This window comes from Pararge aegeria, chromosome 19 (genome assembly GCF_905163445.1).
Source record: "Pararge aegeria chromosome 19, ilParAegt1.1, whole genome shotgun sequence".
NCBI lineage: Eukaryota > Metazoa > Arthropoda > Insecta > Lepidoptera > Nymphalidae > Pararge > Pararge aegeria.
The window spans coordinates 14,318,611-14,886,347 of record NC_053198.1 but is presented as its reverse complement, the minus strand read 5'-3'; the positions used below and the strand labels follow the sequence as shown (position 1 = coordinate 14,886,347).

General features: G+C 36.8%; 22 protein-coding genes across 32 annotated transcripts; 13 read left to right on the top strand and 9 right to left on the bottom strand.

The window, feature by feature from the left end:
• The first annotated feature begins 124,297 nt into the window (after positions 1-124,297).
• On the top strand, positions 124,298-131,574 carry LOC120632044 (phosphatidylglycerophosphatase and protein-tyrosine phosphatase 1). Its single transcript, XM_039901805.1, has 6 exons — positions 124,298-124,375; positions 124,469-124,615; positions 125,817-125,897; positions 128,936-129,039; positions 129,626-129,752; positions 130,697-131,574. The coding sequence occupies exons 1-6, from the start codon at positions 124,373-124,375 to the stop codon at positions 130,817-130,819; spliced, it is 585 nt and encodes a 194-aa protein (XP_039757739.1). The 5' UTR covers positions 124,298-124,372; the 3' UTR covers positions 130,820-131,574.
• A 4,134-nt stretch (positions 131,575-135,708) lies between these two features.
• Positions 135,709-139,952, top strand: LOC120632194. The gene is made up of 2 exons (XM_039901998.1): positions 135,709-137,065; positions 139,509-139,952. Exons 1-2 carry the CDS (start codon positions 135,709-135,711, stop codon positions 139,529-139,531), a joined length of 1,380 nt encoding a protein of 459 aa, XP_039757932.1. The 3' UTR covers positions 139,532-139,952.
• A 4,005-nt stretch (positions 139,953-143,957) lies between these two features.
• On the top strand, positions 143,958-148,350 carry LOC120632022 (26S proteasome regulatory subunit 6A-B). Its single transcript, XM_039901771.1, has 5 exons — positions 143,958-144,626; positions 145,238-145,433; positions 146,211-146,407; positions 147,534-147,664; positions 148,079-148,350. Exons 1-5 carry the CDS (start codon positions 144,072-144,074, stop codon positions 148,284-148,286), a joined length of 1,287 nt encoding a protein of 428 aa, XP_039757705.1. The 5' UTR covers positions 143,958-144,071; the 3' UTR covers positions 148,287-148,350.
• Positions 148,351-156,581: 8,231 nt separating this feature from the next.
• LOC120632021 lies at positions 156,582-207,837 on the top strand. The gene is made up of 18 exons (XM_039901770.1): positions 156,582-156,730; positions 162,552-162,830; positions 177,202-177,475; positions 178,188-178,509; positions 179,389-179,519; positions 181,915-182,132; positions 186,958-187,171; positions 188,684-188,940; positions 189,641-189,840; positions 190,746-190,818; positions 190,920-191,064; positions 192,186-192,405; positions 193,319-193,475; positions 194,369-194,512; positions 195,252-195,402; positions 197,881-198,047; positions 203,523-203,714; positions 204,927-207,837. Exons 2-18 carry the CDS (start codon positions 162,814-162,816, stop codon positions 205,081-205,083), a joined length of 3,039 nt encoding a protein of 1,012 aa, XP_039757704.1. The 5' UTR covers positions 156,582-156,730; positions 162,552-162,813; the 3' UTR covers positions 205,084-207,837.
• Positions 207,838-217,575: 9,738 nt separating this feature from the next.
• On the bottom strand, positions 217,576-223,909 carry LOC120632071 (RNA-binding protein 4.1-like). 3 transcript variants are annotated; one of them, XM_039901844.1, is made up of 5 exons: positions 223,720-223,909; positions 222,889-223,643; positions 221,931-222,002; positions 218,063-218,204; positions 217,576-217,716 (listed from the first exon to the last, which is right to left on the bottom strand). In XM_039901844.1, the coding sequence occupies exons 1-5, from the start codon at positions 223,726-223,728 to the stop codon at positions 217,636-217,638; spliced, it is 1,059 nt and encodes a 352-aa protein (XP_039757778.1). In that variant the 5' UTR covers positions 223,729-223,909; the 3' UTR covers positions 217,576-217,635. The 3 variants fall into 3 exon arrangements, with proteins under 3 accessions (XP_039757778.1, XP_039757780.1, XP_039757779.1); XM_039901846.1 differs by lacking the exon at positions 218,063-218,204; XM_039901845.1 differs by lacking the exons at positions 217,576-217,716; positions 218,063-218,204 and adding an exon at positions 218,418-218,966.
• A 2,585-nt stretch (positions 223,910-226,494) lies between these two features.
• On the bottom strand, positions 226,495-233,910 carry LOC120632111 (RNA-binding protein lark-like). 3 transcript variants are annotated; one of them, XM_039901904.1, is made up of 6 exons: positions 233,683-233,910; positions 233,375-233,593; positions 232,344-232,567; positions 231,229-231,507; positions 230,368-230,439; positions 226,495-226,607 (listed from the first exon to the last, which is right to left on the bottom strand). In XM_039901904.1, the coding sequence occupies exons 1-6, from the start codon at positions 233,689-233,691 to the stop codon at positions 226,589-226,591; spliced, it is 822 nt and encodes a 273-aa protein (XP_039757838.1). In that variant the 5' UTR covers positions 233,692-233,910; the 3' UTR covers positions 226,495-226,588. The 3 variants fall into 3 exon arrangements, with proteins under 3 accessions (XP_039757838.1, XP_039757839.1, XP_039757841.1); XM_039901905.1 differs by lacking the exon at positions 226,495-226,607 and adding an exon at positions 227,829-228,103 and having other exon boundaries at positions 233,683-233,905; XM_039901907.1 differs by lacking the exon at positions 226,495-226,607 and having other exon boundaries at positions 230,364-230,439; positions 233,683-233,907.
• Positions 233,911-234,502: 592 nt separating this feature from the next.
• LOC120632274 lies at positions 234,503-236,454 on the bottom strand. Its single transcript, XM_039902098.1, has 2 exons — positions 236,163-236,454; positions 234,503-234,930 (listed from the first exon to the last, which is right to left on the bottom strand). Exons 1-2 carry the CDS (start codon positions 236,263-236,265, stop codon positions 234,614-234,616), a joined length of 420 nt encoding a protein of 139 aa, XP_039758032.1. The 5' UTR covers positions 236,266-236,454; the 3' UTR covers positions 234,503-234,613.
• A 3,559-nt stretch (positions 236,455-240,013) lies between these two features.
• LOC120632060 (transcription termination factor 2) lies at positions 240,014-266,560 on the bottom strand. Its single transcript, XM_039901829.1, has 19 exons — positions 266,320-266,560; positions 265,342-265,452; positions 264,736-264,813; positions 263,482-264,305; positions 262,858-263,223; positions 260,712-260,918; positions 258,048-258,177; positions 257,386-257,505; positions 256,383-256,583; positions 254,876-254,983; positions 253,834-254,033; positions 252,865-253,074; positions 251,457-251,648; positions 250,302-250,440; positions 248,841-249,037; positions 247,357-247,534; positions 246,564-246,727; positions 245,843-246,000; positions 240,014-241,346 (listed from the first exon to the last, which is right to left on the bottom strand). Exons 1-19 carry the CDS (start codon positions 266,483-266,485, stop codon positions 241,181-241,183), a joined length of 3,915 nt encoding a protein of 1,304 aa, XP_039757763.1. The 5' UTR covers positions 266,486-266,560; the 3' UTR covers positions 240,014-241,180.
• Positions 266,561-266,999: 439 nt separating this feature from the next.
• On the top strand, positions 267,000-275,237 carry LOC120632204 (protein CLP1 homolog). The gene is made up of 9 exons (XM_039902010.1): positions 267,000-267,194; positions 267,303-267,464; positions 267,838-268,057; positions 269,300-269,470; positions 270,329-270,417; positions 271,036-271,137; positions 271,418-271,549; positions 273,632-273,813; positions 274,141-275,237. Exons 1-9 carry the CDS (start codon positions 267,102-267,104, stop codon positions 274,250-274,252), a joined length of 1,263 nt encoding a protein of 420 aa, XP_039757944.1. The 5' UTR covers positions 267,000-267,101; the 3' UTR covers positions 274,253-275,237.
• Positions 275,238-275,859: 622 nt separating this feature from the next.
• Positions 275,860-298,250, bottom strand: LOC120632266 (alanine--tRNA ligase, mitochondrial). The gene is made up of 14 exons (XM_039902088.1): positions 297,862-298,250; positions 295,907-296,080; positions 294,483-294,628; positions 293,915-294,070; positions 291,918-292,062; positions 290,807-290,940; positions 288,847-289,150; positions 285,591-286,417; positions 283,077-283,229; positions 280,967-281,093; positions 279,585-279,799; positions 278,391-278,592; positions 277,605-277,733; positions 275,860-276,442 (listed from the first exon to the last, which is right to left on the bottom strand). Exons 1-14 carry the CDS (start codon positions 298,054-298,056, stop codon positions 276,302-276,304), a joined length of 3,048 nt encoding a protein of 1,015 aa, XP_039758022.1. The 5' UTR covers positions 298,057-298,250; the 3' UTR covers positions 275,860-276,301.
• LOC120632268 lies at positions 285,070-285,415 on the top strand. Its single transcript, XM_039902091.1, has one exon. It carries the CDS (start codon positions 285,070-285,072, stop codon positions 285,394-285,396), a length of 327 nt encoding a protein of 108 aa, XP_039758025.1. The 3' UTR covers positions 285,397-285,415.
• A 279-nt stretch (positions 298,251-298,529) lies between the features above and the next one.
• LOC120632267 (protein sel-1 homolog 1) lies at positions 298,530-320,425 on the top strand. 2 transcript variants are annotated; one of them, XM_039902090.1, is made up of 14 exons: positions 298,530-299,002; positions 300,070-300,209; positions 301,315-301,405; positions 302,507-302,730; positions 304,940-305,135; positions 308,110-308,261; positions 309,483-309,608; positions 310,170-310,292; positions 311,994-312,099; positions 312,800-312,948; positions 314,751-314,916; positions 316,764-316,960; positions 317,571-317,744; positions 318,835-320,425. In XM_039902090.1, exons 1-14 carry the CDS (start codon positions 298,738-298,740, stop codon positions 318,967-318,969), a joined length of 2,244 nt encoding a protein of 747 aa, XP_039758024.1. In that variant the 5' UTR covers positions 298,530-298,737; the 3' UTR covers positions 318,970-320,425. The 2 variants fall into 2 exon arrangements, with proteins under 2 accessions (XP_039758024.1, XP_039758023.1); XM_039902089.1 differs by having other exon boundaries at positions 318,823-320,425.
• Positions 320,426-323,835: 3,410 nt separating this feature from the next.
• LOC120632047 (molybdopterin synthase catalytic subunit) lies at positions 323,836-340,442 on the bottom strand. The gene is made up of 6 exons (XM_039901808.1): positions 340,278-340,442; positions 339,442-339,557; positions 332,244-332,419; positions 328,935-329,183; positions 324,922-325,151; positions 323,836-324,123 (listed from the first exon to the last, which is right to left on the bottom strand). Exons 1-6 carry the CDS (start codon positions 340,404-340,406, stop codon positions 324,016-324,018), a joined length of 1,008 nt encoding a protein of 335 aa, XP_039757742.1. The 5' UTR covers positions 340,407-340,442; the 3' UTR covers positions 323,836-324,015.
• A 67-nt stretch (positions 340,443-340,509) lies between these two features.
• LOC120632048 (molybdopterin synthase sulfur carrier subunit-like) lies at positions 340,510-342,026 on the bottom strand. 3 transcript variants are annotated; one of them, XM_039901812.1, is made up of 2 exons: positions 341,939-342,026; positions 340,510-340,797 (listed from the first exon to the last, which is right to left on the bottom strand). In XM_039901812.1, exon 2 carries the CDS (start codon positions 340,787-340,789, stop codon positions 340,523-340,525), a length of 267 nt encoding a protein of 88 aa, XP_039757746.1. In that variant the 5' UTR covers positions 340,790-340,797; positions 341,939-342,026; the 3' UTR covers positions 340,510-340,522. The 3 variants fall into 3 exon arrangements, with proteins under 3 accessions (XP_039757746.1, XP_039757745.1, XP_039757743.1); XM_039901811.1 differs by lacking the exon at positions 341,939-342,026 and adding an exon at positions 341,238-341,366; XM_039901809.1 differs by lacking the exon at positions 341,939-342,026 and adding an exon at positions 340,955-341,079.
• A 299-nt stretch (positions 342,027-342,325) lies between these two features.
• Positions 342,326-352,065, top strand: LOC120631848 (putative leucine-rich repeat-containing protein DDB_G0290503). The gene is made up of 2 exons (XM_039901503.1): positions 342,326-343,058; positions 344,374-352,065. Exons 1-2 carry the CDS (start codon positions 342,677-342,679, stop codon positions 349,572-349,574), a joined length of 5,583 nt encoding a protein of 1,860 aa, XP_039757437.1. The 5' UTR covers positions 342,326-342,676; the 3' UTR covers positions 349,575-352,065.
• Positions 352,066-353,773: 1,708 nt separating this feature from the next.
• LOC120632193 (intraflagellar transport protein 46 homolog) lies at positions 353,774-364,936 on the top strand. Its single transcript, XM_039901997.1, is given in 8 exon segments — positions 353,774-353,956; positions 353,958-354,242; positions 354,803-354,908; positions 355,447-355,624; positions 356,043-356,209; positions 356,790-356,893; positions 360,429-360,541; positions 364,672-364,936. Coding segments are annotated over 8 exon segments (1,401 nt in total).
• Positions 364,937-374,787: 9,851 nt separating this feature from the next.
• LOC120632255 (cell growth regulator with RING finger domain protein 1-like) lies at positions 374,788-418,155 on the bottom strand. Of its 2 annotated transcripts, XR_005659073.1 has the most exons (8): positions 417,702-418,155; positions 413,567-413,709; positions 398,915-399,050; positions 387,279-387,420; positions 383,411-383,518; positions 382,054-382,219; positions 376,475-376,663; positions 374,788-375,108 (listed from the first exon to the last, which is right to left on the bottom strand). XR_005659073.1 is itself a non-coding variant. In XM_039902076.1 (7 exons), exons 1-7 carry the CDS (start codon positions 417,797-417,799, stop codon positions 376,527-376,529), a joined length of 930 nt encoding a protein of 309 aa, XP_039758010.1. In that variant the 5' UTR covers positions 417,800-418,155; the 3' UTR covers positions 374,788-376,526. The 2 variants fall into 2 exon arrangements, 1 of the variants encoding a protein (XP_039758010.1); XM_039902076.1 differs by having other exon boundaries at positions 374,788-376,663.
• A 1,185-nt stretch (positions 418,156-419,340) lies between these two features.
• LOC120632123 (cyclin-dependent kinase-like 1) lies at positions 419,341-459,055 on the top strand. 2 transcript variants are annotated; one of them, XM_039901925.1, is made up of 9 exons: positions 419,341-419,472; positions 429,785-429,974; positions 431,770-431,889; positions 442,757-442,922; positions 452,971-453,078; positions 454,245-454,387; positions 455,281-455,376; positions 455,820-455,951; positions 458,937-459,055. In XM_039901925.1, exons 1-9 carry the CDS (start codon positions 419,405-419,407, stop codon positions 459,036-459,038), a joined length of 1,125 nt encoding a protein of 374 aa, XP_039757859.1. In that variant the 5' UTR covers positions 419,341-419,404; the 3' UTR covers positions 459,039-459,055. The 2 variants fall into 2 exon arrangements, with proteins under 2 accessions (XP_039757859.1, XP_039757860.1); XM_039901926.1 differs by lacking the exon at positions 419,341-419,472 and adding an exon at positions 429,348-429,429.
• Positions 459,056-461,168: 2,113 nt separating this feature from the next.
• LOC120631901 (3'-5' ssDNA/RNA exonuclease TatD) lies at positions 461,169-477,813 on the top strand. The gene is made up of 6 exons (XM_039901577.1): positions 461,169-461,252; positions 461,322-461,502; positions 462,636-462,734; positions 463,947-464,110; positions 474,696-475,042; positions 476,753-477,813. The coding sequence occupies exons 2-6, from the start codon at positions 461,361-461,363 to the stop codon at positions 476,913-476,915; spliced, it is 915 nt and encodes a 304-aa protein (XP_039757511.1). The 5' UTR covers positions 461,169-461,252; positions 461,322-461,360; the 3' UTR covers positions 476,916-477,813.
• Positions 477,814-482,432: 4,619 nt separating this feature from the next.
• LOC120632295 (polyribonucleotide nucleotidyltransferase 1, mitochondrial) lies at positions 482,433-498,304 on the bottom strand. Its single transcript, XM_039902131.1, has 14 exons — positions 498,189-498,304; positions 497,004-497,209; positions 495,804-496,014; positions 494,629-494,795; positions 493,345-493,501; positions 492,823-493,036; positions 490,995-491,122; positions 490,278-490,468; positions 487,891-488,048; positions 486,039-486,226; positions 484,995-485,118; positions 484,628-484,768; positions 483,372-483,464; positions 482,433-483,266 (listed from the first exon to the last, which is right to left on the bottom strand). Exons 1-14 carry the CDS (start codon positions 498,302-498,304, stop codon positions 483,114-483,116), a joined length of 2,247 nt encoding a protein of 748 aa, XP_039758065.1. The 3' UTR covers positions 482,433-483,113.
• A 306-nt stretch (positions 498,305-498,610) lies between these two features.
• On the top strand, positions 498,611-500,857 carry LOC120632107 (ribonuclease P protein subunit rpr2). Of its 2 annotated transcripts, none has more exons than XM_039901900.1 (3): positions 498,611-499,169; positions 499,576-499,685; positions 500,425-500,857. In XM_039901900.1, exons 1-3 carry the CDS (start codon positions 499,116-499,118, stop codon positions 500,639-500,641), a joined length of 381 nt encoding a protein of 126 aa, XP_039757834.1. In that variant the 5' UTR covers positions 498,611-499,115; the 3' UTR covers positions 500,642-500,857. The 2 variants fall into 2 exon arrangements, with proteins under 2 accessions (XP_039757834.1, XP_039757835.1); XM_039901901.1 differs by having other exon boundaries at positions 498,616-499,169; positions 499,594-499,685.
• Positions 500,858-506,641: 5,784 nt separating this feature from the next.
• Positions 506,642-508,723, top strand: LOC120632240. Its single transcript, XM_039902045.1, has 2 exons — positions 506,642-507,182; positions 507,975-508,723. The coding sequence occupies exons 1-2, from the start codon at positions 506,672-506,674 to the stop codon at positions 508,721-508,723; spliced, it is 1,260 nt and encodes a 419-aa protein (XP_039757979.1). The 5' UTR covers positions 506,642-506,671.
• Positions 508,724-567,737: the final 59,014 nt, after the last annotated feature.

Here is a 567,737-nt window from a genome sequence, read left to right as displayed (position 1 = left end):
CACAAGCTACGCTTACTTTGGGGCTAGATGGCGATGTGTGTATTGTCATAGTATATTCATTGATATAAAAAAAAAACATAAGAGGTGGAAACAGAAGCCTTCACTACTATGCTATCACCACTCGATGGTAGATGTCTTAAAAATAAGGTGAATGTTTAATGGTTAGAAGTATCGAAAAGTAAGAAAGCGAAAGTTTACAGAAAAGCCCTATTATAGTATAAAGTTTGGGTGCGAACTATTGCTCTAGCCAGGCTGCTTCTTAAACATTTTCAAATGACAATGTGTGATGGTGATAACAAAAGAACAACCGGCTAATTTTGTTGTAGGCTTCTTAGACCAGGGCGCATTTGGAACGTTGAATGTAGTTATCGCCATCACTACTCACTACTATGTACACATCTTTATATATATATTTCTTGTGTGCGTGTGTATGTCTGGCCGATGGCGCTGGGGTCCGCTAGTTTTATATATAATCAACGCATCAAAAGTGTCATATATGTGTCTATTTGAATGAAGAAATATTTAACTTTTACTTTTGCTTCCTACTCTATTAATAACAGTGGATTTACTCTATTAGATAAACACCTTATAGTAGCTTCCGTTGAAGAGTTAATTCATCTATATTCATAAAGACCTCCCTGGGCTGCGGTTTAAAGTAGGAAGTGCCAGGTTCAATCTCCAGTAGGGCAAATTATAACATTTGAACGACTAAGACACCTGGAGGTACCCTTGCGTCGTCCGAGTCCATGAAGGACTGAAGTGTATCGATAACGCAGTCAAAATACCAGCCAACTCAATGTATGAACATTGACTCATTGATTGGATAGGTTGTGAATGATATATATAATTTAAATTGTTTCTTGAAAACTATCTATTAACTAAATAATATTTTTTAGAGTGTAATTATAAGAGTATTTGTAAAAATCCTAATCAATTTAATAAAATATCTGACAAATATTAACTTAGTCATCAAAAGTTTCATTATTTATCCACTTTATAAATTTACTGTAACAAAATATTTTTTTTTTTCTGTTTTGGTTTCAGTTGGCTGTTACCACGTGGTTTGAAGTAGAAAGTGCCAGGTTCAATCCCCAGCAGGGTAAATTATATCATTATTATTTTCTGAATTTTTTGTGGTTTGTTTTCGTTGGAGGCTACAGATTTGGCTGTTACCACTCTACTGACAAAGATGTGCTGTTATGGTGGAAGCGTAGCCGCCTGTTGGGGTATGGCGTTAATTCTAAATCCATATATAATGAAAAATACGTACACGAACGCCAACGCCAAATCACTTAGCGCCATCCATAGTTTGATAACTAGCCATTGATAAACACTGTGACTAACACTATGCAAAGAAAACTTTCTGCACCGTTGCTGCGTGAAAGACGTACAAACTAACAAACACACTTTCCCATTAATAACATAAATGTAGGTAATTTATGTTATCAATGGGAAAGATTATTATACCGCATTGTCTAATTAGGGGAAAGTCTGGCAATTTGGACCATCTTTTTGTTAAATTGGCTTTTAGTCTCCTAATTTTGGTTTTAGGCAAATATTATTTATTCGTAATAAATTTAGTTTTTATTGAGTGCAACTTAACATTATTATATTACTTACTAGCTGTTGCCCGCGACTTCGTCTGCGTTTATTTTGTTTTTTGATGTGGCATTCAATTTAGTTCTAGTTTAAAAAAAAATTTAAGTATTCAGTATCGCTAAGCCGAAAATGAGAGGTTTGCTGCTGTCCGCTGAGGAGTTCTGTCCTCTATCTCCAACCACATTCATCAGATCTACACAGTTTTTGAAAAATTAAACACATATGAAAACCTCTATAGTACAAAAACTATTATTTAAATCGGTTATAATTTGTCGGAGTAATGATGTAAAATCGTCAAACACTTTCATCCCCTCTCCTAAAGGAACCAAGCTTAATGTCGGGATAAATAGTATCCTATATTACTTCTAACACTTCCAAGAATATGTGTACAAAGTTTCATGAGGATCGGTTTAGTAGTTTTTGCGTGAAAGCGTAACAAACAAACTTACATTGACCTTTATAATATTAGTAAGGATAGGGATAGGGATATTACAATATCTGTATAACAATACATTTCGTTAGGCATAATAAAAGTTAAATTGACTATACCTATCTAAGTTAGGGACTATGCGTAACTAGACGGAATTCTAGGGATTAAATCTTATTAAAGAGATAAACTTCTTAGGTGTATCCCAACTTCCACGAGGATAATAATAAATATACCACGACAATACACACATCGCCATCTAGCCCCAAAGTAAGCGTAGCTTGTGTTATGTATACTAAGATGACTGATGTATATTTTTTGAATAAATCACATAAATACTTAGGTATAATATACATATAAACACACAAACACAAACATTGATGTTCATCACACAAACATTTTCCGTTTGTGGGAATCGAACCCAAGGCCTTTGACTCAGCAGGGTCTGCCCACCCAGGGCATGCGTTTGGGTGGCACCCTGGATGGTTTAGATTCACAAATTAGCCCGACAGATGGCGCTGGGGTCTGCTAGTAATAATATATATTTGACGGCCGATTGACACCGTTTTCTATTTGTAGCAACAACAATAAACAACAACTTTAATGGTATGATAATTCTTTTAAGTATTGGAAATATCACTTGGTCCAACGGTGAAGGAAAACATCGTGAGGAAACCTGCATGTCTGAGAGTTCTACATAATATTTTCAAAGGTGTGTGGAGTCGTACAGCTATAACCTATCAACTATATACTTCACTACTTAAGATTCTAACCCGAAAATAGATTAAAACATTTCGAGCCTGCCAACCGAAACCGAAGTTAAAGCCAAAAAAAAAAAGTAACCATTTAATTTCGCAGCAGTAATCACGGAATCACGAATCATGTGCGGCCTAAGCTAAGCAAAAACGGTGGTAATTTTTACCGCGGTAATTGCGACCTGCACGCGGCCGGGAATCGAAGGCGGGACCCGCACCGCCACGCCCCGGTCACTTAGGTATTAGTGGTAATGGATTTTCAGGTCTGTGGCCCATTTGCTGGTGGGACTTTTTCATTTAGCTATATATAGTTATAGTTATAGTTGCACGGCCAGCGTGGGCAGGGACAATTATATTCCCGGGAAAAGGATAAAAATGTATCTTCTCCCACAGCTGCATCAACTCTCAAAGCACTGGCGCACAAGCGGAAATAACATACACGTAATATATGTTGACCGATTGGCGCAGTGGGCAGCGAACCTGCTTTCTGAGTCCAAGGCCGTAGGTACGATTTCTACAACTGGAAAGTGTTTGTGTGATGAACATGGATGTTTTTCAGTGTCTGGGTGTTCATCTGTATATTATAAGTAGGTATAAATACCTACTTATAATATACAGATGAACACCCAGACACTGAAAAACATCCATGTTTATGTAGTCCCCCACAGTTTATTATATTCATAAAAATATTTATCAGCTATCTTAGCACCCATAACATTGTTGTAGTATATTTATTTATTTATTATATTACCTACCATTTTTTTAATACATTTATTTCAAAATTCATTTATTTGAATACGCCTTAAGCTGTTTGACTCTACCACCGAGACGACGAGAAGAAGCCGCAAGAAACTCGGCAATTGCTCTTTCATAAGTTTGCTCTTGACTTCAATCTCAACTGAGATTGGAGGCTTCGGCAGTGGCTAGTTACTACTCTACCGACACAGCCGCCAAGCGACGCCGCGTAGAACCATATTAAGGGTAGGTATATAAGTTTGAAACAACCACCCCACCTTTAACTGGTTAGCCCACTTCCATCTCCGACTGCGGCATAACTTACCAGGTGAGATTGCAGTACAAGGTAACTTGTAGTTGAATAAAAAAAAAGTGTGTGCGTGTAACCTTTACGCGCGATTTTAGTAAAACTTTTACTATTATTTATTGATGAAAGAGTAAACTGTTCCTGGGACTCTCAGGCTATTTCATTTAATATTCACTATTTCATTTTATATTCTATTTAAAATTCATTAATATCACTTTCAAATTTTGTAAATATTTTCATTTGTTAAATAGAATAATTGAGAGTAGACAATTGAAGGTTAGATCAGCACATATCAATATAACCTTGTCATTGAATATATAGAATGTCGCAATCGACAGAAAATTTATTAATTAGGTAATTATTTATTACAAAAAGCTTTGCAATTTAAAATATATTTTTTATAACTTGAATTTTTATTGACTTTGCTATTCACAATTGATCGGTTTGAAAATTTTAGAAATTAATAATCCTAATTGATAATATATTTAATATTTAATAATATATTTAATATTTTTTTATAATATATTTATTATTTTATTAATATATATTTAATATTAGCTACTAGCTGGCGTATAAGTCAAAAAGCGTGGAAGATATGACATATTCTTACAAACTATCCAAATTATTGGTTTAAATAGCGGAAACTACACAGACGTCTGACGTAAGTGATACTTCCGTCAGAAAAAAATCGAGTGACTCCCTAGTTGCGCCTAAAGAAGTTTGACTTCAAAAAAAAACAAGCACAAATCTCTAAAATAATATTGACAAGCCTAAAAGTTGTGCTAACCTTTTCACTATCTTTGTGGATAAAGCCAGCACTATATCTAGACCTGCCAATTCAGTTTACAGAGTTGGGTACAATAGAATTGGCACGACTTCCTACCTGTTTTAAAACAATTTCTGAAATGATTTATGTTAGAGGTTAAGATTTGATGTTAAGCGGATTACTGGACTTCTAGGGAGAGATAAAAGTCTATTAGAGTATTTATGACACGGCACCACGAACATTAAGTAAGTAACGCCTATTCTATGGAGATTCATACGTCAACCGTTCTCCAATAGTTATCACCTATGAGTTGGTGAAACTTTTTTTTAGATATCGCCTAATAAGGCATTTGATTTAGACAATGCCTCGGTGTTGAGAAAACGGGCACGTTGTATGTAGACACCTAGACGTGTCTACATACAACGTTGCTGCATGTAAATTATTTTGAAAAGTTAATAAGTATGTTGAAGAAATAGCTAATGTGAAATTACTACTGTTTATATGGTTTATGGAAATTATAAATATTCTACGACAATACACACATCGCCATCTAGCCCCAAAGTAAGCATAGCTTATTTTATGGGTAGAAGATACCGGATGAATATTTATAAATGTTATACATAATATATAGGTAAACACTCTGACGTATTATTAAATTCTTTATTGCACACACAGAAACATAATACAAAAAGAAACACCATAGATAGAATTTAAAAAAAAAAACTAGTTTAGTTGTGCAAAGGCGACCTTATCGCTAAAGCGATCTCCCCCAGACAACCTTTGGCGACGGCAGTTAAGACTTAAATTACATAATGTTATTTCCAAAATCATTTAGTTTTATTAAGTTTTTTTTTCTTTTCGAAACATAATATCCTCTTTTTTGACTCCGGATCTCTGCGTTTTGGTGGTCGTTAGATATCATAACTGCAACACAATATATATTTACGTAGGATCATCGATTCTTCTAATATTATAAATATGAAAATGTTGATGTTTGTTACTCAATCACGATAAAACGGCTGAACGGATTTGGATGAAATTTGGCATTCATGTAGCTTTTGACATGGAAAAGAACATAGGCTACCTTTTATCCCGATTTCATAAGTAGTTCCCTAACGACAGCTTTGAAATTCGGTATCATGTATACCGAATTTCAAAGCTGTCGTTAATACCTATAAAAATAAATAAGTAAATAAATATACTATGACAATAAACACATCGCTATCTAGTCCCAAAGTAAGCGTAGCTTGTGTTATGGGTAATAAGATAACTGATGAATATTTTTTATGAATAATATACATAAATACTTATAATATATAGATAAACACCCAGACACTGAAAAACATTCATGTTCATTACATATTACATGAAAAAGGACATACCTATAGTTTCTAAACCGATCTCTCCAATAGTTCCCGTGGTAAGATAAACAGCTTAAACAAGCAAATTGATAACAAGCTTTAGACCCAATTCTGAAGTCCACGCAGACGAAGCCGCGGCAGAAGCTATTTTAATATTTATAGTAAAAATCTTTTATTACCGTAATTTCAAAATAGCCTTATGTTGGTAGGTACATAGTTTACTCGGTAGTAATTATTTCCACAACAAAAGCATTAAATCATAATTATTAGGTATAAAAATGTCAGCAAATAAAGCAATTTGCATGATTTTTAATTATTGAACCACGTTTTTCACAGGATTTTTGTGGATTAAATTCGTTTAGGTACTGCCTACTTAACGACCTTCCTTCTCGGTATATCAGTGGCGTTGGCTATTTACAACAGGTTCCGGGATCGATTCTCAGCAAAGAATCGAAGGTAACCTAGGATTCAGTAACTTCAAAGTCAGAGATACAGCAGCTTTTACAGTAGCGGTTACAGTATTTTTTGGTAATGTTCGTAAAAACCATATAATATAAAAGTACATACCTACCACATAAGAAGCGGTTATAGCCCAGTGGGTAGGACTTCGACTTCAGTTTCTAGGGCCAAGTTCGAACCCCAGCACCTATTACTTTTCTAAGTTATGTGCGTTTTAATCAATAAAAATGCCACTTGCTTTGACGGTGAAGGAAAACACCGTGAGGAAACCTGCACGCCTGAGAGTTCTCCATAATATTCTCAAAAGGCGTGTGGAGTTTACCAATCCGCCCTGGGCCAGCTTCGAGCGTAGTGGACAATGGCCTTCACCTCTTCTCATTCTCATCACCCGTGCTCTGTATTGCCCGGCTTGATATGATGAGCCTACCTAGATTTACTACGTCTACATCTTATACGTCTGTTTCCAAATTAATTTATTTGACTTGAGAAGAAGCTGGCAAGAAACTCAGCAGTTGCTCTTTTCCAAAATCAACCATTTACATTTTACATTTCAACAATCATTGTTCTATCTTGTGTGAGATGAAAGCGGATCCGGATGCTTCCAAGCTACCTTGTCATTAAGAAAATTCAAGACACATTGAAACTTAAGCATTTGTATTCCAGAATTAACTTCGGAATCACGTTATAAAAACCTGATACTCACAAAGGACTTCTGCACCTTCCTCAGACGATATGCAGATATCACTTCCTTCATCTTACTTACATATGTCAGTAGTTAGGTATTATCTCAAGAATTCCGAGCTATATATATTTGACTAACATTTTATCAGTCTGCTATGATCAAATAATAGGTACGTCAGTTATAAAGCTGTATTACAAGATATTCTTGCTACTATTTAATACTAGCTTTTAAACACGTAAATGTTTACTCCCATTAAAGTAGAGTTGTTCATTTCTATAATTTAATGCTCACTTCCTCGGAAACAGTATATTTTTATTATTATAAAAAAGTACTGTTTCCGAAAAGAAAATGCTGTGAGCTGTTCCTAAGTTAGGTATATTCCATTCACTGCATGCTCCAAAATAGAAAGAGTTAAAATACATTATTTAACTTTTATTTACTTGGTCATACTCCTTAGTAAATTTCTTTAGTTGAAAACTTATTTTAAATTTCAATCAGTTGTTGTACGAACTACGCTTGTAGCTTAACGCAAATTGTGTTATTTTTACGGAGAAATAGGTTTAATTAAGGTTTTTATAAATAACATTATGGAACACTTATTAACCAGTTTAGTAGGCTATTAAACATAATCAGTAGTAAACGCTCGTATACAACATCGAAGCGTTTTACAGAACACGTGGCGCCATCTAGTATCGAGTAGCGGAACTAGGTCTTTTGCTATAGTCAGAGAATCAAAACCTACTGATGCTAATGGTTTGTAAATATAAAAATAGAATTTATCATTAATAATAATAGAAAAGATGATTTGTGTTTTAATATCCAAAATATTTATAAAGAAACTAAAAAAAGGAAAGTTGTAATAGCGTATACAGTATACTCTACCATAATATTGGTAGAGTATACAATTCGCACAAAAATAAATCTCTGAAACCTAATTAGTATTCTACTTTAAAATACCCATCCTTGTAGCCTTTCTGGGTAACCAGAGAGGGATATAGTGCTTAGACCTACCGGACCGCTTCAGTGTTTACGAATACCAAACCAAAAACGACTCTAGGGAAGAACTGTAATAAATTTTCAGTTGCTTGTATCACTGAACTGAGTTGAACTAAAATTCTTATTTAGACCTCTTAAGACGGTTATAAACACAGACCGACGTTTTATATATATACAGCGCTCACCATTGCCCTAAGTAAATTCATCAACATCACTTTAACCGATTGTTTTTTTTTTTTTATACCATGACAATACACACATCGCCATCTAGCGCCAAAGTAAGCGTAGCTTGTGTTATGGGTACTAAGATGCCTGATGAATATTTTTATGAATTATATACATAAATACTTAGAATATATACATATAAACACCCAGACACTGAAAAACATTCATGCTCATCACACAAACACTTTCCAGTAGTGGGAATCGAACCCACGGCCTTGGGCTCAGAAAGCAGGGTCTCTGCAAACTGCGCAAATCGGCCGTCTAGTTCCTAAATCCATGCTCCTGGGCGGCTTGTTTCCAGCGGCTCCCAGCGCCTCGTTTGATGTCGTCTGTCCAACTCGTTAGGGGCCGACCAACGCTGCGTTTACCGGTGCGGGGTCGCCATTCCAGCACCTTGCAACTCCAACGTCCATTGGTTCTCCGAGCTATGTGCCGAACGGCTAGTGCATCACACAACTTTGGCCGGCTGGCGCAGTGGGCAGCGACCCTGCTTTCTGAGTCCTAGTCCGGTTCGATTCCCACAATTGGAAAATGTTAGTGTGATGAACATGAATGTTTTTCGTGTCTGGGTGTTTATCTGTATATTATAAGTAATTATGTGTATTGTATTCATAAAAAAAATATTCAACAGCTATCTTAGTACCCATAACACAATCTACGCTTACTTTAGGGCTAGATGGCGATGTGTGTCGTAAAATATTTATTATTATTTTATTATTTGAGAGTACCGGAACGCAAAGACCAAAATTATGTGTAACGCTCATGTTCCGCTTCACCCAGTAATAGTTGGGAGCTCTGCACTTGAAATTATACTTGATATTATATAAAAAAATGGTAGGTAATATAATAAATAAATAAATATACTACAACAATGTTATGGGTGCTAAGATAGCTGATGAATATTTTTATGAATAATATACATAAACACTTATAATATTCAAATAAACACCCAGACACTGACTAACATTCATGTTCATCACACAAACACTTTCCAGTTGTGGGAATCGAACCCACGGCCTTGGACTCAGAAAGCAGGTTCGCTGCCCACTGCACGATTCGGCATAAATGACGGAGTTATATATACCCTTTTTGGAGGAAGTCAGCTAAAAGTATATACTCGTAGCTATCTCATTAAACATGCTAATAATGTAATATATCATCTGAACGTCAGTCGGGTTATTGGAGAAAATCAAAAGCGATGAGAGTCGCTTAGTCTTGTTAATCTGAATGTATCATTTGCCGGGAATTAGAGCACGAGAAAAAATAAAGGATAATTATCCCGGCTCAGACCTATCTGCGGGTACATTTGTTAAGATTTGGACGAGATAGGCTAATATGGAGAAGGACTTTATACCGTTTTATCGTCGAAAATTGAGTCTTCGCAATATTCAAAATAATTGAAGTTTACTACACCCGTCATAGAAAATTACCCACCGATTGGCGCAGTGGGCAACGACCCTGCTTTCTGAGTTCAAGGCCGTATGTTCGATTCCCACAACTGGAAAATGTTTGTGTGATGAACATGAATGTTTGTCAGTGTCTGGGTGTTTATTTGTATATTATAAGTATTTATGTATATTATTCATAAAAATATTCATCAGCTATCTTAGTACCCATAACACAAGCTACGCTTAATTTGGGGCTAGATGGCGATGTGTGAATTGTCATAGTATATTTATTTAATTAAAACATTAATTTCTCCATTTAGAAATTTGGGAACAGCTTATAAAGTTATTAATCTATTATTTTTGTTGTATGAAACAACCGCAATTGACTGAACGGATACCGCCACCGCAACGCGCCGCTAGCATTCGATATAGGATGCTTCTTTTTCATCGAACAATTTAACTTTTTTTAGCAATAAATTGAAGATATTGGACAGGTCATCTGGGTCACTGTGTATATTAAATTTACCTAGCCCTAAAATCAGATGCATAAGTAAAATCAGGTGACTCCTGTCACTTTATTAGGTACGCGTCGCGTCGCGTAGGTACTATGCACGTGTCGGTCTTTTATCTTCAATAGGGTTGTCATAAGTAAACACTTACGAATGTTTTGAACTAGTTTGCATGAAAAAATAGATATGATTCGTACGATTTAATATTATTACAGGGTGATTCATTATGAAATATACTTATGCACCCTGCAACAGTATTTCGTTATTCCGTTACACGTTGTATACATATGTATGCTCAAATCTCCAAGAATTTTTATGAAAAACTAGCGTACCCAGCCCGCTTCGCCGGGCTAGATTTTGCTTTATTTATTTAAACAATAAACTTACATCATTAAATTTTTAATTTAAGTCTCATAATATATTAAATCATTTATTTCTCTCCGTATTCATTCTCTTCTATTCTCTTCTCGAGCGGGTGAAGATCATTATCTACACCCATGTACACCCAACAATAGAATATCATCATAGTAAATAAAAGCTGTATTTGACAGTTTGACAGTTCAAAAATAGGAGTGCTCCGATCGTCATCAAACTTTACAGGATTACTCGCCAGGTCAATCCGGAGATTCCCTGAAAGTTTCATTGAAATCGGTCCGGCCGTTTCGGAGCCTATACGGAACATAACCACACACTTTCTCTTTTATTTTTATGAAAAATATATTGAATATTAAAGCCGTCTCCACACGACACAAACGCGCACATGCGTGCACACGTGTGCATCTGACCTATCCACCATCCCACAGCCAGGATTAGAGCGCGTCTTGTGATCTAGGAAGTAACAGGGCTATTTGACATGGATTATTGTGACTGACTAGCTATTGCAGCCGCCAACCTACTTGGTTTCTAATAAATAGAAGAACTTTGTTCCAAATAAAACAATTCGATTATTACCAGTAAACCCTTGACTGCAATCTCACCTTGTGGTAAGTGAAGATGGTGTCAAAGATTGCAGCGGGCTTACCTTTTAGGGAGTATGGTAGTAATTTTCGGTTGAAGTCACGTGCTGTAGAAGGCAGGACACAAAAATTATATCCCCCGATTATTTACCCTGACAGGGGATATAATTAACGTGTCCACCTGCTAAAGCACGAAAACATGGAGTACGAGAAGTTTACCCTCTATGATGATTACACATATATTATTTGGATAGTATTTCCAATTGTGCGCCAGTGCTCTGAGAGTTGATAAAGCTGTGGGAGAAGATACATTTTTATTCCCCGGGGATATAATTGTCTCCCATGCTGTGGGCCGCGTTGGAACCCCGGCACCCACCTATAACATTTCCAAGTTATGTGCGTTTTAATTAAATATCACTTGCTTTAAAGGTCTTGTTGTGCCCAATGGCAATGTAGCGGTCTCCACATTACAGAACTAGATGGCGCTACAAAAATCCTGCATCGCACTAGCGAAGTGTTCACAAAGAATGCCTTTATATACAACTTCCAAAAATGAATGGACCTCGGTCCCCGACCACGATCACCCGCTCGGAGGAAGATCTTCCTATCGTTACGGTCGAGCGTATCACCATAGCTCCCGTACAGCAAAAAATATCAAATTATCTTTGAAAAACACTACGATTAAACATAATACATCGATTATACCGTATCCTCTTCAAACGACGTGGTCCGTTTTAAACTCACTAAGCACAGTGGCGAAAAGGGTTTTTGTAAAAACTCCCGTTTACGGATTTTCTTTACTAGCTATTAATTATAATATACCGTCATGCACTGGCGTTTTGTGAATTGGAACCCCGACACCCGCCAGATACAATTTCTAATTAGGTGCGTTTTAATTAAATGTCACTTGCTTTAAAGGTTAAGGAGAACATCGTGAGGAAACCTGCATGCCCGAGAGTTCTGTATAAAGTTCTCAAAGGTGTGTGTAGTCCACCAATCCGCACTAGGACTTCCGTGTTGTAGAAGGAAACCCGTGCCCAGTCAGTGGCGTGCATAGAGGGTATACGTACAAACATTAACCACAATTGCTTTATAAGTACCTACCTACCAAGCGAAAATTATACAAAAAAAGAAAAAAAAACCAATTCAAGAATAGAAGGTATTAAGGCATTAAATAAAAGAACCAAAGAGAAATATTATTTTAAATTTTAAAAGTACCAGTAGGCATCATTTGTAGAATGAACTCTTTTTTTCTATATAACTAGCGGTCTCAAGCGGTATAATTCTTCCTTAAAACATAGACATATGCTGTCTCGGACTTTTTTTTAGAACTTTTAAAGGGGAACAACTCTGTCATACTTACATGATTTTATCTAAACTTTAACAATTTCTCAGCGCACGTAGCTGAAGCTTTCAAAAGGAAAAAAAAACGCCGATTTTGAAAAATTCTTCATTGATGCTATGCTCCAATTGGTCTTGGCGTGATCATATACAGCCTTCCTCGATAAAAGGGCTTTCCAACGCTGAAATAAATTTTCGAATCGGACCAGTAGTTCCTGAGATCATCGCGTTCAAGTAAACATACAAACAAACTCTTCAGCTTTATATATTAGTATAAGATAACCCGTACCCCGGCAGTCTAGTAACTAACTGTGGCTCGTATTATAATGTTTTGACTCGCGCGATTAATTCGCTAAACATCGTAAAAATTCACTGGCGGCTCTGCAACGTTAGTTTAAAGAATTAATTCGAAAACCATTTAAAAAGTCGTAAAAGTATCGAAAACATTTTGTATTACCTATTACTTACCTTATTTAAGGTAAGGTGAGGTATTGATGTAAAAAGGCTACGGTATTTTATTACATGCACAGAAACAAGAGTAATGTATTCAGGTTTTAAAAGTATGTAAGTACGCGCCGTTGCGGCGATAGCCCTGTGGGTTTGACTTCGACTTTACTTACGGGGAGGCGAGTTCGAATCCCAGCGCACACCTCGAACTTTTTTAAGTTATGTTTTAAGCAATTATAATATAATTCAACCTAGAAAGATACTCTTAGACATATGCTGTCTCGGTCTATTTTTTTGAACTTTTAAAAGGGAGCAATGCTTCAACGGTGAAGGAAAACGTCGTGAGAAAACCTACATAACTTGAGTTCTCCATAATGTTCTCAGAGGTGTGTGAAGACCACTAATCCGCACTGGGCCAGCGTAGTGGACTACCGGGTTAAACCCCTTCTCATTGTAGGAGGGGACCGGTGCTCTGATGTGGGCCGGTAATAGGTTGATATGATGATATTGATGATGCAAGCGCCTTGTAGTAGTAGTACCAAAGAGTAGATTTGTAGTCTACCATCTACTGCGATCACCAACCCGTCACGTCTGACCAAATAGATAACAACAACACCCAGTTTAAAGGTAGAACAGACTGCCAAGTGTAAGATTTCGACGACGTCCCTGGTCCCGCAACGTCCCGCAACGGTGAGTGCTGTAAATTTAACTTGGAGGTCCTGGGTCCGACTCCCGGTAGGGCGATTTGGTGATTTATAATTTCTATGAATTTTCATGAATTTTTATGAATTTTCTCCGGTCTGGTCTGGCGGGAGGCTTTGGCCGTGCCTAGTAACCACCCTAACGACAAAGACGTCCGCGAAGCGATTTAGTGTTCCGATTTAGGGTATGGCTACCATACTCTTTAACATCTTAGACTACATCATCTCGTACCACGCGATGCAGTCAAGGTTTAACTTGCAGTGAAATGAAAAAAACTTTTTTTTATTTATTTAATCGCTTGTCGTGATTATAGGCATTCCCGATGGGTGAGGCCTTTAGTCCACCAGTGGACTGTTGTATGCTGTTGCTATTTTTACAAGTTTTAGTAATGAACACTAATATTTACGTGTATTAATTCGCAACAGATAGTAGTAGAAGCACACAATGGCGTTTTAAAGGTATTGAATTTTAGCAAGCCCAGTTACCTATCTAAAGGATTAATTTGATTTGTCATGACCTCTAAAAGAAACCGTTCTTATTGTACCCAATAGATATATCTACTAGATATACTAGATATACCACGACAATACACACATCGCCATCCAGCCCCAAAGTAAGCGTAGCTTGTGTTATGGGTACTAAGATAGCTGATGAATAATAATTTTTTCTATGAATATAATACACATAAATACTTATAACATACAGATAAACACCCAGACACTGAAAAACAATCATGTTCATCACACAAACATTTCCTAGTTGTGAGAATCGAACCCACGACCTTGGACTCAGAAAGCAGGGTCGCTGCCCACTGCGCCAGTCGGCCGTCAAACCCAATGACATAAAATATCAACTTATCTTTGAAAAACACTACGATTAAACAAAACTCATCGATTATATCCTCTCTAAACGACGTGGTCCGTTTTAAACTCACTAAGCACAGTGGCGAAGAAGGGTTTTATAACACCTATGGTTTACAGATTTTCTTCATCAGCTATTTACTAAAACACCCCGTCATGCACTGGCATTTAATGATACCTAGATGTAGGTAATTTTTAAAGCACCTATCTTTAAATAAACGTTTATAAATGAATAAATAAATATACTACCACAATACACACATCGTCATCTAGTACCAAAGTAAGCGTAGCTTATGTTATGGACACTGAGACGACTAATGAACATTTTAATTAGGTGTTTTAGTAAAAGCTACTATAGTTTAGGGGGTTCGTAAACTGGCACTTGAGATATGAAAAAATATATAAATTCATTTTTTAATGAACCATAAGAAAAATGTAATATATGATAATACAAACACAAAATACCACACCTTGTGGCAAGAACCATAGACAAGTTGGGTTATATGAGTTGTCTAGTGAAAATCGGTGGTGAAAGGTGAATGCGTGCCTAGGAATCTTCTTTGATTAGGCGTTATTAACTTAGGCATTGCCTTGTCATCGTTAGTGCAATCGGACACTAAACTCGGATAAACATTAAGCACCCGGAAATCATCCCTGCCGGATTAAGAAAAAATTATTTCGTTATGAATGTAAGCTAAATTTTCATAAAATTAGCTTGCGACTTGCTTATAGTAGGTACCTACTCGGTGAAAGGTTTCGGCCGTGGTTAGTTAAACGTTCCGATACGATGTCACATAGGGATCTATTTTAAATCTTTAGGAATCTTAACCCTCTCTGTGTATATAAATTGGAAATAGCTAAATTCAAAAGTAGCCTCAGTATTTCCAAAAACTTATCAATGTACCACGTCATTATGAGCTGCGGCGAAATCGTAAATTTAATTTTCTCCTACAAAAATCGAACTTAAAGTTGCATAGTTCTGGTCCAATGTGCATTCGAATTTAATAGAATCCCAGAAAATAACAAAGTAAAAGAGAATTATAACGTGTTTATATATACTTTTAACAAATATTCAAATAATAAAACGTATAACAATGTAAACGATTTTTTAAAGTAATATAATATAATAATTTTTGTTATTAAACTGTCCGCTTCTCTACTACTCAATTTGCTGCGTTTTACAGGGTTTTTTCATTACAATTGCTTTTGATTATTATGAACAAGGTATGCGTAATGTGATGTGAAATGCAAATGAATTGAAATTGAAAGTTTAATAAAACGTCTGTAGCTAAATCAGGTTAGCCCGCTGTCCAGTATAACCCGCATCCTAGACTGCATCATAACTTACCACCAGGTGAGATTACAGTCAAGGTCTAACTGGCAAAATAATGAAAAAATCATAAATGCCTTTTTTCGTCTGTGTCTAAACATATCTTCTATCCTTTTCTCACAGAAATAGAAAGAAACAGATGTGCCGAAGTTTGTTTTAGTTTCAGTGCCCACTGCGCCCGAATCAGAATAGACGCAATTGTTTATTTTAAAATAGACACGCCTAAAAATTTTACAACATGGCAACCAGAAATATCCCCGTGCAAGTAAAGACGGACATCTCTTTCGTTTATTATTCGATTTCACGGCTGATGGGTACTGTTGCTGAGTTATTAACACGGTAGGTAACAAACACAAGGTCAATGCTAACACTAAAGTACTTTAGCCATATAATATAACAGATATTAATTCTGATGTGCATATAAATAATATTTCCATTGTTGTTGCTTACTAATGAATATTTTCATTATTCGTTAACTCAAAACGAAAGCTACTAGGAATGCAAACCTAACATGCTCTGGATTATGAATAATCCTACAAACTTAGTTGGTAATTTCCTATCTCTTATTGCAAAGTAATTAGTTAGAAAATATCATTTCCAAGCTGGAATTCAATACTATATTGATTCAAAAATAATGTTAATATTGTATAATTGTATCTAATAATATAAACAACTTTAAATAAACAAAGTAAAAATAATTAGTAATAGTGACATGGTAATTTATATTTCTATCTCTTATTGCCATTTGATCCAAAGAAAATTGTTAGAAAAATTCATTTCCAAGCTGGTATTCAATATATATATGTAGCTTGCGTTATGGGTGCTAAGATGACTGGTGAAATTTTTTTTTATGAATAATATAGATCAATACTTATAAAATACATATAAACACCCAGAAACTGAAAACATTCCTGTTCATCACACAAACATTTTCCAGTTGTGGGAATCGGACCCACGGCCTTTGACCCAGAAAGGAGGTTCGCTGCCCACTGCGCCAATCGGTCGCCGCTATATATTGATTCAAAAATAAGTAAATGTTGCATAATAATATCTTATAATATAAACAGCTTTTTTGTAAATACTGCAATTTCAAAAAACTACGGACAATTAGTAATAGTTACTGGCGTACGCGTCACAGTACCCATCAGTCGTGAAGCGCTACCTTGATAGTTGAGTTAAGTTTGGTTTAAACTAGTAAATCAAGCAGTCGGAGTGTGTGCACAGATATTAGCTCCGTCAATCGCCCCATTCCGTTTCACAGCCCATAAATAAACCCGGCTCAAAACATGAACACATATGCAAAAAAGTTTACACAAAAAATGGCTTAAGCGTTGCGTTTGGACAGCGGTTCTCAACTTGTTTTCAGTAAAAAAACTTGCTTCATCAGTGTGGCGTAAGAATATAATAGAATAGAAAAACTTTGTTGCAACACAACACAACACAATAGTAAAAAACACAAGGAAACTACTTATACTAATAGTACTTAGTGCTAGGGTGCAAAGGTGGCCTTATCACTAAAAGTGAGAAGGATAAGTGATAACAAGCTTTCATGTTTATACAAAAACATTTCCCGAACCCACAACCTTGGACTGAGAAAGCAGGGTCGCTGCCCACTGCGCCAATCGGCCATCAAATAATAATTACCATTGAGCGGCACATTGCAGGACGTGCCTCAATTATTACTTAAAAACAATTATATACCTACCACGTATATTAAAATAGTTTGAGAACCAGAGACCGAGGTAATTTCAAGTGGCCGAGCAATTCACTTGTAGAAAACACTACACCCTCGGGCCGAAAACCGTTCATTGGCCATTGACTGCCACTTGTATACCACAGTCTACATTACAAAACAGAAATATCCACAGACTATAAATACAGATATATCACACGGCTTTAAGTTAGTACACGTATTTAAATTGGCATACTGTTTATGATATTTGTTCTTATATAACACTAGCTGCACCTTGCGAAGTTCATCACATCGCGTGCACGGATCTCCTCCCACAATGACAAGGGGTTAAGGCCGTAGTCCACCACGCTGGCCCAGTGCGGATTGGTGGACTCCACACACCTTTGAGAACAGTATGTAGAGCTCTCAGGCATGCAAGTCTCATCACGTTTTCCTTCGCCGTTTACCTACTCTCAGTTAGCACCATTGTAAGCAGTGAATGTAAAGTCATATTTAACGACAAAGGCTGCGATATACATTATTGCAGTGGTAAAGACAAGTTGACAGTAGGATGAACAAGCACACAAGAGAGAGCAGATTACGGAAGGAAGAAATGATTGTCTATAGTAATACAGTTCCTGTCTGCGCCATAGGCAAAGCACCATAGATGGGTTGCGTTCAATTACAACAAAAACGCACAGAACTTAGAAACGCACAGAACTTAGTGTGTGCTGGGATTCGAACTCTTCCCGAGTAAAGTCAGCTCCTACCCAATGCGCTATCACCGCTTCAACACTCGCGACTTACTGTACTGACTTACTTATCACTGTACCCATTACCTTGCAATAAATAAAAATTAAAGATTTAAAGGACTTAAAGTAACTATGTTAATCTCCGTCCTTTAAACTATCTATTTGCCAGAAATAAAAGTTATTGTTTGTTTAAGTGGGACGTGAATGTAGGGCGATTTTTCGTGCAAAAATAATACGTAGTAAACCACCCTCGGGAGTTTGATGTTTTTTCTTAACCAAAAGAAGCCTGTGTTATTCTACGTCCTTTCAATTAACTCTTTGCCAAAGATCAAGTCGATTTGTTTCTCAGTTAGGGCGTGAAGGGAGGACAGATAAACAAACACTTTTGCATTTTTAATTTAAGTAAGGATTAGTCAGGAAACATGGATGCAGTATCTACCTACAAGCTCAATATAACTCGAGCTAAACTGCGGGGCGTGGTAGTCAATTAGGTAATGAGAGACATTACTCAAAATCAGACATTTTAGGTAGTCCCATTTAAATAAATAATAGATAAATAGGTACGATAAAACAGTAAAGAAATAACGGAAAATAAAATTACCTATATGTATTTTCTTCATCTGTACACTCTTAATCGTGCACCAATGCGGGTATACAGTACGTGCCGAGTCTTTGAAGTAGTAGGTGCCCGCCCTTCAAAATGTGTTGGCAGTCAAATATTTGCGCATACGAACTTAACACATAGAACGTATTTCCCCGTATTTTCCCTGTACTCAATTTAATAAACATCACGGCGAGATTATTTAGTTAGCGTGCTAAGTTAAAAAAACAATTAAAATGTTAATAATGAAGAAAAACCTTTTAAAAAAGTCCTTAATACAGTGTTTCCGTGTTGTAAATGAGTGGGAGTTACAACGGGTAGGTTTTCGTGCGCTTATAAAGCCCTGGTAGGAAAGAGGAATGGTTACATCTTGATTGCACACGAATCCTTGATTTTTAATATACGTACTATAAATAATTTCTAGGTTCTGTGAATAAAGAATAATGTTTTTTTAATCTACTACAAGTTAGCCTTTAACGTCAATTTTAGCTGGACGTAACTCCATATTGGTAAAAGCAACACTTCCCAAGGCATCCAAGGAACACCTGCAAAATGCCGTCTTGTGTCCATGTATCCGTCAACCGAAGGCGTAGGTTTAAGCCTCATGCGCCTGTAATTACACCGGAAACCACGCCCTTCAGCCCTTCAGTCACACCATTACTGTTTTTCAGCAGAAATAAGCATGGCGGCAGTACTTCCCCTATAGCTATGCTACGACTATAAATACTAGCGCACCTGCGCGACTTCGTCCGCGAATGAGTCGACTTAAAAAAAACAGTCGTATGTCCAATATAAATGATTCCGAGATTCCAAAATAAATTAATCCTAGCTTGATCGATTTATCGCCCCCGAAACCTCCTGTATACTAAATTTCATGAAAATCGTTGGAGCCGATTCCGGGATTCCATTTATATATACACAAGAATCGCTCGTTTAAAAATATAAGATTATTTATTTATTTAGTACCAAAATAAAACTAAACCTAAACATAGGAATGGGCATGTGTAACGTTTAAGTAGAGCAAGCAGAGTTGTAAGTAATAGAAGAGCTTTTTGTGACAGAGCTTAGATGCCTGCCGCTGCTAACGAGGAAGTGGTACCACCAAGCTTATTTCTGCCGCTAAGCAGCATTGTTGCAACGCTGTGTTCCGGCCTGTAGGGCGTGGTTGCCGGTGTAATTACAGGCACTTTAGTCCAAACACCTACGCCTAGGTTTATGGACAAGGGCAGCATGTTTCAGATTCCTTGCATGTTTATAATCGATAGTTTTCTACTAACCTTGAGCAATCTGCTTATTCCGTCAATTATAAATATGAAAACATAATACCAGGACATCATATGTGTAAAGACATTACTTCAAGAAGCCCAGATGTAATGTGTTAATGAATGCAAATTCGGAATAAGGTTCTTTCCTCAACCGATGGATCTCTAAAATGAAAACCGTCATTACAGTACACGTGTAGCCATATTTGAAACGCCCCGCCCCGTTTTATGGCCACCACGCGGTTTCATATCGCTAATGTGACCAAGTTTTAGAAGCCTGCGGGATAATGCGATTTTTTATTACACTATAAGTTAGTCATCACTAAATCTATGATGGTTCTTGGCTAACCTGTTACAGATTATGACTTACCTAGGGGGGAAGGGGAGGGCAGCCGTCCCTCCCTGGACAACTCGCAGAAAATTTATGAACTCGCTTTATCACTAATCGAAGTATAAACAGGGGTATGTGCTAACTTTTGAAGAAAGCGCGCCGTAGACGAAGGCAAAATGCACGGTGCAATTGCCATAAAAAACCGAGCAGTGAGCAAGCGCTACAATCGCCATCGTTACGACAAGGGCGGTCAAATTTACTTTTATCCGAAAAGCAGGATCATTTGCGGCTGTTTTCGTCAGTAAACTATTGCAATCTTTGGTTTACCCTACACAGTCTACTTATTTTCATGAAGATTTCTGTGATTAGTGTGTATGAAAAAATAAATATAAATAAATAAATAAATAAATAAATAAATATACTACGACAATACACACATATAATAATAGATCCGACTTAGAAAAATCTAACTTGTCCCCCCCCCCCTAGGCCAGAAGCTGGGTACGCCCATGGCAGTTATATTAACCCGAAACCGAGACTGTATGATAGCTTCGTAATCAAAGAAAACAAATGGCCCCCAGGAGATTTGTAAATAACTGTAATAAACACGGGCAACAACTAATATTTTATAATTCATAAATAACACTTCTATTGTACACCACATAAACGTATAGAAAAATTTTAAATAAAAATTTAACGAAAAGTATACAATTTGGCGGCTACTACGCTACATTGAAAACGCCCCGCGCACCCGCGGAATGTGGCTAGCTCACAAACGTTTTCCCATTTTATTGTGAATGCTTAGAAATTTAGAGGTTAAATAATTACTGTCAAATGCTAAATGATATGAAGTGACAACCCGTTTGCTCGAGAAACCAATCTAAAGTGGAGTGGTTTCTGCTGCTTCAATATTAGTCGTGTACACGGTTTCCGTTTGTTTTGAAAACGTCTTGTTAAAAGGTTACTATAGAGTAAGGCTAGTCTGTAGGTATCTTCTATTGAAGGTTGAAAATTGCAGGTGGGCGTAAACTAAAAAAAGTTCGTAAAAGTATAAAAATAAACATTCAAAATGTAGTTTACGACTCTTGAATCATGACCATTTTATATTTGATCCTGCCCGTAATGTATGCGACAGTCGAATTCGTCGTAAAAGTAACAAAAGCTTGAGGTAATAAAATATTTTACTTAAGGCCAGTTGAAGTCATAAAATGTTGCAATATTTTTAAGTGAGAATTTTATAACTTGTAATATTATAGGGAATTTGAAAGATCAAAGATTAATTATTAATTTCGTGATTCACTTAGTTCGTTATTCTTAGCTTATATCCCACTGCTGGGCATAGGGCCTCCACATTAAGTCCCAGCAAAGTCAGAGTCAAATATTTCTTTATTCAAATAGGCACATAGATGGCACTTTTGATGCGTTGATAATATACAACATGTGTACATAGCATTGAGTAGTGATGGCGATAACTACATTCGTAAACATACAACTAAAGCTGCGAGGGTTCCAAATGCGCCCTGGTCTAAGAAAAAGCCCACGACAAACTTTTTGATATTAGCATCGCACATTGTCATTTGAAAATATTTAAGAAGCAACCTGGTTAGAGCAATGACACCCCATACCCAAGCTTTTTTATAGTTTACGTAATCCTATATACTATAGTAGGACTTTTATATAAGCTTTCGCTTAATACTAACTTTTTTAGAGACATCCCCAATATATCAACCGGAAATTTATGCTTATTTGGTGTAGTCTAGTGTACTGTACTGACACTAGCAATGAGGATCGTGTATATCTTTTGCCCATGGTTCCCTGGTGTAAAAGTAGAATGAGAAAGAAATAAGTTTATACTTAAGTACATAAAAGTAGTTTTGTTCTCTAATTAAATATGGTCTGTGAAAAGTGGGTAAAGAAAATGATACACATATAAATGATTTCTTGCGAAAACAAGCTCATTTTAAATCCCTAAGCTAATTTTGTGCCCAAAATATGTTTTTATTACAACTTATACAATTGATGAATTTCTTTATCAGAAGTAGCTTGAAAAGATGCCACAACACAGATTAAGAACCCTAATTCAGCTAGTGCATGCTGTGCATTGTGTCCATAAACAGTGAAAACGCCCTGCGTACATCTCACTTCACACCGGCAGAAAGTTTCTAGCTCACAAACTTTTTTCCTTTTCCCTATTTCTTGGAACATTAGAGATAACTACTGGAACATGTGGATAACATTTGGAACATTAGAGGTAATATAACTACTGTCTAAATAGAATGGAGTGACTAATGCACCGGTTCGAAAAACACTACTAAAGCGAAGTGCTGGGTGGAGTGGTGGTGGGAATCTGTGTCTTACAAGATAGAATAATGATTGTTAAATTTTGAAAAGAGCAACACAGCAGTATCTTGCCGGCTTCTTCTCGGTAAATCTGCCTTCTGAACCTTTGGTAACCTTACCAACACACTTTATGTCTTAGAAGTGATTGTATTAAGCCAACTTATATAAAATATAAATAAATATACTACGACAATACACACATCGCCATGTAGCCCCAAAGTAAGCGAAGCTTGTGTTATGGGTACTATACTAAGATAGCTGATGAATATTTATATGATTAATATACATAAATACTTAGAATATACATATAAACACCCAGACACTGAAAAACATTAATGCTCCCACACAAACATTTTCCAGTTGTGGGAATCGAACCCACGGCTTTGGACTCAGAAAGCAGGGTCGCTGCAAACTACGCCAATCGGCCGTCAATAATATAAATTATATATATATATAATAAAAAAAAAACTATAATTGTTTTCCCTATAAGTCTTTATTTTGTAATCGAGTAGCGAAGTAGAAAGTACCTAGTCGATTCTGGTCGAATCAGATAGATATTGAATTATCATTTTCTGTTTTATTCTATTCTGAAAGTCATGGTCATCCTAGCTCTAGGCGTGTACGTTGAACAATTACTACCACGGAATCACAATAATTTTGATCACATAGAAGATTTTTATTAAGTAAATATATCCTTATCCTACTTATGTATATATATTACAATAAATGGTCAAACCTAGTACCTAGGATATTCATTCAACGACTACACAAAAGTGCACCGTTTTCGAGTTATTCATTTTTTTAATTTAAATTCGTTAAAAAAAACAATACTGTTTATCATTTTTTTTCTTGCTTTTGCACATCCTCGCCAAATTGTATACTTAGGTTCGTCTTGTGAACTAGTTATTTAAATTATTTTCTCTGTTTTTATGTGGAGTGCAATAAAAGTGTATCATGCAATAAAAGTGTCCAAAAATCCGTTCATCCTATTTAATAAGATCTAAAACAACACAATATTCAAGTATTTTTAGGTTAGGACTTTCAATGGATAGATTAATTCATTAAGCCTATGCCTCAAATTTATAAAATATTTATTAGTAAATTTAAATAAACTCGTTTGAGCATGTCACATTTAATTTGAAAGAAAAATACCGTAATCTTTGTATACTCATTGTGAGAAGACAAAGAAAATTGTTTACTAATGTTATTGGCACCTACTTATTAAGTCATCCAAAAACATACATTCCACAAGGCGGGAACATGACGGAGCGATGTCCGTTGACACTTGTCCGTCAAAAACTACAAAAACCATATCGGAAAGAAAGAATAATGATCCATAACAAGTCCAGAGTCGAACGGCATTCGTATTTCGTAGGGGCTTTGATCGATCCAAACAATGCACTAAAAAGAACCTCCCGATGCTAAAAATCTCGATCGGTGCCCGATAAAGAACCTTACTGTAGACAATATATGATACTTTTTAATTGTATGCTACCTTGCCAGTTGCCGCTCGTATTGTATGCAATGTGTTTCAAAAAGCGAAAATCGCCACGTCACCATAATCAATCACCATTTAAAATATCGAAAATGATTATATTAATTCTCGGGGCATTATTTGACTAAGCCCCCTAACAATGGATGAAATGAGTGCTTCGGAAAGCTGTAGAATGAAAAAGAAAGAGTAGCTCTATGGTACAGGATGACATGTCAATTATAAGACCATCAATTGTCGTTGGTTTTTGTGGCGGCGTCCGCTTCATAGACAATTCGGAGCCTTTACGTTGCGACCAGACGTATTATTATATGAGGCTTTTAATTTAATTACTCTTTAACTTGTTTCTTAAGTGCATATCTACATCATCGTCATATGCACCAATGGACTACTGCTGGACTTTATATTGGCTTGTGTCCAGCGCCGCCCTTCATTTGATTATTAATAAGTCATTGCACGTAGTTGCACTAGTGTTAACTACGGATTGTAACGAATATTTTAAAACATATGAGGCGCTAAGGCGCTAACGTCTATCAGTAAGGGGTACCTTAGACGGAGAATATTATGGAGAACTCTAGGAATATCAAGGGAACAACAGCGAAAACACCGTTAGGAAACATGCAAGATTCCTAACGATGTTTTACTTCATCGTTGAAGCAAGAGACATAGGCTATCACCGCTTAAGTATGCTAATGAAGCTCTTTAGCTCTTTTTCTTCTGCCATTCGTTACAATTAGGTATTTCGGTTGGAATCGTATTTTTACTGAAACAAAATATAGCCAATGCTAGTCGCTAAAATATAGCTTTAAAATATTTTAGTGTAAGAATTTTGTATATACATATATAAAAAATAAAAAAAGTAATTTTAAGTTTATTTATAAATTATTAACAATAGACATACATTACCTTCTCCTTTGTAATAGGGTTCATTACTGTTTGTCCATTCCGTAGAAGTCCTCTGATTCTCAAATTTAAAAGTAAAAATACAAAAGTAAATACAAAAATAAAAAACACAACTACATAGGTAAATCCCGTGGCGTCGTATGTTTTCCATAAATATATTTTATGTACGTTTCAGTTGTACTATGGTCATCATCATATCATCATCATCATCATATCGATCTATCACCGGTCCACTACAGGGCACGGGTCTCCCCCCAGAATCAGAAGGGGTTAAGGCCGTAGTCCACCGCGCTGGCCCAGTGTGGATTGGTTGGTGTGAATTGTACCATGATACGCATATGTGATAACTGGTCCATGTTTATCATTCCAACCCATTATCTGAGTCCGATTCCCACACCTGGAAAATATTTGTGTGCTGAACATAAATGTTTTTCAGTGTCTGGGTGTTTATATGTATATCTTAATATATATAAATCTCCTGTCACGATGTTTGTCCGCGATGGACTCCTAAACTACTTAACCGATTTTAAATTAAATTGACACACCGTGAGCAGTCTGGTCCAACTTAAGAGATAGGATAGCTTAGATCGTTAATTATAGTCGCAATTTTATTTTATTGCAAATTATTTGTCTATTTTTAATTGACAGTCACATGTTACATATATACTATTATACTCATTTAAGGCTTAGCGATACTGAATACTTTAAAAACAATATCAAACGCAGACGAAGTCGCGGGCAACAGCTAGTTATATATATAAATCTCCTGTCACGATGTTTGTCCGCGATGGACTCTTAAACTACTTAACCGATTTTAAATTAAATTGACACACCGTGAGCAGTCTGGTCCAACTTAAGAGATAGGATAGCTTAGATCTTTAATTATAGTCGCAATTTTATTTTATTGCAAATTATTTGTCTATAATTAATTGACAGTCACATGTTATATATATACTACTATACTCATTTAAGGCTTAGCGATACTGAATACTTTAAAAACAATATCAAACGCAGACGAAGTCGCGGGCAACAGCTAGTGTATATTATAAGTATTTATGGATATTATTCATTAAAAAATATATACAGTCATCTTAGTACCCATAACACAAGCTACGTTTAATTTGGGGCTAGATGGCGATGTGTCATGTGTGTATTGTCGTAGTATATTTATTATTATTTTTTTTTTATTGACGTCTACTGCTGGACATAGGTATATAGGTCGTTGGAGGTCGACAATGCGATTACTATTGCACATCGGAACCCCTAAGTCCATCGGATCTCCGAGATCAGCATTGCGACTCGTTGAGCGCTAACTAATTCGGATTGGTAGAAAAATGCATAATATATAGTTTACAGTCCGCTTAACCGAATCAGAGCAGCATGGGGGCTTTATGCTCTTAATGTATTGTATACTAGCTGTTGCCCTCGACTTCGTCTACATTTGATTTTGTGTTTTGATGTTGCATTCAATTTAGTTCTAGATCTAAAATAACTTAAGTATTCAGTATCGCTAAGCATTAAATGAGGGGTTTGCTGCTGTCCGCTGAGGAGTTCTGTCCTCTATCTCCAACCACATCCATCAGATCTTCACAAAGTTTGGGCAAAATTAAACACATATAATAACTTCTATAGTACAAAAATAATAATTTAAATCGGTTATAATTTGTCGGATTTATGGTGTAAAATCGTCAAACACTTTCATCTCCTCTCCCAAAAGAACCGAGCTAAATGTCGGGATAAAGGGTATCCTATATTACTTACTTCTAACCCTTCCAAGAATATGTGTACAAAGTTTCATGAGGATCGGTTAAGTAGTTTTTGCGTGAAAGCGTAACAAACAAACTTACATTGACATTTATAATATTAAGTAGGGAAGTAGGGATAGCGATAGGGATAGGGATTAGAGAAGTGGCTTGTGCTCAACACTAAAACCTAAAATCATTGATTGTCTGGGGCGTCTGGGTGTTTATCTATATATTATAAAGCAATTATGTATCTTAATTTCAAAAATTTTATTCAACCAATTCATCTTTGTACCCATAACACAAGCTACGCTTGGGGTTAGATGGCGATGTGTATTGTAATCAATTACTATTTATAATTTTTTACGAAAAAACTTTTTTTTTTTTTTTAGTCAAGTGAGGCATCGTCATCTTCAGTAGCCTATAAAAGTCCACTGCTGGACTAAAAGTCTCTCCCAACGGGAGAAGTAGCCCATAATCATAACGCTGGGCAGACGGGTTGGTACTTGGTGTACCAAATAAATATTATCCAATTATACATTTCCTTCCAAGATACGGAAACCTTATGCGAGAGATTCACCCCCTCTTCACAGAGTATTGTTTTAAAACGTGCTTTTCTCTAGAAATACCAGTTAAATTTCACGCTATGACACTTCAAAAAATCGGGACAGTAAACTTGCATACCTAAATATAATATCTGAATTCAGGAAATAGTATTTCTATTTTGCGGTTAAGTAATACTTTTAAAACTGAATTTATATGTATTACCCAAACGTTTAATACCTACTCTATTTGGAGTAGGTACCCTATATCATTCCTATTCATAAGTTTTAGGTGTATAATAAAATTGAGCTTCAGAGAGGTAAAATGACGCCATAAATAATTTTGAAAAGGTTTTAATGTCAGTCGCGTAGAAAAAAAACCTTTTTGAAACACTTAATAAGTTAATACTCGCAAGAAAGAAACAATTCGCCCGACACAAAAACTATTTACAACACAAACTCCATGGTGACTTGGGCAGCAGAAATAAAGCCATTGTTTTGTATCAAAACCATTTATTTTGGTAACGGAACATTGAAATAATTCTATTATACCTACGTATTATTTTTTTTTACAATTTATTTTTACAATGTTATTAGATATAATATTAACAATAATATTAATAAAAAAAATTAATTACTCATACCTTTACATACCTTCCTTATTAAAAAAGTACCTTCTTGGATACTTAGACCGCGAGGTTTTTATATGAGGAATTGCCTAGGATTGTCGCAAAATACCTCAATAAAAAGAATGCTGTCATTGTTTAATAACGCGGGATGTACGAACTAGATTCAATTGCCAAAAAAATACTTTAAATAAACAAATGAAACGTCATTCATATACCTACCATTTGCCTTCTCACTACGGGTAAGAAAAAACATGGTACGTAAACCTCAATGCTTGAGTGTTCTCCATAATGTTCTCTAAGGTGTATGAAGTCTACAGATCCTTACTTGGCCAGCGTGTTAGACGAAAGCAAAAATCCTTCTACTTCTGAGAGAAGACTCGTGCTTTGTATTGTGCCAATTATCGATTGATACCTAATTGATGATGTTGACTATGATACTTTTGTTATGACTGTCTCACAATGACAAATAATATCACTTATCACGTCTTAACTACGAATAGTTATAACTTGACGTAATAAAGATAAGTAATATATCATAGAATCAAAGTCCATCCATCTCAATTTCACACATTAAAAACAAACAGACACATTGCTAGCTCGTAAATCTTACCGAGAACTCTAAGATGGTTCAGTGACGCCCATTTAACAGATTTCATAATAACTCGGATGAATTCGCATTATATGTAATAATATTTTTTGACAGGCGAAAGCTAATGCCGCCTGCTGTCTGACTGGCCCATGTGGTCGATGCCAACTTCAAATGAATTAAAAAAAAACTATCCGCACATGACACCCAAATCCGAAATTCCCTCCAAAACGATCTCACGCTGCGCACGAAAAAAAAAACAATATTCTCTCTGGCCCGGTCGTTCTTTTTTCAAATACCATTTTATTTTTTCCTCGCCATTGTCGGAGACATCCGAGCATCGCCCTAGACTCTTTATTAACAAGATTTTGAATATCCCCATTGTAGCTAACACTTTCTATGTTAAGAGAAGTTTAATTTTTTTCTAAGGCAGTTTGGACATTTTGCTTGAATTATCGCCGGCCAGTTTTGTTAAAAGGTTTAAGACGGGCGATTGCTCTTTTTTTTCATAAACGTCGGGTGAATGGGGCTCATTTGACGTGGGTGAGCGCGTGTATAATTGCTATCAGGTAGTTTGGAGCTCGAATTTTGTAATATATGGATAATTAAAGTACCGGCTTAAGGTGGAATTTTTGTCAAAGTTTATCGTCGTTTTGATTGAGGTTACGACTTTTAGCGTTGTTATGTAGAGCCGATATGGCCCGTGAAGTTATTAGGCCGGTGGGGCGGTAGCTTTATGGGGAATATTAAAATATTCATCGGCTATCTAGTTTCACGGCACAATCGTGGTCCGATTTGTCTTGCTCCATTATAAAAACATCGAAATTTGTCGTTAATGCGTTGCGAGATAAGATGTTTATATAAGTGTGGGTAGACGCGTTGCGTGCGCTCTTTGTTGGCGATATTACAACAAGGTAAGTGCCCGGTTCTTTGGGACATACCTAACCGACTAATATAGCATATAGATAAACAGATATTTAAGAGTAAAGGAAAACAATATGTTGATGAGAAGATGCCCTGAAAATTTAATAATGACAAAAAACTCTACAAAAAATCTAAAAGTGTCCCTATTTTAAATAATTTTAATTTATTGTTGAATTTTACAGCCGTTTTTTTTACTTTATTAATAAATAAAGGTGACGTAAAATAATATATAATCACAACGTAACTGAGTGGGATAGCTATCTTCCGAAGCTAAGACTTGAAGCAAGAAAGGCGCTACATGTGTAACCGATCATCAACTTAGACGTTCGCGTATCACGATTCGGATGATGGAAAATGAGCCCACGTCAAATCGAGGAGACAAGTTTTTCTTTTTATTCTACTACAAGTAACTCTTTGACTGCAATCTCACCTGGTGATGATGCAGTCTTAGATGGTAGCGGGCTAACCTGCTTTTTTGCTTTTTCGGAAGGACACTTGCCGATAACCACCTAAGGGGTTGCTACGGCGTCACCGGGGGAGTGGGGCGAGCGCGAAAGCTCGCCATGAGAAGAGCCCCAGGGCTCGACGACATCGGGGGGAGTATGGGAGACGTCGACCCGAGGGTGCCTCCTGCGAGGACTCGGACCTCGGCTCGGTTCGACGTTAATCTGACTATTGGTGGACTTTTGGACTAATCATTGTTTAGTCCGAACGCCCCCGTGACCGTGGTAAGGATCCACGTCCGGATGACGTCAGAAATCGGGGCCCTCGTCTTCGCCGGCGAAGACGCTGTGATTGTTGCGTGTGTGTGTGTTGTTGGGACACGTTGTCGGTAGTTATGGGCTAACCTGTTATGGAGCATGGTAGTTATACCCCTAATCGGTTTCCACGCGACGTAGCACCGGAACACTCAGTCGCTTAGCGGCACGTATTTGTCGGTAGGGTGCTAGCCACGGCAAAAGCCTCCCACCAGATCAGACCAGAGAAAATTCAGAAAATATAAATTCCCAAGTTACCCCTGGGAATCGAACCCGGGACCTTCTACTTAAATTCACAGCTCTCACCGTTGCGCCAGGGAGATCGTCGAAAGTCAGGGTGTTGATGTTGTAGTTCCCTGTCTTGAGAGGTGGCGTTGTCAGTATTGATCTGATCGTACGAGCCGTGATTCGGCATGGAAGCAATCTCTTGTTGAGAACGCTAAGATTGGAATGATACGTTTAACCCGTCTATCTGCAGAGCGTCAAAGGCAAGCAGGTTACGAACTATTAAATAAAAAAGGACCTCCCTTTATAAGAGTTCATTAAGCGTACCAATGTGGTTTGGTTATCTTTTTTTTAATTTTAATTTCCAATCCATCTAATATGAACGGGCTTATTACAAATTTCGTAATAAAACTTTGATAAAAACACACATAATTCGAATTAGAAAACGTCCAACTCTATATTTTTATGGTTCAGAATTAAATACATCGGACGGCTGTGGAATATTTAATAGGTTATTAAGAATACGGAATTATAAATTAAAAATTAAATTTCAAATTTAGAACTACATGTCGGCACAGATTATAATATATTGCAGGATACATTTTTATGACACAAAAAAGTATTTATTTAGAAATCTACATACCTACTTAAAAATACACTATGTACATAACTACGTAAGCAATAGCATTAGAGTATATTTATTTTTATTTTTAGCTTTGCTTATGTCGTTCTTTTTATTCCTTGTATATTTATCGCTTGTATTCTTCCTTTTATATCTCTCGCATTGGCTAGGATTACTGGTAGAAGTCTCGTAATAATTGCCTCTCTCCATATATTTTTATTTTTATTGTCATGTATTTTTTTTTGTTAGATTTGTAAATCTGAGATGTAAATAAATGAATAAAATTACAACAACAACCTGTGTTACAAACAACCTGTGTTGCCAGTGATGTATACTTTCGTTATTTTTTTTGAGATGTCGTCTTTAGATGTGGTATCTACGACTTGTGCAACCTACCGACTTGCAAACGAATATTATTTTTATTATTATCATTACCAAGCCATTTACACGACTACCATTATATATACCATGGACATAGTTTCCTCTCAGAATGAGTATGGTTAACGTAAAGGCCATAGTCCACCATGCTGGGCAAGAGCGGGTTGGTGGAATTTACACACCTTTATGAACTTTATAGAGAACTCCCAGGCATGCGGGTTTCCTCACAATATTTACCGTGAGGAAGCCTGCATGCCCTGAGAGCGCAAGTGATTATAAAGTCGCAAGTGATATTAAATTGCTTAAAACGTACATATCTCCGAAAAGTTGGAGGTGCATGCAAACCGTGAGACCGGTGGGACCGGGTTCTATATGGGGATAGAACTCGGTCTCCGTGCCTGCCGAAGATAGAATTCGGTCCCACCGCCCGAAGTCCTAACCACTAGGCTATAAACCTTTTGATATTTTATTATTCAATACTCGCTGTTGGCCGCGTTCTTCGTTCGCTTTCCATACGGTTTTTAAGCCAAAAATGCAATTGATTGTTTGCTTAACTCGGGAGTGAATATTTTTATTAATAATACATAAATACTTATGAGAAACAAATAAACACCCAGACACTGAAAAATATTCATTTTATAGTTCTATAGCCTTATTTCGTTTCGCCGCCCATTGACATTATTGTCTATATCACCTTTTATGCTTATCAGTTAGCTTATTTTATTTATTGGTTATGCTAATTCGTATACGTACATTCTGGGTCAACGGACGTCTTTGTTTATTAGCCAGTTGTTGCATATAAATACCTTATATAACCGCTATATGACTAACACCATGTTCATAGGCATTTGCATTATGCAAATTTGTTACGTAAACTTTACAAAGGTGACAAATAAAGCGACTCCCGCACAGGTGCATTCTGGTGGAAATTTCGCAATTCGTAACTGCCACAAAGATAAAAAGGAATCCCTACGCAGTACTAGTGCTCCTATAGTACATTTTATACAGATTTTAGCTGTTTTAGTCTCGTTAACGGTTAAATTTTAATAAGCATTCGAGATTACAATTTATGTAGGGTGTTCTGCGTGTTCTTTTGAGTGCTTGCAGTTGCTATTTTTCCTAATAGGTATTCTAAATTAATAGGTACGATGGTCGATTGACCATTAATCATCGTGGGACCTCTATCCGACTCTACATCGTCAGATCCATGCGAATTTCAGTATGCCTGTTTAAATGTTGCATCGAAACAGCTCAGCCAATTCTAAATATGGCTATTAAAAAGCTTACAAAAATGGGATAGCAATAGAATTCAAAAAATTCAAATTTCATTTATTTCTAGTAGGCCCAGTTTATAAGCACTTTTGAAACGTAAAGTCAGTCTGTTTGTAATAACTCTACCATACGATACTTGTTATACAGAAAATTAAAATTTCTTAAAGCTTAAATAAAAATATTTGCTACCGGTTAATTATGTAAAGGGTATAGCATTATAGCTTTATACTTTGTATACTTTTACTCAAAACAATGGTGCCAAGGTTACGACTTACTAGCAGGTACTAACATATTATAACTTTAAGTCGAACACGTTATGTATGTATTCTCTTTATCTAACATTTCTTGTCTGTGTCATTTCTCGTCAACAATCACGAATCCATAGACAAGATTACGAACTGAAAATTTGAACTTAACTAGATACCTAATACAATCTTACAAGAATAACGCAATTTTTAATTACACATATTGGCAATCATTCCAACTAGATCATACAAACTCTCAAAAAGATTGCAAGGCCTGCATAGCCCGCAAAAGGATTCAACTTACCGGAAACGAATTCCTACATAAGTTAGATGTCGTGGAATATTACAAGTGAAGCTTAATGTTCATTGATAGTATTTGGGTCCGCTTTAGTAATTATGGTGTCCTTGTTTAGAAATACATGTGTCTGCAAGTTGATGTATCGATCGTTTTCCACTTACGACCTTCTTTTTGTGCCGACAATTATTATCACTTGTAAAAAAAAAGAAACATCTATAGAGTGGGTAGGAATCTACCTAAATTATTGGAATATTTCAAGGCTTGGCTTTAAAAGTAAATAGCCTCAGCAAGATTTCCCAAATGAAGCCATTTGTAACTACATAAAATGTTTTCGAAACAAAGCATGCAATTCCAAGGGGAGAACGTACATAGCACTTAACAGTGTACAATGTAATAATTAACTTCAGTCCTAACAGCGGCCATCTTGGAAAAATACGGCGCCGTAAATTAATCTTCAAATTGCTCTTTCATACGTCAAACAGTAATCGAAGTTCGAACTCAATTAACTAATATTCTTCGCGAAATCAACAAAACATTTGTATGAGAATTACCTAGTAAGAATTTACTAAATAACTTGAAAGCTTGGAACCTTATGATTCGTTTTTATTTTATTTCAGTAAGTAGGTAAACCTACAATGTACATCCACATGTCCTTTTTTTAAAATATATTTTTCTACAATCTTATTAGAATTTAAAATTTGAACTCAAATACGTAATACTAAGTTTAAGATGTCATGAAAACATGCAAATTTTTCAACAAAAAATCATGCGTTTTGCTAAATATTTTTCAAAAAACGAATACACATTTCCACATTAAACAATTAAAACTTTTTCGAGGTAAGGCAATGATTCAAAAGCATAGATGATAGAATCAATTTAAAAAATTCCTATTGTGCTGCCTGTAGTGTTCCAAAACCAATTTGAAATTAAAATTCGAATTTGGCAGACAGTGCGATTTGACGAAACGCGGCACATTTTAAGGTTCGATGGCATTCGATTTTCGAACGGAGGTCTTCAAATTACAAGTCCGGTTGTCTTTTTAAGTTTGCGTTCATTAATTCCCGCGGGCTACATTAGTCACGGCGAGCGGTCGGCAATTAATTTCCCGCGGTAACAAAAGTCGATTTAATTTCGGAACGTGTTTGCGTTCGGCAAATCGTCGCCGCCCGTCTGAGATATCTGGACTTCGGGCACGTCTTCATTTGAATTCTGATTGTTTAGAAAATTCCAAATAATTTTCCGCCTTATTTTGTTTAAATGCTTCGAAAAAGGGTTCGAACTTAGAGTAGGTTTAAATCCTTACCAAACCGATATCCACTGTTGAAAATGTCTTTTATCGAGGTTTGTAATGCCTCGGTCTCGTGCTGCCTATACCCTGCGGAGTTGCCATCTCTTTAGATTGATCCTGTATACCTAAATGAGGAGCTTACATACGTGCAATAATACAGATAAGCATTCCTTAGAACCGCTCTTACATAGAAGCGATCTTCTTTTACACATTATGTTGCTGTACTCCTTATTTAAGTTTAGGTATATACTCTTATTTTACTGCTTATTTTGAAAATACCTACTATGTTGAAGATGTTTTTAAAGAAGTTAAACAACGAAATAATTCTGGACCTACCAAATCATACATTTACACAATGTATAAAAACACATCTAATAACTACGCTGAGGTTACAATCTGCTTTCCGAACCGTTGGTAGAGTCACTACAAACAGACATACTTGAAGTTTCAAAGGTGCTTCTGAAGTAGGCCTACTTTAAATAAATGAATTTGGAAGTGTATTATAGCTTGCAGGCAAACTCATTAATAACATAACGATTAATATAAAATTAATAAATATATTTCCAATGTTGCTTTCTTTTATTTTAAAAGTAGCAACAATCATTGTGTGGTACAATGATTATTGCTACTTTTAATTTTAATGCTAGCTTCTTCTCTTTAGAAATATATATTGTAAAAGATGGTAAAGTAACAACAAACAGATAGATTTGACGTTTCCAGTGCTCATAAGGGAATTCTACTTGGAAGAAATGAATGTTGATTTTGTTTTCATTATCATCATTGTCAAGCCATTCCACCTACATTGCACGAGTCTCCTCTCAGAATCAGAGAGAGAAGAGAGAGGGGTTTAAGCAGTAGCCCATCGCACTGGTTAAGTGCAAATTGGTGGAATTCACACGCTTTTAAAAACAATATGGAGAACATGGAAGCATGCCAGTTTACTCACAACATTTTCCTTCACTTTTAAGCAAGTGATATTTAAACAATTGCTTAGAACGCGCATATAAATAATATTACATAATATTATATTTATTGAATTAATGAAATATTGGTCTACAGGTAAATGTATATACATATGTGCAACCCACCTAATTTCTGTATTAGTTTTTAATCGCCATTGGTTGGATAGAAGAAATCGCTATAAGCCATAAGGGTGCCAAATTGTGTACGCTGTTTTGTTATAACTATCTTTTTTATGTACTTTCTGTGGTGTGCAATAAGCGTATATTCATTCATTCATTCATTCATATAACTCCGAGAACTGAATGGTGCGTACCGGGGATCGAACTCGGTCCCTCAACATGAACGTTAAACTTCACACGTTACGCTATAAACACGGTTTGAATTTTTTTTTATGTAATTTCACGACATTGGACATTTCTAAACGAACAGAGTAACAATTAGCTTTTAAAATCAAAAGTACCTACCTACGCAAGTATTATTGCTAATTGTTTTCTGTTTAAATAACTTTAACAGTCGTGCTCTTGAAATACTCGACGTAATATGGCCTTTAGTGTTTATGCTTTACAATCAACAATTCATTTCCAAACACATATTTTAAATATAAATATACTACGACAATACACACATCGCCATCAAGCCCCTATTATTAATATATTATTGTCCTAATATTTTTATGAATATAATACACATAAATACTTATTATATACAGATGAACACTTGTGTTGTGCTTATCACACAAACATTTTTCAGTTGTGGGACCCACGGGCTTGGACTCAGAAAGCAGGGTGGGCCACTGCGCCAACTGGCAGTCAAACCAAACTTATATGAAAACTTTGGGTTTCACTGTACACAAACTAGTTTCCTCATCTTGATCAATAAATAAATAAATAATATGCTAAATAAATATATACTACGACAGTGCACACATCGCCATCTAGCCCTAAAGTAAGCGTAGCTTGTGTTATGGTTACTAAGATGACTGTTGAATATTTTAATGAATAATATACATAAAACACTTATAATATACAGATGAACACCCAGACACTGAAAAACATTCATGTTCATCACACAAACATTTTCCAGTTGTGGGAATCGAACCCACGGTTTCGGACTCGGAAAGCAGGGTCGCTGCCCACTGCGCCAATCGACCGTCGAATAATCAATAGCCTTACACAGTCCACTGCTGGACTAAAGGACTAAAGGCTCTCAAAAGAAGAGGGGTTTTCCGTAATCACCAAGCTGAGCAGACGGGTTGGTGATCACAGTAGATGTTAGTAGTAACAGAAGACGCTGCAGCCCGTTCACTGCTGTTACTTATGTTTCCTTAGTCGCCTCGTACGACACCCGCGGGAAGAGGGGAGGCGGTGTGGTGACAACTGTATTCCGATCGGACTATTTAGTATCTAATCAATGCACAGTGCTGCTGACCCTTCACGAGGATAGACGAGTGACGACCATTTTCAATTTTCCACAGTATGAATTATATAAATACTAGCTGTTGCCCGCGACTTCGTCCGCGTTTGGTTTTTGATGTGACATTAAATTTAGTTGTAGTTCTAAAAAAAATTTAAGTATTCAGTATCGCTAAGCCCTAAATGAGGGGTTTGCTGCTGTCCGCTGAGGAGTTCTGTCCTCTATCTCCAACCGCAGTTTAAGCAAAATTAAACAAATATACCTCTATAGTACAAACATAATTATTCAAATCGGTTATAATTTGTCGGAGTTATGGTGTAAAATCGTCAAACACTCATCCCCTCTCCCAAAGGAACCGAGCTTAATGTCGGGAAGAAAAGTATCCTATATTACTACTAACACTTCCAAGAATATGTGTACAAAGTTTGATGAGGATCGGTTAAATAGTTTTTGCGTGAAAGCGTAACAAACGAACTTACATTGACATTTATAATATTAGTAGGGATAGGAATTTATCACGCACCAATAACTTTTCACTTGCTTGCACTTGCTTGCTCGGTGATCGGAAACACCGTGAAGAAACCTGCATGCCTGAGAGTTCTCCATAACGTTCTCGTGGGAAATCTACCGTTCAGAACTTGGCCAGTGTGGTGGACTACGGCCTTAACCCCTTTTTGAATATTCTCAACCACCGGACATCTATTGGAGGTAAGATTGATTTAGCAACTGATTTTAATTACTAAAAACGTTCAGCTGTAACGGCGGCTAATATGGGCATTTGATAAAATGCAACAGATTGAAAACAAATTGATAATATTAAAAAATTAGGAGTTAGATGACGGGATTTTTTTGTATTGATAAAACTTCATATTTTTATGTTTTCGCTCAATCTGGGCCCTTGGAAATATGATGTTGTTTTTATATGTTTTTTTTTGGGTAAATCAAACTTGATGGACTACTGTACAAATCAAATCTAAATGTAGCCAGTTTGCTCTTATGTTAGGGACAAGCCTGCAACGGTTATATTTGTATTGAATGCCGAACGTTTATCTAACCTGTTCAAATGATATATAGGTAAATGATAAGTGGTGATACGGAATACATTTGTTTCAACCGTAAACAATAGCCACTGTTACCACATGAATTACGATACCTACTACTTTCTAGTTTCCTGCGTAGTATCGTACATTTATTTACACCTACCGATATATCGACGCTCCACCCCACTTTAATACAGTAAAATATCTCAGGGTAAAGTAAATCAGGGTAAATTACCTTAAGATATCATAATGAAATTTTTAGTTTTCCTAATCTTTTGTTCTTTTTTTTCTCGTTTTTCGTACGAATAAAGAGAATAAATAAATAAATAAATAGCTAGCTAGAGCGCACGGGTCTTCTCTCGAAGAGGCCTGAGTCCACACGCTGGCCAAGAGTAGATTGGTAGACTTAACTCGCCGGCGAGAATCTTATGGATAATAACTCTCAAGCATGCAAGTGTCCTACACCTTTAAAGCAAGTGGTAGGTATTTAATTGCGTAAATTAGAAACGCGCATAAATTTACGCGCTTAATTTGCTATTATGCGCGAAAAGGAAGAGAATCTTTATACTTCATACCAAACAGATCTTCGGCTACGCACGTTTTACTCCGAAACCGTAGCATCCTCAGGAGATGTTGACTTTACAACGAATAATTGCTACGTAATGGGAAGAACAGGTTAGTCATTTCATACCATTTAGCAGTTGACAGTACCTAATTAGTTTAACTCTAATGTTCGTAATGTTTACCATAAAATTAGAATATAAGAAAAAGTATGTGAGCTTTCCGCGGGTGTGTAGTGAGACGAGCGCGGGGAGTTTTCACCGTTTTTGGCCACAATGCACTATTGGCAATAATGGCTGAATGAGGGTTCTGTATGTTCTTAAATCTGTGATAAGAAACCTTAGGTGCAAGAAAATTGTTTTCCCGTTTTATATTTTATTGATTTGTTTTATCGTCTTCTACTAAATGTATCATCGTTAAAAGATAAGCAGGCTTCAATGCGAGTGGTTTTATTTATTTACCTAAACATATGTAAATGAAAAAAACGTATAGTACACCTTTAGCAAACAGCAAAATTTACCTTAACTTGTTCATACAAAAAAAGTTCACAGAACGGTACCTACATACCTAGGTATGTACAGGTAACAAGTTATGTATAGGTATATATGTCATCATCATCATCATAACCCATTACCGGCCCACTACAGGGTGCGGGTCTCCTCCCACAATGAGAAGGGTCTAAGGCCGAAGTCCACCACGCTGGCCCAGTTTGAATTGGTGGACTCCACACACCTTTGAGAACATTATGTAGAAATCTTAGGCATCTAGGTTTCCTCACGATGTTTTCCTTCATTTGTGCAGCAAGTGATATTTTAATTACTTAAAACGCACATAACTAAGAAAAGTTGGAGGTGCGTTCTGGGATTCGAACTCGGCCCCACGAAAGTGAAGTCGAGCTGTAGTATATGGTAGGTATATAATTTTAATTATAATAAATAGAAGTAAAACTTAGGAGGGGCAAACATAAGCTTTTGTTTTGTTTTGTATATTTAATTGATGTTTCATCGTAATACTAATAAATGTTTTACAGTTAAAAGGTTAACAAGTTTTTACGCAAGTCATATTATGTAAATGGACAAAATATACACACCTCCAGCAAAAAGCAAAATTTACCTTGACGTGATATTTAGACGGTTTAATAAACGGTGGGTAAGTAAATTACCTACCCTTTTGTTTTCCATCTTGCTTCCCCAAGAACGCGCGAAAAAAAATACATGAATCCGTTATATCATGTTAAATATATTATGTACATTTAATATTATAATTTCCAATGTGTTTTTTTTTTGTTTGTCCTTACATTACGCCCTAACTAAGCAACCAATAAACTTGATTTTTGGCATAGACTATAGAGTTATTTGAAAGGACAGATACTAACATAGGCTACTTTTTTATCCCGCGAAAAAAAACAATAAGCGCGGGAAAAGAACGCAGGGCACAGCTAGTATATATTATATAATAAGGTACTTTTAAGGTTGAGGATGATTCTTAAAATAAAAACTACTAAACTATGTTACCATAGAAGTAACGTCAAATGATCTAAAAACACGGTTGGTGAAACCGTGCATAAGTTTTAATAATGGGGTAAGGACTATAATTAAATACTACAAACTAGCAGCAGTTTACTGGGCTACATAAAATTGCTAATTCATTATTTTATGCTAAATTTCCGAATGAAATCCCTGAGATGTCTCAGCTTACAGAAAAATCCTATTTTTATGTTAAGGATTCCTTAAACGATAAAAAAGCTTGGGTGTGAATTGCTCTAACTTCATAGCTCAATATGAATTTACTGTGAGATGGTGATGACAAAAAAACCTAGTAGACCTTATCACAGGCACTTATGAAGCGTTCATACATTTAACGTGCCAACACTAATGTTAGTGATGGTGATAACTGCATTCGTTTACTTAAAACTAAGTCTAGGAGGGTTCACAACGCGCCCAGGTGAACGAAGAGCCCACAACAAACTTGCCAGGTTTTTTTTTGTTAACACCATCTCACAGTCGAGTTATCTACTTAATTTGTAGAAACTTTTCTACGTACCTTCGTCGAGTGTTTAATTTTTTTTAAACGGCGTAACACACATCGCCATCTAGCCCCAAAGTAAGCGTAGCTTGTGTTATGACTACTAGAATAACTGATGCAATTTTTTTATGAATAATGTACATAAATACTTATAATTTACAGAGGTTTATCTGATCAGACACTGAAAAACATTTAAGTATATTCATCACACAAACATTTTTCCATCGATTGTAAGAATTAACGATGGCATGCATTAAATCGGATGCCTAATGTTTTGGGTGATACGTGGTGAAAAAAAAAAGTTTCACGAACTCTCAGATGATGAATTACAATGTTCGGGGTCACCTAAAGTTAAAACACGGATTCGGCGGTGCGTAATGCTTAGGGAACTCGTAAACTGACACTTGAAAGATAAAAAAATTAAAATTCGTTTTATTTTTCATAATCTTTTAAATCAACACGATAATACAGACAAAAACTGATAATACAAACATCTTGTGGAGAGAATTATACACAAGTTAGGTAATTTGAGTTGCCTAGTAAAAATCGAGTGTGAAAGGTAAATGTATGCTTAGGGTTCTTCTTTGAATAAACGTTACTTACTTAGGCATTGAGTTGTTCGCCGTTAGTGAAAACGTGTATTATAACTACATGCTATGCTTAAATTAAATAAAAATACTTTGAAATTTCAACGAGTTAACTGCATCGTTACTTAATGCTATTAAATATATTTACTTATCTAAGTGCGCAATTGAACTAAAATAATTCTTATCTCTTGTAGCGAATCTAATAGACGGCTATCTAGGTAGGTACAGACAACCTACCTTTCTAATTTACCTAATGCCATTGAATTAAATATACCTAATACACATTTCAAAATTACCATTTCCTTTGTTTTTCACCAACCTACTCCGCAAAACAAGTAAAATACCTATAGCTTCGTTTGTTAGGCACATTCACTTTGCTAAATAGGTACTAGGTTACCTACTGTTAAGAATCTCGGACAAGAACATACTCTACCACTTCCGCATATAGGTAGGTATATAGAATATCAACTACTTAAAATATTGTTTAAGTAATTGAGGTAGCTATTCTAAATATATGCGGAAGTACCTACCAGTTACATTAAAATGTGTTAGTAAGACCTATTTCTAGATCGACGTACGTTTCGGCCAAGTTCTAAAGAAAGTTTGAAAAAGGAATAAAAAAAATATAAAAAAGTGCAACACTGATAAGAGTTGTTTATTATTTCAAGTATTTATTGCGCTCTCATTTTGAATTCGTTTGAAATTCGAACGTGGAATTCGATGTAAGAGCAGGCCGGGCTTCCGTGTCCCGCACGCTGCGCACACATCCCGCACGGCGCACCACAGATAATGTCTCCGCGACGCTAAGCCGCGCTATCTCAAATCTCGTTTGCCTCTGTCTCTCTGTTGTTCTACGTCTTTATCATAACCAACATTTCGTTTTAACAACACACTTACAATGTTTGCCCAGTAATCCCCGCATCCTCTGTTTGTTGGCGGATGCCAAACGGTAGCGCTAAAATTTATGACATACGGTTCTATCTTATCTATGGCCACTCCACAGCATATGTCACCCGACGGCGCCTAATGGACTACCTCGGCTAATTCAACACTTTAGCCCTAAAATCTAATTCATTTGCATAACAGACTAGGTATAAACACAGCGTGTACCGTTTCTCGTTTCGCGTCAATTTTAATCGTGAGTTTAGTTCGCCGCGTTTATTTCTAAAGATATTTATTACGGTACATAAAGGCTGGGCACAATGAACACGAGAGATCGGTTTCCGAACGGGCCTCGCTAATTCGCGCCCTTTCACCTGTCAATCAGGTGTCACAGCGCGCGTAAACGCCCGCGCCGAACCGAAATTAGCGATGTTGCAAACGTGCGTTTGTAAATTGCGCGGAATTTCACCAAAGCCCCGTAATAAGAAATAAAAGCTATGATTTAACTGTTCCCCCGATTGGGCCTGGGGTACAAACTGAATTACCTGCGAAAATAACGCGCGGCAATCAAGGTTTCCTCGCAGCGATACGTCAAAGTGACGTTTGAGATGCAACATGGCGTCGCGATGCGTTCAGCGGCGGCTCGCTGCCGTTTATTAAATTTTAAACAAGATTAATCACTCGGACGAAACAGTTATGTAGATAATTTGGCTTAATGTCAAACCCGGTATAACGGCGGACCTTTATAATTAAACTGACGCGAAACGAGAGCGTGCTATCAAAGCATCAACAGCTAAATGCAGCTGAGCATCATCAGCTCGCTAGTTAATCTCTCAATTAATCAGCGCGAACCTTACGCGTTGCTTGCTTTACTTTTTGTAATAAATCCCGTTTACGTAACTAAATATTTGCAACCTGTAGCAAACCGAATGAGTAACGTTGCGTAACTATGTAAATATTTTTACACAGATAGGTATCTGGTTAATAAATTAGGTAGGTTTGTAGGTACATACGTACGGCCTTCGGTTTCATATGCATAGAAACAAAACAAAAGTAAAAATATCTTACTAAACCTTACTTAGTTTCAGCACAGCTGCCTAGCAACTCCTTTAGACACATAGCAAGTAGGTATACTTATACCTAAAAACACATACATACAGTCAAAGCCAAAGTCAAAAATATCTTAATTCAAGTAGGCCCCATAGGTGACACTTTTGATGCGTACATTACATGAGAATTACACGGTAGTGAGATGACGGCGAAAACCATGTTCTTAAACTTAAAACTTAAGCTACGAGGGTTCCAAACGCGTCCTGGTTTAAGAAGAAGCCCACAACAAACTTAGCCGGGTGTTTTTTTTTATCACCACCTAACATTATCATTTAAAATTATTAGATGAAAATATATTAAATTTTCAAATATGTACTGACTATACACTGTCATTATTTTAAAATCTCTAAATCTCGGACCCATAAAAAACAAATTATGTTTAACAATAGATATTTATTCCACACTGCTAATCATAAGACAGATTTCGCCAAATTAGTTTTTCAAACCGTCATAATAATTTCCTGCCAAGGATTGTTTGACGATTGAAAAACCGGCATCACCGGATATAATTTCAGAACGCTGCAAAAATGAAGTGACCTAAAATTTTACGTAGCCCATTTCCACATATATTTTTTTATTTTAATAAGTTGCTCAAGAAAATGAAACGTTACCAATATAATCAGTAATCCGTTTATATGTAATAAATCTAGGTAGTATTTTTGACACTATCACAAAATTTTAATAAACAAAAGGCGCGTAAAAGGTCACGCGTTCTCTCCGTCAAGAAAATTGTGTATAGCGGATAACCATTTAGTCAATATGGACAAGAACACGAGAGACATCAAAGATTTCATCTAGTAATCTAAGTATAAAAAAATAAAATGCTGTCCGTTAGTCTCACTAAAACTCGAGACCGATATATAGGTCTTGAAATCTTCCTGGGAGACCAGAGAAGGTTTAAACGGCGAGAAAAATACTCAAAACGACACCAATATTCTGCATGTTTGTCACACAATTCCTCTTACGCAGCTGGACCGGTTTTGATGAAATTTGTTTGTGAATTTTAATAGGTTCTTGGTTGAATTAAAAATAAAATTGGACCCGGTAGTTGGCGCGGCTTTGCCGGGCAAGACATCTATAATTACCTTTGAGTGCATTACTAATTTTATCTATTCTAGTAAACTGCAGGATGAGTTTATTTTTACTCGTAATATTAATCATCACGATCATCATATAAACCGATAGACGTCCACTGCTGGACATAGGTCTTTTGTGCGGAGTTCCTAATTCCACGGTTTTGTGCCGCTTGGATCCAGCGGCTACCTGCGACGCGCTTAATGTTGTCTGACCATTTCGTTGGGGGTCGACCAACGCTGCGCTTACCAGTGCGGGGCTGCCATTCCAGCACCTCGGTACCCCAACTCTGTGCCCCGCCCATTGCCACTTCAGCTTCGTGACTCGTCCAGCTATGTCGGTAACTCTGGTTCTTTTATAGATCTCCACAATTCTGATTCGATCACGTAGTGATACTCCGAGCATAGCTCTCTCCATCGCCCGCCGAGTGAGTTAGCGACCATGTTTCTGAAACATAGGTCATCACTGGCAACACGCAATGTTCGAAGACTTCAGTCGTCAGGCACTGAGGGATTTTGGACGACGTAATATTAATATTATCAGCTATCTTTTTAAAGTTTTGTTAGGTATATAGGTATAAACAGTGTAGTTCTGTTCGCAGGGCATGCCCGGAAGACATACCTACTGCCGCGAGTTGTCCATCAATCTGATGGGTATGCAAGCAATGCAATGCTGGCCGGCGACATAAATGGACAAGACAGTAGTAGGTACTTCTCACGGCTCTGTCACAAAAATCTCTACTATACTACTAGATTGAAAACAACAAACAACCCGTTGTTTTTGAATCACAGGTTAAATAATAGGTATTAGAAAATAGCATCCGCTGTTATAAAATAAACCCGCAAACAATATTTTAAGTCGCGAAATAAAAAACAATATAATAACTGCATATTGCAATATACACAACAGCAGAAAATGTGCGAAGTTTTTAATCATACTTTATGCGGACACGGAATTTTTTAATTAACTATTAGAGCCACGCAAACGTATTTCACGTCAGGAGTTAAATAATGATTGCTATTTACACCTAGCGACTACGAATGTTATTTTTAAATACAATATAGGCACTCGTATGGATATAAACGTTTTTTTTAATGAATGCTCTCTGGTATACAATATATCATAGGAAAAATCGTACGTGCTTTCAGTGATGACTAGATAACTGATGGCTCTGAAACATGGACGTATGAGTAACAAATGCCAGTTTTAACTATACCTAGAATCATTTAAATCTGATGCCTAATAATTTGGGTGATGATTATTTCACCACTCTTAGATTATGACTTACGAGGTTAGGCGCCATCTAAATTTACGACGCCGATTCGGAATTCGTAAACACAATAACACTCTTTGTGGCAAGAATCATGGCTAAGTTAGATTATATGAATTGCCTGGTAAAAATAGGTTGGTGAAAGTTGAATGTACTTTACCTTTTTAATATATTCTAAACGTTTACCATAAAATGAGAAATGTTGGTGAACAAGCAACACGGGTGTGACGTGTTTTTGGACACAATGCACTGCATGCAATAATGAGGGTTCTTTCTTAATGTATGACGGCCGATTGGCGCAGCGACCTTTCTTTCTGAGTCCTAGGCCGATTACCACAACCGGAAAATATTTCTGTGATGACCATAAACGTTTTTGAGAGTTTGGGTGTTTTTATGTATTTTATAAGTATTTGTGTATAATGTATATCTATATATATAAAAATGTTATGTTGGTCAGTGTACGCTTCAAAAACTCAAAAAGTGCTACACCGATCGAGCTGAAATTTTAGCATGACACATAATACGCATCAATGATTGTTTTTATCTATTTTTCTCAACCATTCAATCACAATGTACCACAGCGAAGCGTTGCAGGGTACAGCTAGTTATTCACAAAATTATTCAAAAGTCATCTCAGTACACAAGCTACGCTTACTTTGGGGCTAGATGGCGATGTGTGTATTGTCATAGTATATTTATATTTATTACTAGCGTACCCAGCCCGCTTCGCCGGGCAAAATTTTGCTATATTTTATTTAAACCATAAACTTACATCATTAAATTTTTAACACTACACCCAAGTACACCCAAAAATAGAATATCATCATAGTAAATAAAAGCTGTATTTGACAGTTTGACAGTTCAATAATAGGAGTGCTCCGATCGTCACCAAACTTTACAGGATTACTCGCCAGGCAATCCGGAGATTCCCTGAAAGTTTCATAGAAATCGTTTCGGAGCCTATACGGAACATAAGCACACACTTTCTCTTTTATATATATAGATTTATTTAATACTGTGCCGTAGATGTTAAGCATATTTGCCTGTAATTACACCGGCAACCACGCCCTTCAGACCGGCAAACACTTGACGGCGGAATAAGCATATCGGTACTACATCTCCGGGCAATGTCTTTGTTGCAATGCCGTGTTCCGGTCTGAAGGGCGTAGTTGCTGGTGTAGTTACAGGCACATGAGGTTAACTCCTACGCGTCAGAGGCTCAGGTTGATGGACAAAAGGCGGCATGCCCTGCGAAGTGTTGCGCTGTTTATAGACAATGATTCTTCTTCTTTTTTCTCTCTGGGCAGTTTAATAATAATAAAATCTTTTATTTCGGAAAAAAAAACAACACATATAGTGGCGTGTATTGGGTTTCTTACCAGGGTATGCATACACCAGGAATTGCATAAAACGGCTCAAACTCTCCTCCTATTCGAGCTATAATATCAATGTTAGGGTATGCAGTGCTTTTGTGCATGGATGGAGTGCACGCCACTGAACACATAGCAATAAACATATAAAGTAGGTACACGTTACACAAAAACTTATCATTGACAACTTCAACTATATAAAAAAAATAAAGAAAGGATCTTAAAACTAGGTAACAAAACATATAAATATAGTTTCATGTTGGCAGTGACATATCTGTGGTGTTGTTTCTCCCAAACAGAGTATCAGCGTTATGCTGTAGCAGTGGTTTTGTGATCACTGCTACAGCGCTGATTTACAGGCGACCTCTCTCGCACATAAGCACGTCGCTTGTTGTGCGTCGAAATTTCCCGCGGTTGCCCGCTACTTCATCCATCCAATCTCGTTCCAGAAGCCTAGCATGCCGTCCAGGTTGCTGAGGACTTCCGGGAAAGTGGGTGAGGATGGGGTAGACCTCGCGTTGCTCTGTTACGCCCGTGCACTCCAGCATCACGTGCGTTGGTGTTTCATCTGACTCCACGTACCATCAGGTAGGGCATCTTCTTAGTCCGTCAATTACCTATAACTATAAAAACAAAAGAATTCTCTCATTAAAATAATATTGTTTTAGTACCTTCAGTACCATTCAGTATCATAATATAAACTGATGGACCTCGGCTAGCATGGCCAGAAGACAATTATCTGTGTTCTTATTCTGAGAGTGACCTGTGTGCTGTAGTGGGCCGGTAATTGTTTAACAATGATGTTGGCGAAGCGGTGATAGCCCAGTGGGTAGGACTTTGACTTCACTTTCGGGGGCCGAGTTCGAATCCCAGCACGCCCCTCTAACTTTTCTAAGTTGTGTGCGTTTTAAGTAATTGAAAATATCAATTGCTTTGACGGTGAAGGCAAAAATCGTGAGGGCATACCTGAAAGTTCTACATAATGTTCCCAAAGGTATGTGGAGTCCACCAATCCACACTGGGCCAGCGTGGTGGATTACGGCCTTAACCCCTTCTCATTGTGTGAGGAGACCCGTGCCCTGTTGTGAGTCGATATGATGGAGGGAGGTCGAAGTATCTAGTGAATACATCAACCTCCCTTTCGGTATCACCTTTTCCAGTATACGTTCCAATAACTACATAGCGCGTAATTATTTATCGAAGTCTACAATATTGAAATCATTTTCTGAACATCCTGTAGGTTTATAAAAACGAGTCAGTTAGGCCACTCACCGGCGGCTATCGGGAACTGTCAAACACATGTCATACCACCGCCACAACATGTCATTTTTATTGACATTAGATACTGCGATCAAATAGCCAACACGCCTAACTGTACTAATAGAAGCCACTTAATTTTTTATCTAGGGCCTGCTTAAGGGTTCATTCCTTTACTTATCACGATGATATAATATAATAAAACTTTTTTCTGCGACCCTGGTGCAGTGGCGGTAGTTTTATTTAGGGTAAGAGCACTTTTTAAATTTTTTTTTAAGTTATACATCTTTTGGCGCGTTAGGGAAAAATTATGAGAGTAAATTTTTACGATGCGATTGATTCCGCCACAAAAAACCGACACCCTGAAGTTAGCTATAGTAAACATTTTAGTTTATCAAAAAAGGTTTGACAGTGTACACTTTCAATTGTCAGTCTGCGGGCTCATTCCGGTGATTTAGTTGATTCAATTGATAATGCGTTTTAATAAAACTTTGAATGTATTAAATACCTCTTTTCTATGGTTAGTGTCGTTTTTTCTACAAACGTAAATAGGCGAAAGATAAAATTTTTTTTAAAGATTTTTGTCTTGTTACGCCATTTTTTTTTTAATTTCGTCTTGTTTGGTCTGGTGTTGCTTTGAGTTCTGGACCTTATATTAAGAAGACCATAAAGATTTTTAAAAAAAAGGCCACGTGTTTGTGTGGGTAAATGACAATTTGGAAATTTATAGTCTGAATTTTCTCAGGTCTCGTCTGGTGAGAGGTTTCAGCCGTGAAGAGAGAGTTAGAAGTTTACCCCAGTTTATTATTACATATATATATATATTATTTGGATATTATTTTGCAGTTGTGAAGAAAAAGTGTTGTGTGGAGAAAAAGCTGTGGGATATTATTATTTATAGTATCCTTTTCCCGGGGAGAAAACTGTCTCCTACCCATGCTAGCCGCAGGTGGGATTGCATTTGTAGAATTATTTGAAGTAGAAAAGAAACCTAGGATTTTTATCTGGAAACAACAATCTTAACAAAATTTTGCATAGAATTTTGCTCGCACTCACACACAAGCCCGGGAAAACATACAGTTTCCGGGGAATATTTAAAAAAACAGAAAAAATGCAGGTAAAGTGACCGGTTACAGCTTGTGTAATAATGCAATGTTTGAAGTCCGCTATCTCGAGCGATTGATTTAAATTCAAATACAAAATTCGAATTAAAAATTAAAAACTGACTTAAACTATATTATGCACTTTGAAACGTCACTTTAGTGGTAGGTAAATATTTTTATTATTACAATTTATTGGTACTTGCTTTTTTTTTTTTTCTTTCATCTGTTCCAAAGGGAAAAGGCATAGGTATCACTGTACAGCCTGCTTTGAGCTCTACATCCCTATATTCTTTTTTTTTTCTCTATTAGCTAGACAGATGGCTTTTGTCCAGTGTGGGAGGAAAGTAATAGGTGACCTGAGGACACTGACAAAATTTATTTATTCATGTAGGCATTTTATTGGCTTCTATAAAGCGTTCATACAGATTTTTTACATTATTGTGAAATGATGATATTATCTGGAGTAGAGAAAATCTCACAGTCAATTAACTCACACTTAGTTATGAAGTATAGAGCAATTACAACTTACCCCAGCTTTTTTTTTGAAACATCTACAGGCGGAGGGCCTGATTGTTGCGACGCGTCGCCAAGATATATGATTGAATTTTTGTATTTAGTATTTAATAATAAAAATTAATATTTGTTTTGTAATAAGCAGTCATTATTAACCGACTTAAAGAAAGGAGCTGTTATAAATAAATAATGTATATACTACGTTAACGGACACATCGCCATCTAGCCCCAAAGTAAACGTAGTTTGTGTTATGGGTATATGACCGATACTTATAATATACATATAAACACCCAGATACTGAAAAACATGCATGCTCATCACACAGACATTTTCCAGTTGTGATAATCGAACCCACGGCCTTGGACTTAAAAAGCAGGGTCGCTGCAAATAGCGCCAATCGGCCGTCCTCCGTGATTCGGTTATGAATTTAGTTTCATAATCCAATATCTGATTCTTGTCGTATTCGGTTCATAAAACTTTAAAAAAAATAAAAATTTAAAAATGTGATAAACAGTCTTTATTTTATGGAACAAATTTGTAATGCTTTATCTGTTCAGTACGCTATATCTGATTCCTGTCGCTGCTCTCGGATGCATATAACTTGTAAAAAACATTTTCAATGGTTCATCTACCAGGCGTCCCGTGACGGCTCACACCTTAATACCTACTGTAATAGAATTTGTCCATCTATAAAGTTACTTTATATCAACTTTGTACTTATTGAGAGAACCTAACCTAACCGCAAAGATTTCATTTGGTCGTCAGCACATCAACCCTTTACTACAGGGAACGGGTCTCCTCCCACATCGAGAAAGGTTTGGGTCGTAGTCCACGACACTGGCCCAGTGCGGTATTGGTGGACACTTTCTGGACACCACTGGACTATCACCGCTTCATTTGGTAATACTAATGGCAAATGCGAAAATGTTTTTTATTATTTGTTTGTCCTCACTTTACACCGTAACTTAGCAACCAATCGACTTTATTTTTGGCATAGAGTTAGTTGAAAATACGCGGAGTAATATAGGTTTCATTTTATCACAGGATAAAAAACGGTTCCCACGGGATCTGTAAAAGAACTGTTATAAACGCGGACGAAGAAAACACGGTGACAGCTAGTATGTTATAATATTATAATGTTTTAAGTCATAGGTATACGAGCGACCAAGGAACTGAAATTTGAATAACTTAAAACACTATAATTTTAGTTCCAGACACTCGCATGTCAAATTTGACGCTTCAAATGGGATGAAAATGTATCTGTAGTGTATAGGGACAGGCCGTTCAGTCTTAATAATAGATGATGATGAAGGATGTTGAAACCCAATCGGTTTCTACCATCTTCTTCCAATACCATGAAACTAAACCGAAACCGTAACGTGCTAGGTCGTAATCAAACGTACACCTGTCATCAATAAATCTTTAATCTATTAACATTAAAATAACAATAAATCCTTATTTCGTTTCGAATTTGGAATCCAATAAAAAAACAAATCACGTGTTCTAAATTTGAAAGTTTGAAGTTTCGAACGTTGTCTGCTCTGAAGCGGTAATGGGTTCGCTGAAAGATTTAGGTCTTTACAAAGATTAATTTGTCCCGAAAATATTTCAAACTGTTTTAGTAATAGTTATCTGTATCCTTGACTTATATACTCATTTGATGTTTAAAAAATTGAGATTTTTATAGGCTCGCGCTTTACTGATGATGAAAAACGCTTTCATAAAACTTTAAATACAATATTTATTTAATCACCTTATAATTTTTTTCAGTTCTCTTATATATTATGTTGTTCTTACAATATTGATACTACACACGAAATAAGTATATTTTTTAGAATTTGGATATAAAATAGCTTTTGCCTACTTCTATGCAATAAATCGATCAACAAAAAAACCTTCCAACAAAAATTTGTTTCTGTTTTTCAAGTCTTTCGAAATCCTATCCCACGGGCACCGTACAGTTTTGCGGGATAAAAAGCTATATGCTATTTCTGAATGTAATCTGTCTCTGAGCAAAATTTCGTCTAGATCCGTTCAGCAGTTCTGGCATTAGATAACAAATTCCATCAAGAATTACGCATTTTTTTAAATATTATAGTACAGACAATTTAATAGGCATCGTCGTATCAGACAGGCTTTTAAAGTCCCTCTGTTAGACACAGGCCTCCTGTCTTATTAGGAGAGAGGGAATTAAAGCATAGATCTCTCATAATACTTCAATTCGATATTTGCAGATACTTAAGCAATAAGCATAGACATCATAAAGTTCTTAGTTAATCTTCGTATACTGTAGCATTATTACCACCCAACTAAAGAAGCTACAATATCGATGATTTCCTAACATCATGGTTATTAATATCCAACACTACGAGCAATCTTAGTAAGAAACAGATAAAAAATAACAACCCGGCCAAAGGAGTCTAATCTACGTACGAAATGTTCCCGTTTTTCTGATGCAGGCAGGCCATTAGCCTTAAACAACGTTATAATAGCAATAATGGCATGCTATCAACCTAATCCCCGCGTAACTGTAGGCCCCATCAATTCCTCAACGCCAAATAGGTTAATAGACCTAACCTGTCGTAACAAAAAAGCAAAAAAAAACCCAGTAGCCGCTACCCGCCCACCTGTGATATTTCCAGACATCCCGATTAATCACCCACCACCCATAAATCCATCAAACATCACCACAACGTGTTAATTCGACGTCATAAATCTCTGATAAATTTACGTTATGTGCTGCCCGGTCGGTTGAGCCGCCATATTATAACCCGGCGAAATTAAGAAGGACTGCGCTGAATTGACGCTCCGATATAGGACAGGTGTCACGTTCAATTGGCGTCATAGCACGGCCGCCTAACCATAAACAAGCGCTGAAAAAACATTTACTTCAAAAATAGAATTCGAATTCCCGCGCTTAATTGCGCGCCTGCCAATGAGCGAGCGGTGCGTGCGAGTGAGACAGGCTATGTGATGTGAGCGGGATGGAACGAGAAAGGAGTTTATATCCCGCCCCGTTAACAACATGGCGTATATGTTGATTGGCGGGCTTTTGGCGGGTGCCTCCCAGCGTGACGGGTGACGCGGGAAAACGGAAGGCGACGGGAAATATGGAGGAGGTGCGTCGCGTAGCAAAAAAAACACAGCCTGAACGATAACACTATTCTGTTTGAGGTTTTCTTTGCACAACATTGGTTCTTTTTTCAGAGAATATATTTCCTGTGTGGATGGACGTTCTTAGTTTAAAATTAAATAGATAACAGAATGTTACAAAAAGTGCATTTCAATATCTTCGCTACTATAAATGAAAAATGTAGGAATCTTACATACAAAGGCTAATATAAGTTACTTAAATATATTAATTACCAACAATACTACACATACGTATTTTCATTTTTAACTTTAGGTATAGTACAGTCACTATAACACGTAAGACGTAATATACCTAAAGTTAAAAATGAAAAAGAATAATTAAAAAACGTCTCATTTAAGTTGAAGATACGAGTAGGTAATATGATAAATAATAATTTAGTAAAAAAATCATTAGATGGACTTAAGTTAGATGAGTTGTAGGCAAAAAGATACTAAGTAAATTTACGTTACAACATTTGATTTTATTTGTCAAACGACATAACAGGAGTTCAGTGAACTTGAACGTTATAGAATATTTAGCATAGATTTTGATTTTTGATTAGATGATAACAACGCATAAGTTAACCAGAACAATGAGTTAGGTACACATTTATTACACAACTGTAGAATTGATGAATTGATACCAACGTTGCTCAGAAGAGGAGATAGGATAATAAATGTTAAATTGCAAATTATTAATGTTTGAAAAGAGCAATTGCTGAATTGCTTGCCGAGTTCTTGCAGTAGAGTCTGTTTTCCACCGGTGGTAGAATCACTTCAAATACACAGACTTGATTTTCGAATAATCAAAAGTACTTATATAGTAAGCCTCATTATTGTCATATCAACCCAGTACCGGCCCACAGGCCATAGATCTCCTCCCACTATAATAAGGGGTTCAGGCCGAAGTCCACCACGCTGGCCAGTGCCGATTGGTGGACTCCACACACCTTTGAGAACGGTATGGATAACTCTCAGTTATGCAGGTTTCCTTGCGATGTTTTCGTTCGCCGTTTAAGCAAGTGATATTTTAATTGCCTAATACGCACCTAACTTAGAAAAACAAGAGGTGCGTACTGGGATTTGAACTCGCCCCCCCGAAAAGGAAGTCGAAGTCCTACCGGGCTATCATCGATTGGGATCACCTGGGCGATAGTAAGCCTACTTGCATAAATGAAATTGGAATTATTTGATTTAAAAAATAGACATACGAAGAAGCTAACAAAATTATGGTACCTACCTATTTACATACAAATGCTTTCGCAGGTAGGTGCTGTAGGCAAACCTGTAAAATTAACTTAATTGTCGTCTAAAAATAATGCTATCCCCAATAAATAATAACGACGATAAGAATTTTAGAACTGTATTTTATTTTAGAGATTCGGGTCCAACAGAATTGGCGTGCACCATTCTCTAAATCTCTCCTTCTGTATCTACTTCAAAAAATCAAGAACAACAATTTTTTCTCAGTCTGAGCAGCGGTGTCCGTGTTTGTCCCACACTTTAAGCAATTTTTCAGCTCAGGCTCCAGCTCCCATTTTTGGCGTAGTTTTTTTAAATTTAATATTAATTATGGTTTTATTAGTTACATAACGAGAAAGTTTGATTTTATACGCCTTTCTGCCTAAGTAACAAATAACCTATCTATTTTAACTAGCTAGATTAGAGCGCGTGACAAACGCGTAAGTGCGCCTCGGGTTAAAAAAGGTTGGGAACACTACATTTGCTGTATAAGTAAGTACACCAAATGTAAAGTACTCGTTCTTACCAATGAATTAACAAATTTGGTAATTTTTATTAAGAAACCTTTCTGTAATAATTGAAATTAGATACGTTAATAGAGAAGTAAACTCAGCTATTAAAGGAGACTTCTACTACAGAATTTTCATTAGGTACACCTTTTCTTTCCTTTGTTTCTTCTGGCTTTACACAGATTAGGAAATATCAGGTGTCTAAGGTACTACTACTGCCTATTTAAAACATTCGACACGTTTTTTAAGCAATACTGATTTTTGTGATGAAACTTTCTTGCAGCGAATTGTTTTCACATGTCAAAACACAATATTTTTTTATAACTAGCGGTCCCTCGCGACTTCGTCGCGACTTATGCTGTAGCGGTTTTTTTTAGAACTTTTAAAGCGGAACAACTTATTATTGTCTGATATGATTTTATCGAAACTTCAACCGTTTACGCAGCGCACGCAGCGGAATCTCTCAATAAGAAAATAAACCCTGTTTTTGAAACATTCTTCATTGGTGCTATGCTACTATTGGCCTTAGCGTGATGATATATATAACCTATAGCCTTACCTGATAATTGGGCTATCCAACACTGAAATATTTTTCAAATCGGAGCACTTCCTGAGATTATTCCGTTCAAGTAAACTAACAAACAAAACTTCAGCTCTATATTTTAGAATAGGTAAGATTTTTCTTAACTGACCTACGTGATTATAATTATCAAAATACCTACTACGACAATACACACATCGCCACATAGCACCAAAGTAAGTGTAGCTTGTGTTATGGGTACTAAGATGACTGATGAATATTTTTATGATATTATACTTAGAATATATAGCTATACACCCATACACTGAAAAACATTCATGCTCATCACACAAACATTTTCCAGTAGTGGGAATCGAACCCACGGCCTTGGACTCGAAAAGCAGGGTCGCTGCAAACTGCGCCAATGGGCCGTCAGAATTAGGTACCTATGTCACAATATTTTTAGACTATTTAGCATGATAAACATCCACGGTGGTCTAGGGTGGCGCAAAAAAACACGTGCGTACGACGAGTGGATGCCGGGACGAGTGGGCATAAAACCGACAGTTGACAAACATTGCTATTTTATTGCACCCACCCATGTTGATACCCCATTTGCATGCATTGTTTTCGAACGTTATAAAAAACTTTTTTTTTTAAATATCCATTGGCGCAATGGGCAGTGACCTTGCTTTCTGAGTCCAAGGCTGTGAGTTCAAAATTGTTATGTGTTATAGTTATTAGTTGTATTAGAGCTTTAAAGGGTTTATTGTTTAGGTTCCTACTTCGAGGAACGAGACAAAACGATACGAAATTGTAATACCTCGGTACCACTATACACGACTAGTTACCGTGTGATACCTCATATTTGAAATTATCGTCAATCTGCGGTGATAGCGCATTGGGTAGGTGCTCGACTTCACTTTCGGGGGCCGAGTTCGAACCCCACCACGCATCTCTAACTTTTCTAAGCTATAATAATAATAATAATATAATAATAATAATGTCTATTTCCAAAAATCTTAAGTCTAAACAATATAGTAAAAACATTTCTTATTTTATAGGATAGGGCATCCATGAAATGGGGCTATGTGCGTTTTAATTAATTAAAATATCACTTGCTTCAACGATGTGAAGGAAAACATCGTGAGGAAACCTGCATACCTGGGAGTTTTCCATAACGTTCTTAAAGGTGTGTGGAGTCCACCAATCCGCACTGGGCCAGCGTGGTGGACTGCGGCCTTAACCCCTTCTCATTGTGGGAGGAGACCCGTGCTCTGTAGTGGGCCGGCAATGGGTTGATGTAATGATAATGATGATCCTCAAAATACTTCCTGTTATTTATGTTTAAGTACACGTGTCAATAATGACTAAAATTGCAGAGCAATAGCGAAGCATATCAAACCATTAACGGGCCACTACACCGGTCTCCTCTCGGTGAAAAGGGATGTAGCCTACACACATCAGAAATTTAATTCTAACAGTAACATGAAAAAAATCTCAGTTAGAAATAATTTTTGAAACGTTAAACTAGGCAGCATTTAGTTATTACTTTCTTTGACACATGTCAAATGTCATAGGCTACAGGGTTTAGGCCACAGTCCACCACGCTGGTCAAGTGCGGATTGGTGGAGAGCTATGCTGTCGGCAATCCCCTACAGCAATACTCATTTACAATGTAAAAATTAAGATGAAGAAAAGGTTAAAAAAAATGAAGACAACGAAAAGCCATGTCTTATTACATGAAAAGCGTTAAGTTAGCAAAACTCCTACGATAACTTACATAGCAAAGTCTACCTGTAAATCTTAAGAGCTGCGTTTCGAAAAGTTGTTATTAATTATGTCTTTTTAATCTTTCTAATGTAGTGCCTTGTGGTGACGACAGATCAAAACACAGTTGACACCACCCCTCTTCTTCCCGCGGGTGTGGTACGAGGCGACTAAGGGATTATAACGGAGAACGGTCATCAGCGTCCTCAATAGTCAATAGACATTTATTCATAAATATTAATATTATACGTCACATAGTAATTATTAAATAATGAATTGTATCATGCAAATGTTTATGAATTCATAAATTCATTATAATATTATTCCATAATAACAATTAAGTAAAGTCAATCTTCACAATATTTTACTTTCCAAGAATTCATTATAGCTGTAGATCAACAATGTAGATCGACAAGCCAAGTTTTCAGTTTTTTCCTGAATAAATTATCATTTGGTGCATCTCTTACTAGCTGGTATCCTAACTTCTGGGCATGCCTGCTACAGTCTTTGTTGCCTTTATAAGGCTGTGATATTTGGATAGAAGTCAATGAGGGTACCGTAAGTAACAACTCCTTTTGGCAAACTCGTTTCTGTGCTGCGCTACGTATACTGCTACATTACCGTACCTCCCACCAGACCAGACCTTGGTTTTGTATTCCCAAATTGCCCCTGCCAGAAATCGAGCCCGGTTTTATATAAAAAATTGGTTGTCTGTAAAGTCGGCTTACTGATGATAGTTGAACGTGACAACGTCGTAAGAAAATACCGATGGAATGGTTGCATTTTTCATAAGAAAATTTTAATTTCATTTGTTTGTTCGTTCCGCGCTCTCGCTTGCACTTCAAGCCTTGAATGGAACGTCTCAGAGCAAGGTAACGCCGCATACGTCATAGAGGAGGATAAGACGTGGTCACGTCAAAAAACTATTAAAAATTTATAAAAATATTATCCACTTTTCCGCTTGCGGGGCTTTTGAGTACCCAAGCAACCGGGCGGTCGGGGATCCAGAGTGAGGTACCTCCTTACAATACGCGCCGTTTCAAGGCCTTCTGTATCCGACCCTTGTGCCAACCACCAGAGGAAAGCTTCTTAAGATGTTGGTCGAAGATTTCCCGAGAAGACCATTGACTGAAACGCCTATCGAAACAATAACGGTCGATTCAACACTCCGTGACTCCACATGGCGGTAATCTCATGAGCAAGGTCCAAGTATTAAGACACTTTTTCCTTATTATTATCAATTTTTAGTTATGCATTTCCGTCTGACCCGCGGGCTATTTTAATTAGCTTGTCCAGCTGTCCTCAGATAATACTTAATCAGCTAATCGCATATCAGGTCTGAATAACCTTTAACTATCTTGATTACTATTCAAAATATAAACTTTAAAAAACCCGCTACTTTCAATATAGTGTACATTATTCTACTAGTGTTAGGATATTAATTTAATTAGCTTTGTAATTTCCACTTATTTATTATTATTTTAATCTTACTTTTGTAAAGAGACGATCGGTTGTCATTCTTGGCATAACGGCGGGTACCAATAAAATTTATTAAATGCTATCTAGACGGCCGCGAGTTTTGGTGGGAGACTTTGGTTTTTTTGCTTGGCGGTTTGGATCGTTCTTGCAAGAGGTCGTGAAGTGAATTGCATGGTTGTGAAGATTGTACCTTATTTAATACTGTAGGAATAAGGCCGATAAGCGCAGTAGGCAACGACCCGGCTTTTTGAATCCAAGGCTAAGGGTTCGTTTCCGTTTTCTAATGACTAGATGTTTACTTATCTGTATATTATAAGTATTTATGTATACTACTCATAAAATATTCATCAGTTAACTTAGTATCCATAACATAATCTGTGCTTACTTTGGGGATAAATGGCGATGTGTTTATTGTTGTAGTATAAGTATTTTTTTTATAGCGACTCCTGAAAAACCAACCATAGACTATAGTAGTCTACCAAATACGAGCTGTCAAGCGTTTTAGCGTTTTGAAAGGATGCCGTGTACAAAGCCATTAGAGATAAGTATATGGGTTTAATATAACTGCATCATTATTTAACATCGGTGAGATTTCAGTTAAGGGCTAACTAGTAAAGAAAAAAAATGTATGGATTCAGAGCTGCTTTTGAGAGCGTGGTTAGGTGGGAAGTGAATATGGATTGTAAGGAAAAGTTTATGGTATACTCCGATCGGGTTTGAATTACCTTTAACAATCTGGATTATTATTAAAAAGAAGACATACAAATAAATTACCTACATATGGAATTAACAATTTCTAAATTGTAGCCGTGCAAATTATAGTTAAGTATGTACTAACCAATTCCTATCAATTAATATAAAGGTCACATAGTACGGCAAGACACTACATTCAAAGTCATTTAATTTATGGAAGTACCCGCCAGGTAGGTAATTATGCCCTGTTCACATTATGCCAGTGTGAATCGTATAGTGTAGTTTTCAAGTAAATGCTTGTGTAGTTGTAACCGCTTAAAATACGTCTAGTAGTTACATGATACTAGCGTACTCAGCCCGCTTCGCCGGGCTAGATTTTGCTTTATTTTATTTAAACAATAAACTTACATCATTAAATTTTTAATTTAAGTCTCATAATATATTAAATCATTTATTTCTATCCGTATTCATTCTCTTCTATTCTCTTCTCGAAGATCATTATCTACACCCATGTACACCCAACAATAGAATATCATCATAGTAAATAAAAGCTTTATTTGACAGTTCAAAAATAGGAGTGCTCCGTACGTCACCAAACTTTACAGGATTACTCGCCAGGTCAATCTGGAGATTCCCTGAAAGTTTCATTGAAATCGGTCTAGCCGTTTCAGAGCCTATACGGAACATACCAACACACTTCCTCTTTTATATATATATAGAAGATAAATCTAATAAGTAGTTCACCGACAAATATGTTCCTACCTACTGCAAAGGTTTTTAGTGTTATGCGGTAAAACGCCGATAAGACGTTTGTGTTTAGTTTGCCCCTAAAAAGTTAGCCCGCACCAGCAGGTGAGATTGCAGTCAAGAGCAAACTTGCAGAGGAATTTAAAAAAAAACATACCTCTCAAATATAGTTCAACGGGTACATACCACCATAATATTTTTGGATTTGTTGATATTTCGACCCAGTTGCATGCAACTGTAACGAACTATATTTAAGAAATGTTGATTAATCACGAAAATCTTAGTTTAAAATCTTAAACATACCTCTCGTCTTGATTTTCTACCAATTTAATAATCTAATAATATAAAAAAGGAAACACTGCAGCTTTTAAGATCAATTCACATAAGCTGTCACGTTACTCTCGAAAACTTGCAGTACAAGGACTAAAATGGTCTGACAATAAACACAGTGTAATAATTTAAAGGACTTGTTCAGGTCAGGTCAAAGCAATTTAGAAGTAGAAGAGAAAGATTATTCAAACAGCAATACAACACTGGGTTTGATCACTTGACTGGCTTGCTACTGGTTGCATGTAAACCGGGTATCATAGACAACTTCTGGAAGATCTTTATCAAAGTCAGTTGCGATAATAATCATGCATCGCAATCAAATGGCATTAAAATATCCAATTACTAGACGATACCCCGCGACTTTGTTCTCGTATTTTCCTTTTTTTATGTGTCAGCATGATGAGATCTCCTATTTTTTTCACATCGGCTGTGCCTGGACTGGATGCCTGCTATTTCAAGGTGACATAATTTTACCACCGGTGTACGGACCCGGTTGGGTTTTGGTTACAATGTAATAGAAATATTATCATGTTAATTTAAAAATGTATATCGTGTTTCGCCTTTTTTGTACATTTTAGTTCAATAATTTTATGTTTCAATTTTTAACCTATTGTTCACAATATACAAGCGCTCCATGAACCAACTTCATTCCGACTCACAATTATGCTATCTAAGTACTCTTAACAAACTTTGATACTTACTTGTACTAGTCTATTTTGGTTCACTGAGCACGTCTGCCCTACGATTTTTTTTAATAATTGCCGTAGTAGATAGGCGACAATCGTAGATAATCGTAAAGCGTACATAATCTTTGGACACTGTAAAAGAAGTTTAGATATAATTGTAGAGGTGGCCATTTGGCTTCCTAGGAGATAGCACGTGTCTGTATTTTTTCTGCGAATTTTCGATTTTGATTGCAAAGTTTTTGTGGTTTGTTGTGTAACTCGGTACATCGGTCGACAGTAAGTGTTTTAACCTATCTTGTACGCCGCTAACAATCCTGCAATGCCTCCTATCCCGCCTAAGCCCCCTGACCTGAGTAGCAATGTGGGCTTTGCTATGGGCTCTCAGGCTTCTGGGTCGCAAGACGCGGTGGCTGGGGAATCGATGGATACCTCCGACCCTTCCCGCAGAGCCAACAAAAGATCCTCAGAGCAGGTGGACGCTCAGCCACCGGCTAAATTATCAAACAGGGCACCATCTGATCCCATTAATTCGTTGTACATCCATCCCAACCTTAAAGAAGGCAGAAAATACTCCAACAAGGATGAGGGCCCGTTTCTTGTTCACGTTTCGCGCGTCGAGTCTGCCCCTTCTGCCGGCACTACCCTAAATCCAATTAAGTTCGGCCAGGTCATGGTAAATTCCAGGGTGCAAGATATTTTACGCGGAGGAATCAAGAAAGTGGGTAGAAATCGGATATGTGTCGAATTTAACTCACCAGCAGCAGCTAATTCATTTTTGAACAACCCACTTCTGGCCGCTAATCAGTATGAGGCTGTGATCCCCTCTTTCAACATCACGCGTATGGGTATTGTGAGGGGAGTTCCCTCTGACCTCTCCCTGGCGGACTTCGTCAAGGATGCTGAGGTTCCATCCGGTTGTGGGGAGATACTCAAAGCTAGACGACTGAACCGGAAGGTTTCCAAAGAAGGTCGTGTAGAATGGGTCCCTACGGGGACGGTGGTGATAACTTTTAGTGGCCAAGTTCTGCCGCATAGAATATTTTGTTGTTACACTGCCATGTCTGTGGAAATATACCAGCTCCCTACTATCCAATGCCATAGTTGCTGCAGATTTGGACATGTCGCAGATCAGTGTCGTTCTAAGCCGAAATGTTACAAATGTGCCCAAGAACACGTTGGCAAAAATTGCTCTACCACAGAGTCGTTAGCTCGGTGCCTGTTTTGCTCGGGTAAGCACTTTGCCACGAGTCAGTCCTGCCCCGAGCAAACCCGGCAGAAGTCCATCAAAAGTACTATGTCGCAAGAAAATATCTCCTACTCGGAAGCCTGTGAAAGATATCCCCCTGTCTCAAGAACCTACTCAGATGCTGCCCGAAGTAATCCATCTCAAAATCTAACAGTTTCTTCCCCAGCTCCCCCTTCCACTCATTCCTATAGGAAAACTACAACAACTCCAAGATCTCCCCGTCGCCCGTCACCACAAGGTTACGACCGTTTGGCTCACCAGTCAATCATCGCCGACCGTGACCCTCCTCCCTCGAGTAATGGAACCGTTCTTCAGCCCCAGGGTCCCGCTCTCCCTACTTTCTCTCTTCCTTCATCTAGTGACAATCTGTTGGATGTTTTGCTGACCCTTTTGATTAATATGTTTAGCAAGATGAATGACTTCCCTCTACCGCCCAACGTCGCCAATAAACTGTCTGAATTCCTAAATATTATTAAAATTCCACTTCATCCAATGGAATAGCCACAGTCTACGCCCAAAAAAACATGAAATTTTACATATGATTGCCTCGTATGATCCTGTTGCCTTTGCTATTTCGGAGACTTGGTTAGTCCCGGGATCACGGTTTCGGGTTTCTGGGTACTCATGTCTCCGGGATGACAGAGGCGATGGATATGCTGGAGCAGCTCTTCTTATTAAATCTTCTGTCACATTTACCCGTCTTTCTCTTCCTCCCTTTCCGACGAGCATCAACGCTGTTGCTGCCAAAATCAGGGATATATCTGTTCTTTCTATCTACATTTCGGACTCTCACGCTGTTCATATATCTGATCTTGAACCCATATTATCCTCTCTTTCCGGCTCTTTTCTTATCTTAGGCGACTTCAACTGCCACCACCTTATGTGGGGAAGCGCAGATTATGACATCCTTGCTTGTGATTTAGTGGACCTTATGGAGGATAAAAATATCTGTCTCCTCAATGATGGCTCCCCAACTCGCAGGACTGCCCCAGGAAAGAATGCCAGTGCGGTTGATCTTTCCCTTTGCTCCCCCAATTTAGGTACTCTTCTTTCTTGGTCTGTTTTGCACGACTCCTACGGTAGTGATCACCTCCCTATACTAATTTCCTGTCCCACCTCTTTTACTCAACCCAAATCCCAATTAAGTTCTCGTAGTTACCTCCTTTCTAAGGCAGATTGGGAACAATTTGCCAAAGATTGTGACGCTTTTGTCAATAAATTCCCTGTATTGTCGCAGGATAATGCACTAGATTGTCACGAGAAATTGGTGACCTCCCTCAAAGCTGCCGCTGACAAAAACATCCCTATTAGACAAAGGGGTAAATCGTCTAAACCCTCTCCCCCCTGGTGGGATTCGGAATGTTCGGACATGATCCGCCGCAGAAAAGAAGCCGAAAAAGATTATTGTAACTGTATGACCATCGATAATTTCCTCCTATATAAAAGAATCTCGGCTTTAGCTAAGCGAATGTTCAAAAAAAAAAAGAGGAAAGGATGGATTCGATTTTGCCAAAACTTATCTCCCCGGACTCCTGCGACTTTATTATGGAAAGCTATTAAACGCTTTCGAGGATCCTTCCTTCCCTGCGACTATTCCAGTAATGATACGTCTGTTTGGCTTAAGACATTTATTGATAACCTGGCTCCTTCTTCCGTCCCTTGCTTAAATTCTCTTCCCTCCTCTTATGCTAATAGCCGTCCTAATAGATTCGACGAACCATTTTCATGGTCGGAACTCCTGGCTTCTCTGAACCACTTGAGACATTCCTCCCCTGGTCCAGATAATATCCCCTACTCACTTCTATCTAACTCCGGGCCACTCACTAAAAAAATGTTTTTAGACATGGTTAATAGCTTTTTTGATCGGGGATTTGTTCCGGATTCATGGAAAAAACAAATTGTTCTCCCCATTCGAAAACCTGGAAAAGATCCTCTTTCTCCTTCCTCCTATCGTCCCATTGCTTTGTCTTGCTGTTTATTAAAAATAATGGAACACATGATAAAGAAACGGTTGGAATGGTTTGTAGAGTCCAAAAAGTTATTGGCCAGAAGCCAATTTGGATTCCGCAAAGGAATGGGTACTATGGATAGCTTGTCTATTTTGACCACTGATATCAGGATCGCTCTGTCTAAGAATGAGTTTCTTGTTGGGGTGTTTCTCGACATATCTTCGGCGTATGACAATGTGATACTCTCCTTACTCAGAGATAAACTATCTAAGCTGAGTTTGCCTGAGAAGTTGACTCATTTTATATGCAACTTCTTGATGGAAAGAACTATAGAGGTACGGCACGGTGACTCTCATTCTCGCCCAAGACTTATTTGGAAAGGACTCCCTCAGGGTTCTGTGTTAAGCCCTCTACTATATAGTCTTTATACTCACGACCTTGAAGAGTCCGTCATCCCGTTCTGCAATGTCTTACAATATGCTGATGACTTAGCCCTCTACTCCTCTTCCCTCTCGGTCGAGGTTGCTTCTAACAGTCTCAACCAAGCTCTTTTTTATTTAGGAGAGTGGCTATCTTCACATGGGCTATCATTATCGATTCCCAAAAGCATTGTGGTAATTTTTACTAGGAAGAGAGTCATTCCCCCTATAGAAATAGCCTTTAACAATGAACTGATCCCCACTAGCAACAAAGTTAAATTTTTGGGAGTTATCTTGGACTCGCGTCTTTCCGGGACCCATCACATAAATTATACAGTTCATAAATGTCAATCAAACATTAATATCCTGAGATGCCTATCAGGGGTGTGGTGGGGGGCCCACCCATACTCCCAGAAACTGCTATATAATTCCATTGTTCGCAGTGTACTGGATTATGGTGCCTTTATCTTGGAACCCTGCAGCAAGGTTGCAATAGGCAAAATGGACAAAATTCAGTATCAGTCTCTTAGAACTATCCTGGGAGCTATGAAATCATCTCCAACTAACTCTCTTCAAGTAGAAGCAGTGGACTCTCCCCTTTTTCTTCGTAGACAATACTTGGCTGATCGTTTCTTTTACAGATTAGCTTCACTCTCTGGCCATCCTCTGATACCCAAACTTTGTGAACTCTCCTCTTTGATTCCTGGTAATGGATTCTGGTCAAACAAGCCTGTACCGTGTCTAATAAATAGCTTCCGCAAATACAACAATCTACCTGATCCAACTTTCTCTGGCTCAATGTGTCCTCTTTATTGCACTCCCTATGACGCCTTAATTTTTCAACCGAATATTGTTCTTGATTTCGGAATTGCAAAAAAACAACCCGGGGCCAATGAACTTTTCTACAGTATCATCGACAGGTTTTGGCGTGAATGGACGATGATATTCACCGATTCTTCTAAGCTCACGATAAGTGGCGCTGTAGGCTCGGCAGTATGGATTCCTAAGGACTCCAATATTCTGAACTTCAAATGCCCCCCTCATACATCGGTATTCACTGGAGAGTTGGTGGCTATTCTAGAAGCTATAAAGTATGTAGTCTCTCACGGGATAATCAGAGCAATTATTTTCTCGGATTCACTGAGTGGCCTTCAGACCATTAACTCCAATCAGTTTGCATCTAAAAACACTTACCCCCTTGTTCTGCTTATCAGGCAGTCTCTTTTAGATTGCCATCTTCGCAACATTAAGGTCACGTTGGCTTGGATCCCCGGCCACTCGGGGATCCAAGGCAATGAGACTGTCGACTCTTATGCTAAAGAAGCCGTAGAAACAGGCAGTCTGGAACATTACCACTGCTTCTTTTACGATCTTTTTTCCTTGGCCAAATCCGAACTTGATTCGGGCTGGCAGCGCCATTACGACCGTTCGAAATTAATTAAAGGTCGCTATTACAGTGACATCCAACCCTCCATCCCAACTAAGCCATGGTTCTTCCGCTACCGCCTTGTCGACAAACAGACGACGTCGGTCATCTGCAGACTTCGTATTGGTCACACATGTACACCCTCACGCCTGCACAGATGGGGTATTATCCAATCCCCCATCTGTGTATGTGGCCTTGAGGAAGGCACCGAAGACCACATTCTTTTCAATTGCCCAAACAGATCAGTTTCCCTGTACAACATTCTGCCTTCCTGTGTGCCCAAACCCATAGATCTTAAATCTCTTCTGTTCCTTTCATCAATCAACAAAAAAGTTCTAAATTCCTTAATTAAATTTATTCATTCACAAAAAATTAAACTCTAAACTGCCGATTGCTTGCTCCGCTTCTGTTTTTTCCCTTTGTTTTTTATAGTCTGTGTTTATAGATGTAACCTGTATGTTTTGTACTGTTTTGTGATGTTTATATGTCTTGTGTTGTTTTTCCCATCGTGCACATCAAAACCACTCTGTAGAGTCCGTACGGGTTCATTTTTATAACCGATCAATCTCACCATAATATACTGTGCTATTTTCAGGAGTCATTGGCAGTAATGGTCGCTATCTTAAAAGTGACCCGGTTGCCATAAACAAAAGTTGAAGTTGAAGTTGATATAATTGTAAAAGAAGTTTAACTTCTTTACAATATCCAAATCTTATTTCGTTAGTATGAATCAGAACTAAATTTAAAATTTTGTGTGTTTCTCATATAACTATAAAATAAAAATTAATATCACATCAAAAAAAAATGCGAAAATTACCTTTAGCAACCGTCCTTCTTTCCAAAACTACCCGTCATCGGGAATCAATCTGGGTATCTTCCACGTAAAAGGGTAGTTTTAATCGCTGTGCAAGTGAGATCGTCAAAAAACAGTTCGTGTCGCCCACCATACGTTCAGGGTGATCGATAAATCACAGGGTGCTCCTGTTGTGACAGGCGAACGCATCTTGAAACCAGCGGGGGCGGCCTTGTGTGGTCCAATGGTGCGAATATTGTCTTTCAGAGGTTTTTGTAGACTTTTAAAAACTTTATAGGCATGTTTTCTTCAAATTTGAAATTTTCCGCAAGAAATTATTTTTTTAAAAGGAGTCCGTCAAAATGAATTCATTTCAAGCTAAATTAACGTCATATGAATGGCACTTTAAATAAGCACTTTCCATATGTCAAGTCTATTGGATAGAAGCAGGCGTTACTTTGCAAAAATCAATGATATATTATGAAAGTTAAGCTTAATTTGCTATACTCCGCGAAAAGCAGGAGAACCTGTATGGTGTTATTTATACGTTGACTTTACAATGAATAATTTTAAAGTCAACATTTCCTAAGGTTGCTCCGGTTTCGGAGCGAATCGTGCGTACAGGGGTACATAGCCGAAGATCTGTTTAGTGCGGAGTATAAGGATTGAATAAATTATATATGACACCATACAGATTCTTCTGCTTTTCGCGGTGTATAGCAAATTAAGTTTAATTTTCATAAAATGTCAAGTCTGTCTGTTTGTATTGACTGTACCAACGAGACGAAGCTGGCAAGAAACTCAGCACGTTTTTCTAACAACAACATTCTACAATTTAACAATCATTTTTCTATCACGTGGGAGATGGGAGATGGGAGCGGAACTGATTTCATCCAGTCAAATCTCGAAATAAGTTAGTATAATAAATAATTAGTTTAAATAGGTAGGATCTACCTTGTTGGGGGTAATATAATTAGTATAAAAAGGTATCCTACCTTGTTGGGAGTTATTCAAAAAAATTCATTTCTTCATTTTTCTTTTTTGCCTTGCAATAACAATCTTATCATCCTTTTGAGTGTATACTATATTTTAAAAATATAATAACAACAAATAAAATTAAACGAGTTTACTTAATATAGGTATGTTTATAGGTATATTTTTTAATATTTTTTAAAACAAGTAAGCAAAAGTGAACCGTTAGATGGCTTATATTTTTTGTAAATATCAATGTTAGTTTGTTATTATAATTGTGTATGCTAATTGGAATTATATTTAACCTAAATAAAGTTATATTCGTATTTAAAAAAAAAAGTAAGGAAAACTAGATTATAGTTAATCTTCCGACTATAGCCTTCAAAACTGTTTCTATTTCCATTGATGTCCGCAATACTCACCTATTTACTTTTAAGTATAATTTGCATACTATGAGTTAACATCTGTTGAAATATTAAAATACTAGCCTGTGCCCTGTGCGTTTGATTTTCTTTTTTGATGTAGCATTAAATTTAGTTGTAGATCTACAGTATTCAGTATCGCTAAGCCTTAAATTAGGAGGCTGTCCGCTGAGGAGTTCTGTGCGCTATCCCCAACCACAGTTTGGGCAATAATAATTATTTAAATCGGTTATAATTTGTCGGAGTTATGATGTAAAATCGTCAAACACTCATCCCCTGTCCCAAAGTAACCGAGCTTAATGTCGGGATAAAAAGTATTCTATATTACTTCTAACACTTCCAAGAATATGTGTACAAAGTTTTATGAGGATCGGTTAAGTAGTTTTTGCGTGAAAGCGTAACAAACAAACTTACATTCACATTTATAATATTAGTAGGGATAGGGATACTTAGGCTAGATTTGTTACAACATTTGTTCTATATGCATTTAAAGAAAGTACATTTTGGAATTAATAAAAAAAAAAGATTTGAATAATTTATTTGCCACCCTACACTAAATAAATTATTAAAAAAAGAGCGCAGCAGTTGGTAAGTAACGAAAAACACTTTAAAATTAACATTATCAAACCGTTGACTCTTTTTTCACACCTCCCAACGTGCGCGCACTCCCAACTTGCGTTAATTACTTTGAGAACTGAAAGGTACATTTTAATTAGTTAATTAATTTAATTTAAACAAACAGGGCACCTATCGGTGGCGGCCATCTTGTAAAGATACATATTAATCAATAGTTTGTTAAACAAAATGAGTAGATTATAGTCTTGTTGTATCCGATGGTCTGCTACCCAGACTTATGTCATTATAAAAGGCTCCTTACTGACTGAACCCCTAAATAGAGCCCATGGGTTATTCTATGCTCCCTTAAATATGTATCAGTCAAAATACAAAATAATTGCAATATTTCTTCATCAATATGACGGTAACTACAACCATCATTGTAAAAAAATAAAATCAAAATTTCAAGATACATTTTTAAAAAAATGAATCCAAATTTTCAAGAAAAGTCTCTATTTAAATCTGAATAACGATCGAAGAAAGTTAAAATGACAACCCTCAATTGCGGAGGAGTAGGTACTCTAAAACTTAGTTGACTCCCAGACACTTTTTTATGTAAGTATACTATAACATACTACAACTATTTTCTCGTTATAGCTCAACAGATTAAGTAGTAGTAGATCGTTATCTGACCGAGAATTACTAACGCAATGTTTATTTCCACCGCTGTTGTTTCATTTTACCGTGACAAGTCTGCAAGGCTTAAGGGTGCGAAGAATCTATAAAAATGTTATATACTTATTTTTGTTTGAATAACAAAAAAAAAATATTATTAGTTATGGCACAGGTTCGAGACTGAAAAGTGCGGTTACCGGTGTCCCTCAGGTTGACAACACATAGCAACGCAGACATCACAGAAAATCATTACAGATTTTGGTATGAAACCCTGAAAAACTACTTTGTATGACGTTTGGAACATCGTCGCAAGGTTGCCTTTCGGTATTCTATAGGATATATTTCGGAGAGTGTGCTCAAGAACTGTTTGATCTAGTTCCCCCCTCGCCTGAACTGCGAGGCACCGTAAGGATCTGCATCCATACGTGGTCGATATACCGCGCACGCGTACGAAGCGCTTCGCATCTTCGTTTCTGGAATCGGATCTGGAATGCCCTTCCAGCTTCCGTTTTCCTAAGTACCTACAATATGAGTACCTTCAAATCATCATCGCATCATGCATCATCGCATAGCATCAGGTGTGATTGCAGTCAAGCGCTCGTCTATAAACATAAAAAAAAAATACTTAACCAAACTTACAGATAGCAACATTTTACTTGGGGGCAGCCTGTAGTTGTCTCTCGGAAACTTTCGCCATAACCCCTTTAGATATATCCCTAAAGGGATATCCATTCACTTTCAATCCGTTGCAGCGATCCATCGCTTTACGAGCAATCGCTTGATGATCGAACGCCATGCCTTGTTTGCAACGAGACGTGCTAGTTGAGCTTTCTGTGACAGAGCTATGGTTATTTTTGCTGCCAAAGCATTGTATAACATTTCTGTGTTCCGGTCTGAAGGGCGTGGTTACCGGCGTATTGAAACATGAGGCTTAAAACCAGCGCCTCAAGGTTATGGACACAGGAGGGCACTTTGTTGAACTTGTTCCTTCCATACCCTGCAAGGTGCTGCTCTGATAATAGGCGATGGTTTCCAACTTACCATCCGGGCCATCTACTTGTTCCATCAAACAATTACTGTAGCAAAAAAACTGCAGCCAACACACAAGCAATCGATCGCTAAGCCTCGTTCGCAAAGAGACGTTGCATCACAGAACCTTATATATGCCCTAGTAACTTATTCAAACAACATGTGCAAAGTCTACCTAGCTACTGGTGCAAGCTACATGCACATGACTTGCAAAACTCACTAGTGCAAGTGATTTGCACATGCTATGTGTAACTGTTACTTAGGCATTCTACTTGCACGAGCTACCTGTGACACCACGTCTCGTTGCAAACGATAGCGATTGCGGTGATCCATTGCACGTTTGTGGAGGGCAATTTTCTTTATAATAATTATTTGAAGGACCAAGCAGAAGTCGAAAACGATTGCCTATAAATTAAGCAACTCTTTGCAGGGCATACAAAGTATACGTCAATCCTTAAAAGTGCTAGCTTATGCCCATGAATCTGTGGCGTAGTTGTTAAGACTCATGTGCTTGTAATTACACAGCGAACAGACCGGAATACAGCTTGCAGTGACAGAAATAAGCGGTAAGGCCTTAGTACTATCCCAGACGAGCTATGTCACAAAAAGATCTGATACTACATAAGCAGTATTAAAGCTACAGTTTGTGTGCAATCAATCGCTGCGACGAGTCGCCGATAAATTGGGTAATTTAAGCAACAGCACTTTTTTAACTATTATCACGTTAAAACCGTTGACGCTTCCTTCACACCCGGTTTAATTAAGATGTGAACTAAACGGAACATTTGAATTAGTTAATTAATTTAATTTAAACAAACACGGCAGCTATCGGTGGCGGCCATCTCGTATCGCGTTTAATACTAATCGATAGTATGTTAACGAAATTAATATATTCATCTAACTCGGGCACAGGCAGCTGCTGTGAATCACGCGAGTCAAGGTTCCCGGCGAAATCGGATTTAACTATAATTTAAGTTTTAGGCATAAGTAAACATTTTGTGTGGATTTTACAGTAAGCCTTTAGAAATCAATGGGTCATACTGTTGATGTAGTAAATAAACTAAGCGATGTTTTTAAAACGTGTGTGCACTTATGTACACGTGTTAGAACTTAGAAGTTATACTTCTTTAGCGTAACAAGATAAAAATCTTTTCAAAAAGTTTATCTTTCGCCTTATTCTAAAGTTAGTTAGTATTTCGTTTGCAGAAAAATCGACACTAACAATAGAAAAAAGGTTTTTAATACATTGAAGCAGTTGAAAGATGTTTCTAATGTTTAATTATTATGAAAATTAAGCTTCTCCGCGTAAAATGTAATGACATGAATGTAATTTATTATTTCTTCAAACTTAGACGCACGTTTTCCACCTCACCATCCTCAGGAGATAGTTATCATCTCACATTGGATATTCTTCTTTTCAATGAACAATTGTTAAGAAGAATATGTCCATTATCTATTGTATCAATTGGCAATTTTTGTTTTTTTTTTGGATTTAAGTCAGTTTGAGAATTATTAGTGAAGTCAGAAATTTTTGGACAATTGTTAAGAAGAATATCCAATGTCCATTATCTATTGTTTCAATTAGCAATTTTTGTTTTTGGATTCAAGTCAGTTTTAGAATTATTAGTGAAGTCAGAAATTTTTGAACAATTGTGTAGAAGAATATTCAATGTCCATTATCTGTTGTTTCAATTAGCAATTTTTGTTTATTTTTTTTTGATTTGAGTCAGTTTTAGAATTATTAGTGAAGTCAGTTTTATTATTAGCAATTGATATGTTATGCTTATTTCTAATTGCTAATATTATGTTAGTCCTTCTTTCACGCAGTCTAGTATAGTTAAACGTCGCATTGGGGTAATGCTGCTGATATTAGCACTATTTTCGTGCTGCAGAAGAGGGCTGTTCGTTCTATCTACAAAATGGGTCCGAGAGAGTCATTGAGAGATAAATTTGAAAATTTTAAAATAATGACAGTGTATAGTCAGTACATATTTCAAAATTTTATGTACGTTCATAAAAACATTTCTAAATTTAAGAAAAAATGTGACTGCAATAATTTAAACATTAGAAGTAAGAATAAACTTACAGTGCAATATACTAGGTTACATAAAATTTATAACTCGTTTAAAGGAAATTGCATACAATTCTATAATAAACTACCAATTGACATCTTGGAGATGTCTCTTAAAAAGTTCAAAGTTTGTATTAAACGTAAGCTTATAGAAAAGTCCTATTATAGTATAAAGGACTACGTAAACGATAAAAAAGCTTGGGTGTAAATTATTGCTCTAACCAGGTTGCTCTTCTAATAATATAAAATTACATTATGAGATGGTAATAACAAAAAAAAAAAAAAAAACACCCGGCTAAGTTTGTTGTGGGCTTCTTCTTAGACCAGGACGCGTTTGGAACCCTCGTAGCTTTAGTTTTAAGTTTACGAATGGGGTTATTGCCATCATCTCACTACCGTGTCATTCTTATGTGATCAAAAGTGCCACCTATGGGCCTAAACTGGTACTTGAATAAAGATATTTTTGACTTTTGACTTTTGCATATCCATTTGGTAAGGCAATATTCCAGCGGTAATGGAATTTAACCTTCCTCATAGGACAGAAGGATATAGAGTTAAGACCCACCTCGCCACCACAATATTGGCTAACCAAACGGATATATTTAATTTATTGCAACGGCCGCGAGTGTCAATCGCGTTATTTATTGCTTATTCTATTGAGATGGTATGATGTCTTATCCTTCTTTCAGGCAGCAAGGGATCAATCAATTGAAAGTCAAATATTTCTTTACTCAAATAGGCACATAGATGGCACTTTTGATGCGTTATTATATACAAAATGTGTACATAGCAGTGAGTAGTGATGGCGATAACTACAATCGTAAACTTAAAACTAAAGCTACGAGGGTTCCAATCGCGCCCTGGTCTAAGAAGAAGCCCACAACAAACTTAGCCGGGTGTTCTTTTTGTTATCACCATCTCACATTGTCATTAGAAAATATTTAAGAAGCAACCTGGTTAGAGCAATTGTTTACACCCAAGCTTTTTTATCGTTTACGTAATCCTTTATACTATAATAGGACTTTTCTATAAGCTTTCGCTTAATACAAACTTTGAACTTCTTTAGTGACATCCCCAAGATATCAACCGGTAATTTATTGTAAAATTGTATACAATTTCCTTTAAATGAATTGCTTATTTTGTGTAGTCTAGTGTACTACACTGCAAGTTTATTTTTGCTTCTAACGTTCCAAATTATTGCAGTCACATTTTCTTTTAAATTTTGATATATTTTTGTGAACATACATTAAATTTTCAAATATGTATTGGCTATAGAGTGTCTTTATTTTAACATCTTTAAATTTATCTTTCAATGACTCTCTTGGACCCATTTTATAGAACGCACGAACAGCCTTCTTCTGCAGCACGAAAATAGTGCCAATATCAGCAGCATTACCCCATAGTAAAATTCCATATGACATAATGCTGTGAAAGTAACTAAAATATAGTAACTAGCCTAGCAGTTTCTATGTCTGTCAGGTGGCGTATCTTCTTTACTGCATAGGCAGCAGAACTAAGCCTGTTAGATAAATTATTTACATGAGGGCCCCATTGAAGTTTAGCATCTTAGATGCTAAACTTCGTTATTCCTAGAAATACTGTTGTATCCACCGGATTCAATTCCTCATTATTAAGTAGTATAGTGGTTTTTACATGTTTAACATTTGGTAATGTGAATTTTATGCACTTAGTTTTATTTTCATTTAAAACCAAATTATTAGCTTCAAACCATTGTACTACTTTAGCGAGATAGTTGTTTACATCGTCTAAAGCTAATTCACGTCTCTTAATTTTGAACATAAGTGATGTATCATCAGCAAACAATACTATCCCGTGATTGTCCTTAACAAGGTAAGGCAGGTCATTAATGTAAATAAGGAATAGAAAAGGTCCTAATATAGAACCCTGTGGAACACCAATTTTCACAAATGACCCATTAGACCGCTTTCCATTAACGTCTACCATTTGCACCCTATCACGCTGAGGTTACAGACATCTCTAAAGTCTTGGGCATATACTTTTTTCCGAAAAGCAAATAATTTATTTATTTTTTCATTGTTATTAGGTACACAAAACAGGTAATAACTAAAGGTATATCTAAGTACAAGTAATAACAAGTTTGGTTCTAAACTAAAACCTTGGAATTAAATTAAACAAAAGGTAAAAATAAAATTAAAGTTGTTACAATAAATAAACACTTAATTAATTATAATGGAATAGTGGTTAATAATTTTATTTTTAAAAATATTTATCCTATTGTTAAAAATGTCAATATTACGATAACTTGATACTAAGTCATTATATAGGCTTTGTAATTGCGCAGATACCTTTGTAAGAAATCGCATTTATACCTACCTAATCTAGTCTAACGGAGCCTCCTCCCTTATAGGACTAACGGATATAGAACTTCAGCCCACCACGCCGCTGCAATGGCTAAGCAAATGAATATATTTAAATGAGCTGCATAATTGATTGCAACGGCCGAGTATGTTTATCACGTTATGCTAATTGCTAATTCAATTCAATTGAGGTGCTAATGAAAGCGGCGACCGACCGGAAGTGCTATCGATCTTCATTTTTTGTTTCATTCGTTAATTAATTCGAGACCATTTCACAACATAGATCTGTGAGCGAGTTAACGTTGAAGTCAAATGGAATGGAATGAATGAATGTTTCGTATGGAAAATAGAATTGCTATGAACTTGTTAGCGACAGCAGGTCAGTGTTCGACAGCCGATTGGCGCAGACTCTGCTTTCTGAGTCCAAGGCTGTGGGTTCGATTCCCACAACTGGGAAATGTTTGTGTAATGAACATGAATGTCTTTCAGTGTGTTTTTATCTGCATATTTTATTTTATTTATTTTTCTTTTTTCTTTAATTGGAAAACCAACAGTTGTAGATACTAACTAGTTAACAGATTGATTGACTTAAAACTAATAACAGGTTTCCACAGATAAGTCTTATATAAACAAGGGTACCTGATAGAACCCAGCAAAAACGCAGCAAACTAAAACAAAGTGTTAAGTTTACCTAGCATGCAACAGTTTATCTACTAAGTTGCGACGTACACTATTCATATTACCATAAAATAAGTCAATTTCGGGGTCATTGTAAACAGAATTAAGAAGGCGAGAGACACGGATATTATGTAGGTATTAGCTTAGTAGTACTGGTTTCTTATTTTCACGCCGGTCGTTGCGATAGCCGATAGCGCAGTGGTCGAGCGGCCGGACGTATGACGCCGCATCCGAGTTCGAATCCTAGTCTAAAAGTTGTACTTTTTCTACTTTTTATGTTTTATAATTTGTTTTCACATATCGCGGAGACGATGTGCGGTCACGGCCATTTAGCGGTCAGCTGTCTAATGGGACAGAACGATATTTGGTGGATATAATTACGTTATTTGAGCTATTTTGATTTTATCAAGAAATCTTATGATCGATTTGCAATGTGCGGTCGTTAATTAAGTGAGTGAGATTTGTGTTCCAAAAAGGGGTAAGCTGCACAAATTGTTTTGTAGATTAAACTATTTGCCTAGCTTTGCATACTTTTGTGCTTAAAATATTCTTTCTATTGTCGTAGTCTGAAGAAATGCCCTTTTTAACCCTGGCACTATAAAATTACTAAACCCCTGAGATCAGCTAGCCGAGGTCCACTGGTTTTTGGCAGAGTTCCGATCCTTCATCAAAAAACTCTCCTGGCGTCCAAACTAATTAGGCTTTTAGTATATAGGCATAACGTAGAATTAGTTTTAGCTTGCAGTAATTAGCTGTAGTTAACTTGTAATGTCTCTGTAATTAAATGTTTTATATATAAAGTGTCTCAGTGTGTTATTTTATGTAAACCCGTAACACGGATTATAAAGTAATTAAATCTATTCTTAGTTTTAGTTAAGGGTACGTGCAGAATCTTTTTATGCCTAGGTATTATAAGTATTTATGTATATAATTTATATAGCAAAATTTTCATCAGTTATCTTAGTACTCACAACACAAGGTACGCTTACTTTGGGGCTAGATGGCGGCGATGTGTGTATTGTCGTAGTATATTTATTTTTAATTTTATTTTTCTTCTTCTTCTTCTTCTTCTTCTTTGAGTCTTTCAACAGCTGGTGGTGCATACCGAGACTACTTTTTTCCATCCTATATCCATCATAATATCCCGAGCTGCAGACTCAATCGTGTTCCAAGATAGGTTAGAAGCCTTCATTTCCGCTTCCAGAGATCGCTTCCATGTTGCCTTTTGCCTTTCAAGTCTTCCGCTTTTATAATATGATTCCTAAGGTAATTTTAGACCAACCATACCTACCAATAAGTTTAAGGAATGTGTTAAAACACATTTATTACAGCGCGGTTATTATACAATTGATGACTTTTTTAATGACAAGGTTGTTTGGAAGCATCCGGCTCCACTTTCGTCTCTCACAATATAGAAAAATGAATTTTAAAATGTAAAATGTAAATTGTTGATATTGGAAAAGAGCAACTCCTGAGTTTCTTGCGGGCTGCTTCTCGGTAGAATCTGCCTTCCGAACCGGTGGTAGAGTCAATACAAACAGACAGACTTGACGTTTCAAAAGTGCTTATACTTGGCCTACTTGAAATAAATAAATTTTTTTTTCGTTTGCCTCCTCCAGGCTGCCATTGAAATGTTTCTTGTTGACACCGGATGTTCGGCGTAAAACGTGACCTATCCAGTTCCATCTTCTACGCTGTATTTGGTCAAGGATAGGGTTGTCATTAGCAAGGGCCCAGAGATCTGAATTGGAAATGGTTTCAGGCCAAATGATTCCAAAAATGTTACGCAGGCACTTGTTAATGTAGTGTGTGTAAAGTGAATTTATTTATTTATTTTAATTGTGTTTTGTTTAATTTGTAAATTGCTTAATTGATAGACGTACAATTGATGTTTAATGTTTATGGGTAAAGCCTGAAATAAAGAATTAATATTATTATTAAGCGTGATGCGCGGCCATGATACAGACTGACAAAAATGAAAAAAAAATACAGTTTTTTTTGGTTACGGAATCGATTGAAGAGTGACTTCCAAAAAATTTAAGAAAAGATATTTCATCTTGTTACGCCAAAGAAGCTATAACTTCTAACGCGTGTAGATAAGTACATACACGTTTTACACGTTCAAACAGTTTTTATTATAGTGATAGATTTGATGTAGAATATTAACCCATCCATAATTTAAATTTGGCTAACGCAACTTAACGCAAAACTGTTATAACGCACTACGTAACAGCATATTACAACTAACATTTAAATAAAGAGTGAAGTAAAACAAAAAGGTCGAAAGGCGGTCAGCGGAACAATAGCACACTCTGATTGTTAGCGTGTGGCACAAGCTATAAGAGTAACGCTATAAAATAAACATAATTGATATACTTTTTGAAGTTATACTTCTTTTGGCGCATTAGGGAAATATTATGAGAGATAATTTTTACGATGCGCGCGCACACCGTCACTAAAAACGACACCCTGAAGTTAGCGAGTAAAAGGTTTGACAGTTGGCTCATTCTTGTGATTTAATTGATTCGATTGTGCAAAAATCTCAAATTTTATTACAGATTTGTTCTCGCTCTTGTTGTCCTAATCCTAAGGTTGCCTGGCAGAGGTCGCTAAGGCCGCCTTTTGTATTCTACTGCAGTCTTTGTGTTTCTCTCTATTCGTCCTTTATTTTCCTAAATGTGTAGTGGTATACAAATAAAGAGTTTAAATAAAAAATAAATAAATTTTAATGTTGAGGAAAACTTCGTTGTCCTATAATGAGTCTATTATTATTCCAAATATAATTATGTTTTTATGTCCATTTCTTTAACTATGTGCACCGACCTACGTCAGTGATTATGTAGAAATATTTTTATGATATTTAAATAAACTTTATTTAACAAGATAGTATAATGGAACTTTTAATGTATTAAATACCTTTTTTCTATTGCTGGTGTCGTTTTTTCTACAACCGTAGAAAGGCGAAACATTAAATTATTATTATTTTTATCTTGTAAGTATACCTTCTAACGCGTGTACATAAGTATACACACTTTCATTTATTTTTCAAAAGTATAGATCGGCAAGCACACATCGCCATGTAACCCCAAAGTAAGCGAAGCTTGTGTTATGGGTACTACAATTACTTTTTGTAAGGAATTATAATATCATTCGCTTCAACGGTGAAGGAAAACATCGTGAGGAAACCTGCATGCCTGAGAGTTCTCCATAACGTTCTCAAAGGTGTTTGAAGTCAACCAATCGGCCTTAACCCCTCCTCAGTGTGATCTCTAGAAATAGACTCGTGCCCTGTAGTGGACCGGTAATGGGTTGATATGATGATGATGATACATAAATACTTACATATACAGGGAAATATTTAGACACTGATAAACATTAAAGCTCATCACGCAAACATTTGCAACTTGTCGGAGTGGAACCTACAGCCTTGTACTCAGAAACCAGGGTTACTGCCCACTGCGCCAATCGACCGTCAAATACAATTGCATTACCAGAAAGCCTTGACACATATCAAACATTTTGTTTCCTTGTTTCTAATACGCATCACTAGATTGCGCTCGTTGCCGTAACCACACACTAAACTTTCTGGAATGCACTGATAGCACTTTTTAAATAACTGAATGTGGCATAACACTGCACTAACTATTTGCCACGGTATGCCTCTATGCCACGTTTGCACGACCATGAGGCTATAAAAGTTATTTTAAAACGGACATTTCAGATTATACAAAGCCTCAAAATTACATCCGCCTTGATGGACTTGAGGGACGCTTAATATAATCAATTCTTTAATTTTATTTTATATACACGTAATCGGTTTCTACGCGGCTTCATACCGAATCGCTAATCCGCTTGGCAGCACATGTTGCGATAAGGTAGCGACAAGCCACGGGCAAAATCTCCCACCAGACCAGACAAAGAAAATTCATAAATTGAAAACCCTTAAACTTTTAAACCCGGGACCACTCACTTCTTAAGGAGTGTGTTTATTCAAAATTCAAAAAAATTCAAAATTCTTTTATTTCAAGTAGGCCTAATACAAGCACTTTGGAAACGTCAAGTCTGTCCGTGTGTAGCGACTCTACCACCGGTTTGGAAAGCACATTCTAACGAGAAGAAGCCGGCAAGAAACTCAGCAGTTGCTCTTTTCCAATATCAAAAATTTACATTTTACATTTTAACATTCATTTTTCTATCTTGTGAGAGATGAAAGCGGAGCCGGATTCTTCCAAGCAATCTTGTCATTAAGAAACTCATCAATTGTATAATGACCTCGCTGTAATAAATGTGTTTTAACACATTCTTTAAACTTATGCATTGGTAGGTCCAAAATTACCTTAGGAATCATATTATAAAAGCGTATAATCAATCCCACAAATGACTTCTGCACCTTTCGCAGACGATATGCAGATGTCACTAATTTATGACGATTTTTTGTAAGTCGACTGTTTATATCCACTTTTTGTTTATAAAGACTACTAGTTGTCTTACAAATACTATATTGTAATAAATATATTGTGAGGCTACCGTAAGTATACCTATTTCTTTAAATTTTTCACGGAGGGATTCACGTGATTTAAGTTTATATATTAAATCACGTGAATCCCGTGATTTCTCTTACAGGGACAGCTCTTTTGTCAGCAGTACAGCTCTTTTCTGCAATATGAATATAGTTTCAATATCAGCAGCTTTGCCCCATAATAAGATCCCGTAAGACATCACACTATGAAAGTACGCAAAGTAAACAATGTTTCTAAGTCAGTAACCTGTCTAATTTTCCTGACGGCGTAGGCAGCTGAGCTTAGTTTACCTGCTAGTGTATCTATATGGGTACCCCACTGAAGCTTACAATCCAAGGTCATGCCCAGAAAAACTGTGGAATTTTCCATTTTTAGTGATTCTCCATTTATTATTATATTTTTATTAACTTTCTTTACATTTGGTAAAATAAATTCCACACACTTAGTTTTTTTTGCATTTAAAAGTAAATTATTGACAGTAAACCAGTGCGACACATGCGACATAGCACGGCTTACATCGTCAGAGTTGTCTCTACCTCTATCAGTTTTAAAAATTAGAGATGTATCATCTGCAAACAGTACAATGTCACAGGTTTCACTGACATTGGTGTGGTAGATCATTTATATACACCAAAAATAGAAAGGGACCCAAGATTGAACCCTGTGGGACCCCCATTGACGTAGCCGACCCTTGCGACTTAATGTCTTTTATGCAAACCCTTTGCGTTCTGTCACTGAGATAAGAAGCAACCAAATTTAGTGAAACGTTTTTGATACCATAATAGGCTAGTTTAAGAAGCAAGGTTTTATGATCAACACAATCAAATGCTTTGGATAGATAACAAAAAACACCAATGGTATTCTGCGAACGTTCCCAGGCATCGTACACATGTTTTAAAAGTTTAGCGCCTGCATCCGTAGTGCTACGACCTTGAGTAAAAACGTACTCCGGATGTAGTAAGTTATTTACATTGAAGTGATTCAAAAGTTGATTTAATATAATTTTTTCAAAGACCTTACTAAGAGCTGGTAAGATTGATTGATTGAATATTTTGAGACAGTGCTCGTCTTGGGAGTGGGGAGAGTACTAACACCATATTTTTCGCTGTCACCAACGAAAATTGCATATTAAGTATAGTAATACTTTACGAAAAAAACACTTTGCTGAATTATTTCAATAGACATGTTGTCTGCCGCTGCCTCCTATGACTTAAGGACTGTTGTGTCGGATATTATTTTTCTCGTCGTGCATTATGTAAGTCAGTAAGGCTATTCTGAATAATGCTCGATATCGAAGCTAACTCAAGTGAGAAAGATCACTTCGAAAGCGATCTCACATAATCTCGATACGATATTCTCTAAACACCTGGCACGCACTTGCGAAGTGAAGTGTGTTTCGAATTCGAAGCTCGAACAAATAGAGATGGCCTTAGTTGTAATAAACGAATCGGTAAAATATTATATTCTTCTTCAATAACAACGATTTCTTTTATAGTAAGAAATCAACTAAAGTACCAAGACCAAGTAATTTCGGTACCTATTCGGTACAAGCTAACAAACCATAAACAACCATAGTCCACCAATTCACACTGGGCTAGCGTGGTGGTTAACGGCCTCAACCACTCCTCATTGTGGGAGGAGACCGTACCCTGTAGTGGGCCGGTTATGGGTCGATATGATCATGATGATGAAACAAACAAAAAAATCTTTTCTCATTATAATATTTGTATGGATAAAAAACGCGCTTGTCCAGACAAAACTGGCTGTATGAATGCGAGCTAAACGCCAGCTATCTAGTTAAGATGCGCTTCCCGTGTGACACCCTTACCATTTTCACTTTCAGCGCACCGGGGTTAGATACGACGTGCACGCACGTCACAATCACAATCGCAATCGCAATCGCAATCGCAATCACAATCGCAATCACTATCACTATCACTATCACTATCACTATCACTATCACTATCACTATCACTATCACAATCGCAATGACAATCACAATCACTATGACTATCACTATAACTATCACAATCACAATCACAATCACAATCACAATCACAATCACAATCACAATCACAATCACAATCACAATCACAATCACAATCACAATCACAATCACAATCACAATCACAATCACAATCACAATCACAATCACAATCACAATCACAATCACAATCACAATCACAATCACAATCACAATCACAATCACAATCACAATCACAATCACAATCACAATCACAATCACAATCACAATCACAATCACAATCACAATCACAATCGTAATCGCAATCGCAATCGCAATCGCAATCGCTATCACTATTACTATCACTATCACAATCACTATCACAATCACAATCACAATCACAATCGCAATCGTTATCGCAATAGCAATCGCAATCGCTATCACTATCGCAATCGCAATCGTAATTCGCACCATCGCTATAGTTATCACAATCACTACCACAATCACAATCACAATCACAATCGTAATCGTAATCGCAATCGCAATCGCTATCACTATTACTATCACTATCACAATCACTATCATAATCACCATCACCATCGCAATCACAATCGCAATCGCTATCACTATCACTATCACAATCACTATCATAATCACCATCACTATCACTATCACTATTACTATCATCATCACCATCACCATCGCTATAGCTATCGCAATCGCAATCGCAATTGCGATTGCCGTGCAAGTATATTTAAAACTCTTAGAAATCTGGTTTTAACATTTTTATTGGTACATACCCCGCATACATTGACGCATACACACATCTCTCAAATTGGGTTCCTACAGGATTCTTTAAAGACATAAACTAAAACGTACGAAGTCTCGGACTACAGTAATGGCTTATAAAACATAGCATTTCTGATTGATCTGACTGAGTATTAGGTACTTACGTACGTAACGTTTATCACTAATCCGAGCGAGGGCATTTATCTTACATCCATCATTACTTTAATGTACGGAGAAAGTGTTGTTAACCTCTAGGAATAGACGGCGGCTTTGGTCGTATCTATGGACCCATACAAAACCAACCATCAGGTACGTATACGTGTTTGGCTACGCTATCTTTCTCATTGATTTCGTGTAATTTTAGTTTTATATCAAATGAAGTTACAATACTCATAAAGACGAAATTTTGTACTTGTACATTTGAACCGGAACACAACAATGCTGCTTGGCGGCTTTGTCGCAAAAAATTAAATTTTCTAGTCTTTATATTTGCACTTTTAGAAAAAAAATATTATTGAAAAAAATATTGAATTTTCTACACGATGATCTCAAAAGGATATAACCCATTGAAAGTGTAGCGATAATCGACTTCAAGCAACTATAAAAAATTAAAGTATCCTATATTTCAGTTTTGATTTATCAACAATTATAATCTCTATAAATCAATAATTCTCCTCTATATATAAATCATTTTTATCAAACCTATCTACTTGGCGTGTTACATCACATTTACACGTGTCTGTGTGTGTGAGTGTGAACGTTTATGTAAAACCTAACCTTTTTTTTGACGTGACAACGTCTTAAAAATTCGGTGGAGCCGGCTGCACGCACGAAAAACATGACGTATGCGGCGTTACCTCGCTCTGAGGCGTTCCATTCAAGGCTTGAAGTGCAAGCGAGAGCGCGGAACGAGCGACAAAGAGGCACAGTCGGCCTCCGCGTTCGACATCTGTCTTTCTCCTACTTGAGTGAGCGATGCGTCCGCGTGGACAGCTTCTATACAATAATACATTTATTTACATGTTTTCGGCAAATCAAACAAATAAAATTAAAATTTTCTTTTGAAAAATGCAACCATTCCATCAGTATTTTCTTACGACGTTGTCACGTTCAACTATCGTCAGTAAGCCGACTTTACAGACAACCAAATTTTTTTTTGTCATTGATTACTTTAAACATATTGGTCCCATTTGACCTTAACTGATTTTAGGGGTGCTATCGAAAATTATTTTCTTAAAACTTACATGTAGAAGCAACGTCCTTCAACGTTGCCTTTACTAAATTGGAAAGCAGACCTTGCCTGTTCTTGGTATAGCTGGTGGTATATACAAGCAATGGTACAATCGTTATCATCATATCAACCCAGTAACTGCCCACTCCAGGTGACGGGCCTCCTCCCACAATGAGAAGTGGTTAGGGCCGTCCACCATACTAGCCTAGTGCCAGTGGCGTGCACTAGGTTTCTTACCAGGTTATGCATACAGTAGGAAAATTGCATGAAACGGCAAAAATTCCTCTCCAATACGACTTATGTAAAATAATTTGGGTAGTGCGTTTGTGCATGTATGAAGTGCACGCCACTGCCTAGTGCGGATTGGTGGACTTCACACACCTTTGAGAACATTATGGGGAACTCTTAAACGTGCAGCTTTTCTAAAGACGTTTTCCTTCACCGTTGGAGCAAGTGTTCCTTTAGTCGTTTAAAAGTTAGAGGTGCATACTGGGATCTAAATTCGCCCCCTGAAGGTGACGAAGTTTTACCCACTGAGCTATCACCGCTTCCTACCACTTTAATGGTACCATATAGGCACAGAATAGATAATGGGACGATGGTATAGTCACGGTATATTTGTCTATACTTACTAGCCAGCTTCTGTGACTCACACATCATTAGTAGTTATAGAGAAAGTAAACCGTTTTATCTCAAGTTACCGAGGTTGGAATGCACCTGCCATTATTATTATTATTGTCCACGTCCCAGACGCGTACCAGAACTTTTAATCTCATAGTAACATGACTTTTTGGTAGAATTGTAACTAGCCATAGTCGAAGCCTACCAAACCAGAGCATAGAAATATAGGTATTATAATATAGGAGGTATTATAAATTCCCAAAATACCTCAGCTGGAGATCGAACTCGGGAGCTCACAATTAAAACCACAGCGCCGAACGCTGCGCCAAGGAGGTCATTAATATACAAGAAAAACAAAAACATGAAGGTTTTTTGGCCGCCTTTTGTATTCTGATTCTATTTTATGTTTCTGTTTTCTTGCATAACTCTTTTACTTCATGTAGTGTACATATAATAATAATAAAAATAATGGTAAAAAACCTTTCGAAATTTTAGTTTATACTCAAATGCCAATATTTTTTCCAATCATCACTACTAGTAGTGCGTTTGTCTGTTTGTTTGTCCTTACTTTACACCCTATCTGAGCAATTAATAAACTTGATTTTAGCATAAAGTTAGTTGAAAAACGTAGGTAAAGTAGACAAATTTGTATCCCGGGAAAACACAGTTCCGAAAAGAATGTTTAGAAAACCGTCACAAACACGTACGTAGAAAGCGGGCAATAGTTAGTTAGGTATTTATATTTTTTTTTTTACTCCATTACAGGTTAGCCCTTGACTGCAATCTCACCTTGGTAAGTGATGATGCAGTCTAAGATGGTAGCGGGCTAACCTGATCGGGAGTATTGTAGTCATACCCCCTAATCGGTTTCTATACGACATCGCACCGGAACACAAAATCGCTTAGTAGCACGTCTTTGTCGCTAGGGGGCCACGGGCAACTAGCCACGGCCAAAGCCACAGACTAGACCAGAGAAAATTTAAAAAAAATAATCCCAAATTGCCCCCAGTCGGGAATCGAACCCGGGACCTCATACTTAAATTCACTACGCTCAGCGTCCAAGGAGTTAAATTTATCAAAACAGTTTTTCAGTTACGTATTAAAAAACAAATGTAGCAATGAGTTTAATACCCAATACACACTCACTATTGAGGTTTTGGCTATGTAGCAATACACTTTTAGTTTATTATCTAACCAGTTCCGACTAAGATCACTTATTATATGTGAACGCTTGATGTTTTATTTTGTTTCTAAGTATTTTTCCGCTTAGCAGGGATCCCACAACTAGATCTAAGTACGCTTTTTTGGGGCCGTGCCAAATTGTAACAGATCTCTAAACAAACAGTGATTTATTTCTAGAAGCGAAGGGGGTTTCCCGTTCCGTGTTAATCAACTGAGGATGCGTACAGGAATCAACATACAATGCATTCAAATATCAACGTAAGGTGCGTTCAAAAATCAAATTAGGGTGCCTTCGAAATTGTGCGTTCGAAAATCAATATAGGATGCGTTGTCAAAAACAAGTTAGGAAGCGTTCAAAAACGAAGGAAGGATGCATAAAAACATTGTTTCTTTAAATTACCGTTTCGGACAGGTATCCCAATTTTCCCCTCTCTTACAACTAAATAACATATCTAACACTTTCTATCTTACGATGTCCGTTTCGAAAAACAAAACTAAAAGTATAACATATAAAATACAAAAAAAAGAATCCCTATTACGCCTAAAGTGTATCAAATCGTAACAACAACATTCCACCATAAATAAAAAATTCGACATATATTGCTTTTTAAAACTCTCTAAATACCTATATTTCGTTTAATAAGCCAGCAATGGATGTGGTACAAGATTAGAATTTACAATAATGCGTTCTGTTAAACAACTGAGTAACAACATTCTTTTTATGCAACGTACATTGCTTTTTTAGCTGATATTAGTTTTTATAAACATCCTTGTAAGCCAGCGATGTATGATGTATAAAACCAGAAGCAGTAGGAAGCCTTTTCGTGTTAAACATCTTGGTAGTTAGAAGCTATCACTGAATGGAAAGGCAAAGTTATCCATTTCACCAAGTATAAAATGGTCGTGGGGAGTGCAGACCGCATCAGTCAATACTTTGAAGCCAACACAAATCTAAATACACCAACATGATTGCTTTTGTAAGTATTTTTCATATATATTTTTTTTAAGTTACGCAATTCGGAATTCGGATACTCGTACTCTCAGGAAGGAAGGAAGTCATCATTTGACATTTAATGTTCACAGATAAAAAATAAATTGAAATGTATAGAAACACATAATTTAGGTATGTGCAATTTAAAGCTGGCATAGAGGATAAAATTTCGTAAAAAATATTTAAATTATTTTACTTTTCAATTAGCTAAAATAAATTTTGTTTAAATTTTATAAATATATTATTATTCAGATCCTCCTTTAAATGCACCTAAACCTAAGCACGGAAGAAATCAGAAATCGAAAAAAATCCGATGAATTAACACATCCTCCTTTCTGGAAGTCGGTTAGCAAATATCAAAAACGGTCACCTATTTTCTATTAATGCGAGTAATTAATGTAAAATCTATGTATCTATGTTATTAAATTTATAACTTCTTCTTTCTTAAAAAGGGCATTTATATAAAAAAACTTGCAACAAGAAGAAAGCCAAGAATGGATTGTCTGGCTGCCAAGTGTTGTTGACTACAACCTAAATCCTTCTCATTCTGAGAGGAAACCCGTGCTCTGTAGTGTGCCGGTAATGGGTTACCAGTGGCGTGCATTTCATACATGCACAAAAGCACTGCATACCCAAATTATATTATATCACTCGTATTGGAGGGGAATTTTTCCATTTTATGACATGTACCTGCTTTATGCATAGCCTGGTCAAAAACCCTATGCACGCCACTATGGGTTACTGATATTCACGGTCGCAGATATTAATGCTCATCAATACTGCATAAAATTACCCTCAAAAGTTACTATTAATATGGTCAATTTTACTTATTTAATGTGCATTTTTATCTAAATTGTTTTATAGGTACATTATAATAAATATTGGATACTTTTTAAAATAGTCCATTATGCGCCGTAGCTTAAATTTATTAAATACAGCATTTAAATGCTTTTAGCATAAATTTTGACTTTGAATAAATTAAAAGTTCAATGTTTAAACACTTTCAATATTGACTCATAAACTTACGACATGTAAATGACGTGTTAACTAGAGAACTATTCTTTAGTTTGTCGCTAAAAAAATCGAAGCTAATTTCTAGCATTCAAGAGCAAATTATTAAAAAAAAACGAGATACCAACCGTCTGAATTTAACACTTTCAACGATGATGTTATATTTTTTTAGTCAGTCACAATAAAAATCGTAGTGCGCATTTCTCACACACAAAAGCATATTATTAAAAAAAAAAAAACAGAATACGTTTTTTAATAATTACAGTTGAGGTTTTATTTATTGAAAGCTATCAAGAAGGTTAAAATAAAACGATTGCTCGTAACAATATCAAGAGCAATCTCAAGTGACATAACACCGGACTAGATGAGCGATAAAGCGTTACATAAACCAACTTCCAGTGAAAGGGTTAGTTCCTCCAGTCTCTTTTGACGCTTCCTCGTGCCTCGATTAATCATAGACTCGTAGTTTATCGAATGAACTCCTTTCTCCTAGCTAGCCTAGGTTTTATAATAGTCTCAACTCTTTATACAAGTACGTAGTATGCGGTTTTTTTTGTATGTATCTCGCTAAATTGTATATCGTCGTCGAGTAAGTATACTTCTTTACGTGTAGTTTTGACGACCTCTCTGGCGCAATGGTGAGCGCTGTGAATTTAAACAGGAGGTCCCGCTAAGCGATTTAGTGTTAAAATACTATGTCGCGTAGAAACTGATTAGGGGTAAGACTACCATAATCCCTAACAGGTTAGCCCGCTATCATCTTTGACTGCATCATCTTTTACCACAAGTTGAGATTGCAGTCAAGCACTAACTTGAAGTGGAATAAAAAAAAAATACTTAGTTGAAAACCGTTAGTAAATTTTTACTTATTTTAAAGGAGCTATAAAATATTTTCAACAAACTAAAAACAGAAACCATACAATTTAACGTTTACATAATATAAAAAAAAGTCGTCCTGTTTGTACGACTAGAGCTTTACAATTCCCAAACGGCTTTTAACGCAGTTTTCAGCAATAGGTTGTGTGATTTAAGAAAAACGTTTATATGGATATTAAAATGGAGGAAAGCCAAGAATTAAACATATTTTTGTGCGCTAACTTTGTGAACGCTGCGGCCATATTTGACAGCCGGTTGGCGCAGTGGGCAGCGACCCTGCTCTCTGCGTCCAAGGCCATGGGTTCGATTCCCACAACTGGAAAAATTATAGCGTCTGGTGTGTATTCAGTGTCTGGGTGTCTGTATATTATAAGTATTTATGTGTGTTATATTCATAAAACATTCATCAGCTATCTTAGTAACCATAACACAAGCTACGCTTACTTTGGGGCTAGATGGCGATGTGTGTATTGTCGTAGTATATTTATTTATTCATTTATTATAAGCATATAATAAATGAATAAATAAATAATCCGTCCGTCAATTATTACTGTAAAAAAAGAGAGAGAGTTTAGAATAACAGGTAAAATAAATTTTCCTCATTATATTTCAGAGAACAACAGCCATCTTTCTCCTCATAGCGTACGCCAGCGCGCGGCCCTCCGACGAATGGGAGCCCGAAGGTCACTCCCACACGGAGCACACCAAGCCCTACCACGTCACAGTGGTGAAGAAGATCGGCGTGCCCGTACCGCACCCGGTGGCCGTCTCGGTGCCGCAATACGTGAAGATCCCCATCCCGCAGCCCTACCCCGTCCACGTCACGATTGAACAGCCGATCCATGTGCCAGTATACAAGGTACGTCAAAAACAACACGAAGACTGCTCGTTTGCGTCCATCGCTTGATTTGCAACCACGCTGTTTTCCAACAGCCAATAGGGGGGACACGGTTACTTGGGAGACGGTGCGATTTAGAACCGAATTCATCATCATCATCATCAACAGCCCACAAGCGTCGACTGCTGAACATAGGTCTTTAGACCACACACGGTCCTCCACCTTTCTCATCCAGCCGCTTCCAGCCACCTTTTTAAGGTCATATGTCCAGCGGACTGGAGGTCGTCCCACACTGCGCTTACCGATTCGCGGTCTCCACTCCAAAACACGTTTGCACCAACGTCCATCGGTCCTACGACAGACATGACCCGGCCACTGCCACTGCACCGATTTAGAGTTGGTGTATCAACATGCTTCTAGCCTTCTTCTCTTTCTGTTTGTGGCTCAGGTCCTTTTAGTCCCTGGCCTCCGTCGACCGGTTACGATCTATTGTGATGCAACGATCTAATCCTATTTTTTAACAGCCAATAGTGGGGAACAGTTGCTTTGGACACGGTGCCATTTAGAAATAATGTCTGAAGCCACGTCCATCATCTCAAAGCACCAACATGCTGGATGCTTTATTCTCTATTACGATCTAGACTCCTCAATACAGATTAGAAAAGAAATATGGCCAGATACAGATGTTATGATGGTAATTTAAAACAAGTTACCGCATTAAAAAGTTGAACCATCCATGTGGTTTCCGTCCACTGCTGCATGAAAGTAGTGTAAAGTGGAATCACTATACACATCTATATCCTGGCCTTCTATCAAAAACAAAAAAAAAATGCAATTTCACCAATTGTATTGATTGATTATTTTAGTACTTTTGACGTTTTCACTTCATAATGGAAGAATGGAATCGTTGAGGACAATTTAATAGAATTTGTGTGCTAAGGCTGTTAGTTCTCAGTTTTCTTAGTTTAAGGTATTATGTTCAAATTTTTAATGAATTAAGGGTTTCTTATTGCTGTTATAATTGCTTATTAATCTTGTTATAAGCAATATAACATAGAGCCTTTTCTACTAAAAGTAAAACAGGCAGTCATCTAAACGTCAAGAAATGCACTCATAATCTAAAAAAATTACACGAGGGTACATCTTTTAGCGAGGGTACATCTTAAGGTCATTCTTTTAGAGATTTCTTACGAAAAGTTACTTCGGTTAGGTTACTTAGGTTTATTTCTTTTTGAGACGTTAATTTTTCATAAAAAATATATAAACCAACCAGCAACTCCAACAATACTTTACTATCCTTAATAATAAAGTAGAAAATAGAAACAGTAAAGTGGAGCAAACACCGAAGCAATCAAGATCTCTATCTCTAAATACTAAACAATCACAAACAAAAAATAACATCGCTTCAAATGACAATGATAGTAATCATTCGTTCAGAAATTAGTTTTCTCCTATTTACTTGATACTTTGTTGATGTTTTCACTGATCGTGTGACACAGATTATGTCATGTCTATTGTGTTTTTATATCAGTTGACATAAATATGCCAATTATTTATCATTATGTAAAGCAGTAGCCGAGACGAAAGTAAGAGTGTAAACCAGTGGAGCGTGCGTTCCTTCTTCGAATCTTATTCAAATGACTGCTATTGTCAATTTTGAAATTGGAACATTTAGTATCCGATGTCTAAAGATACTTACCTCTACTGAGATAGGTACGTACCTCAGTAGAGGTTTGGATACTCGCATATAAATGTTAACCAGTAATAATCTAAAATAAATTGTTTAAAGAAGCCGTCAAATGAAATTTAATAAGATATATTTTAGATAAGTAACGTAGAGCTAACTAAAATATTCATTTGTATGGAAATTTTATACTCGCATATTTTACTGCTTATTTATTTTACCTATTAATTTCAGGTCGTCCCCCATGTGGTAGAGAAGCCAGTACCATACACGGTCGAGAAACCCGTGCCCTACGAGGTAGAAAAACCCTACCCCGTCGAGGTAGAGAAGAAGGTCGAGGTACCCATCCCTAAGCCCTACCCCGTCCATGTACCGGTATACAAACACATCTACCACCATAAGGGAGGCAAGCACTAAAAACGCAAAATAGCTTATATTATAAGCTTAGCGAACCGGTTTTTACCGGTTTTATCTAGTTCGAGCCAGTTTTAATTGGGCACAAACCAGTTTTATCTGGCTCAAAATGTTCAATTGTAAATGACAGATTAATGGAAAAGAGATAGCGGTCCGCTTGTTAGTGTTTTAATAATAGAGATCTTATTGTGCTATGGTTGAAAAACGTGAAAAAGCGTTAGCGAAATACTGTCATTTTATATAGACAATCAAACGTCACAATTTTGCTCTATACAAATCTGATGGTAAAATATAACTTCAGCATTGCGTTAACTTGAAAATTTTAGGCTTTGATGATAAATATATAACTTTTTGATATATCTTCATACCAGATTAGTAAATTTCAATAATATAATGGTCTGGTACTATATATATTTTTTTTATTTAACTTGCAGCGAAACGCCGTTTTCTATCCTTTCCACGTAGTCTGTGCTGTAAATATAATTTTAAATGTAGTTAAGACGGCCATGTCGTCGCGTATTCAAATGTGATATTTATTGTGTGCAAATCATTATGTTCTGATTGTTGCTTTGTTGTTCGCATTCGTTGTTGTTGACTATTGTGTAATTGTTGTTGATTAGATTAAATAATTTAAGGGATTACAAAGAATGTGTAGTTTCTCTATCTATAACCTTCCTTCTATTTTTTATTCAAAAGGAGCTAGTAAAACCTATTCGTTAGGAGCTCTTTGAACTTTAGTAGAACAATCTAAAAGTATCATCATAAATATCAACCCAACCCAACAACGCCCACTACAGGGCACGCGTCTCCTCCTCTCAAAATGAGAAGGGTTTAGGTCCACCACGCTGGCCAAATGCAGATACAATAACCAAATATACATGGCCATCTAGCCACAAAGTAAGCGTAGCTTGTGTTATGGGTACTAAGATGACTAATGAATATTTTTATGAATTATATACAGAAATACTTATAATGTACAGATAAACAACCAGACACTGAAAAACCTTCATGTTCATCACACAAACATTTTCCAGTTGTGGGAATCGAACCCAGAAAACAGGGTCGCTGCCAACTGCGCCAGTCGGACGTCGACCTTTGAGAACATTATTGAGAACTCTCAGCCACACATACAGGGTTCCTCACGATGTTCACCTTCATCGTTAAAACAAGTGTTATTTAATTGCTAATTTGTTTGCTTAACGAAAATAACTCCGAAAAGTTATAGTTAGCGTAAAGATTAAGTTACAGGTGGGGATGAAACTTGGACAGCCGATGGGGTTTTACAATCCATAAGAAAATAAGTTTGCTATGCTACTTTACCTGTGCTCAATACTTTTATAGAAATGACTGTACTTACAAAGTTGTCATACAAATTACGCAGTGACAACCAAAATATCAGCTGTATTTAACACAGGTTGTTGTATGAAAGAAGGATTAACAAACAAACACAGTTTCGCATCCATACTAATATTATAAATGCAAAAGTGTGTCTGTTTTGTTTATAAAATTTGGCACAAATGTAGCTTGCATCCTGGACATGTATATAGGATACATTTTATCTTCGGAAAATAAACGTGATTTTGAGAACCCAGAAAAAAACGGACGTAGTCACGGGCAACAGTTAGTATATAATATAAGAATATGGCCTAAAACGTGTCTAATAAAAAGCGATTCACTTACGTTCTAATTTTAATTTCTCAAAAAAAAAATCAGAATAACACAATTAATGATTTAATTGGATGCTAGCTAATTTAAATGAACGCTCTCATTTATGTAATCTTCAGTTGTGTAATGCAAAACCTCTTACATTTTATTCATGAGCACTAAGTAGGTATCTAGGTAGGTAGTTAAGTTTGATATTGAACGCTGTTAAGAATCTGTTGAAATTTATGCTTTCTTATTTTTTACAATATACCTATCCTACCGTTGATATTAGAAAATGGTTTTAATGCTATTATAGTGTCTGTGTCATTTGACGGCCGCCTGGCGCAGTGGGCAGCGACCCTGCTTTCTGAGTCCAAGGCCGTGGGTTCGATTCCCATAACTGGAAAATATTTATGTGATGAACATGGACGTTTTTCAGTGTCTGGGTGTTTATCTGTACATTATAAGTATTTATGTATATTATTCATATAATCAAATATTCATCAGTCATCTTAGTAGCCATAACACAAGCTACGCTTACTTTGGGGCTACATGGCGGTGTGTGTACTGTCGTAGTATATTTATTTATTTATTACTAGCTATTGCCCGCGACTTCGTCTGCATTTGATTTTATTTTTTGATGTGGCATTCAATACTGTAAATTTTATTAGAACTACAACTAGTTCTAATAAAATTTACAGTATTCAGTATCGCTAAGCCATAAATGAGGGGTTTGCTGTTGTCCGCTGAGGAGTTATGTCCTCTATCTCCAACCACATTCATCAGATCTACACAAATTTTCGGCAAAATTAAACACATATTATAACCTCTATAGTACAAAAATAATTATTTAAATCGGTTATAATTTGTCGTCAAACACTTTCACCCCCTCTCCCAAAGGAACCAACCTTAATATCGGGATAAAAAGTATCCTATATTACTTCTAACACTTCCAAGAATATGTGTACAAAGTTTCATGAGGATCGGTTAAGTATTTTACACCATAACTCCAACAAATTAGAACCGATTTAAATAATTATTTTTGTACTACAGAGGTTATAATATGTGTTTAATTTTGCCCAAACTGTGTTTGGAGATAGAGGACAGAACTCATCAGCGGACAGCAGCAAACCCCTCATTTACGGCTTAGCTATACTGAATACATTAATTTTTTTTAGAACTTCAACTAAATTGAACGCCACATCCAAAACAAAAACAAACGCAGACAAAGTCGAGGGAAACAGCTAGTTATTACTATAAAAAAACACACACTGGGCTATCACCGGTATCGTATATCATCATAATCATCATATCAACCCATTACCGGCCCAATACATGGTACGGGCCTCCACCCCCTCAGTCCACCACGCTGGTCCAGTGCGGTTTGGTGGACTTCACATGCCTTTGAGAACATTATGGAGAACTCTCAGGCATGCAGGCTTCCTCGCGTTGTTTTCCTTCACAGTTGATGCAAGTGATATTTTAGTTATTTAAAAAACACATAACTCAGAAAAGTTAGAAGTGTGTTCTAGGATTCCCGAGCCGAAGTCCACTGGGCTATCACCGCTTCATAAAATGGATATCCTATATAGAAAGGTATTAAAAGAAATCCCGAGAAAAGCAATACTGGTTACGGTTGATACACTCCACCTCTCGTTCGTAATCGGTAAAATGATACTGGATCGTTAGATAAGCCGAGCCGGCCGAGTCACTTTCGCTGTCGCGGTCAAGGCTGCGGGCGATGACCCCTTGCCATTCCATACAAGACTATAAAGCAAACTTAGAACTTCGCACAGACATAACATATTTAAAAAGAAATAACAGAGACAGTCTTAAGTGCTCGCGGGAGTGAAAACTCAAAAGCAAAACATAAGAATGACAAATTGGCCCATAGGAAAAAGGCAAAGGTATATCACCGTACAGCCATGTCTTCAGTGTTTAATAATCACGCATTTATTTTTCTATATTTTTTTTTTTTATACATTTCATGCCGAAGTTCCAGTTTGTTGACGAGTTGGCGTTCTTATCCTAGAAGTTAAACCTAATGCATCTCATCACCGTATTACGATTATTTAAACAAAAGTAAACTAGAACAACGGAGAAAAATAGAAAACACGGAGAAAACGTATAAACTCGAAAAAATAAACTAATTACAAATTGCCAGTCAGTGAGTGAACGAGCCCTTAAGAAAAACTTCCTTTATTTTTTATAAGGGCTCCTTCACTGACCTTCCTTTCCTCTCCAACCTAAATTACCTAAACATATCATCATCATGTCAACCAATCGACGTCCACTGCTGGACATAGTTCTTTTGTAGCGAGTTCCACAATGCACGGTCCTGGGCCGCTTGCCTCCAGCGACTCCCAGCGACTCGCCTGATGTCATCTGTCCACCTCTTTGGTATCCTAAACATATAGGTATATTAGGTACTTACTATTGTTCTGCACAGTTGTTTTGTAAATTCACATACATATCAAAATAAACTTTTCCAGATGTCAATATACCTTCACTCTCTGCTATGATAGAATGTCGGTGAAGCTAAACACAAGATTGTCCTCATACAAAAGTCAACGCATATAATACAGTCGATTATACAAAATTAGTGTATATATGCGTACATATATGTATACAGCCTACAGGGCGCAATCAAATATCGCTCAACGCGACTGAAGAATTTTTTACTCGGAATGCATATTTTTCATGTGAATGAAATTATGATATTTAAATTTACTATTTTTATTCTTAATTCGGTCATTCTTAATTTTGTAAAGGATAAAGTCCTAATTTTTTAATATTTATCTTCTGCATACGAGTCAAGTTCCAATACGATTTTGATGTATATTTGTTGTTAGTGATAGGAGCTGAGACTAACGAAAGTGAGTCTCGGCCCTCCTTCAAGCCCTCAAAGCCCCCGAGACAACGTAGATTACTCAGGGCTATCGACTTATATTAGGTGTTGCTATTGTGCAGCTCATTGACAGCCGGTTAACGCAGTGGGCAGCGACCCTGCTCTCTGAGTCCAAGCCGAGGGTTCGATTCCCACAACTGGAAAATGTTTGTGTGATGTACATGAATGTTTTTCAGTGTCTGAGTGTTTATCTGTATGTGTAAGTATTTATTTGTATTATATTAATAAAAAATATTAATCAGCTATCTTAGTACCCATAACACAAGCTACGCTTACTTTGGGGCTAGATAGCGATATGTGTATTGTCGTAGTATATTTATATTTATCTTCCAAGTAGGTATATCGACCTCATATATGGTTCTACGGTACCTTCCTTCTTCTTATGCTACTACCACCATCACGATCACTAACCTGTCTGCCAAGCGTGGTAATTATGAGCAGACCAATTCAATTCACTTGTTTTTTTAATTAACTACAAGGACTAGAATAACTATAAACACAATAAATAACCTCACTGAAAATAAACCACAAGTAAAGGGCTAAATACATTAATATTATCCAATTTTATTACGACTCCGGGAGTTTTATGAACCTGAATCACTTAACCCACTAATTTATACTCTATTTTGTAGTTGGTTAAAGTCTAAATTCGAATGGAAAAGGTGAACGTAATTACTGTACGTTATGATTTTATTGATCTCAACTCCATCTTGATCCTCACAGAGGGGGGTTAAATTGGATTTGCGATTTTATCCCTAAACTAAGTATTACCCCTGACTTTGCTGCAAGCTGAGAGAATATGGGCTCGATTCAAACAGAGTCAGACAATTCAAAACTTGCCAATTCTATTGAACTAATAACTCTAAACTAGGCTAAATTGGCATGTCTATAAATAGTGCTGTCCTTTTCCAGGGTATGCAGTCTAAATAGGACAGCACCGCTTTTTAAATAATAATTATAATCATTTATTGCAAAGTACTATATAAGGTGTAAAAATATAAAATACTAGCGTACCCAGCCCGCTTCGCCGGGCTAGATTTTGCTTTATTTTATTTAAACAATAAACTTACATCATTAAATTTTTAATTTAAGTCTCATAATATATTAAATCATCTATTTCTCTCCGTATTCATTCTCTTCTTTTCTCTTCTCGAACGGGTGAAGATCATTATCTACACCCATGTACACCCAACAATAGAATATCATCATAGTAAACTGAAAGCTGTATTTGACATTTTGACAGTTCAAAAATAGGAGTGCTCCGATCGTTACGAAACTTTGCAGGATTACTCGCCAGGTCAATCTGGAGATTCCCTGAAAGTTTCATTGAAATCGGACCAGCCGTTTCGGAGCCTATACGGAACATACCCACACACTTTCTCTTTTATATAGGTATAGATAGATAAACTCCTTCATATTGAAAAAGTTTTCAAAATTGTTATTGAGATGCTGATTATGAGGTTCTAATAATAGTATATACTCACCTACTTTGATTAAATCTGCCAATTTGTTAATTAATATATTAAGATCTTCGAAGCGAAAAAAAAAATACATTATAAAAATTAAGCTTATTTTTCAGAGGGTACATTGCCGAAGATCTGTTTGGTGTGGAGTATAAAGATTGAAGAAATAATAAGTTACACCATTCAGATACTCCTGCTTTACGCGGAGTACTTATAGCTAATTAAGCTTAATTTTCATAATAAATTCCGCAAAGTAACGCCTGCTTCTATTTAATATTGGAAAAGATATATATATGTTATTATTGGCCATATTTTTAACCAAATGATCATCGTTGTACACGATTTTAAATTAAGTTAATTTTTTTTTGAACTTTGTGCCTCTTCTCTTTGCCGTTGAGGAGTTTCCCGTCCGTACCCATCCCTGAATGCAAAAGCCATTTCATGGTCATGTTGCATGTTATGATCATCACATTTCCGATAACTAGGTACGAAAAAGCGTTAGGCCATTTTCCGTGACGCAAAACAGGTCAACCGATGTCTCACATCGAAAATCGCACGTTCATTTTTTAAGTCGATTAAAAAGAATGACCATTCCTCATCACAGTTAAAAACCGTCGCAACGTGGAGCCCTTCCAAGCCCCCGCTGCGCAGGAGTCGTTTCGCCGCAGTTTACATCGACATGTACACGTCCCCTTTACGTCCTGTAACGTGATATGCGAGGGGCTTTATTGCGCTAGCAAATATTAGGCAGTAAAACCTTTATTCGCCCGTAAATTGGTAATACATTATGTTCTTATGAAACTGGATAGTACGAAGCTCGAGCTGAGAAGCGAAAGCCGAAGGCTTTGGAATAAATTGAATTATTAGTATCTTTTCGTCACTAATTATTCTTTGAGTCTTTTTTTATAGTTATAATTGATGGACCTAGCTGATATCCCACCTGATGGTACCCATCGTGACTTACGGCACTGAGACATGGGACTTTTTTTATCATAATCTTCATCACAGCATCCTATTAGTGGCCTACTGCAGGGCACGGGTCTCCTCCCATAATAAGAAGGTGTTTAGGCCGTAGTACACTACTCTGGCCCAGTGAGGATTAGTGTATTCCACACACCTTTGAGAACACTATGAAAAACTCTCATGAATTTAGATTTATTTAATCTTACTCTTGCTCAGTTAAAAAAAACATCTTTATTCTAAATTCTAACTTCTAATTGTTCTACGTAAAAGTTCTACTTATGTTTTCACATATCCACTTGGATTGGATGGATATTGTTAATAAGGGTATTCCCTTATTTACATTATCTGTCAATAATATGTGTTTTATACATATTCTAAAGTTTCATAATTATGTTATAAGTTTGCTGTCAATTTTAATGTTTTTCGTTAGATTTATTAGCGGCTACTTAATTGGTGTATGTGTTATTTTCTTTGTACTAATTTTAAGTATTAAGAATACTGTTTGGGCCTTAATAAATAAAATTAAAAAAAAAAAAAAATGAATGTTTTTCCTCATAACTTAGAAAGGTTAGACGTTCGTGCTATGATTCGAACTCGGTCTCCCGAAAATGAAGTCGAAGTCCCACCCACTTGGCTATCAACGCTTTGTTTATAGTGGCTATAAATTGATTAAGTAAAAAAAAGGCCCAGCTGATGGTGCGAAGAAAACAGAGCAGCACTCCTAGTGCTTTAAAGAAGCACGTCTTGCAAAGTGTCATGTATCCATCAACCTGAGTCATAGGAAAGCCTCATGTGACCGGCAACCAGCATTGCTACAAAGCTATGGCAGAAAGAGGTATGGTGGAAGTACTTCCCCGGACGAGCTGTGCCACTACTGCTAAGCTCTACTGCTATCTTTTGAACCCAAAGTCCATCGTTCCTAGTGTTAATGTAAAAATATCTTTTGTTTGTTTATATATTACTAGCTGTTGCCCGCGACTTCGTCTGCGTTTGTTTTTGTTTTTCGAAAGACATGTGGCATTCAATTTAGGTTAGGTTTTTAAATCGGTTATGGTGTAATATCGTCAAACGCTTTCGTCGCATCTCCCAAAAGAACTGAACTTAATTTCGGGATAAAATGCATCCTATATAACTTCTAATACCTTCAGGAATATGTGTACAAAGTTTCATGATGATCAGTTTAGTAGTTTTTGAGTGAAAGCATAACAAACAAACATACATTCACATTTATAATATTAGTAGGGTAGGGATTGGGATAGGGATATTCTATGTTATTGTTCTTTTTTAAGATTACTTTGTTATTGTTTAGTCGCGAGGATTCAGTGACGACGAAGATAATGGGGCTGGCTGAAAACCAGTGTTGCGCGTTTTAGGATGCAGCTATACTGAGCCAGCTCCTTTGTCACACATTTTTTTTATTTTTATTCTTAAAAATTTTATGACACAAATGAGTGACAATAAAGACTATTTAACTTTCTTTCTTTCTTTCTTATGACCAGCCCATTGCAACTTCAGCGTGCCCTAAAAACTTTTACTTAGGTTTTTTTGCGATTCACTATTCCGGTCTTTGTCCCTCAAAGAAATGCCACACATTGATCCTTATAGCACGTTGAGTCGCTTATAGACACACACATCTATCTATATATCTATGTATATATATATATATAAAAGAGAAAGTGTGTGGGTATGTTCGGTATAGGCTCCGAAACGGCTGGACCGATTTCAATGAAACTTTCAGGGAGTATCCGGATTGACCTGGCGAGTAATCCTGTAAAGTTTGGTGACGATCGGAGCACTCCTATTTTTGAACTGTCAAACTGTCAAATACAGCTTTTATTTACTATGATGATATTCTATTGTTGGGTGTAGATAATGATCTTCACCCGCTCGAGAAAAGAATAGAAGAGAATGAATACGGAGAGAAATAAATGATTTAATATATTATGAGACTTAAATTAAAAATTTAATGATGTAAGTTTATTGCTTAAATAAAATAAAGCAAAATCTAGCCCGGCGAAGCGGGCTGGGTACGCTAGTTTATTATAAAAAATAGTATCCACGTCTCGGCGCCGCTAGTCATCAGTGGTATAAAACGACATGTCAAATGTATGTCAAGGGTGAACGTAAGGTAGGTGATTTCGGCGATGGAAAAGTATCGCGTGGAAACCTTAAAATCTCGGAAGAAACTAATTATTATTCATGGGCCGATTAAACTAAAATAACCGTGAGATCAAAGTTCAATTGCATTATTTATAAAACGCGCTCGGAGATATTATAATGACCTCCTAAAACCTTTAACCGCGGGTTAGGTGGTTTTTTATATAAAAATTGAAGAAAACCCCGCATTAATCCGTCGGCATGAAAGCGAGGCCTGCCGGGCGCGGCGGGGGGTTGGCAGGTGCGTATGCATTCGGTGTGGCTACAATAAAAAACTGAGAAAAAAGTTTCGACAAGACACAATGATATTTTGTTATGTGTGGTGCCGTATACGCGCGACCTAAAAATCTTATAACTTAATAACAAAACAATAGAAATGCCCTATAGCACATTTACGCCCGTTTTCACTCACAAACAAGGCAATACCTAAGTAAGTAACGCCTAATCAAAGAAGATTCTTAGGCATACATTTACCTTTCACCAATGATTTTTAAAAGGCAACTCATATACCTAACCTTACTTGTCTATTATTCTTACCGAAAGGTTTGGAATTTTGTGTTTATCATATTATAATTTTTCTTACGGATTTGAGATTATTAAAAAGAAAGAATTTATATTTTTTATCTGTCAAGTGTCAGTTACGAGTTCTCTAAACATTACGCACCGACAATACGGTGTCGTTACTTTAGATGGCACCTAACGTTAGTCATCATCTGATAGTGGCGAAACGTTTTTTTTTTTGTCTCCGCATCACCAAAATCATGCGATTTAAGCGTTCCCTAGGTTTAGTGAAAACGGGCATAAGTATAGAAAACACTTGGCGCCGCACGACGGCTCCCAATGGCCATACGCGCTGGGTGTCATTTCAATTTCAAAATTCATTTATTTTAACGAATCCTTAACCTATATATTCCTTTACAAGCACTGTTGAAAAGTACACTCTGTCTGTTGGTAGTGACTCTAGCACCGGTTCGGAAGGCAGATTCCACTGAGAAGCGCTGGAAACCCGTGGTAGCCTTTTAACTATCCAGGGCCGAAAGCATTCCAGAACAGTCCAGAGAAAACTCAGAATTTAAAAATTGAGGAGTTCCCCTTTCGAGAATCGAACCCGGGTCCTTCTATTTTCATGGCAACAGCATTCATCACTGCGGTAAGGAAATCGAAAAAACCGTCAATTTTAATGTTAAAGGATTTTCGGTTTCCAAGGGGACTCCGAATCCTTAAAAAAAGGCACCCTGGCGCGAGCGCGGGCGGCCATACCCAATCGCTCAGTTACGGCGATACGTTCATTTCTTTTCCCTGTATATATTTCGCTTGTTTTTCTAGCGTAGTGACGCTAGTTCACACGCTGATTATGCGATATCGATCATACATTTGTGTGGCTAAATGCACATCTAATTCAAAATTCGACCCAGTTGGTGCAGTTTTATTCGTGGCCATTGTTGGCAACATTTTCGCTGAAGGATTTGTCTGAAGGGATCCATTACCCACCATGCCAAACTGGTAGGTCTAAGACGGACAAGAAAACGGTAAATACACAAGTTTATCCAGTATGCCCGTAGGTCGCCAAAAGGTCCACTAGGAGTGGGTACATAGCGTTTTACGCACAGAATTAAAAACATACAGAATGCTCAATCAACCATTATTGTATGCAGTGCATTGCGTTCAATAATAGTAAAAACGTCCCGCGAACGTCTCACTTTACACCCGCGGAATGGTTGCTCATCCTTACACTCCAGTATGAGTTATAAATACTTGAGGGTCGGCGTTTTTATAACTCTTACAATGCTTAAGTTTTTTAAAACTCCTACTGGAGATTTTCTTCATTTTATAACATCTGCATACCATGTGCATACCCTCTATGCACGCCACTGGAGTATTAGAGGTAAAATAATTACTTTCAACGCCTAAATGATATGAAGTGACTAACCGTTTGTTCGAGAAAAAACTCTAAAGTTGAGTGGTTTTTGATGCTTTAATATAAGTCGTGTACACGTTTTCTGTATGATCTTAATTCTGTGGTTTTATGTATATATGCAACAGATTATGCCAAGTGTGCAGATCAAGATACATTTGTAACTTCAACTCTTCCCGCGGCTGTCGTACGAGGCGACTAAGGGAATATTACGGAAAACAGGCTGCAAGTACTACTACAACTATCCACAGTGCGATACAAACATGGGCAAACTTTCCATTGAGGCCCTCAGTCCTTATAGGCTGTTGATAACAGAGCAGGTTACCCCGGTACCATCTTAGACTGCATCATCACTTATAACCAGGTGAGGTTTGTAATAAGGGCTAACTGGTAATGGTATAAATAAAAAAAAACCGGTGCAACGTCGCTGCTTGCATTGTGATATCCTAAATACAGTTATAACTAATAGTTATGATTCAGATACTCACCCACACCATGGCCAAATTGGGACTTTTTACCTGAATCTATTCAAATATTTGTGGGTGTGGGTAAACCTTGTTTTTATACATATATGTAAATAAATAAATAAATAAAATAAATTTTGGTGAAAAAAAACCTGAGCGCGCTGCTTCGTTGCTGCATGAAAGAGGCAACCAACAAAAACAGTCTGGTTTTAACAATATTGGTAGGAATAGGTACTAGGGGGGTATAAAGACACAGGAATTAACTTAAGGTACTCATCAATCGGTGCGCGATCGCGTGCACCGCAAATTGCACCGACCGCGCCCCGCCTCGCTGTAATTACTGCACACTGCACTCTATTGACATTCTGAAGCTTTTACTGTTATTAACGATTGCCCGCCTAATCCCGTATTGCTACTACCTCTATAGCACAGCGGTGTTCGAGATAGCGGTGGGTATTTAAGCGAGCGGCTTTTAAACAGCTTTCTATGAAACCTGTAGAATCATCATAATCACATCAACCTATTGACGACCAGATACTATAGGACTAGACATAGAGTAACATAATTATGTGCAAAGGCAGTTATGGTACCTATACAGTATACCGTATACCTAAGCACGTATGCCTAATTATGGAAAACGTACGTTTACGCCCTAAAACTTTTTATGTAGTTAAATACTAAGTATTTTTTTATATCGAAATAGAGTACAAATGTACAAAATCTTCCGGCATTGAACTCCAATTAACAAAAAAAATTGATAAAAAAACACATCACAGTGACTTACAATTTGGGGATATATAGAAGTCATTGGAAATCTCTTTTTGGGTGGAATGGAATGGGTAGCGACCCTGCTTTCTGAGTGACGAACTTGATATCAGTCATCTTAGTACCCATAACACAAGCTAAGCTTCATTTGGGGCTAGATGGCGATGTGTGTGGTGCCATAGTACAATTACTTTTTACCCGCGACTTCGTTTGTGGATACAGGTTTTTATTCCCGCTGGAATTTCAAAGCTGTCTGCCCACGGCTTAGCTTCAATTCAATTCAATTTTCCCTCGTGAACTACGGAATCGTTACTATCGGAAAATTAAGGAATCGGAAAATGATTTTTTTTAGGTCATTACGTGTACGTACGTGATCTTTTTATAAAATCTATCTATATGTTTGCATATATTATATACATACATATAGATAGATTAAGGCTATTTCAAATTGTGTTTTTAAGAATCACGAAAACGAATTGAATAATATCAAAGAGTGTACAAACTTCCTTTGTGTACGTATACCTTAACTTTACAAAATGCATAGATTACTAGATACTACTACATAGGTTACATACTACTATGATGCAAACGAGGTTCCCATGCAATTTACGATGCTTTTATGCCCCAATTTAAACATTATGTATCCAATAAACACATTGAGAAATCCGAAATGGTTTCTATTAAGCGCTTTATTTTCGGTAACGACCAACGCTGGCAACACTCTGTCCAATTAATATTACTGAGAATAACAATATTCAGCGTTCGATGTCTGTGTCAAACAAAACTTTGGATTAGCCGTGCAACAGGTTTAATGCCATATGGGGTCGTAGGGACCCAAGGAAAGAAAAATTTATAATTTCCGACTTTTCGCTCGTCTAGTGTGATGAGCGGCTTCTGTCGTATCTAGTTACCTTATGTATATATTCGGAACTCCTTACAAAATACCTGATGTGCAGTGGACGTCAATCGGTTGGTAATAAAATGATGATAGTAAGTACAAAAAATACGCTGATCAAACCCTCATATCAGTACAGTTAATAGATCATCCTCAGCAATAGTGTATAACAATCCACTGCTGGACTAAAAGCATATCCCACAGGAAGGGTTTGCCCATAACTACCACGCTGGGCAGACGGGTTGGTCTGATCGCAGGAGGTGGAAATAATAGCAATTTGGACTCTGCTGCCCGCTTTTAGTCGCTAGTCCCCGAGTCACCTAGTACGACATCCGCACGGGAGAAGGCGGGGTGTTGACAATTGTATTTTGCCATCTGCCGTCGCCATACGACACATTAGATTGTTTTGAAATTATTTTTACTCTATGCCATGACTTTTGTCTTCTCTAAAGCACATAATATTGAGTATGGGTCAAATAGACCTCGAACGCAAGAAAATACTTTCAATATTAATTCACAGAAAATGTGTTAAGTGGATGAAATATAGAAATAGAACGGTTGCAATTGTGTACATGGAGTAGAGTTATTGTTAGACATACAACTCTTACCTAGGTACGCAGTTCATAAGGTTTTCAGCACGGAATTAAATTTAAGTTATTTTGCAATTGGCTGTAATTATATTGCTCGTTAGACTGATCGAGAATTATAGGTAGGTAGGTTAAGGACGTATGCCATGCTGGCCAATTGCGGATAGGTAAACTTCACAACTTTGAGACCGTTATGGATAACTCTCAGGCATGCAGGTTTCCTCACGATGTTTCCCTTCACCGTCAAAGCAATTTGCATAAATTAAAAACGCACATAACTCCGAAAAGTTACAGGTGCCCGGGATCGAAAGACTAGCGGAAGCCTTTGCCACTAGGCTATCACCGCTACAAAAGACCTGATGAAGTTAAAAAAGATTCACTAAAATATTTTATTAAGGTATCTAATGATATATGATTTTTCATTTAATTTTGTTTCAAAAATTTACTCATGCTACCCTACCACGGACTCCGGTCTAATTGAGCTGTTTCTTCCAATACACCAGCAGTGAAACAGCGAGTGCTTACTTTTTATTACATTAAAGATGGTTCAAAGTGGTCTTATATAAATAAATAAAAAAGTATTATGAAAAACTTATTTGTTATTTATAATTTGAGTGAGATTGGTATTTATTTTCAATAAATAAAACTGCAAATCTAGCAATCCGCAATGACAAGTGAAACGCCGAATTCAAAATGATGACGTCACGTCTATATAAACATAATTTTGTAGCGCTTGAACTTCATCTCAGCATCATCATCATCATCGCCACATCAACCCATTACCGGCCCACTACAGGGCACGGGTCTCCTCCTACAATGAGAAGGGGTTAAGGCCGTAGTCCACCACGCTGGCCCAATGCGGATTGATGTACTCAACACACCATTGAGAACATTATATAGAAATCAGGCATGCAGGTTTCACGATGTTTTCCTCACCGTTGAAACAAGTAATATTTAAATTTATTTGATACTAGCTGTTGGTACTTCGTCTGCGTTTGTTTTTTTTTTTTATGTGGCATTAAATTTAGTTTTAGATCTAAAAAAAAGTATTCAGTATAGCTAAGCCTTAAATGAGGGGTTTGCTGCTGTCCGCTGAGGAGTTCTGTCCTCTATCTCCAAACACAGTTTGGGCAAAATTAAACACATATTATAACCTCTATAGTACAAAAATAATTATTTAAATCGGTTATAATTTGTTGGAATTATGGTGTAAAATCGTCAAACACTCATGCCCTCTCCCAAAGAAACCGAGCTTAATGTCGGGATAAAAAGTATCATATTACTTCTACAACTTCCAAGAATATGTGTACAAAGTTTCATGAGGATCGGTTAAGTAGTTTTTGCGTGAAAGCGTAACAAACAAACTTACATTGACATTTATAATATAAGTAGGGTAGTAGGGAAGTAGGGAAGTAGGGATTTATAATTTAAGTGATATTTTAATTTGTTAAATTGCCCATAACTTAGAAAAAATAGAGGTGCGTGCTGGGATTCGAACTCGGCCCACGGCCTTATAACCTGTAATACCAACCTGTATAACCACACCGGAACACAAAATTGCGACAATGGTACTTAGTACTCAATCGGATGAGCTTTCTAAAAGCTCTACTACTGCTGAAATGAATAAATTATAAATATTAAAAAAAATAAAGCTTCGTGTCCCTAATAAGCGCAAATCGATCAAAAGCTATTAAGTGATTATTTCGTTCGAATTTAATACAACATTTCAGTTGTTACTGTCTCATAATCTTATTTCAATCACAAATGACGCCATAATGCCGTTTAACCAAGCTATAAACCTGCTGCCTATTTCTGGACTCTCGATTCGCCGTGTTTGTTGACGGAAAGCGCGAAATTATCCAGATTTCGTGCGCTTTTGTTTATCAACTGTCAAAAATACATTTACCACAGATATTTTTTAAATAATTAAGGAAATAGATAACTTAATTTTAAACAATTTAACCGGAAGTGTACCGTTAATGAAATTTTACAAAAAAAAAACTAAGTACTGATAGGTAATTGTAACTTTTTTATTCTAATAAGTAGGTAGGTCGACTTATTTTACATGCTTTTAAATAATCAAGGTTTATAGCAAAGCTGCTCTAATCAGGAATTGCTAGGTATACCTTTCGCTTTATTTTCAGACTTCCAAAAAAGAGGATACAAATAGAGGTTTTACAATTCAATGCGTACTTTCACAGAACTAAGGAAGATGAACCTGAAAAACCTTACCATAGATTTACAGAGATACCTAAATAAAGAAAACCAGGAAAAAAAAAACCTCCCCATATTTTGGATAAAATGGAACTATTTTTATCTACACACTTTCTCTATACAATTTATTGCTAAGCAAAAAAAAACGTTTTTTTTTATTTTCCCTGATTTGGCTTTACGTTCTTTATTTCGAAAGGCGGTTTTAGGAGTTTCCCAAAGGCTTAGAGCTACTTTGCGCTCAAGCACAGCCTCTAATTATTATTCTATGGGTACCTAAAACATAGGCTATGTTGGGCCTCACATGAAGTAGTGGTCTCCGGGCTGGGACACCTCAATATCAACTCCTTCTTTAGGCCGGATGTTAGCTTCCGCTGTTCTCTTGACTTTATATCGAGGAGTGTTCAAATTAAATTTTACATTGATTCTTCCTAATGCGATAACTAGTTCTTTCCAAATATGGTTGCATGGTATTCTTCTACCACCTGAAGGTAATATTTACCAAATAAGTCCAACACGCGCTTGTAATTTGTAAGTCAGTATTCCATCTAATGTTATAAATAGCCTCCCCAGGGTTTTAGTAGTAGTAGTACAGAGGACGCTGCTGCTTCGTTGTCCTATGTATTCCTGTATTCGCTTATTACGACATCCGCGGGAAGAGAAGGTGGTAACAACTGTTTTCTGATCTGCCGTCAACATATGGTATCCATATATTATGTTCCCTTAAAACTACATCCTTTGTGGCTCCTGGTGCTTTGCTCCTTTGCTTGCTTTTTATTAAAAAAAAACATAAACTGGGGCGACGTTAATGTTACAAAGTTACCAACTATCTTAGTTACACTGCCTTATCTATGATCCCAACTAAACAAACAAACCACAGAACATAAGGCGGTTGACATTCCAACCTCCTTTGAATATTTCCAGCCTGATAACACATCTCGCCTCTAATCGAACGAACCGATCGAACTGCTTCTAACCACGTTGTATATTACAACCCAAAGTACTACACAGTCCAATTTACAACCTTATACATTTATAATAAAGGTGTGCTTGTGAAAACTTATATTCACCAACTTTAGTTTAAGTTAAAACACTCAACATTCCTGGTTGTCGATTCGGGATGACTCAATTTGAACGAATTTATCTCTCATAACTCTCTGCATAAGATGTTTTTGACTGATTATTAATTCTCGCTACTCAGTAATAGGTAAGTATCTACGACACAAACTTTTTTGTTTTAAAGATAAGTAGATAAGGTTTGATATACATAAATATTTACGTTAACTATCAATGTAACTTGGTGCAATATATCTTGAACTTCTATAAGAATTAATCTAAAACATTTCATGTATATGAAGCTTCACGCCTCGCAAACTGACAAACTCATCAAATAGTAGCGGGAATTAAGTAACTAAACGTAAATATACAAATAACGATGTTCAATCCATTGAGTCATCATTAATATCACCCGCTGACACCCTAATTCCAAACTCGCGCCTTTTTCAAACATGGAACGCCAAACATTCTTGCCCATAGACAACCATTAGTCAAACTGTCAAATGCGCACAGAACTGTCAATGAGCTATCCGTAACCCTGTCAATGACCGCCGGTAGCAGAATTTTAAAATGGAACTTGACAAGGACAATGGGATGGAATCACCTCAGGCGCACTGATGTATTGTGACGTGTTGCCAGATTTTGATTAACTACCCGACAAGTGACGTATTGTCAAAACGTATAATAGAGTTGGTGAGTTCTGGAATTAATCGATGTCCGCATTAACGTAATACGGGCGTCCCTCGTTCATCACTGATAAGTTGCGGTTAAAAATCGGCCAAATAAAGCAGTTGGCAGACAACAATGGCGAAACATTTGAATTGGTTCCTGTTTATTTTTTATTGTCATTACAACATTTTATCGTTCTAAAATCTTTCACTGAGTAGACAACTAGGCAGTGAAAGAAATTATACTGATTATTTTTTTCACATTTATTTGGTATTTATTTACATTACGTATAGTTCACAATGATTGGCACATAAGTAAATCGCCACGTTCATCAAAGAGGATATAAACAGTGCGTATTGTCTTAATTTTTCATCTCCCTATGATATTTTTCTAACGTAGCTGGTCCGTAGAAGTACGACCATCCTTATTTCTGCCGCCAAAGAGCATTGCTGTGTTGCCGGTGTAATTACAAGCACGTGAGTCTTAACACCTACGCCTCCATTTTCAGGGCGACACTTTACAGGACGTGTTCATTTCATGACTGGAGGTTGCTCAGTTTTTAATAGGCGATGGTTTTCCACTAAACATCAAATGGGTCATGTTCTTGGTCGGGTAATTAATTCTACAAATGAAAAATTTTGCTAAAATATTTTAGCATTATTTTCATGAAAGATTTTTAGTTACCTCCGTTCAGGGTATTACGCGTTCTAAAAATATTATGAATTTCTTTAAGAATGCAAGGTCACACTATTAAGCACACTTGAAACTTAATAGTAACGAAAAGATTGTTTACTAAACTAGAGCAGTAAGAAAAGTTAGATATAGATATAAACATTTGAATAACACTACTGTGTAAATGAAGCTGAAGCCCAGTTGGTTGGACTTCGACTCCACTTTCGGGGGGCCGAGTTTTAATCCCAGCACGCTCGCTAACTTTTTTAAATTAAGTCGTTTTAAGCAATTGGAAATGTTTGTGTAATGAACATGAATGTTTTTCAATGTCTGGGCGTTAATCTGGATATCATAAGTATTTATGTATATTATTCATAAAAATATTCATCAGACATCTAAGTACCCATAACACATAGTACACTTTGTTTGGGGCTAGATGGCGATGTGTGTATTGCTTCATCGGTGAAGGAAAACCACTTAACAGATTTAAGTGGTTTTCCTGAGAGTTGCCTGAGAGTTTCCCATAATATTATCTAACGTATGTGGAGTCCACCAATCCGCACTTAGCCAGCGTGATGGGCCTTTTAACCCCTTCGCACTGTGGGTGGAAACCCCTGCCGTGTAAATATGATGGGTTAATATGATGACGACGATGACTGTGTTCATTATTTTGAAAATATACAAGTGGGTAAGTATGCTTCTAATACGCTTCATACCTAATAATAACAAATATATTTTATCTAAACGTATGTTAGTTAAGCGCTTTTATTTACTTGATATAGACGTAGTTTAGTTAGTGTGAAGCCGATATCTCCTGCATCGGTCGTAAAATGCTCGTAACATAATTTTATAGTTTACAGCATATCTTTATTGGACATAATCCGATTTTAAGTTTAGAAATGCTAGCTTAGCTATTTTAATTATATTAAATCAGATGAGGTAGATATTCTGTTTAAGTCAATAAATATTAAATTTTAAAAATCCGCCACTTCCATGAACATTATTCGACTAGTCAAGCCCTTTCGATTGAGGGAGATCAATTAAAACCGTTTCGCCATTTTAATTTTTATCAAAATATGTACTTATATAGATATAGACACCTGACAAAGGACAAACTGACCTGAAGGAAAAAAAAGATAATAGGAAAAAGTGACAACCGTAATGTAGCAATGCTTAATGTCAAAAGAATTTACAGATTGCCTACTATGGTAACAACAAGATAGCTACGTTCACACGCATAAATAAAAGTCTAGAATATAATAGAATAGAATATCCTTATTTGCAAAACGAAATATATCTACTTGTATAATATAAGATAAAAATTATGTCGAGTCATTAGTCTTTACACAGTCATGAAAGCTGTACCTTCCGTTTTTAAATTCGTTACAAAAAGTACCTATTTTTTAAAGGCGGTTTTGAAGTTAGTATCCCCCCTTTTCCTAATGATCCTGTTCATTGTGTTAATACCAACCTCCTTCCTCTGCTACTTCGACTCCCAATTTAAACTTGATGACCTATATTTTTAGAGTTAAATTAGCATAGGCATGGGATAACAAGGGATATCTCGAACTCTAGTGCGATTAACATTTTCAATAACTCTTGCGCGAGCGCAGCTTGCCGGCACCTGCGGTTTCTGCTGTGCCGCCATATTTCTTTTTAATCGTCGACGTTTACGCGTATGTACGCCTAAATTGCCAATTTAACTACATTATTACAATATAACGCAGAATAACTACACCACGATGTTAAATTGCAAAGTTTATTATTGAATAATTTAAATGTAGTATTGACTTTAGTTTAGTAAAAATAAAGCTGGGAACACAATAGTGCTAGTTCACTCGTACACAAAAATCTTAACTACCATAAATTGATAGATCTAATAATAGCGCTGTCCTTTTCCAAAAACAGCACAGTAAAAAGGATAGCTCTATTTTATGAAGCGAGACGTCTAAATAATAACACTGGACTAGCTGACCTTATTACAAATGACGAAGCTGTCGTTGGGCCGAGTGGGTCTTCGTGCGGTTGGGACTTCGTCTTCACTTTCAGGGGGCCGAGATCGAATCCCAGCACACACCTCTAACTTTTGAAGTTATGTCCTTTTAAGCAATTGTAAATGTTTGTGTGATGACCATGATTTTCAATGTCTGGGTGTTTATCAGTATATAAAAAAGTGTGTGTCAGCTCCGACGCACGACTGGAGTTAACTCCTTAAGTACGATTGTCGAAACATACACAAAAAAAGTTTATTTAGCTGAATAAAGATTAATACCATATGAAAGGGTAAATTAAAAATCCTGTGCAATTTATTCACACACGACGGAAGTGTAACTTCTTAAAAGTAGCCTACGGGAGATTGAGGTGGATGTAGAGGATCAGAACTATTAGGATAAATGTAATGTTTATTATTTAGTTTCCATGGTAACAAGAATAGGAAAAACAATGTATAATGTTTTCTATCTCACTCTGTCCCATATATTTATGTGTTTCTTTCTTTACCGAGATAATATTCGGTTTCCTTGGTAACTTAAATAGGAAAAATAAGTTAATTCAATGAAAGCGACGTTGTATGTTTGCGCATCACAGTTGTCGAGCATGCAACGTCGCAAAGCGAAAACGTAAAGAGGTCATTCATCAGTAGATTTTACTCCTCACATTTTTCTCATACCGGGCGCCTTATATATGAAAATCGATTCTTAAGGAGTAAACTCCAATAAGTATTTATGTACATTATTCATAAAAAATATTCATTAGTCATATTAGTACCCATAACATATACGGGCGTGTGAATATTGTGCGGAAGTGATAGAACGAAACATGAAGCTTTTTATACCTAAATCTATTTTGGTATAGCATGAGCATCATTACAGATTCAAGTAGCTCGTGAGAGTAGCTTGGGCCAGTAGATACCAGGGTCCAGGAGATAGTGTTTTCACGACCAATGTGAATGGAGTGCAGTCTACTGCACTCTATTCGCATTCACGTTTTTATCTGTTTGTACACGTTTTTATCCGCAGTATCATAAAAGCGTGTATGATTGCGTGCAATCTCCGAAATCGCCTTTGATTAATGAACATTCGCATACACAACTGCAACTCCTGAGTCCTTGCCGGTTTCTTCTCGGTAGAATATATTTTTCCGAACCGTAGAGCGTCACTACAAACAGAAGGCGGTTACTATCAGGTGTGATTGTAGTCGAGCGCTCGTATAAACATAAAAAAATAAAAAAGTTAAATAAAATAAAAGTTTTTTTAATTATCTTAGGTCTTAGTTAGGTACGTAGTTCCCCCTTCCCGAAAACCTTTTTCAAATAAAAGTTATTAAAAAAAAAGTAGCTGAATATTGCATTCTATTACAAGTACTAAGAACGAACGAGTAAAAAATTACAGGACATAATAAAAATAAAATTTTAATTCCGAAGAGAGGCGGCCATGTTGATTGAGTAAAAGGGCGCGCATTGCAATTTGTCAGGTGAGGGCGTACCGAACAGCGTAATTGGTGGTCAAGGACCGATAAAAAAGGGCTTTGTTTAAACGAGGCTTAACGGCATACGCCCATGTCGATTATTTACCTGTGGACATTATTAGCTACTGTGGGGCTTGCAAAATTTTTGAACAATAATTATTTTCTAATTCTGATACCTTTGCAGAATTAGAAAAAATTATAGTCTTATAGTCTCTAGTATATATTTCAACACGATAATATTTACCGTAGTGTTAATATCCTCTTAGGCCCTAGAGTAAAAGCTAGTATTTTTTTTTCCTTAACCTTCCTACCAAAATTTACAAAATTATCAATTTCTTCTATCCGGTTCAATTGTTGATGGGATAAAACATTTCATGAAAAAAAGTTTACCTATAGCATAGCCAATGATATAACGTTGTGTTTATATCCTCTTTGACCTAGCCTGCCGGTATAATAGGATCGTTAGGATCTACGTCATATGTATGGTACCTACCTACGCCAATATTTAGTCACCGAACACCAAACAAGCAGATGTTCTCGCCAATCGTTTATTTATACACGGACTACAATTTTTCATACATTCGGTCACCTGTAATTATAACGTATTGCAATCATGAACACATCTGCGATTTTTATTATTACTTTGTTTATTTTAATGATTAAGACGTTTACATTTTATATTGATCACAGATAGGACAAAACGACCAATGACAAGTATACGAAACCATTCGACTATCCCTCATTATTATTTTAATTAAATATCAATGGTCCAATTTTTTTTATTCCAGTAAAAATTAATCTTTGACTGCAGTCTCACCTGGCGATAAGTGATGTTGCCGTCTAAGATGGTAGCGGGCTAACCTGTTAGGGAGGATGGCAGTTATAATAAACCCATATCGCTTAGCGGCACGTCATAGTCGAAAGGGTGGTAAGCAGCCACGACCGAAGCCTCCACCAGACCAGACCATAGAAAATTGAATCGACTCCAATTTTGGAGGTCCAATTTAGCCAAACAAATTCCATTTGCAGGCGCATGAATGTCTCACTTCTGTCTATTCACAGACATCCTTTCTCATAGGAAAGAGGGATATAGACCTCAGACCCACAGCGCTGTACTGAGACTACAACAAATGTCAGCGGATTTCCAAAATTGATCACCCGTAGTTACTGACTTAGGTCAACCGAGCCTTGGTGAGCAGCTGGACCCAAGTAGTAGTGTTGCCCAAATTCAGTCTTGGTCTTGCAGTCTTGGTCTTGTTCTTGCGTTTTTGCAAGACCAAGACCAAGAACAAGACCGCGTATTTTTAGCAAGACCAAGACCAAGACTGACCGTGCAAGACTTGAGCAAGAACAAGACATAGCCTGCAAGACTCTTGCGTCTTGCAGCTAGGACTTAGCGCTATTTCACGGAGTAGTTAGGTGTAACAGTTCGGTGTATAGGTAGGTAGGTACGCTTAGGAATTCTATGAGACGCAAAAAACTATATCAAAGAATATGAAAAACTGGACCTATGCGCATTACGACTAATACCATAAACATAGCGAATAAAAAAATATCTATTAAAATCAAACTGAGTGCATGCATAGTTATGTTTTAACCATCGGCACTTTGATAATGCGGCATCAAAGGTTTTGTACTTACTTCTCAAAGAAATTTGCCGCTTTTCGGAAGTACATGGTTATGATACACGCGCCGGCGGCTTCTTTTGAAATCTAAAACAATCGTTGCCGCCGCGCCGAAATCATAACATTTGACACTATTCATGCAAAATAATTTCGAATTTTAAGAGTACCTACAGGTGTTCCAAAGAATAAATAAGTTTCAGAGTGCTTAGAATGAAAATGAATACATTATACTGATCACGCAAGTAGTATTATGATTAGGATAAAATGGTGAGGATAGGTAGTAGATGTCATAATAATTCATTCTAGTAAGTAATTATAATATTGATTACTTATATGGTTTTAAACTAATTACTTAGGTACTATTATTGTACATTTAGTCATTATATTTCTTAAGTTTTTACAAGAAAAAATAGCAAAAAAGTGTTCGAATATCTCTGAGAGAGATGATGAGAGTAAGTATTTACTAGCTGTGCCCGCGACTTCGTCCACGAGGAATAGTAACTTTGGAGGTATAGTGACGTTCAGGATTTATTTATTTATTTTAAAACTTCTGTCATCAAACATACAAACGAACTCTTCAGCTTTATTCAAATAAATGATAAATCGTAAAACTCTTTTATTAAATTTCTTATAAGTTGAGGGTTCAATCTCTTTCTAGACAGATAAGTATTGTTCTTTAAAATACAGTCAAGTTATTGTAATTAATTTGTTTTTTTACATGTTTTAGCAAATGTAAGCTTATAAATCATAAATGTTTATTAAGAAACAGTTACTTCCATGGAAAACGACATATAGGTCAGTTGATTTTTCGAATTTCTTATCAAATCTTCAGTTATTTATTAATCTGCTTGATCTTTACTATGGCTATGTTAATTCAAGCTCACAATGTTCCAATTCTAATACGTTTTTCTAAGATTTAAAGTAAACTTTAATAAATAGTAATAGACTAATAGGTAATTGCAAGACTTGCAAGACTCTTGCTGCAAGACCAACACCAAGACCAAGACTGGGAGCGCAAGACCAAGACCAAGACCAAGACCAGGTGTATTGGCGCAAGACCAAGACCAAGACTGGCTAAGTCTCGTCTTGTTCTTGCATTTGGGCAACACTACCAAGTAGCATCAGCCATCCTCACCTTGATTACATATTATTACCTGTCTGCATTCACAGCTGGACGTTATTGAGAGCTTGCCACAACACGGAGTCCTCCACCTTCCTCACTACAACTTCAACCTTCTGCAGGCTGTCAATCCAACGTCTCACGCTGTCTTAATATTAAATAAATATTATTTACGTGTAATATAAAATAAATATTATTGATTACTGTCACGACCTGTTTACTTGCACTTTAGCGTTCTGATTATTTGAAATAAATAAGCTCTTAAGTTTGGCCCATGCCAATAATAACACTGAAATCGAACAGAGCACGTATTTATTTTTTAAGAGTTTTATTATTTTTGTAAGAAGACTGAAAGGTGCATTAACCGACAGGTACTTACGTTTTTAAAGTTATAGAGAATTCAAACATAGCAATTTATAAAGCTCTAGATGGAGATAAATAAAGATATTCCGCTCTGTTTTTTATGTAGATATCTTTGTTTTATTAGCATTTTAAATTCACTTTTTAAAAATAGCTGTGCTAAAGCTACTCGTTCGAGTTTTGTATCGATAAAACGAATTTAAGGCGTGGCTAATGTGACACAAACGCTCAATAACGTTGACATTTCACCTGAATGTTTTTAATTGACATCTATTTTGACTTTCTTAGTAAGCAATTCGGGCATTTACTATAGATAATAGCTACATATACATAAATTATAAATTTACTGTACCTACTGGTAATTTACTTGACCAAAAATAAATAGTGTTACCTCTAACAAAGAACATACCTATAGGCAGGTAGGTATAAGTAAATCATATCTATGTAGTTTATAAATTCTATTGCAGTAAATCAATTTTTTAAAAGTATGGAATTAATCTCCATTTAATTATCTCGACAATAGTATGCAAAATATCTTGATTCCGTGAACTAACAAGGCTATAATAATAAAAATAGCCGCCGAAATGAGGCAAACATTTTTTTCTAAATATTGCATGATGAGTCGTGCAATATTTAGAACTATAAAAGTAATTTATACTTGAATCTTATATCTTTAAACAAGCAATTCTTGTATATAAAATTGGAATCTCGGAATCGGCTCCAACGATTTTCACGAAATTTAGTATACAGGGGGTTTCGAGGGCGATAAATCGATCTAGCTAGGATTCATTTATATTGGAATCTCGGGCAAAAACTGCAACAAATATCATTTTTGAGAGATTCTGATGCGTGCGATGCGTGAACGGTCAACGTTACGCAAAACGTGTAAGTATATATCAGAATTGTCGGAATTGTTGTTTCTTTAAAGTTCTATAAAACTGTCCGCGACAACATACGACTATTTTTTGAAGTCGAGACATTCGCGGACAAGTCGCGCGAGTCCGCTAGTAACTATTATACTTGTATATCTATGTAACCTAGACCTATACCACTTTCATACAGAATTACACCTTATTCCCATTCTCTAATATAGCAATCTCTATACAGGGACAAGATTTTTCTTTGTATACTAATTTAAGTTTTTTTGTACAAGAACAATAAAAATAACTAAAGGATATCCACGATTCTTTTTTCGCTCAAAAATAATAAATGTTTAGGAGGACAAGTTCTAACGTAATCCCTACTTCCCTACTTATATTATAATTCTAAATGTCAATGTAAGTTTGTTTGTTACGCTTTCACGCAAAAGCTACTTAAACGATCCTCATGAAACTTTGTACACTTTTTCTTGGAAGTGTTAGAAGTAATATAGGATACTTTTTATCCCGACATTAAGCCCGGTTCCTTTGGAAGAGGGGATGTGTGTTTGATGATTTTACACCATAACTCCGGCAAATTATAATGGATTTAAATAATTATTTTTGTTCTATAGAGGTATATGTGTTTAATTTTGCCCAAACTGTGGTTGGAGATAGAGGACAGAACTCCTGAGCGGACAGCAGCAAACCCTTTATTGAAGACCCTTTAGCGATTATATATATTAATACTTACATTTTTTTTGAAATATAACTAAATTTAATGTCACATCAAAAAACTAACGCAGACGAAGTCGCGGGCAACAGCTAGTAAATCACAATTTTTACAAAAAAATATGGTCTGGTAAGTTGTCTATTTTCATAGTCTATGCAGGACTAAGAAAATATTATATACCTACAACTGTATACACACAAGATCTAAATGCAAATATTGTATAGATCCATAGTTACTTACCACAATCGAAGTAGTATTTATTGCGCGTTGTTTTGCGCAGTTGAAAAAAGCGAAACTTTTTTTTTTTAAATTAGGCATGCACCGGCTATCTGCGGACGACATCTAAGCGGCCGCGCCCGGCAGTAAGCAGTATATTACGGCAAACTGGAGCGGAGCAGCATTGTATGCAGATTCCAGATGCCGCCCGACGCATCTCCCTCTGATTTGCATCAACTTTCGGCTGGAAATTTGCAAGCTACTTAATGATATCGAACACTATAAGACTGTATGCTTTCGTAATAGCCCAGTGGTTAGAATTTGGGCTTCAATTCTGTAGCACCGAGTTTGAGCCCCGGAACACACCTCTAACTTTTTTAACCTACTGATTTGCATCAACCTTCGGTCAGAAATTTGCAAGCTACTTAGTGATATCAAACACTATAAAACTTTATGCTTTCCTAATAGCCCAGTGGTTAGGACTTCGCCTCCAGTGCTGTGGGCCCGAGTGCGAGCTCCGGCCCACACATAAACTTTTTTAAGTTACTGATTTGCATCAACCTTCGGTCAGACAGTTGCAAGCTACGTAATGATATCAAACACTATAACACTATATGCTTTCCTAATAGCCCACTGGTTAGGAATTTGGCTTCAGTTCTGTAGGACCGAGTTTGAGCCCGGGACCACACCTCTAACTTTTTTAAGTTCCTGATTTGCATCAACCTTCGGTCAGAAATTTGCGAGCTACTTAATGATATATAACACTTTATGAATGCATGCTTTCCTAATAGCCTAGTGATTAGGATTTTGGCTTCAATTCTGTAGCACCGAGTGCGAGCCCCGGCACACACCTCTAATTTTTTTTACCTACTGATTTGCATCAGCCTTCGGTCAGAAATTTTCAAGTTTAATAATGAAATCGAACACTATAAAACTGTATACTTTCCTGATAGCCTAGTGATTAGGATTTCGGCTTCAGTTCTGTAGGGCCGAGTTTGAGCCCCGGACCACACCTCTAACTTTTTTAAGTTCCTGATTTGCATCAACCTTCGGTCAGAAATTTGCGAGCGACTTAATTATATATAACACTATATGAATGCATGCTTTCCTAATAGCCTAGTGATTAGGATTTTGGCTTCAATTCTGTAGCACCGAGTGCGAGCCCCGGCACACACCTCTAATTTTTTTTACCTACTGATTTGCATCAGCCTTCGGTCAGAAATTTTCAAGTTTAATAATGAAATCGAACACTATAAAACTGTATACTTTCCTGATAGCCCACTGGTTAGGAATTTGGCTTCAGTTCTGTAGGACCGAGTTTGAGCCCGGGACCACACCTCTAACTTTTTTAAATTCCTGATTTGCATCAACCTTCGGTCAGAAATTTGCGAGCTACTTAATGATATATAACACTTTATGAATGCATGCTTTCCTAATAGCCTAGTGATTAGGATTTTGGCTTCAATTCTGTAGCACCGAGTGCGAGCCCCGGCACACACCTCTAAATTTTTTTACCTACTGATTTGCATCAGCCTTCGGTCAGAAATTTTCAAGTTTAATAATGAAATCGAACACTATAAAACTGTATACTTTCATGATAGCCTAGTGATTAGGATTTCGGCTTCAGTTCTGTAGGGCCGAGTTTGAGCCCCGGAACACACCTCTAACTTTTTTAAGTTACTGATTTGGATCAACCTTGGTCAGACATTAGCAAGAAACTTAATGATATCAAACACTGTAAGACTGTATGCTTTCCTAATAGTCGAGTGGTGTGAACTTCGGCTACAGTTCGGGAGGACCGTGTTCGTAACCCCGCACGCACCTCTAATGCCCGTTTTTAATAAACTTAGACATCTCGCCTAAATCGAATGACCAATGATTAAGGCGATGGCTACCGAAAAAAAACGTTTCACCAGTTCTTTGGTGATAACTATTTGTGAACTTTAAGGTATACCTTTGAATCTTCATAGATTAGGCGTTAATTATTTACTACGACACATGGGTCTCCTCCCAAAATGAGAAGGGTTAAGGCTGTAGTCTACCACACTGGCCCAGAGTGGATTGGTGGACTTCACACGCCTTTGATAACATTATGGAGAACTCTCAGGCATGCAGGTTTCATCACGACGTTTTTCCTTCAAGTGATATTTTAGTTGCTTAAAAAACAAATATCACTTGAATTAGCGGTAAAAGAAAAAGCTATCTACTTAGTGAAAGAGAATAAGAGTACCTACCTAACCTGATCGATACAGAACGCGGACCAATCTCGACACAAGACGCATTAAAGCCGAGATACCGTATCTCATCTGTCATCATTAATGCCAGAGTATCCTAATAAGTTTGCTACAATAAATAAAAAGGGGGGGAAAAATATCAAAGAGTTGCGCCCCGTTTAATGGCTGTAATTGTGGGCAAATGAAATATGGCGGGCGGCGGGCCGGCCTCTGTCGTGGGTGTCTCACCGGCTTAATATCGACGTTTACACGCTATAAATAATTTAAATTATTATCTTAATGCGCCACTCGCAGTCGTCATTTACATACGCGTCGATGCAACAGCCAACAGCCTGAGTTGAGGGCAGTTGAAACGTTCGCACCCTATCGCGGACTTGGCCGTACAGATTAAAGGTACTGGATAGACGGTAAATGCAGATCTGAACAAACTTTGGCGTCCAACAGTGTTAGGTCGCATAAAAATAACCATAAGTTTTGTAATTATTAAGAAAATAAATCTTGAACTAATGATACTTCAAATAATCTTGATAGTTATCAAGATTATTTGAAATAATCTTGATAACTATTAAGATTATTCTCTTTCACGAATGACTGCAAATAATCTTTGGATAGTATAGGTAAGCAAAATTGATGCAATTTTAGGACTTTTTTACCATTCAAATAATCTTGATAGTTATCAAGATTATTTGAATGGTAAAAAAGTCCTAAAATTGCATCAATTTTGATAGTTATCAAGATTATTTGAATGGTAAAAAAGTCCTAAAATTGCATCAATTTTGCTTACCTATACTATCCAAAGATTATTTGCAGTCATTCGTGAAAGAGAATTAAAATAACACTATGTAAGGTGTATGTGCGATAAGCAATGTTAACGTGATTTAACGTTTTAAATAATTTAATTTTCATTTATTCAAACAAAAATATAACATACTTTATTGGTTCTTCGCACCTTAATAAGGCCTTGTCGACTTGTCAAGGTACAAACAATAATAATAGTGGATGATTCAAGCTTCAAGAGTAAAGATCGATCTATTATTCGCGCATAGCTCAGTTGTTTGTTGAAATATGTTAAAATAAACTGCATCGCTATATTTACAATCTGCATTACTGTATCTGTAAAAACTTTTACGTATGACACAGAATTAAGAACATACGTTTCCGTATGTTCTTAATTCTGTGTCATTCACGACAATATTAGTCGTGACACGGTTTCCCGTGTACACGACTAATATTGAAGCATAAAAACCACCCTGATTGTTCGAGAAAGTAGATTGGTTTATCGAACAAACGGTTAGTAACTTCATACCATTTAGGAGTTGACACTAATCATTTTACCTCTAAGCGTTCACCATAAAATGGGAAAATGGGAAAAAAATTAAACTGCAACATTCCGCGAGTGTAAAATGAGACGTGCACGGGGTGTTTTCACTGTTTTCGTACACAATGTACTGCATACAATAATGGCTGAATGAGGATTCTATATGATCTTAATTCAAAGGCGTAAGCAGCCGATTTATTGAGGAAGGTTGTAGACTTTGTAGTTGTATAGTTCTTTCTGTAGTTCAAGTACCTAATATAGATATAATACCTTATTACTTTTTATTATGACTTCTCTTACATTATGTTGGTTGATGCTAGGGTTCCGTCTATTTTGCTAGAAGTCTGTGAACGTGAAATGGCGGGCAAAATAAACGCGCTTTCATCAAACACCGCACATAAATAGTGGAGCTGCTATCTGCAGGTTGAATCCATTACCCAGCCCCGTATTATGCGCGTCCCTGTCGAACATCAGACGCTTATTTGTGTCCGAAAAGCGCTCGGAAGACTTAAAGCCCTCACGGTTGATGTATGGCGGCGACACGCGAACGCCGACCTTTATATTCAAATTGGGAAGTATTCAAATGCGCCCGTTCCCCGTTGTCTATGCTTGACAATTCGCGGGCATTTTAAAAAAGGAACATTCGTATCATTCGCCCAACAATCCCAACATTCGGATTTTGCTTTTTGGCGCGCCGATACGCATCTGGCTTCTGAACGTTCGACGTGTTACTCTTTTTTTATTCTTTTTTAAGCTCGATTGTGTCCTAAGGACTAAAGAGATACAGTTCCGAGATGGGGAGATGTTTGACGTGATGCACTGATAAAGTTAGTGTTTTGCGGCGGTCGAGACGTTAACGAGCGGTTGAGTAATGAGACGTTGCCATTGTAGTTTGAACAATGGGTGCTTCCGATCGGCTATTGTTTCTATTATTGAAAACGATACGCGATGCTCTGTTCAGTTATGCCACCTGTCCTCTATAAAACACGTCAGACAAGGCACTCATGTAGGTACCTGTTTCTAACGGTCCACCAACATAAAAGCGTTAAATAACAAGACTTGAACTCAACACAACCATTTTGTAAACCGGTAGTGGATTTATAATCTACCCGTGCCTTTTGACAAAACCTACCATCTTTCCATGGACAAATTATTTTTAATTACTTTTTACCCTAATTATTATTCATTTGAATTTGTCCCCCCACTGGTATAGTGGGAAAACATACATAAAACAGATTAAATCAATTATATAAGCACAAAAACAAAAGCAAGCTTATTCATAGGTCTGTAGGGTAGTCATAGACAAATTAGCGCAGATCGAATCTACATTCGAATTTGAATAGAGAACGCAACGAGCGGGAACAGGAACATGTTGTTTTTACCGCGTTTTAATTTAATTTTGAATTCCGAATGTCGTCCGGCGTGCGTTCCCCGCCGCGTTACAAATGGCGTCGATACATCATGCCGATGATATCTCTTTCAATTTTTTGAAAGGAGCCCGCCTCGCAGCGAATTAATAATGGAAGATAAAAAAAATACAACGTAACGTGAACTATGTGGAGGAGTTAAAATTAAATGCTTAATCAAAAGGATTATCAAAACGGTACCTATAATGCATAGCAACTCTAAATGCTTTTTTTAGGTATCAGGGTTTGATTCCTGGTTTTATAAGGAAATTATAATAATATCTTTTAACTAATATCAGCGGTAAATAAATTAGTACCGATTAGTCTTTACTCTATCAATTAAGTCGTACTATCTCAATATAGAGCTTTTTGTGCCAAAGCTTCTGTTGAGTACTACCGCCCTGCTTATTTCTGCCGCAAAGCAGCAAGGTTGTAAAACTGTCACAAGACTGTAAGTATCAGAATGTTTCCTGCGAAGTTTTGCTTTTGCTTTCTGTTTATAGTCCATGGTTTTCCATTTCCCATTAAATGGGCCATCTGCTAGATCCGTGTATTATTACTATAAAAAATACATTTTTTTCTATTGCGAAAGTAATTATTATGTAGGTGTAGATATCGTATTGCTAGACGTAACGAATTTATGTTGAAGATGAAGCAATTTAAATTATATGCAACATTGCCTTTTAATATTAACAGGCACTTTACAATGAATTTGTTTAATCGTCAAGAAAGGCGAACTATGTAAATATCGGACACCATATATTTCATTATTTTAAAGTTCATTAGTTTATAATTATAATTAATTTTGATTAATGTTAGTGAGTTAAACTCGTTTTGGAACGTGAAACTGAGTTTGTAAACGGAACCTAAGTTGCCAATGCTATTGTCAAGTTTTGTTAAGTTTGACATGAGCTGTCATAATAAAGGAATTGAAGACGAACCGCATGATTTGAATTTCAATACCTCCCCACCACGAAGACCAGCTTTCACCATGGTAGTACCACATATCCTCGAAGATTTAAACGTGTTTTAAACCGCGATGCTTGCCGACGCGTTACGTGTTTAAAGCAACTGTACTTTTTGACAGGGCACGGCAATGTTCGCGCGGGTTACCTTTTACCCAACTCTCCTGTATAATGTGTTGATGGAACGGGTCACCAGCAGACGCTGGTACGATAGGATGGACGATACGGTCATCCTCGGAGCCCTCCCTTTTACGGGGATGACAAAACAGGTATGTTTGCGAGGTTAGGTATTTGGCAAGTTATTAAAGTTTATTTTGTTGTGCTGAACTTTTAGTGGATTCACCCCACAGTAATCATTAGTGACTGGTATACACAAGTTTTCCTTAAATGTAACACATACCCTGAGTTTTAAATAAAAATCTGTTCAAAGAAAAAATATTGTTTCTTTCTTCCTTTTAATCTGAACTAAAATTAGTGGAAAAACCACTGACTAATATTTACTTTACTAATATTTAATTATCTCATTAAGTAGTTTGAGGCAGTTGAAATCGAATTATCTTTTTTAAGGAGCTATATAATATTTATATGTTGAAAAAATGCACAAAATCTATAAATCTACAGGGGGCTTGGCTGTAGACATCCAGGAATTGATTTTAATTTAAATTTAGGATCAGGATCTGAATGTAATTTATGCTGAATCTATAAACATTACTGCAGTCCCAAGAATAACATCAAATGTAGTAATTTACGTTAGCAAGCAAGTCGCATTTTTCTCCTTGAGGAAAAAACATTATCATCTCCCACAGCTTTTTTACAGCCAATTGACACAGTTTCAACAACCCTGCTTTCTGAGTCCAAGACAGTGGGCATGAATGTTTTTCAGTGTCTGGGTGTTTATATGAATATTAAGTATTTATGTATATTATTCATAAAAATATTCATCAGTCATCTTAGTACCCATAACACAAGCTACGCTTACTTTGGGGCTAGATGACGATATGTGCATTGTTGTAGTATATTTATTTATTTATCAACTCATCAGCATTGTGGAACCAGTGGAAATAATATCTGTATTATAAACCAGTGGTGTGCACAGGATTTTCGACCAGGGTATGCATAAAGCAGGTACATGGCATAAAATGGAAAAATTCCCCTCCAATACGAGTTATATAAAATAATTTGGGTATGCAGTGCTTTTGTACATGTATGTAGTGCACGCCACTGTTATATACATGTTATAATAAACAGGGTTAAACTTCTCCAATTCCTTGATTCCAATTTTTGGCCGGTGGACACATTACTATCTTTTTTCCAATGCAGAATGAATATACAAATCTAAATGTACTTCAGTTCAATGGAGTTTTTAATGGAAGGTTTATTGATAACAAACAAATGAAAAATATATTTATTGTCTATATAATAAGTGAATAAAGACAAGCAGCCTGTACAATTACAATGTTAATGTTACAGCTGGTTGAGGAGGAAAACATAAAAGGAGTTGTGTCCATGAATGAAACATATGAATTGAAGATATTCTCAAATGATGCTGAGGTAATGTATTAACACTGTCTGTGTACTATTAAAACTGTAGGTATGTGGATTGAAAAAACCGATTATGAAACATTTTTTTTTTTTAATATATAAATAAATATAGTACAACATCTTTCTCTATACTCTTAATTGGTTGCTATGCTCGTTTTGGTCTTAGCGTGATGATATATAGCCAAAAGGTTCCTCGATAAATGGGCTATCCAATACTTCAAGAATTTTTCAAATAGATCAGTATTTCCTGAGATTATTTCGTTCAAGTAAACTAACAAACAAACTCTTCAGATTTATACATATACTAGATGTTACCTGCGGCTTCGCCCGCGTAATTTTGGAAGGCAGTATACTGCTACATAGTCTACACCTATAGTCATATATGAGATTTTTAGTTTTTTTCACAAACATTTATCTTACGTATTTTTTTTGTTTCAATGAAAAGTATACTATATTATTTCCAATACCACCAAGACTATGAATGAAAACTTTCATGAAGATCGGTTCAGTAGTTTTCGCGTGAAAGCGTAACAAACAAACTTACTCATAATATATTTAGTAGGGATTCATCATCATCATCATCAACCCGTTTCCGGCCCACTAAAGGTCACAGGTCTCCTATAAGAATGAGAAGGCTTTAGGCCGTAGTCTACCACGCTGGCCAAGTGCGGATTGGTAGACTTCACATGCCGTTGAGAACATTATGGAGAACTCTCTGGCATGCATGTTTGCTCTTGATGTTTTCCTTCACTGATTAAAGCAAGTGATATTTAAATTGCCCAAATTAAAATCTCTCATGCTCGGTACACTCTCACTGACGCGTTCGATGCATATCTTAATATATATAAATCTCCTGTCACGATGTTTGTCCGCGATGGACTCCTAAACCGTGAGCAGTCTGGTCACCGTGAGCAGTCTGGTCCAACTTAAGAGATAGGAGCTTAGATCTTTAATTAATTAGTCATAATTTATTTTATTGCAAATTATTTGTTTATAATTAATTAACAGTCACATGTTATATATATATACTCATTTAAGGCTCAGCGATACTGAATACTGTAAAAACAAAATCAAACGCAGACGAAGTCTCGGGCAACAGCTAGTATTAGTATAAGATTTTTGATTTTTTTTTCTGGAATCTTGCCCGGAACTCCTTTGTTATATATGCTAACTATTCAAACAATACGAAGTACCTAATCAATACATTTTGAAATCAGTTAAGAGTTAAAATATACAAACCAGTTTCTGCGTTTTAGATTATCTTGTACTTTTATTGTTATGTAAATGAATCACAGCTTGAGGTTTTGTATTCCACAAGAATTACAATATTATTTAAAGATTGATATGGTATTCTTTTCTTTAAAGCTTCATTTTTTGTGGGGCGTATGGTTTTATTCATGACATGACGTGTTGTACCGACGAACACTTCCGTTCAGTGACAGATTCAAGATGTAGATAGGAAGGGGGTCGTTGGATGTTTGAACCGAAGGCCGCCTGCGTTCTTACAGACGTCCTAGGTTGTGTCCTGAATGCGACCGATCAAACAGCCGCAGGCTATTTATTTTCAACGCTGGTTTACGCCTTCTCCATGTGAAATGAACCATGTGACAGCAGACAGTGCAGCGAGCCTGCTTTCGGATTCCAAGGCCGTAGGTTCGATTCCCGCAACTGGAAAATGTTTGTGTGATCAATATGAACGTTTTTCAGTGTCTGGGTGTTTATCTGTATATTAAGAGTATTTATGTATGTTATTTATAGAAAATATTGCTGAACGGATTTAGATGAAATTTGTCATGCATAAAGCCTTTGACATGGAAAAGAACATAGGCTACCTTTTATCCCGATTCCTAAGTAGTTCCCGAGGGAAAATTGAAAATTGTTCACGAGGTAAGCCGCGGGCAGACAGCTTTGAAATTTGGTATGCATGTCACCTATGCTATGAAAATGGACTTGTACTTTCTATACTGATCTCTTAAATAGTTCCCGTGGTAAGATTAAAAATTTGATTTAAATTTTGCGACTCTACAATATTAAATACGTAATAACTGAAACGCAAAACTGTAGCTATTTTTCTCTTATTACATTATTATTTTCCATTTCTTCTTGGAACCAATTCTGAAGTCCACGCAGACGATGGCGCGGGCAGAAACTAGTAATATAATAAATAAATATAAAATAATAAACTAGTATGTACTCAATAAACCCTTAAATATTTAGTTAGGTACTTTATGGAAGGTCAAACTAAGTAGCAAACACACTTTGGCATCTATAATATTAGTAAAGAAGCATGATTCCGTTGCGACCCAAAAGTTAAACCGCGTAGATCAGCTAGTACTATTTTACAATGGAATAAAAAATTATCAGTAAATCACTAGAATTATCTCTAGAAATAAATCGTACCTACAAAGCGGAACCTGTGTTATATTTGTTTTTTTATATGAGCATTAAGAAAAAACTTTTTTTTATTACAAGCGAAAATCAAAACTACGCAAACAAAGTAATTAAATGAACACGTTTTTTGGAAAAAAAAAATCTAAATCATACGCGCATTTTCTACGATTTTTCCATTCATTTTTAAAACATAATTCTTACTAGAGTCCACCAAAACGCACTGGGCGAGCGTGAACTACGGCCCTTCTCATTGTGGGTGGAGACCCATGCCCCGTGTTGGGTCGGCAATGGATAATAGAATCATAAGTTCGTCACCTCGTACGACACTCACGGTGAGAGGACAGTTGGTGACAACTTTGACGGCCGACCCTGCTTTCTGAGTTTGGACTCAGAAAGCCGTGGATTCGATTCCCACTACTGGGAAATGTTTGTGTGATGAGCATGAATGTTTTTTAGTGTCTGGGTGTTTATATGTATATTCTAAGTATTTATGTATATTATTTATAAAAAATATTCATCAGTCATCTTAGTACCCATAACACAAGCTACGCGTAAATTGGGGCTAGATGGCGATGTGTGTATTGTCGTAGTATATTATTAAAACTGTATTCTGATCCGCCGGCACCACACGGTAGTATCTTATGTACCTATTACAGAAATGGCGGGAACACGGTGTGGAGTTCTTGCAGCTCGCCACCACAGACATATTCGAAGCGCCGGACCAAGACAAACTGTACGAAGGCGTGCGTTTTATTAATAGGTACGTATGTACTTTCCTGGCGCATCGGTGGGCACTGTATTTTAGAAATTTATAGTTAATTAAAATTTGGATTATTTATTCATTTATTAGGTTTACTAGTGATTTTTACATAAGCTTTATATTATACATCAAACTTTCGAGCATGCACATGTATGTAAAATCATACAAAAACAACATGCATTTTCCACATACATAAGATCACTAAAATAACAATTTTATAACAAATCGATTTCTGAAATACTTATATAGCAATAAAAAAATGAATTAGAATAGGTACAATATAATATATAGATACGTTCCTAATGATAAAATATGAAAGTTCCTAAATTAATGTTACTATCTAATATAAAACCTAAAATAATTTTGTTAAGGATAATTGAAATCTAAGATTAAAAATAACATAATATTTAAATATATAAGAAAATTAAAAATTTAATCAAATTTAAAATTCAACTAGATCATTGATCACTAATTTGCGAAAGATATTAGGCGGGGTCGTGTTAATATTAATGATCTGACTACGCTCATTATAAAGTTTGCTTATCATTATTGTCATTATAAGGTTTAAAAAATAATTGTTCGACAGATTCCTTCCCGAGGGATGCAAGTTGGGAGGCATGCCCGCAGAGGCAGGGTCCCGTGGTACTGTATACGTACACTGCAAAGCAGGCCGCACGAGAAGTGCTACGCTTGTGGGCTGCTACCTCATGATGGTAAGACCACGACTCTCCTTTCTAATTTTTTGAAAAAAAAACGCCCATGACATGACATTATAGACGTTTTTTTTTGCCATTTTTTAGATAATTATATGGAACCCTTCGTGCGCGTGCGTGACTCGCACTTGGCCGGTTAATTTATGTAATGCGCGCATCAAAAGGGCCATCTATCTTGACATCTTCGAATAAAGAATTATTTCACTTAATACCAACACTGATGACATGGCTGTATATATATGGGAAAGAATAAAAAAATTGACTTGACACTCTAGAAATAATTGGCGGCTAACCGTCGAAGATGATGCAGGTTGATATCGAAAACGTTGGGTATAAATTTCATCTGCACCCGCAGCAAAGCCTTGTTTCTTCTAAGAGGGGATTTGAAATAGTTTCAATCTTCATTTAAAAAAGTTATAAATAAATTATTCAGAGTCTTTAATTTTTTTTTAATATTGTGAACAGATCCCATATTTCAAGTTCACTTTGGAACACTTCAACAACTACAAAATTGTATTTGTAGAACAAAGAAATACGTCCCGAGCGTAAATTTGCTTTCCAAAATTCTTAAAATCTCATGTACACTGCCCACAATGCTAAAAGAATTAACGACGCTTAGTGAAATTTCGTTCCCTCGCTTGAAATAATGCACCTTAAAAATAATCCTAGAAGGCAACTTCAAGATCCCATCTTAGAAAGAAGACTTGATGTTTGTACATCTTTATGGCAGCAATTTTTTCATCATACAAGGCAACTACTTCCAGGGTGTCAAGTCAACTTGAGCCAAATATTTATTTATTCAAATAAGTAGGCACTTTTGATGCGTACTTTACGTGAATAAAAATATCGGCCAAGTGAGAGTCCAACTCACGCACCAAGGTGAAACCGTACCATTATCTTTAAAATGGCGTGAAGTGCATAACAATATTATTATTTATTTCCAGAGAAACGGCTGGTCGCCCGAGGAGGCTGTTGAGTACATGAAGGCTCGTCGCCCACACATACTTCTTCACACAAAACAGTGGCAGGCGCTCGATATATTCTACCGCACGCACGTGCGGACATAGCCTAATGTCTTTTAGACCTTATTGAAACCGGCGTTTCATTTAGTATAGTCATAATTGATAGACTACGCAGATAGCCGACCTTAGTACCAAGATTGCTCGCTCGCAATCGAGCAGTCGCTCTTGCATATGAAACTCTGTATAGTCAAAGTAAAATGGACCTAATGTCACTCGCTTTAGAGTCCCAGATCCTGTACCTACTCGTGATTTTCGCATATCAAATTCTGTATCGTCAAAGTAAAATGGATCTAATGTCACTCGTTTTAGAGTCGCAGATCGTGATTTAGGTTTTTCAATCTTGTTAAAAGCCCAAGCTTAATAATTGCAGCAAACTTGTACTATAATTAAATATGAATACGATCCATTTTACTCTCGATGTTCAAGTATCGCCATACTCGAAAACTTCTTGATAGCGTACGTTGTAAGCGAGCAAATATTGTACTAGGGCTACTGGAGGGATCTCTGCGTGGTATAATATCATAACTATTCGTCGCGACTCTTCGCAGGGCATGCAAGAAACACGTCCTGTATTTGCCGCCCTATGTCCAGCAACCCTCCGTAGTGGTTATACCTCATGCTAGCAGTCTAGCTAGCAGTACTTTTACTTAGTAGCATTTAGCTAGTAGTTATATTACTTAGTAGTATCTAGCTAGTAGTAATATTACTTAGTAGTATTTCTATATCTTGTTTCTAGACTTTTTTTATATTTTTTAATCATACTTTTGACGGCCGATTGGCGCAGTTTGCAGCGACTCTGCTTTCTGAGTCCAAGGCCGTGGGTTCGATTCCCACTACAGGAAAATGTTTGTTTGATGAGCATTAATGTTTTTCAGTGTCTGGGTGTTTATATGTATATTCAAAGTGTTTATTCATAAAAATATTCATCAGTCATCTTAGTACCCATAACACAAGCTACGCTTACTTTGGGGCTAGATGGCGATTTGTGTATTGTAGAAGAACATTTATTTAGTATATATATATATATACTTCTCACAAAAAACATTACCTATAAGAGAAGTTCGAAAAAATGGAGTTTAGCTAGACACTGCTAAGTCGTTGACGACACTTTGCCCACTCGTCGATTACGCGTTGTTAACTGTGCGCTAATGTGGTAAGAAGTGATATTCGATGCAGTTGTCCACTCGTTGATCATGCGTTGTCAACTAGTCTACACAGAGTAGGCGAGCGAAGGAAAACTCATTAACGGTGAATCGAAATTCGAACGTGAGTCTATAAGTGAACAAATCCTTTAATTGTGTACGAAAGTTTATTAATTTGTTATTAATATAATATATTGTTTTACAAATAAATTATTTATTTATATACTTACCAAAATTTTGTTTTTATTACCTTACCATAATTTATGCACCTAGTAAAAGTAGTAGAAACGCAAAGTAGATATAAACATACTTTTTTATACTACATAGACTTGCGCTAAGACTATAATGCCTGATGGAAAGCAATAATGAGGCCTGAGATGGTTCGTTTATCTATTAAATTAATTAAAGATTATTAAATTCAATATACTAGGACAGTACTCACATCGCCATCTAGCTCCAAAGTAGGCGTAGCTTGTGTTACTAAGATGACTGATGAATATTTTTATGTATAACATACATAAATACTTATAATATACATATAAACACCCAGACACTAAAAACATTCATGTTCATCACACAAACATTTTCCAGTTGTGTCCGAGACCCGTGCCCCGTAGTGGGCCTGTATTGACCCGTGCCCGGTAATGGGTTGATATGATGAAATTAAAAAAAAAAAATACACCGGAACAGATGCACGATTTTTATAGTCTGGTAAAAAATGCTACAAAAATCCAAACAACATTTCCAACTACAAAAAATATTTTATTCAATAAATTAACACACAAATATGTAGGTACTTCACAATTATTGTTTTCGATAACATACAAAAAGAATAAAATAACGGAATACATGTATTTTGTTGTTAAAAATTAAGTCAAATGAAACTTACACATTTCATACCAATTTACTTTCACAAAAACGCAGTGAGATGTTATTATACCTAGAATTGATAAATTTAGGAATAAACCTAAAACAAATGTTTTGAGATGACCTTGGGCATAAATTTATTGTTTATTTCATAAATATGGGTTTATAACAAAACATAAAATCATATGGATTAAAATAATAAAGGTAATAAATATTAAAACGTGTATATTTCAATCGGTTACTGGATGGATGAAATCAATTGGACAGACGTTAACTAGTTCGTTTACTAGTTTAAATAAAAATATAATTACCGTTATGTCATAAAATAAAGCCTTATCATCTAAACCGAGAGATTCAAATCTGCAAACCAGATATTTAATGATGTCTGTACTCTGTTGACATCCTTGAGCCAGCTTTGTGGAACAATAAAATCTCTAGATGCAACAACATCTCACTGCAATAATTAAAGATTAAAAGATTTATAACATGTGTTGAAGATACTTTATTAAATAGGCAGTACAATATTTACATCATTAAATGATATTAAAAATAAAGACTAATGAACGAATTTTGCTTTGCATTAAGTACTTTAAACACAAAAAGGTTAAACAATTTAATTTTGATTAAAAAATAAAAACGTTTTTTTCCTTTAAAAAAGGAATAAAGCAGGAGTTGAAAATAACATAGTAAATTAAGCTTACGTTTTTAATTGTAACTAAAACTAGTAACTAGTAATAATAATACCAAATTTCACAGTTGCAACGAATGTCGTCAAATAAACCCAAAAAAAACGCCAATGTTTAAAAAAGATAGAATCATGAGCCTTCAAATCGGTAAAATATGAAGACAGACTTCTTTCTAGCCCTATGCAGACTAATGAAAACAGCTTTTACACACATCATATCTCATGTAGACCTACCGTTGGCCACAGGTCGACCATGCATCTTGCAAGAACACAAAAGTTTTCTTTATGTCACATAACATAAAGCCCAATTTCCAGTGTTATAATTTCAATTATATGATAGGTGTGCGAATATTGATTTAATGCAGTTTATGTTTTTTTTTTAAATAAAGTATAGGAATACCAGTATTGCATGGGTCACAACCTTTTCGTTTTAAATATCTTACTTCATCGGAGAATCGTTTAGCCGAACGAAACACAATATTCCAGAACAATATTGCTCATTTTAAAAATAAACAAAAAAATATGGCATACACCAATTTTGTACAGTTTACAGCTACGCTTAGAACTCTAAAGAAAATAATTTAACGTTCGCTACGTAATGTGTGTACAGCACCACGACTTAATAATAAGTGTCGCCATTAAAAAATATTGGTTCACTCCTTCAACAGACACCGTCAGGGGTCGCGAACCCCACACGTGTTGAGTCAAAAAGAAATATAAACAGATCCAACAACATATTATCCAATCTGTAATTGGTAAGTAGATTTTATAATTAGCGTTTAAATTTAATTTCAAATATATATATAAACTCTCTTGCAACAGAATTTGAGTAGCCAGTTATTGCAATAAAAAATTATCTTTAACTGTTTAGTTAGTTTGCTCAAGCTTAGAGGAAATATTTAATTATTTTAAAAAGCACAGAAAATGTAAGAACAAACTAAGCCACCCTTATATAGGATTTTAAATAAAAAAATACTATAATGTGATATAACTGACTCAACACGCGTAGCGCAGCGTGAGGTAAAAAAGCTGTTACATCTCGTGCTCTTGAAAGCGTGACACATTTCTATAACATTATTTTCCTATGCTTTCTGTCCAGCTTTAATGGACCAGAATTGTCTGACCGAGTTAGCGAGCCCAATGTCGTGGGTGATGACGTAGAACAGTCCTCCGAGGGTCGCTATGGAGATCAGGTACACAAGGCCGATGGCAATCTTGGGGATAACCGGCCCGAAGATACTTGCTCGCACGTAATCTACCGCGATCGCTTCAAGGCCCCTGAAAAGTCATCATCATTTTGGTACACCATTAATTTAAGACCTGTGATGTATATTAAAGTCAAAGTCAAAGTCATAGTCAAATATTTATTTATTCAAATAGGCACATAGATGGCACTTTTGATACGTACATTACATGTAAAATATGACATAAAAGAGATTTGATGGCGATAACTAAATTCGCCAACTTAAAACTAAAGCTACGAGTGTTTCGAACGCGCCCCAGTCTAAGAATCCCATACCACTCTTAGCCGGTTGTTTTTTTTTTGTTATCACCATCTCACCTGTATGAAGCAACCTGAGCAATAATTTACACCCAAGCATTTTTATCGTTGACGTAGTCCTTGATACTATAATAGGACATTTCTCTAAGTTTACGTTTAATACAAACTTTGAATTTTTAAGAGACATCTCCAAGATATCAACTGGTAGTTTATTGTAAAATTAATCCTTGACCGTTATTTGAAACTTTTGGTTGAAGAGGGCACTACTGTTTTCTGCTTTATCTATGTATAATCTGTCCCAATTTATTGACCTCTCGCTCGCACATCTCCCATCTCACCTGGCAGCTCAGCGGTTTGAACCGCGTAAACTTCCATCATTTGGCGTCTTGTTTTCTGCGACGCACAGTCGAGTCGTGCTTGAAGGGGTACCTACGTACTTGCTATATTTTATTGCAACTTTGTACATTCAACTCCTTACAATACACGACGTTCTTTTTGAGGGAACCTATCACGTGAGTAATTAACTTATCTACTTTCATGCTGATAATATTTAAACGGTATTACCGTTCGATATAGTTTTATCATTTGGGTTATGTAGATTTGAACAAGAGCTTGCGTGTTCGAATTTCAATCTACCCTCTATTTTTTTTTTTTCGATTTTATAATTGTGTGTGTTATTTGCTGATTTGAGTTTATTCTATTGTCCCAGATAACTTTATTGCGTGTTAATTGGTTAGAAATGAGTGATAAAGAAGGTGAATTATTTAGCGATAATATTCCGACGAATACCATCAGCGGCGGGTTACGTACCGATAAGCAATCTAAAAGACGGCGTAGCTCTTCTAGTAGTAGCTCCTCGAGCTCCTCAAGTGCTCAGAGTACCTCTTCATCAGCTAGCTCAAATTCTCGAAAGCATAAAAAAGGCAATAAACGTAAAAAGAGGGGCGGCAAACGTAATCGTCATCGTCAACGTGACCGCCGTCTCTTAAACAAGTTGACACAGGAAGTTCAGAAACTTCGAGAACAAACAAATTTAAATTTTTTGAATTCGGATTTAGTTGATGGCAATATTAGCGGGGAACTTTCCATCGATGGCAGTGAGCACGAATCCATTAATAAGCAATCGGAAATACTTACGGAGCCGAACTTCGTATTTGAAATCGAAACGAAGCTCAAGGAACCCTCAGTTCCCAAAGCTCCTCAGAATTATTTAGCGACATTAAAAGAGATTCAACATTTTGAACGTAGTGAGTGGTGTGAAGTTCGATACGCGGAGACTCAGAAGTTATATAATCACACTCCTGGTTTTGTCGAGCTAGAGGCCAATGACGAGATTAAAGCCTATGATTCATTACGGCATCTTGCCCATTCCGATAAAGCATACGCTGCCTTAACGTTTTGTGTTCTGAAACAACGCGAAGTTTTACAAACTACCCTCCGTAAACTCTTACAATGGGCCCGTGACTCTGAAGTTACTTATGAAGGGCTAGGTAAGAAAATAAACGAACACTTTTTAAATGGTGAGTTTTATAAGACTTCATCGGAACTGCTACAACTAGTTTGTGGCCATCGGGCGGAAGTTGTTCAGATGAGGAGAGACGGTATAACAAATTGTCTACGGGATCCTTTAACTAAGGTTGCCGTAAAGAAAGTACCCCCCTCCTGCCGCCATTTGTTTGAAGCTGAATCACTGACCAAGGTACTTGAAAAAGCTGGTGGCGTCCGGAAAGCTTTCCTGCCCTTGAACAGACATGGTTTAAATGCTCCCGCTTCGCAAGCTGGACCGAGCAAGCCTGTACACCACCCCTCGCAGGGGCAGGTGAATCAAAATGTACCTTCTCATGGATGTTGCGCTTCCGGGCGCATTTCCCATACAAACCAACCCTCGCAGGGTTGTTTTCATTCTCATCCCTCGCAGGGACAGAGATATAATAACTATAATGACAAACGTCATACATTTTCGAATAGCCACAGAGGTTCCTTTCGTCAAAGAGGGGGCCGTCAAGGGAGCAAGACTCTGGACAGTAACAAAGGACAATTTAACAATCCGAAACGTCATTCAACCTCCTCGGAGAACAACTCTAGAGGAAGAAAACGTAAGTTTTGACAATCAGACATTCAGGGCGGGTCAACTACTTCTATACCGCCGTCGGTGGGCTCAACTGGGGGCTCCGATCTTCATTCAGAAAATATTACAAGGGTATCGCATACCATTTTTCCAAAAACCCCCTCTGGTATTGCCAGATCTAGCGGGCAAGCGTTTCTGTACTCGGACATCAGATCAAATGACAACCGTTGTAAACCAAATGATAAATCACGGTGTTTTAGAAGTAGTCGACCATGCACCAAGTTTTATTTCGAACATGTTCTTGGTTCCAAAGAGCGACGGATCTCACCGACCCATTTTCAACCTGTCGGCTCTCAACGATTACGTAATAACAGACAAATTCCGACTAATAAACGTTTACCGTGTTCCCGATTTTCTACAGTCCAAGGATTGGATGTGCAAAATAGATTTGTCACAGGCGTATTTCCATTTACCGATAAGTGCGTCCCACAGGCGATTTCTTCGACTAGTTTACAGGGGCGAATTGTTACAAATGTCATGCCTACCCTTTGGTCTCAGCACGGCACCAAAGGTGTTCGCTTCCCTGACAAATTGGGTAGCTCAAACTCTGAGAGAGCAAGGGATACGTATTATCGTTTATTTGGACGACTTTCTCCTGGCCCATCAGAGTCCACAAGTCCTACAGTCTCAAGTACAAATTGTTTTAGAGAGGCTTCGTTACCTCGGTTGGCAAGTAAACCTAGGCAAGTCAATAACAAAGCCTCAGCAAAAGCTCATCTTCCTAGGAGTACAATGGGATACTCGGAAGAACGAAAAATCTTTACCATCAGAAAAAGGTCTCAGTCTCTGTCTAAAGATCACAAATATTCTGAGCAAGGGCTTTGTTACACTAAAAGAACTGCGAAGTTTAGTCGGCTTTCTGAATTTCGCGAGTTTTGTAGTCCCCAAAGGGAGACTACACTATCGAGGCCTTATCGACCTTCTCAATGTAGCATCCAAAAAGACCACAAGCAGCCGGAATCCGCTTTCAAAGGAGGCTTTGAAAAACCTTACCTGGTGGCTCCAAAACCACTGTTTACCGAGTTGTGTTCATTTACCAGCCCCAAATCATTTTCTGGTGACAGACGCATCCGACCTGGCCTGGGGAGCACAATTGGACAGTCGAGCGTTTTCAGGACAGTGGACCGATCAGGAACAGGACTTGCATTGCAATCAGAAAGAACTTCTTGCTGTATTGAAGGTTTTGCAAGTTCAACATCGGTTTCTGAATCGATCCACAGTTCTGTGGCAAAGCGACAACCGAACAGCGGTTTCCTACATTCGGAACGAAGGTGGCACGAAATCTACAGCTCTCATGAAAATTACATTCAAAATTTTTCACTTGTTAGAGCTTCATCAGATCCATCCCTCTGCTTATCACATACCGGGAAAGTACAACAGCCACGCAGATCATCTATCTCGTTACCGATCACCCCCAGAGTGGCACCTTGTACCTGCTTGCACAGAAATAATTTTCAGAAAATTTGGAATTCCTGTTATAGATCTGTTTGCCTCGAAAAATGCACATGTAGTGGCCAATTATGTCTCCTTAGATCAACACGACAGTCAAGCAATGTTCCACAATGCTTTTTCCCACCAATGGAGTTACCAGCTAGCTTGGGTTTTTCCTCCACCTTACTTGATACCCAGGGTGCTAGCACATCTCAATCAAGCACAAGGGACATTTCTTTTGGTTGTTCCTTGGTGGAAGCGGGTGTTTTGGAGATCAGACCTCAAATCCAGGGCGTTGGCAGCGCCATTCACGATACGTCGTCTGGATCGGTACCTGATAGACAAATCGACAGGCCTACCACCTCCCAACGTACGAGAAATGACATTAGAAGTATGGAAATGTGGGGCTGGTCGGAAGATCTAACTGGCTGGGATGATTCTCAATTAGAACTATTATTGTCATCCTGGCGTCCGTCCACACGTAAGACTTACAAAGCAGCATGGAATAGATGGCTTGCTTGGACAAAAACTTGTTCAGTCAATCCATTTAGCCCTAGCGGTTCTAATGTAGCAAAGTTCTTAGCAGACTTACATTTAAAAGAAAAATTATCATACAACACTATTTTATTGCATAAATCTGTTGTATCCACGTTATGCAATACGGAACTATCCGGTCATTTAAGCTCACACGTCCTAGTTAAGCATGTTTTAAAATCAATATCATTGCAGAAACCTGTGAATCATAAGAAATTTGTTTGGAATATTGATATTCTCGTTTCCTATTTAGAAAGATATAATATTGATGAAAACAACTTTTTTCAAACATCTAGACATTGCGCGGTCTTGCTGTTGTTATGTTCAGGTCGTCGTGTACATGACCTAACTTTGCTGGCCGTAGATGATAATCATTTTGGAAAGAAAAGCGACTATCTCATTTTATGGCCGAATTTCGGTTCTAAAACTGATAATTGTGATTACAGACAGTCGGGGTGGAAATTACTAAGAAGCCCTAGAGGAAAGAAAGTTGACCCGGTTTTTTGGGTAAGCCACTGTAAGGAGCTCCTTCACGACAGGCGTGAAGCAGCAAAGTGTTCAAACTTATTTGTACATTTAAGAGGTCAACTTAAAGCTGCATCTAGGACAGTGATTGCTGGATGGGTAAGGACATTATTAGCTGAAGCTGGAATCATCGCGTCCCCGGGTAGTATTCGATCAGCGGTAGCTTCAAAGAACTGGGCTGACAACGTTCCTATAGACGACATCCTATCGCGAGGAAATTGGAGATCTGAAAATACTTTCAGACATTTTTATAGACGGGAAATTATCAAAGTCCCTGCGCATTATGGTATTACTAACTCTTTTGTTCCATATCATTAATCATTTTTCAAATGTATTTGATTCCATAAGTTTTGCTACTTGCCTATATACCTACTAATCTTAAGTAGTAAGGTAAATTATTTTCATGTTGGAGTAACAAGTGAATACCTTTTTGTGTATTTTAATTTTTAATAAATATTTTTCTCATACAATCTAAACCCCTTATAATAGCTAAGGTCCTCTTGGATCTACGTAAAGCTGTCGTATGAGTACCTACCTACTTTAATCTGTATTTACACATTCTTTTAAGTATAGGTAAAAAGTCACATTGGCGTCCATCTCCACCAGGCGATAACAAACACGTCTTCAACCAAAAGTTTCAAATAACGGTCAAGGATTAATAGCAGCGTTTTACCTGAAAAATAAAACGCTTATTAATACTTACCTTATTTGAAACTTTCCATTTTATTTCTGCCTGGGTGGGTTTTCGACTCAATGATGGAAGTTTACGCGGTTCAAACCGCTGAGCTGCCAGGTGAGATGGGAGATGTGCGAGCGAGAGGTCAATAAATTGGGACAGATTATACATAGATAAAGCAGAAAACAGTAGTGCCCTCTTCAACCAAAAGTTTCAAATAAGGTAAGTATTAATAAGCGTTTTATTTTTCAGGTAAAACGCTGCTATTATATACAATTTCTTTTAAATGAATTACTTATTTGATGTAGAAAATAGCTAAATAATAATATAATATTAAGGTATATTGCACTGATGACTGATGAGTTTTCATAGAATAAGTAAAGAAGAACTTAACCTAACCTGCTCCCTATTGGGAATATAATATAATCCTCTATGCTGTTATGTTCACAAAAGCTTGAGAGAAATTATTTATGCTCATGCACATACAACAAACCCTTCAGGTTATCAGCCTAGCTGTAACCTTCTGTTGGATTCTACGTACATATTGTTTCAATGAAAATAATTTAAGTTCTATTTTGTACTTACCAGAAACTATGGGCAACCATAATAATAGCTAATGCAGAGTCAAGTATTTTGCTGGGCGCGATCAATGCAAGGGGGATCAATGGTATGAGAACTGCTGATGCGACCCTCTCGACCACCCACAGCTTTGAGTGGTCACCCGTCTTCCCTTCCGCAAACCTGACAGCTGATGTCCGGAATGAACGGACCTGGAAACAAAGAGAATAACATAGTTTAGTTTGCCACTGACTTTTTTTTTATGCCTTTTAAGGTTAATGCAGCACACGCAATCATCGTGAGACATATTTATGCAAGAGATGCAAATTAAAACGAAGAGAGATCATCATCATATCAACCCAATACCGGCCCACAACTGGGCACAGGTCTCCACAATGAAAAGGGGTTAAGGCTGTAGACCACCACGCTGTACCAGTGCGAATTGGTGGACTCCACACACCTTTGAGAACATTCTGGAAGACTCTCAGGCATGCCGGTTTGCATTGAAGCAAATGATATTTTAATAACTTAAAACGCATAGAAGCAGGCGTTACTTTGCGGAAATCCATGATATATATATTATGAAAATTCGAGACATTTGGAGGGCACATTGCCGAAGATCTGTTTGGTGTGGAGTATAAGGATTGAAGAAATTATTAATTACACCATACAGATTCTCCTGCTTTTCGCGGAGTATAGCAAACTAAGCTTAATTTTCATAGCATATAACTTAGAAAAGTAGGTACTTAGGATTCGAACTCGGCCCCCCGAAGGTGAAGTCGAGCTCCTACCCACTAGTTTATCACCGCTTCGAAAAATCTTTTTTGTTGAATTTTTTGAAAACCGAACCGAACCGAAACCGAATTGGACTAAATTAACAACCTAAAATGAATAAACAATAAAGAAAGCCTGCTAGCAAAAATTTTTCTTCCTCCACTACATGTTAGCCCTTGACTGCAACCTCACCTGGTGGTAAATGATGATGCAGTCTTTGATGGTAGCAGGCTAACTGGTAAGGGTATATGGTTTCTAACCGACAACGTACTAAAACGCTAAATCGTTTAGCAATACGTCTTCGGTAACGGTAACGAACGAAGCGAAAATTCTGCATTTACAAAATCCCAAATTGCAGGGCGCTCATAAAAATATGCTTTTTTGTAACTCTGAATTTTTTTTCTCCATGTAACTAACATGTTTCAAATTATTCAGGCAATAAATGCGGTTAAGTCACTTACCGCATTCAAAATGGGTGTGGTTTCAGACTTCAACAAGGTGCTCTTTAGTGACTGAATGTTTTTTTGCGTTATAGGTCTTTTAGCAGGTTGCGTGGCCAATTTCATAACCTGCTGCATCAAAACTGGACCTGTACAGGCTGAAATATTGTAAGAGTAACATGTAATAATTACAAAAGTTTAAAATTACAAAAGTTTAAAACTTACACTATAATATTTTGAAGAACTTGCTAATTATATAGACGGCTAGCTGCTGTGGGAGTTGTGCTGGTACTGCAGTATGTACGGTATAGGCAGCACCAGTCCTTTATGGTGCGAGTTTGTGGTAAATTTGAGGGAGGGTTTGGGGGGCCGCCTCCTCCATGTGCAAAGTTGCTCACCCTTTTCGTCAGTCATTTTCTCCTGATGTTTTATATTTTAAATTTCCCTAACTTTTATTAAACATGTATATACCTGACAATGGCTAATCTGTGTAAAACCAAAAGGAAACAAAATTTTTTTTGAATGTGCCATGTGGTGACATAAGATCAGATATCACCACGCCTTTTCCTAACCCGGAGGTGGAACGAATCGAAGTCTAAAGGAATATAATGGAAAAGGATGTCTGTGTCCTCTACACTAATACTACCTCTTCTCCTCTTCTAATCTTCAGGGATCGCCATGGTAACCATCCACCCAGTATGGTAATTCCGAACAAACCGTGGGAGAGGCCTTCAGTCCAGCAGTAAACTGTTATAGGCTACTGATGTGGTTATCTTCCCAAATGATTTAAAGTATCAATGATACCACTATTCTAGCTTAGGCGTCAAATAAAATGTTTGAAATTATATTTTTATATTTCTTCTTCCTTATGCCTTTATCCCATATTATGTGAGGTCTGCCAAACATGTCTTTTTAAACAGTTAAAGATAAATATTTTATTTTGACAAATTGAATGTTGGATTGTTATTTTTACTGGAATATCCACCACCTTTTGGCTAACAGGGTGGATTTTCCCCCTTTAATTGCAAAACCAGTCAAGTCTCTCTGAGCACATCGTTCTGGACCCTTTCGGTAGGATTTTCTTCACATCCGATTAATTATAATTACGTCTCACTGCCATATACATATGTAATATATAGAATGTGACTTTGCACGAAGATAAAATATACATGAGTGATTTTACGAGCTCTAGTAAACACTTCATTTTTATTTATTTGTATTGAATTTAAATCATACCTCTAACCTAACCTTACTCAGGATTGAAAAATCATAGTTATTTTGAATTACCTACTCACTGATATGGATATGTCCATTAACTAATAGATAACGCAACTGATTCTGAATGCGAGTTATTTTATACCTTTCTATAAAAGAATTTTAATACGTACAATAACAAGTGTTATGTAATTTTGTTTCGATAAGAAATAATATATGTATTTAAAGGGTTTACCTGGTCTACGCAGAAGCATGGAGAAAGCCATTTTCTTGTTAGGTATTTCTGTGTAACAAATTGCTACGTTAGCACATATAAATCGCAGTAAACGTAAATAATTTCGAAATTCTGGCGTAATATCACAAAACACAACCTGCCAAAGCGATGCAAATAATGTCAATGTCAAGTTGTCAAACTAGGTCGAAACTGAAATGTCAAGTTGCCACTTGTCAGAAAAATTTTAACTGTCAAAGACAAGAACTATAAAGGACAGAGCGCTGGAATTATCGCAACAAACTACTAATCAAGTAGTTGTTTGCTTTTTTCTGTAAATTTTAAATAAAATATACTTGGAATAGTAAACTTTTATGTAGTGTTATCAAAAAAAATTGTAGAATATTTGGCAAATCAAATATCTAAATTATGGTTAAATTATTTTGAGTTTGAAAGCTACCATTCATAGTAGAAATTGTAAAATAACGTTTGCCAACCCTGGAATTAGAATGACAATTCAATTTTTGTGTGTCTGACTTTATTGTGTACTTATTTCAGAAACTTTTCATTAAAATAAAATAAAGGCTCACTTCTCCTGTAGATTTATAAAATGGCCACGACTCTTGAAGATAAATCAATATGGGACGACGGCGAAGAGGCGCTCAGCGAGGAAGTTCTTCGTATGCCAACAGACGAAATCATAAGCCGGACTAGGCTACTGGACAATGAAATCAAAATTATGAAGAGCGAGGTGATGAGAATCACGCATGAGCTCCAGGCGCAAAACGACAAAATTAAGGAAAATACGGAGAAAATCAAAGTTAATAAGACCCTACCCTACCTCGTATCCAATGTCATCGAATTGCTTGACGTCGACCCTCAGGAAGAGGAGGAAGATGGAGCTGTGGTAGACCTAGATTCACAGAGGAAAGGTAAATGCGCAGTCATTAAAACCTCCACGCGTCAAACATACTTCTTACCAGTCATCGGCTTGGTTGATGCTGATAAGTTGAAACCGGGAGACTTGGTTGGTGTAAATAAAGATTCGTATTTGATTTTGGAGACACTGCCCGCGGAATACGACGCTAGAGTCAAAGCTATGGAGGTTGATGAGAGGCCAACTGAGCAGTACTCTGATATTGGAGGTCTTGATAAACAAATACAGGTAACTTAATTCTATAATATTGCTTAGAAAAGTTACTTAAACTAATCCTTAAATCTTTGTTTCATTAAAATGACAACTTAGTGTGAATATCCAGCAGAATCCAAATGTACAGACTAAATATAATTTTGTTATCACATAGACAGTTTATATACTCCTACTGTAGCATCTAAAGTAGTAGTACATAAGGTTTTCTCTCTTGATTGCCCTTGAATACAATTACAACCACCACCTCACTCCACCCTTATCGTAATTACAATCCCTGATTGAAATTTGTATAAGATCTTGAATATTCTAAATGTACATCAAAGAGATTCTCTTAAAAAACCACCCACCAACTACCAGTTCACTCCACCCTATATAATGTCAGGGAGAGAACATTTTTAGAGCATAGCCGCACCACACTGCTCCAGTTGGGGTTCTTAGACTTTCTTACCACATTCCAGTGATAATAACTCTGTCAGACGGCTTGGCATGCTTCTGAGGCATGGTGGTGGACAATGCTAAAAATTCTTGTGGATGTACCCAGGAATTAAACCTAGAAGCTTGTTATCTGTTGTGGCAGATGCTACCACTAGACCTATGAGGCATCTTACTTTAATGATGAATTCCAGGAACTGATAGAAGCAGTGGTCCTACCAATGACACACAAAGAGAAGTTTGTTAACCTGGGCATCCACCCTCCTAAGGGAGTACTATTGTATGGACCCCCTGGTACAGGCAAGACTCTGCTGGCCCGAGCCTGTGCTGCTCAGACCAGATCTACATTTTTGAAACTGGCTGGCCCACAGTTGGTGCAGATGTTTATTGGTAAGAATTTTATATTTGATGATCTCCCTGGTGCAATTGTGGGCCCTGTGGTCGTAGGTTCCAACCCGAACAGGGGACAATTTATAAATTTTCTTGGTGGCTTCAGCTGTTATACATTGTGGGATTAATTATTTATGTATTTATTGACATAGTTGGGTTAAGGTACTTGTCTGGGCACTGCACATTTCTCTTAAATAACAGCTTAGGTACTTAAATACTAAAGGATAACAGAACAACAATCATCATGCTTGCAGTGCTGGTGTTCGAGAAAACCTATTATTGTGTTCAAGAAAACCTATATATTGTATTTTGCAACTTATACAATATCAAAACACATTATGTAGTTTATACATGAAAGCAATTCAAAATCTGTGGGCAGAAAAAAAGTTCTTACCTACATCCTTTATAGACTTAGAAGCAATCCACTCCATGTGCCCTAAAGGTACTAATGGAAGATGGTTTTAGACCACTAAAACAATCTTTCACATTTGCATGAGGCAGACTTGGTCCATTTGTGAGGTTGATTTTTTTATTTTTTCCAAACAAGTGGAAGTGGGGGGTAATAGAGTAAAAATGGAATTTACTAACCTAGAAAAAAATTATTAGGAAATTAAATGTCCTTTTCTTTTTCAATTTAAATTTATAAAGTTTAAACAAAAAACTATATTTAAATTATATAAAGGGCGATTTTAAATTTTATTAAGTATACCACCTAAAACATAATTAAATTAGTTTACCAGTAAACAAAATGTAACATGATATCTCTTTGCCATTTAGGTGATGGTGCAAAATTGGTGAGAGATGCATTTGCCCTGGCCAAAGAAAAGGCACCTGCTATAATATTCATAGATGAGTTAGATGCCATTGGTACCAAGCGTTTCGACTCTGAAAAGGCTGGAGATCGTGAGGTGCAGCGTACTATGTTGGAGTTGCTTAATCAGCTAGATGGGTTCAGCTCAACAGCTGATATTAAGGTATAATATAATGAGGAAATTTTTGGCAGGCTGTAATAAACTGGCCAAATCTGTATGTGAGCTGAGCAGCATACAGCCCACCAATCATCATAGGAGAAGCATAGTGAGACCAAGCTGAAAGCTCCTTGTATAGTCTCTCTTTCTTCTATGAAGTAAAAAAATATGTGTGACTTGTCACAGGACACCTGGCAGATGTGAAACATTGAAGCTGTTTTATACAAGTTATATGCATAATAGAACAGATTGCGACAGGAATCAGATAGCGTACTGAAAAGATAAATCATTACAAATTTGATCCATAAAATAATGACTGTTTATTTTTATAAAAAAAAAAAAAAATTAAAACATTTAAAATTTATGAATATTTGAAATTGCGACAACCCGACTACGTTTAGTACATAATATATTCCATCATATAGCGTGGCGATCGCCACGGCCTGTATTACCACGCCAACATTCAGGTTTACCCTCTCCTATAGTTGTTTTACATCAAAAATAAATCTCCCACAATTTTGTCAACTCTCCGAGCATTGGTCACACGTGAAAATAATATCCAAGAAATATATGTGTAATAATAATCAGGAGTTAATTTCTACTTATCCCATTTGCTGTGCTTTAGCAGGTAAAAACCTAAATTTAATCCCATGCCAGAGGATATAATTTTTATCTCTTACTTATTCTAGCTATGCAGTGGGATATTAACCCATATCATGCAGCAATGTGCATTTTCACTTACATTTTGCGTTAATTATTTGGTACATGCCATGGATCTCCTCGCACAATGAGAATCACTATGGAGAACTCTCAGGCATGCAAGTTTTCCTTCACTGTTGAAACAATTGATATTTTTATTGCTTAATTTATACGTATTAGTATATATTAATAGGTCTTATTTATATACTTATATGAATAATATACTCAAAACGCACAGTGCGGGATCACACTGATTAAAGTTATCATATCCTCTAAAATTTATATCCTCTATTTCAATATAATAAAACATATTAAACTAAGTTATGTAAAAATAATTAAATGAACTAGCATTAATATGTGAATATCGATAACTTGGAGCTTTTGATCTGTTACAAAGTAAATTAAATCTATATTGAACATTATTGTTTTTTAGGTAATAGCAGCTACCAACAGGGTGGATATCTTGGACCCTGCCTTGCTTAGGTCAGGTCGTTTAGACAGAAAGATTGAGTTCCCACACCCCAACGAAGAAGCCAGAGCCAGGATAATGCAAATTCATTCTAGGTAATTTATAAAACTTTCATTATTTGTACATAAGCCTGCTTTTTCTCTCACATTAATCATGAAATGTAATATAATCATTGACAAGATAATTTCTACAATACTGATGAATAGTTTTAAAATTCAATAATAATCCTTTGTGTATATGGGATAAAAAAATTCTTTATCTGTAATATAAGGAAGTAAAATATTTATGTGAAAAATTTGGTCAAAAAATAAATTGTGCTTTTGTTGCTTTTGTTGTAACATCATTAGCATCCTCAGTATATTATTGACCCAATACTGGACAAAGCCCTCCTCTCTCTTAGAGGCCAACCAGCCTGCTTAAAAGTGAGTTGGTGGGCTTTAACGATTACTATCACAATTAAGTTATATCAACCGGGACTTATATATACAATATTTAAACATTATTTACAGAAAAATGAACGTATCTCCTGACGTCAACTTCGAGGAGCTGTCGCGGTCTACGGACGACTTCAACGGAGCACAATGCAAGGCTGTTTGTGTTGAGGCCGGTATGATTGCTCTACGCCGCTCCGCCACGGCAGTTACTCATGAAGACTTCATGGACGCTATCCTGGAGGTCCAGGCCAAGAAGAAGGCCAACCTCAGCTACTACGCTTAGATTAATCTGCTTTTATTATCTGTATAAGTTCATTTGTAATAAAATATAATATTTCATAATTATTCTTAAATGTATCATTTTTGCTTATAAAATTGCCTCAAACCTATCATGAACTACATGAATACGTGCCAGGACTATTGTAGGAGAACTTAAGATTTGGCTGTTCGACTTAACGCGTTAACTGACTGGCAGCAGTGAACCATTCAGTGCTGCATGTTTAATATACAAAAAAACACAATAAATCAATGGAAACAGAAATGGAAACTAGACATGTGACATGTTACTAGAATCGACTTTTATTGTAGGTACTATTACCTAATTTCCTATTTACCTTCACTGCGATACTCGTCACTAAATGATACCAAACACTGTAAGAGAAGGACGTTTCTTATTAATAATTTATTTCGCTTCATCTAGTAATTTGCTTGTACTATACAACATGGAAAGTCTGACCAATGTCGGTACTTTCAAACTGTTTAGAAGTTGGTGCGTCTGCTAAATAGCAATTTCAACTAATTTTGAACGCAACTCTTGACCATAAACTACAAAATAAATTGACACTTGACAGCTGACGCGTGTGTGCTAAATTTGAAATAAAAATATGGAGAACTATCAAAATTCTAGTTAGATTGTTGGAAATAAACACCAAAAACAAAATAAATCTAAAAATAGAAATGTGAAATTATTGTTGAGTAAATAAACTTTGTCCGCAAGCCACCAGCGGTGTAAATCGGCAGTGTAATCGTAAGTAACCTATTCTTTAGTATATCGCCGAGTGACAGTTTTATAAATTGTTAAATTTCTTCTAATACCGCATAACGATATTGATTTTTGAATGTTTTACAGTATGCGGTGTTTTATTACTGCTTCATGCTGTTATTCTAGCTTTTGGGATGATTGTGGTTTTTGCAAAAATTCTATTTATTAGTAGTTCGAAAGCAGCCACATATGATTTGTTATTTATAAAGTTTATATTGTGTATTAAATTTTATTTAGCTTAAAATATATAGTTAATAAACTTGTACATGGCGGTAGCGTATTATATAAGTATTGATGATTTTTTTACGAGGTTTCCTATGTTAATTTGCAATTTTGTCCCCTTTTTGCCTTCATTGAGTCCACGATGGATCAAGAAGACGCATTCGAGCCTCAGTTTAGGATATCTTCAGATGAATTACCTAAAATACACAAAAAATGCAACCAAAACCGTCCAAACACCAGGTTTTTATTATAGTTATTATATTGTGTATTTATAATTATTTATATTATCCTAAGTACTAAATTTGGGCTTAACATCCAAACTTGTATTAAATTTATTCAATACATTATATGATTAAGTGCATACTTGTTCCATTAATTATTTTATGCAATGTTGTCATTTTCTCCATTCAAGAAAAAAAATTAAAAACACTAATACTTTCCATATTGTAAAGGTTTTAGTTTTAACAATATGGTAATATCTGATATTACAATGGTCATATCAATAATAGGCCACAATTTTAAAGTAATTCTTGTAAAATTTACTTAAGTTAGTATATTAAACCAAATTTGGATTTTAAACCTAAAAAGTTGTGTTTGTCTGGTGGTACATAAATATCTGAACAATTTACCAATCAAAATATATTAAAATCTGTTTTCATAATGAAAATTTAGTATTTCAATAAACTTTTGAAAAATTAAGTCTGCTACTTTGTAGTTTTTGCAAAGCAAATTCTAAGGAGCAAGTAACTTATCAGTAGCTCTTTTCAAACCTCATTAATAAAATTACAATTTAACAATCAATAATCTGTCTTGAATTATACAAAAGTAGGTCCTACTTTTGTCTCATGCTCCCAAGAAATTGTCTTAAAAAAGTTTTTTACAAGTAGTAATGTATATTTAAAAGATTTATCAGAAAATTGCTCAGACCATATTAAGAGGCTTATCACATTTTCTTTTTCAAATTAAAGTCAATTTCAAAATCCCATATTTCTGTAATGAATGATCAGTAGCAAAAATTGTGATACTTATATAAAATCAACTTAGAATAAATAAAAATTCAATTTAGTTTAGCTATCAAATTTGTGTACAACCAAATGAATACTATAATTTTAATATTTATTTACATAGTATTTTATTTTATACTACTACTTGACACCTTATAATATATAATCTACACAAACCAAGAAGCTTCTCATAAATCATTCACACATCACATTTCTCTACGTACGTAATTTTATTATTAAAAAAAAATCCCAAACAAAATATCATTATTTATTCATAGAATAACTATGTTTGGTTTTATTAACTGGGCACTCTATTCCGCTTTGACCAAATCTCATAATCTAATATATAGAAATCTTTAATAATATTGTAAATGAATGCAAACATGCTTATGAAATCTTTAGTGGTTTGCATACTTGCATAAAGCACTGCCTACCTAAATACACTTTTAAGCCCATATCGGAGAAATAGTTTGCCATCTTGTGTTCTGCTTGGCTGTAATTCATGAAATATATTATCAGCTGAATTCACAATATTTTCATAAGAGTATGTTGCTTTTTAATGCTATGAGCCATTTAGGCATGATCCTAAGCATATTTATGATGTGCCCTACAAGGCTAGAATAATTCACTCTTGATTTTTTGGAGATAAATTGAAATGAAAGTTTTGCAACAAATTTATAATTTTATAAATTTTATTAGCGGTTTCGGCATTATCGACAGGATAGCCTTATCTTCGTCGCAGGTTCAATATTTCATATGCTTTTTAGATTAAAAAAATAATTATCATTGCAAAACTTAATTTAAGTTATTCCTACATTTATGAGGATGGTAAACAAGCAATGTATTACTGCAATTCTTGGCATTTTACCAGTGCACACTTTATGAATTTTCTCAGTGCACACTTTATGAATTTTCTCAGTTAAGCAATTAATTTCCGACTAAATGGTAAACCTAGCTGAATGACTCAACAACAACTCAACTCAGTTGTTTTTATTGACTATAAAAAAAAAAAAAGCATTTATGGTCCCTCGTTATTTTAGCCTAGAAGGGCATACCACCAATTACATAGATGTTCATAAGATGAATTCTCACAACCAACCGCTTAAATGTTAAAGTAAGTAACAGTTATAATAAATATGCTTTATTTCTTAACTTGCAACATTTTGCTTGCATTATGTTCAATTTGTATAAAAATGTGAAATCTTATGTGGTAGATTAACCTACCTTCATGTGAAAATTTAAATAATTTAAAATAACTAAGTTAAATTTACATACACTTGTATGTTAATTATATTACTCAGCATTTTACGCTTGGCTGGCTATGTTGCTGATGTTATGGCGAGTGAAGTCAGTACTCTCAATTTGACCATTTACTTTATATACGAGGCAATTTGGAAAAGGAGGGTCTGGGATATATGTATTTCGGCTTTAGGGAGTAAAATAAAATAACTTGACATGCAATTGAAAGGATTTATAATAAATTTCTGCGTTATATTAAACGTCGTAATTTACTATGTGATCACAGTATATCTGCAACTGAAATTACTTTAGAAAAAAGACGCGATTTAAGAGATCAAATGTTGTTATATAAAATAATACATAATTTAGTTGACTCCCCACTTCTTCTAAGTAATATCGATTTTGCATGTCGTAGGTTAAATGCAAGGCGTAAACCTCCCTTTGCGTGGGCTAGATGGAAGACAAGGTATTCGGCAAATAACTTTTTATCTCGTGCGTGCAATGCTTTTAACAACAAATATTGTGAGACGGACATTTTTCATGTCAAAATTGGCACGTTTAGAAAATTTATTTTGACAAAATAAGTACTATAGCTTTAAAGTTTTTGTTTTTCATTTTTGTTTTACTTACATTATTATTATTTTTTCTTTTTTTTGTATAATAATTGCTTGCTAGGTACTTACTCCTAAGCAATTGTGGTTAATGTTATCGTGTTATATGTATAACCAAGTTGTGGAAACTTTATTGGTCTATGTGATACAAAAATACGGCATTACTTTTATGTATAATTATACTGTTTGTTTCCCTTGAAAAGCTAATAAATAAATAAATAAATAAATAAATAAAATTACCTCATATGATTAAGGGATGCTCCCCTAACTAGCCAGGGCTAAATTGCTCGTGCCGGGCATCGAACCCGGGACTTCCACGTCCACGCGCTTCCACTCCCAGCGCTGCCCCAGGGAGGTCGTTAAAAATATAAATTACTAGCTGCTTACGTTCTTCGTCTGCGTATCATATACCGTACAAACCCTAAATTTTCTGGAATGCAAAAGCCTATATTACTCAACATCATTTCTTCTAGCTTTATTTCAAAAATCAAGTTCATAGGTTGCTTAGTTAGGGTGTAAAGTAAGGACAAACGAACACACTTCCGCATTTATAATTATAGTATGGATTCTAAAGTATTTCTTAGTTTTAGTGATAAAGCCGCCTTTGTATCCTAGCACTAAGTAGTATTTCTTTTTTCCTTGTAGTATTGTTTCTTTGTTGCAATGAAGTTTTCCTATCGGTTTCTTATAACAAAAAATACCCTATTTTAGGCGGGTATTTGTTCATGTTATTCAACACACAGATTTGCACTGCGCGTTGCAGTGTAAGTAGAGTTGATAGCATTAGCAGTGCGTGTTCTATCGCACTAATCCGCTTTGTACTCGCAGTTTAGCATTGCGATAAGGGCTCGGCGGGCGTTCCTACAGCCAATTATCTATACCGACTGATATAACGAGCGAGAAAACGGCTTGTTAAATTGTAATTTTAACGGTTTGTTAACGCAAGAGTAGGCTATTCTTGTTTTTTATTATCGTCAGCTCATAACTAGCCACTGCTGAAATAAGGGCTCAGACAGCGGCAGGGTTAATTGCCCATAATCATCTCGCTGGGCAGACGGGTTGGTGATCGCGTATTTTTAACGGTTTGTTAACGCAAGAGTAGGCTATTCTTGTTTTTTATTATCGTCAGCTCATAACTGTCCACTGCTGAAATAAGGGCTCAGACAGCGGCAGGGTTAATTGCCCATAATCATCTCGCTGGGCAGACGGGTTGGTGATCGCAGTAGGTGGTAGTAGTAGCAAAGAGAACGCTGCGGCCCGTTCTCCGTTAAATTCCCTTAGTCTCGTACTCGTACGACACCCGTGGAAAGGGCAGGGGTGGTGACAACCGTATTCTCATCTGACGTAATTTTTTTTTAACCTAGTAGCGTAATTGGCGGAAGGATGTGGTCGCTAACTATGGGTCTCATAAGATGAATGGAGAAAGTTATGCTCGGTGTATCTCTTAAGTGATCGAATCAGGAATGAGGAGATCCGTGCAAAAACCAGAGCTACCGATATAGGCCAACGAGTCGCTTAATGTTATGTATAACTCGTAAAAGAGGAGGTTTTTTGCCGTTCTATGCAGTTTTCCTGCTGTATGCATACCCTGGTACGAAACCCAGTGCACGCCACTGAGGGCACTTAGCTCGGAGAACCGATTGACGTTGGGGTCCCAAGGTGCTGGAATGGCAACCTCGCACCGGCTAACGCAGCGTTTGTACCCTCGACGAGGTGGACAGATGACATTAAACGTGCCGCATGGAGCCGCTGGAACCAAGCGGCACAAGACCGTTGAATTTGGAACTCCCACCAAAAAACCTTTGTACACCAGTGGACGTCAATCGGTTGATATGATAATGAATTGTCGGACCAAGTTGAGTGAAAAACCATCGCCTATAATCGGAGCAACACTTCGCAGGGTATGCAAGGAACACGTCTTACATATTGCTGCCCTATTTACATCAAACTGAAGCGTAGGTGTTATAACTCATGTGCCTGTGATTACACATGCAAACGCCCACTTCGGACTGGATCATATCAATGCTACTTGGTGGCAGAGATAACCTTGGGGGAATACTTCCCACAAGGAACTGTCACAAAAATACCACTACGAATATTATAAATGTGAAATCCCAAACAAAATATCATTGTTTATTCATAGAATAACTATGTTTAGTTTTAGTAACTGGGCACTCTATTCCACTTTGACCAAATCTCATAATCTTATATGTATATAGAAATCTTTAATAATATTGTATATGAATTCAAACAAGCTTATAAAATCTTTAGTGGTTTGCATACTTGCATAAAGCCTACCTAAATACACTTTTTAGCCCATATCGGAGAAATAATTTGCCATCTTGTGTTCTGCTTGGCTGTAATTCATGAAATTTATTATCAGCTAAACGGATTTGTATGAAATTTGGCATGCATGTAGCCTTTGAAATGGAAAAGAACATAGGCTAGCTTTTATCCCGATTCCTTAAGTAGTTCCCGAGAGAAAATAGAAAATTGCTAACAAATGTAGCTTTAGACTCAATTCTGAAGTGCACTCAGATGCTGGTAGAAGCTAGTGTTATAATAAACTACAAAATCGTATAGCTTCGGTCTGCAATACTCATAAATCATACGAGACTTGCGAGGTTGACATAATACGAACCATATAAGTCTAATACATATTATAAGCTCGCCCCAGTAGGTCGTCTTTTATGGGTGGACTGAAAACCGAACCAACAGGGTCAAATCTTACCTATCGGCGTGTTCTGTCTTTTTATTACGTGCTAGTTTTTTTCTGTTTATCTAAGTGGTTAGGTTTTTAAGCTACAGATGCAGAGGTCGCAAGTTCGATATCCGGATCGCGACAAAAATTTGTTAAAGGGTTTTCTGTATAAAAATCCCACTACCAGCCCAGAGTTAAGCAAATTCCTTGTCTATCGCCGCGCTTCTGGGAGCACGTTACTTCATCGACCCCAGTTATTATCCAAGTGGGACGTTAATATGGTAATAGTGGAACAACGAAACCTAATTTAAAAAAAAACCACTGTACCTACTTACGCAATATGAAAAAAAAAATACTACCAGTATTCAGTTTCTTTTTACTAACTCCAAAAATGTTCAATTTACATCCTGTACATAAAAAAGTAATGCGTGGACATCGACAAATCGTATCCACATACAGGTCAATTTCAAAACCTCTTAATGAATTTGTTAATAAAGAGAAAGAAAAAATGTACGCTGTCAAAAGTAAGTGGTCAATGCATACCTAATTAAATCAACGCTGTTTGTGCAATGCAAAGGCGGTGTAATAGAGGCACGATTACTATCGCGAGCTATAAAGGCATCACCATACTAAACGCGTGGAAAAGTCTCGTTTTCGCAGCGCCGTTTACTTACTCTAATAACAGAGCAAGGCGTCAACTTTATATTGGCCTAGCTCGGAATACGAAAAACCTGTAAAAGATGGTCTTAACTCTAGTGGTTAGCATCACGACTACGAATCGCGGGGTCTTAATATGTTAGATCCGTGCTTGCTCCTGAAACCATTATCCTGAGTATTTGGTTTTCCGTTAATAAACTCACAGTACCAGTCTGAAGATAGGAATACTGCGTTCTTAGCCCTTTTAGAACGTGCTAAGCCACTGACAGCGGGGAGATCCGAGATGTGTTTAAGCTCTCCTTCTCTTCTGATGGTTGGTCGAGCTCTTTATTTTTCATTAGGACCCGAAACCGCATTGCATTGTGGCTTTTGAGCGAAGCACATGCGTGGCACAATCGACAGTAATCACATGCCGCCATCGCCGCGTGACTGTTTGACCCATGGCGAAATTAAGTTGCATTAGGATCCACGGTGGCAGTAAAACCACGTTGCATTGCTAATCTGTACGTGATCAACCGCGATTTTGCCGCTTTCAGTGTGAATAACGCCTTTTAAGCAGTAAGGCACGTGCGTGGCACAGACGGTGGTCACCTGCCGGCGTTAGAGGGTGACTGAGACTCGCGGCGACAGTGAAACCGCGTTGCATTGATAATTTTGTCGTAAATAACAACGCGTTTGCCGCGTTTAAGAGCAACTGGCAGTCGGCAGTAAAACACGGCGGCAGTGAAACCGCGTTGGATTATTATTGTTGACGTGAACAACCGCGCATTTACCGTCTTTAGTACGAAGAATGCCTTTTAAGTATAGTGGCATGTGCGTGTCTGTGTGACCCGCGGCTACAGTCAAACCGCGTTGCATTCCTAATTTTGGCGTGAATAACCGCGCTTTTGCCGCGTTTAGTGTGAAGAACGTCTGCAAAGCAACTGGCAGTAAGGCACAGTGACGGTGTGACCCGCAGCGGCAGTGAATCCGCGTTGGATTATTATTGTAGACGTGAACAACCGCGCCTTTGCCGCGTTTAGTGTGAAGAACGCCTTTCGAGCAGAGAGGCACGTGCGTGGCACAGGCAGTCTGTACTCGTTAGTCACCTGCCGACCATCAGCGCGTGACGGTGTGACCCGCGGCGGCAGTGAAACCGCGTTGCACTACTACTACCGTATTTCGTTGACTCGGACGCTTGCTATTCCATTGTCGAACACGTATTAGTGAAACGTCTACATTTTAATATCGCACACGACTATATAACTAAAGGTGTGGGATTTTGAATTTTTTGTGTCTTTTTTTCTCTTCGTTTAATTTTTTTTTCAGTTCCTCTGTTACTAATTTAGTAAAAAAAAAGCAAAACTGACTCTAGGCACAGACACCGGTCTAATTGAGCTGGATTTTCCAATACACCAGCAATAAAATAGTATTAGATCTTATTCGACACTGAATGGTGTAAAGAGGTCATAAATTAAATGTCTTGACGCAACGTTGTCGCGCGCGATAATTGCGAAAGAATATCTAAATAGCATTAAATAAAAAAATCTGAATAGTCTTAAAAATTAATATAACTTAGCCAAAAATCCCGGACTTTGACCTGCGTCAAGCAGTTTGACCACGAGTTCTGATTTCAGTCTTATTTTCCCGTTACAGCGCGCATAAACTAGTCATCATCATTTTAACAATTATTATTTACGGTCAGTTGCCAAATATTACCAGTTCGTATTTACGGTTTTAAATCTTTTATCGTGTTTATTATCAAATTCTGAGTGTTTCATGAAAAAACATTAATGTTGATATATCTCGAAGACTATCGATTTTCGCCCATTCTTTTAAAGGATAAAAATTATTGCATTTTAGCTCCCCATCATGTCCTGCAAGGAATACGTCGAGTTAACAGTAACCCTGTATTTTATACTTCTAGACTTCACAGCAGGAACTACTTTTACGCGATTCTTGATTGATATACAATTTATTATTGGATATTAATTGGTATGTCCCGGTCCTGTCCCATAATTAACATATCAATACAGCTTAATTAAACTTTTAAAAACTCACGCACGCAATTTGATTTTATGAGAGGATCAAAAAAAAATTTTTTCTGTAATAAAAAAACTATCCATGCCTTTAAAGGAATTGTTTTTTTTAACCTTAATTTGGTTTCATTTCAGTCTAGTGAACTAATGGAGTCCTTTTTTTTAAACTCACTTAAACTTACACAGTAGTTTGATAATAAAATCGTTAACGCGATATTGATTTAAACGGATGTGTATCATTATTTATCAGTACTAGTCATTATTACATCACGATGTCTAAGTTCACGTCGCGTCGCGGTCTTATTTTGTGTCGTCGTGTGCCTTAAATTTTCTTTTTAATTTCTGTTTCTGTTATTTTCTGTAGGAGTTAACTGGTAGAAATCGTCACGTAAGGAAAAAGCGTTATGCATGTGCTAAAAAAATATAGAGAAATGGAAGGCCCAGGTATTCAGATATTCACTTCAATACCCACAATGTTCAGGATGGCACTTAGATCTTTCATTAATTAACAGTATTATTGAAGCTAAATACCTAGTTTCTTATATTAAAGTATTCATTTTATAAAAGACATCATTAAAGCCCACCAACCTGCTTTAGAGCAGTGTTGTGGGTCTGTACTCTATAAACCTGACTTCCCAAGGAGTGAAATAAAACAACTGGACTGACTCTAATACTGTATATTAAGCTTCTCTATAATTCATATTACTTGTTACCTTCAAATGACTCTACTACCAGTTCGGAATGCTGTCTTCGGCAGAGAAGACCACTGGCAAGAAACTCTACCGTTGCTCTTTTATTCAATCAATTAAAACAACTTATAAACACAATTACAACATCATCATTACAACGTCATATGTAATAACGCTAGGTCCCTTTGATACAAGACATATTTTAAGACAGGTCAAACATAACTACTATTATCACTTATAACATCAGGACTTTTGGAACAAGTTGTTTGTATAGAGCAACCTCTGCTACATAAACTGTCGGTATAAAGTTATGCTAGGGCTCCATATATGATACCTAAATAAACCAAGGGATGAGATATACTTATCTGATGTAACATCAGGTACAACCATAGTACCAACAACTTTTAACGACTCCATCACCAGTACATACGACTTGTTTCGCCACAACAATATTTCGTTAAGTGTATCGTTTCCATTATAAATCATCTCAACCCTATTTGTAACGTTCTATCCACAATACTTTACTTAATCTCCTTTTTTCAATTCATTACTTTAAATCCGTCCTAACTTTTTCTTTCCCGCCAATCTAACTTGTCCAACTCGCGTCTCCCGCCATCGATCCTATATTTTTATTTGACAGTCTACTAAAGTCCATTATTCTATTTTCAATACATTATCAATGAGTATACAAACTATTATTTGTTGATATATTTAATATAATCATCGGGTTTATCATAGATAAAGTGCTGTAATTCCTTATTTCCTAACACGGCCATTCTGACAAGTACTTCGTTCTCGAAGTACATAGGGTTATTCTTTTTTAGGTATATGTTTTGTATCATAAGTCCTTAGGTACATAGAATATCCTAACAAGTACATAATCTTATGTACACCTCTATAACGTTAGTTTAAATGGTACCTATATAAGCACAAATATCATCAAATCAGTTACATTCTGTATACACTTTTATCAATAAACTGTAAACAATATTCTATCAAAAGATAGGCATAATCAAAACATTTTATAATTAAAGTGAAAGAGACCAAAAAAAAAAATTTCATTAAAATTCCACACCATTTTACATATTACAACAATATAATACTTCTAATAAAGTAAAATGATTAATTTTCAACAATGTAAATCAAAAATACTCATTTTCATTTATCTTGTACATTTTAACATGTACAATCACAATCCAAATATTTCCATCTCAATATAAATCTCAAACAATTTATCCTTTTGCCTCTAGTCCAACTTTATCAAAATATCCACACAGGTAATTGTATTTCCCATAAATTCTGTCATTAACATTGTTAGTCTCATTTAGTCACAGATGCAATCGGTACAGTCTAATAGTCAATCCAATATATACCAAAACACCAACACCCACTGGTGATATCAACAACATCATCACTCTCAAGTGATATCAATAACGTCATCACCCACTGGTGATATCAACAACATCATCACTCTCAAGTGATATCAATAACATCATCACCCACTGGTGATATCAACAACTTCATCACTCTCAAGTGATATCAACAACATCATCACCCACTGGTGATATTCATATTTTTTCCACTGTCCAAGTCAAGTAATATATAAGATAAATATAAGTAAATTAATATAAAAACGCTAAGATGGAATTATTTCTATTAGTTTACATCTTTTTTTTTTTATCATCTCATCATAAAAGCCAAGGTTTATGTTTAATTGTTATTTCTATTATTCAAAGATTATTTCAATCTAAACATCAATTAAACCACCTGTTTAACAGAATATAATCTAATTATTTATAATGCAACTAATATATTTTCCTTTGCAGCAGCAACATTATTTTGTTTATACATAATTGTATTTTATTTATATCATTTTTAAGAACTTCTCTCAACATCATACTGAAAGATCTCTAACCTAACCTAACCCACAACATTTAAGCTGACTCCTAATACTTTTCTTCACACAACCCAACATATAAACTATTTCATTTAGCTATTCAGTAGTAATTTTCCCTATATGTATTGTTCTGATACATAATCATATTCTATTCTATTCTACCAACAAAATTTTTTTTTTTTTGTTTTGTTTTGTTTTGTTTTATGTGTATTCTTTTATATGTTCTGAATAATTTACATAATCTCTCCTATCTCGGCTTTCCTGACAAGTACTTCGATCTCGAAGTACATAGAAAAGTTCCTTAATAAAAGTTAACAGCTCGGCTAACCTGACTAGGTAATTATTGAAAACTGAGCACACAAACATAAATTAAAAATTAACACACATTCAATTTGGCTAACCTGACTAGTTGCTTAATTTAAACTTGAAAGCTTGTATGTAATAAATAAGAATTATAAGAAAAATCTATTACACATTACGTTCGGCTAACCTGACCAGTTAATTTATTTTAACCTGGACAGACTAATAAAATAAAACCTAACATAAATTCTATTTGTCTAACCAGACTGGTTAAATAAAACTTGATAATTCAAATTTATCAAACTTATTACACATTCTGTTTGGCCAACTTGACTTGTTGGTTTTCACAAACAAACTTAAATCAATTATATTTTGGACTTAATCATTTCAGCAAAATATACAAAGAGCCACTAGTCCATATCAGTTTCAGGTAATAAGTACTATCTTTCAAAAGTAGAAATCACAAAAAGATAAAATAAATAAAAATATCACATCAATTGGTTCCCCAAACCACATATCCTTCAATGGAATTTTACCAAGTCTGGTGCTCTGTCTCCAGAGTGTTTCTGTTTTAGCACATACCAGCTATTAGTTAGACATCATCAAAAACATCAAACCATGTACTATATCCACATTTGCCGGGATGGTTATTAATTGGTTCCCCGGACCACATATCCTTAAATAGAATTTCAACAAGCATGGTGCTTTGTCTCCAGAGTGTTTCTGTTTTAGCACATAGCAGCAAAAAGTTGAGGCATCATCAAAAACATCAAATTCTTTATTATGTCCACATTTGACGGGATGGTTCTAAAAAAAGTAAATCTGCATTAGAGAAAGGCATAAATTGGACATGAATAGGATCCCACTTCTGATGCTAAAAAAATATAGAGAAATGGAAGGCCCAGGTATTCAGATATTCACTTCAATACCCACAATGTTCAGGATGGCACTTAGATCTTTCATTAATTAACAGTATTATTGAAGCTAAATACCTAGTTTCTTATATTAAAGTATTCATTTTATAAAAGACATCATTAAAGCCCACCAACCTGCTTTAGAGCAGTGTTGTGGGTCTGTACTCTATAAACCTGACTTCCCAAGGAGTGAAATAAAACAACTGGACTGACTCTAATACTGTATATTAAGCTTCTCTATAATTCATATTACTTGTTACCTTCAAATGACTCTACTACCAGTTCGGAATGCTGTCTTCGGCAGAGAAGACCACTGGCAAGAAACTCTACCGTTGCTCTTTTATTCAATCAATTAAAACAACTTATAAACACAATTACAACATCATCATTACAACGTCATATGTAATAACGCTAGGTCCCTTTGATACAAGACATATTTTAAGACAGGTCAAACATAACTACTATTATCACTTATAACATCAGGACTTTTGGAACAAGTTGTTTGTATAGAGCAACCTCTGCTACATAAACTGTCGGTATAAAGTTATGCTAGGGCTCCATATATGATACCTAAATAAACCAAGGGATGAGATATACTTATCTGATGTAACATCAGGTACAACCATAGTACCAACAACTTTTAACGACTCCATCACCAGTACATACGACTTGTTTCGCCACAACAATATTTCGTTAAGTGTATCGTTTCCATTATAAATCATCTCAACCCTATTTGTAACGTTCTATCCACAATACTTTACTTAATCTCCTTTTTTCAATTCATTACTTTAAATCCGTCCTAACTTTTTCTTTCCCGCCAATCTAACTTGTCCAACTCGCGTCTCCCGCCATCGATCCTATACTTTTATTTGACAGTCTACTAAAGTCCATTATTCTATTTTCAATACATTATCAATGAGTATACAAACTATTATTTGTTGATATATTTAATATAATCATCGGGTTTATCATAGATAAAGTGCTGTAATTCCTTATTTCCTAACACATGCAAGTCGTTGGTTTCCGTTCTGCGTAGTTAGGTTGTTATCCTCAAACGCTGACCGCCGCCGCTGAAAAAGTCAGACATGAGTCTGTCTCGATGGTCATAGTAGACAACAGAACTTCGTTCGTGACCCACATATTTTTTTATATATTTATATACAATGTTAGTCCTTAATTGTGGAACGCAATCCTAAGATTCTGTTTTAACTATTATTGGAGTAGGATTTTATAATTTCGTTTCTAAATCTATAGCTTTAGTCGGACCTCCTGTATATGTTACTTGGTCCCAAATAGCCTTGTACAGCTTGTAGTACGCGGTATAGCCATTATACAGCTACTGTAATAGCCTCAACTGTTTATGTGAACTCTAAATGCTAGTGTGCATGTGTTATATATAATTTCTTCTATAAACTGTATCGCTCTCGTATCTCTCGAGGGTCAAGCGTGAACCTTTGTGCGTTGTGCGTGCGCGCAGGACTATTGTGCTGTTATCTGTGGTACTGGGAAAAGCGAGATGGGAAAAGCCTTTGTGTAAGTTTAACCAATTTTTTTTCATTGCATTATCTTAAGTCAAATTCACTAAATTCATGTTCGAATAGCAATAGGTTGGCACGTTCAATTACGGAACACGAGATCCTGGGTTCAAATACCGGGTCGGGCCAAATTATCGAAGGTGTTGTGTATTTTCTATTAAAGAATTGTCGCCACCAGCCCGGAGTTGGGAAGTTGACGGTGTCAGCCCCCGTGCCTCGGTAGCACGTAAAGCCATCGCTCCCGGGTATTATCACTTAATTTGTGGTCATAGTCGCTAAAGCCCACCAACCCACATTTTAAACATTTACTATGTGACTCATTCCAAAAAAAGAACAAGTTTCAATGTATCTACTGTTGGTTGCCCATTATAAATAAATAAATAAATAACTTAACTACGACTATACATATAAACATATCGATCTTTGTGAAAAACATCAAGTCTATCTCACACAAACAATACATTTTTCTAGGAAATGTAACCTATGTGCTTTTTCTGACTATAATCTTATCTATATGCTAAATTTTATCTAGATCCTATCAGCCGTTCTGGCAGTAACTAACATCCATCCAAACATTCGTTTTAATATAACTTGTACTTACTCGTAATACGAGGATTTCAATAAAGGTAAGGTGAGCTTGTAGAAAAATCCTATTATAATATTAAGGATTACATGAATGATAAAAAAGCTTGGGTATGAATTGCTCGTACTACTTAGCTAAATATTAAATTGTCTGTGAGATGGTGATAACAAAAAAAATTGTTTGTCTGTAAAGTCTGCTTACTGACGATAGTTGAACGTGACAACGTCGTAAGAAAATACTGATGGAATGGTTGCATTTTTCAAAGGAAAATTTTAATTTTATTTGTTTGATAGATACTATCGTTGCTATAAACAATTGACACCACATTCACTTTTCACTGCACTTTATCCTTGCCGAAAACATGTAAATGTATTATTGTATATAAGCTGTCCACGTGGACTCATCGCTCACTCAAGTAGGAGAGAGACAGATGTCGAACGCGGAGGCCGACTGTGCCTCTTTGTCGCTCGTTCCGCGCTGTCGCTTGCACTTCATATCTTGAATGGAACGCCTCAGAGCGAGGTAACGCCGCATACGTCATGTTTTTTCGTGCGTGCAGCCAGCTCCATCGAATTATAAGACGTTGTCACGTCAATAAAACCGGCTAAGTTTGTTGTGGGCTTTTCTGACACCCGGGTGCGTTTGGAACCCTTTTATCTTTAGTTTTAAGTTAACGAATAGAGTTATCACTATCACCTAAGTAACATTAACGGTAACATATTATATGTATAAACGCTGTATATGTGCCTGTGTTACCCGGTCCTGGTGTACATAATAGGGTACCTTAGTTACCGGCACTGTAGTTATATTGCACCGTTGTACGGAATCTTCCGTGTGCGACTCTACTTCGCACTTAGCTGTTTCTTTAACGTTATAAAAAGCCCTTTAAATGTAAATGGATCTGGTAAACTCTGAACACTATTCAAATTTTTTGGGTTATGAATCTGAAACAATTATACTGAAGTGGAATTGCACGAATGAATACTAATTAATAAACGGCCAGCGTTCTTTTTATGTGCAACGACTTATACTATTGTGGAGCAAAAAATCTACTGTGACTTTGCGGTAGCTAACTGCGGTCGGAAATTAATATCTAGCGTAGTCTTCGACGTGAACACTTTATAAAAATCGAAACTAATGTTTTATTAGTTAGTTCGACAGCCGGTTGGCGCAGTGTGCAGCGACCCTGCTTTCTGAGTCCAAGGCCGTGGGTTCGATTCCCACAACCGAAAAGTGTTTAAGTGATGAGCATGGATGTTTTTCAGTGTCTGCGTGTTTATATCTATATCATAAGTATTTATGTGTATTATATTCATAAAAATATTCATCAGTCATTTTAGTACCCATAACACAAGCTTCGCTTACTTTGGGGCTAGGCGGCGATGTGTTTATTGTCGTAGTATTTATTTATTTATTAGTAGTAGAGCTTCTTGTGATAGAGCTCACCCTGAGAATGCCAGTCGTGCTCATTTCTGCCGCTAAGCAGCATTGTTGCAATGCTGCGTTTCGGTCTGAAGGGCGTGGTTGCGGCTGTAATAACAGACATTCCTATTATGAGGCTTAACATCTATGCCGTAAGTTGAAGCTCTGCGAAGTGATGCTTTATTTAAATGCGGTTTATAGCCGGATGTTTTTAACATACCATGAGTGAACCATCTTCTTATTCTGTCGATGATTGATTTATTCCTCTTACATTATAGCTTTCGGGAGATCTGCAGGAGTGAGATCAACTGTAAAAACCAACGATCAATAATGACGATTATTGTACAAAAAAAAATTAAAAAAAATCATAATTCATTTATTTCAAGTATGCCTAATTTATAAGCACTTTTGAAACGTCAAGTCAGTCTGTTTGTAGTGACACTGCCACCGGTTCGGAAGGCAGATTCCACTGAGAAGAGCCGGCAAGAAACTCAGCAGATTGCTCTTTTCCAACATCATTTTAAAGTTTAACAATCTTAAGAATTAATTAGAAATCCTTCGGGTGTGGAACCCTAAAAATCAGCCAATCGCGATACCTGTTGAGGAAAAACAAGATAATCAAACATTTAAATGGCACATTAGTAACTACTCATGAATAAAGCCATGATTGGTATTTTCATTTGCAGTCGATTCCCTCACGTCATCGCTGATTAGATTCACGTCGAGCCCCATGAATACAAAATAGATGGCTCGTGGCATGATTGATAGCTATTAACTTGATATTTACTATTTGCGTTGTTTAGCAACGCTTCTTAGGGTTCAGTACTTTGAATTGAACCTTTATTAAGATCACCTCGTCGCGTGTCCGTCGTTCAAGATCCTATATAATAGCGATTGCCCGCGATTCCACACAATTCCTGTGAAGTAACCTTTTTGCCGCTACCAATGACTTTGACTTAGACTGCATCATCACTAACCACCAGGTGAGATTGCAGTCAAGGGCTAAATTGTAGTGGAATAAAAAAACACAACATCCTAAATACAAAATTTTCATCGATATAATTTAAAATTGCGGACTTTCATACAAACATTCATAACTTATTTAACGGTCTAAAAAGTGGCAGAAAATATGAGATCCTTTGATAGGTTTACTCAAGAATTAGGATAGCAAGTGCAACACAAATGTTACAAGTCCTAGCCGTAGTATAGATAAGAGCGTTCAAACAAAAATACACTAGCTAAAAGTTAAACTATGTAGGCCAAGAAAACGGACGGCTACTGAGAGATTTATAAAAATCCAAGACTAACACAAAAGAATTAGGTCAATCCGTTACTCTGATACTGCGTGATTGAAGGACAAACAAACATACTGCCAAACTTATAATATTTCTAAAGATTTATGTTTATATTTGTATTCACGGCAAACTTGATGAAAGCCATGTTCGATGCAAATCAGTGATGCCTCCCGCGATATGTCGACGCGAAATCGTTCCACCCTCTTGTAAACTTATTCTCTTCGTGCCGTCGTGACATTAGGGGATGAGAACTCCCAGACTTCCAGGGTAGGGCGGAAAACATGGAAATATTATGTTTAGAGGGGTGAAAAAACAAAACGGAATCTACTATTCCCTTTTGTCAACTCTACAGTACCCTTATTATAAGAAAAGAATTGTACGCTTAATCGAAGGTCTGTTTCGACTATGGATGCTCTGTAATGTTACAGTATTTTTATAAAGCTCAAAGTCGTCCACATTTCTACAGCTTGCCACGCTCTTGGCAAAATAAATAAAAATTTGGAAAATCCAAAAGTGAACAAATAAACAAAAAAATTTTTAATGTCTCCTAAATTCATCAACAAATACTTTCATACAATCTTCCAATCCTCATTGCACTTGTTTCTATTAAATGGTGCTAGCAGCGACTTGCGCGACTTGATTTAAACTGTCAAACCCTAATAATCCTCTTTTTAGAACCGCATATTCTGTTGCACGACTCATGATGCGAAGCAAGAAAAATTTTTTTCGCCTCATTTCGGCGGCTATTTTTATTATTATAGCCTTGTTAGTTCACGGAATCAAGATATTTTGCATACTATTGTCGAGATAATTTAATGGAGATTAATTCCATACTTTTAAAAAATTGATTTACTGCAATAGAATTGGAGAAAAACACCAAAATAGGTCAAAACATTTTCCTGTCCGTCATGTGTGAAACCCGAAAACACTCTAACTTGTGAAAAAATCCATTATCTGAGTTAAATTTTTTTTTTTTAATTCTATTCGACGATTGTAGGTCACTGAATGCGAATGATTCATTAATTCAGTGTAGTTTAATTGCAATTAATAAAAAACGAAAACTGCAAGACTATATCTATATTTATCCATGTAAAATTAACATGGATGGTGATATATATTCTATATCTATAGATATTATGTACATTTTATTCCACCAGGGGCGCCTGTGCATCACTTTCCTAGTACAGCTGTTTTAAATTTTTTTTTTTCTCTTTTTTTTTTTTTTTTTTAATATTTGATAATTAAATGAGCATTATGAGTCGTGCACTTTTGGATTTTCCAAATTTTTATTTTCTATGATGATATTCTATTGTTGGGTGTACGTGGGTGTAGAAAATTATCTTCACTCGCTCGAGAAGAAAAAAGAAGAGAATGAATACGGAGAGAAATAAATGATTGAATATATTATGAGACTTAAATTAAAAATTTAATGATGTAAGTGTATTGTTTAAATAAAATAAAGTAAAATCTAGCCCGGAGAAGCGGGCTGGGTACGCTAGTGTATACGCATGTGTATGTATAAATGAGAAAGTGTCTCAACCACTGCATCGATTTTAATGAAAATTAGTACATATGGAGCTTGCTTTTAGGAGACTGAACTAGGATACTTTTGATCCCGGGAAAGCTAACCGTTCCCGCGGTATTTTAAACAAACCGAAAATAATGCGGATGTAGCAAATATATTCGGATGACAAGATAACAAGATCACGCTACATTGAACACCGATAACATTCGTCAAATACATTTTCTGGGTATACGGAACGGTATCCTAGGATACGCGCCTGACACTGTATTGATTGGAAGGTTCGCCACAGTTTGTGAAGGGTCCGACCCTTACAGAGTGGGCTGTCGAAACGATCAAAATGTGTGGCGGAATAGCTAATTAATGTTTGAACGTGCAACCAATACTTTTTGGCACGATGGGTTTTGAGGATTTTATATAATTGTGCACCTGAATTGTGTACCTTACACCTATTATATGTGCACCTTATTTTTTTTTTAAATAGGTACCTACTGAAACATCCTAAGTACCTATTTTCATCGATATAACCTAAAATGGCGGACTTTCATACATAATCATTATCGTCATATCAACCTTCTTTTCACGGTCTATAGATGCAGCCAGAATGATTAAAATCGCGATTCCTCTACGACGAAATGATGGCAAAACTCCGCCATAATTCAGACCTACTATGGTTTCATAATGGTGATACAAAGTTTATGATCCGAATTTGAAGCTGAAATGTGCTTCGTTATAGCTATTGGCTCATAAATTCTTCACGCGATTTGAATTTTGCGTGGGTAAATGTCGCCTGAGTTTATGCAAGAAATTTTCATAACGTGAAATAAATATTTTTAAATACAATATCTACCTGCCCATCTTTTGGACCGCTACCTCTTCGTACCGCTGGCGGTGGAGACAACTGGTTCTGGAGTGGTGGCACTAAGAGTTTTATCCGGGAGGATCGGTGCCGTTTGCGGGAAAAGTCTTCAGGCTCTGAGGGATAAAATGTCATCAAAAAAATTAAAATAATAAATAACAAAAATATCTACCTAATGCTTCAGATATTATGTAAGAAAGCTTCCTTGTTGGGTTGTTATGAGTTTGATATAATGGTTGGTCAATGGAATAGAGAAATATTTTTCACTTCTCTATGCGAAGCAAGGCATGTACTTTTATTTTATTTTAGTTACAATACAAGTAGAAGCGGTGATAGCCCAGTAAGATCCCAGTTTCGGGCGGCAGAGTTCGAATCCCAGCGCGCACCTCTAACTTTCCTGAGTCATGTGCGTTTTAAGCAATCAAAATATCACGCTTCAACGGTGAAGGAAAACATTGTGAGGAAACCTGCATGCCTGAGAGTCCTCCATAATGTTCTCGAACGTGCGTAGAGTCCACCAATCCGCACTGGGCCAGCGTGGTTGATTAAACCCTTATCATTTTGGGAGGAGAACTATGCCCAGTAGTGGAAGTTGTTGATAACATATGCAGGATAGCATATACATAGACGGCAGCTAGTCAAAGACAGCATTTTGATTTTTCCCCCAAAGGAAAGCCTAAGTTAAATTAAGTTAAGTTTAAGACGGTAAAAAAAACATGTTGCGTTATGGTGGCTCGTAAATTCTTTATCGTGTACCATTTGTACGTGGGTTCGTGATGTGAAGTAATTCAAAGTCGAGCGAAAGTTTTAAAGTCTTAGAGTTCTTCATGCATCGTTATAACTTTAATAGATGAAGTAGCATGATTATCTACGCTAAATGGATTGGTTCGTATAACATCGGTGCTAATTTTGCCATGTATACATCTCTAAAGTAAACAAAGTTGGTATGTATTAAAGTAGTGCTATCCTTTTCTAATGCCCGTTTTCTGAGGTACTTTTGTCGGCGGTTTATCTATTCATTGTTACTATTGTTTCGATAACTTACACAATCTATCAAACCAAATAAGTGGGTCTGAAAGGAATGATAACCTTTTTACTTACAAGGTGCGACAGTAGATTTTTCATATCAAATGGGTTTTACATTCGATAAAAGCTATTTCGTAAAAAGTATACAACGTTTAACCGAACTACCAAATACTGTTGAAGGGTGCATAAGGATATTTCATAAGGAATCACCCTGTAAAAATATCAATACCAAAAAAAGCATATTTATTTTTCCATACACGCCAATTTAAAACATTCTAAGTGTTTACTTATGAAAACCCTATTGAAGATAAAGACCCACACGTTCATGGTACCTTTGCTACGTGACGCGTACCTTTATAGTAGACTAGCTGTTGCCCGCGACTTCGTCTGCGTCTGATTTGGTTTTCGATGTGGCATTAAATTTCGTTGTAGTTCTAAAAAGATTTAAAGTATTCGGTATCGCTAAGCCTTAAATGTGGGGTTTGTTGCTGTCCGCTGAGGAGTTCTATCCTCCATCTCCAAACACAGTTTGGGCAAAATAGAACACATAGTATAACCTCTATAGTACAAAAAAAAAAATTTAAATCGGTTATAATTTGTCGGAGTTATAGTGTAAAATCGTCAAAAACTTTCATCCCCTCTCCCAAAGGAACCGAGCTTAATGTCGGAAAAAAAATATCCTATATTACTTCTAACACATCCAAGAATATGTGTACAAAGTTTCATGAGGATCGGTTAAGTAGTTTTTGCGTAAAAGCGTAACAAACAAACTTACATTGACATTTATAATATTAAGTAGGGAAGTAGGGATAGGGATAGTAGGGAGTCACTGATTTTAATTTTGTATGTGTTGTTAGGACTGTTTCTGATTTTTTTCTGTAAAAACTATGGCAGTGGTTTACTCAAAAACTATTAGCGTTTCGATTTCACAGATAAGTCTCAGAGGCGGTAAATATTGTGCCTCTAAAGCCTATAAATTAATATTTTGGTTTACATTTTTACACGTTGTATAATACAGTGAGTATATATATATAATATATACTCACTGTATTATACAACGTGTGTACCTACATCCCAAAAAGGTTTGTAGTTTCAAAATTTCCTGTATTTCATTTTAAGAGCCTTAGCCTCGAAGCAAGACACTGCTTCGAGGTTCTAAGAATGCCACCGGAAGAACGTTTTTTGTGGAATCACCCAATATAGTGTCACAAGCGTTGGCGTCGAATATTAAAGAGATAGTTTGATTTATGGACGAATATGTCATAAAGGAGAGCCAATTTCGGGGTATCGTCAGCTTTTTCCTCGCCACTTTCAATGCAAGAGTGAAAAGGCATCTTCTAGGCAAGCTCCATCTTAGAGTGCATCATAACTAACACAATGGCTAACTTGTATTTCATTAAAAAATATACCTCCTAAAATTCTTTAACTAGCTAGCCAGTAGCACGTAACAATGTCCAGCAATTTACATATATATTTTGACAAGATTGCTTGAAAACTCACCGTATAAATTCTCGCAAGAAATCCTGATGTTGGCAAAGAGCAACTGCTGAGTTTCGTGCGCCCTAACATAGGGCTAGTAAACCTAGTCGGTGGTACTAAGAATTTCTTGCGAAAAAAGTGTTAACTGGTAGCCTAGCGTAGAGATAAATTAGGACTTCGGCGCCTCTTTCGGGGCTACGGAGAATGAGTGGTAAGTCCACCTAGAGCCTAAACCCTTCTCATTCTAAGAGGAGACCCGTGCCGTAGTAGGCCTTTAACGGGTTGATAACTGAAATGTACTTGGGAAATTACAATGCTTAGTTCGCACAATCGTTAATTTCAATCAAATGAGTAACATACATATTTTGGGTTTGGCCCCGAATAAACCTAGAACAGTGTCCGCATTCGAACGTGCTAACCACTAAACCCACCTGTACATCATCGTCATCACTTCAACCGATTGAAGTCCACTGCTGGACACAGGTCTATTGTAGGGCGTTCAAAAATCTACGGTCCTAGGCCACTTGTTTCCAGCGGAACCCAGCGACTCGTTTGATGTCGTCTGTCCACCTCGTTGGAGGCCGACCTACGCTGTGTTTACCTGTGCAGGGTCGCCATTCCAGAACCTTGGAACCCCGACGTCCATCAGTTCTCCGAGCTATGTGCCCTACCCTACTTTACCTTTGGGACTCGCTGAGCTAAGTCGGTAACTCTGGTTCTTCTACTGATCTCCTCATTCCTGATTTGATCACGTAGAGATACTCCCAACATTGCTCTTTCCATCGCCCGCTGAGACCCTCTTGAGCCTTCTTATGAGGCCGATAGTAACCAATCACGTTTTCGATGCGTAAGTACTGTTGCTTGTTTTCAGGATTCTTCAGGATTTTGGACGAAAAGTCACGAAGTTTCCCGAACGCTGCCCATCCGAGTTGCATTCGGCGGTTCACCGTTTTCTTAAAATTGAACCTGCCTTACTGGATGTGGCGTACAGTACACGTTTAAAACATTGCTGGCTTATAACGTCGACATATCGCGTCCAGTGATTGAAGAGCCAATATTTACAAACACGTCTTGTTTACCTTACCTAGTTAACGAGTTTCATCGACATATCAAACCTGAACACATCGACGAGAAAAATTAGAAAAGCGTCAAAGTGAGAGTAGTATCAACTGTAATTCTATGTTTGTATGTTATAGCGCAGTGGTTAGGACCTCGGCTTCACGTTTGGGGGCAAAGTTCGATTCCCACCTCTTATTTTTCTAAATAATGTGCATTTTAAACAACTAAAACACCACTTGCACATCTTGAGGAAACCTGCAAGCCTCCATCATGCTCTCAAAGGCGTGTGGTGTCTACCAATCCGCACTAGGATGGCGTGGTGGGCTACGGCCTAAACCCTTCTAAATTTAAAGATGTTGATGTTGATAACATAGACAGGAAGCATATGCATCGACGGCAGCTGGTCATAGACAGCATTTTGATATGATTTTTTTCTATTTACTTCGGGCCATACTACCGCCAAGCTATTTCCGGTAGGATGCGTGAAAACCGTTTAGGGGTATGGATTTGCCGGCCGATTGGCGCAGTGGGCCAGTCAACCCTCTGAGTCCAAGGCTGTGGGTTCGATTCCCACAACTGCAAAATGTTCGTGCGATGAACATAAATGTTTTTGTTTTGTTAAATGTGTCTGTGTGTTTATCTTTATATTATAAGTATTTATGTATTGTATATTTTTCATAAAAAAGCTTACTTGAGGGCTAGATGGCGATGTGTATATTTTCGTAGTATATTTATTTAGTACTAGCTGTTGCCCGCGACTTCGTCTGCGTTTGATTTTGTTTTTTGATGTGGCGTTCAATTTAGTTGTAGTTCTAAAAAAATTAAATTACTGATGTACGCTGAGGTGTTCAGCCCTCTATCTTCTACCACATTCAGATCTACACAAAGTTTAGACAAAATTAAACACATATTAAAACCTCTATAGTACAAAAATAATTATTTAAATCGGTTATAATTTTTCGGAGTTTTAAATAGTCAAACACTTTCATCCCCTCTCCCAAAGGAACCGAGCTTAATGTGGGGATAAAAAGCATCCTATATTACTTCCAAAACTTCCAAGAATATGTGTACAAAGTTACATGAGCATCGGTTTAGTAGTTTTTGCGTGAAAGCGTAACAAACAAACTTACATTGACATTTACAATATTAGTAGGGATAGGGATATTCTGTTATCCGAGACACAGTCTCAACTAGTTCGGAGAACAGGTACACTTTTTATCTGTGCAAAATAAAACAAAATTTATAAATATTTTATGGTTATAATTTAAGTACTTTTGATTATGTTCTGTTTTTCTTTATGACAATAAAGAATTTTTTCATTTTCATTTATTTCATTTATGAGTATAGTAATTAAATATATAAAAATAAAAGTCGCCAGTATGATAACGCTTGAACATAATATTATGTAGGTATATATATATATATATATATATATATATATATATATATATATATATACTAGCTGTTGCCCGCGACTTCGTCTGCGTTTGATTTTGTTTTTAAAGTATTCAGTATGGCTAAGCCTTAAATGAGTATAGTAGTATATATATATATATAACATGTGACTGTCAATTAATTATAGACAAAAAATTTGCAATAAAATAAAATTGCGACTTTACTTAAAGATCTAAGCTATCCTATCTCTTAAGTTGGACCAGACTGCTCACGGTGTGCCAATTTAATTTAAAATCGGTTCAGTAGTTTAGGAGTCCATCGCGGACAAACATCGTGACAGGAGATTTATATATATTAAGATAAAGTGACAACCATGTGGGGTACGTGGTCAATGCCATGTTACGTTGAATCAATGCGCGATTGTGGACGCATATGGTATGGTGCTGCACGCGACGCTAGTGGTACCATACAAGTGCGACCTTAATAATGTTAATAAATCATATTTACATAAACATTTGTACAATATTTAGTTATAACCATATTTATATGTTTAATGCGTCGCATAAAATTACTAAACCATTTAAACAGGCATAGTATATTATAGCAGCTGGTTTGCGTGCAATTTCTGTTTTTGTGGAAGCTTCTGTCGTGGCTAGTTACCACTGCATCGTACTGCCAACGACAGTCGTGACTATATATTTGTCGTATTTAGGCAGATTTTTGTCAAAAAGAACAAAGATCTGCAACCCAGCTTTTTAGGGTTCAGGTACGATGTCGCGTAGAAACCGATTGGGGGTTTCGCTTATATATACGAGTATATATACAGGTTAGCCCGCTACCATCGTAACTTACTATCAGGTGAGATTTCTGTCAAGTTTAAGTTTTGAAAACAGTTCTACCGTTTACGCGATACAAGCTTTGCTTGCGTCTTCGCTCGCTTGTGCGATTAGTAGTAATATATGTAATAACAAATAGGAAACAATTTCGTAAATAAGTGAATTGTGAAAGTGCCTTTAGTTGAGGGTTCAAATTAAAATTCATTGATTGCATATTGTAATATCATGTCAGCTTAGTTATAATTACACGTAATAATTTATGTATTTTAAACAAAGTTTTTACTATTATGTATGTATTCAATTACATAAATATATTCAGTCATTGTGATTGAATGGTTGAGAAAAATAGATAAAAACAATCCTTGATGCGTATTATATATCATGCTAAAATTTCAGCTCGATCGGTGCAGAACTTTTTGAGTTTTTGAAGCGTACACAAACCAACATAACATTTTTATATATATAGACTTACATGGCTCATACAACACCCGTTTGTACATACTTAACTGTATCTATTTAAATTTCTACTAGTGATTTTTCATTACTTTTTTTTTCTTTTAGCATCGTCATACCATGAAGGTGAGGTCGTAAACTTGAAATCAAATACAAACGAATCCTTAAAAAAGTACCAATATATCATCATCATCAACAGTATAACAGTCCACTGCTAGACCAAAGGCCTCCCCTAACGGGAAGGTTTACCTATAATCACCCCGCCGCTGGGCAGGCGGGTTGGTGATCGCAGTGGATTAGTAGAAGCGCAGAGGACGTCGCTGCCCGTTCTCCGTTATACTCCCTTAGTCGCCTCGTACGACACCCGCGTGAAGAGAAGGGGTGGAGACTCTTGTTTTCTAATCTGCTGTATGCCGATATACAACGTGTAAATGAAAACCGAAATAATACTTCTCAGGCTTTAGAGGCTCATTATTTACTGTCTCTGACTTATCTGCGAAACCGGAAACCTATTAGTTTTTGTGAACACCACTGCCGTAGTTTTTACTGAAAGATGCATGCAAAAATTAAATCATGTCACTTTATTAGGTACGCGTCGCATAGCGTAGGTACTATGCGCGTGTCGGTCTTTTATCTTCAATAGGGTTATCATAAGAAAACACAAATGTTTTGAATTAGTTCGTATGGAAAAATGAATATCCTTCTTTTGATGTAATATTTTAATGAGGTGATTTCTTATGAAATATACGTATGCGCCCTTCAAGATTATTTATTAATTCTTGTACACGTTGCATATATTATATCTATATATTTATGTATATGACTTACCTATATTACTTATCGGGCCTAACCCCTAGGCCTAGGCCTAATTGTAATAGTTATCCAGTGTTTTTAAGACTGAGAGGGGCTGAAGCGTTATCGATCTTTATAGAGATAAGTTTACCTTGTCCTTATCTTCTCTTGTTCATGATTGCCACTTATTTTTGTACCAAATAAATAAAACACTGCGTAAGCTATTCCGACGTTATGTCATGTTAATTTGTAAAGCCCATCCCGTCTCACTGTTCATAATTAAATTGAAATAGGGTTGACTCTTGGAATTTTGGTCGGAGTATGCCAGTTACAAACATGGGGATCGTTTAAGAGCTGGTTCGCGTAGTTCGGCTCGAAGCAACGTTCGGCATACTCAGTCAAAAGATCCCCCGAAATCAATTTCCTATTCAATATACTTAGTTATCAGAATCGATAGTTTCAAGGCAAGTTTTATTAATAAACCGCTTGATATAATTGCTCTTATGCCGCTTGGCTTTTACTCAATTGATGTTTTTATTATGCTTAGCAACATTAAGTTAATCGAAAGCGTTACCTTGCAAATGAGACGTATAGCTATTATTATACAAAATCTGTCTGCACAAAAAGACGGAAACCCATTGTACATTGTCATACCTAACCGTTCAAATTCAGCTTGGCTTGATTTCGAAGCGTTTTTTTTTTATTTGAACCTATTTGTAATTTTTTAGCGTAGCTAAACTGTCATTTCATTTCAGCTACACTGTCATTTAAAGAGTAACGGCGCAATAGATGTTTAAATGCCATCAAAGTAGAATATTTTGTGTAGGTAGTTTTAATTTAATATTGTGTGTGAAAAGTCTACAACACAAATATTGAATTATTATACTGATTGAAAGTGATTTAACCTGAATTGTTCAAGAGGAGGTTAAAAAAACCCATCTTAAAAACTGTTTTTTCTTCTTATTTATTTGTAAAGAGAAACTTGTTAATTCAATTTTATTGATCAGATAAGAGAAAAAAAATTAAACAGGACCACCTGGTCTTTAGTAAGCTCTTTAAAACAAAAACAGATTATTTCAAATCGGTTCCGGTGTCTTCGAGTAATCCACCTCCTTTTTGAAGTCGGTTAAAAATTATATTGGTTTATAAATGTTGTGCCAGGGAGCTCGTCTAAAATATAATATCGTCCCTTTTTGTTTTATCACTCCTGCACGGTTAGCATGGACAGGAGCCCGTAAAAAGATAAAATGTTATCTTCTCCCAAGTCTTTTACAACAACCAGAATTATAAAATGCGTCTAATAATAAACATGGGTAAAGGGGTAAGGGGGGGAGGGGTTTCTTCTCCTGCACCCGGTTGCCGTGCTTTATCCAGCAAATTATCTTCTCCCACAGCTTAATCAACTCTCAGAGCACTGACGCACAAGTGGAAATAATATCCAAAAAATATTTGTGTATTAATAAACGGGGGTAAACTTATCCTATTCCATTATCCCTTGCTTTAGCAGGTGGACACGTTAATTATATCTCTTGTCAGGGGATATAATCCGGGAATACAATTTTTATCTCCTGCCCGTGCTAGCCCTCCAGGTGGACACATTTCTCTTGTCCCTTGTCACTGTCAATAATTTCTAAAATTATTTTTTCAGTCCACATGTATCGCCAGAAACCACGAATCCGTCTACGTCGGGCCTCCAAACAGAGCCAAGCAGAGACAGCATGAGAAAGCATGATGAGGAAACAAACGGGAAAGAGAAGGAGAATGAGGGGTCGGTCGCTGATTGGGTGGCGGGAGGACCAATCGGCGCGAAGGGTGCTGTCCTTGTGTTTAGGTCGTGCGTGCTCGCGTCACGAACACCCTCCATGGAATCCACGACGAAAACCGTTGGCAATAATACGGGGACCACTATACTACTGAATAAGGTAAATAAATAACACTTCAACTAAGCGACATGCTATATCAGTTACGCTCGTTCTTCTACGGATCTCTTCAATCCATGCTTAAATAATTGTTATGATATTTTTGTGCATTACCACGTTTGAGTGTTTTTTTAAATTACTAATTAAGACTTGAACAGCAAGATGATGCTTTTTTTGTTGATCTGGTAATACGTGACGCCAATGGTGCCTGTTTGACAGCAATGATGAGATCTAGGTTTGAGCACGCTTACCTTGATTACCTTCAAGGCAAGAGTGACTAGGCATTATTTAAGTGATGGTGCAGCCCAAGATGGTGGCGGCTATTTTTTATAAGTTGTATGGCAGTTATAAGCCATACTCATAATCGCTTACTACGCCACATTGTACCGGAACGCTAATTAAACAGTTGGGTGGTAACTAGCCGTGGCCTATATTAGCCTCTAACTAGACCAGACCAGAGAAAATTCAGTAATTTTGCCGCCTCTTGTATTCTACTTCTTTCTTTATGTTTCTGTTATTATTATATTTTTGTGTATGTTAATGTTGTGGAAAAAAAAAGTTTAATAATAATAATTATAAAAGCCCTGTCCCTGTCGGGGATCGAACCTGGGTTATCCCTTATAAGATCAAAGCGCTCACCAAAAATACGCACACGTAAGTCGATGTCGTACTTTTTTTTTATGTAGAAGACTGATCTACGATTAACATTTTTCAGGCAAAAAACATGGCGAGAAGACTTGTCGCAGAGCCCCACTCGTTTAGCGTAAGGCCAAAGAACATAATGCACGATGTCATGGAGACTTTCGGCAATAGCAATAAGTATACAGGCCAAGCTTATATAGTGAGGCACGTTAGTGACGCCGAAGTGCCTGAGACCCAGTCTCTGGAGGAACAGGGCCACGAGCCCTTAGAGCATAAGAGAGATATCGAGGACGTCCTGAACGATCTCAGCAAAATTACGCTTAAGAGGAATCTCAATATAGAAAATACAACAGCTAACATTAAACCGCCGGAAGAACCGCCGCCGCCTAACAAAGGTAAATAAACTTTTAGTAAATGAGTAAACAGCAGCAAAAAAATAAACAACTATCCTTTTTTTTTATAATTTTTAATGTTTTTTAAATTTAAAATGCATAAAAAAACATGTGTGTATTTATGTACACGCGTTAAAAGTTATACTTCTTTGGCGTTACAAGATAAAAATCCTTTCAATAATTTTATCTTTCGTCTTATTCTACGTTTGTAGAAAAAACTTCACTAACATTAGAAAAAAGGTATTTAATGCATTGAAAGTTTTATTATAACACATTATGTAGTTATCTCATTATCGGACCACCAAGTTTCACTGAACATTAAAATTTAAGATTTTCGTACTATTGAATCACCGGAATGAGCCCGCAGACTTTGATAATTGAAAGTGTACACTATCGAACCTTATAGCTAACTTCAGGGTGTCGGTTTTTCGTGACGGTTTGCGCGCGCATCGTTAAAATTCACTCTCATAATTTCTTCCTAACACGCCAAAAGAAGTATAACTTAATATTTCCTCCAAGTGTATGTAAAAACACTATTTAATACGCTTTTGCATGTGATGTTAGTAGTATCTGGTTACTTTCAGTAAAAACTATGGCAGTGGTTTACTTAAAAACTATTAAACGTTTCGGTTTTACAGACAAGTCTCAGAGATAGTAAATAATGTAGGTATTGCTAAAGCCTTAACATGTGTGTCTACAGTGGCGTGCACTTGATACATGCACAAAAGCACTGCATACCCTAAATCAATTTTGTATTACTCATAAAGGGGAAGGATTTTCCCAGTTTATGCCGTTTTCCTTCTTTATGCATACCCTGGTCAAAAACCCTGTGCACGCCACTGTGTGTCTATAATTTCTGCTAAAAAGCAAATTATCTTTCAGAGAAAGACGAGAAGAAAGGTAAAAAGACCAAATGCAAAAACAAGCGTAAGAACACTGTCAGATCGTCGTCGCCCACCCTCGAGAGTGACGACTCCGAGCATATGTTAGTTAAAGAAATGGATAGTATTAAGGTAACAATACCGTTTATTAGCTTTCTTTCTTTTTTAGGCTTATGGAGGCTTCGGCCGTGGCTAGTTACCACCCCACCGACATAGACGTGCCGCTAAGCGATTTAGCGTTCCGGCACGATGTCACGTAGAAACTGGGTGTAATACAACTGCCATACTCCTTAACAGGTCAGTTCGCTACCATCTTAGACTGTATCATCACTTGCCACCAGGTGAGATTGTAACTGAGGCTATAAATACCCCTCATAGGTTAGCCCGCTACCATCTTCGACTGCATCATCACTCACTGTAGTCACAGTTCAGAAGAATAAAACAAAAACAATTTTATATTTAACTATTTAGCTGGATTAAAAAAACTACACAGCGATATCACAGCGACAAAGCGAGTAGCTTTTACTTGTAAAACGCCACATGTGCAAAACGGATGCGTGACGTGTGCGCTTGACACACGCGAATTACTAAAATAGTATTACTTTAGTAATCCAACATAAATTCGCACAATAGCGTGACTACCACGAGAAGATCATACTGCGATTACAACTATAGCTATTTATAAAGAAGTAAAAAGTATTAAACATTTTACACCACACCAAGAAGTCACTGAGTCACTTGGAGAGCGATGCAGAAATGTAGGCAGGGAGTTTCTATCCGCGGTCAAATCAGATCTGAGGAGGAAATCTGTAGAAGAACCAGAGGCACATAGCTCGGAAAACCGATTGACGTTGGGGCTCCAAGGTGCTGGAATAGCGAGCCCGCACCAAATGAGGCAGCGTTCGAGTCGTAAAGAACAGCTGGACGCAAATAGTACTAATAAGTGGAATTCAGAAATGCCTATATGACCTATGTCCATTGTCCAACCGTGGACATCCATAACTTGACATGATACATCCAAAAGATATTCCCGACTGTCGTAGATTAAGCTAGAACAATTATTACACATTTTGTTTTTCGGAACTATCTATCTTTTTAAGAATGAAATGTTGTAGAAAGACACCACACACAAAGCGCGTTTACAAACTACAATAGTTAACATATGTCTCTGCATTGCAAGCAACGATTTGTAAGAATTGAAACATTAGTCAACACGGAAACTACCATCCACAGCCTGCCCGAAACCCCGAATTTCATATAACTTGTGTCTCATCTATCTCGAGGCCCCATCTGTTTAAGAATGCAATTAACTCTTTCGTAGGTCTTAGAAAGCAATTACATGTCAGCGCGTGCGCTGAAAATCACGTATAAACTAGTCAACACGGCGGAAGCGGCAAATGATACCGAAGACTTAATTTAATTCGTGCCTCATCTACCTTGAGGCCCCATCTATTTAAGAATGCAAATTACTTCTTTATAGGTTTTAGAAAGCAATCACAAATCTCAAACTGAAATTATTCCATCGCTTCCGCAAACCCACAGACTGCCCGAAACCCTCCACTGATGCCTAAGATTTCATTATAACTTGTGTCTCATCTATCTCGAGGGCCCATGTGTTTAAGAATGCACTTCACTCCTTCATAGGTCTTAGAAAGCAGACACATGCCAGCGCGTGTGCTGAAAATCACGTACAAACTAGTCAACACGGAAACCAAATTATTGCATCACTTCCGCAAACCCACAGCCTGCCCAAAACCCCCCACCGATGCCTAAGATTTCGTAAAACTTATGTGTCATCTATCTCGACCCCCCCATCAGTTTAGCGTTATTTGGGAATACCATTTTCATTATGGCGCCTAAAATATACAACAAATTCTGGCAATTTGTCACTAGCTAACAAAAACATAAATCTTGTAGATTTTAAAAGATAAAATAAAAAAATTGCTTAGTGGGATGTTATTATACCATCCAAGAATATTTAACAGACACAATATTATAGGTTTGACATTTACAGTGACTATAATTTGACATGAACAATAATTGATAAGTTTTTTTGTAAATTTGATATCAGTCTTAAATTTTATTGTTATTTTAATAATGTCGATTGACTTAGGATAGCATTATTTATAGTAAGTAGGAATTAGTGTACGAACATATATATACGACGGCCGATTGGCGCAGTTTGCAGCCACCTTGCTTTCTGAGCCCATTGCCGTGGGTTCGATTCCCACAACTGGAAAATGTTTGTGTAATGAGCATGAATGTTTTTCAGTGTCTGGGTGTTTATATGTATATTCTAAGTATTTATTTATAAAAATATTCGTCAGTCATTTTAGTACCCATAACACAAGTTACGCTTACTTTGGGGCTAGATGGCGATGTGTGTATTGTCGTAGTATATTTATTATTATTATAAAAAATATATATATATTTTTTGCATGCCTTTTAAACGGATTGTTTGTCCCTATATTCTGTCTACCAACAATGCAAAACCAACCAACCTGGAATGTAATTTACTCCTTCATAGGTCATAGAAAGCAGTCACATGCCAGCGCGTGTGCTGAAAATCACGTACAAACTAGTCAACACGGAGACAAAGCTACTGCATCGCCTGCTACAAGCCCACGGCCTGCAGGAAGCGCCCACCGATGCCAAAGACTTCAACCTGATGTGGGCTGGACTGCATCCCAAGCCAGACTTGTTGCGATCGCTGACGCCGTACCAAAGAGTCAACCATTTTCCAAGGTAAATATCAGCAATCTTTCGAATGTTATACTCTATATTTTAGGTTTGTAACCTACACTTGGAGGGAAAATCAAATTTATATATTTTTACACGCCTTATATTAGCTTCACCTACCTGTATGTAACTTTTACCTGTCTAACTCCTTTGGACTTGATGACCCTCTTAAAACAGTCTGATTTCGTTCAAACTTTATAGATATATTGAAAACCGATGACAAAACACTCATTTGTAAAATAGGATTTTTGTTAATTCATATAATTTTTTTCTATAGTCGATAAGGCAGGAATGATGTTCATTTTAATTTCCAACCATTATCTTTAGCCGATTTTTCTAATATTGACAAATTTGATGGTGAACTATTAATATTAATGCATATAAAAATTTCGTAACCGAATTGATTTGAGGATCACTGGCGATCGCGGCCCGGGCACTTTACGACCAAACTACGGCTCTCATTCCACCGGTGTCAAAATAATAAATGCATTCTTTATCAGTCTTATAGTGACTGTAGGGCCATCAAGTAGACAACGTTACAGTAACGATGTACTTTTTAAAGGCTTATATTACAATGGGAAACTTTGAAACAAGAGTGTGTGTCATCTTTAGCTGTTGCTCGCGTTGTTCGTTCGCGTTTTTCCTGTGGGAACTGTTTTTTTTCCTGGGATAAAAAATTGCCTATGTATTTCCGCCTCCGTCCGTCCATGCCAAAAATAGAGTCTTTCGGTTGCTTACTTAGAGCGTGAAAAAAGGACAATCACACACTTTCGCATTTATAATACACCAACCAACACGTGGGTCACTTGGTATTAAAAGACCCCACCATCCCAGTTTTAAGGATTTCTAAATATTGGATATCTTAACAATTTTCTTTGTACAGTCGGTGTCTGAGCAGAGAGTAGAGTACAGAGTACATTGCCGATGATATGTTTTGTGTGTAGTATAGGATTGAAGAAAATCTAAATAACATCGTAAAGATCCTCCTTCCTTTCGCGGTGTATGACAAATTAAGTTAAATTTGCATAGTTTTCAGGATTGTTTGTTAGATGCCTCTTGGATATCTGCAGTCATATAATAGGTTAAACAGTTTGCGTCTTTTCGAACAGTTATACAATGTGGATATACCGTGTAATCTGGGTACGCTGGAATTATATGGTTTAGTAGGTCGAAGAAGATTTACTATGCCTCCAGTTGATATTATTGAAATTTAATGCAACATATGGTAAGATCGGAAAACAAAAAAAGGTGTATAAGAATTAACAAACAAATCCTCAAGAAACTTTTTATTAAAACCCAATAGGCAACATAAAGGTACACAATAGGCGTAAAGTAAAATATCTAGGGCGTTTTTCCAAATTTTTCCTGTCTTATTCGGGTCTTAAGACGTGAACTCTTATGCTAATAATTGAAATTTGATATAAAGATTGATGACTCCCATTCAGCCAGCTGCAGTAGTGATATAACCATTAATTCAGGTAAGATTGAAAATTCGATCCTTAATCAGTAAAATAATGGTATGATTGAAAATTTGCTAGATTTGCTGTGCTAATTTGTAATTTCGGAACGAGCGATGTTTCGAGGAGCTTAGGCCAAAAATTTGGCACTTTTAGGAAAATAATTAAGACAAAATAAGTATTAGCTTTTTAAGTTTTTGTTTTTTGTTTATTTATTTTTTATTTTTGTTGTACAAATTTCGCTTGGTACTTTATTATTCCTAAGGAATCGTGTTTAATGTTATCGTTTATGTGTAACTAAGTTGTGGAAACTTTATTGGTTTATGTGATATAAAAATTTGGCATTATTCTTCTGTAATAGTACTGTCCGTTTCCCTTGATAAGCTAATAAATAACATAAATAAATACTGAGAGGCCGAAACTAGCGCTCAGCGTTCGTTAAGGTGGCCATCGGGTAACCCTCGTAATGAATTTCCATACTAAAACAATAAATCGTAATTTTCTATTATTTGGGTTTCTTTCCAAATCGATGTTGTCTTTTTGATGCTCATAAATGTAACGCTTTGACAGCCATTTCTTAAAACATTATACCGGAGTTATTGGTTTGACCTTGAGCATTCATCGAGGAGTACTTCGGCAAACTACAATCTCTTGAATCGAAATGATATCGGTAGCAAATTTCTAAAGTACTTTGTTTTCCTGACACAAAAAGAAGCCTATTTTAATCTCCGTCCTTCCAACAAATACCATTCCAGAAAATCTAGTTTTTTATTGCGTAGTTAGAGCGTGAAGAAAAGACAAACAAACATACTTTCGCATTTATAATATTAAGTAAGGATATTTTTTTTCATCCCATGAACTGCTAGGTCCTTGCTACTTGTAGAGGAATTCCTACATATTTAGGTTAACGGATCTAGAAACATTTGGAATAATTTCCGGCTAGGGAAAACCTGATGAAACAGTTACTGGAAGCGCACGGACTCCTCGAAGCTCCCCCTTTTTCTGGAAGCTGGACGTTACTCTGGTCGAATCCACCAATACCTTTCGACGTGTTAAGGGCACTTACGCCTCACCGAAAGGTCAATCATTATCCAAGGTACGCATATACCTTAATTTTTTTATTCTATGAAAGTTATATTCACGCTCACCTAGTTATTACTCTCTCAGCTTTGGACAACAAAAATGCGCTTCTACGTTCCGAAGGCTAGACTGGTAATGGCTCTAGCGTTAATTTCACCTTTTGCACAATTTGATTATTGAATTTTTGTGCAATGAAGATTGGCGCGATCACACCTAACTAAAAATTATGGTGCCGTAATAAATCAAGCTTGTGCCAACGATTGTTTAAGTTTTTCAAAAACGCGAAAAACAATTCTCTTTCTCTTGTTGAGCCGGACATAGGTACCAAAAACCAACAGACACACATTATAATATTGTCATCATTATCATTTTAACCGATTGACGTCCACTGCTGGACATAGGTCTTTTGTATCGTGGAGTTCAAAACTCCGCTTGTTTCCAGTGGATCCCAGCGACTCGTGATATCAACTGTCCAGCTCGTTGGGGCCGATAAACGGCGCGTTTACTATATTAGAGTACTAGCTGTTGCCCGCGACTTCGTCTGCGTTTTATTATATATTTTGATGTGGCATTAAATTTAGTTGTAGTTCTAAAAAAAAGTAAAGTATTAAGTATCGCTTATGCTTAAACGAGGATTTTGCTTTTGTCGGCTGAAGAGTTCTGCCCTCTATCTCCAACCACATTCATCAGATCTAAACAAAGTTTGGGCAAAATTACCCATATTAGAACCTCTATAGTACAAAAAGAATTATTTAAATCGGTTATAATTTGTCGGAGTTATGTTGTAAAATCGTCAAACACTTTCATCCCCACTCCCAAAGAGCTTAATGTCGGGATAAAAAGTATCCTATATTACTTCTAACACTTCCAAGAATATGTGTACAAAGTTTCATAAGGGGTAGTTTTTGCGTGAGAGCTTAACAAACAAACTTACATTGACATTTATAATATTAGTAGGGATGTATATTAAAATTATATCCCAAAGCTTTCCAGAAAACCACTATAAATTGATTCCCAATTTAGGTTAAAAACGCATCCTCCAATGACTCACGTATAGTTTTTATCACGACATTCTAGGAATTCTGACTGATTAATTCCCAACCTAACTAAGATAGCTATGATATTGGCGGTAACATTAGATCTTTCACTGTCGACCTTATACTGGATTTCAAGCCTGCATGGCTTACACAAGCAAAGACAAAGAAGATAAAATATGACTATTTCTCGTTGAAAATTTATTCCAGCCCTTTTGTAACAGGCCCTAGCTGGTACTTTGTTGAAGTAATAAGTGCGAAAGTTGTGCTTCAGTACAGTTTTTATCTTCGATATACTGGTTTTATCAAACTAATTTCTCTTAATTCAATTAAATTCTATTATTATCTGTTTCTTTTTCTGTTTTATAATATCACTTTGCAGAATTGATTGAAGCAGCAAACCCAATACACATATTTGCTAGTTTTTAGACGTTTTCGATCACGTATCTTGACCACAGAATTAAGAACAAACAGAATCCTCATTCAGCCATTATTGCATGCAGTGCATTGTGTCCAAAAACACAGAAGACGCCTCGAGCACGTTTCACTTCACACACGCGGAATTTTCCTAGCTCAAAAACTTTTCCCATTTACCTCATTTTATGGTAAGAGTTTAGAATATTAGAGGTAAAATAACTACTGTCAACTGCTAAATAAATGTAGTCACAAACCGCCTGTTCGAGTAACACTATTGAAGTGGAGTGGTTTTTTTATGCTTCAATATTAGTCGTGTACAAGGATTCTATATTTGATTATTTATTTATTTAACTCTATATTAACACCATTATGAAGTTAGGAAAATAAAAGAACAATAGAAAAAGACAAGTAGAATACAAAAGGCGGCTTTATCGCTTAGTAGCGATATCTGCCAGGCAACCTTTGGATTAGGACAAGATGAGCTAGAGCGGACAGGTGGTGTAAAATTATTATAAACCTACATTCAAATAGCTAAATACAAATACATAAACAAAATTTCACAAATAAGATAAATATAATAAATAAATAAATATACAATAATAAACTAATATATACTCAATCATACATAAATACTTAAGAACATATAGATAATAAAAATAAACAGAGACAAGGTACTAAAAGTCGTCGTTAATGAGCAGGATAATATGCTATATGTTCTTAATTCTGTGAACTTGACATTCTACATAACATTGCATTTCACACATTCCATTTAAAGTTCAATAAACAACATATGTGTTACGTTTTTGAAAATGCTGTTACGAGATACGAGATCTTCTCTTTCAGGTCATACGAGCTGACGCGGAAAGACAAACTGTTCAAGAACATAGAGAAAATGCAATACTTCCGCGGCCTGAAGCACTTTGACTTCATTCCCACAACGTTCCTCATGCCCGCCGAATACAAGGAGCTGTGTACCACGCACTACAGGACAAAAGGACCTTGGATTGTCAAACCCGCCGCCTCCAGTAGAGGACGAGGGATATATATTGTTAATACGGTACGGAAATTTCTATTAAAGTCAAAAGTCAAAGTCAAAAATATCTTTATTCAAGTAGGCCCATAGGTGGCACTTTTGATGCGTACATAATAATTACACGGTAGTGAGATGATGGCGATAACCACATTCGTAAACTTAAAACTAAAGCTAGGAGTGTTCCAAACGCCTCCTGGTCTAAGAAGAAGCCCACAACAAACTTAGCCGGCTGTTTTTTTTTTACAAGAGAAGTTTTTTTTTTAGAAGAGCAACCTGGTTAGAGCAATAATTTACTCCCAAGCTTTATTTTATTAATAATGATAGTTGAAGACTGCTTCAAAATATTAGCAGAAACTAGAAAATATACAACCTGTTACTGAATTAAGAAATAATGTTGAAGAATACATAAGTATGTTTAATAAGGAATCACAGTGTAAAAATATGAAAACAAATTCAAATTCATATATTTCAAGTAGGTCTAATATAAGCACATTTGATACATCAAGTCTGACTGTTTGTGTGACTCTACCACCGGTTCGGAAGGCAGATTCTACCGAGAAGAGGCCGGCAAGAAACTCAGCAGTTGCTCTCTTTCAACATAACTGTTTACATTTTAACATTAATTTTTTTAGCTTCCAAGCAACCTTGTCGCTAAGAAATTCATCAATTGTATATTAACCTCGCTGTAATAAATGTTTTTTTTAACAAATTCTTTAAACGTATGCATTGACTCAATCCAACAAATGGCTTCTGTACTTTTCGCAGACGATATGCAGAAGACAATAATTTATGACCAAACCAAAAGAAGCATATATTTATTTTCCAAAACCAACGAATTCTAAACATTCTAAGTCTTTACTTATAACAACTCTAGTACCTACGCGATGCGTACCTAATAAAGAGTCAGGAATCACTTGATTTTAATTTTGCACGTGATGTAATGGATTCTGATTCCTTGTAGTAAAAGGCAGTGCTTATTGAAAAACAATTAGCTTTTCGGTTTCACAGATAAGTGTCAGAGACAGTACATAATGTACCTCTAAAGCCTTTGAAGAATTATTTCGGTTTTCATGTTCACGTTGTATATTTAATTTATGTCGAAATACCGCAACATATCCCGCATAAGATTGAGAATTTTAGGCCTATTGCTTGCAAACATCCGGATTGGTGGAATCCACGCGCCTTTTAGAACATTATGTAGAACTCTCAGGTATGCAGGTTGCCTCACGACGTTTTTCCTTCACCGTTGGAACAAGTGATATTTTAATTACTTCAAACGCACATAACTTAGAAAAGTTATTGGTGCGGGCTGGGATTCAAACTCGGTCCCCCGAAAGTGAAGCCGAAGTCCTAACCACTTTGCTTAGCATAGAGATCATCTTGTCCTAATCCAAAGGTTGCCTGGCAGAGATCGAGCGACACTAACTAAGCGATAAGGCCGCCTTTTGTATTCTACTTCTGTCTTTGTATTTCTATTGTTTTTTTTATTTTCCTAACTTCATAGTGGTGTACAAATAAAGAGTTATTTATTTTCAGCCAGAACAAATACCGAAAGGCGAGAACGTCGTAGTGGCGAAATACATCGACAAGCCACTATTGATAGGCGGTCACAAGTGCGACCTTCGTCTTTACGTCTGCGTCACATCAATAGATCCCCTACTCATATACCTGTACGAGGAAGGCCTGGTCAGATTCGCTACTGTGAAGTACGATAAGACCAACAAAAACTTGTGGAACCCTTGCATGCATTTGTGCAACTACAGCATTAACAAATATCACACAGATTATATCAAGTGAGCTTCTTTTTCTTTTTTTTTTTTCTACTAATGTGGTAGGAGGCTTTTGGCCGTGGCTAGTTTGGTGGCGTAGATTTAATGTTCCGGTGCGATCTCGCGTTGAAACATAGAGGGTACGCACAGGGTATTATATAAAATGAAGATAATCGCCAGTACGAGTTATAAAAAACTTAAGGATAGACATTGAGTTATAAAAAGCCTACCCTTAAGTATTTGTAACTTCTATTGGAGATTTTCTTCATTTTGCATCATCTGCATACCCTGTGCTTACCCTTTATGCACGCCACTGATTAGGGGTATGTTATCGTACTATTTAACAGCCCGCTACCATCTTAGACTGCATCATCACTTACCACCAGGTAAGATTGCAGCCAAGCCCTAACTTGCAGTTAAAATTAAAAAAAAACTTACACAGACAAAGCTGCTGGCATCCGTTAGCAAACAAGTAAATCTGTAATATAATTCCAAAGTATGCTTCTGATCAGTGGCGTAGAGGGTATGCATAGGGTATGCAGATGATATAAAATGTAGAATATCTCCTGTCAGAGTTATAAAACACCTAAGGATAGACATTTTAAGAGTTATTAAAATCCTACCCTTAAGTATTTATGACTCGTACTGGAGATTTTCTTCATTTTATATCATCTGAATGCCCTGTACATACCCACTATGCACGTAACTGCTTCCGATATTTCAGATGCGATGACCCAAACGCGGGGAATATAGGCCACAAGTGGACCCTGTCAGCTCTGCTCCGGCACCTACGGAAGCAGGGTCGCAACACGGCGGCGCTGATGGCCGCCATCGAGGATCTGGTGGTGAAGTCCATCTTGTCCTCAGCGCAGACTATCACCGCAGCCGCGAGGGTGTTCGTGCCCAGCCTCTTCAATTGCTTTGGTAAGTATCTATTATTTCGGAAGAAATGTAGCTGAAGGGTTGCAACAGAGTTGCCGGAGGCTCTACTCACTCCTACTCACTCTACGCATTCCTACTCACTCTACTCACTCCTACTCAATTTACTCACTCTACTTACTCCTGCTCACTCTAGAAGAGTAGAGCCTTAGAGCTCGATGATATCAAGGGGAAGGGGGAAGGGAGAAGTCGACCTACGGGGAGACTGCTGCAATAATCATGTTTAATGATTGTAAAGTACTGATGGATTGCAAATAACTTTACTATTTCCAAAAAATGATAATATAGTAAGATAATAGTGTAGATTGAATGTTCAATTTATTTGATTACGATTTCGATAGTCTGCAACGTGTAACTGAATGACGAAATACAGAAGGGTGCATAAGTATGCTTCATAAGGAATCACCCTGTAAAAATATTAAATCAAAAGAAACCTATTTAATTTTTCATATAAAACAAATTCAAAACATTCGAAGTCTTTACTTATGTTAAACCTATTAAAGATAAAATCTCGACATGCGTGTAGTACTGAAACAATCGTAGCTTTAGTTTTAAGTTTACGAATATGATTATTGCCAACATTGGGGTCAGGATTCCAAAGATTTATTGTACTAAGTTTTTGTAATAAATATTTTCTATTTCTATTTCTATTTCTATTGCACTACCGTGTGCACATTCATCTATGGCCCTACTTGAATAAAGATATTTTTGACTTACGAATTTTTGACTTTTAAAAAATAATTAAAATTGTAATCATAAGAATGTCATATGTACCATATAATAGCATTAATATATTTGTTGTATGTCAAAATAAAAAAAAACCGAATTAATGACCTGCGTGGTCTACCGGCCATTTATTAAAACAATACAATAGAACTTTTCTTTTGCAGAACTTTTTGGATACGACATTCTAATAGACGACATGTTGAAACCGTGGTTATTAGAAATCAATTTATCGCCAAGGTATGTATGTTATGTCCGATACAAATAGTTATTTAACGTCTAATGGAATTAATACGTGACACAGATCTTATACTGTACATAAAGCGTCTCTTTTCTCACAGCTTAGCCTGCGAGAGCCCTTTGGACGCGAGAGTAAAGTCTGCCCTTTTAGCTGATACCCTCACTTTGGTGGGTCTACCAGCTCTGCCCATGTCCAAAAACGAGGCTTCACCGCAGAGTAACTCACTGAAGATGAGAATCGGTGCTGTGAGTATAATACTTATATCATAAACCCTTGTACTTTTTGATATCGGTTTAATTAATGCAGCAACGGAATAGTAAAGCGACACGATGATGTTTTGATCAGTGATAGCCTAGTGATGAGGATTTCGGCTTTCTTTCAGGTGGACCAAATTCGACCCACAGTACTCTTAACATTTCAAAGTTTTGTGTTTTAAGCATAAGATATTACGGCCAGCGTGGTGGACCTACGGCTTTAACCCTTCTCATTTCGAGAGAAGACCGTTCATGCATAGTTGGTCGTTAATAATAATGTGAAAATATAGCAAATACGTATTAAAATTTCAGAATCAGTCCGATTTTTAACTCTCACGTGGGAATTGGATATATTTTATTTATTTATTTAAACATCTTTATTGCGTAGTAAAGGAGAAATTAAAAATATACTTAAAAAAAATTCAAAGCAAAAGGCGACCTCACTAAAAGTGATCTCTGCCAGGTAACCTTGACGATAGTACACAATAATACATGAGAGACGGGATATCGCAATTAAAATAAACAATACATAAATTTACTTAAGTGTGTAACACATAAGTACATACTACTAATAACTAATATAATAAATTATTAAAAGAGATAAATAAAATAAGATATATAAATATATATACAATAATAAATATTTATATATTAAATATATATATAAGTACATATATATATATGTGTACTTATATATAATACTATAGATATATAAGTACATATATATATATATATATTTATGTTTCAGTTAAACTATTTTATTTCATTAAATTAATTTAATTAATGTAAGCAAACTCAAATTACCAAAATACATACTGGCATTTTATTTGTAAATTTGTAGTAGTTCAAATGCATGCACCATATTCAAAAAACCATGCCGTCCTGTGTCCATCAACATGGTTTGCCTTTCGTTACACCGGCAGCCATGCCTTTCAGGCCGGAACACAGCCTTGCAACAACGCTTCTTTGCGGCAGAAATAAGCATGGCGCTAGGACTTCACCGGAACAGCTCTATCTCTACCGTTTGCTAAAGTTTCAATGGTTTTATCTATTTCTAGCCCAGTAGTTGACTTTGTTGACTTTCAATAAATTTTGCGATGTTATAATTCTAGTGTCGGAGAGTGCATTCAGCAGAAAACACCTGTGTCCGCGGCAAGTCCAACAGCGTGAATTCCCCCGCACAAAACCAAGCAGTGGGGCCGCTCTCGGGGCTGCTGACTGGCGAGGAGTTGCGGATAGTGAGGGCGGTGAGAGCGCAGTACGCTAGGAGAGGTGGTTTCGTTAGGATCTTCCCCAGCCAGAACTCATGGCAGAAGTACTCTCAGTACCTCGGTAAGTGATCTTCGCTTCATCTCTCGCGAGACAGAGTCATAATATTCAAATGCTGATGTTATACAATGAGCTTAATTTGCTGTACTCCAGAAAAAGTAGGACAATCTTTACGATGCAATTTGTAATTTCTTCAACCTTTGTACTCAACACCAAATAGATCTTCCGCAGTCTACTCCCTGCACCCATTTAGCTCGTACACCGTAGCATCCTCAGAAGGTGTTGACTTTTCAATAAACAATTTCTAAGTCATATTATGGAATTTTGCAAAGCAACTCCTGCTTCTATCAAATATTTAATGGTGATGCTGTAAATGAGCAACCGCTGGGTTTATTTTCGGTATCTTTTCGGTCGCTGAGTCACTCAGCGAGCGATGGAAAGAGCTGTCTTAGGAGTATATCTACGTGATAAATCCAAAAATGAAGAGATCCGTAGAAGAACTAGAGTTACCAACACAGCAGCCGCGTAGCTGAAGTGGCAATGGGCGGGCACATAGCTCGGAAAACCGACGGTCGTTGGGGTTCTAAGGTGTTGGAATGGCAACCCTGCACCGGTAAACGCAGCGTTGGTCCGACCACATTGAACGAGCCGCGGGGAGCCAGAATCGTAGAGTTTGATGTCCTACAAAAGACCTATGTCCAGCAGTGGTCATAAATCGGTTGATTTTAAAATGATGTTATTGAACCTTTCTGTAGAATCAGCCTTCCAAACCGGTGGTCAGTACAAACAGTCTGACTTGATCTATCACAGTATTTATATTCGGGCTACTTGAAACAAATTTTGTTATTATTGAATTTTTCAGCAAAATTGTATAACTTGATTACACACGCGTACGCACAAATGTGTGTACGCTAATAAAATCTAAGGCACATATGTAAATGATAATACATAACGCAGTCCTATTTTGCCCGCACAGATCCTGTGACCGGTATTCCAGTCTGTTCGACGTCGCTCAACAATAACGCGCCCTACACCGTGGTACAACACAACTTCAACCTGCTCGTACATTCCCACGTGCTGCCACACTTTCAGCACGCGACCGTCGCCACTAGCGTCACTGACACACCGCAGAGGTATGTCCGTTTCTACCATCGACCTATTGGTCGATCGTATATAATAGATATGCTGTCACTTGACTGAGTAAGGAAACCTATATAATCTACGTATCTATATAATCTATGCACGATTAGGTTACCAGGAAACAAGAAGTTAGATTAATTAAGCACCACCCACCCGATCTCGGTACTATGCCGACGTAGACAGTGCAAAGTTAGATATAAACTTTGCCAAAGTAACTTATGACTATAAACAATAATACTGTGACATGTGCTAATGAGAATATAGAACCAGTATCTATTATAACTTTTTTGGGTATGCAATTAGACGAATTTTGTACTTGGGAGTCCTAATATTGAAAAAATATGCACTAAAATCAATAAATTACCTTGAAGTTAAGATACCAGGAAACACAAATATTTGAAGAGTTTGATTAAGCACCGCCCATCCTCTCTTGTTGCAAAGGGCGAAGTGGGGTTAACTATGCCAGCGTAGACAGTGGATGATAGATATCAACATTGTGCGAAGTTGCTCTTGGAGTCAGTCTTTCCTGGTTGCCAGTCTTAAACTGTACATGACCTTGAAGTTAAGGTACCAGGAAAAAAGAAGATTTCAAGAGTTCGATTAGGCAACGCCCACCCGCTTTAGCTGCAACTGTGCAAGTGGGGGGTACTATGCCGACGTAGACAGTTAATGTCAGATATTTTCCGGTCTTAATCTTTACGTTACCTTGTGGCATGAAACAAGAAGTTTTCAGTAGTGACTTAGCAACGCCCACCCTAGCTAGCTGCAAGGACTGAAGAGGGGGGTGGGGGGGGGGGGGAAGTTCTACTATGACGTCATTGACAGTGGATGTATTAACGAGCTCTGCGACGAAAACTACTACAAACTAGACCGATTTTATTATTAGGTTAAAGCGTTACGAGGCGGTTTGCATAGCGGGTGCCGCCCCCGCCGTACAGCTGTGTGACAACCCCGCGCCGCAGCCCCCTAGAGACGCGCGCAGAGCCAAAGACCTAGTGAAGAAACAGCTCACCGACGGACTTCGACTTACGTGAGTACTTTTAATGATCTCCGACATAAAAAAATACAAGCGCAGTCGTATACAATGTTGCGAAAGCTATTGGAGATAATTACCGTGACGTTTGGTGACAACAAATCAGAATACAGTTATACCCCCCCCCCCCCCCGCGCTCTTATCGCTAGGAGGGGTAGGGGCATGTTTTAGAAAATAAATAGTTATATAGTTTGTAAATGTTTTTTTATCATTCCACTACAAGTTAGCCCTAACCGCAATCCCATCTGATATTATATAATGATGCAGTCTAAGTTGGTAACGAGCTGACGTGTTAGGGGTATAACAGTTGCATTAAACCTATACCCCTAATCGGTTTCTACGCGACAAGGTACCGGAACGCTAAATTGCTTAGCGGCACGTCTTTGTATACCACGGTAGAGTGGTAGCCTCCCACCAGACCAGACCAGAAGAAATTCTTAAATTTTACATTCCCAATTGCCTTTGCCGGCTATGGATCCCGGGACCTCACACTTAAAACAACAGCACTCATCGCTGTGCTGGGTGGGTGGTCATCAAAAAATAATTCATTTACTTTTAGTCTTAGAACAAAATTTATCACTGAGTTCTCCGTAATAATAAAAATAACCTTTGAGAACTCGAAGGTGGAGTCTACCAATCCACCCTGGGCCAGCGCGGTGGACTACGGCCTTAAACCCATCTCATTTGGGGAGGAGACCCTTGCCCGGTGGGGTTGATATGATGATACTTTCTCCAGTACTGGCGAGGTGCGTCGCGCCTTCGGCCTCTACCTGACGCACGTTCTGAAGCGCGTGTCGTCGCCTAGCAACGAGTTGGCCGTACAGCATGCGGCGCTGGTGTTGAAATTCCTGCGCAGAGCGTCTTCGTCCCTCCGCATGCCTTACAATGTAAAGGTGTAACAATGTTTAAGCATGCCGCTTTGCCCTTCATAACTGTGCCCTTTTTTAATCATTATTCCCTTTTTCCTTCGACATTGGCATCGAAGACTATTTTAGGTCGGTAATCAGATATGCTACACGGCTTGCTTTCTGATTGCTCTTTTTTTTTTTTTGCTACAGTTTCTACATTGTGTAGTCTACGACCGCGACATGACCAATATCTTAACTATTATGACCTCAGATTACAGCTTTAATATATCAATGACGGAAACTTTTTTTTTGTTGGAATTTTTTCTTAGATGTTTTTTTTTTGTTTTAAGTCATAAAGTTTTATTAGCTAAAGGCATACCATACTGACAACTTAAAATTAATATTAAGTATAGTCATGAAATGATCTTACATGACTATACTAATTATTATTGTATGTTCTTTGTTTACCCCCTGTACCTTCTAAGTTAGCGCCTGTAAAAAGAATCTGTACAGATACTCTTAAGCTGCGTTAAAATGATAAGAATGAAAGCCTTGAATGTATGAGCATTTATTAAAAGCAAGCCATTATCAGTCTTATACACAAAATTCAAAAAATTCAATTTTCATTTATTTCAAGCAGGCCTAATATAAGCACTTTTGTAACGGCAAGTCTGTCTGTTTGTAGTGACTCTAGCACCGGAAAACTACTTTATGATGAGCACGCCGTTAGCGCGATACAATGAGAAACTGGAGACATCCAGTTTAACAATCAACATCTTTTGAATGAAACGTATTGGAAAATTCATAAGCTTGAAGAAAAAGTCGTATTATGGTATAAAGGACTACGTAATCGATAATAATGCTTGGGTGGGAATTATTGCTCTAACCAGGTTGCTCTTCTAATAATTTTAGATGACAATGTGAGATGGTGATAACAATAAAAAACACGCGGCTAAGTTTGTTCTGGGCTTCTTCTTAGACCAGAACGCGCTTGGAACCCTCGTAGCTTTAGTTTTAAGTTTACGAATATGGTTATCGCCATCATCTCCCTACCGTGTAATTCTCAAGGAATGTACGCTTCGAAAGTGCCACCTATTGAATAAAGATATTTTGATTTTGACTTTGATTTTCATAGAATCATTAATTACTATACTATACTAGTAATGCTGTAGAACTTTTTTTTTACTTTTTTATCTTGTTTTTTGTTGCTTTGGAAGAGGAAGGCCTCCTGGCACAGTTATTATGATGCTTGCTAGGAGGTCTCCACAACATGTATCATTTACTATCAGTGGCGTGCACTTCGTACATGCGCAAAAGCACAGCCTACCACAAAATAGATATGTAACTCCTATAGGAGGAAGATTTTTGGCATTTTATGCAATCTTCCTGTCGTATGCATATCCCGGTAAGAAACACAGTGCATGCCACTGTTTACTAAGTAAGCAACGAAATACATAATGCCGTTGTTATACAACTGTTAAAGTTCCAAAAAAAAAAAAAAAACTGAAAAAAAAACAAAAACTGTTAAACTGCATGTAATTTTATATTTACACATTCTTCTTTGCTCTAATGCACTTTAACTACTGGCCGAACTAAAGCCCTACAAATGCTGAAGTTTCATAGAAAAAGCATGCGCTCTTCGACGCTTTGCATGTTATATAATTTTTGAGCATGCCGCTATGCACAAAAAAACTGTTTGTATTGTGACTTTTGTTTCAGTTTTTATGTAACATATATATGTATGTGTAAACATGTGTGCATAAAATGTGTGTGTTTTTAATAGTATCTTTTTTCTATTGCAATAATAAACCATGATATCGTTTGATTCTAAATATTGACAGTGGCTGTCACCAAATCAACTCTAACTACATTTACAAAATGTAGTTAGACAGTTTATGTGGTATCTATCTTCTATCTATATAGGCCCGTATAGGCTCCGAAACGGCTGGACCGATTTCAATGAAACTTTCAGGGAATCTCCGGATTGACCTGGCGAGTAATCTTGTAAAGTTTGGTGACGATCGGAGCGCTCCTATTTTTGAACTGTGAAACTGTCAAATACAGCTTTTATTTACTATGATGATATTCTATTGTTAGGTGTACATGGGTGTAGATAATGATCTTCATCCGCTCTCCGAAGAGAATAGAAGATAATGAATACGGAGATAAATAAATGATTTAATATATTATGAGACGTAAATTAAAAATTTAATGATGTAAGTTTATTGTTTAAATAAAATAAAGCAAAATCTAGCCCGGCGAAAAGCGGGCTGGATACGCTAAGTTGAATATAAAAATCTTTTGTTTTGAATATAAAAATAGGACCTATTTCATAAGAACCATATTCTTAAAGAAAGTGTTTTATAATATTACGCGGTGACAACCATTGTCTACATTTAACGTCATGGTTTATTATTGCAATGGAAACGTGCCCTGGTCTAAGAAGAGCCCGCAGCAAACGTAGCCAGGTTTTTTTTTGTTATCACCATCTCACAGTCATACGCTGTCTCGCTTCAGGGGCCACCCGCGAAGATGTGCGACAAGGACCGCTGCGCCGTGATCGCGAAGCAGCTCAACGACTTCCTGTACATGTACTACCGCGAGACCGACCTGTGTACAGACAGTGAGGACCGCGCCGGCTGCGTGTCCAACATACACTTCGCCCAGTTCCTCTACTCCGCCAGGTGAGTCTGACTATCGGCCCTATAGAGGTCGCTACAGCACACCAACCTACGCTCCAAGTCTGCTACTACAATGACTGTAACGAGTAATCGCTAAAAGTTTTATAAATTTAAAATGCATATAAAAATCTGGCAAAGTTTGGCAATCGCGGCCTGAGCGCTTTCTCCAATTAAGCTACGGCTCTCCTACCGTCGCTGCCGAAATTAGTATATGCCTTTTACATCAGTCTTATAGCGACTGTAGCGTCATCTATTCAAATTCAAATTCAACATTCATTTATTTCAAGTAGGCCTAATATAAGCACTTTCGAAACGTCAAGTCTGTCTGTTTGTAGTGACTCTACCACCGGTTCGGAAGGCAGATTGCTAGTTACCACCCTACCGACAAAGACGTGCCGCTAAGCGATTTAGTGTTCCAATGCCACGTCGCGTGGAAACCGATTAGGGGTATGACTACCATACTCCCTAAAAGGTTAGCCGCTACCATTTAAGACTGCATCGTCACTTAAAACCAGGCAGTGGCGTCCATAGAGGGTATGCACAGGGTATGCAGATAATATAAAATTAAGTAAATCTTCGGTAAGAGTTATAAAAAGCTTAAGGGTAGGCATTGTAAGAGTTTATTTATTTATTTCATTACATAAATGAAATGAAATGAAAATGAAATGAAAATGAAAAATGAAATGAAAAGAAAAAGAACTTTATGGTACACCTAACATAAATTAAATTATAAACAAAAACAACACAATAAAACACAGGTACAATGGGCGGCCTTATCGCTAAAAAGCCAACAAACAACAAAGGAAAGGGAAAAAAAACACAGACTTAAGGGTTAGATTGTACACAAGAGCAGAGCAGTTACCAAATTAAAAATAAATATCATCATCATCATCATCACATCAACCGATAGACGTCCACTGCTGGACATAGGTCTTTTGTAGGGAGTTCCAAGTTCCACGATTCTGAGCCGCTTGGATCCAATGGCTACCTGCGACGCGCTTAATGTCGTCTGTCCACCTCGTTGGGGGTCGACCAACGCTGCGCTTACCAGTACGGGGCTGCCATTCCAGCACCTTGGGACCCCAACGTCCATCCTTTCTCCGAACTATGTGCCCGGCCCATTGCCACTTAAGCTTCGCGACTCGTTGAGCTATGTCGGTAACTTTGGTTCTTCTACGAATCTCCACATTTCTGATTCGATCGCGTAGAGATACTCCGAGCATAGCTCTCTCCATCGCCCGCTGAGTGACTCTAAGCCTTCTTATGAGACCCACAGTTAACGACCATGTTTCAGAGCCATAGGTCATCACTGGCAACACGCACTGTTCGAAGACTTTCGTCTTCAGGCACTGAGGGATTTTTGACGAAAAGATGGCACGAAGTTTCCCGAACGCCGCCCATCCGAGTTGGATTCGGCGGTTCACCTCCTTCTCGAAATTGGACCTACCTAACTGGATCGTGTGTCCTAGGTATACGTATTCGTCAAAAATTTCGAGTGCAGTGTTCTCAACGATTACTGGTTGAAGCGGAACATGAGCATTAGACATAATCTTCGTCTTGCTCATGTTCATTCGTAGGCCAACCTGTTGAGAAGCTCTGCTGAGGCCATTGAGCATCGTATTTAGGTCTCCCAGAGTCTCTGCCATTATGACTACATCGTCGGCAAACCGAAGTTGAGTGATGTACTCGCCGTTAATGTTGATGCCAAGTCCGTTCCAATCCAGAAGCTTAAACGTCCTCCAACGCAGCGGTAAATAGTTTCGGGGAGATAACATCTCCCTGTCGCACGCCTCGCTGCAATTGGATTGGTCTCGTAGTCTGATCCTGTATACGAACTGACATAGTGGCGTTTTTGTACAAAGACTGCAACACTTGGATATACCGGTAGTCAATTCGGCATCTCTGCAGTGACCTAAACACAGCCCAAGTTTCCACCGAATCAAAGGCTTTTTCATAGTCCACAAACGCTAAGCAAAGTGGCCGGTTATACTCTTCAGTCTTCTGTATAACCTGCCGCAGCGTATGAATGTGGTCTATGGTACTAAAGCCCTTACGGAAACCGGCTTGTTCGGGAGGCTGGAAGTCATCAAACCTACGAGCGAGACGATTCGTAATGACTCTCGAAAACAGCTTGTAGACATGACTCAGCAGCGAGATGGGTCTGTAATTCTTCAACAAGGTATTATCACCTTTTTTGAAGAACAGAACCACCACACTCCTGTGCCATGCCTCTGGCGTTGTGCCTTGGTGAATAACGGAATCAAACAATCGCTGAAGGACTTTCAGTATCGGTTTTCCACCTGCCTTCAGGAGTTCTGCCGTTATTCCGTCATCACCCGGCGCCTTGCCATTTTTAAGCTGCTTGAGAGCCACACTAATCTCGTATAGGCTGACGTCTGGGATATCTTCGGTATAGTGTCGTGTTAATTTGGCTCTAGGATCCTTAGCCAAATCTTCAACAGGCGTCTGTACTGTGGTGTACAACTGTCCATAAAAGTTCTCAACCTCACCCAAGATCTCAGGTTTGGAAGAGACAAGACTACCATTATTGGTCTTCAGTCGCATCAACTGGCTCTGACCGATAGACAGATCTCTAGCGAACACTTTAGAGCCTCTGTTTTGCTCGATGGCATTTTTAATACGCTCTGTATTGAAGTGCCGCATATCACGAGTCTGTGATTTAGAGATCTGCCTATTAATCCGCCGGTAAGCGGACGCATCTGCTGTAGACTGTAGTCTCATCTCTTGCCTCTCCGTCATAAGCTTGAGTGTATTGGTTGAGAACCTATTGGCCTTGTTTCTACGGTGGGTCTTGTAGAATTTGGACCCGACTGTTTGGACAGTTTCCACCAGCCTGTTGTTCAAATCGTCCACAGTGTCGCAATCTGCTAGGCAACCGAACCGGTTCTGTAGTTCTAGTTGAAAGCTCTCGGGGTTTTGAATATGGGCACGAGTAGGCCGGAGTGTAGACTTCACCAGTCTGACTCTTTCAAGTTGAACGTTTATACTCAATGTGCCTCTTACCATACGGTGATCACTTCCGGTTTCAACCCTGTTGATCACAGAGACATCATTGAATACATGCCGTTTGGTCGACATGATGAAGTCGATCTCGTTTCTCGTGGAACCATCGGGGCTTATCCAGGTCCATTTCCTGTGTGTGTGTTCAAGAAGCGGCTTCTTGAAGAAGGAGTTCATCATATAAAGGCCCTCCTTCTCTATGAAGTCAGCCAACATTTGACCCCTGTGGTTCCGTTGCCCATACCCAAATTGCCCCACCCTCAACTCTGAACCAGTTCGCTCGCCAAGCTTCGCGTTGAAATCCCCCATCACAATATTGTAGTAGGTGTTCGAGGCATGTATGGCTTTTGAAATGTCCTCATACAAAACCTCTACATCCTCGTCTGGGTGTGCCGAAGTCGGCGCGTATACCTGTATGACCTTCAACGAATACCGTTTGGTAATTCTGAGTATAAGGTATGCTACCCTGCTCGACACACTTTCGACTTTTACAACATTGTTGACGAGAGACTTGTGGACGATAAACCCGACACCACCCTGTGACTGTTGGTCACCCTCCCGGTAGTAAAACAAGTTGCCGGATTCCAAGATTATCGAGTCCTCCCCCTCTCGCCGGACTTCAGACAATCCTATAATATCCCAGCGCAACTTGCTCACCACTTCTTCCAGCTCAATCACCTTTCCATCGGTCCTCAACGTGCGTGCGTTGTATGTTGCCAGGTCAAGTCGTCGGGGTTGGCAGCGGAATCTCTGCCGGAGATTCTTAACACCCCTTGCCCCGCCGTTACCATAACCGCTGCCAGATCTAGGAATAGCGGGGCCGCCGGGAACTAGGGGCTGTGGTTTTTTTCTCCTTCCCATTAAAGATATGCCCGATAATGACCACGCTGGGCAGGCGGGTTGGTCATCGCAGGGCTAGACTGATCGCCCCGGCGTCGCTGCTGCGCGACACCGGTCTGTGCCATTTGTTCAGCCTAGCCAATTCGAAGTGGTTATACCGCCACTTGTCGGTCGCCAGAGCCTCGTCGGTTAAACGGCAGGGTGCACCACGTGCAGGTGAGGTTGGCAATTTGGGAGGCGGACTGGTACTAGCCCGAAAACCCCGAAACACCCCGTGAAAAATAAATATATATATCATTTATTATATCATACAAAGTACAAGCCTACAACACAAAGAAAAGTGACTCAGAAGCAAAAAAAAATTACAAAATAATAACTAATTGGGTTTTTTGTGATTAATGGAAAGATCATAGATAAGTTTTATAGCAAAACTATTTTTTTTTTTTTCGCAATAATTCAAAAGTTATTTCAAAATAAAAATTATTTTTTGAATCCAGTACCGAAGACGCGCCGACAGCTTCTGAACAAACCCGAGCTTGTGACGTCATAATGTTAGTTTTCACTCATTGCAGTTGATGTAGAAACAATAAGTACAGTGTTTTGATCTATTTAATTTTGTTGTCATTGTTAAATATTTAAATTTATATTAAAAATGTCGAACCTCAAAAGTTATCGTTCTTGTTTTGTACCATTATGTACTAATACTACAAAAACAACTCCTGACAAAATGTTCTTAAATGTCAATTTATGAAATAAATAATTATATTTAATATAATGGTGAATAAATACTTAAATATTTTTATTTATTATAATATTTTTTAAATGACTTACCTTGATGCCTTGGCACCTCGAACTTCAGCAGAATTAAACCGAACGTCATTTAAAAAAAAATTGGTTATCATAAAAATATCAACATCAGTAATATTATCCGACTTTGCCTTCATAAATCCTTTATCACACATAGCTAATCGGAACCAACTAACAACTCGTTTTTTAGCAATAAATTTTCAATATTATTGTCTAGTCACGTATAAGCCGTAAACGCCGTACTGTTATTAAATAGCTACAACATTATGACGTCACAACTATGGTGACCAATCATGGCGCGTTTATAGACACGTGATTTTTTTTTAAATTTGATCAATTTTTAATTGTTTATAATTTATTGAAAATTTTTTTTTTTTAAGTTTTTTACTTCAAATATCTATATTATTAATAACAAAGTTTTAAAATACATAAAAAAAAATTTTTTTTTTTTTTTTAAAACCCCAATTAGGGTGGCATAAAATGTTTTCGAAGGAGTCTCTTGAAAATCGGTAGTGACTGATCGCCTAATTTGAAAGGGGAGAGAGTTCCATAGGCGAACAGCTTCAACTGAAAAGGATTTAGAATTGAAAGAAGTACTACATATTGTACGCAACTACAAAATACATATTTGTAAAACTTCACAAATTATTTAGATGTATAATATTTATAGGTTATAGTTGTTGGGTAGGTACATTTACATCGCAAAATACCTATGGGTAATTGTAAATATAACTGTGCATACCCTGTGCATACCCTCTATGCACGCCACTGTATGTAACTTGTAGTGTTATAATAAAAATAAAAAAACAGTGAGGCGGACCTAGAGGACGTATTGCTTCTATTGCTGCGCACGGAGAACTACGTGGCGACGTTCCTGGGAGATGGACGCGCCAGCGCCCTGTGCGTGGACCTGCCGCCCGCGCGCCGCCACCCCGACCCACCGCGCCACACGCTGCTACGCCACCTGGCGGCGCTCGCGCATGTCAACTGCAGGAAGTACCGGTGAGTACAACCCGACCTTATTTAACGGTCGATTGGTGCATTGGGAAGCGATCCCACTCTCTGAGTCCAAGGCTTTGGGTTCGATTCACACAACGGAAGAAAAAGTGCGATGAACGTGAATGTTTTTCAGTGTCTGGGTGTTTATCTGTATACAACCTGTAACGGAATTATGAAATAATATTGAAGGATGCATGAGTATATTTCATAAGGAATCACCCTGTAAAAATATTAAATCAAAAGAAGCATATTTATTTTTCCATACAAACGAATTCAAAACATTCTGAGTGTTTACTTATGACAACTATGGAGGGTAGAGGTAAGGAGGATCTGTCTCTATCTGTGTATCTGAATATATGAAAAATCTGTGTATATGAAAAAGTGTCGTCAAAATGTATTAAATTAGGATGGCGCCACATTTGCATCAAGGTAACTCTTAAAAGAAGCGCCAAATATAAATATTGTTAGAGTAGGCTTGAAAAATAAACAAGGAAGTAAGGTTATATTTACCACAATATTTTGTACAACGTAAGTTGTTGAAATTCTCAATAATTAACTACTTTAGTCGATAATGACATTAAATTTTTTAACTCGGCATACTTCAATTCATCTACGATTGCTACATTCATACCATACCCTGTGCATCCACCAGCGCCATTGTGGAGGATTTTTGAACTGTTATTTAGCGCATACAACTGGACACTTTTTCAACTTTTCTCCCATATAAGATGACTCTCCTTACCTCTACCCTCCATAATGACAACCCTATTGAAGATAAAAGACCGACACGTGAATAGTACCTACTAGGTACTCTGCGTGTACATTTTGCATGCGATGTTAGGGCTGTGTCTGATTTCTTTCAGTAAAAAGTATGGCACTGGTTTACACAAAAACTGTTAGCGTTTCGGTTTTACCGATAAGTCTTAGAGAGACAGAAAATAATATACCTCTTAAACCTCTGAAGTATTATTTCGGTTATCATTTACACGTTGTATTCATCTGTTATCTTAGTACCCATAACACAAGCTTCGCTTACTTTGGGGCTAGATGGCGATGTGTGTATTGTCGTAGTATATTTATTTATTTATTCTATAATGTCAAAGGTTATGGTATAAGCTAAGTTGTAGTCTCGAATGGGTGCGGTGCGTTTATTGTATCCACCCCTGTGTCAATGTGTCTGTGCAATAAAGTATTCAAACAAACAAACAATTCCAGACCGGAAGCTGACACCTCAAGCCGGTCGGAGCAGGAGGAGTCGTCGACCACAGACAGTGCACCACCACCACCCTTCACCAGCTCCGATGTCGTGCTCAAGGACTCCCTCAAAGAGGAGAAGCCTCTAAACCTCGCGCTCAAGTACGCGCGGTCATAGCATAAGACGCTTTAAATCCTATACGTTCGAACTGTTTGGAAATGTCCCACAATTGCAATGATTATGCAAAACGCTTATGAGAGGGCATAAAGCAAATAGGCGTGTTTTTCATATATTAGGGATACTGTTAGCTGCACATTATACGCTCCAACTGTTTAGAATTTTCTCATTGCTACATGCATTATGCGAAACGCGTAAGGTGCAACGCTCTTGGATAAGTTAAAGGTTGTGACGTAATAATGAAAGGTTTATACTGGTTATACTGCATATTACGCTCCAACTGCTTCGAAATGTCCCACTGCTGCATGTATCAAGCAAAACATCTAAAAGTGGGCATGATACGAAAAGCTCTTTTGATAAATACATATACGTCCGCTCTGACTGTTTAGAAATGTCCCACTACTGAACACACAATGCAAATTTCCTAAAATTCCTACCAAAGGGCGTAATTCCGCAGAAAAGGATAATAAAAACCGCATATTACGTTTCAACTGTTTAGAAATATCCTCTATCAATGCTTTCATTCAATACAAAAGCTATGACCCACAAGGTAATATTTTCCGTTCATATCGAAAGAAGCTGGTTTCCAATACAAGTCCGAAACATAAAGTCATAAGAACTCGCTGAATGAATCCCCTTTGCCCCTATAAAATGTAGTCACATTAAAAATATTATCAAGTAGGTATAAAAAGAATTTCGAATTATTAAAAAGCGTTTAAGAATTTTAGAATATAAACTGTCGTGAGTGAAGTGCTGCTTCGCGCGAAGAATCTCATGACTAAAAGCACTGAAAAGGTTCGAAACTAGTCAGGCAATATCCGACGAAATTCACGGGAATTCAGCCATCAATTATACATTTAAATAGTGTACACACCACTCGCTCGACAATGACATAGAATTGAAAGGTCAAGTAAGTCAATACATCCTATAGGATTCATTTATTTATTTAATGTACAATCAACAGGTTACGATAACTCTTATCAAACTAAACAAAACATATTAATGTAATATTGTCGACCCACATGCGTATAAAAAACTAGAATGTCAGTTAGAAAGAGAAAAATCGATTAAGAAGAGAGACATGAGAGTATAAGATCCATCAAGCTATGACATAAACTAGCCGGATCTAGTTCCGCGAACAAAAACATACATTTCAGAATAAATTACAAAAAAAAACAAATACTTAAATTATATATAAAATAATAAAAAAAATATACTAAGTGTTAACAATACCACAGTATTGCGATAGGATGTGGTCCTTCAGTTTTTTTTTTCTTAATTTAGGAAGACTATCCCCTATAACGTAGGTATACATAAAAAATACACACATAATCTAGGTGCTGAGACTCCTAGATTATGTATGTATTTATTTATATATGTATGTATGGCTTAGCGGGTAATTAATGTAGTACTGGAGTCCCTAGGGGCTTTTATGGTTTGAATAAGGAATATCGCGCACGGCGTATCTGAGTAAAATGTTGATTCTAATATTACTATCTCGCTCTAACGTATGATGGCGTCCCTGTCACTCACCAGAGCCTGTGAAACGCGAACCATAGAGTAAAGATTGTAAAAAAAACCCCTTCAAAACTTGATTTTATTGCCTCGCGAGGTGTGAAAAGTAGGGAGGAGCACTCAACTCGGGGTAAAGCTGCCTTCGTTTTGGGCGCCAGTAAAACCCTCGCTTCACTCAGGATTCTAGATGCAATGCGCTACGCTCGGGAGTTACTCTAGAATCCCTTGTTTGCTTGGGATTTATCCCGGCGCCCGAAACGTAAGACATTGCTTTACCCCCTTATACTCTTTCGAATCTAAAGTTACCAAAATTCTAGTAAGATAAATGCTAAATATAATCTTCTTTTAGCTGCACGTACGGTGTAGAAAAACGGGGCCTTATATGAGATTGTCTGGCTACGTTTACTTAATAGAACGCGTGAAAGTTAACTACTATTTTTGTCACCATCGTCAGCGCCACCTAGCGACAATCAATAGCCGTACATTGATAGTCACTAGTATTAACACTACCGTATTAACAATACATCGAACAGATAGATACGCAGATTTTGGCGACCTCCATGCACAACAGTGAGTGCCTTGAATTTAAGTAGGAGGTCCCAGGTTCGATGCCCGGCAGGGGAATTTTTGGAATTTATAATTTCTGAATTTCTAAAATTCAATTGATAAATTTCTGCAATTTCTTAACTCATGTTAGGTAAGTTTACCAAATTTTTATGTTGCGGTGGCCTAACTGGATATGTTGCGACTTTTTATTGTGTTTCAAACACACACTTATTATCAAATACTCATACGAATAAATACATTTAATTTATTTTCAAAATATCTACTGTAAAACTCTTTTTTGTCACTCTTTGGATTCCATACAAGTAAATGTTGATAGAAAATCTCACAATAGGTCCAAAGTTGTTAGTCGCAACAACGCGCGAGCGCTTTGCACTCTAAAACTAATAACAATAGTTTTATTTTACTTTACACTGATTGCGTCTATGCATATCTCACACAACGCAAATTTAAAAGGATATAATATTGTGCAATATTCTTGATAAAAACTTCCAAATCTGTTTCCTTAAATCAGTCTTCTTCTTTGCCCTAGCCTTATCCCAACATTTGGGGTCGGCTCTCCTCGTCTTTCTGCGCCAGGACTCTCTGTCTTGGGTTGTCACGTCAATTAGATTTGCATTTTTAATATCCTTGGCCACCGTCGTCCACCACGTGGAAGCAGGGCGTCCTCTTTTTCTTTTATGTTCAGGGCTTTTCGCACGGCGTGATCGTCACCGCGCCGCATAACGTGCCCGTACCACCGTAGTCTGCCTTCCGTCATTTTGTCGGTTATAGGGGCGACCTTATAACTGCCTCTGATGTATTCATTACGCACTTTATCGAGTCTTGTTACACCTGCTGCCCATCTCAACATCTTCATCTCGTTAACGTGCAGTTATTGCTCATGCGTCCTTTTTGTCGCCCAGCACTCCGCGCCGTACAACAAAGCAGGGCGAACCGCGGTTTTATACACCTTTCCCTTGGTCTTTAAGGGCATTCTGTTATCACAGAGGACTCCAGATAATGCTCGCCACCTATTTATTTCCTTAAATCAGTACATTAGAATAAATAAATATACGAAGTTCTCATAAAAATTACCCAGTGACAAACATAACATCAGCTGTGCTTTCATTATAAGAAAACTCTCGAGCATATGTATATGCTTTCCTCTAGCATACCGCAAGTGATAATTAACTGTCCAGGACCAAACTCGGTCCTCACTAATGAGAGGTCGCAGTCTTACGACTGAGCTATAACCAACTAATTGCCTTACAATCCGTTTTAACAAACTCTTAATTCAGGTATTTTTTTTATTTTCCGCACACACTGCGAATTGGTAAGCGAAAAGAGAAATCAGCGCCACATTTTAAAATAGAACCTGAAATGATTTCACGTACTTCGAGTTCTTTTTTAAATCATTTATAAACTTATTTAGTATAATAAAAAATTACTTGCAGCTTAAAAAAAAATCGGAATATAAACAGGGTTAAATAAAATACCAGAAGTTTGTTAAATAATACTTGACTTTAACGAATTGTCAGTACAAATATAATTATTATGAAATTATTACGGATAAAAGTTGACGCATAATAACGAACAAAAAAAATTGGGATCGACAAAAGTCAACAATAAACATAATTCAATGTAGTCGAAACACTGTCTTAACTATAAATATGGTAAATTAATGTTGTGAACTGATCGGAATATACGCCAAATATACGCACTGTCCAAATCCTGTGATCATGTGAACACATAATTATTGTAATTTAGCACAACACATTTTGCTAAGGTACCATAATTATGATAAGATTTTATGGGAATTAAATCTTTGGATGTACCTTTAACTTTCCGGCATAGAATTCGATATATTTTTTTAATGTACTTTCCGAATAAAAACGCGTTTGCCAATTGTCCTGTCCGAAAAAAAACGCGTTAGTGATTTTGCGAACGAAAATATCTAATTTAAAGTTAGTGCTTTTACTGAAGGAGAACATAATATTACAATGATCGTACGTTTGGCTTTACTATAAGTTTTATTTTTAGAAAATAACGCCCGTCTGTTAAATTATTAAAAGTGTACTTACGCGTAGTACTTAGTATAATTACGGTGCATTCAAACCAGTCCACATAATTACGATACTACTTACGATAACTAGTTACGATACTACTACTAGCGATATGATATCGGCTAAATTATACTTATGTGTTTGATTAGAGGGTATATTATTGTGGCTTTGTGATCATACACCAATTCTGGCAACTATCTTGCTAGCGGCTTAACATCAGAGTGTCTAGTGTGAGATTCGCTAGCTTCTATAACTTACTCGATCACGTGAAAGTGAGCTACGATTGATATGATTTTGAAGAAACGCCATCTAGTGACATTACTGGGAAACCGCACTGTCACTAGGTGGCGCTCTTTCAGTACTATACAAATCGTAGTTAACTTTCACGCTTTCGAATAAGTAAACGTAGCAAATCTCACACTTGGCACTCTGGTTACTAGTTAAAGGTTCTGTCGGCGATGCTTAAATAAGGAATAGTCTGGCCACTGAGCGCGTACATAACGGGTTATACCTATACTCAGCGGGACACCATAAACACAGTAAATATATTAAGGCAGTAAGTAATAAACCGACTAAAATTCTGCGATAATACCGTTTCGAACGTTTGTTCTTTGTTTCCTTTTGCTTTAATAGATTTACTGTGCCATAACGAAGAACGTTTCCGAAGCCCTCAAGGATTAGTTATAGCTCTCCGGTAAACGTAGACTGAGCTAGCTGTAGTGAAATGTACTTAAATAAAATACATCAAAGATTATAATGAATATTTCTCATCAGTTGTCTCACAGACTAAATGATAGATAACTGAATACTGGGTGTAGAGTGCATTTTAACTACTATTTTTACCAGATTAGTTCATATATGCCTTTCATGTCCACTTAAAAAAAGCATCCATGCTTCTGGGTCCTGAATCCTTTTCAGGGCTAGGCAGGAGACAAAAATTATGTCTACCTGCTAAAGCACGGGAACCGAGAATAGGAGACGTTTGCTCCCGTTTATTATTACACATATTATTTGGATATTATTTCCACTAGTGCGCCAATTCTCTGAGAGTTGATAAAGCTGTGAGAGAAGATAAATTGTTTATCCTTTCCCCGGGGGTATAATTGGCTCCTGCCAATTCTAGCCGTGCTGGTAATTAAACAAAATCTGCGCGTGATATGCATTTTGTGACGAATCTATAAAATTCAGTACACATAAAATCAAGGGACCTGATTCACTTTTATAAACATGCTATGTGTCTCAGTTGATCTGTGTGCTGCAGTCTCGTTGATCGTCCCCCCTTTTTGTAAATAAGATTCTTTCGTGATATATTTAATGGAAAAGTTATGAGTTTGGAAAAAAATAGTTATAGTTTGGAAAATTGGAATAGTTAGTATGCATATTTTAATATTTAATGAGTGTGTTGTGATTTTAGTAAATACAATTTTACTTACTTATCTGTGAAAAAAACCGAGTGTGTACTCTTGTACACGCGTTAGAAGTTATACTTTTTGGCGTAACAAGATAAAAGTCTTTATCAAAAATTGTATCTTTCGCCTTATTCTACGTTTGCAGAAAAATTACACTAACAATAGAAAAAAGGTACGTTTGCAGTAAAAACTAAAATGTTGATTATAGCTAACTTCATAGTGTCGGTTTTTTTGTGACGGTGTGCGCGCGCATCGTAAAAACTCCCCATTTTTCCCTAACGCAAACAAAAAAAGTATAACTTCATAAACGATGTTATTTCTATCAGATTAGCAGACTAGCCGTGTGTTGGAGAAATTTACGGGAATACAGTCTATTTTAAAATGGTCTTCCATTATCATCAGCATAAATGTTTTATTACACTTGACCTCTTCTCTGATAGAAAAGAGGTTATAGAGTAAAAGTCCATCACGCTTCTCTAAAGAGGCGGGCTGGTCCAAAACCTGTCATTGTTTACTGATCATTGTATTCCTTTATTTACATGAAAGTTGGTGGCATATGTACATTATCATTATTTAAAAGTATTAATATACTATAGTATTTTATTAGAAATCTCATTTGGAGTTCGCCTTATTTAATATATTGAAGAATGGTGTATCAGTGATTCGATAACGATGCTAGTCGAAGATCATACTCACACGCGCATTGATTGATTACTTAATTCAACCGATTTCACTGTATATGTATTAGGTCAGTGCCAAATGAATGGTCCAATTCAAGAAATCCCTGATTTACGTTTGACCATAGCTTCTTTAAGAAAAGTTTTTATTCCGTTCTTATTTCGCCTACATTCAAAAAGAAACCGTAAAAAATAGTAACAGAACTATAAATTTTTCCTTTTATCATATTTCATGATTTCTTTGCTAGGAAGATCCAAAACTGTATGATGCTAGTTCTGTAAAAGTGGATTTTAATCGGGCCATTCAATTAGGTCCTTGTCAGTAATCACGCGTTAGTTAAAAAATATGAATATATGAAACCTTAAGTATTTATTAACAGATTTTGTTTTAATTTCTATTTTTTTTTAATTCTCAGCGCACACCTTTGTTTCTTACCCGCTGGCATGATCGCGTAGACTTCCCGATACTTGTAATGCATATCAAAATATAGTTGTGGTATTTGATACTATTCACAGCAATTATAAAGATGCCATAACGGCCTCCCATGTCGCAGTAGTCTTATAAGTGAGAGGTCCCGGGGTCGAACCTCGGCTGAGGCAATTTGGGTATTCACTATTTCTGAATTTTCTCCGGTTTAGCAAGGCCTAAATGCCCTCCCTCTAGCAGTTTAGCCCGCTACCATCTTAGATTGCACCATTAATTACCATAAGGTGTGATTGCAGTCAAGAGCTAACTTGTAGTAGAATTAAATTAAAAAAAATTGGCAACCTCACCGTTGTAAAGTGAAGCATGCTAGTGGAGTGGACACGTCGGTGTGCGTTGACCGTAACTATAGATTTTTTTTTTAATTGTACGATTTATTTATATTAGATAAACAAACCAAAGTATTTTTGTTGGCAGCTGAGCTGGTTTGAGATTTTTTTTTTATAACTAAAAAATTATTATTTTATTTTAGTTATTTAGACTGATTTATTTTAAACAGACATTTATCAGCGTTTATCTGTAGAAGGCTAAAAAATATGTATACTCTTTAGATGTTATACTTCTAATTGTTTCTTGAAAAAAAAAAATTTTTTTCTATCTGGCAATACCAACGGACGATTGACGATTTTTTACTAACAAAAATCGGAATAAACCGGCTGGTATCAATTTCATGTGTGCAAAAGTATATTTTATTTTAAAAATAGTTTTGTTTACTATAATAATGTTGTAAACTTATAAACGGAGCTTATGATTATTATATCGGCATAGCTTAGTCTTAAGTAGTGCCATTAGCAATACAAAACGCAGTGTTCAAATCTTATGCTTAGGTGGTTGTTGCACGTCGGAAGAGAGAAAGCTTCGCTCGAATTATATGGTGTGATGGTTTTAATCTCATTCAATAAAAATATATTTTCAATACGCTGAAATAAATGATGAAAAACATTAATTTTGTTTTACTTTGCAGCCCTTGAATATCCGCTTTTTTTGGCAAAAATTACCTACTTACAATTGGACGTAGTTACACGATAAGGATCCAATCCACAAAACTACCAAAATTGAGTTAACTACTAAAGTTAATACCAAAGAGACCGTAAAGGTCGATATTTTCGTTCAGCAAAAAGATCCCAGTGAAATACGAACACATGACATTGTCATCAACACTAGGTACCAGTCCACATGTATGGCAGGCATTTATTATGAATCAGCTGAAAAAATCCAATCCTCATGGATCATTAGTGAGAAACAATATTTATAGGTTATAGTTTAAAATAAATAATCTTAAAAGAGATTAAAAATTAATAAATTTACAAAATAAATTGCCGACGAATACGTGCAGGTTATTAGGAGTAGTAAAAAAATGGTAAAAGAGGACTTCCTGAGCTCACAAAATATTGAAAAAAATATAGTCAACAGAAAAACTTTTACAAACAAGCAAAAAACTAATTGGTTACAAACAAAAGTAATTTCATTAAAAAAGAGGAGAAATATATTATTTTCATGAAAAGTGAAATAAATGAAGACCAGTATTGTGAACTTAATATACAAAAGAAAATGAAAGGAAAATCTTGTGATTTTTCTGAAAGGGACTTTACCATTTTGTGGCCTATGGGCAAAAAGATTGCTCAACCTAAACTAGATGATCTGAGGTCAATGTTCCACTTAATTCCAAAAGATTGTTTAGACTTTTACAAGTCTCTACAGGGGGATGAAAATATAGAGGACGACCTCGAAGGATTCAGTGGTCAGCCTGATTTTCATATTGAAAATGTAAGTCAGGAAGAATAAGCATATTAAAATAATGATTATGCAATGAATCTCATTTTTTACAATAATTATCGGTACTTATCACATTTTTTTTATATATTGATAAGAAAAGATGTGTTCGGTTATATGAATTAATTTTTTTTTATGTGAATTATTAGTAGTTTTATTTATTTTTCAATATTTAGTTAACATTTCATGATGTGGTTCCTTATTGCGAAACATCATTTTATGCTGGTTTTATTGAGAATATAATTTATCAAAAAGGATCCAAACCCATATATTCTTGAATATTATTTGAAATATGAAATTAAACTTAGTAAATTTGATTTAAAGTTAAAATACAAATAGTTTTCCTTCTAATTTCAATAAAACCAACAAATTTACAGCACAGCATCATAGAAGAATTCCGATGCAAACTTTAAAATTCAATATCTCAAAACTAGCTTAATGTGGATTGGATCCTTATCGTGTAACTACGTCCAATTTAATATCAAACTGTCTAACGTTTGCTACTATTTAATACATAGGATCATATTATAAATAAGGAATCTTGGTTTAAAAAAGTCGTGCCCTGTCCCACCTTCAGACTCCATCTGGGGGAATCGATTTACTAAAGGTAGATCTAAATATAATTAATAACAAGTTTTGTTCTAAGCTTTAAACCCAAAGTATGTGTACACAACTTGGAATTGTATCGTGAGAAAACCTGTACCTATATATGTGAATTCTCCATAACGTTCTCAAGAGGTGTGAAGTGTAAATATCCGAACTTGCCCAGCGTCGTGAACGCCCTAAACCTTTCTTATGCTGAGGAGATCCGGAGGTGTACCGGGATTGGGTTGATAATGATGATCTATTTGGACCGTATTGCAATTAGATTTTATGATTAAAAATAAGTTAATTATATATACATAAATAACAAAAAAACTCGATGGTATTTTCAGTACCTATTTTTAACGTAGGTCTTGCATATTCCTGCGGAGTATGAAACCGACGAGAATCGCGACTGAAGAAATGAAAACTCATTAATCATGAGTTGCATCGGAGTTGCTTCATAGTTCGAATTTCTTCTAGTAGATTCTAAACCTGTCTCGTCGCAACCATTGCTAAAGCAAGAAAAATCGAAGTACCGCCGGAGTATGATTACGGAGGCTAATTCAAATTTTCATAACATATACTTATATGGTAGGTATTCTTCTAGTTTTCTTCATATAGTTGAACACGTGCAATAAACCAGGAGTGGTTTTATACAGCGTCCTTATTTTTCAGAATGAATTCCAATCTAATAAGGATTACCTAAAAGGGCAGCAAAAAGTAAAAACCAAAAAAAAATGTGTGCGTGTGTAATGAAACGACCAGCTGCTTGATTGTGACTGTTTATTCGTAAAACGTTTTCCGTCTACCCACATATAATTTTCTAAGTTAACTTAAATACACAACATCTTTCCCCTTAAATAAACTAAAGATAATAGTTATGCTACTTAAATTACCACCACCATATTATGACAATATCACTATATTACCAAATAAGACATGTTTCCCTTGATTATTACATAACTAATACATTATTTTTTTTTTAAAAAACAATGCCAGCTGATCGCGAGCTCTGTTTGCAGCCTTTCGAGTTCGTTCGGTGCCACTGGGCGAGCTACTTGCCGACCTAGAGTTAGCCTCGCCGTAAACCCGAGGCTCCTCAGTTCCACTAATATTACCCTCAGCGTCGCCGTACATACTGACACGATCAGCACTATCATCACCTTCCTCCTTCTCTCCAAAAGAAGGAAGAGGTGACTGGCCTCCCGTAGGATGTTCGGCTCGAATAAGATGACGCCGATTGCGTCTATATTTTCTACCTGAGCTATCGATAACAAAATAAGAACGCGGCTGTCGTGCCGAAGCATGCACTATCATACGACGTCTAGTACTACCGTCTAGTACTACTACCGGTTCACCAGCATTTAATTCGGGTAAATCACGCGACTGCCTATCATAGTAAAGTTTAGCACGTAAACGATTGTTATTTATATTGATATAATCGGAATTATTGTTTCTTTCTGGCATCAATTTATTTATATGCACCGGGAGTCTTGTATTTAATCGTCTACCCATTAACAACTGAGCCGGTGAACTAACTCCGTCACGCGGAGTCGACCTGAAATTAAGCAAACCGAGATAAAAATCTGATCCGGTCATGATTGACTTTTTTATAATATTTTTCACAGTCTGTACCGCCCTTTCACTAAGCCCGTTCGCCTGTGCATAATTAGGCGATGTGGTGGTGTGTCTGAAACACCAGTCAACACTAAACTGACGAAATTCTTTGGAGGAATAGGCAGGACCGTTGTCAGTTATGAGCTCATCAACTATTCCGTGCCTTGCGAACTGCTCTTTCATGGCTAATATAACCGCCCTGGATCCTGCGTTAGATATAGGACTGACTTCTATGAAATTTGAGAAATAGTCTACTAGTATTAAAAAGTATTTTTGACGAAACAGGAATATATCCGAGCCAACCTTTCTCCACGGCAGATTAGGTATTGAATGAGAAATCATCGATTCTCTCGCTGGCCTAGCGGCGTGTTCAGCACACGCAGCACACGTGCGTACCTTTTGCTCCACGTCGCGAGACATACCATTCCAAAACATGACGTCACGCGGCGTGCGTTAAACTGCTTGTACCACTTGCGCCACGCGTCCGCCCGACTTGCCGGACCACCCTCCAAAACGAGGTCCGCGGGAGGCCTTGCGTGCTCCATTTGTTGTTAAGTAAATATACGACGCAAATATTAATAATATTCCGCCCAAGCAGTGTAATGGAATCACTATTTAATGAAAATAATCCCACCGCTGTCACCATGTAATGAAACGACCAGCTGCTTGATTGTGACTGTTTATTCGTAAAACGTTTTCCGTCTACCCACATATAATTTTCTAAGTTAACTTAAATACACAACAGCGTGTACTAGTGTACACACGTAAAAAGTGAAACTTTATTACTACTAAGATTATTATAGCTTTAATTTAATTGTAATATTATTATTATGGCTTATGGTAACTGAAATATGAAATATAAATATAAATAAATAAATATACTACGACAATACACACATCGCCATCTAGCCCTAAAGTAAGCTTGTGTTATGCGTACTAAGATGACTGAAGAATATTTTTATGAATAGGTAATATAAATACTTATAATATACATATAAACACCCAGACACTGAAAAACACTTATGTTTATCACAGAAACATTTTCCCGTTGTGGGAATCGAACCCACGGCCTTGGGACTCGGAAAGCAGGGTCGCTGCCCACTGCGGAAGTCGGCCGTCAAATATTGTTTACATTCCATAAAAACTCCAGCAATTTTAGTGCCGGATCTTGTTGTTAATGTTTGAGGACTTTTTTTTTATAATATATAAAATTCAAATAATCTTTCAAAAATTCAACTAGCTTCAAAGATTTTTCTGATGCATATCGGTTTTTTATCATTATTGCAACCGAGCACGAAGAGGGAGGAGGAAGAAGAAAATTATTAATATCGTCCAACTTCTGATTTGGAGATATATAAAGTGCAACAATCAAAAAATTCATCCTATTTTCCATTTGGCATTGAGCCATACATAAGTCAGGAGAAAGAACAGAAAAATCTATCGATGAAGTTACAATGTTAACAACATCATTAGTATTATGATATATTATTGCTTACGTCTTCAGCCGTTTAAATTTTGCAATGCATTTGAAGTTCGAATAAACTCGAATCAACCGTCAAAAGAAAAAGACGGCGCGTAACGAAAAAATGTGATGCGTAACTGAAAAATGTTACACAAAATTTTTTTCCAACCCCGATAAAGAAGTTTCACTTCAAAAACTAGTGCAAAACACCTAATATTTTTTTTTTTTGATTTACATTTAATAAACCAAAAAATATAGAATGAGTTTAAGAAATTTGACTTAGAGCCCTTTTCTAAATATCATATTCGATAAATGACGAATTATACTTATATAATGCAACCGGTAGAAATAAAAACAAACATATAAATTAAACATTTATTTCGGCAACAACTCTTTCTTTCTGTAATGGCCATAAACCAGCTTAGAGGCTCGCCTTTGTTCTCTTCAGCAAATAACGACCAGTGATGTTTCTTGACAGAGTCAACCGGGATGGTCCAAATACCTGTCAAACATAATGCAACTTTAATAAAATCGGAAAGTTCCACGCGTAGGTCTGTAGTTTTTACTGTCATAACCCATAAAAGACCAGACAAGCCGGAAACATTACAACTGTGGATATCGAACCTCTTTGGAAGTCGCCCTTTAGGAATATTTTGGGCACATTCAATAAGTTTCGCAAATTGACTTCACTCGTAGAGATAAATACGTTACGTTGTGCGCTTATTTACACGTACATCCAATCCTTACGGCCACTTGTTTAAATGACGCTCAATTTAGCGTGAACTTTGCAAGAAAGCTTTTGGAAGACCGCAAGCCGTAAAACGTATGCCGTCTATTGCCGTACTTACGATCGCAGTGTTGTCTTGACGTCGCTGTCGTATGTGGTTGTGTCTAACACGAGCCGTACACCGTTTCGTCGCTACGTCACGGTACGTCTCTACCCGCAAGGCGCGCCGCAGGCAGCCTGCGATACGTGTGCTCGGGCCGCTACTAACGTCTGAAAGGACTCGCACGCACTTTCTCTACGAAAGTCGACGCTCGGAGCAACGTTATGACACAGTTTTGGACATTTCAAACAATATAAGCAGATGATTCCTCAGGCCCTTGAGGCGACCGTACTGTTTCACCTAAAAGCAGTTCTGTGTCGATAGCTATCTACGATAGGCGACACTCGTGTACTGTTGGGATAGTACGCTTTATACTGATTTATAAGCCCACGTGGCGGATGCACCCGTTACTCTGCTCAGAAGCCGCGCAAGTAAAGGGAGCAAGGTGTCATGCACATTAAATAAACAGGAGACAAGGTGAAACAAAAAGAAGTACGTTCCAAAAAAGGAATTTAATTTCATTAAAAAAAAAAAAAAAAATGTACATCTAAATTACCTTACACAGTTAAATCTTAACAATTAAATTGTAGTCATGTTTAATTTAGATCCAATTATAAATAGTAATTTATTGCATATGGAGGATATGTTAAAAAAATTAACGGCAACGGATCAGAATGTAATTTGGCGATAAAAAATTTCAACATCCATGTTAACTAACTACAATTTGTTCATAAGTTACTATAAGTTAATTTAAACTAGACGAGCGCAGAGCTGCGATCGTGACCGTTTTCGTTTGTAGCAATACTAGGTACGCGCAACACGCGTCCGCGTCGCAACGCATCGGATCGGACCGTATCGGCGCCCGTCGGTGGCGAGCGCTCTGTTGAAGCGTGGCCGCTAGTAGCGCCTCGCCGTGCCGCCGCCGCTACACAGAAACACGCAGTTTCACACGCCTGTCGCTTCCGCCGGGCATCGCCTCCCGTGGCCCCACAACAGCGCCCGCAAGTGGTGACCACACTTAGCACGCCCCTATACAATTTTCACGTCTACCCCGAACACTAGTAGAACCGTTTTTATTCGTTATTTTTTAGAAGGTTGCCCGTTCGCAGTATATTAGCCACCAACCAATGGATTCCACGCTCATGGAATTCCCACTTTTATGTTGCTTATGTCCTCCGACTTCTTATGACTCGCTCGACTCCGTCTATCCACATAATGACCGACCTAACACTGTTGCTGTATTCATCCAAACTTATAATATCGATGTGATTCCGTTTACTTACTTTTGAACTCGGTCACTGGCTCTAATTCGGCTGTACACAATTATCTGAGTTCAATAACATGTTTTTGTTATTATTAATTATGAACTTTTTCTCAGTCGTTTGATTTAAAGAAAAAAACAACTACACTTATTTTTAATTTTTTTAATTTTTATCAAGACTTAAAAATTGTTTCGTTTACAATGTTGCACGAAAAAGTGGCTATTTAATTTAGAGACTTATGTACAACTAAATTAGCACCTTAAGCTGCAAAGAGAGGTGCAAGAGGCGATGTCGGCGAAATAAACGACTTGAAAATAAAAATGAAATACTTCATCACCTTGATATACAACGTGTAAATGAAAACCGAAATAGTACTTTCAAGCTTTAGAGGTACATTATTTTCTATCTCTGACACTTATCTGTAAAACCGAAAACCTAGTTTTTGAGTAAACCATACTTTTTACTGAAACAAATCAGATACAGCCCTAACATGACATGCAAATTTTAATCATGTAACTCCTGTCGCTTTATAAGGTACGCGTTGCGTAGCGTAGGTACTATGCACGTGTTGGTCTTTTATCTTCAATAGGGTTGTCATAAGTAAACACTTAAAATGTTTTGAATTCGTTTGTACGGAAAAAATAAATATACTTCTTTTAATTTCATATTTTTAAAGGGAGACAGGCACCTTATGGAATATATTAAAGCATCGTTTAATATTATTTCGTAATTCTGTTACACGTTATATATAATACTACGTCCGATTCGTATTGAACTGCATTTTGAAATTCTTATACTCAACATTTTTGATAACGCACAATATAAAGTTTTGACAGAAGATTGATTCTCATGAAATATTTAGTTTAGTTAAAAATATTAACTGCCTAACCTGTGAATCCATACTCTAATCGTTTCTACACGACATCGTACCGAAACGCTAAATTGCTTAGCGGCGCGGCACCTTTTCGGTAGGTTGGACGAAGCCACTTAAAGTATATCAGCAAGGCTAGCATGGGCAGGAGACAATTATCTCCCTGGGTAAAGGATAAAAAATTATCTTTCACAGCTTTATCAACTCTCTGAGCACTGGCGCACAAGTGGAAATAATATCAAATAATATATGTGTAATAATAAACGGGGGTAAACTTCTCCTATTCCCATGTTCCCGTGCTTTACACGTTATTTATATCCCCTGTCAGTGAATATAATCGGGGAATATATTGGTTGTCTCCTGTCTGTGCTAGCCCTGCTGTAGGTAATTGTTTGATTCTGAATAAAATCTCAAGTCTTTACTTTGAAATCGAAAACTGTGCATCATTCAAGAAAACCACCCTATTTCCCGAATCTACTAAGCTTGAATCTGAATGTCATAAGAACCGTGAACTTAATTTGACTATTATAATAACAACCAGAGAGGAGAGACTGTGCATGGGTAATGTATACAGAGGTAGAGTATATAGTGCTAGAGTCAATACTAAAAACTCTTGGTTTTTCAAAAGTGCATAAAAATAATACTATTAAGTAGGACCTATAACTTTTCTTACCCACGGTACAGTCGCAAGTTAACCAAAAATATGTTTAACTTGCGACTGTACCGTGGGTGGTGTGGTGTGGTTACGACCACTCCTCCTATTCCCGCGGGTGTCGTAAGGGAATTTAATGGAGAGCGGGCAGTAGCGTCCTCTGTGCTACTACTACTGCAACCACCAACCCGTCTGCCCTCCCATGGAGTCCTTTAGTCCAGCAGTAGACTGTTATAGGCTATTGATGGACTGGTTTTTCTCGCGATTTTTCCCACGTTAACTAAATTTCGTGTTAATTGTATATTGCCTCGCAGATACCTTATACCTTAACCTTAGAACCTCCCGTAAATACAAAAATATTTTGTTTCTGAATCTCCTAAATTATACGATAAAACAAATGCTCATGTTAAACTGACTCCTTTTGTAAAGTAATCTTTAAAAAAGGATTATTATTAATATAAGGAGTATTAGTAGTTATAGGAGAGAATTTATTAATATTGTATGCCTAATGAAGATTGAGTTCTCACATTTTAATTTTAATTCTCATCTTCATTGAATCTTTTACAAGAAAGGTAGTTTTGCACAACTTTATTCATATTAATTACTTTATTTTAATCTAAAGGCCACTATTTTTGTAGAAAATAGTATTTCATGTTCTAAACAGATAAATCATTTCTATTTTTCTACTGAGTTGATTTAGAAATACCAGTATTTTAGCTTGAAATCCTATTATTAGAAAAATATATATTATAATTCTGAATAAAATTTCTAATATAGAAAGAATTATCAAAATTGTTTAATAATTTCTAAGTTTAACTGTTTACTAACCCGCCTATGTTTCTTAAGTTCATCAGTCCGAAGTCTGAATAGTTTATAATAAAATACAAGAGGTTTTTTTTTAAACAACCCTCAATTGTGTAGATATAAGTTTATACTGTTAAAAATAAACATTACAAATTGCACACAAATATTTGTGTCTACAAGATTGATGCAGTTTTGTGTCCCAGTGTAATTATTATGAGAAACTGAAGTGTAACTGAATACATACTGATATGTGAACTCTCTGGTTGCCAAATAGCTTGAGTGAAGGTAAATGCAACTCACCGTCCCATTGGAGGGTACTGTTGTGCATAAGGGTCCCGGTCATAGCCAGATGTTGCTCCGTTTGAGGCCCGCCTGGAATTGTAGTTCATTTTTATTACTTTTTGTTAGGAAAGAATTACTATTAATTGAAAAGACAGATTGCTTAGCTATAAGTATTTGACTATATTATGAATTTGAATAATTCTCTATCTGTAGATGTTGTAAAGTAGCTGTACACTATCTATAATACACTATGTATCAGCTGCGGAGAAATTGTAAATCTAACTTACTCCCACAAAAATTAAAAATTGCATAGTTCTGGTTCAAATTCAATCTGCATTAAATAATATCATATTCATTTCATTCATTTATAGCCAAGATTTTTTTTTTTAAATAGTTAAACTTATTACATGGTAGAATTTTTTTTTATTTATTTAATTGGTTATATGGTAAACCTGTCAAGTAATTCATTTAAAAAAAAATTGGTTTATTGCATTGACTAACTGTTGTAAAACTAACTATTGTAAAAGTATGTCAGTAACTAACTTAAGAATTTATTTATAAATCACAAATGTAAGGATCAACATTCTCTTGTAAATTAAGAAGGAATAAATAAAGCTTTATATTATTATAATATAGCCTGCCTCATTGTGTTACATCTATCTTGTAACTTCTTGGAGTTATGTGTGTTTTTATATAAGAAATTAAATAGCATTTGACTTATCAGAGTATAAAACCTGAATGCTTTGCAGTTCTCCAGAATTTACTCAACAAGCAAGTGAAGTCTACCTATCCGTACTTGGACAGCATGGTGGACTACAACCTTAACTCATCTCATTCCAACAGGAGAACTGTGCGCTATGATCTGATGGATCTTTTATGGATTGATAATGATAATTAATAAGGCATAAATGGCGATAAATAGTGAAGGGAATGTTATCTAATAATGCGAAAAAGAGGCGTTTTTTTTAAAACTCACATGGATGGTTCGGCTCGTCTGCTATATATGTCGCCATTTCCCACTGGTGCAACCCTTGGTGGTGCTCTGTCATAGGCAGAGCTCATTGGCCTTCTATCCATCATATCTCTTTCATCAGGGTACATAGGTGCGCGACGCTCGTCTGGGTACATAGCTGCCATGTCGTCGACCGGAGCAGCATAAGATCTTCTATCATCTGGGTACATTGGTGGGGGGACTGCGTACGGGTCGCGAGCGCCTCGACTGTCCATGAGCGCGAAACCTCGTCGGTCCTCCCCACCGTAACCATTGTACCGATCATCGTAACTTCCTCCGCCCATCGGCGAACGGTCCATACTGCGATCGTAAGATCCACCGTTCCTCATGGACATACCGCCCATGGGAGGACCTCGCATTGGTCCTCCCATACCGCGGTCGCGTACGGGAGGATACGGAGCGTCTCTGGGGGGACCAGCGCGCATTCCTCCCCGCCGGTCCAACCCTCTCATTCCTCCTCGCATACCACCGCGACCACCACCTCTAGGACCTCCTCGCTCTTTAATCCTTCCTCGCTCTACAGTTATCAAGGCGCCATTGAACGTAGAATTATGGAGATCCCGTATAGCCGCAGAGGCTTGTTCCTCTGTCTGCATGTGTACAAAGCCACATCTGTTCATGATATCGCATTCTGTGACAACTCCAAAGCGTTCGAACAACTTCCTCAACTCCTCCGGCTTCGAACCCTGCGGCAAACTTCCCACAAAAACTTTCGTTTGCTGAAAGACGCAATATTATACAGAACAAACACTTACGTAATCTATGAAAATATGATGCACACAACAGTATACGTACCCCGACCATTGTAAATGTGCTATTTGTATTGCTATCGCTATGTATTAACAGCGACTTCACTTTTTAATTAATTATAACCCTAACTTTATTTAAATTTCTTACAAAATGGCTGCGGCCCGCTAAAAAATACCGCTAATAAACGGCGGGGAAAGAGGGGAAATTTTGAAGGGAAAATAACGCCATGGCGTCATATTTGTCTATGCCTCAGGTTCCGTGGTCTTTGTTCTGTGGTCTGTCTCTTTGCTTTTAATATGGAGGGTAGAGGTAAGGAGAGTCATCTTATATGGGAGAAAAGTTGAAAAAGTGTCCAGTGTATGCGCTAAATAACAGTTCAAAAATCCTCCACAATGGCGCTGGTGGATGCACAGGGTATGGTATGAATGAAGCAATCGTAGATGAATTGAAGTATGCCGAGTTAAAAAATTTAATGTCATTATCGACTAAAGTAGTTAATTATTGAGAATTTCAACAACTTACGTTGTACAAAATATTGTGGTAAATATAACCTTACTTCCTTGTATCTCCATACTTCCTTGTTTATTTTTCAAGCCTACTCTAACAATATTTATATTTGGCGCTTCTTTTAAGAGTTACCCTCATGCAAATGTGGCGCCATCCTAATTTAATACATTTTGACGACACTTTTTCATATACACAGATGACTCTCCTTACCTCTACCCTCCATAGCTTTTAACTATGGAGGGTAGAGGTAAGGAGAGTCATCTTATATGCGAGAAAAGTTGAAAAAGTGTCCAGTGTATGCGCTAAATAACAGTTCAAAAATCCTCCACAATGGCGCTGGTGGATGCACAGGGTATGGTATGAATGTAGCAATCGTAGATGAATTGAAGTATGCCGAGTTAAAAAAATTAATGTCATTATCGACTAAAGTAGTTAATTATTGAGAATTTCAACAACTTACGTTGTACAAAATATTGTGGTAAATATAACCTTACTTCCTTGTATCTCCATACTTCCTTGTTTATTTTTCAAGCCTACTCTAACAATATTTATATTTGGCGCTTCTTTTAAGAGTTACCCTCATGCAAATGTGGCGCCATCCTAATTTAATACATTTTGACGACACTTTTTCATATACACAGATGACTCTCCTTACCTCTACCCTCCATACTTTTAACATACAACTAGGTCCCGTATCTGAGATTTGAGAGTCAACCCAATAGGTTTTTGTTGATGTCTAACAATGAATAATTAAGTTTATCTAAGTATCCTGGGTCCAGGTTGATGATGATGCACTGATAGCGGTATCATTAATCTGCGATTACGTTAAAACTTCGAGTCAATTGCCAATTCAGACCAAATTTACGGGTTATGGAATAAAGGTTCAGAGGAATAGACAACCGGAAACTAATTACAAAAAGAAAATTATATAAATAGAATGTTCCTAACACGAAACTATTGTCCAGTTAATATATCAGTGAAATTATATTTATTTATAAATCAACAAATTAAACTTTATTATTAATCTGTGGTTTCACTCTCATCGTAAAAATTATGGAGGGTAGAGGTAAGGAGAGTCATCTGTGTATATGAAAAAGTGTCGTCAAAATGTATTAAATTAGGATGGCGCCACATTTGCATGAGGGTAACTCTTAAAAGAAGCGCCAAATATAAATATTGTTAGAGTAGGCTTGAAAAATAAACAAGGAAGTATGGAGATACAAGGAAGTAAGGTTATATTTACCACAATATTTTGTACAACGTAAGTTGTTGAAATTCTCAATAATTAACTACTTTAGTCGATAATGACATTAAATTTTTTAACTCGGCATACTTCAATTCATCTACGATTGCTACATTCATACCATACCCTGTGCATCCACCAGCGCCATTGTGGAGGATTTTTGAACTGTTATTTAGCGCAACAACTGGACACTTTTTCAACTTTTCTCCCATATAAGATGACTCTCCTTACCTCTACCCTCCATAGTAAAAATGTAATAGGGCCTATTATATTTTTGACATTTGTCATCGCGACGTAACTAGTTATGGAACCATAAGACTCGGACTTTAAGACTAACATATATCAAACTTAAACGAGCGCAGTCAACTTTACAAGATGAGGAACGAAAAACTGCGCAGTGCGCGCGGGGACGCTTCAGTCATGTGCCGCTAGGTCAGACACATTAACTCAGACTCATTATTTAGAACCCATTTTGAGAACCAAGCCGATTCTTTGCAGTAAAGATAACTACACAATATTTAATTTCGATATTCAGTAAAAAAATGGTTACAGCTCTAGTATAAAAAAAAAAAAGATTGAGAACGTAACTGTTTTCGGAACGTTTCGCAAGAATTATAAATTACATGCTACTATAAAGTAAGCGCAAAAAGAATACTCGCGAAATATTCTTTCATATTATTTAACGTCCCAAAAAAATTAACGTATTTTTTAAAACACTATGTAATTGATTTTTATTTTATTGTTTCTTTCAATTTCGTTCCAAGTTCCATTCTATGGTCTTGCACAAATGTCAAAACGGGCCTATTACATTTTTACGACTATAGCAGGTACCTTTCGCGTGACTATATATTATTTATTTACTGTTCTGTGCACGTGACGTCATCTGTGTGTAAGCAAACTTTACCGACAGCGTTCTCTCCACGATTACATTATTTTTATCTAAATAAAACTGGGAAAGAATTAAGAGTTTAGAATGGATACGATAAAATATAGGGTACAATAAAATAAACATAAGAACTGCATTTAAAAATTTATTATTAATTTATATTTTTTTATACAATAAGTTAAGTGAAGTAGGTACTACGAGCTAAGACTTCACAACGCATGTTTCCGTTTCCGATTCCTCATCTATTTATCCGTTACCGTTATACTAGAATCGCCTCTTCAGCCAGGCGCCAAAATCCTGTTAATCATAAAAAAAAATTATTCATATTAGACAGTATTGTTCCGATTATTGGTGTTAACATTTTAAGGTCTAGCTTAGTGCATTATTCGTTTTATTTGACCAAAAATTAATTAACATGGTTTATAAAAGCCCTGTAAAGTTGCAAAAATCTTGAACATTCTGGTTATGAAACATACGCTAGATTGAAGACTACTCCGTAGGTTTTACACAGTGGAACAAAAAATTTGGTTTAAAATTGTGTGATAGAAGAATCCTCACTTTTTAGGAATATAGACTCTCAGTCCCAGATTAACGCATATGATTGAACCTATATACAACCTTGTAGTATTTTATTTGTATAAGCTTTCCGTTAATTTATTTATGCATAAAATAATCGCAATAAATTGTCCACTATCTAAATAGAATGTATAAGTATCGCAACGCAAACACCTAGATACGCAGAGTAAATTTATGAATCACGTAATATTAAACTAGATCGCATATAAAAAAAAAACCGATGTCCAAGACGAACTGGTTGTGTATGCGCTAAATTATCTGATAAAAATTAAGAAAGCTTAACAAATTTTATACCGCAGCTTGCCTATAGGGTAAGACCGTCTACTTCCGTACTTACGATTGTATAGTTTCGCAATCCTGATTCTTCTGTTCGATGACGCCTAATATACGCCGCATTGTCATTGGTCGCTAGACAAGCAGATTAAATGCCTCGCCATAGACACGCACCGCCTCTTACGCTGTACCCTCAAGCCGCAACTAAACTCTGAAAGGACTCGCACGTACTCTCTAATGTGAAAGTCGACGCTTTTGGTAGAACACATTTGTGACAGATAAATCGTTGAATCATTCCGGTATACGCATTTCGCCAACCGCATATTTAAATTATTATTTCTTTGTTTTATAAAAAATATCGTCTTTACATTTTAAATTCATTGTTGAAATTAATTACAGAAGAATTTGAAGTTACCAAAAAACAGAAAATGATGGAAGGATGGATGCAGGATTGGATATGTCCATGTGTCAAGGTATCGGAGTTATCCAATGTAAATTAAAGAAAAAATATTTTCCATAATGAATTTTAATCTAATATAAAAAAATTATGTATTACTGCTAATTAACCATACTGATACATTAAAAAAGACTTATCTATTAAACCCGGTCACATTTTAAAAATTCCTATCGTAGACTACTGCAGGATATGCAAAGAATGGAACGACAAAATGGATTGTATCAAGTATTGCAGTTTCATTTATTGAGTCGTTTAAAAAAAATACATTGATTTTTAAAAGATACATGAAAATAAGACATAAACGTAGCAGTTGTGGGGATACTATGCACGCGCGCGAGTCTGATGACGCATCGGATTGGATCGGGCCGGTACCGGTACCGGATCGTGCCGGTTCATGTCGACCGCCCGATGATGAGTAGGCGCGTAGTCATCGCGCCACGCAGTCACCTTTGCCTCCGCCGCGCATCGCCTCCCGACGTCTCACCACCTAGAGCCCGGAACGCAACTTAGCACGCCTCGCCTTACCACTACCCGCATATTGATACCTTCACCCCAACTCTACCTCTCGCGCACATCAACCTCGCAAGCAAACTCGCTACCTCTAAAACAGCTTCAAGAGAAAAACGCTCGCGCTATGATGAACTAGTATCACACCTTGAGCCGCATGTGTACGCTATTAATATTTGATTTTCTGATATTATTTTATCCCGCATTGGAAGCAGCGCGCTGGGTCAATGCTCCAATTCCCGTTCTCTTATTAAGATAAGGGACCCCTGTCCTGATGATGATGTTACATTTTTATCACAATTTTGTAGTTTGGTGCATTAAAAATAAAATAAATATAAAATATATGTATATAATATATATCAAAGTGTGCCTATAGCCACAAAAGTTATTAATCTACCAGATGCATTGTGAAATTTTATCGTGATTTGTGTGAATATGAGTAAATGGCTGATAAAGAGTGCTTAGCCTTACCTCAAGACTTAAGAAACAATAAAAATAAGGTAAAGTTATGTGTCTTGAGATAAATTGATATTGTTTTAACTATAACTTTAGACTACATAAAGTCAAAGTGCACTTTTAGGTATCAGCCTTAGTTTACTATCTTATTCCATTAGTATAAGATTTACATGCTCAAAATCATAATACTAATTGTTTATTTTGATTTGAACTATAACGTCCAATTAAAATGACCCTAATAATACCAGTTTTAAATTCTACATTCAGGGACCCAAGTCTGCTATAACAATAACTGTCTGTGTGGTTGATCTAATGACAAATAAGAAAAAGTAATAATGGAAAAAAGAAATGAAAAAAGTTTTTTTATAGCAAGTTTCCGATAGGCATGCATGCTTTTTACTAAAAGAACCAACTGGGCAGAAACATTATATGACAAACAAGCAAAAGGTAAACACTACTTAACCGGCACCCATAATACAGGCTTACCTATAGTGTTTACTTAATGAAAATTTTATTCATTGTCATCATCATACCAACCCATAACTGTGCACAGGTCTCTTCCCACAATGAAAAGGGGTTAAGGACGGACGGAGGAGACATGTTGACTACGGAGTCCACCAGGCTATCCCCGTGCGGATTAGTGGACATCACACACCTTTGAGAACAATATGAAGAACTCCCAGGTATGCAGGTTTCCTAACTATGTTTTCCTTCACCGTTGAAGCTTGTGTTATTTTAAATGCTTAAAACGCACATAACTTGGAAAAGTTAGAGGTGCTCTCCCAAAAGTGAAGTAGAAGTCCTACCCACTGGGCTATCACCGCTTATTTATTGTCATACATTTTATTAATTAAATATTAATTATTATTTCTCAACATATTTGTTTTTTGATTATTAGTTTTTGTAATCAATCAACCACTCGATACACAATTGTAATAGCAGAGAAGCGTTTTGCCACCAGCACTAATTATAGAAGTGTGGATAAACTTCCATGTTTAAAAATGGTTTTTTTTTCTTTTATATACAAGCAGCACTTCGCAGGGCATGCAAGAAACATGTCCCACAAATTGTCATTGGCATTGGTGTGCTTAGAGGGTATGCACAGTAAGAGTATTAAAAAGCCTACCCTTAAGTATTTAACTCGTAAATCTCCAATTTATGTCATCTGCATACCCTCTATGCACGCCACTGCCTTCAGACAAGAACACAGCGATGCTACCTTAGCGGCAAAAGTAAGCATGGCGGTAGTCATTTCCTGGACAAGCTCACAAGTCACAGGTAGCTCTACTAGTTACTGTTTTGTCAATTGCATTCATTTAGCTACTCGGTAATATCTCTATAATTAAAAGCATGGAAATTATATACTAAATAACACTTCTTCATAGCTCTGCCATGTATGTGACAGACACCTAACACTTGATAAATGAAATATTAGTTATTTTATTTACTATTTAATATTGAATTTCAATTTTGTATATGAAATTTTGTGCTTGATAATTGAATGTGAAACATGGTTGCTAATCATGTTGTGTATAGCTCTGAATTGTTCACTATTGAAACACTATTGTTCTAAAACTATAAACTCTATAGTAGTAGATTTAGTAGTATATTAACATGTTAAACTCTGTGGTTGATATTCATATGTGAAATTGTGGTTGCTAAGCACATGTGAAACACTGGTTGCTAATCACATGTGAAACTCTGTTGTTTTTATTCACATCCAAAACACTGGTATCTAATCATGTAAAGCAGTGTTTCCTAATCACACATGGATTTTGCGTAACTTACCTTCCAGCTTGGGGATACTGCTGAGCATATGGATCTCGCTCATAGCTACCTGCAGCTGCGGCTCCTCCCCACCTAAAAATATATAAAGACACTTAGTGTTGTTCTCTATAGGATTAAATAAAAGTTCAAAAACTTAATTAATAAATAAATATACTACAACGATATTCACATCGCCATCTAGCCCCAAAGTAAGCGTAGCTTGTTTTCCATAAAACAAGTATAGTACTAATATGACTGATAAATATTTTTAGGAATAATATACATAAATACTTATAATACACAGCCAACCCCCAGACACTGAAAAACATTTATGTTCATCACACAAACATTTTCCAATTGTGGGAATCGGACCCGCGGCCTTGGACTCGGAAAGCAGACCAGTCGGCGTCAAAACCTGCCTATGGAGGAATTCAATTTGTTACCATACTATACTAAACACTCCCACACACTTTGGGATGCTATACACTTTTATTAGGGATTTATATTATTTAGTAGGTATATAAAGATGCTTGATTTCATGGTAACCTTATGACTTTCAATAAAACACGAAACTTACTAGTGTTAAGACAAAAGATCAAGCAGAAGTAGAAACTGATTAGTGATACGAGTTAATTATAACAGCAAAAACAGATTAGCCAGCTATCATCAGACTGCACATCAGGCTAGATTGCAGCAGTGTGCCAGTGCCCCAGAGGGCATGTCAAGCTTTCACCCCCGGTTATAATCACTAGCTCGTGACAATAGTTGTTAATTAGTAATAAGTTGTTCATTGGAGCAGTGCACTGGATCTATGCTCTAAATGTTTCTCCTAGAGGAGGCCCTAGTCGGATCTTAATAGGATACAGATGATAGTTCACTTACATAGTTTGATCTGACCTCCTGCTGTACATATCAGTGCCCATGGGCGCTGCGCGTGGGGCCGCTCTGTCATAACCAGACGACATAGTCATGGGGGCACTTCTCATTGGGGGCCGCCTGTCGATCATGTCCCTCTCATCAGGGTACATGTTGTCTACTGGGGCTCCGTAGCTCTGCCTGTCGTCGGGGTACATGGGAGGCGGTGCGCTGTAAGCATCGCGAGCGCCACGACCGTCCATGAGCGCAAAACCGCGTCTGTCTTCGCCTCCGTAACCATTGTACCTGTTCATAAATATTTTATTATAAACCCAACAGCTATTTATCCCTTATAGCTTATACGATAATCCCTTTTTGCATTCTAGGATAAATAAATAAATGTACAATGACAATACACACATCACCATCTAGCCCAAAGTAAGCATAGCTTGTATTATTGGTAGTAAGATGACTGATAAATATTTTTATATGCTGTAGTAATTATAATAATAAAACTAAATAGTTTTTTTTCTATTGCTTGAAAAACTCTCTGGAACTAACAATTTCAAATATCAATAACATACATTTGAAAGCCCATTTCTAAAGGGCTGTAGGCCTATATTATAAGTTGAAAGTTTGTATTTCACTGACACTATAGCAGTAGTACTACACAAGATCTTGTGGTTTTTGTCCTTTATGTTTGATTCAGTGATACTGCAGTCACTACATCTTCAGGCACAGCATTCCACATATGTAACTCTATTCCAGCTGAAATCCAAGTTTGGGACCATAGGCTTCTTAGTCTGGGGTTACCCTTTTTTTTATAATATTTCTTCAAAATTTGGAATATTGTAATTATTATACAGTATTTTATAAGTTTCAATGAGATTACCTCTTTCTCACCAACTTACTTCTATTAAACATAAACTTATCTATAGAAAGGTTCAGGATGAAGCCATGGGGTACCACTAGTAAACTTTACTTTAAACCTGATTTAAGTTTTCCCCTGATACTTAAAAAGTCAAGCTGGCAATATATAACAGGGTATCTCCTTTTCGTATCATCATTATTAACATTATATTTGTATTCAGTTATCATTTTTTAAAAACTAAGTGTGAATCATAGTGTATGCAAGGGTATACCTGTCATCATAACCGCCACCCATCTGTGCCCTGTCCATACTTCTGTCGTAAGGTGCTGAGCCACGCATGTGTCCCATGCCTCGATCACGCATTGGCCCCCCCATTCCCCGGTCACGCATTGGATATGGTGCATCCCTCATACCGCCGCGCATGCCTCCTCGACGGTCCATGCCTCCCCTCATACCACCGCGCATACCGCGGCCGCCACCACGCTGGCCTCTCTCCTACAATAAAAGAAAATAGTTTTTAGGCTGAAATCTGTTACGTTTTATATTATATTTGAAGTCATAATCAAGCTGGATTAATAGTTTCATACATGTACAAAGTTATGCAGTCTGCTAATTGAAATAGCGCAGTAGCTATGACAAAAATACAATGCATTTCATGAAACACATTACTGGGGTTTTAGATTTAAAAAAAACACTCAAAATTTTTTTCAATAATTTCAAAGTTTGAGTATATTTGTGCAATTGTCTAGTTGTAATGGATTGTACCATATTGCTCACAGAGCATCTTTGCCAAGAGTGATAGAACTAGATATGGCTAATGGTGCCAGACAAAACTTTTAAACTTATGTTATAGGTGTAGTTATGTAAACATTTGGGGTCGAAATATAGAACAAAAGCCCTAATAAGGAGACTACTGTTGGTGAGTGCTATGCTTAGAGCATCATACGTTCATCAATCTAGAATTATGCAAATTGAAATAAATGGACATAATCTACAAAGGTTGCCTGAAAGAGATTGCTTGTGCAGAGCAATAAGGCCGCCTTTGCACGTCTACATTGTGTACTGTATACTCCTTACTGGTTCTTTTCCTGTATGTTATACGAGCAATAAAGCGTTTCTTCTTCTATTTATTCTAAACTTGTTGCAACTATATTGACAGTGGCCCATCACTCGGAGGAATAATGAACGTTAGTCCTAGTTGGTGTTTACCAGAGTCCTTACAATAGAAAACGAGTCTCCAGAAACCGGTAGGCCGTCTATAGCTTGAAATGATAATCATATAAGAAGATAAACTATAATAACCTTTATCCTGCCTCTTTCCACGGTAATAACACCACCATTGAACGTGGTGTTGTGTAGATCGCGAATTGCCGCCGCGGCCTGTTCCTCTGTCTCCATGTGCACGAAACCGCACCTATTCATGACATCGCATTCTGTGACCACTCCAAAGCGCTCGAACAACTTGCGCAACTCCTCCGGCTTGGCATCTTCTGGTAATCTTCCCACGAAAACCTTTGTTTGCTGGAAAATTACCCATTCGGCATTATTAACGCTGTGGCTAGTACTTCCAGGCATTCTGCATACAGTAAGATAACACGTTTAATACATACCGCCACCATTGTGTTTTGTTGCTTTTTTCTCTTCTTCTTGATTTAAATAAAAGACGTGCAATTTAAACGTTGATTCTGTATACCACTTTATCGAGAAATAAAAATGAAAGAGAATCTTCGGTACTCGTTACCCACGCCAAAATGCTTGTCAAATGTCAAAATCATTCAAAATGGCGGGCTACGGCGGGCTAGCATATCTTTACATTTATATTTTGCAATATTTGAATTTTGATGCATTGCTAAGAGTCGTCAATGTTATTCAAAAAATTAAATTTTATATTTTAATTAAATTGTTTTAGCTATAAAATAATAATTTGTAAGTATAAATTAACCGACTTTCTAAATAAACGAACAACGGCTTATTTATACCACAGACATACTTGATAGTACAGATTTAAACTCAGAAGAGGTATGTTTGTAACTTTACGTATAGTGAGATTATTTTTAGTAGATTCAGTACGGGATGCCCAAAACTGGCCTTTTTTTTCTAATCGCTCCTAATTGCTCGAAGACTTTTACTAAATTTTGTAAGATATAAAATGTAGTGGGCTGTATATTGTCATTGGTATAGATGTTCATATAGTCATTGGTATAGTTCTCTCGTAATTTCTCTGAGGAACAAGTGGAGATGTTGCTACACGCAATATTCAAAATAGCCACGCTAATTTTAATAACATCAACTTTTCTGTTAGGAAATGGAGAACAACCGGGAAAATTTAAAAATCAGACGGTTGCACGATAATGAAAACAATTGTTTTCTTTAATTATTATAAATCATCATAAAGTATCATCTTTATTTGTTACGTGAATATTAGTAAATACTTAGTTAAATAAAAATACAAAACAGTTTTAACCTAATTAGTCCCAACTCCCGCGTATTTTCTTTCATACGCTCGCTCCAATGCAAAATGTTGGAGGTGAATTACCAATGTCATCTCAACGAGTCTAAATAAACGGAAGCATTGTAGATAGACCTCGTCAATTTAGCCACGTGGTAATGTATCGAAGTTTTTACGAACTCTGCTACATTGTTATTCGTTATACCGCGCGCGCCGCATTCTCGCGCGGTGCAATGGAATGCGTCCAACAATTTAGCAGCTATTTTCTCTGGATCATTGTGGTGCACGGCTTTGGGTGAGACGCGTTTGGCCCTTTTGTACAGAAGCTCAGCTGCGATGGTGAGATTGATTGGGACGATATCGTTGTTCCGTCTCACCTCGCTTCGGGCCATACGCCCTAATAAATAGCCTGGAAAAATAACACATGCTTTGGATGATTTATGAAGTCGAAATAAGCGGAATTTTCGAGGTATGTGCGACGACACATCTGCAACGAGCCGTGGTATTCGACAATTTATATATAAAAACTACTCGAAACGCGGAAAAATTACAAAAAAATTTCAAAATAGTTTAAAATACATTCAAACGTTTGAGCTTTGGCTTGCGTAGTAGGTACTGGGTAATTACAGTGTGAGCAAGCGTAAGTAGGGTAGTTTCAGTTTTTTTTATATATTTAAGTGGTAAACTTTTCAATTTGAACATTTCGGTATATAAAAATTTAGGTACTTAAACCAAAAACCTATTTTGTTATATTTTGCTGTTTCTGGACCTATTATGACGGGACTTTCACACAAATCAAATTATAAAAGAAAGGAACAAAACTAAAATACAACGTGTAAATGAAAACTTATCTGAGAAACCGAAACGCTAATCGTTTTTGAATAAACAATTGCCATAGATTTTACTGAAAGAAATTAGATACAGCCCACGTCACATGCAAAAGTAAAATCAAGCGACTCCGGTTATTTGATTAGGTACGCTTTGCCTAGCGTAGGTACTATGCAATTGTCGGTCTTTTATCTCGAATAGGGTTGTCACACTTAGAATGTTCTGAATTAGTTTGTATAGAAAAATAAATTTGCTTCTTTTGATTTAATATTTTTACAGGGGGTATCCTTATGAAATAAACTCATGCACCCTTCAACAGTATTTCATAATTCCGTTACACGTTGTATATTATATAAAGGTACATGTATTATTATAAAATTTTGTAGGTACCTCCTTAGATATATTCTTAAAAGAATCTAAGTATTATGAATGCGAAAGTGTATCTGTTTGTTTATATGTTACCAACGCACAAATGAGATACTACATCGATATTTTCGTTGGCATATGACAACTTGCGTCCTGGAGACGGACATAGAATATTTTTAACCAGCATCCGTTCTCGTAGGATTGAATTTAACGCAGAGAGTTTGCATCCTCAAAAAGCAATTCAAGCAAACGGTTCTCGCGGCAATTTTTAAATGACCGAATGCGATATTATTTAACTCACAGACACTTTCTCGACACATCTAGTCTTCGGACGTTGCAATTTCTTAGATTTACGATAAAGCATAAATCAACTCTTTACATGTTCGATACACGTTAAGGATTCATTTATGCTATCTGATCTAGTAAATATACAAACAAGCGCCTTACCTCCAAAAACACAAACTACACCAATAAAAAACACAAGTGTTGCACACAGCCTTCTCGTGACGTGAGGCGCTGAGCCCGTACACGATCTACGCTCTATGCTCATTCTTACGGAATTAAAAAAACACGATCAAAATAATTTGTCCAAAAACATATGCTACCGACACTCTTTCAGCGGGCAATGGACATATTTTAGCAATTTCGTAACCGAGCAACGGCCATGAATCCTGAGTTATTTATAGCCAGTCATATTGTGTCTGAGCGGAGATGTGTGTTCGTACTTTTTTTTTTCAAAGTAACCTTAATCTCAGTCTGTGAAGTAGATACTGGATTATGGATATATCACAGCGGCAATTCCCCGGCCTTAGTCAGGGTCAGATATTTAACCTCACGATTTGATACATTGCCAGATATACACGGCGTGTTTGTTATTTATTATTTAGACAGAGTTCGTTCGCGTGGTTTCTGTTTTCCCTTTTTACATTCTGAAATAGTCTTCAAAAACTTATATAGAACGTAAGTGCTTTTATTTTGCAGTTTGAGCTAATGTTAGAACGAGACAGCCTCTCAGTCACACGACTTTGTCTCATTTTAACTGTTACTTAAGTCTGAGCAACGTCAAATTATAGATTTCAGAGCATCGCACAAAAAATCGGCCAAAAATCCCATCGCACAAAAGTCCCAATTTCCCAGAGCATACCTACTGAGGTTTCCTTCATTATTCCCGTTATTTTATACCAAGCTAGGAAATAATTTTTCTTTCAGCCCAACGGAACCGGTTCGGTCTTTTGCATGGTATATATTATACTAGTGAACCCGTTGCGTCCTTGCCTCACTAAAAACGTTGTGTCGATATCGCTTTGGTGTCTACCGTGTGGTGATCCTACGGAGTTGTAAGGATGTCAGGTTCATTGTACCAGAGAATCCGTCGTTATGTTTTATCAAATATTTTATATTTTTAAAACTAATAATAAGTATTCCAGATTATGCGAAAATTAAGATGACATTTTATAAACAAATAATCATTTAATAAAATCTAACAAGTATTCGACATTATTATTAAAATATTTTTCATTATTTGACACTGAGATAAAAAGAAAACATACATACAAATCAGCTTGTCTTACTTGTAAATAAAATAATAATTCTTAATCTTATAAACATTTAGTACAACTATAACATTTTATTTTTGACAAAAATAAGTTTCAAGGGCTGATAAAACTGAGGCGAATCCCGCCAGCGATTTCAAACAATTAGCTCGCCTGGCCTCTCAAACAAACGTGACTTACTTTATTGTTCTTGGTTTCTCAAGAGAGAAAATAGTGCCAATTCGGTATCCATAAGTCTCTAAACTAAACTGGCAGGTGGTAAAGTAGGGCTGTGCCGTGTGGGGACGGCAGATCGGAATACAGTTGTCACTACTCCAACTCTTCCCGCGTATGTCGTTTTTTTTTATTCTACTACAAGTTAGCCATTCAAAGAAATCGCACCTGGTGGTAGTGATGATGCGGTCTAAGATGGTAGCGGGTTAACCTGTTAGAGATACCCTAATCGGTTTGTACGCGACATCGCACCGAGGCACTAAGGGAATATACACAGAACGGGCATCCTCTATGCTACTACTACTAAAATAACCAACCCGTCTGCCACCCACCTTGGTGAATATGGGAAAGGCGTTTAGTTCAGAGGTGGTATAGGCCATTGGTTGAAAATAGGGTTGTCCTTTTCATAAGGCTCCCTCCGGAAAAGAAAATAATTAAAAAGAGAAAGTGTGTAGTTATGTTCCGAAACGGCTGGACCGATTTCAATAAAACTTTCAGGGAATACCCGGATTGACCTGGCGAGTAATCCTGTAAAGTTTGGTGACGATCGGAGCACTCCTATTTTTGAACTGTCAAATACAGCTTTTATTTACTATGATGATATTCTATTGTTGGGTGTACATGGGTGTAGATAATGATCTTCATCCGCTCGAGAAGAGAATAGAAGAGAATGAATACGGAGAGAAATAAATGATTTAATATATTATGAGACTTAAATTAAAAATTTAATGATGTAAGTTTATTGTTTCAATAAAATAAAGCAAAATCTAGCCCGGCGAAGCGGGCTGGGTACGCTAGTTGAATATAATGTTGAAGACGAAGAAAGCATTTCTTTTATTATCAGTAGCAAAAGAAGCATCAAAAGTTTCAAGTGTCCAGTCATTTTGAAAAGAAGTACAATTTGAGAGATCAAAATGAAATCCTGGCTTAGAGGGACTCAACACCCCGCGTCCGATCAGTTTGAGAAAATCTATGTATGTAATATGTATATAGTATGTAGTAGGTACGAATGCAGTATAGAATGAGACTTCAATCCCGCGTCCTGCGCGGGATTTGCCTCGAGTGTGAACCGAAAATAAGATAAGAGCTTTAATTGTCACTACAATCATCATATTAAGACAGATAATTATTCTGATAACACCCACCACTGATTAGCAGTAGCAAAAGAAAAATCACAAGTTTCAAGATAAGTAGGTGGAGTGTCAATTTTTAGTAGTAGTTTAATTTGCGAGATCAAAATGAAATTCTGGCATAGAGGGATTCAACATGCCGCGATCATCTCATACTACGGACTTATTCAAACTGATTGGATCAATCATCCAATCAGTTTGAATAAGTCCGTAGTATGAGACTTCAATCCCGCGTACCACGCGTTCGCCTCAGTGTGAACCGAAAAAAGATAAGAGCTTTAATTTACGCTACAAACATATTATTAAGACAGACAATTATTCTAATAACACCACCACTAATTTAAGTTTGACTGGCCGAAACCGCTACTAAGTGATAATGGCACCTTTTGCATTATACTTCTTTCTTTATGTTTCTGTTGTTTGTTTCTTGTATATTCTTGATGTGAATAAATATAATAACGCAAGGAAGACATTAGGAAAGTTAAAAAAAAGGAAAGCATTGTCAGGAATTACATTTTACGAGATCGTATTTTTAGTAATAGTAACTTTATCGATCTAAAGCTCAAAGAACTCTTCGTATAGGCACTTTCGGTGGCTATAAAAAAATATATACTAAGCCATATATTTTCATTACCAATAAACGTTTTAGATCTATTTCTTATATCAACATCTTATACAACATAAAAGTTAAACCTTTTATATAATGTCGTTGCGACTGTGAAAAATCTTAAGTGCCAAATAACTTTTTTTACACCATTACTTTTTTTACAATATAGGTTTTCCGTTTTAGGTATAAAACTGTCCAATGAAATAAATTTCAATAGCCAAACCAAACTAAAACCACTGGGTATAGTTTTCAATAGCAAGGTACAACCAATGTTTTTTTTGTTGGAATTCTTATATTTTTTATATTTTAACGATTTACTCATAACTTAATATATCTCAAAGCCATAACGGTAAAGCTATGTAGCAGACACAGTTCCCGTCAATCTTTAGGGCTATTCCAGAGTATACTGCAAAATTGAACTGGCATATGTACTTTTATTTTTCTTTTTTATCATCTTATCCCACAGCTTTATCAACTCTCAGCGCACCGACACACCAGTGGAAATAATATTCAAATAATATACATGTGTAATAATTAAGAGTCGCTGTCGCTCAGCGGGCGATGGAGACAGCTTTGCTCGGAGTATCTCTGCGTGATCAAATCAGAAATGAGGAGATTCGTAGAAGAACCAGAGTTACCGACATAGCTCAGCCATTCGCAAAGCTGAAGTGGCAATGGGAGGGGCACATAGCTCGGAGAACGGATGGACGTTGGGGTCCCAAAGTGCTGGAATGGCAGCCCCGCACTGATAAGCGCAGCGTTGGTCGACCCCCAACGAGTTGGAGACGACATCAAGCGCGTCGCGGGGAGCCGCTGGACACAAGCGGCATAAAGCTTTGGAATTTGGAACTCCCTTCCGAATACCTGTGTCCAGCAGTGGACGTCTATCGGTTGATATGATGATGATGATGATGATTAATTAACGGGGGCAAACTTCTACTATTCCACGTTCCCGTATTTTAGCAGGCGGACACGTTAATTATTTTCCCTGTCAGCACGGCCGGCATGGGCAGGGAAAGGATAAAAAATTATCTTCACATATATTATTTGCATCTTCAAAAAACTTGTTAAAGATCATTTTTTTTTTCTGAATCTTCGGTAATTTAGTAATGCCTATTCTGTTTTGTTTGGGGATTGACAATATTGTTCCTATTTATTGATATTCATTGTATTGATATATATATTAAATATTAGGATGTATATATAATATTGTGTAGAATTTTATTATATAAATAAAGTATTTATGTATATATTTATAAATATATTTATCTCGTCTTGAGCAGTGTTTTATTTACTCCATCGGTTGCCTGAAAGGGATCGCTATGTCCTATAAAGCCGCCTAATTGTATACTTAGTGTAAACTAGTTTTTTTTTTTATGATTTTTCCTGTTTTTTTTGTGGTGTACAATAAAAGTGTATTCATTCATTCATCATTTGGATATTATTTTCACTTGTGCACTAGTGCTCTGAGAGTTGATAAAGCTGTGGGAGAACAGAGTAGTTTTATTTTTGTATTTTACCAGCAGATCTCTCTATCGACAATGCCCTTCAGAATATCTTCTCGTTTTCTACCTCCAACCTTTGGCGTAACTTCTGCTGCGCTCTGCGTTTCACTCGTTAGTGACACATACTAACCTAACATATGTTATTACAGGTACGTAATGAAGTAGACTTTCATATATTGTATCAAAAACAGCACAAGTGCCTAGCGAATTCATTCAATTCGAATCCCAGCACCTCACAGGTGAAGTCGGCCTCCCGAAAGTGAAGTCGAAGTGACAGTGCGGTCTCCCTATCTTGTAATCAGATGGCTCTACGATTTATATGGTATCAAAGGATACTATATAAATCGTAGTTAAATTTCTCGCGACCAAATAAGTGAACGTAGGTAGAAAATCCCACACTTGCCAGTTGGCACTCTGAGCGGCCATTAAGACTGACGGGAACTGTGGAGGCATCTGTTTATGAGTCGCCCTGAGGACCCATGTTGAAGAGTATCTTCAGTTCTTCAATGGACAGCTTGGAGCCGTTGGTGTTCTTAGCGCCAGTGAGAACGTTCTCCGCCAACTCTAGTTTGGCTTTCTGCAGCTGTCTGATCGACTGTTCCACTGTGTCCACGCACATGAACCTGAGGAAGTCAAATCAGATTAGTCCAAAAACAAAATGGCGAGACATCACTGCAACTGCAGAATAAAGGTGTTGTATTCAGGATCATTTTCAACCGACCCTACGTATATCTCCATGCATGCCATTTCTGCCATTAATTTTTAGCTTTTTAATCATTTACTACTAATAAAGGAATAACTTTATTAGTAGTTAATAGGACTTTTCTATAAGCATACGTTTAATACAAACTTTGAACTTTTTTAGAGACAACTTCAAGATGACAATGGGCAGTTTATTGTAGAATTGCATGCAATTTCCTTTAAACGAATTATTAATTGTATGTAACCTAGTATATTGATATCCATTGAATCTAGCTAAGGACCATTGAGAAACATAAAGTTTTAGTGCTAACCCAATTACTGGCAAACCGGCAATATCCTAAAGTAAGATCCCTGATCACTGATACCACTAACTTGTCAAGACCAATATAACGGTATCTACATAGGTTGGATATAGGACAGCACTATTCAGCAAGTGCTTCAATACTGCAGAAAACAACAACTTTATAGTACGAAATCAATAACTATAGGCATGCATGAGGAATGAAGATGCCCTTATTGCTGCATGCAAACCTCCACAATCTTTTCTAAGAGGACCTGCGGCATTTTATCAAAAATTCGTAGCAAATAAAAACTTCGTATTGTCAACATTTACATTTAGATGAGTGACTGAACACTATATTGAGGCTACGCGGAAGTTAAATATTAATAATTTACAGTCACCAAGATTCACACAGTCATAAAACTAAATTTGGAGAAGTGGAAGCACGTTAATATTAATTATAATTGCGAAAGTGTGTTTGTTAGTTGGTCCCTTTTATAAGCAGCTGTTGAGTGTATAAAAAGTGTTGTGAAATAGTTTATAGTCAAGTCAAAGTCAAGAATATCTTTTTTCCCATAGGTGGAGGATGATGATGATAACCATATTCTTTAACTTAAACCTAAAGCTCCGAACGCGTCCATCTTCTAAGAAGAAGCCCATTACAAACTTAGCCGGGTGTTTTTTTTGTTATCACCATCTCACATTGTCATTTAAAATTATTAGAAGAGCAACCTGGTTAGAGCAATAATTCACACCCAAGCTTTTTTATCGATAACGTAGTCCTTTATACTATAATATGACTTTTCTTTTAATATAAACATTGAACTTTTTAAGAGACATCTCCAAGATGTCACTGTGTGGTTTATTGTATGCAATTTCCTTTAAACGAATTGTTATTGTTATATAACCTAGTATATTGCATTGTAAGTTTATTCTTACTTCGAATGTTCAAACTAATAAAGTATCATTTTTTTTAATTTAGAAATATTTTAATAATCATAAATTAAATTTTTAAAATATGTACTGACTATACACTGTCATTATTTTAAAATCTTTATTTATGAATTATGTGTTAGTAACTTTTGCAGCTACAAGAATAATGGGAATGTTTTGGGCCTTGCAACTAATTAACTTATTACTGCAACTAATCCCCGTTTTTACTAACGACGAACAAGCAATTCCTAAATAGCTAAAATTGCTGTATGTGTGTGTGTTGTAGCTCGACCATACAACTCACAAGTTACTTAGTATTCAAATGTAGAGAGATAAACACTTTGTATACATATAATATATACTAATAACGCACAGAGGTATATAAAAAGTGAATGAAAACTGAAATAGTACTTCACAGGCTTTAGAGGAACGTTATGTAGTCTCTGAGACTTATCTGTGAAACCGAATCGCTAATATTTTTTGAGTAAACAATTGCCATAGTTTTTAATGATCGAAATCAGATACAGCCCTAAGATCACATGCAAAAGTAAAATCAGCTGACTCCTGTCACTTTATTAGGTACGCGTCGCGTAGCTTAGGTACTATGCACGTGTCGGCCTTTTATCTTCAATAGGGTTGTCATAAGTGAACACTTAGAACGTTTTGAATTAGATTGTATGGAAAAATGAATAGGGTGTAATGTATTTACAGGGTGATTCCTTCTGAAATATACTTATGCAATCTTAAACAGTATTTCGTATTTCCGTTACACGTGGTATATAATATATATACATAGAGCTTAGGAGAAACGTGCGGTGACGAGATTAATGCTTTTAATTCATCCAAGAATTGCCCAAAGAAGTTTCACTTAAATTAAAAAAATAGTATCGATGCAGTAATCAGAAGCAACGCCGCCCGCAGAGCTAGTTAAATGAAAAGCAATAATTTCCTGAAATCTTGGCAGCCGACGTCACGGGCGGATGCCAGTGGTGAGCCATCGGGAGCGGTCTCGCCAAATTCCCCGAATACTTTGCATCTCGATAACATTTCGTGAACCGGTGGGATCATTGGCAGCCTGCGCGCAACTCGATGACTTTACATGACCGACAGTGACGTCATGTCGTAATTCAAAACGAATCGGCAGGACTCTCGAGTTATTATAGCGTTTTTTTTATACTATAGGCCAGCTCTTGACGTCAATCATGCCTGTTAGAAATCATCGATTTTATTCATGTAGATCTTATCACAGGCACTTATGAAGCCTTCATACATATAACATGTTACACTACTAACTAATGTTAGGTGATGGTGATAACTGCAATCGCCCTGGTCTAAGAAGAGCCCACAACAAACTTAGCCAGGGTTTTCTTTGTTATCTCACAGTCGAGTTAATGTTTAGCTATGAAGTTAAGAGCAATTCATACCCAAGCATTTTTATCATAGTTCACATGAAGGAATCACAGTTGCCTGGACGCCGTTCCACATCCCAGCAAGTTTCGTGCGTGTCGATTGAATATCAACACGTAAGGATGCTAACGCTCACGGCGTCACGCTGCTCTGTGGTAAAACGGGGTCGGAAGGTTTCTCATTGTGGGAGGAGACCTGTGCCCTTTAGTGGATCGGTGATGAGTTGATATGATACAGAACCACAGTTAAAACATATTCTATGCGGAAGTAGCATAAGCAATTTTTAATTTATGTGGCGTTTTGATTTAAAGTCAAAAGTTTTTTATATAATCATATTCGTATGTTCTGTATAGTTATATATAGTTTTTTTATAGTCATTGTCGTGCTCGTGTTAGCTGTAGAACAGTAACTGATAGCAAAATAGTATAAGTCTTAAATTTCGCACGGTGTAATGAAGAAGCGTTCATTACCGGCGGATGTGAAAAAAAAACTTGGCTCGCTGCAAAGAAATAACCACGCGGGCAGCAGTGAGAATACTCAATACACTATTAGTGGCATGAATGAAAACTTTGACAGCTATAAATAGAAAAAAAAAACAGATTTGGCAGATAATAGGGCATTTAGGCGCAGCATTGTGTTTTTAAGTGGGAGGTCCCGGTTTCGATCCCCGGAAGAAGAAAATTTGCGAATTTATAATTTCTGAATCTCTAGTTACCACTCTACCGGTTAAGACGTGCCGCTAAGCGATTTAGTATTCCGGTACCGCAAAAATATACTATTTTTAAATAAATATCTAATATTTTTCTTAATATATAACAACTGTCCTCATCATCATATCAACCTATTACGAAACCACTTCAGGGTACGGGTCCCACAGTGAGAAGGGGTTAAAGTTAAAGCTGTAAGTCCGCCACGCTGGCCCAGTGCGGATTGGTGGACTTCACACACCTTTGAGAACATTATGGAGAACTCTATAGGTATGCAGATTTCCTAACGATGTTTTCCTTCACCGTTGAAGCAAGTGATATTTTTATTATTTAAAACGCACGTAACTTAGAAAAGTTAAAGATGCGTGCTGGGATTCGAACTCGGCCGTTTCACACTGGCCCAATGCGGATTGGTGGATTACATAAATACTTACGAATAATTACACACTAACACTTATCTAGATTACACACATAAAGTAATAAAAATAGTAAATATAAACTAATATATACTATACATACTTAAACAACGTGTAAATAAAAAAATAATAACACACAGGCTTTAGGAGTATATTATGTACTGTTTCTGAGACTTATCTGTGAAACCGAAAACCAAATAGTTTTTGATTAAACCCTACTTATTACCGAAAGAAATCCGATACAGCCCTAACATCGCATGCAAAATTTAAATCATGTGACCCTAGTCACTTTATTAAGTCGCGTAGGTACTATGCGCGTGTCGGTCTTTTATCTACAATAGGGTTGTCATAAGTAAACACTAAGAATGTTTTGAATTAGTTTGTATGGAAAAATAAATATGTTATTTTGATTTAATATTTTAGCAGGGTGATTCCTTAAGAAATATAGTTATGCATCCTTCAATATTATTTCTCAATTTTGCTAAACGTTGTATATGTGTAAGAATAGATCGCCAAATATGTATTTGCTCAAGATTTAACAGCATGTTTGAATATGTCTAGTGACCTTGACTGTCGTATTGGGAGTTCATTCCACAGTTCAGTAGCTTGAACACGTTCTCCAACAGTGACCTTGAAAATGCCATCGATACATTTGACGATTTTAGGTTGCTTACCTGTAGATGTGAACGTGTTTGACCTGGCCCACCCTGTAGATGCGGTCCTGCGCCTGCTCCTCCAGCTGAGGGTTCCAGTGAGGGTCCAGCAACAGGAGATGGTTGGCGCCGCACAAGTTCAAGCCAACTCCACCAGCGCAAAGTGATAATAGCATAACCTGGTGTTCGAAAAGTGTTATGTGGTATATTTTATGATATGACTGCAATTACACGCGACTAAGTTTGATTTATTTATATATTAACTACTGCCCATGACTTCGTTGAGTAGTCTTCAGTATCGGGTCTAAAGCTCGTTAAAAAATTTTAATCTTACCTCGGCAAATATTTGAGACATATATAGTAAATGTCTTTTTCCACAGCATAGGTGACATACATGCGTATCTAATTTCGAAGCTGTTTGCCCGCGGCTCAGCTCGTAAACAATTATTTCCTCCGGGAACTACTTAAAGAATCGGGATAATAGATAGCCTATGTTCTTTTCCATGTCAAAGGCTACACGCATTTCAGTAACAAAAATCAGTAGGATGAGCTTTTCAAGGGAAAAACCCGTACTGTTACACATAAAGAGTTATGCCATTATCACATAAACCAATAAAGTTTCCACAACTTAGTTACACAAAACGATAATAGTAAAGTCATAAATAAGTGAATTTTTCGAATATAGTATTTTCAAGTGGGTGGATGGCAACAGGCAGACCGCAAACAAAGAAGTATATCTTACCCGGACGTCAGATCGCGGGTCGTTGAGTGCGGTGATAAGAGACGCACGTGCGGGCACGGGCACGTCCCCGCGTAGTGTGACGCTACGTACGCGAGCAGCTTTTAACTCCCGCTCAACCAGGTTCAGCACCGAAGTCCACTGCGACACCACTACTGCCTTTTCACCTAGATACATTGAAATATACCATTAAATTTTATTGTAAATAGTCTTAATCGACGGACTTACCAGATCTTTCACTTGATGAGGTGGATATCCATCGTATATGTATCCATGAAGATAAGTATACTTACGGTAGCCTTATAATATATATTTATAACAATACTAGCGTACCCAGCCCGCTTCGCCGGGCTAGATTTTGCTTTATTTTATTTAAACAATAAACTTAAATCATTAAATTTTTAATCTTTAAGTCTCATAATATATTAAATCATTTATTTCTCTCCGTATTCATCCTCTTCTATTCTCTTCTCGAGCGGGTGAGATCATTATCTACACCCATGTACAGCCAACAATAGAATAGGAGTACTCCGATCGTCACCAAACTTTACAGGATTACTCGCCAGGTCAACTCCCTGAAAGTTTCATTGAAATCGGTCCACACTTTCTCTTTTATATATATATTAGTGACATCTGTTAGTGCCAGCAGCGTTTCACTGAGCATTACTAAACTCTTCCATTTCCATCGATGTAACCTGCTTGCCATTAATATACAACCTTTATTCGGCATTTCCACAAAGTAACTGCTTCTGACCGCAATTCTAGTTAACTTACGAGCCAAGTTAAGGGAACTCACCTTTATTGACAAAAACATTTTTATTAAGGCATTCCATAACAGCTTTGATTTTCGATGATTGCCTCTGTAGGCTGAACACTGGATTGTTTGACGATAAAACAGACTTGATGGCTTCGGCAGCGGTTGTACCTTCCCCGGTTTCCACTTCTTCCTCGTGCCAGTACTCGTTGCCAGTACTCTGTGTGAAACAATATACAATGTGTAAATGAAAACCGAAATATTTCTTCACAGGCTCTAGAGGTACATTTTTTACTGTATGTGAGACTTATTTGTGAAACCGAACGGCTAATAGTTTTTGAGTAAAGCATTGCCATAGTTTTTACTGAAAGAAATCAGATACAGCCCTAACATTACATGCTAAATTAAAATTACTCCTGCCACTTTTTAAGAAACGCGTCGCGTAGCGTAGGTACTATGCGCGTGTCGGTCTTATATCTTCAATAGGGTTTTCATAGGTAAACACTTAGATCGTTTTTAAATCGTTTGTATGGAAAAATATTTTGAATGAAGGAGAAGAAGAAACACTTTATTGCACACAGAACAAAAAATAGTTTGTTAGCAGAAAAATATATACATATACTTCTTTTGATTTAATATTTTTACGGGTGGTTATGAAATATACTTATGCATCCTTCAACAGTATTTCGTAATTCGGTTACAGAGGTTCTTTGAGTTCGGTGATCCGGTTCGAAGGACCAAATTACGTATGGCGTTCCCGCAAATCTATAATTAAGATTTTTCCCAAGGACCGAAAACAAAATTTTTTAAAAGTCAACCGATCTTTGGTAGCTCCTCCTAGCGCTGTAGGTATTTATAGCCGGTAATAACTTAACATTAGGTGACTTGATGGCTTGTTTAGCCATGGTTTATCAAAAATAAAGATAAACAGAGTAAAAATGAAAATAATTTTTTTAAACAACCCAAATAGAAATGGGAATCTAAAAAAAAATATATGGAAGAGATAATAAAAGTAAAAGAAAGGGACGAAAGAGAGGGAAGATTAAAGGACAACGACGTTAGTGGACTGCCAAACGGCAGGTACACCAACGTTTAGAAGGCAGGAGGGGTTTTAGTCGGTAGGAGTCCGGCACTATCCATAGGGGTCCATGAGGATTTTCCCCTCCTAATTATAAAAAAAAAAAAATAGAAGTGAAGGTTAAATTTTTCTGTTACCATAGTTACCATTATCTATGATTCTATTTGACTTCATATGTTTTGGGTGATACAGCGTATTTTTTAAGAAAACTTTGTAGAGCTATTTTTTCAAAAGTATTGACCTCAAGAAAAAAGCCAGTGGCGTGCGCAGGAATTTAAACCAGGGTAAGCATAAAGCAGCAAAATGGCATAGAATGTCCTCTGTTGCCAGTTATAAAAAAAATGTTAGGGTAGGCAGCGCTTTTCTGCTTGTATTTAGTGCACGACACTGCCATCAGCTTAGGGATATAGGGGGTTACCAATATCCACGTAGCGTTGTTTGCACTAACTTGTCTTTTGGAGGTGTTCTTATCTTCTAATGTGAGCTTGTTGAGTTCGGCCAGCAGATCTTCGCTGCCGACGTCCTCCGCCAGCTCCGTGTTGTTGTCGTGGTCCAACATGGCGGCGATAAGTCCGCAGTGGCAGCAAACTTGACGCAATCGTAGCAGGAGTACCAGGATCTCATGGGATTTGACCGGCTTTGCACCTAAATGAAAATATGAAACGCATCAGACTGCTATGCCTGGTAGTTATATTTCATCATCATATCCAAGGGGGGGCACGGGAGATCATCATCATGGGCCTATCTAGGTGGCCTTTATCATTCTGAGCATTGATTCATTCTTGGCCACCATAATTTATTTAATAATAATATAATTTACCTTAAAAAATGTATGGCGGCCCAGATACAGACAGACGGAGAAAAATTAAAAAAAAAAATACAATTTTGGCTTCAGTATCGATTCTAGAACGTCCTCCAAAAAAAATTTCAAATCTTACGTCAGGCCAGAAGCTGGGTACACGCCCATGAAAATCATCATCAATTGCCTTTCACCGGCCCACTATATGCCACAGGTCTCCTCTCGGAATGATAAAGCCGGCCAATTGCGGATTGTTCGACTTCCCACGCGCTTCAGAACATTATGGAGAACTCTCAGTGATGCAGGTTTACTTACGATGTTTTCCTTCACCGTTAAAGCACATGATATTTAATTGCTTAATTTAAAAACGGTGGGAAGTCGGTGCCTTGAAAGGAAAGCTAGCTAAACTTAAATGCTGTATGCCCAGATAGGACATTTACAAGCCACGGAAAAGACTGCCCGACAAGGCAATGCTTAAGTAACGCCTTATCAAGTAAGTTTCCTAGGCATACATTTACCTATCACCAATCGATTTTCACTTGGCAACTCATATAACCTTGTCTATGGTTCTCGCTACAAGTTGGCGAATTTTGTGTTTGTATTTTCATATTATTAATTTTTCGTATGCATTTAAGATTATTAAGAAATAAACTATAAAGATAGATTATAAAGAAATTAGATTGGCCATCCATAGGCGCAATGCTGCCAGCATCTTAGGAACTGTACCTCGCTGCGGTGGTTTCGAAGACGTTTTAGATTCTATGTAGTTTTACATAGTTTATTTTAGGTTATATTTATAAAACAAATGTGAATGTGATATTATTAAAAAGCAATAATTATTATCTAAATATACTTATTATTAGAAATAAACCGAATTTATATTTATTTTTCATCTGTCAAGCGTCAATTTAAGAGTCCCCTGAACCTTACTTTTCGCCGAATCGGTATCGTGACTTTAGACGGCGCCTAAAACGTTAGACATCACATAAAAGTTCGTGAAACCTTTTTTTTCGCATAAATAATATAGTGAGTTTAAATTTCACAAAACATGGTAAGGTAATTACTATTTCGCCTAGATCCTCATCACGAATCAGGATAATAAAAGTTTACCTTGCAAGGCAATCATCTTCTTATGCATCTTGGCATACTCGCTGTCTTTCTTCGGCGGCATCGTGCCTTGCAGGCCGGACTGCTTCTCCGCGCGCTGGTGGAGAAACTGAGCGAACAGCGTTTTGGAGAATACCAGCACCTGGTGACATCAAGAACCCTTCAATTAATTGATTCTAAACTCAATCAAAACACATTAATGTTCAAGGTTACAAGGCTGTGTCAGTTTAACACAATTAGGGTGGTATTTCTGTAGACCCTCTATCTGTAAACCAAAATCAGCGTACCTATTGTGTATTTTTTGCGCAATTGCCAACCGCTCTCGATAAATCTCACACAGTAAAAACTCTTCACTAAGATCAGACTTTTATAAAGCACTATTATACAGACTTGGGAGAAAGTTATAACATTTTAAGATTCGAAGATGCTGCTAGTGGAAAGAATTATATATATTTATTTTATATTTAATGTTCTTGTACAAAAACATTTTAAAAAATTATATATTATTATTAAAAGTACGAAGGAATAGCTTATCTACAATAGAGATTTCTCCCAGCTTTCCTCGAATGTGAGATATATAATCGTGGTCTTATGGTATATAATATAGGCGACATAGATAAAAAATAAACGTAATATATAATTTTGTTGTCTGACCTTATGATACATGTTTATTTCTTTTTGCCTTAACATTTTTCATACTAAGAAAGACTCTCGAGCTCTTGCATATACAAACTTATAAAGTATCCAGGAACAAGCAGATGGTCCATCAAATGGTAAGTGGATAACCATCGCTTATTAACAGAGCGACACTTCACAGAGAATGCAAGGAGCACGTCATGCAACATGCGGTCTGTGTCCATCAATTTGAGGCGTAGGTGTCTAAGCCACAGGTGACTGTTATGCTATTACACCGGCAACCCAGATAGACGATAGTATTTCCCTAAATTCGGTATTATTAACTCAGCTTTCTGTTTGTATGTGCAATGAAGACTTCTTATCTATTCCCCGGAGGAGTTATGTCAAAAGAAGCTCTAGTATTAAATGTTAAGTCTGACCTTCTGATACACCTTCATCTCCTCCTGCGAAAGGGTGACGGTGTTTCTACTCCCCGGAGGAGTTATGTCAAAAGAAGCTCTAGTACTAAATGTTAAGTCTGACCTTCTGATACACGTTCATCTCCTCCTGCGCCAGGGTGACGGTGAGCTCGTGGGAGCTGCGCTCGGGCAGGCAGGTGAGCTGGCCCTTCTCTTGTAGCTGCTGTTTGGTGCGGCGCAGCATCACGCAACTCATGATGGTGTTCAGGCGCTCCGACCCACCCAGACTTTTGTTGTCGATCCATTTCTTCCACATCTACAAAGAATCATGCCAGTTTTCATAAGTACTTCATTCACCCTTTGGACGAAGACTATTGAATGAAAATTTGAATGGAAAGGCAATTTGAATTTTTAAATTCAAATCGGTTATTTGCAGATTGGTTTTAAATTGTTGGTAGAAAAAATATAGGGACAAACAATCCGCCTTAGGTGGCATGCAAAAAATATACATGTTCGCACGCTAATTCCTACTTACTATAATAATACTATCCTAAATCAATCGACATTATTAAAAAAAGAATAAAATTTAAGACTGATATCAAAATTACAAAAATGTAATCAATTATTATTCATGTCTAATTATAATCCATGCATCTCTATCACGCGTCAGTTTTGGCCATGTTGCTCTCATCATTATAACGAGACCCTATACCCATACAAAAGCCCTATTATAGTATAAAGGACTTCTAAATCGATAAAAAAAGCTTGGGTATGAATTATTCTAACCAGGTTGCGCTTCTAATAATTCTAATAATTTTAAATGACAATTTGAGATGGTGATAACAAAAAAGAACACCCAGCTCAGTTTGTTGTAGGATTCTTCTTAGACCAGCAAGCGTTTGAAACCCCCGTAGCTTTAGTTAAGGTTAAGAATAAACCACACACACTCACACACACACACTACACATTTCCCATGTAATTAGGCCTGTCACCAGTGGACTGTTATAGGCTAATGAAGATTTTAGCTGGAAATTTTAGCTTGACAGAGTCTCTAGCAATCACTGGTTTTCATATACAAAGTGTAAATGAAAACCGAAATAATACTTCACAGAATTTATAGATACATTATGATCTGTCTCTGAGACTTATCTGTGTAAACGAAACGCTAATAGTTTTTTGAGTAAGCCACTGCCATCGTTTTTATTGAAATAATTCAGATACAGCCCTAACATCGAATGTAAAATTAAAAACAAGTGACTCCTGCCACTTTACAAGGTACGCTTCGCATAGCGTAGGTACTATGCACGTGTCGGCCTTTTATCTTCAATAGGGTTGTCATAAGTAAACACTTAGAATATTTTGAATTCGTTTGTATGGAAAATAAATACGCTTCTTTTTATTTAATATTTTTACAGCGTGATTAAATGAAATATTCTCAACAGTATTTTGTAATTCGGTAACACGTTGTATATACGTTGCTGGACTATGGAGGAGTGTGTATGGAGACATGGAAGCACCCTGTGAGTACTCACAGTGAGGTCGTCGAACGGCGTGCAGCGCAGGAACTTGAGCAACGCGAACAGGTCTAGATCCTTGTTGTGCAGAGGCGTGCCCGTCAATGCCCAGCGCCGGGCGCCGGGCAAACTGGACACCCCCTGCGACGTGGCGGACTTGTGGTTGCGCACCACGTGCGCTTCGTCTAGGATCACGCGGCGCCAGCGCACGCGCGATAAAACGCCATTCTACACAATTAATATACATCCATATCTTAATTTTCGATCCACTCGTGACGTCATAGCTAAGGATTATTGATTTTCGTATTGATACTGATAGCCAAAAAACTCAGCAACTGATAGTTTTTAGTCACAAAATAAATTTTAAGAGTTTCTCGAAGTTCAAGCGGTACAAAATTATGTTTATCTAGACGTGACGTCATAATTTTGAATTCGGCGTTTCACCTGTCATGAAGGATCGCTAGATTTTGCAGTTTTATTTATTGAAAAGAAATACCAATCTCACTTCGTATGTTAACAATTAAACGTTTTTCATAATACATGAATTTAATAAGATAAATATTTAAGAGATTCTTTGTTATTGTTATTTTTGCAAAAACGTATAATTATACAAAAACTATTACTTCAGGCTTCCAGATCAGGCAGATCTTCAGCAGAAAACGTGAGGAAACCTGCATGCCTCAGTGATCCTCATAATGTTCTCAAAGGTGTGTGGAGTCCACCAATCCACACTGAGCCAGCATGGTGAAAAACGGCCTTAACCCCTTCTCATTGTAAGAGGAGACCCGTGCCCTGTACTCCTGTACTGGGCCGGTATGATAATGATGATGATGATGAGATAAACGTACTTTTTTGTCCTAGATAACTGCAAATGCAACTGTTAAAATCTATTCAGGCATTACTGTATTTAAGTATTATAAAAAAGTTTAATCTCAATTCCTAATTCTTCCTGCCCTATGCTTCTCTTGCTACTTTCAACAGTATTACCTTCTCGCTCTCTCTTTGCAGGATGTTATATGTGGTGATCACAACGTCGTTGGCCGCCAGGCGGTGTGGTTGCGTTGCTCGCGACGCGCCGTGGTGTAGGCAAACGGACAGTGTGTGCGGATTGCAGTGTTTTGTCACCTCGCTAGCCCACTGCTGGACTAGAGTGGCGGGACACACAACTAGCGTACCCCCACGAGCCACTGTGAAACAAACGGGTGTTTTAGATGAATGAATGAGCTTTTTGCGACAGAGCTAGTCCGGGTAAGTACTTAGCAGCATTGATGCTTTGCCGACGATGGCCGACTGGCGCAGTGGGCAGCGACCCTGCTTTCTGATTCCAAGTCCGTGGGTCCGATTCCCAAAACTGGAATATGTTTGTGTGATGAACATGAATGCTTTTCAGTGTTGGGGTGTTTCTCTGTATATTATAAGTATTTATGTATATTATAAGCATTTTTGTATATTATTCATAAATAAAAATATTCATCAGTCATCTCAGTACCCATAACACAAGCTACGCTTACTTTGGGACTAGATGGCGATGTGTTTTGTCATAGTATATTTATTTTTATTTATTTTATTGCTGACGATGCCCGACTGGCGCAGTGAGCAGCGACCTTGCTTTCTGAGTCCAAGGCCGTGGGTTCGATTCCCACAACTGAAAAAGGTTTGTGTGATGAATATGCAGATGTGTTTTAGTGTCTGAGTGTTTATCTGTATATTATAAGTATTTATGTATATAATTCATAAAAATATTCATCAGTCATCTTAGTACCCATAACACAAACTACGCTTACTTTGTCTTACTTTGTCTGTGTAATGTCGTAGTATATTTATATATTATTTATTTATTGCTATGTTCCGGTCTGGTGGAGTATTTGGTGTGGAGTATCAAGATCGAAGAAATAAGCAAGATAGATTCTACTGCTTTTCGCGCAGTATAGGAAATTAACCTTATTGTTCATAGCACTAGTTTAAAGTAAGTTTTAAAAATAGATAAGGAAGGAAATAAACTGTTATGTATAAAAGGAAATAAACTCACGTCTCGGGCCTCTGTCATCGTCGTCATCATCGTTGTCAATGGAACCCTCCTTATCGGCCACGATCAGCGATATCATGGTGATGGTCTTACCGAGACCCATGTCATCAGCTAAGGGAAAAATTGAACACAATTAAAAGTAAAGCGCTGTTAGCCTAGCTATCTATTCTATATACGTATGGTGATACATATATCTATACTTAAAATACAACGTGTAAATGATAACCGAAATAATTCACTGGCAGGTACCTACATTATGTACTTTCTCTGAGACTTATCTGTGTAACCGAAACGCTAAAAGTTTTTGAGTAAACCACTGCCATAGTATTTACTGAAATAAATCAGATACAGCCCTAACATCACATGCAAAATTACAATCAAGTGATTCCTGTCACTTTATTAGGTACGCGTCGCGTAGCGTAGGTACTATGCTCGTGTCGGTCTTTTATCTTCAATAGGGTTGTCATAAGTGAACACTTAGAATGTACTGAGTTAGTTTATATGGAAAAATAAATATGTTTCTATTGATTCAATATATTTACAGAGATTTCCTTATGAAATATACTTATGCCCCGTTCAACAGTATTTCGTAATTCGGTTTCATCTTGTATAGTTACATATTATATACCTGCGGTGAACACGTAATTGCAGTGTTCCAGTCTATTATGTTGAAATAGAGTTTGATGTTTCTTCTGGATCAAAAGTAGCGTCTGTTACTGTCCTTATCCCATCAACTAGGTTGCACAAAGAAACAAAGAAACAAACTAACAAACTTTCGCTTCATAAAATTATTATTCCGAAAGAAGATCTGTGTCTTCTAGTAGATCCGTAATCTTATACTTATATATAAAGTTGAAGAGTTTGTTTGTTTACTTGAGCGCGAGGATCTCAGGAACTACTGGTCCACTTTTGAAAAATTAATTCAGTGTTAGATAGCCTATTTATCGAGGAAGGCTCTAGGCTATATATCATTACTACATTACACGGTAAGACCAATAGAAACATAGCACCAATGAAGAATGTTTTAAAATCGGTGTTTTTTCCTATATAGAGCTTCGGCTGCGTGTGGGACATAAACGTTTAAAGTTTCGATAATATCAAGCGACAGCCTATATCTATCTATTAATACTAAGTCGACTTATACGGGGACGAAGTCACGACGGACCGCTAGTACTTTATAAGTGTATGTGTATATAAGCTGAAGAGTTTTTTAGTATGTTTACTTGAACGCGAAGATATCAGGAACTACGGGTCCGATTTGAAAAAAATATTTTAGTGTTGGATAGCCCATTTATCGAGGAGAGCTATAGGTTATATATATCATCACGCTAAGACCAATAGTTTCCGCTGCGTGCGATAAATAAACGGAAGTTTCGATAAAATCACGTATGTGTTGTTTCAGTTTAAAATTTTAAAAAAAAGAACGTGGCAGCATCTATCTTTTAAGGTCGACTTATACGCGGACGAAGTCGCGAGTCGAAACGCTAGCGAGTCGATAGTGACATCTTACCCAAAATCCCGCCGGACGGTCGTTGCGTCTCCCGCCAGCGCAGCCAAGCGAGCGCGTGCAACTGGTGTTCCATCAACTCGCTCTTGACGCCGGCCGGCTGTTTCGACTGCGACTGCTCCGACGGGCGGGACGCGAGCGACTCGTACAAGTCGCGGAGGCGGTCCAGAATAAGGTTGCGCTCGAACATGTGGGTGGCCATTGCTGAGATAAAGATTTATATTACAAAACAGAGCTGTCCGATCAATATACAAACTTAGATCACGCAATTCTTGTTTCAACTTAAATTTTATCTTTACTTTTTGTTTAATTTAATTCCAAGATGTGTACACATACTTTGGGTTGTAGCTTAGAACAAAACTTGTTATTACTTATATTTAAATCTACTTTTAGTTATTACCTGTTTTGTGTAACTAATAACAATAAACAAAAATCCCTCTGTGAAAAATTATACTATTAGAAATATACTATGAAGTATACCTTACTTTATTTAATCTTTGTAAAACAAAAGTGGATATAAACAATCGACTTACTAGAAACAGTCTTAAATTAGTAATATCTGCATATCGTCTGAGAAAAGTACAGAAATCCATTGTGGGGATGGGTATATGCTTTTATAACATGATACCGAAGGTAATATTAGATCTACCTTCACCTAAGTTTTAACAATGTATTATAACACATTTAATTAATCGCGGTTACTACACGATTGATGAATTCCTTAACGCCCCGGTCTCTTCTTTCACAAGATATACAAATTCTGTAAAATGATGTTGAAAAAGAGCAATCCACTGAGTTTCATGCCGGCTCTTCTCTGAAGAATCTGCCTTCCAAACCGGTGAACACTGTTTTATGTACATAATTAGTTTTTATTTTCTCCATTGTTACACGCCTTTTTTCAAAATTCTGAATACACTTTAGAAAACAAATGAACACGTATGTCCGTGTTTTCGGTTTTGCAACAAAGTGAATATATAATGAATTCAGTAGTTAAGTAATAATGTACCTTGTTTGCCGAACATTCGCGGCTGCACGGCGTTACTGGCCTTTTGTATTTCGTCCCAAGACAACTCCTTGTCCTGCCGAGCGAAACCGTCTCTTGCCATATCTTCCTTCGTAGGCATATCTTAAACAAGAATAGTTAGTTTTAATTATAGAAGCCTATCAAAATGCCAGATGTCTGTGGGATCCGACTTTTGAACACTTTAAAAATAAAAATTTCAAACAAGATGCTTGGGCAGAAAATTAAATAAAAAATAAATATACTACGACAGTACACACATCGCCATCTAGCCCCAAAGCATGCGTAGCTCGTGTAATGCGTACTAAGATAGCTGATGAATATATTTATAAATAATATATTATATAAATACTCATGATATATAGATAAACACCCATACAATGAAAAACAATCATGTTCATCACACAAACATTTTCCACTTTTGGTAATCGAACCCACGGCCTTGGATCAGAAAAGTCTTAAGTAGTGCTGAAATGGTATCCACAAATAATTTATATGATGAGCTGCTTGCTTCATCCTCTACTGAACCAATGTGGAATGGCACATTTATATTCTTTCCCCGGGGATATAATTGTCCCCTTGCCATGCTAGCCGTTGACTTTAGAATGACTTATTTTAAGTTTTACCATAAAATTGACCATCAATACCTGGTTCTACGACCATGTTGGCGACTTTGTCCCCCTGTTGCTGAACTTGGCGCTCCAGGGCATCGAGTCGCTGCATCAGCTTTACACCGCGGTCGGGAAGCGTATCCTCGTCCAAGTTATCCAGCAAGTACTGAAACGTTTAAAAAAAAAATTAAAGTATTCAGTATCGCTAAGCCTTAAATGAGAGGTTTGCTGCTGTCCGCTGAGGAGTTCTGTCCTCTATCTACAACCACAGTTTGGGCGAATTAAACACATTTTATAACCTCTATAGTACAAAAAAAATTATATAAATCGGTTGTAATTTGTCGGAGTTATGGTGTAAAATCGTCAAACACTCATCCCCTCTCCCAAAGGAACCGAGCTTAATGTCGGGATAAAAAGTATCCTATATTACTTCTAACACTTCAAAGAATATGTGTACAAAGTTTCATGAGGATCGGTTAAGAGGTTTTTGCGTGAAAGCGTAACAAACAAACTTACATTGACATTTATAATATTAATAGGGACAGGGATTTATTTGATTAAGTCTTTATTTGTACACCACTATAAAGTTAATAATAATTTCCGCGATCTCTTTGAGGAAACCGAGGGGTTTGTCTGTGCAATACACGATCAGGTGGTTAAGACGCGGAACTACCGAAAGTACATTGCGAACGATGGCATTCACGACATTTGTCGAGCCTGTCGCTACCCCGGCGAGTCACTCAGACATGCGCTTTCGGGATGCCCCGCGCTTGCTAACACTGAGTAATAACACAGGCACAACCAAGCAGCCAAAATCCTTCACCAAGAGCTTGCTCTAAAGTACGGTCTCCTAGATCAAAGGCTGCGGTACTACAAGTACTCACCGGTGCCGGTACTCGAGCGCGACAATGTCCGTCTCTATTGGGACCGACAGGACGATCCTGGCTAATAAGCCAGATATTGTGATAATGGACCGGGCACAGTCTAGGGTGTTTTTGGTGGACATCACGATTCCGTATGACGAGAACCTCGTGAGAGCTGAGACCGAGAAAAAACGTAACTTGATCTAGCTCACGAGATTACCGCCATGTGGCACGTGGAGTCCGCTGAAATCATCCCTATAGTTATATCTGCAAATGGCTTAATCCCAGTTAGCCTAGCACACCATCTAAGGCGACTGGGGTTCCGTGGCAGCTCACTGGCAGCCAAGATGCAGAAAGTGGTTTTGCTGGACTCGGCTAGGATACTCCGCAGATTTCTTAGCCTGTTGCCCTGACCCCCGGCATTCTGGTCTCCCCAGCCGGGGTGTAATCCTCCACCCGGTGCAAATATGTATTTATGTAATGTATATTTCAGTGTATTAATCTGTATGTATCTAAGTAAGTATATTAATACTGTTTGGGCTCATTATGTGTATTTATTTTGTACACGATTTATTGCATAAATACACGGAGATCATCAGATGTTACAATTTAGCTTTTTTTATTGAAACAGTGTTTTATTACCATTAATTTGCCGTGCAACTCACAATGATATAATATGAAATAAAAACATTAAAAAAGAAATTTCAACCATAATCAGACCGCAATAATATATAAATCATAATATCGATAATTAAAATAATCTAATGAAATGAAAATAAGCAGTTAAGTCAAAATACACGTAGATTTAAATTAAATTAAAAAAGTCATCCTTAAATTATATCCATAATATTGTTGATTAAGTATACATACAAAATTAATCATTAATAAAATCGAAAAATTTATTAATCGAGTAAAAGCAATGAAATAATAGCCACTCATGCAATTTTAAGGAAGATTCATTACTTTTATGGATTCTGGCAAGTTGTTATATATACGAATAGCCAAACAAATGCATTCTCTCTAAATAAGGCTAGTTTAAGAAAATAAAAAGAGAAAAGAAACACAAAGAAGGAAGTAGAATACAAAAGGCAGCACAGATAACTCCTAATTTATCTCTGCCAGGCAACCTTAGGATTAGAACAACATGAGCGAGAACGGACAGGTGGTGTAAAATTATTTCAAACCTACATTCAAGTAGCTAAATACAAATACGTAAACAAGATAGCAGAAATAAGAATATTTATAAAAATAAATATAAAATGATGAACCTATGTTTATCTCAACTTTTGAATTTGAATTCAATAGTAAATACAGCCATCATATGCAAAATTAAAATCAAGTGACTCCTGTCATTTTATCAGGTACGCGTCGCGTAGCGTAGGTTCTATGCACGTGCCGATCTTTTATCTCCAATAGGGTTGACACACTGAGAATGTTTTGAATTAGCTTGTACGGAACATAAATATGCTTGTTGGACTATACATATTGAGATATTAGTTTTTTTAATTTTTTTATTAATCAAAAAGTTAGCCCATTGCTTCAAAATCCCAGCAGGGACAATTTGGGAATTTATTATTTCTGAATTTTCTCAGGTTAATATTGTTACTCACAATATTTTTGATTATTATCAGCTCAGATTTATTATTTTCTAATCGTTTATCTAAAATATAACTTGATTGGTTTATGTGTCAAAAAAATACGGAATTACTCTTATGTGTAACAGTGGTTGTTTCACTGAAAAAACTAATAAATAAATAAAATTTTGAATGCTGCTTGGTTAAGTATTACAATGTCCCATTAACTTATAATATCTCTTTTTATAAAAACACTAACTAACCCGAATATTCTGCAGGTCCTCCCGTAGTCCATTGAGCTTACTGAGTTCGTTCTCCCGAACGTGTTTCTTCACGAAAACAATATTCTGATTGGGGTAGCTGGGTGGTGCTAGGTACTGCTTTATGTCGTTAGTTTTGAACTGTGCTGTACTCTGTTCTTTTGACCTCGGCGACTTTTTGAAACTGGGAGATTTCTTATCCTCTTTCACCTACAATCAAATTTTTTTTTTTTAACCCATTCCCAAGGTAATTTTGAACCTGACACTATAAATTTAAACAATGTTTTAAAATAAATGTAATAAATCGTGTTTGATGAATTTCTTAACGACAAAGCTGCTTGGAAGCAGGCTCCGCTCTCAACTTTCACAAGATAGAAAATTCTAAAGAATGTAAACTGTAAAATTAAGCGCTTCTATTAATTGCTTCTGATTAAATAAAGGTGTTATTATTATTATCCTACTAATATTATTAATGTGAAAGTGTGGATTTTTGTAACTCAATCACGCAAAAACGGCTAAACGGATTTGTATTAAATTTAGCATGCATGTAGCCTTTGACATGGAAAAGAATATAGGCTACCTTTTATTCCGATTCCTTAAGAAGTTCCCGTGGGAAAGCGGAATGTTGTTTTCGAGCAAAGCTGCAGGCAGACAGCTTTGAAATTTGATATGCATATCGCCCATGCTATGCAATAGGACATATATATTATTATATATATTATTTATATACTGACCCTCAAGAGTTCCCGTGGTAGGATTAAAAATTGTTAACGAGCGTACATGTCTTTTTCCATAGCATACCAAATTTCGAAACTGTCTACCTGCGCCTTAGCTCGTAAGCAATTTTCAATTTTCCCGCGGGACCTACTAAAGGAATCGAGATAAAAGGTAGCCTATGTTCTTTTCCATGTAAAAGGCTGCATGCCAAATTACATCCCAATCCGTTTCAATTATTTAGCAAACATCCACACTTTTACATTTATATTATTAGTAGGGATTTACAAATTACTAAGGATTGATGTCCAATAGTTATCAAAATCAATGTTTTCGTCGTTAAGTTTTACAGAAAAAACAAATTACTCACTAGTTTTGGCATTTTTTCAAGTATCCACGATTACAAATCACAATTTTCGTTAAATTACTAATTGTTTACGAATAATTTGCGCATGAATCGACAGGCTTATTTAAAACACGACATCTGAGTATTTGACATATCGGTTTTATTCTAAACGATCGTTATATTATGAGAATTTTAAAACTACCCACACTTTTAGATTATTTCTGAATTTGATTCTATTTTTTTTATTTAATGAATTGGCTCTGCGTTTTAACGCTACATCCTTTTGTTTCTGTTGAAATCACAGATAATAGAAACGAATATTCAAATCAAATCGAAACATGCCATGGGAAAGTTTTCAAAGACAATTCAAAGACAAGAAAACCAACAAAACAAACTAAACCATCGCAACTAATCTTTTCCACAGCGATTTACCCTAACAGGTTAGCCCATTACCATCTTGGACTGCAATGTAACTAACCACCTAGCTAGCATTGGCAGGAGACAATTACATCCCCGTGAAAGGATAAATTATTGTCTTCTCCCACAGCTTTATAAACTCTCAGAATATTGGCGCACAAGTTGAAATAATATCCAAATGTGAATGTGTAAATAATAATCGGGGGTAAACTTCTCCTATTCCCTGTTCCCGTGCTTTACCAGGTGGACACGTTAATTATTTTCCCCCCTTTCAGGGGATATAATTTTTGTCGCCTGCGCATTGCTAGCCCTGCTAGTGAGATTGCAGTCAAGCCAATAATTGTAACGGAATTAACAAAAACAGAGTAAGTGTGGATAGAAGCAGGCGTTACTTTGCGGAACTCCAAGATATGTAACGAATATTGAGCCCAACTTGCTGCTTTTCTTGGAGTATAGCAAGTTGAGCTTAACATAGGATAAATGCGCATTGCCTTAATCCAATGCCTATTGATTTAATTTTCTATAGAAAAAAAGAAACACGTTTCATCAACTCTTACTTCTATAACTATCGGTGAACGGTTGATGTATGCCTAGGTAAGGATCTCTTAGATAAGGAGTTACTCGAGTGATTATAACGATTATAAGAATATGAGTATAACAATCAAGACTTACCTCATCTTCATCATCACTGCTCAGCGCAATAATTTCAGGCTCTCTATCTATTATCGTGACATCATCATCTATAATATTTTCTTTATACATTTTTGTTTCCTTATTCACTTTATTCAGTACTTTATTCCTCAAATCGCACACTTCAGGGCTATATATATTACTATTTGAGACTTGTTTCTCATTTGAAGAATTATTTATTTCATTACTTAAATTATTTGATGGACTAGATATAGGAGAGCATGTTATTGTAGAAGTATCGGGATTGTCGCCTTTCGTAGTTTTTACAGGAGAAGTATTAGGCTGCGTTTCTATATCAGATGCATTGTATAAGTTACCTGTTGAGCTTGCACGGGAAGATTGGGTTGTCTGAAACATTGTTCTAATTATAAAAAATTACATGTAATTTATAAAAAAAAATTGTTAAAATTCATAATAGTATTTACTAAAATACACAGTCAAAATACTCAGCAAGTGATTTGTACGTTTATCAGAGTTCAAAAGGAGGTCAGTTAAATTAAGTTCACTTCTATTTTCTAGTAGCTTAACCTTTAAGCTTGATTGCAAAATACAAGATGAATTTCAAATACTTTTAATAATTATTTTTATTATTAATGCAGAACTCACATTATCAGACTCTATATAATCTGAATCGTCGCTTTCATTATCTTTGGGTATCACCCCCATGATACTCATCCGCGTAGCTCGCGACATCACCATCTGTTCCTCTTCAAGGCCATCGTCACTTGTATTTACACTTTTGTTTTCACTGCAGTTAGTATTGTCACTTTTTCTTTCATTAAGAGAATCATTACCTTCATTTCTACAAGGTTCCTCGTCATTATGTGCAATACTGTTACCTTCATTTATAAGATACTCTGTAGCATCGCTTTGGTCAGATTGCTCATTACTGCAACTTTTGTCATTATTTTTATAATCATACTCATTACTATCGCTTACTTTATTTAATGAAGTATCACTGTCGTCACTTATTTTAAATAGTTTTTTCTTATTACGACGTTTGTTACTTTTATCATTAACTTCATGATTACTACTATCACTTTCAATAACTTCATTTTCAGATTCACTGGCATCACTATCTTGCGATTGATCTTCGTCTTTGTCGTGACTTTCATCGGTATTTTGACTTTCGTCATCATGATCAGACTGACCATCACTGCCATCATCATTTACAACAGAATCATTGTTTTCTATACTCATGTTTTGTATGTCACGAATAACATTTTTTTTTACACAGTCTAGCTTGACTGGAGTGTCTTTTATGCATTTTTTCTTTCTAGAATGTCCTTTGATAAATGAATTGTCGGATTCAGAATCTAGGAGAACCATGAGTTTCTTCTTTTTCCTCCCAATGTAAGAGTTCGAAGATAATGGTGAGGGGTTGACTGGGGGGCGACGTTTCGGTTTTATTTCCGGGGAAACTTGTTCCACTAGAAGTTATTTAATTATTTCAAACAACAGATTAGTAAAGCAGCTTAGGAATCATACATATTAAAAACAGTCTACTCTCAATGACAATTGGTTGCTATTTTGAGATCTTTCTCGAAACGATAGACAAAAAACTAATACAAACAATATTTTTGTATAAATCAAGGTTAAATTATATGTGCTATAGCATCCAGTCGCGAAAAATATGCAACCTCGTCTAACTTCATAAAAATGTTGGTGTACTCTGATATGCTGAATAAAAAGAGAAATTTGCAAATCCATCTATATATAACATAGTTGTGCCTATGGATAAAAATTAATTAAATAACCCAATCAAAACCTTTTTGAAGTCAGTCAAACATAACATAGCTCAAAATTTTACTGACTTTAGTCTATATTATTATAATCTTTTATTATTTTATTTAAACTTACCTTCATCATCAGAAGAGGTAATAACTACTTTATTAGTAGAGTCAGAAGGTCTTCTAATGCTGCTTCTATTGCTTTTGTCTAAAAAGATAATTTTTATTAACTAAAATTATATTAGCATAGTAGAAATCTGTGGCAATAAGTTTTATCATCATAATAAACTAGTTGAACACAGTACTACATGGCTGCAGCTATTAGACAAGATTAGTCTAAAAAATTTAAGTCTATCTATAAACTACTTTTTGAGTTTTGCGAAGTTTAGGTGAGGCAAAACATTGCACAGCTTTTCTGATGTTATGTCACATTTATTGATTTGCAAGGGCTTAACGCCTTATAATAGTGGTCCTTAGGTGTCTTGTCCACCAATCCGCACTGGGCCAACGTGGTGCCTTAACCCCTTCTCATTGTGGGAGGAGACCAGCCCTGTAGTGGGCCAGTAATGGGTTGATATGAAGATGATGAAGATGTATGCCTTACAACTGCCTTAATCTGGGTTGGGTCCCCTTCATTTAACTATGCGCAATTACCAGCAATTTATAAGCATAATGTATTACTCTTCTGAAAATATGCTACTTTCATAAATATGGCCTTAAGAACTATGTTGCTTACCATCATCACTACTCAAAACTACTTGATGTAGTTTCACACTGCTTCTTCTGGTCCAGTGACCAGAAGAAGCAGTGGATATAATTCTTGGAGTGTTTTCTTTCTCTGATTCATCTGAAATTAATACATACGCTAAGTTATGTAATAATAAGCGTAAAAAAGTGTTAAATACTGTTCTACCAACCCTGAGCTTTTAAAATCTCATAAAGATAATTGATGAGGCTTAACAGCCACGCTTTAGGTGGTTGCCTTGGCTGGCATGTTCCAGGAAATGTTCCTTGCATGCTGTGCAAAGTGTTGCTCTGTGTAAAGGCAATGGATTCCCACTTTCAGGTGGGCCATCTGCTTGGTTCATCAATAACTTGAAAAAAACCAGTTAGGGGTCATTATGAAAATTCGGCTTAATAAGCACCATACAGATTCTCCGGAAAAAGCTGGAGAATCTGTATAGTGTAATTTATAATTTCTTCAATCCTTATACTCCACACCAAACAGATCTTCGGCAATGTACCCTCTATGCATATTTCGCTCCGAAACCTGAGCAGACTCATTAGATGTTGACTTTACAATGAATAATTGTTACATGCAAAGTCTTAGAAAATTAAGATTAATTTTCATAATATACAACAGATTGGGGTCTTCTGTTCCTGGGCCTGTCTCCCTACTTAGTTGGCCTGAGCCGTCCATTGAACTTCTTCCAGTTAGAGTAGAAGGTATGCATCATACTTACTGGGTATGTTCCTGGGTATGTTTGCATGGCCATTATATGGCCATGCAAACATACCCAGGAACGGACGAGGAAGAACCCCACTGCTAGGCAGTGACAACCGGTTTCGTAGTAGAGGGTTATAGAGCTTTAACCCACTATTCTGCTCCAATGGCCTATCTTTTATCGAATGCAGACTTTACTGTAGATAACGCTAAGTAATACCGACAACGATTAAAAATTTAACCGACATCAGACGTATGTAGCAATACTACCTTCTGTTGAATCATCAGATTCTGGTACGAATACAGTTTGATTTTTCTTTGCTGGTGTTTTTGGTAATACGACAGACTGGCTAAAACTACTATCAATAATTTCACTGTCCGAGTCACTTCCCGCGGCCGTGCGATCACGGTATTCGAAAAACGAATTATCCATCATTAAATTTTTAATAATTACAATAAAACTAAAGTTCAGTTCATAAAAACAAAAGTTTTAAATTTCACCGAACTGAGCAATTTGAAAACTTGATGTCGTTTTTTGTTGACGTTATTTTGTTTTTATTGTCCAATGTAACAGCTCTGGGTTCAAAATTTTGCGAGCTTTCACATAAACCAAAGAGAATATGAACGCCATGTGCTACACTGAAACATTGAGATCCCGGAGCATATAGCCACTTATAGACTAATTTAATTTAACCGGTTAAACCATCGATACCAACCGATTCCGGTACCAGGTTTAATGATGAAAACCAGTTTGTTTTTTTTATGATATCCTGGTGTTTTAAGCTAACCTAACACATCAATACAACCTAACATACAATAACCAGTCAAATATGGTTCAGAGGTTTGAGTACAACAAAATTGGCATCATTGCGGTTTAGCTAAATTGCAGCAATATTATGACGTAATTTTGATTTTTCTGTAGTCTATGATAATGAATTGTCTATGGAATATATTCGTCTATGGCTGTATTTATTTTGCAATACAAATTCGAAAATAATTTAAATTGAGTCCCGTATTATGTATTAGGTGCTCATTTATTAAATGTTAAAACAATGACGGAAGTGCAGTTGCAAGAATTCAAGTTGGAGCCAGACTCTGAACTTCGTTTCGAAGTCGAATCTAAAAACGAAAAAGTAGTTTTGGAGGTATGGTTTTCATCACAAATATAGTATATTTTTTTAGATTATTCCAGCCAATATACGCCTGAGTGTGTTAAATTTTGCTTGTTAGAGAAAATACTCTATGTTTTGCAGGTGAAGAGTGGATATGCTGAGTTATTTGGAACAGAGCTTGTCAAAGGAAAACCGTATGAATTCCATACGGGTGCTAAAGTTGCTGTGTTCACGTGGCACGGCTGCACGGTGGAGCTACGAGGACGCACGGAAGTTAGCTATATCGCTAAGGAAACGCCTATGGTATATATTTCCTTACTATAATTGTAGCATAGTAAAATCACACCGCCAGGCCTTCTCTCATAGGAAAGAGGAATTAAACCTTCCATACTGTTCCAAAGTGTGTTACTGCTCTTGTCGGTGCAGTCTTTTCCAACCTTCTCTACCGATGAGATAGGGCTCTCTTTTACCTCTTTATACGCCCCCACCCCAGCCTTTCATTTTATTACAAAAGCTAGTATCGGATGCCCTCATCCCCTCTTTCCATCTACTTTTCCCTCAATTATAATTGTTATAAATTCATCATGTCTTAACCCCTTCTCTTTGTGGGAGGGGACCCTGTAGTGGGCCGATTAAAGGTTGATATGATGATGATGATGATGATATTTATTTTAAGGTAGTATACCTCAATGTACACGCAGCATTGGAACAACAGAGGGTTGCAGCGGAACAGGAGAACACAAGAGGCCCTGTGACCATGGTGGTTGGCCCTGGAGATGTAGGCAAATCAACATTGACTAGAATACTGCTCAACTACGCTGTGAGGATGGCCAGACGGCCAATATATGTTGATTTGGATGTTGGCCAGGGGCATATCAGTGTACCAGGGACTGTAGGTAAGTTTTCATCGTCAACTTAAGGATGTCCAATAGTGGACGTAGCTCCTTTGTACGGGATTTTCACACACTAGCTTATTGTATCAACTAGTGGAGGGGGAGGGTTCTACCATATTTAATAAAATAAAGTATAGTAATTTGAAAGTTAATTGGCACAGTGGGCAGTGTCCCATTTTTCTTAGTCCAAGGCTGTGGCTTCGATTCCTATAACATTATATTAGTTTTTGTGACAGAGCTTGTCCTGCAGTGAAGTAGCATTTTTGGAATGATGTGTCCTGGTTTTAAGGGTGTCCTTTTTGGTATTGTTGTAATATATTTATTTATTTATAAATAAATAAATAAATGAATAAATAAATATACTAAGAAATAAATATATATTTTCTATTTCTATTGCTATACTACGACAATACACACATCGCCAACTAGCCCCAAAGTAAGTGTAGCTTGTGTTATGGGTACTAAGATAGATGATGAATATTTTTATGAATATAATACACATAAATACTTATAATATACAGATAAACACCCAGACACTGAAAACATTTGCGTTCATCACTCAAACATTTTCCAGTAGTAGGAATCAAACCCACGGCCTTGGACGCAGAAATTGGTCGCCAATTTAAAGAACTGCTAAACGCTAATCAAGTCCTTCAATAAAAAAAGCAACCTTTTAAAACTCCACTCTCAGAAGAAGCTACTTAGTACTCCAGTACTAAGCAACTTCTAGTGAGCTTGAATACTAAAAACGTAAGTGCAGACATTGGAACTGTGAAATGCTTGGGCCACTCAAGGCATATCGGATGAGAGGTTGATCTTAACAATTATTCATTGCAAAGCCAACATCTACATCTACACGCACTATTCGTTCTTACACCGGAGCATTCTCAGACGTTGACTTTGTAAATAATAAATAAATATACTATATATACGTCAATACACACATCGCTATCTAGCCCCAAAGTAAGCGTAGCTTGTGTTATGGGTACTAAGATATATGATGAATATTTTATTATGAATATAATACACACAAATACTTATAATACACATATAAACACCCAGGCACTGAAAAACATGTTCATCACACAAACATTTTCCAGTTGTGGGAATCGAATCCACGGCCTAGGACTCAGAAAGCAGGGTCGCTGCCCACTGCGCCAATCGTCACTTTATAATGAACTATTGTCAAGACTACAACAATTGCTGTGATTTCATTGCAACCAATACTTGCTTTGTTCCCAACAGGTGCATTGCTGGTGGAAAGGCCTGCGTCCATAGAGGAAGGCTTTAGTCAGCAAGCACCTCTGGTGTACCACTATGGACACAAGAGCCCCGGTGACAACCTGGAACTCTACAACACTATAGTGTCACGATTAGCAGAGGTCATTGCTGAGCGATGCGAAAATAATAAAAAAGGTATGCTAATTGCTGTTTAAAGGGTTTACCTACGCAGATCGGGGTTTTTTTTTATTCCACTACAGGTTGGCTCTGGACTGAAATCTCACCTGGTGGTAAGTGATGATGCAGTCTAAGATGTTAGTGGGCTAACCTGTTAGGGCGTATGGTAGTCACTCCGCGGTAATCGGTTTCTTCACGACATCGCACACTAAATCGCTAAACGGCACGTCTTTGTCGGTAGGGTGGTAACTAGCCACGGCCAAAGTCTCCCACTTGTCCAGAATACAAAAACTGTAATCGGCCTCGTGTTCTGTTTGCTACTTGTACACTGCGTAATCGGTCTCGGTGACAGTTACATAGATTGGTGACCTAACATGTGCAAAGCTGACTCTAGAGACCTGTGTGGTGAATCTAGACATGAATGAACTGAGAACTCTCTAAAATCGCTCTAGTTTTTAGAATTTAATGTGATTATGACTCTGATAATTCTTAGTTACATTAATTAACCAACTATAAATATATAATGCATGTCTGATATTGAAAAAAAAAAGTTGGCTGTGAAATTTGCCATAATTGATACTAAAATATTCAAACCTCTTTGTTCTCCGTGATCATCATATCGACCCATTACCAGCCCACTACAGGGCACGGGTCTCCTCCCACAATGAGAATGGATTAAGGCCGTAGTCTACCACGCTGGCCCACTGCGGTTTGGTGGACTCCACACACCTTTGAGAACATTACGGAGAACTCTCAGGCATGCACATAACTCGTGGGATTCAAACTCGGCCCCTCAAAAATGAATTCGAAGTCCTACCCATTGGGCTATCACCGCTACAAACATCTTAGTTCAATTAAACGATAATTTATTTGCAGCATCGACATCGGGTGTGATAATCAACACATGCGGCTGGGTCAAGGGAGCTGGTTACAAAGTTTTGACGCATGCAGCACAAGCGTTTGAGGTAATTTTCAAGAACAAATAGCATGCTACTCTGTGTCCTCTTCTATCGCATGGGATGGTTGGTTGATGGTTCGGACCTCTCAGTCGCACATATTCACTCGGAATTCGCGACACATTTACAATCCACACAACTTTATACCATCGTGTTCATAATTAAATAATCTTTATTCTCATTTAATTTTAATTCAATAATCAGATCGGTGCAAAATGCTAGTATCGATCTACCTGGCTACCCGAGAGTTGTGACCGGAAAAAAATAGGCAACCTAACGTTTGCATATTCTATGGGCTTCATACTTTCGTTTGGTATAGAATTTGTCTAATAATCAAACCGGTGATATGTTCAAAAAAAAAATTTTTTTTTATTATTTAATATGCAATATATTTATTGACATATTAAATATAAAATAAGTTTCAACAAATAACCATCTCTTAGACTATTATATGTCGGGTAAAAAATAGGGTAAGGGTTAAATATGAAATCCTCAAATCATTAATATTAAGTATATATTAAAGGCCAATGCACCCTTATTTACCAGAGTATGATATATTATATTAATATAAATTAAATATATTAATTGAGTTATTGGATGTTTCTAAATAGTTTTGTTTATTTACAGGTGGATGTGATATTAGTGTTAGACAATGAAAGACTATACAATGAACTGAAGAGGGACATGCCAAAGTTTGTCAAAGTTGTATACCTGCCCAAAAGTGGAGGGGTGAGTAAAACGAAGAAACACCCTTTGAACCGTAGATTCATTTGTATAAAGTGAGAAAATCTTAATGTGTAATCTTAATTTTTTTAGTTTGTTACTTGATAGTATGTTAATACACACACAGGTCACATAAATGCATGGGTCACATACATGGGTCACATATCTAGCTGTCATTTGCCTTTTGGTTATCATCACCTTTAGCCTGTTATCCCAGTACTGTACGTTTGGACTGTCCTGTGCAGCTTTTTTGATCTGCGTTATTTAACTGTTCCAATTTCTGTAGGTTGTAGAGAGATCGTCTGGTCAGCGTGCGGAGGCGAGGGATGCGAGAATCAGGGAATACTTCTACGGGAAGCGGACCCCATACTATCCACACTCGTTTGACGTCAAGTTCTCAGATTTGAAGATTTATAAGGTGAAAATTTTCATTGCATGACTTAAATATTCGATCGAAGCTTAACAATTATTCATTGTAAAGGAGCGAAACGTGCGTAGTACATTGCCAAAGATCTGTTTGGTGTGGAGTATAAGGATTGAAGAAATTATAAATTACACCATACAGATTCTCCTGCTTTTCGCGGAGTATAGCAAATTAAGATTGATTTTCATATTATTTCATGACTATGATGCTTTATATTGAGGTGTCATCTTTACCCCTCACAACATAATGTAAATGACATTACATTAAGGCATTTAACTGCCACTGAATGCTATCCCATCCTGGGTTTGTTAACAAGCAACAATAAATAAAATAAATAAATAAATATACTACGACAATACACAGATCGCCATCTAGCCCCAAAGTAAGATGACTGATGAATATTTTTATTATGAATAATATACATAAATACTTATAAAATACATATAAACACCCAGACACTAAACACATTTTCCAGTTTTGGGAAACGAACCCACGGCCTTTGACTCAGAAAGCAGGGTCGCTGCTCACTGCGCCAATCGGTCGTCAAAAAAGATTTAGTCTTATATTAGCGTGTCCAAGCACGTAAGCAAACTCTTTAGCTTTATGTATTATTTATATTTAAATGAACGTCAAATGTAATTCCCGACGATAATACAAATATGTCAATGTTACACACATTTAAAATCAAATTATACAATATCGGCAACACAATCTGTTCAGTGTTACCCCATCTCTCACATAATGCCAGCAATATTACCCCATCTCCTGTATAATCACGTACATTTAACCCCATTATCAACATAATGACGTAAAGTTTACCCCATCTCAAACATGGCATGATGACAGTAACATAGAATCGCTATAATGTAGTATTTATCCAATGACATATAATTAATGAATTATATAAAACTGCAAAATCGAGCGATCCGCCATGACAGGTGAATCGTCGAATTCAAAATTATGACGTCACGTCTATATAAACATAATTTTATACCGCTTGAACTTCGAAATCTCTGTGTATATCAAGTATTTTGTGATTTCAAACAATCACTTGTTATGAATTTTGTTATCAATACCGTAATCTCGGCTCATGTGATTAGGAGCGGTGATAGCCCAGTTGGTGGGTGCTCGAGTTCACATTCGGGACCTCTAACTTTTCTCTAAGTTATATGCGTTTTCAGTTATTATAATATACTACACTTGCCTGAACGGTGAAGGAAAACATCCTGCATGCCTAAAAGTTACATAATGTTCTCAAAGGTGTGTGGAGTCCACTAATCCGCACTGCTCCAGCGTGGTGGACTACGGCCTTAACCCCTTTTAATTGTGGGAGGAGACCCGCGATAGGTTGATATGATGATGATGGTAACATAATAACATTTAGCTATGGAACAAGGATTTACTAAAGCTCTTTCACAAGCACGGCTAAGACAAACGGTGAGCGTTTTTCGCGGGGAATATTTTTTTAAAATATAATTTGCAATTTATGTTAACGAATCCTTTTATTACTGCAAATCATCGTAGATCAGTTTTTTCAAAATTACTCCCCACGCCTATTATATTATTTAATGTTTGTGTGATGAACATAAATTTTTTTCAGTGTCTGGGTGTTTATTTGTATACTAGCTGTTGCCCGCGTCTTCGTCCGCTTTTGTTTTTGTTTTCCGAAAGACATGTGTCTCATAAATGTGGCAGCACTTTATATATTTAGGATAGCTAAGCCTGGTTTAAAATCGTCAAACACTTTAATCCCCTATCCCCAGAGAACTGAGCTTTATTTCGGTATAAAAATCACCCTATATTACTTCTAATACCTTCAGGAATATGTGTACAAAGTTTCGTGATGATCGGTTTAGTAGTTTTTGCATGAAAGAGTAACAAACAAACAAACTTACATTCACATTTATAATATTAGTAGGGATTAGTAGGGATTACAAGGTTTTATATATATTATTTATCTGTCATCTTAGTACCTATAACACAAGCTACGCTTACTTTGGGGCTGGATGGCGATGTACAAATGTTATAGATGTGTGTATTGTTGTAGTATATTTATTTATTATGCTCTTCCCACAGGTGGGAGCCCCATCGCTGCCGGATTCTTGCATGCCACTGGGAATGCGCGCGGAAGACGCTCTAACGAAACTGGTGAACGTATGGCCGTCGGGCGCTTTGGCGCACCGCGTTCTGTCAGTGTCATTCGCGAGTGGGCCCGACGACCACGTGCTACATTGCAACCTCGCGGGATTTGTGTGCGTGTAAGTAAATAATCCTCGCTGCCTTTGCGTTAATTTCTTAACGTCTAGGCTTCTTGGAAGCACGCTCCGCTCTCATCTCTCACAAGACAGAAAATATAAAAGATTCTAAACTGTAAAATGATGTTAAAAAAGAGCAATCTGCTGAGTTTCTTGCCGGCTCTTCTCGGTGGTAGAGTCACTACAAACAGACCGACTAGACGTTTTAAAAGTGCTTATGAACTGGGCCTACTTGAAATAAATGAACTTTAAATTTTGAATTTTTTTGAAAGAAAATAAACTGGCTATTTATTCGTGGATCTACTAATTAGTTTTTTTTTTTTTTTACAGTACTGCAGTGGACATGGAACGTCAAACCCTCACCATCTTATCGCCGCAGCCGCGCCCTCTGCCCAACACCGTGCTACTACTGTCAGAACTACAATACATGGACAACCACTAGACAATCCAAAGTTAACATAATAAGTTCCGGATTTACCCTCAATTACTGAAATAAAGGGTCCCATTCCACGTTGAACTGCCTGCGTGGTATTCAGGATTTTGCATTGTAGTCCAAAGCACAGCCTCTTACATACGCAGAAACTTAACATTTACCTTCCTTTCCAGCATTTGAGATGACATTGACTGAAGAAAACTCGCATAGCTAATATAGTGAGAATGTTTAATCGAGACGCGACGGGAATTCCCCTAGCAAGACAAACGAACTGCGCATGTTACAAGAGCTACTTGAATGCGTTGCATAATTAAAATCGATACATAATTATGTGGCGTAATAGTGAAACAAGATTTTTTGTAATAGAAACTCAACGGGGATTCCCCTATAAGAGAGAATACGCAGATTAGCAAAAATACTCAGATGCGTTCCAAAATTAAAATATGAGCAATAGGTAATATGACGTGCTTGTCCAGCGCATTTGTGAAACAATTTTTTAAATATCGATCCAACGGGATTCTGTAAGACAATTCGCATGGATTAAAAAATTAACTTGGTGTGCGTTGCTAAATTTAAATATGTGCTAGGTATAGATAAAACGACATGCTGCTTAGGTTTTTCTTAAGCCATGAGCCAAGGTATTTAATGCTCAAATTGACCGTAAATTCGAAGGTAAATTGAATCCAGTTTTCAAGTACAAGTTTCTCATTTCTTTCATTTATAATGATTTTAGACTTTTAACCTAGGCAAAAAAGTAATGATACCTGCAAAAGTCCTTGGTTCGAGTCCGTTTAAATTTAGGAAACAATCTTTGTTAAATAGCAGGGAGATAGGAAATTTAAAAAAAAAGTAGTTTTAAAAAATATTGTACTGTTTACATAATTATTTTGACCACTGTGTGTTTGTCAAAGCCTTGTTTACCCCCTGCATAGTAAAAATAAAACCAATAAAAATGTAAATATGATAAGATTTACGTATTTTTTTGTAAATAAAACTAGTTTACTATATAAAAATAAATTGTTTTATTAAATAGCCCGACTAGAAAAATAATTTACATTTATACTTTCTTAAGGCCGAACATTTTACATTCAATTTATTATAATGATTTTTTAATCATAGAAATGTAGCATGTATCAACTTTAATTATGGCTTGCCGCTTTAAATCCAAAAGAGATAAAGAACAATAATTGTTTATGGTTATTGTTCCGATAGTTGTTTCAGCCAATGGTCTTCTAGCGAAAAGCTTCGAACAACATCTTAAGAAGCTTTTGTTTGATTAATGGATCAAGGATTGTAAACGACTATACAGAAGGCAGTAGTTCTTGAAACGGCGCATATTGTGAGGAAGTTCCCCACTCCGAGCCTTGACCCGCAAGCGGAGTAGTTTTTTTTTTCTTAATTTGAGTTGAAAAAAATGTTTAGGTCATGTATATTGCATACTAAATTTGATTTCAATATTCTTTATGAGTAAAGATATTTTTATTACTCTTTAGTGTAAAGTATTTTAAGTTTAGTTTAGTTAAGTATTTGAAATAAATAAAAAAATATAAAAACCGGAGGTTTTCTTTAAAAATTTACCTATATTTTAATTACTTTCTAGTATTCTTAAAACGTACTTTACACTAAAATATTAAGTTCGTTTACATTATAAGAAAAAAAAAAGTTGTCATTGAATTTGAATAAGACTTTGGAATGGTGGTGGCCATTTTTTAAGACTTTTTTATTAAACATTTTGTTTTAGTAGCTACAATTATAAAAATTGATCAATTAATTGTTATAATTCTAGCTTAATTGAGAAACAACTATCGGTGAGTTTAGGTGTCATATATTATAAGGAGGCACGACTGATATAATTTAATAAACTAACTTATTGTAATTTTAATGGGAACTACCTAAAAGTATTCTACTACTTAAAGAAAAACGCAAAACAGATAACTCGAACTCTGCACAGAAATTGATACACGTTTATATAACATCTCAGCTTCCCGCAAGTTTGTAACCAATACTACAGTTAATTCCCTCCATGTTCTAGAATTTTCTCGTGGTCCTCATATGCTTCTATACACGATCGTGTTGCCTATCCTCTTCCACCTGCCTGTCCTTGGCGGAGCCGCCCGCGTGCCTGTAATGCGCCTGCGCATATTTGATCGCAACACGCATCGCGTCCTGCACCAGCTGTTCGCAGTTGATGAGGCTCACCTGGCGTTAAAAATTAAAATATTTTAATAATAGTGGATTGGTGATTAATGGAGACTGGCTCACGGCCCGTTGAAGAAAACTCAAGCCAGATACAAATGAGATCAACCTCAGTTGTTTTGGTTATTTTGTTTCAGTATAAGCTAGTTATTTATGTTTTATTGATTTCATTGTATAGGTATGAAACGTGTAAATTAAAACCGAAATAATACTTCACAGAGGTACATTACAGAGGTACATTATGTACTGTCTCTGAGACTTATCTGTAAAACCGAAAACCTAATGATTTTTGAGTAAACCACTGCCATAGTTTTTACTGAAACAAATCAGATACATCACATGCAAAATTAAAATCTAATCCTGTCCCTTCATCAGGTACGCGTCGCGTAGCGTAGGTACTATGCGCGTGTCGGTCTTTTATCTTCAATAGGGTTGTCATAAGTACTCGTTGTATATATATAGTATGTATTCATTATATATACTTATTTATATGCACCACCTCTCTCTTTTGAGCTGTTTTACGCCATTGGTTACCTTAAGAGATCGTATCTAGCGATAAGAACGCCAAATTGTATGCATTGCGTGAACTTGTTATTTACGATTTTCCTGTATTTTTTTTTGTGGTGTACAATAAAAGTGTAATCATGCATTTATTCAAGTTAGCCTTTGAGCGCAATCCCACGTGGTGGTAAGTGATGATGCGTCTATGATGGTAGCGGGCTAACTTGTTACAAGTATAGCAGTTATTTGACGACCGATTTGCGCAGTGGGCAGCGATCCTGCTTTCTGAGTCCAAGGATGTGGGTTTGATTCTCACAACCGGAAAATGTCTGAGTGATAGACAAGAATGTTCTTCGGTGTTTGGGTGTTTATCTGTATTTTATAAGTATTTATGTATATTATTCATAAAAAAATTTCCTCAGTTATCTTAGTACCATTAACCCAAGTACGCTTACTTTGGGGCTAGATGGCAATGTCTGTCTGTAGAATATTTTTAATATTATTTATTTTATGTTTTAAATTAGATGGGTGTATTGCCGTAGTATATTTATTATTATTTATTTATTTATAAACCGAGGGGGGTTTCTTTAAAGCTTATACATTCGTATAAATGTTGTCGAGCCATTGTTACTTCTATGCTATTCGTCTTCTACTTCAATCTTACCTTAGTATCAGTCATCTCTGCGTGAGTGAGTACGGAGCGGTCGCCGGTCGCCGGCAGTGTGCTAGCTTTGAAGATGGGCAGTAAGCAAGAAAGCCACTTTTCCGCCGTGAAACTCGATGTTACCATTTCCTAAGAACAATAGAAGTAAAATTCAAAATTAAAAAAACTCCCGACACGAAGTAAACTGTAAAAACTAACAAAAGTAAATCCCATTTAATAATCTAACTTCAAAATCTAAACCTAACCTAACATTTCATATTTAAAGTTATGATATACTTACTGTCAATTCTCCTAACTCAATTAGCAAAATTAAATGAATTCAACCAATAGTTTGTAAATTTCTAAACCAGAATTGAAAAAGAATTTATATCTCTCGAAATTTTATCATTTAATCTTTATAAATTGTTATGTGAAATGACTGACACCTTCAAGATACCCTTGTAAATTGTTATGTGCAAGAATTGACACCTTCAAGTTACCCTTATAAATTGTTATGTGCAAGAATTTACACCTTCAAGTTACCCTTATAAATTGTTATGTGCAAGAATTTACACCTTCAAGTTACCCTTATAAATTGTTATGTGCAAGAATTTACACCTTCAACTTACCCTTATAAATTGTTATGTGCAAGAAATTACACCTTCAAGTTACCCTTATAAATTGTTACGGCACGACACAAGACCGTGGTATTTGGAACTCCATACAAAATACCCATAGATGATGGTTAGGCTATCAGCACTGCTCATTTCATGTCCACCGAGATGCAGACAGTTCAGCGTAAGTTACCAGTGGCACTCTGGCAGCAGCGACCACGGTCCCGCCCGCGCAGCCCAGCAGCAAAGTGGGCAGAGTCTGGTCCGCGCTGACCGCGCCCCGCACCGTCTCGCTCTGCATCAGGTAGGAGCAGCGCAGGAAATGCACCGCGAACCTCCGTCCCGAGCGACGCGCCTCCTCGCAACATTCCGCGATCTCCGCCTGTGCTATTGCTCTGGAGTAACACGTTAGGTTGTGAAACATGGTCGCTAACTGTTTGTTTGTATACAACGTGTAACGGAATTACGAAATACTGTTGAAGGGTGCATAAGTATATTCCATAAGGAATAACCCTGTAAAAATATTAAAACAAAACAAGCATATTTATATTTCCATACAAACTAATTCTAAACATTGTAAGTGTTTACTAATGACAACCCTATTGAAGATAAAAGACCGACACGCGCACAGTGTACCTACGCTACGCGACACATATCTAATAAAGTGACAGAAGTCACTTGATTTTACTTTTGCATGTGATGATATTTATTTTTCCATACAAACATATTCTAAACATAGTAAGTTAACTTAAATAATGTTTTTCAATGTCTGGCTGTATATTATAAGTATTTTTTTTTTTATATTAATAAAAAAATATTATTACCCATAACACAAGCTACGCTTACTTTGTTGCTCCAAAGTGAGCGTAGCTTGTCTTATGGGTACTAAGAAGACAACGCCAAAACACAGAAAAACAAATGCTCATCACAGAATCATTTCCAGTTGTGCGAATCGAACCCACAGCCTTAGACTCAGAAAGCAAGGGATTGCTGCCTACTGCACCAATCAGCAGTTAAATACAGGATAGTTTTGAATCCACTGCGGATTTTTTTTTTTGGTGGTTCGGTATCTGTAATAGAACATATTTCCATATGCATTTTAAATTTATAAAATTGATAATTCCTCCAAGGTAAAAACACTAATAAAAATTATAAAAATAAGATGTACTGTTTGTAACACTTAACATGAATGAATGTTTTTTCTTTCTTCTGTAACTATACTCTGTTAATTTCTGTATCGTTAAGTAAAACATAAAAATTATGTTCATAAATTTGGTTCATGTATGACATATTAAAATATCCGCACTGAAAAAACAATTATCCTGTACAACTAAACTAAAACTAAAGGATAGTTAAAATGGTTAAGCTAGTCTAAGACCATACTCACTGCAAAGCCAAATCATTCTTATTCGTAGTAGCCTTCTTCGTCAAGCTGATCAGCAACTGCAGGCAATCCGCGTATTCCCCGTAAGGCGCGCCGGCTGTGCCGGTCAGTTCGGACAATGCCCGCTTGATGGCCGTCACTTCGTCCTTTACCCGATCGGGGTCAGCCAGATCGATCACTTCGGCGAGCTTCTGCGCGCGGCAGTACAACTCCCTCGCCTAACATATAAGTTTATTAAATCTATATATATAAAAGGAAGTTGTGTTAGCTACAGCATTTATAACTCAAGAACGGCTGGACCAATTTTTATGATATATGATCACACATCACACTAACATTTTCCATTTGTGGGAATTGAACCCACAGCCTTGGACTCACAGAGTAGGGTCGCTTCCCACTGCGCCAATCAGCTTAATTCATAATTGTTGATATTATGACCAATAAACATGGCCCAGACAACATAAATATTCATCACAACAATTTCGGCCCAATACAGGGCACGGGTCTCCTCCCACAATGAGGAGGAGCTCGACTTACCTTCCGGGGTTTCGAGTTCGAATCACAACACGCACCTTTAACTTTTTTTAGTTATTTGCGTATTAAGTAATTAAATATCTCTTGCTGCAACGGTGAAGGAAAACATCGTGAGGAAACTCGCATGCCTGGGAGTTCTCCATAATGTTCTCATAGGGGTGTGAAGTCCACCTACCCGAACTGGGCCAGCGTGGCGGAACACGGCCTTAGCCCCTTCTCATTGTGGGAAGAGACCCGTGCCCCGAAGTGGGCCCGTAATGGGTTGATTTGAAGGTTGATGATGATACCATATGATTTCGCTGACTTTTTTGTAGGCATTATCAAGCTTTTATACAAAACTTTTACATAGAACTCAATCATATATTCATTGTTACAGCAGCGTTCGTAAGAAACGTATTCTTTTGACCGTCACTTACTTTGCAAATCCGACTAACACGAAGAGTTCACAATCACAAATAATGTGGCTTTATACTGGTGAAAGAATTTCCAAAATAGGTTCAGTAGATCCAGAGATCTCACAAACTTTACCTCTTTATAATATTAGTATAGAAGTACCGTTAAAGAAATTATAAACTTGATGGAATCATTTAATAGCAAGTCGGGGATCCATATAGTCGCTTAGCTAACTTATCTAAGCCAGCGCGTCAGTCAATTTTGCATAGTTTTGAGGAGACACAATAAAAAGTTCTACATATACGTAAAAAAAATAAAGGTTTTTCAATTTTAAAAATTAAATTCCCCTATTCTGAACAGTTCGCTTGGACGCGCTAATCTCGGATTAAAAAAAATATTTTTGCATATGATATATTCGAGGGAGATCAATTCCCGAGGGAGGTACGCCAGCTAGGTACCTGTGCAGCCGAATCTCCAGTGAGTGCGTATAGGAGTGGAGAGTTTCCCCCTGCGCCTTTCACTTGCGTCACACAGAACTCTCCGATCACTCCCGCCGCCGGAACGTGCGTCCCGCAACACAACTCCCTAACGAAAACGAAACAAACATTTAAGTGCAAAATACTCCAAAGCTATTCAATCGTATATAAATCTATAACTAAATTAATTTATCAGGTAATATATTTTTTCATCCCGCTTGCTCGTAACGTGAACCTTATTCCATCGTTATTAGGCTCATAATCCATGATGTTAACCCACGCATCGAGATAAAATGCTTATGCATTGATCGTAACACTCTTGGCTTTCTTATCGCGCACACTTCAGTTCAAATACAATTAAGCATACTAGTTGCATTATATACTATTACATATTCATATTGCTGCGTGTGCACTTTTTATTTATTTATATTCTAATTCCAACATGTCATTACAGACTTAACGAACCGGAAGTGATAGTGTTTAAAAAAGCTTTTAAAAATTCTAAATATACTTATTTCATTAAACCTAGGAATCGCCTTACTCGGATGCCTAGTGATTTAAGTGATTACTGCAGAAAATAAAAAACGAAGAGAAGTTATACTTTGGCGTAAAAAGACAAAAATATTTTAAAAGATTTTACCTTTCGCCTTATTCTACGTTTGTAGAAAAAAAACTAAACTAACAAGAGAAAAAAGATATTTCATACATTGAAAGTTTATTATAACGCAATTTCTAATTAAATAAAGTTTATTTAAATATCACAAAAAAAAATTTCTTCACAATTAAATAAATGGACATAATTAACATAACTAAATTTTGAACACTTATAGACAGTTTCACTCAACGTTAAAATTTGAGATTTTTGTACTATTTAATCAATTATATCACCGGAATGAGCCCGCAGACTTTGGCAATTCAAGTATACACTGTCAAACCGTATCGCTAACTTCAGGGTGTCGGTTTTTTGTGACGGTGTGCGCGCATCGTAAAAATTTACTCTCACCATTTCTCCCTAACTCGCCAAAAGAAGTATAACTTCAAAAAACGTTTCACGAACTCAAATGTGGTGCGACGTTAGGCGCCGTCTACAGTTATGACACCAATTCGGCGGATCGTAAAGTTTAAAAAAATATATATACAAACAAAAAATACACTTATAATAAGTAGTATGTAGTCCAAAAGATTTAGAATAAACAGGTAAAAAAAATGCCAACTATAGTACCGACCTAAAATAGTCTCCGATCACCATGTCGGAGGAAAAAAGGAAATAAATAATAAATAAAAAAAACAAAACAATACCACACCTACAAAGGTGTTAAGTGTAAAATATCCCTACTTCCCTATCCCTACTAATATTATAATTGTCAATGTAAGTTTGTTTGTTACGCTTTCACGCAAAAACTACTTAACCGATCCTCATGAAACTTTGTACACATATTCTTGGAAGTGTTAGAAGTAATATAGGATACTTTTTATCCCGACATTCAGCTCGGTTCCTTTGGGAGAGGGGATGAGTGTTTGACGATTTTACACCATAACTCCGACAAATTATACCCGATTTAAATAATTATTTTTGTACTATAGAGGTTATAAAATGTGTTTAAATTTGCCCAAACTGTGGTTGGAGATAGAGGACAGAACTACTCAGCGGACAGCAGAAAACCCCTAATGTAAGGCTTAGCGATACTGAATACTTTAATTTTTTTTTAGATCTACAGCTAAATTTAGTGCCACATCAAAAAACAAAATCAAACGCAGACGAAATCGCGGGCAACAGCTAGTATATTATAAATGTGAATGTAAGTTTGTTTGTTAAGCTTTCACGAAAAAACTTTTAAATCGATCATCACGAAACTTTGTACACATATTCCTGAAGGTATTAGAAGTAATATAGGATGATTTTTATCCCGAAATTAAGCTCCGTTCTCTAGGGAGAGGGGACGAAAGTGTTTGAAGATTTAATACCAGGCAATTTAGCTATCCTAAATACATAAAGTGCTGCCACATTTATGAGGCACATGTCTTTCGAAAAACAAAAACAAAAGCGGAAGAAGTCGCGGGCAACAGCTAGTATAAAATAAAATAAACTCACCTTGATATCAAAGGTGGAGCGCTGGAAACCAACCGGATGCCGGACTCAGGGTAGGTCTCCCCGGGCACTGTCAGGACATTTGGCGCTTGTATTGCCAATTGTGTACTGGTCAGGACTTGTGTGACCACTGGCGCGTTCGACTCAATGGCCTCACTGATATGTAACGACACTTTATTATGTTTTTTTATACTTATAATTGAGGTATAAAGCAGATGGCGAACCTGATTATAAGAAGAATATCATCGCCTTTAAACCGAGCAACACATCGCAGGTCATGAAAGTATCACATTCTACAAAGTGCGTTCTCCATCAACCTGAGTAGGTGTTTGTAAATTGATAATAATAAATAATAATAATAAAATGTATTTGCAAGAAACATTGTAAAATGATGGTAAAATATCGTTTACGCCTCCAAATATGTTTCGTCAAATGACATGCAATAGTAATAGGTAGAGAAAATAAGAAACATAAATAATGAAATGATAAATTTCGATAAACCTTCTGTTTATAAAAATTGGAATGCAAAACAAAATCGCATTCAAATGGGTCAATGCGTTTGAGCGCTATGATTACACACGTTAAGCGCGGTCAAACATAATATACCACGCCTTGGTAGGACATTTTAAGGGCGCCGGAATAAATCCCAAGCGTAACGAAGAAAGTATCCCATATATTTTTTAAAGATGCATTTAAAAATTTTAGGAACCGACAGGATTTGAACCTGCGACTCTCTATCAATCCGCGGCCTGAGCGTTTCCCCAATTAAGCTACTGCTCGATGCCGAAATTAGTATGTATATGACTTTTACATCAGTCTTATAGCGACTGCAACGCCATCTAGTAGACCATAGCAGTTTCGATCTACTTTTTCAAAGGTCCATATTACAATGAGACACGTTTGAAACAAGAGATGACACATTGCTTTTTTAAAAATTTATAATATATCCCATATATCTCTTAAAGCAAAACAATTTTAATATTTTAGACATTTTGTTGCAGAATTATAATCCTAATATTTAGGTCGTCAAGACCTAAGATTATATTAGGATTATAATCAAATAAGGCATAGTCGAGCGAGGCGTGTGCGACATTCTAAAATAAAAGTAGCTCTATTTCATAGGCTCCTTTGCAACGTATAGTCGGTCTGTGCAGTGGAATATTCAAATTCAAATTCAAAACTGAAAAATGTTTGTGTGAAGAACATGAATGTTTTTCAGTGTCTGGGTGCTTATAACAAGAAGAATTACACGAAGATTAACAAGTCCAACCTACAATTGATCTTTATAGATTTAGAAAAGGCCTTTGACCATGTTCCCAGAAATTTGATATGGCAGTCGCTGAGAGCACAAAATGTTCCCGAACAATACATTTGTCTAATACAGGACATGTACAACAATGTTACCACTCAAGTGGTAAGCGCCGCTGGAACTAGTGATGGGTTTGCAATTGAAGTCGGAGTACATCAGGGCTCCGCACTTAGTCCTTTGTTATTCAATGTGACCATGGATTATCTCACGAAAGACTGTCAAAGACCCGTACCCTGGAACATCTTGTACGCAGACGATGTCGTGCTCATATCTGACACTGTTGCAGAGCTACAAAGCCAATTAAATCTCTGGATAACATCATTGGAAGAGAATGGTCTTAGAATCAGCCGAGGAAAAACTGAGCACATGTCCTGCATATTCGATGGTACAACCGACGCCGCCCAAATTAAATTCTATATTAATAATACTCGTATTCCCACAGTAAAGCAATTCAACTACCTCGGATCCATAATAAGCAACGATAGTAAAATTGCCGATGACGTGACTTATCGTACTACAGCTGGCTGGAATAAGTGGAGACAGCTCACAGGCGTAATGTGTGACAGAAGAATGCCCCTAAAGATCAAAGGGAAACTATACAAAACTGCAATCCGCCCTGCCATACTGTATGGTACGGAATGCTGGGCCGCTACCAAAAAGCACAGCACAAAGTTACACACCACTGAGATGCACATGTTACGCTGGTCAGCGGGCGTCACCCGCCTCGACAAAATCAAGAACGAGTATGTTAGAGGTAGTTATGGAATCACTCCCATCGTTCATAAATTACAGGAAAAACGATTGCGCTGGTACGGACACGTTGTCAGACGACCCGCAGACCACATGGTACGAGTAGCCCTGGACATACCGACGACGAAGCGTGGGCGCGGAAGACCCCCCGCCACCTGGTTAACGACGGTCCAAAATGACCTGAAGCTAAATGATATTAACGCGGAAACTGCTCAAAACCGTCTTGAATGGAGGAAACGGACAAGGAGAGCCGACCCCAGATGATGGGAAAAGGCGCAGACAGATGATGATGATGTCTGGGTGTTTATATGTATATTATAAGTATTTATGTATACTATTCATAAAAATATTCATCAGTTATCTTAGTACCCATAACACAATCTACGCTTACTTTGGGACTAGATGGCGGTGTGTGTATTGTCCTAGTATATGTATTTATTATTTATTTATTTACTTACCGCACCAACTGCTGAGCGTCCAAGACAACCTTCGGCGACAGCTTCTCACCATAAACTGACAGGTTCAAAGACAGGCCCTTGTCTGTGACACTCGATCCAATCTGGCACACCACACTATGCCTTAACACTTTCCTAATCGCTGCGTTCAACAAATGTACCGCCGAGTGATTCCTCATAACATTTAACCTCTTGACACTGTCCACTTCCAAACTGACGTTCTGTCCAACATTTATATAAAAACTCGTTTGATACAAACTATTTTCGTCGCAGTTTCTATTCAAAACAAAGTGTCCTTTGTGGAAGACAATGTCACGTATTTTGAAAACGCTTTCGACTTTGAAACCTACGTCTTCGTTGAAATACGCTTGGCCCTCGTCCGCGATTTGGCCACCTTCCTCGCAGTAGAAATTTGTGCGTTCGGTCACTAGGTAATAAGGGCGATTTTCGCTTGGCTCGGAAAAGTCTATCCATTCGCAGTCTTCATTTAATATGGCTACTAACTTAGTGTTTAAATTTTTTAAGGTAATTTGGTTGTTCGATTGTTTTAAATCGTATTTCGGATTATCGTCGGTCTTTTTGATGCCGCCTTCGTGTAACTTATCTATAGCTTTGTCGAATAACGTTCCTTTTTTAGAGGTCTGTTCTTTGAATGCAGTTTTGTGTCTCGATCTGTGGTCGGCTAGAAGTTTCCAGAAGCCCTTTTTGTCTATTTCCAAGTTATTGAGTTTTGCTATCCTCTGGATGACGTCTTCTTGAAAACCGTGCGTGTCGTATAGTTTAAATACTAATTCTCCGGGTATCATTTTAGATTTTATTCTTGACATGGTCTGAAATAGATTAAAGAATTATTGGGCTTAGTTTACGCAAATTAACTTATACCGTATATAGCGGCTGAGCCCACCACCACCTATTAGAAAAGCAAGGAGAGTTAATTATTATTAACTCTCCTTGCTCCTTATTTTCTAGAATTGTGACACACATAAAAGAGAGCTAAAATTCCATTTAGCTCTGTTTTATGGGTGTGGGTAAAAGCTCAGTTGTCGGACATTAATTAGCATCAAATCTGTCTGACCATGGGCGTATGTTTGTAAATTATATATAAAAAAAATTGAAAAGATTGTCTGTAAATTCGGTTTACTGACGATAGTTAAACGTGACAACGTCATAAGAGAATACTGATGAAATGGTTGCATTTTTCAAAAGAAAATTTTAATTTTATTTGTTTGATAGATATTTTGTATGGATATAGAAAGTAGATAGATTGAAATCACAATTGAATTGATTTTTTACAATGTACATAGTTTCTATCATCATCGTTGCTATAAACAATTGACACCACATTCACTTTTCACTGCACTTCATACTTGACGGAAACATGTAAATGTATTATTGTATAGAAGCTGTCCACGCGGACGCATCGCTCACTCAAGTAAGAGAGAGACAGATGTCGAACGCTGCCGAGCGCGGAGACCGATTCTCTTTGTCGCTCGTTCCGCGCTCTCGCTTGCACTTCAAGTCTTCAATGGAACGCCTCAGAGCGAGGTAACGCCGCATGTTGTCATGTTTTTTCGTGCGTGCAGCCGGCTCCATCGAATTATAAGACGTTGTCACGTCAAAATATGCGTGTAATATAATACAGGGGTAAACTTCTCTTTTTTCCTGTTGCGTGTTTTGCAAGGTGAACTTGTAAATTTTATTCCTTGTGAGTGGATATATTTATTTATTTCACTCTTTATTGTATACCACAACAAAAATACTAGCGGACCCCAGCGCCATCTGTCGGGCCGATTTGTGAATCTAAACCATCCAAGGTGCCACCCAAACGCATACCGAAAAATTCATTCAAATGGGTCCAGTCGTTTAGGAGGAGTTCAGTGACATACACACACACACACAAGAAATATATATATATATATATAAAGTATAAAACAATGTCGCTTTTTCTGTCCCTATATCCCTATGTGCGCTTAAATCTTTAAAACTACGCAACGGATTTTGATGCGGTTTTTTCCAATAGATAGAGTGATTCAAGAGGAAGGTTTATATGTATAATACATGCATCATATACTAAGGCAACATTGCTAATTTTAGAGGTTTCTAACGTGATGTCGTAAATTAACCTATTTTTTTGGGCTTATTTAGCAATTTAGCAAAAACGCTGCCTAAACCCTACGAGTTAGATCAAATTAATGTAGTACAGTATTGTACACCATAAAAAGGTCTACAAAAAAGTCCGCGATGGTATATGTTTATATTTTAGGGATAACCCACATTAACCATTTTTATTGTTTACTTTTTACGTGAAAAAATGGCTTATTTACGAAGCTATTTTAAGCAATACGGCATTAATCCTTATCGAATTAAGTACCTTAAATACAGTGTGCAATTAATATAGATCAATATGATTCCTTACAGCATGTAAATTAAACAAATATTTTCGGAGATATTACAAATTTAAAATTTGCGTTTGCGGCGGGCGGTACCGGTCGGACGGGGCAGTGCGGGGAGACATGCCTATAAATAGCGCGTCGGAGGCCGCGGTTCTCCCTATAGCACTTTGAATTTAGCAGCAATCGGACGCGTTTATTATCGGAGCTCTCTAGCGAGGAAAATAACAGTACTTGGTAAAAACGTGCTTTTCAGAGCAACAACGTATCAGTTAATAATTATAAGTTACGATAAATAATATATTATAAATGCGAAAGTTTGTCAGTAAGGATGTATGGATGGATGGATTGACATGTTTAAAGTAATCATTATTACCTACAAAAAAGTCTGGGAGGCTAAATGCCTAATTGTTAGGAAACAATAACCGCTTTTTGTTATAATTTGTCAATCAAAACACGAGTACAATCTTAAGATGGTGACGTTCCTATCTGATCCAAATAAATAATAATTTCTCTTTATATTATTCAAATTGGACCTATCGTTTGGACGTTACTACGGGCACAGAAATGCTAAAAGATATTAAATCCGATAATAACAGATTTGATGCAGACGAAGTTGCGCGGGTCAGCTAGTATATATATATAAAGATAATAAAAAGAAGTTGCCTGGCAGAGATCGCTATTAAGCGATAAGGCCGCCTTTTGTATTCTACTTCTTTCTTTATGTTTTTGTTTTTATAATTTTTGTGTTGTTAATGTTGTGGTATACAAATAAAGAGTTTAATAATAATAGTCCAGGGATAAAAAAAAATTTACTTTGACCGTACTAGGCGGCAGAAATAAGAATGGCGAGAATAAATCATACCCACCTCCTTCAGTTCCTTGTAACCCAGAGCGAAGCCCGCAATCTCAACATCATGCAGGGCTGCCACTTCGGGGTGACCTTGTACCAAATCCCTCCACTTCTTTTTAAGGGTAGTCCTCAATTTTGCATAACCCTCCCTCTCGTGTTCTATAATAAGCTTCGCTTCCTTTTCCTTCGACACCAGTTCGGGGTAAGTCTCCCCCAAAGTGTTTCTCACTTCGTTGTATAGGATCGAGAGTAGGTCGGGGTTTTGGAAGACATCTGTGCTTATTTTGAAAGATTTGCGCATTATCTGTTTCAGGTTAAGACTGCAACAAAAAATGCCACAATGACGTCAGCCACGTGACAAAAACAAATTGACAGCAGCCTGTCACTTTGTTATTGTCCAGTAATGTCCAAACACTGACCTCCATTGTTTACTATAGTTTAACCTCTCCGATCCCCATTATTATAGTTTTAAGTGACAATGTGAGATGGTGATAACAAAAAAAAAACAACCGGTTAAGTTTGTTGTGGGCTTCTTCTTAGACTAGGGCGCGTTTGGAACCCTGGTAGCTTTAGGTTTAAGTTGACGAATTTAGTTATCGCCATCAAATCACTTCTATGTTATATCTATATTTATAAAACAAAGACGTGTTAGTTTCAGCATTTATAACTGGATGAACCGATTTTAATTATTTTTGATTTGTTTGATTCCTGTTAATCCGGAATAGGATAATAAGTATTAAAATTCAATATATTTTTTTAATTTAAACTCAAATCTAGCCGTTCATTAGTAATAAAACAAAACTGACAGCGCACGTTAGGTTGTCTATAACGTAGAGGTTGATGTGACCTATACCTTCATCCGGTGTCAGATGAGTTTTACGTATTACAACTTTACAAAGATATTGTGATGTAAAAAATATGAAGGCGAAATAAAAACCGCGGGGACAGCTAGTTTTGAATAAAGAAATATTTGACTTTGACTATATATAATGTATATAATGGGAATGGATAAAATGGGATGGGATCGATGTTTGCTTTTGGAATGCTGAGGGGATACTAAAGGTCACTGGGGAAAAAAGACTGTTAGTCAGTGGCGTGCATAGAGGGTATGCACAGGTTTCAACCTGTACTTATCGTTACTTTTCTTTTTAAATTTTATAATTTTATCATGTTTTACCTACACTTGGGAGTAAATATCAAAACTGCGACCACAATGTAAATAATTGCAATAAGACATGCGCTGCGGAATTAACCACGCCCTTTAGTCCGGAACATAGCAGTGCTGCTTAGTTGCAGAAATAACCATAGCTGTAGTACTTTCTCGGACGAGCTCTGTTACAAAAAGATACGTAACAGTTGCATAAATAGCTATTCATCATATCAATTCAGTACCAGCCCCCTACAGGGCACAGCAGTGGCGTGCACTGAGTTTCTTGCCAGGGTATCCATAAGGAAGGAAAATTGCATAAAATGGTAAAAATCCTCCTGCTACATATACGAGTTATATATAAATTTTAGGGTAAGCAGTTATTTTAAGCATGTATGAAGTGCACGCCACTGGGGCACAGGTCTCCACCCACAATGAGAAGGGGTTAAGCGCGGATAGGTGGACAATAGTTGAATCAGGCGTTACTTTGCGGAAATCCATGTTACAACATGGATTTCCGCAAAGTAAAGTCAAAATCTCCTGAGGATGCTCCGGTTTCGGAGCGAAACGTGCGTAGAGGGTACATTGCCGAAGATCTGTTTGGTGTGGAGTATAAGGATTGGAGCAATTATAAATTACACCATACGTCCTGCTTTTCGCGGACAAAATAAGCTCAATATTCATAATATTGGTGGACAGCAGGTGGTGAATAGCTGTTAATGTAACATTTAACTACATTTAACTACTTTTTTTAACTGCTGCTAAGCGTTTAAAAAAATAATCACTGAAAGAGAGACACTTAAAATTACATTATTTGTATGGATAATACCTCGTGGATGGAAACACGCCATCGGCGAGGCACACGCTGATCATCCTCGCATGGTCCGCCAGCCGTCTGTAGGCCTGGTCCAACGCTGCGTCAGCGTTGTAGCTACCGCTGTACGCCAACACACCTTTACTATTCTATGGATGTTAAAAAAATTAACTTAATATTAACACATCATCATCATCAAATTCTTCAGCCTATTAGTTTCCCACTACAACTGGGTGTCCTCGTTCATACACGAGAGGACATAGAACATTAACCCATCATGCTTCTTCAATACGGGTTAGCGAGCAGGAATTGAACTCAATCAACCGATAGACGTCCACTGCTAACGCCACGAGATATATGAATGAGTAATTTTTTTTTTTATAACTTTCACACCTTTTATATATAACAAGCTATTACCCGCTACTTCGTCTGCGTTTGTTTTTTGACTTTAAGGATTCAGTACCGCTAAGGCTTTAATGAGGGGTTTGCTGCTGTCCGCTGAGGAGTTCTGTCCTCTATCTCCAACCACAGTTTGGGCAAAATTTTCAAATATGTACTGTCATTATTTTAACATCTTTAAATTTATCCTTTAATGACTCTCTTGGGCCCATTTTATATATCGCACGAACAGCCCTTTTCTGCAGGACGAAAATAGTATCTATATCAGCAGCATTACCCCATAATAAAATGCCGTAGGACATAATGCTGTGAAAATAACTAAAATACACAAGCCTAGCCTAGAAACTGCTGTTTCTATATTTGTCATATGACGAATCTTGTGAACGCGGTTCGGTTCATGCTGCAAAACTAATCTGTTAGCTAAATTATTTATATGTGGGCCCCATTGAAGTTTAGCATCTAACGTTATTCCTAAAAAGATTGTCGTATCCACCAAATCCAACTCCTCATTATTAAGTTGTACAGTGGTTTTTACTTGTTTGACATTCGGTAACGTGTATCTAATAAATCTCTTCGTTTCTATATAACGTATTTTACTACTATATATAAATGCCCTCGATGATAAAACTATTTATTTAAATAAAAATTAATACTGCGGCCCATTCACCCATGACATCTTCGTTGGGAAAAAAAATCTAAAACGATGCGTAACTGGGCCTTAACATACCTTTTGTATAGCAGCAATGAGAGGTTGAAACAAATCAGTGTCATAGTTTGTGGGCACGCCTTGTAGCAGGGCTGCCACCCGTTCGAGTCCCATACCGGTATCTACGTGTTGTTTTCGCAGCCCTGTCACTTTGCCGTCGGCTTCTCTGTTAATGACAATCATCAAAGGGTCTTTAATGACTTTTGTACTAAAGATTTTTAAAGTGAGAATTTTTTTTAAAAGCCCTTAAAGAAAAAAGATTAAAAAAAAGAAAGTGAGCATTACATTAGATTGTGCATAAAATTTAATAATGGTATTTTTGAAGTCATAAGTGGGTACTTCTTTAGCGGCGTTAGGAAAAAATCATGGGATTAATGTTACGTATACGATTTAACGAAATGCGCGCGTGTTAGGAAATAGGGAATTACAGCACTTTATCTATGATAAACCCGATGATTATATTAAATATATCAACAAATCATAGTTTGTATACTCATTGATAATGTATTGAAAATAGAATAATGGACTTTAGTAGACTGTCAAAGAAAAGTATAGGATCTATGGCGGGAGACGCGAGTTGGACAAGATCGATTGGCGGGAAAGAAAAGTTAGAACGGATTTTAATTAATTAATTGAGAAAAGAAGATTAAGTAAAGTATTGTGGATAGAACGTTACAAATTGGGAATAGATGATTTATAATGGAAACGACATACTTAACGGAATATTATTGTGGCAAAACAAGAGTCGTATATACTGGTGATGGAGTTGAGATAAGTTGTTAAAAGTTGTTGGTACTATGGTTGTACCTGATGTAGCATCAGATAAGTATATCTCTTATATCCTTTGGGTTATTCAGGTATCATATATTGAGTCCTAGCATTATTTTATACAGATAGTTTATGTAGCAGAGGTTGCTCTATACAAACAACTTGTTCCAAAAGTCCTGATGTTATAAGTGATAATAGTAGTTATGTTTTACCTGTCTTAAAATATGTCTTGTATCAAAGGGCCTAGCGTTATTACATATGACAATGTTGTAATTGTGTTGATAAGTTGTTTTAATTGAATAAAAGAGCAACGGTAGAGTTTCTTGCCAGTGGTCTTCTCTGCCGAAGACAGCATTCTGAACTGGTAGTAGAGTCATTTGAAGGTAACAAGTAATATGAATTATAGAGAAGCTTAATATACAGTATTAGAGTCAGTCCAGTTGTTTTATTTCACTCCTTGGGAAGTCAGGTTTATAGAGTACAGACCCACAACAGTGCTCTAAAGCAGGTTGGTGGGCTTTAAAGATTTCTTTTAGTCATGAGAATAAATGATTACTGCTAAGAAACTAGGTATTTAGCTTCAATAATACTGTTAATTAATGAAAGATCTAAGTGCCATCCTGAACATTGTGGGTATTATAGTGAATATCTGAATACCATGGCCTTCCATTTTTTATATTTTTTTAGCACATGGTTCAACGATTTTAAAAGGATTAAGGTAGTTGCGAAACCGAGTGAATGGGAATGGGAGGGGAATACATCATCCGGCAGCTCACTTTTTACGAAGCCCACAACAAAGTTTGCTGGGTGTTCTTTTTGTTATCACCATCTCACATTGTCATTTGAAAATATTTAAGAAGCAACCTGGTTAGAGTAATAGTTCACATCCAAGCTTTTTTTATCGTTTACGTAATCCTTTATACTGCAATAGGACTTTTCTATAAGCTTGCGTAATACATGCTTGGAACTTTTTAAGAGACATCTCCCAGATGTCAATGGGTAGTTTATTGTAGAATTGTATGCAATTTCCTTTAAACGAATTATGAATTTTATGTAACCTAGTATATTGCACTGTAAGTTTATTCTTACTTCTAATGTTTCAATTATTGCAGTCACTTTTTTTCTTAAATTTGGAAATGTTTTTATGAACATAAATTGAATTTTCAAATTTGTACTGACTGTGATTTCGTTTACGTAATTCCGTTATACTATACTATAATAGGAGTTTTCTATAAGCTTTCGCATATTACCTGTTACACTGAATAAAGACGATATTCCATATTTCTGTGAGACTCCCATCCGGATGCACGTAGTGTATCTCTGTGCAGGGCCCGCAGGGACCGGTGGGGCCCATCTCCCAGAAGTTGTCCCTAGCACCATGGGCTTTGATGCGACTTAAAGGCACTCTGGAAACGCAAACAAAGAATTTAATTGAGTTTAATTCAAAAGTTATTTAGGTTTTTATTTTTATTCATCTTACTAGATTTATTTTAAGTGTATGATTCTCGCTCCAGAGATGGGCGACAATAACTGCGACTCAGTCTAGCACTATAGCAGTATTAACGAATTTGGGTTACATGATACGCATTACCTTATGTTCGCCTTATTTTGTAATTTACTGTGTTACTGTTAATTGAAATATTTTTTTTATTATTATTAACTTGTTTTTGATACATTAGCTCGTGCATCAATTTGAGCAAATAAACTAGGATAAAGATAGATAAACTCAGTAGTTGCTGTTGTCCAACATCAACATTTACTATCATTTCTATATCTTGCGGGAGAGAACACAAAAATAAATCTAATTAACAAGCTCACCCAATCTGTTTCCAAATGTCTCTGCACTCTTTGTCTTCTTCCAGGCCAATAACTGCATCACCAGCAAAGTAAGTCACTAAAAGATTTTCTGGCTTCAATCTGTATGGACCCAAGAGGAGTTCCCACGCCATTTGACATGCATCCTTCTGTATAATAAGCGAATAAATATTATTGCTAAGTGAATCTATATAGTTATTTAAATGTATCAAGGGCAACTACTGAGTTTCTTGCCGGCTCTTCTCGGTAGAATCTGCATTCCGAACCGGTGGTAGAGTCACTACAAACATGCATACTTGACGTTTCAAAATTACTTATTAGGCCTACTTGAAATAAATGAATTTTGTATCAACGCCCAGCCCAGCGTGATTGATTGCAATTGCAGCGTGAGTGATTATGGGCAAACTTTACCAGTGAGGCTTTTGGTCTAGAAGTGGACTGTTCTATTAATTTTTATTACATTGGTGGTGGGTGTGATAATTAAAATAAATTTTCAACCTACCCCCATGTTGATAACTTTTTGACCAATGACCGTAAGTAGGTATTATTATTATAGTCAAACATATCTATAACATAGAAATATTTCGGCGCAGTTATATTTCAGATTGTAAATTGAGTTAAGTATACCAATTTATTTAATTACTAGCGGACCCCCGCGACTTCGTCCGCGTAGGAGTCAATCGAGAAGCTAGAATATATCTGATGCTAAGATCATAATCATCGTGGGTAGCTATTTACCTACTATTATTTTACGTGGTATTTTAGTTGATACATACATCCATCCTCACAGTCTTTTGCATTTTTAATATTAGTAGGATTACCATCCTTCGATCGTTGTCCGATATGGCTTGCGACTAACAGTTATTTGTGAAGAGTTATGTTCTTTATCTCCGACAATATTTATCAGATTCTTATTAAAATAAGACAGTACAGGCTTGATAGTATACACTTTCAAATAAAAAAAGAATTATTAAAATCGATTCAAATTTAACGGAGCTATGAAGTAAAATTGAATTGTTGATCCGGAATATCAACTACCACTATACCAAGTTTTATTTGAATCCGTTCAGTAGTTTTCACGTGATGCCCGGACACAGACAGACAGACAGACAAAAATTAAATAAAAACCTGTTTTTGACTCAGTATCGATTATAAAGCATCCCCCGGTCAAAATTTTCAAAATATATTGAACAGAAATCTTCCAGTTACAGTTTTATTATAAGTATAGATTAATTTAATTTACATATTGTACACATAGCAACTACAAATATGTAAAAACTTCACATACTTACTATTTATATGTTATAGTTATTTGGTAAGTACATTTTACATCTTCAATTCATTCATTCATGAGTTTTTTATTTACACCTTTTTATTAAGAAAACTGTAATGTTGTTAAATGCTACTTAAAAGAATATAAACGTCACCTTATAATAATCTCCAAAGGACCAATTCCCCAGCATCTCAAAGAATGAATGATGATGCCCGTCCATGCCAACCAACTCCAAATCATTATGTTTGCCACCTACTCTCACGCACTTCTGGGAGTTCACTGCTCGAGTACAAGGAGCTTCTACCACACCAAGGAACACACCCTTAAACTGAAAATAAGTTAATCTAATGTTAAAACTTTTCAGTATCTCATGCCAGGGGTGTTACTTCCATTGCTTGACACAGTATTATTATAACATTGTTCATGACTTGTAACAGAATCTTTATTTTTGTCAAGGTATGTCATATAATATATTTCGAATCCCAGCATACACAGTGCACCTCTACCTTTTTGTAAGTTATGTGCGTTTTAAGTAAATTCACTTGCTTTAACGGTGAAGGAACACATCGCGAGGAAACCTGTATGCCCAAAGGTCTACAGGACCAATCCACACTGGGCCAGCTACATGGACTACGGCCAAAATCCTTCTGTAGTAGGCCAGTAATGGGTTGATATGATGATGATGACATATAAATAATCATTTTTAAATAAAACTGCTTTAAACGGTGGTAGTAAACAACCTGTACAAATTGCAAGCCAACCCACTTGGGTTTACACAAATGCACCGATTATAGCCTGGCGATGGGATCTCGACTCTGAGTTCGATCACGCACCTCTGTGAGTTATCCCTACGCGTTTTCATTTTAACTTAAGACATAATACATTTTATCACTTGCTTTAACAGTGAGGAAAATATTGTATAAAACCCTACATGGCTAATAGTTCTCCATATTTTTGCAAAAATATGGAGAACCAGATACCAGCAACAAAAAAAGTTGCTGGTATTATTAAATTCTAATTTCAACATTAAACTAACTATCATAAAGCTTTTTTATCTTCTTTTGAACAAGACATAAAATCTAAAATATAAATCTTATTTAGGTAGTGTGATAATTTCAGACAACTTTATTTTTAAAACAATATATTTTATATAGAAGGCCTTATAAAACTTCTAAAAATTATATGCACATTTGAAAGAATACAAATTAACACAAAATTATTATCAAGGAATATGTACAATTATAAGTATGGCAAACAAACATATATTTACTTACAGTGTTATATTTAGTAAAGATACATACAATGTGGATAGTGTTGCTGCCAAAAGTTCTGTGTAAGCAAGCACCCTTGCCAATTAGGCAATAAGCCTTTGTATTCTTTGTTCTACCAAGTAATAACAAAGATTTCTATTGTTTGATTTACCTTTGTCTAATCAGAATGCAATGCATCCATTTAAATTTGAAAATTAACAAAACGCAGTTGTGTATTGTACTTTAGCATTATATACTCACATACAGTTCTTACAGTTGCAAAAGAGATCTAATTTCATAGATTAATAAGGTTAACATTTCATAACCATGCATTTCACCAAAGTGTTTCAAAAAATCCCCAAGAATTACTAGATTTTGGAAACATACAAAATTAAATGGTCACAATTTCACTATTATTATTATTATTATTATTATTTATAATAGAATAAGCGTGGCATCAGCCAAAGTTGCCTATTTCATTTCTTGTACTTTTTGTCTATTTGATGTCTGTCCAGTCTATTCTTGAACTGATTTAGTGATACTGCAGTCACTACTTACTCAGGCAAGGCATTGCACTACAGTTCATCAGTGGCGTGCATACCCTCTATGCACGCCACTGATGAACATTATTGTCATATTTAACAGGAAATCAAAGATAGTGTATTATTTATCTTGTTCATGTGCTTGCTTCTAGACTTATAAAGCTTAGCTTAGCTTTGCCTAGATATAGCTTAATATTGGATTACCCGGCCAGCCAGGTTCACTCCAGAAGCCTAACAGTGAGGGTCTTATGTCCTCAAATATTGAGTTCATAGCATATGTCTATACAGAATAAGCATCAAACGGAAGACATAGTTACCTGGTTCATGCCAGCATTTACAAAGGGCACAGTTGGGTCACATAAGGGCACAACTGAACTGGATTTAATGTGTTTATGGCCATGTTTCTCTACGAAGTACTCTACATATGTATCTCGTATTTCACTGCTAGACGATTTCCTTCTTATTTGGGTGTTTTTCCCGAGCGTACCCCTCAAAACCAGTAATCGTAACATAGTATCAGGTTAAGATAAATATCTCGAATAGATGTTCTGTAATAACCTTTTCTTCTTTAACATATTACATGTATACACATAATTAAGACTTTATTTTTATTAATTTTCTCATACTGGACATTTCACAGACCAAAATACTATTTGCATTTTTGAGTAACAAAATTTAGCAAAACAAAACTTTTGCGAAATTTGACATTGACAAATGCCCGTATGTCAAATTTTTAAAATTGGAATATTTGGATACCTTACACTGAATTTACTTTTAGAGTTCGTACTTCAAGTGATTGTGCTATTATTTTGAATATATTGTAATGATAAAAATATTTTTATAGAACTTGTATTATCCTGCAGATATTAGGTAATTTATTTGGGGTTATATTGATACCAGACCACAGATATATTTTGGCATTTGTTATTTTGTTTGACAGTTGACACTCGTTTTGACTTTTCAGTTTTGAGTCAACTTGACAGAATTCATCCAGAAATTGATACGAGCTAAAATAAATTTAACTCTTAAAACATGTAATTCGAAGTCGAAAAGTACACGTGTATTATCGTAATTGGAGGTCTTGAGCACTTGTGCATATCAATATAAGCGTACACAAATATTTCATGCAAAACAATTTGCATTATTTTAGGGACACGTAAGTCTCTGTCGAAATCTCGACTTCAAATGTAAACATGGATAACTTAAAACTGTATATCATCTGGCTTTGCTTTGTGTTATCGGCGGCCGAACTTTTGGGCCCAGAGGCTCAAAAGAAGGACAAGGATGATGAGAACTCGGTGGAGAATGTCAAAGAAGAAAGCAGTAATGATCCAGAGTATTTCAATGAATTTTCTGAGGCCTTGAATAACGAATTCAAACAAATGAAAGACTTAAGGGAATATGCTGAAGCATTAAGTAAAGCAGCAGAATTTCTTAAAGGGGATGTAGGAGATAAAGGTAAATTGTCTTTTTAAATATATATTTTTTATTTTTACGTCCATAGAAAGAATAAATAAGTGGATTGTGTATCCTAGGATGAATATACGAATATTCATCTACAATTTTGAATTTTCAGTGCAGGGGCTCAAAAATTACTGGATGGAGGCATGATCTTTGTCTTGCTCATATTCATAAGGTCTGCATGTTGAGAAACTCTGCAGATACAAACTCACTTAATGGCTTTAAAAAAAAGCTACTATGATCTGAATTAATATTTAAATTCTATACCTTTTTAAATTTAATTAAAACAATTTTAAATCAATACTCATAACATAGCTTGTGTTATGAGTATTGATTCAGTTTACTTTGGGACTAGATAGCGATGTGTGTATTGTTGTAGTATATTTATTAATAATTTATTTAATTAAAAATATTGCTTGTGCTAGTGGCTCACAGATAATTATTCATTGATAATATTTCAATCCAGAAAACAATGTGTAAATTTTCTTTAAATCATAAAATGGAAAGCTATATAGTTATCTGAGAAATTATAATTTGGTATTTATTTTTAAGTCACTAGAAGTTAGCCCTTGATTTGCATTCTCACCTAGTGGTAAGCAATGATGCAATCTAAGATGGTTGCTGTATAGCAGATTTATTTAAGCCCACAGAATTAAGAACATGCAGAATGCTCGTTCAGCCATTATTGTAAGCAGTGCATTGTGGCCAAAGCCCCATCACATCTCACTTTACACCTGCTGAATGTTGCTAAAACACTTTTTCTCATTTTATGGTAACATTACAGGTCAAATAATTACTGTCAAGTGCTAAAGGGTATGAACTGATTAACCGTTTGTTTGAGAAACACTACTGAAGTGGAGTGGTTTTTGTATTGTACATGGTTTCTGTATGTTCTCAATTCTGTGCCTAAGCCATACCTCCCAAAACCATACTGGAACGCTAAATGTATATCTTTGTTGGTAAATAGCCATGGTCATAATCAGCTACCAAACTCGTCTAGAGGAAATAATATAATGTGTTAAACTGGGGAAATTATAAGTAATATAAATTAATATGTGTTTTAGAATTGGATCCAGCGCAGGTAGAAAGTGGTCTAGAACAAGTGGATCACACATTAAAGTTGTTGAAGAAAACTTTTTTCAGACATGATCCCAACTGGCTCCAAGATGCCAAAGGTGTGGGCACACATGAAAATGAATTAGGGGTAAGTGACATATAATAACAGTATAATTATAAGAACATTATCAACCCGTAGATTAGTGGTAGACTCCATACACTTTCAAGAAAAAATGTTTGTACAAATGCAATGTTTTCTTTCACTGTTTGTGAATTTGCCTTAAGAATCTGCATGATAGCATTTTCTAACTGTTGTATACAGTATATACAAAGTATAGCAGTATATACATTTAAGGTTTATTTAAACATATATTAATTTATTTGATTATCTCTAAAATATAATTTTTATTAATACATAACTATAACCTAAAATAAACTATTTAAAAACTAAATAAAATCTAAAACGTCCTCGAAACCACCGCAGCGAGGCACAGTTCCTAAGATGCTGGCAGCATTGCCCCTCTGGATGGCCAAACTAATTTGTTGGCCAAGGTAACTGCCCGCTCTAGGATCACCGGTAGACTCGATAACCCTTTTCGATAATTCTTTGAAAAGGGCTCTTGCCTTTAAGGTTTGATGTAGGGTAGGTATTTTTTTACTAATAAAGTTAATTAGGTGGGTATGTTGGAATATGGGTATATGACTTTGCTTGACTCAAACTAACCTTCCAGTTAATACATTCTGAACTCGTATGATTTATTTATATTACTCACCCATCCCTTTAATATAACCATAATAATATTAGTTAAGCACTACTAATCAGTCTTATATTAAAATAAAATTACCCGTAGTAGTGTTCAAGACTGTGGTAGATAGATAGATAGTCTTTATTGTAAAAAATAAAAGTTAAAATAAGAAATAACAAAAACAAAAAAAATATATGTAATAAATATATATGTATATACATATTACATATCGGCGGTCTTATCGCTTTAAGCGACCTCCTCCAGACAACCCTTTATGGTAGAATGAAGTTTGGGAAAACGGGATAGAGCAACAGGTTAATAAACAGGTGATAAAATAAAAAACATACACTTTTCAAACTAATTAGTTATACATAAAATTAAACTTAATACCTAACAATATATATACATACATATATCGATATATACATATAAATATATAACATACTTACAATGCTACTTATCTTTATACGTATTATGTAATATAATACAGACACGTTTTTTTTGCAGAATTCTGCAGAAAATCCACAGGATATACTTGACGCTCTGCCACCCTTACCTGAACAAGAGGAGCCTATGCTGTCGCCCGAGCTACAAACAGGTAAGACATAATAATATGTTAAATCAGCAGTACCCGATAGACAACTACCTATACATACAACGTGTAACCGAATTACGAAATACTGTTGAAGGATTATTTTTCCTAACAAACTAATTCTAAATATTTGAAGTGTTTATTTATGACAACCACAGTGAAAGGTAAAAGTGACAGGAGTTACCTGATTTAAATTTTTCATTTGACGTTAGGTCTGTATCTGATTTATTTTAGAAAATTATGGCAGTGGTTTGCTCAAACACTGTTAGCGTTTCGATTTCACAGTACATAATGTACCTCTAAAGCCTGTTAAGTATTATTTCGTTTTACATTTACACGTTGTATACATTTTAACACCCAACCTTTTGGTCCGAATAAGGGAATGCCATACTACGTGACCTTTAGCCGATGGGACGCTTCGGCCGTGGCTAGTTACCCCTCAGCCGGCAAAGACATGCCGCCGAGGGATTTAGGGTATGGGGCTTATTTAACTCCCGTACGCCCTAGAAGGTAAGCCTTTTACCATCTTAAACTGCATCATCACTTACCAACAGGTGAGATTGCAGTCAAGAGCTGACTTACTTACCACACTTGGTCACGAGGGCGAGTGGAATGGTTAGGTTTTGGTCACGTAGTCAATATCCTCCATGAAAAGCAAGATCTTCTCCGAACCATATTCAAATAAAACGCGAATCGCTTGATATTTTTTGTTTCCTTGTGAGTTGAATTTTATTAAACTTATCTGTTCTGTCTGTTATGTTCTAAATGATTAAATGAATAATCTAATGTTTTTTTACGGCGCGTGGCGTTCTGTAATTAAGTTACGTTCGTTCGCTTCTGAAATTATTAAAATTCATCAACGTTATGAAATGGTTCCCTCAATTAGAACGGTAACCTATAGCATTTCGGTTCGTTCAATCGTTTAAACGGTCATTAAAATAAACCAAAATTTTCCGATAAATTGAAACCGGTTCAGAGCCCTGGCAGGTAGCCAGCGTATTAAAAAATTGTACAAAAATGTGTCACAAAGTATGGGTATGCCCCTTAAGTAGTATTAAAAACTATTAATAACAATACACTTGAAATAACTAAAAACATTTTCTACAGCGAAAGATATATACGAGGATGCAGTGGATAAACTAGAACGCAGGACCCCAGATCTCCGCGGCACGATACTGAGCATCAAAGAAGCGGCTGATACAGGTTATGTACCAGCTAAGATCAAGCTAGCCTGGTCGTATATCTACGGCGAGGGCGTGGAACTGGATGTCCAGAAAGCGAAGGACATATTTGAAAAATTGGCTGCGGAAGGAAATGCAGATGCTCACGGTGTAAGTCCTTTTTACACTACCGCAGGCTTAGTACAAGATTTACTCACTCGTAATCGAGGGGTCGTTTTCGAGTGTTAAACTCTGCAACGTGAATGTAAAAAGGACCTAGTGACACTCGTTTTAGAGTCGCAAATCCTGTTACGTTGTGTCAAAATCCCGAGCTAAAGTATTTTAAGCAAATTTGAGCCTTAATGTGATGCAAATAAGCAGTAAGCATTTAATAAAACTACTTTGTTGTAGACGAGATTCCTTATCTGTGGTCTGGTCTTGTGGGTGGAGGTTAGGTACCACCCTACTGACAGAGTGCTACTCTCCAAGGGGAATGGGCAAAATGTATATCCGCTGCCATTATATATATATACTAGCTGTTGCCCGCGACTTCGTCTGCGTTTGATTTTGGTTTTTGATGTGGCGTTCAATAAGTACTTAGTTCTAAAAAAAAATAAAGTATTCAGTATGGCTAAACATTAAATGAGGGGTTTGCTGATGTCCGCTGAGGAGTTTTACTATCTCCAACCACATTCAGATCTACACAAAGTTTGGGCAAAATTAAACACATAATATAACTTCTATAGTAAAAAATAATTATTTAAATCGGTTATAATTTGTCGGAGTTATCGTGTAAAATCGTCAAACACTTTCACCCCCTGTCCCAAAGGAACCGAGCTTAATGTCGGGATAAAAAGTATCCTATATTACTTCTAACACTTCCAAGAATATGTGTAACAAAGTTTCATGAGGATCGGTTAAGTAGATTTTCGTGAAAGCGTAACAGACAAACTTACATTGACATTTATAATATTAGCAGGGATAGGGATCTATTCTCCAAGCATGGGCGCATTGGTGAAAATGATATACATATCTTTTTATTCATCTTTTAGTACTTAAGTGTCATTGTTATTTATTTTAACCTAATTTTATTATCATATATATATTTTGTGAATTTTATGTATACTGGCTCTTTTGTCTTTAATAAAAATGTATTGTTATTATATAGGACTTTTAAAGTCATGCGGGATAAAATGGGTGGTTTAACTTCTCCATTCCTCTGTTGCGGTACATGTGGACAAGTTAATTGTATCCCCCGCGGGTAGATATAATCCAGTTATATATTTTTTGTCTCCTGTCATTTCTAGAAATTCAGGATTGCTCTCATATACTAACTTGTATAACTAGTGTAATAAAAATAAATAGCAGACGTTTGTGTGACGAAAATAATGTTTCAATGTCGAGCTGTTTATCGCTATATTAGAAGTATTTATATATATAAATTATTCATCAAGGCATGCGAGGTACCCAAAAATCTGCACCGTCACGTAGTTGAAATACCATAAAAGCGTACGAAGCGCTTTGCTTCTTCCTTTCTAATACGTACCGCAAAGTTCTGGAATGCCCTTCCATCTTCCGTCTTCCCCGATACCTATAATCTGGGTACCTTCAAATGAAGAGTGAATAGGCATCTTCTAGGCAAGCGCGCCCAATCTCAGGCTGCTCCATCAGGTGTCATTGCAGTCGAGCGCTAGTTTATACAACGTGTAAATGAAAACCGAAATAATACTTCAGAGGCTTTAGAGGTACATTATTTACTGTCTCTAAGACTTATCTGTGAAACCGAAACGCTATTAGTTTTTGAGTAAACCATTACCTTGGTTTTCTCTGAAACAAATCAGATAAAGTCCTAACATCATATATAAATTCAGGTGATTCTTGTCACTATTAGGTACGCGTCACGTAGCGTGGGTACTAAGCGCGTGTCGGTCTTTTATCTTCAATAGGGTTGTCAAAAGTAAGCGCTTACCGTTTGGAATTCGTTTGTACGGATAAATAAATATGCTTGTTTTGATTTAATATTTTTACAAGGTTGTTCCTTACGAAATATACTTACGCACCCTTCAACAGTATTTCGTTATTCGGTTACAAGTTGTATATATATGTCAAGAAATAATTTCTCGAGTTCATATATTTCGAACCTTTTCTTAAAGTCACCAATGTTTTTTCAGTGATATGTGACATTTAAAAAAGATATTTAAGAGTTTATTTTATGAAGAAATGATTGCATTTTAAATACCTGAAGTAAGGGCTTTAATGTTGTTTCTTGTATTTTCACAGAAACGCAATTTATTCCAACTACCCATTGAAGGGAGTAATTAAGTATAAATAAAGTATAAACATTATTATATATATTATTTATGTTCATATCTTTTCATAGGGTATGGGGTTCCTGTACGCAAACGGCATAGCTGTGCCGGTCTCGCAGGCTAAGGCCCTGGTTCACTACACGATGGGAGCCCTGGGGCAAAGCGACTACGCACAGATGGCGCTCGCGTACCGCCACTGGGCCGGAGTCACTGTACCCAGTTCCTGCCCCAAAGCTTTGGAACTGTACATGAAGGTTGCAAGCAAAGGTATGTTGATACACTTGCGATTCCCCGTATGCCACTTTTTTGTACATTTTTTTTGTGCAAACTTTTATCTACTATCGTACATGCGTTGAGCGCTGTGGTTTTACGTTGGAGGTCCCGGTTTCGATTCCCCGCTGGAAATTTTCTCTGGTCTAGTCTTGTGGGAGGCTTCGGCCGTGCCTAATTACCACGATTTAGCTTTCCAGTACGATGTCGCGTAGGAACCGATTAGGAGTATGGGTTTTTTTTAACTGCCATAATTCCTAACAGGTTAGCCCGCTAGTATCTAAGAATGCATCATCTCTTTACATCAGGTCAGATTGTAGTAAAGTAAAAAAAAAGTATACATTGACCCGCCGTGTCGCATCGTCCACCCGCTGTATTATTTTGTTTCCTTATGAGTTTTCGCGAGATTTCGCGAGATTTCGCTTCGGTTTCGCTATTTAACATAGCCTTTAATAATGCTCTAATAAAACAAATATTTCTCAAATATGGCACAAGAAATCAAAATCAAACAATATTGACAGTGTGTGTGTGTTTGTGCGTGTGCGTGTGTGTGTGTGTGTGTGTGTGTGTGTGTGTGTGTGTGTGCGCGCGCGTTTGTGTACTCGTACTGTGTACGTACTCCGCGAACAGCAGGAGAATCTGTATAGTGTAATTTATAATTTTTTCAATCCGTGTACTCCACACCAAACAGATCCTCGGCAATTCAGGGTACATTCGCTACGCATGTTTCGCTCCGAAACCGGAGCATCCTCAGGAGATGTTGACTTTACAATGAATAATTGTTTAACGATTCTCCTAAGCAGGAGATTCTCCTGCTGTTCGCTGAGTATAGTAAAATATGCATAATTTTCATAATATACTAGTGTACGGGCTGGGTACGCTAGTATAGCTTCGCCGGGCTAGATTTTGCTTTATTTTATTTCAACAATAAACTTACATCATTAAATTTTTAATTTAACCCAGATAAGCCTGAAACTAAAATTTTCTGAAAATTTAGAAAAAAGTTACATTATTTAGTTTATTAGATCTTATGCAACATAAAAAAAATGATGAAAAAAAAATTAAGTGTAAGGCTTTCAGGGAAACAGCCGTCCTATATGTAGGACAGTAGGATAATAAGAGGAAATAAAAGACCATTTATGACAAAACAGAATGTAATCAAAAAGTGTAGTTTATTAGATAACTATTGATTATATTACCCATTGTTATATGTAATTTACTAGATTAACACTATTTATGAATGATATGTTTCAAAACACTTGACACACACTCCAACATCACATTTCTTGCAACGTGTCAAACATTTTTTGTGACATTGACGACAGTGTGTTTGCTTCGATTGAGGAATAACCAGATGATTCATTTGGTCTTTACGACTATCAGCATGTTCATGATGGGAGGGTCGGCTAGGCCCTCTTTTGGCATTTTTTCTGTTTGATTCAATCAAAGCAATTGCTACCCTTCTGCGAAAGCCAAGATGATCCAGTTTTCCATGATTTATTTTATATAACTGCCATGCATTATGTTCGGCAAGATCAATCATGTGTGTGAGCAACGGCATGTACCATTTCTTACCTCGTATAACAATTCGGTAATGTGAAATATTTTCATCAGACCGATCCACTCCTCCCATATATTTGTTATAGATGGACACCATATGTGGTTCTTCTATTCTTTTTGTGGTTCTTCTATTCTTTCTTCAGTGGTTATGTCTCCAGGCAAATTCTTTTTGACAGCATATTTATTGCTCTCTGACACCAACAACGAAATAACATCTTCATCTAAGAAGTTTTCAAACCACTCAATTGGGCGCTTATCTTGGCAAGCGTCTTGAACATCTGGCCAATTCACTTGATTTTTTGCCAAGTCCCGTTTTCTCCATGCGTAGGTACGCCTACGTTTAGTTCGACCTGTAGAAGGTTCTTCTTCTGTATCTCTCACCATAATCTGCCCTTGAATCATTACTTCAGCCGGTGAAGCAGAATGTTTCGTGGCAAATTATTCAAAGTTACATTATCTTCTTCACCCGAATCTTCGTCAGTGAGACAGTCAGGATCAACAGGAGGAGGTAGAATACATATCAGTCGTTCTCTATAATCTTGTTCATTATCAGAAACATTTTCTAAAGCATCTAAAATTTCATGCGCAGCTAACGGTCTGTAAAGAAAAAGTTGTATTATTGTACTAAAATCATGTATATTATCCTACTGTCCTATATATAGTACGCTAGTATTTGTAACAAGTTATACGTAATTTATTTATATTATTTTGCTAGAATATTTATTTAGTACAAAAGTTAAGGTTATCAACTAGATATTAACACAGAAAAAAACAACTCACGAGTAAAATATAACTTTTTATACATACCTGTCATTTGCCATGTCTGCAACGCACTTTTATTACACACTTATAAGGTAAAATATAAGGTAAAAACTGTTAAAATAACTGTCTTTTTATTTTTTCTAATAAAGCTGACACGTTTCTTACTGCAAATCATAAGACTAAATAATCTTAGATAAAGAGGGTATTCTGATATTATTTTTTATTTCTACTGTCCTAAATATAGGACAGTAGGCTTATCTGGGTTAAGTCTCATAATATATTAAATCATTTATTTCTCTCCGTATTCATTCTCTTCTATTCTCTTCTCGAGCGGGTGAAGATCATTATCTACATGGATGGTGTACATGGGTACACCCAACAATAGAATATCATCATAGTAAATAAAAGCTGTATTTGACAGTTTGACAGTTCAAAAACAGGAGTGCTCCGATCGTCACCAAACTTTACAGGATTACTCGCCAGGTCAATCCGGAGATTCCCTGAAAGTTTCATTGAAATCGGTCCAGCCGTTTCGGAGTCTATACGGAACATACCCACACACTTTCTCTTTTATATATATAGATAGATTATGGATTTCCGCAAAGTAACGTCTGCTTCTATCCAATAGTAATACATTTTTTTCTTGCAGTGGCAAGTCAAGTGAGCCTCAGCGGGGGCCCGGCGGTGCATCGCGTGAGGTTGATGGACGAATTGGACGGCGTCTCCACCGGCTCCGCTCTCGACACTGATCTCATCGAGTATTACCAGCTGCTGGCCGAAAAGGGGGACGTACAGGCGCAGGTGTGTATAGATATCGCGTCTAGTGAAGTCGAGTGAGCCTTAGCGGCGGCCATCTTGGATTTCAATAATAATATCATATTCGTTCGTAGCATCCCAGTGTACCTCGAAAATTACACCCATATTGATAAATTGAAAATTTGATACGGCGGCCATTTTGGACTTCATAAATAACATCATTTATTTACATCTTGTTAGTACGGCAGGGCCACTTAGGGTGCGTTCACACGATTAAAATGTCATTTTCTAAAAATGAATCCTAGTTAGATCGATTTATCGCCCCCGTAACCTCCTGTATACTAAATTTCATGAAAATCGTTGGAGCCGATTCCGAGATTCCAATCTATATAATAATGTTACGTTGTAGTAACATCATCATAGTAAATAAAAGCTGTATATATATATATACAAGCCAATAGATATAAACAATATATAATATATTATCTTATATCTTTAAACAAGCAACTCTTGTTTAAAGATATAAGATGCATAGAGAAATTCCTACACCTTACGTTGTCACGCGCAATTTAAACCTTTATGATCAAAGTAATAAGGTGGTAAGTAATGGTAACAATACGTGTTTATAGAAAATACTAGCTGTTGCCCGCGTTCTTCGTCCGCTTTTATTACGGTTATATTGAGAACCTTTTGTTTTCTTAGGATAAAAAGTAGCCCTTGTTACTCACCGTACTTTCAACTAACTCTATGCCAAAAATCTATTCCATTGATTTCTTAGTTCGGGCGTAAAAAAAGAAAAACAAACATATACACTTTCACATTTATGTACCTATACTAGTTCTTGCTCGTGGCTATCGAACCCTCGGCCTTGGACGCAGTATGTCAAATAAATTAATTTATTTATTTAAACATCTTTATTGCGTAGTAAAGGAGAAATTACAAATTTACTTAAAAAAAATTAAAAGCAAAAGGCGACCTTATCACTAAAAGTGATCTCTGCCAGGTAACCTTAACGATAGTACACAATAATACATGAGAGACGGGAAATCGCAATTACAATAAACAAATACATAAATTTACACACTTAAGTAGATACTACTAATAGCTAATATAATAAGTTATTAAAAGAGACAAATATTATAAGAGATGTATATATATTACAAGTTAACTAATATTCAGATTCCTTCCGCATAACTCAATTCTGTACCCTTACCAATATTCTGAATAAATGAAACTTTTAACTTATCTTGTATAATTCGATTGTAGATCGGTCTCGGCCAGCTCCACTTCCAAGGCGGTCGCGGTGTCACACTGGACCAGAGCAAGGCGTTGCATTACTTCAAGCAAGCGGCCAAGTCTGGCAACGCCGTGGCTAATGCTTTCCTCGGAAAGGTGAGTTAACTAGACACTACAGTATTTCAAGCGAAGTTCGAAAAAAACAACTCATTATATAAGACAATAAACTACCCATTGACATCTTGGTGATGTCTCTTAAATAGTTCAAAGTTTGTATTAAACGTAAGCTTATATAATAGTCATATTATAGTACAAAGGACTACGTAATCGATAAAAAAGCTTGGGTGTAAATTATTGCTCGAACCAGGTTGCTCTTCTAATGATTATTACATTAAATAAAATTTAGACGGCCGATTGGCGCAGACGGTGGGTTCGATTCCCACAACTGGAAAATTTTTGCATGCGTATATTACAAGGTTTTGTATATATTATTCATCAGTCATCTTAGTACCCATAACACAAGCTACGCTTACGCTAGATGGCGATGTGTGTACTGTCGTGGTATATTTATTTATTTATAAAAACCCTTGTCATTCCAAGAGCAGGTTGATAAAAGGTTGTTTGGACATCATTATGATATACTTAACATCACATAAATATATTATTTATATGTATATAATAACATATAAATAATATCATATTTCTAATCGTTACCAGATTTACCTGGAAGGTGGGGACGGCATCAAGGCGGACAACGCCACAGCGCTCGAGTACTTCAAAAAGGCAGCCGAGCTTAACAACCCAGTGGGACAGAGTGGCATGGGCCTTATGTATTTACAGGTAACAGATAATATAATTTAAATAAATATAAATTATTTTTTTTTCAAATTTATTGATTTTTATTTTTTTTCTAATTCTTAACAATGCTTGAAAAAATAAAAAAAACAAAATTTATAAGAAAAAACATCCACCCTCTGCTTGCGGGGCTTTTGAATGCCCAAGCAACCGGCAGTTAGGGCTCCAGAGTGAGGAACTTACTCACAATACGCGCCGTTTCAAAGAGTAGTGCCTTCTGTATCCGACCCTTGATCCAACAACCAAGCGAAAGCTTCTTAAGATGTTGGTCGAAGCTTTTCGCCAGAAGACCATTGACTGAAACGACGATCGGAACAATAACGGTCGACTCAACATTCGACATGGCGGTAATCTAGTATTATCTAAATACTTGGACCTTGTTCACGAACTTTTTCCTTTTTAGCTTTCACGAGATTATCGTCATATAGAATGGTAATGTCAAAAATTATTACACGGCGCACTGATCGATCGACTAGCACTATATCAGGTCTTTAATATCATTATTATTAAAATTTATCTTTATAATATCCATAATTCATATTTTAAGTGTTATATTAAATCAAATAATTCCAATCTGACGATTAACAATAACAAATATTACTATCGGACTTACATTTTAATTTTAATTAAATTCAATAATTCCATTTTGTATGACATGGAATTATTTAATTATAATATTAAATAATTCCATATTGTGATCTTTTAGTGAAACCATGAATAAAGAAAAGTAAATAATTATATTTGCAACGTCCTGACATGGACGTATGTATCTACATAAAAGCAATGTATATGAAATGAAAAAAAAAAAATAAGAAAATGTTAAAGCACATTACAGCGAGGTTATACAATTGATGCATTTGTTACTGACAAGGTTGCTTGGAAGCATCCGGCTCCGCTTTCATCTTCTCACAAGATAGAAAAGTGAATGGTAAAATGTAAATAGTTGATGTTGGAAAAGAGCAACTGCTGAGTTTCTTGCCTGCTTCTTCTCGGTTGAATCTGCATTTCGAACCGGCGGTAGAGTCATTGCAAACAGACTGACTTAACGGTTCAAAAATGCTTATATGAGGTCTACTTGAAATAAATGAATTTATATATTTTTTTTTTAAACACCCCGAGAAGAAAAGGGCTCCCGCCGGTGTTGAACATTTAATATGGAGATCAAATGCCAGATTGCGAGTTGAAGTTAGTGAAGATGACCAGCAAGCAAATTAAAACAACTACACGCCTGTTATTATTTGCGTTACAACTATTCATGATTATTGATTAGTATCCCAAAGTTTACCTAATGGATCTGTAGAACTCTGTTTGATGCTCCCATTCTAATAAATTGCTCCCATTCTAATGAAAAGAATGGTTGGCACGCGGCTGGTTATTACACAAATTACGTCATAAAACTTAATATGACCAGAATTCACAGAAACACTTGGAGTTCTGTGATGACTTTTTTAATTTTGGCAAACAGCGCATAGTATCTTCTCAATCCAACCAACTATCAATTGAAATTTCCATTCATAATTCGCGTGCTGACCTTAATCGTAGTGTTTTTCAAAGATTTGTTAATATTGTCATGACAAGTTGAATTTGTCCTTTAGGTAACTGGGCTTGCTCAAATTCAAAACCCCAGGAACGCCACTGCTAAGGGAATATAACAGCTAGTGTAAATATATTTTAACATATTTCTAGGGACGCGGAGTAGCGAAGGACTCTGCGAAGGCATACAAGTATTTCACCGTAGCTGCTAACCAAGGTTGGGTGGAAGGACAATTGCATCTTGGATTCATGTATTTCAGTAAGGAAATGATAAAACATCCGTATCCCATACTGATAGTATAAAAATGTAGGATTTATAAATACTTGAGTGTAGGCTTTTCATAACTCTTACAATGCCTATCCTTAAGTTTTTTATAACTTGTACTGGAGATTTTCTTCTTTTTATATAGTATGCATACCCTCTATGCACGCCCCTGGTCCCCACCCCTCCCCTTCCCGGATATAATTACCCGGTCCACCTGCAAGCGAACATGGAAAAGGAGAAGTTTACCCCCGTTTATTACTACACTTTCTGATGTTCGATTCCCAAAACTGGAAAATGTTTGTGTGATGAACATGAATAGATAAATATAAATATACTACGACAATACACACATCGCCATCTAGCTAAAGTAAGCGTAGCTTGTGTTATGGGTACTAAGATAGCTGATGAATATTTTTATGAATATAATACACATAAATACTTATAATATACAGATAAACACCCAGACAGTGAAAACATTTGCGTTTATCACTCAAACATTTTCCAGTAGTGGGAATCCAACCCACGGCCTTGGACTCAGAAAAGCCAATCGGCTGTCTAGTCGGCTCGAAAACCTGCATTTTAGTTGTACTAGTACTATACTAGTACTACTAAAATGCAGGTTTTCGAGGTAGGTTGCTTGATTAGACGCAGTTGCGAGAACTGATTTTAGCTCATGAGAGTCCCTGCTTTACAGGCGGCATCGGTGTCAAGCGCGACTTCAAGAAAGCGAACAAGTATTTCTCCCTCGCCTCCCAGTCGGGCCACGTGCTGGCGCTGTATCACCTGGCACAGATGCACGCGCAAGGACTCGGTGTGATGCGCTCCTGCCCCACTGCTGCGGAGGTGAGGCTTTCTGGAGTTTCTTTTCCATATAATATAAATAATAATAAATAAATAAATAAAATAAATAAAAAAAAAAAAAAAAAAAAAAAAAAAAAAAAAAAAAAAAAAGCCTTTTAATTCTTGCTTACAACATACTGATAACATCAACAATAAAAAAAAAAAAAAAAAAAGTAAAATAACAAGTGATTCAATTAATAAGTGTTATCTGGTGTTATATAACTTCTAGCAGGAACCCCTCTCATGCGAGGGTAAAGGCCTCCTCCAGAGATGACCACCGGTCTCTATCCTTGGCTATTTGCATCCAGTTTATGCCGGCAACTTTAACGAAATAATAATAAATATACTACGACAATACACACATCGCCCCACAGCAAGCGTAGCTTGTGTTATGGGTACTAAGATGACTGAATATTTTTATGAATATAATACATATATACATATATACTTATAATATCCAGATAAACACCCAGACACTGAAAAACAATCATGTTCATCACACAAAACATTTTCCAGTTGTGGGAATCGAACCCACGGCCTAGGACTCAGAAAGCAGGGTCGCTGCCCACTGCGCCAGTCGGCCGTCAAATAATAAAAATATATATAAATATTTATTATTGTATATATATATATCTATCTCATATTTTATTTATCTCTTTTTTAGTAGTATGTACTTAAGTGTGTAAATTTATGTATTGTTTATTGTAATTGCGATTTCCCGTCTCTCATGTATTATTGTGTACTATCTTTAAGGTTACCTGGCAGAGATCACTTTTAGTTATAAGGTCGCCTTTTGCTTTTATTTTTTTTTAAGTGTATTTGTAATTTCTCCTTTGCTACGCAATAAAGATGTTTAAAATAAAAAGAAAAATAAAAATATTTAACCTGATAAAATATATTAACCTGCAAACACGAAAATAAAGATTTTAATTTGAATTTGGGACAGTTGGAGAGAAGCAGGCGTTACTTTCCATTTTTTGATGTGTAACAGCTTTATGCGGAGGGTAAACCTGTTTGTTGGCGTGGCGACACAGGCCGTGGCGACGCTTCGCCACGCTATATGATTGAATTTTTGTATTTCGTATGTAACAATAAAAATGAATATTAATTATGTAATAAAACAGTCATTATAAACCTACTTTCAAAAAGGTTATGCATTTGGTTGTATATTTTTGCTTTATCTTTTCATTATGTAATATCTGCAATAACTTACAGAAAACAATTTCGATGTTTCACATCTGCCAGGCGTCCCGTGACGGCTCACACGTTTTTTTTTAATCAAACTTCTTTAGAATAGTTGTTATTTCAAATTCAAATTCAAAAGTGTTTTATTCATGTAGACCTCAAATCACAAGCACTTATTAAGCGTTGATACATTTGATATGCTAACACTAATGTTAGGTGATGGGTATAACTGCATTCGTTAACTTAAAACTAAAGCTAGGAGGGTCTAAGAAGAGCCCACAACAAACTTAGCCAGTTTTTTTTTTTGTTATCACCATATCACAGACGAGTTAGTGTTTAGCTATGAAGTTAGCAATTCAAAACCTTTATTATCATACATGGATTACATCCTTAATATTATAATAGGATTTTTCTATAAGCTTACGTTTTGTATATATATTCGAATACGGAAAGTATGCGAGGGATCGAACTCGTATGCGAAAGCCAGCCTTACCGATTAGGCTATTGCCTTACCGATTGCTATCGGCTAGACTAGACTTCTAGACTGGACTAAACTGGACTAGTTCCCAAACACAACACCGCATTTTTTTTTACTTTAACGAAGTTTTTGTCCGTTTCAGTTATTCAAGAACGTGTGTGAAAGAGGTCGCTGGGGCTCCCGTCTGATGTTGGCGCACCGGGCCTACAAGGCCAGAGATTCGGACTCTGCCTTCCTCCAGTACTTGTCTTTAGCTGAACGAGGCTATGAGGTTGCGCAGAGCAACGCTGCATTCCTTCTTGATGATGGTGAGTTAGAACTTTCCCGAGCGTTATTGAATATAAGAGTTATTCCAGAAACTTCGGCATTGCCTTTTGGTATTCGTTATTTACTTAGTTGAATCTGCCTTTCGAACCGGTGGTAGAGTCACTATAAACAGACAATTGACGTATTAAAAGTGCCGATAAAGTACGCCTACTTGAAATAAATGTTCTTTTTTTTTCAATTTTTTCCTATAGCCTAGTGCGGGTAAAGCGGGGCTCAAACTCGGTCCCCACAAAAGGAAACCCGCCTTTCGTGGGGACCGAGTTTGAGCCCCGACACGCTGACTTTTCGGAGTTATGTGCGTTTATAGTTCAAGCAATTTAAATATCACTTGCTTAAAACTGTGAAGGAAAACACCTTGCAGAAACGTGCATGCCTTCTAAGGCGCTTATGGAGAACTCTAGTTCTCCATAAGCTTTTTAACGGTGTGTGAAGTCCACCAATCCGCACTTGGCAGGCGTGGTGGAGTACGGCCTGAACCCTTATCACTCTGAAAGGAGACCCGTGACCTGTAGTGACCTGTTTATTGATGATGATGATCGCATAAATACCGTCTTTAAATTCAGGGGACTCGTAAACTGACACAAGAAAAATATGATAACACAAACACAAAACACCACATCTCGAGGCAAGAACCATAGACAAGTTTTATGCGTTGCATAGTGAATCTCGATCCCAGGATCCTTCTTTGATTAGGCATTATGTACTTATTGTGAGTTAATTATATATAGGTATATACGCAAATATATGTTTATTTATATGCACTACCTACCTCTCTTCTTAAGCAGTGTTTTACGCTATTGGTTGCCTAGAAGAGATTGCTATGTAGCGATAAGGCCGCCAAACAATTTGGCGGCCTTATTTTTCGTTAGATTTTTATTTTAAATTTTTCTTTATGTTTATGTGGTGTACAATAAAAGTGTATTCATTCATACTACCCATACCTTGTCCGTTGTTAGTGAAAATGGGCGTCAAGTTTTAGGAATGTGCCGACTACTCGAGGAATAGTCTGAAGCCGACTATCCGGCTACTTTAGTAGTCGGCGACTTTTCGGCGAAAAGCCTTACTCATACTTTGCATTGTCTCTTTTAGTAAAAACGGGTATTAGTCCAGCAGGCCATTATATTTTCTATTGTTTATTGGTATAAGTTACACAAAACAGGTAATAACTAAAAGTAGATCTAAATATAAGTAATAACAAGTTTTGTTCTAAGCTACAACCCAAAGTATGCGTACACAACTTGGAATTAAATTAAACAAAAAGTTAAGATCAAATTAAAGTTGAAACAAAAAAGAAACAATTAAAAAAATATATGTACATTCCTATCCCTACTAATGTTATAAATGTGAAAGTAAGTTTGTTTGTTACGCTTTCACGCAAAAACTACTTAACCGATCCTCATGAAACTCTGTACACATATTCTTGGAAGTGTTAGAAGTAATAATAAAAGTAAGGATACTTTTTATCCCGACATTAAGCTCGGTTCCTTTGGTAGAGGGGATAGAAGTGTTTGACGATTGTACACCATAACTCCGACAAATTATAACAGATTTAAATAATTATTTTTGTACTATAGAGGTTATAATATGTGTTTAATTTTGCCCAAACTTTGTGGAGATCTGATGAATGTGGTTGGAGATAGAGGACAGAACTCCTCAGCGGACATCAGCAAACCCCTCATTTAAGGCTTAGCGATACTGAATACTTTAAATTTTTTTAGAACTACAACTATCAAAAAACAAAATCAAACGCAGACGAAGTCGCGGGCAATAGCTAGTATGTATATAATTTCCCTAAAGATTATGGAATAACGGGCATTACTTCATCCAGGCGAGACTCGCCTGTTCTCCGAGCCGGAGAGCTGGGCGCGCGCGCTGCAGCTGTGGTCGCGTGCGGCCGCGCAGGGCTGCGCCGGCGCACGCGTCAAGCTCGGGGACTACCACTACTACGGGCTGGGCACCCCGCAGGACTTGGACACCGCGGCGCATCACTACCGGGTGGCTTCCGAGCAACTGCACAACGCGCAGGTGAGATGCGTACACGTGTCTTGCGTCGTACACGTATCCCGTGACATGCGTAAATCCTGCGCTAACTGCCGTCGAACGTCTCTTTTACGTACAATAAATAAACTGACGGACTGATAAAGTGACGGTACCTAGAGAGATACGTAATCACAAACGTAATCTGGCATGTGAAGGAAGATGCCATAAATTTAAGGGTAGGCAGATCTTATGTGCACTCGTATATAGTGCAAAGTGAAAAAGTTTCTTTGATTACCGGTTTATTTTAATATTCTGCGTATTACCGGTTAAAATATTGAATGAACCGAAACTGTATTGGTTACCGTTCTAATTGAGCGAACGATTTCATAACGTTTAATAAACCTAAGTTAACCGGTTTATGAAAGACGCGCTTGTCTTTTTGACAAATGACTGCGATGCGATTTACGATGACTTTTTGTCGTCTTATAGATAATGACATAATCCCGTTGCTGTGGAAACTTTAGGACCTCTGATCAAAAAGACCCGACCAGTCGTTTTGGCAGTTCTCTCTTGACTTTAATCAGAAACAAAGAAACAGACAAACACACTTTCGCATTAATATTGGTATTGAAGTATTGATGTGATATTGCCACAGGCAACTTTCAACTTGGGCTACATGCACGAGAGAGGTCTCGGTCTGAGTAGGGACCTACACTTGGCTAAACGATGCTACGACCTCGCGGCCGACGCGTCGCCCGACGCGCGTCTGCCCGCAGCCCTGGCCCTGGCGAGACTGCACGCGCATTCTGCGATTGAGAATATGCTCGAGGTAGGTATCTCATCTCTCTATCCATACAATGGTTTTGTACGAAAACTATACTGTGTTTTAGAAGAAGCAGAGCTTTTTGTGACCAGGCTCGTCCGGAGAAGTACTATAGCCATTCTTATTACTGCCGCTAAGCAGCATTGTTACCATGCTGTGTTCGGGTCTGAAAAGCGTGGTTGCTGGTGTAATTACAGGAGGCTTAAAACCTACGCCTCGAATTGATGGACACAGTGCGTCGTGTTGCAGGACGTGCTCCTTGCGTGCCCTGTGAAGTGTGCTCTGTTTATTATGGCGATGGTTTTCCACTTGAGGTGGACCATCTGTTAGATCAATTATTACTATAATTGGCGGACCAAGCAGAAAACAAAAAAAAACAACCATATAGTTACATATAGTTTAGATTAGTCGAGTAGCCACGAGAAGAGAGTTATATAAAGCACGCAGTGGCGTGCATAGAGGGTATGCACAGGGTATGCAGATGATATAAAATGAAGAAAATCTCCAGTACGAGTTATAAATACTTGAGGGTAGGCTTTTTATAACTGCCTATCCTTAAGTTATTTCTAACTCGTACTGGAGATTTTCTTCATTTTATATCATCTGCATACCCTGTGCATACGCTCTATGCATGCCACTGAAAGCACACAAAATCCCTGGCGCAGCGGTGAGTGCTGTGATTTCAAGTTAAATTTCCCGGGTTCGATTCCCGATTAATATTTTCTCTGGTATGCTCTGGTGACGTGCCGCTAAGCGATTTAGCGCTCCGGTACAATGTCGCATAGGCACCGATTAGAGTAGGAATAGATTCCACAATAATTTGGTAAGTGATGATGCAATCTAAGATGGCTAGTAATGGTAGTAGCTTATTCTATCTCCATTATTTTTATATTCTCCAAATATATGTTTTACATAGAGAGAGAGAGAGAGAGAGAGAGAGGGGGAGAGAGAGAGAGGGAGAGAGAGAGAGAGAGAGAGAGGGGGAGAGAGGGGGAGAGAGAGAGAGAGAGATTAATTCTTATAATTAAATGTACTATAATTGTTAAACTTCATTCAGCCGCGCTATAATCGCAATAATTTGTAGTCCTTCTGGCAGAGCCCGCTAGCAGTGATCTTCCTGACAGGCGAGTCGACATTACTGTCCAACTGGGACGTCTACCTCATCACGGTGCTGGTCGGAGCCCTGGGCATCGTTGTGTACCTGCGTAGGCCTCCGCAGCCCGCCAATTGAGCGACCGGGGATACTTACTAAGACTATTCCATATTGAAATCGCGTGCTTTAGTGGTATGACTTTTGTAAAGCGGAGACCATACTGCCGCGTTCTTAGCGTCGTTCAAATTTGCGTACTGAGTTCGGCCAATCACAAGAGACTTTATTGCAAGATTTGCTTGCTCGCAATCGAGTAGTCGTTTTCGAGAATTAAACTCCATATTGTCAAAGTAAACCGGACCTAATTTCATTCGGTCTAGAGTCGCAAATCCTGTACTTCTGATTTTTGTTCCACAAAAACACAATTCCAAAAAGATTCATTTTACTCAGATCCTCAAGTATTTCTATACGCGAAAACGACTGCTCGATTGCGAACTGGCAAATCTTGTACTAAGGCTGCTCGGGCTTGCATTTCTTGTAATTCATCATAATCAAGACACAATTTTGTACGCCGTTAAGGACGCAGGTTGCGCGTTGAAACCGCGTTTTGGCTTTGCTTTAATAAAGGACAACTTGGGACACGCATTTTTCCTTTTAAATGTAAAAAGTGCAATATTCTAAGAAAGAAAAAAATACCAATCGGCAAATAACTTTAACACAAGACGTCCTTAGCGTATCACAACGTTCTTTGATTTTGACGCGATACGCTTCTTTTTAGGGTTCCCTACTACCGTGGACTACTACTCTGAATCGGTAGCGTACCGGTGACAATGTGTTTACAAAATGACTGGTTGAGCAGTTAAGGCGTGAAAGCGTAACAAACTAACTCGAAAAACAGTTAGTAGGCCCCAGTTTAGCTGATATTACAAATAAAAAGCAATAGTTAAAAAGAAAAATAATACATTTTTTAACGTTGTTTGTTTAAGTCGTGATGCAAGACTCCTTGCTAGTACGTTTTTACGTGAAAAACACAACGACCCTGTCAAGCTACTGACCCTTTTGAGAAACAGACTATACATTAAGATAATAAGAGTTCATATAACACGTTTAACATATATGTTCTTGATCGCATTCATACCTTTGCGGCATCGTAAATGGGTAAACGAGAAACGTGTCATTATTATAAATTAAAACAAAACTGAATCAACGATACCAAACTAATTGTGCCCATATGTAAATAAAATGAGAACAAACAGAAAGCAAAATAAAAATGTTTATTAATCTACCAAAACGAACTGAATTTTTTTTCGTTTTAAAAAATTTCGCCAGTTGTGCTATCCTTTTTCTACTCTTGCCTATAGATAAGGATAGCGCAACTATTCTCTCAATCTGTCATCTGAACATTTTGTATCCAAAGGGACCTTAAAATAAGCTGACGCTATTGCTCAAGTTATTTGCCTGTTTATATTACTAGGTATGTTATTTGGAAAGGAGACTGGTCGTTTGGCCCGGAACTTGATTTACTTTCATTACAAGTACCAAATTAGTGTCAATAGAATATCACTTTTAGACTGCTTTAGTTTCATTTGACGGCCGGTTGGCGCAGTGGGCGACTCTGCTTCCTGAGTGCCGTGGGTTCACAGACGTGCCGATCACCACTACTGGACAATGTTTGTTTGATGAACATTCATGATTTTCAGTATCAGGGTGATTATCTGTATTTTATAAGGATTTATGTATATTTTTCATAAATATATTCATCAGTCATCTTAGTTACCAATAACAAAAGCTACGCTTACTTCGGGGCTAGATGGCGATGTGTGTATTGTCCTAGTATATTTATTTATTTATTTTTATTGGCGATTCGTGCGTAAACTGCGATAGATATATAGATAGAATAACTTGGTTGGTACAAAACACAAAAAAAATAAAGACAAAAGTAGATGCAAACGCGGCCTTATCACTTTAACTGATCTTTTACTAAAAAAATAATGTTAAACTCAATACATTGACAGAGTTAAAATATTATTGGTGTCTAAAACTAAAATAAATCTGTAGGAACATATAATAATTAGCAACTGAATTATTGTTTTTTTGTGATTTTTGTTTATCGCTAAAGAAAATGATTTTTCATTCCCATTATTTCTTTCTTTCATTTCGTTAAACGTTGGGTCCAAAACTGGGCGGTCTCCTGTAATAAATAAATTATTTTTGTTATTTATGTGTGATAAAAATTATGATTACTTTATTGAAAGGTAAAACTACGGTACCACTTGCACGCATGTGCGTGCTCGACGTTCCTAGTTCAATAATCAAATGTAATATTCGATGTCACGTACAATACTGCTATGCTGTATATAAAGCACGTTCGTCGAGAATGTATCTTGGGCCTCTGTTATTACCATTGGAAAGGCTTTTGTACACTTTATTATCGTCTCGAATTGATTGACGCCAGTGTGGCGCTCTAATAGAAGTGTCAAAAGAACTAAAAACACTATTTTTAGTACCAAAGACACTCTTATGTCACATATGGCGCTTCAAATGGGGACAGAATATAAGCTGTCATTTGTATAGAGACAGCCAGTCTAGTGTGTTAATAATAAATGTCAGTGGTATTTCCCCATATATACCTACTTGTTTGATTTAGTATACATACGGAACTGATTCGAGCGTGTATTTCTTATATATTTTGTTTATATCAAGCCTGCGCTTAACGTAAATGCGTGACTTGGCACATTCTGTTTCCGTCATTTGACAAGTACAGTAATACGTGACGTCACACGTTTCATTATTTTTCTGTCATTTGACAAGGATCCGCAGGAAGCAAATGCTCCCTGCTAGCCCGCAAGTTATTATTTCTCTAATTGTAGGACGCTGTTGAACAGACTATAGAAACTTTTAATAATAACTCCTTATAAAAACTGAGCATGATCCCGATTCTCTATTACATTCTAATTCTACCCATAACAATTTGTGACGTAAAAATTTACAGTTTCTTTGACATAATTGTCAAAATTTACGTCACGTAACAAAAAAAAATTACGCATTTAAAATTTCATTGCTGTAGAATCGAAATTGTAACACACTTTCATAATTTTTGACGTAAATAAATAAATTATCACCTTGTGTTGCAAGTTGTAAAAATTTGCGTCACAAACAATATTTATTTCAATAAAAATATACCATCCTCGTGAAAAGAGGTATCAAAATTTACATCATATGCAGTTAAGTTTTGAATGCTCTAGAGAATCTTTCTCTCTAAAGAAGAAAGGAGAGAGGGCAAAATAATATAGTTCTTATTTATGCTAGACTACTGCTAGACTAATGTTAAGTTAGGCTAGGCAGCCCGAAGAGGTCTAACAGGCCGACGGAATCGATGTTTGTAGTAAACCTGTATGTAATGAATTGTTGCAGGTCAACATTTAAAAAAAAAATCCTCTGCAATTCACACACGGTAGAAGTGCAATTCTTTAAAAATAGCCTACGAGAGATTAAGATGGTAAAAGAGTATCAGAATTATTAGGATATATAAATGTAAGGTTTAATGTATTTTACCAAGCTTAAAAATTATTCAATATATCAATATAAATTATTGTATTACTAAAGAAAACGTATAATGTATTCTATCTGACTCTCTCGGTGACTTTATCCTATACATTTGTGTTTGTTTCTGCATCGTGACGCATTTTCGTTTCATCGCGTTTCAAATTCCAGCGATTCTAAAGAAGGTTTCACTTCTAAAATCCATTATATGTAAATACATATTATTATTTTATTTTATCTGTACATCGACCCAGTTACAGAAGCAGTTGTGTTTTTTTTTCGGAAACAAAAAATAACTATAACTACGTCGGAATATCAACTAATTCCAATATTGATAATAATTGAACAGTTATTACAGTTTAAAGTTTGTGACGCAGCAAATAATTTTTTATTGTATTTTTAGGTCTACTTTTTTGTGTGATGAAAACGCTTTTGTAAATAAAATAAAATATATAGATTTTAAAAGGTATATTTGTTTTATTCCATACCTATATTATGTTTTTAACTTACATAGCAGTAATGTTTGATTAACAACGGTTTTCATACATTAATATTACATCCATTTTTTTTTTTCATGAAATAATCCTAATGACATAACATTAATATGTTAGCTAGCATGCTCCACGAGACCACGAGATAATAATATCATTATTTTTCTATAAGATGGAAGAGATGTTCTATAGATAAAACTCTCTCTTGGCGCGTATGCTAGCCCTATTAGACGTTTGACTTTTGTTTATCTATTGTATGGAAAAGTGACGTTTGACAGCAAGTGATTGCAAGATTTACGTCTCAGGCAAACCTGTCGCGAGATACGTAATCACCCTGCCGGAAGAGTTCTGTCACAACAATTAGTTAACGTTAAAACAATTATTCATTGTCAAAATCTAGTGAGGATACACCGGTGTGGGTGCGAAACTTGCGTAGAGGGTACATTGCCAACCACCAAGGGTTGTCTGTTAGAGATTGCTTTTGCAATAAGACCGCCTTTGCAAACAACTGTATTTATATGTATATTTTTTTTTTTCTCTTGTGTGTTTCTTGTATTGTTTCTAAGTTTGTGCAATAAAGCACTCTAAATAACAAAAAAAAATATAATCGCAAATAGCTGTTCGGTGCAGTGGCGTGCATATAGGGGTATTCACAGGGTATGCAGATGATATAAAATGAAGAAAATCTCCAGTATAAATATCTAATATAATATATCATCTGCATACCCTGTACGTACCCTCTATAAATAAATAAATATACTACGACAATACACACATCGGCACCTAGCCCCAAAGTAAGCGTAGCTTGTGTTATGGGTACTAAGATGACTGATGAATATTTTTATGAATTATATATACATAAATACTTAGAAAATACATATAAACACCCAGACACTGAAAAACACTTAATGCTCATCACACAAACATTTTCCAGTTGTGGGAATCGAACCCACGGCCTTGGACTCAGAAAGCAGGGTCGCTGCCCACTGCGCCAGTCGGCCGTCAAATCCGTCAAATCTCTATGCACCCCACTGGTTTGGTGTGGAGTATAAAGGTTGAAGAAATTGTAAATTACACCGTAGATACATTCTCCTGCTTTTCGCGGGGTATTCCAAATTAAGATTTATTTTCATAGTACTACTATTCTACTATGCTACTGTTGCTTCTCCAACAACTCTATTCTCTTAGCTATATCTTCCGCAGTGAAGGTGTATTCCGATTGAGTTTCTGGCAATTCTTCCGTTTCCACTTTCTTGTTTTTCTGAAATGTCAAGTAACAAATGTAAGTTATAGATTTTGTTTAATCTGTATACACTATACAGGGTTAAAAAGAAATAACAGAAAGTTCTCGTTCTGTTCTAAAGCTCTGTTCCTAAGAGGGACATGCCGTGGTAGTTTTTAGTTTGGGTATACCCCTTTGGAGGGGGGAGTCCCACATAACCTTTGTCTATCCCAAGGGTCGGAGGTAGCAATAAAGCTTTTCCACCACGACAAACAAAAAAAGGCCTTGTAGATCCTATCATTGAAACTAACTAACTAGCGCTGTTACCGATGTTACATTACAGAGTAGTAACAAGTAGAGTATTTATGTAAAATATTGAATATTCCATAAACTATCGAGTAAAAACCTCCCTGACGCAACAGTGAGCCCTGTTTATTTAAATAGAAGATCCCGGGTTCGATTCCCGGAAGGGCAATTTGTATAATTTCTGAATTTGTATAATTTCTGAATTTTCTGAGTTCTGTCCTCTATCTTCAACCACAGTTTAGGCAAAAATAAACACATTTTATAAACTCTATAGGACAAAAATAATTATTTAAATCGGTTATAATTTGTCGGAGTTATGGTGTAAAAACGTTAAACACTTTCATCCCCTCTCCCAAAGGAACCGAGCTTAATGTCGGGATTAAAAGTATCCTTTATTATTTCTAACATTTCCAAGAATATGTGTACAAAGTTTCATGAGGATCGGTTAAGAAGTTTTTGCGTGAAAGCGTAACAAACAAACTTACATTGACATTTGACTTTCTTGCCTGATTCAAAAAAAGAACAACTTACCCAAAACATCGCGTACTCGGGCGAAATAGACTGTAGATAGGCGATTTTGTCCTCCATATCTTTAAGCCGCTTGTATATGTCCGGTGCAACGGGTCCGGTGTTCAGGAAGGATTCGATCGCTTGCACTCTTTCGGCGATGGAATGAGGTAGATTTTGAGAGCTGTCTTCTTTTATATAAGGGTGGTGCCTGGACACGGTTTGTGGGCCCCATTCATTGTATACTCTGCGAACTAAAAGCCTTAGGGTGAACTGGGTAGCTTACAGAAAAAAATTGATGTTTCGATACTTTTGACGAAATAGTAGATTGTTCAACAACCGTAACGTAAGACACTGCTATGCCTGTATAGCAGTATCTTACGTTACGGTTGCTGCGATAGGTTCCAGGCAAACGAGGGATTTGGTAGCTCCCGAGCATAATGAGGGTGTTGCATCTAGAATCCTGAGTGAAGCGACCGTTTTAGGGGTGCCAAAAACGAAGGCAGCTTTAATCCCAAATGAATTCACATGTTTTACACCTCCCGAGGCAATTTAATCAAGTTTTGGCGGGATTTCTTTTACAATTTTTACTCTATGGTTCGCCCTTCACAGGTTCTGGTTCTGGGGATACTTAGCGTGAAGAGATTTTATTCAGATACGCCGTGCGCGATGTTCCTTATTCGAACCATAAAAGCCCCTAGGTACAACATTACTTATCTACCCCGTAAGCCATACATACGTACATCCTAAAGGATGTATTGACGTACTTGACCTTTCAATAATACGCTATGTAATAAGGCATTGTCGAGCGAGTGGTTTGAAAATTAGTGTTGCCCAAATGCAAGAACAAGACGAGACTTAGCCAGTCTTGGTCTTGGTCTTGCGCCAATACACCTGGTCTTGGTCTTGGTCTTGGTCTTGCGCTCCCAGTCTTGGTCTTGGTCTTGGTCTTGCAGCAAGAGTCTTGCAAGTCTTGCAATTACCTATTAGTCTATTACTATTTATTAAAGTTTACTTTAAATCTTAGAAAAACGTATTAGAATTGGAACATTGTGAGCTTGAATTAACATAGCCATAGTAAAGATCAAGCAGATTAATAAATAACTGAAGATTTGATAAGAAATTCGAAAAATCAACTGACCTATATGTCGTTTTCCATGGAAGTAACTGTTTCTTAATAAACATTTATGATTTATAAGCTTACATTTGCTAAAACATGTAAAAAAACAAATTAATTACAATAACTTGACTGTATTTTAAAGAACAATACTTATCTGTCTAGAAAGAGATTGAACCCTCAACTTATAAGAAATTTAATAAAAGAGTTTTACGATTTATCATTTATTTGAATAAAGCTGAAGAGTTCGTTTGTATGTTTGATGACAGAAGTTTTAAAATAAATAAATAAATCCTGAACGTCACTATACCTCCAAAGTTACTATTCCTCGTGGACGAAGTCGCGGGCACAGCTAGTAAATACTTACTCTCATCATCTCTCTCAGAGATATTCGAACACTTTTTTGCTATTTTTTCTTGTAAAAACTTAAGAAATATAATGACTAAATGTACAATAATAGTACCTAAGTAATTAGTTTAAAACCATATAAGTAATCAATATTATAATTACTTACTAGAATGAATTATTATGACATCTACTACCTATCCTCACCATTTTATCCTAATCATAATACTACTTGCGTGATCAGTATAATGTATTCATTTTCATTCTAAGCACTCTGAAACTTATTTATTCTTTGGAACACCTGTAGGTACTCTTAAAATTCGAAATTATTTTGCATGAATAGTGTCAAATGTTATGATTTCGGCGCGGCGGCAACGATTGTTTTAGATTTCAAAAGAAGCCGCCGGCGCGTGTATCATAACCATGTACTTCCGAAAAGCGGCAAATTTCTTTGAGAAGTAAGTACAAAACCTTTGATGCCGCATTATCAAAGTGCCGATGGTTAAAACATAACTATGCATGCACTCAGTTTGATTTTAATAGATATTTTTTTATTCGCTATGTTTATGGTATTAGTCGTAATGCGCATAGGTCCAGTTTTTCATATTCTTTGATATAGTTTTTTGCGTCTCATAGAATTCCTAAGCGTACCTACCTACCTATACACCGAACTGTTACACCTAACTACTCCGTGAAATAGCGCTAAGTCCTAGCTGCAAGACGCAAGAGTCTTGCAGGCTATGTCTTGTTCTTGCTCAAGTCTTGCACGGTCAGTCTTGGTCTTGGTCTTGCTAAAAATACGCGGTCTTGTTCTTGGTCTTGGTCTTGCAAAAACGCAAGAACAAGACCAAGACTGCAAGACCAAGACTGAATTTGGGCAACACTAATTAAAACGACCTAGTACTTAGTTTTTTTTTAGGAATATTATGACAAAGACACACGCGACCTCTAACATAGGTATTAATATACTAGCTGTTGCCCGCGACTTCGTCTGCGTTTGATTTTGTGTTTTGATGTGGCATTAAATTTAGTTGTACTTCTAAAAAAATTTAAGTATTCAGTATCGCTAAGCCTTAAATGAGGGGTTTGCTGCCGTCCGCTGAGGTGTTCTGTACTCGATCTCCAACCACAGTTTGGGCAAAATTGAACAAATATTATAACCTCTATAGCACAAAAACAATTATTTAAATCGGTTATAATTTGTCGGAGTTATGGTGTAAAATCGTCAAACACTTTCATCCCCTCTCCCAAAGGGACCGAGCTTAATGTCGGCATATAAAGTATCCTATATTACTTCTAACACTTCCAAGAATTATGTGTACAAAGTTTCATGAGGATCGGTTAAGTAGTTTTTGCGTGAAAGCGTAACAAACAAACTTACTTTGACATCTATAATATTAGTAGGGATGATAATTTCGTTTCGTTAATAGCGAGTCAAAAAATATAGGTAATTAAAATTTACCTAAGTTTAAACAATTTATTAAAACACTTAATTTATCAACCAATCGTGGTTACTACAAGATTGATGAATTCCTTAACGAGAAGGCTGCTTGGAAGCAGGCCGCTCCGCTCTCATTTCTAACAAAACAAAAAATCTAAAGATTGTTAAACTATAAAATGGTGTTGGAAAAGAGCAATCTGCTGAGTTTCTTGCCGGCTCTTCCCAGTGGAATCTGCCTTCCGAACCGGTGGTAGTCACAACAAATAGACTGGTCAAAAGTGCTTATAAACTAGGCCTACTTGAAATAAATGAATTTAGATTTTTTTTTACTTTTGTTTATTCAATTTTTGCATCTACTCAAGTAAACAGGTAACAGGTTTTCGTTGGCAACGCTATATGTAAATAGTGCAAAATGCAAATGCAATATTGACATAGGTATTTTAACGGCTCATTGGTTTTAGAAAGCACTTGAATAAATACATATGTTACATGCCGACCGAATAATATACCTAAGTATAATTCGATTGCACTGACCTTGTGCGTTAAGGTTCAGAATAGAGTGACCGGAAAATCCCGCGAGCTTGGTTGGGCGATTGTATATGTAGCAGTCCCTTCTCAAAAAATTCAAAATTCATTTATTTCAAGTAGGCCTAGTTTATAAGCACTTTTGAAACATCAAGTCTGTCTGTGTGTAGTGACTCTAACACCGGTACGGAAGGCAGATTCTACCGAGAAGAAGCCGGCAAGAAACTCAGCAGATGCTCTTTTCCAATATCAACACTTTCGATTTTACATTTTAAAATTCATTTTTCTATCTTGTGAGAGATAAAAGCGGAGCCGGGTGCAAGCAACCTTGTCATTAAGGAATTCATCAATTGTATTGTAAGCTCGCTGTAATAAATGTGTTTTAACATATTCTTTAAACTTATGCATTGGTAGGTCCAAAATTACCTTACGAATATTATAAAGCGTATACATCTGTTTCGTGTATGTATGCCCGTGATCTTTGCCTGGGTTTGTATTGTTTTATAAAAACCGCCCCGGTAATAGTACCCAGGATCTCGCCATCCGTAGTAGAACATTTAAGCACAAGACCCACGAGGCAATTCGAAACACGCCTTCGAATATACTTACTTTTCAAATGTCCCTTAGAATCGCTCCGCTTTACGAACTGCGTTCTCACTCTAGCGCACGTCTCCATATCTTCAGTCTCACTCTCGCCCTTAGACGGAATGAAGTCGTGTATATTGCTTATATTAACTTGCTCTCTCTTTCTCGCAATAAAATTCTGTATTCTCTTCTCGAGTTCCTCACTCGATACATTGATTTGTACAAGATTCTTGTCTATGTTTTCTGGTGGTTTTATTTGTTCCTTCGATATGCCTGGAAGGTGAGAAAAGTCTTAAGGTATTATCCGGTTCGAAGGACCAAAAAAATTAGAACAACTTTAACAGCCAAATATATTTATTCGTATCACATAAAATCAGTGAATCCTTAAATATAACAAATAAACATATATAGAACACAAACAAAGTACATTAGTCATCACTAAAGTTGAAACTGCGTAGTGGATAAAGGTTGAAACATACTCGTAGCTAACTTTAAAACATTATTTTGTTGGACTTTAGTTTTCTACTCTAACATTTTCAACTCTCGTGACGTGTTACATAAAATATGCTAAAAAAAAACAAATTATTATGATCAAAACTTTATATATTTTTTAATATATGAACCTAGTTCGCATCTAAAACCAATTATATGTACTTAAAAATGGTCGTCTCACGCCCTTAAATCTAACTTTAAAATATTGCTTGCATTTCTTCGCATTGCGAATATTATTGAATATATAATTTTTTTCTACTATATCACATGCTAGATGACTAAAGACTACTATATATCAAAGAGAAATAAATTCTTAAAAATATATACCTATTCACTCTAGGTTCTAGATTACAACAGGCAATGGCAGCCAATTCTGTTGTACCTACACTTCTCTAAATTAAATAGACGAGTCTAAAAACACTTTTATCCTTTTCAACAGGTAACATTGTGAAAAGGATAGCGATACTTTTAATAAACTCATCAATGTAGTTCAGTTTGTAGATTCCGTATAAGAATAAGCAGCGATATATAAAATAAGACATTCTGTGAACTATTGATACAGTATGAAGTTTGTAGCAATAAATTCTGAAAAATATAACATTGATATAACCAACAAGCTTTTCAATAAAATACTAAATAATAATAACACTACAAATATAATTTTAATTTATTAATATCGAATCGACGGGACTTTTGGGGGGCCGACATTGAATCGGGGGCCTAAACATCTATCGTTTTTAAGTTGTGTGCGTTTTAAATAATTAAAATATCACTTGCTTCAACGGTAAAGGAAAACAACCAGAGGAAACGCGCATGCCTGCGACTTCTCCATAATTTTCTCAAAGGTGTTTGGAGTCCACCGATCTGCGCTTGGCCAGAGCGGTAGACTACTAACCCCCTTCTCGTTATGGGAGGAGACCCGTGCCCTGTAGTGGGCTGGTAATGGGTTGATATTTAGTTTTAGCAGCTCTTGATTGGTCGCACTCAAACCACAAACGCCTTGTGATTGGTTGGCACTCAGGGCGCATAATTATAGCATTTGCTTTGCATTGCGATGGCGTGTATAATAAAGATCTCTTACATTTATTAAATCTAATATATAAATATAAATAAATATTCTATTCTATATTTTTTTTACTATATTAATGTCTTATTTAAGCGTTCTAGAAAAATAAATTGAATATACTTATGTGATAGCCCAATAAAGGCACCTAACCGGAGTTCGCAGTTGAGGGCAACGTATAAAATTCGACCAATCACATAACGCGCAGATTTGAGCAAGGATTGTGATTGTTCGTACACAAACCCTTAAGTCACACGTCACCGCTGACTTTATTGAAAGTTTAAGTAATTTAGCATATGCTATTAAATAAGATAAAATCTGTTGTAATTAATTGAGAAATTTACAACATATATAACTTTGTTCTAACCAACAACCTTTTGAATAAAAAACTATTTTAAAAAAAACTAGCAATAAAAAGATTCTCAAACCCTTATTAAACTACCTACCTACAATTTAGCCTACCTCGAATTTTAATATTTCATGAGTTCGAGTAGTTCCAATTCAATTGATTTTGAACATTAACAAAAAAATATATCATTATAAATTGGTTACGTCATGTTATCAGTTATAAACTATCTATCGGAAAGAGCGAGGCCTCCAAATACAGGTTTTTTTCAAACCTAAACTGAGGTCTTAGCCTATAGTTTGTAATGAAATTGAGATTATAAATAAATTATATGTGATTTTTTTCATTTTCAATTTTCAACAACTGTATCACGGAACTTCTCGAAAAACCAAAAAAAAAAATTCTATCTATTATTGGCAAATCCTAACTAATATTATAAAGTGGAAAGTTATTTTTTATCTAATTTATAAAGTCAAAAACATCTACAGCGATTTTAAAAATTCTACCATCTATAGGAGGCTACATGCTCTCAGCGAGTCGTACGTCTAACACACAATATAATTCCTTACAAGAAAAAAGTCGTTTTATTATCAAGACGAACTTTTTCAGATAAACCTTTCCTTTTGCAATATAATATTTTGATATCATAAGATAATAAAGTTAAAATAAGTTCGCACTAAATCTGTTTACCTTACTCAGGTTTACGTCTTTGAGTACGTAGTTTATTATATCACGTAACGAGGCTTAGTAAACGCTGGGGAAAAAGCGGGACACACTTAGTTATAAATACCTATAATATAGACACCAACATGGGATTAACAGGACAGCTGAACTGAAACATTTTCGTTCGAAGTTCTTTTCTATTGCATGATCTACCTACTTTTAATGGACCTACATTCGTTTTACTTCTTCTAACAAGTCAGCCTAAATTAAATCATAACAAGGTCTATTTGTACTAGACTACGCTTATGTGTTAATTCTAACTGCCTAGTTACATCATCCAGTAAAAACCTGTCTTCCTTTCCCAAACATTAGTGTAACTAGATCACCCATATTCGTTCTTTTACCGGCCAGCTTAACTTAAACCATCCCATTATAAAATCCCTTTCCATTACAACTACTTTTAATGGATCACGCTAGGGTTGACTGGAGGAGATCGCTAAAGCGATGAGACCGCATTTTTTTGTCCTTTCTTGTTATGCCATCTTTTGTTTTCTTTGTAACTTGTGCGATGAAGATTTATCAATCTATCTTCTAACAATCCAGTGTATCTAAAACCTTCCCATAACAAGTTCCCTTCGCATTGCTAGATCTACTTTACTGGGCGACCAGCATTTAGCACTGATCGCATTTCATACAGCTAGCCTAACTTAAGCCTTCCCATTACAAGATCCCTTTCCATTGCAAGCTCTACTTTTACTGGACCACGCACATTCGTTGTTCTCCTTCCAAACAGGCTCCTGATCCTCGTACACTTCTTTCTTCCATATCGGCACACTCGCTTTGAGCTGGTCTATGCAGTAGGATACGGCTTCTAAAGAGTCCACTCTATGGGGACTGCTCACAGCTATTACGACCGAGGCTTCTTTGACTGGCACGCAGCCTAACCTGTGGATGACCAGAAGAAATTAACAAATTTATTTTATTAAATCATCATGCAGCACAATGCTGAGCTGGCACCTTTTTTCTAGGTTGTGCCTACACACACATAACATATGTGGTGTTGTGAATATTGTAATGTGTGGCGCAATGTAAAAAAAATATTTTCTGGCTTAGTGCGGATTGGTGGACTCCGCACACCTTTAAGAACACTATGGAGAATTCTCAGGCATGTAGGATTCCCCGCGATGCAACGAATTCCTTAACCGTTGAAGCTAGTGATATTTTAATTGCTCAAAACGCACATAACTAAGGAAAGTTAGAGGTGTGTGCTGGGATTCAAACTCTGCCCTGGCACTGGGCTGTCAATGGGCATTATTACACGGTTTCCCAAAAAGTAATGTAAATTAAATGTATAAATGTAATGTAATGTAACCATTGAATTGAGTGAAAATAACCGTTGAATTGAGTTTATAATAACATTGAAATTGAGCTACAATAATCGTAGAATTGAGTTATAATAACGCCAACTTTTATTAGGGCGTGAAGGGTCTATACAACTCTCAACTCTAAATTCGTTTCCAAGAGGTGGCCTGCGCGCTATATTGCGGAATTCGTATCGGAGAAAGTAGCAAACTTTCAAATTGCAAATCTTTGAATACATATATATGCGTGACTTTTGAATTCTGCACTAAAGCCTTTTACTATAGTTTAAAGTAATACTAGCTGACCCGTGCAACTTCGTCTGCACCAAATCGGTTATTACCGGAAAATACGAATATAATGACATTTTCTAAAAATGCCCCCGAAACCACCTGTATACAAAATTTTATGAAAATCGTTGTAGCCGATGGCGAGATTCCAATTATACAAGAATTGCTCGTTTAAAGATATAACATTATTTAGAAACAGACTCATAATTATGAAACAAAGCGACAACAATGTTAAAATCATGCCGCTTTAAGTGATGGTAGTAAAAAACGGTACGGTAACGGTAATGTTAATTACCATTTATATGTGGCTGGTTCAAATTTATTACTACGTTATATTTTTTATAATTATTAATCATCATATCAACTCATTACCGGCCCACTACCCTGTAGTGGTCTTCTCCCACAATGAGAATGGGTAAAGGCCGTAGTCCACCACGCTGGGCCAATGCGGATTGGTGGACAGCATATGTATATCTCTACATATCCGTGTCTGCTGTGTGTTTCAGTCCACTCACATATACGTAATAGTACGTAAAGCAAAAACTTTACACCGCTTTTTACGAAACTATTAAATTAATGTAAAAACATTACACACACTACCTATGTATATGACACACACACAACCACACACACGCATATTTAGTATTTTTTTTTTATTATTTTATGAACTATAAATTGTTTGAAAAAATAGGCAACTGTTGTGTTGCCCAAATTCAGTCTTGGTCTTGCAGTCTTGGTCTTGTTCTTGCGTTTTTGCAAGACCAAGACCAAGAACAAGACCGCGTATTTTTAGCAAGACCAAGACCAAGACTGACCGTGCAAGACTTGAGCAAGAACAAGACATAGCCTGCAAGACTCTTGCGTCTTGCAGCTAGGACTTAGCGCTATTTCACGGAGTAGTTAGGTGTAACAGTTCGGTGTATAGGTAGGTAGGTACGCTTAGGAATTCTATGAGACGCAAAAAACTATATCAAAGAATATGAAAAACTGGACCTATGCGCATTACGACTAATACCATAAACATAGCGAATAAAAAAATATCTATTAAAATCAAACTGAGTGCATGCATAGTTATGTTTTAACCATCGGCACTTTGATAATGCGGCATCAAAGGTTTTGTACTTACTTCTCAAAGAAATTTGCCGCTTTTCGGAAGTACATGGTTATGATACACGCGCCGGCGGCTTCTTTTGAAATCTAAAACAATCGTTGCCGCCGCGCCGAAATCATAACATTTGACACTATTCATGCAAAATAATTTCGAATTTTAAGAGTACCTACAGGTGTTCCAAAGAATAAATAAGTTTCAGATTGGTGATTTTAGATTGGTGGAGGACGCATGAGACAGAGTATCCGATTTTATCGAAAATGGCCCGTGATTTTCTCTCAATACCTGCAACTTCAGTACCTGCTGAGAGGTTATTTTCTAAAGCATCATTAGTAATTAGAAAACATAGAAATAGGTTAAGTGATGAGTCAGCCAGATGGTTACTTTGTATTAATTCTTGGTCAAAAGAATTGATATAAAGTATCATAACCTAATGATAAAGCTGTTGATTTGTGTTGTATTTTATTTTTTATTCAAATAAATGATAAATCGTAAAACTCTTTTATTAAGATTTCTTATAAGTTGAGGGTTCAATCTCTTTCTAGACAGATAAGTATTGTTCTTTAAAATACAGTCAAGTTATTGTAATTAATTTGTTTTTTTACATGTTTTAGCAAATGTAAGCTTATAAATCATAAATGTTTATTAAGAAACAGTTACTTCCATGGAAAACGACATATAGGTCAGTTGATTTTTCGAATTTCTTATCAAATCTTCAGTTATTTATTAATCTGCTTGATCTTTACTATGGCTATGTTAATTCAAGCTCACAATGTTCCAATTCTAATACGTTTTTCTAAGATTTAAAGTAAACTTTAATAAATAGTAATAGACTAATAGGTAATTGCAAGACTTGCAAGACTCTTGCTGCAAGACCAAGACCAAGACCAAGACTGGGAGCGCAAGACCAAGAACAAGACCAAGACCAGGTGTATTGGCGCAAGACCAAGACCAAGACTGGCTAAGTCTCGTCTTGTTCTTGCATTTGGGCAACACTAATTAACAGTGGCTTTGGCGAAATCAATTAAAGAAGTATAATAGAAGTATATAGTCTTTGACAATAGCATCTTAATAATGTTCAAAGTTATAATTTAAATTAATTATGGTCCAATTTCGACCAGCTGAGCAATAGTATTATAAGAAAGTAGATCTTGTCAAAAAACTATTCTACAGTTTTACGGAATGTTTGTAATTTATCATACTGTAGTAATTCTTAATGAAAATAAACTACTAAAAAAATGTGTCCTCAACATCAACGTTAGTACCATACAATACTCATAATAATAATAGGTCGAATGCATCGTACGCAGAGTTTACTATAATTGAGTAGTCATTGTAGCTATAAAGTAGGTAGCAGAGGATATGTGTGATTATTTAGAATTACGCCTGCTTATATTAAGTAGGTACACACTTATAAACAGTAAACGCATAGAAAGGCGAGGCCAGCGACATTCAATACGAGATATATTTTTTTTTAACAAAATATTAAACAGATTTTGCACCAACTAAAAAGTAAATAGACATTTTGGAAAAATCAACATGAATATTAGTTTCCAATCGCGAAAAAATATGCTTGTACCTTTGATAGAAAATGAGAGAAGAAAATAAGAACATTATAGGGTACAAAAATTCAAAAAAGTTCAAATTCATTTATTTCAAGTAGGCCCAGTTTATAATCACTTTTTAACGTCAAGTCAGTCTGTTTGTAATGACCGGTTCGGAAGGCAGATTCCACCGAGAAGAGCCAAGCAAGCAAGAAACTCAGTAGTTTGCTCTTTTTCAACATCATTTCACAGTTTACAATCTTTTAATTTCACTATCTTATGAGAGATGTGAGCTGAGCCTGCTTCCAAGCAGCCTTGTCGTTAAGAAATTCATCAATCGTATAGTAACCACGATTTATTAAATGTGTTTTAACACAGTGTTTAACACACTAAGGCATGCAGGTTTCCTCGGGATGTTTTCATTGATCGTTTAATAAAGTGACATTTAATTGCTTAAAACGCTCCGAAAAAGGGCCAAAAAGTCCTAGCCCCTCAGTTACCAGCACTACGTACGTTTTATTTGTGGAACACAATACGTCCAGAACCCTGTGGCCCGTAGAGATTCTATTTTGGACCTCTCATCTAGTTACATACTACTAATGTTGTATATTGGATAGAAGCAGCCGTTACTTTGCGGAAGACACTCCGCGGAGTATAGCAAATTAAGCTTAATTTTGATAATACTAATGTTGTAGTCGGAAGCGGTAATATCCCGTGGGTAGAAATTCGAATTCAATTTCGAATCCCAGCAAGCACCTAAAATATAACTTGCTTCAACGGTGAGGGAAAACATCTGAATAAACCTGCATGTCAGGCATGCAGAGTCTACCAATCCATACTGGGCCAGTGTGGTAGCTAGCTTAGCCCCTTCTCATTGTGGGAGGAGTCCCGTGACCTGAAGTGGGCTGGAAATGGATTTATATGAAGATGGTGATGAACGTTGTAAGTCAAAGTCAGATATTTCTTTATTCAAATAGGCACTTAGATGGCACTTTTTATGCGTACATTGCATACAAAATATGTAGGTACACAGTAGTGAGATGATGGTGACAGCTACATTCGTAAACTCAAATCTAAAGCTACGAGATTTCCAAACGCACCCAGGTCTAAGAAGAAGCCCACAACAAACTTAACCGGGTGTTCATTTTGTTATTACTGCATAGCGATCAGAAAACCAATTGTTTACTTTGCAATGAAACATATCTTTAAATTATGTTTACTTAATACAATACTGTGAGATAAAAGAAGACGGCCTTGTTCGTGTTAATATGATGTAAATGTACTCGTATGTTCCATACAAACGGATAACGGTGTTCGCCCCAGTCTAACAACAGTACAGTTCGGCAAGCAAGATATTTTTTTCGTCTGGTTTTAACGGAATATTAGCACTTGGTCTTAACAGACACAGCAAACGTGCTGCATGAAGACAATTTTGGGATCACATCGTACATTTAATTATTCTGTAGACTTAACCTATTAGTTATTATTTTCGTTTTGTGTATGGATTTATGGCACGATGAGCGGGGTACCCTAGCCGGCAAAAAACGACCGTAACGAGTAAGGTGTGGAGTAGGGTTTTTATTTATAGTTAATGTGTGTTCGCTTTACAGTGTCTAATGTATAGTATACGAGATGTCTGTAATTATTATAATATCGTTCGATAATTACACCGTCTGGTGGTTAAAAGTGGAACCATCTGATCAGTGCCACCACATTAAACGCACGGTGACTATACACTAAGTATAGATGTGTATGCTAACTCTATACATGAAATGAATATTTATGCAATAAAGAACTTCGTTTCTATCGGGTGACCCACGACACTACATTTGTTTTTTTTGTATTCCATTACAAGTTAGCCAGTGATGATGACCAATTAATCCATAAAACTTCCAATTTAATAGATATCGATTCAAAAGCCTTGAAATTTAACTTCATTCTTGATATTTTTTCGAATATAGTAGTTTTCGCATTACAAACTATACATGGATAATAAATTCTCGAAGGGTTTTGGTGACTTGCACACAAAGGTAGTCGCATAACTCAACCTCTATATGACTTTTGAAATGTTTAATCCACTTAGCAGTGGCAGCCACCAACTATCAACTGCCCAACTGTACGTTTGCTAAACTGTTATGTTACAAAATCTATTATTTCGCTATCAAGAACTTCAAGAGTGTATCTGAAGAACTATTAAATCATACTCAATAGGTCAAAACCATGAGATTAATTTTCGTGTATGCTGTAGTTTAGTCTAAGCCCACCACGCTACTTTAATGTAGTTTGGTTAATTTTTAACAATAACTAGCTGTCCTTGTTATATTTTAATACTTATTATCCTATTCCGGACTAAGAGAAATCCAAAAAATCAAATATCATAAAAATTGGTCCAGCCGTTCTTGAGTTATAAATGGTGTAACTAACACAACTTCCTTTCATATATATATACCTATATAGATTTATGACATATTGTGACCAGGATAACATGCTCTTTAAGGCACGGAAGGTGGAGATCGCAATTTTTTTTCAAATTTGTACTAATTTTGGTGCTAGCAACAACTAAAATAAGAATTTGTGGCCTGACCCAGAAATTGGTGGACTCCACACACCTTTGAGAAGATAATGGAGAACTCTCAGGCTTGCAGGTTTCCTTACGATGTTTTCCTTCACCGTTGAAAAAAGTGGTATTTTTAATTGCTTGTGACGCACATAACTTAGAAAAGTTAGCGGTAAGGTTGCGTGCTGGGATTCGAACTCGGCCCCCCAAAAATGGGATCGAAGTCCTACCGACTGGAATAGCACCGCTTTAGGTGTGCATAATTACCAATATTATATTGAAGGGAACGAGTGATTAGGTAAAGTTGAAGTATATCCATACAAACCAATACTTATGGATTTGCACACTAGGGTTCCAAACGCGCCCTGGTCTAAGAACAAGCCCACAACAAACATAGCCGGTTGTTTTTTTTTTTGTTATCACCATCTCACATTGTCTTTTAAAACTATTAAAGAAGCAACCTGGTTAGAGCATTAATTTACACCCAAGTATTTTTATCGTTGGCAGTCCTTAACTTAATACTATAATAGGACTTTTCTATACGCTTACATTTAATACAAACTCTGAACTTTTTCAGAGACATCTGATATCAACTGGTAGTTTATTGTAAAATTGTATACAATTTCCTTTAAATGAATTACTTATTTTATGTAGTCTAGTATATTGCACTGCAAGTTTATTTTTGCTTCTAAAGGTAAAATTATTGCAGTCACATTTTCTCTTAAATTTAGATATATTTTTGTGAACATACATTAATTAAATTTTTTATAACTCTTACAATGCCTATAATTAAGTTTTTTACAACTTGTATTGGAGATTTTTTTCATTTTATTTCATTTGCCCCCTTCTGGTATCAGTTTCAGGTGATCTTGACAACCCTATTGATACCCTTGAAGCTAGACTTCTATTAGGTACCGCTTAATGGTGGGATCACAGTAATATTATCACTTTCCCTTAGTTCTATGACACAGTTATCAGATATTACTTCTTCGTTCATTTGCCCCCTTAGTGCATACCCTGTGCATACCCTCAATTCACGCCACTGACGGTAGTACTTTCCCGAACAAGCTCTGTCAAGAAAAGCTCTACTACTAAAAACATATACATACCTATGGTACATTGCAATGCTGTGGACCGCAGGCCACTTGTCTCTGACATCATCGCAGATACTCTGCATAGCCTTCAAGGCCATAGAGTCATACGCTTCGTATTCCAAACGCACCACCTGTTTTAACAAATAATAAAATACTGTTTGCATTTAGAAATATTATTCAATTTGACAACCTTGACAAGAAATTAAAATAACAAGTGAAGTCTGGTGTTCCATACTGTACACAAAACCTGGTTACTAAATCACTCTGTAGTCTAACAGAATAGTCACAATCTTTGCGTGATTTGTTGTTTCTTTATTTAGTTCAGAATCAAATTCAAAATATTTACTTACAATACATCTGCAGGCTTTACATGGAAATGATTGAGTTTTAGGTATTCGTAGAAGGCCGAAATCTAATCACCTGCACCAGGTAAATCGCACCTGGCCTAAACAAAACTGGACACACAGAACCTAGCAATATCCCAACCCTGACTGAATTTTTACAAACCCAAGAATCAAGACCTGTGGATCTATAAGTGCTGTGATAGGCCTACATGAATAAAGAATTGTTGAATTTTGAATTTTTATAGTCATGGATAAGGGGTAACCCCTTCAACAACACAGCACTCACAACTACAAAATTAAATATTATCGCAAACCCAGAGGATGTTGCTCTAGATATTCTTACTTTTCACTACAAAAAAAATGTGGTGTACAATAAAAGTATATTCATACATTCCTTGATATATATATATATTTTATTGCACACCAAAAAAACAAAATAATTTACAAAAGGCGGATTAAATGCTTAAGTATTTCCTACCAATAAAATAAAATCTAAAAAAAAATTACCTTTTTTCCATCAAAGCTGTCCCTGGTGATCCCAACAAATACAGAAACTGCTCCACACCGGCTGTCCAGAACCAAATCACTAACTTCTTCGACAGACAGTTTATCTGGTATCAGTTTCAGGTGATCCATTGCTAACTTTAATTTCTAGCCTCTTGACAACCCTATTGATACCCTTGAAGCCCAATATAATTTTGTTGGACTTTTTAAAATTTAAAATTAGCAATACCTAGACTTCTATTAGGTAATTAGCCACCGCTCAACGGTGGGATCACAGCAATATTATCACTTTCCCTTAGTTCTATATCACAGTTATCAGATATTACTTCTTCGTTCTTTGCCAACAATATATTGTTTTTGATAGATTCCAAATTGTACCTATTAGCTATCAAATTCAACAGCTGTTGATATGCTATTTTTGTTGGTAAATTTATGGTTGTCTGCCTAACACCAGCCAGTTCTCTGGATTGAGCGAAAAAGATTAATTTTACAGGCACACCATGCTCAATTTCCATGTTATATCCTGAAAAATAAATAAAATTATTCATATTTCTAGTAAATATTTTGATCACTTATAAATCTACAGCTACTGGCAAATTATCGGTCAGCTGTTAGTAACAATAATAGCTGAAGCCGTCTCAGTAGAAAGTCTTAAATTCATTCTCAAGTAAATCACTTACCCAGATTGGGCTTTAGTCAATGTTGCTTAAAATTTTCATAATAGGGACATACACAGTAACATAAGTGTACAAAAGGACAAATGGATATCTTATTTTTCAATAGAATACAAATTAAGGTTCTTGAAATGTTTTCAGGAGGACAAAAAAAAAGAAATAATTTTCAACCCTAGAAGCACAAAGTCAAATTTTGAAAAGGTTAACTAAGGAGAGTTAAAAAAGCTTTTAAAATATAATACATACAATTTACAACTACAATTAAATTTTATAAAAGTTTCAAACTTACATTCACCGCACAATACATTAAAATTATCTCAATGCTGTGTATTTAAACTGGTTTAAATTTTTTAATGAAAAAAACAACCTTTTACACAACATTCACTCAGAAATGTAACAGGCAAACTGCCTAAACAGGTAGTAGGTATTTAAATTGCAGCACTTCAATGTGTACTCTTAATTGACTTTGACATTACATTGATGATATAAAATCAGCTGACCAATCACAAGTTAGTAAAGATGTAACACATAAATGATTCAAATGTACGGAATATGTCATAACATGTACTTATTCTATGTATGATTATTATGATAAACATTAAAGATATTTCCAGCGATTTTTGAAGTACAGTAGTCTATAACTATATGGAGTTTAAGAAACATATAATAGTTGCTTCTCCACAAGGATTGGTTAAGATTGTAGCATATTGAATGTTATTATAAAATATACTGGAACAAATTTGATTTAATTAAAATACTATGCCAAGTGTCTTTGGTAGAGTGCCAAGTGTTGAGAAATAACTTTGTGTATTGTTTCTTACATTGTACGTAGTGTATGTTAAAAGCCAGTCATGTTATAAGATATTTCATTATCGTATTAGTGGAATAATATATAAACAAAGGTTTTTAAGCAATCGTTGTATTTGGTTAGGTTAGCGCATTAAATGTAAAATAACATTAACATTGAATAAAAAAAAACGAATTACGCACATAATCTAGGAAAAGCACATAACACAAAAAAAAACTGAGATATGAGTCGAAAAATCAAATATTTTGAATCAAAACCATAGACAAAACATAACCTTAAATACTTGGCATATGACAACTTATGTACAGATTAAAAACCAAATTGGTGTAATAATAAAAAAAAGAGTGGTAAACCAAATAATTTAATATTTTGATTTACTAATAGATTCAAAATCATACGTTTATCGCTCATTTAAAATTGACAATTATATATTGTTCTCAAAAGACTAGTAATTTACAAGTTGGATAGTGTTACGAGCAGATTAAATACCAAATAAATCGGGAGGCGGCTGACAGCTGTTGACGTTGACACTGGTGACAGTTAGGAAAATTTTCAAACGGATTTTTAAATTGCTAACCGGTGGCTGTGTACGATTCGAATCGGGCCTATTTGCTTTTTGGCAAGATTCCCTCGGGCGCGCGTTACATAAAACGAACGGCGCATACGCAGTGCAGTAAAAGTTTAAAAATAGATTTTCACAGTGAGTTGCGTGTTCGGACATTTTTGTTTTCATATGACATACATACCGCGACGCCTCACTTGTTGAGTTTGCATTTTAGAAATCTAAGTGAAACTGTGAACTGGAATCAGATACTGTAAACATTGAACTGATTTTTTTATAGTGCGGTTTTGTTTATTGAAACATGGCCTTATAGGCTTAGTGTATGACTTGTGCGAGTAAAATTTAAACAGCGGATAAAATGGCTCAATACGAGCCGATGGACGTAGATAGCTTAGCAAGTGAGTTCGACGACAAAGAGAACTCCCTACAGCATAGCAATGTGCTTAAAACTTCCGGCACGGAAAAGGGGTACGATGAGCTCGACGTATCTGAGTATAATATGAAACTAAGATATTCGAATACCCCTGGAAATTCGCCTATGTCAAGGAGTTACACCGCAAGCTACAAAGCTGATTCAGGCCCTAATAGTTTGAACAACACTATTGTTGTTGACAATTTAACCAGGTCATTAAACTCGACGGTCACAAAATCAGATATCCTGAAGTCTCCTAAGCTACCACTACAGGCATTGCCTGCCAGTTTATACACCAATATCGACAGAAGGTCATGTGATACAGAAGGTGATTATTAGTTGTTTAAGTTAATATTATATTTATTATCATTGTCTTCTTGGCTCTATTTATTTGTTCATTCATTACTTATATATGCTATATACTTTTATCTAACATCTTGTAATGCAAGCATTCAATGGATTCCCAGCATTTGATTCAGGTTCAAGTTCAGAAATGTTTCTTGATAGAGCAGAGGGAAGCAAAAGCCCATCCACTTCAACTCCTTTTAAAAGGAAAAAAAAATATTTTATCACTGTGACAGATTGATGTCTATTGCTGGACATAGGCCTTTTGTAGAAAATCTGCAATTGGTGACTTGTTGTATGTTGGCTGTAATATATTGTAATTTGAATTTATTTAATTTATATATTATACAGTGTAAACTCTTTATAACAAAACTCGAGGGACTGAGCATTTTTTGTCGTTATAGAGAGTTATCGTTATATGGAGTGAACAAAAAAAACAAGACAGCAACAGTGGATTGACTTAGTTCAAAACGCCTTCCAACGTCACTTTTCTTTTCTCCCTTTTCAATCGCACGTATCACACAAATTTTTTCGTCAACACTAATCGCTTTCCGTTTACTGGCCATGTTAACAGTTTCAAAGTAGGTTTACGACTGATAATACGATAGGTACCCAGTATGCTTGGTCGAAGACCATCACTTCCGAGAAAACAATGCGTCATACTGCACGTGTACAAGGCAATTAAGGATAACAAAAGCTAGACCGACCTGGGATGTTTCGGAGCTTCAAAGTCTTTTGTTACCTGATAACATAACATAAACAATAATACCGATAATAAATATTTACTGTCTACAAATATGAACACATTTCTTCGTAATAGAGAATGGCGTATCGCTATAAAGAGTGTTTCAATATGTGAGTTTTAACGCAAACCAACCAACTTGGGCTCACTCCAACGTTATAGGGAGTTTATCGTTATAAAGGATAACGTTATAAAGAGTTTACACTGTATATCATATTAGATTGCAGTTCTGATGATAACTTGTCATCAGATATGAATATATATTATATATTATATTTTCTCATTAATGGGGCATATGTAGAAGTACCACTACTATTATCTTTTTAAATTGTCCTCATTCAAATTACATTACATATGTGTAGAAAGTTTTGTCATGATGGTTTTTGCCCAAAAGCGTAACAAACAAACTTACATTCACATTTATAATATTAGTAGGGATTACTATATACAATAAATTATTTTTCTGTTATAATAGCTAAAAAATCATTGAAATTCTAACAGTGTTATCTATTAGGTGTAAATTTATGCCATATTTACATAGTATATTTTTTTTAAGGTAATGTAGCTGTAGGAATCACTGGAACAGAAAATGATGATAATCTGTCAATGCCCAGTACATCATCCTCAGCTGTGCAGACTCCAGAGGCTACAACACCAACTAAAGAAATTCCCAAAAGTGATGGATCTCCAATAATGAGGGGATTAAAAAGTGTTTTGAATATGTTTAGATCGTCACACAGTCCTGTACCACCTATAGAGGATGATTCTAGTACCGAAAATATACATTTTAATGATCTAGATAAAAATGGAGGACAATCAAATACCCAGCTGGGTTTAGCCACTACTTCAATTAGCTGCAATTCCACTCCTGTAAAAGAGGGTCAATCAAACCCTTTACTTGCTTCTACGCCAATTTCTAGCAGCAAATTGAAAGACACACTAAAAAGGAACAGCCCATTAAAAGACAGTGTTGTTTTCAATGATGGCTTAGAAAGAGAATTGCAATGGCAAGATGAGAGTGAAATTTATTTTAAACATGAAAAAATACCAATTCATAAGCTATTATTTCAAACTGGGCAATTAAATGTTGATCCCAATACTGAATTACCCAGGCAACATAATGATTCAACTAATTTAAATACAACAGTTGAATATATGGATGTTTCCAATGCAGATATTTCATATAAATCAGTTGTAGAAAATAAAACATTGAACAATTTTGATTCCAGAGTTAACAATGACATGAGTGGTGTAGAATCTGATAATGAGTTTGTAGATTGTGAAACAACATATACACAGAACAAGTCTTACGTACTTGAAACTGTACAAGAAAGTAAAACTTCACCAGTAGTGTATCAAATGGATAACATAGCACATGAAGCATGTCTTGAAGACTATGTTGAACCTAAAAATGGGACTGACAATCTTGACAAAAGTAAAATACTGAGTGATGATAAAGAAATATGTGAACATGTACTACCTAAATTTGAAGAAGTTAATGAACTAGTTGCTGAAACAAATGACTTAAAAGCAGAAACCCAATTTGATCGCCCTAAGGATTTGTCTGGGTGTTCTGAAATGGTCATATCACATGTTCCATACACACCTTTACAAGATACTAATATATCAGCTGAAATAACTGTATTGTCTTCTGAATTATCCATTGAAGCTAATGTCAACTGTGAAGATAACATGAATATTATTAAGGATAATCCTGCTGACATAAATATTGTTAATATTATTAAAAACGTTAAATCTGAAAATACATCTAAAAATGCATTAGGTTTTGATAATGTTTATGAAGGATTAATTGACACAAATTACATAAATATTGAAAATAATGTGAAAACTACTATCAATAATGATTTTCAAAGCAATGTTGAATATTCAGAAGCTATGAACCCATCCTACGTTCAACAGTCAGTTGAAGACAAACCATTACAAATGGTAGTTCCAACTAATAATTTGGTTCAAGAGCTAGATACAAAAAATGATATTAAAAATAGCAACAATTCTGAAATTGATGTGGTTAGAAATATAATTAATCCTCATACTAGTAGCAATATAAAAGCAGAAGATGATTTTAATTTAGATACTGATGACATGAATACAGCTCGAATATTATTTGATATAGATGCCCTTATATTAAACAAAGTAAATCCCAATTACAATATTTCTAATTATATTGAAAACACGTCAGAACATAGTAAAGCATTAGATAATACTACTATTAAAAATAATGATATATCTAAAATGATTGACCAATTAGATGAAAAAACCGTTGCTGATGAAATAGCTAGTGCAGATAATAATAATACAATGGATACAACGGATAAGAAAGAAACCTGGCCTGTTGAAAATATCAAATTACAAAATATTAGTGTAAATAAGACTTTTGATCTAGAAACAAATTTGCATATGAATGTTGATAATTCACTGTCCTTATCTGCTACAGAAAAGATAATAACCGAAATGGAATATGGTCTAAATTTTGTTAACAATGTTGTTAATCCTGAAATGGTATTTGATTTTGATGAAGATAAAATAAATACTAAGATTGGTTTTGACTTGAAAAATAGTGATGATCATCAAGATATAACTATGGACAGTTTGGAACTCAATGTGCACCAGCCACCATGCAAAACTATAACAAACATCCAAAATGAGTTAAAAAATGATCCATTGACCATTTTTCCGCTACCGTTAGATGTTCCACTACCAAATGATGACGATAATGAAAGAGATAATTCTCTTGACCCTTGGTCCATTAAAAACAATAATGAAGTTGGAGTAATATCAGAAATTGAAACTGTAAAAAACCCTAGTATTAAGAATAAAAGTACCTCTGATTGTAAAGAAACCATAAATCCCCAGATGCTTACAGAAAGAATTTCAAAAACACCGCATATTGAAGTTATTGATATCCATGATGAAATGCAAAGTAATAGTCATGTTGAAATGGCCCCAATTTGTAGTTATATTATTCAAGAAGCACGATGTAGTCAATTATCAACTAATCTAGCCAGTTGTTTACAAGAATTACATGTAGGGTCTATTACTGACGAAGAGCAACCGATAGCTGCACTACCAAATGAAACAAGTACCGTAAACGACACCTTTACTGGTTCTAACATTGTAAATCAACTTCAGATAAATGTTGATTTTATACCAACAGAAACAAAGCTCCCGGATGTTGTGCAAACTGTAAACGATACACCAGAAATATATGATACAAATAATTATGAAATCAAAGTAAAGAATACGAATGATACATTATGTTTGGGTGATAATACAAAAACTGATTTGATTGATGAAGAAATTTTGACCTCTGCAAACAATAGCCCTTATGTATCAGTAACTGAATTAGTTTTGAATTCAACTTCTAGTGGGCCAGTAAAAGAACATGACAATTTAATTCTGTCACAAACTAAAACAATTTCTTCGCCTCCCATTTCACCTAAGTGTACTAGTAAAGGATATAACATAAACTTTGATGAAATAGAAAATCCGTTCACTACTAAAACTAATGTAAGAATGTCACCACCACCAGAAGAAGTAATAATAAAAACATGTTCACCAGTAAAGAATAATCCGAAAAAAGAAATAATAGTTCAAAGGCGACCACCAATTCGACGAATGTCACAACAGGATGGTAAAAATTCAGATATGAATAAAAAGCGACTTAACAGATCTTTAGATAGAGTGAATCTTGGCAACAGTAATAGTAAAACCGAGGAATCACGTATGAGTGTTGTTAATACTGAAGATAATAAAACCGACCATGATAAAAATTTGTATGATATGACTCCTATGACATCAAATGAAAAAAATCTGCAAAAAGACATCATAAATGAGGGTGACTGTGAGCATTATGAAACTGTTTCTAAAATTTCACAAGGAATAGATAATGCAACAGAATTCCAGAAATGTAAAACGTCAAATGAAAAAACACTGGAAAAAGAGATCATAAGTGAGGGTAACTGTGAACATTATGGAACTGTTCCTAAAATTTCACCAGGACTAGATAATACGGCAGAATTCAGCAAATGTAATGAAACCATTGGTATACTTGAGCCAAATTTAAACAAGGATAACTCAATTTCTAGAAGCGTGTTTAATATACCAGAAATTGATGATATGAATTTTAATCCTTTTGCGACTAAATCAAGAGTTTGTTCATCGCCACCGCCTACCATAGGCGCTAAAGATCTTTCAATGGTTGTAAATAATGCTGAAGTGATAACAGAATCCAAAAATATAAATGCTACTGTATGTACTGAACATAGTGTTCAAAATGAAGTGAAGGTATCACCGATCAACAGCAATACAACTTCATCATCTATAAATACTGACAAAGACGTAACCGTACGAGAAGTGAACACAGAAGATGAAGATACTATAGAAGGACCATTTTTTGAAGCCGAAGATTTAGACGATGTAAGCAAATTACCGAATATACCACTTGAAAAAGATGCGATTCAGTTTGAAGACGTACCCGCTTCAACATACAATAAAGATATAGGTGAACAAAAAGGTGAACTTTTCATCGACGCTGAGGCGTTTGAATTTTTACTTAATCAAAATAAAAGTAATGTCGTGGCAGACAGTGGCAAGGAGAGTCTATTCCTAAAATTTGATCCACTTTTCGCTAAAAGAGTATCATCAGATGGGGTACTTGCAGCTTTAAGTTCAATCCAAAAAAGGCAAAGTACACCAAAAAAAATGACAAGGGCGCCGTTAGTAAATTTAGCACAACAAGAAACATACATGATGCCAACGGCGGGTCCTTCCAACGTTGCGTCGATACCTGAAGATAGCGGTACAGAAATAATAAGCACAATATCTAAACCTATGATGGTGGTAAATCCTGCAGTCGCCAAACAACCAGTTGCGACCCCAAGGATATCTCTCACTCCAAGAACGAATAGGCATTCATTGAATTTCATGTCGCCTGCCATGGTTGTTATTGATAGGCTTCTCTCGCTAAGTGCTAATACATCTTTAACAGATGAAGGTGTAACGACTGCTGCTGCGAGTAGAAATCACGACGCTAATATGGTTCTTATTCAACTAAGAGAACTCTTAGGTGAAAAAGAACTACATGTTCATAATTTGAAATCTGAAAGTAAAGAATTAAAGGAGCGATTAACTTCGTTAGAGTCGCAAGTGAAAAGCTTAGAAAACGAAGGCGAGGAAAGGTTAAAAAAAGTGAATAATCTAAATCAGCGTTTAACTGAGCAGACGAAATGTAACAGAAGTATGGCTCTTGTTGTAGAGGAATACGAAAGAACAATAGCTACTTTGATCGCTGAACTAGAGCAGGAGAAGAAGCGAAATGCTGAGGAAAGAATAAGGTTAATCTGTGAAAGGGATGAACAAACAGCCCATCTAGCGAGTATGGAGGGTTCCTTTAGTGATTTAAATAGCAAATATGAGAAATGTAAGCAAATTATACTCAGCATGAAGGCAAACGAAGACGCTTATAAGAAATCATTGAAAGAATTTGATGAAAACCTGCTCAAAATGCAAAAGAACTATGATTTGCTGAAACAGCATGCAACATCGAAGTTGAACCATGCAAATCAGGAACTTGAAAAAATGAATAAAGCGCATGACGCTGATGTTCTCAAACTAAACGCTATGATCAAGCGTAAAGAATTGCATATAACTTCATTAGAAGAGTCTCTTTCACAGAAGAAGAAGGCCATAGAAGAATTGACTGAGATTTGTGACGAACTCATCAATAAAGTTGGGTGAACAAATTCGTAGTAACCACAGATCCTGGGATCTCGACTGATGTACCAACTTGTGCACTTATCCAACGATAAGTTGCATTAAGTTTGAAAATCTATCAACAAGCTAAGGAACAAATTTACCAAGTGCCAAACATTCTGAAAGTACTATTCCTGTTGGTGTAGACGCATGGAGTGGTGGAGATGGGCAATAACGAGTCCAAAAGTAGATTAACTGAAAGCTATGCGTTTAGTTTGTAATTAATAGTTTGCTACTTCTAAATGTATATAGTCTAAATTGGTAAAATTACATCAGATACATCCGTAAGTAAATCTGAGTTTTGTTTTTGGCCACCACTCTGTTGATCTGCGCTAATCTTTGCCAAGACTGTTGTTTGTGATACATTATGAATCTATAAATTTTATTACCTGTGCATATAAAAATAGTAAAGGAATCTAATCTTTCGCGAAAAATAATTTTAAAGCTTAATCTCATGTGTGCAATTTTGGTATTTTTTACACCAGAACATGAATGGATTTGAACAGAGTATCTTTGTTTAAGCATTTTTGTAAACCAACTAGTTTCACTTCATTTGGGTGTAACTTCCAGATACTGGAGTACTTAGGTAATTTTTTTTTATGGTTTCCTGTCTATTTTTATCTTGTTGTAATAATTATTTGGTTTAAAGTAATTTCCTATATCAATAACTTATATGGCAAACCTCCTTTTTTAAAAGGAAATATGGATAACTCCAAAAACGCGATTGAAATAACTTCCATTATTTCTGTATAATCAAAAATAAAAGTAGACTGTTTTCTATAAGTAGCACTTCTTTTGGTGGGTCATGTAAATCTAGATGATAGTGGAGTTTTTAAATAAAGCAATAGTTACGATTTATTTGCAATATTTCAGTTTTTTCATTAACTCAGTTCAAATTTATTAGATTGTTTATAAAAATATTTTTGATTAAGTGCCAAATGAATATTTCTTCTTACGATTGTAAGCCAGTACACAAATGAGTTTTTTTTTATTGGTTTGTCAATTAATTTATTGATGTACTATTTTTTTTTGTTTTATTATAGTGACATTTTAATAAAATATGATGACATTGATGACAATAATCCTAAGATTTTTCATTTGATTTCAAATGTGTTATGCTCGCCATAATATATGTTGGAAATGATTTAAAGTCTGCTCTCTCCAAATTTCTCCTAATTCACATATTATGTTCATTCTTGCCATTTTTAGCAGACTTAAAAAAGGAATTATATTTTTTAATAATGTGTACCTACCTATTTTATTTAAAGCATGGTTGAATAAACTGTACACTATGTTTTGTGTTTGCTAGATTTTGAATAGTTAATTATAGTAAGCATTAGATTATGAAAAAAGTTACATATTTTTGGATTTTTATAATTAAGTATGTAATGTAATACAGTTTTATTAAAATAATATTTTTGTATATCTTTAAAATTAAAAGTAGGCATATTGTTTAGTTTAGTTGTTTGATAGGGTAATATTCTTGATGATAAGAATTTGAATTATCCTTTTTTTATATTCATCATTTTCTGGTTAGCAATGGTTAAATGAAATTATGCGACCCATTCCATTCCCGTCCAACTCTCTCTTTACGTAAAACTGGTTGCAGCCGCTAGAATAATTTGAACAGGCCTTAATTGTGTCTGATCCTTTCAGATACGAGAATTAAGTAACAAATTTTTGACATTACAATAAGAACCAATAGCTGCACTCCATATATTCGAAAAAACACTGCCTAATTTTGGATTTTGCTTAACTGCTCTCAATAAACTTTGAAATCTACATAATCATGTTGTACTCATTAGATCAATAGTATGTAAAAAATATCTTATTTTTATTAGGCAATTATGTTTTTGTCTTGAGTGTTTAAAATACTAGAGCATGGTTTAATTTCGTATGTAACGGTCTCACTAGACGTTTAGTACGCGACTGTATTTTTGAAAGCCATAGGCAACCGAACGTATAATGTAAATTTTCTGACAGTAACTAATCGGTTGTTGAAATGTTGTCTCCATAGAAAATTCGCAAGGTATACCTACCAGATGACAATTCAGCAGCTACCTAAGATATTAAACCATCTAGGACTGGTGGTTTTATAAAAACGCAGGTCGTGATAACTTGTACTTCGATAACTTGCACTTTTATAAATAGTGGGTCCATATTCAATCAAAGTGACAGCGTCATTATAATGATCGTAATGATTGACTGAAACTGTGATAATGAGCGATTTTCTTTTGTTGGTGTTGACTGGGGTGACTGACCGCTCGTGCTCAAACTCGCACTAACAGCGTTCATTCACTCTTCATTCCACAGATACTATCGCAAGCTACATGCCTCGTGAGACCGTGCCCTTAAAATATGTGCAAACATTAGTCCCACTCGAATAGTTGACTCAGATATTTTTATAATTATGTTTTAAAGATTCCACAAAAATGTATTGTACATTGTTATGTAATAAATTAGTTGTCTTGACAAACCAGTTTTTTATTTAATTAAAGAAAAAGAAGGTATCGAAACTGGATCAAAAAACTATACCATACAAGTAAAGTACACCTAATGATACTCATTTCAGAGTCGAAAATTCTGTACAACTGATTTTTATTTCAAGAATGTTCCGCTAGCGGCGTTTGTTATAGAATTAAACAAATGTAATATACCACAATTCACACAACTATACAAAATACACTAACTGATGAACATTCATGAATAATATACATAAATACTTATAAAATTGAAATAAACACCCATACACTAAAGAACACTCATGTTCATCATACAAAATTAGACGCAGTAAGCAGGGTCACTGCTCACTGCGCTAATCGGCCGTCATCGGGATAATATTGATCTTTTTAAAACCAGATTGATAAGTTGTATTTTACGGTGTTTTTTTCTATCATCATCTTTATCACATAAACCCACTACCGGCCCACTACAGAGCACGGCTCTCCTCCCACAATCAAAAGGGGTAAAAGCCGTAGACCACCACGCTGGCTTAGTGCAGATTGGTGGACTCCACACACCTTTGAGAACATTATGTAGAACTCTCAGGCACGCAGGTTACCTGACGATGTTTACCTTCATCGTTGAAGCAAGTTATATTTTAATTAATTAAAATGCACATAACTTAGAAAAGTTAGAGGTGCGTGCTGGGATTCCAACTCGGCCCCCCGATAGGGAAGTCGAGCTCCTGCCCCTAAGCTATCACCGCTTCTTTAGTAGGTTATAATTAACATACCATAAACAAAAATTACCACTCTTCTCTTGATATGCGGGTTGGTGATGCGTAGTGTTTGTCCTTGCATCAATAATAAGCACGTTACTGAATTTTGGATCAGCTGATAAGTAACGATTAATCCGGCGATCGGTTGCCAGGGTGCTACAATGGCGACCCCGCAGCGTCGGTCGGCTTACGAGTTGAACAAAAACATCAAAATTGTCACAGGAAGCCGTTAGAGACTAGCCTAGACCGGGGATTTGGGATCTCCTTACATAGGACCTATGTACAGCAGGGCACGACTATCTGCTAAGGAATTGAGGGACCACATCACGGGACGCCATTATTAACGTGGCCAGTGGGTCTAGCATGCGCGCCACGGTAAGGTTGTTTCTACACATTATTTCGTCTCTATAGAAAATATACGCGTAACGGGTAGAGGAAATAATTATCTCGTGGTGCGCTTGCTAGCCCTACCGGAAGTTCGATAGATACTACAGCGATGTACCTATAGGTAGCTGAGAATGAAAAACATTCGTTCGCTGACCTGCGGTTGGTACTCTTATATTAGGATCTATTTATTTGTATTTGAAGACCTTCCTGGCGCATCGGTGAGCGCTGTAAATTTATGTAGGAGGTCCCGGGTTCGATCCCCGCCAGGGGCTATTTGGGAATTTATAATTTCTGGCCTGGTCATGGGAGGCTTTGGCCGTGGCCGTCGGTAGTTACCAACCTACCGACAAAGACGTGATGCTAAGCAATTAAGTGTTACGGTGCGATGTTGCGTAGAAACCGATAATAGGGGTATGACTACCATACTCCTTAACAGATTAGCCCCCTATCATCTTAGACTGCATCATTACTTACCACCAGGTGAGATTGCAGTCAAGGGCTAACTGGTAGTAAGAAAAAAAAAATCCCGTTTTATTAGAACCTACTTACATGTTATTATATTAATTGACCTACACTAATGAGTAATGGCCTGATCTACATAAACATATTTGTATGTGTGACAAAGCACACGCGAGCCGCTCCGTGCCTCTCAGTGCCAGGCGAGGAGTCGAAAAAAACCACCGGGACGCCCCACTTTTATGCACTTTCAAGCCACTTGCTAAAAGTTCATCGCATCCGAAGGTCACTCGGGTTGTAACACCGCCACCGTTGCCATGGCAACCGGCGACAAACATCACAAACTCTGTCAAACTCTGTCCTACCCAAGGCAGGATATCTCCGGAGCGCCCCAAGGAATGTATGACGAAACCGTGGAGGTGAACGCTAGAGATATAGAAAGCCCACCAAGTTCAGACGAGGAACCGGTCAAAGCTGCAATGGCAAAGTTCAACCCTCCAGTACGACACACCGCGAGACATGACTTCGATTCTGAGAGCGAGAGTGAATCGGAAGTTGAGAAGTTCGGTACCCTTTCTGAGGAAGATCAGGTGGGAAACTAGTTCAATTTATAAACATAATTAAAAATATAGGAGCTATTTATGTATGCACCTAATTAATACCAGTGCCAATTATTTTGTAACGCAACATTGAAAGAGGTCAGACAGATGCGAAATATCGACGAATAAGTATCGATATTTATGTCTACAGCTCAGGTACCATATCATGCAAATATGATAGTAGATACCTAATTAATCTATGGGTTTTTGTTGTTATGTGTGTATATAATATTACCTAGGCATATAACATGCATCAAAAGCATTTTATTTTTACGTCTTAGCTAGCTGCTTTTTTGCATTAGGCTATCACCGCTTTTTAAAAATCTTATTTACCAATAATTATTTTATATTGTATGACATAACAACGGAGCCGACTTATGAAGCAGTGTGCTTATTAAGCTTCTAAACATAAGGTACATTTTGTAGGTAACCCAGGTTATCTGCCGAATCACACTCTCAATAGTGAAAATGATTATAAAAGTCGCTGGTAGAAAATTCTTTCATTTTGTTTTACTGTCCTAACGCGTTATCGCTTACTTTTTAACTTTCAGTCTCCAGATAGAAAATCAGATCAAGAGGAGGCGCCAAAGCAGAAAGCAAAAGCAAATAGCGACGTGTCGAGACAATCGAGCAAAAATCACGATTCTTCTAATTCAGGTTGAGATTCCATTCAGGTTATGTTATAAGGGATCCATTGGAATTGGTTCCAAAGATGGAAGAGCAGAATTTGGCTGAGGAAGAAATATACGTGTATTCCCACGGTAACAACGTCATACGGTCAAAGATCGAGGGGCCGCAGGACGCTGGGGTACCAAGTTGTTGACGCTACACCGGCAAGCGCACCGTTGGTAAAACTCTCGTATGTCGTGGTCGTGGTATTCTACGCACCTCACAAGGTGGACAGAAACCACCAAGTTTTGGTGGAAAGTTACAACCCAATAACCTGCTAAATTCATATTTAGTTTTATAAATCTTAACATGATCAGGCAGGTGAAATAACGTTAAGTATAATAATGGTTTCCGCGTTATTTGATGGCAACTTTCCTCAGTGGCTAGCTAAATTTGGGGTCCACTGAGACAATCAATAGCCCAGCAGATCAGACCATTGAAAGTTAAAATGTCTACAAAAATAAATAGGTTCAGCAGTGGACACCTATTCAATAATACGATGATTAACCACTTATAAAATGCTTAGATACAGACAGCGCGGATTTGGGCGTGGATATTGTAGAACGAGTGGAGCCTCTACCGGCGGGAAGTGGAAGAAGACGAGCTGGAGTCGTGGTACTAGCTGACGGTGCTTACGACCCGAAGCACTATCAAGACCTGAAGGTTTCTCCGGAGATGGAGAACGTTTTCCAGTACATCATGAAGTGAGTGAAGAGAAATTTCAATTGGGTAGCTATAGAGCTTAAAATGAAATTAAAATAAGGTAATTAAGCGCATGCTAGTCACCTCAGGGGTCAGGCGGTATTGTGTCATACCGCCAGAGGTGACTAGCACTAAAGGACGAAATATGACCACTTATTTCCGGGCGTTCAGGAATATGTATTTAATTGGGTAATTCATATCAATAGCCTATAAAGCCTTTAAGCTTTACCCTAGCAGTGGTTTGCACATAATCACATGTCTGTGCAGTAGCTCTGAGGACGCTGCTTCCCGTTCTCAGTTGTACTCCCTTAATCGCCTCCTACGACTCCTGCGGGAAGAGGAGGGAAACAAACAACTAATCTGTCGTCTCCACACGGAATAGTGCTGATATCCTAAGAATATCAATTAATATTGCGCAAGGTACACGCCGCAGAAGATCGACATCTCCCTGAAGCTGTCCCCATTCGTGCCGGAGTTCGTTCCGGCGGTGGGCGACACGGACGCGTTCCTCAAGGTCAGCACGCCACCCGCTGGTCTGCGCGCCACACCGCTCGCCGACCATGCTCTCGAACACATCGACAATTTGGGTAGGTGGACCACTTTTAGACAGTGGGCAGTTTTAGTAGTAGTAAAGCTTTTTGTTACTGAGCATGTCCACGGAAGTGACCTTTTAGATTTAACACTTGTGTTTTGATTAGTACGCCTCTGATATCAGTGCCTTATAGTTTCTTAAGTAGTAGAGTTCTGGACACTGTGACAAAGGATGGTTGCATAGGTTTTTACAAGATCCAGTAAAAACCTGTGCAAACGTTATGCTGGTCCAAGCAGACACTGATCTTGATCAAAAGAAGGACTGCGTGTTCCGCTAATTCATTACTTGAAACCAAATTACCTCTCTGATAAAATGTTGACAAGCCAAGCTTTTTCCTCCGGCCAAGTACCATTTCTGTGTTGTCTGAAGGAAGGGTTGCCGGTGTAATAACACATGAGGCTCAAAACCTATGCCTTAAATTGATGGACACATGGCGGAACTTTGAAGGATGTTCCTAGCATGCTCTGCGAAGTAGCTGTCTGTGACAGAGCTCGTCCTGGGAAGTATTACCGCCATGCTCCTTTGTGACTTTTATGTACGAAGGTACCTACTATATATAGAGTGTTGCTCTGCAGGTCTAACTGTCCTGGACGAGCCGTCGGCGGAGCAGAGCGATTCGGCTTTGCTACACTTACAGCTTCGGGCATTATCAAAGAGCACCAGCGCCAAGTCCACAGTGGTGAGATATAAAAAGCTTAAAAGGAACTAAACGCAGTTTTTTCCTCAGTCAAGTTTAGCTATCGTCCCTGTCAACCACCTCTCCAGAAGATACTCCGGTGTTGGACAAAATCGTATTTATAGGGCCTGTTTTCGTGAATATAAATAACTAGCGTACCCAGCCCGCTTCTCCGGGCTAGATTTTGCTTTATTTTATTTAAACAATAAACTTACATCATTAAATTTTTAATTTAAGTCTCATAATATATTAAATCATTTATTTCTCTCCGTATTCATCCTCTTCTATAGCGGATGAAGATCATTATCTACACCCATGTACACCCAACAATAGAATATCATCATAGTAAATAAAAGCTGTATTTGACAGTTTGAAAGTTCAAAAATAGGAGTGCTCCGATCGTCACCAAACTTTACAGGATTACTCGCCAGGTCAATCCGGAGATTCCCTGAAAGTTTCGTTGAAATCGGTCGAGCCGTTTCGGAGCCTATACGAACATACCCACACACTTTCTTTATATACCTATATAGATAAAATGAATTAGTCGCCTGTTACGGATTGATAGAAGGACTAAGTTGTACAACTAGTGGAACTTTGCTTTACCAATTAGGTACGGAACACTAGACACAAATATATAGATTACATTATCCTCAATATCATCCCACTACAGAGCATTCGACTCTTCTCGGAATGAAAAAGATCCCTCACGTTGAAGAAAGTGATATTTAATTGCTCACAAAACTCCGAAAATTTAGAGATGTATGCCGGGGATCGCATTCACTAGGATGTCACAGCTTAAACATGATACATTTTGTCTGGTGGGAGGCTTCGGCCGTGGCTATTTACCACCCTACCGAGAAAGACGTGCCGCTAAGCGATTTAGCGTTCCGGTATGATGTCCCGTAGAAAGCGATTAGGGGTATGGATTGAACTGCCATGCACCCTAAAAGATTGGCCCGCTACTATCTTAGACTGCATCTTTACTTACCACCAGGTGAGGTTGCAGTCAAGGGTTTCCTTGTAGTGTTATAAAACAAAATATTATAGTGAAGGTACGTTTACGTTTGTGACGGAAAAAAAAATGCTAAATAGCAAGAAAAAAAGTTGGAAATTGCAATATTGCTTACTAAAATGAAATCCGGCCACGATTACAAGATTGAAACCTGATAAAAGTTACACTGAATGTTTTTTTTAAATTGAATTATGTTATTTGATCATAGAATAGGTTAACAACAATTATTGCTTGAAATAACTTAAAATTAGAGGTTCCTTTTTTTTGACTTCCTTGGATTACGACAAGATTAAGAACGCATAAGAAGAAGCGAAAGAAGTCTCAACCGATAGTAGTCTGGTATCTTATATCAAAACTACAATACTTTATTTTACTTTCTACTGTCTTATTCCAGATATATCATATTAGAAATTCTCCGAAGAAAAGTAGGTCAGGGATGATCGGATTTAAACACTGGAAAGATATCAAAACCTCGGGTCATTTCATTTAACGGAATAGATGCGTTTTGCCATTTCGTCATCTCCATAGTTATAAATGATCCTATGAAGTAAGGTCTCAATCGAAGCGGTGCTAGCGCAGTGGGTAGGAGCTCAACTTCAAGTCGCTGCTTGACCTGGGAAGCGAACCTAAGACCTCGTAATCCATAGCCGATCAAACTAACCACTGCACCAATGAGGTATATTCATTTAATGCTAGCATTACCAACTAACTTATTTAAAAACAGTATTAACTCGGTGACCTCAGGAGCATCGGTGCGAAAAACTGCCAGTTGCCTCGCGAACAAAAGGGTTCAGGTTCCATTTCCGCTGTAAATAAAGACTTAAATACACCTCGACTCGTTTTTGGTATCAGAGATATACTCATTAGGGCTTAATTCAAATATATAATGGGACAACAATGCTCTGCTAATTAGAAAAAGATAAGTCACCTTTTTCGTCTAATTGAATTTTTAATTATTCAGTAGATAATAAAAAAATAATAAAACAGTTAGCAGACACAGAATTAAGAACATACAGAACCCTCATTCAGCCAATATTGCATGTAGTGTATTTCTACATTTAATAAATGTTAATTAACCAAGAAAATCTTAGTTTAAAATCTTTAATTTAGTGAATTGTTTCCAAAAGCAGTAAAAACGTCCCGCGCACGTCTCACTTCGTTAATGTTAGCAACATTCCGCGGGTGTAAAGTGAGACGTGCGCTCACAAACTTTTACCCATTTTTCCATTGAATGGTAAAACTTTAGAACATTAGATGTAAAATAATAACTGTCAACTGCGAAATGGTGTGAAGTGATCGCCTGTTGAAGAAACACTACTGAAGTGGAGTGGTTTTTATGCATCATTATTAGTCGTGTACACGGTTTCTGCATGTTCTTTATTCTGTATTAGCAACGCAATAAGAAGAAACATGAGTCGCATTTTTTGTCTAATTGAATTAAGAATTATTGAATAGTATGTAATAATATGTAAATATATAATAATATATAAGGTTATTAAATGAAAAATATTAATGAAAAATGTATTAAGTACTCATAATATATAATTATTAAGGTAATTAATAAAAAAGGCTGCTATAATTTTGCAATTTTTCAATATTGACATCTCAAAGATAACATTATATTAAGCGAGTTGTCGTGTCGAATCCAATTGAAGGTCCTTTTGGAGAGGACTTTAGTCCAAAAGTGGACTGTTATAGGCTTTTAATGAAATAATCATCATCATCATTATAATCTCATTACATGCCCACTACAAGCCACGGGTCTCCTCCCACAATGAGAAGGGGTTAATGCCGTCCACCACGCTGGCCCAGTGCGGACTGGTGGACCATGAAATAATAATGAAACTTTAATTAAATTTAAAATAACCCTTCCGAAGCATGACGCCAATGGCAACATGTTTATTCTTACTTATTACTCTGGTGGATAGATAGCCAGTAGGTATATAATATATTTAAGTTTTTTCAACAATTTTTACATAATTTACCAAGAGCAGTCATTTAAATCTGTCAAGGTTTTTTTTTTTTAATCTTTATTTATTTGGGACTTTTATCCAACACGGATATGCCAGCCCCATCATCCCTTAAGTAACTAGTAAACAAAAAACCTAATAATTATATTAATATAAGGGAAATGTAACAGATAAAATCTGTTATTGCTGCCTATGCACAAATATCTCAACAACAGACCTGAAACCTTCTGTGTCCGGTTGAGAGAGAAGGCTCGTTAGAGCACCCACTGTCAAGGTTTGAAAGTGCCAGTGCGCGCCAGTTTACGAAATTAACAAGTACAGTTCGATTTTCAATTTGGTTTTTTTTTTTTGTACTTTTAGACTAGACTATTACTGAAATGCAATAAATAAACTTATTTTATTCCTTTCTATTCAGTTCCAATAAAATTAGAAGCAGTTTTAACGTGAACATGTAGTTCTCATCTTTTGAAATCGTAATTTTTGAGGCATTACTTCCGCTTTTATACATTTTCCCGACTGCATGATAGGTGTAGCTAAGTAAAGTTATATGTTTCAGTTGACCAGGAAGGTCGAACAAGCTGAGAAGAATCCTAAATCGATAGAGCGCTGGATAAAGGACGTGAGTGAGCTGCACATGGCGAAACCAGCACCCACGCTCACGTATTCGTGGTAAAAAAAAAAACAAAATTCATTTATAGTACTTCAAGAAGGCAGGTAGTAGGTACCTTTTTTTTAATAATTTATTTTTATCAAAAGATGCACAAATTTACCATAAAAAATTCTCCCCGAACTGGTAAACCAGTTGGCGAGTTAGCGCACATCTTACATACATCTACTACTCAAGGCTTTATTAAACTGTGAAGAAATTAAAAGGAGTTCCAAAGTAGGTTGTCCTTCAAATTCTTCTTAAGAACTACTGATTTTAGGCAGGATTTTAGGCACTATGTATCCTAATATGCATTTTTTTCCTTTATTGATCAAAATATAGTTTAATACATAACCGAATCCAATGCGCCATGCTTAGAAACGAAAGAGTTTATGTAAGGATAGAGTTTTCACAAAACCTAGCAAGTAAAAACGTTACTAATTCTACAACGAAAAGTATAAAAAGGGGTTATCCCAATTGAATTTGTTATAATAAATGAATATACTACAACAATACACACATCGCCATCTAGCCCCAAAGTAAGCGTAGCTTGTGTTATGGGTACTATATAAGATGACTGGTGAATATTTTATGAATAATATACATAAATACTTACTTATAATATACATATAAACATCCAGACACTGAAAAACATTCATGTTCATCACACTAACATTTCCAGTCGTGGGAATCGAACCCACGGCCTTGGACTCAGATGGCAGGGTCGCTGCCCACTGCGCCAAAGCCAGTAAAGTAATAATGGTAATTAGATATAGTTCTACTAACCTATATCTATTTATCTATTAGCTTTAATAACTATTATAGCTTTAACTTTTATTTCTATCATTTATTATTTTTCTTTTTATTTTTAATTATTAACAATGCTTAAGAATAAATTAAAAAACACTATTAAAAATTTATAAAAAAAAAAACTTCCACCCTCCGCTTGCGGGCCTTTTGAATGCCCAAGCAACCGGTGGTCAGGGCTCAAGAGTGAGAAACCTCCTCACAATACGCGCCGTTTCAAGGACTACTGCCTTCTGTATCCGACCCTTGATCCAACAACCAAGCGAAAGCTTCTTGAGATGTTGGTCGAAGCTTTTCGCGAGAAGACCATTGACTGAAACGACTATCGGAACAACAACGGTCGACTCAACATTCCACATGGCGGTAATCTGGTGAAAGCTGAAAAGGAAAAAGTATCTAAATACTTGGACTAATTATTATACCTATAATAATAGTATGTACTTGCAGATATCAGGCATTTACATAATTTTATTTTTAAGCGCGTTACAGACATACTATCCTAACCTCAGTTAATCGCTCTGTCAGCAGCGACCCACAAACCTATTGGATGTGACCTGGATTCACTGAAGTCAACCGCGGGTGCCTCTGTGATTAAAAATGCATAATGGTCACTATTTGATGTAACAATGATCGGTAGTGATAGTTTTATTTTGATATTTTTAAAAGAAAGTGCAAATTAAAATTTGCACTTTCTTGCGCCCCAACGTAAGTAGCGTACAGCCATACCTATCTGTTTGTAGTGGTTCTTACGCCGGTTACTACAACCACGCCTGAGATTAAAAATGCATAACTCTTTTTCCACACTGTCATTTTGTGAATGTGTTGGCCTTCATTTGGAAATTGCTTCCAAACAACCTTGTCATTAAGAAATACTGCTTTTTAATTTTAGTTGCATTGTTTAAACTGGTGTTTTGTAGATCCAAAATTACGTTAGCAATCATGTTGTAGTAACACAATATGCTCTACTCGCTTTTCCCTGCGATTCCAAGGCATATATTTACCTTTCAACAATCGATTTGAAGACGAGATATAGACGGCCGTTTGGCGCAGTGGGCAGCGACCCTGCTTTCCGAGCCAAGGCCGTGGGTTCGATTCCCACAACTGGACAATGTTTGTGTGATGAACATGAATGTTTTTCAGTGTCTGGGTGTTTATCTATATATAATAAGTATTTATGTATATTATTCATATTATAATTATTCATCAGTCATCTTAGTACCCATAACACAAGCTATGCTTACTTTGGGGCTGGATGGCGATGTGTGTATTGTCGTAGTATATTTATTATTTATTTATTTATTTTCATTAGGCAACCCATATAACCTAATTTGTATATGGTTCTTGCCACAAGATGTGGTATTTTGTTTTTGCCGTATCATATTTAGAATTTTTAGAATGGATTCAAGATTATTAAAAAAACAAATTTTTATTTTTTTCATCTGTGAAGTGTCAGTTTACGAGTCCCCTAAACTTTACGGTGTCATAACTTTAGACCGCGCCTATGGTCGTTAGACATCACATACGTGTTCGTTCTTTTTTACTCTCTAGGAATCACCTAAATCACTTGGTATCCGATTAAGGCGATACCTAGGTTTAGTGAAAACGGGAATAAGGCGTTTATAAGTAATTTACTTTTTCATGCCACTATAAGTTGGCACTTGACAGCAATCTCATCGTTTGTATCTTAGTAGGTAATAATGCAATGGTAGTGGGATAACTTGTATGCATGTTCTATATGGCAGTTTCTAAGCGGTATCGTACCGAAATGCTATATCGATTGGCGGCCCGTCGTTGTCTGTAGAGTGGTAACTAGCTATGGCCGAAGCTTCCCGCCAGTTCTGACCACAGAACATTCTGAAGTTATAAATCCCCACATTGCCCCTGCCACTAATAAGAGAACGGCGCTTACAACTGCGCCAGGTAGGTCGTCGGAAACCTAAAAAATTTAAAAAGAAAATATACCTACTATAAGATAAGAAACAAAAATAAAGATAAGATAAGAAATATAACAGTGACAATAGTGCCAGTTTACTCTCTAATTTCCTTCATTAGCCGCATACGTTGTAATATAACTAATTATATTACTCAGATTTAGCTGGAGAAAGTCACTTTATAGATGCTATCATTTTATTGTAATAACTGGTGCATTGTTATTAAAAACAGTTCCCTGACTGTCTAGCTCACATAGAACACGCAGCTTAAACTATTAAAACCGGAAAGATATTTCGCTTACATGCGTGGTACCTACGTCATTTATTTTTAAATAGCGTAACCGCATAAAACCTGTAAAAAGTGCAACAAACTCTGAAAAATAATCTGCTTGGTCCGTCAATTATAACTATTAAAAAAAAACCTGCCAGTTACGGTTACGGCTTTTTTGCCATAATTTTCGTGACGTGGATACTTAGAGTTGCCAGTGGAAAGGACAAAATATTACCAAAGTTATAAAAAACTTCTGTGAGCCGTCACGGGACGCCTGGTAGATGTGAAACATTGAAACTGTTTTATACGCTGTTTTATATGCATACGAGAGCAGCGACAGGAATCAGATATAGCGTACTGAAAAGATAAAGCATTACAAATTTGTTCCATAAAATAAAGACTGTTTATAACATTTTTATTAAAAACAAATTAAAATGAAAAAAAAGTTTTATGAACCGAATATTACAGGAATCAAATATTGCATTATCAAAATATAAAGCATTGCAAATTTTTTCCGAAAATAAAAAAGAAATACAACCGAATTAATATTCGAAATCATTGGACGGCCGATTGGCGCAGTTTGCAGCAACCCTGCTTTCTGAGTCCAAGGCCGTGAGTTCGATTCCCACAACAGGAAAATGTTTGTGTGATGAGCATGAATGTTTTTCAGTGTCTGGGTGTTTATATGTATATTATAAGTATTTATGTATATTATTCATAAAAACCCATAACACAAGCTACACTGACTTTGAGGCTAGATGGCTATGTGTGCGTTGTCGTAGTATATAAATTATTTATTTATTTATAACCTCTCCTTTCTGTAAGTCGGTTAATAATGACTGTTTATTACAAAATTAAAATATATTTTTATTATTAAATACGCCACGCCAACATCAGGTTCACCACCTGCCGCCTACCGCTAGGTCCGCCTATAGATGTTTCACATCAAATAAGATCTGCGTGAATCCATACGTAAATTCTACTAGTGGTAAGGTTCGATTAAAATCTGTTTTGATGTCCCTTGACACCCTGCAATCCTGCAAGTTCTTTATTAGGTATCCAATTCTTGGCAAGTAGCTAAGTATACCCACCTTAGCTACTTGCCCAGAAGTAGGTGGAAGTTAAATAAATATAATATTTCCAGTAAAATGCCCGACATAGACAGCCTAATGGAGGAGTGGCCAGACACCATGGAGGACACCCTCAACGAGGTCGGATTCCCACCAGCCAACATAGACTGTACTCTATCCCAATACGTTGATTTTGTGTGCTCCCTATTCGACATCCCAGTGCAAGGTGATAGCCTAAATGACAGAATACAAGCTTTACATTTGCTGTTTAATCTGTATTCCGCTGTCAAAAACTCGCAGCTGTACGCCGAGCGCGAAAAAGAGAAGGTTGGGGGGTAGAATAAGATATATTTTTGTATATTATTTAAGAGAAATAAATATTTTCATTAAGTACCTACTTTGTTGCCTTTATTTTTATGATAATTTTGGTGGAGATACAGGTAAGTACCTAGGTATCTATCGAAACAATCGGCTCCAGGGCCTTATAAAGCGATTGTGTCTGAGTAAGGTTCTGTAAGGATCTTTAATATATGCCTGCCATTAGACATGGTGTTTTCTGTACGAATTCTAACTCGTCCTACAAACATGCCACCCTGTTGCGTCATGTGTAGGTGTTAAGCTTTATGTACTTCTATTTACACCGGCAACAAAGCAGTTCAGACAAGAACACAGCAATGCTGCGACTTCAATGACGCTAAGCTGCAGAAATAAGCGGTAAGTAGACCGATTTTTATGATGTAACCGTGCGGCGTGTCGCTGTTCTGTGGGAGAATGGCGACGAACGTTCTTTCACTGCCTTAGGCAGTTGCCCCACCAACGACGAGAAAACGACTAACTATCGGCTATTTTCTCGCTCAAGAAACGTACAATAGATATACTTTCCGTGTGAACAAAAGAGATGCATATACAAACAGTTGATCGCTGACTGTTCACACTGCCGGCGACCACTCGCTGCACTAGTTTGTCGCTGAGCGACAAGAGCCATGAAAGATAACACTCGCTCGGCGATACTCGCCAAGCGATTAGAACTCACGCCGAGAGAGCAACCAGTGGTCATTTCTCTACAGTGCGTATCTGAAAGTACACGTTTTTTTTATTTAATATGAATATCGAAAAATCATTTGAATTATCATTGTTATCTAGTTCAGACGACGATGATGAATTCTATGATAGGATTTGAGAGTATATATACTATGAGCGAGTGATGTGAGTAATCGCCCGCCTCACTCGCACACTCGCTTATAGCCGAGCTACACAAATATCGGAACTACGCACTCGCTCCCCGCGTCTCGCTAACTCGTTTCTAGTTCTAGCTCTACTCGTTACTCGTTTATCGTTGCCGGTGAGACCAGTGCCTTAGAGTGTTACTCGCTCACAAACTTTTCCCATTTTCTAAAATTTATGGTTAACGTTTAGTCCATTAGAGGTAAATATAATTAAGTACTGTCAACTGCTAAATGGAATAAAGTGACGAGCCGTCTGTTCGAGAAACACTTGATACTAAAGTGGAGTGGTTTTTCATCATCAATAGGTGCATATAATAAAAAACCTACATATAATAAAATTGGAGTGTCTGTTTGTAATATTGAAATAACCGCTTTGTACTACATGTATAATAATATACTAGCGACCGACTGAGCCGACTTAAAAAAATATTCGTATGTTGTCGCCGACTGTTTTATAGAACTTTAAAGAAACAACAATTCCGACAATTCCGATATACTTACTATACTTCCGTCGTTTGGCGTAACGTTTACCGTTCACGCATCGCGCGCATCAGAACCTCTCAAAAAGGTTTTTTTTTTGCAGTTTTTGCCCGAGATTCCAATATAAATGAATCCTAGCTAGATCGATTTATCGCCCCCTGTATACTAAATTTCATGAAAATAGTTGGAGCCGATTCCGAGATTCCAATTATATATATACAAGAATTGCTTGTTTAAAAATACAAGATAAGATATGCGCCACATACACCAAAATTTTTTTTTTTACAATTTTGTCTGTCGGTCTGTCTCTTTGTTCAGGCTAATCTTTGAAATGGCTAGACCGATTTAAACGGGACTTGTTGGCATGTAGCTGATGTAATATGGAGTAACTTAGACTACGTTTATTTTAGAAAAATAAAGTAATGTTGCAATGTCCAATCCTGTCCAGTACCAGTACCAGTAAGAGTTTATTTACTTGAACGCGACGATCTCAGGAACTATTGGTCAGATTTGAAAAATTCTTTCAGTGTCTGATCGCCTGATTATTTAGCATCACGCTAAGACAAATAAGAGAATATCAGTATGTTCTAAAATCCGGTGTTTTTTTCCCTTTTGAGAGCTCCCCCTGCGTATGCTGCATAAACGGTTAAATTTTAGATAAAATCATGTATGACAAAGTCGTTCCCCTTTAAAAGTTCTAAAAAAACTCCGCGACTGCATATTTTTGTCTTTTTAGGTTAACTTGCTACCATCTCGGATTGCACCATCACTTACCATCAGGTGAGATTGTAGTCAAAAATACCTCTTATTTAAGGTTTAAGGTTGACGTACTGTTATGTCAGATATAAAATAACTGTAAACATACGTTTTGTCTGTGTTAACGATTGGTCGACGATGATTCTTTTGGAGCATCCATCCACGGAGTCTAAGGATTTAAATCATTACATACCAGAGCCAATAGCCATCCATTATTTGTTAATATTTCATATCTCTATAACCCCTTTTTTTGTTCTTTGGATTTATTTATATCTATATAGTTATTTGGAATAAAAAAGTATACATTCATTTATTTTATGGTCACTTTGATCTGGCTCGAAGGACCAAAAAAATACAAAGGTGTATATAATTAAAATAAACAATCTAAATACTTTGGCAAATGTTTATTTACAAATATTTGTTACAATAATCTAGACAAAAATATACAGTCACTACGTACTCCGTTAGCCTCTATGGTGACTTTATATTAAATTTTCACGAATTCAGCATTACACTCAAACAATGCTATGCAGTTTTACGAGCAGTGTAGGTTCCACCAACATTATCATCGAAAGATAACTCGATCTCGTTAATTATTCAATATCTGATTAGATCTCGCACTATCAATTGGGATGCACTGTGAGACTTCAAAGTTATTTTGGATGATGCAGGTGTTTAAGACAAAAATACCGAGACGGAAGTTCAGCGGTATTTTTACTTTTTTGTTACACAGATTGCCGCCCCGGGTGTTTGTGTATTGTGCTTTACACGATACAAATCAGTTTGAGATATTAATATTAAGGACATAGTACAGCCTCTTTAAGAACTATTGACTCACCACTTCACAATCTGTTCATTTAGGGTATTATAAAACGTGGCACAAAGTCGAAATAGTTCAGTGTTTCGTCACTCTTCAACTGACAGCGACTTTTATAGGTAATAGCGTAAAAAAGCACTGCTTAACTATTGCGATGTCATGCCACTTAGGCCCTTAGTCTAATGCCAGACGCAGGCGAACGACAGACTATAATATAAACTAAGTTCACTATATATAAGTTCTTTAATTTTGTTAAAATAATTAAGGGCTTAGCAAAATATTTGCAACATTTCTTACTGTATTGAGCTGCAAGTTTGCTACTACAATTGTACTTCAATGGCATCATAGATAAGAAAACTTTTTATAGTAATACTAGCGTACCCAGCCCGCTTCGCCGGGCTAGATTTTGCTTAATTTTATTTAAACAATAAACTTACATCATTAAAATTTTAATTTAAGTCTCATAATATATTAAATCATTTATTTCTCTCCGTATTCATTCTCTTCTCGAGCGGGTGATCCACGATCATTATCTACACCCATGTACACCCTACAATAGAATATCATCATAGTAAATAAAAGCTGTATTTGACAGTTCAAAAATAGGAGTGCTCCGATCGTCACCAAACTTTACAGGATTACTCGCCAGGTCAATCCGGTAATTCCCTGAAAGTTTCATTGAAATCGGTCCAGCCGTTTCGGAGCCTATACGGAACATACCCACAGATTATATATATAGATTTATAAATCCGGAACTTTACTAAAATTAAAATAAGGAACTTCCGTTCACTGGGGATTAATGAACATACTTAAAGCGGGTGGAAAAACCTCTTTATTTCTGCTGTCCTAGTCATTTCTATTCCATAAGGAACGGGTCTTCTCTCAGAATGTGAAGTGTTTAGGCCGTAGTCGACGCGCTAGCCAAGTGCGGATTGGTAGACTGCAGATTTCCTCACGACGTTTTCCTTCACCGTTAAAGTAAGTGATATATTATAGTCGTAAAAATGTAATAGGCCCGTTTTGACATTTGTCATCGCGACGTAACTAGTTATGGAACCATAAGACTCTGTACTCGATACTCACGATAAATCAATTCAAGTTTGTATCAGTACTTGATTGATATTATTATGTATTGTAAAGTGTTCGTTCGTTCAAAGTATTCCTTTAACTTCACAACCAATACGCGTGACTGGCTGTTGATTATACGTCCACTTTTCAACATGTTGAAACAGAGTTAGTACTATATAACAACAAACACAAAAATAGAAGAGCCATAGTTAACGTAATAGTAAACAATATATATCAAACTTAAACGAGCGCACAGTCAACTTTACAAGATGAGGAACGAAAAACTGCGCAGTGCGCGCGGGGACTCTTCAGTCATGTGCCGCTTGGTCAGATACATCATCTCAGACTCATTATTTAGAACCCATTTTGAGAACCAAGCTCATTCTTTGCAGTAAAGATAACTACACAATATTTAATTTCGATATTCAGTAAAAAAAAAAGACTGAGAACGTAACTGTTTTCGGAACGTTTCGCAACAATTATAAATTGCACGCTACTATGAAGTAAGCGCAAAAAGAATACTCGCGATATATTCTTTCATATTATTTAACGCCCCAAAAAAATTTACGTATTTTTTAAAACTCTGTATGTAATTGATCTTTATTTTTTTGTTTCTTTCAGTTTCGTTCCAAGTTACATTCTATGGTCTTGCACAAATGTCAAAACGGGCCTATTACATTTTTCCGACTATAATGTTTATAAAGGTCATAAAGGTCGCCGGAAAGTTAAAGGTGTGTGATTCCGAAAGAGAGGCTGTTTTCTAAGTAATTCATGGTAGTGTCATTATAAACAAACATACTTGACGTTTCAAAAGTGCTTATAAAGAAGGCCTACTTGAAATAAATGAATTTTCAATTTTTTGAATTTTTAAATAACTGACGTTAACCGAGCGACAGGAAAACACAACTTGATAAGGCGCAGGCTACGATACAGGCTTGCCTATTGTGTATACGAAACAAAAAAAATATTTATTCAAAAATTGCTTATCGTAAATGAAAGTTTTTCCTTTTTTTTTAATTAGTAGATACTTTTTGTCATTGATAGACAGACCATTGAGAAGTTTGTAATAGCAGACTTGGGACTCGGTTCTTCGTTGATAACATAGTAATAGAGTAAACATTATTTTATTTACATTAAAATCTGTCGTCTATGGTAGGCCTAATACTTTTAATCTTTTAACATTATCTATTTGTGTACGATGTTAAGATATATTTTAAGTGCATTTTTACGGTCCCTTTTAATTAGTGAACTAAGGGCTTCTACAATCCATAGATAACCTGAGTGAGGAATCTATTTGACAGGTATCGCTTTTGAAACGTCAAATTTATTCCAAAATCGAAGGTTATTAATTGATTATTGAAAAAAACCGGCGCTTAAATTTTGTGAAAACTATTTTTTACCATTAATAAGTCAACGCAGAGTTGCCCAAGCAAACTAATATGGGTTCAAAGTAATGATACTACTATGATTTTGCAATCGTTTACTCGTCTAAATATAGGCGAACGAAAATAAATGATGGAACCAAACATTGACGTTCCTTGCTTGCGTGAGAAAAGTATAGACAATTCATTTCTCTCCCTTAAGAAAATAACGTCAAAGTTGGAATACAAAAATTATTTGGCTCGTTGGCCACAGTTTAAGTCAAGCATTTCGTAAAACTGTGGTGCTCCATTTTTCCGCTAGCAGCGCTGTATAACGTCTTTACTAGACTATAACTTAGTCTAATTAAAAAAAAAACACTATTGAAGTCTTTCAATTATCTTTATATATCCAATGGATATTTGGCAATATTGACGACATTTTACAATGGATAATATTATTTACCAATTAGAATTATTCAGGAATAATTGCTCGGCAATCTCTAGCAATCTTTACTTATAAACAATTGCAAAATTCACAGAAGACTTAATTAAATGTAAATGATAATGGAATATTGGACGGTATAGTGTAATGAATGGTAAAAGTTTAACATTCTCAAGGGGTGGCAAATAATTTTAATGTTTATTTTTTTAGCTGAAATCACACGTCAGGTTTGTTTCTTTTTCATATTTTATCCAAAATATTTGTCAATTTTATAAAAAAATATCTGTCAAGTCAGACTAGTGAGACGAGATAAAGAATGTTAGCAATCTTAGATGTAGTTGTGATTTTTGTACTATACATTAGTTATCTCGTCTTATTCGTCTTACAAGGTATATTAGGTTTTTTTTCACTGAATTGGAAGACCCATGATAATGAAACATTGTTTTTAGAATGCCAGTTCGCCAAGTCAGTACATGCTCGACGTTTTTATGTTACCCTAGTATTTTTTTATAGATTAACTACTGCCCTATTGTTTTTTTACGGTTTGCCAAAAATCCTGAGGGATAAAAATTAGCCTATGTTACTCTCCGCCCTTTCATAGCTACATAAAAAAAAAACTGGTTCGGACAAACAAACAATTACACTTTTAAACGCAACGCTCGTTGGTAGCCCAGTCATCCCATAAAGTCCGAGTAAAATGTAGCTAAACCTCCATATTTTAAGGACGTAAATTGTACCAATTTTTTAGTAATGCGCCCATAAACATGTATGGGCCTATTTGAATAAAAAAATATTTGTATTTAAGTTTGAGTAACTCTATCCAGAATTTCGTTTTAAATTCGTAATAGGGTAGAAGTTCATGCGATGACATTCGATTGCCTGCACCCAACGTCGAGTATTGCTGTATAAGAAACTTCTCGTCGAGCATGTATATACGACTCGCTTAAAGGCAAACATGACCGCTATTTTTGAAGGTATATTTAAATATATCAGAGTCAGGGCTCCGGAATCGAGAAACCATAAACTTTGTACAATTTAAGTTTTTTTTTAAATTTACTCTGTAAAAATCAAAGTCCGTTTTAGGCTATCACTGTTTTGTGTATCGATCGTATTTGTTTTTAATGATAAGCTTTTAAGTATCATGATATTGTGTTGTCAGAACTCGCGCGTCTCTTATTAACAGTCTACTGGATATATTTTTTCAATTCTTTTATTATCTTTGTAAAATTAGGAAATTAGAGACCAGCTTGGCATACCGGGTTCCCTCGATATGGTATAGGTATATGGTTGCTGGGTGGCGTCAATAGGATAGCATTGACAAAGGCCTCCGTCAGAGCTTTGCAGAACACTTAAGAGTCGGAATCAAACAATTTTCTCCTTATCCTTGACGGTACCATGACCGCGCCCTGATCCTGATATATCTGTACAGAATGTAATGTCTAGTATACATATATTATACATAATAACTATTTATAACAATACATAACGATGCATAATCTACTGTCTAGTGCCTGAAGAAGCTACTTTATCGCGAAATGGAAATTTTAACCGTAACCGGTCTATATTCCGGCCGTATCTCAACTGCGGAACCCTAGGACTCCTAACAAATGGAAACTATATAGAAATCTCCTTTACGGTTTAAATTTCATTTGGCTTTTATAAATAACGCATTTGTACTATTGATTAAGTTAATGATGTCACTGGCACGAGTTGATCGCCAGTGCCAAACGCAACGCATTTTTCACTTATGAAAATGCGAATGACGTGATTGGCACAAGCCGAACGCAAGAGTACAGAAACCTATTTTTTCTTGTACTGAATATGCGTGTGACGTCATGAGCACGAGTCGAGCTTAAAAGCCGCACTCATTGCATTTTTCAGTAGTCGCTGATAATATGAATGAAGTTATAATCAAGTCGATCGCAAGAGCCGAGAGCAACGTATTTTTTAAATGAAAATGCGAATAATGTCATGATGCAATCACGAGTCATCGCAATACATTCAACAGTACAGATAATGCCAATGACGACATTAGCATTGGTCGATCGTTAGAGCCACAAACAACGAATTTTTCAGTGCTCGTGCACATTGTTTCCTTCAATTTTCACTTGTCGACCAACAGAGCCGCACGAAACACATTTGTAGTATTGAAACTGTAAATGGCGCTCTGGCGATCCACTCGTGCCAAGTGGCACGAGTGGATCAAGATCAAGTGGATCGTGGCAAGCCGCACGCAACGCTTTTGTATTATTGATAATGTTAAAGACGTCACTGGCGCAACGAATTTAACAGTACTAACAATACGTATGACGGTGCCAATAGGCACGACTAGACTACCAGAGCCGTAATGATATCACGAATGAAGTCATAGGCACGAGTTGATCGCCAGAGCAGCACGCAACGTATTTGTAGTATTGATAATGTGAATGACGTCACTGGCATGAGTTGAACGCAAGCGGCGCAGTGGTAAAAAATCCAGCCAAGTTATTTGCGGCACAATGCTGAAATATTTACATTTCCATGCAAAGAAAGTTCAAATTTGCTAGTGAAGTCCTAGGCTTACTAAAATCTACTTAACATTAAAAATTATTTACATTATTCTATTGCATAGCAAATTCACAAAGCATTTCGATATCACAGTTGCATACATTGCACCCACACGCTTAATTGTTCTATACTAGTTCTTTTTTTAATTTACACGTACGTGCTCAGTTTTAAAGACAAAATAAATAGGAAAGTTTAGTCTAATATTAGTTTAGAATGAACCAAGTAAAAATTAAATTTAAAAATAGGTGTAACAATGGTGAAAACTACGACCGAGTACACACTTTAATAACAATAAAACATAAATCTTTAAAAGATAATGATAAATATAATTTTGTCGATATGGTAACGTAATCTGGTATGTTTGAAATGTAAGAATGCGAATTTTCTTGCTATGAAACCTTAGAAAAAGAGTAGAGAAATAAGAAAACCTTTTGGTTTAAGAAAATAGCTTTTCATGAATATTTAATATATTTTAAAATTGGGATACGACAGCTCAGTACTCTTCAAATCATGTAATGCCAAAGGGTTTCTCATTGATTATGTAACATTATTTATTTTACATTACATTATGCTCGGAGGACTTTATGATAATGGGAATAAGTTCTATTTTACTCTGTAGGGCTTTCTTATATTTTTTTAATAGAAAGTGATGGAGCTATAACTTTAAAACGGTATTAAGCTATAGCATAATATCGTTATTAAGGTTTTTACAGATGAAAAGAAACCTTATTCCCATTAAATAAGGTATTTCGAGCTCGAGATTGGTACAGTATAAACTAGTAGTGTTTTTCACACAAGGACAATATTACTTTACAATATGGTAACAGACATCTTCTTTTTTCGTCAAAATTAACCATAATGCTATTAAAGCCAAACAAATTTTAACAAAAAAAAGTGTTATACGCCGGGTTAAATAGTAAATATCTGAATGCTCGCGTTCTGCAGTTGTTTACATTAAAGTAACAACTTTCGTTCTACGTCTTTTTTTTAACTCGATAGTTTGTGAAATATTATATGTAATGATGAAATATTAAATATTTTATATAGATACTCTACTTGTAACTACTCTGTAACGTAACATCAGCATCGGCGCCCGCACCACGCGGTCTATCATGCGGTCACTGACCCGACTACGCGACGTTGTCGAATCATAAGTATTTGGTTCCACAGTGTAATGAAACTTTACAGAAATAACATATTATTGATATTTTTTTTGTGTGAAATAAATTAATACTAAATTTTGAAAAGTCGTAAAATTAAAGTTGTTTGTTTTAATGAGAGGAACTACAACACCGAGAGCTTTCTGGTATTTTTATGTCACCCTGTATAATAATAATTTATACACAAGTGTGCACTCGGCCTATGCGAAATCAAAATTCATATAACATAATATAAACCTTAATATTAACTTTAGGAACGAAAGCAGTAAAAATTAAAATGAACTTTTCGATGAATATCTTTTGCTTTACACAATTAACCATTCACAAGTATCCTTTTTTTTTATTAAAAATAATATGAAACGACCTAAAATTAAAAGCAATGAAGACTAGCAAAAGGGTAGTCTCTATATTTATTTTTGTTCATATGCTACAGAAAAATAAAACACTATAAAGAAATGTTTCCGCAATAACAACTTAATTGGATAAGGGGTAGTGCAGTGTGGTGACGGCAGATCAGAATACAGGTGTCACCAACCCTCGTCGTACGAGGCGACTTAGGGAATATAACGGGGAACGGGCAGCGGCGTCCTCCATGCTGCTACCATCCACCGCGATCACCAACACTTCTGCCCAGCGTGGTGATTATGGGCAAACCTGTTGGGAGAACCTTTCAGTCCAGCTAGATTCGATCTTCTAGTGACAGTGCTGCTATTGGAATATAGCTTCCTACCGAATAATGATTTAAAATCTTATCGGATCGGATAATGTTGCTTAATAAATAAAGAAAAAAAAGTTTAATGTCGACAGAAAATTACAATGTGTAGAGTCAAACTAGGAAACGTTCACAGATAATGCAAAATGTATTTTAAATGAGTTTTTCATTGAACGCACCTATTTTTAAATCATGTAACAAATGTTTTTCAAAAACGTGCATTCAAGAAATAAACTCATATAGTTATTCTCTTTGAGAGATGAATCAGTAATCATTGAAAAGTTTAACCCGATGTGCTAAAAGTGGTTCAACAATTTTATCAGGTAATTAGATTAAATTTCTTTCACGTGGTAACATCAAATTTTGATAGTTATTTTATAACTTTAATATTGATGTGTGGCGACGGCAGTTCAGAATACAGTTGTCACCACCCCTTCTCTTCCCGCGGTTTTCGTACGAGGCGACTAAGGGAATATAACTCAATACGGGCAGCAGCATTCTCCGTGCACTACTACTATCTACTGAATTCACAGCACAGTCTGCCCAGCAATCGCCTATTATAGACTTTTAGGACAGGATATGATTTTATAACACTGTATCTTTGTCTTTAAAGTAGTGTACGCACCAGAGCCGCCGGTGTTTGAGGTTAGTCAGTGACGTCACATCTAGTTCTCAATCTGAAAACTTCGGCTTGAAATCAGCAAGGCTGGAAGGGGGAGAGATACAATGTGCATTTACCACGCGCGATTAATAAACTGAAAAGCAGACCGTGAAATCAGCAAGGCTATGTCAGCAGCTTGGGACTGCCCATTTATCACGTGTGACTCGTGTAGGGGGCACAAGACCCACAAGGGTTCAGATAAATCTCAAAATATCACAGGTGGAAGGAAGGTTGGGAGCGCACGATTCCCCACCGAAAAACAGCTCTTGAAATCAGCAAGGTAATGCCCGCGGCTAGGGATTGCCCTTTTATTACATATGCCTCGAATCCCCGTAAGGGGGAGAATCACAGAGTGAGATAAAATGTGTTTTTATTTTATCTACATTTTGTGTAACGCATGATTTCTAAACCGAAAAGCCGCCAGTGACACGTGTGAATTTAAGATACTTTGTACCAAAGCAAATGTGATTTGGGAGCGGGGAGTCTCGCCATTTATCATTAGGGCAGAGGGGTTTAGCGCGATCTGGTACTACCCATACGTCCATTAAGGAATATGCAGTATTTGTTGTAAGCCCCACATAACCACTCCGTTTCCCCCCAATGAAGTGGTATTCGTCTCTGTAAAAAAGGGTGGGTCAAAACATTACACGATTAATGGACGACCCCTTTGTAGATTCCATTAAAACGTCTGCCTCCCTGCTAGTGGTAGTGGAACAGGTTCAAAAGACGGCGGTTCAGCGGGAACTGCTGTTTCAGCTCCATGGGCTCTTCTTCGTTTCGGATGCAGAAGTAGCTGGTGATCACACTTCTGCAGATTGGGCACTTGTCGAGTTTCGCTGGAAATTTAAAAAAGTACAATTAGGTTAGCCTCTAACTGTCTGCCTGATTCTTTGTCTCGTGGTTGGCAAGTTTAACTATAAATCGTGAGGTCCGATTGAGGAGTTTCGATTTCCGGGTCGGGCCAAGAATTGATGAGGTTTTATTACCTATTACATTTTTTCCCTTCACAATTCCCAGTGGATAACAGCACGGAGTTCGATATATATATTTTTTGTTAATAGTAATAATTGACGGACCAAGTAGATGGGGCACCTGATGGTAAGTGGAAAACCATCCCTACTAATATTATAAATCTGAATGTAAGTTTGTTTGTTACGCTTTCACGCAAAAACTACTTAACCCGATCCTCATGAAACTTTGTACTCATATTCTTGGAAGTGTTAGAAGTAATATAGGATACTTTTTATCCCGACATTAAGCTCGGTTCCTTTGGGAGAGGGGAGTTTTTAATAATAATTAAAAACTGAAACCCGAATAAGTTTTTTTTTCCGAATACGGATTTTTTTTTGTGACTGACGTAAAACACAAGTTAAAGTGCGCTACGTCTTCACAAAGTTTGCTAGAGGCGCTCGCATCTGCCGGTATGACTTTAAATCTTTTTGTTCCCAAAGGAGACCCATTGCCCTATAGCGGGCCCGTGATGGGTTGATAACTATCATTTGACCGCCGATTAGCGCAGTAGGCAGCGACCCTGCTTTCTGAGTCAAGGCTGTGGGTTCGATTCCCACAACTGGAAAATGTTTGTGTGACGAACAAGAATGTTTTTCAGTGTCTGGGTAGATATATTATTCATAAAATTATTCAATAGTCATCTTAGTACCCATAACACAAGCGACGCTTACTTTGGGACTAGATGGCGATGTGTGTATTGTCGTAGTATATTTATTTATTATTTATTATTATCATGGTTCTATCTGCATCTTACTTCTGATCACCTCGTTAGCACGGGCGATCACGTAGGGTCGCGATCGGTCATTATCTGTTCCATAGAGATCGCCAGAGGTCGGCGGGAAGGTCCAAAGTTTACGCTGGCATTGGCACCGATGCGATCGGATGTACGGGGCGTGATCGGAATTATTATGTATTTTATACAGTGGAAAAGTTCACATACGTGTAACATCAAAGGTTGCTTTGATAGTTACTTAAATAAATAATAAATAAATATACTACGGCAATACATACATCGCCATCTAGTTTTATTTTAGTTTTTAGTTTTTGTGTCTTTATTATTTATTTTCATAGCTTTTGTTTTTTGTTTACATAATAGTAGGTAAATTTTTTAATCTTTGTATAGTAGTGGTTTTATTATTATTATTTACCTCGTACTTAGTTTTGTTAAATTTTATAAATGTGCAACTTTCGTTTGTTTAAATATTATATTCTGTGTTATTGTCCCTTTTTAAGATTGTTTTGTTATTGTTTAGTCGCAAGGATTCGGGCGATGGCTTACAACCAGTGCTACGCTTTTAAGTACGCATCTATACAGAGTCAGCTCATTTGTCACACATTTTTATGTTAAACAATTTAAATGTAACATTTTACACAAATGTGTGTTAGTAAAAACGATTTTTCTTTCTTTCTTTACTACCAAATTAAGCGTAGCTTGTGTTACGGGTACCAAGATGACTGATTAATATTTTTATGAATAATTTTCATAAATACTTATAAAGCTTACTTTGTAAATTTGATGATGGATTATGATAAAGCGGTGATAGCCTAGTGGGTGGGTTTCGGTCTCAGGGCGGCACGGTACGTACGTGTAAGGAACACGTCCTGTAACGTGCAACGTGCTACATTTCGTAAGGCATGCATTTACCATCAGGTGGGTTATCTATTTGAACCGACAATTAAACCTATAAAAAAAAGATATCTTCACCGCGATTATCATCTCGGTATTAAAGAACACAAACGCAGCCGCTGAGCGAATCCCGATAGCGGAGGCATCGCTCGATCAGTATTCGTGACCGCAACCTTGTAATTGTAGTTGTGCGATTCAGATCGCAGTGTGCGCGTGCGCAACGCATACTTAATAACGCGTGGATACGATAGCAGTTAATGCCAATGCGCATCGAAAGAATAATATTAGTCAGCGCTCGACTTAGATTATTTACATCTGTACCGATATTATTGATTTGTTACATAAGGGCGTACCGTGCGGGTGGTGGAAAAGCTTTATGGCTACCTTCCCCTCCCCCATCTGAAGTAAACATGACTCGGTTACCTAATCACAGACCTACTCCTCCGGTTGACGGGATAAAGGGCGAAACTTTATAAGACACGTTCCTTGCATGCCCTGCGAAGTGTAGAATAAATGAATACACTTTTACTGTACAGCAAAGAAAAAAGTAGTCAGAGAGATAAAAACATAGAGCAAGAGTACTTTTACGTTTGGTGCCCTTATCGCTACATAGAAAAGAGGTGGTGCAATAAATAAGATTTAAACTTTACACAAATATATAAATAATATATATATATATATATATATATATATATATATATCTTTACTTATAAAAAACTGTAACTGGAAGATTTCTGTACATTTGATATTTTTTGAAAATTTTAACAGTCCAAAACAGAATTTATTTAATTTTTGGTATAGTAGTAGCTGATATTACGGGTCAACATATAGAATACTTTTAAAACCTCCGGGAAATGGGATGAAAATATTTATAAATTTTGCTTCATAGCTCCGTTAAATTTAAAACGATTTTAATTATTCTTTTTTTATTTGAAAGTGTATATATGCTATCAAGCATGTATTGTCTAATTTTAATAAAGATCTGATATATTGTTGAGGAGTTTATCTCTTAAAATATTTATCAGATCTTCATTCAGGCAAGCAAGTCGCAAGGCATATGAAACCTGTTATAACCGATTTGGTGCAGACGAAGTTGCGCGGGTCAACTAGTATACACTATTAGTACTATACACGTGTTTATATATATATATATATATATTCTATTGTATATATATATTTTATACAGTGCAGTACGGAATCCTCAGTGCCATGACACTGGCTCGCACTTGACCTATTTGTATTTTAAACGCTGTTATTGTTCCTAATATTCAAATGACCTGTCTACTTTCATTCAGGACGTCATACAGATTGTTAACAAGCCAACTAATAATGTATACGGAATTCATAATTAATCCGATATGAATATTTATAGATTATGTAAGACCGGAGGCGTTGTCAACTAAAGGTTACTGAGGTGAGGTTAGGAACGTAGTTTACTGTATTATTTATTAGCAGTGTGGTGGCGGCAGATCAGAAAACAGTTGTTACCACCGGCCTTTTCCCGCGGGTGTCGTACTAAGAGAACATAACAGAGAACGGTCAGCAGAGTTCTCTGTGCTACTACTACCGAATGTAATCACCAGCGCGTTTGCCCAGCGTTGTGATCATGGGCAAACCCTCTTTAAGCAGTGGCGGTACTACCATGGAAGCCGAAAAGCCGGGCTTGTGTTACAGTAAATATCTCTTTAAAATTTTGCGCGACTATTCCGAAATGCAATTCACTAAATAATTAAAGTTAAGTTTAGTTATGATTTGAGTTAGAACTAGTTCACAGATTAATGAATGAATGAAAGAACGAATGAATGAATGAATGAATGAATGAAACCACTTTTATTGTACCTACACCACATAAACATTTAGAAAAATTATAAATAAAAATTTAACAAAAAGTATACAATTTGGCGGCCTTATCGCTACAAAGTAATCTCTCCCAGGCAACCAAAGTAATAATAATTTAAAATTATTGATAAGTAACTAGTTAGGACTTTATTATTGTTGTTTTGAGTTGAAAAGTGCATTTCACTGGTATGTTTTATTTTCTTATAAATTAAATTAAATGTTGGATAGAAGCAGGCGTTACTTTGCGGAAATCCATGATATATTATGAAAACGTGCGTAGAGGGTACATTTCCGAAGATCTGTTTGGTGTAAGGATTGAAGAAATTATAAATTACACCATTTACAATTACAGATTCTCCTGTTATTCGCGGAGTATAGCAAATTAAGCTTAATTTAAGTAATATACAGTAAATGTTGTTAAATATTAGCTCAGATTGTGTGCAAATTGTTTCCGTGGCGAAAATTTGTGTGTTCAAACATGAATTAGCAAACAAAAAGTAAACTATTTAAATTTCTTGGAAAAAAATACAGCTCTTTACTTCACCGTAACAACTGCACCAATGCCTAAGTAACAACTAGTCTAAGAAGATTCATAGGCATATGTATATAACTCTCACCTATCGATTTCCACTAGGGAACTCATATAATCCTCATATAATCATTTTTAATTTTTGGTATGGATGGTTATATTGTTTTATCTGTCAAGTGTCAGTTTACGAATCCCATAAACATAACACACCGCTAAACCGGTGTCGCAACTTTAGATGGCGCCTTTAGTCGTTAGTCATATATGAATAGATCATATATGAATAGACCGGGACGCGTTTGGAACCCTCGTAGCTTTAGTTTTAAGTTTACGAATGTGGTTATCGCCATCATCTCACTACCGTGTAATTCTTATGTACGCATCAAAAGTGCCACCTGTGGGCCTACTTGAATAAAGATATTTTTGACTTTGACTTTGACTTTGAATTGTTGTAACGTTTTTCTTTTTGTAGAATTTCCTAGGTTTAGTGATAGCGGCCATTAGTTAGTGGACAGTTATGTCGACTTTCCATGAGCGTAACCAGGGCAGGGGAAGGCATTTATAATGTAATTAACGATCGATTGATTGAAACTAAGCAAAGTTAACACACTTTGCCCAAAGTTGAGTCCAAAGCTGTGTGTTCGATTCCCAAATCTGGAAAATATTTGTGCGATGAACGTTAATGTTTTTCAGTGTCTGGGTGTTCATCTGTATATTATAAGTATTTATGTATATGATTTATACAAAAAAAACCTTAATTATTTTAGTACCCACAACACATCCGACGCTTACTTTTGGGGCTAAAAGAAGAAGTGTGTATTGTCGTGGTATATTTATTTATATTATAATTCTTATTATTATAAGTTTATTTTCTAAAAAAGTACATGCTAAATTGTGTTTCATTAATTGCCACAGAAACCACAGTTGCTTTTACTGTGCATTATGTTATCTAATAAAACATTCAGAACTAAGATCACGTTAGTACAAACAAATAAAAAAAAAAGTAACTTATACTTGTGGTTATACTTGTGGGTAGGTAAATAAATCGCATTATAGCGTTCATTGAAACATCGCTGCTAGGGAAATGTATGAAGGTCATAGTTATTGCATTGCTACTAAATAGGTTGCTCCAAAAACTATTTGTTTTGAGTTCACGCTTGTAGTTTCCTTTGTTCATCTCTTCCTTTACATTTAGAAGGTTGATTATTATTATTGTTACTTACGTAAGCATCGTGCGCATAGGCACGCGTGGCGGCACGGCAGCAGCGCCCGTGACAGCGGCGCAGATGCGCACACGCAGCATAGGGCTTCGCCCCGCGCGTACCCGCCCGCCTCGCTCATCTCGCCGGTGTCGCACGGCTCGCCCGCTTCGCCCGTCACGTACAGTTGCTGGATATTGAAGACAAAATATATGCGTTATAATAAAACTTTCAATGTGTGTCTATTGTTGTAAGGCGAAAGATAAAATTTTTAAAAAGATTTTTATATCTTGTTACGCCAAAGAAGTATAACTTCTAACGCTTGTACATAAGTCGAACACGTTTTTTTTAAAATTAAATCTGGCTGCTGTATAAAACCTTTTTGAAATGTGAAGAAACGTCTTTTGGCAGTCAAGTGTTTCATTAATATACGAGTACATGTTTTATTTGTTATTTTATTTTATTTTATGTAACGAGTAGACAGTCTCAAGGAAGTGCTCGGGGCGCGCCTGTATCCCTCAGCATAGGCAGGGGAAAAAATTATAGCGCCCCGATTATAGCTCCTGGCAAGGGAAAAAAATATCGTATCCACCTGCCAAAGCACGGCAAAAGGAAATAGGAGACGTTTATCCCCGTTTATTATTACACGTCTATTATTTGGACATTATTTCTACACGTGCGCCAATGCTCGGAGAGTTGATAGAGCTGAGGATACAATTCTATCCTTTCCCCGTAATACATTATTGGTAAAATAATATGCACCACAAAAACCAATCTGGTTTAACCGGGATAAACAAACAACGTGTAACCGAATTACGAAATACTGTTGAAAGTTGCATAAGTATATTTCATAAGGAACTACCCTGTAAAAATATTTAATCAAAAGAATCATATTTATTTTTCCATACAAACTAATTCAAAACATTGGGAGTATTTATTTATGACAACCCTATTGAAGATGAAATACCGACACGCGCATAGTATCAACGCTACGCGACGCGTACCTCATACAGTGATAGGAGTCACTTGGATTTTAATTTTGCACGTGATGTTACGTTGTATCTGATTTCTTTCAGTAAAAATTATGGCAGTAGTTTACTTAAAAACTATAAGCGTTTCGGTTTAACAGATAATTCTCCAAGACAGTAAATAATGTAGCTCTAAAGCATTTGAAGTTATATTACGGTTTTCATTTACACGTTATATGTGCTAAAAAGTATGTAAAAACGCACGTTGCGGTATGAATGAATGATTGAATGAATACACTTTTATTGTACACCAAAGAAAAATAGTAGTTACAGAGATATAAACATAAAGCAAGAGAGAAAAAAAAAATGCAACAAAATTGCAAATGTCTGGGGCCTGGGATCTGGCTGCTTACCTTCAAACAGGACAAGTGTCCATTGGCCTGCTTGAGATACTGCGCGATGATGCCGCTGGGCAGCCGACACTGCTCGTCTTGTATGTGAACCACGCTTATTAACGCCACCTGGAAATAAAACTCCATTATATTTAAGTAGAAACGGTGTTAGCCCAGTGGGTAGCAGTTTCACTTCACTTTCGGGGGGCCGAGTTTGAATCCCAGAGCGCACCTCTGACTTTTCTAAGTTATGTGCGTTTTAAGGTATTAAACTTGCTTCAACGGTGAAGGAAAACATCGCGAGGAAACCTGCATACCTGAGAGTTCTATATAATGTTCTTAATGGTGTGGGGTACACCAAGCGGCACTTTGCTAGCGTGTTGAACTATGGCCTTAGCCCCTTCTTATTGTGGGAGGAGACCTGTGCCCTGTAGTGGGCCGGTGATGGGGTTGATGATTATAGGGCAAGGGTTCGTAGACTTCGTAGGCCCACTGAGATCACACCGGGACACCGCGCAGCATACACTCGAAGAGTGCTCTGCCTGGGACCAGGAGCGCCATATACTGATCAGCCACGTTGGAAGAGATCTTTCTCCTACAGCAGTGATAGCAGCAATGTCTCCTTCTCCGAAACTGTACTAGTCGAGAAGGAGGCTGCTGAGCGAGATCGAGAGCGAGCCAATCCTGCTCGGAGAAGACAGCGCCCGAGAGCTGGTGCTAATCACGCTCGTTCACCTTCTCAATAGTTCCAGACGAAGGGACATCAGGGTCGAGAATGGTCTGACGGGGTCTAGTAGGCACGTCATCACCTCTACTTACGACCCTGGGAAGACAAGAAGAGACAAGGTGTTGCCTTACCTCAAAGTGACGTACCTACAGGAAATAGGGAATCATAAATCTTCCCGTGACGAGCTATAAGCGTTGTGCATAGTGTTGCCCAAATGCAAGAACAAGACGAGACTTAGCCAGTCTTGGTCTTGGTCTTGCGCCAATACACCTGGTCTTGGTCTTGGTCTTGGTCTTGCGCTCCCAGTCTTGGTCTTGGTCTTGGTCTTGCAGCAAGAGTCTTGCAAGTCTTGCAATTACCTATTAGTCTATTACTATTTATTAAAGTTTACTTTAAATCTTAGAAAAACGTATTAGAATTGGAACATTGTGAGCTTGAATTAACATAGCCATAGTAAAGATCAAGCAGATTAATAAATAACTGAAGATTTGATACGAAATTCGAAAAATCAACTGACCTATATGTCGTTTTCCATGGAAGTAACTGTTTCTTAATAAACATTTATGATTTATAAGCTTACATTTGCTAAAACAACTTGTAAAAACTTAAGAAATATAATGACTAAATGTACAATAATAGTACCTAAGTAATTAGTTTAAAACCATATAAGTAATCAATATTATAATTACTTACTAGAATGAATTATTATGACATCTACTACCTATCCTCACCATTTTATCCTAATCATAATACTACTTGCGTGATCAGTATAATGTATTCATTTTCATTCTAAGCACTCTGAAACTTATTTATTCATGAATTGCATGAATAGTGTCAAATGTTATGATTTCGGCGCGGCGGCAACGATTGTTTTAGATTTCAAAAGAAGCCGCCGGCGCGTGTATCATAACCATGTACTTCCGAAAAGCGGCAAATTTCTTTGAGAAGTAAGTACAAAACCTTTGATGCCGCATTATCAAAGTGCCGATGGTTAAAACATAACTATGCATGCACTCAGTTTGATTTTAATAGATATTTTTTTATTCGCTATGTTTATGGTATTAGTCGTAATGCGCATAGGTCCAGTTTTTCATATTCTTTGATATAGTTTTTTGCGTCTCATAGAATTCCTAAGCGTACCTACCTACCTATACACCGAACTGTTACACCTAACTACTCCGTGAAATAGCGCTAAGTCCTAGCTGCAAGACGCAAGAGTCTTGCAGGCTATGTCTTGTTCTTGCTCAAGTCTTGCACGGTCAGTCTTGGTCTTGGTCTTGCTAAAAATACGCGGTCTTGTTCTTGGTCTTGGTCTTGCAAAAACGCAAGAACAAGACCAAGACTGCAAGACCAAGACTGAATTTGGGCAACACTAGTTGTGCAAGTGAGGCACCTCCCATTACGTCCTGAGGCTGGCTACCGAGGGGGTTTTAGTGGGTAGAAATCCCACATAACCCAAATTCTCCCACAGAGAATTGGGTATCTTTTAAGAAGATTTCCCCCGTCAACAAAAGGCTTACTGAGATCGGTATGAAGAACTCTCGGGCATGTAGGTTTCCACACGATGTTTTCCTTCACCGTTGAAGCAAGTGATATTTTAATTACCCTGTAATGGGCCGGTAATGGGTTGGTAATGGGTTGATGATGATGATGATATTTTAGTAGCAGTAGAGCTGAGCTTTTTCTAACAGCGCTTGTCCGGGGAATGCTTCGCCATGCTCATTTCTGCCGCTAACACCAGCGTTGTTGCAATGCTGTGTTCCGGTCTGAAGGTCGTGGTTGCTTTTGTAATTACGGGTACAGGTACATGAGTCTACGCCTCAAATTGATGGATACAGGGTGGCATGTTGCAGGACGTGCTCATACCCTGCTGAGTGGGAATTATCAACAGACCACTGCTGGCCTAAAAGCCTGTTCGAACGGGAGGGTTCACCCAAAATCGCCACGCTGGGCACCACGGTTTGGTGATAGCAAATTGTAGTAGTAGCAACGAGATCGCTGCTGTCCTCAGTAGGTACACCTCGTACGACACCCGCGGGAAGAGGCGGGATGGTGACATCTGTATTATGATCTTCCGTCACCACACGGCGGAATGTGATATATGGTAAGGCAATCTGAGTATTGATTATCTCTGCTATTCGAGTATTGATAACCCTAACATTAAGAAGCTGTTCTGTGTTATCTTAAAATTCAAAATTTTGAAGTAGGCCTAATACAGTGGCGTGCATAGAGGGTACGCACAGGGTATACAGATGATATAAAATGAAGAAAATCCCCAGTACGAGTTATTCATACTTAAGGGTAGGCTTTATATAACTCTTACAATGCCTATCCTTAAGTTTTGTATAAATCGTACTGGAGATTTTCTTCATTTTATATCATATGCATACCCTGTGCATACCCTCTATGCACACCACTGGCCTAATATAAGCACTTTTAATACTTCAACTATGCTGTTTGTAGTGACTCTGCCACAGGTTCGGGAGGCAGATACTACCAAGAAGCAGCCGGCAACTCTGCAGTTGTTCTATCTTGTGAGAGATGAAAGCGAAGCTGCTTGCTTCCAAGCAACCTTGTCATTAAGAAATTGATAAATAGTTTAGTAACCTCGTTGTATTAAATGTGTTCTCATACATTTTAATATTACTTTCGTTATAATGTTATAAAAGCATATACCTACTCAGCCCCACAAAGGTTTTCTGCACTTTTCTAAGACGATATGCTGATATTACATTAGTTTAAAGATCTGAAATGTAAACTCATTCAATGTATTCAAAACTAAATTAGCTTCTTATATATTAAGTAATACCAATAAATTTAAAGACGAATACATTGGATGAGTAGATAATATTAAAATTGAATTTAGTTTAGTCTAATGGCGAAGTGTATTAATTTATTATAGAAAACTAAGGTTCCTATGTAAGTGACTTAGGTCTTTTTATGGGAATAAATGTCTTTAAACCTAAACCTATCCTAAACTTACTTAATTACCAAACTGTATATTTGTCATATTCGTAGAATTTTTAAATGTTAATGTTCTTTTATTTAATTTACATAATTTGTAGTAACAGGAAAATCAGTCTCACAAAGCGTCTATACGTATCGCTGCACGGGCCTATTTTACCGCTTATTTCTTCGCTAAAAAATGAATGGCTATATCACCGTATCGTCAGGCCTCAGCTCGGCCGTGTCCCGCTGGTCGCGTGCCAGAATCACCACGAGTGGGTAGCAGGTTCGAGGCGGCGGCCCCAGCTGAAGCGGCTCCGACGAAAGTTTTAACTCTTTCTCATCGTGCGAATTACTTCTGCAACAGTCATCAAACATAATATATGAATTTAAAATTAAAAAAAACCCCGAGATTTGATACCCGATTGAAAGCGTTGGGGAAAAAAATGTAATTCACCATCTTGTGGCGGCCATGTTGGATTTAAATGTTGTCATAGTGTACTATTTTGTCATAGTGTATTGTCAAAGTGTAGTGTAGTATTCCAAGCCTTTTTATTTGATACCCATATTGAGAGAGCTGTGGAAAAATATGTACCTATTCCGCCATTTTGTCGCGGCGGCTACCTTGGATCGATTTTCATCAAACATAGCTAAGAACACTTCTTTTCTTTAACTTATTCACCTTTCAAACACACACATACACACACACACACATAGAGCCATGTCAAAATTATAACACCTCGTAGTTTTTGCGTCACGGGTTAAAGAAAGTTTTGGTATATATAATAGAAAATAATTACCTAAGTCAAATTCAAATTTCATTATTTCAAGTAGGCCTAATATAAACACTTTTGAAACGTCAAGTATTTAAAGTATTCAGTATCGCTAAGCCTTAAATGAGGGGTTTGCTGCTGTCCGCTGAGGAGTTCTGTCCTCTATCTCCAACCACATTTATCAGATTAAACAAAGTTTGGGCAAAATTAAAAACATATTATAACCTCTATAGTACAAAAATAATTATTTAAATCGGTTATAATTTGTCGGAGTTATGGTGTAAAATCTTCAAATATAGTAGGGATTAGATATATAGTCGGGACTATAATATTAGTAGGGATTCGTATAAGAGGAGGATTTTTGCCACTTTATGCAATTTTCCTGCCGTATGCATACCCTGGTAAGAAACCCAGTGCACGCCACTGGCTTGGAGGTAGATACATTTTGCATGGCTACACACAAGCTGAGCTCACAACGTAGTTTTTTTTAACAACGAATGTTATGTATGGCTTCAATAGCAATAATTTAATGCAAAAAAATTACATAAAAGCAAGTTGCAGTCAAGCATTGTTTCCAAGTGATTAGCACACGATATGTTGTTAGGTGACGTAGGGTTGTCGGACGGTTTGTGCAATCAATCGAGGTTTTTTTAATTGCAATGTAATAATGACTCACCGAAGCGATAGAAAATGGTTAGGACTCCGGTTTCACTTTCGGTGGGCCGAGTGTGAATCCCAGCAAGCACGCAATTTTTCTTATAATTAAAATATCGTTTGGCTCAACGGTTAAGGAAAACATTGTGAAAAAACCTGTATGTCTGAGTGTTCTCCATAATGTTCTCAAAGGCGTGTGGATTCCGCCAATTCGCACTGGGCCAGCGTGGTGGACTACGGCCTAAACCCTTCTTATTGTGGGAGGAGACCTTTTTTATTGTGGGAGAGGGGAGAGAGAGAGGGACGGTAGAGAGAGAGGTAGAAAGAGAGCGCGAGAGAGAGAGAGAGAGCAGAGTTAAATTCTAATAATTTAAGCCAACACGCCAATTTTTAATTCGTGTTAATTCATACGGTTAACGTCTTACAAACAAAAATGCGAAATCGTTTACAATTTTTTAACGCAAACTAAAAAATCGCGTACTTTCTCAGTTGTAATACCGCTTATAGTTACACTATGGCAACGACTTCGCATTTCGCAACCTACTGATATCGAAGATTCTGAGGGTAGATTTTAAATAATTTATATGTATACCGTATAATAAGTTTAATATGATTGCTAATCAAAAAATATTAGATCAATACCATTTCTCTGTAAGTGAATATGAAAAATAATTGTTTATGAGAAATAAATGATTATTCAACCTGAACAAACATGGTATAACGTCGGAATACAGTTTCAGGGGTTTTCAGTCACTGCCGTCAATAGCTGTCTCCCCTTCCCAGGCCTTAGTTACGACCTCCACACTTGTCCCCACCCTTCAGCGACGGTGGGGACAAGTAAAAAAACAAGTTGACAGCAAACCCTTAAAGTTGTTCACCAGCTACTGTCCATCCGAATCAAAATTGTATCCCGAGACTTTTGGCACCCCTGCGTGTTGAGACCTCGTGGCACGTGGTTGCGAAACGCAGGCGCTACGATTCAATGGCAACGAACCGACGACGGTTAGCGGGTCGAATGGATGTTTGTTTAAACTTCAAACATTCACTACTTTTGCATGTCTAATGCTTATAATATTTCATCATCATCATAAGTGTACTATATCAAGTACGAATTATCATTAATAATTCACTAGCCAAGCCTTTATTGGAATTTTTAATATTAATATGGGAATGTGATCATAAAACTATATTTAAAAGATTTTCAACTATCCCAATACAAATTATTAGAAACTTTGTTGATAAAAGAAGTAAATTAAAAAAAACTATTCATTGATAAGTACAAAACATGCTTATTAGTTTCAAAAATACTCTCTCAATTTGTAAACACTCAGATCACATTAAAAACTAGATCACAAACATATTTTGCACAAACCAAACACAATTACAAATAATAATAATTACAAGTAATACATATTATACTACGACAATACACACATCACCATCCAGCCTCAATGTAAGCGTAGCTTATTTTATGGGTACTAAGACGACTAATGAATATTTTTATGAATAATATACATTAATACACATAAACACCCAGCCACTGAAAAACGTTCATTTTCATCACACATACATTTTACAGTTGTGGGAATCGAACCCACGGCCTTGGAATCAGAAAGCAGGGTCGCTGTCCACTGCGCCAATCGTCCGTCAAATGGCAAATATCAAATGGCTAAGACAAGAGCTAAACTTGGAGCAAAAACAGTTCGAGCAAGTACAACTATGTACATAATATTCTACCAAAAGATATTTTTGAAAAAATACGTTTTTCAGCTTACTTATTATACAAATCGATTTGTATAAGTGACATAGATTTGTATAAAAAACGTTTAAAATATTATAAATATGAAAATTCTTATTTGTGCACTAAATATCCAATGACTCAAATGACACAGTTCATTGACTCGCGTTTTCTTCTTTGTTTCAATATGATGTCTAGAGGTCGCCATATTGACTTTAATGGAGACCTCGTGACACGGTTGCAAAAAACAGACGCCGAGATTAAACGGTAACGAACCGACGATGGTTAGGCGGTTTACATTTAAAACCCGTATGCTACTGGTATTAATAATAAACGGATGTATGGGTGTGTAACTGCCGCGTCTGTCCAGTAGTTAGCGTATAAAACTACGGAACACGAGATACTGGGATCAATATCCGGGTCGGTTTAAAATTATTAGGTATTGAGGTAATTGGCGTGTCATGTCTTCGGTCCCAGTTAAATCAAAACAAGTGGTAATAACCGTTAACAGTAAAACCCGCCAACCCGCATGAGAGCAGCTTCGTGGGTGAGGTAGCGAATTTCCGCTCTCCAACGAGAGATGAGGTCTGTTCCCAACAGTGGGAGAAATAGGCAGGGGATGATGTGTATTGAATGTTAACTTGTAACTAATAAAATATTATTTTTCTTATATTTTTTAATGCAATTAGACCTACAGAATAAGTATGGGAGGACGACGGCATAAAAAAGGCGTCATACCGATTACCGTGACGACATACAAGTTGGTCTTACTTCTAAAATGCGCGAATAGATCTTTCACATTACCATACATAGACATTAATACTATATTTTTTCTTGCCTGCTTGAGCCTGTTAGTCGATGACTCACTATTTTATTAACGCGAAATAACTATAGGTAGTCAAATATACTGGTTTTTTTGTACTCATTGAACTTCTATAATGATTGGCATATTGACATTCGTAGAACTCGTTGCACTGTTATTTATACTTGAAATATCAATGGGGTCAACTAGATCCCAGCCTTGAGATGTGAGTAAGTTTTAAGCGCAAATATGTCTTAACAAATCTCTTCCCCCGAGTTTTTTGTTTTTCTTTGTCCCCATATAGCGTCTCTAGTCATCATAACTAAAGCTCTACAGCTCTGGGTGGAGCTTGGCTTGGTCAAGATAATTTCTCCATGGAAGACGGTCAGAAGCAGTTTCCCGAACTCCCAGAACCCACTCCATGCTCCTTTGACTCCACCGACTTCTAGGTCTTCTTCGGCCTCTACTATTCTACCTAGCCATCATCACTCGTTGACTCGCGTTTTCGGCACACGTCTATCTTCGTCGATTGACGTCCACAGCTGGACATAGGTCTTTTGTAGGACGTACCAAAATCTACGACCCTCCCATCGACTCGTTTGATGACGTCTGTCTACCAATTTAGAGGTCGACCAACGCTGCTTGTAACCGAGCGGGATCGCCATTCCAGCACCTAGGGACCCCAACGTTCATCGGTTCTCCAAGCTATGTGCCCCACTCATTGCCACGAGAAGTCCTCGTGGAGACCCGTCATAATAAAATGTTTATTTAAGCTTTAAAAATTAAAAGCTAATATTGTTGGGTCACAATACTATCCTTCCTGCTAAGCCAGGGGCTCCCAAGGCTCACGCAGTGCGCAGGCGCACTTACAAGTTAAGAAATTTGTCACGGCGCGGCGTGGCGCGGCGCCCGCGCCCTAACTTAGCTAGTTATATTATAATAGCTAGGACAAGAATTACTTTTGAAATACTAAAGGAGCGCCTCGCGGTGCACCTCTGTACTTTATACAGCACCCCAGGTTGGAAAGCCCTGCCCTATACTAAGCGCTCAAAAAACATGCTATCAAGGACAAAATTAATTAAAATTGAAGTCTATAACTTTATTTCAACTACATAATATTAATGTATAACAAGTCAAATATTCACACGGCTAAAGCAACACGTTACCGCGCTTTTGGCTTAGTTTACAAATACTATTTATTCCCGATTGAAATCTTATAAGTACGTTAGTAAGAAATAATAGCCTATGTTACTTCTGGATAAAATAGCTTTGAGATAGTGAAAAAAAATTTAAATTCTATTTAGTAGTCTCAGAATTTAACGATTACAAAGGTTTTGTTTACAAAGCAAATTTTCTTCTTTGTATTATAATAGATACAGAAGTATAGAAATTCCTACTAATATTATAAATGTCAATGTATGTTTGTTTGTTACGCTTACACGCAAAAACTACTTAACGGATCCACATGACACTTTGTACACATATTCTTGGAAGTGTTAGAAGTAATTTAGGATACTTTTTATCCCGACATTAAGCTCGCCTCTCCTTTAGGAGAGGGGATGAGTGTTTGACGATTTTACACCTTTAATCCGTCAAATTATAACCGATTTAAATAATTATTTTTTTATTATAGAAGTTATAATATGTTTTTAATTTTGCCCAAACTTTGTGTAGATCTGAATGTGGTTGGAGATAGAGGACAGAACTTCTCAGCGGACAGCAGCAAACCCCTCATTTAAGGCTTAGCGAGACTGAATACTTTAAATTTTTTTAGAACTACAACTAAATTGGATGCCACATAAAAAAACAAAATCAAACTCAGTAGAAGTCGCGGGCAACAGCTAGTAAAGATATAAATATTAGACGTGACCAATTGTAAAATAAGCTCCTTGTTAGTCAGTTGAAAACGTAAATATGATTTTAAAAGCCCCACTCAATAATACCTCACTTGACACAGTCCCCTAGTCCGCGGTCAGTCCAATTGACTTTCGTTTTCTTCTTTGCCCTCAATATGGCCTCTAGTGGATGACATATTGACTTTCGCAGAACTTAGTAACGGGACGTATGAATTGTTTGTTTAAACTTGGAATATAACTTAGGTTGGATGGACACGATATACTCGTATTATTTATCTTCTTTTATATTTTTGCACGCATCATAAGCGAAGAGTTGAAGCGTTGTTTAACTACTGAATTACTGTCAGTTTACGCACACCGAGTGATTCTCCAACTTAAAATGTCACTTTTATATTCTTCATTGCTTTTATAAGTGAATATAAATAGACAAATGTTGAAAAAAAACACTATTTTTAGCAGTCATGATATTTTTAAATCTCTTTTTACTATTTAAATTAATAAAAACATTGTTTAAAAAAGGTCTGTCGTGGACGTCCGTGTGTCTGTATGTGCGGATCCCGTAACTTGTGGTCACGATAACGAGCGAAATACTTCACTTATCGAGTTGGTTATTTTTTATAGGCTTCAGTATTTTGAGAAATAGAAGCTTATTACTTTTCAGTGTATTTAGTTATAGCCGTATGGCGTATGGCGTAATATATATATATATTACGCCGTAATATATATATATATTACGCCGTAATATATATATATATTACGCCATCTTTACCTATATGTATATATATAACTTAGATGTAGTTTAATTATTATTTACAAATAATCTCAATTTTATTGTAGTGAATGAGACTATGAGGCGTGCACTTTTTGATTTTACAACTATTTCTATTTACGACGATACAATCTTAGTTACTACTGGCAGTATACAGTATACGACAGTATACTGAAAGCGGTGATAGCCTAGAGGTTAGGACTTTAGCTTCAATTTCGCGGGGCCGAGTTCGAATCCCAGCACACACTGTTAACTTATCTAAGTTATATGCGTTTCAAGCAATTATAATATCACTTGCTTTAATGGTGAAGGAAATGGAGTAGAAACCTGCATACCCCAAAGTTCTTTATAATGTAAACAAAAGTGTGTAAGTAAAGTCCACCAATCCACAATGGGCTAGCGTGGTGGTCTATAGATTTAACCCCCATCTCATTGAAAAAGGAGACACTTGCGCTTTAGTGGTTGGGTAATGGGTTGATATAATGATGTTGACTTTTAATTCATGTATTAAATTAATATATTAATATACATATAATAGTACAGAAAACCTTATTATTAAAATAAGGCAGGAGAAAATTTACGGCACTCCAATTTATAGCACTCTTACCGGGTCTAATTATATATCAAACCATACGGGATCCCGGTGAAATATACACAAAAACTTGTATCCAAATTGATCTAGCCGTTTAGGAATTAGACAATACACACGTTCATAAGAATTAGAAACATTATGATTATTTCTCCTTTTGAAAACCTTTTTTCAACTAGATAATCGTTATCATACCAAAGAACTTTATAAAAAAAACTAACATGCTTTGCCTTAGCCAGTTGTATCAATACAAAACATGAATATATAGTCAGGCAAATACCTACCGAAGTCATACATACACAAATTACTTTTAAAACTGAATCACATCTAAATACATGAAATAGGCATAAATTAAGATTACCCAAGACTAGAACAAAGTATGGCATTAAAACTATACAGGTTGAGGGAGCACTACTATTCAATACCTAAAGAAAATTTCAAACCTAATGAAAAAGTATTTTTAACTCAGTTCAAAATCAATATGTACAAAGGTGTATCATTTCGCCGAACAATCGCATTAATTGCAAGCCTGACGTCATAAACAATTACGTACATTACGCCATCTTTACCTATATGTATATATATAACCTAAATGTATGTTTTTGTAAAGTATTAATCGACGGTCAAAGCAGATGGCCCACCTGGAGTGGCGTGCATAGAGGGTATGCGCAGGGTATGCAGATGATACAAAATTAAGAAAACGCTCCACTACGAGTTATAAATACTTGAGGGTAGGCTTTTATAACTGCCTATCCTTAAGTTATTTATAACTAATACTGGAGATTTTCTTCATTATATATCATCTGCATACCCTGTGCATACCCTCTATGCACGCCGCTGCCCACCTGCTGCTAAGCGGCAGAGTATACACTTCGGAAAGCATTCCAGGAACACTTACTGCAACTGCCCTGTTTCCGTCGACTTGAGGCATAGGTTTTAAGCCTCATGTGCCTGTAGTTACACCGGAAACCACGCCCTTCACACCGGAACACAGTAATGCTGCTTAGCGGCAGAAATAAGCGTGGCGGCAGTTCTTTGCTGGACGAGCTCTGTCACGAACTCTGCAGAGCTTACTACTATTATGTTAAGAAGGTGCGGCACCGGATTTACCAGGAGTAGGTGTATTATTACTGACGGTCATTTGACTTCCTGTATGAGTCATAATAATGAATATTTCATATATACATATATGCAAGCGTACTGACATAATCGTGAATTATTTTAATAATTAATTAAATGCGTCTAGACATTGTTTTTAAAAAACCTTCTTGGCCTTGTGGTGACCATGTTTTAATAGCAATCACGAATTGCTGGGTTCGATTCCCGCGTCGGAAATTTGTCAGGGCAGCGATTGCAACTACCCTCTGCCTTGCTGTATAGTGCAATTTATATCTCTGAAAATACAATTTCTTTGTGGTGCACAGGAAATGTGCATTCATTAACAGAATTAGCAAATTAGCGTTATTCAAACACCGTCCCCGCCGTGCCCCACAGAGCACGTTAACGGTCATCGCACACCATATCGAATCAACACTGAAAAGCAGTGAAATTTTACAGGTGATAAGAATTAAATCAGTAATATGGTCAAGAATAACGTAATTCCTTTATTCGCTGTAACGAACTTCATTCATTTTAACCTCATTTCGGAATATGTGTACTTTTATAAAAGCCCCACAGACGAAAGATTTTCCCATCTGCTGGCAGGCTTCGGCCATGGCTAATCACCATCCTACGATTACGATGTTCCGGTGCGATGTAGCTTAGAAGCCGATTAGGGATTCCAAACCGGTAAGCCCGATTATAGACTACATCATCCCTTATCATCATCAACCTAACCTGGTAAGATTGCAATGAAGGCAATGCGTTTGACGGCATAAAAAAACTGCCCAAGTGCGAGACGGAATCGCACACGAAGGGTTCCGTACAATTATTTATATAAAAACAACAAAAAAAACTCATGTCGTTATGGGAGCCCCCCTTAAATTGATTTATTTAATTTAATTTTATATTTTTTCCAACGAGTATATAACTTAATATAATGTGAATATATTCAAGAGTCTACTTGATGCCGTAATCAATATCGTACAAAAAAGTTTGTTGTATGGGAGCTCCCTTACACATCTAGGTTATAGCGGCAACAGAAATAGATCATCTGTGAAAATTTCAACCGTCTAACTATCACCGTTAGTGAGATACAGCCTGGTGACAGACCGACGCGACGGACAGCGGAGTCCTAATAGTAGGGTCGCGTTATACCCTTCGAGCCCTCTTATTAACCAAATGTGCATTCATTAACAGAATTAGGAAATTTATTCAAACACCGTCTCCGTGCCCCACAGAGCACGATAACGGTCAACGCACACCATATCGAATCAACACTGAAAAGCACTAAAATTTTACAGCTGATAAGAATTGAATCAGTTATATGGTCAAGAATAACGTTATTTCTTTTTCCATCTAACTATCACCGTTAATGAGATACAGCCTGGTGACAGACCGACGTGACGGACAGCGGAGTCCTAATAGTAGGGTCGCGTTATACCCTTCGAGCCCTCTTATCAACCAAAAGTGCATTCATTAACAGAATTAGGAAATTTATTCAAACACCGTCTCCGTGCCCCACAGAGCACGATAACGGTCAACGCACACCATATCGAATCAACACTGAAAAGCACTAAAATTTTACAGCTGATAAGAATTGAATCAGTTATATGGTCAAGAATAACGTTATTTCTTTTTCCATCTAACTATCACCGTTAATGAGATACAGCCTGGTGACAGACCGACGCGACGGACAGCGGAGTCCTAATAATAGGAGCCTAGGTCCTTTGAGCCCTCGTATCAACCCATTACTACAAGGCACGGGGCTCCCCCCACAATGAGAAGGGGTTAAGGCCGCAGTCCACCACGCTAGCCCAGTGCGGATTGGTGGACCCTTTGTATACGGTGCCCTAAAAAACTAACAAAGTGCAAACATACTTGAGTATTTGTAGACCTCGCTTATTCGGTCTACTTAACACGGTTATTTTCTATTGGCAAATTAAACAATAGTAGGAATTGTATACGTTGTTTTGAATCAAAACAATTGAACGCTCGATTACTACATTTAATGCCCGTGACTCGTGACCGCGAGTAGCGTACCTACCAACAAACATATTTGTTTTTTTAATGTTTATAGACGAGCGCTTGACTGCGATCACACCTGATTGTAAGAGATGATCCTGCTTAGGCTGAGCGCGCTTGCCTAGACGATGCCTATTCACTCTTGATTTGAAGGTACTCATATTGTAGGTATTGGCTTCATTATTATCTCGTTATCGCATGCTAGCCTGCATGGTTAGAGCAAAAATTTCCGCCCAAGATTTTTTATCGCTTACGCAATCCTTTAAATTATAACAGGACTTTTCTATGGGCTTACGTTTAATTCAAACTTTGAACTAAGAGATACCTCCAAAATGTCAACCGGTAGTTAATTGTAAAATTGTTTGCAATTTCCTTTGAACGACCGAGTTACTAATTTTATGCAGCCTAGTATATTGCACTGCAAGTTTATTCTTACTTCTAATAAACAAGTTACTGCAGTTTTTTCATTACAATTAGAAATATTTTTGTGAACATACATCAAATTTTAAATATGTTTAAATACCACTAATAATAACCTGCACATAATGGTTTCTTCAACTCTCGAATTTTAAAGTTGTGGCGCAGTCGGTGGCCACATATTATACTCAACTAGAACACCGTAGGATCTTTTACGCAGTCACTATTGGTAACGTTTGAAAACCACCTAACAATCCACCGGTTCTTGCAGCGTTTTTCGTCTATTACCGTTTTTACCCGTGGGAACCGTTTGTTTTCCTGGAATAAAAAGTTGCCTATGTTACAGCCTTTCAACTAACGCATAACAAAACTCAAGTCGACTACCACTACGGTGGCCACCGACTACGCCTTTTTGTTAAAATAACATCTTGTTTATTAAACATAAGGGTTTAATTTTTTTATACTTATCTAATATTGTTTTCAACTTTTATGTAATCGGCTTGCAGTTTTAAAAAAATAATTTTCATCTATTTTCAGCGAGACATGAAACTATATTTTAAGTATACCTCTAGTTGCGTCAGGCGACACGTGTCTGTCTTAAGTCTCGGTCGCGATGTAACTCCTAATATATATAAGGTACTTATAAGTTCGATAAAATTGTAATAATTGGTGTTTTTCCTGTACCATGCTGTACTCGTAAATCCCTATTTTTTCCGCGTATTACTCACACGAAAGGAACATACGCGTATAATCAATGAATCTTTCTTCTGACGTAAGTAATTTACGCGCTGGTATTTCACAAGCTCCGATTTTATGCTGTGCTATACATACCTATAGTATTGCCATTCATCAATTCAAACACAATGTATCTGCACTTTTGATGCGTACATTACATGAGCAGCACACGGTAGTGAGATGATGGCGATAACCATATTCGTAATATCAAAACTAAAGCTACGAGGGTTCCAAACACGTCCTGGTCTAAGAAGCCCACAACAAACTTAGCCGGATGTTTTTTTTGTTATCACCATCTCACATTGTTTGCTGTTTATTTTCGAAGTTCCTGCATCATGCCTACCCTGGTCACACTGACTGCAAAGTATACTGTATCTTATTGCCTAAAAAGCTTACCTGGTGAAGTTTAAATGCCTTGATGCAAGGATTTCTGGCAACGTGCCCCACAATGTCTGATGTAGGTCCCCGACGGGCGCTCCCCACCAGCTGGCGTGCCAGTAACGGACTGTTGAAGACACGCAGGACCTCACACCTGGAGGAAAAGAGACAGGTTTATAATAAGCGAAATATGTATTCGCTCGGAATTAAAAACATACATAAACCATTAAGCCATTATTGTATGCAGTGCTTTGTGTCCAAAAACAGTGAAAACACCCCGCGAACATCTCACACACTAGCTCACAAACTTTAGCCATTTTACGCAAATGAAGAAAATGGGAAAAGTTTGTGAGCTAGCAACAATCCGCGGAGAACTCTCAGGCTTGCAGGTTTCCTCGGGATGTTTTCCTTCGCCGTTGTAGCAAGTGATATTTTAATTGCTTAAAACGCACTTTAACTTAGAAAAGTTAGAGGTGCGTGCTGGTATTCGGCACCCCGAAAGTGAAAGCGAAGCCCTTAACACTACTAGCTGTCACTAGGCTACCACCGCTTTTTACCGCGTAAGTGAGACTAAATCATCTAGAACCTTCTCCTATAATAGAGGAGACCTGTTCCCTGCATTGGGACAACAGACTGAGTTCTAGACTGTTGATGAAGCAGCGCGGATATATTTTCCCGGGATAAAAAGTAGGTTATATGTCACTCGTCGGCGTCTTTACTATCTCTATGCAAAAATCACGTCGTCATCGTCGCTGCAGAGTGCGGTCAACGCAACAAACACACTTTCGCGTCTATACATATACGTATATATATATATAAAAGTATAAGTGTATGTGATTTTGAAATAACTTTCTCTTATTAAGCTCATATTATGACGATTTTAATGAAAGCATAACTGAGACATTCTGTTTTATTCAATTATGTCCTACGTATATGTTTGTGCTCGCTAATCTTGAACGACTGTTTCGATTTTGATGAGACTTTAACATATATGAAGGGGACTGTATAAGGAGTGATGTAGACTTAGTTTTATCCCGGAAATCCATCTCTAAATGTGTGTTAGAAGTGTGTTTTAAAGTTCTAATTTCGAAAAAAGTTTCGATTTTCCTAAAGTTTTGACTTCAATCACACCAGATGGTAGTTGAAGTTGCAGTCTAAGATGGTAGCGGGCTAACCTGTTAGAGGTAAGTGCCATACTTGGTTCGTAAATGGTTTCTACATGGCATCGTACCGGAACGTTTAAACGCTTGGCGGCTCGTATTTGTTAGTAGGGTAGTCAAAAGCCACGGCCGAAAACCAGACTAGGGAAAAAAAAAGGAAAATAAAAAAAAACATATATTTATAAAATTGCCGCTGCCGCGGGTCGAACCTGGACCTCCCACGTATAAGACCGCTGTTCTTGTTGAATAGACAATCGTAACATTAAATACCATTTACGTAATCCAGTATTATTTGCAAGTATGAATTGGCGATAGTCACGCGATTGTTATAAATACATTAGCAAACATATTTGGGCCACTTCAAAATCACGCGTTTATATTACTTGTTTACACATAATAAAAATTAAATAACCTGTATAAATATATTTAAGTATATTTATACGTATATTGTATTTCTTATATTAGGCCTTCTTGAAATAAATTCAGAAATTATAAATTCTCAAATTGCCCCACTGGGAATCGAACCAGGGACCTCCAACGTAAAGTATTGGAGAACTCTCGGGCATGCAGGTTTACTCACGATGTTTTCCTTCACCGTTGAAGCAAGTGATATTTTAGTAGCTTAACACTCACGTAACTCAGGAAAGTTAGAGGTGCATGCTGGGGTTCGAACTCGGTCCCCCGAATGGGAAGCCGCAGCTTTACCCACTAGGCTATCACTGCTCAGACTCAAGAATTGTCTATTTTAGTTAAGTTTATTCACTAAATTCATTAAAACTATGATAAGCTATAATCTCAGAAACCTAAAAAATATTTGTATAATAACACTAGCTGCTGCAGCTATGGATCAGTCTAGTTTTTACGTGTGAACGCTATTTTGTGAAAAAAATTATAGCGGCCAGTAGGTATAGGCCTAGGCTTTATACTAAAATATTCAAACCCCTTTTATATGTAATGTTTTTTCTTTAAAATAGCTTTGTGACAAGCGGACTAGGTTTAAATATAAGGGTTCGTTAAAGGCGAAACCCTAAAAATTATATTTGCGCACATAGTAGTAACTTATTAAACTGTACATTGTTATATTGCGCCTTGACCTTTACTAGTTATTTTTAACTCTTTGTTGCCTCGCAGTCTACCGTATTCCAATGCGGTTTACGACGTCTTGGATACTATTCGGTATCTTGGATACTATATGGTTCGGGTCTAGAATGCGTATCGGTACCGGAGTTACCTATTTGTCGGTGTCTATAGCCCGTTTTCCCTAAACCTAGGAGTCACCTAAATCGATTGCTAATGATTTAGGAGCTGCTATAGAAAAAAAACGTTTCAACAACTCTTAGGTGATAACTATTGCTTAAATGTAGATGTATGCCAGGAATATCCTTAGATAAAGCGTTACTTATTTATGCATTTCTGTATTCGTCGTTAGTGGAAACGGGCACCGGTTTCATTAATTACCACAAACGAGTCATACTAATCGGTAAGACCCATTACGCTGATCCATAATATATAAAGCTGAAGAGTTGGTTTGTGTACTTGAACGCGATGATCTCAGTAACTAATGGTCCGTTTTAAAAAGTTATTTCAGTGTTGGATAGCCCATTTATCGAGAAAGCCTATAAGCTATATATCATAACGCTATGACTAAAAGGAGCATAGCACGAATGAATAATGTTCCAAAATCGGGTTTTCTTTTCTCAATGTTGTTGTTCAAGTTTCGATAAAAGCATGTATGATAAAGTTAAAACAAAGTCGCGACAGCATATGTCTATCCTTTAAGGTTGACTGTGGGTTGACTTATCGCGGATGATGTCAAAACGGTGATAATTATCGAGACCAACGTCTTAACGAGCTTTCCAATTCACAGCGCCAAACGCCTTACTTCAGGTGTTTAAATTCTACAGGAAAACCCGATGCATATTCTTGACCTTACCCGCTAATCGCATTTGTTAGGGTCCGTGTCCCGTCTTTATATAGTACGGGGCAAGGTTCGTTTATGCTACACAAATCAAAGTCAAAGTCAAAAATATCTTTATTCAAGTAGGCCCATAGGTGGCACTTTTGATGAGTACATTACATGAGAAACACACAGTGGTGAGATCATGGCGTGTGAGTGACACATATTCGTAAACTTAAAACTACAGCGAGGGTTCTAAACGCGTCCTGGTCTAAGAAGAAGCCCCCATCATTTTTTTTTTGTTTCACCATCTCACATTGCCATTTCAAATGATTAGAAGAGCAACCTGGTTAGAGCAATAGTTCACACCCAAGCTTTTTTATCGTTTACGTAGTCCTTTATACTAGGACTTTTCTATAAGCTTACGTTTAATACAAACTTTGTACTTTTTAAGAGACATCTCCAAGATTTGACATCTTGGGTAATCATCCATATAATGTTGTTAGTAGTATTATTTGTTGGCTATTCTCGTGCATAGACAGCGGTAGGTATGTTAACAGCTTATGCAAGAAACGTCATTGACATTTAAACAATGAATACAATTTGGCAGTCTTCAAAATAGTCTCACATAGAACGCGACGCGGACGAGAATAGATTTTTTTATGGAATAACATTTTAGTTAATAAATACTTTAAGACGCTTTATTTTTTCGTATCCTATACACCTGTATGGTGAGTCTATGACCACAGTGGACTATTAATAGACCGAAGATGACACTGAAGACTTCCAATTTTTTTTGTGCTCTAGTGACTAGTCCATCACAACTGGACAGTTATATTAAAACAGTATGGGTTTTATATTTAAACTGTCATCATATCCACCTATTAACGGCCCACTACAGGGCACGGGTCTCCACCACGCTGTCCCAGTGAGGATTGAAATCCACACACCTTTGAGAACTTTACGGAGAACTCACAGGCATAAGGATTTCATGATAATGCTTTCCTTCACCATTAATTAAAGTAAAATTTAAATGCTTAAAACGAACATGTATGTGCAATGTGCTACAAGTAGTGAAACTTAAAAAAAAAAAAAAACTTCATCTGAACCTGATAATTGCGTGTATCCTTACTGAAAATAAACGCGAAAGTGCGTGTTGTTAGTTTGTTTGTGTGTATAACCTTAACGCCCTAACTGAGCAACGAATCAACTTAATTTCTGGCACAGAGTTCTATATAGTACACGATAAATAATTAGAATAAAATTTTAAAGTCTCAATGTAAGGATCTACACGCGGAATTTTTTTTTCAGTTTCATTGTTTGCTGTTTGTTAATAACGTCATATCTAATATATTTAAGTTTTTGCGACAAATTAATTATCAATTAATTTATCAAGGGCTAACTTGTAGTGCAATAAATAAATAAAAAATCATTATTTACTTCGGACGTATGCCTATATGTGGGCGTATTGGCAGAACAGCGAGGCGAGTCACGTTCGTACATCGGCTTTTGTAAGTGCCAAAATCCCACGCAACTCGGAGAGAGACGCACCTTCTTTCACATTATTAGAATTCAATTTGCCCTGAATTTGCGTACAATGGTGCTTATTCTTTTGTACCCAAACTTTATCGTCATCATAACCAATTCATTACTGGCCCACCACAGGGCACGGGTCTCCTCCAGAATGAGCAGGATTTACACGCCGGCAGAGTGCGGATTGGTGGACTTCACATGTCTTTGAGAACATTGTGGAGAACTCTAGAGGAAAGCAGGTTTCCTCACGATATTTTGCTTTACCGATAATCCCTACTAATATTATAAATGTTAATGTAAGTTTGTTTGTTACGCTTTCACGCAAAAACTACTTAATATAGGATACTTTTTATCCAGACATTAAGTTCGGTTCCTTTGGGAGAGGGGATGAAAGTTTTTGATGATTTTACTCCATAACTCCGACAAATTATAACCGATTTAAATAATTATTTTTGTACTATAGAGGTTATATAATATGTGTTTAATTTTGCCCAAACTTTGTGTAGATCTGATGAATGTGGTTGGAGATAGAGGACAGAACTCCTCAGAAGACAGTAGCAAACCCCTCATTTAGCGATACTGAATACTTTAATTTTTTTTAGAACAAAATCTAACGCAGACGAAGTCGCGGGCAATAGCTAGTAAATAAATAAATAAATATACTACGACAATACACACTGCGCCATCAAGCCCCAAAGTAAGCGTAGCTTGTGTTATGGGTGCTAAGATGACTGATGGATATTTTTTTTAAATTTATAATATACATAAATACTTATAAAATACATATAAACACCCAGACACTGAAAAACATTCCTGTTCATCACACAAAAATTTTCCAGTTGTGGGAATCGAACCCACGGCCTTTGACTCAGAAAGCAGGGTCGCTGCCCACTGCGCCAATCGTAATAATGCAAGTGATATTCAACTATTTTTATTCCACTACAAGTTAACCTTTGACTGCAAATTCACCTGGTGGTAAGGCATGATGCAGTCTAAGATGGTAGTGGGTTACCCTGTTAGGGAGTATGACAGTTATATTAATACCATACCCCTAGTCGGTATCTACGCGCCCTAGTATCGGAACGCTAAATCAGTTAACGGCACGTCTTTGCCGGATCAGACAAGAGAAAATTCAGAAATTATAAATCCGCACATTGCCCCTGCTGGAAGCCGGGAACTCCAACTTTATACCACAACGCTCACCTCTGCGCCAGGTAGGTTAACCGAACATATTTTTTATTTAATTTTTTTGGGACAGAAAACAATAACATGTTATAATATTGTAAGGAGCAGTAGGGCGATACACTTTAGTTTCAAGTTACACTAAGGGCCGATTTCACCAACCAATGTTTGTTACTTTAGCGACCCGTTAAGTGCTTTAACGGACTGCAGTGCTAGCACAGGCAGGAGGCAAAAATTATATCCCCCGATTATATACCCTGACAAGGGATATAATTAACATGTCCACCTGCTACAGCATAGGAACACGGAATAGTAGAAGTTTACCCCCGTTTATTATTACACATATATATTTTGTGTGAGTTGATAAAGCTGTGGGAGAAGATAATTTTTTATCCTTTCCCCGGGTTTATAATTGTCTCCTGCCCATGCTAGCCGTGATGTAGGTGTAAACGAGTGTCCCACCAAGCACCAACATTTGATTATCTTACCTGACGGGCCGTTAAAGTTTATTGCTGGTATATAGGTCCTACCTAATTAAAAAAATAAATGGGCAAGTTAATGCAACATCTCTTATTGCTAATAAAAAGGAATAGATATAAAAGAAAAATTAAATAAAAAGACAAACATATGGGTATTTGAATAAAGACACTGTTGTTAGATTTTTGTTTGCCTGTATACGAGAAGCAATTGAGTGATTTATCTTAAGAGATTAACGTGGGTTGTGCCTTTGCATAAAGATTTGTCTCGTTCCGAATCCCACGCGCGCTATATTACATATCCTCAATTCTGCCTTATTAGAAATTATTGGAGCGCATTTGTCGGTATCGCAAATACCGTAAGTTCTATTTATCTTGATCTATCCATATTTATCTATCTATCTTTTATTTTGTAATCTTAAGAAATCGTTTTAGTACATCACTCTATGACCCTTAGAGGCCGAGCAAAAAGGAAAAAGCCCGCTAAATTATAGCTTAGTGTTCCTTACACTAAGCTATAATAAAGTACTTTCTCGTACGTACTCGCGACGCGATGGGTCGGGGTATGTTGTGTTGGATAGGCGAAAAATCGACGCTGCATACATATTTCCCTATATTAAGCAAAAAAGACTAATATGAAAATATTCATTGAAGTAGTCACAGGCAATCGCATGAGCGGTTTTTTGAATATTTTTGAGAAATATTATTGAATACTAATATAAATGGGATAAAGGGCATATTTCTTTGTGTTATGGTAATATCTTCGTTGCGTGCAATTATTCGATTGTCGTTGGTTTATTATGAGCGGCCAGATTTGAATTCAAATAGTCGCTTGAATTAATTTTTCTGTGGTTCTTGCGTGAGTTGAGTTCCTAAATATATCGTATGCTAATGTTTGTATACTGCGATCAATAATCCCTGATAGTCACGAAAGCTTTGTGGAGATTGTGCCACAAATGGCGTTCACTTCTGGACATAGGTCATTTATAGCGAGTCCCAAATACCACGGTCTTGCGCCGCTTGAGTCCAGCGTTTGCCTGCGACTCGTTGGATGTCATCCGTCCACCTCATCGGGGGTACTGGCGCTGCGTGTACCGGTGCGAGGTCGCCATTCCAGCATCTTATGACCACAACGCCCATCGGTTATCCAAGCTACGTGCGCCTCCCATTGCCACTTCAGTTTTTCTGGTTCTTCTACGGATCTCCTCATTTCTAATCACGAACAAGGATCCTATTGCAATGTTCACACCCTGCGGAGGAACCCGCGCCACGTTCCCCAGACTACCGACTGGAACCCACAGGGGAAGCGTAAAAGTGGTAGCGAGGTTAACATTTTTTTTGCCGGTATATCTATAGACTATATCTATAGAGAGTGAATAGGTGTCGTGTTAGACCAACGGTCTTGGGATGAACATTTAGTAGACCAAGTTCATGGTCATATCTATAAATAAAATTAGATGACATTGATGTCTTAGTAGAAGGCCAAAAAGTCGAGAGAGTGCGCAGATTTAAATATTTCGGTACGTGGCTTAATTGTAACCTAGAGAGCAGTGATCAGGAAGTTAAGACCCTGATGAAGTAGCTAGAAGTACTTTTAACGGAATGAAACAAGTACTCTACAGAAAATCACTCTGCGTATCCAACGTAGAGTTTCTGCGTCGCATCAACCAAAATTGTCGTCACAACATCAAGGTCAGGAAAGCCGCATATCTGGGGCACGGCACAGGCACGAGATATATGAATTTCTGCAACTCATTAAATGGTAGAAGGTGCCGGAAGAAGAGGCGTTGTTAGCAGAAAGAAGTACTGACTACGTAACACCAGAGACTGAGAGAGAGAATGTACGAAGCTAACTGCCAACTTTTGTCAGTTGGATATGCAACGTTACGCCGTTCTGGTATGATTGAGTAACGTAAACCATCCACCCAAACTTTCGTATTCATAATTTAAGTATATTTTATTTATTACACTACAAGTTAGACTGCAATCTAACCTAGTGATAAATGATGATACATGGTAGCGGGCTAACCTGTTATGAAATATGGCAGTTAACACATAATACGCTAAATCGCTTAGCGGCACGTCTTTGCCGATAAGGTGGTAACTTGGTAACCAGACCAAACCATAATAATTCTCCCCTGCCGGGAATCGAACCCGGGATCTCCAACTTAAAACCGCAGCGCTCACCACTGCGCTAGGGAGGTCGACAGGTAGAAATATTATTGCATCCTTATTAAAAAATCTCCAAGGGTAACCGGGTTTGCATAATTTTAGATTTAGCGACTTCCAATTAGCGTGCCGGTATGTATAATATATTAGACACGGGAAGGTAGTAGCGTCTGCAGACCGTGACGCTAGTCGGAAGTAGGAAGATATATAGTTCATTAAACGTTTTTTTAACCTATTTATTTGAACTCAACACTGCTTTATTTAAAAAAAAGGCTTATCAAAGAGCTTTGATAGCACAGTGGGTAGGAGCTCGACTTTACTTTCGGGGGGCCGAGTTCGAATCCCACCACGCAACCTTTTTCTAAGTTATGTGCGTTTCAAGTAATTAAAAATATTACTTACTTCGATGAAAAAACATCGTCAGAAAACCTGCATGCCTGAGAGTTAATTGTTTATGTTCTCAAAGGTATGTGGAGCCATCAATCCGCACTGAGCCAGCGTGGTGGACTACGGCCTTAACCCTTTCGGTTCGGGTTTATCGGATTTATCTGTACACCACCACACATCGTCCAGCGCTCGGATTCAAAGCTCAACTTTGATATATCAAAAACATGCTACTATATTTATTTTAGATCAAACAAATGGGAATTCATAATGGTAAAATACCACAAAATACCACAAAAGGGTAAAATCTAAGTATCAACTCATTAACGGCCCAATGCAGGGGAAGGTTCTGCTCTGAGAATCAGAAGGGTCAAAGCCCACGTGCGGATTGCTACTCTCAGGCAGGCAGCCATGCAAGTATCCTCACGATATTTCCCTTCACCATTAACGCAAGTGATATTTATTTGCTTAAAATGCACATAATTTCTGAATGAAGACTATTCAGGATCGGACCCAGGACCTTTGATCTGAAGTATGACTTCATGCTCGCCACTAGAAAAATGTGGCAGTTGGTAATGGTAATAAAAATTATTGTCAAGCTTGTAAAAAATTATTAACGTTCGTTAGGTTTACTTACTTTCGGTACAACTTTATAGTTGAAATAAATAAAAAAAATACTAAGATTGCACTGCAATTGCTCAGAACTGTGTGAATATCAAAAAACTAAAACAGCGCGAGCAAAAGATACGACCGTTCATGCTACATAATATCTTGCCAATCGCAGGGGAATCAAAACCTATAGGGTAGGTACTTCCGTTGACCTAGAATCATGTAACTTGGCAAGAAGCACTGTATCGTAGCACTGTATCGTAGCACAAGTAAAGTCAGAAATGCGACAGCCGAAAAAATTTAGTTACATCAGATTTTTTTGTTAAAACTGTTATATTGTACCTCTCTCTTAGGAGAAACGGTTTCAGAGCATAGACCTACCACGCTGTTTCAATGTGGATTGGTGGTCTTTGACGATTACTGTCTAAAGTTATATATGATAAACGGAACCGACGTGTTAACGTGCTCTCCGAGGCGCGAGGGTAGACACCGCCAATTTCTTAACTCCGCGCTGGTACCGAAAATTGTTTAACAGAGAAACACAATTCGGTGTTGTCGGTGCAGGCGTGCTTCAACCTTTTCTATCTATATTATACTAGCTGTTGCCCACGACTTCGTCTGCGTTGGATATTGTTTTTTGATGTGGCATTCAATTTAGTTGTAGTTCTAAAAAAATTAAAAGTATTTAGTATCGCTAAGCCTTAAATGAGGGGTTTGCTGCTGTCCGCTGAGGAGTTCTGACCTCTATCTCCAACCAAACTCATCAGATCTACACAAAATTTGGGCAAAATTAAATACATATTATAACCTATATAGTACAAAAACAATTATTTAAATCGGTTATAATTTGTCGGAGTTATTGTGTAAAATCTTCAAAACTATCATCCCCTCTCCCAAAGGAACCAAGCTTAATTTTGGCATGAAAAGTATCCTATATTACTTCTATGACGTCCAAGAATATGTGTACAAAGTTTCATGAGGATCGGTTAAGTAGTTTTTGCGTGAAAGCGTTACAAACAAACTTACATTGACATTTATAATAGTAGGGATGTCCCCACGCCAACCATTCGTTTTATTTGTCAATATACAGTCTTGATCGGTCTCTTCTCCCGTGTCCCTCAATTATCATCATCATTATCATATCAACCAATTACTGGGCCCCTACAGGGCACGGGTCTACTGGTACCACAATTCTTGGCAATTATACATGACCATCACGCTTGCGTAATAATTTATATATCTCAGAATTGATTAAATACTTTACGCAATAGATAAGTATTCAATTCAAATTGACAAATAAAAATTCTTCATTAAGAAATACTTTTTTTTATCATTAAAGCAAGACCTTATTGCATGGATTTTTTCGCTTTTACATCAGACTAGCGGATGCCAGCAACTTCGTCTGCAAAGAATCTCTGATATGCCGTGCGATAAAGATTTTTTTCCCCCGGTGACTATATCAAGAAATAATGAAAATACATTTATTCATGTCACGTGTTACACAAACAGTACATCTTGTATTATTATAGAAACAGAATGTCTGTCGGACAACCAGACAGAAAGGTTGTACACCTCAACATTTGCCATGCATTATAGTTGCATGCATGGCATTTATTTTTAGCTGAGACCTGAGAAACGTTACGGCAAATGAAATAGAAAAAAATTATGCCATTATTTTACAGTTTCTATTGCTCTTTGTTTATAGATGATCCACAGACCTCCCGTGGTTAGACAGCATGCTTTGAATAGCGTAATTTTATCTTAACTTTATGCCAGTTGATTGGGTATCAACAACAGAGGGAAGCCACCGCTCGCGGAGGATAGAGGAGTAAATTTACAAGTCCCTGAATCGAGCACGCGAACAATATCCCGTTAAAATCGATAAACAAGCAACGAGGATCGGTGGTGTGAAATTCCTAGACTTCCAAAAGGTTCAATTAATAAAAGACCGTCCGTCTAGTTGTGACCATTTAAACTGGTTGGGGATCTGATTAATATAATTGAGTATAGAGAACGGGAGTCCTCGTCGGACCACAGTAAATCGGTTTCAATCAGTGCAATAGCTTATAATCAGTAAGGTACTTTGAACCTAACGTCGTCGGTATTGTGATGTGGCTATGGGCGGGGCACATAACTTGATGGATCGGTATTCGATGGATGTTGGGGTAGACATAGAGGGCCGCTTTCCGTCCAATGCTGTACTAAGCTGTTTAGCTAAGGCTAATTTTATCCACCAATAAGAACTATTTAATTTCATAGCCTGCTAAGCACCTTTGTAAAAACAATTCAACATAGCTGTTTTTAGTATAACATATAATTATAATAATAATAAATACAGAAGGAATATTTGGGTCGGATACAGAAGGCAGTAGTCCTTGAAACGGCGCGTATTGTGAGGAGGTTCTTCACTCTGGAGCCCTGACTGCCGGTTGCTTGGGCATTCAAAAGCCCCGCAAGGGGGGGGTTGATGTTTTTTCTTATAAATTTTTAAAAGTGTTTTTTATTTTCTTAAGCTTTGTTAAGAATTAAAAAAAATATTAAAATCAATAAATTATAGACATAAATAAAACATATACTACGACAATACACACATCGCCATCTAGCTCCCAAAGTAAGCGTAGCTTGTGTTGTGGGTACTAAGGTAACTGATAAATAATTTTATGAATAATATACATAAATGCTTATAATATACATATATAAAGCCCCCAGCCACTATAAAATATTCATGTTCATCACAAAAACATTTTCAAGTTGTGGCAATCGAACCTAGGACCGGCCTTGGACTCAGAAAGCAGGGTCGCTGTCTACTAAGCCAATCGGCCGTCAAAAATATTATTTTGAACGTGAGCCATGGTAATGCGCTCGACCGTAACAATACAAAGATCCTCCTCCGAGCTGGTGTTGTGTGTCCATACGTTCATGTATGGGCTTTTGTATGTGAAAATTTCGATAGCACGATATAGGAACTTCTTGGTAGGTGACTATACCGCCACAGATTCTAGCTAAGGATGGGTTAGAAGTTAATGCCTGTTCTTACGACCTCTAGGCATCGCCTAAATCGAATGCATAATTACATAGGCAATAGAAAAAAAAGATTCACGAACACTTAGGTGATAGCCATTGATGAACGGTTGCTGTATGCCTAGGAATCTCCTTAGATTAGGCGTTACGTATTAAGGAATTGCCTTGTACGTCGTTAGTGAAAACGGGCATAGGTATGTGAGGCCAGGATGCGATACCTAAGTCTGATCTTTGAAATTAAATTTTATGTGAATCTACGGATAATACAATTTGTCAAGTCTGCTGATATGTTGCCTTAAATAAATAAATTACAACGCTTATTTAGCGTGTACGTGAAAATGGATTATGTACATCAGGTCTGGCAGGACGGTTAGCACTAACCAAGTATGTCTGTTAACTATTGCTCTGGCGTAACTTATCACGGTTAGTTGCCAAGCCGCTGCCGGCTACGTGGCAATTTCCAAAAAAGATTATATAATTCAACAACATCATTTTCAAGCCATTACTGCACTTTAGGGCCCTCAGTATAGGGCACGAGTCTCCTCATAGAATGAGAATGGTTTAGGAAACGACCTCCCACAATACTGGCCAAGTGCGCCTTTGGTCACGCCTTTGAGGAAATTAGAGGTGGAGAACTCTCTGTAATGCTGGTTTCCTCGGGATGTCTAGCATCAATGTTAGTACGTCAATATTTAATTGTTTAAAACGCAGATAACTCAGAAAAGTTGAGTGGTGCGTGCCGGGGATCGAACTGGGTCCGAAAGGGAGACCGAAGTGAACAATACTTGATTTAAAAAAAAAAGCAAATAAATAATAATAGTTAATCGAAAGAAGTACCCAATTAAATATATTTTCGTGGAAGTGAATGACCGCATAAGTGATTAAAGTGTTATACGCATCGCATCGCTCGTACTCGTTCTAGGTTGAACCTGATGCACCGAATTGAAATTTTCAATGTGAACTTAACTCTCTCGCTAAAGGAGTGCCAGTAGACTATTTCGGCATGGTTCTCTCAATATAATGTACTTTTATAATCCCTACTAATATCCCTACTAATATTATAAATGTCAAGTAAGTTTGTTTGTTACGCTGACACGCAAAAACTACTTAACCGATCCTCATTAAACTTTGTACACATATTCTTGGAAGTGTTAGAAGTAATATAGGATACTTTTTATCCCGACATTAAGATCGGTTCCTTTGGGAGAGGGGATGAGTGTTTGACGATTGTACACCATAACTCCGACAGATTATAACCGATTTAAATAATTATTTTTGTACTATAGAGGTTATAATATGTGTTTTATTTTGCCCGAACTGTGGTTGGAGATAGAGGACAGAACCCCTCAGCGAACAGCAGCAAACCCCTCATTTAAGGCTTAGCGATACTGAATATTTTTGTAGATCAACCACTAAATTCAATGCCACATCAAACAACAAAATCAAACGCAGACGAAGTCGCGGGCAACTGCTGGTATATAATAAATTTACGAATACTGTTATCGCCATCATCTCACTGCCGTGTAATACTCTGTAATGTACGCATCAAAAGTGCCGCCTATGGGCCCACTTGAATAAAGATATTTTTGACTTTGACTTCGACTTTAATAATAGTTAATCGAAGGAAACACTCAATTGAATGTTTTCGTTGAAGTGAATGACCGTAACAGTGTTAGACGCATCGGTGTTTAATCTATTTATTATTTTGCTGTAGGTACACCAAATAGAATGCCGAAAATATTTTTTCGACCCCAGCCGAAGAATCAACTGTACGTACAGTGTTCCGTTTCGGTTAAAGATTTTTTAATTTTATGTACTTCTACGCACCAATCAGTTGAGAGTTCTGTATGACTTGTTTATCGAATAATATTTCGGTGGAAGTTTGCAGTAAAAAATAATTAAATCATTGACTTAAAAAAAAAACCTTGATTTAAATAACAGTCGATTGGGGCAGTGGGCAGCGACCCTGCTTTCTGTGTCGAAGGCCGTGGGTTCGATTCCCACAACCGGAAAATGTTTGTGTGTTAAACACGAATGTTTTTCAGTGTCTGGGTGTTTATCTGTTTTTTTTAAGTATTTACGTATATTATTCATAAAATTATTCATCCATCATCTTAGTACCCATAACACAAGCTACGCTTACTTTGGGACTAGCTGGCGATGTGTGTATTGTCGTAGTATATTTATTTAATCGCGATATCAACCCTGATGTAAATTGCTTAATATAATTTGTACTTACTGTTGTATGCGATAGGTTGATTCTCCTGCAGTTTGAATGTGAACGGTATGTGGACCCGTTGCATGAGAAGTCGGGGTGGCTGCATAGTCCGCGGCCATGTGTCTTCTCGACCCTCCCCCACTATTCCTATAAACTCCATGTTCCTGCAACAAGAAGAACAACTGTCATTCTCATGCTGGAATTAGACGTGGGGTCTGAGTTGATCTTTAAAAATCTATATTCTAATTCTAACTTTTTATATTAATTATTTATTTACTAGCTGTTGCCCGCGATTTCGTCTGCGTTTGTTTTTGTTTTTCGAAAGACATGTGGCTTTCAATTTAGGTGTAATTCTACTGAAATTTTTAAGTTGTGTATTCTTTTATAGTAAGAACTGGTGTAGTTTTTAAATTTATCATTTGACGGCGTTATGGTGTAAAATCGTCTAACACTTTCGTCCCCCTCTCCCAAAAGAACTGAGCTTAATTTCGGGATAAAAAGCATCCTACATTGCTTCTAATACCCTCAGGACTAAGTGTACAACTACAACGTCTCGTGATGATCGGTTTAGTAGTTTTTGCGTGTACGCGTAACAAACAAACTTACATTCACATTTATAATATTAAGTAGGGAAGTAGGGATTTATACTCTTTATTTGCACTCCACATCAAGTTATAAAAAAAACAGACACCAAGTAGTAGGATACAAGATACGCTTAGTAGCGACCTCTGCCAGGCAACCTTAGGAAAACCGAGACTTTCCATTTATGAGACCACTACGCCACGGAGTTCGTCAAGAAGCTGTTTTTTTTTATTCATTACAAGTTATGGCCATTGACTGCAATCTCACCTGTTGGTAAGTGATGGTTCAGTGTAAGATGGCAACTCAACTCTTATGGGTATGGCGCGGTTTTTACGCGACATCGTACCAGAACGTTAAATCGCTGAGCGGCAAGTCTTTGTCGGTAGGGTGGTAACTAGCCACGGACGAAGCCTTCTATTAGACCGGCAGGGTGATTACGTATCTCGCGACAGCAATGCGACAGCCGCAAATATTGCAATCACTGCTGTCAAACGTCACTTTTGTTTATTTATTGTATGGAAAAGTGACGTTTGACATTAGTGATTGCAAGATTTACGCCTGTAGCATTGCTGTCGCGAGATACGTCACCCTGCAGACTAGAGAAAATTCAGAAATTATTAATACCCAAATTGCCATTATCCGGGATCGAACCAGAGAGTTTAAAACCACTGCGCCAGAGAGATCGTCCGCAGGGAACTGGTAGTAAAGTTTGAATATTAATGAGAGAGAAACTAAGCATGATGTTTTTTTTTAATCGTTTTTTTTATATTAAGAATAATTGTCTGTATTACAGGAAAATAAAACATCAAACAATTTTGATTTTTGTAACTAATTAACTTAGTTGTAATGCAAATTAAAATTGTTTCTTGAGGAATATTTTTTTAATATATTTAATATTTTATGAATTTGCAATTTTTTTATATATAATGGGTTGATTGTAATAATAATACCTATTACATTTAATTAATTGCAAATTACTTCTCTCAATTTTTTTCATTTACAAGGTTATACAAAGTTTAATATTTTAATAGTTTTTAGGGTTCAGTCACAAAATGATGAAAACCCCTTTGGGACTTTTTCCTTCTGACACAACCTAATAAAGAGGTTGTTTTTATTGTTATCTAGTTTAAATTTGGAATTTTTCTAGACAATTCTTATTAGGCTTGATTGGAAAATGAAAACTTTTATTTTTTAAAGGTAGGGGCAGGTATTAAATATTATAATTCCAAAACTATCAAGATAAAGAATGTTATTAAATAAACTGTATCCATTTCCTCATCCTTAATTTTATAAAAATGTTTCAATCCATGAATGTGGCATATTTTATATTTGTATTGATGTTGGGCTATTTCTGAACTGCAATTAGCTTAATTTTTTTTTTTAATTTCTAATGTTACAATAAAACTTGGAATTAAACTACAATAATTAAGTAGTTTCATCTTTTTTGTAAAATGGTCTGATAAAAGAGTTTCTTTAATATTTACTTAGATAATAACATTGAGAAAATATACTTAGGCTTCAATTTCGATTTAAGCACGCAAATTATCAATAAGTAACTCATCCTGGAAAGTCAGAAATATGGGTTTTCTGTCTTTCCAGGATTAACTTTCTAGACAAAGAACACATCATTACAAAATATTGTGTAATAACTTATGGGTACCATAGCAATAAATACTTATCTCTATGGGCATAACTTGGCTCATGAGTCTAATAAGAAATGAGTCTAAAAAAAAAAATCTCTAATGTGGAGGACCAAGCTTTATGGCGCTAAAGGATTCCAATAAGAAAAGCTTGCCTATTACTATAAATGCTAAAATGTATTTGTTTAATTGTTTGTCCTTTCTCCACACTTTAATTAAGCAACATATCAAATTGATTTTTGGCACAGAGTAAGTTGAAAGAACAGAGAGTAATTAGCATAGGCTACTTGTATCCCAGGAAAACAAATGGCGCCCATGGCATTTGTAAAAAAAAAATGTAATAAATGCGGACAACAGCTAGGTCACAATAATAATCTTAATATATATAAATCTCCTGTCACAATGTTTGTCCGCGATGGACTCCTAAACTACTGAACCGATTTTAAATTAAATTGGCACACCGTGAGCAGTCTGGTCCAACTTAAGAGATAGGATAGCTTAGATCTTTAAGTAAAGTCACAATTTTATTTTATTGCAAATTATTTGTCTATAATTAATTGACAGTCACATGTTATATATATATATATATATATATTATATATACAACTAAACTCATTTAAGCTTAGCGATACTGAAAAACAAAATCAAATGCAGACGAAGTCGCGGGCAACAGCTAGTAAAATATAAAGTGTTGCATTTTATTTTCAAAAGTATAATAATGCAAAAATCTTTATAATTCGGTATTTTGACACTAAGGAATACAACAGTTATTTTTATTTCAAATGAAGCTTTCTTCTTTGCCTTTTTGTAGTGAATACTACAGGTTCTACCAAGAAAAAGCTGGCAAGATACTCTTTTCCCAACATCAACATCTTAGCTAATATTATTCAAACTCCAGACAGTAAAAGGCAGGCAAAAGTTAAAAAGGCTGCTCTCAAGAGATTCCTTCAATGGATAGCAAAAAAATAACCTGACAAAAATATAAATAAAAGTGTATTCATTCATTCATTCATAAATATTTATAAAAACTACACACCTTATAAAGATGATTCTGTACTTTTTACATAGCGCTTAACAGCCCCAGTAGTCTAGTGGTTCACATGTTCAATTTAGGATCACAAGGTCCTGGGTCAGATTCGGATTAGTACCAAAGTTTATATTGGGTTCTTAACAAAAAGCTCAGAAGCTGGAAGTCATGAAATTACTCCGAGTGTGTCCAAGTGTAGTGCCTGTTGTGTGATTGGTCTATGCTATTCCTTTTATGAGTGAAGTTTATTTCCTATTTTGGTGAAGAATGGCTGTTTGCTCAAATATCAGCCTAACTAATCAACATGGTAATAAAGTTATATATATATATATATAGCCTAGTTCAGTTAAGGCATAACTTGTTTTGTTATTTTAAATTTACATTTATTTTAAATTTTATAGTACATATTTGATATTAGCTATACAGTTTATTTATATTATTTTGTAAAAAAAATGTTGTAGTAATATATGTATGCATACCAGAGACAAAAAATAAAAGTTTGTTTTATATTAATATTCCTTACAATGTTTGTTTCCTGTAAGAACAACTTAAGGTCAGTGCATAGGACACTACTTAGACATTAAAAATAAAAGAAAACACAGTGAGATGTTAAACTTTTGTGTAGCTAAGGAAAACTACTAATGTGCTTATTTGTTTGAGCACAAACAAATTAAGTTTTCAGAATTAATTAATTCAATCAATAACAATACTTAGAGGTTGTAATAAATTTTAAAACACAAAAACAGAAACTTGGAAATACCATATATTCTATTCAAGACACTTATCTATTGTTATCTGATAATTTGACTGACTGCAACCTACCAGCTGTGTTCAAAACAAATACTTAACCAAACTGTATCATCGCGATTCAGAGCTAAAATATTACCAAAAATTCTCTCCAACTCACCTCAGGAGTATGACTAGCATCATAAAGAAGGCAACGAGGGCCCCGATCATAATAAATATATTTGGCAAGTCCGCCAAAGTGACTCCCGTCGTGCCCATTTTGCACTTCCCAAATAGATCACAAAACGAAAACAACACGCACTACAGTACGGGCAACTAAAGGACACATCGGTTCACATCACAAAATTGAGCACAAAAATACACACACGCGCATTTCTTCACATTTTTAGCACTGAACAATCTATTATTTCTGTCCAATTCTATTTCGCGAATTTCGACAACAATTGGCGAATCGCGTGCGGTTTTATTGCCCAATTGTTCCACGCAGCTGCAGTAAAGAATAATCCGCTGTATGGGTATAACCTTGTCGATAAGAGATCTCTAAATAATGTTTATTACGAGCTTTATCATAACAAAAACATTGATCGGAATAAATATCGCGACGCACCACTCCGTGGAACGTAATTTGACAGAATGAGATAGAAAGAATCTAAAGAATGAAATTGATGGCAGCTTGACATTTGACAGATAACCCATTGAATGGCATAGACTCAAGACAGTCAAGTGACAAGTGTCTATGGATCACGATCATAATGAACAATGGAACCAATGATTGGAAGAGCGAGACAAGTAACATGTTTCGCATTCGTTGGAATGAAGTAAAGCATCCGACTCGAGACTGATGTTATGCTATTTGGTATAAGTATAGTATAGTATAGCTACTTCATACAAGATGGCAGCACAAAGACCGGTACTGATGTTGATGCAATAAGCGTTTTTACTTATTATTTATAGTGTATTTTACACTTAAAAAGCTATATAAATACGGCACATCCATTTGCCAGTCTGTCTGCGGCTCACCTTAGAGACACTTAACGGTGACAAAGTAGTTAAGTAAAATATAGAAAAAAAATAGGGAAGGTAAGTACTTCCGTAACACTATACTGCCTTCACGTACATGGGGGACGATTGTCTCGAGTCTGTCTCACAGTGTGTAAAAACAATTTTTCGATTCAGGGATTCGTTTGTTATTTGGTTTGTGTTCCATTCTAGTAAGACCTGGAAAGACAATTACATTTTTCAGTCGGTAGTCACTTGGATATTCCAGTGGAAAGATTTGGCCGCTGCACTGTAAAAGATAGCACGCTTCGCTCTGTTTCTTAAAATCAAAGAAAATAGTGCCAATCAAAATAAAAAGTAACAGTCTGACCTTTAATATATTATGTAGAACCATATTTATTTCAGGCACGCACAGCTGTGCTAGTACAGTTTATTTTATTAGGCTTACATACTTGTACATACCTCTAAAATAATTAAGGACCGTAGAAAAAGGTACGTAACGTATTCCGTAGTACCTACTTAGCTAAAAAAATCCGATAACCAATGCTTAAAGCCCGCCCACTACGGTTGTCATGTACACAGGCTAACTGAAACTGTAAACAAACCCAACGATCGATATATTTCCATACTCCAAAGTAAATGCCGTGCAGCTTTCGCCGACTAAGCATCTCTTGCTAAAAAATTATAATAACACTGAAGTTTACACGTAAACCTAACCTACCTAATAATAAAAAAGCGCGAAATCTTTTGACAGTGATACAGGCGGGATATGCTAGTTCTCGTTCAGGAACCCGAATGAATAGTGCCGTGGTTCGGGATCAGGATCGTTCGAAATTCAAACTGTGGAACAACGTGGCGTCCTGCATGGAGAAATGGTTCGGTGATAAACGGCTGTGGTTATTCGGTAACAACCTGCCGTTGCTGCCGAGGAGGTTGGTTGCCAGGTTATGTTTTTTTTTTTATGACAGGTCGAGTTTGACCGCGATCTTATCTGATTGTAGGGCAAAGAACGGCCGCGATGTGACCTTTACTAATACCTCTTTGTTTTTCGTCTCATTACAAGTTACTACGACTTTGGTTTATTGATTTGTGTGTAAGTTTAGAATCCCGGGTCGGGCCAAAACTTCTTAAATGTTCGAGCTTTCCTGTTAAAGAATTCTCGATACCAGCCCCGAGTTAGGAAATTGGCAGTGTCAACCCTAATGCCCTTGAGAACTTGTGATAATATGTAGTTGTTAAATTCCACCAACCCGCATGAGAGCAGCGTGGTGGGTCTATGCTCTAAAAACCCTCTCTCCTATAAGAGAGGAGGCATGTGCCCAGCAGTTGGACGTTAATAGGGTGGCAAGAATTTTGAAGAGCAATATAGTACTGTCACAACCTCCACTCAGCTATCATTGGAACTAGAAAGTTTTATGGACCGCTGAAAGCCGTTTGAAAGAAATAATGAAATATTTTGATGAAATAGTGAGGCGTAAAATCCCACAAATTGCATTTAATCTCTTTGAATAAAAAGAAAATCCTAACAGTACCACAAAGAAGCTCCTTACGAAGGCTATTCAAGTTTTGCTACCGCGACCGGTAAAAGTAAATACCGTTTCAATTTCTCATTAGTTTGCGGCAAGGACGTGGTTGCCGGTGTCATTACAGGCGCATGATTCTTAACACCTACGCCAGTTCGGACTTTTGAAGATGTTTTTTGCATGCCTTAAGAAAAGTTGCTCCAGACATAGGCGATGGGTTCCCACTAACAATATGGAGAGCCATATGTTTGGTCCGTCAATTTCATTACTACCTATACAAAAACGGATAAAGATAAAAGCCCGACACGCGCTTAGTAGGAACCTACGCTACGCGACGCGTACCCGATAAAGTGACAGGAGTCACTTGATTTTCTTTCGCATGTGTTGTTAGCAGTGGCGTGCACTTCATACATGAAGTCGAGCTCCTGCCCACTGGGCTGTCACCGCTTCGCTTTCAGAAACCGTGTACACGACTAATATTGAAGCATCAAAAACCAATCCACTTTAGTACTGTTTCTTGAACAGGTGAACAATGAATAAATTGACTAACCGTAGTCACTTTTGTTAGAAATATTGGGTTAGGCTCTCATAAATAAAATACAGTGCACATATTTAAGTTATTTATTTAGGTACTTTGTACTTCGAGATTTATTTTAGTTACCTACTAGGTAAACATTTTTCTTAGTAAGTAATACTTTGCTTTTGCTTTATTTAAAGCAGGTACTTATAATTTATCATCGTACCTGCCGACTTAATAGGTTTGAATAGTTTTATAAAGTTAAATTATCATGCCTAAACTATAACCGATTATTATTTTGTCACAATGGTGCTTATAACGGCTTCTAGCAACTAGGTTTAATGTAAATGTGTTAATACTCATCTCCAATCTCGTCAGCAACTTGTGGTTTGTAAGAAAGTACGTTTCAATGACTCGCAATTAAAGTGGTTGTTCGTTTTACTTTCTTTTATTAATAATTACTTATTCTCATAATTAGGTGTAAGAGAACAGAATGACCTTTTAAACTTCTATCAACTGTACTTTTTAGTTTTAACCATGCTTGTTTTTCCACCATCACCGGTTAATTCCCCCTTTTTTCCCACTGACATTTACATTCCGCCTACCAAGACCTACAGTTTTCGTTCACGAATCCTAATTGATTCTTAGTGCTGTTTATTACAATTTGTTTGTTTGGATGTTTTATTTATTTACATTTATTCCAAATGTTAGTCCATATTATATTACTTTATTCATTCAGCAGTTGAATGAAATTATTGTTTTACTTCTAATGTTCTAAACGTTTACCAAAAAATCGGAGAAATGGGAAAAGTTTGTGAGTAAGCAACATTCCGAGTATTCTCTATTTTCGGACACAATGCACTGCATGCAATAATGGCTGAATGAGGATTCTGTATGTTCTCAATTCTGTGATTAAACTTATAACTCTAAACGCGGCATCGTACCCGAACGCTGAATCGCTTACCAGCACCTCTTTCTGAGTGGAGTGGTTACTAGCCACGGCCGAAGCCCCGCAAGAAGAGATGAGAGAATATTCAGAAATTATAAATTCCCACCGCCAAATCAAACCTGGGACCTCCCACTTATTTACCACAGCGCTCACCACTGCACCAGGGAGGTCGTCAAAACATCTTACTGACAAAAAATTTAAGACCATGTGTTTGAGTTACGCTATCCCTACTAATATTATAAATGTCAATGTAAGTTTGTTTGTTACGCTTTCACGCAAAAACTACTTAACCGATTCTCATGAAAATTAGAAGAAGTGTTAGAAGTAATATAGGACACTTTTTATCCCGACATTAAGCTCGTTTCCTTTGGGAGAGGGGATGAAAGTGTTTGACGATTTAACACCATAACTCCGACAAATTACCGATTTAAATAATTATTTTTGTACTACAGAGGTTATAATATATGTATATGTATATGCCCAAACTTTGTGTAGATCTGATGAATGTGGTTGGAGATAGAAGCCAGAACTCCTCAGCGGACAGCAGCAAACCCCTCATTTAAGGCTTAGCGATACTGAATACTTTAATTTTTTTTAGCTCTACAACTAAATTGAATGCCACGTCAAAAAACAAAATCAAATGTGTGACGAAGTCGCGGGCAACAGCTAGTCGTTCATATATGAGTAGTTATTATGAGCTTAATATGGGGCAGTTTTTGAATACTTAAATACTTTTAAGTCGTTCGGAAACAGTTCAATGGAAACTACAAACAAACTTAAATTGTATTACTTGTACGTATTGATGAATTGATTTAATTATTTATAAACTGTATACTTAGATGTCAAAACCATAAATATTATTAATTATAATTTGACCCTAATAATTAGTTATTTTGAACGTAATTATGCCAAGATTGATTTCTTAATATTATAAACCAGTTAGTAGGTGTAAGTTTCCTTGCTTTCAACCGACTTCTTAAAAAGTTGGATATTAATTTAACTATTTTATATGGCTGCGAAACTTAGGTTTTAGAGATGAAAAGTTGTAGAGGAAGACTGATGGCAACCGCCGTACAAAAGAAAGTAGCGTTTTACGGTCACCGACGGAGATTCGAGATTCTGTTTACGAGATTCCGAGGTTGACTTGTAATGAAGACTGATGACAATTGTCATACAAAGAAAGTTTGTGTTTTTTTGAAACCTAGAGGTTCGACCCGATCCGAGATTCCGAGTTTAATCCTTGAATGTAGAATTGGGGGGAAAAAAAGAACATATCTCACGAACGGCTTTCGACAGGCATAAATCTTTGTTGCCAAATGTAATTTTTGAGTTTTTTTTGTATGCCAAAGTTACGTTTGACAGAAATGATCTCAAGATTTACGCCTGTCGGAAACCTGTTGGGAGATACGTAATCGAAAACGGTTCGACGGTATAGGAGTGCGGACCGGAGTCGGAAGAACCCTATTGGGAATTCAAGAAGATGGCTCATCAACTTACGATTTATCACCTGACTTCTGAAAGTTCAATTTCAAGATGGCACCTAATGATGATAATGATTAATTCATATGTTTACCAACCTGACTATGTATTTTTTTGCGATACTCCATACCTCCGACCAATCTAAGCTAATTATTATTATTTTTATTGATTAATTAACCCTTGTCTGTCACAACTATATATTACAGTCATCGTCATCGTCATCAACCCATTATAGGCCCACTACAGGGCACGGGTTTCCTCTCAGAATGAGAAGGGTTTAGGCCGTAGTCTACCACGTTGGCCAAGAGCGGATTGGTAGAGGTAATACTACATTATACATAATACCTATTATGTAATTGACAAGAAATGGCGAAGGAGCCACTATACCTTCGAGGGAATTCCGATTTTTTCCTACAAACCTTCGTAGTTTACATTGCTTATCCAGGGCGATAACTAATTTGCGTTGCTAAGTCACACTACTCCCGATTATATTTTAAGCATTCATTTGTGCTACGGAATGGTTACGTAAAGTAAAACGTAGCTACTAGTGCGTCCCCGGGACAGTCATTTAAGATTGATAATGTTGATTGCGAAAGCGTGTCTGTTTGTTTATTTGTTTTTATATATGTTTGACTCAACTTTCATTGATGTTGACGAAATTTGGCACAGAGATAGACATCCTGGTGACGAACTTAACTTACTTTTTTTTTTTTTTATAGTTTAGTTTTAAAGTATACTTTTATATAATAGTGTAGATGGGTCATAGTTGATGATGATGATTGATTTTTTGGCATAGAGTTGGTTGAAAGGACGGAGAGTTACATAGGCTTCTTTTTATTCCAGCAAACAAATGGTTCCCACGGGATTTAAAAAAACCCTAATAACCTCGAGCGAAATACGACGAGGAGCTAGTACTATACAATAATACTAGCTGTTGCCTGCGACTTCATCTGCGTGGTCCTCAGAATTGGGTCTAAAGCTTCGCTCGTTAACAATTTTCAATCTTACCACGGGAACTATTTGTGAGATCGGCATAGAAAGTACATTTCCTTTTCCATAGCATGGGTGACAACTGACATGCATACAAAATTTCATAGCTGTCTACCCGCGGCTAAGCTTGTAAACAATTTTCAATTTTCCCTCGGGAACTTTTTAAGGAATCGGGATAAAAGGTAGCTTATGTTCTTTTCCATGTCAAAGGCTACAATCCGTTTAGCCGTTTTCGCGTGATTGAGTAACAAACATCCACACTTTCACATTTATAATATTAGTAGGATAGTAGGATAGTAGGATGGTATTGATTGAAGTTTCAAGATCATTGGCGTGATCACACACTCAAATCATCCGATTTATTTACACATGTTAGAATTATGTTTTTTTCTGTCTTCTATAATATAACTATGCTAATTTGCCTCGTGCGTATTGTTAGCTAATCGCTAATGACGTAAGATTACAGTCATACGCTATCTCGAATAAAAAATTTCTCATGTTGGCAAACACAATAATTATTATAGTCACTTTTTTAGTAGGTACGTGATGATAACGCCGGTACTTACCTAGAGATAAAATCTTTAAGTAATTACAGTTTTGACGACCTTCCTGGCGCAGCGGTGTGTGCTATGGTTTTATGTGGGAGGTCCCGGGGTTGATACCCGGCAAGGGCAATCTGGAAATTTATAATTTCTGAATTTTCTCTTCTCTGGTCTGGTCTGGTGTAATTTGGTCTTCAGCAGTGGCTAGTTACCGGCATCGGCGAACCCAGTGGTGGATAGGGGAAGCCCCCCCCCCCCCCTCCCCCCTTTAAATGTATGAACTCTCTTAAAATGGATGGCGGCCAAGATACAGACAGACGGACAGACAAAATGAAAAAAAAATAAGTTTTGGCTTCAGTATCGATTATAGAGGGCACTCTAAAAAAAATTACAAAACAGCCGTGGACGATCTGACTTAAAATGTAATTTGCCCAACCCTAGACCATAAGCTGGGTACGCCCATGGTCACCACCCTGCCAGCAAAGACGTAGTGCTAAGCGGTTTAGGTTGACCCAAAGGATCGAGGAAGCTGCTTTCCGTTCTCCGACATATTCCCTTAGAAGAGGAGGGGTGGTGACAATGGTGAGTATTCTGATCTGCCGTCTTATCGATATTAAACTTTCGTGGCTGTGAAAACGGCGACTTTATGACATTTTACTAAAACAGAGTTCCAAACTTTTTCTAGATAGGTTTTAACTCCTTTTTGTCTTTCCGTGGCTCTTCATTAAAAAAACGTGTGAGCCGTCACGGGACGGCTGGCAGATGTGAAACATCGAAATTGTTTTCTGTAAGTTATTACAGATATTGCATAATGAACAGATAAAGCATTACAAATTGTTCCACAAATATTTATTTATTATTTATTATAATAATGACTGTTTTATTACAAATATTCATTTTTATTGTTACATACGAAATACAAAAATTCAATCCTGTGTGTGGTCCTGGCGACACGGCCTGTGTCGCCACTCCAATCTGGAAATATCTCCAATCTCCGCCTATAGATGTGTCACGTCAAAACACGTAGGTATGATTGCATTTGCTTATGCTGGAAAAGTCTGAATCCCAGTTTTAGCAAAATGCCAAAAATTCCCCTAATTCTTTAGCATGGCAGATTTACAGTCATAGCAGTCTCTGCAATAAATGTTTAAGACCTACTAACAAACAAACACACAAACGGATGGATGAAGAAGAATGAAGGTTAAATAAGCTTTCATTCATTCTTATGCTTCTTTTGATTTATGGTTTTCTTAGTGCCAACTTATCACAATGATTAATTCTTGATATATACCTTATTATTTTGTTTATTGGCTCTGCGCCTTGAGCGATTGAACCAGTGTCAAGTACTCCTTGGCGGTTCTTCTTCTTCTTTTGATATATAGTTCTGTGGTCAAGAGTCTTTAATTTTACTTACCTTCTTAAGGTTCTGTCAATCGAGAATTTGTCAAAGAAGGCACCAAATCAAATAAATCGAATCCCCATGTTATATTATGTAAAGTTTGCTATAATTTAACCGTGTTTTTCGACCCATTTTATCAAACATAAATTATGCCGGAGGATCGATATTATACCGCGACGTAAACTATAATTTATCATTATTGGTTTAAAGATGAAATTACAGTGACAGTGGTATCAATATGAAGGGGAAAATCAATGTCTCCGTTGTATCGCCTTATGCTATTCCCGCAAGGTACACAAAAGAATAAACAATTATTTACCCACTAGTCCGTCCCCACGAACTTCGTCCTCGTTTTTCAGTTTTTAAAGATCCGATGGGAATCATTTTTTCCTGGGATAAAAAGAAGCACATGTGAGTTCCGTGATTTGAGATTTCATCTGTGTAACTCTATGCCAAAAATCAATTTTATTGGTTGCTTATTCGGGACGTGAAGGCAGGACAAACAATCAAACAGTTTTGCATTTATAATATTAATTAGGATATGGTTAGGATGTATCTTACTTATATAAGATCGAGTTCTAAGTCAGTGGTAGAGAAGTATCAAAGTTGGAGATTTTTACTTTGAACATCTATCTAACCAACCGTTTGTCACAACTTTCAGCCTTTTTTCAGGGTGATCCATTAGCGGTAGCCCAGTGGGTAGGATTTCGACTTCACTTTCGTGGGGCCGAGTTCGAATCCTAGCGCGCGCTAACATTTCTAAGTTTGTGCGTTTTAGGACTTTTAGGCAATAAAAATATCACTTGCTTCTACGGTGAAGGAAAACATCGTGAGGAAACCTGCATGTCTGAGAGTTCTCCATTATGTTCTGAAAGGTGTGTTGAAGCCGCCAATCCGCACTGGGCCAGCGTGGCGCACTACGGCCTTAACCCCTTCTCATTGTGGCAGGACATCCGTGCTCTGCTTTGCGTGCAATTATTGCATTCAGTGCATTGTGCCCAAAAACTGCAAAAATAGCCCTCACTCACACGCCTCACATGTCTCACTTTACACCCGCGGAATGTTGCTAGCTATAACTTTTTCTCATTTTACCATTTTATGGTGAACGCTTAGAACATTAGAGGTAAAGTGACAAACCTTTTGTTCGAGAAACCTTTTTATGCTTCAATATGAGTAGTGAACACGGTTTCTGTATGTTCTTAATTCTGTGCGTGCAGGTATGATTGTCTCCGAGGAGAACAAACAAAAATCAGTCAAGCCAATAACATTTCTACGTATCTGATAAATTCTAAATTAGCATTTCAATGAAAGATAATAAAATCGATATCGCACGTACATGTTAATTATGTAATTAACTGACTTGAAGTATATTTATATTTTACTAGCTTTTGCCCGCGGCTTCGCTCACGTTAAGTTTTATTTTTGATTTGTTAAATTTACTACAAAGGGTTAAAAAAAGGTCTTGCTGCTTATAGAAAAATATGAACGAAAATTACTTAGAAAATCAGAAACTTTCATATAAATTTTGATCCCCTATGAAATACGTATTTCTTTATTATAAATCGAAAACCTAAAATCAAAGTTTAATTGATGTATCTTGAAAAATAAATTGATAAATGAAGAATTTTTTACAAACTTTCATCCCATATTTAACCCTGATGGAATTTAAAAAAATCCTTTCCTAGCGGACGCCTACGTTGTAATAACTATCTGTGTGCTAAATTTCAGCCCAATCCGTCAAGTGGTTCGAGCTGTGTGTTGATAGAACAGTCAATCAGTCAGTCAGTCAGTGACCTTTGCCTTTGAGTTACATCAATGGACATAGCATGTTCGTTTTCTCCGTGGAAAAATACATGGTCATACCAATTTTTATGACAATCGGTTGAACGGGGCGGAAGTCGATACTTGACAGCGCCGCCTGGTGGGGAGTTACATCAATGGACATAGCATGTTCGTTTTCTCCGTGGAAAAATACATGGTCATACCAATTTTTATGACAATCGGTTGAACGGGGCGGAAGTCGATACTTGACAGCGCCGCCTGGTGGGGAGTTACATCAATGGGCATAGCATATAAACCTTCTCCGTGAAAAAATACATAAGCATACCAATTTTCATAATGATCGGTCAAATAGTTTCTGAGTTTATCGATGACATATATACAAACATCCTCTTTTATATATATAGATTAACTTTACCATTTGACACTTTAATGTCATCAGTAAACTGATAAAAAAACCTTGGTCAAACAGAACGCGTTGCGGTCAGCGGCTTCCACTTAGGCATCTAATTGTAATTAGGTACAAGCGTACGTATTGTATGCATTTAACACAAATAGTTATTGACTGCAAGGAAGGTATTCTGACGAGTTAGAGCTCTCTCTAACTCGTCAGAACACTCAAATGATAGTGATAGGTAAATCATTGCTTCGTCAGCTTGACGCAAAAGGCTACATATGTCGTATCATTGCACTCTGCAATAATTTACGTCTTCCGGAAACGGTTTCCATAGTAAGATCTTTGGGGCCAACTCAGTGCATCAGTTCCATACCTCTGTCATGGTTCGAGTCTTAGAGCTTCTGCACGAAAATATCGTCAGGTAACCTGCATGTCTGAGAGTTCTCCATTATGTTTTCAAAGGTGTGTTGAGACCGCTAATCCGCGATTTAGCCAGCGTGGTGGACTACGTGCCCGGTAGTGGGCCGGTAATGGGTTGATATGATGATGATGATCCCTATTATTTCTGAATGAAGTTTAATAGCTAGGGGTATTTTATCATTTCAATAAGGAACAACAGTGTACAGCGTATCTTAATAAAATCTTTTCATTCTAATATTGCTGTCTCGCTCTAACGTATGATGGCATCACTCACCAGAGCCGAAGCGCGAACCATAGAGGAGTGTTTGTAAAAACAAATCCCTCCATAACTCAGACAGAGCTCGGTCAGATTGTCGCAAAAGGCTACATACTCGTATGTCGTATAATTACACTGTACAATAATTTTCGTCTTACGGAAACGGTTTCCATAGTAAGGTCTTCGGGACCAACTCAGTGCAACAATTCTATTACTCTAAGTCTTGGTTCGAGTATTATAGACGGCGCCTGTGCCGATTTGCATGCGTTTGACGGCCGATTGGCGCAGTTTGCAGCGACCCTGCTTTCTGAGTTCAAGGCCGTGGGTTCGATTCCCACAACTGGAAAATGTTTGTGTGATGAGCATGAATGTTTTTCAGTGTCTGGGTGTTTATATGTATATTATAAGTATTTATGTATTATATTCATAAAAATATTCAACAGCTATCTCAGTACCCATAACACAAGCTACGCTTACTTTGGGGCTAGATGGCGATGTGTGTATTGTAGTAGTAGGTATATTTATTTATTTATTTATTTTTTATTCGAGCGCAAAGCAGAAACAGCTAAATCGATTTGTAAAAACTAATTTGTTACGTATAAAAGAAACGCCATATTCACATCTTACAACGTTTAATCGTATTAGTATCTCGAACTACCTATCTGAACTTATAGCACAGTTTTAATTAACTACAAAAAGATAACTTCTCAATCTTCCCTTGTCACTTCTGTCTGAACTCTTCTGTACCTTGATTTTTTCCGCCTTTCATTTTCCTGTCATTTTGAATTCCTCCTCTCAGTTTGAACGAAGATACTTTTGTTTGTTTAACCAAACGTACATAAAAAGGCAGATTTGCTAACATCTATATTTTGAATGTTTAGGCCGAAAAAACCAAACTTTTGAGCAATTATGTAAAACCTGACATGAAAATTTAATTATACATGATGCATTATTTCTAGCATATTATGTTAAATCCTATTTCTTTGGTGACAGATCGCGCGCGAGTAGCCGCGCGATGGAGCGGTACGAGAAGCTCGCAAAACTCGGCGAGGGCTCGTACGGGCTCGTGTACAAGTGCCGCAACCGAGACACTGGCGAGATCGTTGCCGTCAAGAAATTCGTTGAGAACGAGGACGACCCGCTCATACGGAAGATTGCGCTGCGGGAGATACGCATGCTTAAGGTAACTAGAGCAGTGTACCTGCCATTAAACGGTACGATAAGCTGCAAAACTCAGCGAGGGTTTGTATGGTGTCGTGTAAAAGTCGGAAAGTAAAGAGACACGATCGAGATTGTTGCCGTCAAGAAGTTCGTCGGGAAAGAAGACGACACAATAATACGGAAGATTGCGCTGCGAGAGATACGAATGCAAAGGTAACTAACTCAACGTATCCGCTATGGAGCAGTACTAAGCGAGAACGTCGCCGCTAGCACAGTGTTCCATGGAGCTGTTCTAGAAGCTCGGAGAGTTCAGCGAGAGCTCGTATGGGCACGTGTAAAAAAGCTGAAAATGAGAAATAGTACGGAGCGGGCACGTAGGCTTTTTAGTTTTCAACGTTCGGAAATCGTATCAGGTCCATGTCATGATCTTAACACCTGCACACTTACAAACTTTTTTACGCCAAACATCATGATTGACAACTTTTAATAATCGGTTCCATATCACAACTTCCGTTGTCTGGTTATAATTATAAAAGTAGATTTAGATTAATGGTAACTTATAACTTATGGCTAGGAAAAAAATATTACTTCGATATATCCGCTACCGCATTCTATAAAGTGGTTGGTTCAAGGTTAAACCTAAAATTGTGGTAAAAAAAACTGCTAAAAATATAGTTTACGCTGCTCTAAATATTCCATTTTCAAATGTGAAAATACGTTCAGGATTAGCATCGTTAATTTATTATCTTAATACTTCACATCCTGTTTTTCTTAAATTGCGTTTTTGTGCATAGACTTTTTAGGTCAGGAAGCTTGTCAGAGATGTTGTTCAAAGATGACCTTTTACAGAGAAAGTAGGTAGTAGTAGCTTTGTCGATCAATGGTGAATACCTAGTAGAGAACAAAGGAAACCAGTTTTTACGCGCCAGGATGCTAAAAGCTTAATTATGATGAATCATCTGTGTCAATGCACCTTTAGAAAAGGTCAATTTAAATTATTACTGGCCAACTACAAAAACAGTAAACTGTACCTTAATATCATGAATACTTTAAAGATAAATTGATTGATAAATAAACGAAAATGATCCAAACCAAAAGGACACCTTTTAGGCTTTTAGATATTTAGGGATTTTTCATTACATCATGACTTAAACCGACTAACGTCCTCTGCTGGACATAGGTCTTTTGACGACTTCCATGGCGCAGGTTAGTGAGCAGAATCGTTTTAAGTTGGAGGTCCCGGCTTCGATTTCCCGCAAGGGAAATTTATAATTTTAGAATTTCTCTGGTCTGGACTGGTGGGAGGTTTCCGTTTTGGCTAGTTACCACTCTACCGACAAAGACGTGCCGCTAAGTGATTCAGCGTTCCGGCACGATGTCGCGAAGAAACCGATTGGGGATATGGGTTTAATGTAACTGTCATACACTCTAAACTAGGTTCGCAGGATACCATCTTTGGACTGCATCATCCCTTACGACGTGTTGAGATTGGAGTCAAAGTTTAATTTGTAGAAGCAAACAAAAAGAGTTTCAAAATCCACGGTCCTGGGCCGCTTGTTTCCAGCGGCTCCCAGCGACTCGTTTAATGTCGGGGCCGAACAACGCTTCGTTTACCGATGCGAGGTCGCCATTCCAGCAACTTGGGACCCCAACGTCCATCGGTTCTTTAAGCTGTGTGCCCTACCATTTCAACTCGTTGAGCTTTCAACTCGTTGAGCTTTGTCAGCAGGTCCAGCTCACGGATCTCCTCATTTATGATCACCTACAGACACTCTTAACATACGGCCGTTCAAATAAACTAAAATATTTTGTTACAGAATCTGAAACACCCTAACCTGGTGAACCTGATCGAGGTATTCCGTCGCAAGCGCAAGCTGCACCTCGTGTTTGAATACTGCGACCACACCGTACTTCACGAGCTAGAGAAATATCCATCCGTAAGTTGCTTCTTAGACTTGAACAGTCCACTGCTGGACTAAAGGCCTCCGTAGAAGGTATAGCCAACATCAATTCGGTGTCAACGACCAATGTTTGTGTGTTTAAGGCTCTTTACGTACATTACCTACTCAGCCTAATTTACATTTCGAGTACAAACATACCATCTAAGTACTCAAATTCTTGACAACTGGCATTTGGGATTCCCAATTTAATATTGAGTTAGTTAAATAAAATATTTACTAATCTATGTTTGATTAAAATAAATCCTCAAACAATATTGTAATTCAAGTGTTTAGTTTAACACAGTGTTTATTTTTAACTAGCCGTTAAAAATAAACAGTGTGTTAAACTAAATACGTTTTAAGAACGCGGTGTTCTTCGTCAATCTTACTACGGTTTTTTACTAATTCAACTTATATTAATAAAGGTTCTCAATAATACGTATTTTACAATAACAAATCCTGTGGGAAACGTTTGTTTTCCTGGGATTAAAAGTAGCCCATGTTACTCTCCGTCCTTTCAACTAAATTTTAGCCAATAATAATTAATAATGTTGCTTTGTAAGGGCGTGAAAGAACGACAAACAAACGAACAAACACACTTTCGCAATTAACAATAAATGGTAAGGATATGCCAGTTCTCAATAAATAAATATACTACGACAATACACACATCGCCACCTGCTTACTGGGGCTACTTTGTTATGGGTACTAAGGTAACTGATGAATATTTTTATGAATAATAGGTATACATAAATACCTCTAATACCTATACAAATAAACACCCAGACACTGAAAAACATTCATGTTCATCACCAAACATTTTCCAGTTGTGGGAATCGCACCCTCTGCCTTGCCCACTACGCCAATCGGACGTCAAAAAGTAACCCGAAAAAAACAACTATGAACATTATTTTCTTATTTAAATGACTACATCTGCTGAATCTTCTCTATAAACACACGATTGTACAAATAAAGTCACAGTAGTACAGGGCAGTACTACCGCCATGCTTTTTATGTCTGCCGCGGAGCAGCATTCCCTCATTGCGGTCTGGAGGGTGCGGTTGCCGATGATTGCCTGTAATTACACATTACAGGCAATCATCATCATATTAACCGATTGACGTCAGCCGCTAGAAATAGGCCTTTTGTAGGGGGTTAAAAGGGGTTCCTAATACTACTGTCTTATACATCTTGGGTACAGCCTGTCCACACCGTCGGGGTTCTGACAACGCTGCGTTTACCGGTGCGATGTCGCCATTACAGCACTTTGGGCTCCTTTTGTTTAAAATCCTTTGAGTTTTCGTTAACCGGAAATAGCCCGGCCCATTGGTGTTAGGCGGCACTTTACGGGGTCAAAAATTGAATTGTGAGGCATCGCATTACGTAGTTGAGATCATATGGGTACGTATGAAGCTCTTTTCTTCCCCTTTTCTACTACAAATGTCCTTCTATTTTCCGTTTACCCTACCACCTATAATATAGGCAGTGAATAGGCATCTTCTTCTCAAGCGCTTTCTACCTTAGGTAGCATCCCACATACTATCACATCTGTCTAAGACAAAGTCAAAGTTAAATATTTTAATACTTTGATACGCACATATCATGTAAAATATGACGAGTAAGTTGATGGCGATAACTAAATTCGTCAACATAAAAAGATTTTTTGACAAAAAAGGACCGAAGCTTTTATACAAGTAAAAACAAGAAATAAATATTTTCTACAACATTTTTAAGACGGTTCCAGGTAATTAGTACTACGTAAGTCGGTTAAAAACTAAAGCTAATGGGTTCCAAACGTGTCTGGGTGTTTATCTAAGAAGAAGCGTACACCTATATACCTATTTAGAAAATAAATCTGAATCGAGCAATGTTCAGATGATCACGAACGAGTTCTTAAAGTTAAGAACACGCTGTATAAAAGTGCGTATTATTTAATATCCAAGGTTGAACTAACATTTTTTTAATTTGAATTCACAATTCGCAAGCCCCGTGGAATACTAATGTGATATAATATTTACTATAGCAGTTACCCTCGATTTCTTTCCCAATTTCCGTGGTATTATTTAACCACCAATATTAACTTCAATATTAAAAATAACAATAAACAAAGGGGGTACCTTTGTTTATTATTATTTATAATATTGAACCTTAAAGTTACTCTTACTGAAAATTAAATATTTTCTAATAACTGTAGTTTTAGCATTACTTAAACTATATTATATTAATTCTTGTATTTTTTTTACTTATATAAGTAATGAGGTAAATAAATCATTAATTCATTCATTCAACAATAATTTTAATAGCTTTTATAAAAAACTGAATATTATCGGACGAAGTCGCGTTCAACAACTTCTATAAATACTGTGGTAGATATATTTTAGTCACGATGCTTACGTATTAGGGATTTGCTCGACCTGACCCGTCCCGGCCTTGACTGCACGTGGATGGTACAACTTATCAAAATATCGTATCTTTTGGTTATCACATGCATGCTCATTTGTCAGGATAAGCATATTTGACAGCCGAATGGCGCAGTGTGGAGCGACCTTGCTTTCTAAGTCCAAGGCCGTGGGTTCGATTCCCACAATTGGAAAATATTTATTTTATTTATTTATTTATTTAGAATTATTGCACATACTTAGAAACAATACAAGAAACACACAAGAAAACAAAAAAAATAAGTAAAATTAAAAACAATTTAAAAAAAATAATAAAAAAGTTAAATACAGTTGTGTGCAAAGGTGGCCTTATTGCAAAGGCAATCTTTTACAGACAACCCTTGGTGAAAGTAATAATAGAAAACAAGAGGGACAGTGCAAACAATGAAACATACACAGGCAAGAGAAAATATATATATATATATATATATACTACATACAATATAACATACACATATAAGAATAAAAATTTATGTGATAAACATGAAGGTTTTTCAGAGTCTGGGTGTTTAAATATACAACGTGTAACAGAATTATGAAATAATATTGAAGGACGCATATTATGTATATTTCATAAGGAACCACTGATCGGATTGGAGGGTATAAAAATATTAAATTTTCATACCAACGAATTCAAAACATTCCAAGTGTTTACTTATGATAAAATACCGATACGCGCATAGTACCTACGCTACGCGACGGGTACCTAATAAAGTGAAAAAAGTCACATGATTTTAATTTTGCATGAGATATTATGGCTATATCGGATTTCTTTCAGTAAAAACTATGGCAGTGGTTTAATCAAAAACTATTAGGTTTTCAGTTTCACAGCTAAGTCTCAAATACAGTACATAATGTAGGTACATTATCTATACTTACAACAAAACTGTAACTGGAAGATTTCTGTACATTTAATACATTTTGAAAATTTTGACCGGAGGATGCTTTATAATCGATACTGAGTCCAAAACAGATTTTTATTTAATTTTTGTCTGTCTGTCTGTCCGGGCATCACGTGAAAACTACTGAACGGATTTAAAATCAATTTGGTATAGTGGTAGTTAATATAGGCTACTTTTTATCCTTATATACTTACAATAAAACTGTAACTGGAAGATTTCCGTACATTTAATACATTTTGAAAATTTTGACCGGCGGATGCTTTATAATCGATACTGAGTCCAAAACAGATTTTTATTTCATTTTTGTCTGTCTGTCTGTCTGCCTGTCCGTCCGGGCATCACGTGAAAACTACTGAAACGGATTTAAATGCAATTTGGTATAGTGGCAGTTAATATTCCGGGTCAGCATATAGGGTACTTTTTATCCTTATATAAAGTATATATTATCAAGTATGTATTATCTAATTTTAAGAAAGATCTGATAAATATTCTCGGAGATAAAGGGCAGAACTCTTCACTGATAACAGCAAGTCGCAAGGCATATGGTATATTAAATTATATTTATTAGACCTATGTTTAGAAGTTACGAGGCTAAAAGCAAGAAAAATGCAGAGGGACGCCGGGCCGCGTATTAAATAGTTTGGAAATAAAACTGGACCCAGTAGGTGGCGCTACTATAAGGGTCTTAGTTTTTTTAAGATATAAAAACAGATAATAATCGATTTGATGCAGACGAAGTTGCGCGGGTCAGCTAGTAGGTTATAAAGCCTGTGAATTATTATTTCGGTTTTCATTTACACGTTGTATATTATAAGTATTTATGTATATTATATTCATCAGCTATCTCAGTACCCATAACACAAGCTACGCTTTTTTTGGGGCTAGGTGGCGATATGTGTGTCGTCGTAGTATATCTATTATTATTATTTGAATATCAGGCTATAACACTAATTCCCCCGGTTGTGTGCACGATGCGTATTGCAATCCACCAACATGTAACAAGATTATCCAGTCAGAAGATTATATCTGTCTCGGAACCGCAGTGTTAAATCAGTATATACAAGGCTACACTGTCTGTAAGCGTTATAGTATTTATGACAGCAAAAACTTTTGTTTCCCAACTTTTTTCCGGGGTACAATATTGCCATTAATATTACGCAGTGCCAACCATAACAATATGTGTTTACTTTAAGGTCAAATTGGTTCAAGGATTACTATGGAAATGGTAATAAAATAATGATCCTAGAAAATTTAAAAATAAATGCGGTTTTAAAACATTACAATTAAAAACGGCTCCCAAACCTGTTGAATTGTAGAACATTGCCCTTCTTCTGCAGCTGGATAAAAAATAATTCTTGTCTATGCGCCGAAGTTTACGCAACGCGGCTTATTTCCTATGCCTGCATGCGTACAAGATAGATACTTATGTGTAATTTAACACCATATTTGTGTGGCAATATTCAGATCAAGGGCGTATCTTAGCGAAAAGTAAAGGTGGTAGGTATTTGCTAACCAACTGATTCGCTTAATTTTAAAATGATAATTTTAAGCAATAATGCAGGCACATGTACTAGGTAAGCATAACTTACTAGAGATGACGTCGTACCTACTCGTGTATACGCTTCACTTTGGAGTTTTCTTCTTTGAACTATAACTTGTAGTATTGGTGTTGACTGCTTCTTGGACCGCTTCACTGACAGTTGCTGGCCGTTATTTCTGACTGTTGCTAGCCGATAAGAATACGGTAGGTACCTACTCATCATCATCATCACATCACCCCATTACCGGCCCACTACAGAAGTCTCCTAACCATAATAAGAAGGAGTTAAGGCCGTAGTCCACTACGCTGGCTCAGTGCGGATTGGTGGACTCCACACACCTTTGAGAACATTATGTCGAACTCTCAGGCATGCAGGTTTCCTCACGATGTTTTCCTTCCCCGTTGGAGCAAGTGATATATGCATTACTTAAAACGCACATGACTTAGAAAAGTTAGAGGTGCGTGCTGGGATTTGGATTCGAATTCGGCCCCTCGATCCGAGGCCGACTCGGTTGCCTATAAACAGAGCAACACTTGGCTGGGAATTTTAGAAAAACGTCTTGCAAAATGCCGTCGTGTGAACTTCAAAAGTTCAACATAAGCCTTAAAAAGAGTGAAAAATTAATTTTCTCAAATTAATAATATTTTTTCTCTAATATTTCGGGACCTAAGTTTTATTATGCTAACACGTGACAAAGTAAAATAACGTTGTACTTAGATATAGCACCGAGTTAATGCAAAACGTCATAACACAAGCTACGCTTTTTTTGGGGCTAGGTGGCGATATGTGTGTCGTCGTAGTATATCTATTATTATTATTTGAATATCAGGCTATAACACTAATTCCCCCGGTTGTGTGCACGATGCGTATTGCAATCCACCAACATGTAACAAGATTATCCAGTCAGAAGATTATATCTGTCTCGGAACCGCAGTGTTAAATCAGTATATACAAGGCTACACTGTCTGTAAGCGTTATAGTATTTATGACAGCAAAAACTTTTGTTTCCCAACTTTTTTCCGGGGTACAATATTGCCATTAATATTACGCAGTGCCAACCATAACAATATGTGTTTACTTTAAGGTCAAATTGGTTCAAGGATTACTATGGAAATGGTAATAAAATAATGATCCTAGAAAATTTAAAAATAAATGCGGTTTTAAAACATTACAATTAAAAACGGCTCCCAAACCTGTTGAATTGTAGAACATTGCCCTTCTTCTGCAGCTGGATAAAAAATAATTCTTGTCTATGCGACGAAGTTTACGCAACGCGGCTTATTTCCTATGCCTGCATGCGTACAAGATAGATACTTATGTGTAATTTAACACCATATTTGTGTGGCAATATTCAGACCAAGGGCGTATCTTAGCGAAAAGTAAAGGTGGTAGGTATTTGCTAACCAACTGATTCGCTTAATTTTAAAATGATAATTTTAAGCAATAATGCAGGCACATGTACTAGGTAAGCATAACTTACTAGAGATGACGTCGTACCTACTCGTGTATACGCTTCACTTTGGAGTTTTCTTCTTTGTACTATAACTTGTAGTATTGGTGTTGACTGCTTTTTGGACCGCTTCACTGACAGTTGCTGGCCGTTATTTCTGACTGTTGCTAGCCGATAAGAATACGGTAGGTACCTACTCATCATCATCATCACATCACCCCATTACCGGCCCACTACAGAAGTCTCCTAACCATAATAAGAAGGAGTTAAGGCCGTAGTCCACTACGCTGGCTCAGTGCGGATTGGTGGACTCCACACACCTTTGAGAACATTATGTCGAACTCTCAGGCATGCAGGTTTCCTCACGATGTTTTCCTTCCCCGTTGGAGCAAGTGATATATGCATTACTTAAAACGCACATGACTTAGAAAAGTTAGAGGTGCGTGCTGGGATTTGGATTCGAATTCGGCCCCTCGATCCGAGGCCGACTCGGTTGCCTATAAACAGAGCAACACTTGGCTGGGAATTTTAGAAAAACGTCTTGCAAAATGCCGTCGTGTGAACTTCAAAAGTTCAACATAAGCCTTAAAAAGAGTGAAAAATTAATTTTCTCAAATTAATAATATTTTTTCTCTAATATTTCGGGACCTAAGTTTTATTATGCTAACACGTGACAAAGTAAAATAACGTTGTACTTAGATATAGCACCGAGTTAATGCAAAACGTCAATCGATGTTTACCATTTGCTTAGTTATGTCACATCAAAAAGCTTGCCATGTTTTTGTCCCTGCCATTTGCATGTACGCTTCATTTGTGAAAGAACAAGCTTTGTTTATTACTTACTTAACTACTTCTGTTTATTTTAGCGCAGACATAGCCGTTTCGCGGTTTATACAACGCCAGTAAACTGAGTCAAGCTACAATAAATAGAAACTATTCTATTACGATCTATGTAGTTGCAAATTTCTACTACAGCCAAGTTGACGCGGTACTATCAGTGTCAGCATACTTTGACATCACAGTACTACTTGATTTAACACCAATGTAAATCGAGCATTACTTCAATGACCTGAAGTTCCTCTCGGAGACGTTTGCGCTTGTACAACGCGCTCACATATAACTGCATTTTCACTTGCTACGAATAAATATTGTCCGATTGTTTTTGATCGATTGCTCTTTGTTTCTTTACGTCTTGTTCAGAGTTTTATGTTATTAACTCTTTTACATATTTACTTATTCAAAATACCTAATTCTTTTTATGTTAAAACCGAGAGACCGTACCTATTTCAAAATGTTATATTTATGTAATTTTGTGGCCTTAGATTTTATTGAAAGCATTTATAAATATATTTTTATTGTAGCTGTTGATTACGAATAAATTAATAAATAAATAAATAATTTTTAATAAAGGGCAGCGCCGCTGGGCCGGACCTGACCGGACCGGACCAATATCCACTGAATTTCCCCTGACAAAATGGATGCTACATAACCATGGTAAGCCGTTCTCGCGGCTTCCTTCGATTTTGTCACACGGAGTCTTCTAAGAACGTAAACGAATTTGTTGAGCTTACCACATAAAACAGCAATGTGTTGTTTCCAGCTACAGTGGCTGTCGTGAGCGATACCTAAGAGTTTACTTATTTTAGTCTCAGTTATTTTAATACAGCCGTGCTGGATTTTTATAGCCGGTTTTTGGCCTACCAGTAGGTGCGAAATTGTACCATTTTTGTCTTTTCTAAATTAACCTTTAAGCTATTTTTGCTCAGCCATTTATTTCATTTTATTTCCTAAAGCTTCATTTGTTAATTGCTGGTAATCAAGACTAGTTCCTCGCAGAAGGACTGTTGTGTCATCATACGTACAGCAAATAAGATACAAGGATGACTTACTCTATTTGGAAGGTCATTTATGAACGTAAGAAACAAAAACGGACCCATTATACTGCCCTGAGGCACACCTCTATCAATGGGTTTAAATTCCTGTATATTTTTTTGTATTATTTATTATTTTTGATGTTTCAAGTCACTTATACGCTGGATCTCTCACACCGTATTTTTCTAATTTAATTAAAAGTCATTTGTGGTCTACGAAGTCAAATGCTTTAGTAATGTCTAAAAATATGTTTTTGTTTGTACTGAATTTTTTCACAGCCATATTGAAAATTATTTTCGTTCTTTGCGATCCAGTAGGCCTATGTCAGTAATAAGGAAACTAATAATTCCTAATTTAAATTAAATCCCTTATTGATCCTAAATTATCACATCGTAGTTTGTTTGCTTGCTGAAACGCTACTCTTCATTATAGATGCAGATGGGTTTACTTTTGTACACGCGATAGACATTATACTTCTTTGGCGTAACAGGATAAAAAAAATCGATAAAGAATTTCTTTATATTGCTATATCGAACACTACAGCAAATAGGAAAATACCGGTTGGATTGATCGATAGAAAAAAAAAATCTAATTAAGATAGTGCTAAAAATCAGATTTGGCCAAATGTTGGTTAACGACGTTATAGCTTGAGTAAGGCAGTACGATGGACGGACGATGACCTCCGGCGGTGACGGGATTGTTCCAAGGAATTGACACTTAGTAATATTTTGATTTCGCTGTGTGTGTGGTTTGTGATGGTAAACATCAAACAAAGGGGTCTCGAAGGCCGCCCTTAAGCTACTGATTTAGTGGTACTTCCACCGAACTGTGAATCAATCTAAATATACCTTGTAGAGGAGTTAAATTATTTTTGTAGCGTTTCTCGAACAATGTTAGTAAATTCATACCATTTAGCAGTTGACAATAATTATTTTACCTCTAATGCAACAATTAGTTAGCAACTTTACGCCGGTGTAAAATGAGACACACAATGCACTGCATACAACGATGGATGAATGAGGATTCTTTATGTGTTAATTCTGTGTACGGTAAAGTATGTACAAAAAAATACCCGGCTAGGTTTGTTGTGGGCTCTTACACCAGGGCGCGTTTGGAACCCTCGTAGCTTTAGTTTAAGTTGGCGAACGAAATTATCAACATCCCCTTACAATTATGTAAACATATATTTAAATATGTATGAACGAATCATAAGTGCCTGTGATAGGCCTACATGAATAAAGATTTTTTTTGTTTTTGAACTTGAATTTGTATGTTTGCTTAAGAAAATTTTGATTTGCCAACATTCCTACTTCCCTACTTCCCTATCCCTACTAATATTATAAATGTGAATGTAAGTTTGTTTGTTACGATTTTACACAAAAACTACCAAACCGATCATCACGAAACTTTGTACACATATTCCTGAAGGTATTAGAAGTAATATAGGATACTTTTTATCCCGAAATGAAGCTCACTTCTCTTGGGAGAGGGGACGAAAGTGTTAGAAGATTTTACACCAGGCTTAGGCTCGCGGGCAACAGCTAGTTGAACATAAATCTTTTGATTTCGGGCTTAAATGACCCGTTTCTACGGGCACCTAGTGTTCTGGGACACCGGATTTTCATACTTTACTATAAGCCCTTGACTGCAATCTCAGTCAAGGGCTCAATGGTGGTAAGTGATGATGTAGACTAAGATGGTAGCGGGCTTAACTGTTAGGTTAGGTTATCTTAAACGCTTTTGTCCTCTTAATCCTCCCACCAGTGCAGACCAGAAAAAAATTCTAAAAGTATAAATTCGCAAATAACCCCCGCTGGGGATCGAACCTGAGACCTCCATTTATAAGTCCACAGCACTCACTGATGCGCCAGCTCTTTAAGTTTGCCATCATTGGACTTAAATCTACCGACTTTATTTCTCAGAAGGATTACAAAAATTCCCTTAGTAAATTTAAAGTAGAGACATTAAATTTAAAACTATAACATGTGGTGACACTATAGGAGGATACAACGTGTAAATAAAAAGCGAAATAATACTTCACAAGCTTTAGAGAAACACTAGCGGCCCCAGCGCCATCTGTCGGGCTGATTTGTAAATCTAAACCATCCAGGGTGCCACCCAAACGCATACCGAAAAATTCATTCAAATCGGTCCGGCCGTTTAGGAGGAGTTCAGTGACATACACACGCACACAAGAAATATATATATAAAGATTATTTACTGTATCTGAGACCTATCTGTGAAACCGAAAACCTAATAGTTTTTAAGTAAACCACTGACATAGTTTTCACTGTAAGTAATCAGATACAGCCCCACATCGCATGCAAAATTAAAACCATGTGACTCCTGTCACTTTATATGGTACTCGTCGCGTATCTTCAATAGGGTTGTCATTAGTAAACACTTAGAATGTTTTAATTCGTGTGGATAAATAAATATGTTTCTTTAGATTTAATATTTTTACAGGATTCCTTATGAAATATACGTATGCATTATTTCGTGATTCGGTCACACGTTGTATAAATCTATAAACTATATTACCTATTAGCATAACGTATTGCAGCTAAAATAGAAAATGTTCGTTCAAGCGGGTAGCTACAGAAATACTACCGAGCAAAAGCATAAGACTAGAAAAACAAAGTATAACGATTTCTTCAACAGGGCTGTCCAGAACTACTGTCGAAGCAGATCATCTGGCAAACGCTGCAGGGCGTCGCCTATTGCCACCGGCACAATTGCATCCATCGCGACGTGAAACCCGAGAATATACTGCTGACGAGTGACGGCGTTGTCAAACTCTGCGACTTCGGCTTCGCGAGGATGATCAGTGCGTATGAACCACAGAATTAAGCCGTGTACACGACTAATATTAGTTACTTCATACCATTTAGCAGTTGACAGTAACTATTTTACCTCTAACGTTCTAAGCGTTCACCATGAAAGAGGAAAATGGGGAAAACGTGTGTGTACTTATGTACACGCGATAGACTTATTTATTGGATAGAAGCAGGCGTTACTTTGCGGAAATCCATGATATATTATCAAAATTAAGCTTAATTTGCTATACTCCGCGAAAAGCAGGAGAATCTGTGTGGTGTAATTTATAATTTCTTCAATCCTTATACCCCACACCAAACAGATCTTCGGCAATATACCCTCTACGCACGTTTCGCTCCGAAACCGGAGCATCATCAGGAGATGTTGACTTTACAATGAATAATTGTTAAGTCACAGTCTTAATAATTTTGATAAGACTTATTTAGCGTAACGGAATAAAAGCTTGTCAAAATTTTTTATCTTTCGCCTTATTCTGCGTTTGTAGAAAAAACAATAGAAAAAGTTATTTAAAAGGTAAAGGCATTATCTAGTTATCTCATATCGGAAAACCAAGTTTCATCGTTAAATTTTGAGATTTTTGTTTGTACCAATAAATCAATAAAATCACCGGAATGAGCCCGCAGACTTTGACAATTCTAAGTGTACAGTGTCAAACCTTTTATTAAAAAACAAAAAAGTTGACTATAGCTAACTGCAGGGTGTCGGTTTTTCGTGACGCTGTGCGCGCGCATCGTAAAAATTTGCTTTCATCATTTTTCCCTAACGCGTCAAAAGAAGTATAACTTCAAAAAATTGTGAGCTAGCAACATTCCGCGGGTGTAAAGTAAAACGTGTGCGGGGCGTTTTCATTGACTTGAACTGGTGATTGTTAGGATTAGATTTATTGGCTTCTCATTCGGAGGGCCGAATCCCAGCACGCACCTGCGTTTTAAATATCACTTGCTTCAACGGTGAAGGAGAACAACGTGAGAAAAATTGCATGCGTGAGAGTTCTCCATAACGACGTGTGAAGTCCACCAAACCGCACTGCGCCAGCTGTGGACTACGGCCTGAACCCTTCTCATTGTTGGAGGAGACCCGTGCCCTATATTGGGCTAGTAATGGGTTTATATGATGATGGTATTGACAAATCTAAAAAAAAAACAACGAAACGATGATGCTATCCAGAGGTAGAATCTTTGAGTCCCGTTTGGGATTCATTCTCGGTCGGTAAAAAAAAATCTAGAAGAACAACACTACTTAGACTTATTTTACTAGACTTAGGATCATAATATACAGATCCTAATTCGGTTGACAACGTACTTAAATCTAAATTCAACTATATTGTTATATAAATCAAAAAAAGAGCAACGAAAAGGAGGCATTAGTTTTAGGATTATCAATTGAAATTAGTTTACAGACAAAATAAAAAAATATACTACGACAATAAACAAATCGTCATCTAGCCCAAAAGTAAGCGTATCATATGTGTTTTGGTTACAAATATGACTGATGAATAAAATAATGAATAATATACATAAATACTTATAATATACATATAAAGACCCAGACACGGAAAAACATTCATGTTCATGGCACAGACATTTTCCAGTTGTGGGCCATGGCCATGGCCATAGAACCCACGGCCTTGGACTCAGAAAGCAGGCACCAGTTTAAGAAAAGAATTGGCACCATTATTAGATGCTTTAAGAGTTTCGGATTAGTCGCGATCTGTGTTAAGTGTCAGTCTTGACAGAAAGACGGAAAAACCTGTCAAAATTTTTACACAACCCAACTAGTGCTTCCGAAATCTGTACAAAATGTATTGCGACTAAAAAAAAAGTCCGCCAGCAAACCGCCTTGCCCAAGGAAATAAAGTTACATTTACATACGTACACTTTAATCGTGTCGCGGATCAGTTAGTTTAAAAATGTAGATACAAGTTGCAAAACGTTGTTAGCTTCAAGGCCAGCGTATGTCAGTCAACGTTTATTTTTGTCTCTAATCCGACTTGATCCGAAATGAGACATCATATTTCAGAATTTAGATTTCAAACATCTACTTAGCATTTTTTTCCCATTTAAGACAAATGGATTGGAAAAAAATTTGATATGAATAATATTATATTCCTATAACTATGTTGCGCCTAGTTTTGTATTTTATTGTACACTATATTATGTGCGTTGCGGCTTCGCCCGCGTTAATTACGGGACGTAGCGTACATAGTCTTCACCTACCTCGATAAATCAGATAGCAAAAGTAAAGTTTTTTTCAATCGTACCTACTGGAAGTGCAAAATATACAAACCTATGATATTAAGTACAAACAGTATTTTATTATATTTAAACAAATGACTGAGGTGTGGGCGAATAATATATCTGTTCTTGCTGGAGCTTTAGTCGCACGATTTGAAATGTTCAATAACGTCCCGAGGACCTACGCCTAATTTAAAATACTTTGTAATATCTGTTCGACCCGTTTCAGGTTTATTATTAGTATAGGTTTAGCGATTCTCATGATTAGCATTGCTTATTCCACTACTATAAACATTCCCAAACAGGGTTGATGTCAAACGAATTCAACGTGTTCTAAGAGATGACAGTTCGCAACAGATTGGCAACTACAGTGAAACTGTGTTCTAAAGAGATAGCCGGATCTAGAATACTCATGTGTGGCACAGTGTAAATCTACTCAGCATTGTTCTATATTCCTTAAACCTACATTTAGAGCATGCAGGTCTGATTTTTGAGCTGGAAACCTAGTCCTGGCGACAATTTATTATCCTAATCCTTACTCCTTTCCTTTATCCAGGTGGTAGCTGTTCCTCAGAATACTCGGTCCATACAATGATCCCATTCGGAATCGATGTGCGGCGCAGAGCTAGTAACTATTATCGCTTATTATAAATAAGCGAATTTAAAAAATATATATTATGTATCATCTTTTAGCAGTAGTAAGGCTTTTAGCTCAGTACTTGTCCGGAAAGTAGACCGGCCTTCTAATATCTACCGAAAAGTAGCAAAATAATCTTTTGGCAGAAATAAAAGAACAGAAATATACTTCCTTTTTTATTTTGGCATAAACAGTCATTACATGGAAGTAACTTAATACATATATAATAACAATCTTATAACATAGACTATACATAGCCGAAAAAGTACAATGATGATTCATGTTGTTGAGAAGCGGTGATAGCCCAGCCATTAGATTTGGTAGAACTTCTAAAGTTCGACTTCACTTTCGGGGGCCCGAACTCGAATTGCAGCACGCACCTCTAACGTAAGTAATAGTAGACATTTTTGTGACCGAGCTCGTCCGGGGAAGTACTATCACCATGTTTATTTCTTCCGCTAAGCGTTGCAATGTCATGTTCCGGTCTGTAAGGCGTCGTTGCCGGTGTCATTACAGTCAGATGAGGTTAAACAACTACGCCTCAAGATGCTGGACGTGCCACCCTGTGCACGTTGCCGGACGTGTTACTTGCATGCACTGCGATGTGTTGCCCTGTTTATAGGCGATGGTTGTCCAGTAACCATCATGTGGCCAACCAGCTTGGCCCGTCTATTATGACTGTTATAAAAATAAAATGATGCGCAAGCAATCAGACATCGTAAAATCATGAATGAAGACCTCGGATGACTACTCTATGTCACAGGCATACTCTGACATAAATTCAGAATTAGTAGCACCAGATTAGACTATAGTATAGTTATTTAAACTATTGATTTTACAATATTCTTATAGCGTGCCGAATCATAATTTCATATACTCCGTACGAAGGTAGTTTACGTTATTTTATGACTCAGTATTATTAGGTATTTATGGTAAAGTAGGTAATCATGTAATATTTCATACTTATACGACCAAATCAAAATCGAGGTTGTAGATGCAACTAATGTAAGCAAGTATTGGTGATTTGTAAAAGCCTCGTTGGTTCAATGATTAGCATGTCAACTAAGTATCACGAGGTTCGATTACCTGGCCGGGGCAATAAATTTGCAAAAAGGACAGCACTACTTTTACATCTGTCATGTCAATTTAGTTTACAGATTTGTGTACCACAGAATTTGTACAAATACCTATCTACATATTTAATCCGACGACTTGACTGAGCGATGATCGACAACAGTAGCCTTAGGGCAAGATTTACTCGCTAACAAGTCGTTTTCTGGTATCAAATTACTTTAATATCGCAGTAAAATTGATCTTTTGTACACTATTTTAAAGCTCAAATTTGCCTACCTCCGGCTTTTGACAGAACGTTAAGAATCAGAAGTAAAGGATATGCGACTCTTAAATGAAATGCATTAGGTCCATTTTACTTTAACTATGCAGAGTTAAATACTCGAAAACGGCTCCTCGTTTGCGAGCGAGCAAATCTTGCACTAAGGCTACAGAACGTGTAAAAAAGGGCTAAAAATGGAAAACTAAATTGTTTTTTTTTGGTTTGTTTATTTTTTGGTGGCTATATAATTTTGATTTCTTAATGCGTTTCTAACTATAACTACTATAACAAACACATAATGTGTTTGTTTGTTTTTCCTGCATGTCCCAACTCAGCAACCAAACAACTTGATCTTAGGCATATAATTAATTAAAAGGACGGAGGAAACTTATTGAGCTCGGAAAACAAACGGTTCCCACTGGAATTTTTAAAAACCGCAATAAACGCGGACGATGAAAGTGGTAAACTATATTTTTTTAAATACAATATAGCAAATGGAGTGAGCTGTGGCTAGAACTACTCAAGTTGAAAACTGGGCCGATCGCGGATAAGCGCTAGCCCGCTTACTTGCTATCGCGCCATCTGTACTGACGGCCGAGAGAATGTAGAGCATTATAAAACGTCGATAACATTGAAGATCTTTCATATATATCAACTTGTTTTACTTACCCTAATACAACCAGAAGATTGGCTTTAATATAATGTCCAAAAGATCTATTTTACTGCGATGTTCAAGTAATTTGATACTAGAAAACGACTCGTCAATTGCTAGCGAGTAAATATTGCACTAAGGCTACAGAACGTGTAAAAAATATGTAAAAAGGTGTAAAAGTGGAATACTAAACTGTTTAATTTAGTTTGTTTATATTTTGGTGGCTTTAGAATTTTGTTTTCTTAATGCATTTCTAAGATTTCGCTTGGCACAAGACCGCGAGTAGATCGCTGAGCTGACGTCCAACCTCCAGAAGTGGAGAGGTACAAAAAGAGGGAGAGAACCAGTAGATGCTAATTTCTTCCAGCAAGGAAAGTTCTGCTGTTCTTGACGGCTACCATTGCTTGCTGGGAGATCTAGATAGTGGCGTCACAATAGATCGTAACCGGTCGACGCGACACAAGAGACCAGGCGAACCTTACCGCAAGCAGAAGAAGAAGAATATTACTTACCCTGGTGCGGATGTGTTGATAGCCCAGTGGGTAGGACTTCGACTTCACTGTCGGACGGATGAGTTCGAATCCTAACACGCACCTCTAACTTTTTTAAGACTTAAGAACTTACAAGGAATTAAAATTATAATTTGCTTCAACAGTGGAGGAAAACATCGTGAGGAAACCTGCATGCCTGATACTTCTGCATAATGTTCTCAAAAGTGTGCGGAGTCCAGCGTGGTAGACTACGGCCTAAACCCTTCTGAATGTGGAAGGAGACGATGATAATGATCTCTATCTGATTAGCTCTTTGCCATCATAACTTCACCATCAGTTGACTTTGAAGTTAAAGACTAACGTGTAGTGGTACAAAAAATTATTAAGTAAACATTCTAAAACTGCATGTGCAAGACTGTTTACGTACAACTCGTCAAACCAGTTTGTTTTGAAACATCGTCTAGGCTTAGGGATTGTGCAAAACCAGTCCATTTAGACGATGGTTGCAACAGCTGACATTTGAGGAGACTGAGTTCGAACCCGTGCAAGCGTGCCACGGTCACTCGGCCACTCGTGTTTGCTCTCAAAAGATGATAGTTTAATAGCTTTTAAATATCACTTGCTAGAAAGATCTTAGTTAAATGTGAAACATATATAGGCTCGATGGACTTTGGGGGTCGTAAGGTGCTGTAGTGGCGACGCACTGGAAAGCGCAGTGTTGGTAGACCCCCGAGGTGGACAGGCGAAATAAAACGAGTCGCAGGGTGTAACTGGATACAAGTGGCCATGGGCGTACCTAGCTTCTGAACTAGCATGGACAAGTGAGATTTTTTAGGTCAGATCGTCCGCGGCTGTTTTGTGAAATTTCATAGTCAAAGCAGTATTTTTTTTCATTTTTGTCTGTCGGTATCTTGGCTGCTATACATTTTTTAAGAGAGTTCATACATTTTCTGTGAAATTCCAATGGGGGGGCAGCTGACCTCCCCTACCACCCCTGGGTACGCCCATGCAAGTGGCACAAAACCGTAGCGAGTGGATATCCCTACTAAAAGGCCTATCCAGCAGGAGACCTCCTGTGAGGTACTATTAGCGGATAAACTGCCATGCCCCTAACAGGGGTATGGCGGTTATACCCTGTAAAAGCGTGGCGGCATTTCGTTTATCAGCAGAGTGGTAACTAGCCCCGGCCGAAGCCTCCTCCCAACCGTATCAGGGGAAATTTATATAATAGATTTACTTAGTTGGAATATTTATTTTTAAAATAGGTTTCTACTAATAAAAGTCTTTATTATTATTATCCATTATTACAAAAAATTGTATAGATAGGTGTCCCCCGGGACTTTATCCGGGTCTGTAGACATATGCTGTCGCAGTCTTTTTTTTAAATTTTTAAATAGTACCAGTCCCGTCATACGTCATTTTTATTATTTGAAAAACATTTTTCCAATTCGAATAGAACTAGTTCCTGAGATTAGTGCGTTCAACCAACCAGACACTTTAGCTTTATAATATTAGAGAATTTTGTACAACAGAATCGGCACCGATGTCTCTAATGGGCTAGTGTATTGTGAAAATAACAGTCATAAAACACATAATTATGTATGTATGTACTATAACGCTACATCATTTTTTTTATCTATGTAGCGTTATAGTATGTAGTTTATTATTATGTGTATGAACAATATGTATAATATATAATAATTATATGTGTAGTATTAGAATTTATAACATCTAGTTTAGTTTGCAATATTTTTATGTAGGTATAAATTTTTATTGCCCCCCAACCCTTTTGTTATACGAGTATGAACTACTTTCGCCAAAGGTTGTCTGGGAGAGATCGCTTTAGCGATAAGAACGCCTTTGCATACCTAAACTAGTTTTTATTATTTTTTATTTTTTAATGTTTCTCTTTGTATTTTGTTTTTGTCTGTGCAATAAAGAATTTAATAATTTAATAATAATAATAATGTCCCATGGGCTTACTGAGAAGGTAACTAAATTTTCTACGTCTATTTTAAACAAAACTCGTTGGTCAAGAAGTAAACACGTTCGTCTCCAACGTCCTGGGATTGAATCGAGTGTTGGATCTAAGCTTAAAGGAATAGGCGATCGTAAACTAAAGTTAAATGTACAAGTTAAACCAGTTTGTTCCGGTTTAGCCCCGCAACTACAAAGAAACTTTTGTGTCCTTGGGTAACCAGCTAAATATAGAATCGCTCGGGGCTTTCGCGGTTTAGGGTAATCTATTATAAGCTGCGTACACGTAGTAGACGGTACGAAACAATTAACAACCCTGTAGTCATTTCCCTTGCCTACACAAGGTTTTGACGACCTCCGTGGCGCAGCAGTGAACGCTGTGGTTTTATACGCGGAGGTCCCGGGTTCGATACCCAGCAGGGGTGATTTGGGAAATTTAATTATTTCTGTATTTTCTCTTATCTAATCTGGTGGGAGGCTTCGGCCGCGGCTGATTCTTATCTTCTACCATCCTGCTGAGTTTCTTGCCGGCTCTTCTCAGGGTGGTAGAGTCACTACAAACAGACTGACACGACGTTTCAAAAATGCTTATTAATTGGGCCTCCTTGAAATAAATGAATTTTGAATTTTGCAAACGAAGACACGCGCCACGCATGGGCCCCCTAGGTTAGGTTGTAAGGTTGTCTTACCAATGGGACATGTTCGGGGTGATTTTTTTAATACCTAAAAATCGAATTTCATATACGGCCATGAAAATTCAATCACTAGGTTAACTAGCTTTAATCTCGAAACTTACTCGTTTTTTTTTAAATTCCGCGGAAACCTTCAGTTTTTCCGGGATGTAAAACATCTAATGTAGCGAGCTATCTCTATGCAAAATTGGTTAAGACGTAAGGCAAAGCTATGTTTTATTGTCACCCGGTAACGTTGTCTACCTTATTTTTCAGTATAAAAGTACGAATCCAAGCCTCCAACTTCTAAAGCTGCAGAGCCTCTTACTTTTCTAAGTTATGTGCGTTCTATAATTAGTTCAAAATATCACTTGCTTCATCGGTAAAGGAAAATATGGTGAGGTAACCTGCATGCCTGAGAGTTCTCCATAATGTTCTCAACGGTGTGTGGAGTCTACGAATCCGCACTGTGCCACCGTGATGGACTACGGCCTTGATCCCTTCTCATTGTGGGAGAGATTCTAATATCAGGACTGTGATGAAGGCATTCCTGCCAAAAAAAGTGCCATTAAAACATAAAGACTAATTATAGGTAATGTTCCCGCACTGGGCAAACGTGGTGGACAGCCTTAACCCCTTCTCATTGTGGAATGTGACCCGTGCTCTGTAGTGTACCGGCAATGGGTTGGTATGATGAAGTTGAATGTTTATTGTATATCATGGAATAGTAAATGGCATAGTGATGCCAACTAAAAAAAAAATGTGAGCCGTAGAAATACAGTCTGCTAGTAAGTAAGATTGATGGCTTTGATGAGATCTATTAAGGCGCAATGGGGTGTCGAAACGCATATATAACAGCTTTGAGTTAACTGTGGTACAAGGTCAGGGCTCTAATGACTACTCACTTACACACAAATGATAGTTTATTTAATAGATAGCGGTCTTTTACAAGATTTTATGAAAGGTCTTTTTATTAAGGTGAATTATCCACGGTTGGGTAAACAATCTTGTAAATACTAATGAAATTGTGACTGTTTGTTTGATTGTTTTTTGAAGTAAAACTTCCTTAGGCGCGACTAGGGAGTTACTCAGTGGGTGAATGGCAGTTTTGAAGCGATGGGTCGATGGGATTTGCATGCAATTGATCGCTGCCATAGATCGTTTGTGAATAAGGGCCTTTACACAATCACGATTCTGGGAGGTATCTGTTGCTCAATAATTCTCAATATCAACATCACTCGGTGGTTTAGTAAATAGCTTGTTCAACTACGGATTACAAGGTCCTGGGTTCTAATCCCGGGTCGGGCCTAAAATTGTTAGTTAAGAGTTTTACTAAAAAAAAATTTTTCTTAAGAAATGTCAGTACCAGTCCGCAGTTAAGAAAATGGCGGTGGTGACCCACGTGCCTCGGAGAGCAAGTTAAGCCGTTGTCACGATTATTATCACTAACGTTAAAGCCCACATACCTGCATTGAAGCAACGTGGTGTGTTTACGTCTGTCATGTGAGAGAGGCCAGTGCCCAGCAGTGGGACGTTATTAGACTGCAAATGATGAATATTTATCGTTTATGTTCTTTTTTTTTGTCCGTTTTACTCGGTGGGTCTCATGAGGTATTTTATAATTTTTTTAAGATACTTAGACATAGGACCTTAGTTTCTTAAGTAGGTAGTATTCATTAATTATACTAGTTGTTTTTCGTTTCGCATCTTAATAAAGTAATCATCATATCATACAAAATACAAATACATATCTCTTTTAAATCAATTTTTCTGCCCTTGATTGCAGTCTCACCTGTTCTGAGGTGGTAATTAGTCTTAAAGGTAGCACGATAAGCTGTAAGAGAGTATGGCAGTTGTATTAAAACCATACCCCCTAATCGATCTCTACGCGACATCGTACCGTAACGCTAAATCGCTTAGCGGCATGTCCTTATCGATAAAAAATAAATACTAAAATAAGTATTTAACTAAAAACTATTATAAATAATAAAGTAAATATGTAGCATCAGTATCTTACATCCGTCTTCCCAATACATGTCCAGGTCCCGGCGAGAGCTACACCGACTACGTGGCGACGCGGTGGTACCGCGCGCCTGAATTGCTTGTCGGCGATACCATGTACAGCACACCTGTGGATGTTTGGGCTATTGGTGAGTCTAAGATCTTAATCTGGAAAAAGAAATGAACTAAACAGAAATTTTATTTCACTAACCGATTATATCACATGAAAAAAGATAAAATTTACGTTCCCTTCTAAGAAAGCACGGCATATTATTTGGACATTACTACCACACGTGCGCCAATCCTCGAACAGTAAGTAAAACTTTGGGAGAAGATACAATTTTAACCTTTCCCGTGGATAAAAAATGCCTGCTGCACTGCTAGCATGGGCAGGAGACAATTATATCCCCGGGGAAAGGATAAAAAATTATCTTCTCCCACAGCTTTATCAACTCTTAAAGAACTGGCGCACAAGTGGAAATAATATCCAAATAATATATATTAATAAACGGGGGTAAAATTCTTCTATTCCATGTTCCCGTGATTTAGCAGGGGACAGATTTATTAAATATCTCTTGTCAGGGGATATAATATTTGTCTCCTGCCTGTGCTAGCCCTGCAGTTATAGCTAGCATAGGGCGTTCTTGGAAACCTCCTAAACCGAATGTGGTTATCACTACCACCTTACAATAATGGTCACAATAATGGTCACATGTATGGTGTATATGAACGTGTTAGGAAATAAGGTATTACAGCACTTTATCTAGGATTAACACGATGATTATATTAAATATATCAACAAACCATAGTTTGTATACTCTTTGGTACTGTATTTAGTACCAATGAGTGTACTAATTGGTACTAAATATAGTACCAATCAGTATACAATCCATGGTTTGTTGATATATTATATATAATAAGGTATTGAGTTTATCATAGATAAAGTGCTGTAATTATCTATTTCCTAACAAACGCTTCAGAGGTTCCTGTGATGACATGAATTAAGATTTTTTGATAAAAAGGGACAAGGGTATGTGTCCATCATCATCACTACACAACCGATCGCCGTCCACTGCTAGACATAGGTCTTTTGTAGGGCGTTCCAGAATCCACGCTCCCGGACCACTTGTCTCCAGCGGCTGTCAGACTCGTATATGTCATTTAAGAACAAAACTGAAATTTGGCAACCCCCGTGAGACCAAAACACAGCAATGCTGCTTAGCGGCAGAAAAAGGCTTGGTGGTAGTACTTCACCGGATGAGCTCTGTCACAAAAAGCACTACTCATGGAAGACGCATTTTTGGTTTTCAACTAGGCTGCGTGTTTGCGGAGCTGCTATCAAGCGAAGCACTATGGCCGGGCAAAAGCGACTTGGACCAGCTGTACCTCATTAGGAAAACCCTCGGCGATCTACTTCCAAGGCATATGACCATATTCTCCCAGAACACATTCTTTCAGGTGGGTACATTTTTCGATGTTGCCAAGCTACGTACCTACTTCTAGTTCTAACCATTTCAACTCAGACTTCTCTCAAAGGAGAGAGAGAGAGTTTTGAAGCAAAGAGCCTCGAAGTTACTAGCAATTATTTTTAACTATTTTATTCTAGACACCGTCAATTCTCCAACTCAGGGCAGGTACTGAGATTTTTTTGAAAGAAATAAATATATTTATTGACTTTATTTGTACACAACAAAGAGAAATATGGTCAGTAAAAGAGGAAACTTAAAAGTAGGATACCAATTCGGCCTTATCGCTTAGAAGCAATCTCTTCCAGGCAACCTTAGAATAAGGAAAACAAAGAGAAACCGTTTGGTGGGGTGTATTATTACATAGAAACTTAGGAATAATTACACACTAACGCTTATCAAGATTACGCACATAAAATAATCTTAAATATCAAAAATAATAAACTAATATATACTTGCATACCATACATACTTAATTAAGAATAAATGACCTAAAGTCGTCTTTATTGCTCAAGATAATCGGCTTTAACAGCATGATTGAATATGTTTACTGCCTTGACTGTCGTATGCTTATTGGGAGTGCATTCCACAGTTCAGTAGCTTGAACGATGAACGAACTTTGTTTAATGAAACGGCATGCTCAAAGTCAGCGTCCGACAAGAACCCTGACTTTCATTCTTGACCCTGATTATTGGGTATCGGATTTGGAAAAAATCACATATGGCAGTAGTAGCACAGAGGCCACTGATGCTGCCTGTTCTCCATCACGTTCCTTAGTCGACGTGGTAATTAGGGGCAAACTATTCCGCTGGAATAGACCTTTAGTCCAGCAGTCGACTAACGGTAGGCTGTTGATAACGATGAATATATTATTATTTATTGCAGGGCATGGCGTTACCAGAACCGACTTCGTTTGAGCCCCTGGTGAAAAAAGTACCGCAAAGATACGCCAACAACGAATTGGTTTTAGATTTTCTACACGTAAGTTTTCATATTTTTTATGTTTGGATGGCTGGCATGGCTCACGCATATGTCATTAATTGGGCTAAAAGCTATCCTATTTACGTCTACAGGAACCGCGCTGTGTCCATGAAAAATGCATAGATATCAAATATTTTACTTTGAACGCTTCCCATGTGCTTTTCAGATAGGAAAAGTATCTATAGCTTTTCAGGATGTCAGCTGAGTAGTAGAGCTTTTTTGTGCTTGATACCACCATGCTTATTTCTGCCGCTAAGCAGCATTGTCGGAATGCTGTGTTCCGGTCTGAAAGGCGTGGTTACCGGTGTAATTGAAGGTACCTGAGGCTTAACACTCTATGTATAATGTTATGTTTTAAAGACTGATAATTTGCCATTAACTATGTTAACATATTTTTCGTATAATGACAACTTTTGATCGTTGAAACCGGATCATTTGTGTAGAAATGCCTAGATAAGGACCCGATGATGAGGTGGACGTGCGAACAGCTCCTGAGGCATCCCATCTTCGAGAACTTTCTCTTCACAGTGCCCCATACAGACCACGAAGACTTTGAGAAGGCGAGAAGGACACAGGTAAGAAATTATTGAAATGTTACACTACAAGTTAGCTCGTGGAGGCCTTTCACCACCCTACCGACAAAAACGTGCCGCTATGCGATTTAGTGTTCCGTTGCGAAATGGGGGTACGTTGTGTCTATTGTGATAACGGAAATAAGTTTGAGAAATCCTGTGTCCGAGCAGTAGACAATTATAGGCTAAGAAAGATGATGATGCCATTTGGCTAACGCGAAACTGTTATGTCATAGTGACATAGAGCTAATGCTCTTGTTCTAAAATCATACTCCACGCCAGCGCATGCGCTAGAAAAGTATACATATTTAGCAAAGTAACTAGAATATAAAAGATCACCTTTACCGCACAGCAGCAGTATGAAAACCAGCAAAACAAAATGAGAGCAAAGATATCAGATGCATCAATAACCGCCACTGAAACAACACTGAAAATTAGAGCTAATTGACTGAAAACTGATGGCCTGAGTCGTTATTGATTAACTACAATAAGGTCCATTTGAAGGTTACTTTCCTTTAATAATTCAGCAGTTAGAGTTAGGTATATTGACAGTATTATAAGTAGGTACTAGCTAGGTATGGATACATATTTTTGGGTTTGTTTAACGAATATAGGTACCATTAGTATTGTGCCATGCCGAAAGTTCTACATAATGTTCTCAAAGGCATGTGAAGTCTACTAATCCGTACTTGGCCAGGGTGGTCACTACCGTCTGAACCAGGGGTACCCAACCTTTTTAAGCCATCGGCGCATTTCCAAGTTAAGAAACCTGTGAAAGCGTGGCACGCTCTAACCTAGCTATTTAAAATATATAGACAATTGTTAGTTACGCACATAGGCGTAAAAAAAAATCTCATTATGGAACTTATAAAACCAAAATTGGGATTGCTAAACTAGGTGATCTCCACAAAAATTCATATTGTGGAACATGCCCGTGTCAGCGCTGCACAGAAACCATTAAAAAATCTAGATTTTTTTAATAGATTGCCTCGCAGCGCACCTGTGTACTTTCTGCGGGGCCCAGGTTGGGAAGCCCTGGTCTAAACACTGCTCATTCTGAGAGATAAGCTGGTAGTCTATGGTAACGAAGATGGTCAGAATATTACCAACATACATACATCATACCTTGTGTTTCAGCTTCCGCTTTACCTAAACATTACGCACCGTTGAATCAGTGTCGTAACTTTAGATGGTGCCTAACGTCGTTAGTCGTCCTCTAAAAATTGGTGTAACATTTTTTTTTTTCTAGGAATCATTTAAATCATTAGCATTCGATTTAAGCGTTTCCTAGGTTTAGTGAAAAACGGGCATAAGTGTACAACTTCTGGAGCTTGCACGAAGTTTTAGGGTGGCTAGAGTAAAGATTAGGTATAGACTATTGTAGCTTACCTACAAAATTAAAAAATATGATTTGAGAGAGTTGTTATATAGTAATAGTTGATGTCTCAAATAAAAGTAGTTTTATTAGATGCATAGGTAGTTAAGTAGTTACTTTGTTTTAATTTAAATCTGACGAAGATCTACGAAGATGAATGTTCCACTTCCGAAACCTCATTAGAAAACAGACTAACATATATTTCGCATTCAAACATTTCGTACGGTCAAGGAATACTTTATTATTACCACAATACGCTATGTAGCATAAAAGCTAATACCACTGTGTATACTTACATAAGTATAACATAGGTAGCTTGAAAATCCATATCTTTACCTTGTCAAAAGGTTGAAAAGGTTAAGCCATGGATAAAAGGTGGATAATAGAGTCGTAGTTTGGCAATCATACAGATGGCCAACGACTTTAAGGACGCTATACAAAGTATATTTTGCGAGTACATTTGTGTCGCTAATACTCGTTTGCAAAACTAACCGCGGTGTTAAACCAGCTGAATATTTTAGACATTTAACTTTAAATTTACTTATCGACAGCTGCGATTGACTAGTAGGTCACGACCTGTTGTTTAAAACAAAAGTAATATGTTGTTTTACAGTCAGTATACACATTTGAACACAATTAGAACACAAACACCTATTTTGTTTTATGTAGATAAAATAACAGGCTGCTACTCGCGTACTAGAGCAGTTTCTAAAGCAATAATTGCTTGGTTGAATAAGACACAGAAATTGCCACTGCTAGGAATAGTGTTCAAAACAGACATAACGCATGCCATTCTTCACAGTCGTAATGTAATTTGGCAATTACACTCTATAAACCAAACGTCCTTTAGGTGTTACAGCACCTGTGAAATATCAGAGCGTAAAAAACACTGTGTAACTATTCCAACGTTTTAAAATTATTTTAATAATGCCTGTATTAGTATCGTTCTGTGGAATTTTTGCCCAACAGTATAATTTCTAATCTGTGCTAAAGGCACGAGCTTGGTGCAAAGGTCAACCTATTATCGTGGCGCGAAATCGCAAGTCATTCCGGAGTCCATTTCCTGCAGCGTCTAGGTGGTAGAAATTATGTTTAATTTTAGCTATCGCCGAGTAGATTATGTATGTACACGATAAACTAGTTTAGCCTAGAAATTTACGAATGTAGCTAGCTAACTTTACACACCATTCCCTGAACAAAATATATAATGCTTTTGGGGTTCATGTTATGCATGGTAATTCATTTTAAGCAATTAAAATATCACTTGCCTTAACGGCAAAGGATTTGTGAGCATGCCTGAGAGTTCTACGTAATGTTCGTGTGAAGTCTACAAATCCGCCCTTTGCTAGCGTGGTGGACTACGGCCTACACCCTTCTCATTCTGAGGAGACACGTGCCCCGTAGTGGGACGGTAATTGGTTTATATGATGATGAGAATGCGTGTGAGTTTCTTTGTTTTACCATATTCTCTAAGGGCCTGAATAGATTTCCGTGTGACACAGATTATATTAATTGTAATAAATAATAAATATTATGAAAATTCAAACAGCTTTCGGCAGCTCAGTTTTTAATATTTTTTTATTATGTAGACGAACAAATAACAAATGTTCCAGGTGCAATCATCCCCAATGCTGCCACAGCTGATAGTGACAGAGCGATCGCAGCCCAAGAAGAAGTCCGAGCTGGAGGCACGCGGACACCTGCCCACTATATGACTAGCGCCGCCCGCGCGACCGCGGAATTAATATTAAATGTTTCTTCTTATTTATACTCTCTTTCATTTCTACTCATCCCTTCTCCCTCACTCTCTATTCCTCTCTACCTGCAGTTGAATTTCGAGCTGACACCCGGCTACCATATGCATAGCGCCGCCCGCGCGACCGCGGGTTGAACATTATACTTTTCTTTAATTACACTTACTTCCTTGACTGACTATTCCTCTTTAACTTCAGAAGGATAAATTGGAGGGCATAAGCGCCCGCACCACAAGCAAAATTGTGGATTTCATATTTACCATTTTACTTATTATATACTCTTTCTCTCTCCAATTACTCACCTTTATTACATAACAAACAAACATTACATATTTACATTACATATGCTCAACATTTCTGTAGTTAATTTTAAGCTATGATTTGATGTCCTTACAATTTGATTGTATCCTTGTTGAGCATGTGTTAAGGTGTGTGCTCAAAAAAAACACACTAGGTACTTTATATAGGTTTTATTTAGCTAAATATACTTATAAATCAAAACATAAAATGTAATTGCTATGGTTCAGTTTGTATATTATCTTTTAGTCCTCATATCTTTTGTTTGAATATCTGAAACAAAGATTCATAATTATTAATTAACTAGCTGTTGCCAAAGTTATTTGTCTGCATTTATTTTCCAAATAAAACTTTATAAACACAGACAAATCCTCTTGAGCCTTTTGTTTTCCTGGTATAAAAAGTAGCCTATGTTACTTTCCATCCTTTCAAGTAATTCCATGAAAAAAATCAAGTCTAGAGATGGGATAATTAGGTGTAAAGGACAAAAAAAAAACAAAGAATGTATTTAAAAGTAAGCAGTCATGATCCAGGTAAATGGAAAGGGCATTTTCAGATTTTGGAGGTCTGAATATTGGGAGAGCAGTTTAAGTCATGTGTCCCAGTTATTATCACTAACATACGATAATAATTTAAGCCTGGCAACCTATATTAGAGCAGCATAGAGGGTCACAACGCAGCTCTAATATGTACACTGGGGCTTAGTGGGAAGTGTGGCTCAATTATCCTTTGATAAGAGTGAAATGCAGAAAAAATCCACTCCAATTATAAAGCGAGAAAATGTCACATTACACAGGCTGAGGGTATTGATGCATTAAGTTCCTTAACTGCAAAAGATGGTTTTGGATGATGTACACAAAAACCAATTCTTCATTAACTAGAATCCAAATTACATAGGTGTTTTATTTGCATGACAGCAGGACTAAAATATTCCCTGGGATAAAAGTATGCTCGACTAAAGGTTCTCTGTAGTCCAAACCTAATCCAAATTAGTTTTGCTGATTAGCTTTACTCAACAAAGACAGACAGAGATCTGCAGAAAATTTCACATTTATGATTTGAGTGTGAGGTGTGACATAACTGAATCGAGAAGAGAGGTTGTCTGATAAATTTTACCTTCGGTAGATTCTCCCTTTCTTCTGGAGGTACAAGATTGTCAATGTTCTGTAGTTTCATCCAGCCATAGTGGGCTCCAATCATAAAAGGAACCATGACAATTACGACTAGATTTTTGGATATAAAATTGCGCACACTCATATTTAATAATATTTGTTTTCTTTACGTAAAGAAATGAGTAGAAAAAGGTCTTGGTTTTTTAGATACCTATAATAATGCGATGAGATTAAAGGTAATCAACATTGTACGCTGTTGTATTACCGATTGGTCACTTTTATTTAGTAGCGTAATGTTTTGCGAGAGCCGTCAATGTCATTTTAATTGCTGCGTTTTGATAATTCCGCCTTCCATATTATGTAGATAATATTAATGAATTTTATCATCTACATAATATAGAATAAAATATATTTGATAATGCATAAACTACAATAAAATATAAATCCCTGATTTTAATTTTTACACATACACAATTTTAGTTTTCCGGTAGCGTTGCAAACAAAACGCTAAATATGGTTTTCTTTGTGCTACTTTTAAGCGTTTTACTGACCAATGAGACGTACCACCAACTTATTTAACAACCAATCAAAGGTTAAGTCAGTTGAATAAGTTGACATTCAACGTCAATATGACTATGTTGGCATTTGAAATTGCAAGAGGAAACATTCTTCAAAATCATGGTGGCATCTCAGTGAAAAGGGTGTTCGTTTCATAGTCATAAGAAATTTTAGGAAGCTTATTAAGCTAGAGTGTTTGATAAAAATTGTAAGTACTATTGCCGTTGATAAAATAATAAATAAATAGTATTAGGTAACAATCATATACTAATTTCAGGTAAACACCGAACCAATAAGCTTCATACCAAATTAAACAATGACGTCCGAAGATAACCAGATTTCCGAGGAATTGAAGGGATGTTATGAGAACCTTATTGTTATCGACATCGGCGCTAACTTAACGAACAAGAAATACGGTCGTGATCTCGATTCTGTGGTGCAAAGGGCCAAAGATGCAGGTATAAAACACCTTATGGGATTTTAGTATCAAATTAAAAAGTTGCGTGCTAATATGTTATATATTATTCGTGTATGTAACAACGGAATACATTAGCACTCGTTAGCGTGAAGTAATTACTCGTGTGCCAAATATTTGTGTTAATTTGTCTTCTATTTGTTGTTACATTTGGTCATACTTACCTTTCTTTTTTCGTAAACACTGTTAGAAAAACTAAATCAAAACAATCTTTATCTTGGCTGATGCATTTATTCAGTTATAATGTAACTAACAGATATAAATATTTAATTTCAATTGGAATCTTGCAATTGTTCATAATCTTTTTTTAGTATTCAATTTAAGAAAAGTTGCATCAATCGTATTAATTATTTCTACTCAATTTAATCTTTATTACATGATGGATTGCGTAGTAGCCACATACAGATGGAATGTAAAAAGTCATTGCCATTTGACTACTATCTCATGGGAAAGAGAGATCAGAGCTTTGATCCTCTAAGCTAGAGGTTGCTTTTCTCTCTTAAACCACTTGTCATGTTAATAGGTTTAGGAAGACCTAGGTAGTCCACCAATCCGCACAGAGCCAGGATGGTTGACTATGGTCCTATGCCCTTCTTATTGTGGGAGAATAGCCGTGCCTTGTAGTGGGCCGGTAATAGATATGATGATGTTAATGGTGATGAGCTGTAAACCTCACTATAACCCGCCTTCCTCTGCTTCGACTGAAGACTTCTTCCAATTGTAGAGCTTTCCCATAATCGTGCACTACACTTTGGTCAGACGTGTTGGTGATCAGAGTAGAAGGTAATACAGAGTACAGTGCTGGCTATTTTCTGTTATTTTCCTTAGGCTTAGTTAGAATTCTGCACAATGTGCTCAAGTATGTGAAGTCTATTTAAATGCACGTGGCCAGCGAGGTGGACTCCTACCTCAAACCATCTGCCAAGAGACCCATGCATTGTAATGGTTTGATAATAAACCATGGTTATGAGAAATATTGCAAACTTTTTTTTATACTTGCCAACGATAGCTGATGTTGCACCATTTAGATTTATGGTAAATTGCAAAGCCAAATTGTTTTGGTGTAATATTTAAACATTTTTTTATTTCTGCTTCTGAAAAAAGTGTTTGTTGCAGGAGTCCAAAAGATCATGGTTACTGGCACATCAGTACGCAGCAGTAAGGAGGCACTAAGATTGACCCGCCTATATCCCAGCACAATATATTCCACAGCAGGTGAGTTTTCGCATACTTTGCCAAAAACAGCCTATTACTGTAAAGTGCTACACATAAAGGTTTTGTCTAGAGAGTTCCATGACGCCTTGTGCATTTAATGCCCTGCCAATGTTGAGCTACATTGGTTCTTCAGTGTGGAGCGGCTTCATATATTTAGTGGTTAATGTGATTGATTATACATCAACAGGTCCCTGGTAAATTTAGGCCTTAAGTTGTTAGTTGTCAAGTTTTATCTGCCAACAAATTATCAGCACCAGAGTAAAGATAAATACAGTCCCATATTGGAGCAAAAATGGAGGGTGTGTGTGTTTATCTCTCTCATAGGAGAAGCCTGTGCCCCCTAGGGCATTATATCCCATTGATCCAAGTATAAAGGGCAGAAGGTATGTGACTTTGTGGGATTGGATAGATAGAAGTCTATTCGAGAAATCTGTAATAATTGTTTCAATTCAGTAACACCATTTGACATTTGCCACTATTTTGGAATGTCGATCTCAGTGTGTAGAACCAGAATGAAATTCAGGTACTTAATTTTGTTACATAAGTTTTTATGTAACAGTGTTGGTAGGTGGCAAAACGGTTGCATAATATATGAATGTGTATGTGTTGAATTTCATGTTCAAAATGAGCAAACTGTTTCCTGTTTGATGCATATTTTTTGCTTGTGCAATGTGCTTGACCTAGCTAACTGTCTTTCTTGATTAATCAAATGATTTTTTTATCATCGTCCGCAGCATATTGCACATTAGCAGATGATTACTTTAAAAAATCGTTTATCATCAACATTATCAAAACATTATGGGCCCACTGCAGGGCATTGGTCTCCTCTCGCAATGAAGAGCTGTAGTCCACCTTACTGGCAAAGTGTGGTAGACTTCACACACCTTTGTTGATGTCATCCGTCCCGACAAGGTGAACGGAAGACACCAATCGAGTCGCAGGGATCCGCTGGATCCAAGCGGCACAGGATCGTGGTATTCGAAACTCACTACAGAATACCTATGTCCAGTGGACGTCCATTGGTTGTCATGATGATGATAATGATATGTCTGATGATCATGACACAACTCTGATAATTTTTTGGAGAACATTGAGGCAAGCATCCACCTATAAAGCATATTTTCCGCGCTCACAACTTCAGAATATTATGTGTGGTGTTAAGTCCCTAAAAGTCTGAAGAACAACTCTTAAGTTAACAATTTGCGTTCCTAGGTGTCCACCCTCATGACGCAAAATCAATGACAGATGAAGAGGCGTGGGCGGAGTTGACAGCGACGGCAGCAGCGCCCGAGTGTGTAGCAATTGGAGAGTGTGGGCTCAACTATACAAAGGACTTCTCAGAGCCGCAGGTGCAGAGGGACGTGTTCAAACGACAGGTAAGTTTAATTTGATTGATTAAGATCGAGCAGAGTTGATGTTAAATCAATATTTTATGAAATGGCAGGGATTTCTTGCAGTAAGGTTCAGAGGGATATGTTTAAACGACGGGTTCGTATTTAATTGAATTGGATTGAGCAAAGTTGATGAGTATCAGTGACTGTTCAAAGTCCTTGTGTTCTGTTGCGTATGTATTGGAGAGTGCTGGAATTACAAATTCTTGCCATGAAGTCTTAACTATACATTAACTTAACTATACATTTTTATTGTCTATTTGAAATTAAGAGCCATACAGGATAAAGATTTCAACATTAGGACTCTAAATGAGTTAAGAAGTAATAACGACGAAGGTAAAAAAAACTTCATGGTGCTGCGTATAGTAGTTGATGCAGTTCATTAGATAATTATTCTTAAAGTTGTCCACAAAAGTCATAGTATATCAGGTTGTATCTATGGGTTGAGTAGAGTTGATGTAATGTCAATCATAGTTAAAAAGGTTTATTTGAGATGCTGACTGTAAGTTGTAAGATAAGGTAAGACCGTCAAAGAAAATTCTAGATGCCAACTACCGTTCTGAAATAGTGCTATATTCTTGAAGCCAATTTTAGTGTTTATATTGAAGCGTTCCACAGTTTGGTGGCTGGTGAAATTACCATTTCGCTAATCACCAGCATATCTAATGATGCGTACAATTAACGCTTACTTATGTATCAGTAGTGTCTAATATATTTATACAATGTCTGGTTTTATGTGTTGAGTAAAGTTGATAGTCAAAAAGGGTTATTTGAGATGCTAACTATAAGTTGTGAAATATGGTATGACAGTGGAAGAAAATTACCTACCAACTACCGTTCTGAAACAGAGCTATACTCTTGAAGCAAATTTTAGTGTCTATATTGAAGCAATTAAAGATTTAAAACTAAAATTTTCGTGGTTAATCAACATTAATTAAGCGATTGAAATTCTGATTATATTAAGTGATTGAAATTCGGAAGCACAAAAATTTCAATCGTGAGGACGGTTTTAAATTAGCTAGTGTGTGGAACCCAGTGGTAGAATTAAGCAAACTGAGAAAGCATGGTACAGCTTCTCAATTTAAAAGTGACGTTGTCATTGTAGTGTGTCGAACAGTTCATGAAATACCGACAAAAAGAACACGAAAGCGGGTAGTCAGATTCTGCCCGTTACATCCAACATGACATCTCGTACCCATGCTGGGTCGAAATATCGACAAATCCAAAATATTATCGTGGTATGTTAACCGTTGAACTATATTTAAGAAATATATTGAAGCATTCCAAAGGTTGGTGGCTTATGAAATTGACGTGAAATTACCATGTCGCTAATCAGCATATCTAATGATGCATATAATTAACGCTCACTCATGTATCAGCAGTGTCTAATAAGTGACTCACGCGTCTGGCCCACGATGTAAACAATGGATGATATTGGATAGCCCTAATGAGTATAATCTCGCGATAAGATACATCCTCCTACTATGAGGTTTATACAGTGCTAAGTAATTAATAATAGCACGCAACAGCTCTGAAAGTATATATTTTTTTTTTTACTTTTTGTAAGAATATTTTTGTAATAATATATAATTAAGTAGAAGTAGAGCTTTTTTGACAGATCTTAAGGGAAAGTACCATGCTTATTCCAAGCAACATTGTTGTGTTTGAGTCTGAAGTTGATGAGTTTTTAAGACTCGGGTCGTACGAGGCGACTAAGGTAAGATAACAGAGAACGGGCGGCAGCGTGCTCTGTGCTACTACTACAATCTACTGCGATCACCGGGACTCTACCACCGGTTCGGAAGGCAGATTCTACCGAGAAAAAGGCGGCAAGAAACTCAGCAGTTGTTCTTTTCCAACATCAACTGTTTACATTTTATATTTGACCATTCATTTTTCTATCTTGTGAGAGATGAAAGCGGAGCCGGACGCTTCCAAGCAACCTTGTCGTTCATCAAAAGGTTGCGTATTTCGGTCACCTACAGAGAGGGTCCCTGTACAAGTTTCCAAGGTTGATCCTTGAAGGCAAAATTACCAAGGAAAGAGACCATGGGAGACCGAGAAAAATATGTTTCGACGACATAAGAGAGTGGGCCGGACATACCTTCCTATTCGGATCTGTAGAAGATTTCGCACGATTTTTAATTTGAAAATGGCACCTAATTATGATGAAAAAGTCACACTGCACTGTTGGTGGGTCTTCGGGTACTAGGAGTACAGAATTGTGAGAAGCGATCTCGCGAACGTCCAAACGCATTCCACATAGTTGGATTCGGCGGTTTAGCTCAATCCAAATTGGATCTACCAATCTAGACCGTGTCTCATAGGTTTATATTTATACATGACTACACCTGCTTGCCAGCTCGCAGCGTGGTGTCTTTGCTCTTAACCCCAAATGCCTAGTGACCTATTTATTCCCTGACGACCTTGACGACCTTTAACTACGAAAGGGGAGGTTCCCGGGGTAACATTTGGGAATTTACAATTTCTGGAATTTTTACTTATCTGCGCTGTTAAGAGGCTTCGGGCGTGGCTAGTTACCACCCTTGTGGGTCTTTCTGGGCCCCTGGGTTCAGAGTATAACATACTCATTTGCAGCCAATGAAGTTTCGGGCAACCACTAGTAATCCTGTAAAAAAAATTTTTAAAACCGACTTTAAAAAGGAGGAGGTTCTCAATTCGTCGGAATCTTTTTTTATGTATGTTACCTGATTACTCGGAGACGCGTGAACCGATTTAAAAAAATATTTTTTTCTTTTAAAGGGCATACTTTCAAGGTGGTCCCATTTAAATTTTATCGAAATCGGTCAAGCTGTTATTAAAAAATCAATAATAATGTAACCCAAAGCAATTTTTTTTTTGCTTTTTAGTTCCTGGGCGTTAATGTCGGGTTTTTTTTTTTAATTTTAAAATAATTAACATATTATAGGTTTATAATATTGTGGTACAGTGGTGCCATTTTGGTTGTTATCAATAAATCTACAACTATTTTGGAATGCGTTAATCAAATCTCGCCGGTTTCAGACGGAAATTTATCGCCGTTGTATGAATTGGTTGCCTGACTGTCTGTGGCGATCTTTAGAGGTCAAAGCGATTTAATAAAACTCGCCTACACTTGCACTTTTCGATCCTAGGGTTGCCAGTAGCTCTATCAAATAATCCTTGTGAACTTTTAACGTAATGAATATAAGAGGTTTAATCTAACCATACCCTTAATCGGTTATTTCGCGTTCCGGTAAGATCTCGCGTGATCGTATCGGAACGCGAAATCACTAAGCGACACGTCCTTGTCGGTAAGGTGGTAACGGGATCCCGGGACCTCCAACTTATAACCAAAGCGCTCACCGCGCCAGGGGGAGGTCTTCAATTTGTAGTGGAATAAGGAAATCGTAATAGCCTGCGATAAAATAAAATATCCGCCTTAATCAGATGTTAGTGTTTTAGGAGATTCCTAGGGAAATGTAAATGAATTTTGTTTTTTTTTTTTTGAAAATAGAACGTTTCACGAACTGTTATATGATGGTAAACGGCTTTAGGACCCGTCTAAAGTTACGCCGCCGAAAGTTTAGGGGAATCGTAAACTGACACTTGACAGATGAAAAAAAATTAAATTCCGTATTTCTTTTTTAATAGTCCATAAGAAAAATGTAAAAATGTGATAATACAAACACAAAATACCACACCTTGCGCAAGAACTATAGACAAATACTATAGTAACTCTTTTACGGTTAATTGTGTCAGACTCTAGAATTATCTGCCTGCTGACATACTTCAGGCTCAATCTCTAAATATATTCAAGAAGCGTTTGGAAAACCATTTCTTATCTATGTTATATTATAGTACGTAGTATACTGCATAAATATGTATATACTATATATATATATATATTTATGCAGTATACTACGTACTATAATATATATATATATATATTTTAAACTTAAATTGCTGCACCAACCCGTTCCTTCCTTTTTCGTACGTCTAAGGTTGCCTGGAAGAGATCGCTTTAGCGATAAGATCGCCTTTGCACGCTCTATTTTCTATTCTAAGTTTCTTCTGTATATGTGTTTACTTTGTATAAAATTTGTGTGTGCAATAAAGATTTCAAACAAAACAAACAAGTTAGGTATAGACAAGTATGTTAGTAACTATGAGTTGTCTAGTGAAAATCGACAGGTGGCAGGTAAATGTATGCCATATCTCTTATCTTCTTTGATTAGGCGTTACTAACTTAGGCATTGCCTTGTCCCGTCGTTAGTGAATAAGACTCGTCACCCCTTACAGTGGCCTGTTCTGTTCCTGATACGTTCAATGGCACGGTGGGTGCATGTCACCAGCTATATTTAGCCGCTCGCCGCTCGGGACGTTCTTGCAGCTTCACTGACGATAAACAGACGTGTCTGGTACATCTGAACCGTGCTAACTATTATCGATTATCGTAGAATTACTGCGACAGTGTAATCGATGAATATTATGAATATAGGACTTAACACCTACACCTCAGTTTGTTTGTTCGTCCTTGGTTTACGCCTTAACAAAGCATTCAGTCATTCAACTTGATTTTAGGCATAGAGTTAGTTGAAAGGACAGAGAGTGACAAGGGCTACTGTTTTCTCGCATATCTACATTGCGAGTATGATGAATGTTGTTTCGTTTTATTTTAGTACTAGCTGTTGCCCGCGACTTCGTCTTGTTTGATTGATTGGTTTCGTTTTTAAAATATTCAGTATCGCTGATATAATATGTCAGCTGATGAGTTCTTTCCTCTATCTCCGACCACATTCATCAGATCTACACAAAGTTTGGGCAAAATTAAACTCATATTATAACCTCTATAGTACCAAAATAATGATTTTAATCGGTTATAATTCGTCGGAGTTATGGTGTAAAATCGTCAAACACTTTCATCCCCTCTCCCAAAGGAACCGAGCTTAATGTGGGGATAAACAGTATCCTATATTACTTCTAACACTTCCAAGAATATGCGTGCAAAGTTTCATGAGGATCGGTTAAGTAGTTTTTGCGTGAGAGCGTTACAAACAAACTTACATTGGCATTTATAATATAAGTAGGGATTTAAGTACCTAATATGTCATCTAAGAGGAATGTGCAGTACCCTAACAAGTCCAGAAGGCTTATGGGTGCGAAGAACCTACAAGATATGTTATATTTTTGTTTGAATAGATAAATAAATCTATATATATAAAAGAAAGTCGTGTTAGTTACTTCACTTATAACTCAAGAACGGCTGAACCGATTTAGCTGAAAATTGGCAGGGAGGTAGTTTAGAGCCAGGAGAAGGACATAGGATACTTTTTATCCCGTTCGACATCATTCCCGTGTGACTTGACATGTAACGTCAGTCACTATAAAACGTGGTATAACAAAAAAGAATCAGACTTGGAATAACAAAATTGACGTATAATGACAGCTATGTAATGACGTATGGATGACTATTTGATATTTGTAAGAAATCAATAATATAACTATTTCTATTAAATAAATAATTAACATTATTGCCCAATTGCCCATTCGTATAAACAGTGAAGTGAACTATAAAACTCGGTATGGTTAAAAATTTAAGTTTTTAGGTGAAGTGAAGTTTAATTAATAATGCCGCGACCAAGACGATCGAATCTTTCCCGACAAAGCCGTGATGCAAGAAGAATACGAAATACTGCAAATGAAAGGACTGAAGAAGAACAAGAAATTGCACGTGAACAGCGCCGCGATAGTATGGCTCGACTTCGTGCTTCTCAATCACGAGAGCAAAGTGAAGCAGCCCGTGAAACAGCTCGGTTGGCAATGCAGAATCGTCGAGCGAACAACAGAGGTCAACAAATAGATAATTTGCGACGCAGAACAAGATATTTATCAAGTGCTGATTTGAATCGAGCAGCGTTTCAATACGATTGCAGCAATGATTACAGCTTGCATCCTAGCGTTTGCATTGGGCAAATGGACGTAGTTTGCGAGTATTGTGGTGCATTAAAGTTTTCCGGAGAAACGCCTGGATTATGCTGCCTTAATGGTAAAGTGAAATTGCCATTGTTGACTCCGCCACCTGAGCCATTGTATTCATTGCTTTGTGGCGAAACACAAGAATCACGCCACTTTCTTGCAAATACTCAAAAATACAATGGTTGTTTCCAGATGACGTCATTTGGGGCAGATATTATCGAAGAACGGGGATTTAATCCGACATTTAAGGTATTTATTTTTGTACTTATATAGAATGTAGTTAAAGAATAACTTACTTTATCTATTGGTACCTATGTAGTATATTTGCTAATTCTGAACTCTACTCTCCCACCGAAAAAAGTGTTTATAACCCAGTTAATACTGTCTGGTTTTTATTTTGTAGATACAAGGACAGATTCATCATCGAATTGGATCATTACTACCTTTCGAAGATACACAGAATAAATTTTTACAAATATATTTCATGGGCAACATGGAAGAACAACTTGATCGACGCCTAGAGATCAATGCAGGAATGAAGCGAGCAATTCTTCAAGACTTGCAGTGTCTGCTTCATGAACATCATGCGTTGGTCAGGTTGTTTAAGAGTGCTTTAGAGCGCATGCCAAGTGATGACTATAAAGTTGTTATCAAAGCAGATAAACGACCATCTGGAACACACGAAAGGACATTTAATGCTCCAACAGTAGACGAAGTTGCCATCCTGATTGTTGGTGAACAATTGGAAAAACGCGATATTGTGCTTACACGTCGCGATACTGGGCAACTGCAACAAATATCTGAAACTCATCGATCATATGACACATTGCAATACCCGCTGATGTTTTGGCAAGGAGAAGATGGATATTATTTTAATATTAAAATGAAAAATCCATTGAATGGTGAGTATCAGTATCATAATTTATTTCATTTATTTGTGAAAGACACTGATTTAAAATAATGCTTATTAAAAAAATGGTTAATGTCTGTATTGTTTGCCTTTAAAATTTGCCTTTGAAATGGTTAATTATCAAATTTTTAATTTCAGGTGAAGAAACTACAAAGAAAGTTAGCTCAATGAATTATTACGCATATCGTTTGATGATTCGTCAAAATGCTGACAACTATTTGCTGCGGTTTCGTCGATTGTTTCAGCAGTATTGCGTTGACATGTATGTAAAAATAGAAACGGAACGTTTAACATTCATTAGGTTGAACCAAGCCAAACTGCGTTCTGAGGAGTACATCCATTTACGTGATGCAGTTAATACTGAAGGAAATGCAGCTAATATTGGTCGATTAACTATTCTGCCGGCGACATACATTGGTAGTCCACGTCATATGCATGAATATGCACAAGATGCAATGACATATGTTCGTCATTACGGTCGGCCCGATCTCTTTATTACTTTTACCTGTAATCCAAAATGGATAGAAATTACTCAATTGCTGCTTCCCGGACAAACATCAAGTGATAGACACGACATCACAGCACGTATATTCAGGCAAAAAATTCGGTCCCTGATGAACTTTATTGTTAAACAACGCGTCTTTGGAGATACTCGATGCTGGATGTATTCAATCGAATGGCAAAAGCGAGGCCTGCCGCACGCACACATTCTTATTTGGTTAGTGGAAAGAATTCAGCCTGACCAAATAGATGATATCATATGTGCTGAGATTCCTGATTATGAAGTCGATCCAGACCTACATGATGTTGTTACTACTAATATGATTCATGGACCGTGTGGTGCCATCAATCCCCAATCACCTTGCATGGTCGATGGAAAGTGCTCTAAACGATATCCACGGAAATTAACGGCGGAGACTGTCACTGGCAATGATGGTTATCCGCTGTATCGGCGTCGATCACCAGATGACAACGGTCGAACTGTCACAACGAAAGTGAAAAGAATGGATTTCGTTGTCGACAACAGTTGGATTGTTCCATATTCGCCACTTATTTCTAAATCGTTCAAGACACATTGCAACGTTGAATACTGCAATTCAGTTAAGTCCATAAAATATATTTGCAAATATGTCACGAAAGGCAGTGATATGGCGGTTTTTGGATTGCAATCCTCGAATACCAACGATGAAATTTCACGCTATCAAGTTGGTCGTTATGTGAACTGTAATGAAGCGATTTGGCGTATATTCGCATTTCCCATTCACGAACGTCATCCTACTGTTACGCATTTGGCGGTGCATCTGGAGAATGGTCAACGAGTATATTTCACGGCTTCGAATGCTACGCAACGTGCTGAAACACCTCCAGCAACTACATTGACCAGTTTTTTTGCAATCTGCCAAAGCGATCAGTTTGCACGAACTTTGCTTTACTCGGAGATGCCACGTTATTATACTTGGAATGCTTCATCGAAGAATTTTCAAAGACGGAAGCAAGGCGATGCGGTTCCTGGGTATCCAGATGTGCGTTCTACTGATGCTCTTGGTCGTATGTATACAGTTCATCCAAAGAATAATGAATGTTTCTATTTGCGGTTGTTGCTGGTAAATGTGCGTGGGCCAACGTCATTTGAGTCACTACGAACTGTTAATGGTGTAATATTCCCAACATATCGTGCTGCATGTGAAGAATTGAAGTTATTAGAAAACGATAGTCATTGGGATACGACAATCGCTGAAGCCATTATCTGTGCATCTCCAAGTCAGATACGCACATTATTCGCTATCATAATTTCGACATGTTTTCCATCAAACCCATGTAACCTGTGGCACAAATACAAGGATAATATGTCAGAAGATATTTTACATCAAATTCGTGTCAGTTCCAGAAATCACGATATTGAGATGAATGAGGAGATACATAATCGTGCTTTACTCTTGATCGAAGATATGTGTTACCTCATGTGCGGTAATTTATTAATCAGGTTAGGAATGCCAGCACCATATCGTGAAATGAATGACGCATTTAATCGAGAATTGGAACGGGAACGTGAATATGATCACCAGGAATTAGATTTAGTAGTTCAAACGAATGTACCCCTGTTGAATTACCAACAAAAGAAAGTTTATGATACTTTAATGAAGGCAATCGATGATGAAAATGGTGGTTTATATTTCCTAGATGCCCCTGGTGGAACTGGCAAGACATTCCTCATGTCATTAGTTTTAGCAACTGTTCGGGCGAGATCTAACATAGCGGTTGCAGTTGCTTCTTCTGGAATAGCAGCCACATTGTTAGAAGGATGCCGTACGGCTCATTCAGCATTCAAATTACCGTTAAATCTTCAAACTATTGAAGAACCAACGTGTAATATTGCAAAACACTCAGCAATGGCCAAAGTTTTAGCGGTATCGAAAATCATCATCTGGGACGAATGCACAATGGCGCATAAACGTGCATTAGAAGCACTTAACCGAACATTAAAAGATTTACGCAATGACTCGAGATGTTTTGGAGGAGCAATGATTTTACTTTCTGGTGATTTCCGCCAAATACTGCCAGTAATTCCAAGATCTACGGCTGCCGACGAAATAAACGCTTGCCTCAAATCGTCAAATCTATGGCGCCATGTGAAGAAACTGCAACTGACAACAAACATGAGAGTTGCATTGCTTAATGATACATCTGCTGAAGATTTCTCGGAGCAATTGCTGACTATCGGTAATGGTCAAGTACCTGTCGATGAATCGAGCGGATTAATATCATTTCCAAATAATTTCTGTAATTTTGTCTCATCAAAAGACGAACTTATCAACAATGTATTTCCAGAAATTATTTCTAACTACAAAAATTATGAATGGATGAGTGAGCGAGCAATTTTAGCGGCTAAGAATAAAGATGTAGATGACCTAAACAACATAATTCAAAATAAGATCATTGGAACAATGCATTCATTCAAATCTATTGACTGCGTCACAAATGAAGATGAAGCCACCAACTATCCAATTGAATTTTTAAACTCTTTGGACGTGCCTGGCTTACCACCGCACAATTTACGCCTAAAGGTTGGCTCCGTAGTAATCATGCTTCGAAACATAAACCAACCAAAACTGTGCAACGGTACGCGTTTGGTGGTTAGAAAATTGATGAACAATGTAATTTACGCTACGATAATGATAGGAAAATTCAAAGGTGAGCAAGTTCTCATTCCGAGGATACCGATGATCCCAACCGATATGCCGTTTGAATTTAAAAGACTTCAATTTCCGATACGTCTTGCATTTGCCATGACCATCAACAAATCACAAGGCCAATCCTTAAAAGTTTGTGGTTTAAATCTAGAACATTCATGTTTTTCCCATGGTCAATTATACGTGGCATGTTCACGGGTCGGAAGACCATCTGCGTTGTTTGTTTTTGCGCCTGATAATAAAACAAAAAATGTCGTGTATCACAAGGTACTTAAATGAAGAGCAACCTATGTACTAAAATACAGAAATAATTATGAATGATTGATGTAGAAATTTAATTTTTTTTGTATTTTTTCCAATAAAAAAAAAATCTGCTTATTTATTGACATTAAGGCGGAACAAAGTTCGCCGGGTCAGCTAGTAAATAAATAAAATAAGTAAACTTTTCGCTAACGGGCTACAGCTAGTCTTCCTTATTTTTCCATCGCTACAATAGTTTCACTGTTTCCAGGTGGAAATGGCCTGCGAGCTCCGGAAACCCGTGTTCGTGCACGAGAAAGAAGCTCAGGACGATTTGATAAAGATCTTGGACGAGTTCGGCAACCGCCTACCGCCCGTAGTGATCCATTCCTTCACGGGCTCCGTGGAGCAAGGGATCAAGTACATCGATAAGGGATTTTACCTTGGTATAACTGGGTATATCTGCAAGGATAAATCTGATGGTGGGATAAGGCGTTTGCTCTCCGAGAGGATACTGCCCTTGGATAAATTACTTGTTGAAACCGACTCTCCTTTCATGTACCCTAACATGAGGGCTTCCAAACTGCCGCTGCACGTTAAGGATTCGCTTACAGAAAGGTGCGTAAATCTTTTACTAATATTCCATCATTTTTGTCCAACCATTACAGGTACTTGAGAATGAGAAGGTTTTAGGCGGTTGTCGAATTGTGGATTGATAGACTTCGCACGCCTTTGAAAACATTATGGAGAACTCTGAGCCATGCAGGTTTCCTCACTAGGTTTTCCTTCCAATTTTGTTGTCTGTGGACCAGTAGATCACTTCTCTATTGTTTTGGTAGGATTGGGTAGGAGCTTGCACCGCTAACTTTTCTAAGTTATGTGCGTTTTAAGTAATTAAAATATCACTTGCTTTAACGATGAAGGAAAACATCGACCCGTGCCCACTATAGGGCACGGGTCTCCTCCCACAATGAGAAGGGGTTAATGCTGTAGTTCTCCACGCTGGCCCAGTGCGGATTCGTGGTATCCGCATGTCTTTTCCTCACGATTTTTCCTTCATCGTTAAAGCAAGTGCGTTTTAAGCAATATTTTATTTGCTTAAAACGCTCATAACTCGGAAAAGTTAGCGGTGCCTGCTGGGATTCGAACTCGGCCACCCTAAAAGGAAATCTCATTACTAACCTATCACAGGTGGTACTACTATCCGACCCCGCGTGAGTAGCAGGTCTGGATAAGCACTTTTTAAAATACCAGGATGACATAAAAGCAAGTAGGAACTTAAAAAAAACATATTTTTTTATTTTGTTTGTTTTTCTTTGATAAAATCGATAGGTCATAAGTGATAGTGTCAGATAACCAACGAAGTGAGATGATAGATAAAAAAAGATTGTATCACTTACATTGATAAGCGTATGAAAGACCATGGAAATGAAAATAATACAAAGAATATAAATCTTTAAATGATGATTTTTTCCATATTATGAAAATTAAGCTTAATTTTCTATACTCCGCGAACAGCAGGAGGATCTGTATGGTGTAATTTATAATTTCTTCAATTTGCATACTCCACACCAAACAGATCCTCGGCAATGAACCCGCTACGCACATTTCGCTCCGAAACCGAAGCATCCTCAGGAGATGTTGACTTTGCAATGAATAATTGCAAACAATTATATTATGGATTTCCGCAAAGTAACGCCTGCTTCTATCCAATTTTTTTCCACTTACCGTCAGGTTCATTAGGCCATCTGAGTTATTTTTGTCATCACCATCTTCATAGCTTGCCTCCTGGAGACCGATAAAGGATACTTTCTAGCCCTGAAAAACGAGCGAAATTGCTACAGATGGTCATTGGATAGAAGAAGCTGGAATTGCGGAATACTTTGCGGAATTCGATGATATATTATGAAAGTTAAGCTTAATTTGCTATACTCCGCGAAAAGCAGGAGAAACTGTATGGTGTAATTTAAAATTTCCTGTTAAGAAAAAATAATTATTTCATTGTAAAGTCAACATCTCCCCAGGAAATGCTTGGGTTTCGGTGTGGAGTATAATGATTGAAGAAATTATAAATTACACCATACAGATTCTCCTGCTTTTCGCGGAGCATAGCAAATTAAGCTTAATTTTCATAATAGTTCTTCCGCGTTTATAACGGATTTTAACGAACCGTTTGTTTTCCTGGGATAAGTAGGAGCCTATGTTACTTTCCGTAGTTTCAACTTACTCTATGCCAAAAATCAAGTTGACCGATAGCTTTTTTTAAACGTAAAGCAAGGAAAGACACACTTTCGCATTTATTATATTAGTTAGGATATATTTGTCCAGATCCATGAACTTCGTGAACCGCTACTGCACTTTCCAACGGAACGAACCCTGCGCTCTGCCCGCCATAGTGGAGCTGATCGCCGGCTTCCTGGGCCAGGGTCCGGAGGACGTGGCACTCGCTACTGCATTCAACGCGCTGAAACTCTTTGGACTTAGCCAGTAAATGGAACAGGTCGGGAACTTCAGGGCTTAGGCAGTATGATTTGGATGGGACCTTCGGATCTGCCAATATTGAAATCAAAACCGGCCCTTCAACCTTCAGTCCTAGAAGGTTATGCGTCCTCGAGGAAGATATAGCTTTTGGAACTGAGTTAAATTAACAGTACAAAAAATGTATTATGAACAAATTAACTTTGACCCTTTTAAAATAGTCGACACTATGAATTTTTTAGCAATTTACATTTTATCGACTTTAGTGCAGACATTTTTTTCACTGTGTACAATTTAATGTAGACGCTCTATTGCTCTGTCCACTGTAGTGCAGAGGTTCGTCAGCTCTGTCAACTTTAGTGCATTCATTTTGTCAAAATTACTGCTGAAGTTAACTAAGTATTTCAACGTTAGTGAAGAGGCTCGTTTATAGTTTATACTGTTATTTACATTGATGGAGAGACTCTTTAACTCTGGTACTTTATTTCACAGGTTCTGCAACTCTCAATTTTAGTGCAGAGATTCGTTAATTCTGTTAAATTATAGTACAGAGGCTTCGCAGAAGTTTTTAACTCTGTCCATTTTAGTGCAGAGCCTCTTTGACTCAGTCAGCTTCTCTTAAACGAGTATTATAAAAGGACTTTACAAGACTGAACGATTAAGCCTTTTATTCTTGCCATTGTTAAATTATTTAAAACTAGTTTTTGCCCGCGGCTTCGCTCACGTTAAGTTCATTTTTAGATTTGGTAAATTGACTAAAAAGGTTTAAAAAAATGTCTTGCTGCTAAAAGAACAATATGAAAGTAAATTACTTAAAAAATCAGAACCTTTCATATAAATTTGCATCCCCTGTTTTGATGCCTTTGGGAGTTGGGATTTAAAATTTTTGTGAAACTCGTATTTCTTTATTTTTAATCGAAAACCTAAAATCAAAGTTTCATGACTTCAAACTTGAAACATAAATTTATAAAATAAGGATTTTATACAAAATTTTCATCCTCCATTTAATCCTCTTACGGTTGGAATTTTAAAAATCCTTTCTTAGCGGATGGCTACGTTGTAATAATTATCTGTGTGTAAAATTTCAGCCCGATCCGTCAAGCGGTTAGAGCTGTCTGTTGATAGATCACTCAGTCAGTCAGTCACCTTTGCCTTCCCATTTATTAAAAATGAAGTCATAAAATATTTTTTTCATAATTTATTTATTTGTTTTTGTAAAGAACTACTAATCTACTTCTTAGAAATAGATATAGCGAGTTTAATTTTGTTAGGCTGTCATTGAAATGAAACACATGAAATTCATAAGAATTACGATAGGAAAGGATTTGGTTTTCGCGATCAATATAATTAAAATGGTGTGCGATCATTTTCGAAATATTTGTGATTTAATAATAAATATAATTAAAACCGATCCAAAATCCCTATTTTGTCCCTCGTGCGGTAACAAGCGGTGAATTGTTTGACGTTCCAAAAGCTATCTTCTCCAGGCCCATAGATGACAAATTATGATAACTTTATATAAGAATCGAAGTCTATATTAATGACCTTATTTATAAAACTTTAATGTGCCTTTTGAAGAAAACTACAAGGGTTATTCATATTTTATATTCATTGTAAAATAAAGATAAAGTATATTTACAAGAATTGAATGTTACCCAAATAATAAGAGATTTATTCAAATACTTATTTGAATGTTATTCTAAATATTTTATCATTATTATGGAGTTTCTTCGGACGTCAGCAATGATTGACAAATCGATAAACTGAACGATTAATATACTCATGTTAAACGATATTTTTAAGTTAATGAACTTTCATTTTTGAAGATATATTTGATAAGATAAAGCAGGGTATTTAGGAATAATATTAAAACATCATACAGAAACCCTGTACGCGACTGATATCATAGCATCAAAAACCACTCCACTTTAGTAGTGTTTCTCGAACATTTAGCAGTTGACAGTAACTATTTTACCACTAATGTTCTAAACGTTTACCATAAAATGGGGCAAATGGGAAAAGTTTGTGGGCTAGAAGATTTTCATACTTATTTTAGACACAATGCATTTGCATGGACTAATGGCTGTACCTGAGTTTTTCGTATTTTCTTAATTCTTTGATTAAATACTTAATTGGTGAAACGTGAATTTAACTGGTGACAAAGATATAATTTTGTAACTTAATTGCGATAAAGATATAAATACCTTAAATCACGAGCATTTTAATATTAAAAAATAATAATAACATTATTACTTTTTAATATTAAAATGCCTGAATAGGATTAGCCATATATATTTTTGGTAGCGATATGTAATTTAAATGTTTTATAACTCCAAGGACTGTAATATTAATGAATTTGATTCTTTATATTAACAGTTAATTAATTAATATTGAGCCCATTTATCCTGCTATGTCTCGACTGTGTCATTAGAGGCTATTTTCATCCTAACAATAAATAGAAAAATATTGCATTCAAAAATTCTTGCCATCGATTTTTAATCATAAAATCATGCCTCTCTAGTTAAACTCAAATACCGGCCAGGTTTAAACTAGGTTATGGATAAAAAATACAAAATTGATTTTGCAAAATCAATCGTTAATTTAAAAAAAAAATGTAATGCCATTTATTTTTAAATTTAAAAAAGAAGGTAGTAACGATGCATTGTATTGCAGCGTTGATGTTTATTTAATCTGTGTTTATAATTATTATTTTTTAACTAATTGTCTATTGTGGTATTTTTTGCCAATATTTATTTAGTGTAAGCTTTTTTGTTGTTTTTGTAGCGTGTTGCACATCGTTTCTTGTATTTTTACTCAATGGTGATATTTCCGTTGTATCACAAATGTCTAAACTGACAAGTTTCCCCCTTTCCACAGATAACATTGAGTACAGTGACACTACTTTAAGATCTGTCGATTTAGTTCAGGTATTTGTGTGCAACCGATTTAGATCAGATATATTTTATTTGCCCGTATGCGCTTAGTTGATGCACAAGACACATGTTAACAAAAATTTAGTGTAAGTGTATTATAGTGATAATACGACATAATAATTATGACAGTCTTGCATTAACTCAGCGCACACGGGCTAAAAATAGAATATGGTGGCAATATATGACAGCTTTAGTCATAATGATCTCAATAAATCTATGTGTAAAGAAAAAAATAAAAAAAAAACACTGACTTCACCGTAATGTTTTCTGTTGGTAGCATTGTTGCCTTTATAATTTATGATTTTATTTTTTCTTTTAATTTTATGTTTTAAAGTATTGGCAAAGATCGTAGACCGTACAGTCTATAATATTTTTTTTTAATTGTTTTTTTTGTTCAGCTTGAAACTTATGGTGTCGCCAGTATAACTGTCAACATAAATGTCACTGTCAAGTTCTCATTTATTTTTTGTAACGGTTTTCGAATATTTGTATTATCCGTTTTTTATTATGCGGATTTGTTTATGACGGTGTAGCCATATGTAAAAATCCTCACGAGTGCTGCCAAAATGATATTAGAGCTAGGTTCCATGTCATATTGCCACTGTATTATATATGACAGTGCCCATTTATTTACTGTAAAAAAATATTGTACTATTATCTCTAGGTCTTGTTTCTCTTCGATTTTGAAATCTAAACACAATTTATTGCATGACGTGTCATCCCACATGTCTTAATCAATATAAGAACGGTTTGTGACGTCAAGAATTGTATTTCAGTGTAGCGATTTGAATGTCATAGAGATATAGTGTCATTTGAGGGATAATATTTATATGGGCACTGTTTACGTATATCGCTCACTATATAAAATGCTTAATCACCTTTGTCATACTTAATACGATAGGTGTTCTTGAATCTTTGATGATGTTAAACTATGCCGAATTTATATTCTGTGGTGTGCACTCCATTTAGGCGAAAAGAGATTGCCTTTAACTTATAATATTACTTGTAAGCATTACTCTTAAGTTCATGTTACGGTCTTATATAGTGAGCATATAAACCCAGCTAGTATGAAAAGTATAGTGGCTATATCGCGTACCGCGAGCAATACAAGAGCTACTTATTATACAGCTATAATAGCTTTAAACACATATTATTGCTTTGTGCTGGTTGGTATGTCTTTATTTCGCACGGTGTTAGGTGTTTTCTTAGTCTTCTCTCTGCGCAGAGTATTCCTATTCGAATTAAATTATATTTTTTTTAAATAATTAATCGTCGAATATAATATTGTAAATAGCGTTTATATTTAAATGTTTATACATACATAAATAAATGATAATTATATTTAATGCTGGTAGTCACAACGAAATCAAAGACTGCAGGTATTAACAAGTGGAATTTGACATAATAGTTACGTATTAAATTAAATAAATAGATTTCTCTTTTTGTAATTATATTTAAATATTGTATAATTGAATATTTAATCAATCGCCGATTACGCCTGGAATTTATTATTCACGGTTTTGTTAATATTCATTCCATGTGTAGACAGCTAAACAAGATTATTGTTAAGAAAGGTCACGTCACGAAAGTTGGAGTAGGAGGTTAAAGTTGTCAACTTAAGTTACAAAATCAGGACCTCGCCATTTTGGTTTGACAGTGGTCGTTGTACACTCAAAGCTAATCTTGTAAATATATCGGAGGTCAATGAGCCACCGGTATTGTTTAGCAACTGCCAGAAATTGACTAATAGCAAATAATTTTACCAACACAGTTTCAACTTTGGTGAGGTGAGCTGAATTCGTCTATTTTTTGACATTTACTTTGTTCCTAGATTTTAAGGTTTCCCCGTGGGTTCGAATAGTTCACTCCAAAATGTATTATAATGTACCTATATAGCTTAAGTAGTTGAAGTACATATAATTTTGATAGAATTCATACATTTTCGAGTGAATTATTTGCATAGGAGTTATTTAGATCCCGCGGGGATGTTTAGTATACGCAAACAATCTTTCAGTGGCAATACCTAAATAAAGACAAACGAAAGCAGGTAATCGATGTACACAAAGTTTGACGTAATGTGCGAGAGAACAGGGCACAGATACTTTCCTTTGGTACTTTGGTCTCGAACGCAAATATTAATTTTGTTTCCATTAATTACCTAATTTCGTTGGCTTCTGCTTAGTAATGTGTATGTTGTAATATGGATCATGTGGTCATACCCAAATTAAAGGCATAATATGGGTTTTTCAGTCAAAAAATTCTCAGTGCCAGTCCGGAGTTTGGTATTACCTCGATCTAGACAACTTGTTACCTATCCAGTTTGCCACATTTGTACCACTGATGGTTGGTTGCGGATAAAGCTTCACTGTACTGTAGTGCCTTCGACAAACGTCCTTTTGTGATAAATATTTTTTTTTTCTTAGATTGTACAGAAATATTTCTTTCAATAAAAAATGAAAAAATATACTTATTTTTGTTTTATTTCCTCCACCTTTTGACGATGTGTGGTGATAAGGGGGAGTTTTATTAGCGAAGCTTGTTGCGAGCGCTTTTACTATCTAGTTTTTATAAAAAAACGAAATTAAAATGGATGTTTTTCAGCATTTATTTTATAATAGAAGAATATTTACAATAACAATAAATCTTATTCTAAATTATTTCTGATTTAACTAAGTAAGTCTTTCATATTACGCCTAAATAACAAAACCAAAAAAAACGCGATCAGTTCGCAAAACTGAAGTAAATCACAAATGGCTGCGCAGTTACACTGTACATAGACATCCTTAGCTTAGCACAGGTATAAATTTATGAAGTTACGAAATTAGAATTCGAATAAAGAATCTTCCGTACATTGGCTAAGCCGTAGAGACGGTTAATACATGTAATAACAATAATGGGTTTATATGCTCTTAGACCCAACCTCCTACGGTACGAGGATAAGGTAAGAGGATTATTGTGAGGTACAGAAGATGGCACAGAGGGTAGAACCTTTACAATAAATACACCTAAACAATAATTTTGAAATTCCAAACACAAGTTGTTTGTTGTTTAAAAATACTGTAACTCGAGGCGCATTTTTTTTTACTAGCAAAATTTTCTACTAGATCTGTGCTACATTTTTCAAGCACGTTTTCTTATGTGACAATTTAGCTTTGTGAAAAAATCTATCAAAAAACCCATGTATTTGCGTTAAATGGGTGGATGGTTTGGAACATGCTATTTCTGGAAGCTGGATAGGTCACTTAGGGTCCAGTTTCATAACGATGGAAGTTGATGGGCTAGTTTTTGTCCAGTTTCCTGACGATGCCTGGTGGCGGGGATGTGAGGACTTTCCGCGACAGCCTCACTTGTCCCGAGACCGGGTCGCGCCCGAAATACTTCACTTGGATTTCAGATCCCACGTCAAGACCAAGAACTGATGGGTGCATTATCTGGAAAGGATGTAAAATTAAGTAACTCTATTTGATCTAGCCTCCTCGCCTTTTTACCATCGAACCGCGAGGCACCGGAACGATGGTTTTAAAGTTTAAGCTTACCTTTCTGTGGTCGAGCTGTGAATTGTGTACTAGCGCTGGCGACATTCCGGAATACAGCGTCACTAGCACGCCTATGTCCTTCATTTCCACCACCTGCAATCATTATAACCATATACAACGTGTTACGGAATTACGAAATAATATTGTAGGATGCATAATATTACATAAGGAATAATATTAAATCAAAAGTAATGTAAAAATATTAAATCAATAGAAGCATATTTATTTTTATTCTTAATGTTTACTTCTGACAACCCTATCGAAGATAAAATAACGACACCCGCATAGTACCTACGGTTCAAGACGCGTACTTAATAAAGTGACAGGAATCACATCATTTTAATTGATTTCTTTCAGTAAAAACTATGGCAGTGGTATACTCAAAAACTATTAAGTTTTCGGTTTCACAGATAAGTCTCAGAGACAGTACATAATGTACATCCAAAGCCTGTGAAGTATTATTTCGGTTTTCAATTACACATTGTGACGAGTTGATCAAGACAGACATTGTTATCAGACAGCATATTGGAATCAAATCTCTATGCAAAATACCAATAGCCATAGCATACGTTTGTTTTGAACTGATTGTTATTAGTGACGTCACAGTTGCATAAATAGCTGTTCTTGGCTCGAGTATAAACTACGGCGTTTGTACTAGGCTACTAGTATTTTTTATTGCTATTAATTAATTTAGAAACACAGATTGGTGAGATCTCAATACTGTTGTCACCACCCGCTAATATTTGTTGTACCACCTACTTATTTCTTATAGCATTTTCTTGTATGCTTTTGGTTGCCTGGAAGAGATCGCTATTTAGCGATAAGGCCGCCAAATTGTACGTTCTACCTTATTGTGCTGTTGTATTTGTATCTCTGTAAATTTTCTCTGTGGTGTACAATAAAAGAGTATTCATTCATTCACCCGACTTTCCACGGGTGTTGTACGAGGCGACTAAGGGGCTATAACGGAGAACGAGCTGCACGTTCTCTGTGCTACTAATACTATCTACTGCGATCACCGACCCAGTGTGACCAGCGTGGTTTTTACAGTCAAACCAAGTCTTGAGAGAGGTCTTTACTACAGTGGCGTGCACTTCATATATGCACAAAAGCGCTGCCTACCCAAATTATTTTATATAACTCGTATTGGAAGGGAATTTTTCCATCGATTTTTTCCATGAACCAGCTTTATGCATACCCTAGTCGACAACCCCGTGCACGCCACTGACTTGGACTATTATAGGATTATTTTTTACCTTCGCAGTGTAAATAGCACCAAACTCGAGTTCCGGCGTTCGTTCCGTGGCGAGATTCGCCGCTATCCGGGTCCTGGCTTCTTCCATAGCGGCCTGCGATGGCGCGAACACGCTGTACCGAGTCTCGTCGATTGGACTTATCTACAACAAATTGGTAGCTTGTCACAGGGTTTATTTAAATTTCGAAGTAGCTCAGAAATAGAACGTGAACGTGAAAAAAATGAATATGTATGCTTAATAATGTCAATAAAAAAAAAAGATGTGAAAGCGCGTGAAAAAGCTCCGATACTTAGTTAATATAGTTGAACAATAAATAATTCATGCTCTAGCAAATTTTATCGTTTATGTTATAAATAGGTTTCTCTACCTGAACGCCAGTCTCCAAATAAAGCCTTTTAAGGTTAGATCCACCAATGCCAAGCAGCTTGGCACGTTTGTGAACCTCTACCTCCATTTCCTCCATCACTGGCATATTTTCCTTGCGACCTTGTCTGAAACAAGTTTCAGGAACTGTGATAAATTTCAACTGTTCAACAAAATCGTATGTAATTAGTTAATATTGGATAGAAGTCGAGCCCGCAAGGTCGAGCTCACCGTTTTTAAATATTGGACAGAAGCAGGCGTTACTTTGCGGAATTCCATAAAATTGCAAAATTTTAACAAAGTAACGCCACGCCGGCTTCTATCCAATAAATTACACCATACATTAGATTCTCCTGCTTTTCGCGGAGTATAGCAAATTAAGCTTCATTTTCATAATAAATAAGCATTGCACACATTAGTCAAAAATGTAATCCTACATTTAATTTCTTCGAGAGAATTTAACTGGATCGTGTAACGCGGACAATCAATTAGTCGGAAATATTGTCAGGAATAACATATCTTTTTTTCCTCTTTTAATAGAACATATTTACTACTTATTTTTTTGGTTATTTATCATGACCATCAATCCATTAATGGTCAACTTCAGGGCACGGGTCTCCTCCCACAATGAGGAGGAGTTAAGGCCGTAGTCCACCACGCTGGCCCAGTGCGGTTTGGTAGACTACACACACCTTTGAGAACATTATGTAGAACTCTCAGTATGCAGGTTTCCTCACGATGTTTTCCTTCACCGTTGAAGCAAGTGATATTTTAACCTTTTTAAACGCATATAACTTAGAAAATTTAGAGGTGCGTGCTAGTATTCGAACTCGGCCCGCCAAAATTCAAAATTCAAATTTCATTTATTTCAAGTAGGCCTAATATAAGCACTATTGAAACGTCAAGTCTGTCCGTTCGGAAGGCAGATTTTACCGAGAAGAAGCCGGCAAGAACTCCTACACACTGGGCTATCACCGTTTCTAAGTACTCTTGCGAATTACAAAATGGAAGTCGGTTAGAATAACAAAAAATACAATTGCTAACTCACCTGGGTTTATCAATACACTGGTTCATAATATCAATTATTTTGCTTTTCGCGTCGCAGGCTTTTTGTATGGACTCCATCACGATTTTGAGAGGCAGCCCCGGCAGTTTGACATCGGCTTGCAGCGCGGTTATGCCCTTCTTAGTGCCCGCCACTTTGAAGTCCATGTCACCCATGTAATCTTCTATACCCTAAATAATGAATCGCAAGAAATAAAATAACAAACCATAAAATAGTTGAAACTTAAACGCGACTGAAAATGCTACGCGGATGCTCACTTTAAGATTTAAGTACGACTTTTTAACTTGGCCTCACTATTAAATCGGTCAGTATCCTGAAGTATGTGATTTGTTTTGCGGCTGATTGCTACGACGAAAGTCCGTAAAGATAGGGACAGATTAATTCATGACCTTGAGCTATGTAAGTAGAACTATGAGACTTGGACTCACTAACTAATCTGTCAGTACTCCGCGATGTGACCGAGCTTTTTCGTTCCAGTTCCAGTTTTCGGTCCAGGTTACGAAGCCCATTGCTACACCGAAACCAAGCCTTGGGCTTGCTAACGCAATCGGCTTGGCAAGCTAACGTAGCCCAAGGTCATGGATTTATAAGCGCAGATAAATCCATGACCTTGGGCTACGTTATTACATCTATGACTTGGACTTACTAACAAATCGATCAGTATCCTGAAGTCTGTGCTTTGTTTTGCGGCTGATTGCTACGCCGAAAGTAGGTATAGAAAGGAACAGATTAATTCATGACCTTGAGCTACGTTAGTAGAACTATATGACTTGGTCTCACTACCAAATCCGTCAGTATCCTGTAGTCCGCGACGTGGCCGGAGTTTTCGGTCCAGGTTACGAAACCGATTGCTACACCGAAAGCAAGCGTAGATAGGCGCAGATAAATCCATGACCTTGGGCTACGTTAGTATAACTATGACTTTGCCTCACTAACAAATCGGTCAGTATCCTGAAGTCCGTGATTTGTTTACCGGCTGATTGCTACGCCGAAAGTAGGTATAGAAAGGGACAGATTAATTCATGACCTTGAGCTACGTAAGTAGAACTATATGACTTGGTCTCACTACCAAATCTGTAAGTATCCTGTAGTCCGCGACGTGACCGGAGTTTTCGGTCCAGGTTACGAAACCGATTGCTACACCGAAAGCAAGCGTAGATAGGCGCAGATAAATCCATGACCTTGGGCTACGTTAGTATAACTATGACTTTGCCTCAGTAACAAATCGGTCAGTATCCTGAAGTCCGTGATTTGTTTTGCGGCTGATTGCTACGCCGAAAGTAGGTATAGATAGGGACAGATTTATTCATGACCTTGAGCTATGTAAGTAGAACAATGTGACTTGGAGTCACTAACAAATCGTTCAGTATCCTGAAGTCGATCTATGCAACTGAGTCGAAATATCGACAAATCCAAAAATATTATCGTGGTACCCGTTGAACTATATTTAAGAAGTGATATTTTAATAGCTTGAAACGCACATAACTTAGAATATTAATTTTGAATGAACTTAGAATATAGGTTTCGAACTCGCCCCCCGGTAGTGAAGTCGGAAGTCTAAACCACTGAGCTATCATCGCTTAAGAAAAAAAAACTATTTGTACACAACTACACAGTTAGGAAAATAAACGACGAATGTAGAGATACACAAAGACTAGAATAGAATACAGAAGGCGGCCTTATCGCTTAGAAGCGATCTCTGCCAGGCAACCTTAGGATTAGGACAATCACGACCGCTTCTCAAGGCCATAAATACAATAAAAAGAAAGGGTAGATATGGGCAGATGGGTCTATGACCTTGGGCTACGTCAGTACGAGTGTGACTTGGACTTACTAACAAATCGGTCAGTATCCTGTAGTCCGCGATGTGGCCGGAGTCGTCAGTCCGGGACACGAGGCCGATGGCCACGCCCGCCGCCGGGGCAGTTAGGGGCACACCAGCGTCCATTAGTGCTAGTGACCCTCCGCACACAGATGCCATCGAACTGGACCCTAAATCCAATATAAAATTTTTATTAAAGTGTCTTTACCTATACTTGGAGGATATATCATAAAATCGACCCATTACCAGCCCACTACAAGGCACGGGTCCCACAATGAGAAGGGGTTAAGGCCGTAGTCCACCACGCTTGCGCAGTGCGGATTGGTGGACTCCAAATGTCTTTGTGAACATTATGTAGAAATCTCAGGCATGCAGGTTTCATCACGATGTTTTCCTTCACCGTCGAAGCAAGAGATATTTTAAATGACTAAAAACTTTTTCAACATAATTTTACAGTTTACAATGAAAAAATATATGTATATAATAAACAAGCTGATGCCCGCGACTTCGTCTGCGTTTGATTTTGTTTTTTGATGTGGCATTCATTTTAGTTGTAGTTTTTAAAAAAATTAAAGTATTCAGTATCGCTAAGCCTTAAATGAGAAGTTCTGGCATGTATCTCCAACCACAGTTTGGGCAAAATTAGAAACATATTATAACCTCTAAAGTACAAAAATAATTATTTAAATTGGTTATAATTGGTCGGAGTTATGGTGTAAAATCGTCAAACACTTTCATCCCCTATCCCAAAGGAACCGAGCTTAATGTCGGGATAAAAAGTATCCTATATTACTTCTAACAATTCCAAGAATATGTGTACAAAGTTTCATGAAAATCGGTTACGTAGTTTTTGCGTGAAAGCGTAACAAACAAACTTACAGTTTTAAGTACAGTCATAGCCATGCTAAACAGAAAAGTAAAAGGCTTCAGCATCAACATAAACAGTGACAGTCAAGCTGTACTAAAAGCCTTAACCAAACACACAACAACATCAAAACTCATACTAGACTGTCACAAGGCCCTGCAAGCCCTATCAAAATCCAACAAAGTAACCCTAAAATGGATACGAGGTCACAACGGAAACAGAGGAAACGACGCAGCCGACGAATTAGCGCGTCAGGCAGCATCACTAAGGGTAGCTGGACCGGAACCCATCATACCCATACCCTTCACTGAATACAAAACATGGCTCCACAACCAGACGCAAACATCACACTCGGTGCTATGGTCTAAAACAAAAGAGTGCAAACACACGAAGGAGGCCATACCAGTTCTCAACCCACGACTAACAACAAAATTACTGCAACTGAATCGACCTAAACTAAGGACAGTTGTAGGTATGATAACAGGGCACTGCCCACTAAGCAAACACCTTTCCATTTTAGGTATAACTGACAGCCCTCTCTGCAGAGCATGCATGGAGACGGAGGAAACACCGATACACGTAATGCTCCAATGCAACGGAGTAGCAGAACAACGCGCAGCACACCTTGGCTCCTCAGCAACACTCCATGAAGCACTCGGCGACCTGGGCGGCCTGCTAAGCTTTTGGAGCGAGCTCGGCTGGCTGGAGTGATCCAGCGGGGAGCCGCATCAGTGGCCATACGTACAACGGACGGTCCCAGACCAACCAAGTGCGGAAAAGGCCCAGGAACAGAAGAAGAAGAAGAAGAAACAAACTTACATTGACATTTATAATATTAAGTAGGGATTTTTTATCTTGTGAGAGACGAGAACCCGCTTCCAAGCAGCCTTGTCTTTAAGAAATTCATCAATCGTATATTTTCTTTAAAGGTGCTTTAACACATTGTTTAAACTTATGCAATGGCAGGTCCAAAATTACCTCGGGAAACAGATCATAAAAGCATATACTCAATCCCACAAGTGACTTCTGCACTTCTCGCAAACGATATGCAGATCTGAGTAGGTGACCCGTTGAAAAAAAAAGATGTCACTAACTTATATCCATTTCGAGTAAGGCAGTTGTTTGGGGCACTGTGGGCTCAATAGACACATGTTCAACCTAAATCTGCAGGACACAGATCTATGTAGACTTTGTAAGGAGGGTGCGGAGACGCCGCTGCATTTGATCTGTTCCTGCCCCGCGCTGATGCATAAACGCAGCACTCTTTTGGTGAAGCACATAATGCAACCAGAGGATGCTAAATTTCTTCCAGCAAGGAAAGTGCTGCTTTTCCTGAAGGCGACCAACGCTTGCTGGGAGATCTAGACAGCGGCGTCACAATAGATCGTAGCCAGTCGACGTGACACCAGGGACCAGACGAACCTGAGCCGCAAGCAGAAGAAGAAGGCAGTTGTTTATATCCACTCTTCGTTTATATATAGTAATGTTTCTTACAAATACTATCAATTAAATACTTCATCTTCATGTATCTTACCATTGCTCTCAAGCACCTCAGCAGTGAGTCGGGTGGTGCACTGTTGCTGGGGCACGATGGGCAACAGGCCCCGCTCCGCGAGTGCCCCGTGCCCCGCCTCCCGCCTGCCCGCCGGCCCACTTCGCCCCACCTCCCCTGTCGCGTACGACGGAAACTCGTAGTGTAGGAAGAAGTTTTTCTCTTTTACACCGCTGTAGGAGAAGATAATCTAATGCAAAAGGTCACTTGGGTCGAGGGGTCAGAAAGACAACATCTAAAAAAGCTCGATTTAAAGAAATAATAATGAAATAATAAAGCGAAGTTTTGGATCAATGTCTCGTCCGATACGGACGTTGCCGCCACGCTCTAGTATAATTCATCCGATACACGTGATGTATTAATTTTTTTTTTTTCCACTACAATTTTGCTCTTGACTGCAATCTCACCTGGTGGTAAGTGATGATGCAGTTTAAGATGGTAGCGGGCCAATCTGTTAAGGGTACGGCAGTTATATTAAACCAACCAAGTTAGCCCGCTACCATCTTTGCAGCATCACTTACCAACTTGTAGTCGATTAAAAAAAAAACACATTTACACATGTATGCAATTTTTGTAAGTTATTACCGGGATATTTTTTTTTTGCCATAGAAACTCCATTAAACCTTGAATGTAACACAACTGATGACATGGTTGTCACAACGTAAATTGTTACTTTAAATGACCTTTTGTCTGTCTCACCTTGTAATCATAGTAAGCGTATCCATTTTGAGGGCACTTTCGGGCGAGTCAAAGGCGACCGTGCATAGAACTTGCGTTTGCCCGCGTTGGAACAGTGCGCTGCCATGCAATGGTTCATACAGGCCAACCTAAAAAAATCCTTAATTCCTTATTAAATCCTATCCTACTAATATTAATGTCAAAGTGTGGATGTTTGTTACTTAATCGCGCAAAAACGGCTGAACGGATTTGGATGAAATTTGGCATGCATGTAGCCTGTGCCATGGAATAGAACATAGGCTACCTTTTATCCCGATTTCTTAAATAGTTCCCGGGGGAAAATTGAAAATTGCTTACGAGCTAAGCCGCTGGCAGACAGCTGTGCTATGGAAAATTACATTTACTTTCTATACCGATCTCTGAAATAGTTAATTTTATTTTATTTAAAAAAAAACCATTTGCTACCGTTTATGGCTTGACCGTTTAATTCATATTGGTGAAATTTTGTATCCAAATAGTTTACATGCTGGGGACAATTCTGTCCCGGGAAAAAAACCCAAAACGTGTTTTTTAAAAACCCAATATAAACGCGGACGAAATCGCGGGCAGCAGCTAGCTCTCCTTATGTAGGACGTAATTAGTAATAAATAAAATAATAAGTATATTACGTCAATACACACATCGCCATCTAGCCCAAAAGTAAGCGTAGCTTTTGTTATGGGTACTAAGATGACTGATAAATATTTTTATGAAAATAATACACATGTATAAAATACAGAGAAAAACCCAGACACTGAAAAACATTCATGTTCATCACACAAACATCTGCAGTTGTGGGAATCGAACCCACGGCCTTGGATGCAGAAAGCAGGGTCGCTGCCCACTGCGCCAACTGTCTGTCATAAGTAATTATTTATTTAACTTTAACTGAACTTAGACTAACTTACATTAATTCCTAAAACCATTTATTTTTATACAAAGTAAAGTAAATTTAATTATTGATATATACTCGTACATACAACCAAATGCGTACTTCACATCTTGTATTGGTTAGTATGTAATAAATGTAGGTAATGTCCTCACTGTTTTTAAGCAACACGAGAATCTTTAGCAATATTATAAACGCGAAAGTGGGTTTGTCTGTTAGTCCTTCCTTCATGCCCTAACCATAAACTAGATATATCCAAGGAAAACAAACGGTTTCTACGGGATTCATAAAAAAACTGTAAGAAATAAAGTTAAATAAAGTTTATTTAAATATCACAAAAAATATATTTCTATATAATAAAAGAAATGGACATAATAAACATAAATATATTTATTTGGAATACTAATATAGACTCATTATCGGACAACCAACATTATAATTTGAGATTTATATACAACTAGCTGTGGCCCGCGACTTCGTCTGCGTTTGATTTTGTTTTTAAAGTATTCAGTATCGCTAAGCCTTAAATGAGTATAGTAGTATGACTGTCATGTGACTGTCAATTAATTATAGACAAATAATTTGCAATAGAATAAAATTGCAACTATAATTAAAGATCTAAGCTATCCTATCTCTTAAGTTGGAGCAGACTGCTCACGGTGTGCCAATTTAATTTAAAATCGGTTAAGTAGTTTAGGAGTCCATCGCGGACAAACATCGTGACAGGAGATTTATATATATTAAGATTGAATCACCGGAATGCGCCCGCAGACTTTGACAATTGAAAGTGTACACTGGCAAACCTTATAGCTAACTTCAGGGTGTCGGTTTTTTGTGACGGTGTGCGTGCGCATCGTGAAAATTAACTCTGATAATTTTTCCCTAACGTGTCAAAAGAAGTATAACTTCAAGAAAATATACCTCACAAGAAATCTTCCTCAATTCATCTAACTCCCTTCCATCGCATCTGAGCTCAGTTTCAAAGATCATATCCCTGAATATCTTCCTCAGGTTAGTGTTGAAGCAGTCTTGCAGTATGGTGACGTCAACCTCCGTATCCCGTAACTGATTTAGTACTGTCTGTCTCACTTCAGATATTGCGTTGTCGCGTGACATTTTGTCGTGGCCTGCGTCACTATAGAAAGAAATCCATTTATTTATTTATTTATACTCTTTATTTGTGCACCACTCAGAAAAACGAAAAAAAAAGAACAAACACATGAAGAATGAATGCTAATGTTAACTTAACAATTATTCATTGTAAAGTTAACATCTCCTGCGGATGCTCCGGTTTCAGAGCGAAATGTGCGTAGAGGGTACATTGCCGAAGATCTGTTTGCTTAATTATCAGCTTAATTATTTTCATAATATATCATGGATTTCCGCAAAGTAAAGCCTACTTCTATCCAATATAATATTCACATATAAGTTAGATTGATATACCTGAGAATTTCTCTAATCTTCATAGAAGACAACGTTCTGACGGAATCCAAGACGCTTTGGTCTATCGGAACCTGGACTTCGTATTCTCTTTTCGTTTTCCCATGAGATTTCTGTAAAGCTTGTATACTTTTGACTACGTGTTGTGCTTCTTTGGTACCTGAAATTATTAACATGTAAATACAGGGCGGCATAGTCAGGGGCAGTTTTAATAAAAAAGAGATTTTACTACGATGCAAGTTTAGTACAATTTTAATCGTAATTTTATTCTTACGGTTACGTGTACGGTTTTACGGTTACGGAACGGCAAAGTCCAACTGAGTATGGAAAAAAGCAGATCAAAAAAGAAAAAAGACGATAAAGAAACAGAGGGAGAAGAAGAACAAAAAGACAAAGATGAAAAATAACAGTAATACAGTATAAGCCGGTCAGGTAGAGATTACGGCGATACTGAATCTAATGAGTGAACGCAACCTAAATCTAGCTATAATAATAATTTATAAAAGGGTTTTTTTTTGATTTTCCTGGCAGGCCCTAAGGCTTTTTAAATGGACTTTAACTTTTTTTATGTCAGTTGTCACAATGATAGTTATTTATTGCCTCCTTTTTTTAAATTCACGTCACTTTTCAGAGATATGCGTCCAAAATCCATAACACATATCATGTTTCGTTAAACAGCATTGGCTTTCTAAAAAATTGGAATTTAAATTTCGAAACGGCTGTTTCTGCTTTTTTGTTTCTGAATTATTTCTTCGTAATATATATTTGAATAAATAACTATTGGAAATGAATATTTGCTGCCCATTCATGTTGCACTCATTTTGTATAGAAATCACATAAATATGGCTAATACTGGCTAAAACATCGTGCCGGTATTTGTGTATTATGGCGATAAAAATACATCGAAATTTACAAATCCAATTACCAAAATAGCCGTACTGTTTCTTTATCAACACTAACCTAGTTATTGCACAAAATACTGAACTTACCGTGATAAAGTTGAAGTAAAAGCATTCGAACATCGTAAAGATCGTAATCCAAATCAACTGCACATATTTCTTTTTTTTCTGGCACTTGACATTTAAATGTTTGTATGAATAGAATAAGTAGTTATTATTTTTGTCTATGATCATAAGTTGTTCATACAAAAGTCTGCTCTATCATTAACAAAATTAAATTTATGATCGTCTGGGCAGGCTGTTACGTATACGTCACCGCACTCATCGGCGGACTGTTATAAATAAAGATATTGAAAGAAAAAAATTGCAATGCGACTTACATTCGTACCTAGTTTGATGGCTTTGAGCAGGTCCTGTTGTAGGATGACGTTGGCGTGGCCTTCCAGCATCACTACCAAGTTGCTGGCCGTCGCCGCAACCACCAGGTTGAGGTTCGACTTCTCAAGGTCACGACGTGTTGGGTTTATTATTATTTCATTGTCTATTTGGCCGAGTCTGTGGTGAAAATGTATTACAGCTACAGTTGAAATGCTTTGATGTGGAAAGCTACAGTTGAAATGCTTTGATGTGGAAAAGGTTGTAGGGGAATGTTTGTCTAGCAGTGGACGTTCATCGGTTGATTGTTGATATGGTGATGATACTTAGTTGTTTATATACATTGCGGCCTCACTTATGTAAAGAATCATCGCGCGTTTTTCAGACCAAGCCTAAAAATATAGGCTAGCTACCATCCTAACGACGAAGACGTTCCGGTACGATGCCGCTATTACCAGTTTGGGGTACGGGTTTAATGGAACAAACAACTAACAGGTTAGTCCACTACCATTTTTGACTCATCATCATCTATTCACCACTGACACCAGCAGAGCTAGGCGTGCCACAAAATAATTATTCTATATATATCCGTTTAGACGAGATAGACGAGACGTCTCGTGATAGACGAGATAATGCGTAGACATAATTATCTCGTGCTAAACTTACTGGTGAGATTGCGTATTCTGTAGGAGCTTGACTTCACTTTCGAGGGGCCGAGTTAGAATCCCAGCACGCACCTCTAACTTTTCAAGTTACATGCGTTTTAAGTAATTATATATCACTTATTTCAACGGTGAAGGAAAACATCGTAAGAGTTCTGCTCTGATATTATTCTCAAAGGAGTGTGGAGTCCACCAATACCCGGTCTGGGCCAGCATCAAGCATGGTGAACTATGGCCTTAACCTTTTCCCATTGTGGGAGGAGAGCCATTCCCTGTAGTGGGCCGCTAATGTGTTGATATGACGATGACGATGATGATGATGATGAAATAAATAAAAGTGTGGATGTTTGTTACTTAATCACGCAAAAACTGCTTTAAAAATTTACTCTCACAATTGTTCCCTAACGCGCCAAAAGAAGTATAACTTCAAAAATTCATATAGGAAGCCGTATAGGTTGGTTGGTATAGGGTTTGCCTTTTGAAGCATTCACTGGCTTCCATTAAAAGCAATAAAAGATAAGTTTACCTAACTGCTCCAACAGGACCGTTCCAAGGGACATCTGATAAGGCTAATGCAGCACTGGCTGCGTTGATCGCAACTGTTTCTGGAGGATTGGTGCTGTCCACAGCTAGCATGTTGCACACTATCTGCGTGTCGAAGTTGTAGTTCTGCGGGAAGAGTGGTCGGAGCGAGCGATCGATAAGACGCGATGTTAAGATTTCACGTTCAGTTGGACCTGTTATAAGACAGAAGGTAAGAATTGTCTATTGATTTTTTTTATTTATTTATTTTTATTTATTTATTTATTTAGGAAAACCAACCGCTAATACATTTTTTCATGTCCAAGTTTTTACGTTGCGAGCTAAGTGAATGTTCAGCTTATTACAGGTTTTCACAACGTTTACAAATAATTTCAAAATTAATTACATTTTATATATAATTGCATTACAAAATAAATGTCTAAAAATATTTTAATAACAATGACTGAATGAATTTTCTTTACAATGACCTTTTTTTTAGTAACTCCAACGCAAAAACGACGTGTCTGTGTGTGTGCGTGTGTAACATCGTGGGTCCCGAACGGATGAACCAATTTTGATTTTGTTTGAAAGGTGTGGTTTGTCGAAAGTGTTCTTAGCTTATCTGATGAATCTTTATTTAGGTCGCAAAACTGACAATCAACTGCTTACTCTAATATAAACTATAGGACTATTTGGCACGTGTGTACAATTGTGCCTTCTCGATGCTAACATAGCATGCAAATCCGTTGGTTACATAAGGCTGCTGCAAACAGCTAAAAAAACAAATTTAGAATAATATAAAAAAAAATATATATAAATTATTAAGAAAAGAAAAACAAAATATTGTGGAAATAAAATTACTTAAGTAATAACCTGTTTCTTAACTTAAGCGAGAGATCTTAAGATCTTGATGAAAATCGATCCCAGATGGCGGATTACATACAACTTTTTCAGTATTGGTTTAAAATTAAAGGCCTTGACTAGTAGAAAACTGTAGAATTTGATTAATTTCGAATCCAAGATGGCCGCCGTAACAAAATACCCATTTAAAAAAAAAACGAGTTATTCACTACAAATTACGTTCCTCTACAGATGAAGCAGCTAGAGTTGCATAAGTAACTTTCAGTCTTCTGATCTAAGCATTCACATTGTAAATGTTTGTCAAAGAATTTTGACAGAAATATTATTTTCTTGTGGTTCTTACCCAATTCCTTCCTCAAGAAGTTGGTAGGTATACGACCAGCGGCAGCCGCCTTCTGCCTATAATCCACAAGCAGCGGTAAGAAGTTGCTGGAACTCTGTTTAGCCTTTGACACCACTGTGGACAAGACACTGGTGTTGCCCAGGGTGGCAACACAAGCACCATCTGCGAACCTTGCATATCTCCCAGAAGACAGCTTTAGCGGGATACTAAAAACAAAAATAATCAAAAATAAAACATTAATAAATGAGTAATAATTTGCACTAAAATTTTAATAAAAAAATAAGATAATTAAAAGAAAGCAACGTTGTTCGCGCATCACAGTTGCCGGGCATGCAACGAAAATGTAATGAGGTCATTCATCAGTAGATTATACTTCTCACATTTTTCTCAAGCCGGGCGCCTTATATATGAAAATCGATTCTTAAGGAGTAAACTCCAATAAAAAGAAAGTGTTTCTGGTGGTTTGTTACTATTGTTCAGCTCAACCAATAACCAATTACTTTTCATAGTTTGGCACAATAACAACACTAAAGATAGCTGGGCCAGAACCAATCATACCCATATCCTTCAGTGAATACAAAACATGACTCTACAAACAAGCGCAATCAACACACTCAGTCTTGGAGTAGAACCAAAGACTGCAAACACACAAAGGAGGCCCTACCAGATCTCAACGAACAACTAACAACCAAATTACTGCAACTTAACCGGTTTAAACTAAGGACAGTTGTGGGTATAACGGGGCACTGACCACTAAACAAACACCTTTCCATTTTAGGTATAACCAAAAGTCCTCAGTGCAGTGCATGCATGGAGACGGATGAAACTCCGAAACACGTAATGCTCCAGTGCAATGGAGTGGTAGAGCAACCCACAGCACACCTTTGCTCCTCAGCAACACCTCAACAAACACTTGGCGACCTGGGCAACCTGCTAAGCTTCTGGAGTGAGCTTGGCTGGCTGGAGTGATACAGCAGCCAGCACCACACATACAACGGATGGTTCAGGCCAACCAAGTAAGGAGGAGACAGGCCCAGGAAAAGAAAGAAAGAAAAAGACCTAGTATCGTCTTTGACTAATCAAACGAGTAATCGGACGGTGCCGAAGTGCACTTGGTCTTTTAAGAGATAACATCTCAATGTCCATTTGTATCAACCTATAACATAACCTATTTCAGGTACTTACCCATTAGAAAAAGGTACTTCAATTTCCCCAATGATAGTTTGCGACGATAGAAATCGCCAGTGATATCGACTCCGAGGTCTTAGTTTTGTTAAATAAGCTGTATTTTTAGGCAGCATCTCAATTTTGCAGAGGCTAACCAACAAGGTTATGTCTTGATGTAATTTAAATTAACCAAATTATTGCTTGGAATGTCAAAAGATAAATGAATTCAGTGAGATACAGAAAACTAAAGCCGGTAACAAATTCGAATGAATCTAGTTATTTAACTTACTAAATAGAAGATCATTTTCAGAAAAACCAAACAGTGAATGACATTAATTTGACAATTGATAATAAACTGTCAAAGTCAATGTCAAATTGCACAAACGTTCAAAAAAGTACTTACTATATAGTAACTGTTACTTACGTGCTCTGAGCACGTATAAAGCCATCCTATGAAAGAAGAAGTACTTGTCAGTTCCAAACATATTGAAAAGACTAGCCGTTGCCCGAGTTCCTCATCTGCGTTAATTACGGCTTTTTAGATTAATACCGATTACGGAAATAAAGATTAAAAGCTCACTGCGAAGAAATCAGTATAATAGTAGTAGATAATAATCTTTCCCAGCCTTATAATTTCACAAAGTTAATACGTAAATTAAACTAAAACTTGCAAATTCTTTAAGATTTACCGCGATTTTAAACGTTAAACAGCTGACTGAATGTCAATGCCAAATATCTAGATTCAAGTTTGTTGTTGTAGGTATTTTGCTATTTTGTTTATCTACAGTCCGAATTCAAATAAATAAATTATTTGTTGTTTGGAAGTAATAAGTCAATCTATAAAAATTGTGTTCCAACCGAAGGCTGAATATAAAGCTTATAATTTTGGATTTGGGTTTTATGGAAGTCTTTCAGTTAGAAAGTACACTACTTTGATTAAAAACTATGAAGAAATTACAAGGAAACGATTCTTTCCAAAGGATTAATTATTTATATCAAGTGAGTATAAGTTGATAATATATCTTTATCAGTGCCAAATTAGCCAAGCAAGTGTCAGCAAATTCTACATGCTCCTAACATAATGTTAGATTTAATTTGATTCTTATTCTGAATGTAATTTAATTGTATATGATTCTAATTCTTATGCACTTTATCCATACCTATTGCATAATACCCAATTTATTTCTTGAAACTGTTTGTATAATCTGACTATTTAGAATAATTTTCGTTCATAGTGTTTTTTAAATGGTCCCAAATTATAATTCCAATAGTAATTTTTTTGAAAAGTAAAATTTTATTTAAATCTACACTTGATTATTTATTTAACTATAGCAAATCAAGGACCCATTGCAAATATTTGCAGGAGGCATTATACAGCAAATTCTTACAATATCTATTGACATAGATTTTTTTATCTCTGCAGATAAGTAAGCACATGGCTGGGATCAATCCAGTACTTTCAGCATATTATGGGAATCTCATAGTTAATGTGGCAAAGAAGAATGTTTTAAAAATGTAAGGATGGAATCAAATGTTACCTAGTTACTTATACCTTCAGTTTGGTTACCTGCCTGAAATCACTTATAAAACTGCCAACAACAGTTGTTCTACTTATGTTTAATATTTTGTTGTTTGTGGGTGTGCAATAAAGTATACATTATTTTTTTTTCTTACTGTCAATCACAGATTAAATAAATATAAAATGTTAACATAGTATAAATGCTTCAGATATTTTAGTAGAAACTAGCATCAGAGAGATAGTTTTTTTCAGTCATCATGGCCTGAAGATGTTTAAAACCTATTCATCTGAAAACTATAGAATGTAACAACTGCAAGAATTAAAAAATCATTTCTGCCCATTGGTTTGGACCCAGAGGCTATCGTCCACAGTTCCACTGGTCATGTTCTCTGTTTTTGTAATTCAATGTCTATTTCTTCTTTGTAATCTTATTTTGAAATGGAGCATCTTTAAATTGTTTGGATTTAAGGATTCAGCTGTTCCGTTCCGTTTTCTTCATTATATAATAATATGTTTTTTATTTCAATTTCATAGCTACAAAGTTAAGATTTTTGTGTATCCTAAAATTCTTCTTCATACAGCAAAATCAGAGCAGAATTAAAGAGTCTGAGATTATTAAAAACTTTAATAGGTTTTTTTCTATTTATTTTTTAATGTTACAATATAACTTATAAATGAAATAACGACTTAATTACCTTATTCATAATAATAACTAATAAGCTTATTTTTTTTCAGCCACCCAGATATAAAAAGGCAAATATGCAAGAAGTGTCGTTCAACACTAGTTGATGGTACATCTGCGAAAATGAAGATAAAAAATAAAGATAAATCTAAATGTATTGAATGGATATGTAACACTTGTGGTACAAAAAAAGTTTTCCCTGCTGATAAAGACAAAGATCATAGAGTATGGCTGGAAAGGCCAGAAGCAGTTGAAGAAGTTATAAATTAAAAAAAAAAGTATACAAATATTATACAGATATGTAGTCATGCCTGAGTGGGTTTCATCTACAGAATATTCTGAGACAGCTACTCTGAAAAATTGCCATCAAATAATCTTTTAAATCCAATTGTTAACTTCATTTCAAGTTAGTTGGCAAATACAATAACATAATGTATAATAATGGTTTGGATATTATTTGTACTACTATTGTTTTTTGTCAACCTCCCTGGCGCAACAGTGAGCGCTGTGAATTTAAGTAGGAGGTCCCGGGTTCGAATCCCAGTAGGGGAATTCTGAATTTCTGAATTTTCTCTGGTCTGGTCTGGTGGGAGGCTTGGTGTTCCAGTGCGATGATCGTAGAAACCGATTAGGGGTATGACTACCATACTCCCTACCAGGTTAGCTCGTTACCATCGCAGACTGCATCATCACTTTCAATCAGGTGAAATGGCATTTAAAAAAAAAGCGAATGGGCCTGCATCATTAATTCTGTCCCCCGATATTATTCGGAAATCGTACTCCACTTCCACGAGATCGAATAAATAGACGGAGGTGGAAAATATCGCACTAGTTAGTGGTAACCTGAAAGGTCTCTTGACTGGACCAAGGTTTAAAATCGTAGAACTCATACTGTTGTGAGATAGTTGAATAAAATATATATATATGCATTTCCTACCTATCTGCTTTTTACTTTGCATTCCTCTATTATTAGGCCTGCGTCTTTATGTTTGTCTGTTTAATCTGATCTTTCTTTATCTTATATCTTTAAGTGAGCAATTCTTGTATATATATATATATATATAATTGGAATCTCGGAACCGGCTCCAACGATTTTCATGAAATTTAGTATACAGGGGGTTTCGGGGGCGATAAATCGATCTAGCTAGGATTCATTTATATTGGAATCTCGGGCAAAAACTGCAAAAATATCCTTTTTGAGAGATTCTGATGCGTGCGATGCGTGAACGGTAAACGTTACGCCAAACGTGTAAGTATATCGGAATGGTTGTTTCTTTAAAGTTCTATAAAACAGTCCGCGACAACATACGAATATTTTTTTTAAGTCGGCTGATTCGCGGACGAAGTCGCGCGGTTCCGCTAGTAATACCTACACGGCACAAACCAAGTAAAATATTCTATTTTCATTACTAGAGATTTATGCGAAATACGTTTTGTCATATGGTGAGGGTTCAGAATGTAGTTGTAACGGAGGGGTTCCTCTTCCCACGGGTGTCGTACGTGGCGACTAAGAGAACATAACGGAGAATTACCAGCAGTGTCCTTTGTGCATCTAATAAAAATTCAAAATTCAATCAAGTAAATGATTCATTCGTAAATTCATGCAATCTTGATTTGGATTTAATGCGGACTTGCACAAGATGGGTTCCGTACCAAGGAGCAGTTAGACAATCACAAAAACACTCACAAACTATATATATATATATATATATAATAAATATAACCGTATCTCAGTTACTAACAATAGAGCCGAAATAAGGAAGATATAATATATATATGATAGCATGATAAGTGAATAAAAAAAATCTCGTCGATTTCTGGGAAGGCGAATCGATACAAATTTACATGTAGGTACTTACCCTTTTTTTTTAAACAAAATTAAAAAAAATCAAATTAGAAGCACTTTTAAAACGTCAAGTATACCTGTTTGTAATAACACTACCAACGGTTCGGAAAGCAGATTCTACTGAGAAGAGCCGGCAAGTTACTCAGTAGATGCTCTTTTGCAACATCAACATTTACAATAATTTCTCTATCTTGCGAGAGAGCGATGCTGGCTGCTTTTAATCCATCTTCTCATTAAGAAATTCATCAAATGAATAGTAACCTCGCTGTATTAGATGTGTTTTTACACATTTTTTAAATGTAGGTATGTATTAAATACCTTAGGAAACAATACCTTTTGACTACTATCTACTGCGATCCGCAATCCGTCTGCCCAGCGAGTTGATAATGGCTAAGCCTTCCCGTTACAATAGCCTTTAGTCCAGCAGCGGAGTTATAGGCTTCAATGATGACGTTATCAGACTAAATTTTATGACTGCGACTTACAAAAGTCTTTAGGTTTCTTATCCCAAATCTTCAAATCGTAGCACGTAACAATACTAAATGATGTCATTAACTTACAGTTAACTGCTGGACTCAAGAACTCTCCCAACGGCAGGGTTTTTGGTCCTCCAGTAGATGGTAGTAGATGACGTGCTGCACGTTCTCCGTTATATTCCCTTAGTTTTAAACTAAGTATGTAAACTGTGCAAAATATTGCCAATACCTACTATCCCTACTAATATTATAAATGCCAATGTAAGTTTGTTTGTTACGCTTTCACGCAAAAACTACCTAACCAATCCTCATGAAACTTTGTACACATATTCTTGGAAGTGTTCGAAGTAATATAGAATACTTTTTATCTCGACATTAAGTCGGTCCCTTTGGGAGAGGGGATAAAAGTGTTTGACGATTTTACACCATAACTCCGACAAATTATAACCGATTTAAATAATTATTTTTGTACTATAGAGGTTATAATTTGATGAATGTGGTTGGAGATAGAGGAGAGAACTCATCAGCGGACAGCAGCAGACCAGACTGATTTAAGGCTTATCGATACTGAATACTTTAAAAACAAAATCAAACGCAGACGAAGTCGCGGGCAACAGCTAGTAATGTTATAAAACGATGTTTACACTCGTAGTGATTCGACAGCCGCGGTATTGGACATGCGAGCAGGTGAATATGCATTATGCATGAGCTACCTAGCTGTTATAAATCACATGCAGAAGCTAACACTTACCGTTTATAACCTTTGTATATATTAAACATCTACGTTTGATGACATAGATAGAATAAGATAACATAACTTTATTGCAAAAAACACGAAATATAGGAAACAAAAATTAAGAAAATAGAACTAGAGTGCACATGTTACATAAGGTACCTAATCTTCTAAAGGCAACCTGAACTTATTCGTTTACTTTACATATTGGATAGAAGCAGGCGTTACTTTGCGGAAACCCATAATATATTATGAAAATTTAGCGTAATTTGCTATACTCCACGAACAGCAGGAGAATCTGGATGGTAACATTATTCATTGTAAAGTCAACATCTCCTGAGGATGCTCCGATTTCGAAGCGAAACGTGCGTAGAGGGTACATTGCCGAGGATCTGTTCGGTGTGGAGTACTTATACGGATTGAAGAAATTATAAATTGCACTATACAGATTCTCCTGCTGTTCGCCGAGTATAGCAAATTAAGCTTAATTTTCATAATACGTTTACTTTACGTTTATTGGGTATAATATTCAAAAACAACGATGATCCTCGACATGGGTTATATAAAACTATTCACCTATAACTACTAATTTAGACCATTCCAATGAGGCCAAGTAGGTAGTACCAACTCAACGCGCCTTTTAAAACTCTCAGCCATGCACTATGTTTTCCTTCACCGTTTTAGCAGGTGATATAATTTTTTAAAAGGCACGTTACACCGAAAAGTTAGAGGTGCGACCGGTTTTCGAACTTGGTTCCCCTAACATGCAAGCCGAAGTTCTAACCACTAGGCTATTACCGCAATCAAATATGGGTGGTATAGAGGTGCTCGTGAAGTGCGTACTTACTTGCATCGTAAAGTGACGGCTACTTTTCAACAAAGTACACACAGAAATCGAGCGGGGAGGAGGTCTGAGGCGGATACAAGTGTCTGCGTAACGTTTACGCCCTTAACACATTTAGTAATCGTTTCAAAAGTGCTTGTATTAGGCCTTCTTGAAATAGATGAATATTGAATATTTTTGGTAATATATTTAGGTATCCTCGTCACGCTTTCGCCCTTATCACGCTTCCGGCCTCATGAATTCTAAATAAAACTATATAAATCAATAGCTATATACATAGGGAGTATGCCATGTTTGTGGTGTTGTGAATAAAGATCGAAGAAATTATACATTAAGTACATTATACAGATTCTCCTGCTTTTCGCGTAGTATAGCAAATTAAGCTTAATTTTCATAAATAACATCATCACATCAACCCATTACCGGGCCAAAGTACAGCACGGGTCTTCTCCCACATTGAGAAAGGGTTAAGGCTGTAGTCCACCACGCTGGCCCAGTGCGAATTGGTGGACTCCCCACACCTTTGAGAATTAGATCTTTAGAAGCATGTAGGTTTCCTCACGATGTTTTTTTTTCACCGTTGAACCAAGTGATATTTTAATTAACTAAAACGCACATAACTTAGAAATATTTGAGGTTTGTGCTGGAAGTCAGCCCCCCGAAAGTGGAGTCGTTATCGCAAATTCTGAACATTGAAGATATTTAAAATTTTGGAAGCAGTCAAAAGTGTTTTACATAAATTATCATTTACTCGTATAATACCTATTAAAATACACGTAAATAATATACGTGCGCCAGCCATTATTAACGAAATTAGTTATACGCAGGGAAAGTGGCGGTGTAGGTGCCACGTCCGCTTTCTGTAGATAGTCGTACTTGCTACAGACGTATCTACGGCTACTTGGTACGTATATCGAAAAGATATATCTACACCTCGCCACATTTCCGCCCTAGGCAATAGAAGGGGATTTTGAAATTTTATGCCACTTTACCTAGCCCCAAAGTAACTTGTGTTATGGTAACATCTTAGTTACTGATGAATATTTTTTATGAATAATTTTAAGTATATAAATACTTATAATATCCATCTAAATAACCAGACTCTGAAAATCATTCATGTTTATCACACAAAGAATTGCCAGTTGTGGGAATCGAACCCACGGCCTTGGACTCAGAAAGCAGGGTCGCTGCCCACTGCGCCAATCAGCCGTTAAAATAAATTAATAGGGTACACCACTTGCCTTGGGTGTCCCATAGCATGTGACCCGCTCACCTCCACTTTAGCTGATCCATTCCGGTTAAAATGTTTCCGCCATCGCCATGTTTTTATACAAAACGGTGCCTTCACAAAATTATTCAAATGCAGTTTGCAAAAAATATTTTAGCTGTCCAGGAGCACTCAATATGTTGGGAGCGGCATGTCATCTGCAGTGATCGGCCCGCTATGATAGCTGGGAGCAGATAAAACTGTTTTGCATTATGCATGAGCCAGCCACTATAAATCAAATTCCGAGCGCGCACTTTAAATAAAATAGAATTCGCATTCGATATCTATCTTTATGAAATAAAAATTTGGGTATCGAATAAATGAAATATGGCAGTTTCATAGATACTGGTGTCTCCAGAAAAAGTGGAAGATTAAAAGCGGTACTGGGAAAACAACAACCTATACATGTTTATGATTTTGGATAGCGCACGTAAAACATGTACCCCACATATACCTGGAGGATTCGTGAGGGAATCAATCCAAACTTTGGATCAAGTAGCGATTTTTAAAAGTATAATTTGCACTGAAAAATGTAGATTTTTCTTCAGGAAGCTGGGTATCCCACCAGGAGATTTCCCCCCAAGTTAACGGTGAGTGCTGTGAATTTATGTAGGAGGTCCCGGGTTCGATTCCTGGCAGGGGCAATATGAGAATTTATAATTTCTGAATTTTATCTGGTCTGGTCTGGTGGCTTTGGCAGTTACCACCCTACCGACAAAGTCGTGCCGTTAAGCGATTTAGTGTTCCGATGCGATGTCGCGTAGAAACCCATTGACTACCATACTCCCTAACAGGTTAGCCCGCAACCATTTTAGATTGCATCATCACTTACCACCAGGTGAGATTGCAGTCAAGGGCTAACTTGTAGTGAATAAAAAAAAACCTATGGAATTAGCAAATTAAATTAAAAAAAAAAAAATGTTACAGTGTGTTAAAGACATGACAAGTAAGTCCGGTAACATATAAACGTACGTATAATAATATGACCATTGGAATAAAGTATTGCAGTGGTGCGGGAAAGGAAATAGCCACACGTTTCGTAATTTTATAGGCGCTACTATAAAACATTTTTATGGCGTTCTCATTCGACTCCTAGCACACTTTTACCGCTTTTTAGAGACATGTAGACCAAAAATGAGAGCGCATTTATATATTATCGTAATATATACAACCATTTTATGTACAACATCTTACACAAACATTGGAGATGATGAAAAGTTCTCGATATACGGTAAAAGAAATCTTAATGAAATTAATAACGAAAATGTGGACAAACATTTCAAATATCATGGAAAAATAATACAAGATCTTAAAGACGCGAAAATTGCGAAAATAAAGGCGGAAGTGTTGAAAAGATCAAAGAATTATGAAAAACCGCTGAATATGGTTGACGACATTGGAAAAGTTGTAAAAAATCCCGACTCAGAAAAGTACCACAGAGATCCCGTTTTGAACTACATGAAGAGAAGTAACTTACGAAGGGCAAGACGGGACTCTTCTGATTTTGAGACTAGCGACACTTCTAGTTCAAGTTTGGAGTTACCGAATTGGAAGGATGAGTGGAAACAGCACTGGTTGCAGAAAAAGCTAGAAGCGATCAATTCTTCTATGCCTAAAGGCGATATGGTTAATATGGTTGCTGCAAGTAAGTAAGAAATGTAATTTCACCCGAGCTTAGTGTTGAGGTAGTCTAAGATTGGGGCAATGGCACTTGTATGAAACCCTTACCCCTAATCGCTGCTACTCACCGTACAGGAACGTCAAATCACTTGATAGCTTGGCTTTGTCAGTAGGGTTAGTAAGCACCCCACCGGACCAGAACAGAGAAAAAAGAGATTATGAATTTTCGACTTTCTTCTGCCGGAGATCGGCTCCGGGACCTTGCAATTATGAGATCACAGAGCTTACCACTACGACAGGAAGGTCATCGATAAAAAGTATCCTATGTTCATCTCAACTATGCAAGTTTTCCGATGCCAAATTTCGCCAAAATCGGTTCGGTGGTAACAAACAAGCATATAATAATTACTGGCATAAAAGGCTTAACACCTATGCCTCAGGTTGGCGCACACAGGGCGTGACGTTGCAGGACGTATGCCTTGCATACCCTGCGGAGTGCTGCTCTGTTTATATGTGATAGCTTTGCTGTCATTTGGGCCATCCGTCAAAGCCTATTTATCAAAACTTTTAAACAAAACATACTTTCATCATCATAACTCATTACCGGGCTACAATGGGTCCGGGTCTCCTCTCCGAATGAGAAGCAAGCGTTGCAAGTTTCCTCACGATGTTTTCCTTCACCGTAAGAGCACAAAAGTGTCCTCAGAAGGGAGGCTAAAGTCTTACCCGTTATTCTATCCCTGCTTTGACAAACTTTCCAATTTATACCATTGCAAGTTCCTTACTCAAAAATTTATATCTTTTACTATATTTTAAGGACCATGGGGCGTGCCGTGTGGAGATCCAAACCAGCACGATGCGCCATGGGGAACTTGCATGTTACCAATGGAATGTGAGGCGGAATACAGAATATACAGAGGAGATTACTTCTGTGGCCGTACTAAGTTCATTTGCTGTGCTCTGCAAGTTACAAATTATGACTTATATGGAGGTTTCGATGTTTCTTTCGCCGATTCCAGCTTAGAGACAGACTCAGAAGAAAAAAAGAATAGAGATCGAGGATCTAAAGAAAGGAAGCGGCGAAAGAGGGCTAAGGAAAGGCGACAAAGATTGAGAGACAGGTTGAAGCGTAAACGAAAAATAAAGAGGACCATTAGGAAGATAACAAGGGAAATAAGGAAGATCTTAAACAGGTCGTTCAGGAATGGTACCACAGCGAGGAAAAAGAAGACTAAACAACTCAAGAAGTTTATCAAAGAGCTAAAGCATCGTTACATGAAGGAAAGGAAAACGGTGAAAGACATTCATGAAATGGAGCTTATTAAAATTGATGCTGCGTTACAGAAGCGACTGAATGAGATACGAGGCCTCAACCAAGAGTACGTGAAAAACCAAACGTTTAGAGATGTGATCATAAATGGTTCGATAAGCAGACATAATATGAATATGTTGATGAAAGCGCATCCTGAGTTAGCCAATGTGTTAAATACAAGGCGCAGTGGGAATGTTAGAAGCCCCCAGGATTACTTGGAGTACGATATAGAATATGGATATCTGTATTACTGAGCAATAAAAGCCTTTCAATCGAATTAGTGTTAGTCAATTTGCAGACTCAAATCCAAAAATCTTTAAAATGAACTGTCGATTATTATATATATATGGGTAACACAACCCAAATATTCAACGTGATCGCCGGTAAAGCACAAGCAACTAATCGCATAGCTCAGCTTCTGGGTCCCGGTTATTACAAGAATCTCCACAAAAGGAGTGTTATATTACAGAGTTCATGTATGCTAGTTTCTACAATAACTGTCTTTCTTTCTTTTTCGGATGGACACTTGCCTATAACCACCTTAGGGGTTGCTACGGCGTCACCGGGGGCACTCCCCGGTGACGGCGAGCGCAAGAGCTTGCCATGAGAACTCGCATCGAAACACACACACACACACACACACACACACACAATAACTTTGAATCATCATCATCCATCAAATCAACCCATAAATTCATTACCTGCCCACTACAGGGCACGGGTCTTCTCTTACAAAGTACAATGTGAAGGGGCTAAGGCCGTTGTCCACCACGTCTTGATTTATTTATATTATTTACACACCTTTGAGAACATTATAACTCGAGAACTCCTACGAGTATCTAACCTACATCATCCGGAGTGAAAATTGCCGTAGACCGCCCGGCCACGTATAATAAAAAAATATAATAAAAAAAATTAGTTTGGAAATAAAAATGGACCCGGTGGCGGTGCATTTAGGTCCTAGGTTTTTCGAAGATATTAAAAATCAGTAATAACCCAACATTTTCACGTGCTCTCCGTCCGGTCCATTATGGATCTCAATGGTCTTAAACTATTCGTGATAGTAGGATAGTAGGATAGTGCTGGTATTTATATGCGGTGTTTTACGATATACTCGTATATCTGAATGTCAGTAGCCTGGCAACATTGCACGTTGCACGCTGGAGTGTTGCCAGCACCCGCTTCTACAACTGGAAAGTTGAACGTTTAATCATGTGGGGTAGGTACAGATTTTTGGCCGGCGCCCGCGGGTTTCAATATCGTGACGTGGTTTATATGTACGCTTGTAACGCGAGTTCATGGAACTTTAAAATATTTTAAACTTTAATTTACACGGTGGGAATTTTTTTACTGTTTTACTGCTTTTGGACATATTGAAGGGTTGTGTAAAATTATCCATCAACTAGCTGCGTCCCGAGGTGTGACGCGGTGAATAAGAAGTTTGGTACGTTTTTTTTTATTTGTATTAGTTTTGCCACAATATTCTTAATAGACTTTTCATTTTTGTGACACATTGATTAATTTCAAAACATGCGGGTATCGCTATTTGATAAAAAAAATCCCCTCATCTATCCATTATCCATACATCCATCCTCACAATCCATCCTCGCACAATAAATGCGAATATAATATTAGTAGGATGATACGCATGCATTCGATCGCTGTCCCATATACCTCGCGACTTGCTGTTGTCTGTGAAGAGTTATGTCCTTTATCTCCGAAAATATTTATTAGATCTTCATTAAAATGAAACAATACCTGTTTTATAGTATTCACTTTCAAATAAGAAAAAAATTATTAAAATCGGTCGAAATTTAACGGAGCTATGAAGTAAAGTTGGTAAAAAATTTCACCCCATTTCCCAGAGGAAACTTATTGTTTATCGGGATAAAAAGTATCCTATATGTTGACCCGGTATATCAACTACAACTATACCAAATATTATTTAAATCTGTTCAGTAGTTTTCACGTGATGCCCGGACAGACAGACGGACTGGCAGACAGACATAGTATATCTTAGACGTGAAGCTGTCGGTTGTGTTTACTATCACTACCATGTGATAATAGCCCGCCAATACTTCGCATACTCTGCCCGCCAACACTTCGCAGAGTATGCCAGCAACACGTCCTGTAACGTTTCGCCCTGTGTCCATCCACCTGACGCGTAAGTGTTAAGCCACATGCGCCTGTAATTACACCAGCAACCACGCCCTTCAGATCGGAACGCAGCATTGTAACAATGCTGCTTAGCGGCAGAATCATAGTGGTAGTACTTCCCCGGACGAGTTCTAAGGTTTACTACTATATCATAATATCAACCTATAACCGGCCCACTACAGGGCACGGGTCTCCTCTCACAATGGATATATAAACTTGGATCACGCGAATCCCTTCGTACCAAATTTAAAGAAATAGGTATACTTACAGTAGCCTCGCAATATATTTATAATAATATAATCTTTATTAAACAAAACATAAGTAATTATAAACAAAAAGTCGATATAAACAGTCGATTAACTAGAAACGGACATAAATTAGTGATATCTGCATATCGTCTGAGAAAAGTACAGAAATCCTTTGTGGGGATGGGTATATGCTTTTATAACATTATACCGAAGGTAATATTAGATCTACCTTTACCCTAAGTTTAAACAATATATTAAAACACATTTAAAGCAAATGATCTTGCAATTGCTTAAAAAACATATTATTTAGAAAAGTCAGAGGATTCGAACTTGCCCACCGAAATTGATGGCGAACTCCTAACCACTAGGCTATCGCCGCTTTTTACTACTAGATAATAAGTTGAAAATTAGACCAAGCTACGATTTATACCGTTATCATAACAAAGCTAAATCACACGTAATTGCCTTGATGTCGATACGATCAGCTGTTAATAGCGGTTTTTGGGTAAACGCCAGATAAATATCTGAAGTGTAGTTCTATTTGTTTGTGTGGAATTCTACAACTTTAGTTAAATGTTCAATGTTTTTAATGAACTGATGTTCATTAAAAAACATTGAACATTTAACTTCATAATGGTGAAAGCATCTAGATAGGAACAAGATTATGGGCGTTACAAATAAACAAAGGACTGCATAACTTCCGTAACCAACGTTACCGAATTCGGTCGTCGGCCGATTGGCGCAGTTAGCGGCGACCCTGCTTTCAAGGCCGTGGGTTCGATTCCCACAACTGGAAAATGGTTGTGTGATGAACATGAATGTTTTTCAGTGTCTGGTTGTGTATATGTATATTATAAGTATTTATGTATTATGTTCATAAAAATATTCAACAGATATCTTAGTACCCATAAACACAAGCTACGCTTACTTCGGGGCTAGATGGCGATGTGTGTATTGTCGTAGTATATTTATTTATTTATTAGTTTTGCAGTTTTTTGTCACACTACTCCACTTTCAAATCTCAGAGTGTCAAAAAGTACTGCATAACTGTTCCAACGTTATGCCACGTTTATTTGTTAGACCATTAAAGTGTATAGGTAGTTACTAGCGCTTCTTACCCACGGTTTTGCGTAATATTTGCATGCACTGTTGCCCTACTTACTAATCCGTACTTACTAATCCGTACTTACGTAATATTAACACGCATTTATTTGATTATTTTTTTGCTCTCAGTTATTATAGTACCTATCTTATAATTCATTCAAGTTTTTTATTTATTATAAATAGAGTGATTTTCTTTAATGACATGTAAGCTGTTTTGCGTTTATGTAGGTACTAAATTTACTTATATTATTTTAATTTAAAAAATGTTTGCATACCTACTCCTAAATTTTTTGACTGCAAAAGTACACAAATAATAATAGCAAGAGTAAAAGAACCACATTTCAGCAAATGAAGATATTCTATTTTTAACCGACTTACAAAATAGGAGGAGGTTATCAATTCTTTAATATACTTTTTTAAAATCTCATTTACCTTAGAATTCTATGATTTATAACCGATATGAAAAATATTTTGTATTTTTCTCTGTTGAAGGGATCTTTGAGAAATATTTCACGCTTTGTACTTTAAATTGTATCTATTTTATTTTAAACAAATATTATAAATGCGAGAGTGTGGCTGTTTGCGTATTTATTACCCATGTTCGGCTTAAGCACTGAACTGATCTTGGTGAAATCTGGCACACGTAGGTATAGGTAGATACGGCTTGCATCCTGGAAATCCGTCTTTTATCCCTGAAACGCACAAGTTTAATAAGTTTCCGGGAGATTTAAAAATATAGCCTCTGGTACCTTTACACAGCTATGGGAACCGCTCTTGGTGAAAGTGGTAAGACTTATGCATCCTGGAGGAAATAGGATTTTATCGCGGAAAAACAAGCGGTGTAAAAAACGCATATTATGTCGCGAAAAACAGCTATTTTGTAATCAACACTATCACATCAGCCCAATACCGGCCCACTGCAGATCACAGGTCTCCTCCTGCAATGAGAATTGGTTAAGGCCGTAGTCCACCACGTTGGCCCAGTGGACTCCACATACCTTTAAGATCATTAAAAGTACTCTCAGGCATGCAGGTTTCCCTTCACCGTTGAACCAAGTGATATTTTAATCACTTAAAACGCACATAACTTAGAAAAGTTAGAGGTGCGAGTTGGGATTCAAACTCGGCCACCCGAAAGTGAAGTCCAGCTCTTACCCAATGCGCTATCACCCGTCATCTTGTAATATATAAGTAGGGGATTTTACTCGGAGACGAAATGCAAAGTAGTGAGGAAGCAATTATTCTCGGCACTCGATATTTGACTCTCTGCCAAGAAGTCGCAGAGCGACTTACAAGCTCTCATTTCACCTTTAGACCGACTGGAATTGCAATACAGCGCGGAGCCATTTGGAGAATCGTCGCATTTTATAGTAATTTTCCAAGACATTCTTGAACCAACAACTTAGCTTTGTAAGCGACATCTGCTACATAAGATAAACAAAATGTCGCACAAGGTGCAGTTCTTTAATAACCAAATCGTACAATTGACGACTAGGAAGAGGTTTTTTAGGGTTTCTTTACCACAATGGTAAATATAAAAACCGTAACTGTTTGTTTTCTTTTTAGTTTTCCTAATCCTAAGGTTGCCTGGCAGAGATCGCTACTTAGCGATAAGGCCGACTGCTTCATTCTTGATGTGTTTGTTCTTTTTTTTGAGTGGTGTACAAATAAAGAGTATAAATAAATAAATAAATAAATAAAATAACTGTACGACTTTGTCCGTCTGCCCATTAACTATATAAAATACACGACAATCCGTTGCCCTGTTGCTTCGGCAAAGAATTACAAACAAGTGAATACATTTTTGCATTTATAATAATGGTGCCTTATTTAAATCTCTAATACATCAGGCAGAAGAAAAACATTAAATCCCCGATTATATCTCCTGACGAGGGTTGTCCACCCGCTTAAGGACAGGAACATGGAATAGGAGAAGTTTACCCCCGTTTATTATTACACATATATTATTTGGATATTATTTCCACTTGCGTGCCAATGCTCTGAGAGTTGATAAAGCTGTGGGAGAAGGTAAATTTTTATCCTTTCCCCGGGGAGATAATTGTCTCCTACCCATGCTAACTGATTTTAAATTAAGTTTAAACATTGTAATATATTACTCGGAGACGAGATGCGAAGTAGTAAAGAAGCAATAATACTCCGCACTCGATATTTGACTCTCTGCCAAGAAATTGTCGAGCGATGTACAAGCTCTCATATCATATCAAGCCCAACTGGAATTGCAATACAGCGCAGAGCCATTTGGAGAATTGTTGCATTTTATACCAATTTTCCGCGACATTTTGAATCAAAAACTTGGCTTTGTAAGTGAAACGTTACATTTGCCACATTTGATCTACAAAATGTCGAAAGCAGGTAAGCCAAACTAAATGTACGACGAATTGTTTTTAGCGTAATGTCGCAAGCAGGTAAGCCAAATTAAATGGACGACGAGGTGTATTTTAGGGTAACGTCGCTGGGAGGTAAGCCCAATTAAATGGACGATGAGGTGTTTTTGGGGATTCGTTACCTAAACGCACACTAATAATTATGCAAGTTTGTCTCTACGCAAACATAAATGTCAAACTGTTGATGCCACGAAGACTAATAAACGAACAACGTTTTATAACGTATTTATTATAATCAAATAGATCATGACGTTTTGTGCGACAAATGGAAAAGATAGTGGGGGATGTAAAGATTGATTATTGCAATTTTTTTTTTTACTATTTTTAACATTTTAAAACTTCTGTAGGTGCGACTAGGGATTAACTCAGGTTTTTTCTGGCGGAAGTAACGCTTACGTCAGACGTCTGTTTAGTTTCCGCTATTTAAACATAATAATTTGGATTGGTCGTAAGTATATGTCATATACTGGAGTATTCTTGACTTATACGCTAGCTAGTGGCAAATATCATAATCAATTTGGATTATTTCTTTTCCATATTTTCAAACGGATCAATTGTGAATAGCAAAGTGAATAAAAATTCAACTGTTTTAAAAAAATATATTAAATTGCAAAGTTTTTTGAAAATCTCGAGACATACCTACTTGTTTATTTTTTCCTTTGTAATAAATAAATTATTAATAATAATTTTTCTGACGATTGCGAAATTCTATAATATTCAATGACAAGGTCAATTTAACATTTGCTGATCTAACCCTTAATTTTGTACTCTCAATTATTCTATTTAACAAATGAAAATATTTATAAAATGTGAAAGTGATATTAATGACTTTTAAATGGAATATAAAAGTCCCAGGAACATTTTACTCTTTTTTTCAATAAATAATAATAAGTTTTATTTAAAAAAAAAGTGTGTGCGTGTGCAAACATTGTACATATGTATACAGCTGTATAGCAGTGTACATAATTAAAGAGATTATTATTATTATTATAAAAAAACGTAATTTAATGACGCATAACATATGCGACTCTTCATACCTACGCGAGTTTTCAAACAGCCTTTCAGGTGCTAGCAAATTTTATTTCGGTTTATGGCGCACCAGAGACGGGCTGCCCTGAGCAATTGCTTAATTTACTTACGGGCTAATTTTTTCTACTCATGGGGAGGCACAAAGGTATGTGCAGGCGAATGAACAAAAACTTTTAGTCTTAAGTTTTAAGTTTAACTTTTAATTTAAAGTCTCTGGTCTACCCGAAAGATGCAAAAAACTAACGAAAATACAAAAGCCAATCGAGTCAATAGCTTTTCCGTGCTAATATTCTTCACCGAATGCGAAATAAGTTTGTGGTTGGTTCACATTATAGCTAGCTAAAACACTTACGTGTACCTACGTGTTTTACTGTTTCGATTTCCAAATAAATGTATCGACTTATTGGCGTGTTTATTTTAGAGAAAAGGAATTGAGGCAGGCCAAGACCTAATCGACAAAATCCCTAACATTCGATAGGCGTGCGAAGTCTACCAATGCTCACTCCATTTAATTAAGAACATACAGAGTCCTCTTTCAGCCATTATTGTATGCAGTGCATTGTGTCCAAAAACAGTGAAAACGCCCCGCGCACGTCTCACTTTACATCAGCGGAATGTTGCTAGCTCACAATTTTTTTCCCATTTTCCCATTTTATGGTGAACGCTTGGAACATTAGAGGTAAAATAATTTCTTTCTAGTTGACATTGACAACTGCTAAGTTGTTTGAAGAAGTAACAATTCATAAGCCGAGTGGTTTTTGTGGCTGTACCACAGGATGGAGGAGGTTAACACGGGGGAGGGAGGGAATAAGAGTTTAAAACCCCACTCTGCCGATTGGCGCAGCGCTGCTTTCTGAGTCTAAGGCTGTGGGCTCGATTCCCAAAATGGTTATGTTGATGATTTATATATACAGGGTTAAATCAACAATCATCAGACAACCACGGCCAAGTCAGTCTGTTTGTAGTGACTCTACCACCTGTTCTTGCTATTTTCCAACATCATTTTAAAGATTAACAATCTTTAGAATTTTTCTGTTTTGTGAGAAATGAGAGTGGAGTGGCCTGCTTCCAAGCAGCCTTGTCGTTATGGAATTCTTCAATCGTGTAGTAACCACGATTTGTTAAATGTATTTTAATATATTGTTTAAACTTAGGTAAAGGTAGATCTAATATTACCTTCGGTATCATGTTATAAAAGCATATTTTATATTATTACCCGTCCCCACAACTTATACAAACTTACAACGTTTTAATGTAAGCAACAACAGGCCGAGAGTTTTGTGGTATACCTACTTATTTTATTTACCCTGTATAACTTATAGTATATATTTCTCTTTTCACTAGCGTAAAAGATATTTTTTACAAAATGAGACGTCGTATCAAATGTTTAAGCGCCGTAAATACTCCGTTATGGTTCGTATGGTTCCGACTATGGTCTTCGGACACGAGAAAATTTATTAACATCGTGTCCCAAAAATCTGTCTTGTAGTCTGGTGACCCAAGATCTGGCAACGGGCAATTGCAGCATTTTGGGTACCATGCCCATAAGTGAGCAGTTATTTTTGTAAATATTAGTGTTAGTTTTTAATTATTATTATTTGTATGAGACTTCTTGAAATAAATGATCAAAATATGACGTCATGGTAAATATCTGGTACCGAAGTGGAAGATGAGATTTGTATCTGTCCCAGCGTTATACACGGAAATGGCCAATATTTTCGGCTGTTTCTGCAGCGTATCTATGTGAGTACCGACTATCGGAGTTTACGAGTCAGTATTGCGAATGTTACTTTATAGTGAACTCATAAAACAGAGCTGTATCTCGAGTTCCTAAGAAATCCAAAAATAAGGTTTTAGTTGTACAATTTTATACTTTTGTAAAAACTACCACAACACTTAACAATTATTAATTGTATAGTGTTGAAGTGAAACCTGCGTAGAAAGTACATTGTCGAAGAACTATTTGGTGTGGAGTATAAAGATTGAAGCAAACGGTGAACATGAAAAGTAAAAAATATGAGTTTCTTGCTGGTTTCTTCTCGGTAGAATGCCTTCCGAACCAGTTGTTTCAAAAGTGTTTATATTAGGTCTAATTGAAATAAATGAATTTTGAAGAAGTTTCCCTTCACCGTTGAACCAAGTGATATTTTAATCACTTAAAACGCACATAACTTAGAAAAGTTAGAGGTGCGAGTTGGGATTCAAACTCGGCCACCCGAAAGTGAAGTCCAGCTCTTACCCAATGCGCTATCACCCGTCATCTTGTAATATATAAGTAGGGGATTTTACTCGGAGACGAAATGCAAAGTAGTAAGGAAGCAATTATTCTCGGCACTCGATATTTGACTCTCTGCCAAGAAGTCGCAGAGCGACTTACAAGCTCTCATTTCACCTTTAGACCGACTGGAATTGCAATACAGCGCGGAGCCATTTGGAGAATCGTCGCATTTTATAGTAATTTTCCAAGACATTCTTGAACCAACAACTTAGCTTTGTAAGCGACATCTGCTACATAAGATAAACAAAATGTCGCACAAGGTGCAGTTCTTTAATAACCAAATCGTACAATTGACGACTAGGAAGAGGTTTTTTAGGGTTTCTTTACCACAATGGTAAATATAAAAACCGTAACTGTTTGTTTTCTTTTTAGTTTTCCTAATCCTAAGGTTGCCTGGCAGAGATCGCTACTTAGCGATAAGGCCGACTGCTTCATTCTTGATGTGTTTGTTCTTTTTTTTGAGTGGTGTACAAATAAAGAGTATAAATAAATAAATAAATAAATAAAATAACTGTACGACTTTGTCCGTCTGCCCATTAACTATATAAAATACACGACAATCCGTTGCCCTGTTGCTTCGGCAAAGAATTACAAACAAGTGAATACATTTTTGCATTTATAATAATGGTGCCTTATTTAAATCTCTAATACATCAGGCAGAAGAAAAACATTAAATCCCCGATTATATCTCCTGACGAGGGTTGTCCACCCGCTTAAGGACAGGAACATGGAATAGGAGAAGTTTACCCCCGTTTATTATTACACATATATTATTTGGATATTATTTCCACTTGCGTGCCAATGCTCTGAGAGTTGATAAAGCTGTGGGAGAAGGTAAATTTTTATCCTTTCCCCGGGGAGATAATTGTCTCCTACCCATGCTAACTGATTTTAAATTAAGTTTAAACATTGTAATATATTACTCGGAGACGAGATGCGAAGTAGTAAAGAAGCAATAATACTCCGCACTCGATATTTGACTCTCTGCCAAGAAATTGTCGAGCGATGTACAAGCTCTCATATCATATCAAGCCCAACTGGAATTGCAATACAGCGCAGAGCCATTTGGAGAATTGTTGCATTTTATACCAATTTTCCGCGACATTTTGAATCAAAAACTTGGCTTTGTAAGTGAAACGTTACATTTGCCACATTTGATCTACAAAATGTCGAAAGCAGGTAAGCCAAACTAAATGTACGACGAATTGTTTTTAGCGTAATGTCGCAAGCAGGTAAGCCAAATTAAATGGACGACGAGGTGTATTTTAGGGTAACGTCGCTGGGAGGTAAGCCCAATTAAATGGACGATGAGGTGTTTTTGGGGATTCGTTACCTAAACGCACACTAATAATTATGCAAGTTTGTCTCTACGCAAACATAAATGTCAAACTGTTGATGCCACGAAGACTAATAAACGAACAACGTTTTATAACGTATTTATTATAATCAAATAGATCATGACGTTTTGTGCGACAAATGGAAAAGATAGTGGGGGATGTAAAGATTGATTATTGCAATTTTTTTTTTTTACTATTTTTAACATTTTAAAACTTCTGTAGGTGCGACTAGGGATTAACTCAGGTTTTTTCTGGCGGAAGTAACGCTTACGTCAGACGTCTGTTTAGTTTCCGCTATTTAAACATAATAATTTGGATTGGTCGTAAGTATATGTCATATACTGGAGTATTCTTGACTTATACGCTAGCTAGTGGCAAATATCATAATCAATTTGGATTATTTCTTTTCCATATTTTCAAACGGATCAATTGTGAATAGCAAAGTGAATAAAAATTCAACTGTTTTAAAAAAATATATTAAATTGCAAAGTTTTTTGAAAATCTCGAGACATACCTACTTGTTTATTTTTTCCTTTGTAATAAATAAATTATTAATAATAATTTTTCTGACGATTGCGAAATTCTATAATATTCAATGACAAGGTCAATTTAACATTTGCTGATCTAACCCTTAATTTTGTACTCTCAATTATTCTATTTAACAAATGAAAATATTTATAAAATGTGAAAGTGATATTAATGACTTTTAAATGGAATATAAAAGTCCCAGGAACATTTTACTCTTTTTTTCAATAAATAATAATAAGTTTTATTTAAAAAAAAAGTGTGTGCGTGTGCAAACATTGTACATATGTATACAGCTGTATAGCAGTGTACATAATTAAAGAGATTATTATTATTATTATAAAAAAACGTAATTTAATGACGCATAACATATGCGACTCTTCATACCTACGCGAGTTTTCAAACAGCCTTTCAGGTGCTAGCAAATTTTATTTCGGTTTATGGCGCACCAGAGACGGGCTGCCCTGAGCAATTGCTTAATTTACTTACGGGCTAATTTTTTCTACTCATGGGGAGGCACAAAGGTATGTGCAGGCGAATGAACAAAAACTTTTAGTCTTAAGTTTTAAGTTTAACTTTTAATTTAAAGTCTCTGGTCTACCCGAAAGATGCAAAAAACTAACGAAAATACAAAAGCCAATCGAGTCAATAGCTTTTCCGTGCTAATATTCTTCACCGAATGCGAAATAAGTTTGTGGTTGGTTCACATTATAGCTAGCTAAAACACTTACGTGTACCTACGTGTTTTACTGTTTCGATTTCCAAATAAATGTATCGACTTATTGGCGTGTTTATTTTAGAGAAAAGGAATTGAGGCAGGCCAAGACCTAATCGACAAAATCCCTAACATTCGATAGGCGTGCGAAGTCTACCAATGCTCACTCCATTTAATTAAGAACATACAGAGTCCTCTTTCAGCCATTATTGTATGCAGTGCATTGTGTCCAAAAACAGTGAAAACGCCCCGCGCACGTCTCACTTTACATCAGCGGAATGTTGCTAGCTCACAATTTTTTTCCCATTTTCCCATTTTATGGTGAACGCTTGGAACATTAGAGGTAAAATAATTTCTTTCTAGTTGACATTGACAACTGCTAAGTTGTTTGAAGAAGTAACAATTCATAAGCCGAGTGGTTTTTGTGGCTGTACCACAGGATGGAGGAGGTTAACACGGGGGAGGGAGGGAATAAGAGTTTAAAACCCCACTCTGCCGATTGGCGCAGCGCTGCTTTCTGAGTCTAAGGCTGTGGGCTCGATTCCCAAAATGGTTATGTTGATGATTTATATATACAGGGTTAAATCAACAATCATCAGACAACCACGGCCAAGTCAGTCTGTTTGTAGTGACTCTACCACCTGTTCTTGCTATTTTCCAACATCATTTTAAAGATTAACAATCTTTAGAATTTTTCTGTTTTGTGAGAAATGAGAGTGGAGTGGCCTGCTTCCAAGCAGCCTTGTCGTTATGGAATTCTTCAATCGTGTAGTAACCACGATTTGTTAAATGTATTTTAATATATTGTTTAAACTTAGGTAAAGGTAGATCTAATATTACCTTCGGTATCATGTTATAAAAGCATATTTTATATTATTACCCGTCCCCACAACTTATAAAAACTTACAACGTTTTAATGTAAGCAACAACAGGCCGAGAGTTTTGTGGTATACCTACTTATTTTATTTACCCTGTATAACTTATAGTATATATTTCTCTTTTCACTAGCGTAAAAGATATTTTTTACAAAATGAGACGTCGTATCAAATGTTTAAGCGCCGTAAATACTCCGTTATTTGTAATGACTATGGTCTTCGGACACGAGAAAATTTATTAACATCGTGTCCCAAAAATCTGTCTTGTACTCTGGTGACCCAAGATCTGGCAATTGCAGCATTTTGGGTACCATGCCCATAAGTGAGCAGTTATTTTTGTAAATATTAGTGTTAGTTTTTAATTATTATTATTTGTATGAGACTTCTTGAAATAAATGATCATGACGTCATGGTAAATATCTGGTACCGAAGTGGAAGATGAGATTTGTATCTGTCCCAGCGTTATACACGGAAATGGCCAATATTTTCGGCTGTTTCTGCAGCGTATCTATGTGAGTACCGACTATCGGAGTTTACGAGTCAGCATTGCGAATGTTACTTTATAGTGAACTCATAAAACAGAGCTGTATCTCGAGTTCCTATGAAATCCAAAAATAAGGTTTTAGTTGTACAATATTATACTTTTGTAAAAACTACCACAACACTTAACAATTATTAATTGTATAGTGTTGAAGTGAAACCTGCGTAGAAAGTACATTGTCGAAGAACTATTTGGTGTGGAGTATAAAGATTGAAGCAAACGGTGAACATGAAAAGTAAAAAATATGAGTTTCTTGCTGGTTTCTTCTCGGTAGAATGCCTTCCGAACCAGTTGTTTCAAAAGTGTTTATATTAGGTCTAATTGAAATAAATGAATTTTGAATTTTGAAGAAATTATAAATTTAACGGCACAGATTGCTTTTCGCGGATTATAGCATTTTCCTAACGTCAAAGGTTGTCTGGAAGAGATCGCTTTTGCGATAAGACCGCCTTTGCACGCTCTATTTTATTTTCTAAGTTTCTTCTGTATTTGCGCTTAATTTTTGTAAAATGTGTGTGCAATAAAGACTTCAAACAAACAAACAAACAAACAAATTCTGCTTACTTATCATTGTATGTGTGCAGTCTACCAATCTTCAATTGGCCATCGTGGTGGACTAAGGCTCAAACTTTCTTCATTCTGAGAGAAGAAACGTACCCTGTAGTGGGCGTAATGGGTTTACAATAATGATGAGGATATATAATAAAATAAAATAAATAAAATAAAATAGCCTTTAATTCCAAAACGTCATTTCATACACACTAATAAACATTTATACTTTTAAATTTAATAAACATTAATATATTGAATTGTTAGGTTATGTATTATATTAACATTAATATTGAATTAAAATTATGTACTTAAATTATTAATTAATTATGTCCCGAGTTTCGGATTGCCTGTTGGCAAAGGCCTCCTCTAGCTCTCGCCACTGCTTCCTGTCGTGCGCTACTCTGCGCCAGTTAGGTCCCACGGTCTGTTTAATGTCGTCTTCCCACCTCCTATATTTCCTCTGATGAGGATATATATAAAGGGTTAAATAAAAATCCCGGCCTTGTAGTGCCTACCATTAAAACTAACAACTTTTGTTCTACGAATTTTTAAAATTCAGTATTTATTTATTTCATATAAAAAATATATATAAATCATGTTATATCTCTAAAGTTACGTTATAATGTGAAACCAAATACATGCCCCTGTTGCCAAACCATTGCGAGCACGCATGATAGACCCGTGGTTCGATGTTGCCAATGTTACATTACAGAGTAGTAACGAGAAGAGTATCTATGTTAAATATTTAATACTAGCTGTTGCCCGCGACTTCGTCTACGTTTGATGTTGTTTTTTGTTATGGTATTAAATTTCGTTGTAGATCTAAAAAAAATTAAAGTATTCAGTATAGCTAAGCCTTAAATGAGGGGTTAGCTGTTGTCCGCTTTCTCCAACCACATTTAGATCAACACAAAGTTTGGACAAATTTAAACACATATTATAACCTGTATAGTACAAAATTATTTAAATCGGTAATAATTCGTCGGAGTTAGGGTGTAAAATCGTCAAACACTCATCCCCTCTCCCAAAGGAACCGCTTAATGTCGGGATAAAAAGTATCCTATATTACTTCTAACATTTCCAAGAATATGTATAAAAAGTTTCATGAGGATCGGTATAATAGGGATTAAATATGAAAAAATATGGAGTTAATAATATCGCAGAACAAGAGTTGTTAGGTTTAATGTAAGGAACAAATACAGGCCGAGAGCTTTTTGGTTTATATATTTAACCCTGTATAAATTATCAGCATCATCATCCCATCTGGTCTCCTCCCACAGTGAGAAGGGGTTAAGGCCGTAGTCCACCACGCTGGCCCAGTGCGGATTGGTGGACTCCACATACCTTTCAGAACATTATGTACAACACTCAGACATGCAGGTTTCCACACGATGTTTTCCTTCACCGTTGAAGCATGTGATATTTTAATTACCTAAAACGCACATAACTGAGAAAAGTTAGAGCGGCGTGCTGGGATTCGAACTCGGCCTCCCGAAAGTGAAGTCTAGCTCCTACCCAATGCGCTATCACCGCTTCGTTCAGGGGACCTCCAGTTTGAGGAAAGCCAGTTGCCAAGGTCCAAGCTGGTTTAAGTTGGCGGCCTCGATCAGATGAGATTCGCGAAGAGTTTATCCTCTCCATGCTCAGTCCACCTGCACTGATGCGTATTAATTATACAGCCGTATTTTTACCTACTTGGCAAGCCGTCTATAGCTAAGTAACATCGTTCTCCGTTCGCCGTTTCGTTAATTATCATTTGGGCTTAACGTTAAGCTTCTGATTGATGGGAGAGATAAAACAAGGGGCCGATGATAAGAAGGCCGATAAAGCTTAACGTTTACGCCTAAGCTCTTTATTTTACAGGTACAGTGCCGACCTTAATGGCGCAGTGGTGAGAACTGTGGTATTTTAGGTGGTTCATTACCCGGTATAATTTCTGAATTCTCTCTAGTAGTAGCGTTAAGAAACTGATATCTAGGAATAATAAAAATAAATACTTATCTCTCTTAATTAATAACATTTTTTATCCACATTTATGATACGTACTTCTAAGATGTAGAACGCCCTCTTGGGCACTGTGTTTCCTGCCACATATAATTTGAGTACCTTCAAGGTTAGAGTGAATAGGCTTTTTCTATTTAAGCGTGCTCTAATCTAGACCTCATCATTGCTTTCTAACGGGCATGATTTTCGTCAAGCGCTGGCCTATCGTGAATACAAACAAAATATAAAGTAATATAAAAAATAATAAGAAAAACATTAAAGTTCAACACACAAACATCTTACAGTTGTGGGAATCGAACCCACGTCCTTAGACTCAGAAAGCAGGGTCACTGCCCAATGCTCAAGTGCGCAATAATACATCGATGGATGCCCACTGTTGGACATAGATCTTGGCTACCTAGACCTACCTGCCTAGCTGTAAGGCATTCTTAGGCTGGGGATAATTATATCTGTTTTTTTTTTTCAAATGCACGCTTTTGTTGTAGCATATATCCAGGAGTGAGTGAAAGATCTACCTAACAGCTGCATCAACAGAAGATTCCAACTTCGAATCAGTTGAAAAAGGAAGTAAAGAATCTAAGTAGGTATTGAAAGTCCTGAAGGCCAAAGACTTCGTGTTGCCAGTGATGTCTTATGAATCTGACACGTGGGCAGTTACAATGTTCCTTATAAGACGGCTCAGAGTCACTCAGCGGGCGATGGAGAGAGTTAGGAGTGTATCTAAGTAAACGAATCAGAAATGAGGAGATTCTTAGAAAAACAAGAGTTACAGACATAGCTCAGCGAGTCGCAAAGCTGAAGTGGCAATGGGCGGAGCACATAGCTCGCAGAACCGATGTTCGTTGGGGATCCAAATAATTGGAATGGTGTCTCCGCATAGGTAAACGCAGCGTTGGTCGGCCCCCAATGAGGTGGACAGACGACATCAAACAAGTCGCATTATAGAACTCCATACAAAAGGCCTATGTCCAGCAGTGGACTGCTATCGGCTCATTTGATGATGATGCTTATCCTTATTTATCAAAAAGGAAAAAAAAAAGAAAGAAAGAATCGTCTTTTTAAATTACTTAGTACCTCTGTACATCGTCTTCTATCTATCTATCTATATATATAAAAGAGAAAGTCCATAGAGTCATGGAGTCATGGAGTTTTAATGCTCATTCTCTTCACGTGATATTGCATTGTTAATTACCTCTTTTGGCATATAAGCTGACTCATGGTACATGCGAGCTCATGTTTTATCGTAGAATGTTGCCAACATTCTTGCTATATTAATGTTATATTCTTATGATTTAATAGGTAAAATAAATAGGTTTCGCAAAGAATGTTGGTGTCTGACTTCCTACTCCGGTGTATCAATTAAAAAACAATTCATAATGTAACTTTAGTACACACTAATTTGCTGTACGGTTTGACGCCAATGTGCAGTTATCGCCAAATATGAAAAGATATTTTTAAAATAATCATACTTATTCAGAGTTCCGTCCAATCTATCTATATATATAAAAGAGAAAGTGTATGGGTATGTTCCGTATAGGCTCCGAAACGGCTGGAACGATTTCTATGAAACTTTCAGGGAATCTCCGGATTGACCTGGCGAGTAATCCTGTAAAGTTTGGTGACGATCGGAGCACTCCTATTTTTGAACAGTCAAACTGTCAAATACAGCTTTTATTTACTATGATGATATTCTATTGTTGGGTACATGGGTGTAGATAATGATCTTCACCCGCTCGAGAAGAAAATAGAAGAGAATGAATACGGAGAGAAATAAATGATTTAATATATTATGAGACTTAAATTAAAAATTTAATGATGTAAGTTTATTATTTAAATAAAATAAAGCAAAATCTGGCCCGGCAAAGCGGGCTGGGTACTTAATATAATCAAACTAAATTAAAGGAAATAGGAACTGTGTAAAATAAAATATTAAAACTATGAATATCTAGTTCATGTGATTTATAGGAATTTAACTATATTAAACTCGGTTGAAATCGGGTACTGTTCGTAGCTCATAAAATAGTGATGTATACTCTTTTGAAATAAACAATCGGGTTTAATCGTTTGACAGCGTTGCAGAGCAGTTTGTTCTGATAAGCTTGCGCACTTGCCAAAAACCCATCTCATTTTGTTAAACGCGTCTGGTGCATAGAAGGGCTCGGTTTAAAAATATACAGTTGGGCTAAGATCGACAAGAGGTGCCTATACGTAGTAGAATTAGTGGCGAGCCTTAAAAATTGCATCATTTCGATTTTTCGCTAAATGAATAGATATTGCAGAGCGATAGTGTGAAGCGGCAAAGTTTGAATCCCAGCACACTCCTCTAACTTTTCCTAATTATGTGTGTTTTAAGCAATTAAAATATCACTTTCATCAACGGCGAAGGAAAACACCGTGAGGAAAAAGCAGGCCTGAGAGTTTTCCGTAATGTTCTCAAAAGTGTGTAAGGTCCACCAATCAGCACTGGGCCAGCGTGGTTGACTACGGCCATAACCTCTTCTCATTGTAGGAGGAGACCCGTGCTCTGAGGGTGGGTAATGGGCCGATGTGATGATGATGATGAAACCACAGATGATTGACCACTGTAACGAAGTATCAATGTTATTAAAAACTAGCTGACCCGCGCAACTTCGTCAACATCAAATATAATTAAAATATTTTTAAGCATTTCTATACCCGTCGTAACTTCTAAACAATAGGTCCTATTTGAATATTGAAAGAGGAATTTGCAGGTACATAATCAATTTTAACTAAAAACTATTTATTTGTATAAAGATCTGATAGGAACGTCCAAATCTTAAGATTGTACCCGTGTTTTGATTGACAAATTATAACAAAAAGCGGTTATTGTGCCTTAACAGTTAGACATTTAGCCTCCCAGACTTTGTTTTAAGTAATAATGATAACTGTCCATCAATCCATACATACATACATCCATCCATCCATCCATACCTCCATACTCACAAACTTTCGCATTTATAAAATAAGTAAGATGGTACGCATGCATTCGATCGTTGTCCCATATGCCTTGCGACTCGCTGTTATCTGTGAAGATTTATGTCCTTTATCTCCGACAATATTTATCAGATCTTCATTAAAATTACACAACACGTGCTTGATAGTATACACTTTCAAATAAAAAAGAATTATTTAAATCGGTTCAAATTTAACGGAGCTATGAAGTAAAATTGATAAAAAAACTCATCTCATTTCCTGGGAGAACCTTATTGTTTATCTGGATAAAAAGTAGCCTATATGTTGACCCGGAATATCGGCTACCACTATACCAAATTTTATTTAAATCCGTTCGGTAGATTTCACGTGATTCTCGGACAGACAGACAGACAGACAAAAATTAAATGTAAATCTGTTTTGGACTCAGTATCGATTATAAAGCATGCCCCGGTTAAAATTTTCAATATATATAAAATGTACAGAAATCTTCCAGTTACAGTTTTATTATAAGTATAGATAACGCGACATAAACCGGTCAAGTTTACTTTTATAATCGGGAAGAGGAGTACTTTAAGCATCCACGTTGGAGTATAGGTGGTGTACGATTGTTAGACTGTGCCAATACGCTGGTTTAATAAAAGTGTGCAGACTAAGGGGATCACTTCGTTCTGATCTGTGCAAATCGTATTTGGAGTGCGGACGCACGTATGCTGTACGCACTATTATTGTATGCACTTTACATTGCTTGCGAATTGTCATTTAAATTTTGCTTCGAATGCAGGTTACAAATATAGCTCAGTGCGAATTTGAGAACATTATGGACAATAACGCCTAAGCTCTCAAGTACGCTCGAGAGAGTGTATTGTCAAAGTCAAATATTCCTTTAATTCAAATAGGCACATATATGTCACTTTTGATGCGTATGTAAAATATGACATATTGAGTTGTTGGCGATAACTAAATTCGTCAACTTAAAACTAAAGCTATGACGGTCCCAAACGTGCCCTGGTCTAAGAAGAAGCCCACATAAAACTTAGCCGGTTGTTTTTTTTTGTTATCACCATCTCAGTTATACTTACACACTCACATAATATCTCTGATATACTTTTATGAACATACATTAAATTTTCAAATATGTATTGGCTAAAAACTGTCATTATCTTACATTATCTACATTGCTTGTACAATTTATGTTTGTGTATCGGTGTGTATCTAATATTATTAAACAAATAGATATAATGTTTTTTATATATTCCAAACACTACATCATTCACAATACATATTTGATAACTTAAAACGCGCATTACTTACAAAAGTGTAGTCGAAGTACTACCCACTGGGCTATCACCAATTCCTCTCCTCAAGTCCTATATATTTAGTAGAATATATGAAAACAGTCGTGTAATAAACAGCGTTCGTTATACAGAACATGTCGTCGGCATATCGTCACAAAGATACGTCTGTATGCAAAGACTATTCCGATCAATTTTACGAGTAAACTGCATTTAGCCTCTGTCCAGTGAACATCGATTCACTGCAGAGATGGCTCCAAGATATTGCCTATTTCCGTGTGCCGGATCGACGATTAGTGAAGATTCTCTAGCATTGAGTTCAGAATTCCTATCCTTGTTTAATCTATATCGAATTTCAGAGCTCATCTTTGGAATTGGACAGCATTGATTGCAGTCGCAGGCTAACTTGTAGTGGGACAAAAAAACGGGCATGTCCTTGAATAATACCTACCAAAATGTATGATAATCATATACGTAAAGCGGTGATGGACTAGTGGCTTCAGGCAACACTTTGGGTGGACGGAATTTGACTCTTGCAAGTTCTAGAGTTACAAGCGGTTCGTACTTATGTGCGATTTTAATTTAAACAATTAAAACATCACTCGCTTTAAAGCTAAAGAAAAACATCGTGACGAAGAACTGATGTATTCAGGGAATACATCAGTTTTTTAAGATAAGACCACTGAGTCAGTTAGTTATCGAACCAAGGACGCAGTGGTTAGTCTGACAAACTTACCACTGCATCAACTAGGTAGTTGGCAGATAGTTATCACGTAACAAACTGCCGAGGATTTACAACACGGTTCCAGCCACATCGCATCGGGTTAGATTTATACGTTGGCGCCCAACTTGGCATCACACCAATTACTATCGAAGTCTGGCCTAGTTATGTCTTGATTTTTTTAAATATTATTTTACGGCTATGGGTTCAAGGCCTCTAAGGATTTTTGGGAAAAAAAGTTTTTTATAAAACTCAGATCAAAACATTTTTCTTTGACAAACATTTACACTAGGGCACTAGTTTTCTGCCATAAGGTCAAATGCTGATTGTACAGGTAGGAACCCTGTTCAATGTTTTACTTCATAGATTAAGCAAGTAATATTTTAATTCCTTAAATTATTAACTGAAAAATATCCAGCTCTAAAATAATATTGTCTAGTTTAAGTGAACTAGCTAAATACTTTTATATTGCATATAAAATAGATGGTATTAACTAAGTCTGTAATGTGGCGAGTAATGCTGTTATCATTGTAATTAATACAAACTAAAATAAAAAAGTGCTCTATTTGGTTTCCGCTGAATTTGATCAATCAATAATATCCATTTATGTAAAAAAAGTTGTACTCTTTTTTCATAAACCTATATTATTTGAAATTGTTAAGTCTATAAAAAAAAAGATTTTTATTATAAGTATTATGTTACTTCCATGTAATGACTGTTTTTGCCAAAATAAAAACAGTTTTTTTTTTAAATTCGTTTTATGAATTACCAGCGTTCTGAGGTAACAAGCATAAACAAATACAACCCAATTGAGAGCATCCAACTATTTTTGAGGTCGGTAAAAATAGCGATGAAATTATGGCATTCCAAGAATATTGAGCGAGGTTCTGTGTGCCGTAGAGGTGGAAATTATGGCTCTTTGAAAAAATGTTGACAACCCCTATGTGCCACAGAGGTGAAAATTATCACATTGGGAAGTATGAACTTAAGTGCGAACTCGAGAAATTGTCTCAACATCTGTGTGAAGCAAAAGTAAAAGTGTAAAAAAAGTTTAGCACATTAGACTTGCTGTTCCTCGCGGTTTTTACCCGCTTTTATTATAGGTTCTCAAGAAATTTTATAAATAGCATGTCGACACGACCAGAAAGAGATCAGGCTTCTCAGATTCATTGGGGTCAGTTTTTTTGTCGCGAATTTCCCAACTTTGAACTGATACTAAGAATTTCGTAATGGAATCATCATATCAACCCAATACCGGCTCACTACACTGGTCTTCTCCCTCAATGATAAGGGGTTAAGGCTGTAGTCCACTGCGCTGTATCAGTGCGGGTGGACTCCACACACCTTTGAGATTATATGTATAGCTTTCAGGCATGCAGGTTTCATCACGATGTTTTCACCATGAACGTTGAAGCAAGTAATATTTAAATTGCTTAAAACATGGATTAAAAATTTGGAAAAGTTAGAGGTGCGTGCTGGGATTCGGATTCGGTACCCCGAAAGTGAAGTTAAAGCCCTACCCACTGGGCTATACTATTATTGGTTATATTGTTGAGATTTTCAAAAAAAATTTCAAGGAAGGGGTTTCCTTAGCAAGGGGCCAGAGATCTGAATTGGAAATTGTGTCAGGCCAAAAGATACCAAAAATGTTACGTTAATATTTATTGTAGCGTATAAAATAATGCACAAAGTTATAAACATAGACTGGCATATTCCATGAGGCCTGAAGCCAGAAAAGTAGATATACAGACGTGGGACGATGTCGGTGGGCGTGGATGTGTTGTAAGTACTTTATCCCACTTAGTATTAGTTTCATGCTTAATTTTCAGGAAAAATGGCGCACGCTCTTTGAGGTTTATTAATTTTATCAATTAGTACTGATTGAGGTCAATTACACTAATTTATTATCATTATCAGCTTCACATTATGAAAATGAAGCTTATTTTGCTATACTCCGACTTTACAATGAATAATTGTTAAGAAAATCGTCATTGTAAAGTTTACATCTCCTGAGCATGCTCGGTTTCGGAGCGAAACCGGCGTAGAGGGTACATTGCCGAAGATCTGTTTGGTGTCGGGCATACGGATTTAAGAAATTATTCAAATTCAAATCGTTTATTTGCAGATTGGTTTTACATTGTTGGTAGATAAAATATAGGGACAAACAATCCGCCTTAGATGGCATGCAAAAAATATATATGTTCGCACGCTAATTCCTACTTACTATAATAATACTATCCTAAATCAATCGACACTATTAAAATAAGAATAAAATTTAAGACTTAAGAATGAATTTAATATAAGAACAGATTCTCCTGCTTTTCGCGGAGTATAGCAAATTAAGCTTAATTTTCCTAATATATCATGGATTTCCGCAAAGTAACGCCTGCTTCTATCCAATATTATCAGCCTCCTCAATTTTTTGCCTCGAGTAATTATGACCTCTTTTATAAGAAATAGTAACTGTCGAGGCCTAAAAAATATCTTATGGTTATCGGAAAAACTTCGCCTAAAACGAAGACACAACTACGAAGCACATACAAGGAATACGTCCAATAAAGAAACTCCATGTGCCCGTCAACCTGAGGATACAGAAATCAGAACAGACCTGACGCGTAGGTTTTAAGTCTCATGTGCCTACACCTAGTTTTACGACTACTGTATGTATAATTAAAAAAAAAGCGCATTATTGTCGTTGCCGAAAAAGTATCTAATGGTTAGTGGAAAACCATCGATTATAACGATTCAGTAAATTGCTATTTCCAATGAGGTTTTTATAAAGCTTTTCTCAAAAAAATGCAATGAAATTTCCATAGCTAACTTGACTTTATGCTATTTGGGAAGTCCAATCAATATCCTTGTCACTCTTTTTGCTGGAACTCATTTTATTTATTCCTTGGTTGAAATAATTATGTAAATAAAAAATAATAATATAATCAAGAAGACGTTCCTCCAATCGTATTCATATTTGTATCCGCATTCGGTCAGGCGTCTTAAAGTCTACATTGGCAATGCAGCATAGCGACCAAAGAGTATACAAACAAACAATAAACGTTACCTAGCGACAATCCTTTGAAGCAGACCAAGATTCTAAAGCATTCTTAATACATTATTTACTTACGCTTAAAGAATTATTACTTATCTATGTAATTGAGTAGTATGTAAGTTTATAATAGCATAAATATATATCTATCATAGTATATATAAATTTATGTTGGTATTTGTGTAGTTAATATGTAAATGTAGTATGTATGTTCATGTAAGTTTATATTACATTTCTTTTTTTTTTTGTTTTTTTTTGTAACTTACTTTATGCACCATCCATTTTCCACTCTTTTATCGGCTTCGTACGCTCAGGTTGCCTTTAAAAGATCACTTTTAGTGATAAGGCCGCCTTTGCACCCTAGCACTAAGTACTATTACTGTTTTCCTTGTATTTTCCTTTTTTTTTGTTGTGTTGCAATAAAGTTTTTCTATTCTATTCTATTCTATTATTTACTTACGTATATTATTTACTTACATACATTATGTACTTATTTAGATTATTTACTTACGTACATTATTAATTTATATACATTATTTACTTACGTATATTATTTACTTACATACATTATATACTTATTTAGATTATTTACTTACGTACATTATTTACTTCATACATTTTGTACTTATTTACATTATTTACTTCATACATTATTTACTTACGCACATTATTTACTTACATACATTATGTACTTATTTACATTATTTTCTTACGTACTTTATTTACATATATACATTATTTACTTACGTACAATTTTATAAATTTTCATATAAATTCATATAAAAAATTTCGGAACCGACAGGATTTGAACCTGCGACTCTCTGGCAATCACGGCGTGAGCGCTTTCTCCAATGAAGCTACGGCTCTCCTGTGGATGCCGAAATTAGTATATGCCTTCCACATCAGCCATATAGCAACTGTAGCGTCATCTAGTGGGAAACGTTGCAGTTTCGATCTACTTTTTCAAAGGTCTATATTACAATGAGACACGTTTGTAATAAGAGATGACACATTGCTTTTTTATAACATAATTATATTTATAAAATTGATAATTCCTCCAAGTGTAGGTAAAACACTAATAAAAATTATATATATATATATATATATTTTTTATATATATTTATGATTTATAGATGTATTCGAGTTTAAAAGTTTATGTGTAAGTATTTAGTTATAGTATTAGTACCACCTGCATTTTAGTCTCCTCTTTTTTTTTCTAAACTCTAAGGTTGCCTGGCAGAGATCTCTGCCAAGCGATAAGGCCTTTTGTGTTCCTTCTATTTTTGTTTTTGTTTTCATGTATAATTCTTTTACTTCACTTGGTTTACAAGTAAAGATTAATAATAATATATTCTCACTTCTCGCTGGCAAGCTAACTTTATTGGATAAATGCGATTCCCAACGCTCCGTTTATTCGGCGCCTAAAATGTTCGAGGTTTTCCATGGGGATAACGTTTATGGCGTGCGAACTGACCGCTTTTTTCGTAGTTTTTATTAGGGAATATTTCACATATTTTTCTAATATCTTAGCTCGTGATCAATTTATCATCATCATCGTCAAAACATTACCGGCTCACTACGGATAACTGGCCTCGTCTCAGAATGAGAAGGTCGTAGGCCGTGGACAGCGGCGTGCATAGCGGGTATGCACAGGGTATGCAGATGTTATAAAACGAAGAAAATCTCCAGTACGAGTCATAAAAAACTTAAGGATAGTCATTGTTTAACTTATAAAAAGCCTACCCTTAAGTATCTATTGCTCGTACTGGATATTTTCAACATATTTTATCATCTGCATACCCTGTGCATACCCTCTATGCACGCCACTGGCCGTGGGCCACCAAGCTGTCCTAGTGCGGATAGGTAGACTTTACACGCTTTTGTTAACATTGTATGATTTTGAGTCCAGGGCCGTGGATTCGATTCCCACAACTGGAACATTTTCCAGTTTTGTTGCATGAACATGAATCCTTTTCATTGTCTTTGTGTTTATCTGTATATTATAAGTATTGATGTTATATTATTCATAAAAATATTCATCAGTCATCTTAGTAACCATAACACAAGCTACGTTTACTTTGGGGCTAGATGGCGATGTGTGTATTTTCGTGAAATATATATTTATTTATTTATTACGACTCTTACGCTGCTTTCCTTGAAATGTTCACCTTCACCGCACCGTTGCACCGTTAAAGCAAATAATGTTTTAATTGCTCCAAATAAAAACGCACATACCTCCATAAAGTTTGGGTCCGTTCCGGGGACAAAATTCGTTACCTCCGACCTGCCTACCACCGCTTATTATACAATATTACAAATAATTTTAACGTTCAAACTTCAACCCCACGCGGTAACACGGATATGATGAAGCAGTCGCAAACACGACTGTGAGCACACAACCCTGGGCCCCCCCTGATAACCAGCGCTGTAGTTCTGAGGCGGAACCCTAATTGTCCACATGCATTTTTGTATACAATTGTAAGCGATTTTGTGGGCAAATGTTAATTTCATTTCATATGAAAAAATTGCTGAATAAATGTATGCAAACAAAGTCCGACGCGACTATCGAAATATCACCTCTTGACTCGTAACACGCGATGCTGACTAACCACTAACAATTAAGGCAATTTCTTTTCGCTGACACAATAATGAAATGCCGAAAACATTTTGGTCTGTGGAGCAGTGCCGGATTAACCACGTAGCAAGAGTAGTAATTGCTACGGGCCCCGCGCGAAAGGGGTCCCCGCATATTTAATACCGCACATATCTGCCTGACTGACTGACTGACGGATTGATTGAAAGACAGAAAGACACGCACACGCCCATCGCCTATCGCCCATTCACAAACATCGCCTTTAGTAGTTTACTAAACTTTTAATTACCTTCAAAATTGTAACCTATAGATAGCAAATACGTATTATAATTAATAATTAAATATACTACTACAATACATACATCGACATCTAGCCCCAAAGTAAGCGTAGCTTGTGTTATGGGTAGTAGTGGGATGGGACCACTTTATTCCTAAGAACCCATAGCAGATTAAGGGCTCTTTTAAATAATTTGCTACGAGCCCCGCGCTTGCTTAATAAGGCACTGCTGTACTTAGGTACAGAGACAGAGAAAACAACGAAGCCTTTGTTATCAAAAATAGACGAAGCTTGTCAATTTGTCAGGAACATATTTGTGAACCAATAATTCTTTTGAGCAACACGTTTTCCCCTTAATAGCACGCGGAGGGGGAAAACTTTGTGAAATCTTTTCGTTTCACGCCCTATTTAGTGTTACGACATTTCCCCTCATACGGTACGTTAAAAACGGCAATAAATGAAGCCTCCAACCGCACGTCTCTTTGTGTCGTTTAAGTTAGCTTGAAAATGCCTACATCAAATCCTTTTTAGACGAGATGTAGATTTAAAAAAAAGTTGCCCATTACGAGGCACCCAGCAGATGTGATACATTGAAGTATTAGAATTTTAAATTAAAAAAAAAAAACAATAATAAAAATGCTGTGTGGTGCCTTGACGACAGATTACAATACAGTTGTGATGATATAATATTAAGAAAATTAAATTTGACTTGCTGTAGCTTATAGCAGGAGAATCTGTATGGTGTAATTTATAACTTCTTCAATCTATATACTCCACAACAAACAGATCTTCGGCAATGTACCCTCTACGCACGTTTCGCTCCGACACCGGAGCATACTGGAGGAGATGTTGACTTTATAATGAATAATTGTAAAGTACCTACTTAAAAGTTATTCATTATAATGCTTAATTTTCATAATTATTTCATAAAAAAATTATTTACAAGATCTTCAATTACCAAGGAAAATTATTAATAACTTTGTTCCATCTTGACTACCGGTTTCTATCTAAACAACTATATAAAAGAACGGAATCGCAATCCATTAACCAATTTAGTGTCTGGGTGTCTATCTGTATTTTATAAGTATTTATGTAAATTATTTATAAAAATATTTATCAGTCATCTTAACGCCCATAACACAAGCTACGCTTACTTTACGGCTAGATGGCGATGTGTGTATTGCCGTAATATATTTTTTTTTTTAATTATACACGTAAAAAATATGTATACTAGATCTCTGAATCTATAAACACTCAAATCACATTGAAAACTAGACCATATAATAACATACATTAAATTATAAGTAGGTAGAACCAGAACTAAACTTGGTGCAAAAATTATTCAGTTTGAGGAGTGCAACTATATGATAATGTTCCAAAATTATTTTTTGTAGAAAAGTCATGTATCATTTTAAAGAAAAAATTAAAAACTGATTAAAAGACTTCATTTCATTAGATTTAACTTCTCTTGTACATGAACAGTATGTTCTTTGGAGAACACAAAATATCAGAGATATAATCGATTAATCTTAATTGAATTTTAAGCTTGTATTATTATAGAAAGTAGAAATTAGTACATATATATTTTTTTTTGCACGCCGTGTAAGGCGGATTTTTTTTTCCTTGTATTTTATCTACCAACATTGTAAAACCAATCATCAAATAAACGAATAGAATTGAATAAAGTCTTTAAACCTAAACATATCTGCGCAGCGTGGTTACATAAATAATGGTAACATTAATGCGATGGCGCTACGTCACACTTTATTGGCTTTACAATTTAATATCCTTACGTTAGGTAGATCTGACACTGACATCTCTAAGATGCAAATGGGTAGTTTATTGTAAAATTAAAAATTTGGAAAATCCAAAAGTGCACGCCTCATAATCTCATTTTTTTCACAATAAAATTGAATTTTTTTTAACTGAAACTTTAAATGCTCATTACAATTTTTTTTTTTCATATTAATTATTATTCATTTTTTGTAAACAAGACACGGGAATGTCATAATGATTGCACATTGAAAGTTACAATTAATATTAGCTAGAATAATTACATGGAAATTTAACGACAGTGAATTGAACGCTCATATTAACTAAGAAATTATGTCGTGTGTACTTTAGATAATTAAAAAAAAATATTCCGATACGATAATTTTTTCGACCAATTTTGATGCCACATACACCCGTCCATACACGGACGTCCAGAAAAGATTATGTTTAATGTTATTATTTACTATGTTAAACAAAAAAATTGTTATTGAAATGTATTTTATGTGCCTGACAAATTATTTGACTTGAACAGAGTAATATATTTTATATATTACTCTGTTCATAATCTTCAAAGTGGGACTGCATCAGATCAATACACGATGTCGCAGTAAGGCACTCGTAAGATATAACGCAGTCTCCCGTTTTCCCCTGCAGCCTGATTCCAGGATACGTGTATAGCGTACGTAATACCCCAAGTTCTATCGGGTACTGTTATGAAATTTATACCTTCCAATACCAACCGGGTGTTGTTTATTTCTTAACTATCTACAAACTGTTTGGTATAGGGATGTATGACGTGTCATAAGTTGTCAACTCAGGTGCATATCTTGCTTCGCAAAGTTAGGCACTGTTACTTGATGATCTGTGGACTAAATGTTATAGGCAATGACGTTCACAGGGTTTCTGGGCAAGGTGGGCATAAAGGAGATATTTTGCATCCAATTGAAACATTCTCCATCTGAACGAGTTACATAACTTTTGAAGTAAAACTTTTTTAGGCCCGACTAGAGAGTAACTGAGATATTTTCACGGAAGTTACGCTTACGTCAGATGTCTGTGTAGTTTCTGCAATTTAAAAATAATAATTTGGATTGGTCGTAAGTGTATGTCACATGGAGCAACACGCTTCTTGAGTTATACGCCATAATAATATCCGAAATTGTTTCGCAGGTTCACCTGTCTCGAAATTGGACCTACCTAACTGAAGCTCACTGAACCAATTTAGGTTGGGTTCCCAAGCTGCTGGAATGTCGACCTCGTACCGGTAAATGCAACCTTGGTGGACCTCCTATAAAAGGAACTCCCTCCAAAAGATCTATTTCCAGCAGTGGTTAAAATGATGCTCTGAATCTTGGGAAATTCATTAAAAATGGATGAACATGAATGTCTGGGTGTTTATCTATATATTTATGAGTATAATTTTCATAAAAATAAGTTCATCAGCTATCTCAGTAACCATAACACAAGCTACGCTTACTTTGGGGCTAGATGGCGATGTGTGTATTGTCGTAGTATATTTATTTATTTTATTTAATATTATAAATATGAAAGTATTGTTTGTTTGTTTGTCCTTACTTTACGCCCGTACTAAGCAACAAATCTACTTGACTTATGGCAAATACTTAGTCGAAAGGTTGGAGAGTAACATAGGCTACTTAATGACAAGTTTGCTTGAAAGCATCCGGCTCCACTTTCATCTCTCACAAGATAGAAAAATGAATTTTAAATTGTAAAATGTAAATTGTTAAGGTTGGGAAAGAGCAACTGCTGAGTTTCTTGCCGGCTTCTTCTCGGTAGAATCTGCCTTCCGAACCGGTGGTAGAGTCACCACACACAGAAAGACTTGACGTTTCAAAAGTGCTTATATTAGGCCTACTTGAAATAAATGAATTTTGAATTTGAATTTTGAATTTAACGGTTCCCACGGGATAAAAAAAAAACGTAATATACAAACGAAAAACGTTGGCAACAACTGTTGTAATTATCTTTGGTTAACCTTATAACTTTAAATGATACTTAATTTTGATTTATATAACTTTGATCTTCTTATTTATTTCAATTTGTATATTATGTTATGGAAGAGCGGGGCCGCCTGCCACAAGTGCTAGTAGTAATACTAGTAACTTACTAGGATGACCCCAATTTCAATGTAATATTTTTCTGTACGAAACGAAATAAATATTTTTGATTTTTAATTTTTTTTTTTAAACTAATGAACCTGTAAATCAACTAACAACATTCATTTGATTTAATTTGCAATAACTACTAATCAAATTTCAATATTACCGATATAAATATACTCAGTTGTATTATTAAGAGTCTAGGTAAAATTAATGAGTTAGTTTCAATATTTATGTATTCCGCACAATGGTTTTCAAATAATTACACAGCATTTAAACATTGTTTGGTTCGGCGACCTCCCTGGCGCAACGGTTAGCGCTATGAATTTAAGTAGGAGGTCCAGAGGCGATTTGGGAATTATAATTTCTGTGCCGTAAAGACGTGCCGCTAAGCGAATTAGTGTTCTGGTGGGATTTTGCGTAGAAACCTATTAGGGCTACAGTACTCCCGAACGGTAGCTACCGTCTTACACTGCATCATCATTATCACGAGGTGTGATTGCAGTCGAGTACTCACTTGTAGAAGAATAAAAAAATGCGCTTTTTAGAACTAAGAACGGATTTTTTGAACTCCCCAACATGTTAGCCCTACCTGTAATCTCAGTCTCACCTGGTATTTCATGATGCAGTCTAAGACAGTAGCGGGCTAAACCAACCTGGCATTACGTCAGTTATATGATAGTTACATAAAAGAGAAAGAAAGTGTGTGTGTGGGTATGTTCCGTATAGGCTCCGAAACGGCTGGAACGATTTCAATGAATCAAACTTTCAGGGAGTCTTCGGGTTGATCTGGCGAGTAACCCTGTAAAGTTTGGTGACGATCGGAGCACTCCTATTTTTGAACTGTCAAATACTGCTTTAATTTACTATGATGATATTCTATTGTTAGGTGTACATGGGTGTAGATAATAATCTTCACCCGCTCGAGAAGAGAATAGCTGAGAATGAATACGGAGAGAATTAAATGATTTAATATATTGTGAGACTTAAATTAAAAATTTAATGATGGAAGTTTATTGTTTAAATAAAATAAAGCAAAATCTAGCCCGGCGAAGCGGGCTGGGTACGCTAGTTCTAAATAAATAAAAAGTGTTCACATTTTATTTATTTTTAGTTTGTCTGGCGGGAGGATTCGGCCGTAGCGAGTTACCACCCTGCCGACAAAGACATGCCGCTAACCGTTTAAGCGTTTCGGTACGATGTTGCGTAGAAACCGAATACCCGTAACAGGTTAGCCCGTTTCTGTCTGAGACTGCATCATCACTTACTAGCAAGACAGATTGCAGTCAAGAGCTAACTAGTAATGGAATATATAGTATGGAAAAAAAATGTGAACAATAAAATGAAACCTTATTCATTTAAATTAATAAGCCAAAGCCAATATTATCTATCAAAAAATTCTCTATTGCTGCGTAAAAGAGAGAGACAAACGAACAAACAACCCTTTTATAACAAAAAGCTGGCATAGGCCTCGGTGGAAGGCCACCTTAACTCTAATATCATCAAACAATGAATCACATCAGCAAACAGTTCAATTGTGAATATAAACAAAACTTAGTATTCATCATTTAATATTCGGAATATTGAACTTCATGAATATTCGTGTCGTCCGACAGCCTATACTCTATAATACTTGACTGCGGCTTAATTACACATGTCAAATTACTTTTACCATGATGTCAGCCCACTCATACAATATATTAATCAAAATTTTTGAAAACCCCTGATTTTCAATATGTGTACATTTCTCTACTCATTTGATACCCATCTTCTTCTTCTTCTTCTGGGCAGTTTCCGCACGTAAGCGCTTCGCTTGTTGTACGTGAAATTTCCCAATGTTGCTCGCTACTCCAGCCATCCAAGCTCGTTCCAGAATCCCAGCATGCCGCCCAGGTTGCTGAGGATTTCTGGGATAGTGGCTGGTGATCCCAGGTAGATCTCGCGTTGCTCTGTCACGCCCGTGCACTCCAGCATCACGTGCGTAGGTGTTTCATTCTTCTCCATGCATGCTCTGCAAAGAGGGCTGTCGGTGACACCTATAATGGAAAGATGTCTGTTTAAGGAGCTATGTCCTGTTATGAGTCCCACCACCTTCTTAAGTTTGCTTCTATCCAGGCGGAGTAGTTTGTTAGTTAGATGTTGGACCCATATTGAGGGAGTCGTGAAAAAAATATGTGATACGCCATTTTGTGGCAACGGTCATCTTGTACCGATTTTAATCAAACAAAGCTAACAACACTCCTGACTGATTCAACTTAAAAAAAAACAAACAAAATTCAAATCAGTTCATCCGTTCCTGAGCCACAGACAGACTCACAGACACAGGCACATACACACAAGCAGATAAAAAATCCCGTCGTTCCTACGCCGAAGGTTAAAATAGGAGTCCTAGTATTTCTTTTGTTAAACGCCTAGTGCGTATGTGGCGTCACGGCAAACGGCATGACGCTCTTTTATGCCGTCATGTCACTCCTCCAACTTCTTTCTAATATTTCTATTCGATTAACGAAACCACTTTCTTTATTTTGCCCTGCATTTTCTTAATTCATCATCTTAACTTCCTAAAGTTAAGATGATGAATTAAGAACTCGAACTTGTGATTCGAACTCGGCACCTAGGGGTGCCGAGTTCGAATCACAAATAACTTATGTGCGTTTTAATTACTAACGTATCACTTCGACTTTGAAGAAAAACACCGTGAGAACAAATACACTGCGTGCCTGAGATTTATATACGCTATAATGTTCTCAAAAGTGGAGTCCACAAATCCAGCGTGGTGGACTACGGCCTTAACCCCTCCTCATTGTGGATACTCGTGCGCTGTAGTGGGCCGGTAATGGAGAAACGAGCTTAGCATTGGGCAAAAAGATTGAAAGTGTCACTGTTGCCATCTCTACAAAATTCACAAGACAGGTAACTCCGATAATACTATTAATAGATAAAGGCTTGTTATGAACGCAATGTTAAGTGAAGACCTAAAAGGTAATCTATTGTTATAAGCTTTTATTTAGTTTCACGTGTAACAGTGTCTGTCTGGTATAAAATGTTGCAAAATACCCACTTCCCGGTTTCCGATTGAGCTGAAACATTGCATGCATATGTAAAACGGATGTCAAATTTTTCGGATGTTATTAAGAAGTGGAGCTGATCTGATGATGGTGCTGAAAAAAGGCCATGGACGCTCTGATAAAATTCGGCAATTAGGTATTATAATATTAATGGGGATATTAAGTTTTGACGACCTCCCTGGCGCACCGGTGTGCGCTGTGAAATTTATAATTTCTGAAATTTCTCTGGTCCGGTGGGAGGCTTGTGCTTGTTACCCTACCGACAAAGACGTGCCGCTAAGCGATTTAGTGTTCCGGTGCGATGTCGCGTACAAACCTATTAGGGGTATGAAGAGTACCATATTCCCTAACAGGTTAGCCCGCTACCATCTAAGACTGCATCGTCAATTAATTAAGGGCTAACTTTTAGTGGAATAAAAAAAAAAGTAACGATCTCCGCCAGCAATATTGTCTGTGGCATAACGAACGTTTAACAATTATATGGAAGCATTTAATTTCTAAAAGATAGATAAGCAAAAAAGTGTTTTATCTGCTACTCATGTGTTTTAGATTACAGAATTTTGATAAGTGCAATCATTTACTGGTATTTATTCCTTTAAGTTAATGTACTTTGTTAAGTTTATTTTAATTGTAATGGAAGGGCGAAGTCTTCTGACACAGTGGTAGTAATACTACTCTTAAAAGAAGGCTTCAGCTATATATTGACAACTATTTTTTTTTTATATATATTCACTGCGCGCAATGCTAAATGGCAAACTAATGGAAATATAATGAAAGAGAAAGAAAAAGAAAGAAAGAAAGAAAAATCGTATTTATTTTCACACATTTGTGTAAAATGTTACATTTGTGAAATAAAATAATTGTTAATGTATAAAAATTAAAAAAAAAATGTGTGACAAAGGAGCTGGCTCAGTATAGCTGCAAACTAAAACGCGCAGCACTGGTTTTCAGCCAGCCCCATTATCTTCGTCGTCACTGAATCCTCGCAACTAAACAATAACAATAACAAAATAATCATAAAAAAGAACAATAACATAGAATATAATATATAAACAAACAAAAGATATTTTTCATTAAAACAAACTTATTTACATCGAGAAATACAAAATCATCAAAGAGGTAAATAATAAACAAAATCAAAAATTATGAAATTAATAAACATGAAAAAAGAGATACACGCATGTACAAACAATCGAACTACTAAACTCATAGTCGGGCAAAAGTAATTGGATTTCCAATTCTAGGACATTTAACGATAAATTCGAGCATTCAAATGTGGCTTACAAATGTAAATTCAATTTGAACATTTTCACTACACGTAAATTGTACATAGTCGTACATAATTCAATAAATGAAATTTAATTTCGAAAATGGAAAACATCCATTTGCTGTGATTTGTTTATCAACCTTCTAATTAAGTCAAAAAAGTGAAATAGGTTTAAGTGTGGATGACCAAATGTATGAGAGATCTTGAGAAAAACTTGGGCCAATTTCTTATGTAGAGACTTTTGCTTTAATATATAAGATGACTAGCTTACCCGCGCAACTTCGTCTGCACCGAATCGTTTTAATATATTAAAAAAAAACCTAGAAACTTAATTGCAGCGCTACCTACCAAGTCTAGTTTTATTTCCAAACTATGTTATTCGCGACCAGTCGTCGCCGCGAAACTTCTTAGCGATATGTTCAATTTGAATAATATAAAAATGAATTTGCAGGTATATAATCAAGCTTAATATTTACATTATTTTATTTCTTTCGCATTTATAATATTAGTAGGATGGTACGCATGCATTCGATCGCTGTCCTATATGCCGTGCAACTTGCTGTTATCTGTGAAGAGTTATGCCCTTTATCTCCGACAATATTTATCAGATCTCCATTAAAATTAGACAGTTCATGCTTGGTAGTATACACTTTCAAATAAAAATTTATTAAAATCGTTTCATATTTAACGGAACTATGAAGTAAAATTTATAAAATTTTCATCCCGTTTCCCGGAGGAAACTTATTATTTATCGGGATAAATAGTATCCTATATGTTGACCCGGAATACCAGCTACTACTATGCCAAATTTGATTTAAATCCCTTCAGTAGTTTTCACGTGATGCCCGGACAGACAGACAGACAGACAGACAGATAGAAAGACAATGAATTTTTGTCTGTCTATTAAAATCAGTTTTGGACTCAGTATCGATTGTGAAGCATCCCCCGGTTAAAATTTTCAAAATATATTAAATGTACAGAAATCTTCCAGTTACAGTTTTATTATAAGTAAAGATTACCTTCACAAGAAAAGACATTGCATTTTTTCCAAAAATAATTAAAAAAATTGTGATCATGTCATTATCATCATCATCTTATCCACCCATTACCAGCTCACTACAGGGCATTGGTCTCTCACAATGGAAAGGGTTGAATCTTATATCTTTAAACGAGCATTTCTTGTATACATATATATAATTGGAATCTCGGAATCGGCTCCGATTTTCATGAAATTTAGTATACAGGGGGTTTCGGGGGCAATAAATCGATCTATATATATATATATATATATATATATATGTATAGGTGTTTATCTTTATACCTTTTATAAGTATTTATGTGTATTATTCATAAAAATATTTAACAGTCATCTTAGTAACCATAACACAAGCTACGCTTACTTTGGGGCTAGATGGCGATGTGTGTATTGCCGTAGTATATTTTTTTATTTAATACAATTTTTAAATTGATCCATACAAAGGACTGTCAATTTATAATGTTATCAGCAAAGGCAATACAAGTAGTGACCCGTATACCCTTTTTCGCACCTTCGAACCCTTCGAAAGGTCGAAGTGGAAACCTTTAGCTCCACGTGTCGTGAGTTACAATGCGAAACTATTAGTACTTAAGTGATCTTATATCTATTCAATTTATCTCATATATTTAGAAGCGGCGATAGCCCGGTGGATATATTATTTGTTTATTTTTTCATTTTCAGTTAATATTACTATAATATTAACTGAAAATAAAAAGATAAACATACACGTAGAAACATTGCCGATGTTTATCTCTTACTTAACTTTGTTAGAGGGTCAATAGATAGTCCGGAATTACTTACTAAGTTAGATTTTATTGTACCCTCACGATTCCCAAGGCATAAAAAGATTCTGCACGTACCCTTAACTATAACCAAGAATAGATTTATTTACTTTTTAATCCGTGTCTCTCGCCTTCTTAATTCTGTTTACAATGACCCCGAAATTGACTTATTTTATGGTAATATGAACAGTGTACGTCGCAACTTAGTAGATAAACTGTTGCATGCTAGGTAAACTTAATATTTAGTTATAGTTTACTGCATTTTTGCTGGGTTCTATCAGGTACCCATAAGAATTCTGTGGAAACCTGTTATTAGTTTTAAGTCAACCAATTTTGTTAACTATTTAGTATCTACAACTGTTGGTTTTCCAATAAAAGAAAATAATTAGGAGATATATTTGGCCAATTTTAATTTATAAAATAAGTATAAGATAATTGTTACAAGCTATGGAATATTATCCGAAATAAACGTTATAATTATTATCTATCATTACTTGATTTACATTTTTTTTTTAATTCTTAAGAATGCTTAGTTAAAAAAAAAAACTATTAAAAAAAACCTGCCACCCTCCGCTTGCGGGGCTTTTGAATATAATAAATAAATAATAAATAAATATACTACCCAAGCAACTAGCGGTCAAGGCTCCAGAGTGAGGAAAACAAGACAACTGCCTTCTGTATCCGACCCTTGATCCAACAACCAACCGAAAGCTTGTAAATATTGTTAGGACTTTGACTTCACTTTCGGGCGGCCGAGTTCGAATACAAGCACGCACCTCTAACTTTTCATAGTTATGTGCGTTTTAAACAAATAAAATATCACTTGCTTCAACTTTTTAACTCCTTCCTGTCTAAAACTTCTTGTCAAATTTTTATGGATAGACGTCCAGTATGCCCAAATGTAAGTGGCTGGTAGAAAATGCCTTGGCGTTATGTCCGATTTTTGTAATTCTGGTAGAACAGAACATAGCTCACAACCGCATCACTATTTTACCTTATGGTAGTAGTGCCGTTTAATTAGTCTGAATGACCATGTACATGTCCGAAACTTCGCTTGAAATATCAGCGCTGCTTTCTCATATTTTTTTGCTATGATTTAAAAAATAGGTGTGACTTAAACTAACCTCCTTTCTTGATAAATTAAAAAAGCACAAGTTATTGAAAAGTTTCCCTGAACGAGTTATTCATTTGTTTATAACCTTTATTTGAACACCACCACAAAAGGCGGCCGTATCGACATAGCTTATCTCTGCCAGACTACCTCAGGCTAAGGAAAACAAGGCAAACCGAATTACTACAAGAAAGGTCCACTGCTGGACATTAGTATTTTCTAGAGAGTTCCAAAATACATGGCTCATGGCCGCTTATTTCCAGCGGCACCCGGCGACTCGTTTGATGTCATCTGCACACCTCATTGTAGTTCGACCAACGCCGCGCTTTTCCAATCGATTTTCCAAGCTATTTCAGCTTCGCGACCCCTGGCTTTCTATGTCAGGAACTTGGGATCTTCTTCTCATTTCTGATTTGACAACGTAGCTCCGAGTATCGCAATATCCATCGCCCACTTAGTGACTCTGAGACTAATGAGGTCAACAGTAAGCGACCGTACAAACAAACATTGTAAAAACATAACCCTCTTTCCGCCTCACAACAGTCGGCTATTAAGAACACGTTGCAAAGTAGCGCATATTAAATTAGGTGTAGGTACATGGAGCAGTGATATTAATGTGCATAGGGCTTCAGTGAGGGTCGCGGGGGGCGGGCCGGGGAGATGGGGACAGCTTAACTGTGTTTACGATACCTTTGTAAGGACTTGTGTACACGGGCGCGTTTTTCGTTGCTGTTTAGAACTGCGGGTGGACAGCGACAGAGAAAGGTACTAGCCTAGCCAGTTACTTGCCAGTGTTATTCGTCCGTCCGTCCGTCTATTTTACTTTCCGTCATTTTAAATAATTTTTTTTATAGTAATAATTGACTGACTAGTATTCTAATTTGCCGCGTGGTAACGGCAGATCAGAATACAGTTGTCACCACCCCTCGTCTTCCCACGGTTGTCGTACGAGGCGACTAAGGGAATGCGTCCTGTGCTACTACTAACATCTACTGCGATCACCAATCCGCCTGCCCAGGGTGATGATTATAGGCAAATCCTCCAGTTGGAAGAGGCTTTAGTCCAGCAGTGGGCTGTATATATTGATGATGATGATGATGAATTTACAGACCAAGCAGATGAAACACCTAATAATAAGTGGAAAACCAGCGCCTAAAAACTGACCAACACTCCCTGCTGCGTGCTGTCCTGTGTCCATCAACCTGACACGTAGGTGTTAAGCCTCATGCGCCTGTAATTACACCGGCAACCACGACCTTCACACCGGAACACAGCATTGCAACAATGCTGCTTAGCGGCAGGAATAAGAATGGCGTTAGTATTTCCCCGGACGAGCGGTCACAAAAAGCTGTACTTCTACTAAGAATATATTTTGATTGGTTGCTTACTTAAGGTGTAGATTAAGGCCATACAAACCAAACAGACACAATTACGCATTTATGATATTAGTAAGGATATGGATTAAAATTGGCCCAACATTGGAAAGTATAATATCTACACATACACCTAGGTTACATAATCCAGGTATGTGACACCAGTTTTAAGTAAGAGGTATCTAATTTGCATTCGGGAACTTCTAACATGTTTCGCCCAAAATTCTTCTTATGAAGATTCTCTAACTTATTCTTATTACTTATTCGATTTGGAAATTTATAATTTCTGAATTTTCTCTGGTCTGGTCTGGTGAGAGGTTAAGGTCGTGGTTAGTTACCACCCTACCGACAAACACTTGCCACTAAGCTATTTAGCGTAGATACCGTTTAGGGGTTTAATATAACTGCCATACTCCCTAACTGCACTTACCAACTTGTAGTAGAATTAAAAAAAATCGTATGATACTTAACTAAGATTTGTATGGAATCGAGAAACATCTCACTACAGGACTGTTTCCCAGTATAGTAAGACCAAAGTCATTAAATAGTGTGTGTTTCTAATGATTACTTATGAAACTGTAACTTAGTCACTAAGTATGGGCCGAATAAGAAAGTCCAGTCACTAAGCAAGTTAGCTTTTACTCGGAGTAGCTCTACGTGATCAAATCAGAAAGGAACCACAGTAAATATTTAAAACAGTATGGAAACTAGGCCCGATTGATAAAATAATTACCTTCACTCCACGTGTCCTTCGATTGCGATTGTTATATTAGATTCGATTCTACGTACAATATATTTCAAATATATACACACAGTGGTGTACACTGGGATTCTTACCAGGGAAATTGAATAAAAAGGCAAAAATCCTGCTCCTATACGAGTTATATATCAATTTTAGTGTACGCAGTGCATATGTGCACGTATGAAGTGCACGCCACTGCCAATAAATACAAATAAGTTCATTCCTTTTGAGGTTACGGTGGAATAAACTTACATACATACATGAAACCTGAAACACCCCGCGCAGCAATCGGTAGGTACCTTAGATCTGCGGTTAGCCGCAGCCGCCATCACTTTACAACGTGTAGACACTGCTTAACTCGCGCACAAGTGTTTGTTCATACGTCATCTGACAATGTTATTAATAACTTAATTTGATTTGGGAAATTGAGATGACGTCCGTCCGTTGTCCGTCCAGGACGAGGCCATGAAACGCCACGATATAATAATAATTACTAATAATGCCATTTGAATATGCCATTACCTGGGTGGGAGCTTATAGCCCCGTTTTCACTATGGGACATTACAGCTGACTTCTTTTTTTTTTTGTTTTTTAATTTCACTACAAGTTAGCCCATGACTGTAATATCTCCTGATTGTAAGTGATAATGCAGTCTAAGATGTTTACAGGCTACCATTTTAGAGGTATGGTAGTGATAAATTCAAATTTAAATTTATCAATTCTTAATTTATGTATGCCTATTACCGGCACTTATGAAGCGTTCATACATACAACGTGTTACTGAATTAGGAAATACTGTTAAAGATAAGTTACACAGATAAGTCTCAGAGACATCAGTGGCGTGCTCTGGGTTTCTTACCAGGGTATGCATACACCAGGAAAATTGCATAAAACGGCACAAATTCTCCTCCTATACGAGTTATATATCAATGTTAGGGTATGCAGTGCTTTTGTACATGTATGGAGTGCACGCCACTGAAAGACATAAGATATACATAATTCTCTAAATCCTGAAGTAATATTGACACGTTGTATATGTTTAAGCTCATACCACTAATTTTTTCCATCGCGACATTGCATCGTACCGGAACGCTAAATCGCTTACCGGCAAGTCTTTTTGGTAACCAGCCACAGCCGAAGTTTCCTACCAGACCTAGAAATTCAGAAGTTATAAATTCCCAATACCTCTACTAGGGATCGAACCCGGGAGTTTGCACTTAAAACCACAGCGCACCGTTGCACCAGGGAGGTCGTTCATGTTACCGACAAAACCGCCTTGTTGGTCACGTGGTGAGAATGGTTTCATTATCAGTAGTAGACGAGCTTTATCACAAGAACCTCTAGTTCTTGTGATATACTCGTGCGGGGAAGTACTACAACCTTGCTTATTTCTGCCGCTAAGCAGCATTGTTGCTAGTCTGTGTTCCGGTCTGAAGGGCGTGGTTGCCGGTGTAATTACAGGCATATATAGGAGCAATATAGTAGGAGCAAATATAGTATGAGGCGAATATGGCTTTACATATTCGCCTTCTACTATAAGTATTTACAACAATTTTAGTGTGGTGTAATAAATATATTTTTGGGGGCGCAAACTCTTTAGAGAATTATTGGATTGGTGGAACCTTCACTGTGCGTTTAAATGCAGTCGTGTTTTTAATACAGGTGTAATATGTATCACTCTTTATACAAAGGCGATAAATTTAATTAGAATTATTTATGATGTAATATAAAGGGGTGAAGAGCGATTTGTTCGATTTTGATCGAATATAACATCCGTACGATATAAAACAGATAACATAATCTCCGCATCGATGGCCCTTCTGAGGATACTCGTATCTAACTCAAAGTATAGATAGGGTTGTCACTCGATAGAATTTATGTTGAATTTATTACATACTAGTTTTATTTTTTATTTTTTTTTCTTCGACCCCAGAACTAACTACTACATAAATACGAGTGAACTTAGAAGGGAAACGGTGATATGCCCAGTGGGTAGGACTTCGACTTTCGGGGTAGCAAGTTCGAATCCCGGCACGCACCTCTAACTTTTCTAAGTTATGTGCGTTTTAAGGATTTAAATTATCACTTGCTTCAACGGTGAAGGAAAACATCGTGAGGAAACGTACCTCAGAGTTCTCCATAATGTTCGCAATGGTGTGCGTAGTCCACCAATCCACAGTGGGACAGCATGCTGGACTACGGCCTTAACCCTTTCTCATTGTGGAAGGAGACACGTGGCCTGTAGTGGGCCGGCAATTGGTTGATGTGATGATAATGATGATGATCCTCAGAAGTGATGATCATCCCTGGATGGCCCTTCTGAGGATACTTGCATCTAATTCAAAGTATAGGGTTATTATTCGATAGAATTTATTACTCACTTTGACCTGAAATACCACTATACAAACACCATGTAGATCTCTAAATTAATAAAAACCAAAGAATCATTGCATGTCTTTATTTTAAACCTTATTATTTTAGCTGCATTTAATTATGCTAGTAGAAAGTACAGTTATAGATTTATACGAGTATATATACCTTGTTGTGATCGTGAACTACATTCACGATCACAACATGTAATAGTTTTAAGTTTAATGTTTTCTCTACTAAGCGAATTTCTATAATTCTTTTGCGAAATAAAGATTTTTAAATATAAACGAGTTGATACCCGCGACATTGTTTGCGTAGATATTTTGATATGTATTCCTATGATATATCCTGACTCTTGAAATATCACTATGCAAAAGAACATTACAAAAAAAATTTATGTAGCCGTACACTTTTACTGGATAAAAGTACACTATGCTGTTCCAGACCATAATCTATCTCTATGATAGACATCCAATTTGTAACTAAACCAACTCTTTTCTAACAAAAGATTCCGTAAGGTTTCATAATTTCTTAAATAATACTGGCACATGATCATCCAGAGGCTAAGACCCCAACCTTGTTGGGCCATAATAACTCAAGACTTTTAGAGCGTCAAAAGCAACGAGTTTACAAGACTAGATTTCCTTAAATGGCGTAAAAATAGGATCTAGATAACCACTAGATCCCATTATCAACATATTGTCTCCATCACCTCATCACTCAATCCTTCATAGCATATTCAACTTCATCTCTTTACTCCAGGCATTCATATCTCCGTTAAACGGTATAGTGGATTCACTATGTATCACTCCTTCCTCTTAGTACAGGAAGAAGTCTTTATGGTACCAATATCTCTTATTGAAGTAATGGTAGTTGCGAGCCCCAACTCACGCATCGCAACGGTGGAGTGCCACCCGAGCTCGGAATAGAAACAAGTCGATTGTGAGTCCCTTATAGTAGTCGCAGGGCGAGGCGGGCCTAATGCATTTATAAAAATTAAACTGTTAAAATGTATTTATTTTATAATGCCATGTTTTAGTACACATCCAAACTTAATTATTGAGCCAAGTTTGATCGAATTTGGTTACGAAATAAAATTATGAGGTCCGAGTAGGGTAGATTCGTTACAGATTCCGTACAGCTGTTCCGGCGTGTTTGAGAAGCAAAAATCCATCCTTACTTGCTTATTTTATAATATTGGTACGAGTATAATAGACTCAAATTATAACTTAATTGGAACTAAGGAGCTGGCAACTGGAGAAATCGCATAGCAGAATTTTCGCGAGATTTGAATAAATGAACGGGCAGAGACGTCGTGCGCCGCGTCGCTAGTCGCGGCTACCTGAGGTATGCTTGTGGCTATATTTCCACACATGTCTATCAGTCACTAGACGCCAGTCGCGCGGCGAGTTTTCGGATGTCAGCACGCGGCAGCAGTAATGCGCGGCACACTTTATTAATAAAGATACTTTTCCCTTATTTTTTACTAGCTGTTGCCAGCGACTTCGTCTGCGTTTAGTTCTAAAAAAAATTAAAGTATTCAGTATTTCTAAACCTTAAATGAAGGGTTTGCTGCTGTCCGCTGTTCTGTCCTTTATCTCCAACCAAAGTAGGCAAAATTTAAATAGATATTATAACCTCTATAGTACAAAAATAATTATTTAAATCGGTTATAATTTGAGTTATGGTGTAAAACCGTTAAACACTTTCATTCCCTCTCCCAAAGGAACCGAGCTTAATGTCGGGATAAAAAGTATCTTATATTACTGGTAACACTTCCAAGAATATGTGTACAAAGTTTCATGAGGATCGGTTAAAGTAGTTTTTGCGTGAAATCGTAACAAACAATCGTAACAACTTACATTGACATTTATAATATTAGTAGGGATAGGGATAGGGATACTACGAGTCTCGTCTCACGCTTGACTCAAATATCGCTTAATCGCGTGTTGAGGCATTTATGGTGTGCAAAGGCCATTAGTCCTGACAATAAACCGATTGGCCATCAGTCTACGGTGGAAGCAAATGGGCTTATAAACGAATTTAATTTGATGTAAAAGATTTCGAATTAATTTGATGTTATAATAAGCTGTAAGTCGATAAAGTTGACTCAGACGAGCTTAGTTAAAAGTTAACGAGAATAAAGTGGGTCAATTAATACAAATACTTTATTTTGACGACCCTATCAGTAGTTGTATGCGCTGTGGTCTTATAAGTGGGCGGGTCCAGGTTTGAACCCCGACAATTTGGGAAAAATATTAAATTTTATCTGGTCGAGAGGCTTTGGTCGTGGCCAGTTACTCCATAACAACTAAGCCGTTATTTTGCATTCTGGTACGATGCCGCGTAGAGACCGATTAGGAGTACGGCCCTGTGTAAGTATAACTACCGATAAGTTAAGTTACATTTCACGACCCACCGCGTCAAATTGCCTGTCCCTGCAAGAATACTCAGGCTATAAGCATGATGTTAGCTTCGTATTATGTATAGTAAAATCATCATCATCCATCATCAGAAGTGGGCCGGTAATGGGTCTCCATCCACAATGAGAAGGGGTTAAGGCCGTAGTCCACCACTCTGGCCCAGTGCGTATTGGTGGACTCCACACACCTTTGAGAACATTATGTAGAACTCTCAGGCATGCAGGTTTCCTCACGATGTTCTCCTTCACCGTTGAAACAAGTGATATTTTAATTACTTAAAACATACACAACTTATAGGTGCGTAACAAAAGTTATAGGTGCGTAATTCGAAAACCCGAAAGCTTGTAGCTTTCACCGCTACTAATAGTACCACCCCCTTCCTCAATAATTAGACTATCGAATGCAATAAATATTTGTAATCCGTCTGGTAGTTCCAGAGATTAGAACGATAGAGATCAACCAAACAAATAGAAGTATAGATAGATGAATAAACACAATTTGAATACGATTAAATTGTGATATGATTCGATTTCGTTTGACAGGGGTGCGCACTGTTTAAATGCACAACAATGTTCTGATTTATACAAAACGGGTCAAACCGCAGACGGAGGCAGCCCTACAAACAATTGCGGTAGAAATTTCGATACCGGCGTGCGTGTTATAAAACGGGACTGTTTAAACCTAGTTGTAACTTAAGGGGTCTATACACAGGGAAACCACCTTTTATGTTCATTCTTGTGCCTTTCCATCTGCAAGTCGAGTGCACATAAATCGAGCAAACCTGTGCATAGGTTCATGCTATGCCGATTATACCCAGCTGTGGGACGTAAGGGAACGTGTCCATACTACGTGACACCATTTTTACACCTCTCCCCCTCTGCGTCCACCGAAATATATGCAAAGATGGCGATCAAATTTGCGTCCAGCCAGCGACAAAGTATAAATAGAGTACGTTCGAGCAGGGACGAATGGCGTGGGTCGGACGCCGCGGTTTGCCCTTGCCTTCAAAGCGAGAGCCACGCAACCACGTCCACCTGCGTCCGTCACAGCGTTCAAGATTGCGTCCGACAAGCAACCAATTACAAGACTTGAAAGCGCGCTTCTTGTAATTCGTCTGGACCAAAATTGAGCACGATTATACGATATAAAGCCACACACCTTGCCTATAAAGTGAAGGCCACGCAACCGTGTCCTGCCTGCGTCCTTCCTGCGTTCTTAGCGGTGTTCAAGTTTGCGTCCAGCTTGCGAAAAATCACTAAAAGGGCAGGTTCGAGCAGGAGTGAACGACGTAGGTTGGATGCCGCGGTTTGCCTTTGCCTTCAAAGCGAGAGCCACGCAATCACCTACAAGCGTTCAAGATCTTGCAATACTCTTGCTTGAAAGTTCGCTTCTTGTAATAGGTCGCGAGCTGGACCCAAACTCTAGCACTACGAATGACATGGGTTACACTATACAAAGTCACACACCTGGCTTATAAATTGAGGGCCATGCAACCGTGTCCTGCCTGCGTCCTTCCTGCGTTCAAGTTTGCGTCCAGTTATCGACCAATCACAGGATTCCTGCTCGAACGCGCTTTGATCGCACGTCAACAACATCATCATATTTTACTATGAGAGGTTGTTTTTTGTCAACCCTGTTTTATGTAAAGTAATACATATCACCTTTATTTCTTTATCTTTGCGTTGTAATAGAGTAATTTATAAAACGTGAACATTTCTCAACGTCTCAAGAGAGACATTAAAGAATACATTTCACTAATGATAGAGTGAGTGAACCGGAGCGTTCTCGGAATGCTTTTTGAATTATTTCATTTTCTTAGTTTGTTTATTCAGTCTCAATTTAATTATGAAAACTTTGAATATACAAACTAAGTTTTCAAATGTGTATTTTGCTTTTCGAATAGTGATTCTACAATTTACAACGACTTAAGAAAACATAAAAGAGTATCTCAGTAAAAGAAAGAGTGTATTTACTCAGCTATTCTAGCTATTAAAGTTTCCATTTATTGTTCCTTTGACAGGAATTGTACTGAGGAACTTTGTGTTTTTACCAGCTTTACTTTTTTTATTAATTGATAACGACTTAGACAACGGGAGGTATCTTCGCATCGTTCGAGTCCATGTAGGACTGAAGTGTGTCAGTAAAGAAGTCGTATTATATATCATTTAAGTATATATATAATTTAAGTCGTATTATTTATCAAGCGGACCCCAGCGCCATCTGTCGGGCTGATTTGTGAATCTAAACCATCCACCCAAAGGCATACCAAAAAATTCATTTAAATCGGTCCGGCCGTTTAGGAGGAGTTCAGTGACATACACACGCACACAAGAATTATATATATAAAGATACCAACCAATGTCATGAACATTGGTTGTTAATCAAATATAATTTTGACGGCCGATTGGCGCAGTGGGCAGCGACCCTGCTTTCTGAGTCCAAGGCCGTGGGTTCGATTCCCACAACTGGAAAATGTTTGTGTGAAGAACATGAATGTTGTTCAGTGTCTGGGTGTATATATGTATATTATAAATATTTATGTATATTATTCATAAAAATATTCATCAGTAATCTTAGTACCCTTAACACAAGCTACGCTTACTTTGGGATTAGGTGGCGGTGTGTGTAGTATATTTATTTATTTATTTTAATTTAACGAAATAATAATGCTTCGCGTTTTGGAAAAATCCTAATCAATTTAATAACGTATCTGGACGTATAATATGAATGTATAGTTATGTATAGTTAAATTATTTGCCGACTTTATAAATTTATTATAACCCAATGTTAATTACCTCCCGTAAACAAGAGGATTTATAAGTTTAAATGGCTCGTCCATTTGTCTGTGTGTTTATATAATAATAATAATTGACGGACAAAGCAGATGGCCGATGAAAACCATCGTCTATTAACAGATAATCGCTTTGTGCGTTTGTTTATAAAACTTTATTGAACACACATTTAATTATATAGAAAAATAATAGAATAGAATAATAAATAAACAATAAACAATTGAATAATAAGAGATAAACACCCTGTACTTGAAAAACATTAGTTTTCATCACTCAAACCTTTTCCACTTGTGGGAATCGAACCCACAGCCTTTGACTCATATGTGGGGCCGCTGCTCACAGCGCCAATCGGCCATATTAAACCCCAATCGGTAACTACGCAACATCGTACCGAAACCCTAAATCGCTTAGCAATTTTTGACGGCCGACTGGCGCAGTGGGCAGCGGCCCCACATATGAGTCAAAGGCTGTGGGTTCGATTCCTGGAAAATGTTTGTGTGATGAAAATTAATGTTTTTCAGTGTTGGGTGTTCTGCATATTATTATTTATATGTATTTACGTATATTATTCATAAAAATATTCAACAGTCATCTTAACACAAGCTACGCTGACTTTGGAGCTAGATGGCGATGTGTGCATTGTCGTAGTATATTTATTTATTTATTTAACTAGCCAGGGCCGAAGCCTCCCACCCGGCTAGATTAGAGGAAATCCAAAAATTTAAACTCCAAAATTGCACCTGCTAGAGATAGAACCCGAGATCCCCCACTGATCAGTCCATAGTGCTCACAACTACGCTAGGAAGGTTGTTATAATATCTAAGGTTTTAATTTTTTTACTTTATTTAAATCGATTATTCTTTCGCTGACTTTTTCCTCTAGAAATAAGGTGAGAATTTCCCTACCTTAGTGGATGTCAATTTAAAAGCACTCAAATTGCACGGAAAATTGTTTGTCAATCCATTATGTGGGGTTTTTGTACTTGTCTTTACATTGACACACCTTCATTATTTTTACAACTTTTATTATTGTTTTTACCTACACTTGGAGGAGTTATCAATTTTATAATTAAGCAATAAATTTTATAATAAAATATTTAATAATTTATATACAGTTTATAATATCACTTTCACATTTGTTTTATAAATATAACCTAAAATAAACTATGTAAATCTAAATAAAATCTAAAACGTCTTAGAAACCATCGCAGCGAGGCAAAGTTCCTAAGCAGCTGCCACATTGCCCCTTTGGATGAACAAACTAATTCTTCGGCCAAGTTAACTGCCCGCTCTAGGATCACCGGTAGACTCAATAAGCCTTATTGATAATTCTTTAAAAAGACCTTGTGCCTCCGATATTAAAAAAAAAACATTTATAATATAAAAATATTTTGGAACCGACAAGTATGTTCAAACGTGTCTCATTGTTAATGGACCTTAGAAAAGGTAGATCGAAACTGAAATGTTTCCTACTAGATAGCGCTACAGTCGCTGTTCTAATTTGTGTACTTATTTTGGCATCGGCGGTAGAAGAGCCATAGCTTAGTGGTTAAAGCGTTCGGACCGCGATTGCCAGAGAGTCGCCTGTTCAAATGCTGTCGGTACCGAAAAAATTGATATGCATTATAAATTTATAAAACATCTTTGATAGTTTACAGTTATACTAAAACATTCAAAATCTAATTTAATTACAGTCAGTCAATGTGGGCTTCATAAGAAGGCTTAGGATCACTAAGCGGGCGTTGAAGAACTAGAGTTAGCAGCGAGTCGCAAAGCTGAATTGGAAATAGGCGGGGCACATAGCTCGGAGAACCGATGGCCCTTGGGGTCCCAAGGTTCTGGAATGGCGACCCTGCATAGGTAAACGCAACGTTGGTCAGCCTTCAACGAGGTGAACAGACGACATCGAACGAGTCACTGTGAGCCGCTGGAAACAAGCGGCTCGGGACCGTAGATTTTGGAGCTCCGTATACGGTACGTCTAGCAGTGGACGTCAATTGGTTGAAATGATAATTACGTACAGTAGGTGGTAGCGGTGATAGCCAATCGGTTAGGACTTCGGCTTTACTTTTGCAGGGCCGACTTCACGCACAACTGACTTTTCAATGGTCTGTGAATTTTAATCAATTAAATATCACATGTTTTAACGTTGTAGGAAAACATCGTGAGAAAACCTGCATGCGTGGTAGACCATGTCCTGTAGTGGGCCGGAAATGGGCTGATGATGAAATGGGTTGGGTATATCTTTGTACCTATATATATTTCTTGTGTGCGTGTGTATGCTACTGAACTCATAGACGCCTGGAACGATTTGAGTGAATTTTTCGGTATGCGTTTGGGTGGCACCCTGGATGGTTTAGATTCACAAATCAGCCCGACAGATGGCGCTGGGGTCAGCTAGTATATATATGTATATAGAAATAGGTATAATAGCACAGGCTACACAGGCTTACACAGGTTTTTCGACTAGGGTAGACACAAAAGATAGAATAAAATGGCAAAAATCCTCCTCCCAGACTAGTTATAGAAGCATTTCAGGGAACGCGTTATTTTTGTGCATGTATGAAGTGCATGCCACTGATAATAGGATACTTTTTATCCTTAGGAAATTAATGGTTTGCCGTAGGCACGTCTAGGCTAGTTGTTTATAAATTAAAGTAGTCGTTTATAAGAAATCCGGGTCATTAGGTAGTGTTCACGACAAGCGGCTAATTATGTTGGGCGGTTAATTTACGACACGGGGGCGTGCTGGGTTTATTCCCGGAGTGGGGTCAAGGGCGGACCGTGGCCAAACTTATCGGGAACCCTAGCACGTACTGCCCTTAGTGTTCACCATATTGTCTATGTTTTATCTATTATCATCTTAGCAACCCATTGCGGGCTCAATACAGAGCTCGGATCTCCTCCCACAGTGAGATGGGGTTAAGGCCGTAATCCACCACGCGCTGGCCCAGTTCGGTTTGGTGGACACACACCTTTTACTCTTTAAATAATAAGCGTTATTCACGCTCTTGATACCACGTCAAGTCGTCCTTAACCCGTGTCATCTTAACCATCTTTAACATGTGATAATCGTTAACAACTCCTCCCGTTTCGTATTGAATTTGACCATGGTGAGTTTAAGTTCTAACTTCTCTCGACTGGTAGGAATGCTGTGCCCAGCTGACCATGGAATAAGTAACTATTGTAGTTTATTTTAGCTTAATTTGCTATACTCAGCGAAAAGCAAGAGAATCTATACGTTGTAATTTATATCTTCAATCTTTGTACTCTAACAATGTCCTCGAAACGTAGATAGTACATGACGGAAGATCTGTTTTGTGTGGATATAGATTCAAGAAATTATAAATTACACTGTACAGTTTGTTCCAGCTTTTGTGGAGTATAGCCAAACAAGGTTTACGTTCAATGTTTATCATGGAATTCCGAAACGCCAGCTTCCATCCAAGATATGAAGTACAAATTTAACATACCTACAAGTTGAATTGTAAAGCTAGCTAAAACAGCATCAGATTACGTAACGTTAAAGCTGTACACAGTTCGAATGAAGTTTGTATGTATTATATTCTTTTCCATGAAGCGGTGCACTTTCGTTCGTTAGCACCTGTGTTGCGAAATTGTTACAGCACTATTTTGTTTTGTCGTGTTTTCGCAATACTTTGAGTGAAACGCAATTAATACGTTAATGACTCGTCGACTGTGCATGTCGAGTATATTGGGCTTTTGGAATGACGTTTTGTGCATGCATGAAAGATAGGTAAATATTTTTATACAACTTTTAAGCTACACAGAGGCGTGCTTCAAAATATGTGCAGCACTATTCTGTGTTGTAAAAAATTGTGTAAAAATATTCACCTTCTTCTCTCTCCTTATCTCAACTCTGTCTTCGTACAACGTGAACTAATGGATTAAATATGAGTGATTTAATTCAATAGCAATTAAAAAAAATTGCATTAGATGGTAGAATAGGGAAAGGGAGTTCAAGTGGGAAAAAATGCTTGTTGATATTCATCCGCGGACGAACTTACTGCTACTGATTTACAAAACAAACATAAATAACACCCACGAATTGAATTGAGAAGCTAAAATGTATTAGATTACGCAACATTAAAGCTGTACACAGTTCGGATAAAGTTTGTATGTATTTTATTCTTTCCAAGAAGCTTTCGGTCGTTAGCGCCCGTCGTACAAAACTCTTACAGCACTGTTTGAACGTGTTTTCGCGGTTATATTGTAAGTGAAACGCAATCAATACGCTAATGTCACGTTGACTATGCTTGCCACGTATACTTATCGTGTTTTTGGACTGGCCTTATGTGTAAGTGTGATCCAGATATAGAGCACGATGTAAAAAAAACATAAAATACTATACAATAATTAAAAAGATAAAAAAACGTGTGTGTACTTATGTACACGCGTTAGAAGTTATACTTCTTTGGCGTAACAAGATAATTTTTTTTCATAAATGTTATCTTTCGCCTTATTCTGCGTTTGAAGAAAAAACTCTTCTAACAATAGAAAAAGGTACCTATTTAATACATTGAAAGATTTATTATAACGCATTATCTAGTTATCTCACTATCGGAAAACCATGTTTCATCATTGAAATTTGAGATTTTTGTTTGTACAATTAAATCAATTAAATCACCGGAATGAGCCTGCAAACTTTGACAATTCAAAGTGTACAGTGTCAAACCTTTTATTTTAAAACAAAATTGTTGACCATAGCTAACTTCAGGGTGTCGGTTTTTCGTGACGGTGTGCGCCCTCATCGTAAAAATTTTACCTCACAATTTTTCCGTAACGCTGAACGCTACGCTAACCAATAGAAGTTACATAACTTAAAAAATCTAACTTTTAAGTCGTGTAAAAATATTCCCCTTTATATATCTCTCTTACCTCTATCTGATTACATGCGTGAAGTGTGAACTAATATAACTATGCCAATTTGTATACTAAAAAACTTCAAACAACATCTCATTATATATATCATGTAATACTTATACTGCCATAAGTTTAGTTTTTGCCACACCCACATCCGTTTTTCACGCACGTCCTTTTGTGTTAAGATGTTATAAAGACTACTATTAGTTATAAATGTGTTTAAGTTAAATTCACACAACATTCTGCAATATTCTCGCAAGCATTTCCAGATTGTAGTATATTATCAGAAATGTTGTTACCCAACTACGATATTTAAGTTGTGTTTTATGCCCAGAAAGATATAAAACCAACACTCGATGCGACATAAAGCGACATAGGTTTCGAGGGGTTCCTATAGTTTACGATCGTATGCCAACTTCAACCTGTCAAATTCAAATTCGACGATGTTTTATTTATGTAGATCCATCACACATATAAATATGTTACCGTTATTGTGAGGTGTTGGTGAGTCTTTTTTTTTAATTTAGTTCACAAAACTGACAATCAACTGCTTACTCTAATATAAACTATAGGACTGGTTGGCATGTGTATACAATTGTGCCTTCTCGATGCGAACATAGCATGCAAATCCGTTGGGTACATAAGGCTGCTGCAAACAGCTAAATAAACAAATTTAAAATAATATAAAAAAATATATAAATTACTACATTCAACTAAAGCTAGGAGAGTTCCTAACGCGCCCTGGTCTAAGAAGAGCTAACAGCTTACCTGCACGGCTAGCATGGGCAGGAGACAATTATCTCGCGGGGGGGGAAGGATATAAATTTATCTTGTCCCATAGCTTTATCATCTCTCAGAGCACTGCTGCACAAGTGGAAATACTATCCAAATAATAATATGAGTAATAATAAACGGGAGTAAAGTTCTCCTATTCCATGTTCCCGTGCTTTAGCGGGTGGACACTTTAATTAGATCCCCTGTCGGGGGATATAATATTTATCTCCTGCCAGTGCTAGCCGTGCTGGGGTAATATGGTAGTGATGGGGTAATCTGGTTGCCTCTTTGACGTCATTTTAACGAATTTATGTACGGCGATGTCTCTCTGTGAGAATACAGTTATCACCACCCCTCCTTTTTCCGCAGGCGCTATAACGGAGAATGGGCAGTAGCGTCTTCTGTGTTAGTATTACCTTTAACTGCGCTTATCAACCCGTGGACTGCAATAGGCTATTGATCAACGATATTAGTAAACACAACGCAGAGTGTATTATAAAACGCATCAGAGTCGCCAAAATAATAAAATAATTACGGAGTGAATCATACGACTTCAGTGCGGTTAAAACAGATGTATCAATATTAAATGGTCCCCCGTGTCTTAGTGAGAATTTACACAAAGTTCCGCAATATTCCCACAAGTAATTTCAAAATGCAATATATCATCAAAAAGGTCTAACGGAATGTCGATAATAATAATAAAGTTATGGTACAGGCACATACAAAAACCCGCTGTGACGTTACTTTCACGATTAATAAAGGACGACATAAAGATTTCTTGGTGCTATTGCCTATTGGCTACCACCGTGCCCTGCGATACGTCAATTTATCAATTTTATAATAGGTAAAATATAAACTACGTTAAGAAGAAGAAGAAGAAGTATATGTAGAAGAAGTGTATATAATCTGCATACCCTGTGCATATCCTCTATGCACGCAACTGCACATACAATAGAAAGCCAGGTTAACAAAATAAGGGCACCAGAGCACTCGGAAGATCAAATTTATTTAATTTACGTTTTGGGCCCAGAAACATTTCAATCCAATACTCGATGTGAGATAGAGTGAGATAGGTTTCTAGGGATTCCTACAGTTTGTGGTCGTGTGCCAATTCACTCTGCGATATTGTTGACCCTGTGACGTGTCAATTTTGCAGTTTTATAATACTAGATACATCGCAGTCTCTAGTAAGAAAAACGCACCCGCGATGCCTAAATAATAAAGTGAGAATAATTTAAGTTTTATGTCCAGAGACATAGAAACACCTGATGTGTCGTGACTTTTGAATCTACGGAGGAATTTCCGCAGACTAGAGACTAGTAATGTTGTCAACGTAAAAACTTTATAATGCGCTTCGAAAGAATAATTTCAGAGTCAAATTGACGACTCCAACGTTTATTCATCACGGACATCCACTGTTGGCCATAGGTCATAGGTTTTGCATGGAGTTCCTTGTGTCCAGCGGTTCCCAGCTATTCGTTTGATGCAATCCGTCCACCTCGTGGGGGGTTCTACTACTACGAGCTCCCCATTCCAGCAACTTGGGACCACAAATTCCATCGGTTATCGGAGCTATGTGCCCCGCTGACTGTCACTTTAGCTTCGCGACTCTTTAAGCTATTTCGGTAACTGGTTCTTCTACGAATCTCCTCATGATTTGATCACGTAGAGATACTCCATACATATCTCTTTCTATCGCCTGCTGAGTGAGCCTGAGCCTTTTTATGAGACCCACAGTTACCCACCAGGGTATTAGAGATATCAATATTATGGTCTCATACTAGATACCCACGTGTTTAAGTGAAAATTTACACTTCCCGCAATATTCCCGCAAGTAATTCCAAATGGCGATATATCACCAGAAACTTCTTGACGTGTTCCAATATACCGATATTAAATTTAGAAGTCTAGAGGGAACTGCAGTTTAGTTTAAGTGAACTCTTAGGTTCCTAAATTAGTACAAACATTTTTTCGTTATAATTGGAAAAAAATTGATACTAAATTTTTTTATCATAAGAAGTCCGAGCGTGTTGAAATTCGTATGAGTGATGGATAGAAGCAAATGAATATATATAAATATATTGCGACACTACACATATCGCCATCTAGCCCCAAAGTAAGCGTAGCTTGTTTAATGGGCACTAAGATAACTAATGTTTATTTTATAAGTAATATACATAAAAACTTATAATATACAGATAAAAACCCTGACACTGAAAAATATTTATGTCCATTACACAAAACATTTTCCGGTTGTCTCGGACTCAGAGAGCAGGATCACTGCCCACTGCACCAATCGGCCGTCAATAGCAGGCGTTATTTTGCGGGATTCCATGATATACAATGATCCAATAACATATTAATCAATCCAATGAAAATTAAGCTTAGTTTGTTATACTCCGCGAAAAGCAGGAGAATCTGTACGGTGCAATTTATAATTTCTTAGCTCAAAGGTTGGGCTGAACATTGGCAACAAAAAAACAGAGATACTTTCGCATTTATAATATTAGTATGGATTGATCTTCATCAGCCAATAACCTATCGCCGTGAGGTGTGGTGACGGCAGACCAACAGACAGTTGTCACCACCCCTTCTCTGGTGTCGTACGAGGCGACTAAGAAAACATATCGGAAAACGGGCAGCAGCGTCCTCCATGCTACTATTACCATCTATTGCGATTACTAACCCACCTGCCCAGCGTAATGATGATGGGCAAACCCTCCCATTAGGAGAGGCCTTTAGTCCAGCAGTGGACTGGTATAGGCTATCGATGAACCATCATATAAGACGGCCGATTGGCGCAGTGGGCAGCGACCCTGCTTTCTGAGCCAAGGCCGTGGGTTCGATTCCCACAACTGGACAATGTTTGTGTGATGAGCATGAATGTTTTTCAGTGTCTGGGTGTTTATGTATATATTATAAGTATTTACGTATATTATTCATATAATTATTCATCAGTCATCTTAGTACCTATAACACGCTTACTTTGGGGCTAGATGGCGTTGTGTGTATTGTCGTATTTTTTTATTTATTTATCATATCAACACATTATCAGCAAACTACAGGGCACGGGTCTCCTCCAACAATACGAATGTTTTAGGCCGCAGTCCACCATGCTGGCTCAGTGCGGATTGGTTGACTTCACACGCCTTTGAGAACATTATGGAGAAGTCTCAGGCATGCAGGTTTCCTCACGATGTCTTCCTTCGACGTTGAAGCAAGTGATATTTTTATTACTTAAAACTCACATGACTTTGACGTGAGAAAAGTTAGAGGTGCGAGCTTGGCGTGCATAGAGGGTATGCACAGGGTATGCAGATGATATAAAATGAAGAAAATCTCCTTAACACTAAGTCAAAGTCAAAGTCAAGATTGATAACTATCTGGTCTAAGAAGAAGCCCACAACAAACTAGGCATTGTTAGAGTTATAAAAAGCCTACCCTTAAGTATTTATAACTCACACTGGTGATTTTCTTCTTTTTATATCATCTGCATACCCTGTGTTGTGCACAGTGGCATGCACTTTATACAAGCACAAAAGCACTGCCTACCCTAACATTTTTGTATGTCTCATAAATGAGAAGATTTTGTCCATTTCATGACATCTTCCTTCTATTCGCATACCCTGGTCAAAAACCTTGTGCGCGCCACTGCCTGTGCATACCCTCCACGCTACTGAGCCCAAGCTGGGTATCGAACTCGGCCCCCAAAAAGAGAAGCCGAAGTCCATTAGGCTATCACCGCTTCATGGAGACAACTGCTAATCTTACATGGAAAAAGATAATAAAGAATTGAATAATTGATCTTGTTCTCGGACAGGCGGGCGCTGAGTAAAATGGATTTTTTTCTCAATTCACTCCGACGCAGATATTGTTTAGAAGAGTAATGGTTTAGTCGTTTTGAAAAATGATAGGGATCAAAAAATGATATTGCAGAATCAGGAACATATTAATTTATCCATTTTTTATCATTTTCATGTGAAACCTTTCTTTTAAGGGCTACGTACGCAAAGGGTAGATAGGAAGGAAGTGTGATAGCGGTGATTGCCCAGTGGGTAGAAATTCGACTTCAATTTCGGGAGGCCGAGTTCGAATACCAGCACGCACAAGTCTAAAAGATCACTTTAAACGGTGAACGATAACATCGTGAGGAAACCTGCATGCCTGAGAGTTCTCGGTAATGTTCTCAAAGGCGTGTCTACCGGATTGATAGACTTGACCAGCGTGGTGGATTCGGCCGTTGACGGCCATAGCCCCTTCTCATTGTGGGAGGAGACCCGTGCCCTAAAGTGGGCCAAAGATGGTGATGATGATGATGACGAAAAGGGTACCATATTACCATTATAGTAATTTGTTATAAAATTATATACAATTACCCTTAAATGAATTACAAATTCTAAGTAGCCTAGTAAACTGCATTACAAGTTTATTTTTCTTTTAATTTAATTTAATAAGAAGAAAAATAAACTTCTTATTTAATTAGAAGAAATTTAAATTAATTAATTACTGTTACAGTCTATTTATTTTTTAAATTTTTCGTACTTTCACGCACTAAAATAGAAGCGGGACTACACTAAGCAACACAAGTTTTTTTCAACCGACTTAACGTATAGATACTTATATTATAATAAATTCAAATTAAATTCAAAACTTCTTTATTCATGTAGGCCTATCACAGGCACTTATGAAGTGTTCATACATATATGTTTACATAATTATAAGGGGATGGTGTCTGGTGATAACTTCGTTCGCCAACTTAAACGTAAAGCTACGAGGGTTCCAACAGCCAGTGGGGTTGCCAGCCCACAACAAACTTAGCCGGGTATTTTTTTTTTTGTTATCACCATCTCACCGTAAATTTATATTAAGCTATGAAGCTAGAGCAATTCACACCTAAGCTTTTTTATCGTTTAAGTAATCCTTAATATTATAATAGGATTTTTCTGTAAGCTTACGTTTTTATATAAACTTTGAAATTATTGAGAGACATCACAAAGATTTCATTTGGTTATTTGTTATAAAGTAATATACAATTGAATGAATTTTCAATTTTGTGTAGCCTAGTAAACTGCACAACGAGTTTATTTATGCTTCTTATATTTATATTGTTACGGTCCATTTTCTTTTTATATTTTGCTATATTTTTATGGACATAAATTAAATTTAAATAATTAATAATAATAATAATTCTTTATTTGGTATCTATGACCCATTTACGCTATAACAGAATAATTAAAAACAGTAATAATAAAAAACTAAATTAAAAAAAACTTACATGAAATATTAATATTAAATATACAAAATAATAACAAATTAGAATTTCTGCCTCCAGACAGCCCTACATGGAGTTTAATATAGCTTGAAAGTTGAAGAGTAGTATCTATTTGTTAATGCCTTCAGAATATTTTTAGTAGGCTGCAAAAAATTAGTAATTCATTTAAGGGTAATGTTTGGACTTAGTATTTAGCTCGAGAAAACCATTTTACACAGACGCAGTCACGGGCAATCAGTATTATGCTCTAATCTATATGGCTCCATATTGTTAGTTATTATAGAGATTCATTTCCGAAATGTTGAGGCGAAGTAAAGTAGGGCTTGCCTAAATTTGCCCTTTAAAATATCGATCGTTTTTGCGTAAATGGCCGTATGAATGATTCATGACCCGATTTAGTTTATTGATTCAAAGTGATTGGGTACTTTTCAGCGGCGCGAAGGATCAATTATAAGAAACCTGGCATGCTACGTCGCGTGACCCATACAAAGTAGACTTCATTGGCATGTTTTACTGTCGTCCCCGAAAAATCTGTATCTTCAGATGCTGAGTATTTCAAAATGAGGTTAAAATAATAGCGATTTTTTTTAAACTATGTAGTTCTTATTAGCAAAAAATATATGTTGACCATTTTTCTTAGTGAATTAGATCTGCTATACACGATAAAGTAAAATTTATTTCACCGAAAGAAATAATTCAACGTTATCTTTGAAGTTAGAATAGAATAGAAAAGGCGGCCTTATCACTAAAAGTGATTTTTAAAGGCAACCTGAGCGTGCGAAGCCGATAAAAAGGTGGAAAGTTAGATAGGTATATATTTTCTCAGTTAGT

Excerpts from the sequence above, each read along its gene's own strand:
- LOC120632022 (XM_039901771.1), top strand. The coding sequence starts at position 144,072 with ATGGCCACGACTCTTGAAGATAAATCAATATGGGACGACGGCGAAGAG. Across the intron at positions 144,627-145,237 it reads GTCTTGATAAACAAATACAG|GAACTGATAGAAGCAGTGGT; the intron begins GTAACTTAATTC and ends GATGAATTCCAG. Across the intron at positions 147,665-148,078 it reads ATAATGCAAATTCATTCTAG|AAAAATGAACGTATCTCCTG; the intron begins GTAATTTATAAA and ends CATTATTTACAG.
- LOC120632267 (XM_039902089.1), top strand. The coding sequence starts at position 298,738 with ATGGATAACTTAAAACTGTATATCATCTGGCTTTGCTTTGTGTTATCG. Across the intron at positions 301,406-302,506 it reads GTCGCCCGAGCTACAAACAG|CGAAAGATATATACGAGGAT; the intron begins GTAAGACATAAT and ends CATTTTCTACAG. Across the intron at positions 302,731-304,939 it reads GAAATGCAGATGCTCACGGT|GGTATGGGGTTCCTGTACGC; the intron begins GTAAGTCCTTTT and ends ATCTTTTCATAG.
- LOC120632240 (XM_039902045.1), top strand. The coding sequence starts at position 506,672 with ATGAGAGCGCATTTATATATTATCGTAATATATACAACCATTTTATGT. Across the intron at positions 507,183-507,974 it reads GGTTAATATGGTTGCTGCAA|GACCATGGGGCGTGCCGTGT; the intron begins GTAAGTAAGAAA and ends CTATATTTTAAG.
- LOC120632274 (XM_039902098.1), bottom strand. The coding sequence starts at position 236,265 with ATGAGCATAGAGCGTAGATCGTGTACGGGCTCAGCGCCTCACGTCACG. Across the intron at positions 234,931-236,162 it reads TGTAGTTTGTGTTTTTGGAG|GCTATTTATTAGGGCGTATG; the intron begins GTAAGGCGCTTG and ends TTATTTTTCCAG.
- LOC120632047 (XM_039901808.1), bottom strand. The coding sequence starts at position 340,406 with ATGGATCACCTGAAACTGATACCAGATAAACTGTCTGTCGAAGAAGTT. Across the intron at positions 339,558-340,277 it reads ACAGCTTTGATGGAAAAAAG|GTGGTGCGTTTGGAATACGA; the intron begins GTAATTTTTTTT and ends TTGTTAAAACAG. Across the intron at positions 325,152-328,934 it reads TTCTAAGGGACATTTGAAAA|TTCGCAGAGTATACAATGAA; the intron begins GTAAGTATATTC and ends TAAGGCTTTTAG.
- LOC120632111 (XM_039901904.1), bottom strand. Across the intron at positions 232,568-233,374 it reads TGGAAAGAGGCAGGATAAAG|GAGAGAGGCCAGCGTGGTGG; the intron begins GTTATTATAGTT and ends CTTTTATTGTAG. Across the intron at positions 230,440-231,228 it reads AGGAGGTCAGATCAAACTAT|GTGGGGAGGAGCCGCAGCTG; the intron begins GTAAGTGAACTA and ends ATATATTTTTAG.
- LOC120632194 (XM_039901998.1), top strand. The coding sequence starts at position 135,709 with ATGAGTGATAAAGAAGGTGAATTATTTAGCGATAATATTCCGACGAAT. Across the intron at positions 137,066-139,508 it reads CAACTCTAGAGGAAGAAAAC|ACAGTCGGGGTGGAAATTAC; the intron begins GTAAGTTTTGAC and ends TTGTGATTACAG.
- LOC120632060 (XM_039901829.1), bottom strand. The coding sequence starts at position 266,485 with ATGATGGATAATTCGTTTTTCGAATACCGTGATCGCACGGCCGCGGGA. Across the intron at positions 265,453-266,319 it reads ATCTGATGATTCAACAGAAG|ATGAATCAGAGAAAGAAAAC; the intron begins GTAGTATTGCTA and ends TATTAATTTCAG. Across the intron at positions 257,506-258,047 it reads CAACATGGTCGTAGAACCAG|ATATGCCTACGAAGGAAGAT; the intron begins GTATTGATGGTC and ends TTCTTGTTTAAG.
- LOC120632268 (XM_039902091.1), top strand. The coding sequence starts at position 285,070 with ATGCACATGTTACGCTGGTCAGCGGGCGTCACCCGCCTCGACAAAATC.
- LOC120632295 (XM_039902131.1), bottom strand. The coding sequence starts at position 498,304 with ATGCTGCCTAAAAATACAGCTTATTTAACAAAACTAAGACCTCGGAGT. Across the intron at positions 494,796-495,803 it reads GGTCCTGTTGGAGCAGTTAG|ACTCGGCCAAATAGACAATG; the intron begins GTAAACTTATCT and ends TTTTCACCACAG. Across the intron at positions 483,465-484,627 it reads GTGCTATTTACACTGCGAAG|GTGGTGGAAATGAAGGACAT; the intron begins GTAAAAAATAAT and ends TAATGATTGCAG.
- LOC120632048 (XM_039901812.1), bottom strand. The coding sequence starts at position 340,789 with ATGGAAATTGAGCATGGTGTGCCTGTAAAATTAATCTTTTTCGCTCAA.
- LOC120632255 (XM_039902076.1), bottom strand. The coding sequence starts at position 417,799 with ATGGGCACGACGGGAGTCACTTTGGCGGACTTGCCAAATATATTTATT. Across the intron at positions 413,710-417,701 it reads ATGCTAGTCATACTCCTGAG|GAACATGGAGTTTATAGGAA; the intron begins GTGAGTTGGAGA and ends TTCTTGTTGCAG. Across the intron at positions 376,664-382,053 it reads CCTATGCGCACGATGCTTAC|CGAAACTCGACAAGTGCCCA; the intron begins GTAAGTAACAAT and ends TTAAATTTCCAG.
- LOC120632266 (XM_039902088.1), bottom strand. The coding sequence starts at position 298,056 with ATGTTACGATTACTGGTTTTGAGGGGTACGCTCGGGAAAAACACCCAA. Across the intron at positions 281,094-283,076 it reads GCTCCACCTTTGATATCAAG|GGAGTTGTGTTGCGGGACGC; the intron begins GTGAGTTTATTT and ends CGTTTTCGTTAG. Across the intron at positions 276,443-277,604 it reads CAGAGATGACTGATACTAAG|GTGAGCCTCATCAACTGCGA; the intron begins GTAAGATTGAAG and ends TTTTAACGCCAG.
- LOC120632071 (XM_039901844.1), bottom strand. Across the intron at positions 222,003-222,888 it reads AGACGAGCCGAACCATCCAT|GCGGGCCTCAAACGGAGCAA; the intron begins GTGAGTTTTAAA and ends CTACAATTCCAG. Across the intron at positions 218,205-221,930 it reads CAGTACCCTCCAATGGGACG|TAGCGGCCCGAGCACACGTA; the intron begins GTGAGTTGCATT and ends TTCAGACGTTAG.
- LOC120631848 (XM_039901503.1), top strand. The coding sequence starts at position 342,677 with ATGGCTCAATACGAGCCGATGGACGTAGATAGCTTAGCAAGTGAGTTC. Across the intron at positions 343,059-344,373 it reads AAGGTCATGTGATACAGAAG|GTAATGTAGCTGTAGGAATC; the intron begins GTGATTATTAGT and ends ATTTTTTTTAAG.
- LOC120631901 (XM_039901577.1), top strand. The coding sequence starts at position 461,361 with ATGACGTCCGAAGATAACCAGATTTCCGAGGAATTGAAGGGATGTTAT. Across the intron at positions 461,503-462,635 it reads GCAAAGGGCCAAAGATGCAG|GAGTCCAAAAGATCATGGTT; the intron begins GTATAAAACACC and ends TGTTTGTTGCAG. Across the intron at positions 464,111-474,695 it reads GGGACGTGTTCAAACGACAG|GTGGAAATGGCCTGCGAGCT; the intron begins GTAAGTTTAATT and ends CACTGTTTCCAG.
- LOC120632021 (XM_039901770.1), top strand. Across the intron at positions 179,520-181,914 it reads AAGAAATGGATAGTATTAAG|GTCATAGAAAGCAGTCACAT; the intron begins GTAACAATACCG and ends ACTCCTTCATAG. Across the intron at positions 198,048-203,522 it reads CAGTTCCTCTACTCCGCCAG|TGAGGCGGACCTAGAGGACG; the intron begins GTGAGTCTGACT and ends ATAAAAAAACAG.
- LOC120632107 (XM_039901900.1), top strand. The coding sequence starts at position 499,116 with ATGAAGAAATTACAAGGAAACGATTCTTTCCAAAGGATTAATTATTTA. Across the intron at positions 499,170-499,575 it reads GGATTAATTATTTATATCAA|ATTTTTTTATCTCTGCAGAT; the intron begins GTGAGTATAAGT and ends CTATTGACATAG. Across the intron at positions 499,686-500,424 it reads AAGAAGAATGTTTTAAAAAT|CCACCCAGATATAAAAAGGC; the intron begins GTAAGGATGGAA and ends ATTTTTTTTCAG.
- LOC120632044 (XM_039901805.1), top strand. Across the intron at positions 124,616-125,816 it reads TTACGGGGATGACAAAACAG|CTGGTTGAGGAGGAAAACAT; the intron begins GTATGTTTGCGA and ends TTAATGTTACAG. Across the intron at positions 129,040-129,625 it reads GGCGTGCGTTTTATTAATAG|ATTCCTTCCCGAGGGATGCA; the intron begins GTACGTATGTAC and ends ATTGTTCGACAG.
- LOC120632204 (XM_039902010.1), top strand. The coding sequence starts at position 267,102 with ATGACGGAAGTGCAGTTGCAAGAATTCAAGTTGGAGCCAGACTCTGAA. Across the intron at positions 267,195-267,302 it reads ACGAAAAAGTAGTTTTGGAG|GTGAAGAGTGGATATGCTGA; the intron begins GTATGGTTTTCA and ends TATGTTTTGCAG. Across the intron at positions 268,058-269,299 it reads CAGTGTACCAGGGACTGTAG|GTGCATTGCTGGTGGAAAGG; the intron begins GTAAGTTTTCAT and ends TGTTCCCAACAG.
- LOC120632123 (XM_039901925.1), top strand. The coding sequence starts at position 419,405 with ATGGAGAAATGGTTCGGTGATAAACGGCTGTGGTTATTCGGTAACAAC. Across the intron at positions 431,890-442,756 it reads AGCTAGAGAAATATCCATCC|GGCTGTCCAGAACTACTGTC; the intron begins GTAAGTTGCTTC and ends TTTCTTCAACAG. Across the intron at positions 453,079-454,244 it reads TGTGGATGTTTGGGCTATTG|GCTGCGTGTTTGCGGAGCTG; the intron begins GTGAGTCTAAGA and ends GTTTTCAACTAG.